The 576,716-nt window shown below is 41.1% G+C and overlaps 2 protein-coding genes across 3 annotated transcripts; one reads left to right on the top strand and one right to left on the bottom strand.

The window, feature by feature from the left end:
- Positions 1-172,907: 172,907 nt before the first annotated feature.
- Positions 172,908-453,987, top strand: SPON1 (spondin 1). The gene is made up of 16 exons (XM_079104241.1): positions 172,908-173,362; positions 193,717-193,823; positions 246,603-246,736; positions 284,283-284,356; positions 289,041-289,163; positions 332,102-332,250; positions 419,207-419,271; positions 433,188-433,389; positions 434,445-434,585; positions 435,025-435,100; positions 436,370-436,552; positions 439,757-439,927; positions 440,016-440,183; positions 447,586-447,750; positions 449,621-449,884; positions 452,310-453,987. The coding sequence occupies exons 1-16, from the start codon at positions 173,125-173,127 to the stop codon at positions 452,471-452,473; spliced, it is 2,424 nt and encodes an 807-aa protein (XP_078960367.1). The 5' UTR covers positions 172,908-173,124; the 3' UTR covers positions 452,474-453,987.
- A 7,966-nt stretch (positions 453,988-461,953) lies between these two features.
- RRAS2 (RAS related 2) lies at positions 461,954-537,334 on the bottom strand. Of its 2 annotated transcripts, none has more exons than XM_079104249.1 (6): positions 536,850-537,334; positions 476,802-476,889; positions 475,674-475,776; positions 475,385-475,493; positions 465,554-465,672; positions 461,954-463,540 (listed from the first exon to the last, which is right to left on the bottom strand). In XM_079104249.1, the coding sequence occupies exons 1-6, from the start codon at positions 536,955-536,957 to the stop codon at positions 463,453-463,455; spliced, it is 615 nt and encodes a 204-aa protein (XP_078960375.1). In that variant the 5' UTR covers positions 536,958-537,334; the 3' UTR covers positions 461,954-463,452. The 2 variants fall into 2 exon arrangements, with proteins under 2 accessions (XP_078960375.1, XP_078960376.1); XM_079104250.1 differs by lacking the exon at positions 536,850-537,334 and adding an exon at positions 536,309-536,480.
- Positions 537,335-576,716: the final 39,382 nt, after the last annotated feature.

Genomic DNA, 576,716 nt, shown 5'->3' with positions numbered 1-576,716 from the left:
TCGGGTTCTGCAGCTTTGGATTCAACCAATTGGGACCCGAAAGTATTTAGAAACAAAAAACTGCATCTGTAGTGAAGAGTTACTACTGTATTTTCTTGTCATTGTTCCCCAAACAATACAATATAGCAAATATTTACATGGCATTTCACTGTGTTAGGTATCATAAGTAATCTAGAGGTGATTTGTACACAGGAGGATGTGTGTAGGTTGAATGAAAATACTCTGCCATTTTGAATAAGTGACTTATACATCTGCAGATTTTGGTATCCGTGGAGGATCCTGGAAAAGTTTCTCTTGTGGCTACTGAAGGACAACTGTATCTCTCATTCTTTCCTCAAGGTTTTGACATTCCCGTAGAGAAAACACCTCAGACTTCCGTTGGCTCAGGAGAGTGAGACACAGGAGTAGAATCCAGTTTTAATCAGCTAAAAACTAAATAACTTCCAAATTTATGACAAAAAATAAAAGTTATTTTAACTCACTAAGACTTTTGGGATGGTTTGTTATACAAGAGCTAACTGATACAGCCTCTCTCCATCATAGGAGGTTGAGTGAATGCCCCAGGTTAGCTAGCTGGTCTGTCACCACTCCAGTAGACTTCTCTGTTCTATTGTTCTGAAGCAATACCTGGGCTACGCCCCTCCCTTCCAGCTGCTGCTATTATTTTTCTTTGCTTGGAACAATGACAACTGATATCAATTAGGGTGTCAGCTTGATGAGTGTGCTCATGGAATTTCCCTGCATTGCCTATTAGTCATATGGTAAGTAAGCCTTCATCTTTTTAAAACATTTTTGATTAATATGTATTGATTGTATATGTTAGTGGGATTCAGTGTGATATTTCCAAACATGCATGCAATGTGCACTGATCAAACCCCACCTTCTTTATTGGCCCCTAGCCCCAGCCCCTTACCAAGCTCTTGTAATTACAATTCTACTTCCAGGTTGACTGTTTTTAGTTTCCACCTTTGAGAGAGAATATGCTGTGCTTGTCTGTGTCTGGCTTATTTCACCTCCAGTTCCATCCATTTTGCTGCAAGTGACAGGATTTTATTCTTTATGGCTGAAAAATTTCATTATGTGTATATATACACCACAGAGCTGATTCCATATCTTTGCTATTTTGAATAGTGCTGCAATAAACATGAGCATGCAGTTATCTCTTTGGTATGCTGATTTCATTTCCTTTGGTTATATACCCAGGAGTGGGTAGCTGGATCATGTGGTAGGTCTTTAAATTAATGGTGATTACATGTAGGGGGATAGAATACAATGTCCAGAACTTTTGCAGAGAACTGAAAGCTATTTTTAAAAAGAACTACATGGATATCCTATATATCAAAACCAAAATTAAGGATTTAATGAGTAGGTTTAACAGCTAATGAGTTTAACAGCTCATTAGTTGTTAATAATGAGAATTATTAATAATATTAGAAGATTGAAGGAAGATGTTCAACTGAAACCAAGAAAAACAGAAGTAGGAAAAACACAAGAGTAGAAGAGAACATGAGGATATGACATTTGTGTTAGAGTTCTCCCAAGACACATGATGAGCAGCAAGGTTTACCTAGATACACAGAAAGAGACTAATTGTGAGGAATTGGCTCACAGGATTTTGGAGATTGAGAAGTCCCATGGTTAGCCATCTGCAAGTTGGAGGTCCAGGAAGCCAGTGGCGCATTTTCAGCCCCAAACTGAAGGCCTGAGAACCAAAAGTGGCAGTGTCCATGGGCAGGGAAAGACAGATGCCCTAATTCAAGAAGAGAGCAAATTTGCCCTTCCTCTGCCATTCTGTTCTATCAGGGTCCTTGGCAAATTGCATTATGCCCACACTACATTGGTGAGGGGGATCTTTACTCAGTGTACAGGTTCAAATATTAAGCATTTCTGAAATTACCCTCATCAACACATCCAGAAATGTTTACCAGATAAGTAGGCATCCCTTGGGCCCAGCCAAACTGACCAATGAAATTAACCATCACATTCTAGTAGACAGAGGAGAAACAGGGAGAAAATAGGAGAGAAGCTGTATTTCAAGGGACAGTGGTTGATATAATGTATTATGGATATTTGACACATAGTAGATGCTCATCCATAAGTATTCATTCCAGCTGATTGAGGTGGCTCACGTTTGTAATCCCAGCAACTGGAGAGACTGAGACAGGAGGATTGCAAGTTTGAGGAGAGCCTTAGCAACTCAGAACTTAGAGAGATACTGTCTCAAAATAAAAAGGAGTGAGGACATAGCTCAATAGCTCAAAGGTAAAACACCTCAGGGTTCAATCCCCAGTACCAAAACAAACAAACAAACAAACAACAAAAAAAACCAAAACAATGCAAAAAAGCAGAATATTTTCAAAATTTATGAAAGAAATAAATCCAGTGTTTTAAGATTCCCTACAAAATTCTTGTGGGATAAATAAAAACAATTCCACATCTAGGCACATTGTGGTAAAGATGTAGAGAATCACAAATAAGGAAATAATCTAAAAGCAGTCACAGAACAAAGATGTATTACTTTCAAAGACTAAACAGTAAGACCAACAACTGACACATTAAAAGAAAAATGGAAACCAAATGTAGTGGAAGAACTTCAAAGAATAAAAGGAAATAACTGTGAATCTTAGAATTTTATACCTTTCAAAAATATCCTTCAAGACAAATATAAAATACAAACATTTTTAGACTAATATAAATGGAAAAAATTTATAACCAGATCTGAACTAAATGAAATAGTAAAAGGCAGGAAGAAATGATACCAGCTGATAATGTAGGAAGGGATAAAAAATAATACTGAGTGATTATTATATGTATTATACATATAATATTTACTATTTAAGACAGATAAATTTGGAAATAAATTATATAATGACAAAGAGCATATAAATCAGAAGGAGGTAGAGTTGAAAGGTCTTTACATTGTACAAAACAAGATTAAAAGAATATTAAATACCACTTAATACTGGATTTTATAAGTTGATAAACCATGATACAATTTTTTGGAGTAAAAAAGAATTAAGCAGCATTTGGTATCTAGCTTGCAGAAAAGAAAAATTGAACAATTAAAGATTTTCAAGAGAAAGAAGAAAAAAAGAAAGAAGGAAGATAGATTATGTGGGGCAAAAAGAAATCAAGTAGTAAAATAATAAATTAAATCCAAATATATGGGTAACCATAATAAAAACAAATTAATGCTCTAATTAAAACCTAAAGTTTACTAGGCACTATTAGAAAACCCAATTTATGCATTACATGAGCTGTACATAAAACATTAAAATACAGAAAAAAATTGAACAAAGATATATCATGCAAATATTTATTTTATAAAACTGGCATAGCTGTATTATCACTTAAAGGAGACTTTTAGACATTATAAAAGAGAAAGGACATTATAATGATTTAAGATTTAATTCATTGAAATATCCTAAACATTTATAGATTTAAATTTGCAATGTTAGAAAAGAAAAAAGACTGAAAAACCAATGTTCTAGGAATCCAACCTAATAAGTAGGTAAAAGAACATATTAAAGCCAAAGAAAAATAGGAGGAAGGAGGAAAAAAAGAAATAGAGATTAATGAAATAAAATACCAACTAAAATAGAGAAGATCAACACAGCCAAAAGTTGTGGGTTTTTTGGAAAAGTTTAATATAATTTTATAAAACTTTGGTGAGACTGATATAAAAAACAAAACAAAGAAAGAAAGCACAAGTAGTATAAATGAAAAAGAGATAAACATTAGATATTATACAGCTATTAAAAAGACCATAGAGGATATTAGAAGAAATTAATGTCATTAAAAATAATACTATTAATCTCAAAGCAAATAAAGTATTTAAATTATTAGAAATTATATAAATATATAGGAGAAAATAGAACATCAAAATACTTCTATAACTATTAAATAAACAACAAATAATTTAAAAATATTACATGAACAAAACTATAGCTCCAGTTTTCACAGACAGATTCTACCAAATGTTAAAGAAGAAAATAACATCAATCTCAAACTCTTCTAGAGAATACAAGAAAATGCCCCACTCCAAACTTGTCTTATGAAGCAATTGCAATTTTGATATTTGAATCTAGAAAGGATGTCACAAGAAAGGAAATTAAGGTCAATTTCATTCATGAACATATATGCAAAATTCTTAAAGAAATTGTTAGCAGATTGAATCCAGTGATAAATTAAAAGGCGATAAAATTTCACAACCAAAGAGGGTTTAACATAATGTTCGAATAGTGTTAGTTTAACATTTAAAAATCAATGAATGTAATTTACCACATGCTATGGTCTGAATGTTGGTGTTCTCCCAAAATTCATGTTGAAACCTAATTGTCTCCTGAATGTAATTAGTACCCATATAAAAGAGGCCTCAGAGAGCTCCTGCCCTTCCTCGCCAGGTGAGGTTGAGTGAGAAGATGCTGTTCTACAGGGAAGTGGGCACTCGCCAGACACTGAATTTGCCCACACCTTAATCTTGGACTTCCCAGCCTCCAGCACTGTAAAAAACATATTTCTGTTGTTTATAAGCCACATAGGCTATGATATTTTGTTGTGATAGCTTGAATGAGCAAGACATATTAACAGATTAAAGGAGAAACAAACCCCATGAGATCATGGTTTTTGTAGCAGAACTGATTCATAAAATTCAACTTCCATTTATGATAAAAACTCTAAACAAAAAGGGATTAGGAGAGAAATTCTTAATCAAATAAATCCCTAGAAAATGCAACAAACATTATTGACATGTAATATTGAAAATTTGCCCTGTGAAATCAAGAATATGGAAATCAACTATCATCACTTCTGTCTGATATTGAATTGAAGAATCTAGTCAATGAATTAGGGCAAGATAAAAATTAAAATTAAAAACATAAGAATTGCAAAGGTAAAATTAAAACTGCCACTCTTCAGATAATAAAAATTATATATCTAGAAAACTGAAAGAAATTGTTGAAATGAATACTTGAATTTAATAAGTTATCATTAGGTCAACATAAATTATCGATTGTAATACCCACACAGATAAATATATGTAACCATTTTAATGAAATTCAAAATTAAGTATCTGTGATAAAAAAGAATATCTATGACCTCCACAAAGAATATTAAAAATTGTTAGATGGATTAAAGACAAATACGTGTAGGGACATATTTATGAATTTTAAGACTTAATGTTGAAAATTATCTGCTAACTTAACTATGGTTCCAATACAATCCTAATCAAAATCTCAATATATTTTTATGGGCCTTAACAAACTGATTCTAAAACTTTTATGGAAATACAAAAGGCCAAGGATAGCTACAATAGTCTGGAGCAGAAAAAGGTGGGAGGATTTGCTTTACTGGATATTAAAATTTACAAAGCTACAGCAATTAAGACAGTACAGTATTTGACATAAGGATAATCAAATAGGTTACTCGAACACAATACCCCAAACAGATCTATGTACATAGAAGCAGTTTATTACGAGAGTGGCTTTGCATAACTGGGGAAAGACAATCTTTTCAATAAGTGATGTTGTGTCAACTGGTTGTCCCTATGGAAAAAATAAATCTCGACTCCTACCTCTGCACAAAAATGAATTCCTAGTGAATTGTAAATATAGATGAGAAAGGCAAAACACAATAGTTTCTACAAGAAAATGCAGAAAATTTTCATAACTTTGAAGTAGGAAAGATCTTTTCAACAGCATATATAAAGCAAAACTATAAAGGGAAAGATTGATGGGTTGATAAGTTGCATACATTAAAATTAAGAGTTTCTGTTTATCAAAGGACACTACAAAAGACTAGGAGAATATCTTTTGAATGCATATAGTGAGTGAAGTGTTCATAGTTTATGTATGTACATATGAATTATAATAAACAAATTACAGCTACGTGCAGCTTTTATCTCAAAATCCTATTAAACTAGAAAAAACTAGACACAAAATATGCACTGCATGAATTCATTCATTAAAAGTTCATTAAACGTAAAGGTTTAGTTATACTTTGCTATTCAGGAAAATGATGACCATAAAAGTTAGGATCACGGTTCCTTGCGGGGAAGGAACGGGCTGCCCTTGGGGACAAGGGTGAGAAGCGGGCGGGTGGGTGTTGTCGTGTTCTCTGTCTTGACCCAGATGCTGGCTTCAGTGTTGACTTTGTGGTAACTCATGGAATTGTATCCCCTTATCTGTTTACTTTTCTGTATGTGCATTTTACTTTTCACCTGTGTATACCAAGAAGGGAAGGAGGGAGGCAGGAGGGAAGGAAGAAAGGCAGGCAGGGAAGAGGGAAGAAGAACAGAGGGAGGGAGGAGTAACTCCAGGCGGTTTGTGGAGTTGGGCCATCTGGGTTATATTTACAATCAAAGGAGCTGAACCAAAGAAAATATGATTCAATTTGTTAGAAACAGCATATTGTTCTCAATTCTATTTACTAACCTGGATGGGTGTGGCCCTGCCTGTACAATTTCCTAAATACAGTTTTGAAAATGCTAATTTACTCAATGCCATGGTTTGAATGTGGTTTGTCCCTTCTGAAATTGATGTTGGCATTTAATCCCCATTCTGAGATACTAAAAGGGTAGAAACTTAAATCTATGGTGTTCAGATTTGGCCTTCAGGAGGTGGTTAGAACTAGACAAGGTCAACATGGTGGCGCTTCCAAGACTGAATACTGGTGGCTTTATAAGAATAGGCAAGAGAGACAAGAAGGCATGCATATGTGTGACTGACTCTTAGGAAGTGATGCTCTATGTCACCTTGGATTCTGCCAGCAAGAAGGTCACCACCAGACACAGCCTCTTGACCCTGTGAGATTCAGTAGTGTTGGTTCTTTGTCTTGTGGATCAGAAGAATGAGACCTATGGACAACAGAGGGTGAGAGCAAAGTAACAAAATTTATTTTTGAAACAAAGGAAGCAGAGCTCACACAGGGAGGGATCCTGAGAGAGGGTTGCCACAGAGTTGTTGCTATTTAGCAGTTTATATGGTGGTGCTGGAGGTGACCTTTAAAGTTATTGGCTAAACACTAACAGAGCAGAGTTTCTAAATCCAGAGTGAGACACTGGATGCTCATGTGCCTCCTGACCAATCAGAATGTCGATCATGTGCTGATCATGTGCTTGATCACATGCTATCTGGCTCATCTGATACCTTGTACGTGAAGTTGGGTTTGCCAGGATAAGAAACAGAATTGTTGTGGTCAAGGTCCCTGCCCTATCTGCCTGTCAGTTTTCTGGCTCCTGCTCTCACCTGCATCCCCAGAACCGTGAGTCAAAATAAACCTCTTTTCTTTAGAGTGACCGAGTCTGTGGTGGTGTGGTACTAGCAACAGCAGTTAGACTATCACACTCAGTGACAAGTTTTTGAGAACCCACCATGTGCTGGACACTGTGATGTGTTTTCCCTCTGAGTTGTGTATGAGGGAATGCAGAGGAAATGTAGACAATTTTGGTTTGAACAGCTCTCAAACTTCTGCATGGTGAGAATCTCCTCCCTCACACCACCCCCACCTTTGCCCACACTCCAGTAGGAATGATTAAAACTTGTGAAATACTATGTATTAAAACAGCCGGGATGCATACACTCAAAAAATATCACGGCCATCTGAGAGCAGGTTGAGAAAGGCTGTTGGAAAATCTGTGGCAGCCTGAGCTAGGGAATTGAGGTGCATGTTCTCTGAATATTTAAGTCTAGATAAAAAGCCTAAATCTTATGACTTGAAAGCTACTGCAGAGCCCAGCATGTCAGTTCCTTTGGCTCCTCCTTTCTTTAGGAATACAGATGTCACCAAATCTCAATAGTTACAGCTCTTAACCCAGAACATGAGACTGAGAAGAAACTTAAGGAGACACCTACTATTTCTTAAACTTTTCTCTTTCATGCTGAGTTTGAAATTCATTGCATATGATGCCGTGGTCTTCTTTAATTGTGTGTTTGCGACTAATGCATCTGTAGAACATGTTAAAAGTAAATTTTCAGGAGTCAGGCTTGCCCGGTCTTAAGTAAATCCATGTTCAGGAAGCAATGTGCCAAGCAAGCTGTCTCCAATTAACTTATCTTCATAGCATGGGCTTCAGGAGGGCTGGGACCATGTTTCTTCCCTTCATGTGCACGTGCCCAGTATGCATCATGTAGTGTTAAGCATGCATTAACACCAAAATTTGTTGATTTGTTAAATGAGAACTGGAATGAGCAAATACTTGATAAAACACACACTTCCCTACAATGAGCAATGACACTTCAGAATGATTCCATCTGAAGTTGTATTTAAATAAACAAAAAATCTCTGCTTTTGGACTTTCAATCAACTAATTTTTATTGAGTGCTTATAAGCACTTAAGGATATATAGTAGATACAGTAGTTTTGATGACAGGAACTAGGGGGAATAGAAGAACAGACTAGGATGTATTGGGAGAAAGGTCTTCAATAGAGTGATCAAGGAAGTCCTCACTGAGAAATGATGCTTCAGCAGAAGCAAAGGAGGTGAGGGAGTGAGTCATGAGTACATCTGATAAAAGCCTTTGAAGCAAAGAGAATAACATGTGCAATGGTCCTGAGGCTGGGAGTCCCAGAAAGAGTAAGGAGCCTATGTAGTCAGAGAAAAGTAAAGAGGGCAGATCAGTAGGGTCCTAGGTGAGGTCAGTCACGTTATGTAGGGCCTTACATAAGTTTTCTTTACTTTTTAAGATTAGCAATATTATAAATAACATGTTTGTTTTCTAATGGAAAAGACACAGAAGAGAGAAAAAGCACTAGTGTGTGTATGAGAGAAAAAGTCAGAAAAGGAGACAAAGAGACAGAATGAGGGGGGGGGGGGGGAGGCTTGAGATGGATTTCCAGAGGGATGTCCTTGAGTAGGGGAGAGGAGAGCGGGAACTTAGGGCATAGGTGGAAGTGTTGGCCTTCACTACAGCACAGACAGCTCATTAGTAGTGATGGGGAAAGGCAAAATATACAGGCACAGTTGCAGGTGGGTTATGGGAGCTTGTGGAAGTTCTTTTTTATTGCTTCTATTTTCTCTCTGAAATAGCCATTTAGGAAACTGGTAGTAGAGATACAGTATAATTGATGGGCAGCATTAAAAGTCCACTTGAGGTGAGAAACCAGTCAGCAAGGGCAAACATATCACATAGCTAATGAAACTTAAGCTCAGGGGCCCGCACTTGCTTGCCTGGATCCTTTCAAAGGTCTGACTGGGAAGGTCCTTGCAATTTTACACTTACAATTTTGCTTTATTATTTCTTAAAGATGGTCCCCCAAATCATAAGCTTATGCCTACAAATTTGAACCTCTCCTTGCCAATCAATAGGGTTGTCTGTGTTTTCTAGCTATAGATGGTTGTGAGGGTGCTGGTGTGGTGTTGGTGATGTTGGTGAGGTGTTGGGTTTAACCTAAGTTATGGTTTTGTCAAGGGAAAAATATGAATTGAGTGAAGGGCCAGGAGTTGAGGGAATACATGAAGGAGTGATTATAACTACTGATGATAGACTTCCAACTGGGTAAAAAGGGGGATGAGAGGACATATGGATGGGGGAGTGGTGGTAGTTTTCTTTTTTATTTGATTCATTGTACACAAATGGGGTATGACTTTAATTTCTCTGGTTGAACATGAAGTAGAGTCACACTGTTTGTGTAATCATACAAGTACATAGGGTAACGATGTTTGTCTCATCCTATTATCTTTCCTTCCCTCTGCCTCCTCCCCAGCCCTCATTTCCCGCTACACAATTCATCCTTCCTCCACTCTTCCCTTACCTCCCCCTACTCCCCATTATGTATCATCATCCACTTATCAGAGAAATCATTTGGCCTCTGGTTTTTTTGGGATTGACTTATTTTACTAACATGATATTCTCCAACTCCATTCATTTACCTGCAAATGCCATAATTTTATTCTTTATGACTGAATAATATTCCATTGTGTATATGTACCACAGTTTCTTTATCCATTCATCTATTGAAGGGCATCTAGGTTGGTTTCACAGTCTGGCTATTGTGAATTGAGCTGCTACAAACATTGATGTAGCTGTGTCACTGTAGTATGCTGATTTTAAGTCCTTTGGGTATAGGCCAAGGAGTGGAATAGCTGGGTCAAATGGTTTTTAATTGTAAAAGGTGATAGAATAAATGGATTGTTAGGTATGAACTATTAGAGTGCCAGAAAGAACAAATTAGAAAAAACAGGAGGATAGGAAAAGGAATGCCTGAATCTGAATTATAGTTATTGGTAATCATACGGTCCAGGATCATGACCATGGAAATGAGTGACTGAGAAAGGATGAAGGCTGAGACTGCATATGTAAATGAACCATAAATGACAATAGAATTCTGACTCCCAGTTTCTGTAGCAATCAGCCAGTAAAGTCAACCACAACTCCTGCAACCACATACCCACATTGATCAGAACTTGGTCAATGATTGCCTGCTTCCCTATTTCTTGTCCCACTTCCAACTCAGGATGAACTAGAGGAAGACAACTATGCTTCCAAACCAATCACAGAAAATGCCCCACATCTAGTTAGCCTGTCTCTAGCTTTTCAGGCAATAACCTCCAAGCAGAACATACCAGAAGCCTCCCACCCCCCTTTTTTTTTCTATAAAGGTACCTGCCTTTGCATCTTGGCAGGGACTCAATCATTGACTCAGTTGCTTACTCCTTTGCTACTGTAGACCAAGAATAAAATCAGTGTAGTCAAGAACAAAAAAGCTACATTTCTTTGGAGCTAATTAGGATTTCAGTCTGGGAAAACCCAGTCTGGAATATGTACTGCAAGGTTTAACAAAATGGTGGCTGCATTTATAACTTTAAATTGCAAGGGAGTTAGTCAGGGATTATGACTGATGTTGGTAAAGGTTTAATCTGTCTTATAAGAAAGGGATTGGGTCAGTCTCTAGATAGTTTGGGGAAGGTGGCCCTTATACAGAAGGTCAATAGAGGTTGACAATGTTTCAGGAAAATGTATTTTGGTCCACCCCAAAGGTCAGCTCACATGAATGCAGGCAGCCTAATTCAAAGATTCAGCTTCAGATACGTCTGAGATCTGATTAACAATGGCCTCCCAATTCCATTTTAAGTATCCAAACCAATGCCATTGCATTTCGATTGTTTTTCCCTTGACCCTACATAGCAAGCTCTTTATGTATTTCCACAAAGTAAGGATAATTAGAGGATAGGAAGGCAGGAAACCAGAGATCAGGGTTTTAGAAGGATTGAATATGCAGATCTTAAGGTAACCTAAGACTGAAGGAAAGTTGGAGGGAGGGACATGGAGAGGGCTCCAGATGTTGAAGAAACAAAGTGGGAGTTTCCCAGGGTTCAGTGTACAGACCACAGTGATGGATAGTAACTGACAAAGTAAAAATATGAGAGTCAAAGTCATAACTTTTAGGGGAGGTGAGAGGAGAATGCCTGGGAAGCTATAGGGAGGAGCCACCCCACATCAGCTCACTGATGTGGAGAATGAAATGGCCATCCCTTGAGAGGGCTGCAGAGGAACAGCATCTTCAGGGAAGATCCAGGTTCAGTTAGAGCCAGAAGTTGAAGATAGACCTTAGAGAAGGGTCCACGGTTTAGAAGATATTGCTTATTATGACCTGTATTCTAGATGGTAGGTGGTTTTACAAATTGAAGAGGGTTATGAGATAGGATAAGAATGTACAGAGCATCCTGAGGATTAGATCTGGAGGATTAAGGTAAACTGAGGGACCTGAGTTTCTATCAATGCCTGACAAAAGGGAGATGAAGGGCATGTTCCACTTAGTTCTGGTGTCCCAAGACAGATGACTGGGGTGAAATTGTAGGTATTTAAGGGGAAAGGAGGGTGGGGATCTTGTCAAGGAGAATTCTGATCTCTGCTACCCCTTTAAGACAACTCATAGAGGTATGGAGGATCAGTTGTCCAAGAGCATGTGGGGCTGTTTTTGTTACCAGAGTCCTAGACCAGACATCTGATGCTGGGGGCTCCAACAAATTTGGTTCACCCCTTGCCCCAAAAGTCAAATGGAAAAAGTAAATGATGAAAAGTAGGAAAAGAACTTTAATCAATATGCCCATATGGGAAAAACAAAGGGGCCCAGTGTTCCAATCCAGGCTACTGCTATAAGGTATATAGACAAGGGGGACTAATAACATACACAGTAAAGCAGTTTTAGTCAAATTGTGGTCTATTTGACCATCCTCTCTAGATTCTTCAGATGGGGCCTTGTCAGAGATAAGAAAGTTACTGTGGCCTCAGGGGTAGTTTTGACTCTAGTCACAAGATATTTATCAATAATACTTGTTCCTGGAATCCAAGGTAACTCAGAGTAAAGGAGAAAGATGCAAAATGGTGGCAAAAATGCTCAAGTTTTAATTCTGAGAGGGCAATCTTACTCCAAATGTCAAGGTTTCCAATGTTGGGATTAAAACATGCCCTGTTACAGGTGTCTCAGCTGCCTCGGAAGTACTACCAAGCCTTGAACATGGAGTCTGACACATAGTCACATAAATATTTGTTGAATTAATTAATTAATTAATTTTTCTTTACTATATTGAATATTTAACTAAGAGTCTGAGAAAAATCTGTGTTAAAATTACTTTTTGGGTTTTATCCACCCAAAAAATAAACTTATACTTGATTAAAAAAATACAAAAGCAGAGACTGCTATAAGGGCAAATTCCAGTCTCATTCCAAGAACAAAGGGAGTTCTTAAAAATCCTAAAATCATAGATTTCCAGGTCTAAAATTTAAAGATCCAAACTGCATAAAGCACAGGGAAGGTGATATTACAGAAGGGAGAAGGAAGAAAAGACAGATGTAAAGCAAGAACAACAATAAATCAACAAAATAAAAAATAAAAAAACCTTCATGGAGGAGGTGAAGAAAGGAAGATGGTGAGTTATCAACATCAGTTTGAAATAATAGCTAGCATGGATGAGGTGACAGGTATTTCCTCTTAAACATTTTAGACAAATTAAATTTAACAGCTTTTATTTATTTAAGGAAAGAATCATTCAAGAGTTGGGCAGTGCTTAGCACCCAAAGATGTTCCGTGAGCTCTGCCCCAGCAGCATGAGCAGTGAGCTTGTACAGGCTAATTGCGGAAGTGAAGAAATTTCTTGATTGACTATAGCTAGACATTTGCTTTATGTGGGTATAATCTTTCTAACTAGGAACTCCCTAGTTGGAGCTGGTAGTTTATATTGGTGAAGGTTAAATTTACTGTTAACATTGAATTGGGGTTTTGATTTATTTACATAGGAATCTGTGTTAGTCAGGGTTTTCTAGAGGAACAGAATGAACGGGAAGTATGATTATAAAAAGGGGGTTGGGGCTGGGGAGATAGCTCAGCTGGTAGAGTGCTTGTCTCGCAAGCACAAGGCCCTGAGTTTGATCCCCAGTACCGCCAAAAAAAAAAAAAAAAAAAATTCAAAAGGGGGTTTATTAAATTGGCTTATGTGACCAGAAGCTGGATAGTCCACAATGACCTTATGCAGCTGGAGAGCTGGAAGAACCAGCAACTGCATAGTCCAAGACCACAGCTTCTGAAAACTACCTGGAGAATCACTGGTAGAGTCCACTTTGGAAAAGTGAAGAAGTGAGAGTCCTATATCCTCAGATAATCGAAGTAGCAATCAAGAACCCATTCAAGAAGAGTTGAGTTTGCATCTGCATCTGCTTCCTTGTTCTTCCAACTTTCATTTCATCCTGCTACCATCCTATTGGGTGGTGCTGCCCATGCTTAGGGAGGGTCTCCACTTCAGTTCACTATCCCACATTCCAAGCAGTCCTAGACACACCCTCATTGACACACTCAGAAGTCTCTTAATCATTGGCATCTCTTAATTCAATCAAGTTGATGATTCAAATTAACCATTACAGAACTCAAGACCCTAGAACCATCTCACCTAATATCTTCCCAATTATTTTAACACCTTTAATCCATACCAATCTGGGCCAAGTGGGGGTACCAGCAATCAAACATTTCTAATAATGCTATGTTATTTCATCTCTCTTCATTCACTACCCTGTGGAATCACTCATCATTACCTAAGTCTTTCCTTGCAATGGCAGTCAGGAGCACCTCCTTATGAGATGGGAGCATCCCTGGGAGTGTTCTTTTCTAGGCTTCTGTTTGTTCTAGACTTGCTCCAGATGCACGGCCCTGCAACAACTTCTGAAGAATCCATATTCTGATTCCTAAAGTGTTTGCCCCTCAAGGCCACATTTGTAAAGTGACACATTAAAGGAACTGTAAGGCATTTTTAGTGTAATTCCCTACCTGATGCATGAGGCCCTTCAGAGAATGGCATTCCACTTCAGAGTGACACAGCATTTACCACCCAGAGGTAGCCCATTCCATTTTGGTTCTTTTCAATGAATAGAATGTTCAGGGTCATTGGACAGCAATCCCTAAAGCTTCTTTAGCAGCATTCCTGCCAAGATTTGTAATCAGTTTAATAAGTTCAGTGGCTGCCAGTTATATACCATAGGCTATCTCCCTGGTGACCAGAACTCAAGTCTGTCTTTTGGAAGCAACGGATTCAACCTTCATTCAGTCTTACTAATCAATTTTTTTTCTATATGCATTATTTACAAATGCCCCTCTATTACATTATTAATTAATTAACTCAATAATTCTTTCATCCTATCCAGCAAACATTACCATGTGTCCATCACAGTGGTTACATTAGAAAATGAGTTTAGAGAAGGTCTCACTTTCTAAGACTTTATTGGTTGGAGAGACAAAGACCCTAAGAACAAGATAAAATTCTCAAAGTGAGTCAACTGTTGTGCTATGGGACTTATTAGAGTACATTGGAAGTTCAAGATTGAGCCACCTAATCTAATTTGAATTATAATATTAGAATCAGAAGGGAGATTTTTTTTTTTTAGGTATAACCAAGATTTGAATGTAAACCTTATTCACTTTGGATAAATTTGGTTTGGGTCCCCCATTTACATCAGCCTTCATTTTTAGACCTTGTCCTATGGCGAAGTAGGGTAGGGTAGGTTCTTCCTGGTGGGCAAAACCAGTGTTGGGCAGTCATAGAGGGGATAAGTGGCTGATGGGGATGAAGGGAGGAGGTGTGCCCTGGGTATTTTTTACTGTTATTAAATGCCAGATTCACCAGTCTCTCCCCAGATAGAGAAAGTCACTCTATTACTTCTCAGAGTAACACAAATTTCTGGACTTATGCTGATAAAACAGAAACATTTTTTGTTCATTAACTACTCAATGAAGGAGCAAGGTCAGAAACATTAAGCACAAATATTTCAAAAATATATAAAGGGATTCATCAATTTCTTTTTATTTTTCTGAGAGGGCACACAGATCTAATAGGCTTGGGTAAAGATGGAAATAGTTAAGAGGAAGATATTTTCTGAGGAAACTATTACAAAAGTGATTACTAAATATATTTCCCAGATGTCAAATCACATAAGTTAAAAGCCTCATTTCCCTGATAGCATTCCTAGCCCCAAGTCATATTCATAATTTTTACATTTTCTTTAACTTAATGAAATCTCTGATTTAAAAAAAAATTTCCATAATTATATTCTAAGTTACAGCTGAAGGAAAGGTGGCATGCAGAGAGTGGGCAGGTGAATTTGCTGGCCAGAGTTTTGTAGCTGCCCTTAAGGAAGCCTGAGGTGGTGGGCTGAAGGGAATCCAGATAATCCCTGAACACTCCTCTCCCTCAGCTCTGAATTGATCTCTAAAGCTATTGCCCCAAATAGAACTTGAGCATTCAGTGAAGAGTGGGGATGGCCACAGTTATGCCTGAGCCCTCAGTCCCCAGTGGAGGAGATCTTGGGCACATTTGGTCACACTGGTCCATTGGGGTATAGTGTGACTGTAAGAGTCATGATTACCCCACTCAGTCCCTGTCATGTGAATTTTAGGGAAAGGGGTTCACATCTCATAATTAATATCTAATTCTAGAGATTCTATAAGATCGGATGCAGGAAGGGTGTGCAGGGAATAAAAGGGGTTTGGCTTTAATCCCACCTCTTCATCCTCTTGTTTTGTAATATCTAGCAAATTGCTGAACCTCAGCAAATGGGGGCGAAAGGAGATACCCCCATCATAGGATTGGGGAGGTAAATAGCAGGCCATTCACTCAACAAATATGTAAGTACTGAGTACCTACTCTGAGGTCCAGATCATCAGACATTGTTCTGTGTACTTGGGATACAGCAGTAAAAAAGATGTGCAAAGATTCATGCTGCCATGGAACTTAATATGGTACAGGGGATGGTGGTGGATAATAAACAATTAATAGACATATTATAAAGAATATGATAAGTGCTATGGAAAAAAATGAAAATAGGATCAGTTTAGAGGAAATTGGGAGGGTAAGGTGGTGGGCAGGATGGAGCTATGCAGGTCCCAGTGTTAAACAGGGCAAGGTAGGCAGGGTTTGTTTAGACTGAGATTTGAGCCAAGCTTTGAAGAAAATAAAGGAATTATGCAAGTTGTGCTAGAAGATGACCCTGATGGGCTGAGGAAATGGGTGCAAGGCCCAAGGCGGCAAGGTTGATGGCAAGTTTAGGAGATAAAAGAGTAAGAAAGGTACTGGAGGTAGTGAGAGTTGGGGTGTCAGGGGATCATCTCTCCCCATCAGGAAGCAAGGAAAGCTAGCTCAGAGGCAGTCATAGAGGTGAGAGATGATGGTGACCCAAGGCAGCAGGAAGACATGGTAGATTGGAAGTAGAGATGGCATGATATCCTATTAGATTGGATTCTGAGCATGAGCATGTGTGTGGAGAAATATCAGGATCTCAAATTGGATATGGCTACTGGGAGATGACTATTAGATATTAAAGTAGAAATATCAACATTCAATAGTACATTTGATCTAGAGTTTGAGAAGGGCTTTCAGGATAGAGATAAGATTTGGAAGTCTTCAGAGAACCACTAACATCTGTAATGATTTGTATTTTGTTGTGATTATATTTTTTCTCAAAATCACTGTTCCCTCAAGACAAAAAGGGAAGCCTGGCGTTTTATTCCTATTGTCTCAGGGGGAATTTGTTTGGCATTGGAAAGCATCCATTGCTTGAAGGCAACAATCATTCATCGCTTCTGTCTTCAAAAGCCCAGGGTTTCTGGAAAGCATCTCTCTCTCTCTCTCTCTCTCTCTCTCTCCCTCCCTCCCCCTCTCCCCCCCACTTCTTCCCTCCTTTCTTCTTTTCTTCCTTCCTTCCTGGCTGGAACATAGCAATTGATCTAGACCTCTGGGGACTAGTTCATGTAATTTTTTAGAAAAACATATTAATTTTCTGCAAGTTAAACCTCAGCAATTTACACACTTTGCATTAGTTAATACACAAAACTAACAAAGAGGGGCATTATACATTCTGACGTTATATAAAGGCCAGTAGATATTCTAGGTTCTATAAGTCTAAAGAAAGATTATTTAGTAGTTAACATCTTCATCATGTAGGTACAATTTTCCTTTAGAATTTAGAATGCCAGTCAAAGGAAGAGGAAGTAACTACAAAGAACAACTCCTAAAGGAGGAGCCCCTGTTACATTTAGGAGATTTGTCTGGGGCTGGAGGACCTTGCTTTAAGGTGACAAATCACGAAGATGGCAGGTCTGCGATGGCTGTTGACGTACAACCTCAGGTCTTCTCTTTGAGGCTGTCTGAGTGTCCTCATGCCATGATAGCTGGTTTTTCTGAGTAAATCACAAAGAGAAAGGAAGAAGGACATCTCAATGTCTATCAGTCTTAAAAGTCATACATTCTGTTCATTAGAGGCATTAAATGGAGTCCCTATTCAAAGAGAGGGAAATCAGTCTTCACTTTTTGAAAAGAAAAATAGCAAAGAATTCATAAAGAAATGTTTCAAAACCACACACAAGGGGCTAGAACTCTTTTTTTTAAAAATTTTATTGTAAACAAATGGGATACATGTTGTTTCTCTGTTTGTACATGGCATAAAGGCATACCATTTGTGTAATCATAAATTTACGTAGAGTAATGTTGTTTGATTCATTCTGTTATTTTTTCCCTTCCCACCACCTCTCCCACCCCTCTTTTCCCTCTATACAGTGCTTCCTTCCTCCATACTTCCCCACTCCCTAACACTAACTCTAACCCTAACACTAACCCTACCCTCCCCCCATTATGTGTCATCATCCACTTATTAGCGATATCACTCGTACTTTGGCTTTTTGAGATTGGATTATCTCACTTGGCATGATATTCTCCAATTTCATCCATTTGCCTGCAAATGCCATAATTTTATCATTCTTTATGGCTGAGTAATATTCCATTGTATATATATATATACCACAGTTTCTTTATCCATTCATCAATTGAAGGACATCTAGGTTGGTTCCACAGTCTGGCTATGCTGAATTGAGCAGCTATGAACATTGATGTGGCTGTATCTCTGTAGTATGCTGATTTGAAGTCCTTTGGGTATAGGCCAAGGAGTGGGATACATGGGTCAAATGGTGGTTCCATTCCAAGTTTTCTAAGGAATCTCCACACTGCTTTCCAGAGTGGCTGCACTAATTTGCAGTCCCACCAGCAATGTATGAGTGTACCTTTCTCCCCACATCCTCGCCAACACCTGTTTTTGCTTGTATTCTTGATAATCACCATTCTAATTGGGGTGAGATGGAATCTTAGGGTGGTTTTGATTTGCATTTCTCTTATTACTAGAGATGTTGAGCATTTTTCCATATGTTTGTTGATTGCTTGTAGATCTTCTTCTGTGAAGTGTCTATTCATTTCCTTAGCCCATTTGTCGACTGGATTATTTGTATTCTTGGAGTAGAGTTTTTTGAGTTCTTTATAGATTCTGGAGATTAGTGCTCTATCTGAAGTATGATTGGAAAAGATTTTCTCCCACTCTGTAGACTCTTTCTTCACATTGCTGATAGTTTCCTTTGCTGAGAGAAAGCTTTTTAGTTTGAATCTATCCCAGTTATTGATTCTTGCTTTTATTTCTTGTGCTATGGGAGTCCTGTTAAGGAAGTCTGGTCCTAAGCCAACGTGTTGAAGATCTGGACCTACTTTTTCTTCTATAATCTGCAGGGTCTCTGGTCTGATTCCGAGGTCCTTAATCCATTTTGAGTTTAGTTTTGTGCATGGTGAGAGATATGGGTTTAGTTTCATTCTGTTGCATATGGATTTCCAATTCTCCCAGCACCATTTGTTGAAGAGGCTATCTTTTCTCCATTGCATATTTTTGGCACCTTTGTCTAGTATGAGAAAATTGTATTTATTTGGGTTTGTGTCCATGTCCTCTATTCTGTACCATTGATCTACCTGTCTATTTTGGTACCAATACCATGCCGTTTTTGTTACTATTGCTTTGTAATAGAGTTGAAGATCTGGTATTGCAATACCCCCTGTTTCACTCTTCCTCCTAAGGATTGCTTTAGCTATTCTGGGTTTCTTATTCTTCCAGATGAATTTCATAATTGCTTGTTCTATTTCTGTAAGGTACATCATTGGGATTTTAATTGGAATTGCATTGAATTTGTATAGCACTTTAGGTAGTATGGCCATTTTGACAATATTAATTCTGCCTATCCAAGAACATGGAAGATCTTTCCATCTTCTAAGGTGTTCTTTAATTTCTTTCTTTAGTGTTGTATAGTTCTCATTGTAGAGGTCTTTCACCTCTTTTGTGAGATTGATTCCCAAGTATTTTATTTTTTTCGAGGCTATTGTGAATGGGGTAGTTTTCCTAATTTCTCTTTCTGAAGATTCATCACTTATGTATAAAAATGCATTGGATTTATGAGCATTGATCTTGTAACCTGCTACTTTACTGAATTCACTTATGAGTTCTAAGAGTTTTCTGGTGGAATTTCCAGGTTCCTCTAAATATATAATCATGTCATCAGCGAACAGGGATAGTTTGAGTTCCTCTTTTCCAATTCGTATCCCTTTAATTTCTTTGGTTTGTCTAATTGCTCTGGCTAGAGTCTCAAGAACGATGTTGAATAGAAGTGGTGAAAGAGGGCATCCCTGCCTTGTTCCAGTTTTTAGGGGGAATGCTTTCAGTTTTTCACCATTTAGAATGATATTAGCCATGGGCTTAGCGTAGATGGCCTTTACAATGTTAAGGAAAGTTCCCACTATCCCTATTTTTTCTAGTGTTTTGAGCATGAAGGAGTGCTGTATTTTATCAAATGCTTTTTCTGCATCTATTGAAATAATCATGTGATTCTTGACTTTAAGTCTATTGATATGGTGAATTACATTTATTGATTTCCTGATGTTGAACCAACCTTGCATCCCTGGGATGAAACCCACTTGATCATGGTGCACTATCTTTTTAATATGTTTTTGTGTGCGATTTGCTAAAATTTTGTTGAGCATTTTTGCGTCGATGTTCATTAAGGATATTGGTCTGAAATTTTCTTTCCTTGATGAGTCTCTGTCTGGTTTAGGTATCAGTGTGATATTGGCTTCATAGAATGAGTTTGGGAGGGTTCCCTCCTCTTCTATTTTATGGAATACTTTGAGAAGTATTGGAATGAGCTCTTCCTTAAAGGTTTTGTAGAACTCGGCTGAGAACCCATCTGGTCCCGGACTTTTCTTTGTTGGTAGGCTTTTGATGACTTCTTCTATTTCAGTACTTGAAATTGGTCTATTTAAATTGTTTATGTCCTCCTCATTCAGTTTAGGCAATTCATATGTCTCTAGAAACCTGTTGATGTCTTCGAAATTTTCTATTTTGTTGGAGTATAGATTTTCAAAATAGCTTCTAATTATGTTTTGTATTTCCATCCTGTCTGTTGTGATATTTCCTTGTTCATTCCGAATTTTAGTGATTTGGGTTTTCTCTCGTCTTCTCTTTGTTAGTGTGGCTAAAGGTTTATCAATTTTGTTTATTTTTTCGAAGAACCAACTATTTATTTTGTCAATTTTTTGTATTGTTTCTTTTGTTTCAATTTCATTGATTTCAGCTCTGAGTTTAACTATTTCCTGTCTTCTACTACTTTTGGTGCTGTTCTGTTCTTCTTTTTCTAAGGCTTTGAGCTGTAGTGTTAGGTTGTTTATTTGTTGAGTTTTACTTCTTTTATTAAATGCGCTCCAGGAAATAAATTTCCCTCTAAGTACTGCTTTCATAGCGTCCCAGAGATTTTGATATGATGTTTCTTTGTTCTCATTTACCTCTAAGAATTTTTTAATTTCCTTCCTAATATCTTCTGTTATCCATTCATCATATAATAGCATATTGTTTAATCTCCAGATGTTGGAATAGTTTCTGTGTTTTACTCTTTCATTTATTTCTAACTTCAATCCATTATGATCTGATAGAATACATGCTAGTGTCTCTATCTTCTTGTATTTGCTAACATTAGCTTTGTGGCATAATATATGGTCTATTTTAGAGAAGGATCCATGTGCTGCTGAGAAGAAAGTGTATTCACTCTTGGTTGGATGGAATATTCTATAAATGTCCGTTAAGTCTAAATTATTGATTGTGTTGTTGAGATCTATGGTTTCTTTGCTCAATTTTTGTCTGGAAGATCTGTCCAGTGGTGAGAGCGGCGTGTTAAAATCACCTAGTATTATTGTGTTGTGGTCTATTTGGTTTCTGAAATTGAGAAGGATTTGTTTGACATACATAGATGAGCCACTGTTTGGGGCATAGATGTTTATGATTGTTATATCTTGCTGATTTATGCTTCCCTTAAGCAGTATGAAATGACCTTCTTTATCCCTTCTGACTAACTTTGGCTTGAAGTCCACATTATCGGAAATGAGGATGGATACTCCAGCTTTTTTGCTGAGTCCATGTGCATGGTATGTTTTTCCCCATCCTTTCACCTTTAATCTATGGGTATCTTTTTCTATGAGGTGAGTCTCTTGCAGGCAACATATTGTTGGATCTTTCTTTTTAATCCAGTCTGCCAGTCTATGTCTTTTGATTGATGAATTCAGGCCATTAACATTCAGGGTTATTATAGAGAAATGATTTGGTTTCCCGGTCATTTGGTTCATTTTTAAAATTTTGTTTATTTATTTGTTTGACACAACTTGTTTCCTCCTTTATTTGACAATTCCTTTAGGATAATTCCTCCCTTTGCTGATTTGCTTCTTTGTTTTTCATCTCTTCCTCATGGAATATTTTGTTGAGAATGTTCTGTAATGCTGGCTTTCTTTTTGTAAATTCTTTTAGCTTTTGTTTATCATGGAAGGATTTTATTTCATTGTCAAATTTGAAGGTAAGTTTTGCTGGGTATAAGATTCTTGGTTGGCATCCATTTTCTTTCAGGGCTTGAAAAATGTTGTTCCAGGACCTTCTAGCTTTTAGGGTCTGGATTGAAAAATCTGCTGATATGCGTATTGATTTCCCCCTGAATGTAATTTGGTTCTTTTCTCTCACAGCCTTTAAAATTCTGTCTTTATTTTGTATGTTAGGTATTTTCATTATAATGTGCCTTGGTGTGAGTCTGTTGTAATTTTGTGTATTTGGAGTCCTATAAGCCTCTTGAACTTGATTTTCCATTTCATTCTTCAGATTTGGGAAATTTTCTGATATTATTTCATTGAATAGATTGTTCATTCCTTTGGTTTGTTTCTCTAAGCCTTCCTCAATCCCATTAATTCTTAAATTTGGCCTTTTCATGATATCCCATAGTTCTTGTAGATTCTGTTCATGATTTCTTACCATCTTCTCTGTTTGTTCAACTTTGTTTTCAAGGTTAAATATTTTGTCTTCAATGTCTGAGGTTCTGTCTTCCAGGTGTTCTATCCTACTGGATATGCTTTCTATGGAGTTCTTAATTTGGTTTATTGTTTCCTTCATGTCAAGGATTTCTGTTTGTTTTTTTTTTCAATATTCTAACTCTTTTTTGAAATGATATTTTGCTTCCTGTATTTGCTCTTTTAATTGTCGATTGGTGCGATCATTCAATGCCTGCATTTGCTCTTTCATCTCCTCATGCAGTGCGTGCATTTGCTCTTTCATCTCATCGTTTGCTTCTCTGATCATTTTAATTATGTACATTCTGAACTCCTTTTCTGTCATTTCTTCTGCCATGCTGTCATTGGGTTTTATTGATGTAACATCTAGATTTGTTTGCAGCATTTTCTTTCCTTGTTTTCTCATATTGTTCAGGTATCAGTGGACCACTGAGATATTGCAGATTTCCTCTATTGACTTACAATGTCTCTGAAGATTTCTATATATATCCCCTCTTAGCCTTCAGTAGGCTGAAGTCTTGGAGGAAGTTGATAATGCGGTCCTCCACAAGGAATCTGCCTCTCTAGGAGTGGTGGCCTTCAGGTGGGGTATATTCCCTGCTAGTGGGCAGAGGTGCCTCCACTTGTTGACCAATGGTCATCCAAAGGGGAACTAGGCTGCAGGCTGACGCAAGGCCTGTTTGGGCCTGTGTCTCTGGTTTTACCGTCCTTGTGGGGAAACCTCACCCGGCAGGGAAGACTCACGCAGTGGGGAGGTCTCGCTGGTCAGTTCCCCTCCTACAGGTTCCCCCCAATTTACAGCTACTTCCTGGGCTGGGCTGCCTTCCTCTGCAAAGTTCCCAGGGTCCTGGCCCTATCTCCTGGGCCTGGGAGCCTCACCCTTCGCAGATGAATCTCCTTAGGCTGCCCCTCCTCAGAGAATCTGCCCACAGTCCTGGAACCTTCGCTCGGCCCCTAAGCGTGTCTCTGTGCGGCTCTTTCACCAAGAAGCCTCCTAGATCCTGGGACCCTGCTCTGCACCTAATCGCCTGGCTATGTGGCCCCTCCTCTGAGCAGCCACCTGGGTCCCCGTATAATCGCTCTGAGTCCCAGAGACCTGCCGCACGCCTCTTCCTCCAGACAGCCGCCCAGTATTCCGGTGTGGTCACTAGGAGTCCAAGCAACTCACTGCGTGCCTCCTCCTCCCACCAACCGTCCGTAGCCCTGGGCAATCACTCCGAGTCGAAGTGATCCTCCCCGTTCCTCCTCCTCCTCCAGGCAGCCCCCCGGTGTTCAGGAGCGGTTGCTTTAAGTCCAAACCACTCACCAATCGCCTCCTCCTCTGAGCAGCCGCCTGGAGCTCTAATGCAGTCACTGGGAGTCCAAACGACCCGCCGTGCTCCTCCTCCTCCTCCTACTCCTCAGGGCAGGCCCCGGTGTTCAGAAGTGGTCTGAGTCCAAACAGCTCACCGCACAGCTCCTCCTCTGGCAACTGCCTGTAGCTCTGGTGTAGTCACTCCGAATCCAAGTGGCCATGCTCCTCCTCCTCCTCCTCAGGGCAGGCCTCGGTGTTCTGAGTCCACACAGCTCTCCTCGCCGCTCCTCCCCTGGGCAGCCACCGGAGCCCCAGTGGTTGCTCCGAGTCCCAGCACTGTGCTGAGTGGTCTCCTCTCCGACGATCCCAGTTGTCCGCGTTCACTGCTCCAGCAGGGGGACTGGCGTCTCGCCAGCAGGTCTACTTCACAAAGTTCCCTGCGTTCGGGGACTACCGTCCCATCCGGGATGCCTCCCCTACGGGAGAGACTCACCCGGCTGCTTTGAGTTGGTCCCAAGTGTCTCAATATCTCCTCTTTTGAATCCTGAGTCCTGGAGCAACATGAAATGCAGCCACCCTCTAGGCCGCCATCTTGAAAAACCTAGAACTCTTATATAATGATGCCTGACATGGATTCCATGAAGGAACAATTAACTCCTAAACCTAGAGGGCAGTTGTTGTAGCATTTAGTTCATCTGAAGAGTTTCAACAGTTAGCCACCCAATAAACATTCTGGTTTTTAAAAATGAAAAAATAAAACAAAACAATGTCTGAAATCTTTCCTACCAGTAAGTGAGCCAATAATATTTCTAAAGCCAATTTGAGTTGAATTAAAAAAAATACCGTGGGAAGGCATCCTAATGATGTGGAAGGGTTTAAGTTGAAGTAGCTGATATGGGGAAGGATAAATATTCTTAAAGCTGAGAAGGTGATAATTTCTTGGGAAGTGATAGGTTCTCAAAGATGAAAAGCCAACTTGTAGGGATCCCAGGCTCCACAAAGACTCCTGGATCCAACCTTAGCACTGTAGTAACTATGTCCTTTATTTTCTATATTCTGATGTTTTGACAACTGGGGACTTGCTGAAGTAAGTAGTGGACGTCAGGGTAGCTAATTTCTAGAGAGTAAATTTCTGGAGAGTAAATAACTACCCATGAGAAAGCTTTTCAAATGCAAACCAATCAATCCAGTGTCCCTGTCCTCCCCACCTTCTTTAAGGAACTCTCACACTCTGGGCCACTATCCATCACCTTCCCTGATCACCCCAGGGCCAACCACCAGACAACTAGGTACAGTTGCTATGCCCCAGAGCCCTCCAAAATGATTCGAACTCTCCAATCCTAAGCCCACTCACTTAGCTTGCCTTGCCTATTCTTTCCTGTGGTGATCACAGCGCAGGCTCTTACTCACAGTCCCCTTCACCTCCTGAGTGAACTTGATTCTTTCCCATATGGTATCCTGTGGTATGGTGTGCCCCTCTTCTTGGGAACTGTGAATAATAAACTACCTTTTGGTTCTTCTCCGGGGCACCAGGGATTTGAACCCGGGTCTGTGCACAAGCTGGACGAGCGCTCTACGGGATGAGCTATTCGCCCATTAATAAGCTACCTTTTGAATGGCAATTTGTTAGACTTATTATACCTTAAAATTTTTTTGACTAAAGTATATTTTCACTCAGGAATACAATCCATGGAATTCCCCACTTTCAAGGGAGCATGTGTATGTAGGCAAGGGGTATATCAGCTGTTACTAGTATTGTCCCTTCTAGAATGTTCTGGATTATGTAACACACCAGGGTAAAGGAGGCTGGCTAGTGAAGGAAGAGTCAGATTTAATATAATTTTAAGAAAAAAGGTAACATGGTGCTTAAGGGTGGTGATTATAAATTAATGACTGCCACATAAAAGTTTTATATTTTGAATAATCTATGACAATTCTAATAAACTGATATCAGTGTTAATTTGTTGTCTTCAGTTTTTCAAAGTAATTTGCAAAGATTTATTTTTTAAAAATTTCTATGCCCTACAATCTCTGCCTTTGACCTCTTGGTACATGAAAACAGTAGGATGTGTGAAAGCATTTGGTGATAATTTGTGTATATAGATGGTGCCTGTCTCACCTCATCTACATTAGCCAAGCACTTTGAATCTTACCACTTGAAAAAATCATATGACTATTTTTATATTTAATCATAAGTTCACTTCTTTGATTATTTCAATTTGACCTTTCTGGTAAACTATTGATTTCTCTTAAGTCTGAATCTATACCATGTCTATTTAGTAGATGAAAAACTTCAATTTATTCCTTTGAATCTCTTTTACTCTCTGGATAAGATGATGATTTTCCCTCTCAGTCACTTCTTTCAACAACCTTTGCCTATGACTGATATGCCCAGAAACGTTTTCTCCTTTGTAGTCATTCTTATGCCTTTTTGCAGTGCTTTCCTTGGGTGCATTAACTATTTTGGTTACTATCTTCAAACTCGTCTTTGATAAATAACTATACATGGCTGAGATGGAGTTCTCTCTCTCACACTCAGGTTCCAAATTCTCTGTATTTTTGTGTTAAATTATTTTATTTCCTTTCTAATATCAAAGGAAGAGGTTGTGAGAAGAAACCCTTCCCTTAAGCCAAGTCATTCCTTTTGACCTTTTGTCAGAAAAGGACTTTTATATTCATCACCTTATACTCATCCATCCATCTAGTTAGTTATCTCTCCAACAACTAATGAGTGTACACCTGCTATCTGGGGGAATCAGAGAAGTTTAAGACACTGCCTTTGCTTTTAAGGACTTGGAAAGAATACTAACTAATAAGTGAACCAACAATTGTAAATGCGTGTATAAAAATACCTAAAATATCTCAAATGAGGGAATGAATTACTATGGAATAGGGTGGGTGGTGCTTCAGTTATCTATCGCTATGTAATAAGCCACACTGAAACTTAGTGACTTAAAACAACAATAATTTATGATTTCTTATGATTCTGTAGACTGAACTTGGCTTACCTAGAAGATTCTCCTGCTTTATGTGTTGTCTGCTAGGACTGAAAGTCCACTATGGTTTCTTTGCTTGCCTGCCTGTTGATTCATCTGGGATGATTGGAAGATCTGGGTGCTAGCAGGCAGCTCTCAGCTCTATGTGACATCTGCACCTGGATTGCTTGGGCTTCCTCCCAGTGTGTCCTTCTCAGGGGACTCAGACTTTGTTTGGCAGATAGCTGCTATCAGGGCAGACATAGAGGCTGCTAGTTCTCTTAAGGCCTGGGTTTGGGAGTCCTAGGATGTAATTTTTACCACATTCTATTATTAAATTAGAACATAAGTCCAGATCAGATATAATGAGAGGAAAGATTTCACTTCTTGATGAGAAAAATGCCATGGGTATATGTGGAGGGAAGTAATTTATGGCAGCTATCTTTGGAGACTACCATAGGAAGAAAGGTTAGGGAAAGAATCATGATGACCAATGAAAAACTATCCAAGCATAAATTTATTACAATGTGCTGAATGTTTGTGTTTCCCTAAAATTCATTTGTTGGAATCCTAATCTCCACCCCATGATGTTATTGGGAGGTGGGGCTTTTGGGAATCAATTAGGTCATGAGGGTAGAAAGAGACACCAGAGAACTTTCTCATTCCTTTCCCCACCATTATGGTTTGGATGTGGAATGCCTCCCACAAGCTCATGAGTTAAAGGCTTGGTCCCCAAGGTAGCAAAGTTCAGTGCTGGGGCTTTGGGGAAGTGATTGGATTATAAGAACTCATTAGTCCATTGATGGTTTCATAATTGAATGGACAATTGGAAGGTGTTAGAAACTATAGGAAGTAGGGTATAATTGGAGGAAGTAGGTCACTGGAGGTGTTCCCTGGAAGGTGTCTTGCCTCTGACCCTTTCCTTGCTTTCTTTTTTTTGCTTCATGGCCACCATGAGATGAGCAGATCTACTCTACCACATGCTCCTTGCCATGATGTTCTGCCACAGCAAAGCCCTAAAGCTGAGACCAAATGACCATGGATAAAAACCTCTGAAACCATAGCAAAAATAAATCTTTACTTCTTTAAGTTCACTTTGTCATGTACTTTGTTATAGTGACTGAAAACTGACTAAAACATCCACCATGTAAAGATACAAGGAGATGTCAACAGTGTACAATTGTAACCAGGTCTCACAGAACCTGACTTTGCTGCTTGGGACCCTATTCCATTATCCAGAACCATGATAAATAACTTTCTATAATTGATAAGTCAACCAGTTTGAGATTTTTAGAAATCCCAAATAAGACACTCATTCACCTAATTTTTTGAATTTTATGAATAAGAACTTCCCTTCCCCACTAACTTTTATCATACCCGACCCCATTGCCAAGAGAACCAACTATGTTTACTCTGGCATAAAGATAAGATGTGGAAAACAACCATTGAAGATGTAATAATGAGTCTGTGTCCATATGAAGTCCTTATTTTCATGATCCTGTCCCATAATTGGTCTCTCCACATTTCTGGAATTTCTTTTTTCTCTCCTTGTGATATACTCCAGTCAATAACAAATCTGTCAATAACTTGGAGAATAGGTATGTGTCTCAGAAATGAAAGTAGGGTTGAAGGAAGGGTTCACATGGACTCAGGAAGAGAAACAATTTCTTTTGGTCCGACCTGGAGAGGAAATTGACAGGAACATAAATGTGCCATGATTATTTATATATAATTGATAATAATTTATATAAGAGAAAACAAAATGGTGCTTGCTGAAGGAGCCAGGCTGGGAGCTGGGCAGGAAAGCAATATGGCCATTTCAGGGAAGGCCTGCCAGCTCTCTGGGGCCTAGAATTTCCCACTGCCATTTTGCAAAGATGGGTTCAAAATACCTCACTGTCTCTATTCCTATGGAACTAGCAGCTCATTTTGGTAGTATCAGAAACTCTGAAAACCATGCTATTTCTTATGTTACTTGTACCTTGGAGAATTAGGTCTTGCTATTCTCTCTCTGTCTCTCTCTCTCTCTCTGGATTGAGTGATTTTCTTTGCAATGTCATCCTTCAGAGCTGTGCTAAATGGAGCTAAGGGTTTAGCCCAGGCTTGTGCCAGAATCATAAAGTAGGAACTATTCCTGTCCCCCTGCTTTTTAGGGTTGATATAGTGGCAGGAGAGAGTGTCCTAGATGGAAGATAGGAAACTTTGGCCAGGGACTCTTTAGCCAGTGACCTCTACTTACCTTGATTTTCTTCTCTTCACAAACCTGGAAGTTTCTGTGTTTTACTTTCGTTTCTTTACAGGAGATTGTTGCCACAGTCCTGGTGGGAGATGGAAAATATAAACTAAGCCAATGTGTTAGAAAGGAAGACATCTCTGCCTTCTCTCTCTCTCTCTCCCTCTCCTATCTCTCTCTCTCTCTCTCTCTCTCTCTCTCACACACACACCCTGTCCTGGGCCAAGGCAGCTTGAAATTGCCGCTTTGTTTGTACAGGAGCTGTATTCTCAACCTGCCAGATCCCTGCACTTTTTCAGGGCACTGACAGCTCTGCCTGTGAGTAACCCTCTCTCTGGGAGCTTCCTGCCTTCATTATCACCATCTAAAACAGTCCCTTCTAAGTCAGATGGAGAAGTGTCTGGGAACACATTGTAACTTCAGAATCCAGATGCCACCTTATCCAGTCTAATGACAAATGGAGTCATACAGTTCTTAATGAAACAGTGGTTGACTTGGAAACCAACAGCATAAACTCTGAGTCCTGAAGGATGACCGCCACCCCCCACCCCGGCCCGTGAGGAGTCCAAGCTGGCCAGGACATCGCTGTTTATCTTGGAATAACTTACTCTGGGAGGATGAGGACCAAGCCAACTCTCCATATCTAGGGAGTCTAGGTATGGCTTATTTTTTCTTCTTCTTCTCCAAATGATTTTTGAGATATCAATATTTCCAAGAAATTTAGATATCAAGGCTGGGGGGAAAATGAAGAAAAGGAATCACTACAACATTAGGAAGCTAGAATTATCATCATATCCATTTTACAAAGGTACAGGGGAGGAAGATGCTGGCCCACACTGCACAGTCAGAGATGGCAGAGATTGAATCCAGGATTCTTTGGCCGCAGATGGCTTCACCTCCCTGATGAGACCCCGCCAGTTGGCTAATGATGTCAGGAACTCTAGGCAGGGCATTTCTGCTGCTCTGCCCCACGGTGTTTTTTCAGGCTTAGCCAGCTCCCTACTCTCTCCTTTCCCTTTTCCTGACCCAAATCCTAGTGGGCCTACCCACTTTTCCTTCCTGCAGAACTTTCACTTGCTCTCCCCCTGGTCTCCTTCCCCTAGGCTTGGGTGCACTGTGACCTGCAGTTTTCCCAGCACCCTGCTTCCTCCCTGCTCCCAGAAAAGCATCCAGATCTTTTGTGTTTTAAGGATTCTAACTGTAGGTCTCTATAGAGACACATGGAAAGGGTGACAGAAATAAGACCCCCACAGAGTCTGTACAGTACTGGTCTTGGGTATAGAGTCCCTAACCCCCTCATGAAATGGCTTCAAAAGCCCAGGTAGCCATCAGCATTTTTTATTTCAGAAAGTGGAGTTCTCTATAGCTGTCCTCCCTCCCATTCTTCCCAGTTTAGGATGAACACAGGGATGCTCTTCTCTTACAGAAAGCTTCCCCTCAGCCCAAAGGCTCCAGGCTGACTGAGCACTGGAGAGACCTCACCTGGGCATTGTGCCTCTGGAACTTGGATCAATTTCCTAGATTCTGCCATGCCCATTTTGTCCTCTGGGGGCGCTGTCTTATCATGACTTGATCTCAGTCCTTTCAGGCTGCCAGGACCTGAGTGGGTCCCTGAATGAGTGGGTGTCCCTGGCTGATTAGGACACTGAAGATTGAAGAAGTCCCATCAGTCAGTTCACTATCAACAGACCACATACTTTCTCAAAATTAAAGCATTCGATTTCTCACTGCTGAAGAATAGTTTTGCAAGAGAATTCGAGCCATGAACAAAGAGGTGGACTACTGTGGACTTGTTTTCCTTTTCTTCTCCCTTTCTCTTTCCTCCCTCCCTCCATCCCTCCCTCTTCCAGTGAGAGATGATAGAATTGGTTTGAAATAGAATAGGTGACTGTGTCACTGATTCTTAGGGGAAAGCAGAGATGGTGTACTTTGAAAATAGGCTGGCATGGGCCACAGCTGTGGAGCAGGAGGAGAGTCAGCGATTCTCAGCAGGTGATGAAAGCCGGTTATTCATTACCCCCAAGACTTGACAGTACACTGAACGCCCGACATTATATTTATGCTACATAAAATAACGTGATACAGTTTTTATGACCCAATTTAATCCAGTAGAGGATATCGGTTTAATAAAGACAAGGTCAATAGAATTAAAATTATCCATAGATCTATATAACAAAGGGCTAATAAAAAGAGAATTGAACTAATTTGACAGGAAATAGATAGCATTGTCATAAAAATTGTAAAACAGAGAGAAAGTACCTCAATCAGAATTTGTGTGAGTTAGGTTGACAGGTGCCAAAATCTGTAAAAGGAAAAAAGCAAACACCACAGTGTAGTCTTCTCAGAATTTCTAGGCCAAGTACAAGTTCCCTTCATTTATTTATCCCACTGACAACAGAACAGACTATTTTTTGTGTGTGAAAAACGTTAATGTTTGAACAACTATCCAACAAATAAGCAAACTTTTCTATGGTGCTATAAGATTTTTCAAAGTTGAATTTCACTCCACATTGGTACCTTGCATTCCTTGTAGGTATCCATGGCAATTGACTGGAAATGGCTAATATAAGTACAGAAATGTCAGTAATGGCTGCTCCCTAGACCTGTGGAGAGCTGTGGGCTCAGCGCTGAGTGTGACTTTACAGAGGAAGGAAGACGCACATGCCGTGTGGGTGGATTTCAACCCTGTGCCACCCACCACATGTTTATGCAGCTTCCCTGAACCACTGAACCAGCATCCAGTTCAGGGCTGGGTTCAGCGGCAACACAGAAGAGTCTATGACTTGATCTTTATCCACAAAGGACTCACAGCCTTTAGGGGATGCAAGTAACTCTGATTCCTTGTCCTTTCTTTTAAGGATTTGGAGTTGAAGGTAAATTCTAATGAACTGCCTATAGGATGTTCTTATCTGTGTTCCTGGTACCTAGTTCCTGGTGTCAGCCCCTCAAATGTCTTTTTCTTCCATTTATCAGTCAACTTCCTTGAACCACCCACTGTTCCTTCCAGCCAAAGCCCAATGTACAATGAACCACTGGCTTCATTACCCTCCTCAGGGTTACAGGGTGGGCTTGGGGGCATCAAGTGTCTTTTCAGACTGCTGTCAAATCCTGAGTTCTTTGGTCTCTAGAGTGGTGTTAGTTAATTTGAGGTGTCAGTTTGCAAAGACCATGATACACAGCTATTTTATTCTAAATGCTTCTGCAAAGGTATTTTTTAGATTTATATTTACATTTAAATCAATAGACTTTGAATAAAAGATATTCTTCTACAGGATGTGGGTAGACCTCGTTCAATCAACTGAAGGCCTTGATAGAAAAAGACTGACATCCTTCAGGAGCAGAGTGATTTTGCCAAAAAACTACCTTTGAACTCAAACTGCAACTTTTCCTTAGGTGTTCAACCTGCTGGCCTAACCTGCAGATTTTGGACTTGCCACGCCTCCACAGTATTTTTCTCTTTCTCCATATAGATGCAGATATGCATGCACATACACACATATGTATATGGACACAGACACACACACACACACACACACACACACACACACACATATATATATATATATATATATTTTTTTTTTTTTCTTTTCATTGCATTTCTTTGGAAAACCTGGGCTATTACAAGTGGTATTCAATTCCTGCTCCTCAGAGCTCCAGGGCTTCCCTGAATTTCAGAGAGTCCTGCAGGGAGGGAGAAGAACAAAGAAGGCTGAGTTAACTGGGTCAGGCCCTTACCCTGCTGAAATCAGAGTAGCTCCATTTTTGTCAGTTTTATATATTAATACCATGTAAATGCTATCAAGTCAATGTAAGTCATAGGAAGGATGGAGGCTGAGCATGACCACTGGGTTTGATTATTCAAGAATCTCTGACAGGTTTAGCTCAGTTTCAGGGAAATGTTTGTGCCAGAAGTCAGACTTAAACCTGTTGCTAGGAAGTGAGGAAGTGAAAGTGGGAAATATAAACTTTTTTTCTAGATTGAGGTATGAGGAAGTAGCATGATACAAGGCAGGGCACTTCTTTGAGAATTTACGAGTTCGAGGGCAGAGGTAAAGTCATGCCCAAGTTGGGAAGGATCTATTGGCAGTGTGTGAGGGAAGGACCGTGGGTGGTCCATCATCCCTAGGAAGAGGGTGGGGAGAGAGTCAAGAGCCCTGCCTGGTTGCATGAACTCAGAATCTAAGATGCTTACCCTCTGGAACCTCTATGTCTTCATTTGTGAATTGGAGATCATGGTGTCCTCTTCACTAACTTATAAGGATTAAACAATGCATTGTGTAAAAGCAGATGGCAGATGACCTGGTACATGGAAGCAGTCACTTCTTCCTTCCCTCCCAGCTTCCTGATACCACTGTTCACTGTCTCTTGGTTTCCAATCTCAGTCTGCACCAGGGATTGGAGTCAGCTAGATCCAGGCTTAACCATATTGGCTGTTTAAACTTTAGGTAGGTTATCCAATTTACCTAGGCCTCAATATTGATATCTGTAAAATGAGAATAATATTCTATTTTAGGATTATTTGTGAAGGTTAAGTGAGGCAAAGTGTAAAGTCCCTAGTGAAATGCCCAATTTAGGGAAGATACAAAGAAAAGCTAGTTTAAAGTGACTTATTAGTGGTCAAAGTCTTCGTCCAACTGATGTGCATCAGGGAGCTTCTGTCATTTTATGGGGCAAAGAGAAGAAATGAACATGTGTCCTTGTGGTTGGTTCTCATGTTCTTTTCTTTCCCAGATGCCATGAAACCTGAGCTTGGTACTGTGCATCTCATTCAGGATCATAGATACAACCCTAGAGTAGTTCTTTCTTTTTTTTTTTTTTTATTAAAAATCATAAATTTACATAGGGCAATGTTGTTTGATTCATTCTGTTATTTTTCCTCCCCCCACACCCCCACCCCTCTTTCCCTCTATACAGTCCTTCCTTCCTCCATTCTTGCCACCCTCCTTATCCCTAACCCTAACCCTAACCCTAACCCTAACGCTAACCCCTCCTACCCCCCATTATATGTCCTCATCCGCTTATCAGCGAGATCATTCGTCCTTTAGTTTTTTGAGATTGGCTTATCTCACTTAGTATGATATCCTCCAATTTCATCCATTTGCCTGCAAATGCCATAATTTTATCATTCCTCATGGCGGAGTAATATTCCATTGTATATATATGCCACAGTTTCTTTATCCATTCATCAGCTGAAGGGCATCTAGGTTGGTTCCACAATCTGGCTATTGTGAATTGAGCAGCTATGAACATTGATGTGGCTGTATCTCTGTAGTATGCTGATTTTAAGTCCTTTGGGTATAGGCCAAGGAGTGGGATAGCTGGGTCAAATGGTGGTTCCATTCCAAGCTTTCTGAGGAATCTCCATACTGCTTTCCAGAGTGGCTGCACTAATTTGCAACCCCACCAGCAATGTATGAGTGTACCTTTTTCCCCACATCCTCGCCCACACCTATTGTTGCTTGTGTTCTTGATAATCGCCATTCTAATTGGGGTGAGATGAAATCTTAGGGTAGTTTTGATTTGCATTTCTCTTATTACTAGAGATGTTGAACATTTTTTCATATATCTGTTGATTGCTTGTAGATCTTCTTCTGTGAAGTGTCTGTTCATTTCCTTAGCCCATTTGTCAATAGGATTATTTGTATTCCTATTTGGTGTAGAGTTTTTTGAGTTCTCTATAGATTCTGGAAATTAGCGCTCTATCTGAAGTATGAGTGGTAAAGATATTCTCCCACTCTGTAGGCTCTCTCTTCACATAACTGATAGTTTCCTTTGCTGAGAGAAAGCTTTTTAGTTTGAATCTATCCCAGTTGTTGATTCTTGCTTTTATTTCTTGGGCTATAGTAGTTCTTTCAAGAGCTATTTTTTGCAGTTTCTCTGACAATCAAGGTTCAGGGGAGGAGGAGGTGGCAAAAAAGGAAGAAAAAATAAAAGGACATGGAGAAGAAGAAGAAAGTAGAAGAGACAAGGTTTGAAGCAAAGAAACCCTGGGGGATCTCTGTCATGTCTGCTTTATCATGTAAATATCATGCAATATATGTCTAGCAATATCATGTAAATGTGCTGGATGAATGAATTAATGCACGTCTTCTCTGTAATACATTTAAGTGAGATATAGAGCTATTCAAATACAAATTCCTCTAGCCCGTTCTTGTTTTTAAAATGAGACTTTAAAAATATGCATAACTCAAGCTCTCCACCTTTCAGTTACCATTTTTAAAATACCCAACCAAGATGGTGATGGCAGAAATTCTGGTCTTTCATGGCTTTTTCTCCATAAGTGTTTTTGAGATTTCCCCAAGGATGTTTATATGAGCCAGAAATGAGTTCTGGCCATTGCTTGTCACTTCAGCTGGTCGTCTTGCTCTGCCCCCTGACCTTTTGGTCACATCTGTCCTGTGTGTGGGCAGAGGTCTTTTCCTAAGATCATGTCATAAATTTCAGCAGGACTTAGTAGTAGATTTAGTGCCAATAGCTTCAACATATGGAGAATTAACCAATGTGAGGTCGGACATCTTAAGCCCTAGCCACCATTACAGGCTCCTGTAAAAGGCCAGAACTTTCCTTGGTTCCATGCTGTCACCTGCTGTGGGCCCAGCTGTTATCTTTCCATACAAGCAAAAATGCCTACAGTCATCCCTTCTGACCAAAAATTTCAGGCCTCCAGTATCCTTGGGGGCCCTCCAGTATCCTTGGGGGCCCACCAGGAGGATGTGTAAGAAAGTCTATGCCTGCCTCAGCTCTGTTATCCTCTGTTTTCTACACCCCTTTTCCCCACTGAAATAGTTATTACCTAAATAAACAGTGGCTTGACTCCCCCTTGTGTCAACATTCAAAAACAGAAGAAACTTTATCTTTGTTAACCAAACTGCTGCCTCAAAGTGTTTTCCTTTTCCAAACAAAAAATTAGTCTTGCCTCAGAGATGATGTATTAGTTTCCTATTGCTGCTATAACAAATGACCACAAATGTGGTAGTTTCAGATAACATGAATCTATTGCCTCATAGTTCTAGAGATCAGAGGTCTTAAATGTGTCTCATTGTACTAAAGTTAAGGTGATGGCAGGTCTGTGTTCCTTTTGGAGTCTTTAAGAGAGACTCTGTCTCCTTACATTTTCCAGTTTCTAGAAGTCTCCTGTATTCCTTGTCCTGTGGAATGACCTCCTTCCATCTTTAAAATCAGCAGTGATCCATTGAGTCTTTCCTGAACTGACTGTCCTGCCCTTTTCCCTTACAAGAACTCATAATTATACTGAGTCCCTTCAGAAAATCCAAAATGATCTCCCTATCTCAAGATCTTAAACACATCTACAAAGTTGCTTTTGCCATAAACCGTATTGTATTCATAGGTGATGGGTCTTAGGACTTGACTTTTTGGGATATGTGTGTGTGTGTGTGTGTGTGTGTGTGTGTGTGTGTGTGTGTGTGTAAGTGATATTATTCTGCCTGTTACAGATGAGTTCTCCTTCATAACTTAAGAGGAAAAACTTAGTGTTAACTTTAAAATAGTGGTTGTTCTGAGCACATGCAAAAATAACTTATAATAAGATGGAGATGTTTTTGTTGCTGGAATTCTTTATGAAAAGAGTCCTATATATGAAATAAACAAGGCAACAAGGGATGTGGAGGCATGAGAGGATAGAATGGAGGTGGGTAGGGAAGTGAATCTTTAGGACATTTTAAAGAAGCAAAAGATGATCACTATGGTGTGTTCTAAGGCTAGTGGAACCTGCTAACTACAGGACTCTGTTTCTACAAAAGGGAAATAGAGTTAGTATGTAAACTAACATACTAATGAGGATTGAGTTGCTTAACAGGAGAAACAGAAAGCTGAGATTCTTAAAGGGAATTTCAAGATGAAAGAATCCACGAACTGAGTACTGTTGGAAAAGGGAGAGAGAAAGAAATAAAACATCCCAGCTAAACCCAACAAAAGATAAACTGAAGTCAGAATGGACAATGGACATGTAGGATGTTGGGACTACCTTATTATATGGGGTGGGGGATCTTCATGCAAAGTCACGTGACTCAGTAATACCTTGGAGGAGGTTGAGGTGGGAGGAGATGTAAAAAGGCTCTGAGCTCTACACCAAGGATAGCACGTGGTAAAGGAAGAGGTGCCTGCAGGATTAGGGAAGAGACTGCTACTACCTGGGTTGCAAGGGACAAGAAGGTAACTGTAGTTCCTCCCATTATTCTTCACCAACTGCTTGTCTGGTCTAAGTGAGTAACCCTGCATTGTCTAGTTGCTGTCACCTCTCCACCCTTTTAAGTACTCTCTCCCCTCCCTACATCTGGGGAGGCTACCATCTTCCCTAAATTCCTTAAAGATCCCAAGAATTTTAATTAAAAAAAATTATCTTTACATCTATGTTTTTAACTAGTCTGTAAACACAACAATGGCATGCATTTTTTTCCCCATTACTATGTAGCCAGGACCTGATGCTGAACTTGGTACATAGAGAGGTGCATGGTATTACTTAAGTTAATGAATGAATGAGTCATCTCTGGTCCATTCTCCTTCATTTCAGTTCTCAGTTTAATTCTAAGTCTCAGTTAGTACTTCTTTCATTCATTTCTGACATTACCTCTTCTTGTCTATTCCTGTTACTTTTGACCTATAAAGGACATAAAGGATAAATAAGATGAATCTGACCATGGCAAACAGACGTGCATACAGGGTAGAGCAGGTCCTGGCAATAAGCCCTACATCAGATAAGAGGAAACACAAGGTAGCAGGCAGAAAGATGGAGTCCAGTGCCCCAATCTCATGGTCCAGGCAGGTAATGTGGCCATATGCTGCTGTAAAGATGGAACAGATGGGTGTTTTGGCAGGTGTTTGAATCAATTAGATATTAGAAGGGAGGTAGTTGTCTGGGAAACTTGAGGTTTGGGACTGAAAATAGAGCATGTGTCTCCCCTTGTCTCTCTGTGTGAATATATGCATACTCACATTCACCTCTGTAGGAAGAAAAAATAGGGTCCATTGGAGAGAGAGTGTGGTCACACAAAAAGGATAGTAGGATTGGTACTAAAAGTGGCTCTGCAAATGGCTAACTCTTCTAAGTATAAGATGGGCCTCTAAGTTTGCAGATAGACATAAAGTGGTTTTAACTATGGAAGAGGTGTGTTTGCTGTGAAGGTGTTACAGTTTGGATGTGAGGTGTCCCCCAAAAGAGCATGTGTGAGACAATACAAGAAGGTTCGGAGGAGAAGTGATTGGGTTATGAGAGTCTTAACCCAATCAGTAATTTAATCCCCTGATAAGGATTAACTGAGTGGTAATTGAGGTGGTAGTGTGTGGCTGGAGGAGGTGGGAATTGGGGGTGTGACTTTGGGGGATATATTTGTATCTGGCAAGTGGAGACACCTCTCTCTCTCTCTCTCTCTCTCTCTCTCTCTCTCTCTCTCTCTCTCTCTCTCTCTCTCTCTCTCTCTCTCCTTCCTGATCATCATGTGAGCTGCTTCCCTCTGCCACATTCTTCTGCCTTGATGTTCTGCCTCACCTTGAGCTCCAAGGAATGGAGCCAGCCTTCTATGGACTAAGACCTCTGCAACTGTGAGCCCCTAAATAAACCTTTTCTCCTCTACAGTTGTTCTGGTCAGGTCTTTAAGTCACAGCAGTGAAACAGCTGACTAAAATAGAAGTCAGGCAGATTCATCCTACACCAGAGTTTGATACGCCTCACCTCCAGGCTATGAAACATACTTTGTTTTTTTTCCATTCTCATTCCATCTACACAATGTATCTACAAGTGTTCACTAAGCACAGATCCAACTCTGTTGTTTTTGCTAGACTTTCCAGGATTCCCTACTGCCGGCAAAACTGCCGGCAAAAGTAGAAACATCTCACCTAGGCATTGAAGGTCATATAAATGTCCATTCTTTCTTGCCATTTTAATTAGATTGCTGTATCTGTAATATGTGTTATCCTTTCCTTCTTTGTGTCTTTCATTTTCCTGTTTCTTTGAATACCTTTCCTATTTTTACCTCTGGAAAATCAGCGTGGTGCTATGGGGAAATAGCTTTGGTTCAACTTTGGTTCTATGAGTTATGGTTTTTGGAGGCATGTGACCTAACTAACCTCCTAGAGCCTCTATTTTCCCATCAATTAAATGGGAACAGAAATGCCTGTTTGGTATGATTGTTGGGAGGATTAAATGTGATGGTACATGCTAGCATCCGGCACATAGTTGATGTTCAAAACTGTTGGCCACCCATTCTTCAAATCCATCTCAATTGACATCTCCTGCAGGCATCCCTCAATGACATGCAGTCTCCTCCTTTCACCTCAACCCCACAGACACTTGTTGGGACCTTTCTCTTGGCATTTGCCATCTTTGCCTTTTACTAAGAAAGTTGGTGTACTTGTTCCAACTCCCTCTTTAGGTTTGAAGCTCTTGAGGGCAAAGCCTGAATTGTCTTTATCTTTGCAGCCTCTGCAGAAGGTGCTATAGAACTGGCACAGGGACTTGGCAGCTGTGCTCAAAGTATTTAATAAACATTTGATGAATTTAATGGAAATGTCTAAAGCAACCTTATCCTATTGTCATTCTGAGAAATTCCAGTCTTAAGGGCCACAACTATGCTTGGTTATCATGTATTATTTATGAAAATGTCATTCTCGGCTCTTTCGTTTCCTGGTCTACCATCGAGGTGGCAGGTCAGTGGGGTGGGCTGGACACACTCATGTTTCAAAAGCTCTGACTTTTCTCCCCATCAGCATGTTGCAGCCCAGGTGAGGTGAGCTCAGCATTGCCAACCATGGAGCCAACGTCATTGTAATTCTCTCTCACAGAAGCTCTGGCAGTAATATTGGTCTTTCAATTCAATGCCAGTTCAAAATATATTATCTGTTCTTTTCACATTTCTAGTATTTCAAAAAAGTAAAACTCCAGCACTAAGTGAAGGCCCAGAGGGGATAAACTGTTTAGTGAAAGAAGACATGTATTTGGCATTTAGAAAACGGGAAAGGAGACACAGAAAATCTGGATATGGCAGGTGGATCCTCCATGAGAAGATGCACACAGTCTCTCTTTTTTTTCCTAACTTGATAAAAAGCTGGAGCTTTCTGCTGCACAGACCAGGGAGGCCTGTGATGTTTGTGAGCTGATTTCATGCACTTTGACAGCTGCATAACAATTCTGACAGTTAAAAATCCATCCCGTCTCCCATTACACTGGGGTGTTGACGTCACGCTGGTGTGTTCTGGAAGCATCCTGAAACGACATGCAGAGAACCCAGGATTTTCAGTCTGTTCTAGAACTTAAGGTACAATTATTTTGAATTGATCTACTTACAAAATGATGTGTTTATGGAAGGACTAACAGTTAATGCGAGATCACTTCAAGCTGAGTCTCTTTTCCTCAGATACAGTATTCTTGCCAAATTTCTAGCAGGCCTCTGCAGTTGAGGCCCCTGGTCTTTGCAGATGCTGATCCCTCTGTCTGGGATGCTTTCTGGGGGATACAAGGTCATCTTCAGAGATGATCAAATATGGTCTTTCCAGTGTCAGGAGGAGTGAATTGCTCCCTTTTTTTGTTCCCATATAATATTATACATCTTTTCTAGGGCTGTTTTCTTTTTTTTTTTTTTTTTTAATCTTGCTGCAATTATTTGTTTATATGCCTCTCTTTATCTGGATTGCAAATCCTTTAGTGACGGGGATGATGTTCTTTTCTGAGACCATTTTCCTGCTTCTCTCTGTACCCCATGACTTGCATGAAAATTAAAACAAAACAAAATCCATGAGCCAATTTCAAGTTATTGGCAGTTATAAATACCAACAGAACAGCTTAAAAGTCTGCTCTACAATGATTAGAATCATAGGAGACTGTAAAAAAGAAAAATGGTTACTATAGAAGATGATACTGTGAAACAGACAGATTTGATCAAAATACACATGATACCTGAAGACAAGGTGTATAAAGAGATTCAGAGTGTTTCCTCCCCTACCATCCTTCTGGCTGGACTTTGTGTAAACAAGGAATAAACATCCAGTGTTAAGTCACTCCCCTTCCTTCCACTCCTCCAGTATTTACTTTCTGTCCTCTTAGTAACCACCCTTTTCCATTTAGGTTATTTTTACTTATATTCAAAATAGGTACTTGAAATAAAAGTTATATTTTATACAGAATTGTTCATTTCACTGCTCATTATTTATGCATTTCTGCAGCTAAATTTTCTCCTTTTAATTTTCTTTGTTATTCTAGATGACGCCTTCCAAAGATTGTCACAGAAATATCTATTTGAGTTGTATAGTTTCCAAAGAAAACTGGTCTCATTACCTTTACGAAAAAATAGCTTCAATGAACACAGTCATCTCATATCACTCATTTTTTCCTTCAAAAATCCTGAAAACAGAATTCTTTGTCTTCTGACACTGTGTGGTAGTAAAATAATGTGGCCCTATACTGATTTGGGCCTGTTGGAATTGTTTCTAGCAAATACACCTTGAAGAGATAAATGCATAGCTGGAGAGATGATAGGCAGACATTGCAAGATAGCTATGTACCCACCAGGTCTCTTCCCCCTCTAATTGGTTCCACCCCGCTTACCACAGATAGTACTATATCTTGTGAACAGATATAGCCACTGGGAGAAGCTTCTTATGTATGAACAAGTAAACATAAATCTGTATTCTTACAAATAGGCAGGAGGGGAAAAAAATGGAAGTAATTATTCTTATTTGCTTTTAATCAAAGCTGAGTACAGATGATACAAAAAAGGTAGATTATCTCTAATGAGGAAGCATGGGGGAAGTAAGAAAATCCAAAAAGGTCCCAACTCCTTGTCAGTCATAAAAGAAACTCCAAAGTGATGCTGGAATGGATACATATAAATTGATGGTTATAGCACACATCCTTTTCATGGAAGGTCTGAAGTTAATGATGAGTAATGTTAAAACAGAATATTTACCTTCTAAATCATAAAAGAACAAAAAAGAAAATAATGCTGTCCATATATCAAAAAGCCATAATAGAAAAGGCACCTCAAGGAAAAATAATGTTTAAAAGCATAAACTAGGATGACAGTTCTAGTATTTTGATGATCATCATGCTACCCATGAAATAGTGGTTTGATAAATTATAGTTTATTGGTCCTCTGGAAGATGGTGAAGATACAGGAAATAATCTTTGTAAGGACTGGGTGATGATAAACAGCATTTCAGATGTGAAGTTAAGTAAAAGTGAATGTGTTCACTAGGATTGCAGCTATAAAATAAATCTGCGGACAGGCAGAGAACCCAGTGTGGAGCAGGCTGGAGGTGTTAAGATTTCAGGATTTATTTTTGTCACTATTTTTCTTAAATTAAAATTTCCTCCAGTTTAGTTTTTGTATTGATTTTTCTTTTATTAAATTAAGGTGCTAATATCAATAGTTTTAACAAATTAAATTGTCCTAAGGAATATTTTTAGAAATTTAAAAATCTCTTCTTATTCCCCTTCATTCTAATCCCCCAGAAGTTATCAATGTGGACAATTCATTGCATATCTTTTCACAATTTCCTTTATCCTCAAACTGAAAGCACATATTTAGGACTTTTTTTTGGTGATATTGGCATTCATTTTCATGGAAATGGAATTATGCTATAGTGTGACTCTACAGATTGTTTTCAATATAGATTTTGATATTTTAAACAGATTTAGTTCATACTGTGGATAATCACTATTGAGTTAATAACACCCCCTTTTGCTTGACAGTGAGGTTCTTTGTAGGTTTTTGATTTTCTAAACAATGATACAATAAATTTCCTGGTTTACATATCCTTATATATTAGATTCTTTAAAGTGGAATTTCTGGGTGGTTGGTCAGATTGCCTATCAGAAGAAAAAAAAAAAGGTCTTGGAGAAAAACATGAGTTTGTTTATAAATCCACTATTCTTGCGCTAATTTTCTGAGATGATCATTCTTTGTAAGGTCAAGGATAAAAGTTTGAAATTTGTTTTTTCTAGGCCCCATTGTGGTACATTTTAGATAATATTTTACTTCAGAATATGGGGGGGGGCACACAGATGTTGAGAGAGAAAAGAATGATAATAGAGTCAGAGAAGATGTGATCAGTTTTAAAGAGGAGAAACTAAAGAGAAAGAGGTGATCAGCAGAAATGCTTGCAGGGAAGATACATCTTTTTTATGGATGGGAAAAATGGCCCTTCACAGAATCTCTGTACCTCTCTCCTGAGCAAAGGGGAAGACAGCACTTCTTCCATTCCTTTGATGCTAGACATGACCACATGGTTGTCTTTAGTGTATGGAGCATGCACAGAAGAAGCACATATTCTGTGAGGTCAAAGACTTTAAGAGCTAGTGCTCACTTTTCTGTACCTCTTTCTCCCTATGTCACAATGACTTGTGATATTCCAGATATGGAGGCTCTATAAACCAGAGTCCCTGAGTGAGATATAGGACAGAGCTCCCTATCTCCCAGCCAATGTGGGAGCACAAGTGAGATATTAGCCTTTGATGTCACTAGGATTTTAGGATCATTTGTTATGGTAGCATAACTTAGCCCATTCTTACTGATAGAATCACCTAGAAAATAGATTTCACTGAGAGATACTGGAGTTGGATCTCAGGGCGGGAAGTCAGAAAGTAGCTCAGGAGTTGAAGAGTGTGTATATGAGGAAGTGGAAGTAGCGAGTGCTGCATTTCTTTCAAGGTTGCTTAGGGACTATCTGAACCCAGTTCTGCCAATTAGTTAAATAAATGTTCTTTGGGGGAATCTAGGGATAATTCTGGAACACTTTAAAAATAAACTTAGAAAAATTAACTGCATAAATAATGACAAAACCAAGACATACATTATAGAATTCTTTACATATAAAGATTCAGCAGCTTTTATGCATCTCAATGTGTGCTAGAGTTGTAGTATCACACAATAAATTCCTCTGTACTTCCAGAAAAAATTGTGTTTCTCCTGATGAAATGTATTTCTTCTTATTATTTTATGAGAATTATGCCAACATTCCTACAAGCCCTTGTTTTCTGATCTCTTTTTGTTGACTGCCAGGGAGTTCAGAATTGTGTTCAAGTGAAAAATTTACCCTATACTGAAATGGTTTGTGCACCTCTCTGGTCGTAAGGTCTAGCAAAGGAGCAAAAGGCTTTTGGTCTCTGATGGAATATCTAGAGAACCTGGACATCCCAGGGTAGCTGAAGATAGGAAAGACTGTGACTGATTGCAGCCAAGACAAGTTGGGATATTTTATAACTGGAAAAGATGCATTGGAAATACCATGGGAGCAAAGGAGTAGAGGAAGAGAGATTTTACCTATAGTCACATAACTAGCAAAACCCAGCAGCACTTTGAGAACTGTTCAGTTATAGTCAGACATCAAAAGATAGAAAACAAGTTAGGTGGGCTGGGGGTGTTGATCGGTGGCAGAGTTCTTGTCTAGCATGGATAAGGCCCTGGATTTCATCCCCAGCACTACAAAGACAAACAAACAGTAACAGCAACAACAAAATTAAGGCCTGGTTTCCAGTAAGATAAGATCAAAACTATGTACCACATAACATCAGAGTTTATGAAACTGGGTCACAAGCTTTCAGTGGATTGTGAAATTGACTTAGAGCATCTTAATCAAAGTTTAAAAAATACAGAAGAAAATGGGATAGAAAATATCAATATGGATTCCATGTAGTAAGGGTTGGTTTGTTTTTGTAATGAAACCTTCCTTTCTGTGTGTATGGGTATGTGTGTGTGCACACGCTCATGGGTGCATGCTTTGTTGTGATCGGGAATATATTTCTTACTGTGGGTTCTGGGTACAGGGAAAAAAAAAAAAAAAGAAAAAGAAAAAGAAAGAAAGAAAGAAAAGAAAGCTACAAGTCTAGAGCCTGTAGGGAGATTGTTTATTTTGTGCAGAGTGGGGCAAATCAGCAACATCAAGTGACCAAAATCGGAAGATAGCGCAGGAAAGGCAAAACCTGGCTGTTGCTGAGGAAAGGATGTCTTCTGAGGTTAACGTCGGTGGTCGTGCTGCTGATTTCACGTGAGACAGAACCGCCCAAGCGTGCAGACAATAGGGAGCGGTTTAAATGAGCATGCAGCGTTGGCGTAGCTGAACATCATTGGTTAGAGTCAATAAATGTTTGAATTGGTATACGACGTCAGTAGCAATTTGTATTAAATCTCTTTCCTTGATTTCGGATCAATTTCCTCCTGCATAATAAGCCAGAGAGAGAAACTGAAGGTCAACACCCAAAGAACGGTGCTGAGCAGAAGGGCCTGAGGTGAGATGAGCAGGACTTGAGCTTGAGTTTGGAAACCTGGAGAATCAGAAGCAGGTCAGGTTGCTGGGGCTTCCGGCAAAGACCTGAGACAGCATGAAGGTGTTGAAGACCCATTTTAGGTTGTTTGGCTGTTCACTGGGAGGGCAAACCTGAGACACTCAAGTTCCCAGGAAGGACCAAAATGCTTTTCCTTTGTTACATGCTTTTTTGGCTCTGTGGCTTTAATTTAGGATGATAATGTCTTTAACTCTTTCATTAAAAGCCATTTCAAATCCTTTTCCTAAACCCGGACTATACACATGGTAAATAAGTAAGTGGAGATTGGTAAGACTGTAGGTCATTTTATTTGATGGCGTATCCTCTTATTTATGTTACTCTTTGGCAAATTTCTAGGATGTAGTTGTTTTTCCTATCAATGGAAGTTTTACAGAGCATCCAACATGCCAAAAGTGATTACTACATTTGGGATGCACAGATATTTCAAACTGCCACAGTGGTTTCTCTGATATCATTACTTTCTATATCCTTTTAAATTTTCCTTGCAGGCATAATTATCTGACTTCTGAAGACAGTTCTAGCCATACAAACAGAATTATAACAGTATAGAGGTTCCCCCCTCTCTTTCCAATACTGACTGTGCCTGGTGTGCTACAAATACCATATCGTCATTCAGACTAAAATTGTAATTCTGGGCGTGCACAATGTCACTGCGGTTAAGCTGCTGATAGAGAAGAATTCTGTTCAGGTTATTGTCAGCGATAGAGAGCAGAGCTTGTGGTTGTTTTAACATTTATCTTTCTCTCTTTGTTTTCAGGAAGATTATAAGGAGGAAAAGATCTTCATTAGGATAGTGGCATATTTTATTTAACCTAACACTGTTTAATAAACGGAAACACATTTAAAGCAAGATACAACATAGGACAAGATTTGTGCTTTTTCACTAGGTTTGATTTTTTTTTTTTATTTTAGAGCAGTTTTTTTTTTTTTTTCACAGAAAAATTGAAGGGAAGAATTTTTTTTAAAAACACCAATCTTCCCTAAAAATTAACCTTTGTCAGTACTTAACCACATTCTTGTTGTTTATTTCATTATTTACTTATCTATTTATTTATGTATTACTGGCAGAGCAAGCCAGCAAGAGAAAGATGTATGTAATCTTTGCCCTTAGCCCTCCCCCAGTCTCTGACAATCTGGCTCCTACTTTGAGATCCAGTTTGTATCCTGATCACTGGTCTTACATTTTCTTGGCTCTGATTAATTCTAAAACCCTGTTTTTTTCCTCTACTATACCACGTTGCTAACTTCATAAAAGATGTAGGTTTTCAATAGCCTCATAAACATTTAAAACCTATAGGAATAATCAAAACAAGATAAAATTTACAACCCCAAACCAATTTCCCTCCCTCATCTCAAGAACTACTTCTCCCTTTTTTAGAAAAATTTAAATATCTATTTTCATTAAAAAGATACAAAATATCTAGGAAAATAAGTACCAGTGTGTGGTTCCTGCCTATCCATGTCCCTGCTCTCTCCCCCTAAACAGTGGCCTACTTTATGCTTTGAATATAGCCTTACTGCTCTGCCTCTGAGACTTATTTTTAAAATGGACGTGTTTCTTTCTCCTCCTTCCCCCTCCCCCTTCTCAAACCTCCCCATCCCCAACTTCAGGGGAAACAGGATTACCTTTCTTCCCCATCCTAGGCAATTATCTGTCTCTGAGCACACACCCACCATAGGAACAGGACTGAAGTAATTCAGACTGGGGGATGTCACTAGATGATTTCAGAAATGACTATCTCCCAAATTAACAAGTGAATTACAAATCCAGACAGAGAACACTTGTAATGTAGCCTTGGAATCACCTCTTTAAAAATCCTCTGTTCCCCCTGATAGGCAGAGTCAGCCTCTGGGACAGGAGTGCCCTGTGTTTCTCCTTTGCTAGAAAAGCAATAAAAGTTATTTTTCCTTTTTCTCAGAACTGTGTCCTGTTATTAGATTGGCATCAGGGACAAGGACCTTTCGGTAACACCCCTACAAACAAACTTTTATTTTTATTCTTAAAAGAAGATTAAATTTGGAGGTAGCAAGAGTGAACTTTAAGAATTGTAAGGTTCCAGGCTTGCTGAGATTTCCCCCTTCTTTGACTGAATTAAAAAATTAAACATGCTGAGTGTCCTGTATACAACCAGATGTACATGACTCCTCATTGCTTTGAACAGTTCCAGATCCTAAGTAATTTGAGTTTATCTCAAAAATTACTGAACTGCATGGCAAGAAATTAAACTAAAAATTACGTTCATCCATCACCTTTTATGAGCCATGAAAAACTACACAGGGAATAAATCTTTGCAAGCAAGACAGTTTCTGTTCTAAGTGGTTCTTCTCACTTCATATGCATTAATATTCAAAACTATAACCTGTCGCGTGCTCAGCTTTGCGTGAGAAGGAGAACAAATCAATCCCCTCCTTCTGTTTATGTGTTGATTAACACTGTTCTTGTCTGTGCCTGGGGTATGGAGAGGTATGCTGCTTCTCCCTTAAAGGAATAGGTGCCCCAGAGACAAAAACCCAGAAACTGGGTGCTTTACATGAGCCTGCTGTGTGTCATACCCAGTCGTCCAACAGTTCCAAGAAGGTTCTTGTCCCCACTTTCCAAGGGAGGAAAATAAAGCCCAGAGAGCCTGCGGAACGCTGGTCAGCTGACACAGCTTGGGAGCGTGAGCTAGGTCTAAACCCAACCCCATCTACTCCAAACACTTCTTGAACTCCTCCATGACCCCCCTCATAAAGCAATCAAAGGAAGCAAGGAAAAGGAAGCTTCCCAGTAACCAGAACCCTTCCCATGTCCACAGAGCCAAGAGTGGAGCATTCTGCCTATTCTCCAGTTGAGGACAGCTCCTTCCCTCTGCTCACAATTTGCCCAGAAGTCACAGCAGGCAGCTCACCCTCTGTGTGTGATCGGTGGAGTGTGAGTGGGAAGCTGCCATGAGTGACTCATGCCATGTGCCCCCACACAGCCCTCACGAGGGTACAGAATTCTCCCCCCTGGATTGCCTCTGAAAGAATTCATTCCTGCCTGCATGGCATAGTTGTTTCTTGGGTATTTGGCGGTTGATCCCCTCCTCAACCTGCAAATAACTCTCAAAGTCAGAATCTGTGTCTTTCAAGCAGAAACCTACTCTTCCCCCTTTGCAGAAAGTCAAGTCGTAACCTCCTTGGTGGGGACTGGTGACAGGGTACTGTGGTCTTACTACTTCTTCCTGCTCTCTGCTTGGGCCCTTGCACTGGTTGGTGCTCATAGAAACAGATCATGGAGCAGCTCCTACCTCAGTGTCCTGATAGGGCTGCTTCTGCAGCAGCTTCAGTGGGCACAGGTACTTTCATGGCAGGAAACCAAAAGGTCTCTTCATAATCCAGATGCCCTCTTTGTGAACAACCCAAATTTAACTATCTTCCTGGCCCATCACTGAGAAGCCAGGAAGCCCACACACCCACGCCTTAGAGGTCCAGCAGACCTGACCCGTGATACCTGGTGAAGCTTATGTGGACCGCAGAATACCGTGAAGGGCATTTCATCTCTCGCCACAGCCAGCACCTCCTGCTGGAGTCACATCTTCACTCTGATCTCTCCAGTCTGTGTGTGTCCACTGCATTCATCTTGCCAGTCAGCTTCCTGGCATTGCCCATCAGCAGCCAATGCTTCCTGGAGAAAAATGGAAACAAGCAGGCCAAATGGTGCCCCCAAGCCACAGCACACTTGTGCTTTAGCAGGGCTCTCTACACTGCTTGATCTTGTTGAGAGTCTTCTCTAGGACACTCCCCATCACATTGGCACCTTCCTTCGGAGCCTGACCTGCCCCTTTCACTTTCTCTAGGGGTACACCTCCCTCCCAGTCTCCACCTATGATTTCTGTAGGCTTCCTAGCTGAGGATGCTGAGCCCCATGAGGGTAAGTGCCATGCTTCATTTGCATTTGTGGCAATAATGTGTTGAATACATGATTGAAATGAGGAAACAGTATAAAGCTGTTTAACCTGAATCTCCCCAAATTCAGTCCTTTCTCCCATGAATCTTAATTAGGGGGAAGGGAGGGATGCTAATTTAAATTGAGCACTTAACTATTTTTAAGCCTGGTGCTCAGCACTTTCTCATATATTATCTCATGTAATCCTCCCCCCAGTCTGTGAGGTAGGTTATGCTATTTCCATTTTAGATGCACAAAAAAGTAAATGATCCAGATCCATCTAAGTCCACAGTCACGCACTTTCCCATGCATTTGTCATCTGCCTCTCCACCTGCTTCCCCATATTTATCTCTTCTAATTCTTTAATAACCAAGAGAATTTACTAACAGTTGGCATTAAAGGAAGCAGCATTTGAGGTGACTCTACAAACAGAAAGAGACAGAGGTCTCCCAAACTTTAAAACTCACTGGTAATACTTGACAAAGGGGTCAGGAAGGAGCTGAGCCCATGCATAGGTTTGAATGTTTGATTTTGATGGCAAGTGACAAATGCCCAACTTAAAATGGAGAGGAAAGGAAAGTACCTAGGAAATCCTGGGCACATTTGTCAAATGTTTGGGAAGAGAGCTTCTGCAATGCCTGTTGGCATGCCGCCATTCTCCTCGCTAGCTAGGTTTTGCTTCCCACCTTGTTGGCTTTATCATGAGGCAGGGTGTTCCACGTGGTGCCAAGTCACCTCATCATCGCTGGGCTGGGAAGCCCACATCCACTGGGGCAGGATCTTATTGTCAAGATGAGGGGTGTAGCTGGTCACACTCCTATAATCCCAGGGGCCCAGGAAGCAGAGGCAGGAGAATTCAAGTTCAAAGCCAGCCTCCACAACCTAGCAAGGCCCTGAGTAACTTAGCAGGACAATCTCAAAATACATAAATAAAAAAGACTGGGGATGTGGTTCAGTGGATAAGCACCACTGGGTTCAATCCTCAGTACCTGCCCACAAAGATGAGGGAGGTAACAGTAGCATATGCCATGTAAGGTGGTTGTGAGAATTAAAGGAAACAACATGCAAAATGCTTACTGCATTGTCATCAACTTGTCAGCAGTTATGTCTTATAATTGTTGTTATTGTTTTTCATTTCATTATTTAGAAACCTTGTATAAGAGTAGCCCAGCAGCAGAAATTGGTAAAAACTAATGTTACACTAGCTAAAATTACTAAGATCAATAACTTGCCTACTCTCTCTCTCTATAGCAATAATAAAATGAATATTTTTATGTGAATTAAAGATTACATATATGATTTTTGGAAAAAGTGCCTGTCTCAGACTTAAGACATTTTCTAGAATGTTGGGATTAAGATATTCCCAGGAAAGGTGGATGATGGCAACCAGGACTATCACAGGAAATAAGCTACCTGAGGACACTTATGAAGGATGCCACAGACACTTTCCTTTGCAAACCTCTACTGAGCACCAACTGCTTCCAACTGAGAGTGGACCCTGGAGACCCCCACTTGTGGCAGTCTCTGGCTATTTCCTGTGTACTGTGAAGTTTGAGAACCCTCAATCTAGACCTTGGCTCCTGGTGGCTGAGAATTGTACCTCATTTCCTATAGAGCCCCAGCCCCTAGTGTGGGACCTATGCCCAGAGGGAACCCCTGAATGTGTGCTTATCAATCTATTCTGTTTCTGATGCTAAAGATTTGGTGTACCAGAGAGTATTTCTCTGGAATGAGACACTAACACATGTTCTAGTCACTAAGACCTTTATTTGCACTAGTTTTTCACCCTGGTGGTAATGATTAGGGATGAAATTGCCCTGGAAATTAACAAATTTCACAAAGAAAGGAGCAAATTAAGTCAGTGCAGGCAAGAGGCTTCGATTAGATGGGAACAGCACTATGAAAACATTCGCCTGGTCTGCTGAGGAAGGTACACTCGCTGCTCTCAAATTAATGCCATCTGGTCACCCCCTGAGAGACAAAGGCCCCTCCCCAGGAATGCCAAGTGCCTGCATGAGGACATGTAATCTAATTCTCCACGACACTTCCATCTCCATTTTAATATGGAAAATCTCGATGAAATGGATTCTGCAAGAACAGATTTTCATTATTGAAAAGCCATGTCAGAATAAATTAGCATGAAGAAGAAGCAGGAAAACACTGGATTGGATTATTCAGAACAATTTGATTATTCACCTATTGGCAAAGTTGTTTCGTATGCATTTAGTAGGCGTTAGAGACACTAAGTATTGTTCTGCTGGCAAAAAAAAAAAAAAGGTTGAACAATCCGTCCTCTCTGAATTTCTGCATTGTTAATTTGAAGACTTTTTCCTGCTATTTCCTTGCCATTTGGTTCTCTTATGTCTTGGGTCAATAATGATAGTAGCAGAACAGGTTGGAAGAGGAGACCTACCATTCATTTGTAGGTTTGGCTCAGGTAGCATATCAGATTAGGTATCGTAACCTTGCACAAGTCTAGCAGGAATCTGCCTGGATACCATTGTAAAAAAGGGAGAAGAGCAAAATGGAGATAGACTGGCAAATTTGGGGGCTTTGGAGTAAGACTTGAGTTGTTCTTTCCAAACTCACCATCTGTGGGTAGAGGTAAACTTCCTCTCCATTCTGGATCATGCTACATGATTACTGATCAGTGGCAGTAACTTTTCCCTCCCAGAGGCTAGACAGAGAACTAAAAGTGGTTTTTTTAAATTAACTTTTTTATAGTTGTAGATGAACAGAATGCATTTATCTTATTCATTTATTTTTATGTGGTGTTAAAGATAGAACCCAGGGCCTCACACATGCTAGGCAAGCACTCTGCCACTGAGCTATAGCCCCAGCCCCTGAAAGTGTCCTTAATGCTGTCTTCTAGGCAGCCACTGTGAAGGGGCAGGATTGGCTCCTGAGAGCAAATCTATTTTCTGTTCTGATTATAAGCATGCCCTCCATTTCCTAGAGTGGGGAAAGGGAGAGCCTGTCATCAAAGTAACCCTAGTTGACTTTTCCTTTCTCTCCCTCTCCTGATACAGGGATCTACATACAGATAACCCTCCAGGAGCTAGTCATGAGTTCTTCCCCCAGTTCTTCTCTCTTACCCAAAGAGCAAACCTCCCTGCTTCCCTCCCAAGAACAATAGCATCTGTGGGTTTCTCAGCTGCTGTAGTGGTGAACCTTTGGGTCAGAGACAAGCCTTCCTGCTAAGCTCTCTCAGACTTTCACTAGTCAAGGGTCTGATCTTGCTTTCTCCACCAATCTCGACCACTAGGATCCGGTTTCTAAAGTTGTATCCAGGTAGCAGGAAGACAGTGGGGATTCTGCAGCCATTAATCAGAACAGCTTGTCATTAACAAAAGCTTCTAATTCTGTCCAAAGTTCCATCTGGGCTTCCTGTGGTTCTGGTTTCCTTGGTTTGGAGAGGACTGTCATCACAGAGCTTCTCCCAGGGCTGTGCAGAGCTCCAAAGGCCATGTGGGGTCTGGCGGCTTCCTTCTTTCTGGGGCACTGGCCTGCATGACTAGGATTCTGTTACAAATCAGAGCAAATGCAGACTGTTGTCACCCATGAGTAAAGGCTGATGTGTGAGGAATTTTAAAGTGCAGTTTATTCAGCCCCAATTAAATCCCATTTTACAAATTCCATCCAACTCCTCAACGGGCGAAAGCTCATTAATTTTCTCCCCCCTGCCCTAAGCCAGACTAGGTGGCAGTGCTGGGTCGTGCTGGTGGAGCCTGGACTCTTAGGAAAGGATGTCAGCAGGGTCCTGTGACTGCTTAGAAATGGCAAAAGGATTTATGTGGTATAACTAAGTACCAGAAAAACAAGGTTATTTCTAAGCAGGTATCAGAAAATAAAGCGATGGGCATGAAATGGGGAGACTAATCTTTGAAGAGAAGCATTCGAGCAACTCAGGGTTCACAAATCAAGAGAAAAGGTTTCTTTTTCTTTGTCTTTACTCCTTTAAAGAAGGCCAATTCTCTCCAGTCAGAGATATCCAGTGAGCATTTATGGGCTTTATAACGGCTGGTGATTAAAGCAATTTTTAGAAGAGCCTCACAGATAAAGCCCCCTGGGTTGTCTTTTGGCAACTGAATGGGTCACCAGAGGATCAGCCCCTTAGTCAATCAACACACGTCCAGGGACTGGGATCCTTAAGATATCTTATTGTCAGGATTGCCTGCCTTCCAGCCTCCTTTTCACCCTTTTAGGTGCCCAGCAAATCCAAACCAGGGAACACAGAACCAAATCCTTGCTCTTTATTCCTAACTTGGAATCAGCCTCAAAACCACTCCCCACTGTGTCCTGCTCTTCCCGTCCGTCCGTCGTGTGGCAAGCTTCCCTCCACACCCCTGCTATGGCCTAGGGCTGCTTTCAATCAAAGCAGCCAGCTCCGGCTCCTCTTCCTTGAGTCTTGCCTGACCTCACCAGCTCTTCAGAGTCAAAGGGACCTCACATGCCAGACCCAAGGCCTGCCGCCCGCACCGCACCAGGTGAGGCAGAGGCTAGAGGGTGAGCAAAGGCGGGAGGAGTTCTCGTTCTTGCACCTGAGATTTGTCCATGGCCGAACTCTCGGGGAGGGTCACAGGGGAAGAGTTCTGGCAGCCAGGGCGAGGGTTGACCATCTGCTCTCCTAATCCCTCCCTTTTTTCCTTCCTTCCGGCTTCCTTTTTAAAAGTCTAATGAGGTGAGAGTAAAATAAATGAAAGAGCCAGGGCCTCCACCCCACTTCAGAAACAACCTTGCTTTGATTAGTCATTCAGTTTCCATAGGTTTACTATTGGTGAAAGGAGACTTTAATTATGAAGAAAGGAAATGGAAAACTGTCCTTTCTGTGACGTTTCCTTTGGAACCAAGGCGGCCCTGTGCAGAATCAAGCACAGCCGCCTTTCATCCTACACAGACCTAAAAGACAAGAGATCTAAATGTGCGTCTACCAGGGAAAGGCTAAGCATGTCTTCTCCACTCTCCCGTTTTGGGCCAAGCAGGAGGAGATCTGTGCTCCATTGGCTGGCAGACTTCTTAGTGACCTTCCAGGCCAGGTACTTGAATATGAGAAGATTAAGCAGAACTGAGGAGGATGGTTGGAATTCAGGAGCTGGTTCAGATGGAAGCAGGCAGGAATGAGCCCTTCCAGGGCCAATGGCCAAAACAAACTGTTCAAGAGAAGAATGGAAGTCAGGGAGTGCCACTGGTAGACCTTTAGAGTAAGGTCACACAGTCAAATGCCTGTGAAGGTCCAGCTGGTGACTGAAATAAGCACAGCGGGCAGGCTGTCAAACAATAGGGAATGGTGGAGACTGTGTCCAACTAGAAGATTAAGGTTCTCAACACAATCTTTCCACAGTGCCATGGGGCTTTTTGCTGCCAGCCCTTTCTCTGCTTTACTCTTTGAAGACTGCAATTTGAGCAACTGCAGAGAGAAAAGTAGATGATTCTGGTACAGAGGTATAGCTGGTGTCATGGGAAGAGGTGTAGATTAGTATGAGGTTCATGAACATGACAAGGCAGGAATGACACAGGAGGAGAATCCAGACCCAAACCAGAAATTATCAGAATTCCTAGTTTCTAAGACATCTTCCATTATAAAATATCATTAGTGTAGAAATAGGTTATAGGAAAAATAAACATGATGTTAAAGAACACTTTTTTAGATTATTTTATACAATTTTATTTATATACTTTTTTTTTTTTTAGTAATACAATCAAATCTTTAGTCTAAGCTTTTTCCAAACAATGAATTTAACTTTTTTTTCTGAGTTATTTTTGGCCAGTAGCTGCTATGCTTACCATTGCATGATATATTGATTTTTCATAAACACTGCTTTTGACTGCTATTGTTGTTAACATTTGGATTGATAATACAACTTTTGAGTCATATAAAAAAATGAAAAGACCTGTCTGAATTTCCTATTTGGCTACTATTGTATAAATTACTAGAAATTTAGACTTAAACTAGGTGCACCAAAAGGTATTTTCCTGGTACCCACAGTGCACAGCTTAAATAAAATACTCTTGTAGCTGAGTAGTGAATGAAAAACCCTTCCTTTTCTGTGTGTGTACGTGAAATACCACTGAGGTGCCTAGCATGTGCATTTTCCTGTATTCAAGACAAAGCAGGATCTTAAAATCTAATTTTGGAAAAATCTTAAATCTTAAAATCTAATTTCTATAAGCCACTTTACTGTGGCTTGTACTTCACACTTTATAGGAGTAGGGAATTTTGGTGTGCCTGCCATGTGCCAGGTGTTGGGCTGATACCTTCTGCCATGGTGTGAATGTGTCTCCTCCAAAATTCAGGCCAGTGTGATGGTATTAAGAGGTGGTCTTTAAGAGGTGCCCAGGCCATGAGGGCTTAACCTTACTAACAGAATTAAGGTCCTTTTAAAAGAGGTTTCATGAAGCATTGGGCTCCCTTGCCCTTTTGCCTTCTGCTATGTGAGGATGCAAAAGAGTTATCACCAGACCAAATGCCTGTGCCTCTCTTGGACTTCCCAGGTTCCCGAGTTGTGAGAGATAAATCCCTATTCTTTAGAAATTACCTAGTCTCAGGTATTCTGTTATAGCAGCACAAAATAGACTGAGACACCTTCTAACCACCAATTTTATATACTCTTTACAATGATTCTGAAAGGTTTTATTATACTTATTCTGTAGTTGGAGCAATGGAGGGTCAAGAAGGTATATAATTTGTTTTAAGTCACATAATAAGAGTTCAAACACAGATTTGATTCTGAAATCCATAAGGTTGAAGAAGGCTTCAGTTGTGGTTGCCAGCCTCTGCAAATGAATGAAGAATGGGGACCTGGGGACTTTTCTGAGTAGAACCATGCTATTAACAACCGTACTCTGCTGACCATCTGCCATTACCTGTCTTGGTCATTTAACCCCAGCTGGGGCACCAATGCAGGAACTGTCTAACCCAGTGCCTCTTCCCTACACATTTCTTTGACCTCAGGGTTCTATAGTTCCGCTTTGAAGGCCCTTGAATTCTTTCCTGATTACACCTCTCCCCCAATCATCTATCATTACTTTCTTCTATATATATTTTGTTTGTTTGTTTTGTTGGTACTGGGGATTGAACTTAGGGTTGCTTAACCACTGAGTCACATTTCCAGCTCTTTTTATTTTTTATTTTGAGACAGGATCTCACTGAGTTGCTTAGGGCCTCACTAAGTTGCTGAGGCTGGTATTTTTTTTTTAATCGGTTCTTTTTAGTTATGTATGACAGCAGAATCCATTTTGATATAATTATATGAGCATGGAATATATCTTATTCTAGTTAGAGTTCCATTCTTATGGATGTACATGGTGGTGGGATTCACTGTGTTGTTTTCATATATGTACCTGGGAAAACTATGTCAGATTCATTCCACGGTCTTGTCTTTGCTTATCCCCACTCCATTATTCCCAATTTTCTAATCTACTGCACTTCTATTCTTCTCCTCCCCAAACCCCTTATTGTGGGTTAGCTTCCACCTATCAGAGAAAACATTCGACTTTTGGTTTTTTGGGATTGACCTACTTCACTTAGCATGATAGTCTCCAGATTCATCAATTTGCTGTCAAATGTCATAGTCATTCTTCTTTATGGCTGAGTAATACTCCATTGTATATATTTACCACATTTTAAAAATCCATCTGCTGAAGGGCACCTAGGTTAGTTCCATAGCTTAACTATTGTGAATTGAACTGCTATAAACATTGATGTGGCTGCGTCAGTGTAGTATGCTGATCTTAACTTCTCTAGATGTATACTAAGGATTGGGATAACTGAGTCAAATGGTTCCATTCCAAGTTTTCTGAGGAATCTCCATACTGCTTTCCAGAGTGGTTACACCATTTTGCAGTTTTATCAGCAATGTGTGAGTGTACCTTTTGCTCCACTTCTGAGGCTGACTTTGAACTTGCTATCCTCCTACCCCAGACTCCCAAGCCACTGGGATTACAGGCATATGCTACTCATGCCTGGCAACCATCTATATTTTTGATCCTCTCTTATAAAAATTATATTCTACCTTGCATTATACAATTGTCCATTTTAAGCCCATAGTTTATTGTAGGCAGTGAGATCTGTATTCCACGAGACCAGCTTCCATGGTTTTGTAGACCCTTCAAAGAGGGCCTGTCAGATGGACCAGCAGCATGGTAGTCTCTCCCCAGACAGCAAGAGGGACTTGTTGCCTAATTCACCCACAACACCTCCCTCCAGAGCTGCTGCAGCTTTTTCACTGCTGAACTTCCAGCCCCTGGCTATTCCAGTTGATCTCAGAAGAACATGGGCCATTCAAAAGAATAATTTAAAAAATCTTTCAATGTAACTAAAAACAATACAAGATATATTTCACATATTTGTTGTAACTTACATTTTATAAAACCAAGCTGGTGCTTATCCCCGCCTCTTGGAAAATCTTTGCTCTAGAATTGCATGAAAGGAAAGAGAAAGGATCTTTTCTGCCTAAATTTATGCTAATCAAAAGAGAAACGATAATAGGCTTCAAATCAAATAGAAAAAAAAAAAAAAAAAAAAGACTCCAGACTTTAGATAAGGAAATGCTTCTGTCAGAGCTGGCTTTTAGCCAAATGAATTAAATGGAGCAGAGGAAGGCTTTGCAGCCTTTGTTGAGTGACTTGGCACAGCGAACGTGAATTCTGTTTAAAATCCCAACACTTTCCACCTTTCCACCTCAAGTACTGCAGCCTGTGCCCTCCAGGGTAGCAGATCCTCAAAGCTATGTCTTTGCTATTTACCTTCTCTCCTCTATGTATGTCGACTCATCCTTTATCACTTCTTCAACCCACTGCTCAGCCTTGATGCTCCAGCATATCGAAGCCAAATTTATCATCAAAGAATCATACAACTACCACTGGCACGTGACCTGCGTAGGTGTTTCTTAGGGAAGTATTGACATCAAAAGAGTGGATATGATGGCTTACCTCTTGCTCAGAAAAATCTTCAGATGCATGGGAAGCCTGCAGTCAGGAAGCCTGTTTAAGTTAATTTAATATCTACACGGCCAGATTTATTTTTACAGAATGCCACCCTCTCCCACACCCACCCAGCTTTTGTTGCTGTTGTTCTAGCTAAGGGACTCTATCTAGCCTTCTCTGGAACACAATTTGGAAAATGTTAATATCCTCTTCTTGCTCAGGGCTCTAACCCGTCCCACAATTCTCCATGCTGTTGGAAGACTTTTCCAGGAGCTCTCGCCTCACTCAACTGCCCTAAAGAAGTTCTATTTTGGGAAATACAGTTTTACAACCATGATCGTCAGGGTATGGACTCTCATGGTCTTTGCCAAATGCTGAGTCATCTGATTATTTCTCAATAGCGCCTGACGATTTGGCACCCTTAAATTTCCATTTAAAATTAAAACTCCAAAAAATATTTGAGGTAAGAGCAGGTGGCTTTTTGTTTTGTGCAGTCTGTAGCAGCTTCTATGGAAACCTATTTATAAGTGGACCATTGTTTGCTTTATTTTATTTAAGTAGATTTGTGGTTTGGGAAACTACCTTTTTAATATGCTTTCTTTCATAAATGAGGTTTTGTCTCTTGGAAATGCTATATAATATTCAGAATAATTTATATTAGAGGGAAATATCTTGTTTGAAGAACCATGGGTGACTTACCTTGTCAAAATATGTCAACCTGTCTCCTGCTAAAGGTTCAAAGGAACCTGACCATATCTCTATCCAGAGCCTACAGAGGCTGTTGCAACTTTAAATATTCATTTATTCAGTTCTTAGTCAGTAAATATTTATGGAGCACCTATTTGTGCCAGACCCAGTTCTGGATGCTGGAGATAACATGGTGAGCAAAGACAGAAAAAGGGGCATGACCTCTTGGAGCCCACGCTCTGGTAGAAAGAAATAAGTAAATGAGAGTGTCTCAGAGAGAATCAGCATGGTGAAGGAAATAGGCAAGGTAAAGGGAAAGGAGGAGGGAGAGAAGGCCTCTCCAGGGAGCAATGAATGGACTGAAACCTGAATGAACTGAAGGATCAGCCATGGCAGGGTAGACGATTGCAGACAGAGGGAATGGTAGGTGCCAAAGTCCTGAGATGGGGTAAGCTGGAGGTTTTCCAGGTGCAGAAAGGATGCTTGTGTGTTCAGACGTGGATTGAGGGCCAGAGAGACTGGTGTGTACTTCCAGGTGGGCTCTGGAAAGCCACAGTAAGGAACTGTATTTTATTCCAAGAACGAATGAGAAGTCATTGGTGAGTTGCCTTGCAGGGTGGTGAGATCACCAACCTACACCATGCCCCGGCATGGCAGTGGTTTATTTAGAAACTTGGGCTGCCTATCCCCACTGTATCCACATTCCAATCAACCTTGTCCCTCATTCAAGTCCCTACAGTCACCAGTCCTCTTCTTCAGGTTCATCTTCCTCTACTCTCCTTTTTCCCTCGAAATTTCTCTACTCCGCCTTCTGGAACTCCATACTCAAGAATAAGCTAAACTTGCTTTCTTCTCAGCATCTCTCTATTTATTCCCTTCACCGTCTTGCCTTAGCTGGAAGCTAGTTCTCCCTCGAAGGTGCTGCTGGCTTCACTCCCCTGAGCGTCACCACCTCGTTCTCCTAAGAAGGTGAGGTGGAAGGTGGGCATCCTCTTTCCTCCACACAGCTGCTTCTCCTGCTGCTGCCTCGTTCTTGCCTTCCGCAGAGATGCTCCAATCTGCTTTACAACTTATCTCTCTGGTACTTTCTTCCAAATCATCTTTGCTAGTTCATTTTCTTCACCTGCCCCTTAAACTTTGGCGTGCTTGGAACTCTTTCCTGGACTACCTCTTTTTTGTCCTTTACACACATTTCCTGGATTATCAAACTCCCCACCCAGATTCGATTTCCATCTATGACTTGAAGACACCTGAGTCCATATTTCTAGTTCAGACTGCTTTGTTGAGCCCAACTCTTCAATTTGACTGCCTGTGGGAAAATTCCACTTGTGTGTGTTCCAGGCATTTTAAACTCATGAGGCTCAGATTAAATTTATTAATCTCAATCACCACCCAAATTGCCTTTCTTCCAATAATCTCTGTCTCTGTTGAATGATTTCACCCAGTTGTCAAAGCTCAAACCTGAGAGTCATCTTTGACTTCTTCCCCTTGATGCCAACCCATCTTCCAAATTCTATTGCCTTTACCCCCAGATCACTCACATTTCCATTGTTCAGGTCCTCGTCATCTTTTAAATGACTGGGACTAACAAACAAGTATCCCACCTTCTGGGTTTCCCTATCAAATTGGTTTTCAACAGAGTTATACCAACAATGAGCTTTCTTAAAACTGGAGGACACATTGGTTCTTACCTAATCAATATCCATTCATCCTTTTCTGGTGACAGTGCCCTTGTGTGGAGGGACCAGCTTCTCTTTTCTCCTTCTGAGGAGTTTGAATGCAGCACCATTCCCATTTATGGGGTGGAACATGGGATTAGGCTGACTCACTGGCACACTGAGCTCCTTGCCACGGTGATTGGTTCCGACAGGTCATGTGATCAAGTTCGGTCTGCTCAGAAAGACTCCTAGGACTTGAGTGAGAACTGGCAAGAAGATAAACTCTTTCTGCTGGATTCATGTCTAGGCAGATGTAGAGACCAGCTGTACCACCTCAAGGAGCAAGAGCAAGAAACATTCAGGAGAGCAGAACCAAGAGATGGAGAAGCCTGGTCCTGACAATAATTCAAACTCTCTATCAATATTTGATAGAAATCAGCTTTACCCTTCGGACTTTTTAGTGATATGACCAATAAATTCACGTTTTTGCTTAAGCCAGTTGGAGTTGACTTTCTTGTTTCTCTGTTTTCGTCCTTGGCTACTAATAATCCAGGCTCATGTCATTCCTCTACTGGTCTCTTATATTCTACAGGATCCAGTCCAAAAGCGCTTGTTTGTCATGAAAACATTCATGACCTAGTGCCTCCTTACCTTCAGCTTCATCCTCTGATGCCACTCCCTGCATCTCCCCTAGGCTGCCAACACACAGAGCTCCTTGTAGGTCTCAGAATCTGTCAATCTTCCACTTGCCATCGTGTGCTGCACTCACCAGGAACAACCGCACTCTGCCAAGTGTGACTGGTGTTGTACTTTGTCTAGAACAATCTCTAGTCTGTCTCTTGCCCATTGCTTCTCTCTATTCTTCCTTCAAAATGAAATCAGGCATATTCTTTTCCACCAAATCTTTCCTAATCTCCCTTCTTTAGTCTCAATTAGGATATCTCATGCCCCCTAGACATTTGTGTATAGCTGGGACTGTTCAATCTCCATCCACCCTGTAATAGTCCCACTTATCTAGTTGAGTTGTAATTTTTTTTTGTGTTGTTGTTGATCTCTCACTTCATATTATAAACTCCTTGAAGGCAGCATCCATGAGTCTTGTATTCTTAAGGGTCTAGCATTATGCTTGGCACATACAAAGATCATCAATAACGCTTGAATCTATAAAAGACTTTTTTTAAAAGAACTTATAAGTTTCTTTAAAAAAATTTTTTTTAGTTGTCAATGGATCTTTTATTCTATTTATTTACATGTGGTGCTGAGTATCGAACACAGGGCCTCATGCCAGGCCAGCGCTCTACCACTGAGCCACAACACCAGTCCCTACAAATGACTTTTGATGTTACTTACATTTATAGGCAGCAAATTATAAGCCATTTATAAAGGGACAATATTTTATTCTGATTTATATGATTCATAGTGTGCATGGGCTTCATATATGGCAGGCACTTGTCAATATTTGTTGAAGAAAATGAATGGGGGAACAAACACATGCCATCAAACTGTTACTGTCTACTCCTCTGGTTTTTGCCACCTCCTGATCTTCCTGTCCCATGATTCCCTGATGCCGCCCTCCATTCTCCACCTGGGTCCTGACATCAACAACCATTTTGTTAATATCAACATCTATGGAGAAGACACAGCCAACAACTGGCCTCAGACATTCAGCTTCTCACCTTCCCTGGTGAATTTCTCAACCCCATTTCAGCTTACAACTCACATGCTATACCTCTGTTCAGATCTTGTTAACCAAGAGCTCCACCTCCTCTTAAAATCTCAATTCCATCGTGCTCATCACCTCTGTCAACATTCTAGAATGCATCTTGTAATCATTCTTCATCCTTATTTGGACTTCAATCCATGGATCCTATTTTTTTTAATCCCCTCATGTCCAGATCTTCCTCTGTCCCACCACACAGTCCATCATTCTCATCAATCGCTTTGAGTTTAGATTATGTCCCAGGAAAGTGCCAGATTCTGGGGATAGAGCAGAAGAAAAGGTCAACCAATTCTGTACTCCCAAAATTTATAGTCTAGTGGAGATATTAAACACATCAGGAAACCTGCAGCTGTTATGATTAAACATTATGAGGAGTTCTTTGAAGGGAAAGTACAGGTCATGAGTTTGCATAACAGGCTCATCTAAGCCAATCGCAGGGGACAGGGGAGTCTTCCCTGAAGTATATTAAAATAATTTTCTTGGGTCAAAAAAAGGAGAAGTATTTTAGTGGTTTAAATATTAATTATAATTATTTCAAAAATCCGCAAAACTTTCACCTAGAAAAAGCACTAACAGTTTCCTTCTAATGGATCTCAGTATTTCTGATCTTTTCCTACACTCCTCTGTGCATATTCTTCTTAGATATTTCCTGTTGTTTGTATTTCCTGGTTGCCTTTCCTCCTGCCTCAGGATGCTTCTGGAGCAAAATGATCAAAATGGAGAGTTAAGTCCATTGAAGACTCTGGTTACTTTTCCTGCTACGTGCAGCACAGAGACATTATGTGCTGTTTGCAAACCACAATAAAGGTGAACATCTTGGATTTTGCAATCACAAATGTTGTATTATCTCCCTGGTTTTCTCCCTACATATCTATCTCTGGAAGCTGTCTTACTCATTTTTTCACCAGGAGGCAGTTTACGTCTTCCCCACAATCTGGGGACCTGGCTTGTCAACAAGGTTTCTCTTCCTCCAACCTGTCTCCAGTCATAATGTGACAATCTAATGCTGGGGTCACTGAGCTTTCCTTCCTCCAGGGCAAGGGCATCTACAGGGTTTATTACAACATGCTCTTGTTCCTGTTTCATGTCTATGAAGCCCATCCTACTGCTCCAGGGAATAAACCATCCTCCAACCATGTGCCTGGTTGGATCAAAGTATAACTGCTATCTGCTGGCCAGGACAGATGCCTCGCTGATGACTATCTCCAAGTAAAGAAGTGCCTGGGCCCTATGAGCTGCTAGCTTCTCTGTCACTGGTCAGTCATCACTGAAATTCTATCTTGAGCTTTTTTGAGGTACCTGACTCCTTTGGAGACAGGAACAAAATGACCAGAAAAGAAAGAAAAAGAGATTGGAGAACAAAGAGAAAATGAACTTTCCTAGATTTTAGAGCTTGAAGAATAAAGGTCTTTGAACTGGTTACTCCACATGCTTGAATAGGGAGGCTATTGAGGGTATTTAGAAGATGAGTCACCAAGTTAAGTGTGTGGTGGGAGTGAGCAGAAGATGGAGTGGGGAGGACAGTGTAGGAAGCAGGGAGATCTACAGCCCCATCTTGAATATGAACCACTGAGAGACTAAGAAGTCATCTCAGTCAGCTCTTTCACCATTTGAAGAGTTCCTTCTCTTGGTGTTGAGGCTCTTGGAGCCTGTAGTTCTTGACATACGCCTTCCTGGGAATTGCTCTCATGATGAGTGTGATTGGGTGGATGTCCAGCTGGGTGGGAAACTCCAAGTCAGATAAACCAGTTAGAAGGATCTGGGCACAAGGTGAGAGACGAACAAAGACAAAGGCCGTGTGAATAGGGGAGAGAGGAGGATGGTTAAAAGACTGTGAGAAGGTAAAACTGGAAGGATTTGTGAACTATCTACATCTTCAGGGAAATTAAGAAAGAGAAGTCCATGATAAGATCTAGGCTTCTGGCTTGAGTGGAGGAATACATTTTCACTGGTGGGAAGAGGGATAGAGGCAGGTAAGCAGTCGGCCCTGGGAGGAGTCCAGGGAAGAGCAAGGCCCTGGCAGCCACTGGGATTATGGAAGTGGGGTGGGGGTAGGGATGGCACAGAGGGGCCCACGTGCAGACAATCAACAGCCCTCCTCAGTCAGACCTCATGGCAGATCTCACTAATCAATCGTATCAGTTTCTCCCACTCTCTGAACTTGAACCCAGTGTCAGAACACCATAATACAACAGCGTCTGGTAGCTATTATCAATTAATTAAATTAGTTCTAAAGATGAAAGTTGTTCACTTCCTCTTATAGTCCTAAAGGTTTAGAAGTCCCTTGGGGATGAAAAGGCTGTGAGTGAGCTCAGTGCCTGCTTGGCAAACTCCCCACACTCAGATGCCTTTCCCACTCTGACCACAAGACTTGGCATCTGCTCCGCACCTCTGACGACTCTACTGGTCTCAGCAGCCACTATCTAAAGGTGAGCCTGCTGTGCCACCCAACCTGCAATCTCCACCCGTCTGCAGTCTTACACGGGCTGAGCGGCACCAAGACTCCCCTAGTGAATGTGTGCCCCTTTGCCTTTCTTCCCCTGATACAACTGTGTGGATTCCGGTCTGTCTCATCCTGAAATCTAGAGGCTGCATCTTGGGAGGGTGAGTGACAGGCATTCCCCATCAAGGGAGACAATGGCTGCATTGACCCGAGACGGGAAGCAGGCCTGACCACATGCTCTGAGGACAGCTTGCAGACAGGCCTTTCCTCCCACACAATTGCTGGCTGTTTCCCATGTTCCCCAAGAGAAGGGGTGCACATTCCAGACAAGGCGACTATTTATTTTCCCACCGAAGGTGACACGTGGCATCCGGAGGTCAAACCCAGGCCGGGGCCATGTTTGCTGGGCTAAGCCTTGCCTTTTCCCAGAGGCCTGGATTGGTCTGACAGCCTCCCCAGCTGTGTCCCCTGGGCTGGGAATGTTTCCTCAACTGCTCTGTACAAACACCCATACTGGCTACCCAGTCTTTCAGGTTTGTTTATAGACCAATGTCAAGGAATGAACACTGGTGCCCCAGACAGGGCTCTGCCACAAATAGATGGGTGAGGGGCAGAGGTGGGACCCTCAGGCAGCTCTTTCTCCACAGTCTGAGCAAGATCAGCAGAGTTTCAACTATCAAGAGGTCTTCACAGACCATTTGACCCTATTCAAAAGAAACTCTGTGACTGTGCCTTTCTCTAGCAGGAAGGAAGTAAAATGGCTTTCCTTCTTATTTTCCTTTTCCAGGGGCATAAAAATTTTTCAGTAACCCCCTCAAGTAGTTGGAAATTTTTTGAGTTAGCAATATAATAATAATGATGAATTTTATTTGAAAAGCATCTAACATTTGAAGACACTTTTATAAATATTATTTAAATTCCTGGAGAGATCAGTATGAATAACCCTATGTGTTTCAGGCATGTTTTGAGGTGGACATGTGCTAGGTAAGACAGTGAAGAGGAGACAAAGATGAAAGAAAGCCCCTGAACTGGGGGCACTCACTGTCATGTGAATGTGCAAGGAAGAGGGAGCAGCAGGACTTTTTGAGCCTATTTCTCCAGCTCAAGGGGCTCTCAAATTTTTCCTCTATGGGAAAATTTGTTGAGAGGATTAGGATGATACTTTAGTACAATTGTTGAACCTGACCCAAATCACTAATCCCAGGTAGCAACCAGATCTTAACAGGTTGCCCAAAATCTGCCTATATTTCACTTGAAGGATAAGGTCATCCTAATGCAGAAACAGCAACCAGGCTTCATCCCAAGTGACGGTTCTGATGGGATTTTACTACCTTATGAGTTGTACAATCCTGGGAAAGTTGCTCAAGCATGTGAGTCAGTGCATGTTGACTTCTTCATCTTTAAAGTGAGGTTGCCTTTATTATTTACTTCATATGTTGGTAGTGGAAATTAAATGAATTAATATTAGTGAAGCATTTTGAATTGCATCTGTCACATAATACATGGTTAATGCATGCTAGTTTTTATTATTATTCCAGTGGATTATACCACATGAATGATGAACTGGCTAAAAATGGTATTAGAAGTGTCCAGGCACTGGTGAAAAAGTCCAGGGAAGAACTGGGGGGTGGGTAACTTACTTCCTTTCCTCTTCTTTGCTTCTCTCTCTTCTTCCTCTATCCCTGCCATAGTACATCCCCACCCCCCTTATTCCTTCCTTCTTCCCCTTTCTTGGTGAAAGCAGTGTGAAGAGGAAACAGGAAGAGTTCAGGCAAACTAGGTGATCTCAGTTGGAACTAGGGCAGGCTCAGACCCCAAGCTTTGGGAAGAACCAAAAGGACTCATCCAAGGCCACAATCAGGATGGAGCATCCACAAGTCAAACACTAAGAAATCAAACATAAAAATCTATATGCAAAGGACAGAGGCAAGATTGGAATCAGAAGGCTGGATGCACAGTCCTGAGATCCCAACTGGGGGAAAGAGGACAGGGTGAGAGCAGATGGGAAGTATTTAAAAAAATGTCCAAAGGAATTGCCACATATAGACTTGGGGGTTTGGGTAGCTGTGTTTGATGGTCTTAAAAAATCAGAGATAGGAAAAGTAGAGTCACTACCACCACCAGTAACAACAGCAGTAATGGTCAACATCTATCTAGCCCTTCTTCCATTATAGCAGTATGCTAATCCCTTTATGTGCATTTCTCTGGTCATTCTTATACCATATTTAGTGGGTGCTATTATTTTCCTCATTTTGGAGACTAAGGATCAGAAAGGCGATTTTCTTGTTCAAGGTTATAGAGCTGGATGTGATGGAGAATAATCAGAACTGGGACTGTTTGACTGCAGGGCTCATGGCCTACACTCTGCTCTTGCCCTTTACTCAAACACATCAATTGGAAGTCTCTGGTGCCCTGGTCTCCGGACAAAGCAACCTGTAGGCAGCAGAGGGAGACCAGACATGGTCCCTATTCTCCCAGCTGACAGTACAGCAGTGGAAGCAGATAGAGAATCAAAACGTGACTTGTTGACAATAAATATATCTTCTGGCAGAAAGCAATCAAGGTTTTCAACCTGCAAAGCCAGGCATACAAAAGGATTTTGAGCTAATAGATTACGAATTAAGGGAGGGGACCAAAAGAGGTAGCCAACTAGTAGGGCTCTACAGAGACTGGAGAGAATAAGGAGAAGGGACTGGCCAGATGATCCTAGCTGTATGAGAAGCAGCTCAGGGCAGCTGAAAGAGTGTCCGCTTTGGGATAAAAATGAACTACTTCTCCCCAGCCCTGGAGGCTGCCAAAGCAAGTCTCTCAACTCATGTAGAGTGGAGATACCAATACTTCTCTCAGAGAGTGGTGGTAAGGATTAGTTGAAGTAAGTTATATACAGAGCCTATTACTGTGCCTGGCATTGTAGAAAATAGTAATAAATGATGAATTGGTTGAAGAGGAGAGGCAGGAAGAAAGGAAAAAAATGGAAAAGGGAGGGGGACTGCTTCTAAGTAACCCCTGAAGGGTCAGCTGTGTCATTCACCATAGTGGAACAGAGTGACTCCCTGGTCCCCACATCCCTGCAAAGCTATGGAGCAAGGTGGTAGTTCTCATGAGATCTCAGCAACACACTGAGGATGTCCCTGTTCTCCCACATTGGAAAATTTTATTTGTATATTTAAATATTAGTGTGTGAAGCTGCAGTGGGCATACTTTTTAAAAGAAAGGAAACTACCTAGCCAGGAAATGTGAATGGAGGCAGGGAGTACAAGTGTTTGCCTCTTACCCCAAGCTTTTATGAAGCACCTGTTGGCATGGACCCAATCCTTGAAGGCAACTCAGAGACCCAATCCAAGGAGAGGACAGAGTGCCAGGCTCCAGGAGCAGCGGCCCGTGAAGAGGGCAGACAGGAGTATCGGGGAGACAAGGATGAAAGGAGCTATCTGGGAAGTAGAACTTGCAGGACTCTGCAGCTAACTGGGGGTGAGGATGAGGGACATGGTTACCTGTGTTTCCATCAGCAGTAGTTCTGCCAGGAGCTGGGCTTTTCCTAAGGGTCTAGGGGCCCCCGCAAGGCAGAACACAGTCAGGTAGAGCTCACTGGGTATTTGTTCCCTCAGTCCTACAGGATCAAAGTTCTCTCCATGCTGGCTCCTCCCCGAGGTCAAGTGCAGAGCAGCGGGCTGCGCGTCCCCACCACGGCTCTCTCCCACCCTCACGCCTTGGCACGGTAGGCACCGTCATCCCAGTGGCCTCCCGGTCCCACTTTCTTAACCCAGACCCAGCTCCAATCTCCTGCCCAAATCTTCCATCTGTGTCTGTAGTCTTGCAGCACTGGCTTAGTTCTTGGTCTGGATTTCGGGGAACTTTCTACTCTATTTTGCCTAAGGCCTGTTCAGGCCAATGCCAGCAACAACTCCCTCTGCAGCCCCTCTATGGCCACAGATTCCTAATTTTAAAAACTCCCCTCCAGGCTTAACTTTGCTCCGTTGCTCCTTGCTCCCAACCTTCTTGTTCTGGTCAATAATCTAATGCAGTTGTCAACTACCGGGAGTCCTAAGCCCTCCAACCAATGGGGACATTTCCCTCCTTTTAGTAGATACAGAAAAGTAACTCAAAGGCCATCTGGTGTAGGAGGGGGTTTCCCATACAGTAGATTTTCTGGAAGGTTCTCAGGTACTAGATAGATTTTAGCACACCATATTCACAGTCATAGCCTACAATCATGTCTTACTGGTCAGCATCTAGACATCGAATGGACTTTCCCTGCCCTGGGAAACATCTCACTGACCTGGTTTCTCATTAGGTCCTGGTGTTGTCTGCTCCCAGCCTTGTGAATTTCCTCCTCTCCTCCCAGGCTGCCAGCTTCCCACCCTAACCACCAAATGCCTATTAACTTCATACTGAGAATACCTCAACAACCCAGAAACTCTGGACTACTTTGCTTATCCGAAGCTCATTAAGGGGATCTATTGAAATAGGTTAGCTTTTCAGAAACTTCCTCCGAAGGCATTCAGAGGGTCTCTGAAATAAGTTTTCCCTTTTACATGCCAGACTTCCTAGAAGGAGCTGCCTCCTCTGTCAGAGGACCTCCCTTCCGGGCTGCTGCTTCTTTCTCAAGGCCTTAGCAAGATTCCTCCCCTCCACGTAACCCCTGGGTTGACCATGAGGCCATCAGGATTTGATTTCATCTTCTTGCCTCACTGCCCTTGACCATACATGTGGACACCTGGGCCAGGCACCTCACTCCAGCTGCCCCCTGTGTCACACACTGGTCCTCCAGGGGAGGGGCCGTGCCAGGTCTTCTCGAGGCCTCTTTCGTCTTCTCATTCCCTTCTAGGCTGCGAGGCTCATGTCATCCTGTGCAGAGTCTGGAAGCAGGGGCTTGGGGCCACCCTCTAACGTTGGCACCTCCACATTACGGGGACACATGGAGGACCAGGAAATGCATAACAGAGAGAGTGAGATGGAGGGGACTTCTGGTCTGCGGACTGGCTGCTTGAAGGTGACTCACTGGGAGCATAGGCAAAGCAGGTTTGAGGAGGGAAGTTCCCTTTGGTGCGTGTGAGGGCTGGGGAGCTGTGGAGAGCATGGGAGGGCTAGGGAAGTAAAGGGTAAGGGCTGTGGCTTTAGAGCCAGGAGCTCTGCCTGCTGGATGGCTTTGCTCTGTTGGAGCTCCTGGGGGACCAGGGAAGGCTCCAGATCCTAGATCTCCCCACACAGAGGCCAGCTGCACCCCTGCACCTCAGCCACAGCAGCCCTTGCACTTCCCCGGTGCAGGCGGGCAGATAATGCACTCTGGTGTTCAAGGACAATCAGACTCAGCAAAGCGTGAAATCAGTTTTTTCCAACGAACTCACTCTGGGCTGAAGGAACAGTTTCTATCTTCAGAGAGAGAATAGCGACCTGTCATTCCCTGAAGCAATTTTACCTGTTTCAGTGGAAACAGACGTTCTTTTAAAGAACAGGGGCATCTGTGCCTAACCAGGGCCTGCCTGGATGTCCAGGTGCACCCGGTGGAACCGAGCGCTGGAACCAGGCTCGCTCTCTTCTCAGTCGTGCGTCCAAGGGCTTGTGAGGATAGCAGCCTGGCCAAGAAAGCAGATGCTGCACATCAGCAGCCCAAGGCCACTGGAGCCAAGAAATAGGTCTCCTTTGTTAGTTTGCTCAGCTTGCGTTTACCAAGCACTTTGCATCAGGCTCCAGGCCCCCTTGTTTCATAAAAGAGAAAAATACAGTATAGTGTTAGTCGTGGAGAATCTGGAGTCACCTTCTTGGGTTTAAGTCCTGGATCCACCACTTACCCGTTGTTGACCTGGAACAGCTTGCCTCCCTTTTTGGTGCCCCGATTTTCTTGTTTTAAAAAAGGGGAATATAAACATTTTATCCCCTCCATGACAGTATTCCAAAGATTGTTAAAATAAAGATTGTAAAAGCTCTTAGCAGCATGCTTTGCACACTGTGAATGCTCCGTAAATGCTACTTTAAAAAAAAAAAACTTGCAGTGTTGAAGGACTGAAGCACCAAGGGAGAAGCATTTGTGCAGACAGTGGTGGCTGCGGTGAGTACTGAAAAATGATCAGGAGAGTGTACAGCATGTTCATCGGAACCGGAAATGGTTCCTCATGGCTGGCACTAGCACTCCCTCCCAGAAGAGGCAGGTAGAGAGGGCGGAGAAAGGTAGGGTCATACCCGGGGAGGCCTTGAATGCCATGCCAAGGCACCTGGTGTTAGGTAAAGTGTTGTAAAGATCATTCTAGAATCATTTCTGGGAACTCAAATGTCATGCTTTTATTCACTTGTCTTGGAAATGTTCTTGAGTCAGGAAGGTGGAATTATAGTTTGTTTATTTTTAACAAAATTGATTTTTTTTGAACCTCCCATCCTTTGCCAATAAACCATTGTGCCGCTGCTGCTGCTTCATCAGCTGGTGACTGTGCTAGCTGGAGTGTAATAATTGTTTTTCCTCATGGACTGACTGAAGCATTGGTCTGTGAGGCAAAGTTCAAGTTCAAATTAGATGGCATTTGTTCCGTATTTAGACCCACCTGTTCTGAATATTTACCACGCTCAGAGAAAACGAGTGAACCAGTGCATGGGCTGTGAGGGTCTTCAGGCAGAGGTGAGCATGCGTCCACAGGCACTACCCCACAGGAGGAACTCTCTGGGTCCTGAGCGCAACTTGAAGGAGCTTTTCCCTTTATACCTGCCAGTAGCATTTCCCCCTTCCTTGGGGTGGGGTGAGGGTTCCAGAAGTAATGTAATTGGAAAGTCTCATACAGTGCATTAGGAAACACATGGACTTTGGTGACAAAGGACCTGGTCTTGATCCCCACTCTGAGCCCTATTCCCTCATTTATAAAACGGGTCTCACAACACTACCTCAAGAGGCAGCTGAGAGGATCAGGTGAGACTTGACATGACAGCTCTGAGTGCTGCAGTCACAGCTCAGGATGGACAGTTGTTACTGTTGTTCACTCCAAGTCCTCCCTCCTGGGACTGCCACCCTCTCCTCTCAGGGTCACACTCATGGCATTTATTTGTACAAAAATAATTGCCCAGCACCCAAGGCAGATGCAACATGGGACCCCTGCCTCTTGCTGTGGCTAAGAGGTTGAGTCTGAACCTGACTCTGAGCAGTCGGGGGAGGAAGGAGATGGTGCTCCCTCCAAGGTCTGTAGAGAAAATGCTTTTCTTGGTTCTTAACAGTGAACAACCAATCAATGGCAGCAGATGCTTCAGAGCGGGCAAGGTGCTGATGGGGTGCTAATGAAGACATCGAAGGGCTGGGCTTGGGATACAGAGTAAAGAGGATGGAGGAGAGCCCAAGAGGGAGAAAGAGGAGGACACATAGGGCAGAAATGCAGAGAAAATGGAAGACAGTGGGGAGTGAAGGCAAAGAGCACCAGTGGGAGGGTGGAGCACTAGACAGGGGGCTGCCACGGTGAGCAAGGGGCAGTTGCCTGACCCTGTTTCCCTCTCAGTGAAAATAGCCAGGCCACGCGGAATGGAGCGCTCCCAGTGTAATGTCTTAGGAAGCAGCAGTATCTATCCCCTGGTTACAAATAGCATGGGCCGAGGTCCTGGCCCCACACCTGCCCCACAAGAGGCCATATCATTTATCTTCCAAACTGGGTCACTTTTGAAAGTGAAAGGAGCAGCCATTCATAATTACAGTGACACAGCATGCCAAACTGAGGCCAATCGGGACTCTCCAGGGCAGACTGCTTCTTGTGGTCCCCTCACCTAGTAAGCTCTCAGATAATACAGTTGCTATTCCTAGACTTCATTATTGAGGATCGCAACTTAGAGAAGGTACCCACCTAACCCCCCCTTTTTTTTTTTTTTGAAAAGGTGCATTTCATAGAAACCAGGGGCCTGCTACCTATAAATGGCCTGTCAGTTGATAGAAGTTAGTGGTCGGGATGTAGAATTGCCACATAAAATGCAAGAAGTTAAGTTTGAATTTCAGTTCAACAAGGAGTAATTTTTAGTGTAAGCGTGCAGTGCGCATACTCATTGTAGAAATCATCAGCTGTTTGAAATGAAAACTGGATTTTCTGTATTTTTATTTGTTAAACCTGGCAGTTCTACTGGGATGGAACACAGGATTCTATGGATTTAATTATTGAATTAAATAAATAACTATTTGGTGAATTCCTTCTATCTGCCAGGCAAAGTGCTTGTATGCCATGGTATCCCAAATGAACAAACATGGCATCTGTCACAATTTATAGGTCTATGAAGGAGGAAGTGGAAAGGAATCAAGTTGAGGTTTACTGAGCACTTCCTAAGGTCTGGGCACAGTATGTGATGCTTCATATGTTGTCTCAGTAAATCCTCACTATCAGGATGATACAGAGGAGAATTAAGGCCCAAAGAGAAGGCCACGGTCCTATGGTCTGAGAATTACTGAGGGATAAAGGTAAGATTAAAATTCAGGTCTGTTTGACTCCACAGCCATGCTTTTTTCAACATGAGGTCATTTTCTGTAGAATAAATGTGCAAATGCACATTTAGGTCATGAGGAAGGGAGAAATGGACTCTGCTCTGGGTAATCAGGGAATTGTTATCAACTTCTTTTAGGCACAAGTCAAATGATTTCATCATAAAAGGAGGGGAGTGTGTTAACATGAGAAGACCCAGGGACCAGGATTGTGATCCCCAAACTGCAGAGAGATGTAGCCCCTCTGAGGACCAGCTGCTCTCTCCATCTCCCGTGTCACAGCCTCACGGCCTCTCTCTCAGCATCTCCCTTTTCCTCTCCTTGTCTGATTCTTTCTCTTCTCACTCCTAGTTGCCTTCCTCTGTTTAGTCATAGATTCTGCATTGTGACTTTGGCCTCTGTGTGGCTGGCCTGGTTTTCCAGGATCTACCTTCAGGCTTTCAATTGCAAATACCCTCTTCCAAAAGGCTCAGTGTTTCAAAATTCCTCATTTAATTTGTTAACAAATTATTGAAGTATGAAATTTATATGACATAAAATTCACCTACTTTCTAGTTTAATGTTTGCAAATAGGTTAGCTTATGAAAAAATCATCCTCGTCAGGGGCTCATCTCCATGTCACGTACCCACCCCTGCTACAATAGCTGTGACCAGAGGACAGGTCATATGACTGCCCTTGAGCTGGATCTGAAGGTTGAGCAGCTTCACTTAGATAGGATCATGAATCTTCTGATGGTGTGATTAACCTCTCTAATATAGAATGTTCTAAAAGGAGACAACTTTTGATATGGGTCTTAAAGGATGAGTTAGTTTTCACCATGAAGGCAAAAAGGAAGGAAGAAGTATATTCTAACTGAGGAACATCAGGTTCCAATATAAAGGTGCACTTAACAGGAATGAGCAGGAAATGGGGGGCGGTTTGCAAAGTGCTAGGATGCAGAGGCCTAGATGGGAAGGTAGGGTGGATGCAGACTTCCAGATTTCTAGCTGGGTCATCTGAACGGACAGTGGGACCTTTCAATGGCTTCTTCTAGAAGCACAAGTTTGGGAGGTAAGACAGATTAGGCTGAGTTTGAGGAGCCTATAGAACATCCAGATGGGGAAAGTCTAGTAGGTAGTTGGATAAACAGGAATTTACATGATTATTTCACCACAAAGTTAATATGACGTTCACCAGATCTAGTCCTTGTTGGACCTTGATGCTGGGCCATAAGATAGTTCCGCAGGAGAGTGAGGTCATTCCTCCAGAGAGACCTGCAAGAGTCACCTGAAGATGGGCCACACCAAGTTCTGTATTGTTGATTCAGCCCCAACTCAACTGTCTGTGTACCTTATGAGGAAGTAGAGAGCTGCTGAAACCTGGAATGTTCTGTGTGAAGTCTCTGCTTAGCCAGCAAGTTTAGATATTAAATGTTGTAAAGAAATATATGACCTCCCATAAATTTTCATTGCATACATTATTTCACTAGTAGTATAAATACAGATAGGCCCCTGAAGGATTTTCTGATTTGCAGTCAGTATTTAGTTTTAGCTTTTGATTTAGTAATTTGTTCCTTTTTTTTACAGTAGCTTATGGTAAACATTTGGGAAAATATGGATAATGTTTTAAAAAGGAAGAAAAGAAAAATCACCACTAGATTCCACCACTTCAAGATAATCACTGTTATCAGTTTTAAGTGTATAATTCAAATTTTCTTTGTTTTTTTTTTTTTACACAATTGTTAATATCTGCATGACGCATACAGAGCATTGCACATCAAATAGTACAGAAGAGTTTATGATAGAAGCAAATTGGCTCTGTCTCAACCTTTTCATACAACTCCACTATCCAGGGAGGATATAGCTGAGTGGATTCCATTTCCCATGGTGTTTTCCTCCATCCCTCATGATTCGTGCTGTCCAATATGCTGTCCTCTAGCCAGAATGTGGCTCTCTGATTAAAATTAAAGAAATTAAAAATTCAGTTTCTTAGCCTCACTAGCTATATTCAAGTGCTCCATCCTCAGGCAGCAGGAAGCCACCATGTTGGACAAGAGCAGAAATGGAACCCTTCCATCATCACCAAGGGTTCTGTTGCACAGTACTAATCTAGATAAAAATAAGCTTCTATTGTTATTTCTTGATTAGTCAACTTTAGATAGCATCGATTGTCTTAATTCCACTTCTATTTAAATATCCAAATATAGTATACACAGAAAAGCATATCTTTCATAAATGTACACTTTAACAACAACAGCACAGAATGAATAATCCAGGTGACTGTACTCAGAACAATAAGCAGAATGTTACTGGGAGCCTGAATGTACTCTGAAGCCTGCCCAATGATGCTCACACAATACCCTGACTTCTGTCACCCCAGGCTGGTTTTCCAGTTTTGGTATTTCTGGATTCTTTCATGCAAATTATGTATGTGGGATTTATCCATATTTGGGAGTAAAGGAGAGTTCATTCTTTGGAATAGTATTACTAGTTTGCATCATGTGAGCATACCAATTTTTAAAAACTCCATTCTACTGTTCAGAGATATTTGAGTTCCAGTTTGCTGTTGTCTGAAGACAGTTTGTCCCTGCCCAAAGTCATGTTGAGGTTTGGCCCCCAGCAAAAGTGTGGAGAGCTGTTTGGGCCTTTACAAGGTGATTATGTTGTTAGAGGGATTGATGCTTTTCTCAAGGGAGTGAGTTCTTGTGCTCATGGGGCAGGATTGGTCATTGCAAGAAGTTATTATAAAACAAGCCTGGCATTGTCTCTTTCCTTTTCTGTCTCTATCTCACACACACACACACACACCACTTTCTGCCATGAGGTCTTCGCATGAAACCAAGAAGATGATGGTACTGTGCTTTCATACTTTCAGAACCATAAGCCAGAATAAACCTTTTTCTTTAACAAGTATTATGGAAAGCAGTACGGAGATTCCTCAGAAAACTTGGAATGGAACCATCATTGACCCAGTTATCGCTCTTCTCAGTTTATACTCAAAGGACTTGAAATCAGCATACTACAGTGACGCAGCCATATCAATGTTTATAGCAGTTCAATTCATAATAGTTAAACTATGGAACCAACCTAGATGTTCTTCAACAGATGAATGGATAAGGAAATGAGATGGACTATTACTCAACTTTAAAGAAGATTGGAATTCTGGCATTTGCTGGTAAATGGATGGAGCTGGAGAATATCATGCTAAGTGAAATAAGCCAAACCCAAAAAACTAAAGACCAAAATGTTTTCTATGATATGCTAGTTCACAATAAGGGGTGGATAGGGAAGAATAGAGTTACTTTAGATTAGGTAGAGGGGAGAGAAGGGAGGGAAAGGGCATGGGGGAAGGAATGATAGTTGAGTGAAATAGACATTATTCCCTCATGTACATATATGACTGCATGACCAATGTGATCCTACAATATGTATAATCAGAGAAATGAGAGTTACACTCCACTTATGTATGAGCTATCAAAATGTATAAATGCATTCTATTGTTAGGCATAGAACAAATTAGAAAACATTTAAAAAAAATTTTTAAGAAGTACCCAGTCTCAGGTATTCTGTTACAGCAACAGAAAACAGACAAAAATAAAGCTATTATGAATAATGTAGCTGTGAACATTCTTGTGCATGTATTATGATAAACATGAATACATACACATTTTTGTTGGGCATAAGCCTGGGAAGGGAATTGCTGGGACATCATATAAGTATGCTCAGCTTTAATGGCTCTTCCATCATACCATTTTATATCCAGCAGTGTTTGATACTATTATTGGTTGCTCCACATCCTCACTAACTCAATATTCTAACAGATATGTTTCAACTGTTAAACGAATGAAGTTTAATATCCTGTTACATATCTATTGATTATTTGGATATTCCCTTTTCGTCAAGTGTCTGAGTCTTTTAGCTAGTACATTAGTAGAGTTTTCTGTCTTTTTAAAACGTGGATTTTTAGGCATTTTTAAAATATTTTCTGGGTATGAAAATATGTTCTACCTCAGTTTTTTGTGTTTCTAAAATTGTCTCCAAGACCGAACCTTACCAACACTTTTTGATGAAGAAAAAGTTCATAATTTCATTACAACCTAAAATATTAGCCTTTTCTTTTATGGTTAGTGCTTTTTGGGTCTTATTTAAGAAAGAAATTTTTATACCCCAAAGTCATAAGTATATTCTGCTATGTAATTTTCTAGAAGCTTTGTCATTTAGATTTTTCACATTTATATCTATAATTGAAGGGGAATTTATTTTATGTATCTCGTGAGGTAGGAATTCAATTTTATTTTTTCCAATATGTCTAGCCAATTATTTTTCAAACCATCCATTCCCCCTGACTCTTCAGTGCCTCTTTATCACGAGTCATATCTATATGTCTATGTATGTATTTTGATATTGAGATCTATGTCTGCTATGTCTGTTTCTGAATTCTCTATCACAGGGATAGGCAAATGAAATCGAGCTGCCTGCTTATGCAAGTGAAGTTGGGTTAGAGCCCAGCTGTGCCCATTCATCTGCGTATTACCTGTGGTGGTTTTTATGCTACAACAGCAGAGTGGTTATGACAGAGTCAGTGTTATGTGCAAATCCTACAGTACTTACTATCCTGGCTCTTTTCAGAAAAAGTTTATGACCCCCTACATTCTCTCTCTCTTTAAAAAATCATTCTTGCACTGATGCTATGCTTTCTTAATTGCTGCAGATTTGCAATCAATCTTGATTCTTAGTAGAGTAAGCTTTCCAATTTTGTTCTTCAAGATTGCCTTGGCTACTCTTTGATCTTTTTGCTTACATAAAAATGCTATTCATATATATTTGTTTATAAAAAATGCTTTAATACAAATTGCATAAATTTTTAAATAACGTTTTATAAATTACTTAATATGCTGTGTAAATATTTCCATGAAATTAAATATTCTCCTTTAACACCATTTTGAATGGCTTCATAGTATGTAATTATACAAATAAACTATCATTTATTTAAGCAAATAAGTTGCTTAGTTACATGTCTTTCTTATTTTCCTATCACCCTGTTAAATTGCAGATAGCTTCTTTAGATTGTTCACATCTTTCACTAAGTAATTCAACTTATGGGAATTGAACCAAAGTAAATGATCTGAAATTTAAAAAATGGATGAGGATGTTTATCATACCATTATTTATAATCATGAAAAATTGGAAATGACCAATACATTGACATTTTGTAAATCACTAGTTAATGTACTTCCACTTATTGAAACATTATGCAAATGTTTAAAACAATGGTCAAGGAAGACTGGAAAGTTACTATAGAATGTTGTATGCAAAAATTGTGTGTAGTCTTTAATTATCAATGTTAAGACATAGCCCTATACACTCATAATTGAAAGGTCTAGAAGGATACACATTAAATGAGAATAGAGAGATTCTAGATTGTTTCTAGAGGGTAGCATTTGTGAGGGGAGGGGAAGGAAAGACACAGTATTATCTTTTGTCTTGCTTGAATATTTTATAGAACTTATGTTTTCTTATAATAAAAACATTTGAAAATCATTTTAAAAATAGACCGCATGATGCATGAAATGATAAAATAGCAATGCCCTAGGGAAAAGATAAGCCTTCTGTAAAAAGCAATGCCAGGAGATTTAGTTTTCAGTAAGTCTATAAACAGAGACTAAGATTTAAAGTGAGATTTAAAGTGTAACATCCCAGCTTGGCAGATGAATTTAGCATAAGAGCATAGAACTCACAGAGGCCGACCCCAGTTTGATCATCATTATTCCCTTGGTCATATTGGATACCTAATTAACAGCCCCTCAGTGAAGATGAACCAGAGACCATTGGTCCTTAGAGACTGCTGGATATAATCAGAGTAAACTGCTTGTGGTTCTCATTTGAGTGTGAGCTCAAAGTAATCCTGGAAAAGATTAAATATGATGCTCAAAGATGCATAGCATGGGACTCTCCTGTGGGTCTTGTGGAGACCATAGAAATAGATCACAACCTGGTAGTGGGGAGGGAATTTTCTCTGAAGAGGACAAATCTCCCAATAGCCAATCATCTTGGGAAATGTTCATGAGGTGGATCTTTGGACTGTGGGAGAGAGGAACTTCCCCTTTCTCCATCCCTCCATCCCCTAATGTACCAACCTGGTATTGCTGACTCCAAACACTGGCAGACCTAGAAGAATTTTGGTGGTGGATGTAAGCTACCTCTAGCTGTACAGAGGCAGGTAATGTTATGGTTTAAATATGAGGTGTCCCCCAAAAGCTCATGTGTAAGACAATGCAAGAAATTTTAGAGGTGAAATGACTGGGTTATGAGAACTTTGACCTAATTAGTGCATTAATCCACTGATCTGAACTAACTGGGTGGTAACTGTGGGCAGGTGGGCAGTGATTGAGGAAGTGCGTCACTGGGAGCGTGCCCCCAGGATTTGTATTTTGTCCCTGGTGAGCAGAGCACTCTGCTTCCTTGTTGCCAAGTCCTACACTACTTCCCTCTGCCGCCCCCATCAGCTCCGATGTTCTGCCTCACCTTGGGTCCAGAACAAGGAAGACAGCTATCTACGAATGGAGACTTCTGAAACTGAACACTGAATAAACTGTTCCTCCTCTAAAATGGTTCTTGGTGGGTCTTTTGGTCAAAGTGACCCCCCCCCCCCAATAAAAAAGGAAAAAAAGCCAACTGAAGTGGCAGGATGGTGCCCAAGGTGAGCACCAGCAACAGAGCAGAAGAAGGCTCTTTCAATAGCTGACATCCATGTCAGGAGGTAGTGTTGGCAGAGCCAAGGGCTTACCTCCCATTGCCAACACGGGTATAAAAACACACATGCCCAGACATCACTCCAAACCCATTCGCTCAGAATGGTTAGGGGTGTAGGCCACCAACTATTCACATCAGAGCTTCCCAGACGAGTCTAATACACAGTCTGAGAACCACTGCTTTAGAAACAATGCCCCTGCCCACAGGCGTTGAACTCTCATAACTGTCTCATTTGGACAGTGCTGCCCAGCAGATTAATGTTGGGTAAGAGCTTCATTCATCAACAAGCCACAGAGTCCTACAAAATGACTCCATTAGCCCTGGCAAGCTGCCAGCCCCTTTCTTCTCTCTTTGCCAGAAAATTAATGAAACCATTTATTGGAAGGTGGAAAACTAACCACCCCGTTTTGTAGTGTTGTAGGTCAAACTGGATTCATTCTGCTATACTTAGGCTTCCATCAGGAATGAGTAGAGGGGAAGGATTCTGGTTATGTGCCCAGAATCTTTCCATATGTTCCTTCTCCTAATGTTCAAAAAGCACCCTGGAGATTAAGTAATACTACTAGTTTCTTTTCATAAATAACAAAAGTGAGACATATAATGGCTAAGAAATTTGATCAAAATGGCCTAGGTAGTATAAATGGCAGGCAGACTAGAGATATGAACAAGGTATATCTAACTCCAAAACTCTTTGATTGTCTTTCTCTGCATTATAACCCTCTCCTTCCTTCATTTCGTGGTTACACATAAAGCATTTAAATTAATGTCTGGCAAATAGCAAGAGTTCAATAAATATTAGCAATTTCTCCTAGGATCTTACTAGGAGGAGGAGGGTAGGCATGAAATCCTGAGCCTGAATTACAGCAAACTTTGCTGGAGAAAAATATGGGATCAGAAGTTGTGATTGGGTGAAGATAATTTCCCAGCCTATTGATGAAATCCTTAATCCATGATGCAGAGTCCTATCAAATGCATGTATACAAAACAAAAAATTAAAATTTCACCTTGCTAAAACTTGCTTTAAAAAATGCAAAGCAAGTTCTAGAACTTATCAAACTCTTCTCTTAATTAAGCAAATCCTTTATCCAGCAGAGAACAGGAAGGTTCATGAATCCCTGATATCGCGGTGATTTCCCCTCTTGATAGCATCTTCTTGAAAGGCATGTGGGTTTCTCTGTAATGCTGGAAAGAGCAGAAAGAGCAGAAAGAGCAGGTGAGAGCAGGTGTGAACCAGGAAGGATGAGTCTACGTGAGAAGCGTCTCAGGATGGCTCCATGTTCAGACAGCAGCGACCCTCCCGGGTGGAGCAGAGGTCTGTAGAGGAATCTCCATCAGTCCCCAGATCTCTTAGTGGTCTCCCACTAGGCTCCAGCTGTCACCACCATTTAATATCAGGGGATGCCACACACTGTCATTGAACACTGGTCTTACAGAAATGGAAATATCTTTTGAGATACTCCGACTTCCCAAAGAAACTACAAAATAATGAAACCTAAAAAGATAAACCTCTCCAAAGCACAAGCAGCATAGACTTTCAAAATGATGTTTTATTTTTTTTCTTTTTTTTTTCACCATGAGGGGGCTTCTGTCCCCAAAGTGTTTCACGTCAGGGGTCCTGCTTCATGTTCTACCTCCTTCACACTAGCCAGGTTTTCTCTACCAAACCAAAACTTGTCTCCCAGTCATGCTTAGCCCTCCAGGAAAAATGACCAGCTCCTCACTGTCCACTGCCCCACCAGTACTCCATTTAGTCTACTCTCGACTCTGAGGGGCATGGCCTCGCTCTCTCCCCAGCCTAGAAGCAGCCTCTGGTGGTTGACATACACACACACATACTGAAGAATGTGCTGCCCGGATGAGAATTCTGTTTCCTATTCACAAAGGTAGGCTTTGTCCATTTAGAGTTCAGTGGAGTAATATCTCAAACACTAAACAATACATTCTCTATTAGATGTACAATAACAGAAGTGTCAGTTTTTAAAATAGAGGAATCATGAACATAGCAAAGACTTTTTTTCCTCCCGATTCAATTTCAGGTGGTGTATAATCACGTTCTCATTCCCTGTAAAGTACCTTCTAACCCAAAAAATTCCATTGCCAGTAGGCCTTGTTACAACATAATGGAATATCCACTAATATAACGGTAGATCTTTTACTTATGATTTAAAAACTACTCAGAAGATACAAGATTTCTGGGATTTTGATCCAGAATTCCAAATTCTCAATAATACAATCTCTAAAAGCAAATATAAGTAGCTGTGGAGACAGAATGTGGAGACAGTTCATATAGTGAGTGCATGTTTTCATGTGTTCTATAAACTCAGATGGTAAAGGATCAGTCACTATTGGAGAAAGCACCTGCTTATATCTTGCAAAGTGACACTAGATGGATGTGTACTCAAAGGTAAATACCCATGACCTCTGTGCACTGGTAACATGAAGTGATAGGAGAAGATAATCTGTGATTAAACACAGCTGGGGGCTGGGCTTGTGGCTTGGTCGTAGAGTGCTTAACTCACATGTGTGAAGCACTGGTTCAATCCTCAGCACTACATATAAATAAATAAATAAAAATAAAGTCCATTGACAACTAAAAAAAGTAAAATAAAATAAAAACACAGCTGGAAGCCAGGCATGGTGGTGTACATCTGTAATCCCAGGGAGCTGAGGCAGGAGGATTACAAGCTCAAGACCAACCTCAGCAACTTAGCAAGACCCTGTCTTAAATTTTAAGATAAAAAAGACTTGGGATGTGGTTGAATGCTGCTGGATTCAATCACTGGTACCAAACAAACAAACAAACAAACAAACAAAACCCAGCTGGAACAGACGCAAATGAAGACGACTGAATAGAAATGAGTTACAAAGAAACAAAAAATGCAGCAGCAAAATTAATAAATGTCTAAATATCTACCTTGGAGGATTTATAGGCAGAAGAAACATTGTAGAAAATCAGAGTAATAACATGGAGAACATTATGGAAGGTCTCCAAGCATTCAGAGAAAAAAGAACAAAGAGATAAAAACAATAAGAGATAGTATGATAGCTATTAAAAGTAGGAGATCCAATCTAAGAATCATAAGTGGTTTTTATTTTATTTTTTTTTATTTCTTAGATATACATGACAGTAGAATGTATTTTGGCATTATGCATACATGGAACATAACTTCCCATTCTTGTGGCTGTACATGATGTGGAGATACCCTGGTTGTATATTCATATATGAACATAGGAAGAGGAATGGATAAAGAAAATATGGTACATATACACAATGGAATATCACTCAGTCACAAAGAAGAATGAAATGATGGCATTTGCCAGTAAATGGGTGGAACTGGAAAATATCATGCTAAGTGAAATAAACCAATACCAAAACCCAAAGGCTGAAATTTCTCTCTGATATGTGGATGCTAACACATAATAAGGATGGGAAAGGGATTAGACAAAGGGGAATGAGGAGAAGGGGCGGGGAGGAAATAGAATGAACTGGGCATAACTTTCATATGAACATTGTTCATAACTGTTTTTTTTAATAAAAATATACAAAACCTTTAGAGTAGAAGCCATCATCAAAGATGTGTCCTTTAGCAGTTTTCCTCTAGCATTCATGCATTACATAGTCAAAACTGAGAAATTAGCTTTGGTACTTTACAACGAACTACACTACAGGCTTGATTTGGCTTTACCAGGTTTTTCACTAATGTCCTTTTACTGCCCCAGGACCCAGTCCAGGATACCATTTTGCACTTAGCCTTGTATGATGTTGCAAAATTCAAATTGCAGCAGGAAAACTTGACACCACGCTATTCATTTGAGCTGCACACAGAAATCATTCCTACACCTCAACCGGTCCACTTCCGACTTTCCTGGCCTCTCACTTTTCAGTTCCGCGCTGCCTCAGATTTGATGCACGCTTCTACTCTGTTCTCCTTCAAGAGCGGAGTGTAATAATGTCCCTCTCAGTTCCCTCCTCTGTTCCCATGGCATGCTCACTTTCTGCTGCCTCCTCAGGTGGCACCATCAGCCCAGCTCCCCTGACTTGGGTCAAAAGCCACTCATCTCTATGCTCTCAGTCACTGTGTGTTCTGGCTGAGAAGATAATTCAGGTCTAGAGAAGCCAAGAGGAAAATGAAAACCCAAACCATTCCTATTTACACACAACTCAATATGCTTCCTCTTCCTCTTGGTAAATGTTAGGCCTTTTGAGAGTGCCATTGTTTTTTTCAAAAAAAGGTTTTTTTTCAAAACCTTTCGTGTTCGGGTTGAGAGGGATGCTCTCTGCTGGATATTGTTCTATGAGTTCTTCACATCTGATCATCAGCTTTGTAGGGTAAGGAGTCTAAACCTGTGAGTTTTCGAGAGGTGATGGGCCGCTTGTGCTAAGTCTCCAAGAGGTGGGAATAAAGTTGGAACATCAACTGATTAAAGTATAATGAGGAAAACACTTGGCAGGCAAATGTGTCATTGTGTGGGCCTGACCATTCAGTTCCTTTGGGGCCAAACTATCCTACAGGTGATGGTGAGTAAGAAGTAACCAGAAAGGAGTTGTGAAAATTTAAGGGCACCAGGCCCTGAACAATGGATGCTCCCATTTCTGCAGCAAGGGCAGGCCTGTCCTCTGGATTGAGCCCCTGAGCAGCCTGATGGGGCGCTCTCTCCTTGAGGCACTATTTGAACAACCTTTCTTTTCACTGTGCCTCCAAAGCTAACTACCAGACTTTTGGTTCTTGCACACATTTTTTAGAGGTGACCATACTTCTTCCCTCAGTTCTCATCCAGGTCTGGGAGCCATACTGGATCCCTAAGATGATGATAGTTCTCATCAATTATGTGGGAATCTCTATTTTCAACCCCCAAAGAACTCACTTCTAAGTCCAGTGTGTGTGTGTGTGTGTGTGTGTGTGTGTGTGTTACTTATGGACATGTACACTGTTGACACTTCTTTAAGTGCAACTCTCCCTGACCCCAGCAAAGCAGAGGAGGGGACTTCAAAGAGAAGAGCAAAAACAGCAAGGACCCACCACTTGCCAGGCCTTTGGAGTTCAAGTTCTTCCCTGGTTGCTCTACTACCCCACCCTCAGCCTGGGCCTGACCCTCTATATTGTGGGCATCTCTCTTCCGCAGGGTGGCCCACATCTGCAGTGTCCTTAGTTCTAGTTCTGAGAGATTGGTCAAAGGGTACGTATTGTATGTGTGGTGCATTCTGAGGGCAGCATGGGCATGAGGGGTGGATGTCCAACTGTATGCATGTGGCCTCTGGAGGTTGGAAGCAGAGGTAGTGGTGATAAGAGAAGGGAGCGGACTGGGAGCCATAACCGGGGCCCAAATATTTCCCTTCTACCATGTTCTTGTGTTGAACTCTAAGCAGTCTGAGACTTCCAACTTCCAATGTAGTCTTCCAGGTTGTTATAAAGTTGTACTTGCCAAGGTCAACAGTTAGCACATATTTCATTTAGTGGTTTGTTAGTTTATGTGATAACTTTTAAATATTTAGACATGAGGTTTGGAGAGTCTCCAACTGTTCTCTCATCCTGGGCCCCATGAAGGTGTGGAATGTGCTTTCCTACCAGGGTTCACTCCCTCCCGCCTCCCTGTGTTGCCTAGGGGTGGGAGACCCAGGGCTACTGCACAGTCCTCTACACCCACACCTTTGTAATGGTCCTTTGTAAATAGACTTTCCTCAAATGGTTCTATTTTGAGAGGGTCAACTGCTTCCTGGGGACCTGATTTGACTCAGCAAGTGTTTTAGGCAGAAGGAAGAACATGTGAACCTCCTCACAACACACACACACAACTCTTTATTTACCTTTCAGTTATTCTGCAAGCCATTAGTTATAGGGAGTAAGGTGGAGAGACAAGCTAAGAAAGGCCAGAGTGCCCAGAGTTATTGTGGCTGTTAAGTCAGTGTGTGTGTGTGTGCGTGTTTTCTCCTGGGGAAGGAGGTACAGTGTCTCAGCTCCTTGGTCCCCTTTCTCCTACTAAAAGGGAGTGCATGCTAAGCACCCTCTGCAGAGCGTGGCTGGCAAGGTGTCTTCTGATGCTCCATGACCCAGGCTGTCTCCCATTGCAGAGTAGGGAGGGGTCAGCACTTTCCCTCAATCTTTTTTGCCCCTCCCTCCAGGAAAACTGGCTTCTGGTCCCCTCCTCTCCTTATCAGGGATGCTACTTCTGTTTTGCTTGCCTGGACACCCTCTCTTCCCAAGATCTCTAGAAAATATGCCAGGAAGGTGTGTGAAAGTGGTTGAGATGAGGGTCATGTGTACAAACATTACTGGGACGTCGAGTAAGCACCACTTGAGGTATAATCAAAACACAATTTTATTTTTGTCACTCATCCACACTGCTTTAGCAATTTATTCAGCAGGGATAAATCTCCTCCTGCTCTAGCTAGTTCACAATTACTCTGCTCACTCTCAGGTAATGGGTATTCTTAGCTTTAAATTGCAAACATACTCTAATTTAGTCATTAAAATATCCAGCCCCAACCTCTATTCTTGATTTAGGCTTCTCCCTCTTCCCCAGTATAGGCTGACTATAGGATAGGAAATGGGGTGTGATGTGGCTGCATCCCCAGCTTTGCCCCTTGGCTCTTCCATTGTCCAATTCCCTCCAGTTGGGAGAGGATGGAGGTAAGGAGGGTAGGAGTGACCTTAGCTGGAATGTTGGGTCTCACCTGGCAGCAGGTGCCCTGGGTCTGGTAGATGTTTGAGCTGACTTTTTCTTTCTGGGGTGCCTTCTCATATTCCTATTTCTTGGGGTTCCCATTGAATCCATCTTCACCCATAAACTTGCATCTGTTTTTATGGGTTGTAATCTTACCCTCCAGCCAGGTGTTAGAATCCTAGAATGTCCTTCACTGTGACCCACAGGTGTTCCATGGGAAAATCCATATTCTTGCCTGGACAATCTCTAGAAATGCAAGAGATCGGAGGGCAGAAGCGCCTCACCCCACCCCGCTCCATGGCAGCCCCAGGGGAGCAGGTGGTCAGCCTCCTAGGTTTCCTCTCCTCCCCATTTCCCAGGGACACCATGCGTGAGTGTGCACGCATTCGTGCGTGTGTAGAGGAGACACACTAGGCTCTCTGGGTAGCCTGAAGGAAGCCTGCCTGCCACATTTGTGATGAGCGGGCGGGCAGCCTGGGACTCCCTTCCTGCTCAGAAGCAGAGTGGAGACAGAAAGCATTGCCCAACTTTCCCCAACGAGGCTTTCCTTACAAGATCATCACCCCAAAAGAGTGGGTGGCCAACTACTCCTATTGGTAATCTGCATGGGATGATTCAGCCCCTCACTTTGGAATTTCACATTGATTGCTGTGGTTTTCACATGGTTTGTCCCCTAAAGGATCGTATGCTAAAACTTAGTTCCCAGTGTAGTGGTGTCGAAGGGGTAGAAACTTTAAGATTTGGGATCTAGTGGAAGGTGATTAGGTCACAGGGGCACCCTGCCTCCTCGGAAGGGATTAATGCTGGTCTCGTGGAAAGCATTGGATCTTGTAGGAGTGGATTAGTTTCTATGAGAACAGGTTGTTATAAAAGTGTGAGCCCAGCCCCTTCTGGTCTTTTCTTCCTATCTTGCAATATAACCTCTCTCTTGCACACCTCTCTGCTACGTGAAGCCATCTGCTGTAAGTCCCTCACGAGAGGAGAGCAGAGACAAACACCATGCTTCTAAAGCTTCTGAACTATGTGCTAATTGAACCTTTTTTTTCTCTATGCATTACCCAGTGTCAGGTATTGTGTTATAGCAACACAAAAGTGACTGGTATCTGGGCTGGGGTTGTAGCTCAGTGGTAAAGTGCTTTCCTAGCATTTGTGAGGCACTGGGTTCAATTCTCAGCACCACATACAAAGAAATGAATAAAGGTCTATCAACATCTAAAAATTATTTTAAAAAACAAAAAACAGATTGATACCTATTCCATTTTGGTATCTACTAATGATTTAAACTTTCTAATAAGTGACCAAAGTCCTTTATTCACCCTTAATTAAAGAGTTGGAGTTCTGGCAAGTCCCCTTTGTTCAATCACATAAGGGAAGTCCAGCTTTTTCCATTTCTACTTAGATAGCAGAGAAAAGTAAATGTATAAAGGGAAGAAATAGAGTAGCCAAAATAGAGGGAGTGACTAGGAGGACTGGGAAGAAAGAGAAAATCAGGAGAGAGGGAGAGAAAATGAGAGAAGATCCCCTCAGGACTGGAGAATACTCTTCTAGCTGTGTGTCTGGGTAGACCTGTGTTCCCTGATAACAGTGCAAGGTCCTCCTTCCAGCTTGAGGAAGGGGCTCACTCTTCCCCAACACACTCCAAAAAAAAAAAAAAAAAAATGCAAAAGAAGAGATAACTCATGCCGTTTAGTTCATGGACAGCAGAGAATCCCAGTAATATGGAGTGAGCAAAATTAAAAAGAGGAAGAGAGTAACCCTGCCTGGGGCTGCAGCAATGCTCTGTGATTTTACCTGGGTCTAACAGTTCTGTTCCTTTTGTGGAGTTTACAAAAGGAAAAAAACCTCCGTGTGGCCTCAGACTTCTCATCTGCAACACTGGAGCGAGCAGGAGGTGAAGTACAATTATAGATCATGACGACGAAGAGCAATCTGGGAATCCTGTACCCATCCTGCATACAGCCTTGCTAATATGCAAGGGTCCAGTGGATATCCTAAGTGCTCCATCTGAGGAAAATACTCAAGAATCAGAGCAAGGGTCTCAAGATGGAGAACACGGGCATTGAGCCTTCTAATGCATGGCTAAATCTAAGTGGATTAGTAGCTTATTTCACAAGTATCTTGAAGCCAGGCCCTATTCCATGCCCGGGTTGGTAAAACAGACGATTCCCTGCTAGGTACAACCTAGTGGAGGGGAGGGGGGAAAAAAAAAGACAGATTCATGGTTTTTGGTAAAGTTCAAGAAAACTAGCCAGGATAAGGGGAAAGGAAGGCATGATAGACAGGGAGGGCTGCTGTTTCAGAGAGCGGGTTGGGTGTGTGTGGAGGGCGCGTGTGAGCAGAGACCTCGGGAAGTGAGGGAATAGGTCACGTGTTCAGGGGAGGAGCGTCCCGAGCACAGAGCACAGGTGCAGAGACCCAGAAGGGGTACAAACTTGGAGAAAGAACCTGAAAAATAACAAGAATACAGTGACTGAGGAGCATGGGAGGAGATGAGGTCAGAGGCCAGTAGGGCATGACTTTGAGCATCCTATTTTCTAGGAGAGAAAAGGTTTCACCACCATTCCAAAATGGTTTTGATCAGAGAAACAACACGATGTGTTGAATTTTTTAGAAAGAACACTCTGGCTCCTGTACAGAGAATAGAATGTAAGAATACCATTCAGTGGGGGAAGGAAAAATAACAGATCGAGACAAACACCATTACCCTATGTACATGTATGATTACACAAATGGTATGACTCTACTTCATGTACAACCAGAGAAATAAGTTTTATCCCATTTGTTTACAATGAATCAAAATAAATAAATTATTATAAAATATTAGGTTGTAATAATAAACAGAGGGAGTGAAATATTGGCACATCACATCACGGTTAAAAAAAAAAAAAGACGGCCCTACAATCAAATTGACAGCATTAAACTGTGACTGTTTTTAAAGTTTACCTAACTATTGCAAGTCTCATTTTCCCAACATGTGAAAGAATGGATAAAATTAGTTCCTATTCAAAATATTGAAGAAAGAAATAAATGAGATAGATGTTAAATGTCTTGGGATATAATAAGTACTCAGTAAAGATTAACTATCATAATTGGGGTTTAACTTTTTACTGAAGGTCATATCTGGAAAGCATACTGGTGTTCTGTCTGGATTTGATATAAACTTTATATTTGAGAAGTGTTTGAAGTCTGAAGTTTTTTAACCATGAACTGCATTCATGCTAAATTTCTTCTAAAGCCTCTGTGAAACTTACACTGGAGATGAACAGCCAACCAACTTTTTGTATGTTTGGGTTCTGCATCTGTTGATTTTACCAACCATGGATCAACAATATTTGGAATAAAATGTGTGTCTACTGAAAAAAAAAAAAAAAAAAGAATATCATTCAGGAGACTATTGCAGATGTCCAGGCAAAAAAGTGTTTGGTGATGGACCTGGTGAGAGATGATTGGATTCAAGATATACACTAAAGGAAGAGTCATTTTTCTTTAGCTATTTACTTGGGCATACATTAAAAAGATGCATAAAAGGATAGACAACGACAAAATTTTACGGATGGTTAAAATGCAATAATATTTGAGGCAATTTTAAATGTTCTATCTGGTACATTTACATGTTGTTTGAAATTTCCAATGAGTAGGTGTCATCTACAGAAGAAGAAGGAAAAAAGGTGGGGCGGGGGGAAGGAAGGAGTACAAGAAGGAAGCAAGGAAGGAAGCAAGGAAGGAAGGAAGGAAGGAATTTTGAGATAAAAAGAGGGACTCCAAGATTGTCCTTGAATCCCTGGCTTTGTTCACCTCATGTCTCCTTTTCTTAGAAAGTCAGGAAGCTCAGAGTTACATTGAAAAGTTCCTTTCGCTGATTACGCAGTAGTCATGGGTCCTGTGCATCGGTGTTTTAGGTTTGTTGCTGGATCCTGTCTGAGGAAGTATTAGCCGCCAGCTCCTCTGGGTTAGCAGGCTCTGAGAGGCAGATCCATGTGCAGGAGTTGCACAGGGGCCTACTCTTGGCGGTAAACCTGTGCGGGAGGGAAAGAGGCAGGACCAGGCAAATCTAGACTGTGAACTGCAACACAGTCGCAGCCAAAGCCCTCAGCTGATTCTTGGAGAACTCTGGATCATGGATGATCTTTCAGGGTTGTCTCCAATTGGACTTTATTCTCCTACACTAACTGTGCATTTGATCGATGGGTGGTTTAACTTTGAAGAAGCATGATTTCAACATTGCCCTTAACTAAGGAAATGAGTCTCAGTCCTGGACAACAGGGACACCTACAGACTAAGATTGAGTTTTAATTCTGGCTCAACCACCCATTGGCTGAATGACTTGTGGGTACATCTTAAAATTTCCTCATCTACAAAATAGTGATGATGATAACACATATCTCAATTTTTTTTTCCAAAAATTCATTTGAGTTAATCCCCATGAAGCTTTTCACTCAGGTCACTAGCAGGCCCCTAGTGAACAATAAATGGAAGCATTAACATTATGCTAGTTCATATATTTTCTGGTCCAAACTTTAAATTCATTACTTATATGCCTTTTCTATGGATAATGTTTTAAGTTTCTTAAAAATCTCTGAAAAATGAGGAGGTTGATTCTAGGTCTTGGATCTGATTCATTGAGAAAATAATATGAAGATCAACCTGGGTACTGAGCAGCTCTCAGCTGCATCCTTTGCAGCTGGTCAGGTTGATACCAACTACTCCTGTCCCCCAGGTGGAGGTTGGGCCGGGAACCCCCAGCAGGGCAGGTCTGAAGGTAAGGCAGAAACAAGACTAGGTTGACAAGTACTGCCTGACAAATAATAAGATACTTACAAACCTTGCCTCCAAAATGTGACTTTTGAGTTAAGCCAAGAATATTATATTTTCTAAAATAAGGAGATTTTGTTTTCCATGTAGAACCCTGCCAGGCAGCTAAATGACATAGAAAAGATGGTGACAGCTTGCTGTGTTCCTGACCCCATTATGCAGCCAGTGCATGAAATGTGTCTCCTTTGAAATAAACAGCTATTCATCAAGTTGTCTCTCTCTAGCATGGTATAATTATCTTCCCAAAGTTATGAATGAAATTATAGGTTCCCGACGAAAAGAGCGTGATGTAAAGATGGGTTTTGGTGCTGTCAGTTGGCTCCTAGCAAAGGTTGGACCTGCCTCCCCCTGGGTTGCCTTTGCCACGGTCACACTTGTCTCACATCTACCAATCCTGTGATGTACACAAGAGAAGGGAGGAACTCCTCAGGGAGAAGAACTTTCAGGTGAAATTCTGGTTTGTGGCAACACAAGCACAGTTGTGTGCTGCTCCACGGAGTGGAACCCACCCTGGGAGGATCCAACCTTAAGGCCTGACTTTCAGGAGGCTGGGATGGGCCAAAGGGACATGGGGCCAGAAGAGAGGCCAGGATGGCTGGAGGATGCAGGCGTTGCCTGTGCAGGAGACTGAGCAGCTCAGTGAGGAGCCGGATGCTGGCCCTCATGTAGGGGCAGTACCTGCCTGACCCTGCAATACATTATTGAAAATCAGAGACCCTTCTTGTAGTCTGCATGATTAGTCCTTGTTCACACCTAAAGTCCTTAGGCGAAAACCACATCAGCTCTCTTCAGTAATTTCTATCATAGAATATGTAGTCTATAAAGAATATAATGTCTTAGAATTTTCTCTAACATGGGAACCCCCTCATTCATACCAATGAGGCAATATACTGTCTCCCTCTCCCATGAAAATGAAGTCACTAACCTCAATCTTTGTTTCCCCATCTCTATCAATCCTCTATGGTATTTCTGTCCCCTTCCTTTTTTTTTCCCTCACCCTCTGTCCCTGTAAATGGCCCTACTCTGTCCAGAACTAATCCCCTTACCTAGTTCTTTTCTTTCAGTCTGTTTCCAACTCCCTCCTATCTCTGTGGCACTCTTGCTTCGTTCAATATTGTCCCATCATGAAGCACATATGATACATAATGGGGGTAGGGGGGGTGGGGGTGAGAGAAGAATGGAGGGACTTTAGATTATGTAGAAGGAAATGAGAGGGAGGGGGGTATGAAAAATGGTGGAATGAGACAGACATCATTACCCTATGTACATGTATAATTACTTGAATGGTATGAATCTACATTGTGCACAATCATAGAAATGAAATGATGTACCCCATTTGTGTACAATGAATCAAAATGCAGTCTGTAAAAAGAGAAAATGCTTGACACCGCTGGACAGAAAGAATTCAACTCACCCTGACCACTACTATCATGATGACCAGGAAATTGCCAGGAAGCTGTTTTCACATGTGGGTTAGCCCATGTCTTCGAGTAGGTACAGCAATGCAGCCACAGAATAAATGCTATGTAAGTTTGCTACCTTTATCATTAGTATTGCTGCTATTATAATCCACACAGGCAAAAATTTCTACCAAGCAATGCTTACCTGACTGCTAGTGTGGCATAAGCCCCATGAGCCAGTCAGGTTTAAACACAAACAAAATCCTTTCACCAAACACTGAGCTCCGATGATAAACGGTTTATGACACTGCACAGCTTCAAGGCTCTAAGTCTGTGGTTTAACTATTGATTATTTTTTCTGGTAGTGGGTATGGCAAGGCTTTGATGAGAAATAACCCAGCCTCACAGGACAATAGTTAAAAAAAAAAAAAAACATTCTGTCATGCCTTCAACCATTTCCCACTGTCTCCTTCAATGAGGCTCACCTGGCCCCTTGTCCTCCAAAGGAAGCCCTTCCCCAGGCTCATCTTTGCCTCTCCATCAGGAAAACCTGCACTCATGGTTTCTCTTTCCCCTTACTGGCTCCTGCTCCCCCATCTGACCCCGACTGTCCTCCCCAAGGTCACCATGGCTCCTGGGGCAACGGTACCTTCAGGATTCTTCTCCTACTCCTGACTCCCCCTTTTAGTTTCTTTATTGGCACCTCCTTCTCTGTTCACACTTGAACTCCCAAGGTGCTGTGCACAGCGGGATTTCCAGACTTGGCAAATACATATTTTCTCTGGCAACTCTAGCCTGCTCTCTTCTTATCCCTCTACATTCTCTGTGGGAAACCTTATCCATGGCGTCACTACTCCCTCACCAGACGTGACTCACAACTTCATTTTTCCGACTCTATGTGCTGAAACTTGTACTGAAAACGTCCAAGCATCTCCTGGATGTCCCCAAAGCACCTTTAGTTAAAGTTTCAGTCTCCCTCCTCCTCTGTTCCAGTTCCAGCAGATAGTTGCCTTTAAAAGAAGGAGTCCCTCTTTTTTCTTTCTAAGCACTTCCTTGATATTCCCAGAGAGGGAAAATTGAGATCATATTTTTAAAGATCTAGTCAAGCCATGTTACTTTGACTTCACTATACGTTAAAACAGAAATTGGCAATTTTTTTTTTTTCTAAAAACTACCAGGTAATGAGATTATTTCAGGCTTTGTGGACTACCACTATGCCTTCTCTGTCAAAAATAAAGTAGTTATAGACAATATGTAATCTAATGGACACGACTGCATGCCTATAAAATTTTATGTTTGGACATTAAAATTTGAATTTTGCATTCTTTTCATTTGTATTGTTCTTTAATTTTTTTCCAACCATAAACCATATAACAGTGTGACAGTTGATGGTGGACCACAGTGTAATAATGATGATCCCAAATAGCTACACCATCAAAGTTAGTGGAAGTTCTCTCTGTCATGTTTGCATGATAATAAAATTGTCTAAGTGCACTTCTCAGAGCTTGTCCCTGTAATTAACTACAGCATAAATGTATTTAAAAATGTTAAAATTCTTCTTAGCTTATGGGCCAAATAAGAACAAAAGGTGGGATGTATTTGCCCTGTACCCTGTACTTTGCCAACCTTGACTTCTAAAGGTCACGGCACTGGTGAGAGTTTCTGGATTGTTCTCCTTCCTCCACTTGGCAAGGGCGGCTCCCTTATCCAGGGTCTTCTTCACCTGGGCAAGTTTGACCATCTGTCTCATGTTTCTTTCTCCTGTGTGTCTGAAGCAGTAAAGTGTCGGTGAGCTTCCTAGCTGTCATGTATCCTCTGGTTTCTTCCAACCGTGTGGTCAGTGTGGCAAGAGAGGAAACCTGAGTTTAGGCAATGAGGGAGGAAGGAGCAGTAAAATTAGGCAGACTTCTTTACCTGCTTTGGCCAATTCTTTTCTCTGTCCCGTGCGTGCGTGCGTGCGTGCGTGCGTGCGTGCGTGCGTGTCAAGGTGGCTGGTTATGGTTTGAAAAGGGACTCTGGTAGGCCCTGATTTTCTGGATAAATATTAAATAAGGCCCTCAAACCCCAGTACTATTCCTAATACTACTGCCATCTTTCTAGTTACCCATGCTAGAAAACATAAATCATCTCTGACTTTTTCCTGGTCTGTTACATCCATACTCTAATTGCTGCAGGCATGATTGCTGCTTTGTCAATTCCCTTCCACCCTCCACTCCTGACACTTTGTAACACACAAATGCATGAAATAATTTTGTTTAATTGCAGTAGGAACAGGAGGAGATTGCATGATGATGGTATAATACCAGAATTTAACCAGAAATTTAAATTGGCAGAGAGCAATTGTAAGTTCAAAGTAATTGTTAAGAAGACAAGCCAATCTCCTTTATAATTATAAAGGGGAACAAGATGGTGGCTATGAGCAGCTACATGAAAGAGACTGTGCACTTCAGGAGGAGAAGCTGGCACCACAAAGTAACAGAAATGCCTTATTATTAGCAATTCTGCACGTTCTCAAAATATATGAGAGATTGTCAAAGAATGAATAACAGAAACACCTGCCAGAAAAAAGCTCTGCAGAAAGCAATGAAGAGGCTGCCAGGATGTGAGAAGTGCCTTTTCCTCCCCTTTCTTTTCTCAGAATTTGGGTTTATGAATATACTTACCCCGTTAGAGTAGACTTATTAGCCTTGATAAGATCGACCAATCCCAAAAAACCAAAGGATGAATGATCTCGCTGATAAGCAGATGATGATACATAATGGGAGGTGGGAGGGAGGCAAGAATGGAGGAAGGAGGGACTTTATTGAGGAAAAAGTGGGGTGTGAGGGGTGGAGGGAAGGAAAAATAACAGAATGAATTAACATCATTACCCTATATAAATGTCTGATTACACAAATGGTACTCCTCTATTTCATGTACAACCAGAGAAAAAAGTTGTACCCCATTTGTTTACAATTAAAAAAAAGATCGATGGTAGTTTTTCTACTTTAGTTAACTTCCTCTCTGTGACCTCATATTAAAAGTGATTACAAAGAACAGGGAAACACACAACTCTACTCCATAAGACAAATATTCCCAAATCCTTAGGAGCAGCAGCATCAGCACTGAAGACAACCTTTCCCAGAGGAGGTGGTCTTGAACTGTATGGAAGGGTGGTGCTTACTTGTGTGCTCTGCCATCCTGTCTCCTGTCTGGCTGTCCTTGTCTCCTGCTCCTCCTCAGCAGAGTCATCTTTGAAGGGACCCCCCCTGAGCAATCCAGTTTCTCCTCAGAAATTCTTGGTGGTGGATTTCCATGCTGTCCACAAATACTGTCAAACTCCTGACAAGGTATTCAAATCTGTCTTTGGACCCCCTTCCACAAACTTCCTGGCCTCATCCCTCTGTCCTCTCTTGTCTCCCTGAAGGTTCTGGCACTTACAGACTGTCAATAGCCTAGGAAATTCAGGGGCAGAACCTCATATCTCAGACTTTCAAATGACATCTCTACTCCCCAAACCCATGAAGTACCCTAAGGTCTCTGTCTGATTATACAATTCCTTTCACTTGAAGTGTTCTTATCCCTCTCTCTGCCTGTTAAAATCCTACTCTTTCAGGTCAAATCCTGTCTTCTCCCTGAAAATTCTTCAGATCATCTCAGTCAGCCTCCCCAGCGCATTGCCACTGCCTTTGTAAAACATCTAATTCTTTCTGACCTTATTATGTTAGTTTGATCATACATTCGCTCAGTCCATAAATATTTATGAATGACTAGGAACTGGGCACTATATTCGGCCTAGGAGATAAGACAGAGCTCAAGACTGAAATCTAGATACTCTTCCTGATTTTATGGGATGATGGGGTCCACTGCTCTTAGGACCCCAAACATAGGCATGAAGGGATGAACAGGGACATCCCAGGGTAGCATGAAGTAGAGGAGAGCAGGCATTCTAGCTATCTTGCCTTGCTTTTGCTGGATAGGTTTGCAGTTTGATGGGAAACATTATTTCTTGTAACAACCAGAGAGAATTTTTTAAAATGTCTTGACAAAAAGAGACAGAGAAAGAGGACTCCTTGAAAAGTAGTTCTTTCTCTGAAGGGAAGAGGCTACAGAAGAAAATGGAAATATTCAAGAGAAATTTGCTTTATATGCTACAGAACTGTCTGAACGAAATTAGATTATCTGTGGGAAGTATTCAGCACTGTGCCTAAAACACACTGAGGATCAGTCAACTGTAGTTGTTATTATCATTATCATTTTGCCCTTCCTCTGAATCCCTGTGAAATCTTCATTAACATAGGCATCCTAGCAGTCTTCATTATCTGTGTGGAATACATTCTAAGACTCCCATTAGATTCCTGAAACTATAGATGGTACTGACTCTCTGTATATTTTTTTCCTATACATGTATACCTCTTATAAAGTTTAATGTATAAATTAGGCCCAGTAATATATTAACAGCAGCAATAATAACAATAGAACAATTATAACAATATACTGTAATAAAGTTATATGATTGTGGTTTTTCTATCTCGAATGCCATGGGGTGGGTAGCATATACAATGTGGATACTCTGAACAACGGGATAACTCATGTCCTAGGCATAATGAGTATGATGGGTGCAAGATTTCATTATGCTATTTAGAATAACAATTTCAAATTTACAAATTATTTATTTCTGGAATTTTTCATAAATGTATTTATACTATGGTTGACCTTAGGTAAATGAAACCATGGAAAGTAAAACCCCAGATAAGGGGCCCTTACAGTATTTGACAGTCTTTTTTGAAGTTGAATTTTTTGGGGGGGATGCAGAAGTGAATGTATTAGGAGGATGGGGTAAACTATTGAGTCTGGCCTTATATTGGGTAAAGCTGCTCAAAGAGGACCAGTCTCATACTACTTATTCAGTGTTTACTTATGTCAAGAACTTGGCTAAGGAAGATCTTGTTATGCATTATTTTACTTAATCTCTAAAACAACCCTGTGACATAGGTACTATTATTATCCCCATTTTAACATATGAGAAACTAGGTAGCTAGAACATAAATGATTTGCTCAGAGTTACATAGTTAATAAGGGAGCAGAGCCGATGCTCAAATCTCCACTTGACTGCCTCCAAAGTTCATACTGCACCCCTTCACCCTGCTGTCCCCCCCCCCCCCCCCCAGCTTCCACAAACTCCCTGAGGCAGGAGAAGAACAATGCTGAAGGAGGCATGGCCTAGGGTGTTATCCCCTGTTATACTAGGAGAATGGAGTCTCTGGAAGGTTAAGTGGCACACACGATCAGGGACTGTGACCTCTGTCTTCCTCTTCTCCTTCCATCATCCATGGTTGGCTTTTCAGGAGAACAATTCCCCATCCTACAGGGTTGCCATTTCCACTCCTGGGCTGATAGCACGCCCAAGCTCCAGCGGGATTAGAGGCTCTTCGATTTATGGCCTTATTCTTTTCTGGTCTGGGTTATTCAAAGGTCAGTTAGACTAATGGAGGAGGGCCGTTTTGCACTCTATGTTCAATTTAAAATGCACGATGCCTGTCGACTTATGATTTCTAAAAGAGAGCTCTGATTGGAGCAGGGATGCTATTTAGAGATGATTCTGTGATTGGTTTTAGAGAGTAGATCAGATATGTTTCGAAAGATAGTGTTGAAATTCATGACATGTGATAAAAAGGAGCCTAAATTCTCAAATGAACTCCTGATACGTACAAAAGGCATTCTCTGAAATATTTCACCAAAGTCTTTTGAAGCCATTAAGAAAAGTGCCCAACCAGAACTAAAAAGAGCATTAATGGTTATTTCTACACAGCAATTGAATTATAGCGTCAATCTCCACCTAACTTGATCACTTGAAGCAGGTTATTTTAAAAATTAGATACAAGTGTTCTGGTTTAAAAGGGGGTGGATGGTTACTCCACACACAGCCTCCTCTGAGTTCCCAGTAAAAGTCTCTAAGACAGAGAAAATGTTACAATTACATTTTTAAAAACTGCAAACTAGGACTACAAACTACTGCTATGAATCTGGGGACAAATTAACAACTTAAATGCCAGTGGCAGATTTTGTCCTACCTTGCTCTGACTTGTAGAAACAGGAAGTCTTCCAAGCTGAAAATAAAAATAGCATAATGTATAGGCACAGCTATGAAGCATTTTACATTAATTCATTTATCTTTTCCAAAAACCTTATGAATCAGGCACTATATGTTTGTCCTATTTTATAGATGAGGAAACTGAGGTCCCAAGGAGAGGCAAAGTAGCTTGCTGAGAGGCCACAAAGTTATGAGGTAATAGTACCAATGATTAAAATCCCAACATACGTTGTTTCTAGTCCTCCTTCACATGCATTTTCTTCCTGGTTCAGAATGCAAGGTCTTCCTATCAGAAATACAAAGGATGTGTATCATGAAATTCTAAGTACCAAATTGCCAAGTATCAAATCAGATTTTTTAATTTTTCAGTGGGTTATCAGGGATTGATCTCAGGGGCACTCGGTCTCTGAGCCACATCCCCAGCTCTATTTTGTTATTTTATTTAGAGACAGGTCTCTCACTGAGTTGCTTAGCATCTCAACATTGTTGAGGCTGGCTTTAAAACTCGAGATCCTCCGCCTCAGTCTCCTGAGCCGCTAGGATTATAGGCTCTTGCCACCTTGCCTGATTCAAATCAGATTATTTTAAAAATGGTTACAAAACATAATCCTTGGTTATGAAATTGATTGCACTAGTCAAATTCTCCAGGGGCCAGAAGCCTTGTAGGATATGTGTAAGATGAATCAGAAGAAACTTGTTAGGGAGCTGACTCATACGATGATGTTGGTCTGCAGGATGAAGACACTGACTTTCGATTAGCATGGCTCAGTCCCAGTCTGAAGATCTCACAACCAGGGAAGCTGATGGCCATAACTGTCATCCAAGGCCCCAAACCTGAGAACCCAGGGAGGGGGCTGCTGAGGGAAAACAATCTGCCTTCCACTATCCTCTACTGGCACTGCAGATTGGATGGTGACAGCTGACACTGAGGGTGGTTCCCCAACTCAGGCTCACATACCAACCCTCTTGGAAATTATCCTCCCGGAGACAGCCCAAATAATGCTTTTCTAGGTTTCTATGAGTTCTTTCTTTAATCCAGTCAAGTTGACATCTAAAGTTAACCATCACACTGGTAGTTGTCCAATTATTTGAGAGACTTCTGCAGGTAAATTAGGACCAAAATCAACCCAGACCAAAACAAAAACCTGGGGTTATAGAGAATTCACACACATACGAATATAGTTCTCAAGCTTGCAAGCCCCTTGTATATAGAGAGAGCACAGAAGGAACAGGAAGAGAAAGATGGTATTAAGCACAGGCTGAAGTCCTGGTAAGTTTATTTATTTTACTTTTTGAGGTTTTTATTGACTTGTTATTTTATGTTTATTTAGCTAATATTTTATTTTATTAAAGTCTAATGATAGAAATAAAAAATCTATGCTATGGTATAGACACACATATACGTACGCATATAGAGATATACATAAGCAGCCCCATGACATTCCCATGCTGCCCTTTTATAGAACTCTCAAGCACTTCTAAGGAGAAGCCCACAGGGTAGGGCCTCAAGGCCTCCTGCCAGCAACCTTGGGAATGCTCTTGGAATCAGATCCTCTAGCCCCCAGTCAAACCTTCAGATGACAGCAGATTCAGGAGACATCTTTTTTTTTAAGACTTTAAAAAAAATTTTTTTAGATGTTGATGGACCTTCACTTTATTCATTTGTTTATATGTGGTGCTGAGAATCAAACCCAGTGCCTCACACATGCCAGGCAGGCGCTCCACCACTGAGTCACGATCCCAGCCCTTCAACAGACATCTTTGACTGGAACTTCATGACAGACCCTGAACCAGAACCACATTCCCAATCCTCAGAAACTGTGTAAGATAGGAAATATGTTGATAAAGTTGGTAGTAATCTGTTACATTGCAATAGATAATTATGCATAGGGAAAATATATTACTAGAGATGATGAATATTTGAGTGATAGAGAAGAGGCTTCCAGGCAAGAATTATAGACATTGGCAAGACAGTCATTACTAGAACCATGTCACCTGTGCTAGATGGGGAGACAGAAAAAGTCCTACACATTTCCTGCTGCCCTCAACCTTCTGCCAGTGTGCACAAGGATCAAGCCCAACAAAATGCCAAAGGGCAAGCGAGTCCCAGTCTGTATCCATTAGCCCCTGGGACACAGCAGAGGTGAGCAGGTCAGAGAATGAATCTTAAGAAGCTAACAAAGAACAATCAGAACATATCTGGACTAACTTCAATTACAAAACTGTTTTGATTAGGGTTTGATCAGAGTGGGAGAACTACGAGGGGATATATGAAATAAAAGATCTATGATTTGGAACTTATGCAATTGTGGGAGCTGGTCACTTTGTACAAGGCTGTTACTTCTGTGTTGTGCAAATCCTACAGTACTACATCCTGCTCTTTTCAGAAAAAGTTTATGACCCCCTACATTCTCTCTCTCTTTAAAAATCATTCTTGCACTGATGCTATGCTTTCTTAATTGCTGCAGATTTGCAATCAATCTTGATTCTTAGTAGAGTAAGCTTTCCAATTTTGTTCTTCAAGATTGCCTTGGCTACTCTTTGATCTTTTGCTTACATAAAAATGCTATTCATATATATTTGTTAAAAATATAAAAGCTTTAATACAAATTGCATAAATTTTTAAATAACGTTTTATAAATTACTTAATATGCTGTGTAAATATTCCATGAAATTAAATATTCTCCTTTAACACCATTTTGAATGGCTTCATAGTATGTAATTATACAAATAAACTATCATTTATTTAAGCAAATAAGTTGCTTAGTTACATGTCTTTCTTATTTTCCTATCACCCTGTTAAATTGCAGATAGCTTCTTTAGATTGTTCACATCTTTCACTAAGTAATTCACTTATGGGAATTGAACCAAAGTAAATGATCTGAAATTTAAAAAATGGATGAGGATGTTTATCATACCATTATTTATAATCATGAAAAATTGGAAATGACCAATACATTGACATTTTGTAAATCACTAGTTAATGTACTTCCACTTATTGAAACATTATGCAATGTTTTAAAACAATGGTCAAGGAAGACTGGAAAGTTACTATAGAATGTTGTATGCAAAAATTGTGTGTAGTCTTTAATTATCAATGTTAAGACATAGCCCTATACACTCATAATTGAAAGGTCTAGAAGGATACACATTAAATGAGAATAGAGAGATTCTAGATTGTTTCTAGAGGGTAGCATTTGTGAGGGGAGGGGAAGGAAAGACACAGTATTATCTTTTGTCTTGCTTGAATATTTTATAGAACTTATGTTTTCTTATAATAAAAACATTTGAAAATCATTTTAAAAATAGACCGCATGATGCATGAAATGATAAAATAGCAATGCCCTAGGGAAAAGATAAGCCTTCTGTAAAAAGCAATGCCAGGAGATTTAGTTTTCAGTAAGTCTATAAACAGAGACTAAGATTTAAAGTGAGATTTAAAGTGTAACATCCCAGCTTGGCAGATGAATTTAGCATAAGCATAGACTCACAGAGGCCCGACCCCAGTTTGATCATCATTATTCCCTTGGTCATATTGGATACCTAATTAACAGCCCCTCAGTGAAGATGAACCAGAGACCATGGTCCTTAGAGACTGCTGGATATATCAGAGTAAACTGCTTGTGGTCTCATTTGAGTGTGAGCTCAAAGTAATCCTGAAAAGATTAATATGATGCTCAAGATGCATAGCATGGGACTCTCCTGTGGGTCTTGTGGAACCAATAGAAATAGATCACAACCTGGTAGTGGGGAAGGAGAATTGTCTCTGAAGAGGACAAATCTCCCAATAGGCCCAACATCCTTGGGAAATGTTCATGAGGTGGATCTTTGGACTGTGGGAGAGAGGAACTTCCCCTTTCTCCATCCCTCCATCCCCTAATGTACCAACCTGGTATTGCTGACTCCAAACACTGGCAGACCTAGAAGATTTTGTGGTGGATGTAAGCTACCCTCTAGCTGTACAGAGGCAGGTAATGTTATGGTTTTAAATATGAGGTGTCCCCCAAAAGCTCATGTGTAAGACAATGCAAGAAATTTTAGAGGTGAAATGACTGGGTTATGAGAACTTTGACCTAATAGTGCATTAATCCACTGATCTGAACTAACTGGGTGGTAACTGTGGGCAGGTGGGCAGTGATTGAGGAAGTGGCGTCAACTGGGAGCGTGCCCCCAGGATTGTATTTTGTCCCTGGTGAGCAGAGCACTCTGCTTCCTTGTTGCCAAGTCCTACACTACTTCCCTCTGCCTGCCCCCATCAGCTCCGATGTTCTGCCTCACCTTGGGTCCAGAACAAGGAAGCAAGCTATCTACGAATGGAGACTTCTGAAACTGAACACTGAATAAACTGTTCCTCCTCTAAAATGGTTCTTGGTGGGTCTTTTGGTCAAAGTGACCCCCCCCCCAATAAAAAAGGAAAAAAAGCCAACTGAAGTGGCAGGATGGTGCCCAAGGTGAGCACCAGCAACAGAGCAGAAGAAGGCTCTTTCAATAGCTGACATCCATGTCAGGAGGTAGTGTTGGCAGAGCCAAGGGCTTACCTCCCATTGCCAACACGGGTATAAAACAACACACATGCCCAGACATCACTCCAAACCCATTCGCTCAGAATGGTTAGGGGTGTAGGCCACCAACTATTCACATCAGAGCTTCCCAGACGAGTCTAATACAACAGTCTGAGAACCACTGCTTTAGAAACAATGCCCCTGCCCACAGGCGTTGAACTCTCATAACTGTCTCATTTGGACAGTGCTTGCCCAGCAGATTAATGTTGGGTAAGAGCTTCATTCATCAACAAGCCACAGAGTCCTACAAAATGACTCCATTAGCCCTGCAAGCTGCCAGCCCCTTTCTTCTCTCTTTGCCAGAAAATTAATGAACCATTTATTGGAAGGTGGAAAACTAACCACCCCCGTTTTGTAGTGTTGTAGGTCAAACTGGATTCATTCTGCTATACTTAGGCTTCCATCAGGAATGAGTAGAGGGGAAGGATTCTGGTATGTGCCCCCATAATCTTTCCATATGTTCCTTCTCCTAATGTTCAAAAAGCACCCTGGAGATTAAGTAATACTACTAGTTTCTTTTCATAAATAACAAAAGTGAGACATATAATGGCTAAGAAATTTGATCAAAATGGCCTAGGTAGTATAAATGGCAGGCAGACTAGAGATATGAACAAGGTATATCTAACTCCAAAACTCTTTGATTGTCTTTCTCTGCATTATAACCCTCTCCTTCCTTCATTCGTGGTTACACATAAAGCATTTAAATTAATGTCTGGCAAATAGCAAGAGTTCAATAAATATTAGCAATTTCTCCTAGGATCTTACTAGGAGGAGGAGGGTAGGCATGAAATCCTGAGCCTGAATTACAGCAAACTTTGCTGGAGAAAAATATGGGATCAGAAGTTGTGATTGGGTGAAGATAATTTCCCAGCCTATTGATGAAATCCTTAATCCATGATGCAGAGTCCTATCAAATGCATGTATACAAAACAAAAAATTAAAATTTCACCTTGCTAAAACTTGCTTTAAAAAATGCAAAGCAAGTTCTAGAACTTATCAAACTCTTCTCTTAATTAAGCAAATCATTTATCCAGCAGAGAACAGGAAGGTCATGAATCCCTGATATCGCGGTGATTTCCCCTCTTGATAGCATCTTCTTGAAAGGCATGTGGGTTTCTCTGTAATGCTGGAAAGAGCAAGAAAGAGCAGAAAGAGCAGGTGAGAGCAGGTGTGAACCAGGAAGGATGAGTCTACGTGAGAAGCGTCTCAGGATGGGCTCCATGTTCAGACAGCAGCGACCCTCCCGGGTGGAGCAGAGGTCTGTAGAGGAATCTCCATCAGTCCCCAGATCTCTTAGTGGTCTCCCACTAGGCTCCAGCTGTCACCACCATTTAATATCAGGGGATGCCACACACTGTCATTGAACACTGGTCTTACAGAAATGGAAATATCTTTTGAGATACTCCGACTTCCCAAAGAAACTACAAAATAATGAAACCTAAAAAGATAAACCTCTCCAAAGCACAGCAGCATAGACTTTCAAATGATGTTTTAGTTTTTTTCTTTTTTTTTTCACCATGAGGGGCTTCTGTCCCCAAAGTGTTTCACGTCAGGGGTCCTGCTTCATGTTCTACCTCCTTCACACTAGCCAGGTTTTCTCTACCAAACCAAAACTTGTCTCCCAGTCATGCTTAGCCCTCCAGGAAAAATGACCAGCTCCTCACTGTCCACTGCCCCACCAGTACTACTCCATTTAGTCTACTCTCGACTCTGAGGGGCATGGCCTCGCTCTCCTCCCCAGCCTAGAAGCAGCCTCTGGTGGTTGACATACACACACACATACTGAAGAATGTGCTGCCCGGATGAGAATTCTGTTTCCTATTCACAAAGGTAGGCTTTGTCCATTTAGAGTTCAGTGGAGTAATATCTCAAACACTAAACAATACATTCTCTATTAGATGTACAATAACAGAAGTGTCAGTTTTTAAAATAGAGGAATCATGAACATAGCAAAGACTTTTTTTCCTCCCGATTCAATTTCAGGTGGTGTATAATCACGTTCTCATTCCCTGTAAGTACCTTCTAACCCAAAAATTCCATTGCCAGTAGGCCTTGTTACAACATAATGGAAATATCCACTAATATAACGGTAGATCTTTTACTTATGATTTAAAAACTACTCAGAAGATACAAGATTTCTGGGATTTTGATCCAGAATTCCAAATTCTCAATAATACAATCTCTAAAAGCAAATATAAGTAGCTGTGGAGACAGAATGTGGAGACAGTTCATATAGTGAGTGCATGTTTTCATGTGTTCTATAAACTCAGATGGTAAAGGATCAGTCACTATTGGAGAAAGCACCTGCTTATATCTTGCAAAGTGACACTAGATGGATGTGTACTCAAAGGTAATACCCATGACCTCTGTGCACTGGTAACATGAAGTGATAGGAGAAGATAATCTGTGATTAAACCAGCTGGGGGCTGGGCTTGTGGCTTGGTCGTAGAGTGCTTAACTCACATGTGTGAAGCACTGGTTCAATCCTCAGCACTACATATAAATAAATAAATAAAAATAAAGTCCATTGACAACTAAAAAAAAGTAAAATAAAATAAAAACACAGCTGGAAGCCAGGCATGGTGGGTACATCTGTAATCCCAGGGAGCTGAGGCAGAGGATTACAAGCTCAAGACCAACCTCAGCAACTTAGCAAGACCCTGTCTTAAATTTTAAGATAAAAAAGACTTGGGATGTGGTTGAATGCTGCTGGATTCAATCACTGGTACCAAACAAACAAACAAACAAACAAACAAAACCCAGCTGGAACAGACGCAAATGAAGACGACTGAATAGAAATGAGTTACAAAGAAACAAAAAATGCAGCAGCAAAATTAATAAATGTCTAAATATCTACCTTGGAGGATTTATAGGCAGAAGAAACATTGTAGAAAATCAGAGTAATAACATGGAGAACATTATGGAAGGTCTCCAAGCATTCAGAGAAAAAAGAACAAAGAGATAAAAACAATAAGAGATAGTATGATAGCTATTAAAAGTAGGAGATCCAATCTAAGAATCATAAGTGGTTTTTATTTTTATTTTTTTTTTATTTCTTAGATATACATGACAGTAGAATGTAATTTTGCATTATGCATACATGGAACATAACTTCCCATTCTTGTGGCTGTACATGATGTGGAGATACCCTGGTTGTATATTCATATATGAACATAGGAAGAGGAATGGATAAAGAAAATATGGTACATATACACAATGGAATATCACTCAGTCACAAAGAAGAATGAAATGATGGCATTTGCCAGTAAATGGGTGGAACTGGAAAATATCATGCTAAGTGAAATAAACCAATACCAAAACCCAAAGGCTGAAATTTCTCTCTGATATGTGGATGCTAACACATAATAAGGATGGGAAAGGGATTAGACAAAGGGGAATGAGGAGAAGGGGCGGGGAGGAAATAGAATGAACTGGGCATAACTTTCATATGAACATTGTTCATAACTGTTTTTTTTAATAAAAATATACAAAACCTTTAGAGTAGAAGCCATCATCAAAGATGTGTCCTTTAGCAGTTTTCCTCTAGCATTCATGCATTACATAGTCAAAACTGAGAAATTAGCTTTGGTACTTTACAACGAACTACACTACAGGCTTGATTTGGCTTTACCAGGTTTTTCACTAATGTCCTTTTACTGCCCCAGGACCCAGTCCAGGATACCATTTTGCACTTAGCCTTGTATGATGTTGCAAAATTCAAATTGCAGCAGGAAAACTTGACACCACGCTATTCATTTGAGCTGCACACAGAAATCATTCCTACACCTCAACCGGTCCACTTCCGACTTTCCTGGCCTCTCACTTTTCAGTTCCCGCGCTGCCTCAGATTTGATGCACGCTTCTACTCTGTTCTCCTTCAAGAGCGGAGTGTAATAATGTCCCTCTCAGTTCCCTCCTCTGTTCCCATGACATGCTCACTTTCTGCTGCCTCCTCAGGTGGCACCATCAGCCCAGCTCCCCTGACTTGGGTCAAAAGCCACTCATCTCTATGCTCTCAGTCACTGTGTGTTCTGGCTGAGAAGATAATTCAGGTCTAGAGAAGCCAAGAGGAAAATGAAAACCCAAACCATTCCTATTTACACACAACTCAATATGCTTCCTCTTCCTCTTGGTAAATGTTAGGCCTTTTGAGAGTGCCATTGTTTTTTTCAAAAAAAAGGTTTTTTTTCAAAACCTTTCGTGTTCGGGTTGAGAGGGATGCTCTCTGCTGGATATTGTTCTATGAGTTCTTCACATCTGATCATCAGCTTTGTAGGGTAAGGAGTCTAAACCTGTGAGTTTTCGAGAGGTGATGGGCCGCTTGTGCTAAGTCTCCAAGAGGTGGGAATAAAGTTGGAACATCAACTGATTAAAGTATAATGAGGAAAACACTTGGCAGGCAAATGTGTCATTGTGTGGGCCTGACCATTCAGTTCCTTTGGGGCCAAACTATCCTACAGGTGATGGTGAGTAAGAAGTAACCAGAAAGGAGTTGTGAAAATTTAAGGGCACCAGGCCCTGAACAATGGATGCTCCCATTTCTGCAGCAAGGGCAGGCCTGTCCTCTGGATTGAGCCCCTGAGCAGCCTGATGGGGCGCTCTCTCCTTGAGGCACTATTTGAACAACCTTTCTTTTCACTGTGCCTCCAAAGCTAACTACCAGACTTTTGGTTCTTGCACACATTTTTTAGAGGTGACCATACTTCTTCCCTCAGTTCTCATCCAGGTCTGGGAGCCATACTGGATCCCTAAGATGATGATAGTTCTCATCAATTATGTGGGAATCTCTATTTTCAACCCCCAAAGAACTCACTTCTAAGTCCAGTGTGTGTGTGTGTGTGTGTGTGTGTGTGTGTGTTACTTATGGACATGTACACTGTTGACACTTCTTTAAGTGCAACTCTCCCTGACCCCAGCAAAGCAGAGGAGGGGACTTCAAAGAGAAGAGCAAAAACAGCAAGGACCCACCACTTGCCAGGCCTTTGGAGTTCAAGTTCTTCCCTGGTTGCTCTACTACCCCACCCTCAGCCTGGGCCTGACCCTCTATATTGTGGGCATCTCTCTTCCGCAGGGTGGCCCACATCTGCAGTGTCCTTAGTTTCTAGTTCTGAGAGATTGGTCAAAGGGTACGTATTGTATGTGTGGTGCATTCTGAGGGCAGCATGGGCATGAGGGGTGGATGTCCAACTGTATGCATGTGGCCTCTGGAGGTTGGAAGCAGAGGTAGTGGTGATAAGAGAAGGGAGCGGACTGGGAGCCATAACCGGGGCCCAAATATTTCCCTTCTACCATGTTCTTGTGTTGAACTCTAAGCAGTCTGAGACTTCCAACTTCCAATGTAGTCTTCCAGGTTGTTATAAGTTGTACTTGCCAAGGTCAACAGTTAGCACATATTTCATTTAGTGGTTTGTTAGTTTATGTGATAACTTTTAAATATTTAGACATGAGGTTTGGAGAGTCTCCAACTGTTCTCTCATCCTGGGCCCCATGAAGGTGTGGAATGTGCTTTCCTACCAGGGTTCACTCCCTCCCGCCTCCCTGTGTTGCCTAGGGGTGGGAGACCCAGGGCTACTGCACAGTCCTCTACACCCACAACCTTTGTAATGGTCCTTTGTAAATAGACTTTCCTCAAATGGTTCTATTTTGAGAGGGTCAACTGCTTCCTGGGGACCTGATTTGACTCAGCAAGTGTTTTAGGCAGAAGGAAGAACATGTGAACCTCCTCACAACACACACACACAACTCTTTATTTACCTTTCAGTTATTCTGCAAGCCATTAGTTATAGGGAGTAAGGTGGAGAGACAAGCTAAGAAAGGCCAGAGTGCCCAGAGTTATTGTGGCTGTTAAGTCAGTGTGTGTGTGTGTGCGTGTTTTCTCCTGGGGAAGGAGGTACAGTGTCTCAGCTCCTTGGTCCCCTTTCTCCTACTAAAAGGGAGTGCATGCTAAGCACCCTCTGCAGAGCGTGGCTGGCAAGGTGTCTTCTGATGCTCCATGACCCAGGCTGTCTCCCATTGCAGAGTAGGGAGGGGTCAGCACTTTCCCTCAATCTTTTTTGCCCCTCCCTCCAGGAAAACTGGCTTCTGGTCCCCTCCTCTCCTTATCAGGGATGCTACTTCTGTTTTGCTTGCCTGGACACCCTCTCTTCCCAAGATCTCTAGAAAATATGCCAGGAAGGTGTGTGAAAGTGGTTGAGATGAGGGTCATGTGTACAAACATTACTGGGACGTCGAGTAAGCACCACTTGAGGTATAATCAAAACACAATTTTATTTTGTCACTCATCCACACTGCTTTAGCAATTTATTCAGCAGGGATAAATCTCCTCCTGCTCTAGCTAGTTCACAATTACTCTGCTCACTCTCAGGTAATGGGTATTCTTAGCTTTAAATTGCAAACATACTCTAATTTAGTCATTAAAATATCCAGCCCCAACCTCTATTCTTGATTTAGGCTTCTCCCTCTTCCCCAGTATAGGCTGACTATAGGATAGGAAATGGGGTGTGATGTGGCTGCATCCCCAGCTTTGCCCCTTGGCTCTTCCATTGTCCAATTCCCTCCAGTTGGGAGAGGATGGAGGTAAGGAGGGTAGGAGTGACCTTAGCTGGAATGTTGGGTCTCACCTGGCAGCAGGTGCCCTGGGTCTGGTAGATGTTTGAGCTGACTTTTTCTTTCTGGGGTGCCTTCTCATATTCCTATTTCTTGGGGTTCCCATTGAATCCATCTTCACCCATAAACTTGCATCTGTTTTTATGGGTTGTAATCTTACCCTCCAGCCAGGTGTTAGAATCCTAGAATGTCCTTCACTGTGACCCACAGGTGTTTCCATGGGAAAATCCATATTCTTGCCTGGACAATCTCTAGAAATGCAAGAGATCGGAGGGCAGAAGCGCCTCACCCCACCCCGCTCCATGGCAGCCCCAGGGGAGCAGGTGGTCAGCCTCCTAGGTTTCCTCTCCTCCCCATTTCCCAGGGACACCATGCGTGAGTGTGCACGCATTCGTGCGTGTGTAGAGGAGACACACTAGGCTCTCTGGGTAGCCTGAAGGAAGCCTGCCTGCCACATTTGTGATGAGCGGGCGGGCAGCCTGGGACTCCCTTCCTGCTCAGAAGCAGAGTGGAGACAGAAAGCATTGCCCAACTTTCCCCAACGAGGCTTTCCTTACAAGATCATCACCCCAAAAGAGTGGGTGGCCAACTACTCCTATTGGTAATCTGCATGGGATGATTCAGCCCCTCACTTTGGAATTTCACATTGATTGCTGTGGTTTTCACATGGTTTGTCCCCTAAAGGATCGTATGCTAAAACTTAGTTCCCAGTGTAGTGGTGTCGAAGGGGTAGAAACTTTAAGATTTGGGATCTAGTGGAAGGTGATTAGGTCACAGGGGCACCCTGCCTCCTCGGAAGGGATTAATGCTGGTCTCGTGGAAAGCATTGGATCTTGTAGGAGTGGATTAGTTTCTATGAGAACAGGTTGTTATAAAAGTGTGAGCCCAGCCCCTTCTGGTCTTTTCTTCCTATCTTGCAATATAACCTCTCTCTTGCACACCTCTCTGCTACGTGAAGCCATCTGCTGTAAGTCCCTCACGAGAGGAGAGCAGAGACAAACACCATGCTTCTAAAGCTTCTGAACTATGTGCTAATTGAACCTTTTTTTCTCTATGCATTACCCAGTGTCAGGTATTGTGTTATAGCAACACAAAAGTGACTGGTATCTGGGCTGGGGTTGTAGCTCAGTGGTAAAGTGCTTTCCTAGCATTTGTGAGGCACTGGGTTCAATTCTCAGCACCACATACAAAGAAATGAATAAAGGTCTATCAACATCTAAAAATTATTTTAAAAAACAAAAAACAGATTGATACCTATTCCATTTTGGTATCTACTAATGATTTAAACTTTCTAATAAGTGACCAAAGTCCTTTATTCACCCTTAATTAAAGAGTTGGAGTTCTGGCAAGTCCCCTTTGTTCAATCACATAAGGGAAGTCCAGCTTTTTCCATTTCTACTTAGATAGCAGAGAAAAGTAAATGTATAAAGGGAAGAAATAGAGTAGCCAAAATAGAGGGAGTGACTAGGAGGACTGGGAAGAAAGAGAAAATCAGGAGAGAGGGAGAGAAAATGAGAGAAGATCCCCTCAGGACTGGAGAATACTCTTCTAGCTGTGTGTCTGGGTAGACCTGTGTTCCCTGATAACAGTGCAAGGTCCTCCTTCCAGCTTGAGGAAGGGGCTCACTCTTCCCCAACACACTCCAAAAAAAAAAAAAAAAAAATGCAAAAGAAGAGATAACTCATGCCGTTTAGTTCATGGACAGCAGAGAATCCCAGTAATATGGAGTGAGCAAAATTAAAAAGAGGAAGAGAGTAACCCTGCCTGGGGCTGCAGCAATGCTCTGTGATTTTACCTGGGTCTAACAGTTCTGTTCCTTTTGTGGAGTTTACAAAAGGAAAAAAACCTCCGTGTGGCCTCAGACTTCTCATCTGCAACACTGGAGCGAGCAGGAGGTGAAGTACAATTATAGATCATGACGACGAAGAGCAATCTGGGAATCCTGTACCCATCCTGCATACAGCCTTGCTAATATGCAAGGGTCCAGTGGATATCCTAAGTGCTCCATCTGAGGAAAATACTCAAGAATCAGAGCAAGGGTCTCAAGATGGAGAACACGGGCATTGAGCCTTCTAATGCATGGCTAAATCTAAGTGGATTAGTAGCTTATTTCACAAGTATCTTGAAGCCAGGCCCTATTCCATGCCCGGGTTGGTAAAACAGACGATTCCCTGCTAGGTACAACCTAGTGGAGGGGAGGGGGGAAAAAAAAAGACAGATTCATGGTTTTTGGTAAAGTTCAAGAAAACTAGCCAGGATAAGGGGAAAGGAAGGCATGATAGACAGGGAGGGCTGCTGTTTCAGAGAGCGGGTTGGGTGTGTGTGGAGGGCGCGTGTGAGCAGAGACCTCGGGAAGTGAGGGAATAGGTCACGTGTTCAGGGGAGGAGCGTCCCGAGCACAGAGCACAGGTGCAGAGACCCAGAAGGGGTACAAACTTGGAGAAAGAACCTGAAAAATAACAAGAATACAGTGACTGAGGAGCATGGGAGGAGATGAGGTCAGAGGCCAGTAGGGCATGACTTTGAGCATCCTATTTTCTAGGAGAGAAAAGGTTTCACCACCATTCCAAAATGGTTTTGATCAGAGAAACAACACGATGTGTTGAATTTTTTAGAAAGAACACTCTGGCTCCTGTACAGAGAATAGAATGTAAGAATACCATTCAGTGGGGGAAGGAAAAATAACAGATCGAGACAAACACCATTACCCTATGTACATGTATGATTACACAAATGGTATGACTCTACTTCATGTACAACCAGAGAAATAAGTTTTATCCCATTTGTTTACAATGAATCAAAATAAATAAATTATTATAAAATATTAGGTTGTAATAATAAACAGAGGGAGTGAAATATTGGCACATCACATCACGGTTAAAAAAAAAAAAAGACGGCCCTACAATCAAATTGACAGCATTAAACTGTGACTGTTTTTAAAGTTTACCTAACTATTGCAAGTCTCATTTTCCCAACATGTGAAAGAATGGATAAAATTAGTTCCTATTCAAAATATTGAAGAAAGAAATAAATGAGATAGATGTTAAATGTCTTGGGATATAATAAGTACTCAGTAAAGATTAACTATCATAATTGGGGTTTAACTTTTTACTGAAGGTCATATCTGGAAAGCATACTGGTGTTCTGTCTGGATTTGATATAAACTTTATATTTGAGAAGTGTTTGAAGTCTGAAGTTTTTTAACCATGAACTGCATTCATGCTAAATTTCTTCTAAAGCCTCTGTGAAACTTACACTGGAGATGAACAGCCAACCAACTTTTTGTATGTTTGGGTTCTGCATCTGTTGATTTTACCAACCATGGATCAACAATATTTGGAATAAAATGTGTGTCTACTGAAAAAAAAAAAAAAAAAAAGAATATCATTCAGGAGACTATTGCAGATGTCCAGGCAAAAAAGTGTTTGGTGATGGACCTGGTGAGAGATGATTGGATTCAAGATATACACTAAAGGAAGAGTCATTTTTCTTTAGCTATTTACTTGGGCATACATTAAAAAGATGCATAAAAGGATAGACAACGACAAAATTTTACGGATGGTTAAAATGCAATAATATTTGAGGCAATTTTAAATGTTCTATCTGGTACATTTACATGTTGTTTGAAATTTTCCAATGAGTAGGTGTCATCTACAGAAGAAGAAGGAAAAAAGGTGGGGCGGGGGGAAGGAAGGAGTACAAGAAGGAAGCAAGGAAGGAAGCAAGGAAGGAAGGAAGGAAGGAATTTTGAGATAAAAAGAGGGACTCCAAGATTGTCCTTGAATCCCTGGCTTTGTTCACCTCATGTCTCCTTTTCTTAGAAAGTCAGGAAGCTCAGAGTTACATTGAAAAGTTCCTTTCGCTGATTACGCAGTAGTCATGGGTCCTGTGCATCGGTGTTTTAGGTTTGTTGCTGGATCCTGTCTGAGGAAGTATTAGCCGCCAGCTCCTCTGGGTTAGCAGGCTCTGAGAGGCAGATCCATGTGCAGGAGTTGCACAGGGGCCTACTCTTGGCGGTAAACCTGTGCGGGAGGGAAAGAGGCAGGACCAGGCAAATCTAGACTGTGAACTGCAACACAGTCGCAGCCAAAGCCCTCAGCTGATTCTTGGAGAACTCTGGATCATGGATGATCTTTCAGGGTTGTCTCCAATTGGACTTTATTCTCCTACACTAACTGTGCATTTGATCGATGGGTGGTTTAACTTTGAAGAAGCATGATTTCAACATTGCCCTTAACTAAGGAAATGAGTCTCAGTCCTGGACAACAGGGACACCTACAGACTAAGATTGAGTTTTAATTCTGGCTCAACCACCCATTGGCTGAATGACTTGTGGGTACATCTTAAAATTTCCTCATCTACAAAATAGTGATGATGATAACACATATCTCAATTTTTTTTTCCAAAAATTCATTTGAGTTAATCCCCATGAAGCTTTTCACTCAGGTCACTAGCAGGCCCCTAGTGAACAATAAATGGAAGCATTAACATTATGCTAGTTCATATATTTCTGGTCCAAACTTTAAATTCATTACTTATATGCCTTTTCTATGGATAATGTTTTAAGTTTCTTAAAAATCTCTGAAAAATGAGGAGGTTGATTCTAGGTCTTGGATCTGATTCATTGAGAAAATAATATGAAGATCAACCTGGGTACTGAGCAGCTCTCAGCTGCATCCTTTGCAGCTGGTCAGGTTGATACCAACTACTCCTGTCCCCCAGGTGGAGGTTGGGCCGGGAACCCCCAGCAGGGCAGGTCTGAAGGTAAGGCAGAAACAAGACTAGGTTGACAAGTACTGCCTGACAAATAATAAGATACTTACAAACCTTGCCTCCAAAATGTGACTTTTGAGTTAAGCCAAGAATATTATATTTTCTAAAATAAGGAGATTTTGTTTTCCATGTAGAACCCTGCCAGGCAGCTAAATGACATAGAAAAGATGGTGACAGCTTGCTGTGTTCCTGACCCCATTATGCAGCCAGTGCATGAAATGTGTCTCCTTTGAAAATAAACAGCTATTCATCAAGTTGTCTCTCTCTAGCATGGTATAATTATCTTCCCAAAGTTATGAATGAAATTATAGGTTCCCGACGAAAAGAGCGTGATGTAAAGATGGGTTTTGGTGCTGTCAGTTGGCTCCTAGCAAAGGTTGGACCTGCCTCCCCCTGGGTTGCCTTTGCCACGGTCACACTTGTCTCACATCTACCAATCCTGTGATGTACACAAGAGAAGGGAGGAACTCCTCAGGGAGAAGAACTTTCAGGTGAAATTCTGGTTTGTGGCAACACAAGCACAGTTGTGTGCTGCTCCACGGAGTGGAACCCACCCTGGGAGGATCCAACCTTAAGGCCTGACTTTCAGGAGGCTGGGATGGGCCAAAGGGACATGGGGCCAGAAGAGAGGCCAGGATGGCTGGAGGATGCAGGCGTTGCCTGTGCAGGAGACTGAGCAGCTCAGTGAGGAGCCGGATGCTGGCCCTCATGTAGGGGCAGTACCTGCCTGACCCTGCAATACATTATTGAAAATCAGAGACCCTTCTTGTAGTCTGCATGATTAGTCCTTGTTCACACCTAAAGTCCTTAGGCGAAAACCACATCAGCTCTCTTCAGTAATTTCTATCATAGAATATGTAGTCTATAAAGAATATAATGTCTTAGAATTTTCTCTAACATGGGAACCCCCTCATTCATACCAATGAGGCAATATACTGTCTCCCTCTTCCCATGAAAATGAAGTCACTAACCTCAATCTTTGTTTCCCCATCTCTATCAATCCTCTATGGTATTTCTGTCCCCTTCCTTTTTTTTCCCTCACCCTCTGTCCCTGTAAATGGCCCTACTCTGTCCAGAACTAATCCCCTTACCTAGTTCTTTTCTTTCAGTCTGTTTCCAACTCCCTCCTATCTCTGTGGCACTCTTGCTTCGTTCAATATTGTCCCATCATGAAGCACATATGATACATAATGGGGGTAGGGGGGGGGGGGGTGAGAGAAGAATGGAGGGACTTTAGATTATGTAGAAGGAAATGAGAGGGAGGGGGGTATGAAAAATGGTGGAATGAGACAGACATCATTACCCTATGTACATGTATAATTACTTGAATGGTATGAATCTACATTGTGCACAATCATAGAAATGAAATGATGTACCCCATTTGTGTACAATGAATCAAAATGCAGTCTGTAAAAAGAGAAAATGCTTGACACCGCTGGACAGAAAAGAATTCAACTCACCCTGACCACTACTATCATGATGACCAGGAAATTGCCAGGAAGCTGTTTTCACATGTGGGTTAGCCCATGTCTTCGAGTAGGTACAGCAATGCAGCCACAGAATAAATGCTATGTAAGTTTGCTACCTTTATCATTAGTATTGCTGCTATTATAATCCACACAGGCAAAAATTTCTACCAAGCAATGCTTACCTGACTGCTAGTGTGGCATAAGCCCCATGAGCCAGTCAGGTTTAAACACAAACAAAATCCTTTCACCAAACACTGAGCTCCGATGATAAACGGTTTATGACACTGCACAGCTTCAAGGCTCTAAGTCTGTGGTTTAACTATTGATTATTTTTTCTGGTAGTGGGTATGGCAAGGCTTTGATGAGAAATAACCCAGCCTCACAGGACAATAGTTAAAAAAAAAAAAAAACATTCTGTCATGCCTTCAACCATTTCCCACTGTCTCCTTCAATGAGGCTCACCTGGCCCCTTGTCCTCCAAAGGAAGCCCTTCCCCAGGCTCATCTTTGCCTCTCCATCAGGAAAACCTGCACTCATGGTTTCTCTTTCCCCTTACTGGCTCCTGCTCCCCCATCTGACCCCGACTGTCCTCCCCAAGGTCACCATGGCTCCTGGGGCAACGGTACCTTCAGGATTCTTCTCCTACTCCTGACTCCCCCTTTTAGTTTCTTTATTGGCACCTCCTTCTCTGTTCACACTTGAACTCCCAAGGTGCTGTGCACAGCGGGATTTCCAGACTTGGCAAATACATATTTTCTCTGGCAACTCTAGCCTGCTCTCTTCTTATCCCTCTACATTCTCTGTGGGAAACCTTATCCATGGCGTCACTACTCCCTCACCAGACGTGACTCACAACTTCATTTTTCCGACTCTATGTGCTGAAACTTGTACTGAAAACGTCCAAGCATCTCCTGGATGTCCCCAAAGCACCTTTAGTTAAAGTTTCAGTCTCCCTCCTCCTCTGTTCCAGTTCCAGCAGATAGTTGCCTTTAAAAGAAGGAGTCCCTCTTTTTTCTTTCTAAGCACTTCCTTGATATTCCCAGAGAGGGAAAATTGAGATCATATTTTTAAAGATCTAGTCAAGCCATGTTACTTTGACTTCACTATACGTTAAAACAGAAATTGGCAATTTTTTTTTTTTCTAAAAACTACCAGGTAATGAGATTATTTCAGGCTTTGTGGACTACCACTATGCCTTCTCTGTCAAAAATAAAGTAGTTATAGACAATATGTAATCTAATGGACACGACTGCATGCCTATAAAATTTTATGTTTGGACATTAAAATTTGAATTTTGCATTCTTTTCATTTGTATTGTTCTTTAATTTTTTTCCAACCATAAACCATATAACAGTGTGACAGTTGATGGTGGACCACAGTGTAATAATGATGATCCCAAATAGCTACACCATCAAAGTTAGTGGAAGTTCTCTCTGTCATGTTTGCATGATAATAAAATTGTCTAAGTGCACTTCTCAGAGCTTGTCCCTGTAATTAACTACAGCATAAATGTATTTAAAAATGTTAAAATTCTTCTTAGCTTATGGGCCAAATAAGAACAAAAGGTGGGATGTATTTGCCCTGTACCCTGTACTTTGCCAACCTTGACTTCTAAAGGTCACGGCACTGGTGAGAGTTTCTGGATTGTTCTCCTTCCTCCACTTGGCAAGGGCGGCTCCCTTATCCAGGGTCTTCTTCACCTGGGCAAGTTTGACCATCTGTCTCATGTTTCTTTCTCCTGTGTGTCTGAAGCAGTAAAGTGTCGGTGAGCTTCCTAGCTGTCATGTATCCTCTGGTTTCTTCCAACCGTGTGGTCAGTGTGGCAAGAGAGGAAACCTGAGTTTAGGCAATGAGGGAGGAAGGAGCAGTAAAATTAGGCAGACTTCTTTACCTGCTTTGGCCAATTCTTTTCTCTGTCCCGTGCGTGCGTGCGTGCGTGCGTGCGTGCGTGCGTGCGTGTCAAGGTGGCTGGTTATGGTTTGAAAAGGGACTCTGGTAGGCCCTGATTTTCTGGATAAATATTAAATAAGGCCCTCAAACCCCAGTACTATTCCTAATACTACTGCCATCTTTCTAGTTACCCATGCTAGAAAACATAAATCATCTCTGACTTTTTCCTGGTCTGTTACATCCATACTCTAATTGCTGCAGGCATGATTGCTGCTTTGTCAATTCCCTTCCACCCTCCACTCCTGACACTTTGTAACACACAAATGCATGAAATAATTTTGTTTAATTGCAGTAGGAACAGGAGGAGATTGCATGATGATGGTATAATACCAGAATTTAACCAGAAATTTAAATTGGCAGAGAGCAATTGTAAGTTCAAAGTAATTGTTAAGAAGACAAGCCAATCTCCTTTATAATTATAAAGGGGAACAAGATGGTGGCTATGAGCAGCTACATGAAAGAGACTGTGCACTTCAGGAGGAGAAGCTGGCACCACAAAGTAACAGAAATGCCTTATTATTAGCAATTCTGCACGTTCTCAAAATATATGAGAGATTGTCAAAGAATGAATAACAGAAACACCTGCCAGAAAAAGCTCTGCAGAAAGCAATGAAGAGGCTGCCAGGATGTGAGAAGTGCCTTTTTCCTCCCCTTTCTTTTCTCAGAATTTGGGTTTATGAATATACTTACCCCGTTAGAGTAGACTTATTAGCCTTGATAAGATCGACCAATCCCAAAAAACCAAAGGATGAATGATCTCGCTGATAAGCAGATGATGATACATAATGGGGGGTGGGAGGGAGGCAAGAATGGAGGAAGGAGGGACTGTATAGAGGGAAAAGAGGGGTGGGAGGGAAGGAAAAATAACAGAATGAATCAAACACCATTACCCTATGTAAATGTATGATTACACAAATGGTATGCCTCTACTTCATGCACAAACAGAGAAACAAGTTGTAACCCATTTGTTTATAATATTTAAAAAAAAGATCGATGGTAGTTTTTCTACTTTAGTTAACTTCCTCTCTGTGACCTCATATTAAAAGTGATTACAAAGAACAGGGAAACACACAACTCTACTCCATAAGACAAATATTCCCAAATCCTTTAGGAGCAGCAGCATCAGCACTGAAGACAACCTTTCCCAGAGGAGGTGGTCTTGAACTGTATGGAAGGGTGGTGCTTACTTGTGTGCTCTGCCATCCTGTCTCCTGTCTGGCTGTCCTTGTCTCCTGCTCCTCCTCAGCAGAGTCATCTTTGAAGGGACCCCCCCTGAGCAATCCAGTTTCTCCTCAGAAATTCTTGGTGGTGGATTTCCATGCTGTCCACAAATACTGTCAAACTCCTGACAAGGTATTCAAATCTGTCTTTGGACCCCCTTCCACAAACTTCCTGGCCTCATCCCTCTGTCCTCTCTTGTCTCCCTGAAGGTTCTGGCACTTACAGACTGTCAATAGCCTAGGAAATTCAGGGGCAGAACCTCATATCTCAGACTTTCAAATGACATCTCTACTCCCCAAAACCCATGAAGTACCCTAAGGTCTCTGTCTGATTATACAATTCCTTTCACTTGAAGTGTTCTTATCCCTCTCTCTGCCTGTTAAAATCCTACTCTTTCAGGTCAAATCCTGTCTTCTCCCTGAAAATTCTTCAGATCATCTCAGTCAGCCTCCCCAGCGCATTGCCACTGCCTTTGTAAAACATCTAATTCTTTCTGACCTTTATTATGTTAGTTTGATCATACATTCGCTCAGTCCATAAATATTTATGAATGACTAGGAACTGGGCACTATATTCGGCCTAGGAGATAAGACAGAGCTCAAGACTGAAATCTAGATACTCTTCCTGATTTTATGGGATGATGGGGTCCACTGCTCTTAGGACCCCAAACAGTAGGCATGAAGGGATGAACAGGGACATCCCAGGGTAGCATGAAGTAGAGGAGAGCAGGCATTCTAGCTATCTTGCCTTGCTTTTGCTGGATAGGTTTGCAGTTTGATGGGAAACATTATTTTCTTGTAACAACCAGAGAGAATTTTTTAAAATGTCTTGACAAAAAGAGACAGAGAAAGAGACTCCTTGAAAAGTAGTTCTTTCTCTGAAGGGAAGAGGCTACAGAAGAAAAATGGAAATATTCAAGAGAAATTTGCTTTATATGCTACAGAACTGTCTGAACGAAATTAGATTATCTGTGGGAAGTATTCAGCACTGTGCCTAAAACACACTGAGGATCAGTCAACTGTAGTTGTTATTATCATTATCATTTTGCCCCTTCCTCTGAATCCCTGTGAAATCTTCATTAACATAGGCATCCTAGCAGTCTTCATTATCTGTGTGGAATACATTCTAAGACTCCCATTAGATTCCTGAAACTATAGATGGTACTGACTCTCTGTATATTTTTTTCCTATACATGTATACCTCTTATAAAGTTTAATGTATAAATTAGGCCCAGTAATATATTAACAGCAGCAATAATAACAATAGAACAATTATAACAATATACTGTAATAAAAGTTATATGATTGTGGTTTTTCTATCTCGAATGCCATGGGGTGGGTAGCATATACAATGTGGATACTCTGAACAACGGGATAACTCATGTCCTAGGCATAATGAGTATGATGGTGCAAGATTTCATTATGCTATTTAGAATAACAATTTCAAATTTACAAATTATTTATTTCTGGAATTTTTCATAAATGTATTTATACTATGGTTGACCTTAGGTAAATGAAACCATGGAAAGTAAAACCCCAGATAAGGGGCCCTTACAGTATTTGACAGTCTTTTTTGAAGTTGAATTTTTTGGGGGGATGCAGAAGTGAATGTATTAGGAGGATGGGGTAAACTATTGAGTCTGGCCTTATATTGGGTAAAGCTGCTCAAAGAGGACCAGTCTCATACTACTTATTCAGTGTTTACTTATGTCAAGAACTTGGCTAAGGAAGATCTTGTTATGCATTATTTTACTTAATCTCTAAAACAACCCTGTGACATAGGTACTATTATTATCCCCATTTTACATATGAGAAAACTAGGTAGCTAGAACATAAATGATTTGCTCAGAGTTACATAGTTAATAAGGGAGCAGAGCCGATGCTCAAATCTCCACTTGACTGCCTCCAAAGTTCATACTGCACCCCTTCACCCTGCTGTCCCCCCCCCCCCCAGCTTCCACAAACTCCCTGAGGGCAGGAGAAGACAATGCTGAAGGAGGCATGGCCTAGGGTGTTATCCCCTGTTATACTAGGAGAATGGAGTCTCTGGAAGGTTAAGTGGCACACACGATCAGGACTGTGACCTCTGTCTTCTCTTCTCCTTCCATCATCCATGGTTGGCTTTTACAGGAGAACAATTCCCCATCCTACAGGGTTGCCATTTCCACTCCTGGGCTGATAGCACTCCCAAGCTCCAGCCGGGATTAGAGGCTTCTTCGATTTATGGCCTTATTCTTTTCTGGTCTGGGTTATTCAAAGGTCAGTTAGACTAATGGAGGAGGGCCGTTTTGCACTCTATGTTCAATTTAAAATGCACGATGCCTGTCAGACTTATGATTTCTAAAAGAGAGCTCTGATTGGAGCAGGGATGCTATTTTAGAGATGATTCTGTGATTGGTTTTAGAGAGTAGATCAGATATGTTTCAGAAAGATAGTGTTGAAATTCATGACATGTGATAAAAAGGAGCCTAAATTCTCAAATGAACTCCTGATAAGTACAAAAGGATTCTCTGAAATATTTCACCAAAGTCTTTTGAAGCCATTAAGAAAGTGCCCAACCAGAACTAAAAAGAGCATTAATGGTTATTTCTACACAGCAATTGAATTATAGCGTCAATCTCCACCTAACTTGAATCACTTGAAGCAGGTTATTTTAAAAATTAGATACAAGTGTTCTGGTTTAAAAGTGGGTTGGATGGTTACTCCAACACAGCCTCCTCTGAGTTCCCAGTAAAAGTCTATGAAGACAGAGAAAATGTTACAATTACATTTTTAAAAACTGCAAACTAGGACTACAAACTACTGCTAGAATCTGGGACAAATTAACAACTTAAATGCCAGTGGCAGATTTTGTCCTACCTTTGCTCTGACTTTAGAAACAGGAAGTCTTCCAAGCTGAAAATAAAATAGCAATAATGTATAGGCACAGCTTGAAGCATTTTACATTAATTCATTTAATCTTTTCAAAAACCTTATGAAGCAGGCACTATTATTTTTTCCTATTTTATAGATGAGGAAACTGAGGCCCAAGAGAGGCAAAGTAGCTTGCTGAAGGCCACAAAGTTATGAAGTAATAGTACCAAGATTAAAATCCACATACTTTTTCTAGTTCCTCCTTCACTGCATGCTTCCTGTTCAGAAATGCAAGGTCTTCCTATCAGAAATACAAAGTATGTGTATCATGAAATTCTAGTACCAAATTGCAAAGTATCAAATCAGATTTTTTAATTTTTCAGTGGGTATCAGGGATTGATCTCAGGGGCACTCGGTCTCTGAGCCACATCCCCAGCTCTATTTTGTATTTTATTTAGAGACAGGGTCTCACTGAGTTGCTTAGCATCTCAACATTGTTGAGGCTGGCTTTAAACTCGAGATCCTCCTGCCTCAGTCTCCTGAGCCGCTAGGATTATAGGCTCTTGCCACCTTGCCTGATTCAAATCAGATTATTTTAAAAATGGTTACAAACATAATCCTTGGTTATGAAATTGATTGCACTAGTCAAATTCTCCAGGGGCAGAGCCTTGTAGGATATGTGTAAGATGAATCAGAAGAAACTTGTTAGGGAGCTGACTCATACGATGATGTTGGTCTGCAGGATGAAGACACTGACTTTCGATTAGCATGGCTCAGTCCCAGTCTGAAGATCTCACAACCAGGGAAGCTGATGGCATAACTGTCATCCAAGGCCCCAAACCTGAGAACCCAGGGAGGGGGCTGCTGAGGGAAAACAATCTGCCTTCCATATCCTCTACTGGCACTGCAGATTGGATGGTGACAGCTGACACTGAGGGTGGTTCCCCAACTCAGGCTCACATACCAACCCTCTTTGGAAATATCCTCCCGGAGACAGCCCAAATAATGCTTTTCTAGGTTTCTATGAGTTCTTTCTTTAATCCAGTCAAGTTGACATCTAAAGTTAACCATCACACTGGTAGTTGTCCAATTATTTGAGAGACTTCTGCAGGTAAATTAGGACCAAAAATCAACCCAGACCAAAACAAAAACCTGGGGTTATAGAGAATTCACACACATACGATATAGTTCTCAAGCTTGCAAGCCCCCTTGTAATATAGAGAGAGCACAGAAGGAACAGGAAGAGAAAGATGGTATTAAGCACAGCTGAAGTCCTGGTAAGTTTATTTATTTTACTTTTTGAGTGTTTTATTGACTTTTATTTTATGTTTATTTAGCTGAATATTTTATTTTATTAAAGTCTATGATAGAAATAAAAAATCTATGCTATGTATAGACACACATATACGTACGCATATAGAGATATACATAAGCAGCCCATGACATTCCCATGCTGCCCTTTTATAGAACTCTCAAGCACTTCTAAGGAGAAGCCCACAGGGTAGGGCCTCAAGGCCTCCTGCCAGCAACCTTGGGAATGCTCTTGGAATCAGATCCTCTAGCCCCAGTCAAACCTTCAGATGACAGCAGATTCAGGAGACATCTTTTTTTTTTAAGACTTTAAAAAAAATTTTTTTAGATGTTGATGGACCTTCACTTTATTCATTTGTTTATATGTGGTGCTGAGAATCAAACCCAGTGCCTCACACATGCCAGGCAGGCGCTCCACCACTGAGTCACGATCCCAGCCCTTCAACAGACATCTTTGACTGGAACTTCATGACAGACCCTGAACCAGAACCACATTCCCAATCCTCAGAAACTGTGTAAGATAGGAAATATGTTGATAAAGTTGGTAGTAATCTGTTACATTGCAATAGATAATTATGCATAGGGAAAATAATATTACTAGAGATGATGAATATTTGAGTGATAGAGAAGAGGCTTCCAGGCAAGAATTATAGACATTGGCAAGACAGTCATTACTAGAACCATGTCACCTGTGCTAGATGGGGAGACAGAAGAAAGTCCTACACATTTCCTGCTGCCCTCAACCTTCTGCCAGTGTGCACAAGGATCAAGCCCAACAAAATGCCAAAGGGCAAGCGAGTCCCAGTCTGTATCCATTAGCCCCTGGGACACAGCAGAGGTGAGCAGGTCAGAGAATGAATCTTAAGAAGCTAACAAAGAACAATCAGAACATATCTGGACTAACTTCAATTACAAAACTGTTTTGATTAGGGTTTGATCAGAGTGGGAGAACTACGAGGGGATATATGAAATAAAAGATCTATGATTTGGAACTTATGCAATTGTGGGAGCTGGTCACTTTGTACAAGGCTGTTACTTCTGTGTTTGGGGCTAGAGCCTCAAGTCAGCAAGATACTCAGTGAGGAAAGAAAGTTGAACGTGAACTGGGAACAACAAGAATTGGAACCTGCAAATATAGACTGGAACCTACATCAGTCACTGTCCCTAAGCTTCCACATGATGGGATCTTCTGCAGAAATGGGTATCCTTCCTGAACCATGTCCAGCTCAGGAGACAGTGAAGTTGAAGTCTCTGGCCCAGTAGGATCTGGAGGAGCTATAGACCCAGCAGCAAGCCGGCAGAGCAATGACAGTTCAGGAGCAGCCTCGGTGCCTCGGGCACTGCAACAACACTGAAAGTGTAAGGCACATGGGTCCAGCTTCATCTACCTTCCAGTCTCACACAATCATTTCCTACAGCCCAGCTAACTCACAAATATACAAAGAGAATTCTGGAAACATAGACATAGCTAAATTAAGTTAATGCAGTACCAATCCACCACAGAGAGAGAGTTGCAAAAAGACAATATATAATAACAGCAAAATGAAGTATTAAGAAAACCACCAATCAGAGTTAAATTAGGTTTGTTCCAGAGAAACAAGGATAGTTTTATGTGAGAAAGATCTATTAATATAATGATATCAGTTTAATAACTCCAATTGAAAAAGAAAATCCTCATAGAAAACTAGAAGCAGGAAGTTACTTCCTTTACCACACAGCATTTCATCTGGCCAGGCTGACTCATCTTCCATGTTGAACCATCCCCGTCAGAATCAGGAAGAGGCAGAGATGCTGGCTGACTCCATTACCATGTCACACTGTTCTGGAAACTCTACCTGCTGCAGGAAGATGTGGCAGAAATAAGAGGAAAAAATATGGTAAAGGAAGAGACAAATTTACTGTTATTTGCAGACAAAATGATTATACATCTTTTAAAAACAGCAAGAGAATCAGCTGAAAGCTCCTAACATTAATTCATAGTATGTAAAATAGTGGCATACAAGAAAAATGCACAAAATTCAGTAACTTTCCTCAATGCCAGAAATACCACACAATAAAGTAATGGGGAAAGAAATTGGATCACAGTAGAAACTGGAAAACATTAATGCCTTATGATGTTGACATTTTTGAAGAACACGGACCATTTATTTTGTTGAATGTCTTGAAATTTGTGTTTGTCTGATGCTTCCTTCTGATTAGGTGCAGATTTTTCATTTTTGGTGGTAATATCTCAGAACTGTTGCTGCATCCCTGTCAGTGTATTGTAACAAGAATATAATGCCAATTTCACCCATTATTATATTGATGATCTCTTGGTTTCCATGGTGTCATGGTGTCTGCCAGGTTTCTCTACACAAATGATTACTTTTTCCCTTTGTAATTATTATATATCTTATGGGAATTTATTTCAAAACCAAGTAAATACCCTGTTTCTCCTTAAGCTTTCACCCATTGTCAACCCTTTTAAATGACAAGGCTGGGAAGGGTATATTGAGATCCACACTCTCAGGCAGTGCTAGCAGGAGCATAAGCAGTCGCAGTCTCTTAAAAGCAATGAACAATCTTTACAAGGAACATCAAAAATTGTCAAGTCTTTGATCTAAGAATCCAACTTCTAGGAATCTACTCTAAAATGGATAAAAATCACAAGTGTGGCCGAAGATTTTATTTCAGAAATCTGATAGTGAAAATTTGGAAACAAGGTAACTATCCAACAGTAGATGGGTAGATAAACAAGTTGTAATAGTTCTGTATGATGAAATAATATACAATTAGTGATCAAATGCTAAGATGAATGGAAAAATGGTTACTAAATAATGTTTGGAGATATAGTATTTGAAACTGATATGTACTTATAGGACTTAGTCTTTAAAAAATACACAAAAGTGCATTAAATTTTAATAGCATTTGTTTCCAGGGGCAGTATTTTTCTTTTCTTTCTTTTCATTTTTTTCAGTGCTGAGATGGAATCCAGGACCTCCTCTATGCCAAGTAAGCCCTCTACCACTGAGCTACACCCCCACCCCTCCAGGGGTAGTTTGGCTGTTAATTTTTATTTTTTCTTTTGTATTTTGTTATGTTTTTCCAATGTTCTATAATAATGTTTTTGTATTTTTTTTTATAATTTAAAAAACTATAAAGAAATGCAACATAAAAACAAATTTTCCCATACATTTTCCTTGTACAAATTTGTGATCAATGTGTCACCTCTTCCTGGAGTCAGGAACAAAGGATCAGTGGAACTGCTGACGAAGCAGGTGAGATCACTTTGTTGTGCCAGAGAGCTGTTAAAATGTGACATCGGAGGAAGGAAGGAGGAAGGAGGAAGGAAGGACTATATAGAAGGAAAAGAGGGGTGGGAGGGGTACGGGGGAAGGGAAAAATAACAGAATGAATCAAACAACATTACCCTATGTAAATTTATGATTACACAAATGGTATGCCTTTACTTCATGTACAGAGAAACAATATGTATCCCATTTGTTTACAATAAAAAAAATGTGACATCGGATACTGTACAATGTGCAATCACCTGGTCAGACTATTTTATTTAACCTCACTGATTTGATCAGCAATTGACCCAGTTTTTAGGTGCTTTTTTATGATTTACAGCACACTTTCCAGGTACATTATCTCATTGATTAAGTGATGACCTGTTTTAGGTCATTTTAATCTCACCATGGAGCAAAAATCTTTAAAGTTTCATTGAAGGCTGAAGTCCCTTAGCCTCTGTAGACCTGTCTTCCCTTGCTTTGAGCAGACGGTGGCAGAAAGAGCTTGGGTCTGAGACTCTGAACTTCAGGATTGGAGCTGGCTTTCTGTTCCTTATTAGCATGTGGCCCTCAGCCTGTTGTTTCATCTCTCTGCTCTTCATTTTCCTTATCTTTAAAATGAAGGGTTGGTAAGTTTTCATTTAATGCTACGAGTCTATAACTCTTATATGATGTATGAATTTCTTCCAGGTTCAACACACCCAGTTCCTTTGAGTCACTGAAATACCAACAGACATCTGTGCCCTTGTGGTGTATCTGCAAACATCACAAGGTACCTTAACTCTCACATCAGCAGAGGGCTGTATTTTATTTTGCCCTGACAATCATAAGCATTGATAAATCTGTATTTTCATCAGCAACTCTAGGCATCTATCATGGCCCAGTTCTTTGGCGTCTGCTCCCTTCCCATCCAAACCCCCTTGAAAGACAGTCACATTGCAGCAAAGGAAACCTCACAAGTAAGCGCGCAGCTATGAGGCATTATGCAAGAGGCAGGCACAGTTCTCCCAACTCAATAAAGAATGTCTCCAATAAACACTTCCCAATGAGCTGGGAAAATAGGTGGCCAGGAGAGTTCGTGCCCCCAATTCCTCTCAAGGAGACCATGCCTTGAGCAACTATTTATGAGAATCTGCTTTCCAATTGACCCTCACACTAAACCCTGGTCCTCTTGGTAAGAACTATAGCACTTTTAAAAATGAACTCCTTACAGAACATTGTCTGATTCATTCTTGAATTGTTTTATCTAGGATCTGCTTTGGATAAGGTTTGATAACAATGCTACACTTTCAAGGATTCTAGTTGTCTTTGTCAAACCAACAAAAGAGAATAAAGTTATTGACCATCAACCACAGCAGGGTTAAAGCCAATTAGGTCAATTAACCCACACCGTTTTATAAGCTATCTTATTTTCATTTTTACCAAATGAGAAAAAGTCTCAAAGAATTAAGTAAGTTACCCCCTCACACACACATTACTAGACCCTTCTGTCTGATTTAATGCGTGGTCTTTCTATTGCACCTTGGCTCTCCAGACCTGGAAATTCTGGGTAGGTATCAGCATCCCTTCATTCCATTGATATAGGAACATTTATTCATTTGACGAACACTTAACAAATGTTCCTTGTAAGTACTAGGATCTGGGAATTTATCATTAAACAAAAAAGAAAAAAGTGACTCCACCTTTTGAAGATTTCCTTCCAGTGGGGAAGACAGATAACAAAAAATAAATAAATAAGTAAAATACTTAGTGTGTGAGTTGTGGTAAGTGTTAAGGAGAATGTTGGGATTTGATGTCAGAGGAGGTCAGTTTTGGATGTGGTTAATTTTGAGATGTCTGTTACATATCCAAATGAAGACATCTGGAGAACAGTTGGAAAGATGAGCCTGGAGTCAAGGGAGAAGTGAATGAAAACATCTCACTATAAAAAAGAGTCAGGGGAGCAATCCTAGGATTGTCTCTGTGTGACTGAGGAGCTCTGGTCTTGCCCCTGTTGGCTCCAACGAAAAGACCTGGAGGTATGAGAAGCAAGATGCTCAGCATGGCAGGAAGGTGGAACGTGAGGGGGAAATGGACAAAGACTGGCAGCAACCAGAGAGATGATTAAGGGAACCTAAGGAGCTTGGGCCTTGTCCAGGTGAGAATGGGAGGCCATGAAGAAGATTAAAGGAGAGAAGCCGTGTGCTACAGAGAGAGAACCCTGGCTGCAAGGAAGATGGCCTTAAAGGGCAAGCCTGGGACAGGCAGCCCGATAGAAGCTGCTGCAGCCCCCCAGGTGAGCAGGACTGCGGCCTGATCCAAGGCAGAGGGAAAAGGGAGAAAAGCAAGTGGGTTCCAGTTGCATTTGAACATGAAATCAGCAGGGCCTGACGACTGATGGGAAATGAGGGCAAGCAAGAGTGAGAAGGGAACTGAGGGTGGCCAGGTTTCTGGCCTGGACACCTGGGTGGATGGCAGTGCCACTTATCAAAATGGGGATGCAGGAAGAGAAGTTGATTTGGAAAGGCCAAAGATGACTTTATTTTTGAATATTCCAAATGGCTGTGGAAAGTTCAGGGAGGCAACTGAGTGTGGGGTCTGAAACCCACAGGTGACATCTGAATTGCACATGTTTGGGAAACACAGACAGACTCGCAACAAGTGGTCAGAGTCACCCAGAGCTAGCTAAGAGCGCACAAAGTGATGAAGACGGACTCTGAGGGACTCTACATTACCCATATGCACTATCAGGTTGATCCTTTTAACAACCCTGTGAGTCAAAGTTCATCTTTTCTGATTTTCTTTTTCCGGAGTTAAACGATTAAACAACTATACGCATTTCCCTGTCCCAGCCACAGGAGGCCCACTTGTGTAACATCTAGGACCCTTGTCACATTGATTATGTGTGGGCTACACATTTATTACATGAGGAGCACTGGCTGCATGCAAGCACATGGAGAAAGTTTGAGTGTGGTCCCAAAGTCTTTTGAATGCTATTATGATGTATCTCACACAAGCTGAAAGAGAATGCTCACATTCCATTTAAAAATTTTTGGGGCACAGATATTTGGTCTGATACCTCAGTTTAGGTTAAGAACCAGGAATATTACTAACATGGTAAAAGTCACATTATTATAGGACCCCAAAAGTCAGACAGGACAAGGAGATTTTAACACATGAAAATATATGCATTTCATGTCCATGAAGGGGAGAAAAGTAATAAAATTCTCACATAGTCTTTCCAATAAAATAAGTGGTCAGGAGAAAACTGGTTAGACAAAGAGTCCCTCCAGAAGGGGAAATATTACAAGATGCAAAGTGTTTTGCTATTACTTTTAGAAACCTTCTTGACCGAGTTCATGGGAGGAAAGGGAAAATATCTCTATTGAATCTTAAGAGAAGCTTTCCATGTGGCCTGATCCAAAATACATAACACAGAATAGAGACTTTTGAAAGGACCTTTAAAAAATAATAGGAGTTTTGTTTTTTTCTTTAGAAAGTTGTTATGCAGTGTGATTTTAAGCCTTCAAACATAAATCCACTAAAATGCCATAATTTTATTGTAGGATACACTGAAAACAATATTTAACCCAGTGACTGTGCATAATAGTGAGAAAAAAAAAATACATGCTTGAATGGCATGTGACGCACGATCTGCGGTCTGACTGCCACAGAGCGCCTCAGGAGCAAGCTCCGTGCCATTGTGTACATATTCATATGCAACTTAGCCACCAGATAGGGTTCCCACATTTCTACAAAGGAGAAAAGAAAGTCATTTTTTCAAGTTTGTTCCCACAGCAACAATATTCCATATTTTCTTCTTCTGTGTCTAAACACGAACAAACTTCGACTGCAGGAAGTAGAATAGAATCCTTGCAAAATAGTGGTTAGGACTCATTGTGAGTGTGAAAGTTTCAGGGATCACATTCATTGGCCAGGCATCCAGTGTAAGCCTACCTGGAGCTGAATCTGTGCTAGGCTCTGGAGATGCAGGGGAGAAGACCCAAGGCCTGCCCAGGAGATCTGCATGTGTTCCGAGAAACAGCCAGGTAGGATGAAGGAGCTGCAGTAGGCTCAGCGCCCTAAGAGAGGCGCATCTGAGTATTAGGAGGAAGCAACAGCCCCAGGAAGCTGTGGATACTTGACCTTAGTCTTGATTGACAGATAAACTTTAGTGCACAAGGTGGGGTACAACCAACCCAAATGAGAATGGAGGTACAAAACCATACAAAAGGCGGCATGAAAGAGCAGTATCCTGGAGAAAAGACAGGGTGGAGGGAATGGGAACATATACGACACTCTAAAGGGAGACTGGGCTGAGTGGAAAGGACCATATATGTCTCAGCGAAGTGGAAGAATTTGATCTTGTAGGTGACAAGGAGCCACCAAACATAGTAATGTAGAGGCATGCTCAGTTCTATGCTGGCAGAATATTCACACAGCTCCGGAACAGACAGTGCAAGGATGGGAGTCAGAGGATAGGAGGTGGAGAGACCCAGCTAAGATCTCATAGTTTATCTGAAGGTTGGAGAATTTACTGAGATGTTTGAACATAATGCATATGGCACGACCCCTAATAGATAACTCAGCAAATGTTAGTTTGCTTTCTTTCCATTTCTCTCCCTTCCTTCCTGATCTTGTTTAAGTCCAGAGTTGAACTGGAGCTCATCCTTTGATGGGGTTTTGTAAGGAGGAATTTGGGCATGAAGAGAAAAATAACTAGTCCAAAGTTTTACAGTTAGTAAGTGGTAGGACTGGAACTGGAACCTAGGCATTCAGACTCCAGAGTGACCTCTTGGGAGGTACGTGGTGGGATTAAGTGAGAGGATGGATGTCTCTGTTTGATTCCTTACTCCTCTCCCTTGAAATGTCCTGGTCTGTGGCCTGACGCTGGTCATTTCCTACTTTTTAGAGTTTCACATTGGCCCTCGTAGTTCTGTACATATCTTTGTGCCAAGGCTAAAACTGCTCCCTACAGTCTTCAGTGTGCTTGCTTTCCTAACGCAAGTCTCCCATGTATTCTCATGAAATACCCCTCCCAAAGACTCTATGTGAAATGGTGGAACCTCTTCATATAGCCCTGGTTCTCTTCCCCCATTAAGTAAGTCCCAGCGTGAGATGCCCAGAGCCCCTCTTGACCAGAGACCTTGCTTGTTACTGAAACATCAATCAATGTTGCTGAGATGTCACTCTACCTAAACGACCCTATCCGAAGTTCTGAGCCTCCTGGTACAGGGAGATTCAGCCCACTGACTGGTCAATGAGAAATTCCACTCTCTTCCTCTTCTCTTGAACCTAAACTAAGAGACTCAGAGACTGAATTAGTCTATCTGAGGTTCTGGAATTACAAGCCAGGTGGAGCTGGAGTTTGTGCTCTGCTCATGGACCCTAATGGAGCTGGACACCCCAATCATTAGGAGCCCCTTAACCTTGGTTCCTGACTTTAATTGGTACTCACCCCCTGTCTACACTTCTCCCCTTTTGGAATCTGAGACATCTCCCCTATCTGCATCCAGTAATTTCTCCTTTGGGGTTGTGTCATTTTGAGTGGGTTTCTGTTCTTACAAGCAGATATTCCCTGCCTCTGAAATATAACCATGGGTGGTATTCTCGTGTATGAATTTTTTGTGTTGTCAATTGTAAACTCTGTTAGATCCAGATTAAAAATGTGAGGGGGAATGATCAAATCCACACAGAGACTTGGCAGTCAAGTTGGATTTCTTTGCTCATAGTTTGTAACAATAGGATAAAACTGGTCATTTCTGTTGCCTCTTTTTTCTTTTTAGCATCTATGTAGTCCATAATGAAGGGTTCTAAATTCTAGTTTTTTGTTTATAATTGGATTAAAATATTTTGCCCACTTTAGTCTCACAGTTTTGGCTTAAAAAGAATGAATTGCAACAGCTATTTAAAGTCCTAAGAATTGTGGTATTGGTGAGTTTATGTGTGGAGAGGGGCCATTCAGATGGTACGTCTTAATTGTCCTAAATCCGTCTCTCCCCCACACCCCACACACACCAGGATAGTACCTGTCTTTTAAAAACCTGTCCTTCTTGATCTTGACAGTGAGCTATACCAGGTGGTTCATTTGAATGACCATTAATCAGTGCAATGAGAGTCAAAGAAGGCAGGAATCATTAGGAAGGTATTGTCTTTGGAAGGTTTTGCAGTTTTCCAAATTTATTTTTATATGAAGAGACTCCATGGTGGTAACATATGTGTCCCGTTTACTCCCTCAGAAGCAGGGTGGCTGGGCACAGATGCACCAGATGAGAGATACTCTAAATCAGCCTGGAGGGGTCTGCAATTTGAGGGGTCAGGGCCAACCGCCAGAAAGGGTCATCACAAGGACATGTCTCAGCCACCGGGTGAGTGAGCCAGAGTGCTGAGTGAAATGGATTCCACCAGATCTCTGGAGATGTGTCACCAGGGGACAGTCCCAGCCTGGGAAGGCCGGCCAGGACTTGGCAATAGCCTGGGTCGGCATCCTCAACAAAGAGGCTTCTTAGCAAAGAAAAAATACCCACTTGTAAAGGGGCATAGCTTAGCTCATCACCCTCACATCTCTGAACATTGCGATTAAACTGTAAAACTGTCATAAAAGGAAGCATGAAGATTAATAGATAATATTCTTTAGCACTTTAATTTCGTGGAATTCAAAGTGTAAGAAAATGAATTTCTTGGTCTCTTGCCAAAGCAGATATAAATAAATAGCGATCGAGGTTCTAATTTCCTGAGAATTTTAATAAAGAGAAATATTTATGGTTTAAAATTACCTCTGAAATTATGCAGCAAAGAATAGATAGTTTATGACTTTGGAGAACAAAAAGAAACTTGCAAATACTTGATGTTGGCAGATCAATTAAGTGGTGATACATGCTACATTATAATTTTAATCACCATGAAATTAAAATATGGTAATGAGTGTTAACATGACTTTATCCTTTCAAACTATGATTTAATTTATGGAACTTTGCTTGACTACTTCCTTCTTTCCTGGGTTATTTTTTCTTCCTCTGCGTTCTACTGTAGATTATACACTTTCCAATGCATATTATTCAAGACAGTCACCAACTAAATGAGTTCTTCGTTCCTTATCAATTAAGGATCTTGTAAGCTATTCTTACTCATTTTAATTTAGTTCTTTTAGCCTCCCTACTTAAAATATGCAAAGAATTAGAATATCTTATTTTTTTTTAAGCAGAAAGTTTTCTTTCTGGTTTTCAAATTGTGCTTCTTTCCCAGTGACACAAAAGGCAGCACAAGTGTCAGCTTGCTCTGTCCAAGGGTCACCTTCCTCTAACATTCAGGGAAGGGGAGCATTGGCTCCCGACACCCAGGCCAGCCCTTTCCCATCTCTGTGGATGCCCCCGTGATGTCACCACACTCCTCCCTGTGCTTGCCCACCATGTTCACCTGTGCAGATGCATGAAATGCAAAGACCACATTTCTCTTTGCTGCTCAAACCTTGAATTCCTGGCACCCCACTTTCAAAGATCCATGCTGGAGGTCTAAAAGTGATCTCCATAGAAGATGAAGATTGTGTAATAATACACCAAAAAGTGACTCCACGGGTTCTGCAGCACCAACCAGGTGTCCCACAATTCAAGTCAGTTCTGACACTGCCTATCCAGGGTTTGTACAGTTAGGGGTTAAGGGCTCAGTCCCATGAGACTGCCCCCATCCCAGACACCAGGCAAGAGTCCTAGGTTATCACCTGTATTGCTCACCACCTAATTTAGAGTTCCTTCTTCAGTTTGCTAATTCACTAGAATGAGTCACGGAACTCAGGAAAGCACTTTACTTACTATTACTGGTTTATAATTGATACAGAAATCTCAGTCCTTGACCCCGATGCCAATCCAATAATAAGGACAAGGCTTTGAGAAAAAGGAAAAGAAATAATTTATTACTTTGCTAGTTAAAGAGACACATAGGGAACTTTTGTCCCAGAGGTTTGATTCCATCAGGGAAACAGACGGCTTTTAAGGAGGTGATTCAAAGGCTGCACTCCAGCTGTGTGCCCTGTCAGGGGTCATAATTCATTTGCAGCCTTGACAAATGGCCATTTCTTAGAACCACAGGTGTCAGCTCTGAAGTCCAGACTCCTTCATTCCTGTGGTCTATAAGCTGAAGGACAGATAACTCAGCCTAGGATGGAAAGAAGGCTAGTCTTGCTTCCCTCATGATTAGGGAGGGGGAGAGGGAGAAGAGGAAGGGGAAAAAAAAATGTCAGTTTTAAAATAAACTGCAGTGGCTGAGCAGCAGGGGTTATGTTCAAAGCATGAAGTGGATTCCTGTTACATTTCCGAGTGCTCAGGGCCAGGTAGAGGGACCACACAGTGCTTCATGGCTCCCCACTCTCCCAGCACCTCTGTCCAGCCACTTAAAAGCTCTCTGAATCTCATTGTTCAAGAGTTTTTATATCCTAATCTGCACCTCCCTCCTGTCCCCAGAGGTCAGGGGTAGGGGATGGGTGGGGGGGTCACTGAGAGTTCTCATCCTCGATCATGTGTTTGGTTGTTTGGGCTTTCTGGTGACCAGCCCTCTTTCTGAAATGACCTATGACCTGATATCTGAATCACCGCGTTAGCCTAGCTGAAGTGTGTTCCAAAGGGAGCCTGCTGACTGGAACGAATTCCTCTTATCACGCAGGGAATTCAAGGGGTACAGGAGTCCTGTGTCAGGGTCCAGGGACAAAGACCAAATATGTGTTTTCTTATGCCATACCTTCCCAGAGAACCCCATAATTTTACCCATGGTGTACTTCTTTCAGCTTGAGGCAGGCACTCCTCCCTGCACCCCTTTCCCACAGCGAGGGAGACCCCGGCCTCTACTCACAGCTGACGGATGTTCTAACTCCTGACCAACTTCTCTCCCATCAGGTAATCTCAGGATGGAAACAATCCCGTTTTCCAAATGCATTTATGAAAGTCTGACTTATCCAGCCAAAGGGGGTGGGTGATATGGTTTGAGAGCAGGTGCGATGCAAGACGTGACCAGGTTTCTGTACCAAAACCAACATAAGGTAATTTCTTGTCCTTGAGTTAAACAGTGCTGGGACCAGACACACTTTCCTGTGCCCATGATGGACCACACAGAGATGAGCAAACACAGCTTTGTTGCTTGTTCCAGGAAATAGCAACTCATTCAAGGTGAGTCTGTGAACCAACTGAACAGTTATATTGTCAAAACTAAGCATGCTCATTAAAACTCACTTCAAAATCCTAAGCTCCCTGCACTCACCAATCTAAAATTACCATGCCACAGACTCTACCCAATCCTAACTATTTCCATGCCTTTCAAGATTTATTTAAAACCCCCCAATCCAGACCCTTGTGAGAGCCTTTGATGGCTACCTGTCAGGGATAAAATAAAAACTTTTATAAGTTAATCCCTGTATATCTGAGCAGCCTCATCTCCACCACTTCCAATTCTGCATGTTATTCAAGAACTCTGAACAATTGGTAACCACCCCTGACCTACACGTACATACCAAGATGCTTCACATCTCTGTGCCTCTGTTCATTGTTCTTGTTGTTTTAAATGCCCTCTTCCTCTCCCCCTTGCTGCCTTGAATAATTCCAACTCAGCTTTGATTAGTTCAAGACCTCTTTTCAGGGAATCTCCCTGAACCCCACACTAACTTAAGGGTCCTTTCTTCCTCTTTTTTCTTGAGCATCTTGTGCATTTATCATGATCCCCGGGGCTTATAGTTGCTTTGAATATGTGGTTCCCCAAAAACTCATGGGTAAGACAATGCAAGAACCTTCAGAGCTGAACTGATGGAGTTATGAGATTCCCTAACGTAATCAGTGCATTAATTCCACAATGGATTAACTGGGTGGTAACTATAAGCAGTTGGGGTGTGACTGGAGGAGGTAGGTCACTAGGGGCATACTTTGGGGATTTATATTTTGTCCCTGGTGAGCAGAGCTCTTTCTGCCTCCTGATTGTTATGTTTGAGCTGTTTTCCTTCTGCCATGATGTTCTGCTTTACCTTGGGCTCAGCTATCTACAGACTGAGACCTCTGAAACTGTGAGCCCCAAATAAACTTTTCCTCCTCTACATTGTTCTTGTCAGGTCTTTTGGTCACAGTGACAGAAAGGTGATTAAAACAGGCAGTTGCATGTCCTGCCCTCTCTGCAGAGCTCTGAGAACAGAAACAGTCTGAGCTCTGCAGCTCCTGTACCTGAGTTCTCATTACCTGGGGATGCACGGTTGGTATGTGTTGAGCTAAACTGAATTGAATTTTGCCCTCATGGCCGTGGTGAATATTTTTCTCAGTTTATTGTTTGCCTTTAATTTGGGTTGTGTGAGGTTTTGACATAGAGTAGTTTTTAATTTTTATGAAGTCGAAACTATTGATCTTTGTGTGATTTCTTCTATTGATTTTGAGCTTAAAAAGTGAAGGACTGGTTTTTGAGAGACTCTTCATGACTAAGCTAAGAAACTCTGCAACTTTGCCCTTCTCGTGGGGAATGGAGGACAGCGTGAGGTAGAGGGACAAAGGAGACACCATTCCACTCGTTCTGCAAAATTCCCAGCTCTTTTCCCGTTCTTCTCAGTGAGAAATGGTATATGGGTCAAAAACATGAGTTACATTTTGTATCTCCGCTTTTATAATTTTCATCAATACGTGAAGACATAAAGCTAAGCAATTCCATTTGTCTTTAGGCCTCAAGACAGTCTGTAAATGCTTTCAATGAAAGAAAAACAATATTGGCCATTTTACTGTTTTCTTATTTCATTTTCTAAATAAGTGTAATACACCACAGCAATTGACTCTGCAGGCCCTGCTTGCTTGGCTCAGTGTTTTGCCCTTGGGGTCTCCCACATCTGAAATGTTGGCCCACCCTCTGGAGGCCAGCTCAAATGTCCTGGCCTTGATGAGTCCCTCTCCTTTCCTGTCCCCCTGCAGATACATAGTTGCATGTAACATTCCTTAAATGCAAGCAACACAAGGGCACAAATAATATGTCCTTCATTTGTCCTTTTGCTGCTCATTATAGGAGAAACGGTAGTGAACAAGACAGGCACTGGCTCTGCCCTCCTGGAACTTGCATCCCAGCAAAGGAGACAGTCCCTCAATAACTAATTAATTGCACATTTGATTATAAGCTTGGAAGGAGCAAAAAAGAAGTATAGGGGGATAAGGGAAGAAGTCAAAGCAGGTGAAGAAAAGGGAGGTCAGAAAAACTTCTCTAGGAAGTGACATTTTAAGTTGATATTTGAAGGTTGAGTAGGTGTTAGCTGAGTATTGTGGAGGAAGGGAAGACAGGGTGTGCCAGGCAGGAGAAAGCCTGTGCAAAGTCCCTGAGGCACATCACTGTGCAACTGGCTGCGGACATGGCCTTGCATAGAGAAGGTACCAGTGCATGCATGAAGAAGCAAAGAAGATGGTAATACTTACTAACCAAATAAAGTGATACTGCGTGCCATATTCCTTTTCCATGTCTTAACATGTTCAACCCTTAAAGTAGATGCATCAAGAGTGAAGAACTGTCCATTTATTGGAGAGGCAAAAGAGGATCATGTTGAAAAATAGGGCTCTCAGTCTGACAGGAGTCATCATTTATGCTGGGGAAGTTACTCGATTTCATTTGCAAAATGGATTGATGATGGTGATGATGATGATAATTGTACCTACCTCATAGGGTAGCTGCAGGCATGAGTGAGATAAAACATGAGAGGATCTGAGAGCACTCAGTAGAGATCTACTCCTGTCATTTAGCCAAACCAACTTATCATCTGTAGATCTTCTCAGTATCATTAAATAAATATGTATTTGTGTTTGAAATAATAGTACTAACAGTTATCAGGAGAGAGAAAGTGCAGTTCTGTTTTTTTTTCCTTCTACCCAAGGAATTTCCCTTGTGAGTATGCCTATATACAGCATTGCTGGTGAAAAAGTACAGGAAAAAGGAGATTTCCAAATGATGAAATTATATTTCCGTTTCAGTCATAATTACATACCTCTAAAGCTCCTCTCATGAATTTCAAGCATAAGTCTGCTCTCTTTTTCACTTTCAAATACCTATCAGTTTTGGAAAGCTTTTGGTAATCTTTTATAACTTTCCCGACTGGGACAGTTAATTAGAATCCTGACTCCTCTTTTCTTTCTTTTTTTTTTTTTTTAAGTCAGCAATTACTCAAGTTTTTAAAATACATCATTATTGAGCTTTTATTTGTTTCTGTGACAAAATCATGGAGAAGGAAGTGACTTGCAAATGATTAATAGACTTGATACTTAGGCACTTCTACCTTGGATTTCCAGCTTTTGAACCTGAACTTAATTTTGAGAAAGATCAGGCTTCGTCTGTACTCAGCATTTCTACGCGGGGTGGACCACCTACCAGCCTCTCGCCCCACCTGATGGAGTTGGACTCAAGGGGCAAAATGGAAAAGCCATTAACAGGTGGCTGAGTTGAAGGAGAAGGGCCTGCCTCCGAGAGGCTGTGTCTGGGGCAGGTGGCCAAGGTTGTCCAGTGAGGTTGCCGAACTCACCAGTGTTGAGCTTCTCATTTGCAGTCTTCTCACTTTCTTGACTTTTTTTTTTTTTTTAATAACAGCTTTATTGAGATAAAAACTCTCATGCCCTAGAGTTCACCGAAAGTATAAATTCAATGATTTTTATATATTCCCAGAATTGTACGACCAGTGCTACAATCTGCTTTGGAGCAGTAATCTCTGTACCCTTTAGTTATCACCCTTTCCACTGCCCCACCATCTAGCCCGAGATAACAACCAAACCAGTTTGCTCTATAGCTTTGCCTATTCTGGACACTTCTTATAAGTAGAATCCTATAGTACCTGGTCCTTTATGACCAGTTTTTCACTTAGCTTAATGTTTTCAAGGTTCATCTATGTTGTAACATGTGTCAGTATTTCATTTTTTCTTCAGTACTGGGGATGGAACCCAGGGCATCATGTATGCTAGGCAAGCACTCTACCACTGAGCAACACCTCACCCCCAGCCAGGAGTTCATTATCTTTTATGGCCAAGTAATATTCCACTGCATGGCTGTACCACATTTTGTTTATCCACTTATCAGTAGATAGACACAGGGGCTGTTTCTACCTTTGGCTATTATGAATAATGCATTTCAGAGTCATGCACAAGTTTTTGTGCAGAAGTATGTTTTCATTTTTCCTGCTGGGTCAATTTTCTTCATGCTTTAACTCAGAAACAAATCTTTCAGCAAATTAAGCTAAATGATAGCATTTTATAAATAAGAAAGTACTTACAAAACTGTTATAACTGTAACTGCCTTTTAGAACTTAACTTATCCCAATAGTGCTGAATCAGTGTCTACACCAGTAGTCCCCTGGTAATCCACAGTTCTAGTTTCTGCGTTTCCAGTTACCCATGGTCAACCATGGTCTGAATATATTACATGGAAAATTCTAGAACCAAACAATTCATAAATTTTAAATTGTGTGCCATTCTAAGTAGTGTGATGAAATCTCCAGCTGCCCCTCTGCTTCCTGCCCAGGACGGGAATCACCCCTCTGTCCAGCGTCCCTGTACTCTGAAGGCTGCCCACTGTTGGCCACTCAGGAGCATCTTGGCTACCAGATCAGCACTCAGGGTGCTACAGGAGGGCTCAGAGGGATGTTCAAGTGGCCATTATGTAGGAGCTACCACCACCTCACAACGCCTGCGTCTCTCGCCTCACCTACCTTATCACCTAGGCAGTGTATCACCTCACAGTATCACAAAAAGAGGGGGAGTCCACTGCCATGAGAATATTTCTCAAAATATTGAGAAAGAAACCACATTCACATAGCTTTTATTACCATACATTGTTATAATTTTTCTATTTTTATCATTACTGTTGTTAATTTCTTACTGTGCCTAATTTATAGATCAAACTTGTCATAGGAAGATTTTTAGTATAAATCGGTACTTTTTGCTGTTTTAAGCACCCACTGGGGGATCTTGGGATGCATCTTTTTTTTTTTTTTTTTTTTTTTTTTTTTTTTTTTTTGAGTATTCTTTTTTTTTTTTTTTTTTTTTTTTTTTTTTTTTATTGTAAACAAATGGGATACATGTTGTTTCTCTGTTTGTACATGGCGTAAAGGCATACCATTTGTGTAATCATAAATTTACATAGAGCAATGTTGTTTGATTCATTCTGTTATTTTTTTCCCTTCCCCCCACCCCTCCCACCCCTCTTTACCCTCTATACAGTAGTTCCTTCCTCTATACTTGCCCCCCTCCCTAACCCTAACTCTAACCCTTCCCTCCCCCCCATTATGTGTCAACCTCCACTTATTAGCGATATCATTCGTCCTTTGGCTTTTTGAGATTGGCTTATCTCACTTAGCATGATATTCTCCAATTTCATCCATTTGCCTGCAAATGTCATAATTTTATCATTCTTTATGGCTGAGTAATATTCCATAGTATATATATACCACAGTTTCTTTATCCACTCATCAATTGAAGGGCATCTAGGTTGGTTCCACAGTCTGGCTATTGTGAATTGAGCAGCTATGAACATTGATGTGGCTGTATTTCTGTAGTATGCAGATTTTAAGTCCTTTGGGTATAGGCCAAGGAGTGGGATAGCTGGGTCAAATGGTGGTTCCATTCCAAGTTTTCTAAGGAATCTCCACACTGCTTTCCATAGCGGCTGCACTAATTTGCAGCCCCACCAGCAGTGTATGAGTGTACCTTTCTCCCCACATCCTCGCCAACACCTGTTGTTGCTCGTATTCTTGATAATCGCCATTCTAATTGGGGTGAGATGGAACCTTAGGGTGGTTTTGATTTGCATTTCTCTTATTACTAGAGATGTTGAACATTTTTCCATATGTTTGTTGATTGCTTGTAGATCTTCTTCTGTGAAGTGTCTATTCATTTCCTTAGCCCATTTGTTGACTGGACTGTTTGAATTCTTGGAGTAGAGTTTTTTGAGTTCTTTATAGATTCTGGAGATTAGTGCTCTATCTGAAGTATGATTGGCAAAGATATTCTCCCACTCTGTAGGCTCTTTCTTCGCATTGCTGATGGTTTCCTTTGCTGAGAGAAAGCTTTTTAGTTTGAATCTATCCCAGTGGTTGATTCTAGCTTTTATTTCTTGTGCTATGGGAGTCCTGTTAAGGAAGTCTGGTCCTAGACCAACAAGATGAAGATTTGGACCTACTTTTTCTTCTATAAGATGCAGGGTCTCTGGTCTGATTCCGAGGTCCTTAATCCATTTTGAGTTTAGTTTCGTGCATGGTGAGAGATATGGGTTTAGTTTCATTCTGTTGCATATGGATTTCCAATTCTCCCAGCACCATTTGTTGAAGAGGCTATCTTTTCTCCATTGCATATTTTTGGCCCCTTTGTCTAGTATGAGAAAATTGTATTTATTTGGGTTTGTGTCCGTGTCCTCTATTCTGTACCATTGATCTACCTTTCTATTTTGGTACCAATACCATGCCGTTTTTGTTACTATTGCTTTGTAGTAGAGTTGAAGATCTGGTATTGCAATACCCCCTGTTTCACTCTTCCTGCTAAGGATTGCTTTAGCTATTCTGGGTTTCTTATTCTTCCAGATGAATTTCATAATTGCCTGCTCTATTTCTGTAAGGTACGTCATTGGGATTTTAATTGGAATTGCATTGAATTTGTATAGCACTTTAGGTAGTATGGCCATTTTGACAATATTAATTCTTCCTATCCAAGAACATGGAAGATCTTTCCATCTTCTAAGGTGTTCTTTAATTTCTTTCTTTAGTGTTGTATAGTTCTCATTGTAGAGGTCTTTCACCTCTTTTGTGAGATTGATTCCCAAGTATTTTATTTTTTTCGAGGCTATTGTGAATGGGGTAGTTTTCCTAATTTCTCTTTCTGAAGATTCATCACTTATGTATAAAAATGCGTTGGATTTATGGGCATTGATCTTGTAACCTGCTACTTTACTGAAATCACTTATGAGTTCTAAGAGTTTTCTGGTGGAATTTCCAGGTTCCTCTAAATATATAATCATGTCATCAGCGAACAGGGATAGTTTGAGTTCTTCTTTTCCAATTCGTATCCCTTTAATTTCTTTGGTTTGTCTAATTGCTCTGGCCAGAGTCTCAAGAACGATGTTGAATAGAAGTGGTGAAAGAGGGCATCCCTGCCTTGTTCCAGTTTTTAGGGGGAATGCTTTCAGCTTTTCACCATTTAGAATGATATTAGCCATGGGCTTAGCATAAATGGCCTTTACAATATTAAGGAATGTTCCCACTATCCCTATTTGTTCTAGTGTTTTGAGCATGAAGGGGTGCTGAATTTTATCAAATGCTTTTTCTGCGTCTATTGAAATAATCATGTGATTCTTGACTTTAAGTCTATTAATATGGTGAATTACGTTTATTGATTTCCTGATGTTGAACCAACCTTGCATCCCTGGGATGAAACCCACTTGATCATGGTGCACTATCTTTTTAATATGTTTTTGTATGCGATTTGCTAAAATTTTGTTGAGAATTTTTGCGTCGATGTTCATTAAGGATATTGGTCTGAAATTTTCTTTCCTTGATGAGTCTCTGTCTGGTTTAGGTATCAGTGTGATATTGGCTTCATAGAATGAGTTTGGGAGGGTTCCCTCCTCTTCTATTTTATGGAATACTTTGAGAAGTATTGGAATGAGCTCTTCCTTAAAGGTTTTGTAGAACTCGGCTGAGAACCCATCTGGTCCCGGACTTTTCTTTGTTGGTAGGCTTTTGATGACTTCTTCTATTTCAGTACTTGAAATTGGTCTATTTAAATTGTTTATGTCCTCCTCATTCAGTTTAGGCAATTCATATGTCTCTAGAAACCTGTTGATGTCTTCGAAATTTTCTATTTTGTTGGAGTATAGATTTTCAAAATAGCTTCTAATTATGTTTTGTATTTCCATCCTGTCTGTAGTGATATTTCCTTGTTCATTCCGAATTTTAGTGATTTGGGTTTTCTCTCGTCTTCTCTTTGTTAGTGTGGCTAAAGGTTTATCAATTTTGTTTATTTTTTCGAAGAACCAACTATTTATTTTGTCAATTTTTTGTATTGTTTCTTTTGTTTCAATTTCATTGATTTCAGCTCTGAGTTTAACAATTTCCTGTCTTCTACTACTTTTGGTGCTGTTCTGTTCTTCTTTTTCTAAGGCTTTGAGCTGTAGTGTTAGGTTGTTTATTTGTTGAGTTTTACTTCTTTTATTAAATGCGCTCCATGAAATAAATTTCCCTCTAAGTACTGCTTTCATAGTGTCCCAGAGGTTTTGATATGATGTTTCTTTGTTCTCATTTACCTCTAAGAATTTTTTAATTTCCTTCTTAATATCTTCTGTTATCCATTCATCATATAATAGCATATTGTTTAACCTCCAGATGTTGGAATAGTTTCTGTGTTTTACTCTTTCATTTATTTCTAACTTCAATCCATTATGATCTGATAGAATACATGCTAGTGTCTCTATCTTCTTGTATTTGCTAACATTAGCTTTGTGGCATAATATATGGTCTATTTTAGAGAAGGATCCATGTGCTGCTGAGAAGAAAGTGTATTCACTCTTGGTTGGATGGAATATTCTATAAATGTCCGTTAAGTCTAAATTATTGATTGTGTTGTTGAGATCTATGGTTTCTTTGCTCAATTTTTGTCTGGAAGATCTGTCCAGTGGTGAGAGCGGCGTGTTAAAATCACCTAGTATTATTGTGTTGTGGTCTATTTGGTTTCTGAAATTGAGAAGGATTTGTTTGACATACATAGATGAGCCACTGTTTGGGGCATAGATGTTTATGATTGTTATATCTTGCTGATTTATGCTTCCCTTAAGCAGTATGAAATAACCTTCTTTATCCCTTCTGACTAACTTTGGCTTGAAGTCCACATTATCGGAAATGAGGATGGATACTCCAGCTTTTTTGCTGAGTCCATGTGCATGGTATGTTTTTCCCCATCCTTTCACCTTTAATCTATGGGTATCTTTTTCTATGAGGTGAGTCTCTTGCAGGCAACATATTGTTGGATCTTTCTTTTTAATCCAGTCTGCCAGTCTATGTCTTTTGATTGATGAATTCAGGCCATTAACGTTCAGGGTTATTATAGAGAAATGATTTGGTTTCCCGGTCATTTGGTTCATTTTTAAAATTTTGTTTATTTATTTGTTTGACACAACTTGTTTCCTCCTTTATTTGACAATTCCTTTAGGATAATTCCTCCCTTTGCTGATTTGCTTCTTTGTTTTTCATCTCTTCCTCATGGAATATTTTGTTGAGAATGTTCTGTAATGCTGGCTTTCTTTTTGTAAATTCTTTTAGCTTTTGTTTATCATGGAAGGATTTTATTTCATCGTCAAATTTGAAGGTAAGTTTTGCTGGGTATAAGATTCTTGGTTGGCATCCATTTTCTTTCAGGGCTTGAAAAATGTTGTTCCAGGACCTTCTAGCTTTTAGGGTCTGGATTGAAAAATCTGCTGATATGCGTATTGGTTTCCCCCTGAATGTAATTTGGTTCTTTTCTCTCACAGCCTTTAAAATTCTGTCTTTATTTTGTATGTTAGGTATTTTCATTATAATGTGCCTTGGTGTGGGTCTGTTGTAATTTTGTGTATTTGGAGTCCTGTAAGCCTCTTGAACTTGATTTTCCATTTCATTCTTCAGATTTGGGAAATTTTCTGATATTATTTCATTGAATAGGTTGTTCATTCCTTTGGCTTGTTTCTCTAGGCCTTCCTCAATCCCAATAATTCTTAAATTTGGCCTTTTCATGATATCCCATAGTTCTTGTAGATTCTGTTCATGATTTCTTACCATCTTCTCTGTTTGTTCAGCTTTGTTTTCAAGGTTAAATATTTTGTCTTCAATGTCTGAGGTTCTGTCTTCCAGGTGTTCTATCCTATTGGATATGCTTTCTATGGAGTTCTTAATTTGGTTTATTGTTTCCTTCATGTCAAGGATTTCTGTTTGGTTTTTTTTCAATATCTCTAACTCTTTATTGAAATGATCTTTTGCTTCCTGTATTTGCTCTTTTAACTGTCGATTGGTGCGATCAATCAATGCTTGCATTTGCTCTTTCATCTCATCATTCAATGCTTGCATTTGCTCTTTCATCTCCTCGTTTGCTTCTCTGATCATTTTAATTATGTACATTCTGAACTCCTTTTCTGTCATTTCTTCTGCCATGCTGTCATTGGGTTTTATTGATGTAACATCTAGATTTGTTTGCAGCATTTTCTTTCCTTGTTTTCTCATGTTGTTCAGATATCAGTGGACCGCTGAGATATTGCAGATTTCCTCTGTTGATTTACAATGACCCTGAAGATTTCTATATATATCCCCTCTTAGCCTTCAGTAGGCTGAAGTCTTGGAGGAGGTTGATAATGCGGTGCTCCACAAGGAAGCTGCCTCTCTAGGAGTAGTGGCCTTCAGGTGGGGTATATTCCCTGCTAGTGGGCAGAGGTGCCTCCACTTGTTGACCAATGGTCATCCAAAGGGGACCTAGGCTGTGGGCTGAGGCAAGGCCTGTTTGGGCCTGAGCCTCTGGTTTTACTGTCCTTGTGGGAAACCTCACCCAGCAGGGAAGACTCACCCGGTGGGGAGGTCTCGCTGGTCAGTTTCCTCCTAGAGGTTCCCCTCAATTTACATCTACTGCCTGGGCTGGGCTGCCTTCCTCTGCAAAGTTTCCAGGGGCCCGGCCCTACCTCCTGGGCCTGGGAGCCTCACCCTTCGCAGATGAATCTCCTTAGGCTGCCCCTCCTCAGAGAATTTGCCCATAGGCCTGGAACCTTCGCTCCGCCCTAAGCCTGTCTCTGTGCGGCTCTTCCACCCAGAAGCCTCCTAGATCCTGGGACCCTGTTCTGCACCTAATCGCCTGGCTGCGTGGCCCCTCCTCTGAGCAGCCACCTGTGGCCCCGAACAATCGCTCTGAGTCCCAGAGACCCGCCACAGGCCTCTTCCTCCAGACAGCTGCCCAGTATGCCGGTGCGGTCACTAGGAGTCCAAGAAACTCACTTCGTGCCTCCTCCTCCCACCAACCACCCGTAGCCCGGGGCAATCAATCACTCCGAGTCGAAGTGACCCTGCCCGTTCCTCCTCCTTCTCCAGATAACCCCCCGGGTGTTCAGGAGCAGTCCCTCTGAGTGGCTCTGAAACCACGTGACCCGCTGCACGGGTCCTCTGGGCCACCGCCCGGAGCTCTGGTGTGGTCCTCCAAGACCAAGCGTCCCACCACGCTTCTCCTCCAGGCAGCCCCCCTGTGTTCAGGAGCTGTCACTTTAAGACCAAATAACTCACCACTCGCCTTCTCCTCTGAGCAGCCGCCTGGAGCGCTAATGCAGTCACTGCGAGTCCAAAGGACCCGCCGCGCTCCTTCTCCTCCTTCTCCTACTCCTCCGGGCAGGCCCCGGGGTTCAGAAGTGGTCAGGGTCCAAACAGCTCGCCACGCAGCCCCTTCTCTGGCAACCGCCTGTAGTTCCCGTATAGTCGCCCGAATCCAAGCGGCTGCTCCTCTTCCTCCTCGTCCTCAGGGCAGGCCCCGGGGTTCAGAAGCGTTGTTCTGATTCCAAACAGCTCGCCGCGCGGCTTCTCCTCTGGCAACCGCCTGCAGCTCTGGCGCAGTCTCTCTGAATCCAAGTGGCCACGCTCCTCTCCTCCTCCTCAGGGCAGGCCCTGGTGTCCTGAGTCCACACAGTTCTCCCCGCCTCTCCTCCCCCGGGCAGCCGCCGGAGCCCCAGTGGCTGTTCCGAGTCCCAGCGCTGTGCCGACCGGCCTCCTCTATGGCGCTCCAGCGGGGGGAGGGGCGTCTCGCCGGCAGTTCTACTTCACAAAGTTTCCTGCGTTCCGGGACCCCCGTCCCATCCCGGATGCCCCCCCAGGGGGTGAGAGTCACCCGGCTACTTTGAGTTGGTCCCAAGCGTCTCAATATCTCCTCTCTTGAATCCTGAGTTCTGGAGCAACACGTAATGCAGCCACCCTCTAGGCCGCCATCTTGAAAACCGGGATGCATCTTTCATGGCTAAGGGAGGACAACTGAGAGTAAACTTTCAAGGAGGACTAAGACATGGTCCTAACCTGAGGGACTTACTGTTCATAAAAATAACAACACATATTGGTTCCTCTGTGCCAAGCAGGATACTCAACGCCTTAAAAATAGTAAGTGCTTGACGTTACTGCCACTCTATGATGTAGGTACTATTATTATGCTCATTTTACTGACAGCTTAGGCAATCTACCCAAGGTCATGCAGCTAGCTGGCAAGTGTCAGAGAACTGCCATACTTATTCACTCTCTCAGGCTGCTGCTCTAGCAACAGGGTAACACACAAGTGTTAGGAGTGTGTCATCTGCAGTCAGCTATCCTGGGTTGCCTCTCCCCATGTACCATGTGACCTTGGGCAAATGAATCACACCTCCTACGCCTCGAAGGCCTGATTTGTAAAGAGGGGTTAATTCAAGTACCTACTTCGGAGGGTTGCTACAAGGATGAAGTGAAATAAACATATATCTGGTACATGGCACGTAGTTAGCTATGTCAATAAATATTAGCTGTTGTTATCATCCTAAGTAAACTCTAGAAGCAAAACATTATGAGGGCATGTGATACATTTTAAGGGATGCCAAATGTGACAGTTTTGTCTCTGCTGGGAAAGAAAAACTTCAGGCTAAGCTGCAGAAATGCTAAACCTGTTTGCCTTCTTTTACCCAAATCCCATCCATTGACATTAACAACTGAAGGCTTTAAAGCTAGCTTGTGCTTATCTCTTCTCCTTCCATCTTCAGCACTGCCAAAGAGCCTAGTGCAGGGTGGCAATTTGTATTCTGTAAGTATCTCTGGTCTCATTAAGAAAGAGGCCCATCTGGGCCTGTCATTGGGTGGGTTTGGAAGCTGACACCCGGAAGATGGGGGTGACAGAAAAGAATCAATCCAGGCATCCTCAGAGGTGTCAGCCAGGCAAGATCCATCCCTCTGTGAGCTCCTGCAAGGAGGGGAAGAAGCAATACGATTATTCAAGGGAAGGGCTCAGAGAGATGTGTGATGCATTTCAACATAAATGCATTCTGTCCTTGGTAACTTGGGGGAGTTGGCATAGCATCAAGGTCAGTCTGACATGGGATTGAAGAGGCCCAGGGTGCAGTGTGACTTGTCACACTAAGTACACTTGTCTCCCACGGCAACGGGTTACTGGGCAGCAGGAGACGGCAGGGCTGGGAAAAGCATTCAGGGGAAGGGTCAATAAGAGCCCTTCTTTGCATATTTATCCAGCCCCAGATTTGGCCAATGGCTTCAGAATGTGTTAAGTGGTCATCAGCATTCTCAGCTGTTTTTGGGGACATGATTGCTTTGGAGGGAAAGTCAGGACTGGCTTCCTGATACTTCCTACAGAAAAGTCAGACATCTAGGGAGCCAGGCCATGAAGAAGGCCAAGTTCAAACTATGTTGGTGGAGACTCACACACGAATACACACCACAGTGACTCTCCTAAAGGATCCCTTTAACTTACACTGTTGAGTTTAATAAATATTTATTCCTTCTCTCCCTACTGTCCCTGAAGATCTCCTCTTAGAGATCTAAGTGCAGCATAAGTAGTTGCTTGCATCTGTTTCTGCTCACCTGTTTGTAGATTTGAGGGAAACAGGGACCATGTGTTATTCTTAGTATTTCTAAAGCATAGCACAGAATCCAGACCACAATACATCTGAAAAAATGTGACTAAGTAGAATATGAGGAAAGTATACAAGCCTATGTGGTGGTTTCATTATTCCTACTTTAACAGGTGAGGAAACCGAGGTTCAGAGAAGTAAAGCAACTTGCCCAAGGCCATATGGTTGGTGGAGCTGAAATTAAGTTTCAGGTTGAACATCTGATGGGTGATTAAGACTCATAAAAATCAATCAACCTGTTATTACAGTAAGACACTAACCAGCATGACTGAAAGAAAATGCCTGAAGCTTTCAGGAAGTTCAATATCATCAAAGAGTTTAAATTAATTGCCTTTGGGCCCATGGCACTGTGCTAAGTGCTGAAAGAGGTAATCCACACAGATGGCATGGTTCTCCAGTGGAATTTTAAAAATAAAAACCTATACATAAAGTATAATTATGTATAAGAGGAGGATTAGCACCACAGTGAACTTGAACCAATCTTACTATGGACCAGATGGATAAAAGCTCTCTGAGAACAAAAACTCTGAGTCTTTGTAATCACTATTGTCCCAGGGCCCTGCACAAAGCTAGTGACCAGTAAGTGCTGCTGAGATGGATTCAATTCTAAGGTGAAAAGTCTAGGCAACCATGGAGTCTGAACACAACACATCAATCAACAGGGCTTTGGTCAAAATAAACGTGTCCTTCCAGCTGGCTTCCCAAACCTGTGCAGCAGGTCTCCTCTGAGGTCTGTGATCTTGCCTTCCTTGGGTTTGAGAAAAAAGCTTGGAAAAGTCATCCTCACTGGCATATCCTCAGGGTAGCACTGTACCTCTGACCACAGGCACAGGATAGGTGGTCCATATTGTGTTTTGTGATCCTGGGAGGAGAAGGGTGGAGTAATATTACCACCGCATTAAGGCTATCTCTTCCCCTCTACACTACTGGAGGTGCAGAGAAGGCACAGGATGGGTGAGCAGAAAACAGGGATGGAGACAAAAGCTCCTTTGGCAGAAGTCTGGAACAGCCATCAGATTCCAAGGAACAGCAAGGGGAAGGTGATGCTGAGCCAGGAACATGGAGCTGCAGGGGCTGTGGCTGGTCCAACAGCTGCAGAAGACATTGGTTGTGGATACAGGATGGGTGCAGAGCATCCTGGAGGGAGCCTGGGGCCTGGGCTGTGTAGAGGAAGACTAGTACAGAGGAGGGAGGAGGGCTAGGAAGACACACACACTCAACAAAGAGTTGCCATGTGATTAGGGGTGAGGGGAGTGCCAAGGAAAACAGGGATGTACCCAGCAATATGGACAGGAGTTAGCTCCAGGATGTCACAGCCTGGAGAGGAAGACAGACGCAAACATGGCAATGGTAATTCCATGTGACAGTGGCAAAAGTAAAGAAGGAATCAAGTGTTAAAATAATTTTAAAAGGTGCAGATGAATAAACAAGGTATGAAAGGCAGCTACTATGTACCCATAGTCAGAGAGGACCAGGTTTAGATCTCACAAGGTGTGTGACCTGGCCCAAGTCATGTTGTCATATCCAGGCTTCTAGCTCTCATTCATGCAGTGGGTCTAAGACACCTCATAAGGGTGTGTAGGGATGAAAAGGAGATATAGATAAAGGGTTTAGCACAAAAACACTGGCTGAATAGGAGTCGCTGTTACAACTACTACCTCAGCTTCTGCTTGCCAAGCACAGCGGGGAGGGAAGGTTTGTGCTGTTTGGTCTTTACCTCCCCTTCCCTAAAGCCAGTTTTTTGTATCCTGACCTAATCATCGAGAGCTTGGAACCTCTGAGTGTATAACGTGGGTAGTGTACAGCAGACCCATCACGTTTCAGAAAATCCGCTCTGTTCACCATCTTGCTGCTTTACTATTACAAAGGTAAGTACCCACCGACATTGCCTTGGTTAAGAGCAACTATGAAGATGTCAAATGTATAATAATCATGTTTTACTATTGCATATATATATATATACATATATATATATAAAATAAGTTCTGTGATTGTCTTAGATTATTTTTAGAGTCATTGTTAGACCCTGAACTTGGTACTTTTCATACAGTAATTCATTTAATCCTTATAATAACCCTTTGAATCAGGAACTATTATTATCTCCATTTGATAGAAAAGATTAAGCGACTTACCCAAGTTATGTATCTATCAAGGATACCAAGCTTTTCTGAAGGGGGTGGAGGGACTTGACTCCAGTCTGTGTTTTGGACCACTCTGACCTGCTTAACTTTAGGGGCGTGCTTTTTCCCCACCTGGGCCTCGGGACCTCCCTGAGTTCTGTAGAGTCGTGACTTCACTGGGTTTGGGAAGAAAGCTATGGAAAAGTCATTTTAACTGGCATATCCTCAGGGGAACACAAAGGGGAGAGCTCTTTCCCTCTCTCTAGTTTTTCCTTTTCCTCTACTTCTCCTTTTTCTTTTTCTTTCTTCTCACTGGTGTCCCAAGGGTACTTTTTGCGTCAAAAACCAGTTGTAGATCCACCCAAGAGGGAATGCAAAGGGAAAAGGGTACACAAGTTTGGAAAACTAGCACTTAACCCCAACTAATGTGCAAAGAAATGCAAATTAAAATAAAAATGGTATCACTTTCAGCAAAATGTTTTATATGAGAAAACCCTGACCCACAGGAAAGTAGGTCTCCTTCCCTGTGCCAGTGCAAGATGGGAGAGCCCTTTTGGCAGGAATGTGCATTAGGTAGTCGGAGCCACAAAAGGGCAATTCCACTTAGGCATTTACTCATTGAATACACAGCGCCAGTGCTGCTCGGGAATTTATCACAGTGCCATGTTGGAAATTAGTTTCTTCTCATGGGAGTTCCACTTAAAAAGGGATTGCAGGTTACTAGCTGTGCTTCTCCGGGCTGTCTGTCAATGTGTCTTTCTCCGCCAGGGCTAAGGGGAGAGACCAGCTGGGCAGCAGGGTGGCACCCATTGTTGTTGCCCTCAGGACTGTGTCAACAGAGGGGACCCAGGTGGAGCCAGAGTCAAGAAGAAGTAAGGGAAAGGTAGTCTTTTCTTAATGTGAACAGGAAATGCCAGTTTCTTAATTAGCAGGCACCTATTAGCTCTCCAACCTGCCTTGCGGGTCAGGATTCACATTCCCCTTCTTTTCTCTTGACCTGGCTGTCCCATGGCTCAGCCACAGGGGATCCTGGTTTCCCCTTAACATCCTTCATTCTGAGTGCTACTTCTGGAAGAAGGGGTGCCCAGTGCTCCTCCAGTGATTTAGTTCTGAAGACTATTCATCACCACAACCCAGATCCCATCCCCTTCCCAGCAGCCTTGAGGCTCTGAGCAAATGAATCCTTGGTCGTGACCTTTCCTTACAGTCCCCCCAGACCTGGTCAACTCCATTCTTGATGCCCTCCAGGTCTTGAAGAGCACAGTTTTAAATCTAAGTACTGTTAGCTCTGACTGGGGCCAGGATGGGGGCAGGGAGGGAGGCCATGGAGCGAGGGTGTTCGACATTCTCTTGCACCCGCCATTGGCTGCTATTGATTTTCTCCTGTCCCTCACTCTTCCACTGCCCCGTAAAGAAGCCAAAGTAGTAAAGCTGTCAGGATGCTTTCTAAAAGAAAGATGTGCTGAATGGAAGTGTTGTTAGTGGCTCTTAAACAAAGGGGGACAGGATGGCTCTGGGAGTTTGTGGCATTGCTGTGAGTGAGTGGAGGATGGGTTTTGGGGACAGAACTGCACTGTCCAGGGTGGGATGCTGTTGTTCCCACAGATGATGAACACCATAGCTAGTTCCTCTCGCAGGTAAGAACAGCCCACGATGAAGCAGCTGTGCAGGTTCAGTTTCCCAAGGTAAGGCTGAACACTTAAACATCAGAGAGTCCCACATAACCATGTAGGTGTAGGAGTTCCTACACCTGCCAGGATTGCAAATCCAGTCCAGAGAGGAGAGGAGAAAGGGAGGTCTGAAGGTATTTACAAGTGCAGACTGTGTGCACCATGAAAAACATTACTGTCTGCCTGCACACGTTGCAGAATAGTGCAAAGGTATTTTGTTTAATCTCAGATCAGGATCTATCTCTGCCACTTACCAGCTCTGCGGCAACAGGCAAAGTACATAAGCTTTCTGAGGCTCCATTTCCTCATCTCTCAAAACGGGAGACTTAATACCTACTTGCAGGGATACTGTAAATATAATAAAAGTGGAATCCTATGAAAAATATCTGTCTCAGACATATGTGTTCAATAAATGCTTCCTTTGCCTCTCCTTCAATCTTCGTCCAGAGCCCTTGACCTTTCATGTTTTAACAAGGGCTTATGGATCTGTTTAGGCCATGGTGTCTTCCCGGTTTTACAGAACTCCTCTAATTGCTTTAAAAAAAAAAAAAAAAAATACCGTTGTACCAGGGCACAAGGCAGAATATCACGGTGACAAAATCTGCAGACTGGTGGTCATTAGTAATGATGATTTCAAACAGTGATGGGATTCAGGTGCTCACCTTCACAGCATCCCCATGGACATAAAAGTACAGAGCACAGCCCCTGGCCCAGAGCAGGCATGCAATAAGCATGTGCAGGCATGTTCTAGGAGAGTCCCCTAAGAGTCTTTCTCCTTGCTAAGGAGGTCCTGCATAACCCTTACCTAGTTATTGCCTCTGAATATGGTCAGGGCTTGTGAATATGATGGATTTTTCACTTTAGTAGGTTAGAAGGCAAAAGGGAAGGGATTCTGCAGATTTCATTAAGGTTCCAAATTAGTTGATTTTGAGTTAATCATAAGGGATGTTATCCTGGGTAGGGCTGACTCAACTCAGTGAAAGGTTCTCAAAGACTGGTCCCTCCCGAAGGGAGAGATTGTCTTACTAGCTTTAAAGAAGCAAACCACCACACATTCTTCAGCTTCAGGGAAGTGAATTCTGCCAACAACCATGTGAACTTGGACTAGAACCCAAGGCCAAAGTCCAGCCTGACACCTTGATTGGACCCTGAGCAGAGGACCCAGCTCAGCTGTGCAACCTGAGTGAAGTGAACTGAGACCACAAGTGCATCTTGTTTTAAGCAGCAATATTTGTGGGACTTTGTATTGCTTCAACAGAAAACAAAGACAAGTTGCAGATTTTCAGAAAAATCACCATTACTAGTAAAATAATAAGACAAAATCATTTTAGATAAGACTCTTGCTACTGTGTCCTAGGATAAGGATCATACAAATAAGATATTGGAAAGACAATAGAATGAATCAGACATAGCTTTCCTAAGTTCATACATGAATACACAACCAGTGTAACTCCACATCAGGTATAACCACAAGAATGGGAAGTTATACTTCATGTTTGTATGATACGTCAAAATACATTCTACTGTCATGTATAACTATAAAGAACAAATTTAAAAAATTAAAAAATAGGATATTGGACCTTTTAGGAAATGATTAACTGCCACCCAAGAAAATAAAACTCCATTCCCCTCATCCAAATTTTTGTGTGGGGCTGGGGTTGTGGTTCAGTGGTAGAGCACTTGCCTACAGTGTGTGATGCACTGGGTTCAATCCCCAGCACCACACACACACAAAAACTAAACAAAATAAAGGTATTGTTTCCATCTACAACTAAAAAAAAAAAAAAAAAAAAAAAGTATTATTCTGAGTAAATACCTACCCACAACCTGACAAACCACATCTGGTAGCAAGCATTTCAAGGGGCCCTGCTTGGTGAAGGAAGGGCAGGCTTATTCCGGATCCTCTGGTGGAAAGTAGGGAGGAAGTATATGGGGATATGTTTTGAAGCATGATCATAACCCTGCCTCCATCCCCAAGGACAGATCTTCTGCTCAAATGAAACCATTCTGAGTTTCTTGTCTCAGGGAGGGAATGAACCCAAGAAAGAGAGAAAAGCTTTTCTGCTTTGGTTTTCAGAAAGTCAGGCCTCAGGGGCAATATGGTTCTGGGTTTAAACAAAAGATTGGGAGGAAAACAGATGGTAAGATACAGGCTATGCTTACTTTTGTGGGGTGGAAGGAGGGAGGGTCAGAAAGGAAGGAATGAACACACAGACTCTCTGGATCTCTAAAGAAGGAGCATAGTTTCCACTTTGATGAGGCCAAACTCAGGGCAAGCCAGATTCTTCAGAAAAGTGTGGGGAAGCATTGGAAGACATGGGTCTTGTTGTCTGTGTAGAACCAAAAAGCTGTGAGATCTCATAAGAGAAATGGCTGCAGAGTATACAGAGAGGGCCTTGAACACCCTCCTAGAGATTCCCACAGTCTGGTAGGGCACCAGAGCACAGGATAATTGACTGCACCACAGAGGGTCAGAAAAAAGAGCTGAGAGGGGGCTGCATGACTCTCAGTGAAGAGCTAGAATACCCCCACAGCGGCCGTCCTGCAAAGATGACAACCCAGAGCAGACCATGCTTTCCTAGCTAGCCCTAGAACATAGATGAAACTTCCAGGACAGGTGCAATTCAAAAATGAAGCTTCCATTCCTACCATCCAGCAAGAAGGGGTGGGCACTTTCAGTGAAAATGAGTTCTACCAAACCAAGTTTTTAAACTAAGATGCATAATCATTGAATCATTTGTCTACTTCTGGGAAACTAAATAAGAAGCAAGGAGTAGGTTTTCAGGAGGAGGGGACCATGGGCAATCATGGCAGGAATGACCCCATGCCCTCATTTTATATCCTCCCCCACTGCCTGCATGGGACTTGCTTTGGTCAATGGAACATTATTAGCAAAGGGGAGGCAGGTGGAATTTCGAGTTGTACTTTGTTCTTTACCCTCTCTCTGCTTCTGGAACCTATCTACCATGTGCAGAAGACCAGGCTAGGTTTCTAGAAATACCTGGCCCAGCTATCAGCCAGGTCCAACATATGAGTGAAGTTGTTTCAGGGCATCCAGTTACAGAAAGCTGCCAGCTAGCTTTAGCTGCACAAGAGACCTGAGGCAAAAGCAGCATGCAAGCCATCTGCTCAAGTCCAGCCTAATATGCTGATCCACAGAATCGAGTAAAAACCATCTTTACTGTAGACCACCATGTCATGAGGTGATTGGTTCTATACAGCAAAAGATAATCGATACAGGGCCCCACAAAAGAAATCTCTCAGTGAAGTATGTGAAACACAGCTACAATCGGTAGCTCAATACAAAGAAATGAAGCCAATGAACCAATATCTCTTCACATCTATTTTGAACCAGGAGCCTGTATTTCATTTTCCACACTGACCCCTGTGAAGTGAGATTTACTATGATTAAGGTAACTCAGACCAAAATAGTTGTGTCCAAAGCCCCTGGTTTTCCACTGAGTACAGATTTTGTATTTGTACTATGTCCTGAATAGTAGCACTTACTAGAAGGTGGAGGCAAATATTTTGATGGAACCCAGTACAGAATCATGGAGTCTCCTCTCCTCTCTGGTTCTTTTCAGGACCCTCTTCCAACCTGCAGACTATCTCCCATGGGCCTCTTCTTCTCCCAAGCAAGAGTTGGAAGAAAGAAAGAGGAAAGAGCCTTTGTAACACCCCTGGGTGAGAACGGAGAATCACCATGGAGCTCAGTGATCTATGAGACAAAGGCATTTAACTCCCCTCTGTTTGGACAGCTGAGACCCGCGGCCTGCTCCCTAGTGTACATGCCAGCAGACTCGGGCTGAATCCTAATTCTAAATAGTAAGAGAGCTTCTCAAGAATGATTTTCAACAGCAATAGGTGAACTCTCTCCAATGACCCAATACTGTCTTCCAGGAATACTTCAGAACATTTTTGGCTCTACTTTCTATCACTCTCAATTCTTTTTTTTTTTTTTTCTCCCATCAGTCTCAGAAAGTAGAGTGACATAAAAGCTGAGTGTGTGTTGAGGAGGAGGGGGAGGAAAAGCCTCCAAAGAAATCATTTAATTCACAGAGTTTTAGATTGGGAGATTCTCCTGGACTTGTAAATCATAAAAAAAAAAAAAAAAAAAGGCAAAGTCGGTCTCTGCCAAGAGGCCTTTTCTCCTGAGTGGTCCTGACCCAGCCTGTTGCCCTCGGAAAATGCTGCAGCCCCTGCATCATCCAGAGACCATCAGCTAGCACATGGCATCCTGTCTAGAAATGCTGGCTCTTTGCCCTACTTACATTTAGAAAACGGATTTCATGTGTAGAATATGGTGGGAGATCCTAGCTCTTCTACTCAGGCCTTGGGCCTAAGCTTCCTCATCTGTAAAACAGTGATAGCACTGCAGGCCTTGCTGTGTGGTTGTGAGGACTGCATGGAGTCATATATGTGCACACCAGGAGTGGTTTCTCCCATCCTAGGCGCTCCTGGTACCAGCATTCACAGCAGCAATCAGCGGGCATCAGTTCTTCCTGATCTTCCCACACGAGTAGTTTCTGGAGTGGTAAATGGCCAGCAAATTCTAATTTTTATTTTGCCCTAAAAATCAGGAACTCTATTTTGTTTACAGAGAGCAGGAACTCTTTGTTCAGCCTATCTTAAAAAAAAAAAAAAAAAAAAAAAAAAAAAAAAATCTTTACAAAGGTTCTTTGAGTCCCCTGCTAAACTGGAAAATCCAATCGATCCCTCTGGGGAGGACTCAGTTGATTGCTTTCCCAGCATCCATTTCTCTCCCCTCCTTACCTCTTTTATTTCCTCTTGCCTTATAGCACCCTTATTTCACATGAATATTTGTGCTCCTCTTTGGCCGTATACTTCACGGAAGTAGTCCCCACCTCAGCTCCTGAAGGTTTCTGTTTGTTCTAAGGCCAGGTTTCTCAACCTCAGCACTATCAATATTTTAAATCTGATATTCCTTTTTTGTGGGGAAGGCTACCTTATGCATTGTAGGATGGTTCTGCAGCATCCCCAGTCTCGACCTGCTAGATGCCATTAGCACAGCCTTTCTCCAAATGTGACAATCAAATATGAATCAAGACATTATGATTGTCTCCTTGGGAGAAATTGGGAAACAAAATAGCCCCCAGTTGAGAACCCAGATCTAAGCTAATCATAGTAGTGATCTTCCCCTTACTAGAAATTTATCAAAGATTGTACGTGATACATTTCTGGTCAATAGGACTGTGGAGAAATATCCTGAGGCTCCAAAAAGGTTCTCTCTCTCTTTAAAAGTGTCTCAAGAAGTGGACACCTCCCTTGCCTTCCGTGGAACATTTTCTGGTTGTCGTGACCAGAAGTATAATGATCATTCTGTTGTAGTTGCAACCACAGAGAGTGAGCCTGAAGACAAAGCCAACTCATCAAAAGATAGACTAAACCTGAATCCCTGATGTCAACAAGCCATTGTGTTAACAAAGCCTGGAGATCATTTGCTGCTATGAAAGATCATTCACTTATTCTTCAAACTTGTATTTACTGATGCACCAGCTGATGTCCTAGAAACTGCAGTCAGCCCAGTAGACGACATGGACAGTTGTGTACTTATAACACTCACAGTCTAGTAAACTTAGTGCTTAAAGCACTTTGAGAAGATTTTCTATTACTTGTTGTAACCCAACTAATACACCCATCAAGTGCTAAAGGTCACCAGCATCACTTGGGCCTTCAATGATACCTAGGGGAGTTTTTTTTTTTTTTTTTTCCCTCTCCTTCCGATTTCTAACCTTCTACACTTTGCTAAAACTCTGACCACCAACTCTTCTCTCCAACCTGGTCCTCATTTTTCTGTGGTCTCTAATAACTCCCTGTGTACACATACCAACTTCATTGCATTTGTCCCTTCAGATTGGATTGTCAGTTGATTAATCTGTGGTGACTCTGGACATAGAAGAGTAGATGGCTGGACCTAGGGAAGGAGTCGAAGCTGAATGATGCAATGAGGAAGAACACCTCTGGCATATCATGGTCCTAATAACTTCCTGTTTCCTCTGCAGGTTCCCATAAGTTCCTGCTGTAGCTTCACAGAAAGAAAGTTTTCTTGAGACAGTTCCCCGGTGGTTTTGAATAGCAAACGTTGCTATTCTCTATTTCAGGGTTCAGCAAACTGTGTCCTGAAGGTCAAATTCAGCCTTCCACCTCAGAAACTAAGAATGGGTTTTGTGCTTTCAAGTGGTTGAAAAACAGGTATAAGGAAAAGATTTCATCACTCATGAAAACTATATGAAATTCAAATGCATGTCCATCAATAAAGTTTCCTTGGAACACAGCCTCGTTCACTTGTTCATGGATGCTCATGGATGCTTTTGCAGTACAAGAAGGGGTGAGTAGTTGTTTCAGAGACCCGAGGACCTGCAGAGCTTAAAACATTTATCATCTGAAAAAGTTTGTCGAGTCCTGCTTTGTTTCACACAACACAAAGAACCCTGCCTAGAACAAGTACTTTCTGCACTGGGAGATCGTGAGGAGCTTTAAAATAGAGAATGCTTAATAGATTATTCAGTGTATTTTTGATTGGGTTGAGTCTGGGCTTGATGGGATCATTCTCTGCTCCCAGAAAAATAGTTGGAAGACAAAAGTAGAGAAAGAATTTGGATTTAGCCTGGCAGAGAGGATGGCTGACCCAAGAGATAATATATTCAGGCTCTCGCTTCTCTAGTAGATTGTTTCCCAAGTGTGTTCTGCTAAGGTTCCCCGGTGGTTTTGAATAGCAAACGTTGCTACACAAATACAGTCAAGAAGTGTGGTCAGCCTACTCTGTACATGTAGCAGAAACGAAACACAAAGCCGTGCCTTCACTCTCGAAGCCACTGAGCATTCCCAATTGAATTTCCGTGGGTGAATGAATTCATTAGTTTGTTCATAGTTTAGATATACATCTGTTCAATCTGCAAATAAATATATATTAGGAATCATGTAAGGAAGGGTGGAGACCAAACTGAGCAGAGACGTGTGAGAAATGTCAAGATCAGCTGAAGAGATTTTTTTCTTCTGTCTGGAAGGATAACCAGGGCAGAGTCCAGGGTTTGTGCTGAAGGAGAGGCTGCAGAGTTAGTGGATACAGAAAATAGAACCACTCCTCAACGGGGCTTTTGTCTTTATCAAGAAGAATGGTTATTGGATTGGGGAAAGTGAAACCTACATTTGCACAGGAGACATGAAGTCTAACAGATTTGAGCTGCTCCAAGTGAGACTGTAAAGGAAGTGACTGTGCTGGTTACCAGCAGGTTTGAGTCCAGTAAGACAGAACACTCACAGATGCAGCAAGTTCCATGAAGTGATTTTATTACTTACAAGTAGGCAGTGGGGGACAACAGAAGGCTTGCTGCTCTGGTCAGTCCCTCCCCATCCCCAGCACATTCTACAGTTCTTCTCAAGAACTACAAACAAGAAATGGGGGAGAACTGGCTAAGTCCAAGGCCATGCAGAGAACTGCCATGACTTTTGGAATAAACAAATTACCTACTCAGGCATGAATGTAGGTTTTCAATGAGATCACTGGCATGTCCACAGTGGAACTGTGAGGAATTTGGAGGTACAGGAAATCAGAAAATTGTCAAATGGCATCTTTTGATTTCTTTATTATAGAAGAAGATAAAGTCTTCAAACAACAGAGAACTGGGGTGGATCGAGGTCAGAATTCAAGGACAGATGAATCGCATTTAGGTATTAGTAACTAAAGCTTCAGAATAGTAATTTAATCAATTTAGAGGACTATTTTTTCATATTATGCACAGTACTTGGACAGGCATTGGTTTAGTTGCTCAAGGATATCAGGACTGAGTTCTGAGATTCTCTTGGCCTTACCCTCGTTGTCACTTCTGGGCTCCAAGGTGACTCCTCCATCACCAGCATAAGAGCCTGTCCATGCTCCAGGCAAAGGGAACGGAAAGGACAAGAGCAACTTGAATGCACCTGCTAACTCTGGCCCCACTTCCCCTTTTGAAGAGATTTCTCTGAAGCTCAACCCAAGAACTTCCTCCTCTGTACCATTGATCCGAACTGTGTCAGATGGTCAGCTAGCATCTGAAATGGAAGGAATTTGTCAGTAAAGAAGTAGAGAATGGATATTGAGTACTTTCAACAGACTCTCCAAGAAACAGGTTATAAGTATGTTATAAAAGAAATTAAAGAGTCAATTGCTAGAAACTGCTATAAGTTTGCAAAGAAACTGCAAGCAGATTAACCTACTTTTTTGGAACAAAAATGCTAACTAGGCTGTGGAAGAAGGAAAAACGGTAGATATAATAGACACATTTGTCAATCTGGAAAGCATTTAACAAGGTCATTTGTGATGTTCTTATGGATAAGAGAGAAATGTGGATAAGGTAAAGTAGAGTAAGGCAGATTTATAATTGGTCGAAAGATATAAAAAGGTGGCTGATGACTGTCAGCTCTACAGGCAGTAGCCATTATTACTACATTGTATTATTTTAATTCGTATCCACCTTAAGAATAATATTTGTAACTGACAGAAGATTCAATCCTTGTCCCCGTCACACTGCAATCAATTTCTGACATGAAGATCTAGCAGGCTATATAGACTCGAAGATGATGTAAATTGGATGACAGATGTAGAATCCAAAATTAGATGGGCAGGAATGGTGGACCAAATAGTATTAGTCATCATTCAGTGAGTAGCCACCACATGCCAGATACAATGCTAAATGCTTTCCATACACCATTTCTTGTCCTCTAGATACCCATGCAATGAAGTTCTTCGTATCATCCTCATTTTGTAGATTAAAAAACCCTGGCTCCAAGGGGTTAAGTCACTTGCCTAATATTGCATGGATGGGGAGTGAAAGAATTAGGAGTCCTACCTAGGTCTACCTACCTTCAAGATCTCGTCTATTCTCCTATACTTTTCTGTTTTTCGGTGTTGGTAAACGTAAACACGTCCTATATTTCAGGAGCAAGCAGAGGATGGAAAGGAATAGACTGGAGGAGATAGCAAGTAAGGATGGGACTTGGTGATCTGGGTTGACTGAAAGGCCAACAAGGATGTTTTCAACTTACTTTGACATACATCAAACAAGTAAAGATTAAGAGCATGGTAAAAAGATGGATTTGGGATAAAGCAAGTAGAGTAAAACGTTCATTGTAGAATATAGGCAGTGGATCTATGAATATTGATTGTAAAATTCTTTGAACTTTTCTGTGTGATTGAAATTTTTTACAATAAAATGTGGGTAATCAACGTCATGTGACAACAGAATGTGGGCATGGTTAGGTAGGAAGGTTATAGCTTCTGCCTTCTGGGATAGAAGCTATATTCCATATTTCAATTCTGTTTTCAGTTCTGAGTGCAGAACTTTTCTAGGGCTGGTGATGAGCTTCCATAGCCTTTGTGAGAGAAAAACAGAAGGATGAGAGATCCAAAAACCATGCCTAACCTGCAAAAAAGGAGAAGATAGTGCAACATGGTGATTCTCTATTGCTGAGTCCATAAGGGACGGCGTGTCCATCTTCTATTGCTGTATAACAGAGTGTAGCAAAAATCAATGGCTGAGAACTACAAATATTTACTATTTTATAGTTTCTGTAGGTCAGGAATCCAGAAGTTTCTTGGCTGGGAGGCTGTAGCTCTCTTTTACCTGTATCTGCAGGTAAAATGTAGGGACAGGGTTCATCTGAAGGCTAGACCGAGGCTGGAGAATTCACTTCATGGCTCATCCACACGGTAGGAGACTTCAGTTTCTGTTACATGGGTCTCTATACAGAGTTGCCTGAGTGTCCCTGTGACATGACAGCTACCATTTCCAAAGCGAGCAGTCCAGGAGAACAAGAAAGAAGCCCCAGAGACTTTCAAAACTTGGTCCCCATAGTCCCACACACTGACTTCTGTCTTCTTGTAGTCATTAGAAGCAAGTCACTGAGTCCAGCTCACATTCAAGGGGAGGGAAGAGGAGTTAGGATCTACCCTTAGGAGGGAGGAGTTTTAAAGAATTTGTGGACATATTTTATAATCACAATAAGCTACTTCTTGGAACAGAGTTAGTTCTGTTCTGTAAGGACCATAAGGAGGTAGTTATTACTAATAAGTAGAGTCATCTAAAAGAATAGGAAGGAATTAGTGAGTTTCCCATCACTTGAGGGATCAAAAGACTGAAGAAACTAACTAGAGATGTGATCCTCATTCTTTTATTCAACACATACTGGTAGCATATTCTTGAGCAATTAGTCCATGCCATGGATTGGGTGAAGAGCTGAAAGCACAACAGTGGACAAGACAGGTGTGTGCCTGCACCCATGGGGTTCACACTGTCCTAAAAAGGAAGGCCGTGAATGAGTCGACAGGCAAGTAAAATCATTGCAGGTTGTGATGAGTGTTATGAAGACAATCAGCAAGTAGCTGATTATAACAGCAACTCAGCATGGGGAGCTACTTTGGTTTCATAGAAGGAGTCAGATAAGGGATAAAGATTTGAAACAGATAATCCTTTCTATGACATCGTGGTGGCCACTCAATCATTCTTTCATCTCTTCATTAATTTATTAGCTATTTACTGAGCAACTACTATCCATCAGGCATTGTGCAAGGCACTAGGAATGCAAAGTTAACAGTTTCACCTTTTAAGGTTTCTGGCATCCTGCGAGAGGTAACAGGATGTACGTATAGAGAGATAATGATCCTCCGTGGTAAGTGCTACAAGGGTTAGTTAGGCATAAGGAGCCTGATGCATACAGGAGTGACAACCCTGCCTGGGGCAGTCAGCCGCCTTCACAGAGCTGCCATTGGAGTTGCGTTTTCAAGGATTAGGAAGGGGACTGACAATCTGCATAAGAATCTTTCTAAAAGGTCAGCATCTGAGATGCCAGGCCTTATTAAGGAGAATGCAGGAACAGAGACAAAAGTGAAATGTAAGTTTAATGAGTTAATGGAGCCTGATGAATGAATTCACTCTAATTCTGGCTCCTGCGCCACTGCATTAAGATGCACTGAGCTGAGAACTAAAGAGCAGTTCACATTTAAAACTTCCCAAGAGGAACCCCAACATCGGAGGTGCCTCACAAATCTGCCCCTATTGCGGCAGCTTCCTGCGAGCCCCTGCCACAGATCTTCTGCTCCAGGCGGGGGGTCCCCTCACTACCCCACCCCTGGTCCATACTCCCTCCATTCAGCCACACTAATTAAAATGTATTTTTCCCTCCTCTCTCCAAGTCCTACCCATCCACAGAAAACCTGTGGGGGGTCACTTCAAACTTTGAGGATACTATGACAAGCACGGAGGCCATTTGTCTTCGTCCTTAATTGGCACTGAAGTATCTCTTATTGATCTGCGCTCGGGTTCTCAAATAGATTGTCAATGGGCAAACAAGTGACCTGACCTCTGTGCCTCAGTTTACTCATTGGCAGAAAGAGGGTAAGAAAAGCACCCAGCTGTTAGGTTCTCACGAGAAGGTGATGAGCCCGGATGTGGGAAGCCTTTAGATCCCTGCTGGCCCACGATGGCATATCACGACGGTCCTCCGCCATTACAGCAAGCTCCTTATAGAGAGAAGGCACACACCTTTCCAGGCTTCAGGGATCCAAGAAAGGAACTAGGACTGTCAATCTCACCACTATCCGGAGAATGAATAAATGTGTTTTATTCTCACTCTATTAAAGCTGAAACCTACAGACTCAGCTCCGTCTGTCTAAGAGAAATAAGTTTGGGGGTTGAATTATATTCTGCCCTCCCCCACCTAGCTCTTTGGACTGTACATTTGAAGTAACAGTTGGACGAGAGCTTATTTAAAGTCACATCCAATTGGTAAACCTGACACTCTGGCAATTATATATTCAGAATTATAATTGGGGAAGGTGCAAAACTTGGGCCACAGTTAATTGGAAGGGAAAAAGGCCTTTTTGATTGTAGCACATGGACACTTCGTTATGGTAATAGTGGGATGGGAGCCTGGTTTGCTCTGCCTTTCTCAGTTACTCTTATGTGTTCCTTTGTACATGAAAACCCCTTTTTGGCCCTCACTGTCTTCTTCCTCATTTCCAGTTCTTTGTATACCCCCTTCCCACCCTCTGCCCTTTATATCATCCGTCTGAAAGGACATGAGTGCTTTTTCTCCTCCACTGTCCTCTTCAGTGCTTCCTCCAGTTCCAGTTTTGTGCATGAGGTGACGAGCTGTCAGTCAGCAAGCCTGGCAGCTCCCCAAGACCACAGTTACTTTCTAGGTTGGCTCCCCCTGGAACACCACTGTGATCACTGACGTACCTGCTGAGCCAGATAGTTAACACAGGATTAGACTGTTTTTTTCTTTTTCTTTTTTTTTTTTTTTTTTTTAACTAGCATGCTGGCCTATTGGTTTGCAAACCAATTGGTTGAGAAGAAGCGACACAGGAAAGTGAAGCTTTGCAAGTACCTTGAAGGGAGCGTGGGGCACGGTCCCACGCCAGCTCTGTCTCCTGCCCCCACCTCTCTCTTGAGCTGGAATCCTGTTGTCTTGGACAGTCCACTGTACATCCCCCTCCGACAGGCTCCTTGAATGAGACACGCTCACAATTGAATATGTCATCTCACGCAGCTCCCATTCCCACAGGCCTCGTGGTTTCTCTTCCTGAATCTTTCTCTAAGGTAATTAGACCACCGTTGCCTCCCCACCCTCGTGGCCTCTGTGAGAACTCAGAGCCATCCCTGCCATCATCATATACTCCATCCCCTGCCTGCCACCACAACCCGCCTCCTAAGGAACTCTTCCATCCATCCCTTCCTTCCCAGCTTGGCCCTGGCTTTCCTCCAGACTGTCACAAAGGCTCCTAATAATGTACCCTGCTTCAGACTCTCATGGGACAACCCGTTCTCTTACAAGGCTACTAAAATGGTCATTTTATTACCCTAGGACATGTCCTGCCTTTCATACCTGCATCCCTTTGTGCCAGTTGTTCTAGTACATTCTCTGCCCACACTACCCATTTCCCCTTGTCCAGTTGTCAAATCCTTCAAGACAGTGCTGATTCCCTCTTCAATTGTTACCATTACCTGGGCAGAAATGGCCACTCCCTTGTCTGAGCATCCACTGATACACATTTAGTACATATGAGTTTCTTCATTTTACAAACATATGTCTTACCTATCTCTGCAGCTCTTTATATTACCTCTTCCTACTTGAGTCATGCATTTGTTGGGTGACTGAAAGGCTTAGGTTGCACAAAATTCATTGAGAACCTGCTTTGTGCAGACACTTTTTCTAAACACAGCAGGAAACTCAATAACTCTAGTCTCAAAGGGCAAACAATCTAGTCTAAAAGAGACCCACAGAGGTGATCTTAGGAGCGCCTGGATGCTTGGGAGTCCTTACTTAATTCTACTGCACATTCAGATCACTGTCACCAGGTGGCAATAGTGTGCCATGGTCATGTGGCCAAACCATGAAGTTCCCAAACTTCAAAAAAGTGACTGCTTGTATCCAGTTGCTAGGTTAACAGTAAGAGAAACACAGGGAATATGGGCTCTGTCCAGGTTCTGTGCACAACCAGCTTTGCCAGGGCTTGCTCCTGGACCCACAACTGTACCTGGCGTTCTATGTTGCACTTGGACACAAGGCTTTTTTCTAATCCATAAATCCTGAAGATTGAGAGGTCTGGATCCTGGTTGGGACCAGATCTACACCTTGGAAGGCCTCTCTTGTGCTCTTCCTTTTAACTTCCTGCAGGGGTGAGCTCCCACCCTGCTCTATAGTGATATGGCCTTTAATCATAACATTTATCTATTAATTCAGACAACCACTATGACATTTCGGAGGTTTTAGGTGACTTCTGTCAGAGAAGTTCCAATCAAGTGATATGAGTTGTTTCCAAATGAGGCTGCATGGAAAAATGAGTGGAAATTGAAGGAGCAGGAATAGCAAGAAAGGATATGGAGGGGAGACAATGTTGGTGACAGGTACAGTCTCCTGACTAGTGTCATCTCAAACCCCTAATCCAGGGCCTCTTTCAATATGGGGGAGACATACCTATGCCTAAAGTCCAAGGATATGGATAGGAAGGAAATACAAATGAGGGAGGGAAGAAGGGGGGAGAGAGAGAGTGAAAGAGAGAGAGAGAGAGAGAGAGAGGAAGAAGGAGGAAGAAGAAGAGGAAGAAGAGTAGCAGCAGTAGTAGCTAGATCCATGTTCCGCAAGGTCAGAGGGAATGAGGACAAGATGCAAACTCTAGAAGGTAAGAAAAACAGAGTTTTTGAGGGAGTTAATACCTAATGTCCTCTATTTGGAGGATGAAATAAAATGGCCGGTTACCTCCCAAAGAGTGAGAATAACAGGTATGATACGGCCAGCTTGAAAAATGGGAAGAACTAGAAGAGATAAGGGAATGGAAATGATTAGGAAAAACTTGAAGAGCTGTAGTCAAAGATGTTATCCATGAGTTCGTAGCAGAGCAATTGGAGACTTATCAGGTTTCATGCAGCACAACTCAAAAGTCTGGGATAGTGCCATTGTTTTGCTTGGTTGATCTCGGATTGGGGATTAGTTAGAGAGGAGGCACAGAAATAAAAGGGAGAGATAAAGAAGAGTGTTGCTGAAGATATGGTTAAAATAGTTAAGCATGGTATCCAGATGGGGTGGGGGAGGAACTGACAAGATAGGCTGGGAAAATCAGAAGTGATTAAGCTAAGCGACTGCAGGCCTTAATAACCAAAGAGTGAATTCAAAGGGGAAAGGAAATGGGAAAACAGAGAGTAGAATGAGAAAGGGCTGCTCAGCACGCAAGATTTCCAAAGCCAAGGGCATTCTTCAGGAGAGGGTTGCTGATATGGAGGAGGCCAAGCAATTAAATAGAAGAGGTTAGAGCAATGGCTGAATCATCACCTCAGACTTCCTAGTCTCCCAGTCCTGTTACATGTCAAGATGGGCACAAGCTAGAGAGCCAGTTGCAGGGTCCTCTCTGGCTGCAAGATAGTGACCTAGAGACTGTAGATGGTGGAAATAGAACAAGGAACTGTGGGTTGGGTACAGTGAGTTTTAAAGTAGTAGGGGCTCTTGAAGAATATTCTAGAATACTGATCAGGATCTGACAATAGAACAGAGGTAGAGGAAAGCTCGGGAAAGCAGAGGGAATGGCAAAACTGAATGGAGACCAAAGGACTGCAAAAACCAGGTGACAAGGATCTCACACCTTGAGTTGAGTGGCAGGATGGACCCAATCAACTTTAGAATTATATCTGACTTGGTCAGTGCCTAGAACACAGCAGGTGCTAAAGAAATAACTTTTAAATCAATTCATATCTTTTGTTTTTAAAACTCAAAAAAATTCTTTATATTCATATTCCATAGCTTAGTCTCAAAACTTCCTAGCCCTCTTGCAGACAGCTTCTGAATGTCTCCTCATGACAGATTGCCAATAGATTGTTCAGGGCAATTCAACTTCCTTCATTGTCTATCTGCTTTGTTTTTTTAGGAGTCCTTTCTAGATATGATATTTCTGGATACTTGTTCTAAATAAATAAAATAAGAGTAACAATAATAACCACAGGTTTTTTGTGAATTACTTTGAGGTTTACAAATTCATTTCTTAAATGAATTTGAGCAGTTATTCATTTCTCAAAAACCCTGGAGGTAGGGAAGATGGGTATTTTTTCCCAATTTTACACATAAGCAGTTCAGACAGATTCTGTGGATCCCGGAACCTCCCAGCTCCACACAGCCATATAGGGGCCCCTGCACTTCAACCTGTGGATCACAGGTTCTAGGACAGTGGTTCCTTAAACTTTATGAGAGTTTGTTCAAAGTGCACACTCAGGGGTCTGAGATGGGGTTTTGGAATCCATATTTGAAGGAAATATCTGATGACCATCCTCAGAAAAAACTCATCTAGAAAATGCTTTTTTCCTTGTTTCTTAAAGGGAAGAAAACAAAATAAGAAATGGCTTATCTTACCTCCTACCAATCCAAGGAATTTTTCTTTTTTCTTGAAGAAGTGGAGCCCCCAGCTCTTCTTTTCAGTGACCGGACCCACACACACTGATAAAGTTAATTATCTGCCCTGGCTAAATGACTTTCCCTAGCAACACCCTAGCAACTAACATCAGCTCTGCCTTAGGCTACAAAACTGGAAAGAGATCTCTTGAAGTCCAGTGTATTTTACAACAGAACAAAACATCTGAACAGGAAATTAAACAGAAAATAAACTGGATTCATTGCTATGAGATGAGACATAGACACATGAAACAGTTCGTGACAACCCAGTGGAACATGATAGTCAAAATGAGAAACTTTTCTCCTCCCAAGTTCTGTTCAATTCTAGAGGAAGAGAGACTGCAGGATTTTATTCCACAAAGGAGAATTTAAACAGGCAGGAGGGTAGAAGGAATTCTAGGCACTAGGAAAGCTCTAAGCCAAGGTATTGAGGTGATATTAATAGCATAGGACCCAGATGACCTAGCTGGGCTCTACTGGAAGTTCAGAGTGGGATCTATGACCAGACGGATATAGTGAGACCAGATTGTGAGGGACTTTGAAGGTCAACATGGGCTGAGACAGAGGGCACAGTAGGCAGCATTGTTAAAGACTGTATCCAGAAAACAAGTACTTGTAGATCTGCACCCTAAGCCAGGTACTATTATGAGCATGGAGGATAGAGTGGCATCAGGGTGTTCCTTTCCCTGATGCAGCATAGATTTATCAATGGAGACAGACACTAAACAAACATGAAATTTAAAAATTAAACAGACAAATGAATATGCAAATGTAAATCTTGAGACTATTAAAGGAAAAAGTACTGAGTTCCAGGAGAGCATTAATGGTAGGGTCTACTCCACAAAATCAGGAATGAGAAAGCGGCTTTGCACTGAGATCTGAAGGATGCATTCCAGTCAGCCAGAGGAGGGTGGCAGGCTGGAGAGACTACCCAGCATTGCAGGACCCCAGGCAGAGAGAAGCTCACAGGCAAGTTTCCAAAGTTGAAAATCAGCAGTGGCTGGACCCATGCGAAAAGGGGCACCTGAAAGGCAGATCAAGCAGGGCTGTGGAATTCACATGAAAGACTCTATCTTTATTCTGGGATCCCCGAAAGTCACTATGAAAGGTTTTAACCTCAGGATTGACACTCCAATCTGCATTGTAAAAAAGATCCCTTGGGCTTCTGTTAGAGGACAGATTAGAAGAATAGACTGGGGCAGATCAATTAGGAGGCTGAGAGAAGATGACAACTTGGCCTGGGTGATTGGCAGAAAAGGGGGAAAGAAACAGAGAGATAGATTCAAGAGGTAGTTGAAAGGTGAGACTGATGACGCAGTGACGGATCAGATGTGCGGAGGAGAGAGCAGAAGTTGGAAGTGACAGCCAGGTTGGGATAGGGAAATCTAGTTCATGTGGAGAGGTTAGCATATAGTGGGCTGACTGGAGCTGCTGTCATAACCCAGATGAGGGGGCCAACACTGGGTAACAGAAAGTATCCCAACTTGGTACTAGCAAGGCCTGTTTTAAGTCCTGGCTCTTTCCCTTACTAACATGGGACATTATCTAGACAGGTAATTTTATAGGTCCATAGTCTGGAAAATGGGGAGAAGGAATAGTGATGGTGGTAGAATGAATATACCCACTTCACATGGTTTTCTTGTCAGTGTCCAATAAAAAATTAAATATTATGTCCCTGCCTGTTCCATGCCTGCTCACCTCCAAATTATATTTGGATGCATTGATGTAAATGAAAAGATGTTCAAGATCACACATATTTAGGCTATTGGATATGCAATAAGCTCTGAGATGATAAAGGTTAGATTGTATTTTCTAATTTCTTATACTGTGATATAAGATCAGATACACTCTTGCAATGCTTAGTTGGTAGCATATATCACAATTACAACTTGAAAAAAATCCATATAATTATGCATTTAATATTCACTTTTGCCATAGGATTGTAAGATCCATAAAGATAAATAACATGTCTAGCACTGAGCACATGGAGAGCCTTCAACATATATGAGTGAATGAATGAATGAATTTTTGTTCTCTTTTGAGTCCACCACTCAGTACACAACCTGGCTCCAAAAGTAAATGCTATAAAAGCTTGCTGGATGATTAGGAGTGGAGATGCAATGTGGGGTCAGGCATGAGCTCTGAGTCCGTGGAGTGGAGATGAAGATATCTCACTCAGGACACAGTTGTAGATCTGAGCATCACCTCCATGAAGGAGGATTGGTCAACTGGATCCGAAGCTGCTGAAGCCAGTTCTCAGGCTTTGCCCTCAGGGCTGAGAAGGGAGTAGAATAGGCTTTGGCAAGGGGTTACTCTCAGATGATTCTTGGAAGATAGTGCCCAGTTAACAGTGACAGTGGGAGTCACAGCATGAAGACTAAGGAGCACCTTCAAGGCAGGAGGACCTTCAAGGCAGATGACTTCCATAGACTTTTTGAAGTGTGAAAGACAAAAACCTGATCTGGAAAGCAAAAACCTAATCTGGAGATTGAGGCACTAGAGGTATTTTGAAGGTCCCAAGGAAGCAAGGAGGACAGGGAACAGAAAGCTTCTGAGAGCACCTGGGGATGCTCATATGCACTGATGAGAGGTAGGGAGGCTAAAGGAGGGGAGTGCTGAAGGTCTAGTGCACTAGACCTTCCAGGAACTAACTAACTCCAGGAAGGGTATGATAGCATCCATCCCCACCTGCACTCCACCTCCCTGCTCCAGATTGGCAGGACCTGGGCCTGATTCAGATTTCTCCCCAGGGAAACACTGGGTTCTTCTCCCTTCAGACCCTCTGGTTGGTGTCTAAGACTGTGTCCAGTGGATTCTCAGGCTCAGCACATCTCCAAACACCTGTCCCTGGGTATTGAGAACTTGGAACTAAAATCTGAATCAGGAACACACAAGGTCTTCTTTGACTCTTTCAAAACTCCTTTCCAGACCTGCATGTGGTCCTTCATGTCCTTAGGCACCTTTGTCTTCGAAGGATCCATTCTTTACAAAACAATATGAAGCGTATTTTGGCTGTGTGTATAAAAATGAATATATTAACATATATAGTAAAACATTTTCTTCAACCTAAATGTTTTTCTCTGCTGCTTTTAAAGAAACATTGTCATAGATCTCCAAACGAATTGTGGCCCTAGGTACAGTGCCTGCTTAGCTCAGAGGGTAAGGTCTCTGGTTCCTTTCTCCAGAACGACCTGTTCCAATATGGCTATGGGAAGCGCGATGGAGCCAGAGACTCACGGCTTCTAACCCGGTCTACCTCCATCTGCTTGTCTATAAAATGAGTGAAAGTAACGTAATGTTCTTTGTGTGAGGTGAGAGTGGAGACAGTGAGTTGACACCGCAAGTAAACCGCGCAGCATAGCTAGGCACAGAGTAGGTGTGCAGGGAAAGTTAGTTCTCAGGCTTTCCCTCCTCGGAGCGCGGTGGTCCACAGGGCTCAGAGTGCAGTCGGGGTTGGGGCCTCAGCCTCTGTGGTGGTGGGACAGAGCCCGCAGTGTCCCAGTAACCCATGATTTCCTCACCAGACCCTGGGAATCCTCTGTCGCAAAATAAACACCCCCGCTCCGCTAATCGCCAGCTCGGAAACAAAACAGCGCTGCGTTGGGGATCTGGGCAAAATCAGCCCTCCCTCCTCCCGCTCCTTCGCCGCCGCCCTCTCCTCCTCGCGCTGCTGGCTCGCTCGGCTCAGCTCAGCGCAGCGCAGCTCGGCAGCCGCCAAACCGAGGCGGGCACAGTCTCCGAGTAGCCAGAGCTGCTCAGAGCTCCTTTTCTCCGCCTGGGCTCTTCCAGGTATCGCCTCAGTCGGGACCACTTCAGGCAGCAGTCGCTTGGCGAGGGCCGGCGACAGCAGCACAAAGTTGGGGACCCGCGAGGATGAGGCTGCCTCCTGAGCCCCTGAGGCTAAGCCGGAGTCCAGCGCTGCTGGCTCTGGCTCTGCCCCTGGCCGTAGCACTGGCCTTCTCCGACGAGACCTTGGACAAAGTGGCCAAGTCGGAGGGCTACTGTAGCCGCATCTTGCGTGCCCAGGGCACGCGGCGCGAGGGCTACACCGAGTTCAGCCTCCGCGTGGAGGGTGACCCCGACTTCTACAAGCCAGGAAGCAGCTACCGCGGTAAGTGGCCTGGCGTGGCGTTGAGGGCACGGGACCTGGCCCCTGGAGGGCACTGATCGCGCGGTGCCAGAGGAGGGCGCGCAGTCCCCGGGCGCACAGTGCCGGCGCAGCCCCGCAAGGGCCCTTCTGCCTTGGCTATTCTCAGCCCATTTAGCCGAGCGCTCTGCGCGAATTGCTAGCCAACGTCCAGGGCCGTCGCGGGGGCCGCAGCCAAGCAAAGCATCCCGGATCCCAGGGGCGCGTTTCCCAGGCGGGGGCTGTAGCTGAGCCGCGCGTCACACCGGCCTGACTGTGAAGGAGCCCGGCTCCAGCCCAGGCGGTCGTCAGGAGGGAAGTAGACCCGACTTTCTCCAGATCGGTCTCTGGAGAGGAGGGGACCCTGGCTTCTCTCAGTCGAGTCACAAGCAAGGCAACGTTCTCCACTTGCAGCCCTTACAGAGAGGCTACCAGTTTCTAGCAGACCCGCCCGGAGCAGGAGGGTCACTCAGGCTTCCCTGGATAGATCTCTTCGGGAGAAGAGAGAGACTTCGGCTTCTCACTAACCCATCCCTGAGCGCCGGGAGAAGGGAAGGAAGCCTGAAGCTCTTGGGAAGGGTCCCTAGGAAGATGCCCAAATTATTCTCTCACGGTCCCAGGCGACGGAAAGGACCTTGGAATTCCAGGATGGGTTCGCAGTGAGAACGGGTCCCCAGAGAACCCAGTATAGCTCCCAACGGGAGGGGAAATTCATAACGACAGAAAGGTGAGACCCCACAGCCGATAGCCGGCCGGGGCCTGCTCCCTGGAGGCTGTGGGACTTGGGCTCCCGCAGCCAGGAGACTCGGCGCCACAGGGATGTCGCACCTACGCCGATCAGCTAGGAACAGGGTTTCCGGAGCACAGGGAGGAGAGTGTCCAAACAGATGAACATCTCCTGGGTAGGATAGGCAGCTCGGCTGGCACCGACCTGAAGACCCCTAACTCCCTTCCGACCGCCCACTGCCTCCCTCCTCCGCTGAGTTTCTCCCCAGACACCTTTTCCGCCGTGCTGCAGCCGCTGCTTTCCGGGTAGTACACAGGACACCAGTTAGGGAAGGAAGCCTGACTAACCTTACCCGGTGTCCCGCAAGGGCGCGTGTCCCCTCAACTCCGCCCCCTCATAAGTCAACTCCGGTACCAAGCAGAGAAGAATGGGTCGTTGGGGCACCCGATGAGCAAATGGGTTCCCAGTCGTATCCCTTCAATTCCCGCCTTCTGGGTGCCCTAGAGAGCCTCAGGAGGAAGAGATGGGATCAACAAGAAAGTTGGTGACAGTGTCAACGGACTCCCTATCATCCACGCTCAGGACAGAACCAGGGGCACCCTTCTCAGAACGCATTTTCCTTTTTCCCGGAGCTACCGGGCCCTCTCCAGGTGCCCTCAGTCCTTGGCCAACAAGGGCCTTCTTCCTGAGCGCGAGTCCGCTGGATCCGTGGTACCCCAAGAAGAAAGATGTGCGGAGAGCACCGCGCCCAGCCGGGGAGGCAGCGTGCGGATTACCGCGGCGTCTAGGGGGCACTGAGTCGTCTTGTGGGGACTATCACTAGGCAGAGCCGGGAGGTAGCCAGTTCTCCCAGTCCACTGGAGAGAAGCAGCAGCAATCTCAAAGGCCTCTTCAGTCTTCCCCCAAACCGAGGGCCAGAGTTCACTAGGGACACTGACCCAGCTCCAACAGGCAAGCAAAGAGGTGATGTGACTCTGGATGGAAAAAATGGTTTTAGTACCTGTGTGACCTGTGCAAGTAATTTAATTTCTCTGATCTCATTTCCCAGCTGTAAAAATCACTGTTTACCCTGCTTCTCTGGGTGGTCCTAGAGGGTAAGGGAGCTTACAGACAGATAACAGGTTCCCAATACACTTCAATTCAAGTTGGATGTGAGGACTTTACTGGTTTAATAATGAAGATATGTGCTTGGTCAGAGGTGTGTGTGTGTGTGTGTGTGTGTGTGTGTGTGTGTGTGTGTGTGTGTGTGAGAGAGAGAGAGAGAGAGAGAGAGAGAGAGAGAGAGAGAGAGGGAGAGGGAGAGGCTTCCTTAGCACTCCTCCAGTTCAATCTACCAATGAATGGCCATTATCTGGGTCCCCATGAATTAATTAATTTCTCCCTACTAGGAGTCTTGTCAAAGACTGTTCCTAATTTAAGTCCAGGAAGATTTTGTGTGGTATAATTTAGGCCAGTCTGGGGCTTTGACCAAGAGTCCTCCTGCCTTCTCTTCCCACGCTAATCCTCCATGTTTGCCTGAGTGTTGAATTCAGTGGCCCCAACACATCCCATATTGACAAGGCCAGAGAAATTTCCCAAGGCCCAACTGGGAGAAAATGGAACTGGAGGGGAATGGCCCTGGACTTCCCAGCCTAAACCATTAGGCTTTTGGAAATGGACCCAGCTCCAACAGGCAAACAAAGAGGCTTTAGGTAGGGTGATAATCTTTTCCCCTTTCTTATGGCTAAGAGATCTTGAAGGAAAAATCTTTCAGGAACTATGCTAAGGTCTCCCATGTAAATATTCTACAACTAAAAATCATGTTCTGTCACTCAAAAAAAGAGCATTGACCTATTTATGACTTTTTTGTGGGCTTATTCTCTCTTAGAATAATTATATTGAAAGTCAACCTAATGCATTCTGTTCATTGCATTGACTGAGAGTTGTGGGTGTTCACATTCCCCTGCTTCCCTATTTGTTATTTATTCCTGAATTAGGATCTCGAACAATCCTTGGAATCAATGACTTTTCCCTGTATTCCAGTTCATCCCCAAATAGGACCCTGATGTGAGTATAGCTGTTAGGTATTCTGAGCCAGAATAAAGTGGTCATTTTTTAAAAATTGAATCGTGGGGTTTCTTCCCCACAGCCTGGGTCCAGTTGAGATTGTTATTCGGCCTTTTCCAAGTCCTTAGTATTATATTGACTTCCTTTTCTCCCCCACCACTTCTCTGTCCCTCCCTCCCTGCCTCTCTCCCTCTTCCCCCTGCCACCACCTCCCCCAGCAATAATTGTGCTTTAGAAAGCTCTGAAAGGCCTGCTCTGTTTCTGACCAGGGCCTCCTTTGAAAGGAGATTACAGTGATTAAAAATAACAAGTTGAGGATCCTCAAGGGGCTTCCCTTATAGGAGGACAATTTGCAGGACCAGCCTTTCCCAGATCACTATTTCAAGCCAAATAGAAGAAAATCAGCTGAAATGTTCAAGAATTGATTGAAAATAAAAGAGGCCCTTTTGTCTGACCAAAGGTCTGTTTATTAGGAAAATAAAGTCAGACCCTGGCTAATGAGAATGGCTTTTCCTAGATGCTCTTTAAAGGGAAATTTCAAAGAATTTGATGAGAAAAGAATGTGCAGTTGAGTTTTCAAAAGCTAGTCTAACTTCAAGCATAATTGGGGGATTTATTCAAATCAGGGAGGTTTGGAGACCTCCGAGGTCACCTTGTTTTCTCTTCTTTGTCCCACTCTGGGACACACTGCCTGTAGGAGTAGAGCTCTCAGCCTGATGGAAAGAGCACAGGATTTAACGTTGGATGAGTCAGTTGCAGTTTCTGCTCAATCACATATTCGCTGTGTTTTTTCAGGCAAGCCACTTTATCTCTTTGAGCCACAATCGCTCCATCTGTAAAATGAGCATATTCGTCCCCAAAGCTCCCCACCACCAGCACTGCTGTAAGAACTGGAAGTAATCCACGTTAAAATAATTTGTAACATAGTAGTCACATAGTAAGTGTAAATAAATAAATATGATATATCCAATCATATATATATATATATTATTTTTCTATTTCCAAAATAACTATCTTATCCTATGATCCTATGATGACAAGTTTATTTTGGATGATAATAATTTTGGAAATGGAAACATACTTAGCTGCAAAGCTCTGGATAAGATATTGTGTTAAGTTCTTCCTACTTAACTCTCTTGTTACTTATGGTACTTTGGGGCAACTTATTACTATTATTATTTTACAGATGAGAAGACTAAGTCTCAAAGAGGTCTAGTTCCTTCCCAGCGGTCAGTCACACAACTAACAATCAGTGGAGTCAGGATTTACTGTCAGGTCTATGTGACTCTTAAATCTGGGCTCTTAATCAGTGTCTGTGCTGATCCAATAAAATGAGTTGGGAATAGAATGTATTTGCTCAGTCTTCTGGATGGTGAGTCTTCCTTGAAGGAGAACAGGATCAACAAATCAAGATAATAACTGACATATCACAGGACATGAAGTAATAAAGAGATGGATCCTTATTTACATTTGCTTTTTTCTTTTTATAGGCTTCAGTATTGCCTTTCCCCATAAACCAGAGAATTAATTTAGAAACATGAAGAACCTTGTCAGTCTTTCGCCAACTCCTCCTGTTTGTAGGGAAACAGAAACAAATTGGATAGGGAACAGAGTCTGATTTGATTATTGTTTTCTTTTTACATGCAGATGTTATATCACTATGCCTCTAAAACTGTACGTTTGAACAGAACATATATAGGATCTGACAAATTGAACCTGGGTGAGGTCTTTTAAATAAACTATTTCTTGCATGGTGTTTTTCTTTCAAGTACTGCTGACAATATCATAATGAACTTGTCACTCCTCCCTCTCTTCTTTTCTTACACCATTCTCTTCTTTTTTATTGTGTCATTTTAGTTTTTAATCCTTACCCCTTTTAGTAAATATTTAATTCAAATTTATAATAAAGAAAAAATACACATACATATGCTTAGTGGTTGTAGAAATTGTTTACTGCTCTGAGAGTCAGGAAATGAAAAAAATCAAAATACAAAAAGAAAATGAAGGCTCATTAATCGAAGTTTTTCAAGGTTTAAAGCCTGAGTACTTTACTGTACACAGGTAAGTTGTTGGGTTACAGGTGACTCAACCAGAACAGCAGGCTGTAGTTGCTGATTTGTTAACAAACGTGAGCTAACATCAAGAGCTTTTCCCTGCCACACTCTCCATTTGCCCTCTATACAGAATGTCAGATGTGGGTCAAGATCAACTCCTGTGGGACAAAAATCCCCTCACCATGTTCTATTAGTGGTATAGGTGAAGCTCATGCTACAAAGAGATCCCCAGATACAGTGTCTTAAACAAGAGGAAGTTGGAGTTGGAGATCAATGTGATGGGAAGTTATGCTCCCCAAGGTCATTCAGAACCCCAGGTTCCTTCCATCCTGTTGCTCTGTCATCTTCTACTAGCACTCTGCTGTCCAGTAGGTAGCCACTAGGCAAAGGTCAAGTATGACCATGACATACTTGGAATGAGTCAGGTCTCACTTGAGATGTCCTGTGTTACTGAAGAATTAGTATTAAAAAAAAGACAAACTTCTCAATAATTTTTGTATTGATTCCATGTTGAAATGATCATTGTATATATTAGGTTAAATTAAACATATTGCTAAAATTAATTTTTCCTGTTTTACATTTATGTTTATTGGATACCTGTAAAAATTCATTTCACCTGGCTTGAGCTTATTTCTGTCTATCTTGGGATGGTTACAATCAGTGATGTCACCATATCTGAATTCTAGTCAGTATGTGGAGAAGGTTAGAAGTAGAGGGCAGATGCTTTCTTTTAATTATATGCTCCAGAAGGTATACCCAGCCCTTTTAAATGCACTCCTCATTAGTCAGGTGGTCACAACTAGCTGCAAGGGATGCTGGGAAATACAGTTTTAAGTCAGACAGCCACATGCACAGCTAAAACTTGAGGGAGGGATTTATTTTTTCAAAAAGATAAGGAAAAAACAGATTTGGGGAGGCAGTTAACCACTTCTGCCACATGTTTTAATGCCAGTCTTGTGCAAACACAATATTTCATTTTCTCTCATCCAGCAACATGTCTTCTGAATGGGTCTGCTCCATGGCACAGGAGCTGGTATCCCTACTAAATGAATTGGTAGAGGAAGGGGTCTTAGGGTGTGTATGTGAAAGCATGTGTGTGTGCACAAGCATATGTGTTTACACAAGTGTGTATAGGTGGCTTGTTCGGTCTTACCTCCCTCCTCAATAAAGGAGGGAGCAGCAAAGAAAGAAGGGAGTGGGGGAAGGAGAACTTTGAGCAAAGAGGCAAGGGGGTGGTGTGGGAAGAGAAAAGGGAAAGAAGAAAGCCGCTCGGATAGCCATGCAGAATGAAAAGAAATAATTTGAGTTCTGTGAAGTTCCATCCTACTTGAGCATTAGATTCAAGAGGCAGCATGAAAAGTGAAAATCCTGTTAGTCTAAATTATTCCTTAAAGATCTTTTGAAATTGTACATCAAATATAACACAGATACCAGTTTTAATGTGGACTGATTTATGAGCCGCCCCTCCCAATATTTCTGTTATCAAGAAAGAGAAACAAATTGACATTTCTCAGTAAGTCCAACACTTCTATTTTCCTTGCAGCATTGGAAGAGATCCATTTTTCTTCAGGTGAACAGCAAATGAAACCATTGGTTGGCTCCCCCTTAAACGCTGACATAACATGTAGAAATTCTCACTGTATGATGGACGAGGGGACTGAGGGCCTGCCACACGCTCTCTGAGGTACATACCTGCATTGAGTGGAGGGGCAAGGTCATTGACTTAAATGACCCTCGGGTCATTGAAAGATTTAAAGTGTTTCTTCCAGTCAATCTCTCCGCCCACCTCTGTGTCCTCTAGTGGTGTGCATTTGTGTTTGATCATGCCAAATGCACTTCTCTTGAAGCACCGTGGTGTTGGGGAGCTCATAACATCACATAAAAGCTCTTTGTGATTACCAGCCAGCTCTTAAGATATAAAATGTCCCATTTTTACAGAATGTTTCGCCTGGGCTAGAGCCAAGTCCTATATGGACAGGGCGAAGAGTGAGAGGCAACAGGGGAGGGCTTTTGCATGCCCTACATAGACAAGGCTTCTAACTTTCACAGAATAGTCAAAACTGCCATGAGAAGTTCAGGAAGACCGACACAGGGCCTAATCCACATCTACCAATTTGCTTGAAGCCTAGGAGACCTGTGGGAAAAGGGTCTATAGAGAGTGGTGGTTTAGATGTCTACAAATGTTTCCTGGACTTAGTGAGGGAGGGAAGAGCAGGGAAGGAGTCAGCGTGTGTGAGATGATAGGAGTGTGGGTAGGTGGGTGGACCCAGAGGCAGGACCCAGAACTGAATACCATTCCAGCTGTGGCTCCTCCTCCTCATCCTCTTCCTCCTCCTCCAGGAAGGAAGCGCATCGCTACCCTTTGAATTTTGCAGGCACACCCAGCTCATTCCCACCCCAGGGCTTTCGTACTTGCCCTCCTCCAAGCCTACAACTCTTGTCCCCAGACCCTTGTGTGGCTGACTCCTTATCTTTTAAGTCCTGTCTGTTAAGTGACCTGGGATTACCACTTTACGTCTTTCCTCACTGTCATCTGTTTGGTTTTGTTTTTTTTCGTAGCACTTAAGCACTCTCTGGAAGTATCTTTTTATCATCTGCCTCCTTTAGCTAGGATACAAGCTTTAGGAGAGCAGGACTTTGTCTTTCTTATTCATCATTTTATCTCCAACACACAAAATAATGCTTGGACACAGCAGGTACTAAATCATTATTTGTTGAAAGAATTAATATATCATTGAACTCTTCAAGAGCCTTGGTGTGAGATCCCCCACCCTGTAAGAGAGCTGGACAGAAGACAGTGTGTGTGGCTTTCTCCGTCGGAAAGAAAGGTGAGCGCCAAGGGATAGCAGACGAAGAGGCAAGAAGCTGCAGGTGGGGACTGCAGACAGAAAGGAGGCCCAGTGTCCTGAGGGCAGTGACTGGAGGTTGGGCAGGCACAGGGACCGGGCCCCAGGTGAAGCCCACTGGGAGGGAAGAGAGAGCACATGTCAATATGCATGGTGGGAAGTGCTGATGCCGACATGGAGGTGAACAGCAGGAGAACAGAAGGAAAGGGGCCGAGGGAAGGGGCTGCCAAGCTCAGACCTATAGAAAAGCAGTATATAGGGACTGCTGATTCTGTCAGGCCCAGACACAGATTATCAAAGTGAATTTCCCTGGAACCATTTGCTGTGAGTACCCAACCTAGCTATGGGTTAAAATCTCTTGGAGATCTTTAAACCAACACACCAAAGTTTCCCAGGGCCCCAACAAAGAACTGGACTCCAGAAATCTATATTCTTTCAAGGCAAGATTGTGAGATTCAAAGAGAAGGTGGCCAAAAGCTGTTTCTTCTGGGGGGCAGGAGTTTGAATCCATAGGTGCTTTGGCATTAGATACATCCTCAACCTTTCATTTATTTATTTGATTTTGAGACAGAGCCTCACTAAATTGATTAGGGCCTAAGTTGCTGAGGCTGGCTTTGAACTTGTGATCCTCCTGCCTCAGCCTCCCAAATCTCTAGGATTACAGGTGTGCACCACTACACCCGGCAGATGTTTCCTTTTCTAACAGCCTGCTTCTCATCACCCCCTGTCCCAGCCCAGTCCCAGACTCCCAAGCAACATACCCCTTTGCACCTGATCATATCACTGCCCTTTTCCATTACTGAGGGACACCTGTACGGTGACCAGTGGAATGCCCCAAAGTCAGCATGATTTCCTCATTCCCCTGCTTTGGCAGGTGGGGTGTGGGGAGAGGAGGACTGTGAGCTTCCTTTAGGTGGGGACACTCACAGACTAGCAAAGATGGGGCCAGAGCTGACCTCATTGTACTTCTCTGCTGCTAAAGTCTGCCTCCCATGGAACTTCCACACCTCTGTCCAGGTTCTGGCCTTGGGCGTCAGACAAAATAAGGTCTTCCCTGACCACAGGTCTGCCCTTAAGGTATTTGTGGATAAATGAATATTGTGGCTTCTCTTCTGACTAAAACACCCATTTCTTCAACTATTCCCTTACAGGATACTGTTTCTTGTTCCCTGGACTTTACACTCCGGATATGCACTGGTGGGGCAGAACATGGTAGAATGGTTATCTTCCTATCCCGGACTTTGTGATGTGTTAAGCTTGCCAGGTTTTGTGTTTGCTATTTTGGCAGATGTGTTGTTCTTTGGAGTCACACTGAGCCTGCAGCCACCTCAAATTCTTGCTATTTGCTGTAAAGGCCTGATGTCCTCCTTAACTGCTATGGGGGAATATGGATAGTATCCTCCAAAGAGCCATGTGTTAAAGACATGGTCCCTATGGTGGTATTGTTGGAATGTGCTATGGACCTTTAGGAGGGTGGGCCTTATGGTAGGTCCCTAGTTTATTGGGGGTGGTGTTCTCAGAAAGAACTGTGAGATTCCATTCTCTTAGTCTCTCTGCTTCCTGACACAAAACGTAAGTGGTTTGCTTCTGCCATAATTTGTTGCATTCACAAGAGTCCCAAGACTACCAATGGTGGTGCTACCCAATATTGGATTGAACTTCAAGAAACATGAGCCAAAATAACCTCTTTCTCTTTGTAAAATATTTGACTCAGGTGTTTTGCTATAGTGACACAAAACTGACTAACACATTAACCTACTGGTGTAACTGATTCTTGAATATAAGATTTAACATGACTCCCCCATTAAACTTAATCTGGTATAATTTGGTCCATTCCTGTAGCTGTCAACTCTCCACAGAATTCTGCCATTGAGTGATTTACCCATATAATCTAATTTTGGATTATCCACAATTTTTATAAGCAGGACTGATAAATCTTTATCTAACAAGTTGATCAGAATGTTGAGCAGGTCAGAGCTTAGGACAGAGCCTCAGTCAAACCTCAGAGTCATTTCCAAAACCAACATTCAGTTACACAGTTTTGAAATCAACAACCTATCATTCCAATGACATTGCATACCAACTGCCACTCCAGCTCAGTCACTTGAGTTTAGTCGTGAATACTGTTTCCTTAGTCTGGTGATGATTCTCATAGTTCAGGCAGAATCATTTGCTTCTTTGCTGCAAAATTATTCCACTCTTTTCACTCCAAGTGACAGGAACAAAGCCTAACTAACTAAAGCAAAGAATGGAATGCATTAATTCCTGTATTTAGAAAGTTCAGGAGTGGGTCTGGCTTCAGGCATGAATGGATCTAGGAACACAAACAAGAGTCATCAGTTCTCTGTCCTTCCCCAGGCCCCTCCATCTTCTTCCCTTTCTAACCCTTTCATTCCCCCTTTCCACCTTCTCTGCCTCGATCCTTCCATTTTTTATTTCTTGGCTGTGTTTCTGTGTGTTGTCCTCATTTTTTCTCACTACAGATAAACTTTCTCCAAATGGCAGGGAGGATAGCTGCCAACAGCCTTCAATGAAGAGCCTCTTAGCTAGCACTGTCACTAAAAGAAAAGCCCTTTTCCCTCTAGCTCCAAACTGAAATTTCTCAGGGAAATACTCTCACTAATCACATACCCAGGGGGAATGGGTATGGAGATTGAGCGGATTTGGGCATAGTCACTTTTATGGCTTCATATTTTAGGAGGGAGAAGGGGGACTGTGATTGGCAGTGCTGATGATCATATTAGTCAAAATAAGGGGCGCTATCAGGGTCCTCTCAAGTTTTTTGTCCTTATCTATATTGGCTGACATATTGCCATTTCCCCAGAGTATCTTCACTATTTGTATTAGTCAACTTTCCATTACTATAACAAAATACCTGAGATAATCAACTTAAAAGGAAGAGAAGTTTATTTTATTTTACAGTTTCAGTCCATGGTCGTTTGGCTCTATTGCAACATGGTAAACATCATGGTGGGAGCATATAGCAAAGGAAACCCGTTCACATCATGGCCACAGGGAAGGAAAAGAGAGAGAGGAGGGACTTTGAGTCCTGGTATCCCCTTCAAGGTCATTCCCCAAATGACCTAACTTTCTCCCACTAGGCCCTACCTTCCAAAGTTTCCACTACCTACTAAATAGATCCATGGGTTGGGGACAGGGCCTTCAACATGTGGCCCTTTGGAGAACATTTAATATCCAAACTACAGCACCATTTTTCCTTTTTCCATCCACATACTGTTTAGCCCAGGACTCTTTCTTTTGGCTCTAAGCTATCCTGAGATGAAGAAACACATGGGGAAAAGAATTAACTTTTATTGAGCTGCTGCAATGTGCTTCATATTCATTATCTTCCCTAATCCTCCTGACAGGTCCATGAGATGATAATTATGATCTTCATTTCATAGAGGAGGCCAAATTATTTTTTAATATATCTTATTGATTTAACAAACATTTTTGTATGAATTATAAATTCATTAGTGATCATAATAACAACATGAGGTAAATAATATTACTGCTGATTTACAGGTAAAGAAACTGAAACAAAGAGAGATTAGGTACCTTGCCCAAAGTTATATAATAAACAGAGGGAAGTTTGAATCCAGGCCTTTTAGATAGTTACACTGTAGTATAATGATTCTTGCAATTTTAATGTGTGTGACCTTTCATTTGGAATGGGAGACATTTCTTCTCAGGAATGTTGAGAACACTGGCTGAAGAAGGTCAAGGGGAGAACAGCACAACCCCACCCTACTTCCCTGCCACAGGCACCTGCTCACTCTGGGACTATTGGCCCTGCCTTCCTATCTGCCAACCCATAACCAATGGCTCTTCTCCTGCCTGATCCTGGCTGGACGGATTGATTTGCACCCATTTCTTAATATAGCATGGGATTTGCATCCCCTGAACTCTGCAAGTTATGTAGAATGAGGCTTACTTAATGCTCCAGCGGCCTTTATAACCCTGTGTTGTAAGTCGTGGCAGAAGCTGAGGTTCACTGTGGTTGTGCCTTGTGGCATGAAGTCAGTGACACATAGCAGGTGGAAGGCGGGGCCTGCTCAGATGATGAAACTGATACTTGATTCAGGACCTTCTTATTGAGGTGAGAGTTCTGATTCTGAAACCCAAAAGGCAGAGTGGAGAGGGTGATGGAACTGGATTAATAAGGGCAACAGTCATAGAAGATGCAGAAGTCACAAAAGACAGTTCATCTGTTTTTTTTTGTTGGATTGTTGACACACTAACATTTGAACCCAGAAAGCTGTTTGGGAATGGTGGGAAGGGAGGCTGGAGTTTTCGTATGGCAAGAGTATCCAAGGACGGGGAGAATTCTGCCCCGGGTGGGGATATAAGGCAGGCTCCTGGGTGTAATATCAGTCTTCATACCAACAAAATAGGCCAGAGAGTCCCTTGCCACCGAGGGGGCATTTAGGGCAAGGGTGTAATGCAGTCATCACATAACCTCCAGCCTGTTCTCCTTAAGCCATAAGTCTGAACAGGACATTCCCCGGCTCAGACTCTTCAGTGACTCCTCAGCACCATCAGGGTAGTATCCACACTTCTTAGCAAGGCATCGAAGGTCTTTGACTACCTACTCCCTGCCTGTCTTCCTTATCTAGCTTCTTAGGACACCTTCCTTCCCAGCAGGCAACTTACAAAATGCAGAATGAGTTCTGGTTTCCAGGACCACGGCTACCCACCAAGTCCTTCCATCCACCTGGAATGCTCTTACTCCTCTGTCCCCTGGCAAACCTCCACTCAGCATTCAACCTGCAGGTCACATGTCACCTCCTCCTTCAAGCCGCCTCTACCTCACATGGACTCAGATGTCCCCGCTTCTGGGATCCCAGAGCACATTGCTCAGGTGTCCGTAAGACCCATCACATGTTATAATGAATCTCTTGAAATAAATTTTTCTTCCAGTGATTAGATTATGTTCTCCTAGAGGGCAGAGACCCTGTCTCTTCTCTCCAGGAACATAGCACTGGGATGGCACACAGCAGGCACTCAGTAAATCAAAAGATGGGACTGGGGATGTAACCCAGTGGTAGAGTGCTTGCTTAGCATAAGCAAGGTCCTGGGTTCCATCCCCAGCACTAGAAACAAAACAAAAGGATTGAAGGAGGTTGGCATATTATACAAGGTAACCCATGGGAACTTTGGGGGAGGGACCAGAGCAGAAATGAGCAAACCGTGCATTGAAGACAAAAAGAACCCCTTTTCATCCATGTATCCAACAGGTATTTATTTTTTTAAAGTTTGTTCTAATTAGTCATATATGACAGTAAAATGCATTTTGATACATCATATATATATATGGAGTATAACTTCTCATTCTTCTGGTTATACATGATGTAGAATCACACAAGTCGTGTAATCATATATGCACATAGGGTAATAATGTCTGTTTCACTCTACTATCCTTCCTGTCCCCATTGCCCCTCCCCTCCCTTCACTCCCCTCTACCTAATCCAAAGTACTTCTATTCTTCCCTATTCACCACCCTTATTGTAAATTAGCATCCAGATATCAGAGAAGACATTCAGCTTTTGGTTTTGTGAGGTTGGCTTATTTTGCTTAGCAAGATATTCTCCAGCTCCATCCATTCACTGGCAAATGCTATAATTTCATTATTCTTTAAGATTGAGTAATATTCCCTTGTGTATATATACCACATTTTCCTTATCCATTCATCTGTTGAAGGGCATCTAAGTTGGTTCCACAATCTAGCTATTGTGAATTGAGCTGCTATAGACATTGATGTGGCTGTGTCACTGTAGTATGCTGATTTTAAGTCCTTGGGTATAAATTGAGGAGTGGGATAACTGGGTCAAATGGTGACTCCAAGTTTTCACTCCAAGTTTTCTGAGGAATCTTCATACTGCTTTCCATAGTGGTTGCACCAATTTGCAGTCCCACCAGCAATGTATGAGTGTACCCTTTCCCTCACATCCTCACCAACACTTACTGTTGCTTGTATTCTTAATGATTGCCATTCTCCAACCGGTATTTCTTGAGAATTTACCATGTGTTAAGAACTATACTAGATGCTAAGATGCAGTGGAGCATAAGACAGCCTTGGTCTCTGCTCTCATGAAGCTTCCAGGTTATTAGGGAAAACAGACATTTATCAAATAATTTCACAGATATACTAAGATTGAGGGAGAGGTATTCAAGAAAAGTAAAGGCGTATTGAGAGGGTATCTTGTGTTGGGGTGGAAGGGCAGGAAGATCCTCACTGGGGGCTCTCTCTCGAGTATCCTGAGCTGCAGGAAGATTCAGTTATCATGAGTCTTTACCCCCCTCTCCCCATAACCTGGCCCCGTGAGGATCGTCCTCAGACAATTATCTCCTTTGCCGTCCTCCCCAGGGTCCTTCACTGATGTGTACTAGAGTTTTTCTTTGGAGTTTCAATCACTTTCCCAGAGGAAACTCGTGTGTCAGTGAATCCGCCAGCTGCGTATTGTAGTCGTCACGATCGTCTTCATCGCCCCCATCTTCATCATCGTCTTCACCCGCAGCATTACCGTCAGCTCTGCCACCACCGCCACCATCAACGCCCTTGTCATTCCCCGCAATTCTTGTCTTCTTCACAAGTGCCAGGCATTGTGCAAAGTACTGGTTTGATCCGTCCTATATTCCTATAAGAAAGGCAATATCATTAACCTCTTTCCCAAAATGAGGAAAACAGGAAGATTAAGTAACTTGCCAGAGGTTGCATAATTAATAAGTGGTAGCTCTGGGATTCTAATATTAAATTTTTGCTCTTAACCCGTTCCCTGTATGTGCTCACAGGATGACTCCAAATAGTCGTTCTTTCTTTTTTTAAGTCCTTTGTAAGCACTTTTCTTGAGTTTTTTTGGATCTCTTAATGGCCTCTCTTGGGAGGCACTTGGGAGGAGTCATTAGAGAGAAGATTCTATTATTTATTGCCAGGCCGTCATCTTCGGTTGTTACTGGGACTGAGAACACGCTGTACATTGTGTCTTTCAGGAGGAAGTCATATAATGATGGAGTTCTCCAGAGGGAAAGGGTCTCCTGTCTTCCTTCAAATTATACTGTATAATAACATCATCACCAGAGATAATTATAAATTGAAACCCCACAGAGTTCAGCCTCCAGAGCCTCCATCTTGTGTGCTGTATTTAATAAGGTACAGCACAACTTCGGTTTTCTATAGCCTGCAGAAATGCAGCATTCTGGGAAATTGAGTTTATGGTTAGCCCTTTAAGTGCAGTGCCCAAACATACAAGGAAATGGATATTGATCATTCAGAAACATAGTTCAACAATCTTTTTATCAAAATGTAACTTACATATTTAATAATCTAATCAAAAGTTCACAGTCACACTGCTGATTGATCACATGTTGACTGTACCCATGAAACCAGGACCCAGAGTAAGAAATGGAACATGACTCCTACTCCAGAAGCGTTCTCAGGTCCCCCTGTCGCCCGACCCCTATTCCTCACACATCTGACTACTGCCCTAACCTCCAGCACCATAGGTTACTTTGCCTGCTTTTCAACTTTATATAAACACAAATGTAACCACGCCATTTGTATTCTTTGGTGTCTGTCTTCTTTCATTCGAGATTATGTTTGTGAGATTTTTCCATGTTGGGAGTAGCAATAATTTGTTCATTTTCATTACTGTAAGGCTCAGTTATATGAGTATGTCACAGTTTATATGTCCATTCTATAGCCGAGATGTGAGTTTCCAGCTAGGAGCTACTACAAATAATGTCACTATGAACATTCTTATAAATGTCTTTTGGTGCACATAGGTGTGCATTTCTGCTGATTTAGGAATGGCATTACTGGGTCATAGAATATATGTATGCTCAGTTACAGAAAATCCTGCCAAAGAATTTTTCAGCAAAATTTGCTAATTTTCATTTCATCAACAGCATGTGAAAAGTCCCATTAGCTACATTTGATATTGTTAATTATTTTTCAAACTTCATTAATCTGGTGGCTATGCAGTAGTATTTTATTGTGTATTTAATTTTTATTTCCCTGTTGGCTAATGAGGTTGAAAGCCTTTTTATGTTTATAGGTCATTTAGGTATCTTCTGTGAAGAAGTTCATGCATTGTGCCTATTTTTTTCTAGGTTTTTAAATCTTTTTCTTTTTCATCTGAAAGGGTTCTTTATATATTTTGGGTAGAAATCAATTGCTGCCTATATGGTTGCAAATATCTTCTTTCACACTGTGGCTTATTTTTTCACTCTTAATGGTGTTTTTGATGAGCAGAAGTTTGATATCGCCCCATTTATATATCTTGTACTTTATGGTCAGTGCTTTTTTATGTTCTATTAAAAATATCTTTCCTGCTCCAAGGTCATTCACATTTTATCTTATGGTACTTTTAAAACTTTATTGTTTTACTTTCACAAGTAGTTCTATGATCTATGTGCAATTTATTCTGTGTATAATGTGAGGTATGGGGACAATATTCACCTTTATCTCTATGGCTGCCAGTTGTCTTGGCGTCATTTATTGAAAACATCACTTTCCTCCAATTGCTCTGCAGGACATTCTTTATCTTACATCAAGTTTCCATATATTTGTGGAACTTCTTTGAACCCTAAACTGCTCAACTGGCCCATTTTTCTTTCCTTGCTTTAGGGCACTGGCTTAATTTCTGTGATATCTGGTAAGATATGCCCTACAATTTTGTTTCTCCAGATTGTCTTGTATATTCTTGTCCCTTTGCATTTCCACGTACATTTTAAAATCTGCTTGTGAATATCACAAATACATGCTGGAACTTCCACTTAATTTGCACTAAATCTACATAATCAATTTGGGGAGGATTGGCACTTTTAACAATACTGAGTCTTCCTACCAGCCCATGAACACTCAGTTAAATTAACTCACTGCTCAGTGAGTTAAGGTGTGTGTGAACTCTGTGCTAATCACTGTGCTGAGCTCAGATGAGGTTCTTGCCCTGAGGGATTTACAGATAAATGTGTAAACAAACACATAAACACAAAATATAATGTAATGTAGTAACCTTATCATTGTTAATAAGAATTAATATTTACCTAAGTGCCTATTATAAGGACTTTACATGAATTAATTTATTTTTATTTTGAGGTAAATGTGGTTATTAAGCTAATTGTGTAGATGCTTTTATGTAAAGGTATATTGTATTTTTGAGAATCATATATATATATATATATATATATATATGATTTCTGACAGGCTTTTACAAATATGGAAAATAGTTTCCAGGTCTCTTTATTTTAAAATTTTTATTCATTTTATTTTATTATTATTATTATTTTTTGATACTGGGAATCGAACACAGTGGTACTTTACCACTGAGCTGTACCCCGAGTCCTTTTTACTTTTTATTGTGAGGCAGGGTCTCACCAAGTTGCTTAGACTGACCTCTAGCTTGTGATCCTCCTGCCTCTCAGCCTCTGGAGTTGCTGGGATTACAGGCATTTATAGGTCCTTCTTATTCTTTCAAGGATCTTTAGAGACTTAAGAACTACTGAATTTGATGATCACGGGTTTCCAATGAAGAGAAAGAAAATTCAATGACTTCTCAAAAATAGTTCAGCTACACGCCTTGATTATTCTTATTTACTTTTCACAAAATGCTCAACATACTTTTTAAGAGAGCTGAAAAATACATTTAGATAAGCATCTTAAAATATAAGGTAAAACTACAAAGCAGTGTGACAGGTTTTCCTCTGTCAGTTGTAAACTGGATTAGAAGGCAAGCCCCAGAATTCCAAATATGTTGTGTAGATATTATTGGCTTAGTTTATAAATCAGTATAAATGCCTTGAACTATAAGCAAGGCATCTGGATTCCACTTGCGGTCTTGAGTGTTGTGATCATGAAGAAGTCTCTCCACTTCTGGATATCAGAAGCCCCGTCCCAGAAGGCAGGGGGTTAAATCAGGTCATCTTCAATATCCTCTCCAGCTGTTCTGTTGTAATGCCAGGAAATCAGAGTAACAAGTTCCAGGCTGCTTGGGGTCAGGGATTTTAGAACCTGTGTTCGATGTATGGTAATTTAATTTTTTTTTTCTTTTTTGAGTCTTTTAAACTTTTTATTGTAAATTTCACAAATCAATCTCATTTCCAAGTTCTTCCCTTTCCCTCTCCCTGATAGCTTTCATATATATCCCCTCATGGTTTTCTGTATATTTAAGTATATTTTCCTATTTAACTTCATTATTATCAATAAAAGGTTTCCTTAATAATGCATTTTTCATTTCTTGCATTTGTTTGTTTATTTTTTGGCTTCCATTTTAAATTTCTTCAAGATCTCTTTTGGAATTGTAGAGGGCAAAAGCTTCACCACCTCGTCACAAGATTTACCAACCTGATCTAAACCGCATTCTCTTGCTGAGTTCTAAGCCCTTGAAAAGATGGGGGCAGAACCCAGCTCTAGTCTCCCCTTCCCATGCAGGTGCTGCTGTCCCTGCAGTAGAGCTTCAGGTGTCAAATCTGTGCCAGCCTTTTGTTTGGAGCTGGGTTTGGCATGGATGGCAATGATGACACATTCTTTAGGATCAACTGCCACAGGACTCAGGTCTCTGGTTCTTTGCTCTGTCTTTTACCCTTCTTCATCGCACCAGCTTTCTCAGGCATCTTGGTGCCAGAAAAGAGCTGAGCGGAGGCCTGGGTGCCCACTCCTGCCCCAAGCTGCTTCAGTCAACAACTGAGTGGCAGCATCCCTCCTTGGGGCCTGGGGGGTCAGGAGATATTTTTAATATTAAAAGCATCCTAGAAAAAGAGCAGAGAAGTCAGAGGAATCATCACACACAAGAGGAAAATTTAGTTGGGTTCTGAAGTTATCCAGGAATTGGGGAAGTTGGACATACCAAGCCAGTGAGCAGCATATGAAAATATCCTTTAAGGTGACCCAATAGGGCTTTTCAGGAGACTGTTAGTGAGTGAATCTCAGGACCTTTGTGTTGGCCGGGAGTGGGATGGGTGGAGCTGGGACCTGGGCCTTTTTGGCCTGTGGAATTTGAGCTTCATATTGAAGGCAGAGGCTGGGGATCAAGATCTGCTTGTTCACCTTAGGTTGGGTTTCCAGAAACTGCCTGCATTCATTCCGGAGGGCTGTTGGATGCATTGCCACAAACCAGTGATTTAAAATAACAGAAATTTATTTTCTCCTAGTTCTAGAGATTGGAAACTGGAAATCAAGGTGTGAGCAGAGTTTGTTCCAGTCTGAGGAATTTGGAGGACTAAATGCTTCTCTCCATTTATGTATCATAATTACATAAATGATACAGGAAATACTTTTAAAGTTTAAAAATTAATAATCAACCAATACTTGCAGAAGATCTGTATCACAATGAATATATTCAGTATGTGAACCATGGGGAGAATATTAAACTGGGGGAAGGGACTTTCAATTCTGGCACTAAATTGGCCTCTGGATGGTTTGACGACCTTGAGTATGTCTGTTGACCTCCTGTGTCTTGGTTTCCTATCTGTCAAATTGGAATTGGAAGGCTGGATTAGAGGATATTTGGGATCCCTTGAAGTTATAATAGTCTATAAATCCAGAACTAAAGTCCAGCATCTTAGCACTTTAATTCAGGCAACAAGGCAACATAAATCCAAATTTACATCATTTTGTAGAAACTTGAATTGAACATCTATTAGATGGTTGGTGCTGGGTGGCGAAATACAAAGGGAGTAAAAACCCAGCCCCTTTCCTACCTTCACTCTCTGTCTGGTGGAAAAGACAGGTCAACAGAAATTGTACTTCAGCATAAAAAATTACAGTAAATGATTTCCATCTCAGGAGTTTGGATACCTAATGGGGGGGATGGCCATCATTGCCTTGCCAAGAAGCCCCTTAAGCTAGATATCAATGGGATATAGTATTTTTTAGTAGATGTGGGAAGGAAAAGTATAATATAGTCATAATGCCAGTTGCTGTAACAAATGACACCTCACAATGTAAGTGTATATTCCATTCGCGAAAATATAATATGGGATATTTTGGGTCAGGGGGTGATTCTTTGAATGCTAATTCAGAAACCCATTTTTGGTCCATCTGTGACCCCTTTTCCTGGGCCCTCAGAGTCCTCTGCAGGATCTCCTGAATTCAGCAGGCAGAGGTGGGAGAGTGAGAGTGGAAGATCATGGGAAAGTCTGTCAGGGCCAGACTTGGAAGCAGCCTCTATCATGTCTGTCCTTGGCAGACTCGGGCACATGCAGACCTAACTGCAAGGGAGGCTGGGAAATGGGGTTCGCTCTTTCCACAAGAAAAAGGAAATGTGTTCTGTAGAACATGGAGTAGTTGCCACAAAAGGTGTCCTACTAAAGGAGTTTGTGACAGTCTCTTAAGCCAATCTAATGGAAGCATAGAGATAATTGTCAAGATTGAAGTTTCTGATGAAGGATTTTCTGTAACCATCTGGGGCTACTGAGAGAGAGCTCAACCCAACCATGGTTGGTTCAAAAATTTTCTAGGACAGCAGATCAGGCATTTAGCAGGTTGTGAAATGTCTGAGGGTGCTGGGTGAAGAGGGCAGTAGGTTTCCACTCCACAGGTAAGTCCCACTGTCCTCCGCCCCTCTGCCCCTCAGGGGCGCACTCTGATGGAGAGCTCTGTCCATCCCATTTGACAAATGGAGCACAGTTGACCCCTCCGCTTACAAGGTGCTCTCTTCTCTCTCACAGTGACACTTTCAGCTGCTCCCCCCTCCTACTTCAGAGGCTTCACATTGATCGCCCTCAGAGAGAACAGAGAGGGTGAAAAGGAAGAGGACCATGCGGGCTCCTTCCAGGTAGGACCCCCTGGGGTTTTCCAGCCGTCCTCCTGCCGAGACAGGTGGGAGCCAAGTGAAAAGTGGACACACTGAGGAGCGAAAGCAGAGGGGCAGTGTCTCCGGTGACTTCTCACACAGCTCCTTGACTGCTGGCCAGGTGGGCCAGCTCCATGTGAAAGACCCTCATGGAGGAGGTGGCACATGCCTTTCTGAGTGGGGTTGACCACCCACAGGGCTCGCTGGGTCCTGGCAGATGGCGCTGCTCTTCTCTGGGCTCACGGTGCCCTTGGCATGGGCAGCCAGTGCAGTGAGCGCTCTTGGAACCCTGGCTAGGCCCTGCCGTTTCCCCTGCGCAGGCATTTCATGATTGACTGGTAATTCTCAAGTGTAAACGGAACAAGAGCCCAGGACAGCCAGACTGGAGGGAGTTCAAAGCACAGGAGAAGGACTATTAAGGGAACATAGGGATTGATTTATGAGGGAAGATTAAAAGAATTACACATGCTTTGCTTGGCTAAATGAACAGGGCTGAGTTTAAGAGGTGGTAATGGTCTTTGAATGTCAGTCCTCCCAGGGCAGGCTCCTCAAGGCAAGGCTTCGTTTGACTTTGTACAAAAGGGCACAGTGAGAAGAAAGTGGGTCAAGAGAAGAAAGGGAATCTCAAAGGCAAGGGCCTGACAGTGAATCATATTTCACTGTGGAATATTCTTCCAAGGGAAGTGGCAGGAACATCAGCCCTCTCAGAGGCTTAGGAAGGGGCCAGCAAGTTGTCAGAACACATCCCAGAAGGACTGGGGCCATCCTAGGGGGAGGCCTGGCCAAATTTCTTGCAACCATTTCTAGATTCCATTGTTCTGGAATTCATTTTTATCTGGCATTTGCAAACTCAGAAGGAAAAAAAGAAAAACCTTGGGAAGATTGCTTATACTCAGTTGGCTGCTGGGGACACTGGTACAGTTTGTGGGTGTCTGAGAGGACACTGCCCCCAAATATCTTCCCTGTCTAAAGGCATCCTTTTTGCAGGGTGAGTACTGGGGATTGAACTCAGGAGCACTGAACCACTGAGCCACATCCCTAGCCTATTTTGTATTTTATTTAGATACAGGTCTCACTGAGTTGCTTAGGGCCTTGCTAATTTGCTGAGGCTTGTTTTGAACCCTCGATCCTCCTGTCTCAGCCTCTTGAGCTACTGGGATTATAGGCATGTACCACCATGCCCAGCTAAAGGCATCCTTTTAATCCTTGGGGCCAGGTTATAATCTTGAATTCTGTTATTTAAAAACCTTATTTTTCTATTGTCTGGGAGTCTAGGTTTCTGAACTAGTGAGACTGTTAATTTCATGTTCATTGTCACATCCTCCTATGGCAAGGAACTTCTTTTTGTGTATCCAAAAGAGCAGCCTGTGCTTATTGAATACTTACCGTGTACCGGCACCATGCTAAAGCCTTTAACTTGTTTTAGTTTATCTTACCTTAACTTAGTTTAATTGACTTACCTTATCTTTGTTTAATTCTCAAAACAGCCCTAGTATTATAGGAATTGTTATCCCCATTTTCAGACCAAGAAATTGAAACGAGAGAGATTAAATCACTTGCCTAAGCCTTTAGCAAGCAGTATGGCCAGCTCCATCATGCTGTCTTATTCCAGAGATGATCAACTCCTTACAATACAGAACCCACTCCTGGCACAGGTGTGTTTGTATAGTGCATCACTGAGGTTGCCATTACCGGCAAAGGGAGATGCAGGCCTGCTTCCGGCCTAGAATACTTTAAAATATAATCCCTGTGAGCTTGTGTAATTTGTCTGGAGGTGTGCATAATTTATCACATTCTGGCAGCTGAAAGACATAGGTACCTGAGTGGCAGGAGAGGTGAAGGTCTAAGAAGAGAAAAGAATGCATGTGTGTTGGGGTGGGGTATGAACTTAATCTTCACCAAAGCAAAATTGATTGGCTTTATGATAATATTTACCATATATACCCAAAAGAATAGCAAGCAGGTTCTATTGTTGAAGTAAGAAGTTGTTTGATTTTAGAGTCTACAAGGTAGTTTGTCAAATAAATGTTCATTATAAAATTTTTTAAAAAAGAATTGAAAGCAGAGATAGGAACAGATGTTTGTACACTGTTCGTGGCAGCATTATGCACTGAAGATGGAAGCAGCCCAATTGCCCGTTGATAGACAAAAACGTTGTTCACTTGTACAGTGGAATATTGGCCTCAAAAAGGAAGGAAATCTGATACATGCTACAATATGGATGAACCTTGTAAACATTATGCTTAAGTAAAATTAACCAGTCATGAAAAAACAAATACTATATGATTCCACTTCTGTGAGATACCTAGGATAGTCTAATTCATAGAGACAGAGAACAGAATGGTGGTTGACAGGGGCCAGGGGAAGGAGGAAATGAGGAATTATTGTTTAATGGATATGGAAATAAAGTTCGGGAAAATGAGAAAAGTTCTGGAGATAGATGTTGCATAGTAATGTGAATGTATTTGCTATCTCTGAGTTATATACTTAAAAATGGTAAATTTTATGTTATGTATATTCTAACACACACACACACACACACACACCAAAGATGCTTAGAGTAAGGCCTAATGGAGTCCTGGCTTCTTTCTTTAACACTGTTCTGGTTTAATAAGTTGTCAGTCCTTTAACTCTGTGTTGTTCAGCTCAGATTCACCCTGTCCTTGCAGCTGATAGGTGAATACCGGGCATTGCTTGTGGTGCGCAGCGGGTGAATATTTGCTGAATGAATGAATGAACAAGTGCCTCTTTTGTTGGTGTCCATAGCTCGGTTCTGAGCAGGACTATTTCAAAGCTCCTATCTCCTTATGGTTCTTCCTTCCTCCTCCTCTTGGAGCTTCTGTCACCTGTTCTTGTTACCTGGCAGGGTGCTTGAGCATGGTCTCACCAGCAGCAGCATCGCCACCTGGGCACTTCTAGAAATGCAAAATCTCAGCCCACCCAGACTTAGGGGATCAGCCACTCTGAAGGTGGAGCTCCACAGCCTGAGTTTCAACAAGCCCTCAGGGTGAATCTGGTGTCTTCTGGGGTTAGGAACTGCGGTTGTAATGAGCCCCAGACACCACGCAACACATCTGTCTGTCTCTATCTATCCTCCCTTCACTTCTGCCAGCCTGAGGGGGATCAGAGCAGGAGAAGAACACGAAATGCTTTGCACGCAGTCATCACGCCAGCTAACGCTTCCTCAGCGCTCGGGTGCCAGGCCCTCTTCTGCGTGCTTTCCACTCATTAGCTGATCTAATCCTCAGAGCAGCACACCGAGGTGAGCACATTATTATCCTGTTTTTCACAGCTGAGGAACTGGTGGCACAGAACAATTAAGTAACTTTCCTAAAGCCACCAGCTGTAAGTGGTGACGCTGGGATTCAAACCCAGGCAGGATGGCTCCAGGTCCCTGGCTGTCGCCACCCAATGTGTTCACACTAAGTGAAACGAGGGCCTACTAGGGCCTTTTATGATAGCAGCCTCTGCACCAGGGTCTTTATACCATTTTCCCTATTTATTTCTTATGGCAAGTTTGTGAGGTTAGTTTTGTTATCCCCATTTTTTCAGAGGATGAACTGAATCTCCAAGGGGTTAAGTAAATTCAGCAAAGCAACTCAACATTGCAATGGACCAAACTCTGTGGTTTTTTGTTTTTTCTTTTTTCCTCATAATCCATCTTCCCACCTGAGCTGTGCCCTTGTGGAATTAAAATGCACACTCCACTTGGTTCCCATTGCCTCAGACTGTGGGGTAGGTATCACAGCCCAGGCCCATTGTACCTCTTCTGCCTCTAAAAGACATGGCCACTCTATCAGGCCTTCCTGCTCCAGCAGACAAGTGTCTTCTCTCTGTACCACAGCTGTTGTCTCTGGGCCATTCACGTATTCAGCCACACTCACTGAGCAGCACCCACGTACCTGGCACTTAGTGAGGCAGGGTACCGTGGCGAGAACACTAGAGACTGTCCTGTGGTCATGGAGCTGACCTGTCCTCCTTTTGAGTGTCCCTTCTGTTACCTCTATTCCTGACAAGTGAGGCAGCTCACAGGCTACCCACTAAACCAGGAGCAGGCAATGGAACTACAAACCCATTGTAATTTAAAAGAAAACAGAAATCAATGTGTACTTAGATATACTCTCTAACACTCTAACTCTAAATATGACAACTTTGAGGACTTAGCCACAATAAAATTCAAACTCTCTTTGAATCTGGGTAAAGATTACACTCTCAACTCTTGAAGAGCCTCTGAGAATGGGTTATTTGCTTCTACATGAGTGAATCCTTTCCCAGAGAACCAAGTACTAGCTCAGCAAAAGTGAACTTCAGTGCTGCCTTCGACTTAGGGGAAGGGAATGGGTTTTCTGGCACAGGGGAGAGTAAGGATTAGGACTCCCCACCTCCCACCGCACCTGCAGACCAGGGGGAAGGGGGTGGAGCCACCTCTGGCTTCAGCAGTGGGTCCCAGGGTGGTGGCATTGGCACGCTAGAGTGTCTGTCCCTGGTTGCCAGAGAAGGGAGAGACGTGGAGCCTCCCTTTTAGAGCTTACTGGGTGTACCCACAGTTAGTTGAAAGGGAAAAGGAATTCAGAGACTGTACCGTTTGTACAAAAGTAACTCACCATCCTTACCTTCTATGTTATTAAAAACTAAGTGCTCTGCTGAGTGCTCTGGACCAGCCAGCTGCCCAACTCACTGTCCTTCCTCCTCCAGGTCTCTGTTCTTTCCTCCTTTCCAAGGAAAGCCTGTCCTGAACACCCTGTGTAAACCTTTGCCCCGCCCCTTCGGCCTGTGGGTGGGTCTCACTCCTCCCCGCCTCCCCCCCATTCAGTTTTTTTCCATTGCATTTACAGCCACCTGACATGCTATTAATTCCACTTATTGACTCGTGTACTATCAGCCCCCTTCCACTGAACCATGAATTCCATGAGTCAGTGATTTTTATCTGTCTCATTTGCTGCTATGTCCCCCACCCCAGCAGTGAATATGTCCAGCATAGAGTAGGCACGCAAATATTTATTGAACTGAGCAGGTGGCACACGCCTGTAAACCCAGCAACTCTGGAGACTGGGGCAGGAGGATTATGAGTTCAAGACCAGTCTCAGCAACTTAGTGAGGCCCTGAGCAATTTAGTAGGACCCTGTCCTGTCTCAAAAAATAAAAAAGGCTGGGGATGTGGCTCAGTGGTTAAGCATCCCTGGGTTCGATCCCCAGTATTCCCCCCAAAATTTTTGACATAATTTTAAGTGCATTTTTACACTAAAATTCAAGTTGCTAATTTATAATTTATAATACTATTGCTTTTTAAATTTTTTTTAATTAAAGGCCTTTGTTTTATTTATTTATTTTTTTAATTTTAGGTGTTTAATTCAAGACCTAATTGTAGTAAATTAACTAGTAACCTAAACTTTTACTAGTTTAGGTAACAGTCTGGCAATTACAAGAACAGAGTCTCACAATAAAACAATGTTTTTTTTTTTTTTTTCTGAAAAGATCCCTATAACACCATATGGACAAGAATCTTTCTATAACTAATGCTTCTGTGTGCTTTACTACCAATTTTTAAACTTTTCTTGCAATCTCCTCATTAAGGAATGATAGCTATTTATTAGTATCTAATGGATTCTGAGCCATGTTAGAACTTGAAAAGTGTTTTTGACACATTCTTCTAGTAATAGAACACTCCTGCAAGCTTGTTGTCAGGAATTCTCTAAGTTTGTAAGAAAACATGTTCTCATTAAGCTAGTTTATCATGTTCCTTATGTGGGATTTTAAAATTTACCATTCACTATTATAAGTAATGAAATAATATTTTTTTGCATAAACTTTTATTTGATATTCACTCGAAAAATAGATTACTGGAAGTGTAATTAAAAATCAAAAGATATGGACATTTTTATGGTTTTGACTGCCACCCCATATCACCCCACATTTCTCCCAACACTTTTTCAGCACCCAGTATGGGCATTCTATCCTGTAGCTGTAGCTGCGGATGCAAGAGGAACACGCATCTAAAGTCAGTACTGAGCATCATAGGATTTGGGCACCTAGCAAAATGGGACCTAATGAAGGGACAGAGAAAGTCACACACTTAGCTCCAAATGACCAATTGTACAAGTACCAGATGGGAGATTTGGATTTATAGCAGCACTTTAAACAAACGAACAACAAAATTACCCTAGGACTTTTAGTGGCCTGTAAGTTCAGAATGATTTATTCATGAGCTCGGATCACAGAAAACTAATGAGGTCTCAGGGTGCATCCTAAGATCAGGCATCCAGAGCACAGAAGTTAGATTTTCTTATGGGATACTTAATCTGCCTTGAGAGAGCCCACAATCCTCCCTTTCATTCTCTGTTGAATACACCTTTCCAGAGAATGAATATCGAAACATAAGATACACAAAGTATGTTCTTTCATTCGTTTCTTCAGCTAGGTATTTTTCCTTTGGAGTAGTTATTACATTTAATAATTATTTGGTTGTAGTATTATTTGTTTAATATTGGCTGTGCCCCATCAAGCCGTAGGGCAAAGTCATATCTATTTTGTTCATTTCTGCATTTCTAACAACTAGCATGGAGGTACGTGTGGGTTCTCAGTAGATACTTTTTGAAATTAATGAATGAATGCATTGGTTGCCAACTATGTGAAGGACACCATACTAGCTTCTGAGCATAAGGAGATAACTAAATAAGACATGGTCCCCACTGACAGGAGATCAAGGTCTGCAGCAGAACCTGTATGCCATTGACAGTGTAGGATCACAATAGGTTGTAGATGAACCTAGATATTAGATAGAGAGGTGGCCTCATCTGTAGGAAAATACTATTTTTTCCTACATGCGACATAGACAAAAAAGACCCATACAGAAAGAACCGCAAAGAACTGTATTATAGTACCTAACATGCTGGGTACCATAGTTGCTGCCCGTGTGCAAATAAGAAAACAATCATTTGCAGAAAATGGGGAGTGAGCGATGATTTGGGAGCACAGAAAGAATGCTTAGGATGACTTTTTAGCTATTTCCTAGGGTGACTGAAGTTTGCAAATGGACAAGGGGTGAAGAGGAACCGTATATGTGAAGACTACTCTACTTCTTTCCTCACTATTTTAAAACGTGTCACGTTTTAATGTTTCACCATATCTTCTTTGACAAGTCCATAGAGGTTTGCAAGGACACAGTACAATTTTTTATTAAAAAATAAATGAGCCAGGGGAGAAATGACATGCTGGGCCTGCCCCTTCCCTTCAGGAACTCACGCGGTGTCAAGTGCCCCTGGGGAGCCACAAAGCTCAAAGAACCATCACAAGGACACATTTTCAAAGCCAAGTCAATACCTCTTGTTTGAGGCTGAGTTTTCTTAAAATTTCCATGCGGAATCATATGTAAGAATGGGAAATGGCTAGGGGTGGAGCTCAGTGGTAGAGCACTTGCCTGGCAGTAGGAGTGTCTGGGAGGGATGCTCCGTCCTCAGTCTTCCGCAGCCTGGTCTGTGGTGCCTGCTACCAGAAAAGATGAAGAGTAGTTTTCCTCGCAGCAGGCAAACCCTGAGTCTGGAAACCACCTGCCTTTCCAGCCTGAAGTTCCACGTCACACAACAGAGCACAGCTGTGTTTCATGTTGGGAAATACAGAAAAGGATAAATAGGGAGAAAAGTAAAGAGGGACTAAAAATATATTACTTTATAATCTAAATGCTATTAACATTGGGGTCCTTCCAGATAATATTTATGTCTATAAATGTCACTTTCATATAATTTTATATTATTTATGACTTTTTAAGCAAATATTGGAACCATTCTATATATAGGATCTTATATCCTACTTGATAATGAATATTATAAGTGTATTAATACAATTAAATATTATCTCACAACATGGTTTTAATGGCTTTATAAAACTCCGTTCTCTTGACTGTGATAGGATTGGGAAGGATATAAAGTAAAATGCAGCATTTAAGCATTACTGGATACATGATACCCTAACGGTTCAATGTGGGTGTGAGGTGGTTGGCTGGGCTCCATTACTAGTTCTATAAGAATTACTCTTATGCAGAAGCTTCCCAGAAAATGACGTTCAAATCATGCTTTGGCAAAGCCTCCACACCAGGGGTGTGGGCAGGTAGAGATGCTGCCCCCGTGACCTCAGGTCCTTCCTACTTGCTTCCTATGGTTCTTTGATTCTTCCCTCTCTGCTGGAAGCTCCATGAGAACAGGAATGGTTTCTTTCACAGCAGCACAACCCAGTGCTGGGTGCTGTGCCTAATACACAGCCAGAGTTCAGTAAATAATTGTCACATAAATAAATGTGTCAATCTCCCATCAGACCCCCTCACATCAGGTAGGCACTCAACCCATTTACAGGCCAGGTAGCACTGAGGGTATTAAAAATTTGAGGGCACAGAGTCAGTAAATGGCAGTGAGCAAAGATGAAAGCATCTGAAGTCTACGAGATTATTCTCTAGTCTGTATCTTGTAGCTCCGGGGGAAAAAACTAAGACAGAAATCAACCTCCTGGTCCCCTAAAATCCTTTCTGTGTTGTTCAAAGGACCACACCAGATTTTTCACTGCACAAATCTGTCATCTTCCAGGTCTCAACCCTTCAAATGCCATCTCCTGTCTTTTCCGACATCCATGTCTTCTTTTCATTCCACTTAAAACCTATCCCTCTGCCCCATCTCTGAGCTCCGAAATGCTTGGCAAATCCTCTGTTCCAGGTCTTTGCACACAGTGTTGCCCTGATGTGTTAAATCCCCATCCTCCTACAAGACTGCTCAGAGGCAGGATCCTGGGCTGGGGCCATCTCTCTATTCCCAGGGCCTCATCAAGGCCTGCCTGGCACACGGGCCATTGATAAATGTTTTCCAAATTGATGGATGACTGCTGCTGGAATTTCTGACCTTTCCCACTTGTTGGCTGGCATTAGTTGGTCTCATACTTTCCTGTATGGGAACTAGCATTATTTCCACATCTGTTTTCTAGAGGTCTGGAAATCATTTTCAAATTCATGATAGAACTGTTCAGCAGTAATACATAACTTTTATTGCCAAAGTGAACTTTTATCTTGTATATATTAAGTAGATTTTTTAACTGCCAGTAAGTCGCTGTGTGACACTTGGACATCTATAAAACGAGGGTGATGTGCCTTCACTGCACATCTAACAACATGGTGGCTTAAGTGTTAATTCCAGTTTTGCAAAACTTAAAGTCGTCATGTTTGTTTTTAAAAATAGAGTAAGTTTAAAGAGTGACTGAATCATTATTTACGGAAACAGTGACCTACTGTCAGATACTTAGGTGATTTAAAAATTATTTAGGTATTTAGCAATGTATATGTTTTTTTAAATAAAGCCTTTAATTTCATTTATTTGTGAGTAAATGAGAGCCTACTCATGTTCTAGGCTCTGAGGATACGGCTGTGACTACAACAGATAAAAAGCCCTGCCCTTGTGGACGTTGGGTCTCTGTGTTTTAGATCATTTCAATGGGATAGAGTCGTGTTTCAAGATTAAAGAGCTGTCAGGTCCCCACTACACACTACCATGTCATTTTCTTCAGTCTCTCACTATATACCACCATGTAATTTTCCATTGCACCTGAACGAATAGGAATCTGAGTAGGAGCCTGATGCAGAGCTTACATTTAGAGGGTACATGACCTTGACTTAAAGTTCCTCTGTCTTGATTCCCCCCTGAATTCAAAGCTGTCCCTCCAGATGCCCTGGAGTAGGTGCCTGAGCTCCCATGGTCCCTGCTCTGTGGCAGGCCAGGGTGTTGGCTGCAGGGAGTTCCCATCCATATGCCACGTGCTACCAAACCAGATCCAGCAAGTGCTTTCCTTATAAAGTCGGAATAAAGTTCGGGACCTTACATTTGTGCCCTGATAGATTAATTGTTCAACATGGTGCATGCCTCCAGCACTTCAAGATTCTTCTAGATTGAGCATCTTTCATCCAACATAGTTGATCACTGTCTTCACAGTCTTAAGTCATCTATAGAGCAGATGAGCTCATGCCCTTGGCCATTGACATATGTATGCCTCCAAGACTATATTTCCTCTACCTCTATTTGGGATACTCACTCTGCTCCCAGGTTTCTTCAAGGCTGGCTCCCTTGCTGCTTTCAGGATTCTTTGGAAATGTCACTTCTATCAAAAAGTTAATTTCTGATTATAACTTATAAAACAATACCCCCAACATTCTTAATACCATTTTCCTGGCTTTAATTTTCTTTTTACTTAACATTACTTGACATTACGGGCTTGCTTGCTCACTAGCTGTTTCCCCTGGCACATACTAGGCATTTAATAAGTAGTTGTCAATTTATTAGGTATACCCTTTTTAAAAAATTGACCCAAGAAAGAAGTGGTTTTTTGACAATGAAATAACTCTGACTTCATGGTAGAATGGTAGAAACAAGGATTCTGACCCCCATCCTCAGCCTATTCCCTTCCCAAAATCAACTGACACACCAGGTCTTCTTCACCTGAACCAATATGAAGGCACACATGTGCACATACACATGCACACCTGCTAGTCTCTTGTGTGCCATGTATATGCCCCAGTATAGGAACTTACCTGAATCCCAATTTAATTTTATCATTTTAATGGCAGTAGCTACCCCACCCCTCATGACTGCACAAGCATAGACCTCTTAGTTTAACCCAGCTGAGCTTCAGCTTCTCTGTGCATTTGGAATAATACTAACTCAAGGCATTTTAAAGATTGGACGAGGACTATTGGTTCCCACCATGGCACGTGAAGAGCTTAGAAGTCATCACTTCTGTCCTTACAAGAGAACAGTTGAAAAACTGAAGATTGGTAACTAGATGCTTTAGAGAACTGAGGTCATATGGGGTTATTAGCCTTTTTCATGTTATCATAAAGAAGTACTTGAGACTGGGTAATTTTTTTTTGGAAAAAGAGGTTATTTAGATCACAGTTTAAGGACATGGCACCAGCCTCAACTCAGCTCTGATGAAGGCCTCAAGATAGATGGCATCACAAGAGCAAGCTCATGCATAAGCGGTGGATATCACATGGTAAGATAGGAAACCAGGCCGCAGAGAGTGGCTCTTTAATAATAACCAGCTCTCAGGGAAACTAACTCAGGGTACCCTGAGAACTACCTTAACCCTGTCCACAAGGACCCTGCCAACTCCTCTAGGGTCCACCTCTGAAAGTTTCCTCCACACTGGGGACCAAGCTTCCAACACATGACCTCTTGGGGGACACACTCAAGTCATAGAATGGGGCAAACCATTATGTCCCTCCTCCTCTCCTTTGCCCAAGAAAATGCTGAAAATGCAGTGAATACTGAGAATCACAGCTTATCAGAAGTAGAAGCATCTGGAAACAGGAATTGATAGGAACACATATATGGTAACTGGTGAACAGCTAGAGGCTGTGTGGACCAGTTTGACAGTTCAACTCTTGAAAGCCCATTCCTAGACAGCCCCATACACTTTTGTGAACTTTATTCCAGAAACCCCCTACTAGGTTCTCCCGGTGAAAATCAGAGAAAAATACCCTTCTGCTTCAGTCATGAGTAGTGGAAAATTCATTTTTAATCTGCCCAGATTGTGCTTGATAACAAAAATCTGCTCTCAAGGGAAAATACTTCACCAAAGCCTTGTCCAACCCAGAGGAAGAATGATTAGTCAAGGAGTCTTCCTGTCTCATATAAGAGGTGTGGGGGGAAAGGCTGAGAAACTCTTCTGAAGGTCAGAGACTCTGCCCCAATAGAATACTGAGATGTAATCATAAGACTGTGTCCTTATGGGTTTGGAACCCTTCCCAACACTTTACCACCACATAACCAGGGCTCCAGCAAAAGGACAGTGGATTACAACTAAGAGCTGCAAGGCACAAACTGAAGAAATTTCTAAGGAAAACCAAGGACACTAGATGAGACAAAAATAAGGAAACCAGAAGCCTCTGATATCCACAACTACAACAAACTTTACACACAGCCTGACTTCTAGCCATGTAGTTGTAAAATCTCACACTCAAGACCCATCTATTTCAGTTCCTGTTATCCCAGATGTCATGTCTGGCTTTCATCAAAAAAGCACGAGACATAATGAAATGCAAAATAACAAACAACAAAGAGACAATGAACTCAATTCATATACAGCAGAGATTTTGGAATTATCAGACTGGGAATTTAAATAACTACAATATGCTAAGGATCTAATGGAAAAGATGGACAGCATGCAAGAACAGATGGTAATGTAATCAAAGAGTCTGGAACCTTAAGAATAATCAAAGAGGAATAATAAAAGTCAAAAGCATGGTAATAGACATGAAAAAAGCCTTCAATGGGCTCCAGCAGCTACACACAGCCAAGGAGAGAGCGTGAAGATGTCAAGAGAAACTTTCCAAACTGAAATGCTAAGAGAAGCACAGTAAGTAAGTAAACAAAAACTAAACCAAATACCAAGAACTGTGGGGAAGCTAATAAGATGTAGCATACATATAATGGTAGTATGAGACAGAGAAGGGAATAGAAGAAATATTTGGAGATTAGATGAAATAATAAACTTAAAAGACTATCATAGGGGCTGTGTTGCAGTTCAGTGCTAGAGCATTTTTCCAGCATGTGTGAGGCCCTGGCTTTGATCTTTGATCCACAGCAACACACACACACACACACACACACACACACACACACGTTAGAAGAATATTATTGTAAGTAGTTGGCTTATACTACGTGATCAATAAATTATACTGCAATCATTGTTATCAGTGTTATTAACAGGTCAAAATACTAGAGGAGGAAAGTAGGCTGTACCCAAAGACAAACCTTTAAAGAGGACTCAGTCTTGATCAGGGCCAGAGGGGTCCCTTTTTATTGAGATGGGAAAAGCAAGGAAAACTGGTAAAAATACATATTCTGATGATGAATGAGAAGGAGGGTGAGGGGAGAGTTCACATAAATACCCTATATAATTCTGACCTTTTTTCCATTTTATTTTTTTTTCATTGCTGGGGTCTGGCACATGCTAAGCAAGTTCTTTACTACTGAACTACATCCTTAGCTCTAATTCTGTTTTTCATAGTAATATTTCCCTCCCAGTATTATTGAGAAGATTAGCCATGGTTTTAAAATTGAAGTGAACATAGGAATATCCAGAGTGCTTGTTTACAATGTACCTCTCTGGAAAAGAAAAGAAAGGTCACATGTTGGGGGTGGGGAAGATCTCATGAAGGGAGACTAGTAGAATAGAGGAAAGGGACCAGGGAGAGGGAGGAGGGATGGGAAGTGGAAAGTACTATGGAATGATATTGATCAAATTATATTGTTATATTGGGTACGTGTACAAATATATGTACACTATTTATTTATTCACCTCTCTGGGCCCAAAATCAAAGAATTTGTTTCTATGCACCTAAGGGGCTGAGGTCCCTGCCCTTCTTAAGAGCAATCCAAGTGGATTTGACAGAAGTGGCTCACAGGCAATCCTTTAGGGAACACATAAGTATGTTGATCAGAGCCTGACCTGAAACATGCCTAATAAATTTTTTTCAAGTAAGAGGCAAGCTGATATGTTGATGGCTGGGGACTGGGAGATGGAGGAGGCTCAGAGCAAGAGTAAGAGACATTGAGAGGGATTTCATGAGATGGGAAAATTGCCTGGCAACCGAGAGACTCAGTTTAGGAAGCACATGTTCCTAGGGAGGACCTTCAGACTGGGCTTGTGACTTTTACCATGGACTCTCAAAAGCCTGTTTTCAGGAGCCAAGTGAACAGGTGGTGTGGTTTTCCTAGAGTTGGTGCTATGGTTTGAATATGGTTTGAATATGGTTTGTCCCACCCCCAACTCCCAGGTTCATGTGTGAGAAACTTGGTCTTAGAGTTGAAAAGGTGGATCCTTTAAGAGTGGGGCTTAGTGCAAGGTGATTAGGTCATGGGGAGGAGTGCATAACCCTTGGAAGGGATTTGTGTTTATTTTACATAGTATGTTACCTCTTTTTTTTTTTTTATTGTAAACAAATGGGATACATGTTGTTTCTGTTTGTACATGGAGTAACAGCATACCATTTGTGTAATCATACATTTACATAGGGTAATGATGTTTGATTCATTCCATTATTTTTCCTTCCCCCCTACCCCTCCCACCTCTCTTTTCCCTATATACAGTCCCTCCTTCCTCCATTCTTGCCCCCCTCCCACCCCCCATTATGTGACATCATCCGCTTATCAGTGAGATCATTCATCTTTTGAATTTTTGAGATTGGCTTATCTCACTTAGCATGATATTCTCCAATTTCATCCATTTGCCTGCAAATGCCATAATTCTATTATTCTTTATAGCTGAGTAATATTCCATTGTATATATATATACCACAGTTTCTTTATCCATTCATCAATTGAAGGACATCTAGGTTGGTTCCACAGTCTGGCTATTGTGAATTGAGCAGCTATGAACATTGATGTGGCTGTATCTCTGTAGTATGCTGATTTTAAGTCTCTTGGGTATAGGTCAAGGAGTGGGATAGCTGGGTCAAATGGTGGTTCCATTCCAAGTTTTCTAAGGAATCTCCACACTGCTTTCCAGAGTGGCTGCACTAATTTGCAGCCCCACCAGCAGTGTATGAGTGTACCTTTTTCCCCACATCCTCTCCAACACCTATTGTTGCTTGTATTCTTGATAATCGCCATTCTAATTGGGGTGAGATGGAATCTTAGTGTAGTTTTGATTTGCATTTCTCTTATTACTAAAGATGGTGAGCATTTTTTCATATGTTTGTTGATTGCTTGTACATCTTCTTCTGTGAAGCATCTGTTCATGTCCTTAGCACATTTGTTGATTGGGTTATTTGTATTCTTAGTGTAGAGTTTTTTGAGTTCTTTATAGATTCTGGAAATTAGTGCTCTATCTGAAGTATGAGTGGCAAAGATATTCTCCCACTCTGTAGGCTCTCTCTTCACATTGCTGATAGTTTCCTTTGCTGAGAGAAAGCTTTTTAGTTTGAATCTATCCCAGTTATTGATTCTTGCTTTTATTTCTTATACTATGGGAGTCCTGTTAAGGAAGTCTGATCCTAAGCCAACAAGTTGAAGATTTGGACCTACTTTTTGTTCTATAATCTGCAGGGTCCCTGGTCTGATTTCAAGGTCCTTGATCCATTGCGAGTTGATTTTTGTGCAGGGTGAGAGATAGGGGTTTAGTTTCATTCTGTTGCATATGGATTTCCTTTCCCAGCACCATTTGTTGAAGAGGCTATCTTTTCTCCATTGCATATTTTTGGCCCCTTTGTCTAGTATGAGAAAATTGTATTTATTTGGGTTTGTGTCCATGTCCTCTATCCTGTACCATTGATCTACCTGTCTATTTTGGTGCCAGTACCACGCTGTTTTTGTTTCTATTGCTTTGTAGTATAGTTGAAGTTCTGGTATTGCGATACCCCCTGTTTCATTCTTCCTGCTAAGGATTGCTTTAACTATTCTGGGTTTCTTATTCTTCCAGATGAATTTCATGATTGCTTGCTCTATTTCTGTAAGGTACATCATTGGAATTTTAATTGGAATTGCATTGAATCTGTATAGCACTTTTGGTAGTATGGCCATTTTGACAATATTAATTCTGCCTATCCAAAAACATGGGAGATCTTTCCATCTTCTAAGGTCTTCCTCAATTTCTTTCTTCAATGTTTTGTAGTTTTCATTGTAGAGATCTTTTACCTCTTTGGTTAGATTGATTCCCAAGTATTTTATTTTTTTTTAGGCTATTGCAAATGGAATTGTTTTCCTCATTTCCCTTTCAGCTGTTTCGTCGCTTGTATATAAAAATGCTTTAGCTTTATGCATGTTGATTTTATAGCCTGCTATTTTGCTGAATTCATTGATGAGGTCTAGAAGTTTTCTGGAGGAGGTTTTTGGATCCTCTAAATATAGAATCATGTCATCCGCAAATAGTGACAGCTTTAGTTCCTCTTTTCCTATTCGTATCCCTTTAATTTCTTTGGTCTGTCTAATTGCTCTGGCTAGAGTTTCGAGGATAATGTTGAATAGAAGTGGTGAAAGAGGACATCCCTGTCTTGTTCCTGTTTTTAAAGGGAATAGTTTCAGTTTTTCTTCTTTAAGAATGATGTTGGCCATGGGCTTAGCATAAATAGCCTTTACAATGTTCAGTTATGTTCCTACTATCCCTATTTTTTCTAATGTTTTGAGCATGAAGGGGTGTTGTATTTTGTCGAACACTTTTTCTGCATCAATTGAAATAACCATATGATTCTTATCCTTAAGTCTGTTGACATGATGGATTACGTTTATTGATTTACAAATGTTAAACCATCCTTGCATTCCAGGGATGAACCCCACTTGATCGTGGTGCACAATTTTCTTATTATGTTTTTGGATATGGTTTGCCAATATTTTGTTAAGGATCTTTGCATCTATATTCATCAAGGATATTGGTCTAAAATTTTCTTTCCTTGATGTGTCTTTTCCTGGTTTGGGTATGAGGGTGATATTAGCTTCATAGAATGAATTCGGTAGGGCACCCTCCTTTTCTATTTCCTGGAATACTTTGAGAAGTACTGGAATGAGTTCTTTGAAGGTCTTGTAGAATTCGGCTGAGAATCTGTCTGGTCCTGGGCTTTTCTTGGATGGTAGATTTTTAATGGCTTCTTCTATTTCATTGCTTGATATTGATCTGTTTAAATTGTGTATGTCCTCCTGGTTCAGTTTGGGAGGAGCATATGTCTCTAGTATGTTACCTCTTATGAGAGCAGGTTGTAAGGCCATTCCTCACCCTTGGTCCTTTGTGCACAAGGTCTTTTCTCCAAGGGAACCCTCAACAAAGGTCAAAGCAATGGAGATGCCTGGTCTTGGACTTTCAGCTTCCAAAACTGAACTACATAGACTTTTTCTTTATACAGTATTCAGCCTCAGGTATTTTGTCATGGTAATACAAAACAGATTAATGTAACTGGCAGTCCAGGAGTACAGCAGCAGATTGGAAAGCACAGGCATCCAACCAAAGAGAAAGAAAATCAGGTCACTTCTGAGAAAGGCAGAGATTTAGGCTAGCAAAGAAGGCAGTACCTCCACAATCTACCTGATTTTTTTTTAAGTCCTGGGACCCCCATATCTCCTCCAATCACTGACTCATTCCTCTGCCCCCTGTCAAAATCACACACCTCAAGAGAGTTGAGCCTACATGTGTCTTTCCCACTTCTTTACTGTCCATCATCTTCTCAATCCCACCAGTCTGGATTTAGCCCCATTACTCTACCAACCCACCTTGAGAGTTTCTGCAAAGTCCTCCATGTTGTCTGCAGACACTTCATCATCTCCTGACTCTCTTCATCGTCTCCTGACTCTCTACACAGGGCTTATCACTCTGTTTCCTTACATACTCCTCTCATGTCTTCCTGGTTTTATTTTTTCCTTCTCCCTAACCTCCTGATCTTGGTTTCTCAAACTCAATGCTTGGTGTTGACATTTGCGGCCAGGTACTTTGCAGGTGGTAGCTGTCCTGTGCATCATAGAGTGTTTGGAGGCATCCCTGGCTGCTAGAAGCACTCCCTCCTCCACCAAATGTGACAAACAAAAGTGATCCCAGACACTGTTCAGTATCCCTTGGGAGGCAAAATTACCCTCACTGAGACCTACTACTCTAAATGTTGCACTCTACCAACTCAGTCCTGTGACCTTGTCTGTCCTTTCTTCACACTCTAGGTTAGGCTTCTCCATGCCAAAGTCTTTGAGTGTCATCTGCATGAAAATGACTCCCATTCAAGCTTCACTTAAACATTTGTTGCCTACTCTGTCTTCTAGGCCCTGGGATGAGATGAAGGATAAATGATCTGTGGCTTTTCAAATTAGTGTGGATATAAATTCCAATACTCCTCCTCCTAACTCTATGACTTTAACCCTTCCAGCTTTCATTTGCTTTTCTGAAAAATGGAAATAATAAAGAATTCGAAGTTACAAAGGCAACCATGATAGTTCTTGGCACAGAGAAAGCTAGTTCTTCAGCATTTGGTATTATAATTTTCAGAGTCCTTATCACAGGGCCTTAAAGATATGATGACAGGTTTCTCCAACACATGGGAAGAAGCTGGGCTCAAGGAACAAAGTGCTGTGAGCTCAGTTCTAGATCCTGAGAATCCTGGATTCAAATCCTGGTTCTACAGCTCTTCTCTAGGGACACTCTAGACCTCAGTTCCCTCCTCCTTGTATATGAGGAATAAAATAGGATCTACTTTCTTAGGTGAGCCAACTGAGGTATTCCTAGGAAAAACATTTAACATGATACCTAACGTTAGCAATCATTAGTAGAGGAACATGGGAGAAGCTCATCTGTAACTGAATCTCAAAGTCTAAGGAAAGGGCAGCCTGGGCAGAGTGGGGAGCATGAATAATGGGCTGGAAGCATGGAGAAGTATGTTGTGATTGGGGGATGGGAAGAAACTGGGGGTTCTAGGGCAAAAGTTAGGGCAAGAGATGAGACTGAGGAACCTGTGATCTACATGCCCTTCCATGCCACTTCAGGACTATGGGACTCATCCTTTCAACAACTGCAAACAAAAATATGTATGATCTTTTGTTAGCAAGAGGAAGGGAGCAGTTTTAGACTAGGGACAGCATGCTAACTAACTTTTCATTTTAAGAAGAAAACTCTCATCAATCCAGACAAGTTTGGAAAAGGAAGAAGACTGGTTAGGAGATTGTGGCAAAAACCACAGTTGAATGCAGAGGGAAAAATGAAAGACTGAGTAGGACTCTTGAGTTTTTTGCTTGGCCATAGGTAGTGGACCACCAGACCATTAAGCCCCCTGGTACCTCCCCATCTGCCAACCACTCTCTCCTCTCTTCTCTTCTCCATATTTAGGCTCATAATCTCAGCGACACATCTGTCATAGTCCATAACTTCTTTTTTTCCTTGTCTTCACACCTATCTAACAAAACTCTATCCCTTAACCGACATGTCTCTGTGTGTACACACACCTGCTCCTGAGCCCTACAGTTGGAGAAGGTCACAGAAGACCTTGGAGAAGGGCAGATTGGTGAACTAATATCACATTAGTTTCCTAGGACTGCTTTAACAAATTACTAGAACTTTTGTGTCTTAAAATAACAGATATTTGTTCTCTCACAGTTCTGGAGTCCAGAAGTTCAAAATTAATTTCAATAAGCTAAAATTGAAATGTCAATGAGACCACATTGCTTCCAGGAGCTCTAGGGTAGGATCTGTTCCTTGCCTCTTCCAGCATCTGGTGGCTGCCAGCAGTCTTGGGCTTGTGGCCACATCTCTCCAGTCTCTGCCCCCATCTTCATGTGGTCCTCTATGTCTATCTCAACACTCCCTCTCTACTCTCTCATAAGGATACAAATGATTGCATTTACAGCGTATCCAGATGCTCCAGGATAAATGCCTCCTTTTCAAGAATCTGAAATGAATCATACCTTCACCATGTAAGTTAATATGAGGTTCTGGGGACAAGAATGGAGCCTGCCTTTAGGGAACATTTTTCTGCCTACCATACACATCCATACAGGATCACTGACCTCGGAGGAACTGCCATCTGCTTGGCAATTATTTTGGAAGGTTTTCTCTCCCATTTCCCCTAATGTTGATTTTCTTTCATTTCTGACACACATAGATACTCAATAAAAGTATATTGCAGGAAAAAATGAAGAGATAATAGAATAATGACAGGGCTGAGATCCAGGAAGAGAAGAGGGCTCAGAAGAAGAGTCATAACTCAGTTTTACACATTTGTGAGCCCAGCAGCTGATTCAGCTGGGGAGGTTCACCCTTGGTTGGAAATTTGAATTGGAAATTCTACAGAGTTCAGATTGGTGGTACCATGGTAGGCAGGAAAGATTGGAGATAGGAGATGATTCATGTTTGGAGATGAGAGGGGGACAGGATTAAGAGCAGACTTGGAACTCACTTTAGTAAAGGAGGAGACATAGACATGAAAGATGGAAGTGAACAAAGAGAATATGGAGATGGAAGAGAGGGACAGGGATATCAGGGAGATGAAGCAGAAGGTGAGGCCAGATGAGGGGCAAGGAGACACTAGTATGGGTGGAATGAGGACTTGGGGAGCAGGGGAAGGTTTAGATTTTCTGAGAAGAGGAAGCTCCTGATGTCATAGCTAAGTGTGCAACGTCAGTAGTGTGTATAGGTGTGTGCACACACATGTGCTCAACTGTGCCTGAGGAAGCACTGCACAATGTGAATCCATTTCTCAATAGATTGCCTACATTTCTTCCAAGCAACTCACACTCTCTGAGGCAGGAAAAGCAAATATAATGATCTTTCTTTCCTGGATGCAATATGAAGTTGGAGTCACACCCTGTGCCTTTGCTCTTTCCATTAGACCACACTCTCACTCAGCTCTACCTTAACTATTACATCCGCTATTAGGTTTCAACATATGAATCTGGGTCAACACCTGAATCATGGTCATTCAGACCATGTCCATCTTTCCCATCAAATGAGGACATATATTCCCAGTGCTTGGCATACCATGTGACACACTCAATAAACACATATTGCAAGAACAAATGAAGGGATAATGGGATAATCCCTTTAACTGTCAGGAGCTGGAAGACATGTTGCTGTCATCATTCAATGTTTCTATCTACTGCAGATGAAGCTGGCCTCCAGCCAGGGGAAGTAAAATGCTCTTGGTAAATGGCATTTTAATAGGATCTGAGCTTTTAGAAAACCTAGTGTTTCTTATAACACCTCACCCTGACTTTTTCCCTTTATTGGGAAACCTTAAGAATCAATTACATTTTCTTAATTAGCAGAGGTGATCAGGACAGACCAGGACAAAACTACTGTGCATAAAATGTGACTCTTGCCCAGGGCAACTGAGTGTGAGCAACTCCAAGACAGAAAGGTGAGGGTATATCATAATTTTAGTTTCTATGGTCTGCCGTGGGGGAGAGAAATAATAGTTTTTATGGTCTACCTTGTTGGGGGAAAGAAGCAGGAAAAAGGAGGGAAGAGGAGATGAAAGAGAGAGATTTTGCTTTCTGAGGCTGCTTCTGAGACCTCAGGTGTCCCAATATTATTCCAGTTACTCAGGAAATAACAAGGGCTGTGAGAATGATCAGCAGGAACTGTGGATGAAAACCAAAATCAAAATATATACATCTGAATATCACAGACACCTACCTCACATTCCCCCTCCATGCAGTTGTGAAGTTAGAAAATTTCCTTTTACAATATTTCAAAATTCCCCTTCCCTGTAGTTTCCACTCTTTAGTGCAGGTTTTAAAGACAAGCATGGCTCTCTTCCACGCGACAACCCCTTTGCACATCCAACAACAGGCCCACAGACTGCTCTTCCGGCTCCTCTGAGGGTCCTCACACAGCAGGGCAGGGGTCAGGCCCCCACTGCCCTCTAGCACTGTGGTCTAGTCCACCTCTGCAGAGAGAACCCTAAAGTAGCATCCTTTTCCCTGGTATTGGAAACAAGAAATGGTTTCCCTAGAGACCAAGGCACTCACTCTCTTAGAGACAAAAATACAAGCATGTATGTGAAGAGCTGAGCAGTAACTCCCTGTCTTGGTCCCACCCTGGTCTTAGGAGATGAACTCCGTGCACCTCTCAGGTGCCTAGACATGTCCTGGAAGTCTCCTCCCCACTCCTGGGACATAAATGGTCAAATATCAATACTGATCTGTATTTGGGTAATCTGCCCTCCTTGCCGGATGAGCCCCAAAGTTTTGTAGAACTTTGTCGTAAATCAAACCCAAATCTATGACTGCCTTACACCAGAAATCCAGGACTGATTCCCACAGCTGGAGCAGCTCTCCCAGTCTGATCCGCCAGGCAGAGGCCTTTGTGGTGTTCAAGGCACTAGGGTGGGCAATATGGTGGTAATGACGTGTGTTCCCTCCCGTCCTAAAGATTGAGGTCCCCTGGGTCAACTGAAAATTAAACAACCAGCTAGAACGTAGAAGGATCATGCAGGATGTCAAGGGTGTGGCAGGCACATGGGGCGGGAGCCAAGGCAGGCTTCAGGAGAACCTAACTAAGGATCTGCTGGATCCTTTATTTAAAGAATAGGGAGTGAGGACGAGAAGAAAGAGTATTGCTTGTGGAGACCTGGAGGTGAGAGGGAACCACAGAGAACAAGGCAGCACAGGCTTCAGAATGCAATCTCTCAGGATTTGATTCCTGGCTCGACCTCTTATTAACAGGTGACCTCAGGCAATTCTTCAAACCTCAGTGTCCCTGTGTGTAAATGGCAATAATAATGTCCTTCCCAAAGGGCAGGTGTGAGGTTGCAGTGTATACTATGTGGAAGGTGCTTAGCAGAGTCTGGCGAGTGAGCAGTAGAGAATGGTGGGGTTACCAACTGCCTCATGGCCATGATGCCCTTGTAGGCCATGGAGGGGGAGTGGTCGTGGGTGCTGCTTCCTTTCCTCACCAGACCGGCCTTGCTGGGAAGCCTTCCAGAGTCCCACACTGGGTGTTCCCAGCCCTGGGTGTTCCCACCTGGTCAGTGATCATTGCAAGACCTCCTCAGGTCATTAGTGATTACAGTTCAAGATGACCAGGCCCTGCTCACTGGTATCTCTGCCCTAACACCCACCCTGGATTTTGACCCAGAGCCACAGGATTAGGTTGGGGAGGCTGACACTATGCCTGGGGTCGGCTCTTGACCCTGATGGAATGTATCTGAAAAGAAGACTAGCATCTGATCCCTTATAAAACAACTAAGCTGTGCTAAGCATTTTCTCACAGTGGAGACATGCAAACCATATTTATCCTGTGTGCTAGCACACAAGGCCTTGCTTCATAAGTGCATAGTTCACATGGTGCGGGCTTGCACCATAGGAACTGCCAGTTCATCTGTTGGTATGGCACACACCAACTCCTCTTCTAAGATTCCCTTAAAGCCACTTCATCAGCTAAGCCACCCCTGTCCCTCCTGGTTTCCTCTGGCTTCCCAGGAGAATCCTCCCATACACACACACACACTTTTACCCACCTCCTGCCTCCCTCTCTAGACCACAAGCCTCTTGAAGGCAGAATGTGTTTTCATCATTGTGAAACCCCCAGGGCCCCACCTAAAAATTGGTTCTTAGTAGTTAATAAGTGTTTGCTGAGCAAAAGGATGGCCACATTGCACACCCCTGTCCTTCAGAAATAGGAAATGTATCTGTTGACATCAGTCTCTCTGAAGAGGCATTGCACAGAACGGTCTCTTGCGGCCGTTTACGTCTTCTCCCTGTGGGTCTATTTCCCACTGCCACCAACCCCACAGGTGCTATTAACTCAGTTCCCTCCGCCTGAACCTGGGTTCTTGCTCCTCCTTCAGAATAAGATACAGGCAGTGCCAGAAGCACCACGCTAACCAGTTCTGCTATTCTTGGCAGACTATACAAGTTACCGGATACATGGTCTTTTTTCTATCAACCAGGGATGATGGTTTAAACTCTGTTTAGCCCTGTGTGTGTCATCAGCAAGGATGGGCAGCGAGGCAGAGACTGGGAGAACGAAGTCCACAACACAGTTTCTATTTGGCCAGGTTTTATCTTACTTTTGTGTTTTGGAAGAGAAAATCTAATTCTATTAGTAAACGAGTGATAATTAGTCATTTTAGAGCCACTCTCTGAGCAAAATGGCAAATTAATCCAATTTGGCTATTTTGGAAAAGAAAGAAGGAAATTAAGGGGCTTTTTGACATTATTTCCCCAAATTCTCTGACTCACTGATGGGTTTGTGGCTGCAGTTGCCAGAAGCTCCATTTACTGTGTGCTGCCTGCATATTGAGTAGGACCTTCCTGGGGCACATTCAGCTGGAATGTCATTTTGGAAGCTGCTCGAACTGTGCTCAAGCCACGTGGCTACTGTTGAATATGCTGCCTCTTGAGCAACCAGCCTACTCAACAGGGAAATCTCCTTCGCTGTTTTACATTATTAAGAGCATGTTGGCACACTAGTTCTTAAGAAAGAGACTGTAAGGAATCATTCTGAAATGCCTGGACATGCCAGCAGTTTTTTATTTTAAAAAAATTTAATGACTTTTTTTTTTTTTCGGCAGCACTGGGGATTGAACCCAGAGCACTCTACCACTGAACTGTGTCCCCAGCCTCCTAGTCTACTTTTTAGTTTGAGACAGTCTTGCTAAGTGTCTGAGGCTGTCCTCAAACTCAAGATCTTCCTGCCTCAGCCTCCTAAGTCACTGGGATTACAAGGGTGCTGCAGGTTTTTAAATTATGTATAATTGTAGAGTTAGGCTCCATTTAAGCCAAGCATACTCTTTGAGAGTGTCACAGTTTCCTACTGTGTTCATCACCATACTACTCTTAATAATGACTAGCATTTACTGAATCCCCACTGTGTGCCTGGCTGTACAGAGGGTAACCTGTCTACTTCAATCTTAATATTTATGAGCAATCTATCAGAAAGTTGTTATATATAACATTTTAAAGGTGAGAGAATAGACTCACAGAGGTCATTTATTTGCCCAAGCTCACACAGCAATGATTCCCAAACTTGTGGAGTGTTTCTTCCTTTGGCTGCTTTGTAGAGAAGAGAAAGTCAAAACCTGCTTCCAGCTGTTGTGGGTTTAAGAGAAAAGAGAGCATTAAGCATAGTAACCTGCAAAAGATCTTTTGAAGCTTCTGCCTATAATCAAATTAGAAGCTCATGCTAGGGAGAAGCTCTAGGTGAGAGATGCACATCCTCCTGTGCTTCTCCCAGCTGAAGCTGCCTCTGATCTACCCTGTCTGCCAGTGACATCTGGACCCTGGCTCTTCTTCCCTTTGGAGGCAGATGCATTGAGCAGGCCCCGCCCAGTGACTTCCGTCTGTGCTACAGCTCCTTAGCAGTGAGTGGGAGGCAGCAGGCATGAGAAGCCGTCAGTGGGAAAAGGAGGAGGGGTTGCCGCAAGCCAGCGAGGCCAGCAGCATACCAAAGATTTCTAAATGCCCCCTTCTATGATGGAAGCATTGCAGAAGTCAGGATGCACCTCACAGGCGATATGCGTGTGAAGCATAGCTGGCGGCCCCCCCCCAAACTGTTTTGGCATCATCCCTGCCTCTTATGTTCAGTGGCATCTTAGATTCAAGGAACTAGGGCAGGTTTTAATTTAGGTGACAGTTCTGATCAACGTGTGGGGACTGTCTGAGTTTGGGAAAAGAAGGGTCCGAGCTGTGTCTGTGACACTGGGGGAATGCTAGACTGAGTGGGCGTCAGTGCGCACTGGGCCTGTCGGGAAATCTGGGTGTCAGGCATTCCCACCCTTATGCTGTGTCTTGGAACACTTGTCACATCTTCAAGCATAAGATGAAGGACACGAAGCAGAGGAACAGGTCAGAGGCCTGCCTCTTCTGATACACATTTGTGACCTTTGTTTTTTTAAAGAGTATTTAGAAGTATTTGTTTAACTATTAAAATAGTACATACTTGTTATAAAGCAAAGCTAAAGAAGTTTATGAAGTATAAAAATCTCAGTGCATGGATGTTAGTATTAATGGACATGTAGACAGTTTTTACCTCTTTTCCTATCGCAAACAATCATGTACATTTGTACATGTTGCAGATGTATGTTTGCACAGACACACATGCATACATGCATTTACATATCTATAGAGTGAGTTTGAGAAGCAGAATTCTGAGTGGACATTTTTTAATGAGCACGAAATAGTCCACTTACCCTCTCCCCACTGAGGTATGACTCAAAGGTTATTTCCTCAATAAAACATCTTTGAGTGTGTCTTAGTCGTCTTAGTCCATTTTGATGGTAAAACAAGATATAGTTGTGTCTCTTGACAATGGGATCCCATTCTGAGAAAGGCAATTTCATCACCATGTGAACATAAAATACACTTACATCAACTAAGATGTCTACAGTGTCCCTATGTGATAAAATCTTAGGGGACTACCCTGGCATACATTGACTAAAAATTTGTGATGATATGAAAAATAAATTTTTTTTGTTTATAAATTACTCAATGTGTAACATCTTCAGGAGGCTGAATAATTTATAAACAGTAGAAATTTATTTCTCAAGTTTCTGGAGTCTAGAAAGTTCAAAGTCTTGGTGCTGGTGGGCTCCGTGTCTGTTGAGTGCTGCTTTTGCTTCCAAGATGGCGCCTTGTTGCTGCATCCTCCAAAGAAGATGAAAGGGCAAGATCACTTCCTTGAGCAGTTTTATAAGGTCATTCATTAATCCCTTTCAAGAGGACTCCAACTTCATGACCCAATCACTTCCTACAATTCCCCAATGCTTAATAATATCACATTGACATTTAACATATGAATTTTGAAATACCTTTAAACACAGCACCCAGAAAAACTTATGTTTCAGATTGGTTCATCAAGATGTTATCCACAAGTGGAATTACTATTTTAAAAGAAGGGCATGTTTAAAATTTTTGGTAATTTGTTAGTTGATATTCCCAAGATTGGGTTGATTGACATTTGTAGCTATGGATAAATTTAAACTCTGTAATAAAGACTTTTTGTTTCCACTGCCAAAGAACAAGAGGTATGGAAAACATGTCAGCGTCCATCTATGTTGGCTGTTCTACCACCTCCTCATTAGGATCAAGTCATGCTGCCTATGTGCAGCGTGTCACAAGGGTTCAAGGTTTGAAGGATGTTTCTCCCACATTAGGCTCTAGGCCCCCTTTAGCTTTGCCTGCCTTAACTGACATGGTATAGCATGCTGGGAGAGGTCCATGCTGCCAAGGCTCCAGAAGGGATCTCGGAAGTGTTTGACTTTCCTTCTCATAGTTGAGGTGCACAAGCCAAAGACGGCTGGGTAATTGACGACTTATTCCCCAAGGTCATACAATCTTAGGAATGATTCTTTTTGTATTCCTTTAGAGGTGAGGGAAAGGAGGAGAAGGGCAGGGGCAAGGGCTCTGATAGGATCTTCCTCTTCCTGGACACCCTTCTGGTGATGCCTCAGGGATTCCATTTTCTTGGGGTTATAATACTGGGATCTAGTATTCTGAGAGGTCTTGCTAAGTTCTAAGCACTTTTCACACTCTCATTTAATGCAATCCATTTCACTGAACCACTGAGAAACCTAAGTGGTTTACAAAACTAGTAAGGAGATTCTGTAGTCTGTGCACTTTCACTGATGTGAACCTAAGAGAGATTTTAACTAGTGAAACCGATGTGTCAGATGGAGACCATTGTGTCAGATGTGACCATGTCAGCAAGAAGGCATAAATATGTGCATCAAGGTGGACATTGATATCAAAATAATACTCAGCTTACTCATTTACTTGGAAAGGGCCGTGTCATGCACTAGCTATGTTTTCTCTAAATTTGATGAGCACTCCATTGAACATACTGTTCATTTATAGTTAATGGGTGCTTTAAAGCAAATCTTAGAGTCGGTTTCTTTTTTTCCTGATATATTTTATACTCACATTAAGGGAAAACTATATACCCATCCCTGTTCAAAAAGAATATAAGATAGCTAATACCTGGTTTAATCTAAAATTAATATTTTTTAAATAGAGTTTTTGAATGATCATTTTAGTAGTGCTTTGAGGACTTAAATTGGGAAAGTCCGGAAGCTTGGTGTTGACTCCCATAATTTCTTTTACATCTGCACAATAGACATGCCATTTTTTTCATTTCAATTCAGGCTGCCCTTCTTGATCACTTCTGAAGTGTCTGGAGCTACATTGCCTAGGAACACCTGTATGGTTGTACAGCAGCTGATAGCAGATTAGCAGACGTTTGCTTCCAAGAGAGACATGGGGTGTTGCAACTTTGCAAAGCAGGCTTTAGACCATCTTTGCAGGTGCCCAGGGATTGCTGGTGTCAAAATTGTTTTTCTTGGCAATGGCCCTTCTGGCACTTGCTGTATTTTCCTATATTCAGATGAGAAATTTAATTTTACTCTCCAGAAGTGTTAGTTATTATTGAGAAAAATATTACAAATAGCTTTTCAAGATGAGACTGAACAAATGACCAGGTATAACTGTTGGAGACCCCAAAATAATGTCATTATTTTTTTAAACATCTCCATTGAATTGAAAGTCATTGAGGTCACAAATAAAAACAATCAAAACCCATTTTTTAAAAAATTCTCAACCCCTTAGTTAATAGGGACAGCCAAGTAATGGCTATACGTGAACTACGTTGATTTTATAAATCAGTGTTATTTCATTTTTTAAATTGTCATTGTTTCCATATTAAGCTTTAACTAAAAGATTTTTAAATTAGTTGAGCTATCGTTATTTTTGTTTCGTAACCTGTGAATAAAGCTCAACTTCCCTTTTCCCTGCCTTAAAGATCGACTGACCTTGTGCAAAATGCTCCTTATGTTTTTAGACAACTTAAAGGTGTTGAAATCATGTTCATTTTCATCCTGTTGTTTGAGCTCCTTCACAACCTGTGAAGGAGACAGAATTTGCAGATGAAGCATCAGAAGTTGAACAACATGTCTAAGGTCACCTAGCAAGGACCTGATAGGTCACTTAACCTCTGGTTAGGCATATTTCTTGAGGGCATGCTGCCTTTCCAGATATTTGCAAAATTAGATCTCTGCATGGAAGTCCTTCATCAAAACACTACTTACTGTTTAGCTATTGTACACATTTATAACTGATTCACCAGGACTAGCTAAATAAACTTAAAAATATGGGCATTCTGATACTGGATGCAATACGTCAGCTAAGTATTTTTAGGCTCCTTGTGATTTTAGATTCATTATATCTTTGTAATGTAGCGATCAAACTTATGAGTCATCGACTATTTGTAATAAACAGCTCATTTTTATCGAATGCTGTGTTTGTTATATTTTATTGATCACTTGCCTAATTGATTAACTTTTTCTCTGCTTGGTTTTAAGAAGGTTTTTCAACAGCTACTGAACAATTCTTTAATTTGTTTTTTCCTACTAAATCACCTTGGGGCAGAATGCTATTTAGAGTAGTTGGATCATTTTTTAAAAAATATTTTTTAGTTGTCAATGGATCTTTTATTTTATCTATTTATTTATATGCTGTGCTGAGGATGGAACCCAGGGCCTCACATATGCCAGGCAAGTGCTCTACCACTGAGCCACAACTCCAGCCCCAGTAGTTGGATCTTATTGCTAGTTTGTGGGTAAAAAGTTAAGATGTGTTATGATACATGGATATATTCAACCTATCAATAGCCAGAGAACCTCTGATCAAATTGGAACCACCTTTCAAACAATCAGCTCCATCTCTCAGCTCTGCTGAAAGTCTTTGGTGGATCCCAAATGGAAATGTGATCTACTTTTTCATAACCATCAAATCTAACATCTTAAAGCATCCAGATGGTCACTTAGGAATGGAAAGAAGACAGATTCAAATGATATTTCAGAGGTGGAAGTTGTGGGGTTTAAACCAGTCATGGAAGTTTCTAGTTTAGTGATACCAGTAATTGAAATAGAGAACAAAGGAAGGGCAGGGGCTAGGGAAAGGGGAGCAACCGAGTTTAAGATATTGTCTCCTACTCCTGAGGAGCTTATAAACTGTTTGGGAATACAGGGCTGACAAGGGAAAAAAGCAGATAAGTAAAGAAATTATTAACCACAGTATGATAAGGGCTGCTGTGGTGATCTTCAGAACATGCTGGGAGAACAATTGGTGGAGGCAGAAGAATTGGAGAAGTCCTTGCGTGGGCATGACACTGGAGCTGTTGTAAAAGCTAGTAAGCAGGGAAGGGTCTCCAATGACAAGGGGACAGTATACACAAAGGCCCCCACAAAGGGAAGGGGAGAGCCAGTAGACCAGTGAAGTTCAGTGGGCTGGAAGGTTTAGGAGGGCGAGAGACAAGACAAGCGAAACAGGCCCATCCTGAAGAGCCTGGTAAAGCATTTAATGTAAGCCGGGCCCAGCAGAATAGTTCAGAATATGGTCAGAAGGCAGAACTGTCAACATAGCAATGGAGGAGGAGAGAGATGCACGAGTCCAGGGAGACACCAGACCACTTGGTTTTGGTCTTCTTTCAGCAGTTCATGCGATGTCAGATCTGGGGGAACCTGTGATTCTCTTGACCTTTCTCTCCTGTCCCACAGAATAGCTGCGCTAGCTACTTCTGCTCATACAATGACTGTACTAGCTCAAAGCAACTCATCGCCAAGTGTTCCAAATAGGAGGGAGTGAGGCTAGGCAGGGGTGGAGGAAGGGCTGCTCTCCTCACAGGCCTCTATCCTTTCACCAGAGAAGACAATCCAGAAGCCCCCAACCAACTTCTTTTCCATCTCATTGACCAGAACCAGGTCACATGGCCACCTGCAGCTCCAGGAAGAGGGACAGAATAACTGTAATTGGTTTAGACCATGCATAATTCAATTTCTGGCACTGGGCTCATGCCATAAACAAAACTAGGGTCATTCTAGCAAGGCAGAAGAAGGAAGGAATGCCTATCAGACCAGCAATTAAGAAAGTCTGCCACCCTAGGGAGAGAAGGAGGGCCTTTAGAGCAAGAGGACAATTGGAGAACCCAGGACTCCATGGCATTCATAGATCACACAGGAAGAGGGGCAAGGGAAGAGATTTCAAATACCAAGGAAACAGGAAGAAAGGAGACAAAAGGGCCCCAAGGGAACCCCAGGAAGGAGTCCCAGGGAGGCATGTCCACTGGGGTACACATGCCAAAGCTTTGAGCAGAGCGAGGCTGTAAAGAGCTGTCAAATTTGGCAGAGAGGAGCCATAGTGACCATTGCCAGAGCAGATTCAGTGGTGCCAAGGGTTGCGAAGAGACTGGTGATCTCCATCACATGCAGTTGGTAGGAGGGCAAATTGATCCATAATTTCTGTCGGTTTGGCACCATGTAGCAGAATTTAAAATGCTCATACCCTTTAATTCTGAAATTCCACTTCTAGGAATTAATCCAATCTCCAGATTTAGACAAGTGGAGGCTGATGTAGGTACAGGATGTTGATTACACCCTTGTTTGTTACAGAAAGAGAGAGGAAATTCACCTAAAAGTGCATCATCCAGGATTAATTAAAACAAATGATAGTAATCTTGGCAATGGAACACTGGGCACGGTAGATGAGAGCTGAAGTTCTGGGGTTCTAACTGTTTGAATTCTGGCTCTGCCACTTACCACCTATTACCTCTGCTCTCTCTGGGAAACTTTCTGGGCCTCAGTTTCCTTAGCTATAAAATAGGGTACTTGTGGAACTAATTCTCAGGGCTATGATGAGGATTAAGGAAGTTGATATAAGTGAACTACACTGACTATGTCTGGCATGTGTTATTAGGAAGTCATTTAAAAAGATTCAGGAGCTCTATATGTATGGAAATAGCTGTTTATGAGATATTAAGAAGAATAAATGGAATTACAGAATAGCAAGATAATATAGTTACCAGCAGTCATGCCAGAGACCCTGCCTGGATCCTGCCTGGTTGGATTCAATCTCCTCTCTGCATAAGAAATAAGCAAATGATATAAAAAGGAAAAATGAATTTACTTGCAGTTTTGGCCAAAACTGGGAAGAAACAGCTGAATTGTCCCCAGCAGATGCTAGAATCTTCCCTGAAATTCCAAGGGTAGTTTCAGCTATCCGTGAATGCTGGAGTCCCTTCTTCCCCAGCTCTCACCACCTCTCCTCAGCAGAGACCACTCAAGGACTGGACGCTCTCCTGGATAGCTTCACCAAAAACTGTTACTAGGAGTGCAGTTTCCATCTCTGGCTCCATTAAACTTTGGGAGACAAAGGTTGGTGAAGGACAACAGGTTTATTCAAAGCCAGCCTTGAGGAAGATCAAGGAGACCTTTCTCTCTCTCTCTCTCTCTCTTTTTTTTTTTTTTTGTCTCAAATCTCCACATTGTAGGGGCTGGTGGCATAAACAGCTTTTATAAGAGGAGAGGGGGACACAATGGGACAAAAGACAGAAAATATACATATGCAGATTTAGCTAGACTGTGCTGGTCCGATATATGCTACAATTCCTTGGTGCCCATCTGAGCCAGCGGGTGGTTTCTCAGTTTCCATTCTCAACAGGAGGAAACTCCAGATGCCGAAAAGCAGTTGTCAGGAAGTTGCTTTTAATTTTATAATTGCTCAATTTCTGTTTGACCTAAAATTTGCACAGTTGGTTTTATCTGGGAGGTAGAATCATGGACATGATTCACTTTCTACTTTATACATTTACATATTCCTTGCCTTTCAAACAATGGTATTGGAAGCTGGTGATATAGCTCAGTGGGAGAGCATTTGGCTCACATGTGCAAGGACCTAGGTTTGATTCCCAGTGCTGCAAAAAATAAAATAAAACAATGGTATTGAATAGCTGACTCACCTAGCCAACAGTAAGCCACAGGAGGGCAGGTACCATTTTTGTTTGGCTCACCTTTCTATATCACAATACCTGGCATATTGCAAGCAGGCAACAAATATTTGTTCAGTGAATGAATGAAAAAATAGGAAGTTTGGTTTAAAAGGAAATTTCATAGACTAAGAGTTCAAAAACGTACCAGTTCTGTGCTGACAAGGCTCAGAGTAGACCTTAAGAATAAGGTGGGGAAAAAAAAGTCCCAGAGGTCAGAGCCAAGGGCCATATGTGGGTCATTATTGCAGAGGCGGCAGTTTTCTGAGATGTGGACGGCATGAGGGGAAGAAAGGAAAACAGGCCCCAATGCACCAGGGCCAACTCTGACTCTCCTCAGTGCTTCTCAAACAAGCTGAATCTGAAAACAGAATCATAATGTTTTAGAACTGCAGGGGATTTGCTGTTATTGGGTCATTTTTCATCAGAAAATCAAGGCCCTAAAAGAAGATCAAATGAGTTCCCCGAGCTGTAACAGGGCTTAGGATACACCACTCAGACCTGCGTCTCCCAATTCCTACTCTAGCGCTGGTTCCATTCTTGGAGAAAGGAACAGTGTGGATATTTCTGATATAAATGAAGTTGTTTTGAGAGGATGGTCATTGGATCCCTAAGAAACCCAGTTTTCTTAAGCACAATTAAGTGACTTGCATCTGTAAAGTTTACTGACCACCCATAAGCCCCCCCCCCCTTTTTTTAATGGAGAACAAAGGAACTGGATACATAATTAACAAACCCACACCTCCCATTGTCCTTAAATCTTTTGTGCAGGCATTGATTGTTGTTTCCATTGTTGAAAGCAGGATCGTTCTCTTGGTAACACACATCCAGAGAAAGAGCCCACTGAGGGACTCAGCAGGTGACACTATTGAAGTTTGACCTTAAGGTTTGCAAGAATAAAAGGAAAAGGCAGGACAGCACTAATTGAGCAGAGGGTTATTCTGAATTGATCAATCTATACCATAGATGCTTTGGGAAATTTGGTTATTTTCAAGTACATTTAGGAATTCAGAATATCAGTCAACCAGGTCCCCAGATAGAGACCTTTAGGGGATTCAATTTAATGAATGTTTAAGAACAACTCGTTGCTAAAAGATTACAATTAGCACAGATAAATGGAGGAGTCTAATGTGCTTTTGAAAAACAGCCTTTTCTTGTGTTTATGGCTTAATCACTACTTACCTTTACCTTATTGTGCATTCTAAGGTCATTTCTTTCTCACTGGGAAGGAAGGATGGGCATAGTAAAGAAAGACCCTGTGGCAGAAGAGAGAGCCTAAGACTAGGGATCAGATACCACCGGGTAGAATATTGGATCTATCCACTAGTAAAGCTGTGTGCTCCTCAGGACATTGCTGGACTCCAGTGAACGTCAGTTTCCTCCTACATAAAGTGGGGATTGTAATACTTATTAGAGAAAAATGTTCTTTTGATTCAACAAAATTGTGTTTAAAAGGTCTGAGACATAGCTCTGTAAACTTCAGCTTTCTTGCCTCATCTGTTCCCTGACGATCTAAAAATTCAAATTATGAAGCACTAAAATCTTTCAATAGGGAAGAGAAGGCAGTGTGTTTGGGTGTTTGGGTCTTTACCCATATTTTGCACAAAAAATATACCTTTATCCAAAAAGTGCCTTGAGTTGCTCCATCCACCTGCACCCTAAGGAAACAAAGGTGAGGAACAAAGCTAGAAGCAGGTGCATGCTGGTTGCCCTGGAAACAAGCTGCCCTGGAAGCTTCAACTTATCCAAATGTGTTCCTCACTCTTTTCCTTCCTAATTCTTTAAAGTTTGTGTGGGACCAAGTAGGAAGGGGACAACTGAAGGGGATCATTAAGGCCCTGTGTACAGCAAGTTCCATGTGTCTAAGGGACTGGAGCTTGGGAAATGAGACAGAGTGACAGGAGTTGATGTCTGGGAAGTTGGCAGGGACCAGATCAGGCAGTGAATGCAGAGCTGACTTTGTAAATTTTGTAAGTTTGGATTAATCTATTATTTTTAATACACATTCTAGCTTCTGCAGGAGGGTTGGACCATACAGGTTGAATATGGAAGCAGAGAGAGAAGTTAGAAGGTTGCCTCATGGTATATCGAGTTTGGGTGCTCTAGGGTGCCAGAGAAAGATACTGTGAAGGTAAGACCCACAGGTAGTCAGAGGTGGGGCTTAAACCAGGTAAGACAAGTGAAGCACCAGGTATGTAGACATTTAACAAACCCAAGTTCCCTCTGTGTGTGTGTGTGTGTGTGTGTGTGTGTGTGTGTGTGCGCGCGCGCACGCGTACCACAATATCACCAAAGCGATGCTTTCCCCTGGAGTTAGATTTGGGGGATGACAATTTCTCAGCTCTGGACTTGCTCTTTGGAGGAGGGCTGATGGAGATGGGGACCAGCTTACAGACCATGACCTGGTAACCTGTGACAAAGGAGGGAGAAAACAGAGAGGGTCAGGAAGCAGGGAAGAAAGGGTAAGCAAGATGGGAAAAGACTGGAAGAAACTTAGAACTGGAAGGAGTTTTCTGGAAACTATCTCATCTAATGTCTTTGTTTTAGGAAACTGAGATCTAGTGAAGAGAGACTTGCAGATAATGGTGGAGGAAGTGTGGTAAGAAGATAGTGGGAAAAGATTGATTTGTTAAGTAAGAGATACTAGGAGCAGTCACTATCATTAAATATGGGCTGAGCGCCCACCAGCGTTAGATCCAGTCCCCCAGTCTGGTCCAGGCACAAAAACACAAACTGACTTCACACAGACAGGCCTCCTGCTCCCTGGAACTGGCCCTCTGGTTTCTTGTCTTACAGCAATCCCACACCATGGGCCCATTTGGCCTCCATGAGTTGATTTCTTCTCTCTAAAGGGAGGAATCATACTTCTTTCATTTTAATGAATTCATTTATCCACTGTACAAATATTGCCCAGATATAGACATGCTAGGCATATAGTTCTAGGTGCTGGTGACCCAAAGGGAAGCTAGGTCAACCCAACTCTGCTTTCAGATATGATGGACTAGATGAGATGATCACCATCTTAGCTGTCCATCAAAATCACCTGAGGCCCTGGAGGAGTTTGTGCTCCCTGATTCTGCCCAGAACTTCTGATTCAGCTGGTCTACGGAGGGGCTAGGCAGTAGTATTTTCTCAACACCCCTGGTTATTCTCACAGTGGGCGTTAAAATGTTCTGTAGAAGGGAAGGTCAAGGGCCAGGAGTGGCTGGGCTGGCAGAGAGTGCAGCACATCCAGCCTCGGCACTGGCCCTTGGGGAAGTGATGTGTCAAGTGAGGCCCTGAGAAGGACTAAGGCAGCCAGGACAAGGGAGACAATATCTGGGAACCAGAGGCCCTCCGAGGGGTCCCCTGGGGGTTAAAGGAGTAGCAAATCTGAAGCCGACCCCTATCCATTTCAAGATAAGCACTCAGGCTGCTGTCCCTCTGCCTGTTGTGGCTATCTCTTTGTTCTTCTGGCCCCACTCCCTTCCCTCAACATACTGTGTCCTGCAACACACTGTGCTGACAGGACCCAGCTGATCTTCCAGCTTCTAATGATTATCTGAAAGCTTCCCTTGTCACCCATCTCACATCTCCTGCTCCCCAGCAAGCTAGGAGCAGGCTCTCTGCCCACAGCTTTTGCTCATTGGCCTCACTACAGCTGAGGGGAATGCAGTTTTCTCCCTGATTTGATCAGCGTATTCCCACACCCCAGCCCACCACCTTCAGGAGCACAGAGACCAAATGCCTTCTCCTCAGATATCTGATTTGTCTGGCAAGTGCTCAGCACCTGCTGGCTGATAAGTACATTGAGTGTTTGATAAACTGCCATTGAGAGCTCCCATAACCCATTTCTTTAAGAGTGTTTTTTAGTGTGGAAATACAATTAGGCAATGCCACAGGGTGTGGGGAAGTTCACAGATACAGACCAATGTCCATGTGCCATGTCTGCCATTTTCCCTCTAAACAAGAGGGAAATCCCATATGCTTTTCTGTCCTGGAGAATGAAGGCATCCACCGACCTACTTCAGCCTCCTCTGAGCTGACCCCCAGCAGAAACTTGGCTCAGTGTCAAGGCCAGGGTGGGAGCGAACTGGGAACAGGAACAGTGTTGACTCGTGCTAGTGTCTGCTGACTTACGCAGAGTAAAACCAAGCCTCCGGGTTAAGGAGGAGACCAGGCACTGGGAGAGAAAGCTCAGTCAGCCTGCTCAAAGTGTCACTGTCTTATGCCAGTGTGGGGGAAGGAGCAGAGTCCTCCTCATGTTTAAACTCTTCTAAATACATTGTCTTAAAAAAAAGGATTATATTATTCTTCCTGTCTGCAAGGGTCTCACTCTCCCCCAGCTTCGTTTTTGGCTGTTTTGACATGTGAGTGAGACCAGAAACAAAGGTTGTCGTCTCATCCAGGCAACCATCTGTCCACACTTGCCAGTGAACGGAATTTGCCAAGAACTCCCACTCAGTGGCTCTCAAGAGAGGCAAGATGATAAGCTCGTGCCTCTGATAAAGCCTGAAGCCTTGGCTGGTCTGGCTCATCCAGGCTGAGTCGAGAGGCTGGATCCATGGGAAACTGCATCCCTTGAGGAGACAGATCTGGATCCCTTCTCTGCAGAGAGGTGCTGACATTGTAAGAAATGGAGGGATGGGATGGGGTGGAGGGAGCTTCAATAACCCAGAGGCTAAGGAACCAGAGTTGCAAATAAAATCTGGCTGGGACCACTTTTCTTTTGCATCTGACCTCATGAGATGTCTCTTTCCAAAACTGGAAGTCCTCTGTGCACACAGGGTCTTTCTAGAGACTTGTCAAGTAGCAGCAAAGCTGCCGGTTTGAAGTCAAATTGCCTGATATAAAATCATTATGAACTTCAAAAATCAGATAAAGTTCCAGTGTTTTCTCTGAGTCTCAGTTTCTTCTGTGAGATGGAAACATAGTCTCCTCTCAGGACTGTTATGGACTGTACGCCAACCAACTTGGTTAATGGATAGAAACACTAGGGACACAGAGGGGCCTCAGCAAACTCACTTTTCACTCCTAACTTTTTCCTTTGCTAAAGGAAGTCCAACCCTTGTAAGTCTCCTTCATGTATAAGAGCATTCATAGTCCATCCCTGAAAGTGTTAGCTCGATATTCAAAGGCCTCCTGAGCTACTCAGGCAGGGCAGGATAGAGAGATGTACATTCTGCTGAGCTGATCATAAATCTGAATGAAATAATTATGTAAAGTGTTCAAGAGCAATTCAGTGAGAAGATGCCTCATCTGCCTTGATGGGCTTTTCAATTACTCATTTTTAGTACTGTATTATACTGTTCTCTGGCAATAATTATTAAACATTTCAACTGTACCGTGATATAAAACTTAAAAGGCTGATTTATTTCCTAGGCATTAGACTACCTAGTATAAAATCCCCCAATTATATGGTTCTATTTGTTTAAACCTATTTATCAGAGTGATTTGCTAGCACCAAGGGAAAGGCAAGGGGTCAGTGAGTTAGGACCTGCAATTATAAGCCTTGAAGTCTTGCAGGAGGTGAACCCAGGCCCTCACTTGCTAGTCTCAGCTTCTGAATCTATAAAATGGGGGTCATTCCTACTTCACAGGATTTTGAGATGATTATGCAAAATAAATATGAACTGTGGAATATGTGCTTAGTAAATTGGAGACATTATTACTACAATTGTGTGTTCTGGGACTCCCTGACTCTCCCCAGCACATACACATCAAGTCCTACTGGAGTCTAGGCACTGAGGGTGCTGCCAGGCCTCATTCTCTGACTGTCACTTTAAGGACGCAAAAGAAGTCACAGTTGTGGAGTAACTAATAGCTCCAGGCACAGTTGCGAGGCACTGGACAGAGGACATCTTTTATAAGCATGTTGGAGCCATTTTCCAGATAAGGACAGAGAGGTGAGTGACTTTACTTAAGGTCATTCAGAGACTAAGACAAAATCAGATCCAGGTCCTCTTGGCTACAAACTCAAATATTCTCTCTCACTACCAAACAGCCTCTCGGGAAAGCAGGGGGCATACTTCACTTGATGGGGAGAATTCTTCCTTCTCTTTTGGTTTTCCTAGAGGAGCTCTTTCTTTTCTTGGTGAAGATTACCCACCCTTGGTAACTTACCAGTTCGCCCAGGTCCATCTCTACTTTTCTTAGTATCTTCCAATCCTCACACGGAAGATGAAACTTTCTCTTTTTTCCAGGGCTACTGTGGGTAGAGTGACTGGGTGTTGATTAGGCACCTGAGATTAGCCACACACACATGCACGCATGCGCAAACTCCTAGGTACACGCACACTTGACGTGTGTGTGTGTGTGTGTGTGTGTGTGTGTGTCTGTCTGTCTGTCTGTCTGTCTGTCTGTCCCAGTTCCACTGGAGCCTGTCCATTGTACTTGAGATTCCTGAGCCGAGCTGGATTTAGGTGCAGGCCAGCTGGGCTGGTGCCCTGAATACCAGTCTAGGAGTACTCAAATATTGCTGGAAATGTAATGAGATAGAGAAAATGGTCTTTACTAGAATTGTTGAGAGGAAGCATGACAGGAGAATGATAATAATAGTATTTAGTATTATCAATAATACGGTGATTATAATATATCCAGTGATAGCTTTGTGCCAGGAACTTCTCTAATGTCTTTAAAAATCAATTCATTTCAGCCTTCCAGCCCATTGAAGCAGATATTGTTATTACCATTCCCTATTTAACAGAGAAGACTTGGTCCATAAAAGTTGAGGAACTTGCCAGAGTCACGTCAATAGCAAAGTGGCTGTTGGGCCTGTCCAGACCCTTCACCGCTGCCTCTTGTCAGAGATAAAATGCCCAGGAGCACTTCAATGACAAGAGATGATGTCTAAACTGCCTTCCGCCTTCATAACTGCTGGGTGAGATGTGCAGGTTTAGGGCCAGGAGTGAGCCGCCCAGGGCAATCAAGAGTGCTGAGCCGGCAGTCTCCACGGCTCCTTTCCACACAGCACTAGGCCTGTCCTCCAAACGAATGTTGGGAAAATATTTAAAGAACATCATTCTGAATGGAGGCCAGGTCATTAGCCTGCCCAGGGTGCCCACACATCCTTGCCCAGTCCTCCTCCCAAGCCTGGCCTGCTCTTGACGTGTGAAATAGTCCCCCAGCATGGAGGGTTGATCTGCCTTTGAGGGGAATGTAATCCAGTGGCTCTGGGGACCTCCTTGGACTGGAGGCCACATATCGTAGTCGAGGTGCCAAACAGATCACTGACAGAGGTCATGGCCATCTCACCTCCTTCTCAGGTGCCTACCTGCTTCTCAGGTCTGGAGAGCAGAGGGAAGGAAAAAATAAAGCAGGGAAAGTAAAAAAGGAAAAGAAAATGAATCTGAAGGGATGTGAAAACCAAAAGGAATGCTAGTGACTTTGTGGAGGAGACATGGGGGCTTGGAAAGAGGACAGGATTGAGGCCTGAATCTTTACCTCTTGGAAGAAGGACCACTGACCAAAGCTACACCGAATGATATAGCCCAAGTAGAGTTCGAGGATGTTTCTGGGAAATTTAGAACAATCTGGAGAGATGCCGAGGCTCCTGGCACACACAGGAACGAATGCAACTACTTACAAACTTTAAAGTATAAATGAAGAAAAGGCTAGAAGAAAACAAGCTGAAAGTATGAAACGGTGGGGGCTTTTTTTCCCTTTTTTTTTTTTCTGTCTTTGTAGACTTTTCTATAATAAACTTGCTTTTTAAAGCAATAAAGTCAAAATATTTAATTTTTAAAAATCTGTATTTAAAGCTCTTTCATAAAAGACAAATGCAGCTGTCTTTCTTTCCCTGCCTTTCAGACTGAAAAAATACACATAGGAAACTAGGAAGAGGTGATTTAGCAGTTTGGATTATTTTCTTTGGATTCTCTCTGATTTTACTGAAGTATTTAGAAATCCCTTCATGGGCAAACTCAGCAATAATAACCTGCATTAATTTCACTTCCAGAAAAATTAAAGGTGTCAAATTTAGCCATAAGGGATGATCATAATAGCTCCAGATTGTAAACAACAAAATGTTCAATACTCTTAATATTTGTTAGGTAAAATGTGTGTTATCCATAAAATGGGCTATTAATGCAGTCATAAAAAATTTACTGACATGTTGTAGAATGAAAAGACAGTTTACAAGTTAGGAAGTATAGCATGATCCTGTTTTCTAGAGTTGTATATGTATATGTTTGTAGATATAATCTGAAAAACTATACACAGAAATGTTAATAACTACCTTGTTCTGGTAGAATTATGAATGATGTTCATTTCATATTTTTTACTGTTTGCTTTGATTTTCTTAAAATGGACAACTATCTCTTGTATAGTAGTAATAAGGAACTTTTCCTGCTTTCCCTCTTCAGGTATCTTCCTCCTGGGTTAATTAGCTTCAGGTGTTGAGAGAATGCTTCCCCTGAGGATGTGAATCATGATTGGTTAGAAAAGGGAGCCGCAATGTATGGTTACAGACCCAGATACTTTTTAAACACTATCTCATCTACTCCTTCTGTCAACGGAGAAAGATGGGTATTCTTATCCTCATTTTGCAGATGGTAAAACAGGCTCAGAGTGGACCAGTTGTTTAGCCAAAGTCATCAGAGTACAAAATGAGAGGCATGATTTACTCCAAATCCACTTGACTCAAGAATTCCTGTGTTTTTTACTCCATGACACTATTCACAATACCTCTAGAGAAGGGACGCTTTTGAGATGATGCTGTAACAAATCTTTCTTTGTTTCCCACCCCTGTCCCTAACTGTCAGACTCCCTGACTCAGCAATTCATTGGTATTGCCCTGTCCTTAAGACCCAGCCTACACATTATGCAGACTTAAGGACAGTCTGCTTAAGTAGCCACCTCTCCACTGGGATATTGTCACATCACCATTCCCAACAGGCATCCTTGGTTGTGGTGCCCCAGCACTGACTATGGGTCACCCCAGTTATTCTCTCAAAACAACTCACATTCCCACAGCAGAAGCCCCTTTTGATTTCAAGGCCCAAGGTTCCAGACGTAACCTTTCCTGCCAACTCTGCCGCAAGCCCATGTTCAGGGGACCAGTTCCTGCTACCGATACTGTTCCAAGTTCATGGGGAATCATTTGACTTCCCCTCGGTTCTAATGTGGGAATTGGAGTCCTGACCTGACCACTATACCTGATCTTTAAGTCTGGGGCTCTTCTTCCTGAAGACAAATGTCCCAGATGCCACTTACTTGGACTTCTGATAATATTCATCCAGATGTGCCACTCCCATTGGTAATAATTTGTCAGAATGCTTGTAATTTCATCTCTTGAGGCTGTGTCAGGTGGACCAGAAAAGATGAGATAATAGCAGGAGAAAGAATCCAGATCAGAATTGATGAGGGCAGCTAAGATTAGATTAGGAAAGAAGTATTGTGTATTTGAGTCCAAAAAGAAAATTGAGGCCAAAAACAGGTGAGTGGAGAATGAACACCCTAAGGGTAAAGATAGGTCATGATGTAGATTTCAGAATGGGCACAGCTTGTGATCAAGGACTCAGATTGTGATCATGAAAAATTTGAGAAACCTTGAAAATCATGCTGGCAAAGTAGCTTCGAATGTCCCTTATATCTGAAAAGGCCTATTCATGACCAGATATACAAGCCATTGCTTTAACTATGAATTGTCAAGTATTCTGGAAATCAAACCTTGTCCACCTTTGCAAACATTGGTGGGTACCTGGATGTGCCTTACCTGGCCATCTTGCCTGACTGGATGGGACTAGTCATGGATTACAATCTCTCCCTCTCTTGCAGGGAGTCAAGCAGCTGCCTTACCAACAAACTCTCCCAAAATGACTTTAAACTTAATCTGAGAAGGTTTATTTTAACCTATATATAAAATTAAAAAGTATACCTTGGAATGTTGTCATGAAGTCCTTCACAAAATTCTTCATCTAAATTAATCCATCATCACTGTAGATAATTTAGGAAATACAAAATAAAAATAAAAATCACTCATAATACCATTACCAGACCCAACTGCTCCTTACAGTGGTTTTAACTTTTTCATCTTGGGTACTGAGAGAAGAGTCCAGACTGACATGATTGACTCTCATTTAGTTGGTGGCCAACCTGGCAGGATTCTCTGGAGACAGCTGCGTGGGACTGGGGAAAGGTGCAAGAGCCAGTTCTGATAGGTCCAGAGCCTTTTTCAAAGAAGCTGATATTTTCTAAGAAGCAAAAAATGTTGGGAGCATTCTCTGAATCCAAGGAAACAACCCCTTCTGTTCAATGCTTAATTACCATCTGGCAACTGAGGTTGTGGGTAAACAGCCATATTTACCTGAGGTGGATTCTGTGGCTTGGAAAACATTCCTCTTTGTTTGAGCTCTGGCCAAGGGTCTGAGTCTTCTCCCCGACTGGGATCTTTATCAGAGTTCAACTGAAAAGAGCACAGGCTTTGGCTTTAGACAGCTGGGGGTCAGAATGCAGACCAGATCCCCAGAGCTTCATTTCCTAATCTGTCCCACCAAGAATTCAGTGATGGGACCATGTTAAATCCCTGGCACACAATAAGTGTTAATTAAATATTTACTGCCTTTGGCTTTCCCAGTGTAGTCACCCAGAACATCCTAAGGAATTTTAAGATTTAGAGTGAAAGATACCTGCAGAAGTTCTCAGTGACCACCAGTGAAGGAGATTCTCACTAGAGATCAACTATGAAAGCTCAAGAAAATCACATATTTGGAAATCCAACCTCACACCAATAAAACTGCAGAAGGGACTCTAAGTGCCCTTTCAGAAAATAGGAAGCAAGAGTGCTGCTTACCTTCACCAAGTTCTTGTGTGCGTGTTGGAGCAGGGTGTTCAGTTGCTGTGGGCTGGGCCAGTATTTGTAGTTCCATGGGACTGAGCTTGAGTAGAGAGAAACATCTCACCTAAGGTGAGGGAGAGGGTGTGATGAGGAGGAACTGTAGGTGGGGAAAGAGCAAGGAGGGTAGAGCTAAAACCCTGGGTCTTTGGACAGGGACTTTGGACAGATGGTTAAATAAACCTTCAGCATCGCAGTAGCTTCCTGAAGGATAGGCTTACTAATGCATATTTTTCAGTGTTTGGGGAAAATAGAAATAATATAAGTAAATTTCTTCATCAACAGGAAGTGCTCCAAAATGCTAGCTATTCTTACAAAACCATTAATAACCATCTAGGTCCAAAGTCAGAAGGAAGTCTAGGGAGTTGCAATTAAAGGAGCTAAGGCAGATAATGCCAGGCCACAGAGCCGCCTACCTCACAACCAAACAGAAGAGGCAAGGATAGTTGGCCCTCACATCCACAGGTTCTGCATCTGTGGATTCAACTGAAGACCAAAATCATTTGAAAAGAAAAAAAAAAAAAAAAAAAAAAGCTGCGTCTGTAAGGAACATGTGTAGACACATTTCTTTCTAACTGATGTAGTATAATAACTCTTTACAGAGCTTTTACATTGTATTAGCTGTTGTAAGTAATCTAGAGATGATTTAAAGTGGATGGAAGGACATGCATAGGTTATGTGTAGTTATGTCATTTAGTATTTTCCTGGAACCTATTCCACAAGGATACTGAGGGGCCACTCTTCAACTCGTTCTTCAGTGCACACCTATCATATACCAGGCCATGATAAGTACTGAGGAAACAGTGACTTTTTCTAAAGGCAGAGGAAATAGGAATTAACCAGGCTTTGGCAAGAAAACACACACAAGTGTCACCAAGTACAGAAAGCAAGGCACTATGTGAGGCTGGAGAGGTAGGAAGGCAGGAGCTAAACTCCGTTAGGAATTTCTTAATTCCAGAAGTAATGAAAAGCTCTCGAACTTTTATAAAGCAGAACATATTTTAATTTGTGTTTTTAAAAAATTAGTTTAGGCTAGCAGCATAACCCAGAGGTAGAATACTTGCCTCGCATGTACAAAGCCCTGGATCTGATCCCCAGCTCTGTAAAAAATATATATAAATAAAAGGTTGCTCTAGTCTGAAGTATAAGTAACAAATTGGAGAGAAGCAAAAGAAGGTACATAAAGACTAGTTAAATGGTTTATATTAATTCAGAGAAAAAAAATGATGTAACTTATTCCAGGTAGTAGCAGGAGAGGCCCTAGAAGTTTAAGAGCTATTTGGAAGGTAAAATGAATCCCATTTGGATATGGAGAATGAAGGTAAGGGAAGAGCCATGGATGGTGTCCAGTGTTTCTGACTCACACAACTGGACTAGGACCAGATGAGAGGAAGATGGTTGTTAGTTACTAGCAAGGTGGATTTGAGGTGGTTTTGAGGTACTCAAAAGGAAACACAACTGAAAGACAGAAGACTGGTGTAGATGCATGGCACTCAGGGAAGCCACCAATACAGGAGGATGAGTTTCCAAGAAAGTGGAAAGAGAGGTTGGGGAAGGTTACTGAGGGCATGGGGAAGGAACACCAAGAATTTGCTATAACACAGAAGCCAAGGGAGATGTTAAGAAGAAGGCCAACATGGATCTACTGAACAACGCAGTTCAGAGCCCTAGCTGGAGGTGTTTTGGTACTGTGGCGTGGCCTGAAGTCAGTGGGGGTTTTAGGGTTGAAGAGTGCATGGAAGGTGAGTTGAAGATGGTAACTTCAGGCAACTGGTACAAGGAATTTGTGATGGAGAGAAGAGATGTAAGACTGTGGCTAAAGGGGACGAGTGTTAAGTGGGAACAAGTCAGTTGGGGCAAAAGTTGAATCTGAAAGAGAGAAAGGGGATAATTGTTAGGAGAAGGGATGAGATCATAGTAGAAATTAAAGAGAAAGAAGGCTCCTCTGTAGTGACAGAAACAAAGGAGGACAGGGTGGATGAAGGTGAGAAAATGAAGGAATTCATTTTACAGTTGATAACTTTTTTTTTTCTATAAAGTGAATGGGAGGACAACATACAAGAGTGAAAGAGAAGAGATGAAGGTTGCAGGTTTGAGGAGGCGAGAGATTTGAAATCATCAGTGTTGAGAGGAGGGAAGCCACTTGGTGTACAGATACACAGAGCAGCAATAGCAGGGCAGATTTGAGGCCAGGAGTCAATGGACACAGGAGTCCACTGGCCTCAGTGTGGAGTGTCCTCAGCAGCATGAAGCTGCACGGGTGTGAGCAGTTCATCTAAGGGTGGGATTTTATCACATTAGGATGATAAAATGACCAAAAAGTCAGGGATTTAGTAAGATAATTTATACCCCTTATAAAATAAGTAAAGGTCCACAAATAGCTGACATATGTTGATAAAGAAGAGCAAGAAAAGCAAATGTCTGCCTTGCAAGCACAAGGCCCTGGGTTCGATCCCCAGCACCCAAAAAAAAAAAAAAAAAAAAGCAAATGTATCCTTGCTCTTCCAGGTATTGAAATATATTGTAATACAATGTTGAGGTGGGAAGGGAGAAGAGACTAGAAAGTCCAGAAAGAGCATGAGTTTGGGAGAACCTATTGCAAGTTAGGTACCCCAGTTGCCTGGAACAGTCTCAGTTTTGTCTGTTATCCCAGAAAAGTTATAAATAACATCCCTTTCTATCCTCATTGGTTAATAAATTACATAGTCAGTCTTTATATGTAAGAGGTGGCATCATAAAAATGTGGGAGAAGGATGGATTAAGCAGTATTAAAAGGAGTTCATAGTGTAAACTTCCAGTTTCTGGTCTGGCAGGTAAGGAGCTGAAAAGTTGCCCCTTCATCCAACAACAAGTAAAAAGCTAAACAAACTGGAAAGTCCACAACTAGTTTTAAATCTTCGTATAAATGAGGTCCCAGGATGCTGTCATCTCTGAATGTTTGTGTCCCCTGAAAATTCCTATGTCGAGATCTCAATCAGCAAACGGATGGTATTAAAATGTGGACATGGGGTGATTCTATCATAAGGGTGGAGCCATCGTGCATGGGATTAATGCCTTTATAAAATAGCCTGAATGAACTTCTTTGTCCCTTCACCATGTGAGTATGAAGCAAGAAGGTGCCATCTTTGAGGAACAGACATTGAACTTGCTGATACCTTGATCCTGGACTTCCCCCACCTCCCAAAGTATGAGAAATAAATTTCTATTGTTTATAAATTACCCATCTATGGAGTTTTGTTATAGCAGCATGAAGGACTCAGACACAGGGCAGCTGGGAGAGACAGATGGGCAGATACAAAGAATCACAACTTCTCTGAGCAGAGACCTCCGTGGGAGCCTGCACTGTGATTGACGAATTGCTGGAGGCTCACTGAGGACAACTTTAAGAGTTAAAAACCCCAGATAAACCCAGTCATAGGGAATTCCTAACACTGTTGTGAGTTTTACCTCAGGGAAGTTGACTAAACCTTCACAATGAATGTTGGAGAAAAGTCCTCTCATGTTTCCAGCAAGAGGAGAAGAAAAGGAAATATTTTGAAATAGCCAAGTGTTCTTTTCCTTCCTTTCTTCTTTTCTTTCTCCTTCTTCCTTTCAGTACTAGGGATTGAACCCAGGGGTACTTTACTACTGAGCTACAGCTACACCCCCAGCCCTTTTTTCTTTTTATTTTGAAACAGGATCTCACTAAGTAGCCAAGGCTAGCCTCAAACTTATGAGCCTCCTGCCTCAGCCTCTTCTGTAGATTGGATTGCGGGTGTTTGTTCTGTTCTTCTTAACAAGTCCTGACCCCAGAAGAAACTATACAGCCAGAGCCTAGCCTACTGGGGCTTTATCAGAGCCTAACTTATCTGAGTTGGGGAGGGACACCCAACTCTAGGCTCTCCAGCCATCCTCTCCTATCTAAAGGAGGAAACAAATAACCAACCAAGAAGCACTGGCAAAGTTCATAGTCCAGGGACGTGGTCTCATCAAAAGACCCAATCATAGGATCATAAACCTCTTCCTCTCCTCCAGCACCTCATCACTACATGACTAAAGGTATACTTATAGTAGTTCCTTTTACTCAGCATGTCATGTCTGCCTTTCAACAGAAATTACAAGGTGTATTAAAGGGTGCAAAACACAGTTTGAAGGGACTGAACAAGTATTTGAACAAAATCAGATATGGCAGGAATGTAGGAATTATCAGACTAGGAAATTTAAAGCACTCTGATTAAAATGCTAGGAACACAACATGCAAGAACAGACGGATAATGTAAGCAGAGAGATGGAAAATCAATGGAAATTTGATTCTAAGAAAGAATAAAAAAGAAATGCTGGCAATCAAAAACACTGTAACAGAAATGAAGAATGCTCTTGATGGGCTTGTTAGTAGACTGATATGGCTGAGGAAAGACCCTCTGAGCTTAAGGGTATGTCATAAGGAACTTCTAAAACTGAAAAACAGAGAGGGGGGCGGGAGAAAGACTGAGAAACAACCAGAACAGAATATCTGAGACCTATGGGGGATAAGTACAAAAGATATAAATATGCATGTGTTAGTCAGCTTTTTGTCACTGGAACAATATACCTGAAAGCAGAAACATAAAGAAGAAAAGATTTATTTTGGCTCATAGTTTCAGAGGTTTCAATCCATGGTCTGCCAGCTCCATTGCTCTGAACCTGAGGCAAGGTAGAAAGAAACATCATGCCAGCAGCATGTGGCGGAAGAAAGCTGCTCACTCCATTGCAGCCAGGAACCAGAGAGAGAAAAAGGAAGGAGAGAGGGACAAGATATAGTCACCAAGGGCAAGACACATGGGACTACTCCTTTAACCAGGTCCCACTTCCTACAGTTTCAAATCATCACTTCCCAAGAAGGCTAAAAATTTTGAATCCACTGCTGAGGACAGAGTCCTTATGATCCAATCATTTTTCAAAAGGTCCACCACTGAACTTTGCTGCATTGGGAAACAAGCATTTAACATATGGCTTTTGGGGGACATTCCAAACAATGAATAATAGTAATACCAGAAGGAAAAGAAAGAGACATAGGAACAAAGGCTATACTTGAAGCAATAAGGACTTATAATTTTCTCAAATTAGTCAGGCATGAAGTCACAGGCCCAGGAAGCCTAGAAACCCCTCCCTCCAAAAAAAAAAAAAAAAAAAAACAAACAAACAAAAAAAAACCTATACCTAAGTACATAATATTTAAACTTCATTAAATCAAAGATAAATAAAAAGCCTTGAAAGAAGCTACAGGAATATTACACCTTACCTAAGAAGAAAGAAATATAAGAATCACACCCAACTTCTCAGAAACCATGCAAGAAAGAAGAGAGTGAAGTGAAATATTTAAAGTGTTGAGAGAAAAATCCCCATCAACCTGGAATTCTATACCCTGCAAAACTATCCTCCAAAAGTGAAGAGAAAGACTTTCTCATATAAATAAAAAAATGAAGGAATTTGTTGCTAGTAGATCTGCCTTGCAAAATACAGTAAAAGAAGTTATCCAAAAAGGAGGAAAATTGTATAGATCAGAATGTCAAATATACATGAAGGAAAGAAGAGCATCAAAGAATGAATAAGTGAAGATAAAATGAAAACTATTATAAGGTTAAGATACTAAAGTCAATCACTCTACTATCTTCCAGCAAACAAATAGCACCCCCAAATGAAATACTTAGGTAGAAATCTCAAAAATATATTTAAAGATCTATATAAGGAAAACCACAAAGCTAATAAGTGATATAAAAAAAAAAATAACATAGAGAAGTATTTCATGTTCATGGATAAAAAGGCTCAATATTGTCAAGATGACAGGTTTTTTTCCACCTTGATCTTAATTGGATGTAATTCCTATCAAAATATGAGCAAATTACTTTGTGGATAGCTACAGGCTTATTCTAAAGTTTATATGGAGAGGCAAAAGGCCCAAAATAGCCAATTTAATATTGAAGAACAAAGTAGAAAGGATGATGCTACGTGACTTCAAGACTTATAAAGCACAGTCATTAAGGCAGTACAGTACTGGGGAAAGAATAATCAAATAAATCAAGGGAATAGAATACCTCAAAATAGACCCACATGAACATATTCAATTGATCTTTGACAAATGTGGAACAAAGGCGATATAATGAAGTAAACATAATCTTTTAAAATAAATGCTACTGGAAAAAATGGACATCCACATGCAAAAAAAAAAAAGCCACAGACCTTACACCCTTCACAAAAAAATGAATTCAGAATGGATCACAGACCTAAATGTAAAATGCAAAACATAAAACACCTAGAAGATGGCATAGAAGAAAACCTAGATGACATTGGGTGTGGTGATGGAACACCATTTAGATAGAACACCAAAGGCACAATCCTGAAATGAATAATTGATAAGCTGAATTTGATCACAATTAAAAAAAATTTGTACAACTTCTACTCCGTGAAAGGCACTGTCAAGACAGCCAGACACCATGGCACATTCCTGTAATCCCAGCGACTCAGGAGGCTAAGGCAGAAGGATCTCAAATTCAAAGCCAGCCTCAGCAAAGCAAGGTGCTAAGGAACTCAGTGAGACCCTGTCTCTACATAAAATGCAAAACAGGACTGGGAATGTGGCTGAGTTGTTGAGTGCCCCTGAGTTCAATCCCCCATATGAGAGAGAGAGAGAGAGAGAGAGAGAGAGAGAGAGAGAGAGAGAGAGAGAGGAAGAAAATATTTGCAGAAGACAGATCTGATAAAGAACTGTTATATAAAACATACAAAGAACTCTTGAAACTCAATAAGAAAATCAACAACCCAGTTAAAAATGGGCAAAAGACCTGAACACCTTGCCAAAGAAGATATACAGATGTCACGTAAGTATATGAATAGGCATTCATCTTCATTTATCACTAGGGAATTGCAAATTTTAAAAATGGTAAGATACTACTATACACCTATTATAATAATGGCAAAAGCCAAAACACTGACAACACAAAATGCTGTTGAGGATGTGAACAATAGGAATCCCTATTCACTGCTGGTGGAAATACAAAATACTACATCCACTTTGGGAGACAGTTTGGCAGTTTCTTACAAATCTAAACATTCTTACCATATTATCCAGCACTTGTGCTCTTTGGTATTTACCCAAATGAATTAAAATTTATGACCATATAAAAGCCCGTAAACTGATATATGTAGCAGCTTTCTTCATATTCGCCAAAACTTGGAAGCAACCATGTTGTCTTTTAATAGGAAGGTTGATAAACTGTGGTATATTCAAATAATTTTTAGTGCTAAAAAGAAATGAGCTATTAATTCATGGAAATATGTGGAGGAAATGTAAATGCATATAACAAGGTAAAAGAAGCCAATCTTCTGGCAAACACTTTGTACTGTATGATTCCCATTATATGACATTCTGGAAAAGGCAAAACTATGAAGATAATAAAAAGACGAATGGTTGCCAGGGGTTGGTGGAAGAAAGGGATGAATAGGTGGCACACAGAAGATTTTAGAGCAATGAAACTATTCTACGTGCTACATCAGTGGGGATATGTTGTCATTATCCATTTGTCAAAACCCCTAGAATATGCAACTTCAAGAGCAAAGTCTAATGTAGACTATGGACCTCGGGTGATGCTGATGTGCCAATGTAAGATATGTACCACTGTTGTGAGTTGTTGATAGTTGTAAGGATTTTGCATATGCACAGATATGGGTCTTGCTGTACTCAGCTCAATTTTTCATGAACCTAAAACTTCTTTTTTTAAAGTCATAATATGAACAAGTGGAGTTGGATTTCCATTCTATCATGTTTAAAAAAAAAAAAAAAAAAAAAACTCCAAATGTATTGGAGACCTAAATGTAAAGGTAAAATTATAAACCTAATGGAAGAAAATATTGGAGAATGTGATCTCAGGGGTTTTTTTTTAAAGCAAGATCACAAAAGGGCAAGCCATGGGATTAATGAATTCGACTGGGTGAAAGTTGTTTCTGCTGAATGACATATTCCAAAGGCAAACCTCTGGATGACAGAAAGGAAAAGATATTTATAAATGATGAGATACTTCTAGAAAATACTAGAAAAGGATAAGAAAATGTATTGACAAATATTCTGGGTAGGTGATTCACAGAAGGGAAAACTTGATACATTTATGAAAAGATACTCAAATTTTTTAGTATTGAATTAAAACAAGAAGATGTTACTTTATAGCTGTCAGACAAGAAACCATTAGAAAGTCTAGTAATAACAAATACTGAGGAGGATATGGGGAAACTGGGAATACTTGTGCATATTTGATGAAATAAAAATTAGGAATAGCCATTCTGCTGAACAATCTGTTTGTACCTTTTGAAATTAATATGACTATGCCCTTAACTCAACAACCCAGCAATCCCATCTTATGGTTTATACTGTTGGGAAATTAGGATCACAGATACAATGGCATGAGATTTTCCATTGCAATGATGTTTGTGGAGGCAAAGAGCTAGAAGTCAGAGAACTGCCCCTCACTGGGAGAATGAATCAGCAAAGTATGTGGTATGCATAGTATGGGACACGAGGCAGCAGTCAGAAGCAATAAATTATATTCACATATAGTAACTCTGACATGGCTCAAACACACAAAGTTGAGTAAAAGAAACACTAAGATGAAGAACTCTATAATTTCAAATGTGTAGAAATGCACACAGACACACTCAGAAAGACATATATTCAATACCTAGAAGAGGTACTAAAGAGAGGAGGGAAATGAAATTAGCATGAAGACTATAATGAGAGATTGCCTTTCTTTATCCAGTGATGAAATTAAATGATGAGTTAAGGAGTTCAAGTGACAATTCTATTTCTGATTGTCTTAAAAATAATTTTTTTAAAGTAGAATAAATACAATATGGGCATAATAATCTTTTAAGATCATATTTTAAAATGAAATGAGTAATTCAGATGAAGCACTTAGTGCCTAACACATGCTAAACACACAATAAATGATGTCTATTAATGCTATCAGCAATATTCATGACATAGTTACAACCAACCAATTGAAGTTGGCACTCAAAACCAATTGGATGTAGGCAGCTTCCCCACAAAGGTCAGTATATACTATACCATTATATATTAGAGGGTTAGACAAGTACGAGGGAGACCCAGCACAAGCAGGCAGAAAGCTAAAGCAGCTTGAAGGAAGGCTATGGTATTATTTGTAGTATCCTAGGAAATCATGATGACAAATTTGGGAGAATGATGATCAGCAAATGTAACACATAAATTAAGTAGAAACTACACAAGTAAAAAGCACTTTTAAGCTGGGAGACTCTTTCGTTGTACTTCCTCCAAAAAGGTATTTTTCTTTTAATATTTTAAGGTATAAAATTATAGCTTAATAACAAAGAACAACTATACAGTGTTCTCTTTGGATTAATCCTCCCCCTTCCTTCCCTGAGTGGGACATAGTTTCTCTAGAGAAATGAGCAAGATCATCACCTAGTGGTCGATTCCTCAAAGTGCTGACACAAGATCTGGTCCCTGAGAGTTCAGATGTGCTCTGTCCTTGGCCTGGTGTTAATTCTGTAAGTGTTGACTAGGACTCTCTGCTGGGCATTATTCTGGTGGTGGGGTAACACAAAATGATAGGTTTAAAAATAAATTATGGAAGTGTCAATATGGAAACTTAGGAGCCCAGCCTAAGTGATACTGCTTTTTAATGCGTTTATTTTCCACTGGTTTTCTGTAGATCATAGATGAAGAAGAAACCCAATTTATGAGTAACTGTCCGGTTGCAGTCACTGAAAGCACCCCACGGAGGAGGACACGAATCCAGGTGTTTTGGATAGCACCACCAGCAGGAACAGGCTGTGTGATTCTAAAGTAAGTAAACATAGACTCCTTATGGTACTCCTCACTCCTTCCCTTCATTCTCTCCCAGGCTTACTGGTGTGTTTGCAGAAAGAGAAGTAGCTTTACTGGGGCATCAGACAAGCTACATCATCTCTCTGCCTTCTCTTATCTCCATTCCAAAATGGCACCCTAGACCATCACTGGTGAAGTGATACATAAAGATTCATTTGCCTGAGTCTAGTTTCATCCTATTTCATCCAATAGAACGATTCTCCTGGCCATTCTGAGTCTTGCTAGAGGTAATGCTACTAGGATTGGTTAGGAAAAATTACCAACCTGATCAAGATAATCTTTGACTTCTCCATCTGGAATATAGCACTTTTTCTTTTCTAAGAAATCCTAACAACTAGAATAACCTCCATTATTCCTCAGCTCCACTTTAAGTCTTTTCTTCTTCCTTGTCCATCAAAATTGCCCTCTACTACCACTTCCCTCTGGCCTCCTGATCTTCCTCTTGGTGCGTTACATTAGGTGATAAGAGGTATTGACCTGCCAAAATCACTTTACTCTGAAAGGTAGCATTGTCTCAAACCTGTGTGTGCCACTAAAGGATACTCTAGAGAAATAAATAGATGTGAGGAAAACAATTTCTGTGGTCTAATAAATTTATCAAATGTTGCATGCTGGATCCCCTACTTGTACATTCGTAACATGTATTAGCATATTAAAAGTTTTGCAGAGTCTTGCCCCACCAAAAAATCTGCTTAACATGGTTTCACCCGCCATGTACCAAACTTATTTGACCATAAAGTTCTTTTGTGTATGTGTGTGGTGTGTGTATGTATGTTTGTGTGTGTGTGTTGACATTAGTAAGCATTTGCTGGATTGGGAAACAACCATAATCTATTTTAGATTTAAAGGCCTATATGGAATGATGCTGTAAATTTAGGATTTCAAACATGCAAATATCCATGATAGATGGCAGGGTTCCAATCCTATTATCCAAGAAGTCATTTTTTCATGGAGGTGAGAGCTGGGAGCTGCCCAACCATCTTCCTCTTCTTTAAATCCCCTAGGATCTTATTTATGTATTTGGTCCATTTGTCTAATGTGGGCATTTTAACAGACTTCCCATTCTGGTTAATCCAGAGATGCTGATAAGAAAGTCTCCTTCCCAGGCAGTCTAGTCCCTGTGGTTCCTAGATTTCAACTGTGCCTGGTTTGTAGAAAAACCCTCACAGAGGTCTCTGGAAGCATCACACCATACCCCAAACTCAGCCTTCTCCTGTCTGACCTCCCTTTACTGACATGCATCTGGATACTACTTGTTTCTTTCTTAGTTTAATGCAAGATGAGCATCCTTCCTCAGATTCCTTGAGACACTTGGTTCTTGGCATTAACCTACGTCAATTTTTTTAAACTAGCAATAAAATTTCTTAAATAAATCTTATCTATAAACCACATTGACATGTATCTAGTTGAAATGTGGGATAAGGTACTGAGGAGATAAACAAAAACTACTGAAATGAGTATAGAGGCTGATTCAGAACTTGCTATTCTGTATAGCAAGGAAGTTGGCCACCATATCTGAAATGTGGCAGATACTCAAAGGCGGGCAGAGAAGTGGGGAAGTTGTGCAGTGGTAAAAAAAGGGAAGGCTTCATTCTGCTCTGATGGGAAGTTGATGGCATGGGGAAGCTGGAGCAGGCTAAGGAGATGTGGAACATCTTAAGTGATTAGTGAGGAGGGCATATTTGGCTTTCTCTGGTTGGTCCTGCGTTGAAACTGGGGTAAGTGATGAGAGCAAAAATAGAGAAGTTTGCAGTCATTGATCAATTCTTGATGTTCTAGACTAAATGATGCAGATGCTGGGGCTAGACTTCTATTGTCCTTGTTATATATGGCCTGGACATTGTTAGTGTATTCTGTCTCTCAGGCTGGAACTGGATTTCCAGCTTGGCTTTCCAGTACCCAAACCCCTATCCCATGGTAGACTGGTCACTCCACAAAGCCTGGGGCTCTGAAGAAGAGTTTGAAAATGTCAGGTCTGTGCAATGAATCACCCAACACTAAAAACCTAAAAACCCATATCCTTCTGTCCATGTGCTGGTTTCCTTTGATTTATTGTTATCACAAACCACAAGTATTTGATCTTCCTGGTGGAATCCAGAAAGATTGTTTACCCACTAACAACCAACATATGTGAACATATGTTGATCCATTAACAATTAACATATGTGTCTTGTTCATTCACTCATTTGACACATGTGACTGAGCTTCTATCTGCCCAGGCATCCAGGATATCCAGGCCACCAAGATGGGTTCTTGGCCCTTTAGTTCTCACAGGTCAAATAGGAGAGAGAGAAGAAAACAACCAACACTTTCTGTGTGCCAGGATCTCGGCCGCACACCTAGCCATCTTTGACTAGTCTTGTCTTCACTGCAGAATATCCCCATTTTACAAAGGAGGAGATGGGCCCCAGGGAATTAGGCAGCTTCTTGAAATCACACATCCATTTAATTTCTAAGTTTCTTGTTCTTCCTGTATTTTTTCTAAAGGAATTATATATAAGCTATAACTTTTAATTAAAGAAATAATAATTTTATACATAGGACATAAATTCATTTATGTTGTAAAATTTCAAACAATACAAAAAGGAGTGAAAAATACAGAAAAATATAGAAGAGAGGAAAAGTGAAGAGTCCCTGACATCTCCCCCAATAAATTACAGTTTCCCAAACAAAGACAGCAATAAATGCCAATTTGATGTGTATGTTTTAAACCTTTTGTGCATTTTTATTCATAAAGGTCAACACAGAAGTACAGTTTCATTTATTGTGGGAATCTAAATTTTCACACATGGTATTGTGCTGTACATAAATGTCCTGAACTTGAATGTTTTTTCACTAAAAAAAACACATTGAGAGATGCCCAGATCAGTCCATATTGATCTACCTGGTTTTTAAAAATAATTAAATGTAACCTATGGTATGAATGTGTTAATTATTACATAGTTCGTGACTAGATTGTTTCCAGTTTTTTATTATTACAAATAAAGTTATGATGAACATCCTGATGCTGCTTTGTTGGACAAATATGCAAGCTTTTGTCCACAGTAGATGTCAAAATATGGATCATAAAGGATGAACATTTATCATTTCAGTAGACACTACCAGATTTTCCTCCAAAAGGCTTGCCAAACTAAATTCTCTCCCTGTGAAACAAGAGACCTTGTTCCTTACTGATTCAATAGCCCTCAACATTATCAATCTTTAAGATGCTGCCAAAGTGATTATCTTGTGTTAATTTATATTTTCCCTTTTATATATTAGAATTTTTTTCGTATGGTATTGTAGTACTCCTGTGAATGGTCCATTCATATTCTTGTTCATTTTTCTAATGATGTGTCTTTTTAAAATTGATTTTATATATTTTATATTATAAAGATATAAAAATAAACATTGATGTGGTTGCATCACTGTAGTATGCTAATTTTAATTCCTTTAGGTATAAACGGAGGAGTGGGATAGCTGGGTCAAATGGTGGGTCAATTCCAAGTTTTCTGAGGAATCTCCATACTGCTTTCCAGAGTGGCTGCACCAATAACATGGTACAACATACAAGTGTGCCTTTTTCCCCACATCCATGCCAACACCTGTTATTGTGTTGTGTTCTTAATAATAGCCATTCTAATTGGAGTAAGATGAAATCTTAGAGTTGTTTTAATTTGCATTTCTCTAATTACTAGAGATGTTGAACACTTTTTCATTTATTTATTAATCAACTGTGTGTCTTCTGTAAAGTGTCTGTCCAGTTCCTTGGCCCATTTATTGATTGGGTTCTTTGTATTTTTGGTGTAAAGTTTTGTTAAGTTCTTTATAAATTTTGGAGAACAATGCTCTATCTGAAGTTCATGTGGCAAAGATTCTTTTTCCCACTCTGTGGGCTCTTTTTTTTTTATATTATTAATTGTATCTTTTGCTGAGAAAAAGCTTTTTAGTTTGAATCCATCCTATTTTTCTGGGTCTCTGGTCTAATTCCTAGGTCCTTGATCCAGTTTGAGTTGAGTTTTGTGCAGGGTGAGAGATAGAGGTTAAATTTCATTTAACTGCATATAGATTTCCAGTTTTCCCAGCACCATTTGCTCAAGAGGCTATCTTTTCTCCATTGTATGTTTTTGGTTCCTTTGTCTAGTGTGAGGTAACTATATTTATGTGGGTTTGTCTCTCTTCTGTACTGTTAGTCTGCCTGTCTCTTTTGGAGCCAATACCATGCTGGTTTTGTTACTATTGTTCTGTAACATAGTTTAAGGTCTGATATTGTGATACCTCCTGCTTCACTCTTCATGCTCAGGATTGCTTTGGCTATTCTGGGTCTCTTATTCTTCCAGATGAATTTCATGATTGCTTTCTCTATTTCTAGGAGGAATGTCATTGCATTCTGTAAAAATAAAAATATAAAATTATTAAATTTAAAAAACATTTAGAAAACATTTTGTATATAAATGTAAGTTTATAATATATAATTTTATTCAAAACATTTATATTTAAAATTGATCTCTATGTAGTTCTGAAAATAACACTTTATTATACATTTCAAACATTTCTCTCCACCTTCCTTTTAACTTTGCTCATGGGTGTCTAATCATTTAAAAACTTAAATTTTGATTTGACTAATGGTATTCATGTTTTCCCCTAGGGATTTTGATTTTTTATCTTGGTCAAAAATTCTTCTACACTCAAGATTATATTTTTCCAAATTTAAAATATTTGTATAGATTTTAAAAATTAGGTATTCCTGGAATTTAATTTGTGAATAATTAATATTTGCCACCATGGGAAATGGAAATGTTCTAAGTGAGGCACCAAAGGAAAACCGAATAAAGGGCTATTTACAATGGTGGGGGTAAAATAATCGTGATGGAAGCCCATACCACCCAGGTCTAAAGGGGCATGGGGAGATGATGGAGAGGATAGGGTGAAGACCACTCCCTTATGTGAGCTGTGAGCTGAGACCTTTGGTTTAGGGAAGCAGCTAGCCTGAGGCAAACACCCGAGGTCCCGTCCCACTCCCTTTCTCGGTTTCCCTATGGGTTTCCCCTGAGCCCCCACGAACCATGGGGGTCATGGAACACACTGACACGGTCCATAGAGCATCCACTCAGACAAAGACCAAGGTGTAGAGGGTGATATCTGGAGCAGCAAACCAAAAATAACAGCACAAATGGGAAATCTAAACCCACCTTGGTTACAAAATGGATAGTTGTGCCATTCATTTATCAAATAATATATCCTTTCTCCAATGCTTTGAAATGCTACATCGTCAAATACAAAAGTTTTATAAAACTCTGTTCTGTTCCATTGGTCTTTTTTTTTTAATCTCTTCTTCTGTGAAACCTACACCATTTTATAGCAAAATGTTATGTTTTGATAACAGGTCAGCACTCATTCATCTTCTAGTTCAAAATGTTCATGGTCATTCAAGCAGATTCATAATTCCAGGGTGATCATAGAATATGTCTTGTGTTCAATAAAATCTTATATTGGGATTTTGAATGATGTTGCACTGAATTAATAGTTTGATGTGGGAAAAGTTGGCATTCCTAGCATATGGTTTTCCAGTCAAAAGCATGGTATATTCCTATTTGTTTGAGTCTTTTATGTGCTTCATAAAATTTTATGATTTTTTTTTTTTCGTTTAGGCCACTCATTCTCATGCGACGTCCCCCCACCACCCCATGGTTGATTTATAGTCTTATTGCTTTTGTGAATGGGAACTTTTCCCTCTTATGCTTTCTAACCACTGATGGTTTGTGCTTAGGAAAGCCACTGACTTTTGTATATGATGTTTCCATCCCGACAATGCTGAACACCCCCTGGTAGTTCCCATAGCTTGTGCTTTCATGCTTTGGGGATTGTAAATGTAAACAATCATATCTAAAAATGAATACATATACTTTGTGTTTCTTTTTCATCTTTTATTTTATTGTCTTGCACCTCTAATATGTTAGAGGTATTATGTAATTAGATAATGGTAGTCAAGCTTATTCTTAATGGGAATACATTATATTTCACTTTTAAGTAAAATATGTAGTCGTGTAGGTTTAAAATTGATGCCTTTAATAAAGTTGAAGGAGACCCTTTATCTAGCAAGGAAAGTTTCCTTCTTTTTCATGTCAAAGGCAGTATTTGAGAAACCTACCAACCAGTATTTCATGTGCACCTGCCATGTGCCCAAAATATATACCAGGCACTAAGAAAGACTCAGAGTAGAGTATAAATGATGATTCCAACTTTTAAGACACTTTCATTCTGGTCATGGTATAAATAAAAATATGTATGCAAAAATGAGCAAACCCAAGGCAGACATGAACAAGGGACAAATTAAACTTGGTTAGAATTTAGAGAGGAGATGAGTGAGGAATGGAATAATCAGAGCTGCTTGGAAGCATTAGCATTTCTATCTTAAAGGCAGTGGTAGGGTTTGGTTCAATGGATGGTAGGGAAGAGGTAATTCCAGGTGAAGGGAATGGACAGAGTGAAAACTGAAGCAAGAACTTGAAGGTGAGCGTGAACATGGCAGCTCTGGGAGACCATGAGCAGAGAGGAGAGGTTTTCTGGGCACTGAAAACCTCTAGGCTAGAGCCTAGAGGTCCGATGTCAACACAAAGAAACTGAACTTGATTCAAAGACAGCAAGGGAACCATCAGTGGTGGTAGAACAGTGGATGATGTGCTCTGAGAAAGTTTCATTAACAAGTTAATCAGGATGTTTAAGTCTGGCAAGGAAGTCCAGAACAGATGAAAGAGGAGACACCAGCTTTGTCACTGAGCCCTCGTTTGCAAGAAGCACATTTGTGTTGCAATGCTGAGCTAATATTCCTGGGAGAAGGCAACCTGGTAGAATAAGCTACAACCTGCCTACTGTCTGTAAATGACAGCTCTGCAACCCCCTTGGTGGGTTGTGTCCCTCTGTCCAAGAGGGCTGGAAGGCTAGCGCACAGCGATTACAATTTTCCTTTTGGCAAACCTGACATCATTTCCATTTTCCATTTGGATGCAAAGGACTTGAACATTTCTAAATTACAAGCTTTCCAGGCAGCCCTCTTTAAAGCCTTCTCCCTACAAATGAATGGCCTGGCATGTAAAGTTCCCATAGCGTTCCATAATGCTGTAAGACTATTGCAACCTATTACAGCAAAATAGCAACTGATCAAAAGAAAAAGACCCTCTAAGTAGAATAGATGTTTACAGACCCCACCAGAAGTCTTGTTCCATTAGGTCTGACGCGTTTTGTCTTCTGAAGTAATCCTCCTGTTCCATGAATTTATTATCTCTGGGTATATTTCCAACACCTACTTATCCCTTCCTAGAAGGATCATTCTTCTCCTGAGGACACAGTCATTTGGTGAGCCATCTGGGAAATTCAATTTTATGAAACAGTGATTGTTTACCACACTAATCATAGCCAAGAGTCAGGCACTGTATTTGTGTGTTACAAATATTTATTTCATCCTTTTAGCAACCTTTTGATGTAGATGCTAAAGAGGAAGCTGAGGCACAGAGAGGTTAAGTAATTTGCCCAAGGTCAGTGTAGGTGACAGATATGGGTTTCAAACAGAATCCTCTGGACTCCAGAGCCTGTGATCTTAATATTGCACTTCACTATCTCGGACTGGTACCAGCATCAGGTTGCACTCTGATGCCTGGTCTCCCTGTTTCATTAGCAAGCAGGAATTGACTGTGGGGTTTGTAAAGGTCTCTGCTATCACTTGCTTTGCATTGGTTGCCCATTCATAGACACTTCTCACCATTCCCTTGCAAGAACCTCCTAACCCATTGCACTAGCTCCTGACCACTGATCCCTTTCACTCTACTGTAAGACTTGCTGTCTTCCTTGGAAGCTGAGTCATACCACCTACCTAACAAACTCCAGCAGACCTCCCCATCACTGTAAGATGCAGTTCAAGTCCTGGCGAGAACATGGAAGCCCTCCATGTCCTTCAGCAGAGTCCCCAACTGGCCCTCCACAGCACCCCTCGCTGAACTCTGTTCTCCAGTCTTTCTTCGCTCCTTATTTCTTTGGTAACATATGTTGAGTCCCTCCTGTATACAGGCACTGAGGACTGAGAGGCTGTCTGAGGTTCTCACTGTCTAGGGCTAACAAACAAATAAAACCAATTGGTGCACTGACCTTCATCTGCAGTTCTGAAATCCAAAATATTTTTCATTACTCATTTAGGGACAAAATGTGCCTGGAAGTGACTTGACTTACTATAGTCTTTTAGTGTAAATATTAATGTGTTTGAGTGTGAAATGCTGTCCCAGGCCCTGCCCAGGTACGAAAAATATACCTGGAATATGCATTATATTTTCTTTTTGAAATCCAAAAGTATTCTGAATTCCAAAACACCTCTGACCTCAAGGATACCAGGTAAGGGACTTGGGCTTCGTTGACACAGTCCAGGATAGAAAACAGTAATGGGAGCATCTCTCAGATGCTGCAGGAGTGAGAGGAAGCAGCCCTCTGGCAGAGCTGGGTTTCACAAAACGTTAAGGAATAACGTATTTCTTGCCAGTGAAATAACCTACTCCTAGTTACAGCCGCTGTGAGATCTGAGAACTCATTCAGTGTTTCCCATGGCCAAAGAAACAAGTCAGAAAACCTCAGCATGGTGCTCAAGGTTCTTCATGACTTTCTCCAAATGCTTTTTTTTTTTTTCCTTTTTTCTTTTTTGCAGTGCTGGGGAGGGAACCCAGGCCTTGCACAGGCTAGGCTAGCACGCCACCATTGAGCACCAACCCCAGTTCAGCTCATCTCCTTTTTAGGCTCATTTCTAGGAATTTTTGCCCACATGGGACTCTGAGCTTCATGAAAGCAGGGATCAATTTCACTCCTTATTGTGGCCCAAATGCAGGGATTGGCAAAGCACAGCCCATGGACCAAATTCAGCCTACTGCATTTTGTTTTTTGTAAAGCTCTATTGGAACATGACCATATTCCTTTATTTACTTATTGCTTAGGTCTATTTTCACAATTAAGCAACGGAGTTGAAACATAGCAGCAGAGACCACACGTGGCCTACAAAACCTAAAATATTTCTCAGCTGGCTTTTGGTAGAAAAAATTCAGTGGTTCCTGCTCAAATGCATACTCTAGTGCTAGAGACTCAATAATTATTGATTTTTCACCTCATTGTTCCTAAAATCCAGTTGAGATAAAAGCTTATAGAAGGGAATTAATTTGGGAAGCCATTTTTGTGAACCCATGTGAGGGATGGGGTAGCAATCTGGTTAAGTGTTATGGACTTGGCCATCACTGCAGGCAACTGGTGCTTGATCCCATGGGGGCCTTTCGGGAAGTTTTTTGTGATGTGTGTATCAGAACAATGTGCCCAAGGGCAAAGGGCAGAAGCCACTATCCATTGCCCTCCTTCCTCCATGAAACAAGGTGGGTGGCTCTGTAAGCCTGAACTCCTCTGAGTTGCATATGTGTGTTAGGCAGATTCTGAACACTTGCTACAGCACCAGAGATCTGGGGCAGGAAGCAGGTGGGCAAGGTGTGCATGATACAATTACAGTGGGGCAGAGCTGTTCACTGCAATAGGAGTAGAAGTCAGAGTTGAGCTGAGAGGATGTGAAATGATGCACAGAGTTCCTCCTACCTCAATTCATAGGTTGAATCTTATCTCTAATGCAGGTGTTAGGAGATGAGCCTTTGGGGGTAATTAGATCATGAGGGTGGAGCCTCATGAATAGGGTTGGTGCCTTTAGAAGAGGAGATGAAAGCTTGCTCACTGTGCTCTCTATCACATGAGGTTATGAGAAGACAACCATCTATAAACCAGAAAGAGAGCCCCTACTAGACACTGACTCTGCTTGCGCCCTGATCCTGGACTTCCTGGCCTTCAGAACAATGAGAACTAAATTTCTGTTGTTTCTGAGACATCTAGTTTATGGTATTTTGTTACAACAGTTCTAACAGAATTTTTTTTGGAGTGCTAGGCACTGAACCCAGGGCCTTGTGAGTGCTAAGCAAGTGCCCTACTGCTGAGCCATACCCCTAGCCCCTGCCCTAACATATTAAGACAATGCCCAATATGTTGATTAATTAAATAATAGTATAAGTAGCCTATAAGTATATCTAAGCACTATGCTAGGCACATTGCATGGCTTGTCTTAATCCTCATAGAAGCCCTATGAGATCTTCACTGCATTATTCTCATTTCATTGATGAGAAAACTGAGGTTTAGAGAGTATTCAGGTCAGTAAGGCAGTTAAGTAATGGAGCTGAGACTTAAGGCCACTTCCACCTGAGCCCTTGTTGAACGAATCATCAACAAATGACCACTGACAGAGACCAACTCCCTGCCCCTCCCCCCTCACTTTCTTCCTCAGTTGGTATGTAGTAGCAGGCCGAGTGCCTCTTGTAAATCAGGGGTCCCTTGATTGCCTCTTGGGGAAGATGTTGTTCCCTAAGTGAAGAAATTAAATGGCATTTAGGAAATGGAAAATGAGCCCAGGGACCTGGCAAAAGAAAGGCTTATTAGTAGGAAGAGAGTGTGAGTATCAAAGAGGGTTAGCTAGTGTTCATATCTTCACAAGGCTCACCAACTCTTTTTATCTAGAAGAAAACCAACACAGAGAACCAACATGGGATGACTATGTGACTTAGAGAAAAATGGCAGGGTTAGGAGGATCTATGATTGGAGTGACACTACACCACAATTTTTCTGGCATTGAGTAGCAAGAAGAACCAGAGACTCCTTTGTAGTAAGTCAAGGGCCTTCACTTGAGGCAGGCTAGAACCTCAGCCACCTTAACCAACAAAAAAGCCAGAAATCTGCAGACAAGGGATGGGAAACCCTGACCCACCTAACTGGAGCATTTGGAAAGACCAATGCCATGGCCAAAAGGCAACATGTTGGCTTCAAGGAGACTCAGATACCCCAGAACCTATCATCAAAAAGGTGGAATCCAGATGCTAAGTGTTCCTGGAAGGCCAGCTGTGGCACATGTCCAGGGGAATGATCCAATGACAGCAGTTTTAGCAGCTGAGATCCCAGGTGCAGGATCCAGCCCCTGGGAGGAAACTGGCAAGGATTAAACAGGAAGTACTGGCTGCAGAGGAGCAGGCACTAGACAGAGCTCTAGGCACAGCAGTAAACGGAAGCTCAGGTGAATAAACTAAAGCCCTGATCTGTGGATGGTACCAACATGATGCAGACCCAGGGCTGACTGCAATTTGAGGGGCATGCAAGAGCACGTGGCCCACCCTAGTTGTGCACAAGGACCCCAGTCTGTGGTAGCAGGATCAGGTCCAATCCTATTCCATTGATGAAGCAGAGTTGGGATCAAATAGGATGTTTTGACCCTGTGAACATTTTTTTAAATTGAGATTACATTTATATGATATAAAATAAACCATTTTAAAGTGATCAATTAGGTAGCATTTAGTATTTCACATTTTACCTAACTCCAAAAAATGTCCTTCACACCAAAGTAAAACCCATTACTCACAGAGCAGTTTCTTCCCATTTTCCTCTTCCACCAGTCTACAGCAACCATCAAATTGCATTCTCTAACTGTGGATTTGCCTATTCCCAGTATTTCATATAAATAGAATCACATAATATGAGACCTTTTCTTTCTGGTTTTTTAAATTTAGCATAATGATTTTGAGGTTCATCCATGTTGTAACATATATCAGTACAATTATCCATCAAGCATCCATGGGGATTATTTCCAGAACCCCTCACAGATGCCAAAATGTGAGGATGCTCAATCTTCTTATATAAAATAGTGTGTTGCAGTATCTGCATCTAACCCTTGTGCATTCTCCCATATACTTTGAGTCATCTTGTAATGCCCAACACAATGTAAATTCTATGTAAATAGTTGTTTTACTACATTTTTTAGGGAATAATGATGAGGAACAAAAGTCTGTATGGGCTTGATACAGACACAATTTTTTTTCAAATATTTTTGATATGCAGTTGATTAAATTTGTGGAAGTAGCACTCTCAAAGGGCCAAACATGTCCATTGTATGGACATACCACAATTTGTTTACCCCTGTGAATATTTTGACATGAGATAATCAAAGGATAAAAATGGGAACTTTAGGCACCAATGAAAAAGTACTAATATCATAACTGTAGCCTGTATTTTTTAACCAGGTCATAAACATTGCCCCACTCCTGAGTTTCAACCCATCCTTAGGAAGGACAGTTATGATTCTGAGAGTAGAAAAAGACACAAAAATAGTTGTACATCTACAGTCATTCATGACTTTTCAATGGGGATGTGTTCAGAGAGCTGCATCTTCAGGAGATTCTGTCCTGTGTGAACATAATACAGTGTACTTACACACACTGATACAGCTATGACATCATTTAGTGATATATTCTTAGGGAACCACCATCGTATACGGACTTGTCATTAACCAAACAATCATTATGCAGAGTATGACTGTACTTGGTCTTTCATGGTCGTGAAGTAAGTATGAAGCAGCATGGCATATTTTGTCCTGTCACCCAGATGTCTTGATTAGATCTTTTACACCCATATGTGACCACCGTGTAACAGTCGTGTAACAGAGCATTGGTTACTTCCCCTGGAAGAAGTGAGGGCTGAGGCTCACTGAAGATGCAGATGATGCTGACAGATGAGCAGAAGTCCCTAGTGCTATAGGAAATGCCTTTCCTCCATCAGCGTTCACCAGCTCCATCACTGTTCATTCTCAACTACTAATCAAAGAATTTTCTGCAAATTATTTGCATCTCTACAAGCCTGATTGCCACAGAGAATACCCAAACTCAAGCCAGTGAAGAAATGAGATTATATAAGAAGAATGCTCCCAACTCCCTCCATGATTAATTATTGTGAGTTGATTTCAACTCGTTTGTTTTTTCTTGGGCATTTCCCTAACAGTTCACATTTAACAGTCCCTGGAAGCTGGGAAAACTGAGGAGAAAAAGCTCCTTTATGTCTTAGTTCTATGCTATTCATAAATGAAAATCATTGTTAATTTAGAGTTTGACAGCTGTGGTGCATTTGTAAGTCGGGGGCAGCTGTCATCAGCGCTCCAGCTTATTTTTCAAACAGATGTTTAATTTGACTTTAGTGTTATTGCCAGTTTTTGAGGAGAAAGAGAAGGGGAAGCAGAAACAGAAATAATCATTATATTCATCATTTGGATTTTATTCAAAACATAAATCGGCATGATTAACGTTGACATCAGAATTGCTCTAATTGCAATTTGGGGGCAGGATCGGTTAGCTATCATCTCCTACATGGTCCAAAGTCCAGTTTTCATTTTATTTTTTTCTTAAGTCAGAGGCTGTTTTGTGGTAATTGCACCCAGACTCTGATCAACTTCCCCAGCTATCCAGAGAAGCCTCCCAGAGGGCAGGGGAAATCGGGGAGTGATAAAGGACCAGCAACCAGGCCACCACCCCAAATGCATGCTGCAGAGCTGATGTGCAGTTCTGGAATCAGGAGAACAGTGAAAGCAAACAGAGCCCCTGATACAGCAACTGAGCTCTCCCACTTACATATCTACCACGCTTATGTGGCCAGGCAGCTGGCTTTGTGCATGCTCACAGTGTGCAAATTGGTCTCAGTGTATAAAATTAAACACATCTGTGGCTCTGGGTGGAAATCTGATGAGTCAGTATGTACTTGATCGGCCCTGCGGTTCCAGTCCACAGTGCTTAGAAGAATCTTCCTTTGCACCAGCTGTGTTGCTAGGTAAACCCACTACCCGACTCTGCTTTCTTTCCTCTTCCTGTTATGTGTATGGCTTCCAGTGGTCTCATGTGGCTTTGGATTTGACTTTTTACCATCTATCGTGTGTCCCATCAATTGACAGTGCCTCTGTAGTGGAAACATTCTATGCAATAATATGTGTATTGCATTTCTTTCTATTTGTTTCTTTGTACATTGTGATGGAAAACCCAACTTTTCTTCTTCATCAGTTAACAATTTGTTATGTGCTGTTCTGGAAAAAAAAAAAGATTCCACCCAAAGGGAAAAAAAAAAAAACCTGCATAACCCTGAATCTCAGCTCTGAAATCAAAATTTGATAGTCTTGATCCTCAACGTCACCCAACCAGTGCTAGAAGCCACAGTGGCTGCTCTAAACAGAACCAGGCATATTGACCAGGTATATTGACTAACTCTTAAAAGGGTGGCCCCTGGGTCTTTTAAATGAAATGGAGTTTTTGAAAATTTTTAGTAGTAGGAACTACTTCTTCCTTAACTATAGAAAAACCAGACTTCTGCTAAAACTGACTTCCCAAGAATTTAGGAGGGATTCTTGGGGACTTAAGACATAAACCAAAAACTATGAGCTGTTGCCACCTCAGCCCCATTGCTGGGTCTACACTCTGAATCTCTCCCCTGGATGATTGCTATCTCCACCTTTCCTCCAAGCTTAAGCATGACTTAAGATCATCCCTTAATATGCACATCACAACTGAAGCCAGGTAACACTAGTCATCCAGATGTTGGTGCAAACTAAGGGAGCGCCACAAAACTTCTCAGAGGAGCTCCATATATAGCTGATAGGATTTGCTGCTCACAGGGTCCACAAACTCAAGCCCATCTTAGGGGTTCCCTGCTCTCAGCTCCTCACCTGTCTCACCCTTGGAGGGCATCGGTCTCCCTGCCTAACTTCAGTGGCTCATTTTCTTCCCCCAAAAGAATGCCCCTGTTCAAATTCCAGTTGCCCAAAATTACAGACCCAGCTGCCTTCTGGACTAGGCTATTTAGCATCCTAGATAAGAAGGTGGACTCCCAGGTCTGAGATGGAGTTCTGCACATCAATTAGTAATCACGTCAGGCGAGTCATTTAAATTTGTTTTTGGGGGCTGAGGATGTAGCTCCGTGGTAATGTGCTTACCTAGCATTCACGAGGCTCTGAGTTTGATCCCCAGCACTATACACACACACACACACAAGTTAAGAAAATTTGTTTAAACCTATTAACTGTACTTACTAATGGGGCTTAATGTGATATTTCTATGTATACATATAAGCACACACTGATCAAATCCAGCCTCTCTTTTAATATGACATACACTACTTCCACAACTTCTAGTGATCACTACTCAACTTTAACTTCCATATGTAAGAAAGAACATGAAGTACTAGTCATTCTGTGTTTGACTTATTTCAGGTCACATAATGTCCTCCAGTTCCATCCATTTTTCTGCAAATGATAGAATTTCATTCGTTATGGTAGAATAATATCCCAATGTGTACAAATACCATATTTCCTTCTGATTCCATATCTGTTGTGAATAGTGCCACAGTACACATAAGCATACAGGTATCTCTTTGGTATGCTGATTTGATTTCCTTGACATGTACACCTAGAAGCAAGATAGCTGTATCATCTTTTTCTTGTTTTTGAGGAATATCCATACTGTTCTCCCTACTGGCTGTACTAATTTACATCCCCACCTACGGTGTAAGCATTCCTTTTTCTTCACATCCTCACCAGCTTTTTTTTTTTCTATTTCGTAATAGCGATTTTAATTGGGGCAAGATGGTATCTCACTGTAGTTTCGATTTGCATTTCCCCAGTAGCTAATGATATTGAGCATTTTGCATATATTTGTTGGTCATTTGCAGTTGTTCTTTTGAGAAGTCTCTACTCAGATCACTTACCCTTTTTTAATTGGAATACTAGGTTTTGGGTGCTCAATTTTTTGAGTTCCTTATGTTTTCCAGATATTAACCCTCTGTCAGATGAATGGTTGTACCATTCTGTAGATTTCCTCTTTATCCTGTTGGTGGTTTCTTTTACTGTACAGAAGCTTTTCAGTTTGATGTAATTCCATTTATCATTTTTTGCTTCAGTTTTCTGTACTTTGCAAGTTCTATCTAGAAAATCATTCCCTGTCCCAATGTCTTAAAGCACTTCCATGCCTCAAAGTGCTTCCCCTATGTTTTCTCCTAGTAGATTTGGGTCTTACCTTTAAGTTTTAATTTTTAAAAATGTTTTTTAGTTGTAGATGGACACAATACCTTTATTTTATTTATTTATTTTTATGTGGTGCTGAGGATTGTGGAGGTGGCAGAGGATCAAACCCAGTGCCTCGTACTTGCCAGGCAAGCGCTCTACCACTGAGCTACAACCCTGGCCCTTTAAGTTTTTGATCCATTTTAAGTTGACTTTCATGCAAGGGTGAGAGAATGGGGGTCAAGTTTCAATATTCTCCCTGTAGATTCTCAGTTCTTTCAGCACCATTTATTAAAGAGGCTGTCCCTGGTTTTTGGTGTCTTTGTTAAGGATTAGTTGGCTGTAGCCGCATGGTTTCTTTGGGAATCTCTATTCTGTTCACTGGTCTATTTTTATGCCAATACCATGCTGTTTTGGTTACTACAGCTTGTGAGTCATGAGATCAGGTATTGTGATGCGCCCAACTTTTACTTTTTGCTTAAGATTGTTTTGGCCAATCTGGAGTTTTGTTCTTCCATGTGAATTTTAGTATTGTTTTTTTCTAGTTCTGCGAAGAATGTCACTAGTATTTTGACAGGGAATACACCGAGTCTATAGTTCACTTTGAATAGTATGGATATTTTAACAATATTAATTCTTCCAATCCATGAATATGGGAGGTCTTTCCTTTTTGTGTGTGTTCTTCAATTTCTTTCATCACTGTTTTTGTAATTTTCATTGTAGGGGTCTTTCAGTTCCTTGATTTTGTTTATATCTAGGTTTTGTTTTGTTTTTGCAGTGTTGGGTATTGAACCCAGTGTCTCATGTATGGTAGGCACTTGCTCTACCATTAAGCTTTACCCCCAACCCAGGTATTTCTTTCTTTTGTTTTGGGTTGCTGTTTGGTTTTGTTTTATTTTGTTTTTCTTTTTCTTTTTCTTTTTTTTTTTTTTTTTTTTTGTAGTTTTCATGAATGAGATTGCTTTCATGATTTCTTCGTTACTTCTCTAAGTGGGCTTCGAGCCCGTGAGGATTGTAGCTAGGATTGCCAGATCCGCACTGATAGAGTTTGCAGGGATGTTTTTTTTCACTCTTGCCCCTGTACAGGGGGGACTCTCCCTCCTGCAGCCACGGAGCCACACTCTGGAGTGTTTTATTTCTCCTGTTAAACTGATGTTCCAGGTCTCTGAATCCTTCCAGTTTTCATTTTCTCTATGATTTCTGGTGTCTTCACATGGTCACTCACCTCAAAATGAGGCCCTGCCTTTGTTAATTTGGTTCTTCTTGGAGACAGAGTAGGTGAATGCTGGGTGCCTCTACTGGGCTGTATCTTGGATAACCAAGCAAGCTCTCAGCACATCAGATGCCTCCCGTGTCAAGTGGGGGTAATAACTGCAGCTGCCTCAGAGTCATCTGTGAGTGAGATGCGTTCATACACATGAAGTGCGTGTAAAGTGCTTAGAACATTGTCTGGCACTGAATGAGCCCTATACACAGCCATGTTATTATCGTTGCGATTATGATTGCTTTACATTTGCAATAAAACAAATATCATCACATAGATAGATGTTTCCTAGTCTAAGAAGCATTTTATCCCCAAAAGTGAATTTTAGTTCTTGGCACTTAGGACTAAAGCTGTACATTTTAAAGGTGTTCTGGAGCTTTGAAAACTGTCTCCATTCCTTTTGCTTGCCTGCTTCTTATCAGTTCCCATGAAGAATATGAAATGATGTTAAGAAAAGGAGAAACAAAATAGTCATTGCTAAATTTTTAAAAAATCAAGACCAGGGAAAACAAACATTAAAATGTAACATCAAGATAGGAGGAAAACCAAGAGAAAATATACATGGGTTCTGAGTTCTCATGCAGTTATAAGAGTAATGCATTGCAACCTAACAAATAAAATGAAAAACTAGAGGTGGTCCAATACAAATAAGTAAATATGACAGTTAAGTTTAGAAACAAATGAATAACTGGAAAGCTTGATATGGAACAGAATGCTTGCATAGCTTTAAAAAACTTATCCACAAAATATTTACAAACTACAAAAAGGAAAATGGGAGCATTAGTGTGGAAAAGTTTGGCAGATAGCTATAATGGAATAATGTAAACTTACTTAAAAGTAAACTTAAATCATATGCCACCTGATCAGATGCAATATAAAGAACACAGCATCCTAATCCTGCTAAAAATGCATAAGCTGATTCTAATTATGAGGAAATCTCAGAAAAACCTAAGCATTTAACAGAATGAACAAAACATAATCTTCAAAAATTTCAGTCATAAAAGTCAAGGAAAGCGGTGGTGCACACCTATAATACCAGTAGCTCAGAAGGCTGAGGTAGGAGGATCACAAGTTCAAAGTCAGCCTCAGCAATAGTGAGGCGCTAAGCAACTCAGTGAGACACTGTCTCTAAATAAAATGCAAAATAGGGCTGGTGATGTGGCTCAGTGGTCACAGTGCCCCTGAGTTCAATTCCCAGTACAAAAAAAAAAAAAAAAAAAAAAAAAAATCAAGGAAAAATGGAGGAACTGTTATCGAAAGAGACCAAAGTACATAAAATCTTAATACAACACTGTATCCTCAACTAGATCTTTCAGCTGTAAAGGAACATTTGTGGACACCTGAATAGGGTTTGAGGAGTAGAAGCATCAGTGTTAGCTTCCTGAATCTGATGGTGGTATTGTGTTTATGCAGAAGATTGTCCTTGTTGGTAGGAAATACACAAGAAAGTACTTAAGGTAATTGGACATCTTGTCAATCACTTCATTTCCAAATGATTCCAGGGAAATGGTTCTTACTATTCTTGTAAGTTTTCTCTAAGGTTGAAATGGTCTCGAAACTAAAGTCTCAGTTCAAAGTAGGGAAAGTAGGGGGTGGTGGGGTGGAAGGAAAAAGAGAAGAACTGCATTTACATCTTCCTTCTTTCTTTTTCTGTTTTCTTCTTGACTTCTCCCAGAAGCTCGGGCTAAGATCAGAGTGAGAAGGCATTGGGTTCAATGGAGAAGACAGGCAGGCTGAGTTCATTTGCTCATTAATTCCTTCCCGTGTGTAGACTCTGCACACTACCATCCTGAATTCTGAGAATTCATCTGGATGTTGGTCTAATTTTTTAATAACAGTAATAATAATGGCTAAACTATGTGTCAATCATCCTATAAAGGAGATAGTATGATTCGAGGAGGAAACTGAAGCCCGTCTTGCCCAACCTCAAACAACTCATTAGTGAGCTGGGATTTGAACCCCAGGAATCTACCTCTACCCCCACAAGCTTCTGATCTGCCATCGTGCCTTCGTACACTTCAATGAGGCTGACATCTTGAGAATATTGTCTTTTATAAAGGATCTTGTGGACCTTAGCAGCTCTCTCCCTAGAGACCCAAAGCAGGAGGTGCTTGTAAACTGAAGCCTGTTGCCACAACATGCACTCAAGTGCCCTCGCCTGCTATCCCACTCACTGCCTGTGCACGCCAGCGCTGTCATCAGTTGTATGAGACCTACCCCGAGTCCAGGGAAACATGAAGGTGGGCTAGTCCAGGTGGGGTTTTTACCCAGGGTGACTGCAAAGAGAGGAGGACAGCCATTGGTTAAGTCAAAGAAGGATCAGGTCCCAAGTCCCTTATTGAAAGGCAGTTGCAAGGCAAGAAACTGGACACAAATTGTGTCAAACTGAGCAGTTCAGGATGGAAAGAGAGCAAGTCCAAGTGTGACTGCTCTAAAGGGCTCTTTTGTATGCGTTGCCTCTGCAGGAGGCATAGGACTCATGCAAGAAAGAATGGCAACAAAGTTGTGGCCACCTGGTATGCCCCTCACTACCCCTTAGGACTCAATTAGTCACTTGACAAACATTCAGTGAGCACCTACTATGTGCCAGGCTTGTGCTAAGTACAGGGGAGAACAAAGCAGAGGGCCTGGGACTGGGTATTCATCTGACCTGAAATCCCACACTCTGTGGAACCAGGCTGTTTCCATTTTCATTTTAGCCTCTGAAACAATGCTCAGAAGTGACAGAGAGTCACTGGCAGGGGAGAGAGGGGGCTGTGGGTGTGGGGAAGCAAACTCCCCCTAGCACCTGCTGTCACTGTCATCTCCAGAACAGCTCTTTACGGAAAAACCCAATTCTTCCATTATTCCTCTTCATCTAGGAAAAGTGTCCCTTTCCCGCTGCTCTGGCAGTCACTACCATTGCTTCTGCTAATCCCATTTTCCAGACAACTCCTGGAAACATTCAATTGGACAAAGTTTGTACCTTGCAGGAGGGCTCTGGGGTCAGAGGGGTCAAGCTTGGCATGCTGGCTCTACACAGCCTGAGCTTACTTTCAGGAACTAAGACATAAGAAATGCCCCTTTACATGATTTAAGTAGTTTAGGATTTACAGGGAGCCGTCTACCCTCTCTCTCAATTAATCCCTCAAGGTTGACGTCATAATCATTGTGAGAAATTAATGCTCAGAGAGGTCATGGGATTTGAACTGGATCAAAAAGATCCAGAATGTAAAAATCAAGATAAAAACATGGTCTCCACTTTTGAAATGGAAAGGATTTTCTATACTTTTTCTTTTACAATGGTTATATCTACCAGGGACAACTATGTATTGTCTTTGCCCTATAACTTTAGCTTGCTACTTCCTTGTCACACAGGAGGTAGGAAAGTCCAGTGGAGAAGGGTAAGGGTTTGGGAGCCAGGCTATATGGATTCCAAGTCCTGGATGGGCCTCTTCATAGCTGTATAACCTGGAGCAAAGTACTAGATCTCTTTCTACCTCAATTTTTTTTCATGTGCAAAAGGAGATAATCATAGGTGGGAAAACTACACGAGAGGATCTCTGTTATTGTTTCTCCTCCCTGGCTGTACAGTAGATTCACTTGAACAGCTTTTAAAACCCACCATTTCTCTAGCCACACCTCTAAAAGCCCTAATCTCATTGGTCAGGGATGGAATCAATAAACACTCCCCCAAAGGATTCTAATGACCATCAGAGTTGAGAATACTTACTAACAGCATGCCTGTAGGCAAACAGTAAGCACTCAGTGATGGTTGTGTAGCAAGACACAGGGACTACCCCTGATGAACGGGTCTAGACTTCCAATCAGCCACCATGCACTCCAGGTAGGCCCAGGAGAAGCAAGAGAGACTTCCTACCTCGATGGGGTTTAATTAACTCTCTGAGTAGACAAGACATAAACACGTGAAAAATTAAATAGCAACACAAGATTTTAAAGCAGAAAGAAAAGGGGAAGATAACATTTTCCAAGCCCCTACTTCATGGTAGGCCTTTTCCATACCAGGTTAGCTCATGAATGCTCACAGAAGCCCCATAAAGTTGATATTAACCCCAATTTATAGGGCAAAAATCTGAAGTTCGGGCAAGCATTTCACCTCTTATACTTCGAAGAGATAGATCCAGGGTCAAATTTGATTATCCTGACTACAATGATCTTTCTATTACATCACATCTTTACCAGCTGATTCATGATGCTTATGAAGACAAGTAATAAAATAGTCAGATTAGAATTGAGAAGGTTGAAATCCTATCCCACATGTATGGACATATCTACCATCTCTCTGTCATTCTATCCATCCATCCATCCATCCATCCATCCATCCATCCATCCATCCATCCATGTATCTAATTCTGTTACCCTGCAAAGTAATAAAATAAGATTTTCAGTTTAATTAAATATTTCAGTGAACAATCCAACTTTGGGGGTAAATTTTAATTAATTCTTCATTTTCATGCCTGAAGTTAAAAAATAGCAGTAAGCAAAACAACATATTGCTTCTGATAAATCAGAGGAATGGATAACTGAGGTTATTCTTTAAAGCATGTGAATGGTATCCGATTTTTTAATGCAAATTAACTACCCATCCTAAACAGCAGCCCAAATAGAGGAAAACAAACATTAATGTGATTAAATATACTCCAAGACTCTTTATTCTGTCAATAGTTGAAATTTAGTCAACAGTCAGATTGCAGACTTGCAGCTGCAGCTCCGAAATAGCCCAGCCTCCCCTCAGCTGTTGCTAATTAATGTGATTTTCCTAATAACAGTTTTCTGATAGCAGACAGACAGTAGCAAATCAAAACAACTTCATTTTTATGCTGATGAGGCCTAAAGAAAACAACAACAGAAAGAGCCCAACTGGATTCAAATGGCAATGCTGCTCACTGCAGGCCTGCATGTGGTCCTTCTCATCCCCAGTTGACCTTCAGTACTGTACGTTTGTGGCACAAGTCCATGGGCTGTGGGATAGCATGGCAAGTTGCATCTTCTCATCAGCCATGGTTGAAGTGGGTGACAGTGGGATATTCCGCAGGCTCCAGGAAAAAAAAAAATGCTCTGAACAATCGTCTCTTGCACAGAAACTAGGCCTCTATAAAAGATCCACCTTCTCTTTGTTTGACATTTCCCCCCACAAAGACAGAACTCAAGCAGAGCATTTTGTGTTATTCAATATGCAGAACCCCCACTGGGCAGAGTTAGCAAGAGTGTGATCCAAAGGTGGCTAGCATCACTCACATCCTACCTATCTGTGGATGTCTTTGGCTCATGAATGGGTCACTTGTCTAATCAATGGCAGCTCATGGGTTTCACCAAAATATGTTGCACAAGTCATAATCATTTTTGAATCAAAGAATTGGTTTACACTTCCCATGGAGGGTACTGGACATATGGAAAGCCAAGGCTTATTAGCTTTTTCTACTGACATCCAGTACAGTAGAATTGCAAACTGGGTCTAGTCAGTGACATTAGACCTCTAATTTGGAGGGACTTGTGCACATCTCTAGAGCAGCTTGAACAGAGAATAATCCAAGTTAGCAGCAGATTGAATTATAAATTTTTAAAACTAGCTATGTCAGCCCAAAGAAACATCATGCATAGCAATGCTTTTGGACTGAGGTCACATTAAACAGAGTGCAAAGTCTCATTACTGGAAAATCATTACCAAATTTCCTCCTGGGTTGAGAATTTTGCTAGTGCACTTTCTTGAAATGTATCTTACTTTGTATCATAAACATCCTTGACATGGGACCTTCCAAAAAACTAGGAAAAAGTACATCTTAACCTGATGGCACACACTTTCATCTGCAAACACAAAACAACCCTGGATCAAGCACTGACCCTGAATCAAGTTTGATCTTTGGGTCCACCACACTGTGAGGATCCACCTCCCAGGGAGGCTGCCATACTGCCCTATGGAGGTGGTGACTGTTTGTTTTCACTGGTTTCCTTATAGAGATGAGGAAATCGAGGCCTCCCCAACCCCCACATCTCTTTCTTCTCTGTCTCCACAGTGGCTTCTCATATCCCTATTTTGTGAAAGCTTTAAGCATTTCTCAATGACACATGCTTTGAAGTTCAACTGCTTCATCTCTCTGTGGCATGCGTCATGTAAATGTATGTGTTGCTACCTTGTAACTTTAGGATAGATATTTTTAAGATGTGCTAGGTTTTGATTTATTCCTTATCACCTCAAAGAAAAAAAAAATGATTTGTGGTACTGTACCTTATTTAATATGAACAAAAGACTCCAGAATCTTCATCAAGTCCCCATCATAAGCATTAGTGGTTAATCATTTTTTAAAAAGTGGTCATTTGCCTGCCATTCTGCATTAAAATGAGGTCTCATTGATTTCTTCTACATTTTTCTCTAAGTAGAGTTCTTGATATTCTTTTTTTCCTTCCCTCCTTCCTTCCTTTTTCCCTCCCTTCCTTCTTTTCTTAACTTTCGTCTGCAAGTATTTTCTGTGAGAAACACTAGAAAACAGGACTCGTTGTGCCCAGGCTTTGTGGCTTACATGTGGACTTGTGTTGTTGCTCCAGAACTCTGAGGGGGTCCAAGATGACAGTGGCTTGTCTTTGATCAGCTCATGGCACATAAGAAAGAGGTCAGATGCTACGGCAGGGTACAGATATTGAAAAGAAGAAACAGGAGGCAACTTGAGGGATGAGCAAAGTAGGAAGCTCGAAGCAACCAGCAAGGGTCCTTTCCATTCTGAAAGCTCTGCCCTTGGTTGACCCTCCCGCTGGGTAAACCAGCCCCATCCTGCTGAGTCCCAGCATCATGAAGGGATTTCAAATTTAGCCCCAGCGGTCCCTTTTGAGAACAATGATTGCCATCAGCTACACTGCTGAGCTTGGACAAAACCAAGCACAGATGCGAGTGGCCTTTATGCAGTGGGAAATGTTTCTTGGCTCAGACCAGTCACGGTTTACATTGTCCAGCACTCTGGGTGGCACTGCTAATACAGAGTGCATGCTTCTTGCCAGACCGTTGACATATGGTAGACACTCAGAACTGTGCAATGGATCTAGAAGAGTTGAATTATGGGTAAAGTCAATATATTGAAAACATGTCAGATCAACACACCCTCAGTGCTTCCTGTATGAAAGGCATCATGCCAAGTGCTGGAGGGGCCACAAGGGCATGTCAGCCCTACCCTGAGAAATCTTAGAATTTAGTCAGAAGTACAACATGTAAACATGTAATAAGCCAAAGCGTAAATTGTTATTGAAGTTGAACTCAACAGCAAGAGTACGCAATGCCTAATGAACAGCAAAGGTGAACCACGATCTGCAAGTTCAGTGGAAGAACAGGTCACTTCTGACGCTGCTGGTCAGTGAGGTCTGAGGAGGAGGTGAGACTGTGACAGATAAGTGGGGTGTGATTAGGCAGAGAAGAGAGAGAAGAGAATTTCTAGTTGATTGAGAAGCATGTATAAAAGCCAGGAGGGGACTAGGCACGCGTTCTATGCATGGTGAAAGGCAGAGCTGAGTTCGGTAGTTGGGAAAGGGGTGTATTTGTCCATTTTCTATTACTATAATGAAGTGCCTGAGGGTGTGAAACTTAGAAAAAGAGGTATATTTGCTAACAGTTTTGGAGGTTTTCTGAGAAACCTCTTGAGTACAGCACATGGCAGATGGAATCATAATGGAATCACTTGTGAAGGAAGAGATCAGACGACAACACAGCAAACCAAAGCAAGACCAGGGTCCCCAGGACCTACCTTAATCCTTTCTAAGAGCAGTGCCTCATGACCTCTTACTAGGCTCTCCCCCTTAAAGGTTCCACAGCCCCTAACATTGGCACACCCTGGGGACCAAGCTTCTGATGCTTGAGCCCTCAGAGACACACCACTTCCAAACCATAGCAGGCGGCTGTCAGATCCAAAGGGTGACTGTCGCCCAGTGTTCAGGATGGTGGGTGTTTCTCCAAGAGTTGGGACTGTTCGTGAGTGAGGAAGGAGCCTTCATTAGAAGACCTTCTCTATGTCAGGTCCTGTGCTGAGATAGGACAAGAGTGGAGGGTGGAATAATTTGGGCATGGCACCTTTGCTGCCTACTAATCTCTGAAAGGAACTGATAACAAGCCAGAGGAGACAATTTCATCCCAGGTCAGAGTGGCAAGGAGAGGAGATGGTTAGGAGGCGACGGCAGTAATGACACAGGATTCCTTCATTTAGTCTTCCCGTGGGGATGTCCTTCCTTAGGGTGCCGGTGGAGAGGCCTGGGTGGGTACTAACAAGCAGGAGACTGAGTGCCTCTCATTCAGAGCAATGCAATGCACAAGCTTACAGTTTTGCATTCAGTTTCCATGCAGTTTTTTGGGGATTTAAGGATACTCTGAAACCCATCCATGAACCAGAAATCCCTAGCTGAAAACAGTAACCACCCTCCCACCCCCAGCCCTGCCAGTTCTGCTACTGTACAGGATGCTCATTACCACAGTAGAAACTCCGGAATAACAGGAAGGCCCTCGGAGAAACGGAAAGGATGGCAGGTGGCCCTGCCCTGTCACCTGATTGTTTCCTTACATCCGAGGGGACAGTGCTCTGGCTGTCAGCCCCAACTCACAGGAAGCAGGTAGGCCACCAACCAGCAGGCTAACCATATGAGGCATCAGTAATCATGGCTCACCAACATCAAAGGAACGGAGAGCCTGTCGGTGGTACCCAGCGAAGGGGGAAGGAGCTGAGGCCAGGGCACAGTGGGACCAGCTGCAGAGTGAAGGTGTGCTGAAGCCAGCCAGAGGGACCTTGTGTCGGGGAAGCATTGCTTTTTCCTTAGAGGCAGGGGTGATTATGTGATTACACCCACGCCCTGCTGTGGCACAGCGAGGACTCTACACCGTACCGGGAGGAACACCCGAGAAACCCAGGAGCGTTGCTTCACTTTCTATTTCTTGTTTTCCAGCTGAGACAGCTTCTATTTTGGATCAGAGCTTAGTCTGGAGAGAAAGCAGTTGAAGTCTTGGGATAAAAATTTAACCTTAATCTTTGGGAGTGGTGGGGGGAAGCATGGGTCTCAGTTAGAGACTTTATTAACTAGAATGACCGTGACATCATTTCTTACATCATGCATTCAGACCTCATCATGATGCCTAAGCTTTTGGGGGCCAGGAACCCCTCTGGGGAGCAGATGAAAGCTATGAATTCTTACCTTGAAAAATGAGCTTGAGCACATCACACAAAATATCATCCTAAAATCTGTCTGCAGACTCCAAATTAAGAACTCCAAGTTCTATAAGTCTTGGCCAGACCCCTGGTTAAGTTTCCAGGGATGCAGGAATGAATAAGATGCAGTTTCTGGGCTCACGGGGGCTCATGGTCTAGGCAGGGTTTGTAGATGTGAAGGAGGCACAGGGGAAAGTCAGGCAGGCTGCCACTGAATGACCAGATTAATGGTGTGAACATTACTAATCCTGGTCTCAACCATGTCAAAGAAACAGTGAAATTGCCAGTTTTCACTCAACTGGTAATACCCCAGGTACCAATATCATATTGCCAAAGGCCAAATAGCATACTAAGGTTGATTGAAAAAGCAAAGTCATTTTTCAGAAGCATCAAAACCTGATTCATGTATTCTTTTTTTAATTTTTATTTTTTTTAATTTAAATTTCTATTTTTACAGACTGCATTTTGATTCATTGTACACAAATGGGATACAACTTTTCATTTCTATGGCTGTACACAATGTAGATTCACACCATTCATGAAATCATACATATACATAGGGTAATACTGTCTGTCTCAGTCTCCTATCTTTCCTTCCCCCACCCCCTCCCACCCCATTTTCCTCTACTTCACCCGAAGTTCATCTCTTCCCCACCCTCACCACCCCCCTCATTATGTATCATCATCCACTTATCAGAGAAAACACTCAGCCTTTTGTTTTTTGGGCTTGGCCTATTTCACTTAGCATAATATTCTCCAACTTCATCCATTTTCCAGCAAATGCCATAATTTTATTCTTCTTTATGGCTAAGTAATATTCCATTGTGTATATATACCACAGTTTCTTTATCCATTCATCAACTGAAGGGCATCTCAGTTGGTTCCACAATCTAGCTATTGTGAATTGAGCAGCTACGAACATTAATGTGACTGCATCTCTGTAGTATGTGTTCTTAAGAGAACAAATGTTTTGGCCTAATGATGTATGTGAGATAGTACCTTCACCCCAGGTTCAAGAATTAGACATTTATCTCCTTGGCATGTTTAAGAAACTCTGTGGTTAATTTAAGCTAGAGAGAAGAGATCATTAAGAGTCAAAAGATGCTGAAAAATATTCTTAGTTGGTTTTAAAACAATTATAGAAAATGAGAAATGGTCCTGTTTACTACCCAGAATTGCCAACCTGTTAGAGCTTTCAGAACTGGGACTTTGTCCAACAAGCTATTCATTTTGTTCATTTCAGTTTGTTTAAGAGTTTTTCCAACAACTGACAAATTTACAGCCACTGATCTAGCAGCTACCTCTAAGGACTTTTGCCGTTTCCTTGGTCTTAGCTATGGGCACGTGAGAGCTGCCCAGGAGGAAAATGAGGAATACTTCCCTGGCCTGTATTTTCCTGTCAGACTTCCACTCGGCCCCTCCTTCCCTTTACAACCCTGTCTGTTTTCAGTCTGGAGTGTATACTTGAAGACCTGCCCTAGGAAAGAGCAGCTGGGACCTCCTGGTTCCCAAATCCCAGGCCTTCTTCTGAGGCCCATGTGAGTTGTTCTTCCAGTTGTTCTTCAGCTCAAGGCCTCCCTGTGCTCCCTCTCTGAGGCAGCCTCCTGTCCTGCTGTGTGGGGTCAGGCAGCACCTGGCTCCTCCGTCCCTTTTGAACTTCCCACCTCTGTACTCCCACCTGACTCTGTCAGGCATACTTTCAGGAGCAGCGTTCATTAGAAAACAACTAATGCCTTCAACAAACAGAGGTTCGTTTTTCTCATGTAATAAGAAGGCCAGAGGTAAGTGACTGCTGGTATTGTTTCAGCAGCTAAACGACATCAGGAGTAGTATCTCTGATTTTTCTCGGCCTTTTCTGCATGGTGGCAAAATGACTACCTTGCTTCACTCATTGTATTTGTAATAGAGGTTGGAAAAAGAGGGATGTAGCCTGGGGTTGTGGCTCAGTGGTACAGTACTGGTCTAGCATGTGCCTAGCATGAGTGAGGCACTGGGTTCAATTCTCAACACTGCATATAAATAACTAAAATAAAGATCCACTGACAACTAAAAAAATACATTAAAAAAAAAAAAAGAAAGAAGAGGGACAGGTCAGGGTGATCATAAATTTCTTCTATCTGGAAAGCAAAACTTCCTCAGAAGGTTTTCCCTCCATTTTAAAGCCTCCCTTTGTTTTCCTGAGGTGACGTATGAGTCACTTCCCCTGGAAGGCTGGAACACAGGGGTGGAGCATCATGACTGGCTTGCCTGGTACAATGCCAGACAAAATGATAGTCCTGTTAGAATGGAAGTAAGAGATGTTGCTAGACCCCAGCACTTGCCATGCAGTATTCTGATTCTTCAGACTGCATATCTTTTCCTACGGGCTGCCAACCATTTGGAATCACACACACTGTGTCTTATTCATCTTAGTATCTCCAGGTCCTCACACAGTTTTGTAGCATCTACCTTGTTAAATGAATTCATGAGTAAATGAAAGTCTGCTTTTAATACCTCTCACATTTAAATTAATTCTTTTAAAACACATACGGTTTTATTTTCTTTTTACACCTCTTTAATGATACAAAAATCAATGCCTTGTTAGTTTCCCACTGAATTTGGTTTGGGGATAAATTTTAAAGTGCTAGAGGAATAGTATTGACAAGTTATATGATAAAGATGAGGATCTGAAATTGAACAATAATGAGGGAAAATGGAAGCTTGTCATCCCTAGGGTCATTTAAGAGTCTAAGAACAAATAAACTGAGTATTAAAACTGGCTTTCCACTAATTTTTATTTAAATTGGAACCAGGGCTTTGTAGATGTAACTTTGCTCAGTGATGTGAGTCAAGAGCTCCAGAAACCAATGATCATACGAGGTTAGGAGTGGGTTGTAGTCTTGCTAAGAACCTAACCAACCTTTTATACAGACTCTGGTAATAACACAAGCTGCATGTGGTAGACAGCACTGCGTGAAGCTGGTGCCCCTGAGGCAGGTTGAAATGTCTTCTCAGAGCAGATGACACTGCTTCCAAGGTCTGTCTTGGGTAGAGAACATGGGTCTTTTTTTTTTTTTTTTTTTTCCTTTTGTTGTATAGCTCTAACTGCTGCAAAGTCTCTATCCTTAGTTACAGACCTGGCCTCTCAGATTCCAAGTCCAGCTCCAGTGCCAATTTTCTGAGAAGTTATTCCTGATTGACCTCATTTCTGTCAGCACTTCCCCCAGCTCCACCTCTGCCTCCACCCTCTCTCAGCCTTTCCACATCTGAGTCACCACTGTGCTTGTAGACGATTCTCTGATTGAAGGGCTCTAACAGGCTATATGTTCTGAGAGTCATCTGGGTCAGTTTTGTCCTAGAGAGTGGTAGGTTAGGCACATTTTCTTCAGAATGGCATGATCTGGCTCTCGGCTAGCCCATTGTAGAATTTTATTACCACACTCAAGCCCAGGGGATTCTATCAATGTCAGCATCGCAGTTGGACTTATGACACTTATGTTTTAGTTAGTTTTTATGTCACTGTGACCAAAACACCTGACAAGAACAACTTTAAAGAGGAAAGCTTTATTGGGGGCCCATGGTTTCAGAGGTCTCAGTCCATAGACAACTGAGGCATTGCTCTGGACCTAAGGCGAGGCAGCCCATCCTGGGGGAAGGGCCATCCAAGGAAAGCTGCTTAGCTCATGTTGGGGCCAGGAAGCAGAGAGAAGAAGAGACCTTGAAGAAGACACATTCCTCCAGGGCATACCTCCAACCTCCTCCAGTTATGCTCCACTTGCCTACAGTTACCACCCAGTATTCAAACTAGGATGGACTGATTAGGCTATAGCTCTCACTCCAATCACTTTACCTCTGAACATTCCTGTATTAACACAGGAGATTTTTGGGGGAGGGGGGGCACATCTCACATCCAAACCATAACTTTATGTCCCTAAAAGTTCGTGTCCTTCTCACAATGCTAAATGCATTTAGTTCATCTCTAAAAGTCCCGTAGTCTTAACAGTTTTAGCATTGCCCAAAAGTTCAAGATCACAAAATCTTCTCTTAGATTCAAGGCAAACTCTTGACTGTGAGCCCCTACAAAAATAAAAAATGAGCTACATATATACAATATTCAGTGGCACAGAGTAAACACTCCCATTCCAAATGGAAGGAATAGGGGTATAAAAAGAAGAGATGGGACCAAAGAAAGATGATAACCCCCCAGTTAGCAAACAGTTTCCAGAACTCCACCTGTAACTCTTCATACAGCATCTAGGACAAAAAGATGTCAGATGTGCTCTTCAAAGGACTTGCATAGCCCCACCTCTTTGGCCTTACTGGTCACAGCACACATTGGTTTTCATTTAGCCTGGCTCTCCCCATAGCCAGCATCTTTTCTCTGCAGACAGTTCGTGTTACTGGTGTTTCTTAATTCCTAGGGTCTCCATTCCAGCTTTGGTTTCATCTTCACAGCTTTATACATTGTCCTCTCAGGGGAAGCCTGCAGGGACTCCAACCCTGCTATACTTTACCTAGCCTCCTAGGCCTTCCTTTGAAATCTTGGTGGCGACTCCATGACTATTTAACTTTAGCATCCTGCATTCTTGCAGAATAGAACCAGCACAACGTGGATGATGCCAAGGTCTGCTGCCAGTTTGCACAATGCCTGGGCCCCCGGATTCATAGTTACAGTGACCTCTGAGTACCTGCATAGCTCAGCATAATGAAACAACTTCCTAAACTTCCCACCCCTGTATAAGCAGGGTGCCCCATGATTTCTTCTCAAAGGAAAATTTCCTTCTACATCCATGAGCAGTGGGTGTAGTTTTGCAAATTCCAGAGATGCCCTTGAGGCATTTTTCCTAATATTTCTGTGCAGAGTACTTAGCATCTCTTTAGGGGCTATAATCTTTTTAGCAAGTATACCTTCCTTGGCTCCAGTCTTACATGTATTTTACTGGTTCAAATGTGTTTTAAGTCCTTTGATTCTATTTTCTGCTGCTCCCAATTCTCACAGTAAACATAGCTAAAAGCTGCCAACAATACCCATGCCACTGCTATGCAGTCTTGAAACATCCTCCACCAGATTAACTATTCCATCACTTTTAAATTAAGCCTCACACAAAGTCTCAGAGCATGGGCAAAATGTAGCCAAGTTCTCTGCTAGAATACCACACGAACGACCTCTAATCTAATTCCCAGCAGAGTCCTCATTTCCCTCTGAAACTTCATGAACACAGTAGTCTGCAAAAGAGCAAAGACTTCTGAACCACATGGTCCAGTCAGTTACAGCAACAATCTGACTTCTTGGTCTCAGCTTTTGTATCACCATAACAAAAATGCCTGACAAGATCAACTTAGAGAAGAAAATTTTATTTAGGGCTTATGGTTTCAAAGGTCTCACTTCACAGACAGCTAAGTCAATTACTTTGGTTCCCAAGGTGAGACAGTATATCATAGGGGAAGAGCCAAGACAAGGAAAGTTGCTTGGCTTATGGTGGGGTCAGGAAGCAGAGAGAGGAAGTGCCCACAGGGAAGATACGCCCTCTCGGGCATAACCTCCATGACCCACTTCCTCCAGCCACACCCCTCCTGCCTACAGTTAACAGGCAGTCATTCGAACTAGGCTGGACTGATTAGGTTAGAGCTCTCGCAATCTAATCACTTTACTTCTGAACATTCTTGCATTAACACAGGACCTTTTGGGGAGACACCTCACATACAAACCATAACGACTTAAGTTTTGCAAAACATTGCCATTGGATGAAACTGAGCAGAGTACAATCTCTTTTGCAATTGTGTATGAATCTATAATTATCTAAAAAATATTCTGAAAAATTGAAAAACAAATTATTTTTACCTCTCTGTCTTTTTGTTTCAGTTACTGACACCACTATGGGTACATTGTCATGGGCTTTCTAGAATACCTGTTAGCTCCAAAAGTTGTAAGTCTGCATCATGACAGGCACACAGCCTCTTGGTGAATGTGAGACCATAGTCAGGTTAGCACTTGGCATCCTCATGAAGTAAAATAACACAGATAACCTCAATACCCAAAGATAACATCACTTTGCCTTCAATAGTTTACTCCATGTCACTCTTTCTTTGGTAGAAGGGAGTAAGTATTGCTCATTATTAACTGAACCACCTCTATGGAAAACATTCCTGAAATCATAGAGAAATTTTATAAAGTATTCCAAGAAGTGTTCGGTAATAGGGAATTTACTGGAATTGGGAAGAAGGTTGGCAAAAATAATCTGGAGACCACAAACCCAAGGTTCATTTTGGTCATTCATTATCTCTGTCTGAAGCAGCTGGCCAAGGTAGCACCCTCACTCCTCAGTCCACAAGTGAAGGAGAGACCTGACATCAGTCATGATAGCCACCTTTTATTAAGCACTTATTATGTGCCAGGAACTTCATTAAGGGCTGGTGATTTCACAACAGCAATGATAACAGCTACCACATACCAAATTGCTACTAAGTCAACATGCTATAGTAGGAACTTGAAAATCATTTTTGCATGATGATAAACTAGCCACTGAGGAGCCAGGCATATTTTTTAAGTTATTTCATGGTCTGATCTCTCCCAAGTGCTTCAGTTTCTGAGATCTCCCTTCCCTGCCCTTTTTAACACTAGACAGGAAACCCACAACTTAGTGAATTCTAACAACAGGCAAATTCCCTAAGGGAAAAAAACAGCAAATGAATAAGCCCATTAGACAGAAAAGGGTCCAGCAAGCACTTTAAAGATTTAGAATGATGTTTTCAGAAATGTCCGTTTTATGTTTAAAAGAAAACTTTAAAGATGATACTGAGTTACTTAGAACCTCAATATTCCAAAGTCTGAGGGGCTAACATACTGAGAAATTTAATTTAGATTTCCTTCCATGTTCTCTCATGATAAGAGAGCATTCAACACATAAATGCTCTGCAAAAGGACTGCCCAGTTGTGACACAGAATGGGAGATTTGTCATTTTGAAATGCTAAGGGAATTCTTACTAACAGCTTTCCTGTCTTATAAAACTATTATTTCCCTGAACTATAGTATGATTTATAAACCTCAGCTGAGTTTTATACTTTTAATGGGAATAGACTCAAAGGAAAATGCATTTTCTCAGAATGCAAAATTCTCTCAGGAGGTGACCAAACAAGGAATAAAGAGAAACTTCTTCTACAATGAAGTGTTCCAAAGTCTTGTTCTCTGCTAGCACATCCATAGGTGAGTGTCAGTCCTCCTCAGCATTCTAGGCTCAACTTGACCCTCTTTCCCCTCTACACACTTTCCCTGGGTAACATCGGCCACTCCAAATTCTTCAACTCTGACCTCGGCCAGTGACCCTTGCATCCATACCCACACCCCCTCAGGCCTTCCCTGAGTTACAGGTCCCTATGTCTAACTACCCACTAGATTGACCACCATCATGTCCTACAGCCACAAATTCTCTCCGTCACACAATCCCTTTTCCTTCTGCTTGAATACCCATATCAGAATGACACCTTCACCCACAGAAATAAGGAAGATTAGCTTCCTGCTCTCAAGAGCCTAAAATGTAGCACAGGAGACAGAATACTAACGAGGCAGGTACTCAAAAGTGTTGTGCTCAGAGAAGTCTGGCCCTCATAGGAAGGACACCTGGTCACAGAGTCAACCTCTAGGAAGAAAAATCTTCCTTGGGTAGGAATTAGGTAACTGAAGTGTGTGTGTATGATGAGAGGTGTTGGGAACCCCTGAGGCGCAGCAGCAGAGATCTGGTGGGTAAAGGCCCTGGGTGGAGAATATGGAAGCATGGAGCTAGGTATGGACAGTGCCCAGAATGAGGATTCTGAAGGCATTGCACAGAGATGAGGCCAGATCATAGGCAAGACCAGAAGACTGATATCTCCATTTGACTTCCACAGGGTTTGAAACCCAAAAGGCATGAAGTAGATGGCTGGCCAAGCTCAGCCTTTGGATGGAATGTTCAGGTTCTGGGGAGACCCTCCACAGTCTTGACCTTCCACACTTGGCTCCATGAGAGGATTGAATGATCCAAGGAAAATCAGTGCGAGGTAGCATTTACCAGTAAAGCCTCAGAGTAACTTTCCCTTATATATAAGCTACCATCTTGAATTCTTTCAACCTGTGTGAGCATAAGACAAGACCACAGACTTTGCAGGCAGACAAGGGAAACTTCCAAACCCTGTACCTCCATCACACTTACCTGGAAGATAAGAGTGAAATAGTCACAAACCTTTATCTAAAACCCACTGAAAACCAGAGCATTTGGTAATATTGCCAAAACTCACCTAACTGATATGAAGCCATTTATGGATTTTATTTACCCTCAGTATGAATCATCTAACATTTTGCTGCTAAATATTCATATATTTGCTTATGGAGGGGGGCTTAATGCCATATGTGACATCTTAATTTTCTAATATCTAAAGAATTTTGAATTCAAAAGCATATGCAGCCCAAACATTTTGAATGAAAAATATTTGAGGAGATATATATATATATATATATATATATATATATATATATAATATGTGTGTGTGTGTGTGTGTGTGTGTGTAGTACAAACTGCACATAAAAAGGGTTCAGAAATAACAGTGAATATTAAAGAAGGAGTTGACTGCCTTAGATTTTGTAAAACCCTGAGGGGTGAGGAAGTTGAGACATCTTACAGGAAATACATGTTTTCCATCTCTGGCCCCCCAGATCTTTACAATCGTATTTTTCAAAAGATGGCAGTAATTGCTCTTCATGATCATGCCTTTAATTTATAGGTAAAGCCATTGTTCTGCCATTCACAAAAGGAGGAAGAAAGTTCAGAGTATTCATTACAGATGCTAGCAGAGGCTGGCGAGGGTGATTCGGGGAGAGAAAGCAGCCAGGCAGGGGCCCAGTAGAGCAGAAGACGGGGTCAGACAAGGAGGTGAGCATCAAAAGTCTGGGACCCAGAGAGCTTGGCAGGAGGTGGTGACAAACGGAGACAGAGATTGTTTGCAGATCATAAAGAGCCTTGAATGCCGGATGTTTGCATGTTATCCTGTAGATCAGTGGTTTCCAAAACTTTCAAGCAAGACAATTTAATTGAAACAAAATTCAATTTGCATGGACCTTCGAACACTGGCAGCCACACTCCAACTCATTTTTACTTTGTGGCCCAAGTGCCCTTTCAAAAGAGCAAATCTGATCATCTTAGTCCTCAGGGCATGCCCTAGAAAGTTATCTCATTAAACATGGAGTGAAATGCCACCTCCCTGCAGGCACTGGGTGGCACAGCCCTGCCCATCTCCACAGCTCGTTCCACATCACCTCCTTGACTTACCACTCCTGTGCTCTCCTGTGAGCCCTTGTCCCTCCCACCTCAAGGATTTCATAAGAATGCCTTCTCCCTTTCTTCTCCCTCCCGCTTGTCTAAGTGACTCCTACTCTACCAAATCTGAGCCTGGCTGTCCTTTCTGCAGGGAGCCTTTCCCAGCTTGGCCAGGGCCCTGTGCTGCACTCTCCTGCACTTGTGAATGTCTCCACCTTGGCACTTCTTCACGGTTGGGTTAAATCATTAGCTGCGGGTTTGGTTCTTTGATGCTTTCCCCTTCTGTGCTGTAATCTTTAAGAATGGGAAGTGCAATCCCATCTGTCTTGTTCAAGGCAGTGTCCCTGGTACCTCCCCCAGTGCCAGCCACTAAGCAGGCCCCCAGCAACCACATGTTGAAAAAGAAAAAGAGAAAGGAAAAAGAAAATAAATGCAGCAGGAAGACAAATGGAGAGGAAGCTGCTGTGGTTGAAATAAGGATGGAGCTTTTGATTGCAGTAAGTGGGGAGCCTGGGATACTTCCCACCAGGCCTGCTCCTTGTCCTCCAGGGCTGCCCCAGGCACAGGGTAGGGATATCCTGAAAGGCTGGTAGATGGCCTGACTGGGGCTCTGATTAACAAAAGGCTTCTTTATTTGGCTTGGGGGGGAGATGAATATTACTTTCTTGGCCTGAGGAAACTCTCCCACTTAATGATCCATAGAATGGATAAATGATCAAAGTAGCTTTGTGTAGACAGGAAGCATATTTCATTCATTTATTTCAACATCTCATCTCTCTTGGGTAGAGAAAGACTATAAAAGACATCTGTAAGCTGGACTGGATTGTGTTCTTTTGTGTAAGCCTGGATGTCGAGTAGATGTTTCTTGGGAAAGTCATCTTGGCCTTGGCCCAGACCATCGGGAAATCGCCTCTGTCCTCCACAGATCCCTGCGCACTCTGACCATCCCTGGGTGTGGGATCACGTGATGCAGGGCAGATCCTGTGACTCCAGCACTTACTCAGTGTGGTCAGCTGTAATGGAGTCGAGGGATGCCTTTATCTGTTAAATAGGGTGAATCGAAGTGAAAATTACCTTTTGATTGAGGAGCATTGCTGAAGAGAATCGATAGAAATGACCTGAGATTTATTGGCACCATCTCAACTTTAAGTGTTGTAGACTTTCAAATTACTGGAATACTGGGTTTCAGGATTCAACCTCTTCAAGGCCAGCTGAAAATAAACAACAGAGTGAGTTAAAGAACTAGTGTGTCTGCAATTCCAGATTAAAGAGAAAATATGTGCTGACCAAAAGTAAGTCATTTTTCAACCTCAAAATATGCTTTCCAGATTCTAAAAGCCTGTGTTTGACATGTTTAAGAGGGAGAGAAATCACAGCTGAAGTTGTCTTTGTTCAGAATGTAGGAGACAGTTTTGTCTAGACTTTCAGGAAAGATATAGAATGACATTTTCAGAACATATCAAAATATATTTTTAAATTCCTTTTTTTCCCTTCAGGAAGAGATTTGACATGCTTCTATAATTTGAATTTGGTTGATCTATAAATGGCCTCAGTGGTTTAATAGGAAGAGTAGAGTAAAATGAACCATTGAGAAAGGCTTTGAAAATGCTGTTAGTTCCCTTCCTTGCCTTATAATAATAATATTACTGACAACAACTTGATAACTAATATTGAGTGGCTTCTAGGCATGTGCTAAGCTCTTGACATACCTTCTCTGACAGTTCACAGTAACACCCATGAGATAGTTATTATTATTGTGCCAATTTCTGTATAAAGAAACTGAAGCACAGTGAGCTGGGATGACTAGCCCAGAGCCACACAGCCCAGGTGGCCCAACAAGGACCATGTCCGACTGATCCCTTGCACCCATCCTCGCCATTGTGTGATGTGTTCTCTTTCCCACAGGGCCAGCATCGTGCAGAAACGCATCATTTATTTTCAAGACGAGGGCTCTCTGACCAAGAAACTTTGTGAACAAGGTAAGCCTTTGCAGGTGGGGAGGGCTAGATAAATGGAAGGGGCTCTTTCAGTTCAAGCATCCTGCTGCAGGAATTAAGGCGATTGGGCTTTCTGAGTCCCTCTGGGTTCTGCTTTCTCACGTAGCTCCAATTTTTAATCTGGCTGTGTGCTGTGGATAATTGGATCCGCCTTAAGCTCTAATTACTCAGCTTGATTCCCTGGGTAGGAGATAATGTACCTTATATTGGTGTCGTCTTCTTATTTTTGTGAAACAGTGATTATTCTGGAGAGGTTCCTTGGAATAACTCACAGGACTTAATTAAGGAATGCACAATTGTGAACCTTTAAAAAGTCTATAATGATTCTCTGGAAAAATCACTCCAAGGAACTCGTGTGACATCCGGGCAATATGGGGGATTTTCTCCAGAGAAGGCCAGCAGGGTGTGGGGATGCCATGGGGGCACTAACCTTGTGATTGCATCAAATTCAAGACTCTGGCCCTTAGATTTGCAAGCTCATCAATGCCCTCTCCTTGGAAGGCATGCTGAGAAAGCTCATGGAGCCTATGTAGACTGGGAAGGTTAGAGCAGGGACCTGGATTCAAGTCAGGCCTGGGTTTGAATCCGCCTCTGTCCTTCCTAGCCATAAGACAAAGTAAGTAAAGTAGTGCCGGGCCTCCTTGGCAATAGCAAATGTTCCTATGTAAGTGTGAGCCATGGTAAGCTAATTCCAAGTTTGTTCATTAATCTACTCTAAAATAAAAAGACCTTAAACATCTGAGTGTGTTTAGAAGTCATTAGATAACTACATAAAAATAGAAGATGTTCTATAATTATACAGCTTAACTATCTCATTTCTATTCATTTTTGCAGAATTTTTTATTTGCATTTAGAGCAATTAGTCTTTTGAGAATAAATAATCTTCTCCAACTCTAACAAATCATAAGCTACTAAGAAAGGTTGATAAAGGTCTTCTGGGAAAATAGTAATGATAGCTAATATGTTTTGAGTGCTTGTTACATGCCAGGCACTATTCTAAGGACTTCATAGGCATTAATCACATAATCTGCACGACAACTCTGTGTGGTAAAGATGATGATATCATCATCCCGATTGTACAGATAAAGAGCCTGAGAAACAGTGTAAATGGCTCTCTCTACATCATACAGCCAGTGGTACAACGAGAAGCTGAACCACCACCCTTCCATCAAAGAAAATACGTCCTATTTCAGTAGCTTGCAGTCACTTTTGGCAGGTCAATGCATTGTCTCCCGACAGATGAGCTGGAGCACAACTACATTCTATATGGAGGGTTGTGGAGCCAGAGGATGCCCTGCCATACCTCCCATCAGGGGCACCCTCCCATCAGGGCCAGGGGGCTGTGGGCCACAGCCCCCGTTAGTTTCCAGGGAACACCACCACACATGGCTTTGAGGGCTTTCTTTTCCTGTACTTAACTAATCAAAAGCTAATCCAAGCAGAAAGCTTTCTCAACTCTTCAAATTCATGGTGCCTGAATGAATCCCATTCCTGATTCCCCTGCCTTGAGGTGACATCCGGGTCCTGAGGGTTGGAATTGTAGATGTTTGGATCACACAACCATAGGCCACCTCTTGGTCTTCCCCCATAAGTAGCTGATGGCTCCATTGCATGTGGTTCTGTTAGTCTGCCAGAGGACAGCCTTATTCCCAGGATTTGAGGGTTCTGAGGAGACCCTTTACTGACATCCCCATTAACTAAAGGGTACTTTCCAAATGCTCTATTCGGATGTTGTATAAGACCTTGTCTAAGCTGTGAATGGGCTAAAATTCTATAGATACAATGCCAATAAAATGGCATAGCGAATCTTTAGTTGGTTCTCTTACAGAGCTTATCAAAATTATCATGCAACTCTGTACAAAGACTACTAGCCAGGGGCAACTTAGTAGGCAAAAAAAAAAAAAAAAAAAAAAAAAGTGGGGGTTGGGGTGCAACAGGTCCTGGACTGTAGATCATTAGATATAGTTGTGAATGATTCCCAGAGACTGCGGATCCACAAAGAAATCAGTCAACAAAGTAATCAATCAACATACCTTAAGAAAGTCTGTACAATGTAAGTACAGAGCAAAGGGATTTTTAAAATATATATTATCACTTAATTATCACCAGCTTTTTTATTAAAATCTCTATAGTCTTTGCTTCCTTGTTGAGTCAAATCAAATCTATCAAGAACGAGGACAGTGAAGCTTGGAGCAATTAACTTTTTTTTCCAATGGAAGCCATTAATCCATAGGGGAAGAATTAAATGCCATACAGATAAAAAGTAATAGCGATCATTACTTTTTAAAGGCAACATAAGCATTAAGTTACTTACAATTAAGAACAGAGAAACATAAAATATTCAAAAAGGTGACCTGTAATAAACATGCACACGAACACACTTTAATACCACGTAATAAACCAAGGAGAGAGACCAAGGGGAGGAAGGATAAAGAGAAACTCAGAGGGAGCGGCACATGAGCAGAGACGGAATAATAGGATAAAGAAAAAAAGGAAAGAAGAATGAAGAATGCATAGAAGGCAACAAATTAAGAAGTAGAGAAGGGGAGAAAGGAAAACTCAGGCCTCGCTCCTTGCTAAAGTTGCCTGCACCTGGCAGCCCTGCTGTGGTCCTGCGGGGTGCAAGCTAAGGCTCCTCCTCACCATCCTTTGAAAGCCTGGTTCATTATCAGTAGGAAAGAGTTGTTTTCAAACCTCAAAATTTAATTTTTAGATGAAAGTTTAATTTCCTTTGGAATTCCAAAAGATTCATTATAAATGCATTTCTTTAAATCCTTGGAAATCTCTTTAACTTTACCACCTAAATCTGGAAGCCTTTTGGATAAGGGACAGCTACCAACTGGCCTCTGGGTCTTCCAGAGATGACGGCTGCCTTGTTTAACTGCAGTTGGTAGTTACAATCGAAACCCCAGCATGTATCTCTTACTTCTGAATTCTGTTCTCAAAGCTAGTTTTGGTTTTTTACAATATAGTTGATCATAATGAAAAAGGACAAAATCTTCAGTAGTTATTGGTTTATGCTGCCTTTCCTGAACCATATTCAATAGGGCTTGTCCCTGAACAATCGAAGTAGCTCACCCAGAAATCAGATTCAGGCTCCATGCACAGGTGGCAGTGGGGAGCTTGCTCCAAGGCGCTGACAATGTGCTGACCTATCCTAGGTATATGAAAAGCCGCTAATTATTTCTACTTTGAGTCAATGCAGCCCTCATTTGGGGGGTTGTTTAGAAATTCTGAAGTTATAGAGGGAGGTGATTTTTTAAATGCACCATTTCTCATTTGGAAAAAGCTAAACAGAAACAACCAAAAAAATTTTTTTCTCTCATTGTTTATGTAGACAAAACCAGATGACTTTCCGGGAGTGAAAGAGTGCAGAGACCAAGGGCATGGGGTCTGGACCCCCAAAGACCTGGGCCTGCGCTACTCACTAGCCCTGGGTGAACTTGAGCACATTCCTAATCTGTCTCGGTTTACCAATTGGTAAAATGGGGATAACCGAATACCTCCTAAGATTGTTAGGATAAATGAGACAATGTACGGAAAGGGATCAGCATATATAAGGACTCAATCAATGCACTGCAGTTGCAATTCCACGTCCCATACTTTTTTCTGCATCCTAGAACCTAGAATTCACATCTACCCAGCACCAATTTTGCATGTTCAAACCCAATGAACCCAGTGAATTCCCAAACGAAGATCTACAAAATGCTCTTTCTGACATTCGAAATGATTTTTATGCTCTTTGTTGCTGTTCTTTGTATACTATTAAAGAATAAATGTCCAACTTGCAAAAAAAAAAAAAGATTTATGTTAATACTGCTAGGAGAACTGAAGAAAAAGCAATTGCAGCAAGTTGCATCTGTAGTCATTGTTTTCATCTTGTAGGAAGCAGAACAGACAAAAAGCAACAAGGCACAGTTAGGAATGTGGGTTTGACAATCGGAAATACTGAATTTATTCATGTAATCTCTCTTTCCTTACTTATCAGCTATTCACAGCTAAAAATGGGGGTGGAGAGAGAATCTGAAGTTTTTCCTGACTGCTTCTATACTCAGAATGAAACCTGAACCTATGAACATATTTCCAACCCCCACCCCTCCTAGTAAAGTCTCTGAAAGCATAAGAAGTGATGCGACTATACAAGCAATTAAAATTTTAAAATAATAGAAAAGCTTTTTTTCAGCTGTTCTTTATATCTCTCTACTTGTTCTCACTGCTGTCCTTCAAAAAGTTTCCCCTCAGGTTTAGACATTCTGGCCCTTGAGAATATTTCTTGGACAAAACACACATGTGTATTCCGCTTAAAATTTGGTTGGAAAATCCCGTTAGCAGAGGAATGGGAGGAGATTGGTCTCCAGAAACGATATCTGAGTACATTTTGTCCCTAGTTTTTCAAGATCTCCTTTGTCTCAAAGATTCTGCCCTATTGGTCTCAGAGATCTCCTCAAAATTATTAGAACAAAAGCTCTGATTTTTTTTTCAAAATGCAGTTTTCATTCTTAGAGGTCCACAAATGCCCAAGTACTGACCTAGTTCTGAGTCTTACAAACTGATAAAAACTATACTTCGTCTTCTTTTTTTAGGAATCAAAGATAAGACAAATCAAGATGGTGCTGCCTTATAGATGACTCCTTTTTCTTCTCACTTGGGGATTTTTCTGTTTCAGATTCCACATTTGATGGGGTGACTGACAAGCCAATCTTAGACTGCTGTGCCTGCGGAACTGCCAAGTACAGACTCACATTCTATGGAAACTGGTCGGAGAAGACACATCCAAAGGATTACCCTCGTAAGTAGAGTAGCTACTCTGTGTGTTGAGGAAGTGCACATTGTTAAAGTTCTGACTGTGGGATAGACACGCTGAAACCTGTCAGTTCTGCTCACTGTTATCAACTGATTCATGAAACATGCACTTCGAGTAAGTAAATTCATTGAGACAGGCAGATGGAATGGTGATATGCTTTTAGTTTCCTTGTATAGCATTGTTCTGTTTCTCATCTGTGATTTTAAAACTCTTCCCTGAAGTCATATTACTTATCTTCAAGTCAGGCATTTGGTAATCTTAGTCCTCAATTGCAATCCATAATTACAAACAGGTCTTTATGCTGAAAATAGCTGCTAAAGGGACTTGCTCTTGACTCCACAGATCAAGGTCAACATCCTCAACTACAGCAGGTGGTGGCCATCAATCAGCCCTTTCCCTACTGGTTCCAGACGCCACCTTCCAATTCCTTCATGACATGCTCTAGAAAGCCAAAATCAATCAATGAGAGCTGTTAGGTAAACCCCAAACTTGCTAGTTGGGAGTAGATCCTTAATCAGGACCTTCCCTATTTCTGTTTCTTAGACAGTTGTCTCAAAAACTGCTCAACGTGATCCCCAATACTGCAAGATAAATCAATACATAAATTTTAAAAGTGTAATGTGTGCCAGGCACTGTGCTCAGCTCTGGAGATACAAGAGTGAACCAAAAAAGATTCAGTTTAGGTTCTCATTCCACTCAAAGAATAGTGGGGAAACAGATGCTAAACAAACCATCACACAAAAGGATGTGAACCTTCCATGTACCAAGCATTTTCACATATGTATTGTTATTTAATCCTCAAAATAACTTGGTTTTGTGGTTAAGCTTACTGGGGATCAGAGAGATGTCATGATTTGCCCAGAATCAAATGTAGTGGGTCCAAGATTCAAAAAAGGGTTTGCCAGACTCTTTGTCTTGCCTTTACTTTGGGTTGTCTTTAAGGCCAGAGCTTGCCCATTCTCTCTGGCTGTGGGTGGCAGACTGTCCATGTGTGGCACTGAGCATGTTTTTCTGCTCTTTTTCTGTTTTGTTCCTGTGCATTTCACTTTGGAGTTACCACAGCTGGGAAGGCACAGTGGGAATGGCATAAAGAGATTAAAAAGAGGAATTTGGGCCAGGTCCCAGAGGAAAAGGGAGGAAAAGGGCACATGGTTGGGACTTAGAAGACCCAGGCCAGACCAGAACCTTCTTGGTCTCCAAACAGCCCACCCAGGGGGGGACTCCAACATTTCTTGGCAGATCGAGAGCCCTATTGTTTAATTTTACTCATGTACATTCAAGGCTTGGGATCTTAGAAACCTCTTACTAGTTCAATCCTCTGACTGGGATTCAGCCTGATCTGCCTCAGCTGGTGTGGGAGACCTGTGTGAACAAACTTGGACACTCAGTCTGCAGAGGAAAACCACTTGGAACAAGTATGCTGGAAAAAATTTCCTACAAACCTCTATCCACTAACCCAGAGGAAATAAAATGTTAGGGGGCCATTACTCATCCTTTGTGATTCTAAGGACTGCTTGCCCTTTTCTATTCTGCCACCATCATTTCCCAGAATTAGTGGGGCTGGGGTACAAAACCATTGTTTCTGGGTCTTTGGGACAAATCAAGTATAAATCTGCAGAGAATTTCAGTGGAATTGCTGGGAGTTTCTTAATAGTGCAAACACATGTTCCAATTTCCCCCAGATTGTTCCATTGTCAGATATTACATTATACTGTCAGATCATATCCTAATTTTTGGTTGGACAGTTTCATCACTATGTACAGAATGGTATTTATCATATCATGCTGCAGTTATTTCTTCAGGAGTCTTTCTTCCCCACCAGACTAAGAAGTCCTTCAGGACTAAAGTCAGACAGGCTGAGCTTTGATTCTTAGTGCCTGGAAGTGGCTGGTGCCTTTGCAAGACCAGACACCAACTACTGAGATCACAGTGGCTTCGCTATAACTTGGGAGGCAGATGTCTAAACTACACCTAGTCACAATGGCTGGTACTGAACAGGGACTGTGGGCTGGACTGTCCCTTCCTTGGAAGAAAAGGTATGAAAACGCTCAGGGGACTGGAGCCACTTGGAAGGGAACAGGCAAGTCACCTCAGGACCTTGAAATCTCCAAAGTGATTTCTACCAGTCTTAGTTAGGTAATAGGTAAGTTTCCTTTTGTTGCTGCAGGGGTGATTCTATCTTGATAACCAACCCTGTTGTCAAACCCAGAGAAGCTTCCCCACAACAGTGCAAACTGAAAGACACCAAATTCCCCTCTCTTTTGTTAATCGGTCATCCAAAACACCACATTTTCTGCAGGGATCTTAGAACATTGGTTCTCAAGCATTTTATTATCAGATTTGCTTTTATATGCTTAAAAATTACTGAGAACTTCAACATATTTTTGTTTATGTGGGTTCCATCTACCAATGTTCACTATATCAAAAGTTGAAATGAATTTTTAAATATTGTTTATTAATTGATTTTTTAAAGTAACATATAGCAAATTAATAATAAGCTCATTACATGTTGGCATAAATAACACATTTTATGAAAATAACTATACTGTCCCAAACAAAAGAAAGTTAGTAAAATGAGCATTGTTTCACATGTCTGCCAATTTTTTTAATGGCTGGCTTAACAGAAGACACACAAGGTTCATTCACCTTTTTTTCTGCATTCAGTCTATTGTGGTATATTTTTGGTTGAAGTATAAGAAGAAAATTCCACCTCACACAAATACATAACTGGAAATGGGAAGAGTATTTTAATAACCTTTCCAGATAAATATAAATCATCTTTGATACCATACCACAGGCTACTACCAACTCTAGAAATGATAATTTTTAAAGGTCAATTATAAGGGGGAATATGAAACTCTGTCAATGGATTTGTACTTGCTTAAGCTAAAATGCATTGCTTACCTTCCACCTTGAATGGAATTTTATAACATCATACACTGGTCATTTGGAAAACATTGGTTTACTGAATTATACAGATAATCCAAATGCTGAGACTGTTCATTAAACAATATTCAAACTCTCATCAGAAGTGTGTTTAGGTGTTGCAAAGGTATCAAATTCATAGTAATGCATACAGGTTTTCAGATTTTTTATTGAAATCTTAAATTTTATTATTGGCAAAAATTACCCATCAGCTGTTTTCTTTGAAGTGACAGGCACACTTCATTTTTGAGAAAATGTCTGCCAGATTCCAAGTCTGAATAACCATAATTTGTCTGTCATTTGTTCTTTCATGTAAAAATTATGTTTTATGAATGTAAAAGGCAACTAGTCGAGCTTGCATCTCAAAGCATCACAGAAGTGCTTTCATTTGGGACAATCAGAGTACTCCATATACAGCAGAAGTGCTTTTGCATATTTCCCAGTTAGTCACACAATAATAAAAGGATGTGCACTCGAAGGTAGAGATTTAATAAAATTAATCTTTTTTATTGTTTCATCAAGGACATTCTTATGTAAAACTAACTTTTCCGTTGTCTATTGTGAGTCAGTGGCAGTGAAGAAGACATTGACTGCTGACAGTTCAGGGCTGCTGCCTTGACCGGTGCTCAGTGCCAGCATTAATGTCAGCACACTGCAAAAAGCAAATTACTCCTTAATAGTACTATGAAAATAGTTTTCATCTCTCAGACACTCTAAAAGGGTTTCAGGTCCCAGGGTTCTGTGAATCAACTCTAAGAACCTGTGTGATAGGGTAAGATAGCAACCTAAGTTGCTCTTACTCTCTGAGAAACTTGCCCCTGAGATTCATGATGGAGGCTACATGGAGGGTTGAGCAACACCCTGTACTTTCAGCCATCTCTATGGGCCACATGTGCAGGTGATTCTTCTCAATCATGATACAAAACATTTGTTCCAAGTGTTGTTTCTGAGGTTTCTTCCATTGTAGTACAGAGTACTCTGCAGTTCCCATCTGGGGGCGAGAGTGGGAGGACTAGATATGGCGAGATGGAAATGCAGGCAGGAGAATAGCCTAAATGGCCTTTGGCATTCCTTTTCTGTTATAAAGACATAAATCTCTGCTGACCATCCAGAAATAGTGAGATCCTCTGAATATATTCCTAATCAAGAAGCTCTAGAAATCCTTTTTAAGGTTGAATCACATAAGTTTTACCTCCTAATTTTGTGGTGAAAAAAACTTGAAGCACAAAGAAATCAGGCTCAGATCATATAGCCAGCAAGGGTCCCAACCAAAATCAGAACTGAGATCCTGATTTCCTTTTATCTTCCTCTGGGGGCTCTCATGAGACAATCTGTCCTCTACAGTAAATTAAACATCTTAAAAACAAAGCATCTTTGGTGGCTGTACTAACATGAAACTCAACTGGTACCACATTCTGTGCCACACTGAACTGCTGTGCCCACTGTAGAAAGACCTACTCTGCAGAAATCCTAACTAGAAGTCAGAAAAAGGAGATTTGCTGAGCCTGATGGAATTCCTGATTCCTGAAGTATCAGAAACTGCAAGCTCCTACAGCATCTGCGCCTGGGAGCTAACAGTCTAGTTCCCAGGCACAGGAACTATGGGAGCAATTGCCTCCCAGGAACAAGGTGACCAGCACATAAGGATGTCCAAGGGCTGGAGACATGCCCAGTCTTTGCCACAAGATTTGGAACTTCCTACCAGGTGCTGAGTCTCATTAGTCTCCAGCTTGCATACAACTCCTGGGTTTTTGACAAATTCTTCCATCCCATAGAGATATGTCATCTTCCTGGACAACGTAAGGTGCATAACGCTCCCCATTCTTGAAACAGCATCGGTTTTGAAACTGTTTAATAAGTACATATTGATGAAAAGAATATTTTTCCAGGATCCCATTATTAGTATGTTACCTAAAATATTGATATGGCCACTGGGAAATATACTCTTCAAAATCGAAGTTAATTTTACAAAGCAATTCAACCATCTTCTCTGTTGGGTCACTTACTTTTAAAAAATTATTACATCCAATCACATGAGAAACCACCACTTTAACACTTGGCAACTATTTTTATTTCTTTACATATCCATCCATCGACAGAGATCCTACTCACATTCAAACACACTGAGTCCTACTTTTCGCACTTGGTTTTCTCTCATAATGATAATTTATTATGGCAGTTTATTCCAAACTATTTATCCAACTATTCTTTATTGACCGTTTGATGATGTCAGGTCTTTTGCTAGCTTAGAAAGCACTGCAATAAAAACTTTGTATGTACAGTCTCGTCTGCCCTTCCCCTTTTCTTGAAATTATTTCCTTGAAATAATTTCCCAAGAGTAAGACTGCTGGCTCAAAGGATGTGGGGTTTTCTTTTAAAATATTTTTTGACTTGAGATTGCTTGCCTGATTCTTCTCTGAAACATTTGTATTGATTCACCATATTAACCATAATGAATAAAATATCTATTTCACAGCATTCAATTGAAGCTTTTCTTATTTGGATTTGGCCAATTTAATGGTTATAAAAAATAATCTTATTATTTTAAATTGTTATTTGTTTAATTACTAAGACACTTGAATTTTTTTTTTTTTTATGTTTATTGTCCTTTGTCTTTAAATCACTAGGGAGTTGGCATGAATCAAAAGTCTGATTTTGTTCATTATCTCCCCAGGGCCTTGCTCATTGTCTGGCACATTGAAGTTCTGAATAAATTGTGTCAAATGAATGCAAGAAGCAGTTTGAAAATGAGTAAAGGAAAGAGTGGCAGGAAAGAGCAATGTAAAGCTACTGAAGAGGTTAGGCCAGGAGAGAGAGGGGACCATACGTGGCCAGGGAGTGGAGAGCAGATTGGATGGGGCCAATGGTGTGTGAGAAGATAGGTTAGGAGGACATTGCCATGAGTCAGCAGGTGATGGCTTGGACCATGGTGGGGGGCTGGTGATGGGGAGGTGGTAGATGGGCCTATCTGTAAGCAGCAGATTATGTCATGGATGAGATGTGGCGGAGTGAGGGAGAGAGAGAAGCATCAAAGCTGATGAGCCAGGTGTCTGGCTTAGAAATGGTGGAGGTGCCGCTTCTTTTTAAAATATTCCTCAGTATTATTGTCTTTCTATTTTTACAAATGATTTTGAAATCATGTCATCAAGCTCTGTAAAGGATCCTGTCAGAATGTTAAGTGGAGTTGCATTAAATCCAAAAATTGCCTTGGGAATAATTGTTAGCTTAATAATATTTAGCTTGCTTAGTTTCTTCTCATTTATGAATAAAACCAACCATTTGTGGGTTTCCTTAGTACAGAGGCTAGAACTGTGATAACATGTGACTATAGGCTTCCTTTCCCAATCTAACTTCAGAAACAAAGTTAAATAATGTATTAGTCAGGGTTCTCCAGAAAACCAATAAGAGATAGACAGACAGGTAGAGAGATATGGAGATTCATTATGAAAGCTGGCCCACACAATGCTGCGGACTGAGAAGTCCCACAGTCTGCCATCTCAAACTGGAGACACAGGAAAGCCAGTGATGGACCAAAGGCCTGCTATCAAGATGAGCCAATGGTGTACATGCCAGTCTAAGGGCAGCAGAAGACCGATGTCCCAGCTCAGGCAGACAGGCAAAAAGCAAGAGATGAATCCTCTGCCATTTTATTCTTTACAGGACCTCAATTGATTGGACGATACCTGTCAACCTTGGGGAGGACAATTGACTTGATCAAATTCAATCATGCAGGTTGTTAATCTCACCCAGAAAAAGCCTCGCAGACACACCCAGAAATAATGATTAATCAGGGCACCTCAGGACACAGTCAAATTGATGCATAAAGTCAACCATCACACACTCTCAACAAACAAAAATCCCACTGCTTCCCTCCATAACTGGAAAATTCCTCCCAAAGATGAGTAATTCTGCCCATCAGTGTCTCCCAGGTATGCAACAGTTCACTTTTGTTTGGGTTGGAAATAGAGAAGGAAAGTCAATGATCCGATCTTCCAGTTAAATATGGAAGATTGAACACACAGTAATTTGCTTTCCCCAAATCTACAAGGAAAACACTAGATGAATAGAGAACCCCACAAGAACAAGAGAAGAGGAAAGACGTTCACACCAAATAAGATACATCACCAAATTTGGGAAGATGGAGAGCAAATGACAAGTGGCAATTGTCTTAGCAGAGCCAGGAAAGCACCTGCATATGGGACAGTGCGTGAATGTCAACCCAATTCCTGGAACAGAACACAGGAAAACCTCAGGGATTAAAAGGCCAAGTGTTCAGCATAGTGAATGAAAAAGACACATTACAATGAAATCTTGGAATAATTGGGAAAGGTACAGTCCTTAAAGTACTCAGAAAAATGATATCAAGGTATCAACGACAGATGGCATAAGACAGAGTAATGGACCGATGTCACACTCCACGCCCTTGGTTGTGAATTTCAAGGGACCTGTCCAGCCCAGACTCCATGCTGACTCAGAGAAGTTCTCTCCTATCTCCATGTGCTAGTGGGTTTCTTTTGGCTCATCTTTTCACTGAAAGTCTGTCCCTCACCTGGGCCCTGCCTTTACAGGGAATGGTGTGTTGCCATTGAAACTGAATCCCCAGGGCAGCCCCAGTTGCAGTCCAAGCTTACAGTGCAGGAGTTGCTTCTTTCTTCAGTTAGGCTCCGAGAGAGTTCTTTCATTTTTTTTCTAGCCTTCTAGATATGTTTGCATTGAAGCTTCATGGGTTTTTTTGTTTTTTTTTTTTTTGGGGGGGGGCACATTACAACCAGCTAACCTTGGGAGGCTGGTCTTCAGAGACCTCATCACTTTGCTCTCTCACCCTCTGCCCTCCAACTGAGTAGGAAGCAAAGGACAGCAGAGAGTGAGGTTGTTGTGGTCTTTATCCCCCCGTCTCCCTCTGTCCCTCCCTGTGGAGGCTGCAGATGGGCCATCCTCTTCCAAAGGCCAGGACTTCTGTCAGCTCCCCTCCCCTCCAGCTGCAGCTCTCCCTCCTGATTCCCATAGGGAAATATTTCAGGTGTAGGGTGCTGTTTTAGTCAGCTTTTCTGCTGCTGTGACTAAAGGACCCTACCAGTGCAACTGTAGGAGAGGAAAAGTTTATTTGGGGGCTCACGGTTCCAGTGGTCACAGTTCATAGACAGCAGGCTCCATTCCTGGGGCTGGAGGTGAGGCAGAACATGTCAGAAGAGTGTGGCCGGGGGAAGCAGCTCACCTGATGATCAGACAGCAGAGAGAGACTCCACTGGCCAGATACAAATAAACACCCCAAAGCCACGCCCCCAATGACCTCATCCAGCCAAACCCCACCTGCCTTCAGTTTGGCTCAATCCCATCAGGTGATTAATTCACTGACCCTCCTTGCATTGTCTCACTTTTGAGCTTTTTGGGGACACCTCACATCCAAACCATAACAGGTGCTCACCACTCCCTGAGAGCTTCACCTTCCTTTACTGCTTTCCTTTAACCCTGTCATGCTCTTATAAATTGTCCCTTTACCAGACTCTTCTCTCTTGCCCCATTTGATGACTCCAACTGTTTTCTATGGTACAGGAATGTCCCACATTTTCCAAAATCGATTCTTAGATTCTGAACGTGCAAAATGAACACACAGTCCAGGCCCTGGCTGCTCCAGGGTTTCGTCTAGGGTCATGCTTGCTGCTGTACTGTGCCTTCTTTGACCCCTCACCTCACTCCACCCCACCTCTCCAATGCTGCTTCCCCCCATTGCTTTCCCAGGACCTGGAGACTTTCACATGGGCTTTCTTATCTCTGGATCTGTGGCTAAACTCAGATACCAACCCAGTTGCCATTCCCAAGTCTTCTAATTCCCTTCTCCCTTTACCAACCTGGGTTCTCATCCCACCCAGAACATTCACAGGAGCCATGCTCTGGGCAGGACATCTCATTGCTTGCTTATTAGGTAAGTGGTTTCTAGACTTTTACCTAAAAGGAAACTCTTTAAGAATGGGGGGAGTGTTCACATGGATCATGCTTCCCTGCTTTAAAAACACATGCAATTTCTAGTGCCCAGGGTGTAGTTCAGTGGTATAGCATTTGCCTAGCATATGCAACGCCCTGAGTTCCAGCCCCAGCACTATACACACACACACACAAAAAAAAAAAAAAAAAAAAAATTAAAAATATGCAATTTCTGTAAAAACTGAGACTTGAATAAATTTTAATTTTTCCTAAACGATTTTCTTTCTCCCATGAGAGCTTTACAGTTTCTCTCTTATACACCCTTTATGAAGTTAAGGCCTTGGACTGCTTTTATGTTTATTATGAATGAGGTTTCCAGTTTTCATTATGTTTTCTGACAGGTTATAATTAGTATAGAAGAATATTATTGATCATTATTTACTTTTATTGTACTTTTATGTTTTTTCCTCAATGCCTCTACCCAAGATTCCTCAGATTACATGAGTAATCAATCATAATTTGCCTGTAATGTGTTTGTCTTTTTTTTTCCTGATTACTATTCTGTTATTTCCATGGTCTCCCTCTTATTCATTGACAAAAATGTCCTGAACAATTTTAAATCATAATGGTAAAAATGGACAGACTTCCTTTGCTTCTGTTTGTATTTACAATGCCTTTAAAATCTCTTAATTATAGTGTTGACTCTTGGTTTCAAGTATGTTAAATATAGATGCCTTCTTTGCATTTTTAAATGGATGTCAGAGTTTTCAAATGCCATTTTGGCACTTATTGATATGAACATATAATTGTTACTATTTAGTCTCTTGTGGAGTATTATAATTACTAGTTTTCCATTTGCTAACTACTCTTCCACTCTGTGATGAACCTGACTTAATTATGGGTTTTATTCCCTTTAGTATACATGCATAATCAGCTTCTTCCAATATTATGTGCTATTGGCAAGACATTATATTAAGTTTTACATACATTTTCTCCATAATTTTTCTTTAGCCCCATGTGATGAATACTATGTTCCCTGTTTACAGAAGAAGAAATTGAGTCCTAGGAAGGTTAGCAATGAGCAAATCTGTAATAAAGGCAAACTTTGAATTCGGTCCATCTGACCCAGAGTCCTTACTACCGTGCCTCTCCTTAGTGTTTATGGACCCAGCTTGTCTTTAAATTTTTCACATCTACACGAAAGAGTGAAATAGGCATATATTTTCTAATCTTTTTTCTGGTGCTGGGGATTGAGCCCAGGGGTGTACTATTGCTGATTCTATACTCCCAGCCTTTTTAATTTTTTATCTCAAGACAGGGTCTTATTAAGTTGCCCAGACTGGCCTCAAACTTGAAATCCTCCTGCCTCAACCTCCTAAATAGGTTGTATTACAGGCATGCACCACCATAGCCAATTTAATTTATGATTTTTTCTTTCTACCCTTTATCTGGCTTTAGTCTCAAGACCGTGGGGTAAATTGGTTAGTCGACCCCTACCTACTTGTATTCATTATAGATTCTTTGAAGGAATTATCCACACTCAGCCCTCCCCATCCTCACCTGCAGATCTTCTCCAGTTTTTCATCAGCTATTGGTACCTATAGGGTTTTATATTTTGTGTTGGTTTTAGAATTTCTTTCCTCAAAATAAAAAAAAAATCTTTTTTATTCAGATTTTCATAGTCTTTAGTATATAATTTTAGAGCATGGTTAAATCATTCTCCGTTATTTCCTGACTAAATTTACAAGGGTTAACTCTATCAACTAAGTTTTTATTGTGGATAAATAGTGTTCTTGGTATCCCTTTCCTCATACATAACTGTCTGCTTTTCTATATTCCTATCTCTTCTATTCCTTTTGGACTGTCCTTTTGATCCTTTGATAAAGTTCTATATTGTTTACTTTCATATTGATTTTCCTGCTTTTGTTTTATCATCATTTTTATTAATAACACTTGCACCTTAAGATTGTGAAGCTACTTCTTTGAGCTCTGAGCTTTTTCCAGAGATTTTCATATGTATTCTCTTTTCCACTGTTCTCTTAATAGAGTGCCTTTGTGCAATTTATCTTTGTGCAAATTATCTCTATTGGTAAAGTATTATAAAAATTCCAAGTAATCAGAGTTTTTTTTGTTTGTTTGTTTGTTTGTTTGTTTGGGTCAACTGTTGTTGTTCTTAATTTTGTTTTATCATTTTGTCTGGGTGAGGGGGTACATTGTATGTCATTTCTGCTTTACTCTGTTTACTGAGGGTTTTTTTTAAATAACCTAGTAGGGGTTTACTTTAGGAGCCCTTTTCCTTATTACACCTCAAGTGCCAGGAGATATTTTATTCACTTCATGACACATGATCATCACTGGTCCATGCAAAGCCCTCCGGTTTTATTTGTTTTTTGTTTCATTCCATTTAACCCACAGTTATGGTGATTATTGTCATGCTATAATTGTTTTCTGCCATCTTATTTTATATTTTCTGATGATACTTTTTTTTAACCCTTGTCTTTCCAGTTCCTAAAATTAAGTTTGCTTCTGCAGGTTTAAAAATAATTCAATTCATTTTTTTTGTGTTCTTATAGGAGTCACCGTTAGCATAAGACATGCACCACGTCTGTTCATCTCTGTTGACTTCATCAACGTGCTAATAGCGACATCTTCCCCTGAACAAAATGAGTACTTTGCATACTCTGTAATTCCCCTGGCCTTACCATCCCTCTACCCAAATGCATACTTTATATTGATTGTCTTCTAGAGTTTTATTTCTTGATTGTTATGGATAATTTCTTTTCTTTTCTTTCATCTTTGTCTACACAACCACGAATTTTGCTACAGTTTTGATCACTCCTTGCTCTTTAGCATTCCTCTTATTTGAGTACTTCCTGTAAAAGTGTGCATATCATAATTCTTCCCAAGGCAAACCCCCTACAGCTTTATATACCTGAGAATATTTGTATTATGTTTTTATATTTAAATGACATATAGCTGAACATGAGACCTAGGTTCAAAACCATTTCCTTTTATGTTACAAAACATCGTATTCTGATATCCAGCTGTTTAAAGTCCAATATCAAGTCTGATTTTGATTTCTTTCAAGCAGTCTCTTCTCTCTGTGCTTTTCCATTTTTCTACCTGTTTGTTTTAACCTTTAACAGTCTTACTTTTCATTATTAATGTGACTGGGTGTGAATTCTTTTTCCTTTTTAAAAAAAAATAGCTTCCTGTTTTACAGTCCTTTCAGTATGAGGCCTTTCCTCTTCCTTTAATTCTGGGAGTTGTTTTTTGTTTGTTTGTTTGTTTGTTATCAAACATTCTCCTTCCTTTTTTTTCTCTTTTTCTGGGCCTCCAGCTACTCAGATGTCAAGTCCACACACCCCTTCAGACCACTAGGTCCTACTTCATGTGTTCTTGCCGTTGGGAGGGGTCCTCAATTTGATCCCCCAGATCACTCATTCTTTCTTTAGTATTAACCATCCTGCTTTTATCCCAATGACTGTTCTGTGTATTTCAACCACTGAGAGGGATTTACCATAACCTTGTATTTTTAAATAACTTCAAATCCTACAGGATTTGATTATCCTACTCTGATTATCCTTCACCCAGATTTTGTGATTGTTAACATTTTACACATTTGCTTTATCTTTCTCTCTCTACATAGTTCCCTGTGTTTTATGCATGTGTGAACGCTTGCAAATAAGTAGCAGGCATGTTGCTGCCTGGCTACATCAGTACTTCAGTGTGTATTTCCTAAAAATGTTGTTCTTTTATAAAATTATGTTACACTTAAAAATAACATGATAACATACGATAATCTATGTACTTTTCAAAATACCTGAATTGTACCTCTAATGTTCTCTACAGCAATACTATACAATATAAATTAATGTAATCCACACATGCAATTATAAATGTTCTAGTAACTACATTTGAAAAGTAAAAAGAAGCAAGTGTAAGTTGGCATGTGCCTATGATCCCAGCTACTCAGGAGACTGAGGCAGGAGGATGGCTAGACTCAGTCTCAGAATAAAATTATAAAGGATTGAGAGAAATAACTCAGTGGTAAGTACTTCTCTAGCGTGCAAGAGGCCATTGGATCCATTCCACAGTATCTCCCATAGACACACACACAAATTTTAATATTCTATTTTATTTAATCCAATTTAATCCAAAATAGCATCATTTCAACATGTAATTAATATTATAAAATATATTGTTTGGCTAGTGTGCATTCTTTTTTAATGCCAAGATCCAGTGTATAGTTTACATTTACAGGGTGTCACTGTTCGGACTCACCACACAGTAGCCACACATAACGATTGACTATCACATTACACAGCACAACTCTGTAGCAAAGAAAAAGAAAAGATTGGATCTGGTCCAAGATCCAACCCAGTATCATACCCCACATTTACTTGTCAGGTCTCTTTAGCCTCCTTTAGTCTGGAACGGTTCCTTAATCTTTCTTAACTTTCCCGTTATTGACATTTCTGAAGAGGGCCAGACAGTTATTTTATAGACCTTTATTCAATTTGGGGTTGTCTGATGTTTTCCTATGATTAGGTTCAGGTTGTGTATCTTTGGCAGGGATTCCATAGTCATTATGAATATTTGTTTAACTCCTAAATTACATTTGTTTTTTTTTTCTTTACTTCTTGCTTTTGCTTCAGATTACTAATCTCTTCTTTGAGGATATACATTGTGCTTATGTTAAATTTTTGGTCCATCTGCTGCAGCAAGCTGGCCCGTGTTCATGTTCAGTTGTAGTCCTGAGGATCTACTTACATGACAGGTGGTCTTGTGTTTCTCTGGTGATGCAACTGTGCCTGGTAGCGTGTAATGGGGAAGGGGCAAATCTAGGGCAGCATCTCTTCTGGTGTCTTTAAAGAAAGGGAAAGAGACGAGGCCATGGAAGAGAGACTGAGGCATCACATCACTGTCGTGGATGCTTCTATTCTACTGCTCAACTTCTCCAGTTAGGGATTTATCCCAACACCCAGAGCAAAGCAGGACGAAGGAGAAGTGATCTCCCTGGGTTCTAATCCCCAGCCCTGCATGTTTGGAGGGGAAGGGATGGGGATGTGTATGCCCAATAAAAAGTGGCATCCTTCTCTTGTGAGGAGGGATTTTGGCTGCCCTGATGTTACTTTGCCTGTGGATAAAAATAGAGTTGGCCAGGTCCTGCAGACATTTGAGTGGTAGGACAGGCAATGACCCTCCCTTGGCAATGGCAGAGAAACAGAAGAACTATCATAGTCCTCGCAAACTCATCCTCTGGTTGCTGGACCAGGGAAAGGAGACCCACCACTCCTCCCTCTATCTTCCTCCTAGGTCAGGCCACCTCCGCCCTATCCCCACCATGCGGTTCAGGATCGCGTTTGATCTCACCTTTATTTCAGTATCTCTGTTAGTTCCTTAGATCTGTGCACGTCCCTCCATGTCTGAAATTTCCCTGCGCTAAATTAAGAATGTGAGGAGCACATGCTAATTCACCATCTCATGAAGAACCAGCAGTAAAATGTCAGGGTTTTGTTGTTGTTGTACAATCCACCTGATTTTGACAATTTCTGCACTTTTTGCTGTATTATAGTATGTTCAGTTTTGTTTTTAATTCTGTTGCTTCATTCTCCTCTCTGTTTATCACATCCTGATGATAGAATATTAATACCCTGTTCCTAAAGGTGTATACTTATTAATTTCTCTTTGATTTTAACAGTGATTGCTTTCTATTGTTGCTGTTCTTCAGGCCCGATAGACATAATAGTCTCATGTTCTCATTAACTCCAGCTTTTATCATCACGTAGTTAACAAATCAGCTTCCTTTAATAACTTGTGCCTTAAATTCCACCTTGTCTGAAATCTCACTTGTTTTTTCTTTAATATATCTTCTAAGTCTTTTTCAAATTTAATTTTTAGTCATTTTAGACTTCTTAAACATTTTTAAAGGTTTCCTAGTAAATGACTGCATTAATTCAATTGGAAGCATTCTTTTTTGCTTTTGTGTTTTGTTCTGTTTTGCTTTTCAGAGAGTTTAGATTTATGCTCAGAGTAACCCTGTTCCCTTTCAGTTTATGTCATCCTACTTTTTAACCTCTCAATTGTTACAGTTCATTTGTTTTGGTCCTAGATTTTCTTTGGTATAATGGAGACAATACCTTGGTTTTATTTGGTTGTTTTTAATTTCCTTTTGCACTGGTCTTTTTAATTCACTTAGCTGTCAGCTTAAAATAACCAGGGACTGGGGGAGTAAGCTGGTGGTAAAGAGCTTGCCCCAGCATTACGTAAATGAATAACAAAATAAAATAAGCACAGATTTTAGTTCTGGTGTATCTATACCTCTGCGCTTTATTCGAACCGCACCTTTGATTCACGTTATGGGACGCTTTCGTGTTCTTTGTTTCTCCCAGCTCTTCTCACTGCCTTGTCCACTGAGTTAATTTGTGGGTCAGCTTACTTGTTTTAATCTATTTTTATTTTAGCAATTCTCCCAACCCCCAACTCCTTTCTCAAACACTTTTTCCCTGTTATTATTCTTATTCGTTTATCTCTTTCAAAGGCACTTATTAATTCAGGATTTCTTACTGTTTTTAACAGTATCATCTTTTCTCAGATCTGTCTTTCATGATCACAACTTTTTTTGTGAAAGTCAGTGCTTACCCATGAGTGGGTGATTATATTTCTTCTGACTGAAATTTTGTGGAAGTAGTTGCTTTGGGGTAATAACTGAGCTGAATTTAAAACCCAAGTTACACAGCCTTTTACGCCATTATTCGTGCATGGTTTTCCATTACAATGAAAGAAAAGGTCCCCACCTGAAATCTGCTCCTTGCAGAATGCTTTCTTTGGTAGTTAAAATATCTGGTGATGTATGTTGATCTCAGTTATTCTGAATGGATCTAAAACAGAACTCTGTTTATACCTCTATTTTATTATTAGTGGCATTTTTCTTCTAGTGGGTCTTTTCCCCCCTAATCTTTCACTTTGTGTTCCTTGCAGTTTGCTCGTTCATTCCACAGATCCGTTCACAGCATCTATTGTGTGCTGCAGCTACGTTCAGTCCACCCTTTCTCTTTCTTCAGGAACCCCCATCTCTCCCAGAGTGCTCCATGCTCCATTATCCGTCTTCTGCTTCTTTTCGCTTCTCTTTCCACGCTCTGCATATTTTTGCCTTGTTCATTTTCTCTTCGTCTGTTCAGTTTCTGATAGCATCCAGTAGCATAATTTACCTACATCATCATTGATTACTCTTTCCTGCCCCTTCCTCCCATAAGGAGCTCTTCTGAAGTAGGCATCATGCCCTTCTTACACAATTATGAATCCCTCCTGATTTTTGTTTCATTTCATGGTTTACTGATTCCACGCCCCTGTGTGCCTCCCACCCTACACCCAGGCTCCCAGGGCATTTCCATCTCTCATTCTGCCCAACATTTTTAATAGTTCAAAATCAATTTTTCCCTTTTATTCACTCTGCCTTCAGTTTCTCATGATGATATGACTGCTGCTTCTGAAACCTTTGCTTCAGACTATTTTATTGGCATTTTAATGGACCTTGAAATTGGAAGGGTCAGAGCTTCTCGCTCTGCCTTTGGCCTGGAAGTCCCCAAACTATTTCTTGAGTATATCCTTTCTTAAATGAGATGCATCTGTATTGGATTGACCATTCAGAATTATGTAAAGTATTGCTTTTCTTCTGTCAAGGTAAAATCCGCATTACCACTGAGAGGGTAAGTTAATTTACTGATAACTTGCTAGCCATTTACTCCTGCTGGCTGGAAGTTTAAAAAGCTCATGCTTTCCACATCTCATTTATGTAGCTTAAATAGTCACCTGTTTTGAACTGATTTCAGGAGGAAGAAAGGTTGGATTCATTGGCAAGTCATAGATCAGTTATTATGTAGGCTCTAATTTCCCTGGAAAAATGGATGTGATTAACATTTACGTGTGACACCAACCCAGGCATTTTTCATCTACTATTTCCTTCAAACCTGTTTGCCAGTACCTATATTGTGATTCCAAGAAATGTAGACTTTAATAATAATGATTGAACTTTCCCTTTGCATAAAAACATTCTAAATACCAAAAAGCCATATAAAATCACAGGAGGGGGAAAATACAAAGTGCATCGAATAACAGCATTCTCTACGGTCACCCAGGAATTTGCACACTGAACTCTGCTGAAACTAATGGCATTTATGTACTTAAGTTTTCCAAACACCAAATTGAAAAATGTACCCTCAAGAATTGTTTATGCCAAGAAGGGCCAACTATTTATAATCACAAGTAGAGTTTCTGCAAAGGTCTGTGCCAGGCACTACAGCCCTGGCAAACATCCCTCCAAATTTGCAAGAACTCTACTGTTTGGGGCTGGAAGTGAAGCATGAGTCCAAAGAAATACTTGCCGCTTTTTCCTAGCCTCTGTTGAATTCAGAGTGCAAGAACAAACATAGAAGAAGACAAAGGGCATAGGATAGAAGAAGACAAAGGGCATAGGAAATCTCAGCACCGGCACCCCTGCCTTATTCTCAGTGAAAAGGATTAATACAGACAGCACTGCTGAAAAGCTGGTGGCCTGTGATCAGGGAGTGAGATAGTTGTAATCCCTTTACTATACCACTGAGTTGATTGATTAAATTGAAAGTTAGGAGCCAAATGCCCTGAGAGCATAGCAGAACCTTCCCAGTCTGTGCATATTCACGTGGTCCTAATGACCTTCCAAAGGGAGGGCAAAGTATATACTACCTGCAGGGAACACGTGAAACAAGACTTGGGAGGAAGCAAAACTTTTTCACAATTGCCAGCAAGAATTTAATTAAACTCTAACATTACAAGCTTGCCTTAATTTAAGAGCAAATGTACCTTATTTTCCCTGTACATGGTGTTTCTCAGGGTCTTGTGGCTCAAGTGGAAAGAACAATGGAAAGCAGAAGGCTTTCTCTTCACATCTGGCTCCTTGAAACCGGGCTAAGAGGTTTTCTGGAGGGCTTTGCTGGCTGGGTCAGTTAGTGTTTACAGATGTGAGTGGCTTTCAGTCATTGAATGCAAATTGCATTTGCTTTGTTGCACACACTCTGGGAAAAGCAAAGGGAAAGAATAATGGTCCTTTATCCGCCCACCCACATTGAGATTCAGGACACAGTCTTTTCAGGTTTTTTGGGTCCCTAAGCAACCTTTGAGGAGAGTTGTACATCTGTCGGACTGTCCCTTCTTCAGGGATGCCTTTGGCTTTGCTTTTCAAGTTTCAGGTTCCATCTTTCGCCCATTGAATTTCTTTTTTGGTGAACATTTCTTGCATTCAGACCTGAGTGGCTACCCAGCTCCTGGGCTAATTCTGTCTCCCTCTTAAACTTTGATCTGTATTCTGCAGGCAAACTCATCAGTAAAAATGAAAGAGGACAAGCTTTTAATGTGGAGGCTAAAAGCCAGAAAAAGTAAGCTAAGGCAAGAAGGTGGCAGCAAGCAGGTTCTTGCTGGAATGCTGATTTTCAACACCCAATATCAGAGCATTGCAACAGCTGAAAGGGAGTGTAACTAAAGTGAGGTTCTGGAATCTACGTTTCTCTTGCCTCAACAACAATGAAGAGTGGCCAGTGGTCAGTACTCTGCTGAGAGACAATACATGCTACATATAATCTAGATGATCACGAACTGGTGTGGGAGTCAGGTCTATCTTGGAGTCTTGAATCTGAGATGCACTAACAGGCCTTGTGAAAATTGCTTTGCCTCTCTGTACCTCAGTTTCCTCTTGGCAAAGCAGTGATATTCAAAACACTGACCTCACGAAGCTGTGTTAGGAGCAAGCCAGGTTCAAGGTTAACCACCGCTTCCCAGACATAGCACTGACTGACCTCTCTGAGCTCCAGGCTCCTGTCAGAAAAGCCAAACTTGCATCATTGTGTTATTACAGGATTAGATGAGTTAATATTCTCAGTTCTTAGAACAGGCTTGGATCTACTGTGAGCTCACAAAGTGTTAGTCATTACTATTTTAAAATGAGATAATGCATAAATGGTTTTTAGCTCAATACCAGACACACAGCAAGTGACGTGTCGGCTACGGATATAATGTGCTTATTTCTAAACTTGTCATTGTATCAACACTAATTCTCAACCTTTAAATAAGGATTTAGCTCTGATCTCGTGTTGATATCTTGGACAAGTCTCCTCCTCTGCTGGACTTCTGTCATCAGGTGAGAATTTGCTCAAGTTCCAATCTGGCTTCTAGATTTCCTCCACATTCCAAATGGAGAGAGGGCTGAGTTCCAGGTATAGTTTATCATCCTTAACTTTACAAATTTAAATTGAAAGACATTTTGTAAAAGATCTTGCAATAGAAGACCTAGCCAGTAATGAGGAAAGATAGTTTGCATTTGTAACTTATTGCTCATCAGAAAGGAATTTAATAGCAAATATAATATATGTTGCACAACCACCCAGGCAAACACATGGAACTAGTTAGTCATCTAACTCAATTATAAGAAAGTAGTTACTGACTTGACTATTTGTAAATAAGGGAAGTAAACGGAGTTTGGAATTCATGTGTTCTGTGATTTCCGTTGGCCAAGGTCAGTTTTACTTGGTTTTTCTCCCCTTCCTCCCTGACCCTCTAGAACACATGAGCCATTCTTAGGTGGGAACTACTTCTCGCTGTGCTAGGAGCTAAAAGACAACCAATTACATAAAAGGCAAAGCTGGGTGAGGTTAGGGAAACCGACCTGTGGAATGGAGTCCTGCTGCAGCTGCTTCTCTTTGGCCTGCCAAGTCTTACTGGGCCTTTTTTTTTTTTTTTTTTTTTTTTTTTTGGTACTGGGGACTGAACCCAGGGACACATTCATTACCGAGACACATCCCCAGACCTTTTTTATATTTTATTTGGAGTCAGGGTCTCACTGAGTTGCTTAGGGCCTCGCTAAGTTGCTGAGGCTGGCTTTGAACTCGAGATCCTCCTGCCCCAGCTTCCCGAGCTGCTGGGGTTATAGCTGGCCACCACCATGCCCAACTTACTCAGCCTTCTTATTTCACCCTGAGTCATCACTTCTTCTTCCTGGTGTCCCACGCTGGGCTGGGCTCAGGCTTTTTTATACTTCTAACTATTTATTGTTAAGTACTGCCACTGCAGGTTTCCTGAGGGTTATGTTTCTGAGGATATCTATAAAATTTAAAGCTTACAAAATTCAAGATTAATCCTGAGAAAGGATTAAGACTGCTCTTTAGAACCAACTATGAAGTGGTACAGCTGTGCACCAAAACCATAAGCACAGCTTAAAATATACTCAGTTACCAGCTTTAAAGGGAATGATTCTTTGAAGAAAGAAAAATTTGTGTTGTGATGCAGGGAGGGGCTTTATTAATATTTTCGATTTTTTTATGTCTTTATTAATACTTTATATATTTTATATATAAATATATATTATATATAAGTATATAATACATATAATATTTTTAGATATTTCTATGCCCTATGTTTCACATCTACATAAAATGAGGTTGCTCTGTAATTTCTTGCTTAACGAAATTAGCCAGCTTCCCCGCTAAAGGATAATTTCCAGAAATTGTCACTACTCTTTGTTCACGGCAACATGCCCAGTACCTCAAGAAATGTCCGGTCCAGGTTTCTCAAGAAACCTGGGCGTGGGTGAAGATGATACAAACTTACACCTTCTGAGAATCTAAAAAGAGGAGCAATAGTCTCTTCTCCATGAGTAGGAAGAACAGCAAACTTTCCATCTCAAAAATAGAGAAGAGAGTTGCCTCCTGCTCTGGGTTTAGATATGAGTTACGGCCCCAAAACTCCAGTGTTAATACAGAGGGTGAAATGACCAGATTAGGAGATCTGTACAGTATTCAGTGAATTAATCCATTTGGTGGATTAATAATTCAAATGGACTACTGGGAGGTTACTGTAGGCAGACAGGGCATGGCTGGAGGAAGTAGGTCACTGGTGGGGGGCATGCCCTTGGGGATTACATATTTTGTCTCTGACTCTCTTTGCTTCCTGGCTGCCACAAGCTGAGCTCCTCTGCCAATGCCCTTCCACCATGATATTCTGCCTTGCTTCAGGCCCAGAGCAATGGAGTTGGCCAACCATGGATGGAACCTCTAAAACCCACACACAGAAATAAACTTTTCCTCCTCTACCTTGTTCTGATCACGTATTTTGGTCACAGTGGCAGAATCCTAACTAATACAATTAGCATCCTGTCCACTCCTACATCTCAGCACAAATCCTAATTGGCAGTTATTTATCATGTTTCCTGCAGTAGTTATTTCCCTGAAGACAGCAACCATGTCTTGCTCATGACTAGGCTCACTACCTCCAAGCCTGTACAAAAGAGAATAGACACCTACGACTAACAGATGGATGAGAGATGAAGGGATGGAAAAATGAACTGGGTTTCTTGGGTCCACTCGATGCCTGGTAATGGTATTGAGGAAATGTTATGAAGGACAGAATCTAAACCCTCTTTAAAACCTACCTAAGTGAAGTGTATCCTGCTTCCTTTAATTTATAAATGTGGAAATCCCTCTCATATTATTCTCAACCCTGGATCCTGCAATTATAATTAGCATCTTCAAGATAATACATATATTAGAAATAGTATTGAACAAGCCCCTTGTATGATACACATATCATTTTCCTTACCCTCCATTTCCTGTGTCCTCTTTGCTTTATTTCCTGTCTTCTGGAATGGTTTTAGGGTTGACTCCAGAGAACAACATGAGAGCCAGTCGGGGCCATTAGAATACCACTAGCCCTAGCACCAGACCTGATGCAGAACTAATGCTGAATACATGTTACTGGGAAAAAAAAAAAAAAAAAAAAAAAAAAAAACCTTCATTTTTAAGGAAACATTCTAAGTACTTAAAACAATTATAGAAAGGGGGAATGTGTATTTTTAAAAAATCTTAATAAGGTTACTCACATCATATACAAAAAACTCTGCTGAAGCTAACAGCATTTATGCGCTTAAGTTTTCCAAACAATGAGTTCAAAATATACCCTGAAGAATTGTTTATGCCAAATAAGGCTGACTATTCACGATCATGACTGGAATTGCTGCATGTTTTGTGCCAGCCTCTTAATTCCTGCCAAACATCCTCCCAATTTGCAAGGATCCTTGGGTTTTGGCTTGGAAATAAAGTAGTAAAAGACTCCTTTGACCCTACTTATGTGGGTCTTATTCCTCATTAGTATTTAGGCTATACTGATTAGAGCAACATCTTAACTCTGTTTTGAAATGCTTATTTGGATTGACAAAATGACGGTGAGTTTTCAAACAACAAGCGTGGAAACAAGTTAATAGAGTTGCAAGGCCAGTTTGGATTCTGAATACACATGGCTCACACTATCTTTTGTGCCAGAGGCACCAAGAGCCCAGCGAGGTTGTCACTCAGATATTCCCATCAGCCAAAACAAGAAAACAGTTTCCCATCCTGGTGGCTGCTGGGCCAAAACCTGTAGAATAAAAGGAAGTATCAAAAAGTTGGAAGACCAAGGTCTTAGATTGATCAAGGTCTTAATCACGCAACTAGAAATTAGATGCTTGCAACTCTCAAAAATGGTGCTCCCGGGTAAAAGTGAGCCTGCTTCTTTTCTAAGAAAACACCAAAGTCGTTTTTCCAGGAAGAGGGCCCAGAGGCTCTAGACACCCTGGGGCCCTAGAGAATTTGGAATGCAAGAGCGTGGTAGTTTCTGTGAAGGCTTCAGCAGTAGTATCTGGAGCCAGGATCACAGAGTTCATAGACCCTAGGGCTGAGGACCAGGACAAAGAGCAGATCCCTGTCACCGACTGAGCCACCTGCTCAAGGACATGAAAATCAAATACCTGGAGGAGATCTGTCTCTTCTCCCTGCCCATCAAAGAGTCTGAGACTATTGATTTTTTTTCCCAGAGGTGACCCTCAAGGATGGGGTTTTAAGGATTGCAGCAGTGCAAAAGCAGATCTGCTCTGGCCAGCAGACCAGGTTAAAGGTATCTGTTGCCATCAAGGACTACAGTGGCCATGGTGGCCTGGATATTAAGTTTTCCAAGCAGACAGCTACCACCATCCAAGGACCATCATCCTGGCCAAGCTTCCCATTGTCCCTGGGCAGAGGGGTTCCTGGGGGAATAAGATTGGCAAGCCCCACCCCATTCCTTACAAAGGGACAGGTCACTATGGCTCTGTGCTGGTATGCCTTATCTCCCCCTCCCCCCAGAAGCACTGCTGATGGTGGGTGCTGCACCAGTGCTGCGGCTCAGCCAGGGGCTGTGCTCCCCCCAGGCAACTTCGCCAAGGTCACCTTTCAGGCCACCTCTGAGACCAACAGCCTCTGACCCCCATCTCTGGAAACAGACCATGTTCGCTAGATCTCCCTGTCAGGAATTCACTGACCATCCGGTACAAGCTCATATTAGAGTCTCTATTTGAAGGACCCTATCTCCAATTGTGGCTATGAGGTAGGGTTCTTCTACAAAAACAAATAAATAAATAAATAAATGAAACATAGCGTGAATTAATTAAAACTGTTTTTAAAAAAATGTGAGTCAGCTAAAGACACTGCATACTCAGTCCAGCCCCCAGGTTCTAGAAGCAGCAATTTTCCTTGTTTGGAAGAATTTCACAAAAGGTTAGCAACTCAGTACTGTCCCAATTCTGACACAGCCACGGCATCCAAAGGTTAATTAAGCAGAGCTTAGCAGACAGACTGAATCCTGCTTCCACTATTTACTTCTTGTGAAATGTTAGACCAGAGGGTTAGCTTCTCTGTACCTCAGTTTTCTCAGTTATAAGTGGGGATAATAGAATATGGCTTCGTAGACCAATGTGAGGATAAAATGAATTCATATTGGTACAGAGCTCAGAAGGGTACCTAGTATATATTAAGGGTTGTATAATGGTTATTACAGTTTTGACTCATCTTTTATGACCTCTATTTCTTGCTTTGAACTCCAGTGCTCATAACTGGGTCTCAGTCTTCACACATTCCTTGGTGCCATGATATTTAGGGGCTGCCTACTATCCAGCGGGCCTTGTCCTTTGTGTCACTTTTTTCCCATGTGGGAGCCCTGTCCTTTCCCACCCTCCCTTGCTTCTTCCAATCCTTCCAAGTCCTAGAATTGAGCCTCTTAGAATTGCCAGACCTGCCTGATGCCCAGTGTCTCCCGATGCCATCTGCTCCTACTGCTTGGTCTCTCCTAGCACCAGGGCTCCTTGGCATGCCTCCTCACCTCCACTCCCATCTTTCCATCCTGTCTTTCAGTTTAGCTTCCTGGTTCAAACTTGATGTTGAGAGCACCCTTGAAATTTGTTCAAGCAATCAATAAATTATTCAAATCTTTTATTTCCCTCTGAGGGAGAACTAGGAAGCCAAACCTTATCAAGCCAGAGGAACTCCTGCTGCCTCCCTATGGCAATAATTTAATCTCTAACATACTTTCAAAAAGAAAAAAAACACTAAGGAAATATTCCTATAATCATAAACTATCCCTCTTCATCAAGAGAAAGCAGATCTCTCCTGCCTAGAATCGCATTAACATTACTCTTCCATTCCTCCAGGACTCCGGGGACTAGCAGGCCACCAGCTGCCACCTTGAGCTGCAGGTCTCAGGCACTTGGAAAAGGGAATTTTCCATCCTGATTGTTGCCTTCACAGAATTCTCAGCTGCCAGCACAGGGTGGTGGGTGTAGGTCTGAGCTAACTTTTGTGTTCTTAAATAATAACGCTAGGATTCTGTCCTCCTTAGCTACAGAGCCCTGGACAATTAGCTAGCTTTCCTGGGAGCACCTGCTGGGGACAGGCCTTTTAGAAGACAAGTTACATCCGTATGTACTTTTTAAAAGTCTTGGAGGGAAGCTAATATTCAAGGCTAAAGTAATAAAGTTCTGATGCTCTCCAAGCAAAAGGGTCTTGCCCAGGGCCACAGAGCTCAGAAGGGGCCGATTCAGGATTGAGTTACATGACTCTGAGTTACAATAGAAATTCTCTGACCAGTCTCTCTAGGTTCACTGGTATTTAGCCTGCTCCAGCCTGGCCTCTCACCCTCCACAACTCTGCTCCAGTCCCCCTAGGTTCCCAGACAGCCCCTGCTCTTTCTGTTCTGCTGGCCTGATCACAGGCTGTATTGGCTGCACTCCCTGGCCCTGGCTGATTGCTGACCAGCCTTTGGTCCCCAGCATAAACCCAACTGCCTTGGAAAGCCTCTTGGAGCCCCCCATCTGCATTGGCTGTGATCCTCTTTTCTGCTCTATGGCTACCCCGTCACAACACTTTCCAGGCTGCATCATGAACACCCGTCCTCATGTTTGATTTCCCTAATAAGCTGAGAGATCCTCCCAGGCCAAGCTCTTGTCTGGTTTGCCTCAGAATCCCCACAGCCGGGTACATACAGCACTCAGAGCATGGCCTGTGACTGGTGAGTGTTTGTGGGATGAAATGGGCCAAACTTTCTCTCTCTACCATGCTGCCTCTCGGGTGGGTCACATCCCAGGACAAAAAACTACTAGCAGTTCCAGGATAATGGCTCCAGGCAGGTACTCCTGGCCCAGCATACCAGATCTCTGACCTTTAACCTTTGGCCTCTTTCCATCCAGTGCAGCTCAGGCTTCAGGTAGCCAGGAGTAAGACCTGAGAGACAAGGAAAGAAAAGCAACTCAGCTTCTACCTTCACTTCTCCTTTTTTAAAAGAGAACTTTTTATTGAAGCACAACGAACATAGAGAGAAGTGAAGAAATCACTAGCCTGCAGGTCAAACATTCACATGAACACACTCAAGCTACCAAGACAAAACTCCGAAAGTGACTAGGACCCAAAAGCCTCCTTTATATCTTGGTCTAGTCTAATTTCTAACAAAAGATAACTAAACCGTCTTGATTTCCATCATAGATTAATTTTTCCTGTTTTAAACCATGAAAAGTGGAATTTTACAATGTGTACCCTTTTATGTCTGACTTCTTACATTCAGCATTATTATTGCATGTTGCATGGTTGCATATGATTTTGGTTTTTTCCTTCTCATAGCTTTAGAATATTCCACTGAATGAATATGTATACAACATCTAATTTGTTCATTTTATGAATAAATTCACTTTATGAATAAGTCCATAATAGATATGGGTCCCTTATGGATGCACATTTGAGTAGTTTTCCAATTTGAACCTATTTTGAACAGTGCTGCTATACACATTCATGTATGTGTCTTTTGGTGAATTATGTGTGCATTTCTGTTGGTTGTTTACAGGATATGCAATTTCTGAGTCATAAGTTTCCCAGCTTTAGTAGATACTGCTAAACAATTTTTCATAGGAAGAGATAGATTAATCTACATAATTACCAATACTTGATATTGTTAGGTTTGGGTTTTTTTTTTTTTTAACAACCTGCTGCATGTAGCAATATTGCATTGTGATTTTAATTTTAACTTTTTTGATTTTTGCTTAGTATGCTGTCATGGGCTACTTAGACAATGTGAATTGCTTATTCAGGCCCCTGGATTATTTTTTTTCCTATTTCATTGTCTGCCTTTTTCTTACTGAGTTATAGGAGTTCTTTATATAGTCTAGATGTAAGTCCTTTGTCAAGTATATGTATTTCAAATATTTTCCATTCTGTGGCTTTACCTTTTGACTTTTGTAATCTTTTGATGAACAGAATTCTAATGTAGGTCATGTTGGGTTTCTTTTTCTTTCATGATTAATACTTTTTTGTATCCCATTTAAGAAATCTTTGTCTACTTCAAAATCATGAAGGTGTTCTCTTATATTTTCTTCTTAAAGTTTTATAGTTTTTTCCTTTCATATTTAGATATTGCATTGATCCATAACTGAACTTGTGTATGATGTGAGGTAGGGATCAACTGTTTGTTTTATACACACAGCCATTTACTGGAATACTCATCTTTTATCCACTTCACTACACTGTCACCTTTGTTATACAGCAAGTTAATGTGGATCTGTTTCTAGACTCTACTCTGTTATTCTGTTTCTTTGGTTAATCTGTTCTTCTTTAAGAACAACTCTTAAATAATCTTTAAGATTATTTTGACTATCATTGGTCCTTAGCATGTCTGCATAAATTTTAGAATCATGATCTTAATTTTCACTTTTTAAAATACCTGCTGTTATTTAGATAGGGACTGTGTTAAACTTAGGGACAAATTTGGGACGATTTGAGATCTTTACATTATTGAGTCATATAGACTATTTTATAATTTTAACATTCACAATTTTGCACACAACTGGTCTCCATCTCATCCTTGTGCCTTCTCTTTCTCTCTCTTGCCTTATTCTACTGGGTAGAACTCCAGTACCATGTTGAATAGAAGTGGTGATAGTGAGCATTCTGGCCTGTTCCCAAACTTATGGAGAAAGCTTTTAATATTCATCTTTAAGTGTAATTTTTTGCTGTGGCTTTTTTGTGGATATTTTTAAACCAGATAAAATTCCCTTCTGTTCTCAGTTTGATGATTTGTTTTTGTTTGTCTGTTTTGGTTCCAGGGATTGAATCCACTGAACCACATCCCTGGCCCTTTTTATTTTTTATTTTGAGACAGGGTCTTGTTAAGTTGCTCAGGGCCTCACTACATTGCTGAGACTGCCGAGTTGCTGAGTCCTTAAATCATGAATGCATATTGAATGTAATCAAACACTTCTTCTATACCTATGAAGATATTTATATAAATTTTTCTGATTATGTGTTGAATTATATGGATTATACTTTTAATGTTAAATCACCCTTTCATTCCTGGAAAAAACCCAATATGGTTGCAATACAGAATAATTTTTCTAAGTAGTTGGATATAGGGTTTGCTACTATTTTATTTGGGATTTCCATATTTGTAGTAATGAAAGGGTTTGGGTTTCTTCTACCTTTACTTTCACCTCCAATTTTGAGATGGATTTTTTAGCCCCAGCCTGACCCCTTTTTTGTCCTATACATATATGGACTTGGTTAAAAAGACTTTGCTTCTATTATTAGCTTAGGAAACTTTGCCCAAACCCTCTAACTTCCAGCAGTCATGAGTCAAATCCTGGTTCAACCCTTCACTGGCAGTGTGGTCCACTGGCACATTACAGACCCTCTCTGAACCGACTTCCTCTTCAATGAAATGAGACTGAAAAGGAAATTCATCAGTGCATAAGAAAGGACCTAGTACAAGTAGGTGCTCAGTAATTCCTATTTCTCTTCTTTCTATTGCTTAAAATCTTTGAACACAGAACATTGGCTTTCTTATTTGCAGACACAGTTAGCAGAGTTCAGATTCAAACCTGAAATATGCACTTGCAGAGTGGGAGAAGTCTTTTTTATTTTTATTTTTTTGTTACACTCTGAAAAACAAAGCCAAGTTATTTACTGCCCCTGCTAAGCTTTTAAATACAAGCTCCTAGAGTTTTAAAATTAGATAAACATTGCTAGAATTTATCATCCAAAGTGCTGCAGTTTCTTCCCTGGGGCCTTAAACTCAGGTGCTAATGGTATATTAAACGGAAGCTGTCCAGGAATATAGGCTCTTTCCCATATAGAACAATGTTTATGTGGAAAAGTCATCTTGGAGGGACACCTTTAAATGAAGCTCCCAGTGTTACTGGTTAATTCATAATAAACCTCCATCCAGACTCTATAGGAGCAATGGGAATGTGAGTTTGGGAGTGCCCTGAGATTATGCTCATTGTTTCAGAGATGGGATTAGGTGATTGGCTATGCTTTAGAAAGAGTCCAATAAATCAAGAGTAAGAAGTTCAGAAAAATTTGGCTTAGAAGGCCAAATCCAAAAAATCTGAAGTTTATGAACACCAAGAGCTAGTAGACACCATCCTACTATACCCCTTGTTATCCCCACCCCATGGGTGACATCGGAATGACCCCCTGACCAAATCTAGACTTGGCTCAACTGTGGATCCTCTGTGGAAGATGAAGGGCATGACCTTAAGATTGTCAGATCAATGGCAAATCTCAGCCCTGCCACCTACTAGCAATTCAGTTCCCTCATCCATAACATGGTATGGTAACTGACCGACCTGGCAGAACCACTGGGAGAATGGAAGAACGTCAGCTGGCACCTGTGAAGTGTATGAAGAAGGAACAGGATCAATGAATGGTAGCAGGCATGAAGACCCTGACGCTGATGGATGATGTTGATGGCAATGATGTGGTGATGATGGCCATGACCGTGAGGACAGCATCCCCAGCTTTGAATGGAGGGGCCATGAAGGATCAATTTACAGAAACTGAAGGGACAGCCCCCGCTGGCTCTTGTCCAATCCTCTCAGTTATTTTCAGGATCCCTGGGTCCAGACACATAATCTTAGCTGGGTGAGCCATGTCTCAATTTGAGTTCCCCCAAAAGCAGAATCTGAGGCAAAGACTACAGATAATTCGTGAAGAAGGTGGTAGAAGAAGTGGGGGTGAAGGAGTAGGGAGAGAGTACAGGGAGGAGGAAGAGTCAGCCTGTGAGTAGTGTTGGGGTCACTGGCACCACTGTGCCTCTGAAAACTGTTCAGAATGCTATCCAGAATTGTCCACCTTCCAGAATTATCTACTAGTACTTACCCCCCATGGACCAAGGGATGTCTTCAGGAGCATTGTCTGGCCAAGCAGCCTTAAAGCTTCAGAGGAGGCCATGAGACAATAAGTGGAAAGAGACACGGTACACTTGAGTTCAATGCTTACTGCCCACACGACTGTGGCTGAGGTCAGAGATGGTAGAGAATATGTGGTTCAGGCCCCCAATGTAGCTGCTACAGACCAAGTCTCAGTCTGCCAGCAAACTCCTCCTGTAAGCTGTCCTCCACCATGAGTGTTTCACAACTGTAAGTGACCCCAGTCCCCTGCAGAGTCTAGCCTATTCTGTTCCCCCTTTCCAGACGGACTACTTATACAACTGGTCTTTGGCAGTACTCAAGACATCCCAAAATCTAGGGCTGTACTGCCCAATATGATAGCCAATAGACATGCATGGCTATCTAAACTTAAATTGATTAAAGTTAAGTAAGATGAAAACTTCAGCTCACCAATGACACTGGCCATGTTTTACGTGTTCAGTAATCAACTATGGCTAGCGACTGCTGCAAGAGACAGTGGAGATAGGGTGTTTCCATCTTCACAAAAAGTCCAGAAAACATTGCTGTCGAGGAGATAAACTGAGTCTAGATCATGGCTTTACCAGTTAGTAGCTTGAGGGCCTGGGCAAGTCATTTCATCTCTCTGTGCCTTAACTTTCTAATCTGTAATATAGGCTTGTTTCAATGATTAAACAAAACAAAATAGTAAAGTCCAAGTATTAATTATTTTCATTTTCAGTTCCCGGGATAATTCCAGTGTAAGGCAGGTAGTTTTTTGTTTTTGTTTTTTTTTTTCTTTTTTTCTTGTGTACCAGGGATTGAACCCAAGGACCCCCTACCACTGATCTATACACCCCAAGCCCTTTTTTTTGAGACAGGGTTTCACTCACTTGCCCAGGCTGTCCTCAGAATTGAAATCCTCCTGCCTCAGCCTCCCAAGTAGCTGAGATTACAGGCGCATACCACCATGCCTGGAGTCTCTAGCCTTTATCTGCCCTGAATCCTTTAAGGCTCATCTTTGGACTCCTAAATTATCTCCATGATCAAGATGTCTGCCCATGTGCCCCAGGTATCTAAACCCCTTTCAAATTCTGGTCAGTTCCACACCCTAACTCCAGAAGCTGGAGGCTAAACTGTGAACCTCAGCTTATGTCAGGGGCCCCTCTGTCTGACCATGTGCCTGATTTATTCCGCTACCATTTTCCCACCCACCCAGTGGGTGTCTCTACCCCCCAAATGCTGACTGCTGTCTGAACACCCACTAAGCAGGCCACACTATGTAGAAAATCAGTACCTTGCCCTACCCAAAGAGAACGGTCCTGTGTGTCCCAGTTTTCTCCCAATGCCTACTGTTTTAGTCAGCTTTTTTGCCACTATGGCCGAAAGACCAGACCAGACAATTTTAGATGAGAAAAAGTTTACTTGACACTTGTGGTTTCGGAGGTCTCAGTCCATAGACAGCCAGCTCCATTTGTCAGGCCTGAGGTGAGGCAGAACATCATGGCGGAAGAACATGGTAGAGAAAAGTGGTTCAGAAGTTCACACCAAGAAGCAGAGAGAGAGAGAGAGAGAGAGAGAGAGAGAGAGAGGAAAGAAGAAGGAGAGAGAGAGAGAGAGAGAGAGAGAGAGAGAGAGAGAAAGTCATACTCAACAAGGACAGAATATAAACCCCAAAGCCATGCCCCCAATGACCCACTTTCTCTAGGCACACCCTACCTACCTGCAGTTACCACCCAGTTAGTTAATCCCTATCAGGGGATTAATGCACTGATTAGGTTAATACTCTCATAACCCAGTCATTTCACCTATAAACTTTCTTGCTTTATCTCACACGTGAGCTTTTGGGGGACACCTAGTATCTAAACTATCACACCTACCTTTCCTGGAGAAATAAAATATTAATAGTAAAACAACAATTTGCTGATTCTTTCATGTACCAGGAGCTATGCCAAGTGTTTTTACCTGTATTTCCTCCATAACTCCATAACCACCCCAGCAGATAGGTACTATAATTACTCCTATTTCACAGATAAGAAAACCGAGTCTTAGAGAACTTAGCAGCTGGTTCAAGGCTACACAATTAGGAGATGATGGAAGCAGCAATGCAGTGGTGGCCTTAACCCATGGGAGTTCTCCTTTGTCTTTCAAGATATTTGGGGAGTAAGAAAAGGACAAGCTCATGTGTACAACCACATGGATGGATCTCAGATTCATTATGCCAAGGTAAAGGCATCAGACTTTTAAATGCTACATACTGTTTGAGTCCATTTATATTATATTCCTGAAAAGGCAAAAATATAGAGACAAAAATTAAGACCAGAGGTTGCCAAGGGCTATGGGTGGTGGAACAGGATTGATTACAAAAATTCACAGGGAGGGCTGGGGTTGTGGTTCAGTGGCAGAGCACTTGCCTAGCACGTATGAGGCACTGGGTTCAATTCTTAGCTCTGCATATCAATCAATAACATAAAGGCCCTTTAACAACAAAAAAAAAATTTTTTTTAAAGTTATGGGGATTTAGAGGAATCATAGAGCTATTCTATACCTTGCTTTTGGCAGTGGCTACATTATTGCATGCATTTGTGAAAATTTGCCAAAAAGAGTGAATTTTTTTTGTAGTCATAGGTGAACAGAATACCTTTATTTTATCTGTTTATTTTTAATGTGTCACTGAGCTACAACCCCAACCCCAAAAGGCAAAATATTAAAGACTTGGTAGAGGAGATGAGCTCAGGTGGGGCTCAGGTTAGACTGCAAGGAGAATTCAGGGGAAGGAAGGCAAAAGGTGAGTGCTGAAATGCCTGGAAGAGCAGGTAAGATCTGCTTCTGTGGGAAGTGGGTTTCACCCCAAATGAGAAAACTAGAACCTCTTTACTTAAAAGAGAAACTCTTCAGGGGAAAAGAAATTGGAGGTCCGCCTTACCCTCATATTTACCATTTCCAGCACTCCCTGTTTCTTCAGGTGGATATGAGTTGCCATCTGTTCCCATTTCCCTGAAGAACTTCCTTTAATATTTCATATACTGCAGATGTGCTAGTAATAAATTCACTCAGTTTTCATTTATCAAAAAATGTTTTATTTTACCCTCATAGTTGAAGAATATTTTTGCAAGATAATAGAATTCTAGGGTGACGGGTTTATTTCTTTCAAGTAGAGGTGTCACTTCATCGTCTTCTGGTTTACCTTGTGTTTGAAGCAAGCAGTCTTGTCTTTGTTTCCCTTGTTTTCATGTGTCTTTTATTGCTGCTGGTTACTGTACGATTTTTGTCTTTGTCTCTAATTATCAGATTATGATATGCTTAGGTGTCTTTTTCATTTTATTTTGTTTTTTAAGTGTCATTTTATTTACTTTTAACCAGTTTGGATCTATAGGTTGATATTTTTCATCTAAGTTAGGGAAATTTCAAGCATCGTTTATTCACATATTTCTCCAATCCAATCTCTCTCTTCTTGCCTGTTAGGACTCCATTCAAACCACTTTTATTCCACAGGTCACTAGGAATACAGTTCAACTTTTTTCAGACTTTTCTTTTCTATACTTCATTTTGAATTGTTTATATCACCCAATCTTTCAGCTTACTGATGTTTTCCTTTGCTGTGTCCAAATACAGATATTATATTTTTCAGTTCTAGAATTTCCATTTGGGCTTTAAAAAAAAAAAGTTTCTATTTCTCTGCCAGCATTCCCCATCTGTTCATTCATTATGTCCATATTTTCTTTAAATTTTTAACATATTGGTAATACCTGTTTTACAGTTTTTATATATCAATCCCAACATATCAGTCATCTCAACAACTGTGTTAGCTGTTTTTCCTCCTGTTTTGGGTCATATTTTCTTCTAGATATATCTATATGTTTTTAATTGCTTGATGAACATTGTTAGGGCTGCACTGTTGAGTATATGGGCTTTTTTTGATCTTCTTTTAAAGAATATGGAGTTTTGATCTGGCAGATGGTTAATTTACTGGTAGATCTGCTTGATTCCCTTTCAAGGTCTGTTTTCTAAGTTGTGTTAGGCTAAGTCTAGAGTAGCCTTTACTCTAGTGAGTTTACTGTAGGTTGTGTCTTTTCTAGGCTTTCAGTTGAATGCCCACGTGGTCAAGAAAGTTTCTCTAATACAGATGCTTAGAAGTCCTATATCTCTAGCATTATGTCACCTCTGTAATCTCGACTCAACTCTTAGCTCCCCAGTAGCTATTCTCTGCCAGGCCTTGTGGGTCTCACCTGCATTGTGTTTGGTCAAAATTTTAAGGCAATGCCTATGCATATTTCCGAAGCTTCTTCACTAGGTAGCTCCTGCCTTTTGGGTACTCTAACCCATAAATCCTACCTACTTCAGCATCACCAAATTCCTACCCTTACCTCCTCAGGTCAACCAGTTTGCCATCCTCTGCTTTCTCTGCTCTGCTCTACCTTCCTGCACTATAAACCAGAAAGCGTCCTGGCAGAAATCCAGGGAAAATGTGGATTCAACTCTTATGTTTTCTTTTCTCTCAGATATCATAATCCTTTGCTGTCTGTTTTCCAACATCTGAAAACAGATGCTTCAAATATTTTTCACAGTTTTATAGTTACTTACGTCTACAGGAGTTATCTGGTGCCATTTACTTCATCAGAGTTAGAAGCAGAAGTGAAATGAACACCCATAGATTTGGGAATTGTCTCTATTTCACATTGCCTTCAAGATAAAATAAGAAGTGTTTATTATGACATTCATACACTTTCATGTACCACCTGGTTTACATTTTATATATCTTATTACTCAACATTCATCCTTTATAAACACACACACACCCATTACCTACTACTCATAGCTCACTATGTATCTCTTTTTCTTATGCCCCTGATATTACACCTACCTTTCCTCCTGAGAAACAAAATTGGCTTTGCTCAATTCCCTATCTGCCTTACTAACTTTTACTTATCCTATGGAATTTAACTCAGCTGTCATCTCCTCTGGAGATGGTAACTCCTCTGGTACCATGATAGTTAAATGTTCCCATATTTGTTCTTTAATATTGTTTGCCTTTATCATCATCACCCCCACCTCCCTCTCTCTCTCTCTCTCTCTCTCTCTCCCTCTCTCATACACACAAACACACACACACAACTGTATTAAGTGTATTGTAATTGCCTGTTATGACCAGTCCTTCATGTCCTTCAAATCACCATCTAGATAACACCTCAAGGACAGGGATCTTAGAGTTGCCACAGCCTGGCAGAGAGTTTGGCAAACGTTTTATTTAACGGATTTTAAGGCTTTCAGAGCAGACATCCTGTGTTGTAATTACTCAACTTAGTCACTATACCATGAAAGCAGCCATGAACAACACATAGATAATCTGTAAAATACAAAGCTTTATTGGAGCAAAAACAGGCGGCTGCAGCCTGATGATCTGTTTTTAGCCTACTATTATCCCAGTCAATGTTGGGATATATGAATAAAGGAATCAGTGGGGTAGAATAGAATCTTATCACTGAAGTCTTGAGGAAATGGAAAAGAACGTAATCAGTTTCATAAGTGCAAGGTTTTCCCAGAAATGGAAAAGTGACACTTGAGGCTGGAGAGAAGGAAAAACTGGTAGCTGAATGAAGAAAGAAAATTGAGGAATTTCTGGCCTAATTGACAGAGGTCTTCATGCAGAGTTTTTGCCATACTGAAAAAGGATCCTGAAAAACCACATGGCTTGGTCAGAGTGAGTTCCTGAAGCAGCCAAGAGCAGGAAGAGCCAGAGGGCAAGTACAAACTGTGTCCTGGGCAGCACCCAGGGGTAGACACACAGAAGCCAAGTTCTGCAGCCAAATCTAAAGCATTAGAAATTAGGCAGATCCTGGGTCTGGGCCTAAGCTGAGGGTAACAAGGCCTCAAGGGACATGAGATCCAGGACAATTTAGGAATAGATCTGGAAGGTCCACAATATTTTTTTTCTGACCACATGGTGCATGGATGAGTTGTAGATGGGCTGACCTTGGCCTTTTCAGAAGGTTTAAGTAACAAGGTCATCTACTAAGAGATAAAGGTGGAAGGTGAGGATAGAACTTGAAGATTGGAGGAGCTCTGATTGGTGTAGCTACCATAGCAAACTCCGGAAGGGCCCAAACCGAGGCTAAACTGAGAGTGCTGTGGTGAGGCTGGGTGAGGCTGAGGTTGGGTGATAGAAGGCTGCAGCTGATCCAGTCAGTAAGGCTGAAGGACATTTGCCCATGAAGCACTATGAATGGATATCAAGGAAATGAATGGGAAGCTATTTCAGGACTAGGGTTGGCAGGGGATTGCTGTCACTGGCCATGAAATCTGGGCAGTCACTGAACACCTGCTGTATCAGTCAGGGTTCTTTAAAGAAGCAGAACAAATAGGATGTGTTTGCATATATACAAAGAGATTTATTATAAGGAATTGGCTCAACCAATTACAAAGACTGACAAGTTTGCAATAGACAGTTAGCAAGCTGGCAACTAAGGAGAGCCAATGGTGCAGTTTCAGTCTAAATCTAAAGACCTGAGAACGAGAACAGATCATGTATTTCTATTCTGAAGGCCAGAAGGCTCAAGACCCAGCAAGAGCCAGTATTTCAGCTTGAGTTGAAAGGCAAGGGGGGAAATGATGTCCCAGCCTGAAGGCAGTTAGGTACTTTACAAAGTCACTCTTAGTGTTCTATTCAAGTCTTCAACTGACCAGGTGGGGCCCACCTACCTTAGAGAGAGAAATCTGTTTTACTCCACCTACAGATTCAAATGTGAGTTTTATACGAAACAGCCTCACAGAACTTCCTGAATAATGTGTGACCACCTGAATTCCTCATGCCCATCACATTGACACATCAAATTAACTGTCACACCTACCATGTGAATGGCACACCACAGAGAATCCACCAACTGTGTAACGTCCCTCTTCCAACACCAGGCATAGTTCTCCTTTGATGAGTGTTGGCATTTTAGGCAACTTTGTGAGCACTGATCATTTAGCACCAGTGATGACAATAGAAAAAAATGTCAGGAAAGACATGACTATACATATATTTACAGTATTTCCACAGAGTCACTTTTGAGACAAATGTACCCGGTTGTCCATCCGCATCTCAAACTTGCATGTCTAATCATTTCCTCCTCCCAGTCTCCCATTGTCTCTGTCCCATGTAAGACTTATCCATGCTATATTAATATCTAGACCCAGATATGTAGAGGCCACTTGAACACTGCTAGAAACAGTGAGGGGAAATGCTGAACCAAAGAGCTGTGTTTCCCAAAGAGATGAAGAGGTTGGTGCCAGTCTGCTTCTCTTCCCATTCTGGTTTAGATCTAGAATGTTCTCCAAAGACTCATGAGCTCAAATGTAGCAGTGTTCACAGGAGAGGTTTTTACAAAATGATTGAATGCCGAGGGCTCTGACTTCATTAATCCATTGAAGGGTTCTAATTTGAGTAGACTATGGGGAGGAGGGGGAAACCATATTGGGTGGGATGTAATTGAAGGGAGTGGGTCCCTGGGGACTGTTTCTTACCTCCAGTAACCTTTCCCCTCTCTCTGCTTCCTGGCCACCATGAGGTGAGCAGCCTTGCTCTGTCACACCCTCCTACCGTGACGTTCCTCCTCACCACAGTCCCAGAAACAGTGGAGCCAGTCAGCCATGGACTGAATTCCTGAAACCATGAACCAGAATAATTCTTTCCTCCAAAGTGATGTAGTCATGTTATTTTGTTACAGCGATAAGAAGGCCACAAGTATTCATCTCATTCCCTTCTCCCCAGGCTTCCTAATACCTACGTCTTCTTTCCCTCTTCTCCCTTATTTCCTCGAGGATGGCGGGGCTCAGGGATAAACTCCCTTCCAGCTAACAGGGGTCTGTCTACCCACCTCAGTGTGCAGGCCCCAGGTCACTGAGTCCCATTTAGATGATTCCAGATTCACATCCTTGCCTCTGACATTCCTGTCATTTCCACCCCACTAGTTCGAAGTCAAACTGCCACCCATTCACTCAGTCAGATTCCCCTTGATAATCATGCCTTCCAGAAACTGGTCTGGATTTGTCTTGTACTATTTAGAGTTAATTTTACTAGCTAATGTTTATTAGTCCGTTTTATGTACCAGCCATTATTTCATGAACTTCAACCTCAGAGCAGCACTAGGTGTTTGGTCATATCACTATCCCCACTTTACAGATGAAGAAACTGAGGTTGAGAGTGATTAACTAATATTCAAGCTAGAATTTCAGAACTGAGACTAGAATGCATGAGAATTTTGACTACTTCACCAAGTTGCCTCCTAATTTCCGTCCAATCCTCCATCTATTGGTTCCTACTCCTCATCTCTTGTCCCCTTTTCTCTGCCACTCCCTAAATCGGACCCAATACAATTCGTGCAGAGAATATTGAAGGGCCTCCTGTTTGCTCTCCTCATCCTTGGACCCTCTCCCTTCCCACCACTAGGCATATCCTGGCAGAGAAATGGTACAATGTGGTGCAGAGAGCCATTCCCTGCACCACACAGAATCCCAGCACCTTCACTTACCAACTTTTATGATTTTAACTCACTTCACCTCTCCAAAGTCAAGTTTGCTCATGCAAAAATAAGAATAATGATAGCACCTATATCAAAAGAGATTTCTTTCTGTGTCTAATGAGATGATATAGGGCATCCTTGGCACATAGTAAAGATCCAATACATGTTAACCATTGTTATATCCTTCTTCCCAGAAGGAATCTTCCATCATGTTTGCCCCTTTCCTAATGCCATGGGCCACGATGGGTACCCAGCTCTCTCCACAACTGGTCCTGACTTTCTGTTTCATCTAATCTCTTTGTCTTCTAACTCTCTGGTCCACCAAATATCTCTTTCATTTCCTGCCTTCCCAGAGAGATGCAGGTGTTCTGGAATCAGAGAGGCCTAGATATGAAGCCCAGCTGTGCTCCTCCCCAGCTCTGTGAGTTTGGACGTGTTCCTTTAACTCTCTGGGCCTCAGTTTCTTCATCCTGAACTTGAAGATAAGGTTGTCATGAGGATCACACAGGAAAGCACAGTCCTAGGCAGTTTTTGATCCTCTTACCTAAGCTGTTAATAGAATTCCTGCTCCTCCTGTCCCGCCCGTCTTTCTCCTGGGTCTGTGTCCTCCCTTCCTTCTATTTCTCTGAATCTCTGGGAGCTCTCCTTCCAATGGGAAAGTGTCCTTGCTCACCTACCTTCTTTTGAATTCTTGTGGATTCCCATAGTGCTCTGTATCTGAAATAATACTGAGAACTTTGTTTTGTAGTTTTTTTTACAGTTTTCATAGTTCTTTCCAAAACCAGCCCAATTAATTTGCACAACTCTGGGACATAGTCCAGACTTTCAACTATTATCCCTATTTTTAAAAGGGGTGGACAGGCTGGGGGTGTAATTCCGGAGTAGAGTCCTTGCCTAGCACGTGTTAGGTCCTGGATTCAATCCCCAGTACATACATATATTTATATAAATAAGAAACTGAGGCTCTAAGAGGTTGAATGACTGATTCATGGTCACAAATGGAGGCCTAGAGACAAGTCCTCTAGCATTGGGTCTCCATGGCTCTCTTCCCTGTACAATTGCGCACCCGTATGACCTGTACAAATGGCATCCTGCCCATTCTAATGTTGAAAATTGTTTTTCCATTGGTGCCTGCCTTGTTCTCTCCAGAGAGGATGTATTCTTGTCTCTCCCTGTCATTGAGTACATTGCACATACTTGTTATTTGGACGATATCACTAAATGTGCTGAAATTTGAATTAATGTGTTATGTTGCAAAGTCGTAGGAAATTAACAATTGTATTGGCTAGAGGTTGAATTGATTCAATGAAATTTTATTCAAGAGTAAGAATCACGCTGGGTGTGATGGTACAGGTCTAAAATCCCAGCAACTTGGGAGACTGTCAGAAGGATCACAAGTTCAAAGCCAGCTTCAGCAACTTAGTGAGGCCTAAGCCACTTAGCAAGACCCTGTCTCAAAATAAAAAATGAGAAAGGACCAAGGATGTGACTCAGTTAAGTGTCCCTGGGTTCCATCTTGGCCTGTCCCAAAAAAAAGAGTCAGAACCATAAAGACAGACCCTGGTCTTCAGATACCTGCTTCTCTGTACTCGTGCCTTGGACTTGGATTCCTTGGATTTGGGGCATTTGGCATTAGCTGCTTCCTCCCTGTACTCTGCATTCTTGTTCTGTAATAACCCTGACAAGCTAGATTGTAATTAATCTGCTTATCCATCTGTTCCCCCCCCCCCCCCCCCCGTCTGAGAGTCCCTTCAGGGCAAGTGCCATATCCTATTTCTGTCACTGTCCATGGCCTGCCACTGTGCTTGGCACGTAGTTAATGGAGGTTGAATGAATAAATCAGAAAGACCCATCTGGGCCCTTCCTCTGATCCCAGGATGTGCTTACTCCCATTCTCCTACTTTTCACATTCCATATCATGCATATTTCTTATCTCTTATTCTGAATTAAGGGCAGGTTTCAGGTTTTATTTATTTTTGAAGTTTCCCTAACAACCACGAAAGAAGGAAAGCATTACTGAGTCTCTACTCTGTGCCAATAGTGATTCCACCTATAAAATCTCGCTTTTAAATAACTTAATTAATAACATATTTATCATAATAGGTCAATAAGGTAGACATTATCACCCCTGAATTATAAAAGAGGGAGCTGAGACTCAGGGAAATGAAATAATTGAATCTGACCAAATTTACACACCAGTAAGTGGCAATGCCAGGACTTGACTCCTGTCTGTAGGCACTCAGACCAATGTCTTTCTTTTTCTTGTTGCTCATTTTTTTTTAACAGCATACAGGAGAGCTGAGTCCCATAACTTAGCAGGTGTCTGTTACTCTGCTGAACTGAGACTTGAACTTTATCACATTGAATGGAATCTGTGCAAGTCTGCTCCCTCATTCTTGGAGCACACATATAGTCACCTTCCCAATGGATGGGAAGCAGATTATGGAAACATACTGAGCACTCACAATGCATCAGGCACGGTACCAAAAGCAGACTCCTTTGTTGGCGCTTAAGTCCAGTAGTACAATAGAATGTACCAGTAATAGAAAATATGATCTGTGGATGGGGAGACAGGGCAGAAGAGCTCAGGTCAGCCTAGAGTGGTCTTAGGAGGCTTCCAAATAAATCATGAAGGCAGAATATTAGTTGACCAAGCCAAGTGAGAGGCAAATACAGAGGAAACAGCACGGGCCAAATCACTGGGGTGCAGAATGACTGGTAGGACAGGCCTGGAACAAGGGATATCTTGCACCACAAGGGGTGCAAGAGATGATGAATCTGGTCTCCTTGTGTTCAAATCGAGAACCAAAGGTCTTAACAGGCTACCAGCCCTTGTCCCTACATAAGCATGCTCTTAACTTAGATGACAGCTTAGGACATCCTTCCCACCCAGGAATGAATTAGAAAAGTAGCTGGCAGCATCTCCATCTATGTTCTCTAGGGACATGTGGGATAAACATGGAGTGTGCATTTCTCTGATGCGAATTGATGAGCAAAGCAATTGGGCAGACCCACATGGTGATGTCATCTGCCTGAGGTGGGGCACAGTTGTCCTCAGTGGGCCCATGTTCTTTTCTATTGCTGTTGTCGTTGTTCTTTTTAGATATACATGACAATAGAGTGTATTACACATACATGGAGTTTAACCTTTTCTAATCAGGATCTCATTCTTGAGGTTGTACATGATGTGGAGTTACACTAGTCATGTATTCATATATGAACACAGGAAATTTATTTCCAATTCATTCTGTCTTTCCTATTTCCTTCCCCCGCCCTTCCCTTTAGTCCCCTTTGTCTAATCCAATGAACTACTATTCTTCCCTCCTCCCCTCCTATTTTGTGTTAGCATCTGCATGTCAGAGAGAACATTCAGGCTTTGGGTGGTTTTTTATTTTCTTTTACTCTTTTCACTTAGCATGATAGTCTCCGGCTCCATGCAATCACCAGCGAAAGTCATAAAGTCATTTTTTATGGCTGAGTAATATTCCATTGTGTATATATACCACATTTTCTTTATCCACCCATCTGTTGAAGGTTGGTTCCATAATTTTCTACAAATACTGATGTGGCTGTGTCACTGTGGTATGCTGATTTCCAGACCTTTGGGTATATATTTACCAAGGAGTGGGATAACTGGGTCTAATTGTGGTTCCATTCCAAGTTTTCTGAGGAATCTCCATACTGCTGTCCAGCATGACCAATTAGGCTCCCACTATGCCCCTGGAGCAGAAGGCCCTGGGGATAGCAATGGCAGTTGTATAAACAAGACCTGATAAGAATCCTTTTTGTAGATTGAGTGGGTGGGATGGAATGAAAAGATCTGCCCATTCTGGGTGATGATGTGATAAAACAAGAACATCAGTTGTTTCACCTAATTCAATTTTTCCCTCCACTGTGCCTGAAAATTTCTTTAGCTTGAGACTTTGTAAAACCAACCAAAGAATGCTTGAGAATTGAGCCGATCCTAGGATGAACTATATGTGACCTAGTCAATCATAAATACAGATGTATCCATATGTATTACATGCAAAAAAACAAGTCCAAAAGGGTGCTGATGTTGACGATCAGCTCTTTCTTCCTTGGAAACTGATAAAATCCTCAAGTCAAGTTCTGTCTCAGTCCTGCCCAGGTCTTACCGTCTCCCCATGCTCTCGTGTTGAGCATTAATTCCCTCCTGCATCCTGCTGCAGTGACCATCACATGCGGTTATCACCAAGCCACCGTGGTCCACAGGGACCAAACCACTTGCACGTGCCCTGTCTGTCCTATCCTTTGAATGTGGCTAGGCTGTTTGCCCCTCGTGCTGCAATGTACATGAGAGCCAGGTGAAGACAGCCATGCTTAGTCCTGTGAATTGCCACAGGCTCTTCCCACACGCCCCTTAGCTTGTGCTCTTTGCTCGCCTCCCCAGCTCTGCACTCCAGTTTTGCTCCCTCTCATGCATTCTTCATGCTGCTGCCTGGGTGATTTATCTAAAATTCAAATGCAATCATGTCCCTCCCCTGCTCAGAAACCTTCAGTGGTTTTCAGATCCTTTCAAATGACACCCGAATTCCTGAAGCATTTAGAGCAAGGCCACTCTTGAGCAGGCTCCTTCCTACCTCCCTGGCATCTTCTCCTAACTCTCCCCTTGACAGCGTGTGACACAGCAATGCTGAATTACTGATGACTCTCCAAACACACAATGTTATTTAACATTTCTGAGTCTGCCAGAAATAGTCTTTCCTCTGCATTCTGCCTTACAAATCTGATCAGCCTTTAAAATTCTCTTAACAGTCCCTGTCTCCGGGGCCCTCCCAGACAGAAGGCATCCCTGGGTTGCCTGTCTGTCTTGTTTGGACATCTGCTGTTGACCTGTGTGCACAATCCCTAGACTTGCTTTTGATAGGGACTCTGCATATCACTGAATAGCAGCGGGCCTGAAACAGAAGAGGTATCTACTCAGTGCTGCTTGAATCACTGGCCAGTTATCTCTTCTTCCCACAGTTTAAGGGTGGCATGTTTCAGACGCAGCCACACTGATATCTCTGCCTCCCCACTGGCTTTCCCAGGTCGGGCCAATCACTGGTCTGCCATCATTGGTGGATCCCACTCCAAGAACTACGTGCTGTGGGAGTATGGAGGATACGCCAGCGAAGGTGTCAAGCAAGTTGCCGAACTGGGCTCCCCCGTGAAAATGGAGGAAGAAATTCGACAACAGGTAAGAACAGAATCATCGACTAACCAAAATCCAGGAATGCAGGAAAGCATCCCTTAGGTTTCTTTTCCAGGTTCTTAAGATTCACCATAGTACCATGGGCTAGAAGAAAATCTATTTACTGAATTTGGCTTTTGTTTTAAGTGGAGGGTAGAAGATGCATGCCCGTGTTATTGTCTCAGACTTTTCCTAACTCCATTCTGTGTTCTTCAGCCTGTGCTAATTGCTGCTGCTGTTGCCCCATTGTTGGGATGCCATGTCTCTGATCCCCTGAGAGTCAAAGCAGTGATTTATGATTTTCTTGCTCTGATCCTTAGGGCCCGGGAATGATACTCAAGCTGTCTAAGCCAAACTGTCACTTCTGAAAATAAACAGTTGTGTATTGGCATGTGCTTTTTGCAACTGTGACTTGAGGCATTTGATAAATTAGCTGGTCATCAGTCATAAACACAGTGTGCTGAAGCCGTCTCTGTGTACCATGTCACATGGGAAAAAGGGTTTCTGTGGGAACTGGTCCCCTTTTATCCCACCGAGAGATAAGGGAGGAAAGGCCCATCTTACCAACTTGTTTGGTGGAAAATGTCATTGTCCCCTATCAAAAGCCTGATGTGGTTGCCACAAAAGAGCAGGTGATGTGAGACTCTTAGAAGAAAAGAGGTGGTTTGTCCACGTTGTGTGCTGTGGAGAGGTGACGGCCCAGCTTCCACCATCACTGCCCACAGGCAGAGCTCTGTGGGCCCAGCAGGTGTTCCCGAGGGAAGCAGGAAGGAGCTTCAGGAGTGCTCACCTCACAGGATGGTTCCTGAGAAGCCACTGCCCTCCCTGTGCTCCGGTCTGGCATCTCCTGAGAGGTGCAGGAAGCCCCGGACGCGTGACACCAGGTGACAAGCCATGAGCGAGCTCAGAGACCTAAGCGGTGCCAGGGCGTGGGCTCGGCTGAGACCTTACCCTGGAAACCCCCCCTCAGGACTCCAAGCTGTCGGCAAACCTTACCAAATCCAATGTAACAAAGGTCACTCTGACTCCTAACATAATCCCCAAAGAAATCTTCCTGGATTAGAGTTGGAAAATGCCCAAGAATGTGTTCCTTATTAATTTGGTTGAAAGTCTTTTCTCCTTTCTTGGAAAAAAAAGTTTGACCAGATGTTTCAAGACTGCACGCTACTCTTCAGAAGTCTGGCCGTGCACCTGCTTGGAGGTCTTCTGACTCAGGCTGCCGGGCCTCATAGGAGAGGCCACCCCAGGCAAAGTCAGGAGGGCTCCACGCTGGTGCTAGTCCTCCCAGCCGTCATGGGCGTGTCTCCTTTTCTGGGATATTGAGAGTCCACATTCCTGGTTCTCCAACTTGGAATTGTGACCCACAGACTTGTCCAGCTCTGTGGGACATTGACAGTCATTTGTTACAAATAATAGTTGAAATACTAAAGTTAGCAAATAAATTAGATCAGGGTCAAGGGCCTCATAATAATAATAATGATAATAATATTAGTCTCGCTTCATAATAACGTTGGTCTTGCTTGCTGGCTTTCTTGGGAGGGTTGTGGAGAGGAGAGAAGCATATAGGCATCATACAAAACTGGGACTCCGTTACACCAATGAATATTGTCCTGTGTCACAACTATATAAAGATTGAAAAGTCTGGGATGGGACCCCAGTCTTAGAATGCCCCTCTTAGAAAAGCGTTCTTTACTTGGTGTGATCTCACCAGCATGCCTGGGATTGGCTAGTGTACCATCCAGGCAGAGTCTGCCTATCCCGGCTGGCTACCATTCCTGACATAAAGTCATAATAGTAAGTTTAATTGTGGAGAGCAATGGGAAGGAGCATACGTCAGTGTCTGTCACTACCGTTGAGGGTGCTGGACATCTGTTGTTAGTTCGCTTCACATCAAATCTAAGAGGACAATATTATTATCCCAGTTCTACAGATCAGGAAACCAAGGCTTGGTTAATTGCAGAAAATACCAGAACCCATGCCCAAATCTGTCCATCTCCAAAGCTTATTATGCACAGTAGAAGTACAATATTTTTAAATTGTTTTTAAATTTGTTTTAGTTAGTTATACATGACAGTAGAATGCACTTTGACACATCATATATAATGGAGTATCATTTCTCATTCTTCAGGTCATGCATGCTGAACAATCCCACCCATCGTATCGTTATATATGTACACAGATAATTTGTGGGGCCCAGTGCCGCCCTGGGGCTCCTTGTTCAAACTTAAGAATTTCATGATGTTGATGCTGCGAATTTCAAAGCATGGGGCCCGGTGAGCCTGCACAGTCACAATACCCACAGAGCCAGTCCTACCTGTGCACCTTCCCTGTCCCCACTGCTGCCCTCCAGAGGAACTCCTCCCACCAGCCTCTGAATGGGGCCTCTGCTAGCAGCACGTCAAGTTCCCAGCTCCTTAAAATGCCAGCTGGGCAGAGTAATTTCAGGGTCCTTCACTTCCATACAATTCATGGCCCTGAATATTGTTCCCTACGAACACACAACTTGCATTTTTGTCTAAGTCAGGTAAGAAACAACATGAAAGGAAGCAAGAACATGAATCCTCCTAGAATGTACAAGTGTCCCCTAAATACCGGGGGACTTGTTTGAAAACATCTACAAACTAACAGTGTTCTCAGCCCTTAATACTTTATATCCTACCAATGTTTCTATCAAAGAACTCCAGTCCAACTCTGATGAAAATAAAAAGCCCTCTTTTCCCACCGAAGACATTTATATGTTTACCCGCATTTCGTTATTACAGACTTATCACTCACAGCAAGTTTCAAGGGCATTGACAATCACAATAGGGATTGTTGGAGGTAAATTTTATGCTAATGGCTTTCAAAAGCAAATGCATAAACATACTAATCCTATTAGTAGTGGAAAATTATACTACCACTCTTGTATAAATCTTATTATTACTATAACTGCAAAACACCAAGAAACTCAATGAAAAACTACAGCAATTATTAGCAGAAATGGTGCCAGTGGCTGGAGAGGGTTGGGGAGGGGGCAGAATATGCACCCTTCTTGGGGAAACAGAAGTAAATTCCCACCAGGGCCTGGGAATTGGAAATACTGAGTTGCGTTCATTGGCCATTTGTTTCTTCTTTTTTTATTATCATTTTATACATATGTATTCTTAGTTATTAATGGATCTTAATTTTATTCATTTATTTATATGCAGTGCTGAGAATTGAACCCAGTGCCTCACACAAGCTAGGCAAGTGCTCTACCACTGAGCCACAACCCCAGGCCTGTGTTTCTTCTTTTGAGAACTGTCTGTTCTGACCATTTGCCTCCTTTTTAATTGGATGATCTGGTTTTTTGAGTTTCTTACATATTCTGTATGCTAGTCCTTTGTGAGATGAATGGCTGGTGTTTCCTCCCACTTTTCCATAGGTTGTCTCCTCACACCGTTGATTGTTTCTTTAGCAGTGCAGAAGCTTTTTCGTTTGATGTAATCCCATTTGTCTATACTTTTTTTACTTTATTCCTGTACTTTTGTGGTCACATCAAAAAAAAAAAAAAAGAAAGAAAGAAAGAAAGAAATATTGCCTATCCCAATGCCTCAAAGTGTTTCTTTCCCCTATGTTATCTTCCAGTAGTTTTATAGTTTCAGGTCTTACATTGGGTTTTTGGTCCATTTTTTTATTAGTTCTTTTTAGTGAAACATGACAGTAAAATCCATTTTGACATAATTATAAAAGCATGGAATATATCTTGTTCTAATTCAGTCCCCAGTACCTCTCCTTTTCCTTTTCTCCCCCACCCCCTTCTCCCTTCCCTCTCTTGATCTTTCAGCCATTTACCCATAGTTATTTTTTTAATTAATTTCTTATGGATGTATGATGGGATTCACTGTGTTGTATTCATATATGTACATAGGAAAAGTATGTCAGAATCATTCCACTGTCTTTCCTTTTCACATCTCCCTCCCTTCCCTTCATTCTCCTTTGCCTACTCCACTGAACTTCTAGTCTCCCCTCTGCTTGCTGTGGGTTAGCTTACACATATCAGAGAAAATATTCAACCTTTGGTTTTTGGGGGGATCAGCTTATTTCACTTAGCATGATGATCTCCAGATCCTTCCATTTACCAGCAAATGTCACAAAGTCATTCTTCTTTTATGACTGAGTAATACTCTGTTGTGTATACATACCACATTTTCTTTATCCATTCATCTGTTGATGAGGGGCAGCTAGGATGGTTCCATTTTGAGTTGATTTTTGTACAGAGTCAGAGACACGAGTCTGAATGGAACTGAAGGACATCACATTAAGTGAAGTCCACCAGAAACAGGAGGCAAATACTGTGTGTTCTACCATAAATGGAAGCTGAAGACCAGATGTAGATTAGTGATTACTAGAGGTTGGGAAGGGGACGAGAGCTAAGGCAGGCTGAATTTGATTAGCACACCCTGTACGTATGTATCAAAATATTACACAGAACCCCACCAGTATATCCAATTCATAAATGTTAATAAAAAATGAAGCATTTTTAAAAAAGAAATACTGAGCTGTGGGTAGCCAGGCAGGACACAGATGGGTGGATAATCCAAAGCAGGCCAGACCACAGGAAGTGAGGGAAGTGAGCAGATGTGTACTCACGCTATGAAAATCCTTCCTCCTGCTAAGGCCTTCTGCACTTCGACAGGAGCGTATTTATGGCATATTTACCAGGTATTTGTTCTCAGCTGGATACTGGCCCAAAGATGGAGCCCTATCCACCCAGTTAGGCTAGCCAGAAACCCAGGCGCCACCCTAGATCCTTCCATGCCCCAACTGCTTCTCTCTCGAGTCCACCAGGTTGACTCACGCTCATCACCCCTGTCCCCCGCCCCACCTAAGCACTCCTGTATCTTGCCTAAATTGCTGCACAAGCCTTCTGATGTCCCTGCATCCAGTCCTCTTCCCATTATCCTTGTGGTCCCAGACCCATCTTTATAAAACACAAATCAGGTCATGCCATGCCCCAAACTAAGACGTAAAGGCTCTGGGTGTGCTGGCGCTGGCCTGCGATCCCAGCTACTGCATTACTGGAGCTGAAGCAGAAAGATCACAAATTAGAAGCCAGCCTGGGCAGCTCAGTGAGACCTTGGTGCAAAATAAAATTTTAAAATAGGGCTGGGGTGTAGCTGGGGTGTAGCTGAGTGGTAGAGTGCATGCCTAGCATGTGTAAGGCCCTCCGTTCAATCCCTAGTACAGCATTTTAGAAAGAAGAAGAGAGAAAAAGAAAAAGAGAGATTATGGCTCCTCTTTGACAGTAAGATAAATAAAATTCAACTCGTATCATAGCCGGAAACCCCTCCATGACATGGCCTCGTCTTTCTCTCCAATCATATTTCTTGCTATAGCTCCTAGCTCTGTACAGGCAAAACCTCTTTCTTTCTCCCTCAAAGCCTTACCCTCTTGCGTCTGGGCTCCTCTCAGCTGGGAACATCTTCCAGCCTCCCTTCAACTGTGAACTCCTATCATCCCTCAGGACTTGGTGGCAATGTTGCTTTTTCGCAGAGGCCTTCCTGATTCTGCATAATCTGGCCCCTTGCCAGGTGCTCCTGCAGCACGCTGTACTTCCTCTGTCACTGCCATCCGCACATTTACTGCACTGGCTTGAAGTCTCTCCTTCCCCCAACGGCGAGGTTTAGAGCTGCCCGTCGCTGCACCCCCCTGAGCTAGGCTTGTTTCTTGAGTGTGTTATTTTTTCTTTCAGTAACTTATAAATAGTAGCTGAGTGCACTAACTCCCCCATGTGATAACCTCACTGAACACCAGTGGGAACTGGAGATGCAGTAGAGATGGAGGAAACTCCTCGCCAGGAGCGGTGGTGCATGCCGAGTCTCAGCTACTGAAGAGGCAGAAGCAGGAGCCCAGGAGGTCTGGGCCACCCTGAGTAACTTAGCAAGATTCTGGTTTAGGTACTGGGAGTTTGGGGCATGTAACCACTGAGCCATATCCTCAGCCTTTTTATAACTTTTTATGAAAAAATTAAAAAGACAGGGTCTCACTAATTTGCTTAGGGCTTTATTTAGAAGACTGTTTCCTGAAAGGAAGACAAGAAGAGGGACAGAAAAGAAAGAAAGAACAAAGGAGGAGAGGAAGGCAGAAAGGGAGAGAGGGAGGAAAAGAAAAAGAAACGTGCCCCCTTCATGAAACAACATTCTGACAGAGACAAGAAAAACAACTTTAAAAAAATAAAAAAGAAAGACACATAAATAATATTAGTTAATTATAAATTGTGGTCAGTGAAAAGAGACAAACAGGAGTGAGGTAATGTGTAGAGGGTTAGGCATAGCAGGGGCCTGTTGCAGGTCAGGTGGTCAGAGAAGGTCTCCCTGAGGAGTGCCTATTCAGCTGGAACCCACAGAACATTGTAGGGGGTGTGGGAATCACGTTAGATGGTGACAGCAGCATGTGCAAAGGCCCTGAACCAGGAATCAGTTTATTGTTCTTGAAGAACAAAGACCGGTATGTCAAGAGGAGCGTGACTAAGCGGAAAAGTAGCAAAAATACTGGGCAGCTGGATGAAGAGACCACTTCACTCTGATGGAATTCACAGCGTGGATGGGAGAGGCAGATGCATACCTGATTATTTCCAGGTGGGGAACTTGGTTCTTTCATGGAATCATCTCATCAGTTGAGGAAACAGGGACCCACACTGGACGATGGCAGCCCTGGACTGTGCCACTCTGAGTCACCCAGACTCTAACACCACACCGGCTGTCCCTGTGGCAGGAAGACCCATCCTCCTAGTCCTTTTGGCTCATAGCTGCCTATGTGATGGCGTCTTGGTTTAGATGTCATCTGGGAAGGCTGAGCCGGTGCTTCTGTGGACTCCGCAGCTCCGGGTACCGTCCCTCTCCTAGACAGGCCCATCGCCACTTGTTCTCCTGTCTCCAGTGGACCCTGTGCCCCTCAGAAGCAGGCATCTTGTTAGTTGTCCCCACCACCGGAGTCTTGTTTTCAAATTCGGCTGCTTTTCAGGCTGTTCCAGTCCCTCAGCACGGCCACGCTCTCTCTTCCATAACCGTAACATCGTGCTGTGGTCTCTTTCTCTCTGTTGTCTCCAACGGAGGGACTTCTTTTCCCGACATTGAACCGGCTCTCTCCCGAGCTCCTTCCTCTTGGCTTTGGGATTGGTTGATCATTTTCAACAGGTTTTCCTCTTTTCCCTGTGGCTCACACAATGACTTGTTATTTCTTCTCCTGGTTCCTCCCAAGTTTGTGTGGGCTCTGTTTGGAGCCATCCACTGCCCACCTGGCACACACCTGGACTCTGCACCCACACATGGGAGAGACAGTGGTCCATTGGGTGAAAGTGCCCTGGACAGAGGGCAAGCTTCCTTACCATGTCCCCAGAAGGTAGAGGGGGGACTTTCTTGTTCCCTGTTTGTTAACAGGGCAGTCCTTCAAAACATCCAGTTCTGTGTTGAGTACCTTCCCATATCCCTCTTCCTGCAGGTTCAAGCCTCCCCTTATCTCCATATATGTGCTTTAAAACCTCCACTTCTGGTTCTTGGGGCCCAGGTGGTGCTCCATGGACCAGGGCCTTCCTGATCTTCTGCATTAGTCCCTTTTCTGGCATTTGGGAAATTTTTCTATACCCAGTTGTATGTTTTTAGAAATTTGTTTTATTATATTTTGGCCAGGCTTGCTATGGGTTTGCAGCAGGGGGGAGAATCCTTTGCATTAGTTCAACCTGCTGTGTCTCCAAATATCCACCTGATATCTCCAGCACCTAGCAAATATCTGAATAAAGTTGTTGACAGGTGAGCCATGAATATCTCTTGCATAAAAACATGACTGTAGAATATATACCCATTCATGAAAAATGCACGAGAGAAACATTTCAGCTTCCACATTTTTCTGAATTCAAGGCTCCCCTGACTGTAAGGAGTCAGATAATGGTGGGCCCTAACCCAGGCATCGATCGATTCATCTTGAGGAGGCTCTGCTTGAGTGGATTACCTCAGCCAGCAGCAGGATTATCATACCACTTGTAGCAGGAGAATCAATAATCAAGCAGGTGTTCTTTCTCTTTAAAGTTGAAACAGCTTATTTGGTTCTGGGACCTGCAAGAAAGGGTTTGAGAATTTTCTTTTCTCATTTCCTTTAAAGCATTGAAGATAACATATGTCTACTAAACTTTTGGGTTTTTCTAGGTTTTGATTTTCTAAACTTTTAATCACTTTTCCCTTATTAAAACCATCACCTGATTTCTGATGTTTTCTATGAATTCTGATATGCTGCCTCATCGCCGCTTTTATAATAATAAAGCTCAAATGATCTTCCATGCTTATGAGAAATGGTGTTGTACAATGGCTAAGAGCGTTGGCTCTGAATCAGGGTTTCCTGAGTTCAAATCCTGAATTCATCACTCATTTACAGTGTGACTTTGGGCAAGTCATTAACCCCTCTGTGCCTTGGTTTCCTCTTCTATGAGATGGAGATGGTAGTAGTGCCAACCTTGTAATAATTATTGCGAGCATTAAGTGAGCTGATCAGTATCAAGGGCTTAGAGCAGAGCCTGACCAGTAGCGAGTGTTCTCTAGATGTCACCTATCAATACTATGTTTTCATTCCTTTGACTCTGGGAACTGAAGCCTTTGTCCAAAAACTTGAGTCCCTACAGGATCCAGGAAATATAATGATTCTAATTGTTCAAGTTTGTCACGTCATTCCTCAGTTCGAGAAGGCCCAGAGGATGAGGCCGTAAGTCCCTCACCTGACCTTCTGCATGCCCAGACTCTGCCTATCCCTCCTACCCTAGTCAATGATGTCATCCCCCAGTGTGCCCCAACATCCTGTTCTAAAGTTGATCAGAAGCGATTTAAGAAGAAGAACATGACTCAAGACTGTAGTAGAACTCCAGCCCATTCCCAGCTCATCCTGGGTGGGAGCGCTCCCCCTTCCTTGGAAGAGCCTGATGAAGTGCTCCTAGGAAGTAGGTCAGCACCACCTCCAGAACCAGCCTGCAGGCAGGCCACAGGGAGTGATCTTTCCATATGTGAGAGAACACCAGCCAGTGGGTGGAAATCTGGGAAAGCTTCCATCCTAAGGAAGGACGGGGCTTGATTGTGGCTCACAAGAACCTACTCCAACCAACTCAGATCCAAGGGAACTTTCATGGCAGGGAGAAGTCAGAACTCATGAGAACTGTCAGAACAGAGTGCAGAAAATTCTCACAAGAGCTGGAGCTAGAAGCCATTAAGCTTAGACAGCCACCGTCAATCTCCTTCTCCACGCCACCCTGGCCACATGGTCTTTGTGGTCTTCTGTGTGACTCTCTTCCCCCACCCTTGTCAACAGACCTGCTGCCTCAAATAAGTTACGTTGCACACAACCCCACATGGTGGCCATGTGATCTCCTTGGCTGCCCGCAGCCCACTGAGCACTTTGGTGGCTTTTAGTTGAAATACAGGAAAGACAGGATGCAACCTGTGCATTGTGCTCCTGAAGGAGACATCTACCCCCGGTCCAGTCAGTGGCCACCCCTGGGTAAAGAACCAACAATGATTACTGCACACAGGGCCTCTGGGCAGGGCAGTTTATACTGAAAGGGGAATTGAAAGTAGAAAATAAGCTACATTTCAGGGCAGCAATGAATCCTCAAGAGTCATACTGCATTGCAGAGTCCTAACATAAGGACAGGAACTCAGGGTGGGACGTCAGGCCTATAGAAAGGAGGGACGCTAATAAGAGAGGAGAGATCTACAGAAACCCAGGATGGAGAGTCATGCCAATTGGGTGACAGAATGCTCGGTCTAGATAGTGGTTCAGCAGTTGAGGTGGGACCAGGGGACAGTACTAGACCTAAGCACAAGGATTTGGAGCAGAGATTCTAGAAGGGGTATGAGGGCCAGGAACACTGTCAAGACCACTGGCTACCATGCATTATTTTTAAAAACATGAAAAAGTTTTTCAGAGCAAGAAGATAAGCTTTCACATGACTTTTTCAGTCTTTTACCTTGACTAGGTCACCAACCCTCAGCAAGCCTCGGCTTCTTCATTTGCAAAATGGTGATATTGAGACTGTGAGCTACATATGTTGGTTATGAAATAATTCACATGCAGTGTTTGGCTTGGAGTATGAGCCCATTATTACTCTTCCGATTAGAACAAAAAAATAAATAAATTGGAAGTGTTGGTAATCCCCTTTTCCTCTCGCCTTCTAAGAAGATGCTTTCATTTGGGTGAAAGCAATCCAACGAAGAGGCGAAGTGTGCTCCATAAAAGCTACTAGAGAGTAAAACCAGAAACAAGAAAGGGAAAAGGAGAAGCAGGATGGGGAAGCTAGGGCAGTATTCGAATTGTAAGGAGTGAGAGGAGACATATTTGAACAGCTGCTATTTGGAGTGGAAATCAGGGAGAAGAAGAAAGATCCAAAGAAAACTTTGAGTGAATTTGCTTTCTAAAAGAGGAGATGTCAAAAGATAGTTTTTAGCAGGACATCTGAGGAACATCGTGTGATGTAGATTTCCCTTTGGTGCCTTGTCAGAAACTCAGTAAAGACCTGGAGTACTTTTTGGCTTGAGGTGCTTTGTGCTGCTACAAAAAAGAATACGCACAGACTGGATAAGTTCTAAATAATAGAAGTCCTTTCAGTTCTGGAAGCTGGGAAGTCCACGATCGAGGAGTTGCATCTGTGTCCTGGCATGGTGGAAGGGCTAGTGAACACCCCTGAGCCTGAAAGGCAGTGAAAGGGGACCCATCCTTTCACCAGAACTCACTCCCATGAGAATGGCACGAACCCATTAATCTCTCTTAAAGCGCTACCTCTCAACAGCGTCTCAGCAGCGATTAAATTTCAACATGACTTTGGAGAAGACATTCAAGCCACAGCATTTTTCAAGACTTAGATCAGACTGTACACTCTCACACACACACACACACGCACACATACACATATTATATATATATATGTAGTAACATCTGACTACAAGCAGCCCCTTGGGGTGCTCACTTTTACTGGGGTTACATTTCCATCGCACACCCCTCCCTTGTCCCCTGCATCTATTCAAGGCTTGCTCCGTGTGCTGTGTTTAACTAAGCACCTGTGGTTGATAGAAATAAAGCAATGCTCAGGGTGGGGCTAGAGAAGGAGTTGAAGATTCTCAGTTGCAGCCTCTTGATCCAGAAATTAAAACATTGTTTGAAAGGTATAATTTGGGTCATGTGAAACCTCTTGTTGCTTTTAGTTGAGTCTTCAGACAAATCCAGATCACAGTAGGACCAGCAGCCTCCGTGATTTAGCAACGCCTCTTTCTGTAATAAAACCAGCACAGGCTGCCCTAGTGGGAGGCGGGCAGAGCTTCTCTCTCTCTCCAAGCAGCAAGTCACAACCCCACAGTTTACACACAGAAACGCCCATCCCTGGGAATTTTTCTGAGAATCTCTGAATGAGAAAACTGTGAGACAATTTATTCAAGACTTACAGGTTATTTAACTCACTAAAAGAAATCTGTTTTTAGAGTAACTAAGCCAAAATGTCACAAATATGAGGCAAATGTAAGTCAGAGACAATAAATTGCCTTAAAATTTAGTGGGAAATTCATCAATATCTATCAAAAGTATACATTTACATTTCTATTGTGGGTTAAAAAAACACATAAAAGCAATTGTAGCCATCAAAACCATTTTAAGTGTAGTTCAGAATGTTCACATTGTTGTGTGTATGTTTTCTTTATATCTTTTCATAGTAATTTTATACCTAGGGATTTATGTTTCAGAAATACAAAGATACGTGAGGAAGGATGCTCGTTACAAGATTGTTTTAAAGAGAGAGAGAGAAGCAAGCTAATTATTTTTTTTTTATTAATAGGGGACATATTAAAAATTCTGGTTATATTCACAATCAAATAAAAGGAACAAGGCAGATCTGTTCATACTGCTAGAGAATACTCCCCAGCGCGTGTTGCTAGGTGGGGAAAAGCATAGCAGCGTGTATAACTTGTAACCAGTGTAGGGGAAAGGCAGGTGGGCCAGAGTGGAATTAGTCCATGCATGTAGAATTTTATTTGCATAGACTATCTCTACAGACACATCAGAGACTTGATGCCTCTAGAGCAAACTGCAAAGTAAGGGTCAGAGCGAAACAGCTTGTTCAGGTTTTTCCATAGTACTGTTTAAACTTACAGTATCCACACATTGCCTTCTTAAAAGAGCAATATTTAAATGAACAAAGAAAAGTTGGATAATAAACTAAATATGCCCCCCAAAAAACCTCTGTAACTTGATTAAGTCTGTGCCCTCATCAAAAATATCAAATTTTTTTTAAATTTTACCAAATGATTCTATAAAAATAGAAAACTAAGCAGCCAAGAATAGCCAGAAAAAATACCTGGAAAAGAATAGTAAGGGGTGGGGGAGACAAGGTAAACCAGACATTGAAAATGTATTATAAAATTGCATTAAATAAAACTGAAACTGGAGCACGAATAAGTAAATCAATAGAATCTAACAGACAGTCCAGAAATAGGATTGACTTCCTTTTATAGGTTTATACATAAATATAATAAAGAATGTTTTCCCATCAGCTGAGGAAACAATGGATTGTATAATAAATGGCCAAGGCACCACTAGAAGCCATTCAGAAGACAGCGTTTTGCTCTGTCTCTCCATCCTTGAACCAAAATAAGTTCCAAATATATCAAATGTTTAAATATTTAAACATGAAGACATAAAAACACTAGAAGAAAACATGGAAGAGTCATTTTTTGTACTCTAGAGTAATGTCCTTTCAAAGGGACTTTGGTGCCTTTTGAACATTGCACCGTGTTTCTGTGTTATTTATTCAAAAAGTTTATTTATTTATTTATTTATTTATTTATTTATTTATTTATTTATTTATTTATTTATTTGTGGTTCCAGGGATTGAACCCAGGGGTGCTTAACCACTGAGCCACATCCCTACCCTTTTCATTTTTTTATTTTGAGACAGTCTTGCTAAGTTGCTTTGGGCCTTGCTAAGTTGATAAGGTTGGCTTCAAACTTGCAATCCTCCTGCCTCAGCCTCTCAAACCTGGGATTACAGGCATGTGCCACCACACCCGAAAAAAGTTATTATTTTATAGTTGATATAAAAAAAAATCCAACCCACCAGCCAATATCCAAGTTTAGGAATCTTTAAGACACCACATAAGAAAACAAATTGCCGCTGGGCGCCTGGTGCACACCTGGAATCCCAGCAATTCAGGATTCTGAAGCAGGAAGATGGCAAGTTCAAGTCCAGCCTCAGCAACTTTGTGAAACCCTCAGAAACTTAGGGAGACCCTGTCTCAAAATTTTAAAATATAATGTGGCTGGGGTTGTGGCTCAGTGATAAAGCAACCCTGGGTTCAATCCCCAGTACCAAAAGAAAAAGAAAGGAGGAGACTGAGGAGCAGGGGACTGGGGAGAAGGAGAGGAGGGAGGAAGAGGAGGGATAGGAGAAGGAGGGATGTGCACTCAACTGATCCAAATGCTTACAGTGCACTTATGTGCAACAATGATTCACTTGACTACCATTCTGGAACTTTCTTCCCTCACTGCTAAAAGAAAGGAGGCAAAAGTATCCCTGAAAATGTCACCCTGGTATGTGTACTCATTCAGTGTACTGAAAAACTTACTTAATTGTCACCATTTTGGGTGTTTCTAAGGCAGTCTAGAGTTAGACATTCCAATGAATACTTGCAATCTACTGGTTAAAAAAAAAAAAAAATGTATTCACTTGTTGTAGACTATTCACTAGAATATTCACCATATTCAGAATACAGTGTCAAATACCGTATTCTGGAAATCACTTGTTCTTAAGGGGTTCATGGTCTCTTGGGAAAAACTGACATAGAAATAGGTGATAGACTACCACACAACTAGAGCTAGAAAAGTCAAGTTCAGGACACACTAGAAGCACAGAAGAATAGCTACCCCCTTCTTGGAAAGTTAAAGGCGTCATAAGCAAGATCAAGCTCAATTTTTTTTAACTCTCAGTAGATAATGAAAAAATGAGCTGCTTTCTCATCTTGCTCATGATGGACATTATCAGAAATAGGATAAGGGATTTTGTGGTCACCTTATCTATGTCTGGGGATGAATTCATTAACTGATCTTGTTAGGAAAGAGGTCAGTGCATGCACATTGGCTGAATAATGTATCTCTCCCAAGAGCCAAAACCAGGCCACTGCTGTGTCTGGTATTCATATCTGTCATGAGAATGCAATGTTCACTTCCTACCACTGGTAAGAGCCTGTGTGAAATGTCCCCCTGGTCCATGCAGTTCCTCAACTCTGTTAACTTGAAGCTTTCCTAAGGGTCAGCCTGGCATTGCATATTTAGCCTGCGCAAACTATTTGTACAGTCCATAGGAGATGCCAGCTTGTCTGGAGTGACAGACATATAAACATAAAAGTAAAAAGGCATGAAGTAATAAAGGATAGGCCCCTAAACACAGGTTAGAGTCATCTCATGAGTGAACTCTGGGCAGTGGGGACTACAAATAGACCACTAGGGATTGGGAAGCCACTGAGAGTTTCTAGGCAGGGAAGTAACCAGAGATCCAAGTGTTCATTCATTCAACAAATATTGCATATGAAGTTCTGAGTGAGACCTTGTGCTAGAAAACTAGCGTGGGGATACTGTCCTTCCCCTGAGTATGATCTTTCTCCATACAACCTGCTACAACTTAAAATCCTTTTCTCGGAGAAGCAAAGAAATTGGATTATCTCTGAAACTTTATAGTATATGAAATTAACTGCAGAAATTAACCATAAGTCACTGTTCCAATTGTTCTTTAACTGTGCAAACATAGCAACTTTTAGAATGGAAATATAAAAATAAAAGATAAGACAAGAACCCCATCTCATAGAGAGATTGTTAATTCATCTTTCTGTCACTATAATAAAATACCCCAGATAAGCAACTTAGAAGAAATAAAAGTTTTGGGATCACAGTTTCAGAAGTTTCAGTCCATGGTCAGTTGGACCATTGACTTAGGACCTGTCTCGAGGCACAACTTCATGGCAGGGAGTGCCTGGTGGAACAAAGGTGACTCATGGTGGCCTGGAAGCAAAAAGAAAGGAAGAAGCCAAGTCCCAATAGTCCTCTCAAGGGTATTTCCCCAGTGTCTAACCCAGACCCCATAGCCAGTAGTGCCACGGGATGGTGACTTGCTTTTAACATGTGTGCCTTCAGGGAACATTCCAGATCCAAACTACAGCAGAGATATTCTGTCTCCTCAGATTCTGCCCCCACCCCCAATAACAAGTCCCCTTGATACCATGTGGTACACAAGGCTTCTAAGGACTGGTTTCAAGGGTTAAGAAAGACAAGGAAAAGCAAAATCCTTACAAACTGAGATTCACTCTAGAGTTCTATAAAGGGTTGGGCTACATGGAACAGCGAGGACACATCAGTTCTGTCCAATTCTGCCTTGAAATGAATGGCCTCAGACAAGCATAAGCTATGTTGTGAAAGATGAAGAATTTGTCAGGTGATACAAAGAGAAAAGGCCTGCCAGGCCAGTGGGTGTGCAACTGGCTGTGTCTTCACTGAAAGGTTTGTGATTTGGTGGGAGTGTTGGAAGAGTAGGAGGAGAGGGAGAAGGGCTGGATTTATCCACTCACCCGTCCTTCATAGGGACATTTCCTGTGTACCTACAGTGGCCATGTCTGGAGGTAAGCCATGGGTATACAGAAGTATATAACACACAGACTTTTCCATGAAAGAGCCCAAGAACTCAGGGTCCAGGTACATAGACCCCAAAAGGCAGCACGCTGTTTTAAGAAGGAGGGAAAATTTCCTTCAGGATCACTTTCTTCTTCCTTCCTGTGTATATAAGTTCCTGAAAGAAAGGACACAGGAGGTGACCTGAGCAAGAGCATACCCAGGACTCTTCCCTTCCCTTCCCAGGACAGGTACATGGAGAAGTGCCTGTTGAACTGAGTTGGATGCTTCAGCCCTCAGTCCCCTGGCAGAAGAATTACTTTAGCAAAGTCAGCCATTCTACCTACTTTGTATCCATAGCTACTACCAGTTCTCCAAATGACAGTCTATTTCCCAATAGGCTCCAGTTACAGTACTTCTTAATGTGTCTTCCAATTCAAAACCAGAATTACTGCTTCATTAATCAATGCATAAAGAAAATCAAAAGTCTATTAACTGGCAAGCAATGCTATTCCAAAAAGCATTGATCCATGTACGTTAGGGGCAGTCTGTTCTTGGGAACTACAACAACTGAAAGCAGCTCCCTGAGGTAGTACTGAAGGAACTGCAGTTCATTTTGAAGTAGGCTTTAAATACATGGAAACACATCTGATTTTTAATGGGAAATTTTTAGTGGAGAACAGGGAAGCAGAGACTTTGTTGGTCAGTAATATGGTATAGAGACTATTTAACAAGATTTCATAGGTACATATATTGAATGAAGAAGCACTGACAGATATGAACATGTTATTGGAAACAAAAGAAATTTATTCTTTAAAATGTAATGACCTCCCTGTGGAATGTTTATAAGAATCAATGCAAATACAAAAGTTGTGTTCATCTAGATGATGATTTGTGCTCATGAATCCAAGTGTAGGGTCTCTTGAGATGAAGTTTTCCTCTATGCCAATTTTGAAAGGGCTTTCTTCCCCAAATGGATTTCCTGATAATTCAAAATGTAACCTATATATATTAATGACCTCCAAAGATGAAATATATAAATCAAGTACATGTAATATACAAAGAAGTGATTCTGAGGTTAAGCCCCAACCTCTCCAAATTAAGGCCCTAAGACAATAGCAGTTATTTGTTTTAGAGCAGGCTTATGATCTGTTTAGAGCTTTATTATTCCAACCTTCATTAACATCTTAGTTTTTCATTCTACTATATGAGGACTTTTACAATACACATTCTTGACTTATTGGACAATATGAAGACCTTAAAACATTTTAATTTCCTTCACTGCTACCATCTTAAGTATTATCGTTGCTAAATAATTAAATGTGACATGCACTTTAGCCCTAGAAGACATCATTAGTATTATTTTGCACAGTCAATATTCATTTAGCCTTGCTGAGTATTTACCCCTTTCGTTGCTCTTCTTCCTTTTTGCATGTCCATTTCCCTTCAGGATTATTTCCTTCTAACCAGCCCCTTTAGCATGTCCTTTAGTAAGAATTTTCAGGCAAAGAATTCTCCATTTTTGTTCATCTGAAAATGTCTTTATTTTTGCTTTCATTTTTCAGAAGATATTTTTAAGAAGTTGACAATATTTTTCAGTATTTTAAAGATATCATTCCTCTGCCTTAAGTTTCCATCATTCCTGTTGAGAAGTCATCTGTCAATCTTACTGCTGCTTATTTGAAGTTAACATATCTTTTGGTATAGCTGTTTTTTAAGACTTTGTCTATGTCCCTGGATTTTAGCAGTTTTACTATATTCTTATGTGTGGTTTTATTCGTATTTATTCTTTTACAGATTTAAAGCATTTCTTACATTCATGATTTGATATCTTTTGTCAGTTTGGGAAAATTCTAGCTATTATTTCTTCAACATTGGTTCTGCTCCAAAATACTGTCTTCTCCCCTTCTGGAACTCCAATTACACATAGATTACATTTTTTCATCATTTCCCATATTTCTTCTGCTTTTTCTATATTCTCCATTATGTTTTCCCTCAATAGTTTAGTCTGGATATTTCTTAACACTCTCTTCTGCTAGTCTGAACTGATATGAAACCTATCTGTTCATTCTTAATCCTAGCTATCAAATTTATCAATTCTAGGATTTTCACTTTCTTTTTTATAAATTCTAGTTTCTTGTTAAAGTTCTTCATCTTGATTCTTATTTCCATGAACATATTAACTAAATTTTTTGTTTAAATCTCGGTCTAATAACTATAATGTCTGGATTATCCGTGAGTCTCTTTCCCTTGTTTGTTTTTTCCATGATTCAGTTTTCTGATATGGTGCATCTTTTTCTAATTATATACCATAAATGCATGTGAAGAACTATAGAGGCCCTAGGTGACAGTCTTTCACAGAAGATTTATTGCTACTTCTAGAAGGTACTATATCACTTTGGCTAAGCCTTGAGTTAGTATTTTGAAGTTGGAATTCAGTTTTTGTGAAGGCTGTCTTATCTCTGGCTTACTCTTATTCCAAGGTTGTAGCTCCTCAGGGTTTCTCACTGGGAATATGAAGCACTTACCAGTGCCTCTCTTCCCAATTCCAGGCTTCTCAATTCCAGCTTCTACCTTCCCAGAATCTGAGCTGAAGCTGAAAGTAGTGGTCAATGTCTTTTCTAGTTCGTACTCAGAGTCGTAAAATTTTCTTCTCCACAAATCTTACAAGTTAGAAACTGCCTCAGAAGGAAAAGAGTCCCAACTGTTGGGCTCACCTCTTGGTTCTTCCCTTCTCTTCAGGATCTTGGATCAAGCCATTTTATGTCCCCAGTCCTGAGAGACTGCCAAAAATTATGCTGAGCCTCTCAGCCTCTTAGCCTTGTATGGCTTATTTTTTTTAAAAAGCCAATGCTTAAAGAGGAAAAGCAGTTTGGAATATCTGACTCACCTTTATGCATTTCCCTTCTCTCCAGGATCTTGGCCTTCAAGTCCTGGCTGCATCAAATGCTCTCCAATGCTTAACCCAAGCTGTTTTATTTTGTTTTATTCATTGTTTTTCTATTCTTTCTTGGCAGCTTATTGGTCTGATACATACTAGTTCATCATTGTTCAAGGTAAAACTAGAATCTCTCCTTTAAGCATTTGGGTTGTCTCTCTGACATACAGCTGTGTCTCTAACATCATTCTCACCTGTGTCTCCAACCCGACCCCACTCTCCGGTATCAGTTCTAATGTGCTAAGTGTGGAGAATGCAGTCTTTCTGCCTAAAATTGTTCAACGTTCTCCCCTGATGTTATAGCTCTTGCTATTTGTTTTCATTGTTAATTTGTTTTGGAAAATGCAGTATTCCACCAGCTGTGACTTCCATTAATGCAAATACCTTGGCAAAATTCCGTGATAGGGAAGGGGCTTATAATGCTCTGATACTTTGATTGGCAGGTTTTCCTCTGGGTTAAATATTTCTGGGAAGTCTCTTTACCACTCAAAGCACTCTTCTTCTGTGTCCAACTTCTCACCACATAATCCTAAAAGTAAGAAACCACCTGCCCCTGAGTTTCAACCCAGCTGTCTTGAAACTTTGCTTTCTGATTCATTGTTGCCCACTGCACATGAATGATAAACTTGCTAAATATGTCAAGCTAACACTAAGGAATCTGGGTTTTGTTTCCCAAATATTCAAACTTTTAAGATTCAAAAACACTCTGTGGAGTTAAAATAATTACAGTAATAAACTAGTAGAACTCTGATTCTTACCTGATATCATAAAACTGATATTGCTTTTTAAAAAAATTTCTTAGGCTATTCATGTGAATCAGGCATTATTAGAGGTTTTTGTGATGCCTGTGAAAAGGAACTCTGTCAAAATAATAAAGATTTTGCTGAAAATATGAAATTAAGTAGAGTAGTTACATATTGAGCACTGAACAGTGTGTGTGTGTGTGTGTGTGTGTGTGTGTGTGTGTACATGTATACACACCTACCCATGCATGTATATGAATATCTAGCTTGGTAGGTGCCCTCTACTCCAACTTAATTGGGAGCAGTAATTAATTAATCTCATAAGGATGTGTTAAAGCTGGAAATTATAAAAATTAATATATGTTAAATATTTTATTTTAAATTAAATCAAATAAGTGTACTTTTGATCACAAATGTAAATCACACCAATAATTCATCATTCCTTATTTCCAGTTTAGGCTTCTTGAGAGCAGTTCTGGTTCTTAAAAGGTAAGTTCAGAGAAATGTGAATACTGAACTCCCAATTTTTACAACTTTTCCCCGTCTTTTACAGCTGTTATCTTGTTCTCACCTAGTTATACAACATATTTTCAGGCATTTGACTTTACTGAGTCCTTTCAAAGCAGTCACAAGTAAGAACTTCCTTTTCTCACTCAAATCACATCAACTTCAACAATTTTAACTCCATTGGGTAAATAGAGTGTTAGAGTAACTGGCAGCTTTCCTGGGAGGGCATCCGTGTGCTGCCCTCGTGGAGAACTCCTGAAGCATCGGGCAAGCCACGGTGGGTGGCCGACCCTGCGAGGGGGCTGAGCCGGGGTGGGTCAGAGAGCTGACACAGCACTACCTGTGGATACAGCTGTTTTGCTCAGTCTTGGGCTGAATCTCTGTCTGTTTGCAGTCACCTTCCTTAATTACCTCTGCTCTCATTCATCAGCATGATTGCAGAATGACTGAAAATAACTCTTTCACCAATTCGTGATTGCTGAAATTTAATAACACTAACAGTGAACTTTTGTGTATTACCAAGTGTCAGACTGCTAAACACTACATGAGTCATCCCACTGAATCTTCATAACCCTATAAAGTAGAATTATGATCCTTGTTTTATACTTGAGGAAATTAAGACTCAGAGGAATGAAATTATTTGCCCAAAGGCTCATAGATAGTAATGATAGATGCAAAATTCAAATTCACCACCACATTTTACCACACCCTACCTGCTTCCTTGTCATGGACCTTGGGAGCTGGTGATGGGTCCTGCTGTAGCCCATGGCCTGCTTGCTCCAGTCAGCCCTAGAACTTGGTCCACTGTACTTTCTTTCAGGAGTTTATGCTTCCTTTCTGGTCCTCTGACTTCTCCTCCCAAGCCTGTTATTGTATTCAGGCATCCTAAACTCCCTCTTTCATTGTTTCCAAGGATATCCTTGTGAGCTCCTAGGGATATAAAGACTTTATTCTGATCATTATGGAGACCCATGAAAAGAGAAGAACACATGCAGAATGATGGCAAAGGCTCCAGAAACTTTCAACATTCTAGAATCCTGTTCCTGAACCCAATTCTTCACGTCCATGCTGTGATGGAAACCAAATTCCCTCTTGGACTGCTGCCCTCTGTGTTTATTCCTAAGAAGAGGGCTCCCCAGTTCCCTCTCCCCCTATGGCAACAGCCTTGGTTACCTCCACATCCAGAAGGGCTCCTTTTCTCAGCAGGATGTCCCCTTGTTCATAGTGGGGTTCTGTGCTCTGAAGCCCTCCAGAATGGAGAGCAGCTGTTTTCCAGGAACTAACCCTCCCCTCCCACCCACCCCACTCCCACACACCCACACACTAACAGTAGTTCTGACTCCTCTGGGCATTTCCTGAAGGTCACCATTTTGGGCTAAGTATTATAGCTTCTGGAAGAGCTGTCAAAATGTCTAGTATTTTACCTGACATGAAGGAGGTTGAGTGGATAGGGCAGTTCCAACCACTGTTAACCACTAACTCTGAAAGCAACCTGTTCATCTGAATAACACCCAGGACGGACTTTCTTGGCTGTGCTGAAATGGCAGAAACACAGAGAAAGTCCATGGATATGTTTAAGCTTTTCACACTTAATATATACCCCAGGGTCAATTCTTTCACTCTTTACAATTTCAGGATGCTAATTGTGTGATGGCTACATGGCCACCCAAAATAAAATGAGATTTCCCAGCTTCACTTGAGTCAGCCATAACCATGAGATTAAAGTTCAAACCAATGAAATGTGAGAACACTAAAGTGTGAAATTTCCTGAAAAAGTTCTAAAACAGAGAGAACATGCCCCTCTTTGTTTCCTAGACCATCCACCTATAATTTTTTTACATAAAAAATAATAAAATTTTACTCTTGTTTAAAGTTATGATATTCGAAGTTTCCAAGTTTTATGCAATCAGATCTAATCCTAATTGACACAGGTAGGAATACCAAAAGTGTTTCAGAGATCGAAAGAGTCATTTCCTATTCCCTTTCAGAGTTCTTGTCACCTGAAGTACAGCTGACCCTCCACATCCCACAGTTTGGTACCCTGCAGGTATCAAAATCTGCCTATGCTCAAACCCTTTATATAAACGGCAGAGTGTTTACATAAAAGCTACACATATCCTCCCATATACCTCAAATCACCCCTACGTTCCTTATAATACCTAACACAATGTAAACATATGCAAGTAGTTGCTATACTATATTGTTTAATGAATAATGACAAGGGGGACAGTCTGTACATGTTCAGAACAGGTGCGATTTTTTTGTTTTCAATTACATTCCATCTGTGGTTGATTGAATCCAGAAACGTGGAACCTATTGACATAGAAGACCAACTGTATATTTATTTTTTCATACTTTTTAATTGGTGCATTATAGTTGTTTATAATGATGGGATTCATTGTTACTCAACTATATATTTAAACTCAAGATTCTCTGACTTTCTTTTTCTCTTCTGCACTATCTTAAAGCACACACACATACTTTGGTTTCAGACACCTGAGAAAGAGTCAATTGCTCTCACACATTACTGTATTCTACAAATAATTCTTCAATTAATCAAGGGTGAGAAGTCAGAAGTTACACACAGTCCTACACAAACTTGATTTCAGTTTACAACCAACCCCCATCCCCACTCCACAGATGGGAAAACAAATGAAATCAGCCCACTTTTTGATTCCTTGAATTAAATTTTTACATACCCGGGAAAGAAATGAGAATAGGTATTTCCAAGGCTGAACCATTATGCACAAGAAGTTAGAAATAAATACAATAAATGCCTTAATAAATCAAAGCTATGGTTGGTAAAGTCATTTTTCACCATCAGATGGTTCCTGTAAAAAGCACTCAAGTGTCAATCTACATGAAGCCCCCAGTCCCATTTCAAGTTATCTGTTAATTACACTGTCCTCATTTATCCAGTGCCTCCACTATTGTGGCAAGTATCTGATTCATTTTATCCCATCGCTCAATAGATTTTAATTGCAGCTGCTGCAGCAGACACCTTGAGATACATTTCCTAGAGAGACCATGGCAGCCTGCTAGACTGGCCCAATGATGATTAATTTCAATGACTTGAATCACTGAGGAAGAGGAAAGCAAACTTCCGTTTTAATTACATCTATAGGAGTACAAGCACTTTTGCTCCAGTTCACTGTCCTAAAACAAAAGAATCCCTGAAAAGAAAACAAAATGCAGGGTGCAGTGGTCTCCACTAACACAGATCTTTTTTCAGTTCATTGCACCACGACTCAGTCCGCCCTGTGTTGGGAAATATTGGCAGGCCGTGGGGATTTGCGAGCAGATTGGAAACCACGAAGAAAGCATTGTTCAGTTTGTTTTTGTTTATCTTACTTGGGCAATTAAAATCCATTGAGCAGACTTAAGACATGAGACTGCATTTCATCCTCATTGCAGATGTTCTGCATAAAAGGGTCAAGAATAATTAACTCTGACTTGCATATGTATTTATTTATTGTCCCAGGGAGACAGAGCCAAAGACATTTTTGGGTTTTTCCAGAACACTCTATGCTCATTCATGCCCTTGGATGTGGGCACATCCTGTTCCCTTCTCTTCCCCTTCCCATTGAGACAAATGACATCCTTCAACAAAGTCAGGCTCAATCGCTGCTTCTGTCCTGCCCTGGAAGGTACGGAGGAAGTTAAGTTATCTAACTGGGAATGCCAGTGTCCTGTGACCTTGGGCAGGTTACTCAGGCTTTCTGACATACAGAGAACAGCTGTTTGCTTTAGCTATCTTCCCCCTCTTGATTATTATATTTGCTAAAATGACTGCCAAACCCCTTGAGGTCTGATTTATTGCTGGCTGTCTGCTCACTCCCCCTGTCTCCTCATCTGTACAACGGAGGAGAATGAACATTCTCCCCTATCATTAGCTGTTGTGCAGATTAAATGATGAGCTTTATGTAAAATACCGGGACTGATGCCTGGTCACCGAAGGGGTATCAAGGTACTTTCCTCCTGCGCACCTCCCACCGCAGCACTTTTTTAAAAAAAATCTCTTTTATGATGCTAATTGATAAGCAAGCCAGAAAACAGCATTTAAATTAGACTCTGTCCTTTCCTCCTTCTCCTCCTCAAGTAAAAGAGTGATTAAATTTAATTGTCTCTACTTCACATTTCACATCCATTCCCTCTTCTTGGTCCTCACTGCTAACTGCCTGGATTCACACCTGGTTCTTCAGTCCTTGCCTGAATTAATGCCACAGTCTCTTTTCAGAGCTGCATGCCTCCTATCTTGCCCCATCTGCTGCATCTTCCATAAGACTTCTGCAATCATCTTTCCTGCCCCTCCCCTGTCAGTGACATGTCTCCATGGTTCCTCAAAGATTCCAAGATACATTAGTCAGTCTGCTGCACGAAACCCTTCATGATGGAGCCTTGTCTTTCTCTCCACCTTCATCTTCGCCATGCCCTCCCTACTCGCTGCACAAACACACACACGCCGTAGCTGTAGCTGCACTGGGCTCCTAGAGCTTCCTCCACAGAGGGCCCTTTCTCAGCCCTTTGCCCTTGCAGTTCCTTCTACTGGCAATGCTCATTCCTCTCCTCATTTCATCTGGCTAACTCCTTCAGATCTTAACCGTCACCTCCACTAAGAAGCTCCTGAGCATCTGCCTGAGAGAGCCGCACCTCCCTAGCACCCTGCGTTGACCTCTCAGCTGACGTCTGCTACATTTCACTGTGATTGTGCTCTGTCCACCCTAGTAGACTAAGAGATCCCTGAAGACAGAAAGGATGTCCTCTTTATCCCTGTAATCCAGGAGCTGACAGTAAGCGCTCATTATCGAATGAATGAACAAATGAGTTGTGTATATTTGCCGTCTCGCTTCCATTGCTGTGAACTCTTCAAAGGAAGAAAGTACACGTTCTTGATTTTCTCCCCAGCACCTGGGACATATCAAGGTCTAATGAAATAGGATGAATGAATGAATGAATCTCTTTAGACAACTGATATGCTTTCATGGTAAAATAAATTTTCCCTCAGTTCTCCCACGCCCCCAGTTGTATGCTCTGGACAAGATACCAGTTGTCAGAACTAAACATGGCCCCTTGCTGTCCCCCAGGTGGAAGTCACTGGAGTCATGACCTCTCCTATAGACATAAACTTCAGAAGGAAAAAGACTCCTATCCAAAGAAAATGTTCAACTAGACTCCTTACACAGTTGAATATAAAGGCCACTAGCACATGAGAAAGAGAGCTACACCAGATGGCGTTCCCACTACAAAGAGATGAAATATGTGTCATTTCCACTTCTGTAGTGGGTTAGTCTTTTTTGGAACTCAGCATTAAACAGCTGGGAGTCCTTTCTGACAATGCAGATTCCACTGCCTGATGGCAGGAAGTCAGGCAACAAGCAGGGTCCATCCATTTTCTCCAACCACCTTTCCAGCCAATAACCTATAACTTTCTCCCCTATAAAAGTTTTATGGTCAGTTGGGTAGAAAGCCTAGCAATGAATAAGACCTCAAGGGGTTTGGCAGATGGAGAAAATGAGAAAAGTTTGGAACATGAGTGTTCCTAGGAAGAAGTGTGGAGTGGAAAATGTCCAAGGGCATTGTGGTCACACAGACCGGGAGCAAAGCTCAGTCTTCCATGTCCATGCTGCCTGACCCCAGTGCACTGGGCCTGGACCTCAGTTTTCTAAGTTCAACAGTGAGAAGAATAACAAAACCCAGTCAGCACAGAGTACATTCAGTACATTTTAGCTCTCTTCTCCTCTCTTGACTCCTCTTATATTTGTTAACACTTCTGGCCTGACAAAGGAGTTTTCCTTCTTTTGTAGATTTCTTTATAATGATAACTCTCATAAAGATTGTTTTAAATGAGATCAAATTTAGAAATGCATTTTTAAAAATATCTTACTTTTGAAAAGAAGGACAAAGCTAGGTTGAGCAGAATAAAATTAGAAGTGTCAAGGGGTGTCTCGGAAATGTGATGGCTCTCTCTATGAGCCAACCATGACAACTAAAAAAATGGCAGATTTTAAGTTGCTGTGAGTGTCCAGAAAGTTCTAGAAACACATATATTCTCCTGCAACTTACACTTGCTCTCCTATATCTCCCAGATGTAGAAGGATCATTAATACTCTTAAACTCTTGCATCTACCCCTAGGTATCTGTGAGACACCTTACGTCCATGCACTACTGTTTCTGATACTTATTAATTCACCTTCCGAATCCATTTCTCTTTTAAAATCATATTCAAATAGGCACATGAGGTTAACACACTTTCAAGTCAAAATCGCCCCATGGAATCCCTAGCAAGGCAAAATGAATGAGGGTTTCAGAACCAGAGGCCTAAATTCTAAACCTGGCTACTTCATCTTTGTACAGCATTGATGCTTACATCTTTAAGTCACTGGGTAAAATCTCCAAACACCTACCACTCGTCCAGTGAGAAACCCCTTCCATCACTTTCCCAACAGTCACTCCACCTCTGCTTGAATGCCTCCAGTGACAGTGACCCTGTTTCTCTGAACTACCATATAAGTTTATGCAATTTATATACTGAACAACAGCACCAAGCTAAGAAGGCATAGGTGAGCTGAAATCCTGTCCCCATTCTGCTGCTGGTCAAGCTGGTTGTCCCCAAAGGGTCACCTTTGTCTAATTTGGCTGTGCACAGCAGGCTCCTTTCATTAATGTTCACAGAGGCATCATATAGACTAGCAGTGACTCAGTGAGGTCAACACACCCCAGCGCACATTGAAAAGTAAAAGAGAACTCAGCTCCACCAGGGACAGCGAGACTGTGACCTCATACAAGCCCAGGTGTTCAGAGACCTGCAATTAGTTGGCATCCAAGATAATGTTTCTGCAAGAGAAGAATATAACCAAATAAATAAAGACCTGTGGCAGCTAACTATACTCGATCATTTATTAAATTGCAAAATCTTGTCCATGACTGTGAAATGCCTTTATGGTTAGGAAAATGTACTAATAATTTTATTAGGCAGCAATTAAACTTAAATTCCTTTTAACTATATTTGATGTCATCCTTTTTCTGGGCCCATTAGAGTAACATTAAGGTGTTTGTGCAGATAGCTCAGTCATTTCAAATTACTTTCCTGTCTAATGTGGGAGCCTTTAATAGCATACTCTTAGGTTGAATTCAATTTTGGAGACACCAGGCATGCTAATTAGATCGTCTCAGTGTTCCTTGCAGAAGGAGTCAAAGAAGAGCTATTTTCCCCCCTCTTCTGCCTAGCAGTGTTCATGGGACACAGCTTTCTGTGCAATTAGAGGTATAGACCCTTTACTGCACAAAATCTCGCTTGAACAGTAAGTATTGCTAGCAGACACAATGTCTGGTTAATATGCCACCATTGTTGACATGTTTTTAAGATCTAATTAGAGTCAGTAAGTTTTCTCCTCCATTATTCTGGGTATTGTAGTTAGTGTTTGTTCTGTCTCAGCCCTCTAACATTAGAGTTGAAAGAGAAAGGGAGAATGAGCATTTATTAAGCACCTACCAGCTGCCAACTTCTGTGTGAGACACTGAATGCCTATAACACCTCTATGAGCTGTAGATTATTATTTCCATTTAGAGATGGCTCAGAGATGGTAACTTAAGTGTCCAAGCTCACACAACTGGCAAGCTATGAGGTTGGGTTTAAAATTGAGATATGACTCCAAAGCACATGCTATTCCCACTTTGGCAGCTCTGCCACTTACTGGTTTAAGAACTAGGAGAGTCACCCTTGTAGAAGCTGGAGCACTATCCACAGATGATAGGTAATGTGCCCTCATTTTGCCACATGATGCAGGCTGATGTGTGGATTGTATGGGATAATATTATGTAAAGCGCCCATTCCACCGTCCAAAATACAAACACCAACAAAAAAATAATTTTATTCCACAATCATTTCAACCAATCTTAGCCACTGGCACCCTTGTACCTATGTAATCTCTGCTCACTTAAATACTTCCTTTCCTAAGTCTCCTTCCCCATCAATTTATTAACATAAATTCTTTCTCCAGTCATCGCACAGGCCATCGATCCACTAACGTACAGCTATTACCATCCTGATTGCAATTACCGTTTGGCTCTGTGCAAAGCTATCATCGTTTTCTTTGGGTTGCCATGATAAATGTCACTAATAACTCTGGCCTCAGATCTTTTGTGGAATGAGGCAAGAGATTAATTTATTAATTGATGGATTAATGACTCATAACTGTTCTGATCATCATTAATTGCTTTTATCTTCAAAGCATCAAATGGTTGAGGGGGGATGAGAGTGAGGCAAAGATCGCTCCCCTTGGAAGGTCAGCCAGGTAGAGAATGGGAAAGCTGTCACCAGCCAGGTAGAGCGGGTGAATGTTCCCTGAGAATATGAGAATCAGCTATCATGGCACCCACCACAGCTGTCTCAACCCATTCTTCCCTGGCTCTGACTTGACTTTCCCTGTTACTATTGTGATTCTTGCAACATTACACACCAGCCCTGGGCTGCCAACACGTTCCTTCCCTCAAAACCACTCTCTACCCAGGAATTCCAGAGAGCAAATCAGGCAGGATAAAAAAACAATGGGACTGTTTATCATGCCAGCCTTTAGGGTCTCTGCAAGCCCTGGTCAAAACAGCATGTAGCTACAGTCTCGTCACCCTGCTCTGTAAGAACACAGTCCTCAAGCTCTCAGAATTCATTGGACTCATGAGAGACAAGAGTTCCAGATGCTTACAATCAACAGAAGGGTAGCCAGGGAGATCCCAAACCTGTCACCTTCCTTCGTAGTCCCTTGAAGAGCTACACAAACCTCCTGCAGCTCTCTTAGCCAGGAGACCTTTCTGCTGAGAGATAAGAGTAATGGCAATGCAAAGCACAGGCTTTTGCTGAATTACTCCCATCAAGCAAAGAGCGTCACACAATCTTATCACAGGGTCCACCCCATCAGCAAAACCAGTCATTTTTCTCTTTAATATTATAATCATTGTTCATTGCTAATGGCTACAGAGTTTAGTTTGCAGTTTTGCACGTGGCATATACCCCATCCTTTACCAACAAGCTCTTTCTATATGAAATATAGATAAACTATATGCTTTCTCTCCATTTAGTATCTTTGTAGCCCCCACACCTTTCTCCCAAAGAGTCTTTCTCACATAGACTGGCTGCCAACATAACTCATGGATGAAATCCTGAAAGAACAATGAGAACAGGCCCGGGGCTTGGTTAGGTGAGAGTGTTAGTTAAACCTCAATGTGCATGTTAGAATGAATTATATACAGTTTCCCAAACAGATAAAAGGTATCCACAGCTACCCCAGGCATCATACAGGCATCACTGCAGAGTAAAGATGAGATAAACTATCATTCTCTCCTACACAGGGCATCAGGCAAGCCTGTAGTCTAGACCAGGCACATGGATCTTTCTGGAACCTCCATGATCTACCTCTGTCTTTATGATGGTTCTGTGGTTTCTACTGATCCACCTCTGGGGCCAGAATGAGCCATACCTTTTCTCATCGCACTAGCCACCTCCTTACATCAGAACTAATACTCAGTGTAAAAAAGATTCTCCGTGTTAATGTCAGTTTAACTGATCTGACATGATAGAAGAAGACTGGAGGACCTTTCAATACCAGATTATGCATTTGTTCTTATAGTCAATAAAATTGTTTAGCTGGGAGTAAATTCTAATAATAATAATTATGATCTATACCTTCCCAAGTTGCATAAGGATCAAATATAACATATGCAAAATGAATTTGAAAACCACATAAGTCTGGTTATGATTATTATTATTTCCTTCTGAAAGAAGTTCTCCACTGTTAGTGATTTCTGGCCTGTCCTTTGGACTCCTCTTTAAGAAAAGCAAGCCAGACACATGTGACAAGTTAACAGGCATAGAAGATATTTTTATCTGTTCAAGCCAACAACAGTAAATGCATCACAAGACAGTATGTGATTAATTGCCAAGTGAATTGTGAAAAGAATAATTGCCAGAAAAATATGAACAAGGGAGGGCTTCACCCTAATTGGTGGAGGAAGGGAAGAATGAGGTTCACAGGGACTGCACAGAATGGAGATTTGTTCTGGATCTCATAGAGTAGATAGGATTTGGGTTGGAGAGGAGGTAGCATTTCAGGGAAAATACATCAGGCAGAGTGGAAATGATAGGAACTGGGGGATTGGGGGACATTTGATAGCAAAAAGAGGGGTATTCATTGTTGTAGCAGGAAATCGTGCATGGTGTTTTTTTTCTCACTGTATCCATTCAAACAAGTCCAACATGCCTGTGCCACATGCTGCAAGCAACCTCTCTAAGACTGACCACACCACCTGTCTAACCCTGGCACTTGCTTGCTCTATACGCATCCTGGAGCATCTCAACTCTGATCCAGACTGCATGCCCCATGTGCAGCCCTACTCGGCCTCTGAGAACTTGACTCTAATTTTGTGATGTGTGAGGTTTCTTTCTCAATTCCCATTCAAGTCTACAGAAGTTAACCCTAACCCAGATCTTTGTGTGAGATCATGAAATATCCTATCTCCCTTACTCCTCAAACTAACCCTGTGAAATGGTATGGCTCTTACTTGCATTTTGCAGATGAGGACATAGACACATAGAAAGATGTTCAGATCCAAGGTCAGGCCACCAGTAAGTGCTAGTGTTTGGCGTCTATCCCCAAGTTAGCTGACCTCACAGCCTAATTCCCAGCTTCTAGCCCAGTGATACAGTTTCATCACCTAAACCCATCCCCTTGGTTCTTTCCTCCTTAGGCACCTTTAGATGGGATATTTTACTCTAGTCAACCTTTGGAACCTAGACCCTTCCTCGAACAGCCATCCTGCTGCAAAGCCCTAGGTACCAAACACAGCCATGGAATAGAGATCCTCAGTAGAATCCTTGGTTTGGGGTCCTAGAAGACGTTCAACACCAATATTTATGTCCAATTTATTGAAAATGCAAGCCAGTGAAGGCTTTAAGATACTTATAAGCATGAGATAACATGGTGAAACGCCACATTTCCACAAGAAGATCCAACACTCAGTTCAGGACTATCCATTCTGCCCGTTCCATCCTGGTGAGATGATAGGAAGACAATAATTTGTGACTTGTTTTGTGGTTCAAAGTGAGATGACAAGCATCTAAGTAATGAAGTGATAGTGGCTGCAAACAGAACAAGATAATGAAGAATCAACTCATTCCATTCTGAAATATAATGAATTTCTTCTGAAAATAAACTTGCTCACCCACTGAGTCATCTGTAAAGAATCAGCTTACAGCTTCATAACCCAGAATGCATCTCGGGTGTGTCCTTGTTCCTTGGTTTGTGCTGTTGAAACGAAGGGAGACAGCATGACATGGAGAGAGCTTCAGGGTTTCGGAATCAGGTCTGAGTTCACATAGTGGTCTTGCCGCTCACGAACCCACGTGACCTTGGGAAAGCACTTAATCTCTCTAAGCCTGTCTCCTCATCTGTAAAACAAGGATAATAATGACTGCCACACAGAGTTGTTGTGAGGATTAAATAAGACAGTGGATAGAAAAGCTATGATTAGCACAGAATAAATGTCAGTTTTTGTACTATCATTTCTGAGCCAAACACCTCATTAAAAGCCCTGCATAATCACCCATAAAATCTTGTTTGAAATAAAGTGATTGGGTTCAACCAACCTTTTGGAAAGCAATTTGGCTTTCCAAATGCTTTCCACTGTATATTAAGACACATAAAAATGTTCCTATCCTTTGACCCAGTTGTTCCACTTCTCAGAATCTATTCTTAGGAAATCGTCCTCAATACAGGAAGAGCCTAATGCACCAAGAGGTCCACCGCAGATGGATACAATAGAGAGAAATTAGAGGCAACCTGATCACCCAGGAGCAGATGTTTGCAGAGTCCCGCTGCAGCCTGCTTATGCTTCCAAAAGGCCTTGCTTCAGTATTAAGCACAGAGCTCAAAACAGAGTTTGAAAGTGGGTGAAGTAAATCAAGGATCAAACGTACTCTTTTCTTCAATTTGTTCACTCCCACCTCTGATATCTAGCTTCTCTTTTCTGAAGGCTTCCCTGCATGGCCCACACACCAGCAATCTCCCAATCTCTTTTTCTCCCACTCATAGTTCTGCCATCTGGGCACTGCCCATGGTGCTTCATGCCCAACCCCACCTGCACAGCCTGGGCTTCCCACCCGCTGCCTCCAGCTCTGCGGACATAGAAGTCCTCTCCAAGTTTGGGCGTCCTTTGGCTCAGCGCTCTGTCTCCTGAGGCTGCCTGGCAAGCACTCCCTCCGCTCCGTCTTCACCTCCCACCCTTGTGGTCTTCCCACTTTCTACTTCTTTCCTGATTATTTCCACATAGTTTGTCATGTCCTTCTAAGTTACAGAAAGCCCTGTCTCAAGTGTCCAGAATTTGTCCATTCAAATCATCTTAATGGGAGTGTGGGGAGAGGGGATCAACTTTTATATTTTTTATTTATAATTTAGAAGCCCATTTTTTAATTCTCTTTAGAGAGGACTGAAATTTTATGAAACCACATCCTTTCAAAACTGGCATCCATGAGGTCAAAAACGGGGGCATTAGCTGGGGGAACAAATCCAGGAATGTCACTTGGAGTTACCTTAATTTGTAATATGGAACTTCCCTTTCTAGATAACACCTAGAAGGAAGAGCATTTGATTTCTCTTGAGTTTGTATAACTATGTGCATTTTGCAATGTCTTGGTTTTGACAGGCACTGGGTAGCTTTTGGCTTCAGCCCTTTCAACTCGAAGGACAATTTCACAACTGCGCCTTTCCTGTCAGCTCTGACATCTGGACCCGGGGAGGCCCAGGTCACTATGTGGTGAAACCCTGTGTAAACTCCTTAGCAGAGCACAGAACAAGCTGTCCAGGGCCTAGATCCTTTCCTCCCTCCTAGGAGCCTGAGGGCTGGCCTCCCTCAATGGTCCCAGAGACAATGGCCATTTTTAAAAAGCAAAGTAGGTAATAGTCTTTTTTAATGATGCTTCACTGGTTGAACAATAGTCACTATTTTGACGCACTACTTACTAAGCACTTGCCATGTACCCCAGGTCCCACACTCTGTGCTGGGAAACAGAGGCTCTATCTTGGCCCATCTGCCTGTCTTCCTCCTTCCTTGCTTTCTGTCACCATGATAAATCAACGTAAAGGGAGAAAAGATTTGTTTTGGCTCTAGCTTTCAGAGACTTTGGTTCATGGACACTTAGCCCCATCACTTTGGGCCTGTGGTGAGGCAGAGCATCATGGTGGGAGAGCATGGTGGAGTAAAGCTCCTCACATCATGGCAACTTGGAATCAGAGAGCAGGAGGACATGCCCCTAGTGACACACCTCTTCCAGCTAGGCCCCACATTCATGACCTCCCAATAGCACCACCAGCTGTGGACCAAGCCTTCAACACATGAGACTTTGGGGGGGCATTCAAAATCCAAACTATAATCTTCCCTCTTCCTTCTTCCTTCCCCACTTCCATCCTTCTTTCCTTGTTTCCTTTCTTCATTCCTTCCTCTATCCTCTTTCTTAGTTCTCCTCCTTTCCTTCCTTCTTTCTTTGCTTTCTAAGATGATGATTCTTAGATCATAGAAATACAAACAAAAATAACAAGTACAATCCTGCCACTTACTACACATATAAAAAAATGAAAATCACCCTCTTCTCATCCCACCTAAAGGTGGTAACTACTCTTAACAGTTTGGTGTGTGGCATTTCCAACTTTTTATTACATTTATATAGATGAGACTATCCATCTGTATATGCAGACATTTTTTACAATAATAGAATGATGCTATACTTATTAGTCCCCATACTTTCTTATTTTATTTAATATATTATTGACACCTTTCTACATATACCCCATTTTCACTGACTGACATTAGTATTCCATTAAATGGAAGTTCTTCATTATTCAACATTCTCCAATTAATGCACACTTAGGCTGTTTTCAATTTTTGTACTGTTGCAGTTAAGAAGAGTTATGCAGTGAATATCCATAAATATGTATATGTGTATATATATTTATTTGTTATTATTTATTTATAATTAATTCCCAGAAGTGAGATGATTAAGTTAAAGAGCATGCATCTTTTTCAACGATAGTAGATATTACCAAATTGCTTCCCAAATAGGTTACAACAATTCATTCTCCTATCCATAGCATGTGAAAATGCCCATTTTCCTTCCTACTACTGAAGATTCCCTTCTTTATTTCTGCTGGTCTCATAGACGAAGCATTTATTGTTTTAATTCACACTCCCCTGACTTGTCACAAGGTAGACTATCTCATGCTTACTGTCCATTAGCACTTATATTTTTAATCCAACCCCCATGGACTTTGCTGCCATTGTTATTAACTCTGCCTTATTAAGTGCCTACTAGACATGCATCACTATGTTTGACACTTGACAGGCACTGTTTTGTTTAATCCTCTAACCCCACATGACGTTGATGCTATTACAGCCCCATTTGACAGGTGAGGGAAACATCTGAGATCAGGGCACATAAGCAGCCTCCTTGTCCATAATCAGAGTCCAAGTGGCACAGCTGGAATTTGAGCCCAGACCCACTGGCCCCAGGACTTTTGCTCTTTGTGCTGGTCCAAGCTGCCTCCCACACACATCTCTGCTCTTCCTGCTCTCTCAGGCTTCTGGGTCCTAGCTGTCTTCTCTAGATGATTTGTTCATCTCCCCTCCCGGGGTCCTCTGCTGCCTCTGGTGGCCTGTGTAGCCTTGGGCTGGGAATCCAGCTCCCACTGGCCCTGAAGGGACAGAACATGAATGAATAAGAACCACTCTCTGCCTGGGAAGAGTTCATAGATTACGTTTGTATACAAAGAACCGTGCATTGACAGTTTAAATTTTTTCTTTAATTTATAACCTGGTGCCTGAGTTTTCTGCCTCTCCCACAAGCCCTCCCACACCCTCCTCCCCTCAAGGAGAACTCCTTAAATATAATTTCCTCTCCCTTCCCAACACACTTAAAACTGCCAGGCACATTTTGTTCTTCATGAACTTTCAGGACTGGGCACACACTGTAAAATCACAGGTGGAAGGGAAGAGACAGCAAGAACTGACTGACTTTCTGGCTCCAGAAATTTTCTTCCAGACTAAGTTAGCATCCAGTTCACTCTTATAAACAGTACTATATCAGAGGATTCCAAATCAGAGCAAAAATCTATCAAGAGAATTCTGATTTAAAACTCAAGAAAATAGTCTGTACATATATTTTAGAACAACCCATAAAATAATACATCTGTGACTTGAAACAGCTGGAAATCCTTTTGCCAAAATGATGCCAATTACAAAAGTATTAATGCTCAGACAAGAGGCATTCAGGAGCCATCCAAGTCTGTATTGTCACATATTCAACTTTCAAATCATCTTTACTTTCATACATTAAACACTGACCCCTGTAAACTGCTTTTCAAGCACCAAATGCCGGCCAGCTGTGAAGTTTGTCCAGCAGTGTTTGTGTAATTATTTGAGGATTTTATTTGATTTTTGCCTTTGTTGGCTTAGTAAAAAGAGTGGTAAACCAAGAGAACAAAAGTAATCAGAAGCCTCGGTCTTATAAACTCATAATATACTTGAGAAAATAAAGGAAATTATGAGGCATGCAGAAGACAGAATAACATTAGCCTTGGATAGTCGTTGGATATAAGCCAGTCAACTGGGTCTTTGATTCTGAAGGAAAACAACAAAATTAAAGAATATATGTGAAATGTTGAAAATGTTGGTAGCAAACGGTGGATGAAAGACAAGTTATTCTTAGGAAGTTGCATTTTTTAAAGATTACTGAAAATGTGTCCTCTTCTACTTGGGATCCTGCTAGGACAGGTCTTTCTTTTTCACTGTAATGTCCTCGGTGCCTTGAACACAATACATGGTCCATAAATATTTTTTGAATAAATCAATAATAATAATTTGGTTGCAGAATTAACATTTTAACAACTCTATTGTGCATTAAAATAGAGGTATGGTTACCCTTCCCTAAATATTAAAAATGAAAGAGAAAAGAAAGGACTCCTGAGACTACTCTGATTTAGTGTCTCATAGGAGCACAGACGATAGATTTGAGCAAAAAGAATGACAACAGGCCCTTTCTCAGACTCTTGTCCAAGTACCCTTCTTCATGGCATTTCTTCTTCCAAGCCACACACACACACACACACACCACACACACACACACACACACACACACACACACACACACACCTCTCACTGAAGTCAGGCAGAAAACCAGTCCCCCAGTCCCAGCCAGGCCATGAGTCCCAAGAACAAAGACAGGGCTTGCAAGTAAGGTGTCTTTCACCAGAGGCTGCTGTGTCTAGAAAGCAGGTAGGACCAGAAGTTGTGCCCAAAAGGAGAATCAACATCAAGCTCAAGGCCAAGGAATAAAATGAAAATTCATAGTGAGGTAAAGAATCTCACCAGGGATGCTAGTGGGTGAACAGCTTTCAAATGAATGCATCTACAGGAATTCACGAGTTGGAGTGTAGGCATCCAGATTAGTGTTTCTCAACAATTTTCTGCATGCATTTGAAGAAACCAGAGTAAGGTGCATACAGTTACTGTGCTGACATTGAATAAACAACAACATGAGAAAAGAAAGTCTAAATTTTTGCCCCAGCAGAGCAATTCTCTGGAGTGTTAGCCACAAAAAATAAGTGATAAAGACAAAAACTGAACACAGTTGAGGTTGGACACTGGAGAAGTATTTCAGTGGTGCTAAGACCACAAGCATGGAGGAAAAGCAGGTGAGGTCAGGATCAGGGTAAGAGCAGGGTGTCCTGAGATTCCAAGGTCAGAGCCAGGAAGCATTGGCAAGAAGGTCTGGAGCTGATCAGGATGGTTCTGCCTCTTTGGAAGACCCTAGTAAACGACCCCAATCTAAAAGATAACCCACTCTGAACTTCCAGTGATAGTTTGAGAATGTGTGTGAGGCCCAGGAAGAGTTGTGAAGAAAATACATTCACACAAACATATGTAAATATCACCCTGCATCAGGGTTTTGGGAATGGTGAACCCTGCTCGTCCTAAAGGTAAAGGGAATGGTAAGGAGTTTCATTTTGTGTAACTGTAAAGTTCATTTTATTCTTTTTGTTATTTAGTGTACTCTTTTGTATTAACACATATTAATTGTACTTATCAATGGGACCCAGTGTGATATTTCCATGTACTGACCAAATACAACTTTTCTTTTTATAGCCCCCTCCCCATCAGCAGAGGCTATGGATGACAAACCCACGGCCAACATCATACTGAATGTGGAAAAGCTGAAAACACACACACACACACACACACACACACACACACACCCCTCTCCATCCATTCATCTGTTGATGAGCACTTACGCTGATTCCACCTTGGCCATCATGATTAGTGCCATAATAAACATGGGTGTGCAGGTATCTCTTTGATATGCTGATTTCATTTCCTTTAGTTATATACCCAGAAGTGGGATAGCTAGATCATAAAGCATATCTATTTTTACTTTTATGAGAAAGCTCTATACTTTTCTCCATCATAGTTATACTAATTTACATTCCCACCTATAGCATATAAGAGTTCCTTTTTCTTCACATCCTTACCAGCATTTTTTGTTTTGTTTTGTTTTGTTTTTGTTTTGATAATAGCCATTCTAACTGGGGTAAAGTAGTATCTCATAGTTTTAATTTGCATTTCTCTAATGGCTAATGATATTGAACATTTTTTCATGTTTGTTGGCCATTTGTACTTTTGAGCAGTGTTTATTCAGATTATTTGCCCATTTTTAAGTGAGTTACTGGGCTTTTGTTGTTAAGTTGTTTGAGTTCCTTATGTTTTCTGGGTATCAACCCTCTTTAGGATAGTTGGCAAATATTTTTCCCGTTCTATCCATTCTCTTGATTCTGTTGATTATTTCCTTCTCTGTGGAGAAGTTTTTAGATTGATTGAGTCCCATTTCTCAATTTTTGCTTTTGCTTCCTGTGTTTGAGGGGAATCCTATCCAGAAAATTATTGCCTATACCAATGTCTTGAAGTGTTTCCCCTATGTTTTCTTCTAGTAGCTTCAGAAATCATTTAGGTCTTTGATCCACCTGAAATCGATTTTATCACAGGTTTGGAGATAGTGATCGAGCTTTATCTTCTACATATGAATATTCAGTTTTTCCAGTGCCATTTATAGAAAAAGCTACCCCTTCTCCAATGTATGTTTTGGGCACTTTGGTTGAGACTCAATTGGCCATAGATGCATGAATTTATTTCTGGGATTATTTTTTAACAATTTAGCATTTTTTAAATATTTTTTAATTGTCAATGGACTTTATTTATATGCAGTGCTGAGGATCAAACCCAGTGCCTCACACATGCTAAGAAAGAGCTCTACCACTGAGCCACAACCCCAAACCCATATTTCTGGGATCTTTATTCTCTTCCATTGGTCTACATGTCTGTTGCCAATACCGTGCTGTTTTGGTTAATATGACTGTGCGATATGTCCTGAAATCGGGATGATGCTTCCAGCTTTGTTCTTTTTGCTCAAGATTGCTTCGATTATTTGGGGCCTTTTGTACTTCCATATGAATTTTTATAGTTCTGTGAAGGATGTCATTGGTATTTTGATGGAGATTGTATCAAATACATGGACCACTTTGGGTACATTTACACTATATTAAGTTTTCCCATCAAGTAACATGGGAGGTCTTTCTATCTTTTTATGTGTTCTTCAATTTCTTTCATCAGTGTTTTGTAATTTTCCTTGTAGGGATCTTTTACTTCCTTGGTTAAGTTTATTTTTAGATTTGTTCATTCATTTGAGGCTATTGTAAATGGGATTGCTCTCATGATTTCTTTCTTAGCAAATTCATTTTTAGTATACAGAAAAGCTACTGATTTTGTATGCTGATTTTGTATACTGCTACTTTATTGAATTCATGTAATAGTCTTTGGGTGGAGTGGTTAGATTTTTCTACGTATAGAATCAGATCATCTTCAAACGGGGATAGTTTGACTTCCTCCCCTTCCTATTTGTATGCCTTTTAGTGTTTTCTCTTGTCCAACTGCTCTAGCAAAAAATTCTGTTACTATAGTGAATTAGAGCATGAAAGTGGTCACCCTTGTCTTGTTCCTGATCTTAAAGGAGATTCTTTCAGTTTTTCCACATTCAATATGTTGTTGTCTATGGGTTTGTCTTAGATAGCCTTACTTATATTGAGGTACAATCCTTCTATGCCTAATTTGTTCATGGCTTAGATCATGATGGGATGTTGAGTTTTATCAAGTGATTTTTCTGAATCTATGGAGATGATGATTTTTATCCTTCATTCTGTCAATATGGTGTATTGCGTTTCTTGATTTGTGTGATTTGTATATGTTGAAGCATCATTGCATTTCTGAGATGAAACCAACTTGATCATGGTGAATGATCCTTTTGATGTCCAGTAGAAATCAATTTACTAGTATTTTTTCGAGAATTTTTATATTCATGTTCATCAAGGATATTGGTCTATAGTTTTCTTTTTCTGTGTGTCCTTGTCTGGTTTTGGTAAAGGATAATACTGGCCTCATAGAATAAGTTTGGAGGGATTCCCTCCCTTTCAATTCTATGGAATGGTTTGAGTAGAACTATCATTTAGTTGTTTAAAAGCATGCTAAAATTCAGCAATGAAGCCATCTGGTCCTAGGCTTTGCTTTATGGAAAACTTTTTTTATTACTGATTCAATATCATTAGTTGTTATTGGTCTATTAAGGTTTTTTATGTCCTCATGGTTCAATTTCAATAGATCTTATGTGTCCAGAAATTTGTTCAGTTCTTCTCAGTTTTCCAATTTGTTAGCATAGTTTTTCATAATAATTCCTACAGATCCTTTGTATTTTTGTGGCATCACTTATAATGTTTCCTTTTTCAACTCTAATTTTATTTATCTAGGACTTTTCTTTTTTTCTTGATGAGCTAAAGTTTTGTTGTTGTCATTGTTTATCTTTTCAAAGAGCAAACTCTATTTACTGCTCTTTTGTACTTTTTTGTCTTTATTTAGTTTATTTCTGCTCTTTGTTTGTTTCTGATTTTTGTTGTTTCTTTCCTTTTGCTAATTTTGAGTTTGGTTTGTTCTTGCTTTTATAAGTTCCAAAGATGCATAATTAGGTTGTTTATTTGAAATATTTCTTTTTTTTTTTTTAACATAGGCACTGACTGCTATAAACTTGCATCTTAGTACTGGTTTTGCTGCATCCCACAAGTTTAGGTAACTTGTTTCCATTTTCTTTTGTTTTGGGAAATTCTTTAAGAATGTTGTTCTGTCTCCAAGCTTTCATGTAATTTCTAAAATTTATTTTCCTGTTGAAGTCTAGTTTTCTTCCATTATGATCAGAAAAGATAGAGGATATGATTTAAATATTTTTCAATTTGTTGCAATTTGTTTTGTGGCCTAATACATAGTGTATTCCAGAGAAATTGCCATGTACTGATAATAGAACTTGTATTCTGCAGTGGTTGGATTGGAATGTCCTGTAAATGCCTATTAAATCCATTTGATTGATAGTGTAGTTTAATTCTGATGTTTATTGATTTTTTTCCATTGATGAAAGGGGGGTGTTGAAGTCCCTCACTATTATTATGTTGGAGCCTATCTTTTCCTTTAGGTCTTAAAATGTTTTATAAAATTGGATGCACTGTTATTAGTTGCAATATAGATTTACAATCATTACATCTTTGTGAATTGACCTTCTTTGCCTCTTCTGAAAGTTTTTGTCTTAAAGTTGATTTTACTTTAGGTTTCCTTTTACATGGAGTATCATTTTACATTCCTTCCCTTTCAGTTTGTGTGTATCTTTACTGGTGAGGTGAGTTTCTTGTAGGCAGAATATGGTTGAGTTTTGTACTTTAATTCATTCAGGCAGTCTGTATCTTTTAATTGGAGAGTTTATGTTGTTTACATTTATGATTAAGAAGGTCCTCCTATCATTTTGTTACTTTTCTTCTATTAATTTGGAATATTCTTTAATCTTTTCTTCCTTTCTTGTTCATCATTCTGATTTTATGGTTTACTTTATTAATAATGTTTGCTTTTCTTGCATTTTGCTATTGTGGATCTACTCTTCTAGTGGGATTTATACTTTCACATGCTTTCATTATGGTAGTTACCTTTCTTTCACTTCTGGATGTAGAACTTTCGTAAAGCATCTTTTGTAAGGCTGGTCTGGTATTCATGAATTCCTTTTTGCTTGTCTTGGAAAGACTTTCTTTATTTCTGAAGGACACTTTAATAGGTGTGGTGTTCTTAGGTGAGCAACTATCTTCTTCAAGGTTTGGAATGCATCATTGCATTCTCTCTTGGTTTGTAGGATTTCTGCTGATAAATCTAATGGGGATACATTTAAATGCAACTTGGCACTTTGCTCTTGTAGATTTTTTAATATTCTCTTAAAAGCGTTTTGACTATTATATGCCATGCTGTAGATATTTTCTATTCATGTCTATTTGGGGGTCCTACAAGCCTCTTGCATGTTGAAATCCATATTTTCCCCAAGATTAGGAAAGTTTTCTGCTATTATTTTAGTGAAGGGGTTTTCTATGCCCTTAACTCTTTTTTCTCCTCACTTTCAGATATAATAAAAATGTGTATGTTTGTTCATTTAAATGTTTTCCAAAGGTCTTGAATACTCTTCTTTCCTTCATTTTTTTTAATTTTTAAAAAATGGAATATTCCAAAAGATCTTTCTTCAAGTTCAGATATCTTTTCTTCTCTTTGATCTAGTTTGTTGTTGAGATCTTCAACTCAATTTTTATTTGATTTATTGATAAAGTTCAGTTTAAATGAACTCACATTCAGTGTCACCTTGCCTTCAAAAAGTTTCAATACTGGATGCTTGGGGAGGAGGGGCTCCATTGTCCAGTCTTCCAAGGCTCTGCCTTCCCCCAACTTGATATCTTCAAAAGAGCAGAGCTGAGGAACTGTCTCTATAGCACAGGTGTTGACTGGAAGCCTGGAGGGGGTGCTGAATAGGAAATCTAGTCACCTAATATCACAACTTTGCTCTCAGAGTACAATTTTTTTTTTCTTAAGTTTGGTGACATGTTACATGGAAACCCAGAGAAGGAACGTACTAAGACACAAGGAATTGGCCAGTGCCTGTGTGGGAAGGAGGGAACACATGTCCAGAAGCTCACTGCTTCTCAGACAAAGTCCTCAAGTGGGGATCTGCAAGCTGGGTTATTATTAAAGGTATCTCTCCTAGCTCAAGCCCCATCTGGGTTTCCAACTACATTGATGTCCAGGTAGAAAATTATTATTCTCTCTTCCTAGTGAGAAGGTACAAAATACACCATCACGGTGTATTCTACCCTCTGACATCCAGGAAGGCCCATGGCAGAACTGCCCAAACCGTAAGGCCTCATCCATCCCAGGATCCTTGCAAAGGATTCCTACGGTCTTTTGACAGCAGTGGCCATTAGTGACTTTTGAGGTTTCTTGTTTACCTGAGTAGCTCTTGGATGGCTGCAATGCTCTCAACAGTGCCTCTAAAGAGCATCAGCTACAAAAAGACCCTTGTTGAACTTTTATGAAGCTGAGTTGCTGCACAGTTTGCCCAAGGAACATCTTTCTTTAGAAACCCAGTGGACCTGCATATGGAAAACAGCCAGTATTTGTAGCTATGTCTGAGGAACCTCATCCTGTGCCCAGCTTGGGACACTGGTTCTAGCCCTTCTGCTTAAGGATAAAACTTTGCCTTCCCCAACTTTTTATCTTCCCCCTCACCTGTCACTGTTGAGAAGAATATGCCTATTAAACGCTCCCATTTGTATATGAGATTCAATATCCAGAGTATTTGGCAGAAGCTCTAGATTTCTCTTCATATAATTCCTAATGAAAAATAAATCTATGGGCATATAATTAAGTAATCTGACAGTCCTCAGTATCCTTCAGCAACCTAAGTCATAAATGCAAACTAAACCTCATTCATTAATGCCAACTTGAATGGCATATGCTGGTCTCTGAGTCAATTCAAAGCTCAAGGTAAATGTTGACAATGAGACACCAAGAGACAACCCCCTCGTGATGGAATGCTAAAAAGCAATGGCATTTAGAATTTAGGACTATTTCACAAAAGCAGGGCCTGCCTTGGCTGCTACAATAAATGTGGTGTTTACTCACTCATCTGTCATTACAAGGGACTAATCACAACGATATTTATTTAGTCTTCTTTCCTGCTCTGGTAAGCTAATTACAAAGTAATTCAATTAGCTATAGAATAAATTAGTTGCTATCAAACCAGAAGTAAAGGAATTCTTCTAAAAAGTTTTTAGGGTAAAACACTGGCTGCGATAATCACTCCAGATTGAGAATATTTTCAAATTATTTTACTAATATCTGTGCATTATTTCAGAGGGAAATCCTAAATCTAAAGGTAAATAAAAATTCCGTCTTTAATGAATAAAAAGGAAAGGAGAAAGCATATTCCAGTTCTTGGAAACACTAGAGGGGGCAGGTTATATGAAATGTGTGCATGATCAACTTTGTCAGCCAAAGATGCTGAAATATGGATGTAACTTCAGAGGTGACGCGGGGTGGGAATTAGTGGTACTTTCTATCATCTTGTCACCAGTTGAAATAAGGCCCTTTACAAAAGGATGTACTCTGTCCTCTCTAAATTTACAAAAATATAATCATTCATTTATAAGTTCTCAAATATGCTTCTGTAAGATGCCGAGCAAAGTTCAAAAAAGTGGCTGCCTCTAATCAACTGGATTTGCAGAGCCCTCGGTGAAGTCCTTTCTATTTGATTGCAAATAGCTCTAAAGATTCCTGGCAGTCAAGTATCAGGCTTCCTGCTCTCTCACAAGATGAGAATTACTTAGGAGTTGAAAGTGGGATATTAATGGCAAAGAAAAAAATATGTGGGAAAAAGTCTGGAGCCAAAGGACAAAACCTGGAATTATTAAACATAATATAGCACAATCCCACTATCAAAAACACTGCAATATCATGGATTTCCTTGTAGCGTGAGTCAAATCAAATCCCATGATCATAATACTATATAGTTGAGGTTAAAGTCCTACACGTGGGCCTAAAAACAACAGCACAATGAGAAGATCAGAGAATACTGGGAATGACCTGCAGGCTTTAGTGGACAGGGAACTCTGAGAGTGAGTGCAGGACAGTGTGAGCGTGGACAGTGTTAGAAGATGACACCTGGGGACAAAAGTGCTTACCTGGAGCTCTTTGTGGGGAACTTAGAGGTTCACGCCCCTGTTATCAGGGATTTATTTCACAATTTTCAATATTAGCAACACTGTCACATGTACCTCTATCTCTGCAACCATCCTAGATGAATGTGCAAGGCTAACCCTAAAGATGGAATTTCTGGATCTGAAGGTGTGCCCATTACCAAATGAGCCTTTAGGAAAATTGTCCAGTCTCTTTTCCTAACAAGAGCATTTGAAAGTTCTCATTTCCCCAGCTAAAAAAGCCTTTGCCTCATGCTTTTCTCTAAAACTGAATTTTGAAGTGGAATCTTTAAAGTAGAAGGATACCTGAATTCCATCCCTTTCATTTTTTAGGAGAAAACAATTGAAGCCCCAATTGAATTGAACAATTGAGGCTATATGATATGTTCTCTAAGCTAATAGCAGGCCTTCTCAGGAGGGAAGAAGATACAGCTGGCTGTAACCCCTGTTCCTGGTCTTGGGCCTGATTCAGAACAGGTGTTCGGAAAGGTCTGGCGTGGGTGAACCTGGGGAAACACAGAGTGGATTAGCAGTTGCCTGGGCTTGGGAAAGGGAGGAGAGATGAAGTGACTACTAATAGGCACGGGGTGTTTTTGAGGGGGAGGGAGACAATGCAAACAATTGAAGGTAGTGACTATCGCACAGCCCTGTGACCACAGCGACAGCCATTCAGTTGTCCATTTTAAGCAGGTAAACTTTTGTGTAAAATATATTTCAGTAAAGCTGCTATTTACAAAGAAGTGCTTAGGAAACTCTGGAAGGACAGAGGGAGAGGGAGAAGGGGGCAGCCCTCTACCTTGCTTCCGGTTGGGTAATTGGCCCCCTTCCTCTCTTCTGAAGTGGAGCAGATCCGTAATGGATCCCAGCTCCAGCTTGGTGTTTTCTCTAGGAGTCTCCCTATTGTTTGGTAAACTGTGTCCAATACACACTGATCTTGCCTCTTCCAGAACTTTCCAATAAAGAATTTAAAAGGAACCAAGGCTCAGCCTTTGATGTTCCCCCAAGAATCTAGCTTAGGACTGATCACAGAGCAGGCACTTGATAAATGCTTGTTTACTGAATTATTGGTGAACTGTAGGTAAATTAAATATTAACTAAAAAGGCAGTGACATAGCTTTATTTCCTAACATGATGCCTAATTTTCTCCAGCTGTCAGCTCAGGCTCTGTAAGTGAGGCTGGTATTTAACACTGTTTGGTGTTTGAGACATTCTGCTTTACCTCCTGATTTCACTGCACACAGGGGGTTGGCAGGGTGCAGGTTGCCCTTGGTGCCTGGAAGTACAGGACTACATTTAGGGCTCAGGAGTGTTGACTGCTATGGGCAAGGCCAATGCAGAACTCATGCGGCTTAAGGTTTATTTTGGAAAGGGGCAGGTGGGGGGTATCTTTTTAAGAAAAAAGAATACAAAACCATGAATGCACATTAAATGCCTAGCCTCATAAGGGTCATGTGCAAAGAGGGTCCCGAAAACACGGCGTCCAGTAAATGCCTCCGACTACGTTCATGTCTCTGCCCAGTTTAATTGGATTTTATTTTCTTTTTATGCTTAGAAGTCCATTGGTAGCAGCAATTGAGCATTATAGGCCCCCTGGCCTTTCAATCCTTCTTTAAAACAGAAGGAGTTTAAGTAATTGTTTAATTAATTCCATGTGCCATCTTGACAACTTGAGAGATGGCACAACAGCCCATCTTGCAGGGAGACCAAGCTCTAATGTGGTTGCATAATGTGGAAATCACAGTCTCATTGCCCTTAAAGGCCCTTAAACTGCCTGTTGGTACAGAACATGTGGTTTTATGTGTGTGACCCTGTCAATCACTCTTATACTCAAATTTGAAAACCATTAAAGCACCAAAGGAAGGAAAGTCCACATGCAAATGTCTTTGCCTTCTGACTGTTCTGGAATCTTTGTCTTCAAAAGATACTGGGGTTTACCTGGGTTGTTGACTCTATCCTGTTTTAGTGATGAGACTGTATGAGCTTAGTAAATGTTAACAGATTGGTTTGTTGTTATTGAATTCTAGAAGATGCTACACATACGAACTGGTAGACTGGAACCGGGCACAGTGGGTGCTACCTGAGTGTCTATTGGATTTTTTTTTTTTTTTTTTTTTTCTGAGACAGCACATCCCTGTGTCACCCAGGTTAGCCTCAAACTCCCGGGCTCAAGTGATCCTCCTACCTCAGCCTCTTAAGTAGCTGGGACTCTAGGCACATGCCAACACATCTAGCTACCTATTGGATTTTAATTGAGGCCATATTTGATCAGATCCCCTGGGGTAAAGTCAGTGTCCTCCAAGCTGGTGTTTCTGGTTGTGTCCCTACTACATGGCCAGCACACTCAGGTCCTTGGCTCTGGGCTCTGCATCTCTTTCAGGGTGGACTTGCTGCAACTAAAGGTTTCTTTTTATCTGAGGGAGACCTGGGCAAGTCGCCCTGGAAGACCATTTCTTCATTACAGTTTCTTGATAAACTTTGTATAAACAAAGTTTCTTTGGAAATAAAATATTTTTTGGTAATTTACTATATTTTCTCTTACTTACTTTTAAAATTTAACCTTAGGGGAGAAAGATGTGTCTGTTTTGTGTTTTTAAAACCAGCTCAAGTAAAGCATTAATGAGGATTCCAAAAGACAATCAGGATCCAGCTAAAGTTGGTCTCAGGATTTGAGTAAATTTTGTTCCTGTTCTCATTCTTAATTGAGTATCTAACTGATGTCAGTAATAGCTTAAAATTTAATAATATTTTGTAATAGCTAAAAATTCAATAATAAATTCAGTAATAGTATAAAAATTTCATGACACAATCTACTACTTTGGGGTGGGGGTGAGGTCTTCTGGTACAGATTCACCAAGAACCTAAGAATCTGCATGTGCTGGGCATGCAGGATTCAGAAATGGGTCACTGGTGCACAGACCTGACCTGAAGGTCACAGGTACATGAAGATATTTGGTCCCTTGGATACTTTCATAGGGAGATGAACAAGTACTAGCTTTCAATGTATCTTTAAGGGAAGAGAGTAAGTTTATTTTTCCAGTGTCTTTATAGTTACATTATTTTTACACAATATTATTTCATATTAGCTGTACCTTCCATTCAGTTTCTCAATGCAGACCCCAGGAGTCTGCCCAGACCACTCTTCTTCACTCCCCCAGCACTTGACCATCAAAGAGTAGTAGCTCTAAGTCCCACTACACCTCTTGACTCCATCTCTTATCCCTGCTCTGCCATTGCCCTGGTTTGGACCTCACTGCCTCTTGCAACAGTCTCCTAAACTTCTCTCCCTGCCTCCAACTCCATTCCTACCTCTTCCCAACCTCCCCTTGCCAAGCCCAGTTTATGCGCCATGATACTACTAGTAAGAATTGTTTAAATACAAATCTGACCATGTCATGCTCCTGCTTAAATTCCTCAGGGCTGCCCCAGTACTCTCAGTGACCCCTTCACCTTTTTCTCTTGCTGATTGCGTGTTTACATGCATGCTGGATTTGGAAGTCCATTTGCTCAGCTAGGTCATGCAGGAGCCCAAGCTTGCCAGCAATAAGCTGGCCTCCATCACTCTGGAGCATGCAAGTCCTCAGAGGGAACCCCAGGTTTAGAGCATCAAACACAATCTCCTTGGCCTTGCTAAAAAGTTAAGACCTCAGTGCCTTACGTACTGCTTTGCACCCTAAAAATTTGCTAATATTTGACATTTTTAGAAGGGAAGAAGAAAGAGAAGATGGAAAATTAGAGCTATGATCATTTCCTTTCCATCAAAGCTATAAAAAAACCCAGTATTTTAAATATTCATTTAACTAGTTCCTATAAGTTTTTATTGTTGATTTAATGCATCTCAAAAGTCTTTATTTAAAGATCTTTTGGCTGTGTTCTTCTTTCTCATCTTTAGCAATTTGTCTTAAAGTTATATAAAGGATTCATAGGAACCTGCAGTGGCCCAAATTTCAAAAGAGAGTTCTCTAACGGATGGTGGCCAAGAACTTGGGCTCTGGAATAAAATAGACCTGTGTTTGAATCCCTCTCGGATACTAACCATTTGTGCAGCTTTGGTAATTTACCCACCCCCTCTGAACCTCAGTTTCATAATCTATAAAATGGGTAAAACTATTAGCTCCATAGTACTAGTTTGAAAATTAAATAAGAAAATTAATACAATTCTTGGTGTAGAGTTTTTGAGTTCTTTATAGACGCTGGAAATTAGCGCTCTATCTGAAGTATGAGTGGCAAAGATATTCTCCCACTCTGTAGGCTCTCTCTTCACATTACTGATAGTGTCCTTTGCTGAGAGAAAGCTTTTTAGTTTGAATCTATCCCAGTTGTTGATTCTTGCTTCTATTTCTTGTGCTATGGGAGTCCTCTTAAGGAAATCTGATCCTAAGCCAACAAGTTGAAGGTTTGAACCTACTTTTTCTTCTATAAGATGCAGGGTCTCTGGTCTGATTCTGAGGTCCTTGATCCATTTTGAGTTGAGTTTTGTGCAGGGTGAGAGATAGGGGTTTAATTTCATTCTGTTGCATATGGTTCTCCAGTTTTCCCAGCACCATTTGTTGAAGAGGCTATCTTTTCTCCATTGCATATTTTTGGAACCTTTGCCTAGTATGAAAAAATTGTATTTATTTGGGTTTTTGGGTTTGTGTCCATGTCCTATATTCTGTACCATTGATCTACCTGTCTATTTTGGTACCAATACCATGCCTTTTTTGTTACTATTCCTCTGTAATAGAGTTGAAGATCTGGTATTGTGATACCCCCTGCTTCGCTCTTTCTACTGAGGATTGCTTTAGCTATTCTGGGTTTCTTATTCTTCCAGATGAATTTCATGATTGCTTGCTCTATTTCTGTAAGGTACATCATTGGGATTTTAATTGGAATTGCATTGAATCTGTATAGCACTTTTGGTAGTATGGCCATATTGACAATATTAATTCTGTCTATCCAAGAACATGGGAGATCTTTCCATCTTCTAAGGTTTTCTTGAATTTCTTTCTTTAGTGTTCTGTAGTTCTCATTGTAGAGGTCTTTCACCTCTTTTGTGAGATTGATTCCCAAGTATTTTATTTTTTTCAATGCTATTGTGAATGGGGTAGTTTTCCTAATTTCTCTTTCTGAAGATTCATCACTTATGTATAAAAATGCATTGCATTTATGAGCATTGATCTTGTAACCTGCTACTTTACTGAATTCACTTATGAGTTCTAAAAGTTTTCTGGTGGAATTTCCAGGTTCCTCTAAATATACAATCATGTCATCAGCGAACAGGGATCGTTTGAGTTCCTCTTTTCCAATTCGTATCCATTTAATTTCTTTGGTTTGTCTAATTGCTCTGGCTAGAGTCTCAAGAACAATGTTGAATAGAAGTGATGAAAGAGGGCATCCCTACCTTGTTCCAGTTTTTAGGCAAATGCTTTCAGTTTTTCACAATTTAGAATGATATTGGCCATGGGCTTAGCGTAGATGGCCTTTACAATGTTAAGGAATGTTCCCACTACCCCAATTTTTTCTAGTGTTTTGAGCATGAAGGGATGCTATATTTTATCGAATGCTTTTTCTGCATCTATTGAAATAATCATGTGATTCTTAACTTTAGTCTGTTGATATGGTGAATGACATTTATTGATTTCCGGATGTTGAACCAACCTTGCATCCCTGGGATACAACCCACTTGATTGTGGTGCACTATCTTTTTAATATATTTTTGTATGCGATTTGCTAAAATTTTGTTGAGAATTTTTGCGTCGATGTTCATTAAGGATATTGGTCTGAAATTTTCTTTCTTGATGAGTCTCTGTCTGGTTTAGGTATCAGGGTGATATTGGCTTCATAGAATGAGTTTGGGAGGGTTCCCTCCTCTTCTATTTCATGGAATACTTTGAGGAGTATTGGAATGAGCTCTTCTTTAAAGGTGTTGTAGAACTCGGCTGAGAACCCATCTGGTCCAGGACTTTTCTTTGTTGGTAGGCTTTTGATGACCTCTTCTATTTCATTGTTTGAAATTGATTTATTTAAGTTGTGTATGTCCTCCTCGTTCAGTGTAGGTAATTCATATGTCTCTAGAAACTTGTTGATGTCTTCAAGGTTTTCTGTTTTGTTGGAGTATAGATTTTCAAAATAGCTTCTAATTATGTTTTGTATTTCACTCTTGTCTGTTGTGATATTTCCTTGTTCATTCCGAATTTTAGTAATTTGAGTTTTCTCCCTCTTTCTCTTTGTTAGTGTGGCTAAGGGTTTATCAATTTTGTTTATTTTTTCAAAGAACCAACTATTTATTTTGTTAATTTTTCCGATTGTTTCTTTTGTTTCAATTTTGTTGATTTCAGCTCTGATTTTAACTCTTTCCTGTCTTCTACTACTTTTGGTGTTGGTCTGCTCTTCTTTTTCTAGGGCTTTGAGCTGTAATGTTAAGTCGTTTATTTGTTGATTTCTACTTCTTTTGTTGAATGCGCCCCATGAAATAAATCTTCCTCTAAGTACTGCTTTCATAGTGTCCTAGAGATTTTTATATGATGTGTCTTTGTTCTCGTTTACTTCTAAGAATTTTTTTATTTCCCTCCTGATGTCTTCTGTTATCCATTCATCATATAATAGTGTATTATTTAATCTCCAGGTATTGGAGAAGTTTCTGTTTTTTATTCTGTCATTTATTTCTAATTTCAATCCATTATGATCTGATAGAGTACAAGGTAGTATCTCTATCTTCTTGTATTTGCTAACAGTAGCTTTGTGGCATAAAATATGGTCTATTTTAGAGAAGGATCCATGTGCTGCTGAGAAAAAAGTGTATTCATTCTTTGTTGGATGGTATATTCTATAGAAGTTGGTTAAGTCTAAATTGTTGATTGTGTTATTGAGATCTATGGTTTCTTTATTCAATTTTTGTTTGGACAATCTATCCAGCGGTGAGAGAGGTATGTTAAAATCACTAGTATTATTGTGTTGTGGTCTATTTGATTTCTGGAATTGAGAAGGATTTGTTTGACATACATGTATGAGCCAATGTGCGGGGCATAGATATTTATGATTGTTATGTCTTGCTGATTTATGCTTCCCTTAAGCAGTATGTAATGTCTTTCTTTATCCCTTCTGACTAGTTTTGGCTTGAAGTCCACATTATCTGAAATGAGGGTGGATACACAGCCTTTTTGCTGTGTCCGTGTGCATGGTATGTTTTTTCCCATCCTTTTACCTTTAGTCTATGGGTATCTCTTTCTGTGAGATGAGTCTCTTGCAGGCAGCATATTGTTGGATTTTTCTTTTTAATCCAATCTGCCAGTCTCTGTCTTTTGATTGATGAGTTAAGGCCATTAACATTCAGGGTTATTATTGTGATATGATTCGTATTCCCAGTCATTTGACTCATTTTTGTTTTTTGACATGATTTGGTTTCTCCTTTATTTGGCTATTCCTTTAGGCTAGTTCCTCCCATTGCTGATTTACATCGTTGTTTTTCATCTCTTCCTTATGGAATATTTTGCTGAGACTGTTCTGTAATGCCAGCTTTCTTTTTGTAAATTCCTTTATCTTTTGTTTATCATGGAAGGATCTTATTTCATCATCAAATCTGAAAGTAAGTTTTGCTGGGTATAAGATTCTTGATTTGCATCCGTTTTCTTTCAGGGCTTGATAAATGTTGTTCCAGGCCCTTCTAGCTTTTAGGGTCTGGATTGAAAAATCTGCTGATATTCTTACTGGTTTCCCCCTGAATGTAATTTGATTCTTTTCTCTCGCAGCCTTTAAAATTCTGTCTTTATTTTGTATGTTAGGTATTTTCATAATAATGTGCCTTGGTGTGGGTCTGTTGTAATTTTGTATATTTGGAGTCCTATAAGCCTCTTGTACTTGGTTTTCCATTTCATTCTTCAGATTTGGGAAATTTTCTGATATTATTTCATTGAATAGATTGTTCTTTCCTTTGGTTTGTTTCTCTAAGCCTTTCTCAATCCCAATAATTCTTAAATTTGGCCTTTTCATGATATCCCATAATTCTTGTAGATTCTGTTCATGATTTCTTACCATCTTTTCTGTTTGGTCGACTTTGTTTTCAAGATTAAATATTTTGTCTTCAGTATCTGAGGTTTTGTCTTCCAGGTGTTCTATCCTATTGGTTATGCTTTCTATGGAGTTTTTAACTTGATTTATTGTTTCCTTCATTTCAAGGATTTCTGTTTGGTTTCTTTTTCAGTATCTCTAACTCTTTATTGAAATGATCTCTTGCTTCCCTTATTTGCTCTTTTAACTGTTGATTGGTGCGATCATTTAATGCTTGCATTTGCTCTTTCATCTCCTCCTTCAATGCCTGCATTTGCTCTTTCATCTCCTCGTTTGCTTCCCTGATTGTTTTAATTATGTACATTCTGAACTCCCTTTCTGACATTTCTTCTGCTGTGCTGTCATTGGGTTTTATTGATATAGTATCTAGGTTTGTTTGGGACATTTTCTTCCCTTGTTTTCTCATATTGGTCAGATGTCAGTGGGACTCTGTGATATTGCAGATTTCCTCTATTGGCTTATAGTGTCCCTGTAGATTTCCAGTGTATCACCTCCCAGCCTTCAGTAGCCTGAAGTCTTGGAGTAACTTGATAATGCAGTGCTTCTAAGGAAAGCTGCCCCTAGCCCGCTACTGGTTCCAGGGCTTGGAGCTGGCTCTGTGTGGAAAGGCTCTCACTGGGCGGTCTGCTCCGAGAAGCTAGCCTAGAAAGGCACTTCCCGTCGGAGGGAGCCGGGCTGCTTGGGGAAGTCCCTGGCTGCCCTGTCCTGGTCTCTGAAGCCACCTGTGGGCCCTGGAGCTCGCCGCGTGCTGGCTCAGGGACTTGGAGCTGGTTCTGTGCAGAAAGGCTCTCACTGGGGGGCCTGCTCCGAGAAGCTGGAGAATCTGGCCCTGTGGGAGGAGCCCACCGCCGGAGTGCTCAGGGCTGCCTGGGGAAGACTCTAGCTGCCCTGCCCTACTCTAATAAGCCACCCGAATCCGGGCCTGCCACCCAGGCCAAGCTTCACTGGGTGGGGGAGACTTACCCCGTGGCTCTATTTTAGTCCGAGTCTCTGAATGCCTCCCCTTCTTGAATCCTGGGTTCTGGAGCGACTGGAGATGCAGTCACCTTCTAGTCCGCCATCTTGGATCGCCCCGTGGGAAAAGCCTCAAGAAAATTAATACAATTGAGTAAATATACATAGGCGTTCAATAGATGATTATTATTAGGACAAAATCTTATGTATCTGATCTTAAGCTAGGATTTCATTATCAAGTGGTGGGTCCTCATAGAAACAAACATTCACTGGAAACTTAGATAATGAAATAATACAGAAACCATTTTTTCTAATATGTTTAGTTCGCTCACTTAAAATTAAGCTACAAAAGTATTCCTTCACCTACAAAGTGGATATAGTCTTCTTTAATATTGACTTGTTTGGGAAGATATTATAGTTTATAATGGATTAAATTTCCCTTTGATATGATTTTCTGGGAAGATGAGACTCTAATATTGGTTAATAGCCTAAATTGAGAACTCTAATTGAACATTGGGACCCAAGCTTAAGTTTATAAGTCACCAAGGAGCTATCCATCAGTATGTCAGGAGGACCCCGAATATCAACAACAAGAATAACAAACACTGAATGAATGTTTGTGACCCATCCAGTATCCACGTCAGGGCTCCCAGCCTCACAGAAGGCTGGTGTCTACACCTGTTGCTGCCTTGCCATTTACAATGAGGGATGCTTCTGGGACTGAGCCAACCCTCCCAGCTGCTCTCTGGAGCATCTCTTTCCTGGGTCTGGGGATCCACACAGCAGCTTCTCAGCATGGATCCCAGCGGGGGAGGGAGGAATTCTGCAGAGCTGTGTTGTCCAGATCAGCATGAGACCTGGAAAGTACTGCCCCCATCCTTTCTTCAGAAAGTCCCTCTCTTCCGTCACCCAGGCACCTTTGATACTGTCTTCATAATACTTCCCACTTTCGAAACTACTCTGTGCCTCTGTGGACTCTTCAAGGTCACGCAGCAACTGTGAACACAAGCACCTCCACGTGCATTGGCAGCAACCCCATGCCTAGGATGGTGCATGGTGGGACTGGTGGTTAATGAATATATTAAGTGAAATTACAAAAAGAGGGTGCAGAAGGAAGGAGGATGACATCCTTGAATGGCCGGGATTCTCGTATCCCAGAGCTGTGTCTGCCTGACCTAACCCAGTCATGCTTCTCTTCAGAAAGTCTGTCTCTGGACTCCATTTTCCAAGTTTCTTCAGCCCATCCCCTTCACCTATTCCTCCCTTTGAGCCAGACTCACTGATTAACCTTCAATTTCTTTCACTCTCAATCATACTCGACCCCATTCTTGGTGCTGAACCCCAAGGGAGATGTCCTGCCTTTTCCCGAGTTTTCTGCAGGTGGCTAATATCATCGATTATTTTACTCATTCAACTCTCAGAGGGTAATCTCTTCTTTAATCTAAGTTTCAAGGCCATCTCACCATGCTCTCCTATATGTCACTGATTAAGCTGAGCAGAGTCAAGCAGAGGTGTTGGCTGTGCTCTTTACAGATTCATCTGGAAGCTATGCAACTGTTAATCTCCACTGCATTCATGCTAATAGTGTCTGCATATAATCAGCCTCAATCTACCCTTCACCATATGAAAAAGAGAAACGCCAGGCTACAGGAAAAAAACAGAAGGCAACCCTCAAGCCCCAGAAAATCTCATCTACCCCTCCGGGGCTCAAGAATTCCTGATTTAGGAGTTTGAGCTCTCCTCTAATTCCTCCTTAAAATATATTCCAAAATCAAAAGCCAATAGTTACATTGCTCTCCAAAGGAACAGACAAAAAAATGTTTTCGTTTGACACAGCAGTAATAGAAACAAGACCACGTTTCTATTTTATGAAACCTCGGAGGGTAATTCATTGAGATCTTGACATTTAATATCACCTAATCACCTCTCTAGCAAGATATTTTCTTTGGCTCTATTAGCCCCACACACAGACATAGCTGCTGGCACTTACTGGGTCTTGTTGTTAGGTGGGCTGCTTTTAACACCCAAGGCAGGATTTGGCAAGAAGAAGTGGCACCTGCTTTATTGAAAGACATCTTCATATTTTATCCCCTGAAAGAGAAATGTGCAATATAAATGTCCTTAAGAGATGATAATCGTACATCAAGATGTCCATTCCAAAAGGCATTGTACCAGATGCCCATCACACACAGTCACCCAGAATGAAGGTGGCAGATGGGGACGTTGAGCTATGAAAGAAAACAAATTAGTGAGCTCCTAAGTGCCTGGCTACTCCTGGCCAACACACACCCAGGTAATTTAAGTACTACCCACTGGCTCAAAGGCAAGATTCATGCCTCAGAGAGGGTTGGGGAAGAAGATGGCCCACGGGTCCCTTGTTCCTGAGTCTGAGCCAATGCACACAGGATACACTTGCCTTAGCCCAGAGGTTTTTATGCACTGAGTTAAAGAAAGGATTGAACAATATAATGTCGCCCAACACATTAATATCAGTTCCCTGGCATCAGGAGAGACATTAATGCAGAGGACTTTTCCTCTCCACTTTTCAAAAATTGGAACAATCATTTCAGCAGTGAGAGCAGGAAAGTCCAAAACCCATAATACTTAGCAGCTCACATACAAAGAAAATGAAATCAGAAATCCAGGGTGTTTCGCTATTATTGTCATGGGCCTGTCTTTGGAATAACAGCAATCTTCTAAATTTCCACATAGTTTGACTCCTGCAAGTCTGAGTGAGTCATTGCCTGCCTAAAATCCTTATGTGGCTCCTATTTCCTACAGCTGTGGATTTCAAATTGCTCTCTGAGTCCCTGGACTAAGGCTTTCCTGGGAACTAAAGGAGACAGATACAGCTCTGGGACATTTCTCCTCAGTTCCAATCAGACTTGTCTTTTCCTCTTTTCTCCAATTTGGGTTTCCAAGTAAGATTTTCAACAAAGAGTTTTTAGACTTAGAAACAAAGTTGAAAAAGCACGGATGTCCTTAGTATATTTCATGTTGCTATAACAGAATGCCACAGACCAGGTAATTTATAAAGAAAAGAAACTTATTTCTCACAGTTCCAGAGGCTAGGAAATCTAATATCAAGGTGACAGTATCTTCCTACTGCCTCATTCCACATCAGGAAGCAAGAGGACAAAGCAAGAGAGAGTGGGAAAGAGTAACAAGTGAGATCCAAACTCCCCTTAACAACAAACTCTCTCTCATGATAAGGACATTAATCCACTCCCTAGGGAACCTTTGTGACCTTGTCACCTTTTAAAGGTCCCACTGCTCAACACTGCAGCATTGGGGATTCGGTCTTTGATACATGAACATTGAGGGACACATTGAAACGGTAGCGACTGGCATGTGGGATGAAGTCCAGACAAGGTCCTCCGTGTTCTACAACCTCTCTTGCCCTCTGTCATTCTCCACCACGCCCACATCAGCCAGTCATGTCAAGGACTTCCCTCTCTCTTGTTCTTTCAAGTCTTCCTTCTTCGTTTGGTATATACTCGTTCCCTCTTCTCTGCCAGGTATATCCCATATTCCTGTTTTAAGATTCAGTTCACATTCTGCCTCTGGAGTGCTGCTCTTCCTGATTCTGCAGTGATGGGGCACATTTCCATAGCATTTGTGTATGTGTTGACGTTAAAGCCCACGGTGTCATTACGTGCGTCTGTATCTCAGACCAGTTTGCCGGCTCACGGGAGATTGAGTCCCTGTCTTATTTCTTTCCTTCTCCATCTTCCTTCAGGGCCTGGCATGCATTGGGTACTCAATAAATATTTGATGGATGGATGCGTATCTGTTGAATTCACCACCAGATAGCAACTTGGCATTTTTCCAGATAGCTTTATTTGGAAGAAATTCAAAGACACAGAGCCACAGTCTCATAACCAATTTAAGCAGCTCTATGTGAACAAAACATGACTTCTTTCAACTACCTCTGTCTGGATCTGAATTTCATTTTTGTAAAACTGAAGATTATAAAACATTGAAAGAAATATTATACAGAGGTCATATGTTCAAAGTCTATCCGCAGTAGTGGTCTTTTAAATTCGCACTGCTCATCTGACCAGCTCACTTCTCCTCCCCTGCTGCCCAGGGCTTTCCAGCTGCTCCATGGGCTTCCCAGGGTATCCTGGGAAGTGGCTCTGACTGAAGGGAAGTGGCCAGGGCTCCATGCCGATTGCTCCATTCAGTGAGATCCTGCACAACCTGAGGGTTTTGTTTGTGTTTAGTTCTTTGCCTGACTGCCTTTGGCTCAGCCCGACACTACAGTTTGTCACCGTCCCCACTTCTTGCTCTTTTCCCCATTCATCCTCACCCGCCTGATTCCTGATGTCACTCAGGTTTAGAACCAGCCCGAAGTGGGTTCTCCTGTTTATGAACTCCTTTCCAGGTCTGGAGCACAGGTACCTGGTTTCCTCTTTGAAGAGCAGATTTTTGACCCTGGTGGGTGATCTTCCATTATCATTTTAACAACATTGTATCTATGCTCTTAGAAATAATTGAATAGCCTCACTTTGTGACTTTTTTTTAAGCAATGAATGTGTTCTTGATTTTAACAAATTCTTTATATGTTATTGATTTTACTATTTGTATACAAATATTTGTTTCTTTTCATTTCTTATATTTTTATGATTAAAATATGTGGAATATTACCCAGTTGAATCTTCTGATTTCTACCCTGTTATTCCTTCTCTTGCTTCAAGCCATTAAAAGTTCTTCACAGTTCATTATGCTTAGTTCCTAAGAGCTGATACAATCTCGAGCCTCTTTTCTTTTGTTTTTTTTTTATGGATTTAAAAGTATGAATTTAACTCTTTAATTCAACTGAGCACAGTTGGCACATGTTTAGCTAATAAATGGTTTCAAAATTGATAGCATCATCATTTATTAAATAACTTCTCCTTTACCCATGGTTTATATCATATTATAATGTATAAATAGGTTACTTCAATGCTTCTAATTCCCTTCTATTAGTCTATATGTCTAGTTTTACCCCAGTAACAGACTGTTTTAATTATTCATGTTTTGCAACATATAGAATTTATAGTGCTAGTCTTCCCCAGTCAGGTCTTTTTTCCAAAATATAGTTTTATACTCTTGACATTTTGTTTGCTTAATAAATGTTAGAATCATTTTTGTCAGTTTCTTTAAAAGGTAATGATTTTAATTTAAAATGTGTCATCTTTATACTTCTTCAGTCATTGCATGCATTCTAAGCACATTATATTCTTACATTATCACATGCGTATGCTACCAGTTTACTGTTTGTATATAGTAATGCATATAGTAATAGAGTGTATATAGTGACTATAGCATATAAAGTTATGTATGTATAGTAGTGCATTTTTAATTTGAATGCCAAATCGTTCCTCTTTCTAAACTAATAATTTAATTCAAAGTGTACAACAAAATTTTCATAAATATTTTTTCTTCTTTTCCAGTATTTATTGTTCTTTATATCTTTTGCAATTTGCCTAAAGCAATATTAAGTTACAATGGTAACAATATTCTTGCTTTGGCCTATTTTTGAAAGAAAGGCTTTTAGTGTTATTTCATTGTTGGTTCAGGATTTAAAATAGGTATCTTTATCAAACTGAGGTAGCAAATTATTTTACTTAAAGTTATTAAAGGCTTTATCACTTCCTCTTTTGATATGTACTAAAATAGATTGTATCGCCCAATGTTGATGTTAATATAGTGTTAATCTTTATTTTCTCTCGTATTCCTGTTAAGATCAATTTGTCACATAGAAGGAAGTAGATGGAGTGCAGCCTTGGTTCTTTGGGAGTGGACCTTGAAAATGATCTGTTACTTGGGAGTGAGAAGGACATTAGGTCCATGTGCCTTTCTATTTTGGCATTCTGAAAATTTTAAGTTTTTCATCTATTATTGGTTTAATGGATTTTCTACTTCATTGTTCCATTTGAGGCATTTAACATTTTTATTGTAAAGTATCCATTTACTGAGACCTACTTGACTCCTGACATCATTTTCTCTATAGAGGTCAGGTTATTTACATCAGATTTGCTGTGAAGATTACAGATAATGTATTTAAAGTCCTTAGCACAGTGTCTATCTTCAATAAAGAGAAGATATTACAGTGTTTGCTCTCTTTTCTAGTGCTGTGCATTTGTCTCCTTTCTGTTATTCTTTAATTATGTTTGCAGAATTATATTTTTTCATAGTCTTTTTCAGAAGCAGTATGTAAGTGGTAGGGAGACAGCAAAGGCTTTTGAAAGAAGAGCTTCAGCTCTGGTCATCCAGTGTCTGAGCCTGATTTGTGGGCGGATCATCAGAAGATGAGTCTATGCTGTGTGAAATGACAGAATTGACAAGGGGCCAGCTCGACTCTTCTTGCCAAGTGGGACGTGGAGGTGTAGATCTTACATTCACAGTTAATGAACACAGGCTCCAGAGCTCGGACGAGCCCCTTTCAGGGGCTCCTGGGAGTGGGAAATGGACCAACTGGCCCCCAATTATCCTGCTCCACCATCCAAGCCTTCGGGGCCTGGAAATAGAGATGCTGACAAACACTGTGACCCAGACTGAACCCAGCTTTTGAATGGGACAACAAAACCAGCTTTGTTCATCCTTTTGAAATGGGGCCCAATTATGTTTCATTAATAAATGAAACTCTGTGTCCAAATAGGAGAGACACTGTAGAAAAATGGCCAGAAAACACTTTGTGTAGGAAAAGGCTGGTGAAGTTTTCGGAGGGCATTCATTTGCCTGGAGCTCATCTAAGACCCACAGAAACTTTCAGCCTCCAAATCCTTCTCTTGTTTCCCTATCTGCCCCCACCTTTTGTGGTTCGGGGGTGTTTTTTTGTTTGGTTTTGTTTTGTTGTAAATATGATTAATCCTTCTACTTAAGGTTTATTTTGGGCTACCTGATGATGTATTTCTGTGTCGATTATCATTTAGAGAAAAATGCACTATCAAAAGTAGCCCTAATGCATTTACAAATGTTTACAGGGGGAAAAAAGCCAAAAGGTTGACATAGTAATTAAACAAAAGATTCATATTGAGCACTTTCTATGTACTAAGCACTGTGGTATAGGCCATAAAGGAAGAATAAGAATCAGTCCCTGGGGCTCTGTGGTAGAGCACTTGCCTAACATGTGTAAAGCACTGGGTTTGATCCTCAGCAGCACCACATAAAAATAAATAAATAAAATAAAAATATTCTGTCCATATACAACAAAAATAATTTTTTTTTAATTTGAATCAAAAAAAAAAAAGAATCAGTTCCTACCCTCAAAATTCCTTTGATCCAGTTGGGGGAATAGCCAAATAACTGACTAGCTGTAGTATAAGAGAATTTAAAGCAAATACTGTTCCATAGACAGGTCATCGTCCACACTCAGTGTGAATTCAGATTCACTGGATGAATTGACAAAATTTTCACAAGCAAGTTGCATTTGGGGATATAAATAAGCTTTTGATAAGCCAGTCGGTACACCCATGTTCTTTGCCCCCGGATGTCGGCCGACCCAAGCAGCTCTTCTAGGCTATTCCACCACAGCCGCTGTGTGCACATGAGCCCACAAACACATCACTCCCAGCTCACCTGTGTTTGCTTTCCTGTCCCTCATTGCATTTGTCCTGCCCAGGATCCTTCCTCCCCCTCAGGCCCCTGACTCCCTTCCATTTGATGACTCCTTAGATCTCATTTTTTCCACATGGTCTTTAGTTTCACTCCCTTTTTTGACTTTTAGCCTTCCTTCCATCTTCTCCTGGGGAATGTACTCTCGGTTTCAGTCCTCTGTCCAGAAGGTCCACATTCCCACCCAGATCCAAGCTTCAGTGAGGAAGCTTTTTGAAGAATCACTTTCATTATCCCAGGAGTCATGGAGGTAGCCAGGTTCTCCTCCACTCCCTAGCCTCCCGTGAGGTGACACTGCAGAATAGAAGCATGGCCTTGCTTAGCTGGCAAGTCCCTTCCCAGCCAGCTTATCATCAGAATGGAGAACAGTGCTTCTAGCACGGAGCTCGGAGGCTTCCTTCCTGTATGTGCTTCTTTTTACAAAGATCTTAACAGAGGAAAAAAGACCCAGTGAATTTCCAGAGTTTTTCCTACATCTGAACCTGACATTTGATATTCTTAGCCAATCTGAGGAACATGTTTGCCTGTCTCTCCCACATGCTAGGCAGTAAAGGGAAGGCGGGTGAGATGATATGTTATGGATTTCTATCTGCTATGTCAACCACTAGGCTGGAATCACTGGAGGAATCAACAAGATAAATCCAGAGAACCTCAGAGGGATGCCTCAGGATAAATCAGCCAGGGTGGTTGAAGCTTTGCACCATTCTTAATAGGTAAATTTATTAAAGAAGTCAGAAGCTGGGCATGGGTTATGCATACCTGTAATCCCAGTTACTCAGGAGGCTGAGGCAAGAGGATCACAAGATTGAGACTAACCTGGGCAACTTGGCAAGGTCCTATCTCAAAATAAAATTTTTTTGTAGTGCTGTTTTGTGTTTTGTTTTTTGGTACCAGGGATTAAACTCAGGGGCACTTAACCACTGAGTCACATTCCCCAGCCCTCTTTTACATTTTATTTAGAGACAGGATCTCACTGAGTTGCTTAGGGCCTCACTAAGTTGTTGAGGTTAGACTTGAATTCACAATCCTCCTGCCTCAGCCTCCCGAGCCACTGGGATTACCAGCATATGTCACGGTTCCCAACTCAAAATAAAAATTTTTAAAAGAGATGAGGATATAGTTCAGTGGTAGAGAACTTGCCTAGCATTCATTAGGCTCTGTGTTCAATCCCCAGTACCACAAAAAATAAATTTTAAAATGATCCAGAGTATGGCCTCAGGACTAGAGATGTATCACAGTGGTAAAGTGCTTGCCTTGCCTGTGTGAGACCCTTGGTTTAATCCCCAGTACCAAGAAAAAAAAAAAAAAAAAAAGGAAAGAGTATGACCTCAAGTCCAGCTAAGCCTTCTTGTCCCTGTAACAAAGTCCTCCTGAGAGACAGAGTATAGGGGAATGTGTTTGTCGGAATGCATAAAGGACACAAGTAACAGAAAACTAAGAGTGACTTACACAATATGGACTTTTCTTCTCTCACTGAATTAGAAGTTTGGAGATTCCAATATTAGCACAGTGGCTCATTGATATTATCAGAAAATAAGACACCTGCTTCTTTCTACTCTGCCATTTTTAAATACCACCAATGGTTCCCCTTATGGCTGCGAGATCAGAGTAATGGATCCACACACTGCCTCCTCACGTGACCTGGATGACTTCTTCCCAGAGTGCTGCTGGCCAAGTTACCTGTGGTGTCCGGTCGCCACATCAGCTGGCCTAATGGATCCACGAGGGCATCATTCGTGTCTGGAAACTTGAGGGGTATCTCGAAAGCTGGGAATGTCAACCGAAGCGCCTTCACGTGGCCCCTTCCACACAGTGGCCTCAAGGGAGTTAGACTTCCCGTGGGATGGCTCAGGAGTCCCAGAGACAGAGTTACAAGAGACAGAAAGTGGACTCTGTGGGTGTCATTAGGCCAGAGCCCAGAAACCAGCCAAAGCAGTCGCAGTGCTGCCCACATTCAAGGAGAGGGGACAGAGACCCCCACCTCCTCATGGGAGGAATACCCAACAATTTAATCATCTTTGAGTCACACATAAGCTCAACGATTATAATAAAGAGACCAAAATTATGGTGATTTAGACAAGGAAGAAATTTGTGTCCCACACACTCAACAGTCCAGAAGAGAGCCACATGAGGCTGGCCGTCCACTCTGCCAGACTCAGCTCCCATACCTGGATCCAGGACAGGTGCTCTGGTTCCTCCTCCTTCTCAGGCAGTGGGAAAGGGGAACAGAGAATGGAGGACAATTAGCTCCCTCGCCTTTCCCTGACTACATGTTACATGACCATACCTGGCTATAAGTTACTACCAAATAGAAGATAAGGAGAATGGGTTCTGGGGACAACCACTTCTTGGACTCTCTTGATAGCCCCAAAATAAATAGGTGGTGGTGGGTGGGACTCAATCCTAGGGTGAGGCATCTGGGATGTTCTATGACTCAGTTCTGAACATGCCAAGAACCTTCACATCTGGGGCTGGGTAGTGAACCTTAAGGAACTCTGAACACACCTCTAAATACTGGGTCATTTGTTCCAACAGAAGCAAATGACATGTAGATGCCCCCTATGAGGAGTGGCTGCTTGTTCAAATCTCTTTCCACAGTTGGATAGTAATAAAAATCATCCATTAAGTTCATTTGGTAGAGTCCTTCTCCTTGGTAATGTCTGATGAGGTCCCTTACTGTGAACTGTACACAGACCACAAAAGAATTAGTTGATTCAAGGAATGAACCCGACAGTTCACTGAGTGGCTCATCAACTGCAACAATAAGGCAGATCTAACCACAGCTGGAAGCTGTTCCCCTGAGGCTGGGCTCATACCAGCACCGGCCTGCCCCAAGCCACCAACCCCACCTTCCCATGGGTGAATCCCAGCATGTGCCAGAATTCCTTCTGGATTCTTTCTGTTTCTCAGAAAAAAACTGGTGCATTTCTGCAGCCCAGTCTACAGCAGGTCAGAGGGTTGCCCTGCTTGTATGGGAGCTGAGGCTTACGGGGGTGGGGGGCCAGGGGGAGGGCTCCTTGTCGCCTGCTAGCTCTCACAGTGTGTCGTTGCAGCCAGCACCAAGCTCAGTTCAATGGGTGGTAAAGCAGCCCTCTTCCTGTCTGCTTTAAATATGGGAGTTCTGAGCAGACTTTTATTTAACAAACTGTGCTCCGTTCCTTTAAAAAAGGATTGATAGCTATTGGCTTAGGCAGCTCCTCAGGCTCCGTGCATAGCCAGCCCTTGCTCTCTCATATATTTTTACAACTATTTTCAAGAAATAAATAGTCTTCACTGGTTCTTGTGGGATAATTTTAATAATATATTTGGGGGACTATTTGAAATGGAGTAAGAGCATTACAGCTCTAGACTTCACTTATTTATTGTTGAATCACTTTAGCTTCTGTGTAAAAACAAAAAAGAAAGAAAAAGAAACACTCCTCCTTTACTGGAGGAGCAGAATGGAGTGGCAGAAAATGCAGGGGATTTCTGCTCAAAAAGACTTAGGTTTAAATATCATCTCTGCCACATACTAGCTCTGTGATCCTGGATGAAATATTGAGATCTCTGAATCTCCATCTTCTCATGTGGAGAGTAAAGATGATATTTATCACAATGTAGCAGCACTAAGATTAGGTTAACTACTTTGTATAAACTACTAAGTACAGTGCCTTATACTACTAATAACTATTACTTATGGATCCCTTACTGTTCCCTGGGGGACTAGTTAGAACTGCAAATTCTCCATCATGTGCCATCCCGATCCACAGAATCATACACTCCAGGGGCGGGGTCTGGAAATCTGCTCTAACAAGCAGATTCTCCTTATGACTCTAAAGTTTGCACTCCACCATACACTCCAGTTAATAATTTGTGCAAAAACGAATGCAGCTGTACCACCTTCTATTTTGTTTAATGACAGCCCAGAGTCTTCACTGACTTAGTTACATCTGTGACATCAGGGGCTCTCAGAACCCTTATAAGAAGATGGAGGCAAGGAAACTTGGGAGAGCCTCCTCCCTCCCAGGTCCTCCCTTGCTTGCCCAGAGTCTCTGCATCCTGTGGAATACAGGGGGAGAACTCAGCCACTCCTGAAAGAATGAGCAGCTCCTCTGTACTGCAGCCCCAGCATCTGGGGCCCATGTCTCTCAGACTTGTCATTGTGTGTTCCCATCTGTCCCCCTAATAAAATATGAGGTCCTCAAGGACAGAAATCATGTCTAAATCATCTCTGTGTCCCCAGAACCCAATGCACATAGTAGACACCTAATAAATGGGTGGTGAATGAATGAAGTGTCAGTCCCAAATCAGAGGGGCACTTGTTCCTGGAGCCCTCAGGTGTTAGGCAAGCCTCACCAGCCAATATATCCTGGTCTTGGTGACAAGTAGGCAAAGGCATTGACTAGAGACCCCTGAAATGCTACCTGAGCTATGCCCCCTCCATCCATCGGCTCAGTCCAGTGCTGAAAGGAAAGCTGTGTGACAGTCTCAGCAGATACGAACCACATTAGGAACAGCCTAGAAAAGCAAACTGCAAGTATCCATTTCTTTTTTCTGTCATAATTCGTTTTCCCAGTTGCCGGTGAAGTTGAAATGAGCTCTGTCTGTTGACAATTTGGATAGAATAACGTCTCTGTTTCATGAATTCTGAACAGTGCAGGACCGAATGCTGCTCTGGGCTGTGGAAAATGAACAAGGCTCTCACTTGGTGGGAGAGGAGGAAGAAGTTGGCCCTGTCCTGGGTTGTCTGAATTTACTCCTGCCTTCCAGGTCTGCCCAGGCAGGCTGGATGGCAAAAGCTATTCTGCCCATGACCTTGTCCCCCGCCACTGCCACCAGTGCTGGAGCCATTCATCTATCCACTTAGAAGAGCCAGGATGAATAGAGATTTCTTCCTCCACACATCAATTTATGGAACCTTCCCATTTCTCCTCATTGCAGCGTTCCTATCTGCTATAGTCACGCTCGACTTTATTGAAAAGCAGCAGGAAATTCATCCTTCACTAGCAAACTTGAACAGTTCAATCAGACTATGAGGAAAAAGTTATCCTAGTTACAGTCTCCCTCTAAATCAAAGTGTAGACAGGATTGGGATATGGGCTATGGACATCCATGCTACAGAGAAAAGAGCATGCTCTCACTGAGACCTGCAGGGGGAAGTACTGACGCAGAAGATATGTATTCAACCATGTGTGGACGTGACCCTGAGGTTGGGCTTCTAAATTGGTGATGGCCAAATTCCAATTATCACAATTAGGATACCCTCTAAAATCAAATATGTATAATAAAACTGCCACCTATTTGTTTTTGTAGGTCAGCTGAAGGAAGAAGATGTAGATAGAAGGGAGCGGTCTGCATGGCCTCTAGAAAAAAAAGCAGTCAGAAAGGAGTTTATCCGGATCTGCTGTGCCATCCAAGAGAGGAAAGGCATGGGCACATGACGTGACACTTTGATCCGCAAGGCACGTCTAGCCCCACAATGGAGGCACACACATGTGACTTAGATGTCTCCATACTGTCCATTAATGAAGCTTAGCTAAAGCCCATTGCTTCAAACTTTGTGCTTTCTGGGCATTATCTGTTAAATTGTGACTTCTCAAAAAGATGCCCCTACACATGGAGGCTGTGCTGCCCAGCGCCCATGACTACCCAGAGCCCACTTAACTTTCCTGTCCCTCACCCTCACTGGTTGGCATGTTTTCTATGTCTGAGAGTTTGGGTAGGGTGAGCCAGTTCTCTGGTTAATTCCCTCTGTGCATACCATCAAAATCAAGATTCTGGACCAGGAAAGGAGAGGAGCCTACTCTGAGCATGGTTTGCCCAACATCTCGGGTGAAAAAGTTCTTGAATTCAACTGTAGAAAGGTGATTTGTCTTCTCCATCTTGTCTTCAGATGGGCCCGGGGTTAAAAGCAAGTAACAATCTTAGTCTTTTTTTTGTTTTGTTTTGTTTTGTTTTGTTTTGTTTCTTTAATTCTTACTAAGGCGACATTGTTAGGCTGTTTTAAGTAAGCTTTTGAAGAGGTTTTCTTTCCAAAATTTCTAATTTTTGTTCATTATATTTTAAAATAATTCATCTTGTCTAGTGTTAAAAAGTGAAAACACAACAAGCTATAAACTCTGACCTTAGGAACATCTATAATATAGCATCATAAAATATAATTAGAAATCCATTTCAACATCACATTACAGATCTATGACTTAAAGGTAATTTCTGTCATTTGCATATGATGGCAAGCTGATGACTGAATTGGATTCTTAAGAGAAAAACAATTTCTCCTGCATTAAGAGTTATTACTTTAATTGAATAATATCTAGATCATGCTGGTGTAATGTTAATGTTATTACTCATTATCTTGGTGATGTTCACCCCACAGTTTCCAGGGGAAAATATAGCCCATTAAATGGACAGAAGGATTAAAATAGAAAAAAGCTGCAAGTTTTTCATGGCTCATTATACCAAGGTCAGGCTAAAGAAATGGCCCTGACCTTGAAAATGGGATAGAGGACCCAGCCTGGATTAAATGCTAAATTAGTAGAATTCCAAGAGAAATCCTTTTAACCATGACAGAGTGCATTGGATTTCCTTAACAACATGTGGTTCTGAAAATTAGTGTTCATTAATTCATTCATTTATTCATTCACTTAATTACCCATGCATCCAACCAACACATTTTGTGTACCTTCACAAAACCGTGACACATCATGGAAAACCAAAGATGATTTAGTCAAGGAGGGAGGATCAAAGCTTAATTAAGAACCTATCGTATCTCATACTTTATGGTGGGAGTTTGCAGACAATATCTAATTTATTCTTCACCAGAACCAATAAGGTAGAGTTCTTATTACACCCACAGCATATTTCAAAACCAAAACTGTCTTATTTCAAGGCCTAGGCTGTTTCTACCGCACCTGGAATTTGAATTTAGGACATAAACACATTTTTTTAAAAATTGTAATACAGGGGGCTGAGGTTGTAGCTCGGTGGTAGAGTGCTTGCCTAGCATGTGTGAGGCACTGGATTCAAGCCTCAGCACCGCATAAAATAAACAAATAAAAGTATGTGTCCATTTACAGCTAAAAATTTTAAAAATTATAACACAGCGTGTTAAAGGGGACAACCCATACGCAATACCATGGAGCCAGCTAGCTGCGGGGGCAAACGCCATACCCCACTCTGGGTGCACTCACTGCCATTTCGGATAGTGCAAAGTGTCTGGTGGTCCTCATGTGTCCTCCAGCACTCGCCTCCTACCCGAACCCCATTATACAGGCCTCCCCACGTCTCTTCTCACACCTCTTCTCCACTCTGCTGCCCACTCCAGGTCCTCCCCAGGTGAGGGGCACACCCCACATAGCTCAGGGCAAGAGGAAGGCTCAGGGGCCACCTTGTCCCCATCGTCCTCTCATGTCTCATCTTGTGGAAGAGGACATACAATGCTCCCTGCTCCTTTGAGGACCCCAGCATCAAGCTATACGAGCCTGTGTCCCCTGGCATCAGCCATCACCAACCATCTAGTCATTCCCAGCCCTCTTTGAAGATTTTGGCCCTGGAGTCACTGTCCTGTCCCCACATCAGCAGCATTTACTGAGAGTAGAACCTCTTTCAACTGGTAGGACCACTAGAGTCATGTTGGCACCATAAGGTGTCTTATTGTCCTGTCAGTCAGGAACTCAGTGACAGGTGATACAATGGCCTAAGCCCATTTCAAAGGAGCATGTCTGACAAAGCTTTGTGTATGTGCAAAAAAAAAATAAATTTTCCAACTACACCTTTTCCTGTAACATTTCATAATCTCTTTCTCATTTTGTCCATGCACCACTACCTCCATCAGCATCTTAAGCCAGATTTCATCAGGCTGTGACAGGTGGCAGAGGCAATACATTGGCAGGGACCTGTTTCGGAAATCAATGTCCTCATAGGTCACACTTTATTATCTTCTTCCTGAAGTGTCTTAATATCTTGAGACAGACATCAAAGATTCCCATATGCTGTTCTGTTGACCAGAACCAACTTGAGGACATTTTAGAACTATAGAATTCTGTGCCCACCCCAGAGAGTCTAATTCGGTCTCTCTAAGGTAGGGCCTGAACATAAATACTTAAAATGTCTTCAGCTGATTCCGAAGCACAACTAATTTGGAGAGCAGTAATATACAGCTGCTAGATGCTCCCTGTACCTCAGCACAAAGTAGGTGACTTGAGTCCTCCCTTATCTGTATATTCATCAGAAAAATATCTTCAGCCTCAGCTAAGGGCTTTCTTTTCCACACAAGGAATGTGCTACTAAATGTTCAGCAGTTGATTTTTGGATTAAAAAAAAGTATTTAAAAAAAAAAAAAAAACTGTTTTATAGTATCTCCCAATTTCCCTGGTGTAAATACACCCACCATGACTAATTTCAAGCTACCAACATGATTTCGCTGAACATGGAGTTGGGCAGTCCCCCAGTCCCCACCCTCACCCCATTCCTAACCCATTATAGGGCCTGGACACAATTTTTTTCCTTCTGTCTTCTGTTCTTTGCCACTTGAGAATTTTCAAAGCCAGGTGCCCTGCCACTGGTCCTTATCTGGGTCACAAAATAACCAAGTGACAAAATTAAACATAACAAAAAACCACTGGGGAGTCCAACTCCCTTCTGCACCACTGAGGATCAGCAGTTAGTCACAAATGACAAGCTCTTTCATCTGGCTCCAGTCTGGCAAGAGATCCGGTGGAGAATTCTTTCTGAGTTTCATTTTCCTTATTTCTCTGAGCCACTTCTGGCAGGAACATTATAAGCAAATCAAGTTCTGATCTGTTGAAGCCTATTTGAAAGTTCTAGGCGGTGCTGCCGATTTGCTCATTTGTTAAACATTTATTTAATACTTCTCTTGTGCCAAAGCCTGTGTTAGACAGTGGGGAAGAGGTAGACAGAGAGGAGACAACCAAGTGTGTCCCCAGAAAGCCCTGGTCGTGGGAGAAGGGGGTGAATGGTATGAAAGGGGATGGGGACAGAGGCCAACCCAGGGCACTGGGAAGCACAGAGGAGGGGCAGCTGCTCTAACTGAGAGGTCAGGAAGCCGAGCTGCACAGGGACAATAGGCATGATCTAGGTGAAGGAGAGAGTGAAGCCACCTCGGAGAGGGAGTGGCTTACGCAAAGGCACAAAAGCTAAAACTGTGATTCCTCAGACTTTGGGATGTGAATTTTTCTAAGGTCAGCTCACTCACAGCAGGGCCAACTGCAGGAAGGAATACAGAGTCCGGGCTCCAGTGATCATTGGAATTAAGCTGCTTTGGTGATTTTAGAAATACCACACTCAGATACACCGAAGTGTCTTGTTTTTCACTTAAAATGTATAAACTAACAGTGGTTATCTGTGGGTGGTGGGATTATAAATTGCTTTCATAGGATTCCTCTTGCCTTAACTCTGTTTTCTAAATGTTCTACAGTGAACACATTTTGTAATAAAGAAAAATCCATTATAAAAATGTTTAAAAAAAAAAAGCACGTGATTTTCATCAATACAGCAAAAGTTTCCTTACTACCTGAGAAAGGAAACACTCAACTGAATAATAAATGGGAGAAATTTTTGTTGATAGGATCCAACTTTAAATTTCTAAGCGATTATTTTGTTCTTGTTGCTTAAGGAGATGGTGCTATGCCAGGGAAGACAGACTGAAGGCGTGTGAACAATCTTGAAAAATAATAGTCACTTTTATTGTTATAGTTTCAAGCATGGATTATTTCCATGATTTATATTTCAGGAAACTTTCAAGTACAGGAAAATTGTCCCATAGTGAGAGATGGTCGGATTATCAATATTCTCTAAAAAGAGAATAAAATAAAAGAATAAGAGAATAAAATTCTAAAAAAAAAGAGAAGAAAATAAACATCTCTTCAGAGAGAGTTCCAAGTGACAAATATCACCATACTCAGCCTGAGTTGTGAAAGTAGGGGAGGGGACATTCAAGATAACGAATGAATGTAAGGAATTGAAGGTGGGCTCTGGCTTAAGTAAGTGATGTTTCGCAAGAACCACAGGCAGGGGTCTGTGATTCCAAGACACTGAATCGCCATGCCTAAAGGAAACTTTTAGTCAGTTTTTTCGCTGCTATGACTAAAAGATCTGACCAGAACAACCGTAAAGGAGGAAAGATTTATTTGAGGGCTCACGATTTCAGAGGTCTTAGTCCATAGAAGGCCAGCTCCACTCCTCGGGGTTTGAGGTGAGACCAAACATCATGGTGGGAGAGGGTGGCAGAAGGAAGCAGCCCACATCATGGCGATCAGGAAGCAGAGAGAGACTCCACTCTCCAGATTCAAAACATACCCCATAGCCACGCCCCAGTTCCCACCTCCTCCAACCACACCCTACCATTTCAATTAATTCAATCAGGGATTAATTCACTGATTGGGTTAAGATTCTTAAAACCCAATCATTTCTCCTCCGAATTTTCCTGCACTGTCTCCCATGTGAGCTTTTGGGGGACACCTCACATCCAAACCATAACAGAAACATTCATGAGATGTACATTTTATGTACCCTTCTTAGCCCATCTTCTTGGGAGGTAGCATCTTGATCACAATCTCCCATTTGGATTTGTTTTAGAAAGTAATAATAATGACAGTAGTTCACATCGTTTCATGGTTCATAAAGTGTTCTAACATTTGATGCTCGCAACTTTAAATGTTTGAGTCGACTTTAGTTCCATTTTAAAGATGAAGAAAGTGGGGCTCAGAGAAGCTTACTGACTGGCCCAAGGTCACACAGTTAGAGAGAAAGGATCAAGTCAGCTCTTCAGACTCAATTGGGAATGCCCCTCCACTCCTCCCTTCTCATGACTAGTTTCATTTCATTTTCACTAGTCTCATTAACTATAAGGGCAAGTAGGGCTTATAGGAATTTTATTAGTTCCTGTCGCTGTCACAACAAATTATCACAAATTGGGGCTTAAGACAATACAAATTTATTCTCCTACAGCTCTGGAGGTCAGAAGCCAACAGTCCTCCAGAGCTAAAATCAAGGTGTTGGCAGAGCTGGTTCCCTCAGGAGGCTCCAGGAGGCCCCTTCGGCTCTGGTCAGTGGCTGCTGGCTTGTGGCCACACCATTCTGACCTCCACTTCCATGTCACATCACCTCCACCTCTTCTTTGGACAAATCTCCCTTGTCTCCCTCTTATAAGGACATATATTTAGGGTCCACATGGATAATCTAGTTGTCCACATCTCAATATAATTGATTGAATCAAATTTGCAAAGTCCTTTTAGAGATATAAAATATAATTCACGGGATCCAGAGGGTAGAATGTGGATATCATTGGGAACTGTTATGGGGTGCAACTTAAGAACAGACCGATCACCACTGAGAAGTCCAAATTTGAGAGTCTTTATGAAGCTGGCCAGCTGACTGTCTCACACAATGCCCCCAAAAATGGCTATTGGGAGAACAGCCCCAACCACAGGGTTGTAGGGATTCTTATACCAAAAATTACATTAATCATAAGTGTCTGTTGCTATGATTTGAAATTACACATTAACATCATGAGATCATCGACAGAGGGGGAAGTGGATCAGAATGACCCTTACCTAGGTACAAACTAAAGAATGGTTACTGACATCCACACAATCACTGTTCACATGGTACATTGTTTAGGAGCAATAGGGATCAAAAGAGAGCAATTCTTTACTCCATAGGAGTTGCCATTGTATATTATTAAACATGTCACACCAAGTAACTGATGATGGGCACAGAGGCGGGGTGTTCCCATGGGAGAAGCTTATTTCCTACATAACATGGAGTCTCAGAGCAAAATGGAATCTGTTCAGTCATTTCCCTTAGAGTCTGGCCTAGAACATTCTCATGGAGCCAGATCTGTCAGCCCATCACAGGAACCAATATTCAGCCTATTTACTTTATTTGATGAATGGTCTCCAAATGTAGAGTTCCCTGAATTTAAATTTAGGTCTTAAGTCTTCATGGCTTTTTATTTGTAATCTTTCATGTTTGTGTGCCTTGGGGTTTCAGCATTTGCTTATAAGCAAATTAATTCTGACCCCCCACCCCCCCGTTGGAAGTAACTTCCCTGAAACCCCATACACCTGCTGTCTGTTGCATGGTTGTGAAGAGCTGGGTTTTTCCAGGCCAGGCTGGGAAGGGCCTGAAGAGAGGCCTATTCTTTACTGTTAGGCTGTCCCGCCTGCTGCTGTTTATTCAGCAATTATTAACATCAGGAATTGTGTGAGCATTCCACTATTATTCCCGCTCATTTGTATCCTGCACTAAACCTATAAGGTAGATATCATTATCCCCATGTTACAGCTGAGAAAACCAAGGCTCAAAGACATCAGTAACAGGACCAACGTTACACAGTTAAGCCACAGATTCCTAATACCAGACTTTGTAAAATGGGATCATTCCCAAGTCTGAGTCATGGATGGGTCTATTTTAAAGGGCAAATACAAGCTCACAAAATCCCAAGGTTGCATTATAATTACTTTCATCATCATATTATTATTTAAATATGTGCACAGATAATTAGATATTAACGCCTTATACTTATGGCTCTCATGAGACTATAAAAGCAAAATAATGATATTAATAATTACATAAATAAAACTACAGACCCTTTAAAATGCTAATGCAGAGCATTACTTTAATGTAGAGGGTGATGCTGTTTGGTGGAAATTAAATGACCGCTCACAACCTGGATGCAGTGCTGACCACCTGGCCTAGGGCCTTCAGCATTTGGTGCCTGGACACCGGGGTCCTCTGTGCAAATTCATTTCTCCCAACCACTGCCACGTTTGTCACACAGCAGCACACATATCCTTTGGGCTTCACCTGGCGAGATTGTCATTGATTTTTTTTTTTGACTCTGCCTCTTTTTCTCCCCTAACTATAACTGCTGGGTGCTCTGGGAGACAGACTCCAAGTCCAGATTCACTGCAGGGAGCTATCACGGCATGTTAGGAGTCACAGCTGAGGGAGGTCAGGAAGGAAGCAGGAAGGCGCAGAGGGAGCAGCTGACTGTGCCTCAGTCCTGGGAAGGCCTCTGCCAACCTGCTGTGCTGGAGTGGCTCCTCAGAGTGGCCCTGGCAGGGGGTGACCTGGGTCCCCTGGATGATCACTGGGTGTGGGCCACCCCTGAAAGAGAGGGGAGGTGACCTTACATGAGGCAGTTTTATCCAGCCAATGCAGGAGTCTGACAGCTAAGAGCCATTTTTCCACTTGCTCCTGCAGCTGGGAAGTAAGTCCTTGCCTCTGAAGAGGGACGTGGGCATCAGCAGTGTCCAGCATACTGGCCCACAATAAAAGTGGGCAGGGAACCCATGGGATGTAAACAAATCCAGGTGGCCACTGAAATTGCCAGGGGGACTTTGATTAGAAAATCTTTGAAATAATCCATAATATCATCACACTGGTATTTTTAATTCTCACAAAAATATATAATTGTATAAATTCCCATGGAGATCAACAGAGACCTCAACCATGTACTCACAGACCTCTAGGGTTCCTCAGACTGGATTCTGAGAAAGAAGAACATTAGGAGGCAGCTCCTCTCATTCCCTCTGCCGTGGATCTCTGTATAAACCTGACAAGTGTCCACTGCATGACAGTCACAAAGCTTTATGAGGACCTCCTTGGGTCGTGGTAATACCAATTTCCAGATCCTCTCACGATGTGTGTTGAACATCGGGGATAGAAACTTTCCTTTTCGGAGCATCCGTGCTCCAGATTTGATCAGGTGAATATTAAGAGATGGACACTTTGCTAGATGTGTTCTGGTGGGGGTGACATCCAAGTGGACACATATCCATGCAAATAATAGCACAGCTTGAATAAGGTCGTGGAAAAGTTTGAGAGTCAGGGGCATCCAGAAGGTTTAGCCAAAAAGGAGTACTGAGGAGACAAGAGAAAAAGGCAAAGGGATCCAGCACAAAAGCACCTTGGGCATGATGGGTAATGTGGGAGATTTGCCAAAGGGTAGGTGGGGCAGTAGTGAGAAGGACACCCTCTTGAGAGGGAGGGGAAGAGTCTGCAGGCTGACTAAGCAATCAGAGCTGCGCTTCTCGCTGCCATTCTCCTGGTCCTTTCCTTCCCTTGTCTCATCTTATCCTCATGCACGATCGTGAAACCACTAGAAGACAACTCTGCAAGACAGGGATGGTGTCCTTGTCCACCGCCCAATGCCCAGTGCCCAGCACCTGACCCATCAGGTGGTTCAGTAAACGTGTTTCACAGATAGGGAATCAGGCTCAGAGTACAGCAACTTCCTCTAACTTGCACAGAGCACAGGTGACAAGCCTCCTCTGCCAGATGGCACCACTGTTCCCTCACTCCTTCTCCATGAGGCTACAGTAATAACTAAAGTGGGGGTTTCACACTCAGGGACGCTTCTGTGGCCACAGGGAGGCTGGAAGAGGCCAGCCTGTGTGTGTGTGAGATCTCAAATTCCTAGCAGGGACATCCTTTCAGTGTCAGCTGGTAACACAAAACTTCTCTTACTGTCTCTCAAGTCTCTTCTCAAGAGTGTGGGGTCTCAGGAATGGAAAAGGTTGACTTTCTTCTGCTTATAAGAGCTGTTACTTTGCATTTAAATGACACCATTTAAGAAGCAGCATTCCCAGGAACCTTATTTGTTACTAATGTGCTGAGCACCTTAAGACACGCTTCCCTGTACAGGTCATTTGGAGCTTCATTACTTAATAATTTGAAAGCTTTTTATGGAAATCAGTGGATAAAGGGAGATGATGAAGCAAAATGTTATTATATTTAAGGACCCAGAAAAACAGGCTGCCGGTACAATACCTGGGTCAGAAGCTCCTGAGTGGAGAAAGGGAAAAGGAAATCTTGAAGTACTGATGAATTCTCATTTCTTTTGAAACTGCATTTATTTTAAAGATATTCCTTGTCTAACAAAGCCTAACAGGCTTTGAAATTGTCAAGTAAAGAACTCGTGGGCTGTCTTCTGAACCCAGGCCCTGCAAGTGGCTTTCCTGTCCCCTCTGCCCACACTCCTGGTCACTACCTGGGCTCCTACCTACCAGCTCTGCTCCTTCCCTTGCCTCGAACAGTGCCTAGCTCAAACCTGCATCGCCGTCCAGCTGAGAAAACCAGGGAAGCAACCTAGAATATGGCCTTTTCTTTTCTCTTTCCATATTTCTTAAATGGCAATGTGGTTCGAAATACAGGATACATAAGAGTACACAGGGGAAAGTCTTGGCCTTTTCTTTGCTCCCTGGTTAACTGGCTCCCTTCCCTTGAGGCAACCTATTTTTGTCAATTTCTTAAAATTCCTTCCAGAGATATTTTATGCACTAGAAACATACACACATTGTCTTTATCTCCATCCTTTCTTTGCACAATGGTTGATGAATTCTTATACGAGTAGATGACTATACAAACTGTTCTGTACTTGCTTTGTAAATTGACTATATCTTAGGATCTCATTTGTGATATGACTCTTAATGATGAAGCCAAAGACCATCAATGTGAAACAGAAAAGATACAAAATACAGGTGGTGTGTGTGTGTGTGTGTGTGTGCGCGCGCAAAAGCTATGATCTCAATGATGTGATGAAGACATACAAATGAATATACCAACTGACAACAGCTGCTGGGTAACTATGGTAGGATTATGGGAAATTCTTTTTGCTTTCTCTCTCTCTCTCTCTCTCTCTCTCTCTCTCTCTCTCTCTCTGCCCCCGCTTCCCCACTCCCTAAAATGTTTTATTTTAATTATAAAGACCTCCTTTTAGGATGTAAGGTGCATCCTCACTTTGGCAGAGTGTGTCCCTGGCCTTTTTCGTTTGCATTAGCAATTCCATCTGTAAATACTTGAATCCCTTCATCAATGAAGACTTCCTCCACCACTCCGCCTAAAATTGCCATATTTCTTCTTCTCCCGGATCCTGTCCTTCCCTCTCATTTCCCCCTGCTTTATGTTCCCCAGAGAAGCAGACAACTCTGACATACTGTGTGCTGTAGTTTGGACCTGGAATGTCCCCCAGAGGTTCATGAATTGGAGTCTTGGTCCCCGGCCTATGGCGCTATTGGGAGGTGAGGAAACCCTTAGGAGGTGGGGCCTGGTGGACGGAAGTTACGTCATTGGGGAGAGTGTCCTCGAAGGGGATATTGGAACCCTGGTCCCGTCCTCTCTCTCTTTTGCTTCTCGGCCACAGTGGAGTGAACCGGCCTCCTGTGCCACACACTCCCGCCGTGATGTAGTGAGCGTCAGGGCCTAGAGACCAGCAAGCCTTGCCTCCTCGCACTCCTCAGATATTTTGTCACAGTGATGGGAAGCTCACTCGCTCTGTCACTGTTCCTTTGTTTATGTTGCCTCCCGCACTGGAATCAAAGTTTTGCAAGGACAGAGCTGAGTGTCGTTTTTGTTCAGGGCTCTGCGCCCAGCACCTACAGGGGAGCCTGGCACAGGTTGGGGCCTCGGTCGGGAGCTGCAGGAGGAATGCGTCTTTGCTGCTTGTCCCCAACAACGCCGGTACCCACGGGCAGCCGTGCTCTCTCTCCCCTTCCATATTCTTGGAAGGCTGGAAGGCCACTTGCCCGCCCCGCAGAGTGTAGGTCTGACACCCCTCTTCTCCCCTCTCATGGACTCCACTTCTGCAAGGGCACACCCTCTCCCCAGCCCTCTTCGTTTCCCGTCTGTGTTGGATAGCACTCTTGGACGTACAAACTTGCCCGTACAAACTTGCCCGCATTTCTCTCATCTTAAAAAAAAAAAAAAAAAAATGCATGTTCTTCCCACTACAGCCCTTTTTCTTGACTTTGTTTCACAGGAAACCCCACAAAGGGAGCTGTCAGGGCTCGCCGACTCCACTGCTCTACCTTCTTGCTGCTCCTGCACCTGCTTGGGTTGCTTTTTCAGTGGGCAGAGGTGGCCACTGTCAGCGGGCAGCAGAGGTGGTAGGGGCAGCTCAAGGTGTCCTACTATTTCCCTGGCCTTTTCTTCAGAGGCTGCTTGGCTCTTCCCCATCCTCCTCTCTGCCTCCCCTCACTCCCAGATAAGCTACCCTGTGATTCCACTATCTACCTGCTGATAACTAAACTTCCTATCTCCGGCCTAGACTTCTCTCTTGGTGTCCAGCCCAGCATATCTAGTGGCTTCCTGGACACCTCCCCCTGGGATCATACTTGGGCCCCACATCTAATCCATCCCCAGAACCTGTCGAGTCTTCCTTGAACACACATACATCTGGCATCCCATGCTTCTCAGCCCTCCATTGCTCTTCCCTGTCCAGTGTCACCTACCTGGTCACTGTGATGGCCTCCTACCAGTGTCCCTGCTTCCCCTCTTGCCTTACTACAGTTCACTCTCCCACAGCAGCCAGCAGAATTCCCCTGCAAATGTCTATCACATCACATCATCTTCTGCTCACCAGCCCCTTGCTGGGTCCCCATCCCATTGCCCTCAGAACAAGGGACCCCCTAGAACCTCCCCCCAGGAGGGTGGTGAAGACCAGGGGCTTCACTTGCTTGTCATCAATTAATTGTTTAATTAACTAATTCATTTTTCATTCTTTAAACATTCCCCACAGACCTCCCACAGGTCAGCCTGGTGCTGGGGATACAGGGAGGACACAGTCCACCACTGGCTTTAGAGACAGGACCCATCCTCAGGAGGGAGGATGGAGATGGAAAAACAGCAAGGAGACCTTTAAGACCACAGATGTGCTCCCAGGAGAGGGAGGCACAGCAGCCAGTCCTGGCCTGCCTCATGCTCCCTGGCTCCTGTCTGGAAGCAGATGGCTCCTGCTTAGCACCTTCTCGCCTGTTTGGATTTGGTGTCACCTGCAGGATGCTGGACTATCCCCTGGAACAGCCCGCTTTTTACTTCTCAGCTCCGGCCTGGGCACTAAGCTTTTCCTAATCACTGGAGATAAGATAAAAGGTAGAGAGGAGCAGCTGCAGAAGGGAAGTGTGAGGCTGGGCAGATGGGAGACACCCTCACCCCATCCCACTGACCTCTTCAGATTGAGAGCAGAAGCAGGTTTTGGTGAACATTACAAAGAATACAACAAAAATCCAGAAAATAAAGTTAGACCCAAGACTGGTTCTTCAGTAACCAAGGGACAAGCTAGTAGTCAGTACCAGCACAGAAGGTATGGGGTGGTGCAGGACTTCAGAGCTAACTGGCCACCATGGTCGGCTGTGGCTGGAGAGATAGTGGGAAGGCCAGGGCAGCTCTGAGGGTCCTTCCGCTCCAGCTTCAGAAATGCCAAGCTGCTTCCACAAAGCCGTCTCAGGAGAAAATCGTTATCTACAAGCATTATGCAATTTTCCCATCGGAATTACAGGCTGTGTTTGAAAAGAAATAAAAAGAAATTGAATTTGAAATGCTTCTGTGCAAACGCATCCTATTCTTGTGGATCTGTTAATGGGCTTCAGATACCTTCTGTGGCTTTGAAATAGCTGATCAGACAGCAGCTTGCAATGGCTTCCCGGGGGACAAGGCTTTGAACGGGCACTTACACATGGCAGCAGGGCCACTTGGATGCCCTCCTGAGGAAGACCCAGAATCCATGAGCTTGGAGCTTGGTTTCTAATGTTATCTCTGTGTGGCTTCCCTTCTCTCTCCTTCTACAGCCTGGCAGTTCTGGGGCTGATGCTCTCACCTGCTCCTCAGGTGCTCTCCAGCTAATGCCCAGATCAGTATCATGTCACATAGTTCTGGATTCATCCTAAGCCATGTAGGGCAGGCAGATTGGTGCTCAGAAGGACACCAGCCCCTTCCTGGTCCTACCCTCTCATTCATTCAATAAATATTGATGGAGGACATTCTCAGCAAGGATCTCAACATAGTACAGCAGTGAACAAAATGGACAAACATCCTTGTCCTCCTCAAGCTTCTAGTCCAGCAGGGAGAGAGAGGGGTAATAAAAAGTAATGAACAACTTTGAATTAGGCGGAGGGGAGCTAAGGGAGTGGAGGGGGCAAGGGGGCAAGGGGGTAGGAATGATAGCACAATGAATCAGACATTATTACCTTATGTACTTATATGACTACATGACCAGTGTGATTCTGCATTATGTACAACCAGAAGAATCAGAAGTTATACTCCATTTATGTATGATGTACCAAAATGCATCCTACTGTCATGTATAACTAATTAGAACAAATCTTTAAAAGTAATTTAAAAAAAAACAGTAAATTGTTATGGAGAAGAGGTATTCAGATACAGGAATGGGGGTGCTGGGTTAAGGAAGGGGCAGGTAACAGCTGTGGTCATCAGTGAAAAGGTGACATTCGAGCACAGACTTAGATGAGGCAAAGGATCAGGTGCTCTGATATCTGGGATAACAACCTTCCAGATGCAGAGAACAGCAAGCACAGTGTACCTGGCATGCCTGGAGAAAAGTAAAAAACCTGAGATGCTGAGACAAAGTGGGTGAAGGGACAAAGAGTAAGAGATGAGGTTAGTGAAGTCATGGGGAGGAGAAGCAGGTTGAGAAGGGCCTTGGGGCCATCACAAGGTCCCCGTTTATTGTGAGATGCAAGGCCAGTGTACAGGTTTGACCAGAGGAATGTCATGATATGGCTGTTGCATGAAGAGAAGATGGAGGAAAGTGTATTAGTCTGCTTTCATTGCTGTAATGTAAAACGTGAGGTAACTAGCTTTATAATGAAAAGAGATTTATTTACCTCACAGTGTTGGAGATTGACAGTTCAGTCTTGAATTTAGTTTCATTTTCTGGGTCTTTATCATGTTCATAAGGTACGTGCATCAGCTCAGTTCTGGCAAGGGCCCTTTCAGTAGCGTGACGTCATGGTAGACAGCAATGGAGAAAGCTTGTGCAGGAGCTGGTGATCACATCTTGACACAGGAAGCCAGACACAATCTGGGCAAGCCCCAATCTTTTATAACCGTCTACTCTCAAGAACTAACCAGGGTCCCACAAGAAACACCTTAGTCCTTTTAAAGGGCATGCTGTCCATTGACCTCCCACTAGGCTCCACCTCCCAAGGTCCCACCCTCTCCCAACACTTCCCTGGGAAGCAAGCCTCCAACACACAAACCTTCAGAGGACACTAGACCACCGCAGAGGATGAGGGGGGAAACAGAGGGACCTCTAGAAAATAATGACAGAAACCCAGGTTACAATGGTGGCTTGGGCCAGGATGGTGACAGGCAAATGATGACAGTGAAGATATTCTGGAATTGGAGTTGACAGACGTGCTGCTGGGTTGGATGTGGGGCGTGAGAGAGAGGCGCCAAGGACCAACACCTGGAACAACAGCATTGCCCTTCAATGGGATGGGAAAAATGAGAGATTCTGGATTTGAGGAGGGGAAGATTGGGAGTTTGGTTTAAGTCACACTGTCAAGTTCAAGACATTAATTAGGTATCCAAATGAAAATGATGGGCAGGGACAGAAGATTAAAATCTAGCTGTATCAAACACTGCTGACAGTCATGGAAGCTGAGGGCTAGGAGCTGACATTGGCTTTGGCTCAGGTCACAGGTGAACACAACAAGATCAGTTCCAGAGGAGAGGAAAGTCCCAGTTACTTCATCTGAGAGAAGGGGACCATATGCCTGTCAACCTCAAAGGGACACAGTGTAGACCACATGAGATCATGAGCAAACTGTGAAATGCCACCAAAGATGAGCTATCTGGCTTTATTTACAATTTGAGAGAGCCAGAGCCTGATGGGAGGCTACCGTTGAGCACTACTGACTTTAAAGATGCTTATAGCCCTGATATCACCTCATAAAATGGCTCATTTCCTGCTGCTCATCACCGGGACGCTCATCAAGGGAGGAGAAAGTTACCTTCAGAGGTGGATGCTATCAGGACTGGTTTTTCTGTGGGTGGTAAGTGGGAATTCTGGGAAAGGGCAGAAGCAATAATGGACCTAAATGGTGCTCACTGGGATCTGTGTGCCCTCCCAGAGGAAACTGGGTGAGCCTGTGCCTCTAAGGGGCTTTTGGGAGAAAACTGCCACCAGGATCAGCCACATTCTTACTGAAACATGAGGAATAGGAAGAATGTCAGGGAAGGTGGAAAAAGCATGAGTTTGGGGATCAGAAACACCATACTGGAGTCGTGGTTCCTGGGCGGTCTTGAACAAGTCACTTGACATCTCTGAGCTCCAGTTTCCTCGTCTGCAATAAAAAGGATAATAGCTGTTCACAAAGGTTTCCGAACACAGCGGCACACGCCTGTAATCCTAGCAACTCAGGAGGCTGAGGAAGGAGGAGCTCAAGTTTGACACCAGCCTTAGCAACTGAGCAAGACCCTATCTCAAAATATTTTTTTTTATAAAATGGCTGGTGATGTAACTCAGTGGGAGAGAACTTGCTTAGCATGTTTGAGGCCCTGGGTTTAACCCAGAGTACTGCAAACGAAAAAGAAATAAGCTGATAAATGAGAAAGTGTGCAGTGCACGGATGGGTGTCTAGTCTGCTGGGCACTTGGACCACTGCATGGTCATCAGGTTCCCCCCATAGTAGTAAACAGTGTCTCTCCAACTCGACAAGCCTGGTCCTCCCCTCTGTCATCAAAGCTGGTTCTCAGGACAGCATGAACTTCAGCAGTATGGCGAACACTGTCTGATGGGAACACCTGCCAGCGTGACTGTAATATGCAGAACTGAGGGTCAGTCGGGACATGCCTTGTGGACAGCAAAGCATGCGAGGTGGGGCTGGTTCTTTACCCTTCCCCTCTGCCTGGGTTCTCTGGAGTCAGACTGAGGTTTAAACCCTAGCTCAGCCTAAATTCACCGTTCAGTAAAATTAACCTGGACAAATGAGTGTTTCTAAGTTTAAAAATCTGTACCTGCCTTGCCAATGTGCTGTGAGGACTGAGGTGCTATATATAGATAATTAGCAAGGTGCCTAGAGCGTAAATCAGTACCAGTTCTTATTTCAACCTGTTTCAATTCCTTTTCCTCCCTGATCAAGGAATCACATCCCACTTCCGCTCCTAGGGGAAGCAGGCATGGAGGGGCTTCAGGGAAATTGGCTGAGCTCACTCCAAGACCGCGGGTCAGGGCAGCTTTGCCTGCCTGACAGCAGGAGAAGGGCCTTCAGATGAGGAAACAGTGTTGCGGTTCACGACTGGGAGTTGAAGTCAAAAAGCCGGGAGCCAGGAAGGTGCAGGAAGAGAGCAGTCGAGGAACCAGGCAGGGAGGAAGTGACAGACTAGCAGTCTCTGGCTCGGGGCATGGCTGAGGTGCTCAGAACTCCCTCTCACAGGGTGCCCACTCTGGAGTCCATAGGAGGACCAGTGCAGGGTAAGGGTCCCTGTCCTGACTCCAGTCCACTTTCTTACTCCCTACTCTGCGCAGCCTTGCATCACCTGACTCTGATGTCATTTTTGCCTCCAGCCTTCCCAGTCTCATTGTCACGCTGCACGAACCCTCCTCACTCTGCATCTGACCTCAGCCCTGGCCTGTTGGGGACTGTGCTGTTCCCATTTGGCACCAGGGGGTGTGTGGTACGAGTCCGGTTATCACATCTTGCAATATGTTTTCCAAAAGTATAATGAAAGGTGGACATGAGTGACCTGCAGTTTCTTTGGGGTTTTTTATTTTAATTGGCATATCTTTGGGAAAGCATTAATGCCATCCAAACAAGACATGAACTGTGAATGCCTTGAAATACTTTGTTTGAAAAGGGTCCTATGGGAGACGTAAAAGGGCTCTGAGGATCCCTGGAAGATCCTATCCTAAGTGCCTTAGAGACTTGTTAAAACAAGCTTTTCATTTAAGTCTAAAATATGGATTGCTTACTCTGAGTTTAAGTCCTTCATTCTTCAGAATGGGAAACGCCTGACGCCCAGCAGCCCCATCCAAGGCTTGCCTGGCTACAGAAGCCTCCTGTCAGGTGCCCCTGCAGACTGATAGCTTGTCTGCAAATGAGAAAAAGGCCTGAGGTTTTATGGGTTTGTAGAAGCAACTGGAAACTTCTCTGTACCCGAACAGGGCAACTCGATTCTAACAACAGCTCCGTCTGAATGTTCCTAAAAATAAGAATGATGGCTATATTAATGAAACATTTCCTATGTGCCAGGCGCTGCCTCCACATGAACTGTGTCATTCAGTCCCCTGACAACCACACATGGATCCCATTTCAAAGATGAGAAAATTAAGAGAGGTCCAGAGACTTGCCAGAAAACACAGAACTAGTAAATGGTGCAACCAGGATTTGAACTCAGTTCTGACTCTAGATCTTGTGCCCTCAACCACTCTACTTTCCTGCTACTGGATTAGTGAATACTAAAAGGATACATAGGATCCGGTGTGCCCAAAGTTGTAAGGACCTGAGCACACATACATTCTTACTGGGAGTATAAATTGGTACAGGCATTTGGAGGGCAATTTGGTAGGTGCTACCACAATTTTAAGTTTCTTCATCCTTTGATCATCCCTAGCAATCCATGACACAGGAACCCTTGGGTGTGTGAACAAAAAAATATGCATACAAGTCTTCATAGAAACATCATTTGTGGAAAAAAATTAAATAGCCACTAACAATGTTAGTTAAGTGGAAAACACCCATGCTAAGGAATTCTATATGCTCATCACTAACAGTGGTGTGATTTGCCTTTTCAACAATTCACAGAGCATCCGTGGCCATGAAGAAGTCAGTCTTTCTCCAATCTTGTATGATTTAGGCTGTATCAGAGAACTTTAACGTTTCAACAAAAACAAATGAGTTTTTTGAGCGAGTGTTCCAATATGCTCTTTTCCTATTCTACTGAATAATACAAAGGATCACAAAAAGGAACAATAAGCATTGATAAGACAGATGTTGTATAATCCGAATGAAATGACTTATAGCAGAAGCTGTAATGGCCACGCATATGGACCTCCCATCCTTGGAGACTCCACAGATCTCAAAAATGCAGATAGAATTTCATCACCATAAATAAACGCTAATGGAGGGTCTAAACTATTGTTGTTGAGTTATATACTGCAAAAGCAAAATCAATATGTCATTAGCTAGGACATGAAAATCAAGATTTAATTGTAAAGCAAGGTGAATCTGCAGGGCTAGCTCAGTGGTCACCTCAGCTCCACTCACATTGATTTTATTTTTTAGTGAAGTATTTCTTCAAGGGCAAAAGGATTGTCAGCAGACAGTACCTCATTATTTGAATCTCATATCTCACATTTCATTTTTATATCTTGACCTATCTTGCCATAATTTGAAGATTTCCAACACTTCAAATAATTTTAACAGAGAACTATGATATTTAGTATATATTGTAAATAGCCTACGGTATGTACTGACGGGAATATTCTTGTGATATGGTACTAAGGAAAAATGCTAAAGTCATGGTGCAGAACAAGATTTTCGGTATGATGCAATTTTGTGGGAAAAGCTGCATATAGTACATATGCACACACACAGAGTTGTGTAAGCACAGTAAAAGGTCTGGAAAGGCCCATGCCAAACTGTAACATTCTGCAGAAGGAGAAGGAAACAGAAGGAAGGGTAGATGTTGAAGTAGAATGTACTGAACATTTACATCGTGTGCTTCTGCAATACTAAAATTTTCTACAATGAGTGTATATTATTCTAGAAAATCAAAGAAAAAAATGTAGACCAGAGTTAGATGATGAGGACCACATGGGAAGCAAGAAGCGATGATGGACGTTGTGGGGAGCCTTTGGTGGCTTTGGGTTGGGAATGGGTATGATCAGATTTATGGACTTGAACACAGTATCTGGCGTGATGGGGTAGGAGCCGGAGGAAGGTGGTGTCACCCCATGTCAGGTTCAGGCAGTGGCAGGTATGCACGAAACCCAGACAGGATGTGCTGGGAAAGGAACAGGGTTCTGGGGTCAGATGAAGGGGTTCATGTGAGACTGGAGGTTATGGGAGATACAGAGCTAGCACTCAGGAGACAGCTCCTGTTCCACCTGACTTCATGGTAAACAGCCTCTATCAGTTGTTTACCAGGTACAGATGAGGAAGCATACATGATAAGCAAATAAATCTTCCATGAGAAATGCAACCACCCAGGTTGGGCTAGGAGATGCTTTTCCTGTAGACCTATGAACATGGGGACATGTATCCATCTGAAGATTCCTCCAACCAAAGTGTGTACACCAGGGAGCCCGCACTCAGCAAGGGACTGGGAACTGTGACAACGTGTTCTATGGGCCTGGCTTCCGCCCTTCACCTCACCCAGCACTATCTGTACAAGCCCCAGCCAAGCTGGATCTGATGGGCCCCCTTTCTCTCAGGGGCCCACCACCCAAAGACTCCTTCCCTGGTGGTGGAATAAACACTCTGGACCCAAAGGTTACTTTATCATTTTAGGGCCTGAGCCTGGAAGACACCTCAGATCTCTTTCCTTCCAGTTTAGGGCTGTGGGTTTTCTGAGCAAGTTATCCAACCAAGGGGAAGTGCACCAATTCAACCCAAATGTTCTACTTCCAGGCACAGCTGGATTAGGGCACAGCTGTGAACTAGCCACATGAGTCTCTGTTCCCTGGAACTCAGGGATCTCTTCATTTGGCAACAAAATTCTTCTTTCCCCAGTTGGCAACATTCTGGAATTTTCTATACAATGGTGTCTGGGCACTACTGGGACCAGGGGAATCCATAAACAGATGATTACTCTGGGGAAACCCCTGCCAAAGCAGAATTTGGGGTTCTGCAGGCCTTAATCCTTGCAAACCATGATGCCCTCCATCCCCAGTGGGTAACTGAAAGCAAAAACCCAACCAAACTTCAAAATCAAGCAACATCAACAGGGTTCAAATTTTTGCCTTATGATGACCACTTAATGCTTTCTTCAAAGTGTTAATTATCAAGTTCTTTCTTTTAGGTTTTAGGTTCCCCATACTTTAATAGTGCTCTGTACACTGTCCAAAGCAAAGCAGAGCAGTATGTCATGAGTGTAACAAAGTATGGAGAGCTCGGGTTCTGTTCTGGCCTCCATGTCCAAGGAATGGAGGAGGGACTCTGAGGGTGACAGTGCTTGGGTTCAAGTGTAGGCTGCACCGTGGCTCCTGCTGACTCTGCTGGCCTGAAGCAGGCCCCCACTCATGGCTGTATACAGAGCACTTGACTTGGCCCTTCAGGCTGGACATGATATGGAAATCTGGCTCATTAAGGCAAAGTCCAAGTCAGAGCTCTGATTCCAATGGGGAAGGAATGGGCTGAGCTGAGACCAAAGGTGTGGCTCAGTGGGCTCATCAGTGCCCAGGCTGCACCAGGCACAACTGGACATTAAGTCCTACCTCCTGGTGTTGCTGAGGCTGTGGGACAAGATGGCTCCATGATGGTACTGGTAGAGTCTCTAGCAGGTGAGGGAATGGGGATGGATGGTGTCACCATGTCAAATCCCTTATGTGTCCATGAACCCAGCTTTGTTCACTAAATATCTTTGGTTCTGTTTTGCAGAGTGATGAGGTCCTCACTGTCATCAAAGCCAAAGCCCAGTGGCCAGCCTGGCAACCTCTCAATGTGTAAGTAGCATGGACTCTGGCCCCACCCTGCCCCCTCCTGCCTGATGGCCACAGTGTTGGTCAGTTTTTCATCATTGTGACAAATATTTGAAAGGGACAACTTAAAGGAGGCAAGATATATTTTGACTTATGGTTTTAGAGTTTTCAGTCCATGGTTAGCTGACTCCAAGGTAGAAACATCATGGTGGAAAGGTGTGGTGGAAGAAATCTGCTCAGTTCATGGCAACCAGGATACAGAAAGAGAGAAATGAAGGGGCAGGGAGAAAATATAGTCTCTTCTTCAAACCATGCCTCGCGGGCCTAGGTTTCCATCAACTCCCAGTAGTCCATTCAAATTATTAATCCATCAAATGAATTGGTCCACTGATGAGGTTAGAGCACTCATAATTCAGTAATTTCCAAAAAGACACACTTCTGAACATTATTACATTGGGAACTAAGCCCTTGACACACAAGACTTAGGAACGTTCCAGATCCAAGTCATAACATCTCCACATACCACTTGTGTCACTGGAGTCAGTAATAGCTATCAGGTGAGCAAGCAGGTGAGATGCTGCCAATGTGCAGAATACGTGCCTCTGTCTTCTCAGCTTGGTCTCTGCTTACCCCAGTGGCCCTTGGAATGCACAGGTATACTCCTCTAAGCAAGTGTGAGTCATGGAAAGCCAGACTCACGCAAGGTCCCGTTCTCTATCCCTTGGAGATTTCATCTGCTCCAGAGTCTTTGGTGACAATTCCCAAAACTAGCTTCCCAGTTAGATGATTCGGATGGATGGATGCATGGGTGGGTGGATGGATGGATGGATGGAGAGAAGGATGATAATGATGGATGATTAATGGATGGATGGATGATAGATGGATAGATAGGTCAGTAGGTAGATATAGTGATACACCCATCAGTTTCTTGGACACTTCTCCTTGAACTCATGTTCAAAATGGAACCCATCACCTTCACACAAACCTGCTCTTCTCCATGTGGAGAAACATCAATAGTACAATGAGTCATGAAGTTCTACTGATTCTACCTTCCTATCTCAAAAATCAGTCCTTACCTGGCCATTCTCCTGCCATTAGCTCAAACTACCATTTTTCTCCCCTAGACTATTTCACAATTCTTTCCTCTTTATTATGTCCCCCAATCCAATTCCTCATCATCACTGTTACTATAGTGATGTTTCAAGAATCCAAACCTGATGTGTTCTTCCTTTCTTAAAATCTTCCTGTGACCCTTATCCTCCAGGATCAAGTCCACACTCCTTAGTTCAGCTTCACAGGCTAAACATAGCACATTTCAGCCCTGGCCTCCTTTTCCTATGGGCTTCCCAGTCTGCACCTCTCTTTGGCCACCCTGAATTCTATGCAGTTCCTTCAACAAGTTTTGTTTGTTGTTGTTGTTGTTTGTTTGTTTGTTTATTTTTTGGTACTAGAGATTGAACTTGGGGCACTTGACTGCTGAGCCACATCCCAGCCCTATTTTGTATTTTTTTTTTCTTTTTTGATCCATTGTATACAAATGGAGTACAACTTTCATTTCTCTGGTTGTACATGAAGTAGAGTCACACTGTTTGTGTAATCATACATGTACATAGGGTAATGATGTTTGTCTCATTCTATTATCTTTCCTGCCCCCCACCCCCCCACCCCTCATTTTCCTCTACACAATCCATCCTTTCCCCATTCTAGCCTTCCCCCCACCCCATTACATATCATCATCCACTTATCAGAAAAATCATTCAGCCTTTGGTTTTTTGGGATTGACTTATTTCACTTAGCATGATATTCTCCAACTCCAACTATTTACCTGCAAATGCCATAATTTTATTCTTCTTTATGGCTAAGTAATATTCCATTGTGTGTGTGTGTGTGTGTGTGTGTGTGTGTGTATATCACAGTTTCTTTATCCAGGGATCAATTGAAGGGCATCTAGGTTGGTTCCACAATGTAGCTATTGTAAATTGAGCAGCTATGAACATTGATGTGGCTGTATCTCTGTAGTATGCTTATTTTAAGTCCTTTGGGTATAGGCCAAGGAGTGGGATAGCTGGGTCAAATGGAGGGTCCATTCCAAGTTTTCTAAGGAATCTCCACACTGCTTTCCAGAGTGGCTGCACTAATTTGCAGCCCCACCAGCAGTGTATGAGTGTACCTTTTCCCCCACATCCTTGCCAACACCTATTGTTGCTTGAATTCTTGATAATAGACATTCTAATTTGGGTGAAATGAAATCTTCAGGTAGTTTTGATTTGCATTTCCCTTATTACTAGAAATGTTGAACAATTTTTCATTTATCTGCTTATTGCTTGTAGATCTTCTTCTGTGAAGTGTCTGCTCATTTCCTTAACCCATTTATTGATTGGGTTATTTGTACTCTTGGTGTAAAGTTTTTTGAGTTCTTTATAAATTCTGGAGATTAGTGCTCTATCCAAAGTGCATGTGGCAAAGATTTTCTCCCACTGTGTAGACTCTCTCTTCACATTGTTGGCTGTTTTCTTTGCTGAGAAAAATCTTTTTAGTTTGAATCTATCCCAGTTACTGATTCCTACTTTCATTTCTTGTGCTTTGGGAGTCATGATAAGGAAGTTTGGTCCTAAGCTCACCTTGCAGGGTCTCAGGCCTAATTCCTAGGTTCCTGATTTATTTTGAGTTGAGTTTTGTGCAGGGTGAGAGATAGGGGTTTAATTTCATTGCTGCATATGGATTTCCAGTTTTCCCAGCACCATTTGTTGAATAGCCTTTCTTTTCTCCATTGTATGTTTCTGACACCTTTGTCTAGTAGGAGATAACTGTATTTATGTGGTTTTGTCTCTGTGTCCTCTATTCTGTACCACTGGTCTACCTGTTTATTTTGATGCCAATACCATGCCGTTTTTGTTACTATTGCCCTGTAGTATAGTCTAAGGTCTGGTCTTGCGATACCCCCTGCTTCACTCTTCCTGCCAAGGATTGCTTTGGCTATTCTGGGTCTCTTATTCTTCAAAATGAATTTCATGATTGCTTTCTCTATTTCTATGAGGTATGTCATTGGAATGTTAATTAGAATTGCATTGAATCTGTATAGCACTTTTGGTAGTATGGCCATTTTGACAATATTAATTCTGCCTATTCAAGAACATGGGAGATCTTTCCATCGTCTAAGGTTTTCTTTAATTTCTTTTTTTTTTTTTTTTTATTGTGATGCTGTGATGCTGGGAATTGAACCCAGGGCTTTGTGTTTGTGAGGCAAGCACTCTACCAACTGAGCTACATCTCCAGCCCTAATTTCTTTCTTTAGCGTTCCATAGTTTTCATTGTAGAGGTCTTTCACCCTTTTGTTAGCTTGATCCCCAAGTATTTTTTTTTTTATGCTATTGTGAATGGGTAGTTTTCCTAATTTCTTTTTCAGAGAATTCATCACTAATGAATAGAAATGCATTAGATGTATGAGTGTTGATTTTATATCCTGCTACTTTGCTGAATTCATTTATGAGTTCTAGAAGTTTTCTGGTGGAATTTTTGGCTCCTCTAAATATTTTATTTAGAGACAGGGTCTCACTGAGTTGCTTAGCGCCTCGCTTTTACTGAGGCTGGCTTTGAACTCACAATCCTCCTGTCTCAGCCTGTCAAGTCACTGGAATTACAGACATGCACCACCGTGCCTGGCTCTTGAACAAGTTTTGATTGATTCCACTCATCCTTTAAAGATGCAAGGTCTGGAAGTTCCTGGTCAACTATCAGAAAATGGTTTGTAAATGACTTGACTAGCCCCTGTATGGAGTAGTCTGCATCCATTAACCATGGTATTGATGCAGACAGCAACAACATGGGCAATGTGTGAGATCCTACTCGGTGGCAGAAAAAGCAAATGCAAAATGATGGAACGGAAGTATAGGACATTACAAGGAAGGCTCCCCAGGGTGGGGCAGCAGGAGCAGAGGGAGGAGGGGCCCTTGTACATGACCAGCTGGGAGAAGGGAAGCTGTTGCCAGGCAACTGGCACCTACCCACTTAACCAGTCAGTGAATCCCCTACTATGTGCCAGCCCTCTATACACAGCTCCCACTCTTTGGACCACCCAGCCAAGATGGAAGACAATTAACAGAATTCTACCACTTCAGGTCTACACTTTGCATAAATCCAGATGGCACCATGTTCACAGAATGTATATAATATGATGTCATCATGGTGCCTGGTACACTCCAGGGTTTTCAGTTTTAGGATGAGGATATAAGTAGCTCTGGAAGCTCAGGGAACGGGTGGAGAGAGTTCTGCCAAGGCTTTGTGCAGAAGGTACATGGCTGAGTCTGGAAGGATGCTCCTCGCCCCATTCAGGACTGGCCCAGGTCTGTGAGGAGCTGAGGCAGCTGACCATGAGCAGCCCAGCTGGCTGCATGGAGGCCACTTAGCCTGCTGTGATCTCCAAGACTGTCTCTGAATCCTCTCTAAGGAAGTTCACACCAGGGAAGAGGAAAATCTTCCCAGCCCAGGAAGTGCCTTTCCCTCTGAAGAGAAGCAGTTGGAGGCAGGCTCTGCTGCCTTGAGCTCTCCCTGGTGGGTGGCCATGTACCTGTCCCATCACTGACCCCCCAGAAAACGCCATGTGAACCCACAATGGCCCTGGCTCCCTTTGCATAACTGATACTTCTCTTCAGCTTCTCCTGGTTCCCAGGCCCCACAGCCACTTGTGAAGAACCCCTCACTCTTGGTGTTCCAAGAGGAACAAGGGCGCAGGGCAGGTATGGATGAGAGGTGTGTGGGCCACAGTTTGTGGATGCAGCTTTATACCACTTAGGAGTTTGAGGAACCTGGAGTTAGAAAAATGTCAACTACAAAGCACAGGGCATTCAGAAAGGAGAGAGGAAGAGAGAGAGAGAGAGAAGAAAGAAAGAAAGCCAGGTGTGGTGGTACACACCTGTAATCCCAGCGATTTGGGCTGCTGAGGCAGGATGATTCCAAGTTCAAGGCCAGCCACAGCAACTTAGTTAGGCTGCAAACAACTTTGCGAGACTCTGTCTCAAAATAAAAAATAAAAAGGACTGGGGATGTGGCCCAGGGGTTAAGCACCCCTGGGTTCAAACCCTAGTACCAAAAGAAAGGAAAGGGAAATCTATGCATTCACGTACCCCAGAAGGCACTTACATTTATTATCCCACTTAATCCTCACAGTAGCTCTGTGGGACAGGCCCATTTGACTAAGAGTTTCTATGACACATCCAAAGGCATCATCTAGTCCATCAAGAGTGGAACTGCCCCTTACAGTTCCAGGGTAGCTCCATCCCCAGCCAGGCGGAAACCCATCCTTTTCTGCAGATCTCAGAATGGGAAGAAGGCTAGTCAGGGCCAAGCCAGGGCCCAAGTGGGTGCTGAGTCTGCTTATGTTTCCAACTTCAGAGAACTGATCATTTAAATACAGGCCCAAGGGGATGATCAGGAAATGGAAACGCGCATGACCAGAGAACCCACCCAAGGAACGACAGCAATGGTCAGAGATGGGAGGAGACCAAGGAGACGTGACAACTGGATGTGAAGCAGGGTTCTGCTGGGACCTGGGAACACAGCAGTGACATGCATGGCAAAGCCAAGACAGCCCACGTAGAGTCGGCAGTTCAGTAAACAGTCTCGGACCGTGTTAATTGCAAGTTTGGATTATCATACTACGGTTATGTAAGACATTAACACCAGCGCAAGCTGGGTGAAGGGCGTGTGGGAACCTTCTGTACTATTTCTCTGTAAGTTTAAAAATATTTCATAATAAAACTTTTTTTTGAAAGAAAGAAAAAATAAAGAGTGGAACTGGAATTCCAGCCATATCCAGCTGAGTAACTCTGATACCTTCACTGAAACAAGATCCCTCTGATTAAATAACAACTCGTCCCTTTTCTCCATTTTTAATTGATCAGGAAGTGTCTCTCTCTCAGCCTGGCTTCTCTGATCAGCACAAAATGAACCATGTGACCACAATAAATTGGCTCCAGCCTCAAAACAAAATGGAACAAAATCTCGACTTCGACTTACCCGGCATCGAATCAAGGGTGACTGAGATGTCTCATTCACTCAATACTCATTGACAGTCTCCAAAGAAAAGCACTACACACAGTGCTTGGGGGACCGCGGTGAGCAGAGGTCCTCACGGAGCTCACAGTTCAGTGGGGAGAGACATCTACTCAATGACCACACAAATACCAAGGTACCATGAGAGTGTGTGAAAGGGACCCTGCCCCAGCAGGACACGGAGGCAGTCAGAGCCCACCAAGATCCAAGGAATCAATAGGAGTTAGGCAGTAAAGAAGCAAAATGAGGAGAGAATACTCTCTAGACAGACTGTCACGTGCAAAGGCCATGTATGAGAGGAAGCAAAGCCTACTTCAGATACTAACAGGCTTTGTATAACTGGATCCAGAAATCAAAGAAGAGCTTGGTGTGAGGCCAAGTCATGCAACATTAAAATTTTTGATTTTTATATTAAAACTAATGGAAAATCATTGAAGAGTTTTAAGCAGAAGGATGATACCATCAGATTTGCATTTAAAAAAAAGTAATAACAGCACTCTGGCTCCAATGTGAAAAGGTAGATGAGGTGAGACCAGTGGAGAGGCAGTTGCAGAGAGCCAGGAGAGAATTAATCATGACTTCCACTGCCTGGTGGTAGTGGTGTGGTGGAAATGGAAAGAAATACAGAAATGTGCAAGATGCTGGTAGTAGGTGACACTGGCCAGTCTGCAGCAATAGGTTGAACAGAGAAGGTGGGAGAGACCAGCGGTCCAGACGTGGCTGGCCTAAGGAATTTGTGGGGACACCCATGTGCCTAGAAACATTAGGTGCAGTTTGATGGGAGCACCAAGTGATTAGTTCTGACTGTGCTACATTAAGAGGTCTTGATATCCAGGTGAAATCATTGAGTAGTTGACTACAGAGCTCTGAATCTCAGGGCAAGAATTCCATGCTGAGAAATAGAATTGGGAGCCATTGAGGAATGGGAGACAATCTGTATGAAGGGCACAGATAAGACAGAACTTGAGAATAAGAGTCAAGGGCTTAGGACTGAGTCCCGAAGACCTCCAGCATTTCATGCTATGGCGGACTTGCCAGCAAAGGAAACAGAAAAGAAGCAGCGATGAGATCCAGAAGGAAATTTGGAACCTGGAAGCCAAGGGAAGAGTGTTCCAGAAGAGTATTCAGCTTGGGTCAGTGCAGTGAAGAGATCAAGGAAGACTGGGCTGCAAGATGCTCCTTGGATTTATCAACATGAAGGTCACCCATGACCTTATGGAGAAAGCTTTCTGCTGAAGGACACAGGGAGGAAAACAGCACAAAGCAGTTGAAATGTGAATAGAAAGTGAGATCATGGAGTCACCAAGCATTTTCATGAAGTTTGCAACTCCGAGCAGGTGAAAATCAATGGAACTCTGCCCACCACCAAGATAGGAGAGACTTTATAAAAATTGGAAGAAATCTTCTGGGACACAATCCCACACTTCACCCATTCCTCAGATTGCCCGAGACCCCAGTGGGAGAGAATCCATGGATGGCAAACCTGCAGACTTCCTAACACCCACAACCTCCACACTCAGTGCTACCAACTGGTTGAGAGAAAGGAATTTTCCTTTGCTTTTCCCATACCCTAGGCTCCCCTTTCCTCTTCCAAATCTCATTAGGAAGTCAAATTAGGAAGGTCCATGCAGCCAAGTTTTGTTTTGCCCAAACAGCCCTGCCCCTCCTCCCAGAGCCTGCTCCATCGAGGTTAATGGGATTCCAGCCTCCCTCAGCCCAATGGAAAGCCAGGGTGACCTACTTTAGGAAGTCCTGCCCATTGCAACTGACTTGTTTTTCAACAATCTTCATCTTTATCCCCAGCACCACTTCTTCAAAGGACAGTCATGAGTGAACAAATTAGTTGCTGACTTGTTTAGCTCAATAAATCAAGCTGTAGCTCCGACAGCCCATCGCCAGGTAGAGACAGGAAAGACAGATTCTGAACAAACTGCACATCCTTCACTAGTTCCTCTGGCACCTCAGTGGAAAATACCCAGGTTTCCTGCAAATCAATTCTGAGATTCCATCACCCAGTTCCTCCAGTGTAGTCTGAATGCGAAGAATTATTGGAACTTAAAAATACTTCTTTCCTTTCTTATACTATAAGGACTATAGTCCCTTAAATCATTCCCAGTTACTCTACTTCATGAACATTTTATTAGTCAATGCCCGTGTTTGTGAGGTCAGAGGAACAAAGACATGTTCACATTTTCCAGAAATCCAAAGCCACCATTGCCCAAGAGGCCAGAGGCATCTTTCTCCTAAATCCAAACTGGGAGTTCTAGGGCCGTCCCTGCCTCCTGCAGCACTTGCTCAGGTCCATCGATGTCTCCAGAATAGAAAAGGAAGACAAGTTTTGGACTAGAGGAGCAGTTGGTAGATCTGAGTCTGCAGGTGGAGTTCTTGATACCTCCTGGTGACAGTTTTTCCAGCGCTGCAGGAACCTCCCTCAAACCTCTCTCCACCCACCCAGGTCTTAAACAGCCTAGTGAATGACTTGAGCGCCCTCTTGTGTTTTATTGGGTTTCTGCAAGTGTGAAAATGAGGATTATTTGGAATATTTGAGAGACGGAACACTGCGTATGAATGGTTTAGTAAACACTCTGGAGTCTCACTAGTATGTGTAAGTCAAAAGGGGAGAATAAATCTCTAGAAGAAGCAAAACTAATTTCTTCTGTGTTGTTTTTGGAAGTTTTGTTTGGAAAAGCTGTACGAAAAGAAAATCAACCTTTACCAAGCCCTATTATGTGTCAGTCACAATGAGAAGTGATTTCCTCACAATAAAACTCTGGGGTGGATATGATGATGTTCCCATTTTGAATATGTAGTAACTTCAGAGAAAGGTGAGGTAAAGTCCCCTGTCTCATAGCTAATAATTCAGTGACTGAACCAAAATTCAGATCCAGCTATCCATGCCAATGTCCTGGGGTTCTTCCCTGCACACCACACTGCCTTCTAAATGTAAAAGGAGGAAATATTTCTCCATGTTCTCTTGTATTTTTCATTTTTCTGATGTGAATTGTCTGTTTATAAGTTTCCGTCACTAGGATTGTGGTCTTCATCTTAGCGATTTGGGTTATATCTCTATAATATTAACACTTTGTTAGTTACACTTAACAGAGATATTTTTGCTAATGCACCATTTTTTTTCCTACAATTCAGGTACAGGCTGAGTATCCCTTGTCCAAAACGTTTGGGACCAGAAGTGTTTAGAATACTTACATATACATAATCAGATATCTTGGGAATGGGATCCAAGACAAAACACAAAATTCTTTTCTGTTTTAGATACATACACTTTATATACAAAATCTGAAGGTAATTTTATGCAGTAGTTTTAGTGCACCAGCATTTTAACTGTGACCCAAATCAGGTGTGAAATTTGTCCACTTGTGGTGTCATGTCAGTGTTCAAGAGCTGCAGACTTTGGAGCATTTCAGATTTCAAACTTTTGAATTAGAGATATTAAACATGTACCATTGTTTTCATTGTAAAGATGTTTTTAGCTAATGTGTAATTCAAAATAGTTAGCTTTTTTCTTTTGATTGCCTTTTAGTCCAAAAATTGAGAAATGTAACATTTCTCTGTTGTTGGTGAGTTGTTTTTTTTTTTGTTTTTGTTTTGTTTTGTTTTGTTTTGTTTTGTTTTCTTGAACAGTGGATTAACTTTTGTGACCTGGTTGCTTTATTATTATTGCTTGGTATATGATATTAGATGTGAGTCCAATATTTTTATAATTTAGCCCAACCCCACTTGTATAACCTTCCTTCCACTCCAACTCGAGTAGTCTATTTGTATAAGTCCTTACCTATAGTTTCTGGAATCTCCACTCTGACTTCTATTTCCATTTTACCTTGAATCTCACACCATTCTGATTATCATGCTTTATCATAAACTCTGGTGTTTGGTATAGCTAGATCAACTCTCTTTTCTAGAAGTGATTCAACTTTAATTTCCAAATTGAAAAATGAAACCAAATTACCAAAATGTCATATCTTAGAAGACATGGCTTATAAAAAGGCATAAATAAGAACCTTTGTTAGGGCTTGAACAAAGAACCCCAGTCCTATCTGGCATTTCCTAAAGAAAATTCACATATGTTCTTATCCATTTCATTATTTTAAATAGAATTTTATAATAGAAGTAGTAAATACTGTGAAGTGATTTTTAATTAAATTTGAAGGTCAAAGGAAGTACAAGAGCTCTACATTCATCTCGGAGATTAATTCATTTATTTCAACAAACATTTGAAGAGAAGCCACTGCATGCCAAGTCCTAAGCTAAGCAGTGGGATATAGCTATAACCAAGGGAAAAAATGGTCCCTACTGTATTGGGACTTGATGGGGAAAACAGGTGTTAAACAAGAAATTCCAAGGAAAGTGTGAGTTGAGTATGCTACGGGAAGTACAATAGGGAGGATCATAAGGAATTTGTAGGATCAGGAGATGCTCCCTCCAGGAAGTATTGCAGAAGTTTGAATCATGGAGAAATGTTCCCATCTAGCCTAAGAGAAAGGAGTGAGCTACCTGAAGATGCTAAAATATTGCTCCCAGGCCCTTAGAGTTTCAAATTTAACATTTGTCACATTACTCAACATAATACTATGCTTTGTGTAGGGATTGGTGGCTCTAAATTTTCTGCTCTTTGAAATACTTACCAAGCTCTGGAAGTACCTCACTCAGGAGACAGATTTAGCTATAACAGCTTTGACCCAAATGCATTTGCTACAGAGGATTTCTACAAAGCTTTGTTCTCAGATGATTATATCTATCAGCTGGGCAAGTATCAAGATGATGTGTTAGGATGGATTGGGGGATGGTTTCTACAGCTCTGGCTTCCTCAGTAGAGCTATTTTTGTTCCCTTAGATTGCATTGTGAATAGTGTCACCCATGGGCTACAGGATATGACTGACTAATATGACCAAAAATCACATAATTAGAGAGATGGGAAGATAATGGGTGAATCTTTCATCTCTATAGCAATGAAAGAGGAAACCTGCTTCCCCAGGCACTGCCATACCCCAATGGTCCAAGAGGCGGACTGGGGTATAAAGTAGCTCCAGTCAGGTGCCAAGGCTCTTGCCTGGCAGTTCCTGCCGGAAGGCCAGAATCATATCTTGTAAGTCCCTCTGTGAACAACATCACAACTCCACAGACTACAAATCTTTAGAGAAGCCTGGCCTCTAAGGCAGCTGCTGAAACCACTGATCCCTAGGCCAAAAAAATGCACAATACAGGGAAAGGACATTTTTGTCTAACTATGCAGCAGACTGTGTCAGTGTAGTACTTCAGCGGTTTCTCCCAGCAAAGCATCTCATTTGGTCCTCAGGTAGGTATCGTTAGATGACAACATTAAGACTCAAAGACAGTGCGGGACTTACCCACGATCTAGAGCTAGCAAGGAGTGTAGCTGGAATCATCACATAGCCATTCATTCAGTGGCCCACTGAGCGGGTACTGGGGTGCAGTTGTGAAACCTGGGATTCCTGGTTTCAAGAAGCCCCCAGGCTAGTGGAGGAGACCAGACAGCGAAGAAGTGATTAGAATCCTAGGGTCTGATTACAGACACTTCACAGTTGTGGAGATACAGACCAAGGGTGCTTACCTCAGCCAGGTGATCAGAAAGGATCCTGAAGAGGTGACACATGAGCTGAGACTTGCGGGTCACCAGAAGAGATTACTGAAAACAGATTGTGGGGAATAATAATAAGTGCTGGTAAGGATGTGGGGGGAAGGAACAGTCTTAGTAGGATTGCACATTAGTACAGTCACTAAGGAAATTAGTATGGAGGTTTCTCAAAAGACTAGAAATGGAACCATCATATGACCCAGCTATACTACTCCTCAGTACTTATCCAAAAGAATTAGAGTCAGGGATACTATGGTGATACGTGTGTGTGTGTGTGTGTGTGTGTGTGTGTGTGTGTGTGTGTGTATTTGTTTATAGCAGCACAATTTACAATAGCCAAGTTGTGGAACCAGCCCAGGGGTCCATGAACGGATGAATGGATAAAGAAAATGTGTTGTATATGTACACAATGGAGTTTTATTCAGCCACAAAAGAAGGAAATAATGTCATTTGCAGGAAAATGAATGGAACTTGAGAGCATTGTGTTAATTATGTAAATTTTCCACTTGTCAGAGCTCAAAAAGTTAGATTTTGAAGCAGTTCAGAGTTTAGATTTTCAGATTAATGGTGTAACGTTTCAACCTGTAACGATGGCTCAGGTGCCGGGAGCTGGGCTAAGTACTTTATGCAAGTTGGCTCATTTAACATGACCCTTTGGAGCTGACATATGTTATCCCCGTTTCAAAGATTTGGACACTGAGACACAGAAAGGTTTGGGAATTTGCCTAAGGAGGTGCAGCTAGGTGAGGTGGAGCTAAGATGCACACCCCGGCTCCCCTCACCCTGAGCTTTTTGTCTGGTCCCATCTGGCTGCCAGAACCCAGTGATGGGGTTCCACAGGGCCCACCAGGTCTGGAGTCATTGCTTTCTGGGGCCAGGTGAGGGCAGCCAGAAGCAGCTGGTACCAACAGAAGGTTTCCGCGCTCCCGAACAGCTGAGGTGGACCAGCTGCCAGCTGGACAACATATCAGTTGGTCCCCAGCCAAGGATTCCCCACAGTTAGCAGCCTGGGGGTGTAAAAAGTCAGGCCTTCAAGCCTCAGTCTCTGCTACCTGTGTTTCCAAGTTCACTCATCTCTGCTCACTTGCATTGCCTCTCCACAGAATGAGATAATACTTCTAACCCCACCAGAGTGTCATGAGGGGAAAATGAAATATCAAGGATCACCCTCAAGTGAATATGACTCTTTTTCCTCCCCAGCCCTTTCAGTGGGCGGGATGGGGGTCCACCATTTATCTCATGCAGCCCAGTTCCTCCTGGAACCTCCTCTTAGTGATCCGGGGATGCTTACCTCAGCCAGGTGATCAGAAAGGATCCTGAAGAGGTGACACATGAGCTGAGACTTGTGGGTCACCAGAAGGGATTACTGAAAAGCTTCTTTGAAGAGCTGCCCCCTGTGACTGTAGACTTGAGTGATCGTTTTCAGCAGCTGGAAGACAGCAGTCAAAGGCAAACGGTTGTGTAGCTGAACCCCTGCCTCCAACAGGAGGAAACAGCCAGGGGATCAGGTGTGAGTCCGTGGGTGTGTCCTGGTGCCAGGGCTTTGCCATGGGAGACCTCTTAAAGACAATGGAGGCAGCAGGCACAGGGGACTCCCTGCAATGGCACAGTGGAGATCTCAGAATGAAAAGGGGGCAGGAGAATTTAGAAGTTGATGATGGAAAGAACATTGACCTTGAACTAATGGTCTCCTGATACTTAACCTTGTGACTTTGGACTTGTTACACAGCCCCCCTGAGCCTCAGTTTCCTCCTACATAAATTGGAGTCAAGAATCCTTGCCTCTGGTCTGTCCTAAAAATTAAAGATGTGTAAGTAAAAGTGCAGGACAACATTAAGCACTTTTCATGTGTGAAGTTCATCTTGCATCCAACACAGCTGGGTGCACACACACCACGTAGGATTTGTTCATTCACTTTTTCAAAAACATTTACCAAGTGTCTACTCTGTGTATGGAAATAAAGTCAAGCATGAAGCAAACATAAACCCTCTGTTTCAGAGTTTACACCCCAGTGAGAGATGACAATCAATAAACATGAAAATAAATCAGCAAGGAAATATAAATAAAAGTAAGTGCTGCAGACACTTTAAATCCACACAGGATTCACTTCATGTTTCTCCAACAGGTGGGCTCAGAAGAGAGAAGAGCATAAACCAGTAATGGCCAGAGAATCTGCCTCCTCTCTTCCTTGTGTCCTCAAACCATGTCCGACCAGATGTCCCTCAGAGTGTGCACCCCTCATCCCCTAACATACTGGCCTCTGTATTTGATTTCCAGGAGAGCAGCACCATCAGCTGAATTTTCAGTAGACAGGACACGCCACTTAATGTCCTTCCTTACCATGATGGGCCCCAGTCCTGATTGGAACGTGGGCTTATCTGCAGAGGATCTATGCACCAAGGAATGTGGCTGGGTCCAGAAGGTGGTGCAAGACCTGATTCCCTGGGACGCTGGCACTGACAGTGGGGTGACCTATGAGGTAAGTGTGCCTGCAGTGGTGAATGGCAAGCTTCCTGTGCACTTCCTCTTGCCCAGCTCTGTTTTGGGTGTCCTAGATCCAGGGGTGAGCCTGACCCTGCTGTTCTAGAAGAACTTAATCTGGAAGAAAGGCCAACATGGTCTCATCACATACACACTGGTTCAGGCTCTGAAAAGTATCTTTTGCAGTGACCAGAGCACAGAAAGGGAATCTGCTGAAGAGCAGATCACAGGTAAGCAAAGGGCAGCATGCCAAGAACAGAGGCAGAGACAGACAGACAGAAGGAAGTTGTGTTTATATAAGACTGGGCCAGATTTTAAAGGGAGAGGAGTTTATTCTGTCCTGGATGTCATATTTCTTAGACATGGTCAACATGCCACCTGCACTGAAATCTGGAGCCATCACAAAACCATTGGGAAAACAATCTAGAACAGGCATCAGCACACTATGGTTTTTGAGACAATCTATCCTGTACCCTAATTTGTAAATAGTTTTCAAAGTTAGCTACACATCCAATTATATATTGTCTTTTTCACTCCAAGGACTGAGCAGAATAATTGTGACAGACACCGTGTGATTCACAAAACCTAAAATATTTACCATCTGACCTCCTAGAGAAAAAAATTTGCTGCCTGGTCCAATATAAGAGTTTGAGATTCAAGCCAAGCTAGTGTAGCCATTTCTGAGCTAGGATGACCTCTCTGTAACTTGGTTTCTACATCTGGCATAATACTGTCATGTATGTGGATCTGTGTGTGTGTGTGTGTGTGTGTGTGTGTGTGTGTGTGTGTGTGTTGTGGTACTGGGGTTTGAATCCAGGGCCTCACACATACTACGCAAGTGCTCCACCCCTGAACACCCCCAGCCCTGTGGAAGAATTTTGAAGTACAGGTCTACAAATTTCCAAGCCCAATAGATGGTATGAATGGAATATCATAGCTACTGTTACACTTATTAAACTCCTATCAGAGTTTTTGTTTTGTTCCATATAAACAAATTATTTTGTGGTTTTCATGTTTTATTTCCCACTCTCTGTATCTGTGTTTTTTCTACAGTCACCAAACAAACCCACAATTCCACAGGAGAAAATCCGGCCCCTGACCAGTCTGGACCATCCTCAGAGTCCTTTCTACGATCCAGAGGGCGGGTCCATCACTCAAGTAGCCCGAGTTGTTATTGAGAGAATCGCTCGAAAGGTACTGGGTTTGAGCCCACCAGCATGGCCAAGGAAACCAAACACCTTTCTGCTCTAGAATTGTGGGAGTGCCTGGAAGATAGCACCCCAGGATATGGAACTCCTGAGCATTCAAGTGTTTCTAGTATGCAAATTATTTCATAAAAAGTAAATGAGCAAGATAAACTCAGTAGTTAGGCCCAGTGCCCAAACGAATGATTTGACCCAGGCCAATAGGTTTCATCATGAGTCCCACAGTCGATTACTCATGTCTGCCATAGTCAGAATTCTTCCTTTGCCAACTCTACTCTCATGCATTTCCTTTTCAGTCAAGTTACAAAATTTGACCTAGAACTCTACCAGGGGTAGAACTTGTATAGCGTGGGCATTCAATTTTATGCTCTGTCATCTGTCCCCTCCTTTCTCTAATGTGAGCCCTCCACATAAAATTCCTTTTGCAGGGGGAACAATGCAATATTGTGCCTGATAATGTTGATGATATTGTAGCAGACCTGGCTCCAGAAGAGAAGGATGAAGGTAGGTTATTTTCCTATGTTGTAGGTAGCAACACAAATGGCACATGCCTTTGGGAAAGCACCTTGCTAACATGGTTTAAGAACCCATAAACATCAAGGGGCATGGTGATGTGTGCCTGTAATCCCACCAACTCGGGAAGCTGAGGCAGGAAAAGCGTAAATCCCAGACAAGCCTGGGTAATTTAGTAAGACCCTGTCTCAAAAACACAAAATAAAAAGATCTGAGATTATGGCTCAGTGGTAAAGTACTCCTGGGCTCAATCTCCAGTACCATAAAAAATAACTTAGCCACATCCTTTGACCTGATTATCCCATCTCTGAGGATTTCTTCTTAAGAAGTAATCAGGGGCTGGAGTGTGGCTCAGTGACAGAGTGCATGCTTTAGCCCACACGAGGACCAGGGCTCTGTCCTCAGCACCCCTCCCTCCCACACACACAAAAAAGCAAAAAACGAGGCCAAAATTAGCCACCAATTATAAGGTAATTTGTGAAGGTATGACATTGGAATATGTATTCAACAGTATCACTCCTTTAATATGACCACAAAAATGGAATTTGAATCGGCATTCAGTATTCAGACCACTTTCTGCTTTGGTTCTTGCAGTGGTCTGTGAGGTAGGCATAGTACATCTACTCCTCAGCAAGGGAAAAGGCCCAGGTCCCACAGTCAGCTTTGAACCTGTTTCCTCATGGAATCTGGAGCCAAACCATCCAGATTGTTCATTAGCCCTGTGACCTTGGGCAAAAGGCTCACCTCTCTACGTCAGTTTCTTCATTGTCAAATAGGCAAAATAATAGACCCTGCCTCATAGAGAGTAACTTAGTAAGACGCTGTCTTACCAAGGGATAAAACCCATAGGCCGGCACATAATAAGTGCTCTGCAAACATCAGTTTCCCTTACTCCTAACCGTAACACCTGTGTTTGGAGGACATTGGGAAGATGAAGCCTAAACACAAATAAAATCTGTGCCTTCCCTGTGAAATGCCTACGTGTGTTAGAAATCAATGTCTGCCAAGGTGAGGGACTGGTAGGGAAAAGATGCGCATGTGTTGAGTGGAGGGAATAAAAAGAGAACTGTTCTACTCAGTTGGGTATTTATTAGCTGGATGTTGAAATACCATTTTTAAAGGAAAGGGCATGGCTGCTTCCACCCCTGGAGCACCCAGGCTCATGAAGGCTTCTCCTGACTCCAAATAAGATTATCTGGGGAGAGGGCCAGCTGCAGCTTCCACAGCTTCCCAGGAAAACATCTCAACCACTCTTTCCAGATGATACTCCTGAAACCTGCATCTACTCCAACTGGTCCCCATGGTCCGCCTGTAGCTCCTCCACCTGCGACAAAGGCAAGAGGATGCGGCAGCGCATGCTGAAGGCACAGCTGGACCTCAGCGTCCCCTGCCCTGACACCCAGGACTTCCAGCCCTGCATGGGCCCAGGCTGCAGTGATGAAGGTAAGGCGACAACCCAGACCAGCTGGCAGAAGCTCAAGAAGAGAGGTCTGCCTGGCAATGTGGGCCCCTTACACCCAGGCACACAGTGGCCCTGAAGTGGACAGCAGGACCCTGACTATACTGTTACCCACTTCTGCAACAATGCCTTAAAGGTTCTGAAGGTAGAATATGTCTTATGACATCAGAAGAATTCTGGAGATTGCATGACTGCCCTCTTCCCTCCTCAGCCATGGAATAATACATGCACATGAGAGCAAAGCAAACAAACAGACATGTCTTGTGACAAACCACAAATAACCAGTAGCCTGATTCTGGTTCTTAATTCCACTTGTTTTTTAATGGAGACCATGAACAGGTTGATCAAGATGGAATCCAGGTGCACTGCCCTAATTCTGTCATCCATGGCCCCTCATCAGTATTCCACCTCAGCCAGAGCACTCATGTGGTGTCAGGACCTTCTCAGTCTCTCTATCTGCAACTGCTTAAAGGTCAGGCTTGAACTACAATCTTGCAATACCTATGTCATGACAGCTCAGACTTCAAGACTGCAGAGTTGATTGCTGTGCAAAGGTTGGCTGCCTGCTTCCCAGGGCATGACTCCTCTCTGCCTGGATAGACCTATACTCTTGCTCTGATCTTACTCTCTCAGAGATGCAACGAGGCTGTAGGAAGACACATACAGACTGTGGTACACAGCAAGGAGAAAGCCACTTCCAAGCAGAGGAAAATAAACCTTACCCCTGAAGTCATTCACTCACCTAACTACAGGTTTAAATGCCTCTCCTTAGATACGTCTCTGGACTGCACTCCCACATGGTTTATTGCTAACTGCTTTTTGCCCAAAATAAGGCACTTTTGAGGGGAACAAACCTTGCCAGAAGACAGGCCATTCCTGCAGTTAGGAAAAGCATGACTGAATGATTAATGTTGAAGGTGCTTTCTTAGGGCTGTGGAGCAGATGCCTGCAGTGGAAATTGAGGCCTTTAACCTCTCGCTCCACAAAGAGAGTCTATCTTCATACCAATTCAGGTGATTTCCAGGAGGTCATGATATTTCTGAGCTGGGCCTATTCTTTGTACCTGGGGTATATGCACCCTAGAAGCAACCCTTTATACCCACATCCCTTCTGCACTGAATTACTTGAGGGGAATGGTTGAAATGGGAAGAAGAGACTCCTTTGAATATTCTTTAAAAAATAATTTTTCCAAGACAAGGTGAATGTACATCATTGTATTATAGCAACTGCATCTTTTTCAAGTTTCTTCCTAATGATCTGGACCAAGCTGTTTAGCCCAGTCTTTGACACTTCTATCCCTACTTCTATCCCTCTTCCAAGGAACCTTTGAGGGATCTTTTGCAAATTAGATCTAAGCACAAGAGTCCCCTGCTGAAAAATCTGTGGTTGCCTACTGCTCATGTTCAAACTCCTTGGCTTAATTTGTTGGTGAAATGGCCCTACCGAGAACCAGGGGAGAAGCCTGGTAAAAACAAGCACTCACACACATCTGAATCAGTCAACATTACACCCAGAACTGAAAGGACTCTGTGGGGGGTGGGCACTTGAAGCTGGGAAACTCCTGAGCTCTAGCATTTCCTCTCAGAACACACTATTCGTCCCAGGTGATGTCCTGCCAGGCCATGGGAAGGCTGAATTATGGTTGGTCAGGTCCTCTAACCCCAACCCTATCACACCAGAACATAATCACCTAACTGGTTGTACCTGCTGCCTTTAGTTAGTCCAGTACATATGGTTTCCAGCTGTCTTTTCTGTGCACCATCAACACTGTCTGGCCATGCTGTCCGCCAACCACAGGCACCACATATGTGCAGGATGACGGTCTGTGGACATGCGCAGGCTGGCTGCACACGTGGACTTCAGTTCTCCTTTCTGGTTTCATCTCAATAGCACACAGACACTCCATGCAGGGGTGTTTGCACAAGCCAGCCCCTTCACCTCAAATACAAGTATCCTTTACTCAACAAAAATGCTCTCAGATGTGCTTTCTGATGTGAAATTTAACACAGAACTTAAAGAGCAAATATTCCCTCCTCTGTGCTGCCCCATTCCCTGTTCCATTTTCGACACCTGGAATTATTGCCAGATTATGTGCCACCCCCACCCCCATTCTCTCATAGGACAAAAGCATACCACTAAGCATTCATTAAATCTTCTTGAATAAATGTGAGTGGACAGATGGACAAATGACTTCATTTTCCTCTTATTTTAGAAATACGCAGCTTATTTTACTTTCCTCAGCCTTCCTCTGTCCCTCTCTTGGCACTCACAGACATTCCCTCTTGGTGCCCCACCTGGTCAGCAACTGGGGTATTGTCTTCTTTATTACCATCTTCAACAGGGGGATCGAGGTGTCTGGCCAGATGCTGTAATCTGCTCTGGGCACAGATCAGCCCTGTGTCTCAAAGGCTACCATACTATCCTCAGAAAAAAGTTCCCTCATCTCTTTTTCTAGAACTCATAGCTTTAGACAATAACTAAAGTTTCCATTTCCTCTGATCTCTTCAAAGTGCTTATACCATATCTCAGAATGTATCATTTCTTCTAGTGCTGTCCCAAAGAACTTTCTGTGATGGTAGAAATGTTCTACAGCCACACTGTCCAATACAGTAGCCACTAGGCACACATGGCAACTGAGCATTTAGATGTGATTAGTGGCTAAAGATGTGGACTTTTATTTACTGGTCTTAGATGTATGGATACATTTTAAACTATATAAATGAACTATGACTTATGTACACTAAATTATATGTACATTTTTATTATATATACATTTGTGTGTATATAATCTATGCATTTAAGCATGTTTCACAGTATCCATACATATAAATGGTGCCCATACAAATGGATTGTTATATATACACTAAGTTCTATATATATGTGTGTGTGATGCGTGCGTGTGTGTCATTATCACCATTCTATCCATTCAAGCATCACTGAAGTGTTTGCATGGGATTAAGAGTAATTGTGAGAGCCCCCACATACCTGGAAAATAGCCTCTTAGACAACAATTCTTGGTTTAGATTTAGACCTTTTCTATTCCATCCTCACTACCTAACAACCCTTGAAAGCCATGGGTTCCTTTCTGGATTCCTGCTGGTGGGAAGTTCCAGAGACACAGTCCCAGCCAACTCCTGCCCCTGCCCACCACACATGCTGAACTTCCTGCCCAATTTGGCATATTGCAGATGGCTCCACTTGTACCATGTCTGAGTGGATCACCTGGTCACCCTGCAGCATCTCCTGTGGCATGGGCATGCGGTCCCGAGAGAGGTACGTGAAGCAGTTCCCAGAGGATGGCTCTGTGTGCACACTGCCCACCGAGGAGACAGAGAAGTGCACGGTCAACGAGGAGTGCTGTGAGTTGGGGAACCAGGGTGGGAGGACGGGCAGAGCAAGCAGACCCAGAAGCCACTGGCACGACTCCAACTCTGCTGTACTTCCCAGCTCCCAGCAGTTGCCTGATGACCGAGTGGGGTGAATGGGATGAGTGCAGTGCCACCTGTGGGATGGGCATGAAGAAGCGGCACCGCATGGTCAAGATGAGCCCAGCCGACGGCTCCATGTGCAAGGCTGAGACGTCCCAAGTGGAGAAATGCATGATGCCCGAGTGCCGTGAGTGGGTGTGGGGAGGACACTGGGCAGAGAACCCAGAATGGGCATGGAAATCCACAGCACCTGCTACAACCACAATTAAGGTCGGAGGCTAAGCAGGTACAGGGGGAAAGCATGGCCCACAATCTTTGTAGGGTGCCGCCAGGAGTAAGATGAGAGCCAGACCCAGAGACTGGCCTCTCTTGGTGGATATTCTAAGCCATGCTACAGTGGCAAACTGGTGGCCTCTGGATAGAATTCTGCTGCAACTCTTTCTCAGAAGCATCTTTCTTGGGACAGGGGAAAGGATAATAATTTAGGCAAGATATGCACTGCCCAGGCCCAGTCTGCTGAACTTGACAGGCCTTATAAAGCATGACCACTCTTGCTGTATGCACAAAAGCATTAGGCCCACACATCAACACAAAAAAATAAACACACAAGTTCATATACATCCTAGAGATTTCAGTATCAAAGTGTCCAAAAATGCAATGTTCAGCCTATCCTTTCGTGCATAATTCTTTTTTTTAAGATAAGGTTTTATTTATTTTTTATGGTGCTGAGGATCGAACCCAGGGCCTCACACATGCCAGGCAAGCACTCTACCACTGAACCACAACCCCAGCCCTAGTGCATAATTCTTGGAGGACATGGATGGAGGACATGGAAAGTTTTTGTCTCTAGTAAGATCCTACTCCAACCTTCAGTGCTGTTTCAAGTGGGAACTTGTATGCTCACATTATGATAAGATTGCAATAAATCACCAAGTCAATCTTAAAGCAGGTGATGGAACCATTTTATTCACCAGCTGGTGGGACGAGGGCAGGCTGCAAGTCTACACTCCTTGACCCCCACTAAGGGCTAGAGCACAACTTTATAGTCCCAAAACCACATTAATCATAAGTGGCAACTGCTATGATTCAAAACTACAAACAAACATCATGTGATCTAAAATCATAAGCAGAAAGGGAAGTGGGTCAAAACGACCCTAGTTGAGTACAAGTTAAAGAATGGTCACTAACGTCTAGACAATCATTCTCTGACAGGGTATATTGTCCAAGAAAAATGGGAACCAAAAAGAGAACAATTTCACATCGTATAAGAAGAACAGAAACACTTGCGTTTCTAAGAATGGTGTGCTACACAGGATCAGGATAGCAGAGGCAGTTTTCTCAAGGGAGAAGCATTTCTTACATATCAAGGAGTCTCAGGGTAAAATGGAGTCTGTTAGGTCATTGCCCATGTAGCCTGGCCCATAACATTCCCCACTTTTCTAGAAACAATCAAACCCTTGATTTATCTTTTAAATTAGATAAGGGGTTGTAATGGCCATGTATATACATTAACTTGGCTGACCAAATATGTTATTTTAGCAGCTTGGGCCTTATAACATAGTCCAAGCAAGAGAAAAAAATCATGATTAACATATTTTTACTCTTTTCTTTAGAGTGTGGTTGGGGTCCGTGAGGGCTGTCCATTCTTTTGTAGGAGACATTTCTGTTGTCTTGATTCTGATATGATGAATCCATGCTGCCAACCCAGCTGGGTGTTAGTGCTTCTTTCTCGAACAGTTTAATGTAGATATAGTCTCTTGGCTGGAATGGGTGTTGGAAATCAGTAGTCATTTGGGGCTGATTCTCTTGAAGGAATTCATGAGCTTCGAGTTGAACCTGTTGGAAAGACTTAGCAACAGTTTGGAGAAGGAGCAGGTTTTAATTTCCCAGAGGCAATCTCCAACTTTTTGGACCCAAACCAGCTTCCATTCTGTGCTTTGACCCAATTACCTATCTACACTGACTGTCATTTTTGTTTTATTTTCACCTCTAATTTTAGGGACTTCTTACTGCTATAGGGAAAAGTGCAATGACCACTCGCTGCTTTGAGCTGAGAGGAGGCGATGTGGGGGTGGGGCAAGCAGTTTGGAGACCCCTTTTAGAAATCAGGTTGGTTGAGGAGTCAACAGTAAAAGTCTGGTTCTGGAAGAACAGGTTGTAAAGTCGGGGTGGGTGCTTCTGTGAGAGAAACAAAAAGACATGAGTACCAAAATGAGATTAATACAAAATAAATGTAGCACCTGGAACATGTCAATGAACATCATGAAGATAATAATCAATAATCTCTTACCAGGAGGTGGAAGAGCCGAGAAGTTGCCCCCATAACAAAAGCCTAGTGAGGCTTTTGTTGGGAATGAGCATCTTTAACATTGCTAGAATTACCAGGAATGTAAACACAACATTTAAGTTACCTAATGTCATCTGATTTTTATAAAATATCGTATTGGCATGACCTCGGTGTTTAGGAGAGATCCCTTTATGTTTGTTACTGAGGGCTAATCATGCCAGCAAACATTGATTAAGCCTACCCGTGTAGGAGGTTAGGAAGATCTGTAGGCCTTAAACTGACTAAAATCTTTTTTGACTCTGGCAGTTTCTTTTCATAGTTATCAGGCAATTCTGCCTAAGAATCTTCCTTTTGTTGCCTCCAGTCTTACTTATTCTTGGGGGGCTAACACAGTGTACATAATAAATTACATTAAAATAGCTGTTTTTTTGTTGCTGTATTTTATTTTATTTTATTTATTTACTTTTTAATGTCCAGGAATGGCTGTGTTTTGGGGTCTAACAGTTTTTGCTAGGTGTTTAAGACTAAGCTGGTCAAATTGACCTTGTTCCTATCTACTGTTGAGAGTCAGTGACCCCCTGGGGGGGGTCACTCTTGGGGAACCTGTGAGCAGCCTCTTAGCTCTGCTAGTGCCATCTGCAGTAGGATGGGTCGAGGTCTTGTTGACCACGTGGCATCCCTTGGAAGCATCAGGGATGTCTCCATTTTTAATGACCATCCTCTTTTGCAGTATGGCACTGATGGGCTTTCTTTTTAGGGTCCCAGTAATCTCCCTGATCAGGAGGTCATGTGACCCAGAGTTGCAAAGGTCTTCCCCTTATTCACTGGGTTCAAGTTGACTCAGAGGGCAAGAGCCAAATATTGGTTCTCTTGGCCCTTTTATCTTAACCTTGATCTTTAAGCCTTGGTCCTAAACATCCAGCAAGCCAGCCTTATCAGTATTAAAGTAAGAGTACTGGGCTTTAAGTTTATAACTTCATAGTTATTTTTATCCCTTTTACTTTCTGTCTACAGATGATGGATTAATATATTTTTGTAAGGTATTAACAGACAGTAGTAATGTTTAGTAGGGAAAACTCAAAATGAAATTAACATAAGTAAAAACATATTTAGTTTGTACATAATTTTGAACTTGGCTGAGTTATACATTATATTTCCTATTTGAGATCACAGTAATCCTTACAATAAAAATCAATCTTTTGAATATAACTTAAACAAGCTGAAGTTTGGCCTATTTTAGAGCCATTCCAAAATGTAGTATGGTGGGAGGCAAAGCCTTATTTCAGGTAAGGTGGGGCTCTTCACAAATCTTAGGTAAAGCGTTTTAGTTTTGAAGTTGATCTTTGTCTCTTTTTAAAATATCATTTTATAAAGTTTACACATATTGTTTCCTGAGTCTATATGAATGTTAGCTAAAACTATATGACATTATATGTAAAACATTAATCACAGAAAGGCTGAGAGAGCTTTTAATTTTCCTTCTGTGTGAAAAAAAGTGAAAAAATGTTTTTTATGTTTCATATTATTAACCTTTAAATAGATAAGGCTCTTATCTTTTTAAAATAGCTTTAAATTTTTATATCCCAGTGTAAAATAGACCATTACAGACAAGTTTAGTATGGAAAACACCACCTTGATAAAATGCTCCTTTAAACCTTTCACTTTAAAAACTTGTATACCTCAAAGATATGAACACATTTAATATACAAGAAGAGTGATAGCATCATAATTACATTGATGTTTTTATATTAACCAAGTTTAGCTTTTAAAGAATGTAGACTCTGTAATGTAATATGATACTCTAAAATAACAGTTGCTATTTCACCAGAGTTGTATAAACTCTAACTTTTTTAAGACTAGCTGCTCTAGAGAATAAAACTTAACAGACACAATGTTAAAAGTAAATTAATGCTTTAAGAAATCTTTGTCATTTTAACATATAGACTAAACTATGGTTTATACCAGTACATTAATATTTGACCTTAGGGAAAAACCTTGAATAGCTTTAACTATTGTGTTACTTACAGATACACGTAAACTTTTTAAAATTTACCCTTTTTTTTTACACTTTTTTATTACTTTTATTACTTAATTAGACCCTCTTGTTGTTTACTTAGATGCATTACTTTATCACATAAAGACATTTTTACTTAGAAAAGTTTTCTTTTTCCCCTTGTACTAAATATATTTTTATACCTAGAACCTTCTAATTTTCTTTCCTATTGACCCCCTTTTTAAATTTACACTCTGAAACAACCCTTATAGATTTCAGCATTTAGGCAAATTACTCCATTTTAATAAGATGAAATACTTTGTTATTTATAGTACTGTATTTGAAATGCAGTTGAAACTTTTGAACCCTTTGTATATAAAACTATATACCTGTTGAGTCTTTTAGTAACCTTGTTTTTAGTGACAATATAAAGTAATTTTAAATTCTTTTTTTATTTACCAATTTATTAAACACCAATTATTAAACACAAATTATTAAACACCAATACTGTTTAATATGTTATTACCCTATGGAGTTAAGAGGACTTGATGTTTTATTTAACAGTTAGCATTTCAAGTCTGTAAACCAATCAGATATCTCTAACAAACACATTTGTGATCAAATCCATACATGTCAAATCTAATTTACTTATTCTTTACAAACCAAGATATCAGACAAGTGTATTGAACAGCATCAGCCATCTCTCTTCTGTTGAAGAAAAATTCTAGAAACAATGGATATTAGACATTTTATAGACATCAACATTTTATTAGTTCTTTAAATTAAAATTAAATTAAATCTAATTTAAATTGACCCCTTTAAATCATGTGAACCAAAGATATTTGAATCCATATTTTTAAAATTTTAATTTATCAGCTCATATGCCATTTTTGATACCAAACACATATAGACATGACAGTATATACAGACATGACAATACATGACAATATACCAGCGTACATGTACACACAAAACAAAGCCTTGTAGCTTATTTAAAAAAAAAAAAAACAAACTATTAGATTGAGAGCTAACCTGTGTAAATTGGCCTTGAATGAAGCAAAGTGTATAAAGAACCTTTACAGTTGGATAAAATTGGTCTGATCAGAAAAAAAAAAAATGAACCTAGGAGCACCAGGTCAAAATCATAAACTCAAAAAAATAGAATTTTAAAAGCCTTCCTGGCCTCCGTCCTGATGAGGTGCCACTCATAAAAAGATGTTAAGAGATGAAGAGAGTTGAGAGAATATAGACAAAGGCCATGGCCCCGTTCATCCCTGAAGGAATTTCCCGAAGAAGCATCCCAGAAGCCTGCTTCCTTTGGTCTCCTCCAGAGAGCCCCTTCTGGTTGGGGTCCTGTTCTAAACTGGTTTTGTTGGTCTCTTGACGAGCAGCCACCAAAATTTTAGCCTGATGTTTTGAAAAACCTGTATCAGCTGGACTGTCACAGTTAAAAACCTTTTGGGCCATTTCCAATAGCTGGAACGTATTTGCATCTGCTAATCCTTTAAGTTTTTGGAGTTTTCTGTCTGAGAGACAGAGGCCAAATTTTCCGAGAGAAAATGATATGGCTGTTAATTATTTTAGTAAAGCAGTATGAGATTGAGAAAGAGAGAGCGGGAGAGAGAATAAGAGAGAGAGCCCTGAAATCATTTTTCTCCTTGTGTTGTATGCAGCCTGGGAGAAGTTAAACTGACATTTTTTCTTTAGTCCTGCTGGCAGCTGTTTACATTTTAATGCCAGCTTTAGTGAACACAGTTAAAAAACCTTTTAAACCATTTTTTTCCAGGTTGGTAATCAGACCAGGTTTGGATTAGGTTTCCCATGGCAAGGCTAACAATTAAAACAATAGGCAGAAATAAAAGGAAGGTGAGAGACAAGAATTTCAGCAAGTCTCACTAGGGACAACAGTTGAGAAAGTTCAAAAACAAACAGGTAGATATTAACACAAACAAACAAAAGGGGTCAGGTCAAACAATAACAAACTGTTAACAAAGATAAGACAAAAACACAAAACAGACACTCTCTCCTCCACATAATCCCAGCCTCCAGACCATCATCACAGGCTATTTACCGGAGCTTTCTGGGCCTTTACTGAGGCCTCACGATACTTCTTTGGGCATTACAATCAAGCGCTTGATACACCCCCAGAGGAGAGCCCCTGATACACTTCAAAAGATTTACAATCAGGCACTCAGAACCTCTAAGGAATTATAATCAAATCAAAGGCAGAGAACAAATGAGGTACCTCCCAACATATGCAGTTCTATCCTCCTTCAATGCCTCTGGATTTACAGATGTGAGCCACACCAGCCTGAGATTACAGGCATGAGCTACACCAGACTCTGGAGTTACAGGCATGAGTCATGTCAGATGTCCATGTCTTTCATGGGCGGGTTCAAATTAGTCACCACAGTGGTCCAGACCCTCGCAGAGCAGAGAGATCCCACAACTAGAGAGGGAGGGTGCCTCTCTCTGCTTCAGAGGATCCAGGACTCCCATGCACCCAAGAGCCAGAGCCTTGACTCCAGGGATCATCTTGCTGGGGCCTCTAAAATATTATGGTAAGATTGCAATAAGTCACCAAGTCAATCTTAAAACAGGAGATAGAACCATTTTTATTCACCAGCTGGTGGGCCCCCAGCTGGTGGGATGAGGGCAAACTGCAAGTCTACACCCCTTGACCCCTTCCAAGGGACACCTTTATTGTCCCAAAATCACATTAATCATAAGTGGCTGTTGCTGTGATTCAAAACTACAAACAAACATCATGAGATCTAAAATCATAAGCAGAAAGGAAAGTGGGTCAAAATGACCCTAGTTGAGTACAAGTTAAAGAATGGTCACTAACGTCTAGACAATCATTCTCTGGCAGGGTACACTGTCCAAGAAAAATGGGAGCCAAAAAGAGAACAATTTTACATTGTATAAGAACAGAAACACTTGCATTTCTAAGAATGGTGTGCTACACAGGATCAGGATAGCAGAGGCGGAGTTTTCTCAAGGAAGAAGCATTTCTTACATGACAAGGAGTCTCAGGGCAAAATGAAGTCTGTTAGGTCACTGCCCATATAGCCGGGCCCACAACACTCACATTACTGAACTCATCTGATGTCTAGTTATGACCACCAGCTGGGCCATGGAAGAAACAGGAAAAGTGTCAAGAAGGACATTAGACTGCAGGGTCATTTCTTGCTCCGGGATTCACCATTCCATTTTACTCCAGGGGCCACAGCAAGGACCAGGGTGGGGCATTGTGAGTCCAAGATCAAAGAAAACTGTTCTGAATGTAAAACCTGACTCTTGACCTAGACACCATCCCATGCTTGTTGTCTCCATGGTCTGAGTGGAGCGACTGCAGTGTGACCTGTGGGAAGGGCATGCGGACCCGCCAGCGGATGCTCAAGTCTCTTGCGGAACTCGGAGACTGCAATGAAGAACTGGAGCAGGTGGAGAAGTGCATGTTGCCGGAGTGCCGTAAGTCCTGGGTCCTGGAAACCACCCCCGGGCCCCTCCTAAGTCCAGAATCCAGGGAATCCTGAACAAGGTCAGTGCTGTGATCATGCCATTAGAGCCTTTAGTAAAATGGTTTGATGGGGAGAAAGAGTAGGGTTTGGGTCTGTTTTAGCACAGTTACCTTTAAACACTTCAGTCTTGTTACACACAAACTGCAAGTGGTTATGATGTCTAAATGGGAGACCAGTATATAAAACACACTTAGTTCTTTCCCTCTTCCCATCTCCACTTACGGACTTGTCTGATCCATGGATTTTCTGAGCTTTTTAATCCTGTTCCTCCTCCCTATGACCATTTTATTTATCCTTAACCAGAGAATGGACACTAAATCAATGACTCCAGCAGCCTGGCAAGACAGCAAGAAAGCAAGCCAATTCTCAAAAATGTGCTTATCTACCCTCATCTCCTCAAAAATCTGTGGTCAGCAATATTTATGACATAAGGACTAATCTCCAAGAAGAGAGTCAATTTTTCTGGTCAGCTTTCCAAGACAGCTGCTCTTTTAGGTGATAAAAGGGCAGGCACACTCATTTGCTTGCTCTGATGTTTTCCGGCTCCCTCTAGAATGCACTGGCAGTCTGTCAAGGCTCTTCTCCTTTCTAGTACTCAGGTTCAAATCTCAGCTCTGTCCTTTTTGGCTGCCTAACCTTCAGCCGATTGCTTATCATCCTGTTCCTCAGTATCCTCATCTGTATGATATCAGGAAATACTTTCTAGGTTTCTCTGAGGAGTAAACCCAGTAATCAGCACAAAGTGTGAACACTGACTGGGCCTAGCAGGTGCGGACCTCAATTGACAACCTATACTAATTCTTGAGTTGTTTTAACTAGACCGGATCACATGTATGTATAACCTGCACCATCAACTAAAGTATGATGTTTAAAGTAACTATAATTGGCCCAAGAAGTCAACCCAGTTCATCAGATTAGGGTCCCACTGCCTTTTGACAGGGACAGTTACCAACTGAAACAAATCTTCATATCCTTAGGGCCTGATGGAGAAAAAGGGAGAAAATGAACACTTACGTAGAACTTTGTTAACTGGGAGCATTTTTTCATTTAATCCTCACAACCTATCAGGGAAAATATCATCATCCCTACTTTACAGCTAAGAAAGCTTCCAGAGCTCCCAAGGCGAAAAGGCCTGAAGCTACTTAACAAAATGAATACTTCCTAGATCCAGACTAGCTTTGACTCTGCAAAGCCAATGGAGTGTGGAATCATTTGTCTCCTACTACACGTCCTACAAATCAGATCAGTGTTATTTCCCCTTTACAATCATAAGGTGCTGGCTTACTAAGAATCTGCTGGATCATAGGACAGAATGATGCTGACAACAAGCAAAGCTGCCTGGGTCTTAAGAAAGCCACTATGCCTTTGTATCGGTCCCCATTATCGTGTTGACTTGTTCTTTCCAAAGGGGCAGCCTTGCTCTGAGAAACACCACCATTGTACTGTCTTCCCTGAAAAAATCTGGGTCCTTGGGGGCTGTGCGAGGTTGGTCTGTGCCACTTTTACTCTGACTGGACAATATCCTAGGAGCCTACGCAGCAGGGCAAGAGGCTTTGAACATATCTTCAAAGTCCCTCAACTCCTTGAGTCAAAAACAAGAAACACAATGTGGGTCACGAATTGGCACCAATCCTGCCTCTGCTATTTAATGACCATGTGGGCTGGATGATGTCACTTTGTTTCATGGAGCCTGTTCCTTTGGTATACACATTTTGTAGGCTTGTTACATCTTTAGGCTTGGCAAGACGTTCAAACGAGTATAAGTGACCATATCTTGTTTCAGATGTGAGATACACTCATGCCCATCTGTGTCTTGCCAGCCATTGACTGTGAACTCACTGAGTGGTCCCAGTGGTCAGAATGTAACAAGTCATGTGGAAAAGGCCACATGATCCGTACCCGGATGATCCAAATGGAACCTCAGTTTGGAGGCGCACCCTGCCCAGAAACTGTGCAGAGAAAGAAGTGCCGCATCCGGAAATGCCTTCGAAATCCGTCCATCCAGAAGCTGCGCTGGAGGGAGGCCAGAGAGAGCCGAAGGAGCGAGCAGCTGAGGGAGGAGTCTGATGGGGAGCAGTTTCCAGGTACACCTCCCAGGGTGCAGCTGCACTGGGCTCCAGGGCAAGACTGGGTCTGCACTAGGTTCAAAAAAAGGAATGGGGGAAAGACTGCATTTTGACTCTTTAGATACATATTAAATATTTACATGAATATTTGAGAAAAAAACTTTATAATTTAGGGGGGGGGTCTTTACCAAGGAAAGTTTAGAAAAGTAATGACCTGCCAAAAGTAAATTTCAAAGAGCAAGCCTTCTGAAACTGCATAATTCCTTCCTCCGCATGTAGAAGACTAGAGTTCTTGTAGAAGAACCTTGCTCAAAATCATGCTTATGACTTGCAAACCCCATTTGTTCCTTCCAAAGGGGTAAGATAATGGCATAGGTATGTGAGAAGTCTCGACCCTCATTTAGGAAATGTTTTCCAGGACCTCTCGGCATACGTTACCAATTTTAAGGGTGTGGTTCAGCGGGGACAACCCCAGCCTGTGGCTCCTTGGTTTATTTCTTTAAGGTTAACCACTAACTTTAGCGGTAGTATGTCAGCTTTGAGTTTTATTCATCAAAAACATGGATCAAAGCTGCCAAGTATGTGATAAACGCGCCAAAGGAACAATGAACTAAGGGTTAAGGGGGCCAAGGAACAAGCATCTTACACTGACTTGAATTTAGGGAGATGCCAAAGCTGGGAAAGTTAAGACTGGACCTTGAAGAACTTTCAGTTTGCCAGTTAAGAGAAATGTGTTCCAGCCAGTAGGGACTGCAACTGCCAAGGCCCATCATTCCAAAGAGCTTATATTCAAACAGATGGGATGTAGTCAGGAGAAAAGAATACATGACCCCCTCCTCCAGCATAACTTGAGGGAGTTCTAGGACTTTAAAATAATAATAATCCCTGCCTGGGGCTGCACTGCTGAATAAACTGATCCAAGCCAAGAGAACACCATCACTCAAAAAACCAATGAAACAGAGTTGGGAAGATCCATGATTAATCCTTGGGCATAGACTGATAGAGGTTCTCTGGATTCCCTGGAAGGATGAGGAAGGTACCTACATAAAAGTGAAGATCAATTTAAGCCATTTCTAATTATTTTTAAAGGTACAGCTCAAATGACCCCTTCATGCTTTCTTGAGATACTGCACCTCATGCCAGGCAAGGTGGAATGTAATCCCAAGTGACTCAGGAGGCTGAGGCAGAAGGAGTCTAAGTTCAAGGCCAACCTGGGCAACTTAGCAAGACCCTGTATAATTTAGAATAAATTAAAGGGTAGGAGGGGCTAGAGCAGTGGTAGAGTACCCCTGGGGGTTCAATCCCCAACACTGAGGAGGGGTGGGGGAAGCAGCTTCACCTCTATCTGGGATGATGATGAAAAGGGGGCAGATGTGAGAAGCTACCAGTTCACCATCTTTTCCTTAGGAAGCTATTCACACATATTAAGATATCTGTTGCTCACAGCCGACCAGTCAACATTAAGGCCGTCTATAAGCTTGGCACTTACTTTCACCATGAAACTTCATCATAGTGTGATAAACAGATATCTAAAGCATAATCATAAATGTGAAGGGTTCAAAGGCAGAACAGACAGAATGCTGTGGAAGCATGAAAACAAAAGGTCTCATCACTAGGGGCTGAGGAAATTTCTTTGAGAAAGGCCAAGTAGAAAAAGCAAATAACTCTTCTTCAGTTTGCTTAGTATCAGGGAGGTTAAATACTTGGGGAACAAGACATAAGAGGAATTGTTCTGTGCTCCTTGAGTGGCTGCTGCCTCACAAGCAACTCCAAATAGCAGCTTTTTAAACAGTCATTTATTAATATGATCCTACAGGTCAGTGACGAGCTCATTCAGCTGGATGATTCTTCTGAGGTCTAGTTTGTGTTCATTCTTCATGTGGCCACAATCCAAGAGTTAGATGGGCCATACAGGCCTCAATTGCATTTCTGGGGCATCAAAGGTTGGCTGGGCCTCTCTCCATGTGGTTTCTCCTATAGGCTTATCCAGACTCACTTCACTGTGGTGGAAAGGTTCTTAGCAGCTTTTCTCAAGCTGTTTCAAATGATGGTTGCTTTACTTAAATGTACAGTAAACAGTGCTTACACCAGAAATAAAAGGTACTGAGTGTAGAAAGCAGTTTTCCTTGGTTTGATTTGGTATTCTGGTGTCATAATCCTCCTAGGAAGATAGCCACTGGCCAAAACAAGTCGTGTTGCCAAGCTCAGATTCAAATGGTAAAGAACTGAACTCTGCCCCTTGACAGAAGAGCCACAAAGCATGAATAGATTTTTGTTTGTTTTGCAATCTATCACATATGAGCTAACAGTCCCTAATGAGGACTCTAACAATTAGTTAATTCAACAAATTATATACAGAAGCAGAGAAGGAGCCCAGACAATGAATTCTTGAGGTCAGCACTCCAATTCTCCTGGCCTAACCAGGCATTTCTCATGTTCCCAGGCTGTAGGATGCGCCCGTGGACGGCCTGGTCAGAATGCACCAAACTGTGTGGAGGCGGGATTCAAGAACGCTACATGACTGTGAAGAAGAGGTTCAAAAGTTCCCAGTTTACCAGTTGCAAAGACAAGAAGGAGATCAGAGCATGCAACGTTCACCCTTGTTAGCAGGGATACAGGTTTCCCAGGGCCACACTCCAGATTCCAGAGTCACCAATGGTTGGACTATTTGCTCGTTTAGTTTTCATTTTTGCAATGTTGTTTGCCCAATAGTCTTGTGGATGCCAGGGATGTCCTTTCTGGGTACTTCTTGGTGGGTACAGGCCATGTGGGGCTCCCTCACCTTCATTTGGTCCTCTTCCTACACAGAAATGAGTAGTGTCAGTCGCCTTGTACTAAACTGAAGCATGTTCCTCTGGAGCATCCACCTGGCCAGGCAGGACAGAGACCCTGTCCTTCTCCACATGGAGGGGCAGCTGTGTCTGGAAATGACTGTGTACCTGGGTGCCAGGGTACAGCAAGTAGGAATCCCACCTGTCAGAAGAAAAGAACAGATTCCCCTTTCTTATCTTTGACCCATTCTTTCTTGCAGAAAACTTCCATTTGCCCATCTCTCTTCATTTAGTGGAATGTCAGGTCTCTTGGTTAAGTCTCCTTAGTCACTGTAAGTTCCGGGGGGAAATGGTCCACATAAAAAGGAGAACTGATGTTGGGTAGCTTTTATTCATACACTAAGAAACTCTAAATACATTTACCTTGTCTCCTAATATTGGTTCCTTACCCCAAAGGATGAAAATGATGACTTTTATTTAAACGAAAGGTAACCAGTTCTTACATCAGTGTTGAAGGGTATGAAATGTAGAAAGTAGGTCTCCCCTGGTCTTGCTTTGGGTTTTGGTGTCATAATTCTCCTAAGGAAGCTAGCCTTATGAATGCTTTGATAATAGATCCTTATTGGAACCAAGGCCAAGGCACCCAAATGTCCTGCCAGTTTCAAACCTGAGTTTTCAAATCTTCCTATACACATCCAGACTTTTTAAGTTTTCAAATCAGTTTCTAGTGAGAAAATATTTCAGTTATACAAACATTTTGCTAAGTCTGCTCAACAGCCCCTACATCATTTCTTCAACAAAACAACCATCTCTGAATGTAATGGTTATTTTTTAGTCATAAAATTTTATATGCAGAGAGAAAAAGTGTTTCAGAGACTAAGACAAAATCTAGGAGAATATTATGGAATCAAGCAGATCAAGAAATTTTGGTACAAAGACAAGCCTGTGTCAGCTTTCTACACCAGGGCTCTGGTTCTCATGGATATCCAAATGGAAGACCATGGGTCTCCACTCCCTTCTAAGCCATTATAAGCACACCAAATTCAGGGAGACTGACTACCAATGATTAGTGTAAAAGCACTATTTGCTCAGTTGAGCCCATTGACAGTTTTTGCTCATGCATTTATTGTTAAAACTATAGTTTCATTTCTTTTACAGGCCTTTTTTATTGCTGCTTAATCCAAATATATTTCATGGGCAAGATGCATACAATGCTTTGAATATGCTACTTTTAAGAATTTGCATTTAACACATCAGGATATTTCCAAACAACGTATATACTATAGCCCTGAATATGTATTTTCTTTAACACAAGAGAGACTGTTCAATAAAAAATTCACTGGGTCTGTCTTTTGTGTTTTTAAGCTAACTCAATGTGCAAATGGTTGGGTACTTTAACAATTGTTATCCAACTCAAATCATTTTCAGCAAGATATGGGTTTTGCTCTTTCTGGAGGGACCCGTATTACATCCCTGAGTTACCCTGGAGTTTTGAGTTGTTTCCAAGTGTTTTTATTTTAATTTTCTATGGAATGCCTCTTCCCCCAAATGAGCACAATAGGAAGAAATGAGGTTTGATTTTCCACCTGAGGCAACAACAATCAAGTCCTGCTGTGAAATCTGTCCACTTTTGCAGCATCAAGTTATCTTGATGTTCAAAGTTCCTGAAGATGGTGATGCCGAAGTAATTCTAAGACAAGCCACCCTAGGGTCTCATGTTCTTATTTGGTCTCTGTGGGGTACATTTTTAGTCTTGATTTGGGAGATTTAAAATCAGGCAACTGGCTAAGAGCAGGTAACATGCTTCTCATTACAAGTTTTTTTTTTTGTTTGCAATGGGGAATTTATAAAAAGTGTCAAATCTCTTTCTTACCAAAGTCTTCTGTTAGTTGGTTTATAGTTTTTCTGGCTAATCATTTTGGAAATAAAGACTTTTTACTACAAAAATGCAATCTGTTTGAACTTCCACTTGAGATGGTAAAGATTATAAGAAAAACTGCCAAATAAAGAACAGCTATAATTGTACATATTTTTTAAATCAATGCAAACCAGTTATCTAATTTACATCCACAAAGAGATAACAATAAGAAGTTCAGAGATACATTTCCCAATCAGACATTGGGTCACTTACCTGCTGCCTTGCCAATGTATTTTATTTGAAGGAAATTTGTTGTAGCAAATAATAAAACCTAGGTTTCTTTAAACCCAGAACTGGGGGGGGGGGGGGGGGGGGGGGGGTGATATCGAAAAGAATTTGTACTGTTTTTCACTTGAAGTTTGTGTATTAAATATGTGTTAGGCATACCCCAAGCCTTTGTACTCCTTTCAAGAAGTAAGGGTACATTACACATTCTCACATCACTGCAACTCTCCAGAAACTTAATCCACATTAAGATCATGGCTAAAAAGTCAATATACAAAAATTGCCCACAAATTATCTGTGACCTATTTATTTAGCCTACATGTTTCAGGCAATAAAGAATAAAAATTAATTTTAAAAAAATCTGAAAACACAACTGCAGAAAGGCCTTTCCAGATAATTTTTAAATGGAATGTGACCTGGAGTTGTTTTTATTTTGTTTTGTTTTTAAAGCTTTGGAAATTTTGTTACATGGAGTTAGTTCAGTTAGAATTAAATATTTATACCCTAAAGAAATGGGTACTATTATTCAAACTAGATTAAACCATAAATGTTTAATCTCTAATTACAGCACAGAATCAAAGAAGACTATCATTTTTCCACTATTTTGCTATTTGGTGCTATTGGTTTTAATAGAATGATTCATATTGTTCTTCCATATTGCCCAAAGTAGGGAGAATGAATGGAAATAAATCAGTCCCTTTTGAAAATGATTGAGATGCAGTAACAAATTATAAATAGCAGCTGAATGTTAATTAGCCTGAAACCAATTCTTCAATTTAAATCCTTTGAAACTGAAAGGAAAAGATCTATTCTAAAATGTCACATTTAAATAATGACTTAGCTACTTCAGAAATCCTGTGGGTTCAAAGGCATTATATATTCCATAGGGTGGAGAAGCAGAAGCTGTGTAACAGTTAAGCCTGGAGAATCCTAGGCTCAAAGTACTGCTGCACCTGAGTAGCTCTGAGAGCTGGGAACAGTTTACCTTTTCTGGCCTCGGGATCAACACAAGTTTTCTCATACTAAAGGACTTCTTCAACTGACCTTCACAATGTAGCAATTCTCACCTAGAGTGCAGGTCCTTGTGGACTCAAAGAAAGCCAGCTCCACTCTGCCCATCCTCACTTCTTCACAGACCAGTAAACGCTCACTTGTGTTGAAGCTAGTTTGAGTTGCATTTCAGTCACTTATAACCAAAAAAGTCATAACAAAATAAGCATGCATAATCTTTACAGTTATCATCAAAGCAAAATGTAATCTAAACTTTCCACCTAACATTCATGATGTCTTACCATAAGACAGCATAAACATTTTCTCATATTGCTCTTTCCATCTTTAGCCTACTGATAATAGTTCTCACATTTTTAGTAGTTACATACTTAAATATTTTTCTTTTCTCTCAAACAATTTTTAAGTATTAACAGGAGAAAAAGAGCAAACATCTTATTCAAGGCTATTTATTCTTTACAACACTTGAGAGTTTGTAAAAGTAGACTCCCTGTTTTCTAAAGTGTTGGACTACAACTCCTGTATTCCAATAGGTGACCTTAGGTGATCCTAAACTAAAATTACTAGCCTATGTGGGAAATCAGAGGGCTACCTGTGAAACAGCTGAATCTCTTTCTCCCTTCCCCACTATACCAGTACTACTCAGAGCAAGACCTACAACCTGAAAAACATTCACAAAGGAGATAAAGAAATGGAAAGCAAGTGTTTAGTTAACACTTATACTCGTCTGACATTGCCACAATACCTAAGAAAATGATCATGTCCTAGTTAATTTATTTTTTATTACACTTAGCGAGAGTTTCAGTTCACAAAACTAGAGATTAATTTTTTTTTAAAACTGGGGCTTCAACACAGATGTCTGAGAAACTCTGCACTATGCCATTCTCCTCAGTCAGAAAGGGATAAGCCTGCAATCCCCAAGCTTTCAAATCTTTCAGATGCTTCAGTATCCGGATGGTAACACCTAGTTCCAGATTTGTGTACTGACATAGCATAGCTATGATTAAATACCTTGCACAGGCTCCCTTTCTTGCTCCTCTAACAGCCTACCGTCTAAAGCATGGGAACTGCCCCAGCACCCTGATTGCCGCTGAATTTCTCAAAAGAGCCCATGCTTAATTTTTCCAATCACACCACCATTCATTCTTATCTAGTTTCCACAACTAGACAGATTTAAAAGGAAGTCACAAGCAACCTGAAAACTGCTGCCTCTCACCCCCAAGTCCTCTGCACAGCACCCGACACATTTTACCATCCCCATGTGTCCTCCAGGCCTCCTTGACAGTGCAGGCTCCTGGTTCTCTCCAGTTTCTGGCTGCTGCTCTTAGCTTTTTATTGCCTTTTAATCTTCTTCTCCCCAAATGTTTGTTTTAACAGAAAGTTTTATCCTGGAACCTTCTCTCAAACACTCTCTAGTAGGTATTATCCACTTCTCTCTCTTTTTCCACTAGTTTAAAACTGATAAGTATTAAGTCTGAACGTCTACTCGCAGCCTCTCCTTTTGAACAATCCTCATTTCCAAACGCCTCCTGACTAGCCCTCCTGTCATAAATGTCATATATTTCCATCATGAGAGAGTTTCCTGAGCTCCTTATCTAAATTAATAGCACCTATCTTTCTGCTCACCAAGATTCAATATTTTGGATTCTTACCTCCAAGATGTACTTCTAATGCTCAGTCTCCCCCCATGCTACTCAGGTTTTCATCATCTTTTTCTGAAATCATTCGATCATCAAATGATTTTTCTACACATGCCATGGCTCTGTCCTCACAAAGCGTTTATGATAACAAGGGGACAGATTCCATGATTCAAACAATCTCTTACCTGACGTCCCCTCCTTAAATCTGCAATTTTCCACATTCACACCACCACTAAGACTAGATCCTGGAACCTCCTATTCAGAATCCTTGGAAGTTTCCTATCATATACAGAGAGGTCACCCTGTTTAAATTCCCCCACGACCTGATCCCAGTCTACTTGGTGATATTTTTTCCTTTGCACTAGATTCTTTTTAGACCAGGGTTCCAATCCCAGCACATGCCCTGCATTCTTCCTTTGCCCAGGCTTTTCCCAGTCTTTCCATCACCTCACTTTTCTCTCCTTGCCATCTCAAATCCTACAAATCTGTTGAACTCCAGCAAAAACACCACTTCTAACTTGGAGTTTTCCTTGAAAAACATATACCCTCTCATCAGCTGGACCAGACAACACTTTTAGCATGCTTTCCATGATTTTTATTAAAATATGGGGACCCAGCATTTGTTTGTGTTATTCTTTATATATATATGCAAGTGCTCTGCCACTGAGCTACATACGGCCCCAGCTCCATTGTGTCATTCTTAATCTTCCTCTACTAGACTCCAAGTAATCTGAATGAATAATTCCATATTTATCTATTTCTCAGAACATCTAAATACAGTTTTGCACCTCCTAAAAATCTGCTCAGTTAGGTATTTTAATTAAAATACCTTTTTTCCTTAAAAAAATACTTGAAAACTTTAGAGGCAGTCACAGGTTAAACAGCCGTAGGTAGAAAAGTGATAAGAATTTGAAAATGATCACTTGACTGTCATCTCCTCCTGTTCATCTCCCAGTTACCTGTTCAACAGAATCAAATGTTTAGCAATGACAAAAGGAAGAAAATCAATTAAAACCAGTCAAGTGGTGATGAAAAGTTAGGAAGAGCAAAGCTAGACCTTGAGTATGTACCACCCTGTGACATCAAATTTTAAAAATCAAAGGATAATGTAAGGGACCAATTTATACTCTAAAATTCCAATCCTACAAATCTGTAGAAATAAGCAAATCACCAAAGTAACATGTATAATGTCCAATTTGAAAATGCTATAAATAACTCAACAAGTAATATAGGAAAAAAACTCCTAAGACAGAAATTCTTCACCATCCATTCAGGAAATTCTACTCAATTTCCACAAAAATAAAGAGGCATAAGAAATTCTGAAGTTAGGCAAGAACCCTCAAATGTTAAATGTGCCATAGACTAGGGCTGGCAAACCATGGCCCATGGGTCAAATTTACACCACCATCTCTTTTCAGATAAAATGGTCTTTATAATTTTAAATGAATGGGAAATGAATGTGAAAGATGAGTATTTCATGACATTTGACCATGACATGAAACACAAATTTCAGTATACACAGTTTTATTGGACCATAGCCACATTTGTTCACTTTTTTACATGTTTACAGCTGTTTCAGTGCTAGAATGGTAGAACTGTGTAGCTGGGAAAGAGACCACATGGCCTGCAAAGCCCAATACAATATTTAGTATCTAGCTCTTTACACAAAAAGTTGCCAACTCCCAGTTAAGAGAGAAATTAATGGCCACATAGACCAGAACTACTTATGACATACAGGTCACTCTCTGTGAGAAAAAAAGTTCTCAAGTCAGAGATTCAGAGGGCTAAACCTCTGACTGTACAAACAGAAATCAAATAGAAGCCAGAGGTGGTGGTGCATACCCATAATCCCAGCAACTCAGGAGGCTGAGGCAGAAGGATAGCAAGTCTGAGGCCAGCCTCAGCAACTCAGCAAGACCCTATCTCAAAATAAAATGAATGGGGGATATAGTTCAGTGGTAGAGCACCCTGGGTTCAATCCTTAGTACCAAAAAAAAAAAAAAAAAAGAGTAGGAGAAGGGGTAGGAAAAGGAAGAGGAGAAGGAAGAGGAGGGGGGAGGATAGGGGAAGGAGAAAAGGGATAGGGTAAGAGGCCAGGAGAAGAAGAGGAGGAAGAGGAGAAAGAAATAAAATGAGGACACACTTTGTTATGGTGATGGAGTAATGAACCAGATTTATCCTCCTAACTTTGACAGTTAAAACACTGGACTAAACTGGGTGGGATGGTACATACCTGTAGTACTGACTCAGGAAGTTGAGTCAGGAGAATTATTTAAACTCAGGGTCTGTTTGAGGCTGGACTGGGCAACAGAGCAAAAAACCTCTCTCTCAAAAACAAAACAAAGCAAAAATAAACAAAAAAGAACAGAGCAGCAGGGTGTGGTGGCCTATAATTCCAGTAACCTGGCAGGCAGAGGCAGGAGGATCACGAATTCAAGGCTAGTCTCAGCAACTTAGCAAGACCCTGTTTCAAACTTTAAAAAAAAAAAAGAGAGAGAGAGCTGAAGAAATAGCTCCTTTTGGGGAGCGCTCGCCTAGCATGCCCAAGGACTGTGGTTCAAATCCCCGGCACCTCAAATGAGAAAAAAAAAAAAAAAAAAAAAAGAAAGAAAAGAAAGTGGGAGGGGAGGGTCGTGGGTGGATCTAGCTCAATGGTAACAGGCTCATGGGTTAAATCCCCAGAACTTTCCCACCAAAAAAAAAAAAGAGTACATACACAAAACAACTGTCTTTAGACACTGTATACTAGGGAGTGCTGCACTACAATCCCAAATGGAAGAGAAACAAATGATGTAAGCCTTAAGACTGCTCGGCCTTTCTGCTTAGAGGTACATTCCAGACTGCAAAAGGGACAGGTGATTCCAAGCAGGGCTCAGTAGTTTCCCTGAGCTGAGAAGACTGACAATGGGGCTTAGGAAGTCTAAAGCACCTAAAAGTATCTGGACAAAGTTCTTAAGGGAAAAGGGATACCCAGAAAAGGGTATTCCATGAATATGTATAGTCAATAAGTCTTTGCAAACTATTAAAGTACTTGTGGGTAGGGTGAAACTCTGGAGACTGATCAAAGAATGACCCAAGAGCTATGACTAGAATAGCTTCCCATATCTCATATGCAGCTGGGAATTGAGTTCAAGACAAATTGTAGAGTGCTTAGTGATCATTCAGAGCTTTTAGTAGAGTCCCCCAAAGGGCCACATTTAAGTAGTGAAGCTAAACTATTTTGAGAAAAAAGGTTACTTGAGACTACATTGAGATCGAGAACAAGACCTGAAAAGACCAGAAGAACAGCAAGTAAATTAGTTGACTACCAGAATAAAGCCTCAAACCCTTTAGATGAAGATAATACAATCTAGACACCCAACATAAAGTAGTATTCAATGTCTATCATCCAACCAAAATTTACGAGATGTGTGGAAAAAGCAGAAAAATGTGATATAGAGAAAAATCTGGCAACAGAAACAATTCCAAATGATGAAAGAGATGAACAAAAACATTAAAATAACTATTAGGATCATGTTCTTTCAGTCAACTCAGCCTTTCTCAACCTGAGTTCTGTGCAAGAAGACAGACCTGCAGAGTTTGTTGAGTGATTAATTCCTCAATTCGCCAAAGATGGTACATAGCTAAGTACCATTTTAGATGCAGACATGAGACATTAATTCATAACACACAACAAATAGGGCATTAAGGATTCAATTCTCTTGTGAACCCCATTAGGAAGAGGAATACATGAATATGAGGACTGAAATAGGACATAGAACTTGTAGAAGAAAAAAGTCTAAAATGAAAATTTAGTGAACAGGATTAATAGCAGATTAAACAACTGCAGAAGTAAAGGTTAAGGAACTTGAAGATAACAGCAAAAAAAATAATCCAAAGTGAAGCACAAAGAGAAAAAAATTGAGATAACATCTGAAGGGTATACCATTAAGTCTGGATATTATGCAAGCAGACTCTTGTTATGTGAAGTTACCTATGACAGAAATAAAACTTTAGCAACCAAAACAAAAAAAGAAACAATAACAAAACAAAGCAAAATTCCCAACTAAGAGCACTACCCAAGATATACAATAGTGCTAATAAAGAAGTAAATGACACGGGATAAATGTGGTATCTTCCAGGAGAGTTATAAGACTTGAAACATAATTCCATATTAATGTATAATTATAAAGTACAATGTAAAACTAAGTTTTATTAATAGTCAAATAAATATATTGTTTGCCTTGCTTCAACTGCTTTAGGCTTCATTCAGGAGGGATGAAGATAGATATATATATTTACATTTATATTCCGCCCCCCACCCTTTACCCTCCTCTCCTCTACAGGTGGACAGTGGTCTATTAGGACCACTTCATTTAAAAAGAGAAATACTGACCTAGAAAACCATTTAAGAAATCACTAAGAACACTAAGAAATCACTAAGAACACCAAAATGTTTCATATCAAGTTCCCCAGCTGAATGACCAATGTGACTTTTAGATTCAAACCCTAAGACAATGTTGAGAAAGGCACAGAGCTACGAAAATAAGTTTCTTCTAATACTTATTCTCTCACAAAACCACTAAAATAACAAAATGAGTGATAGAATATTGTCTTGTGATAACAGATCAACTTTAATTTCAGCACCTGAAGCTATCCAAGGGTATGCTCTATAAAGGTCATGGGACTGTTGTACACATTCAATAAAGTGACAACTGTGCAATACCACTTAGTATCTCAAAATCAGGAACATACTTTTGAATTGTTTAAACACAATCCACAGAATTAAAAACAAAATCAGAAGCCATCCACAGTTATACTAATTGTCAATTACAAGTTTTACAATTAATACTTGATATAACAGTCAATATATAGCAGGGGACACTGAAGGTAATTTCAGAGTCTCATCCAGTTGTATTCAATTGGGAAGGTTTCTTGAATGGGGATAAAACTGGCCAAAGATAGATACAACCAGGATCAGACCAGCAAGTAAAAGTTCTACCACAGTTTCTGTAGTTTCCACTTTTTTTTTTCTTTGTCGGTTAAAAGTGAACAGTGAGAATTAAATACTTATCTTTACATATACACAAGGTATGCTGTGAAAGCATATTTGCTTACAAACATATAAAAATACTTGTTAACTAGTTCGATAAGAAAATAATGTATAAAAGTATATAGCAAAAACATTAATCATCTCTGACTCTGGAAAGATCAATTCCATATTTTATATTACAGCAAACAAAAACAACTTTAGTTTTTTTTGAATCCCTTAACCAGAAATACTTGAAAAGGAAGACAGACAAAAATTATTCATTCTTACCCTTAACATGGCTGTGAAAAGAGTTAAATTAAGAAACCAAGTACACATTGAGATGCCAAAGTCCAGAATGAGTCCAACCATTTGGCCACATAGAACACTATCATCTTCAAGAGGAGGAGTAATAACAGGCTTGATAAGTAGTTTTTAAACCATAAATACAATAGGCATTTTGGTATTTTGGCCACTGGAAAACAAAAGCTGTAGTATCAAGAAAGGTCTGAGATGTCTCACTTTTGTGGATTTCATTCAGTGTATTTAAGATTAACTAAAGTTGACATCAAAATTTTTAAAGATAGGCAAAAAAATTCACATTTTTTAAAAGAAAAACCTCTCTATGCTTCTATTTAGAGTAACAGTAGGTAACATGATTCCAGAAGTTAAAAATTATTTCACAACCTATAACTTCAGCTTAGCAAACAGCTTCAGTTCCAAAACTAATTCATCCCTAAAATGTAAGCCCTTAAAAAAAGAATGTGTCTGTATATGTATACGTGTATTTAAAAAGAATCAGATAATCTTTGAAGCAGCCTTAGTGTTTCCTTTAAATTGATCTGGAAAGAACCATTATAATAGCTTCATGGAAAGGAGTAGCCAGCTTCTTGGTCTAAGGCTAACACGGTGATCATTTGTCTAAGGCTAGAAAGGTACCAACATGATGTAAACCATAAGGACAGAAGGAGATGAGGGCTTTTCCTGGCAGTTGGTAGCTAAAACTCAAGGGATTCTTAGAAAATGACACAATGGCAGCCTTTCTTGTCTTTTTCTTTCCGAGTTGGTTCCGGTGAAGGAGGACATTCTTGCTCTTGAAATTTCCTGTAATACAGAAAAATCTAAATATAATTTCCTACTAAGTAATAAAGATACAGATTCTTTTTGGGCAACTGTCATTTAAGTGCATATGCTCTTCAGTGTTCAACTAGGGATTCAAGCATATTTTTGAAAGAAAAACAAAACAAGGGGGCACAAATCCATCAGCACAAACTAAGCAGAGCTGTCCAAGTTGCCTTCAAGGGAGAGCCCTGAATTGGATAAGATGCTGGACTCAGTAACCTCCATGTTCCCTTCTCAATTTGAAATTCCTTGACCCTGTAATATACTTAAGGATAAACACACCCCTTGAAGCCTACCATACAAAATTACCCTTAAAAAGTATACATGCAATTCTTATTCCTATCTGTCTTTTATTAGAGTATTAGAAACAATTTAGTTCACCTCTCTAAGCCTCTGTCTTTTCGAAGAGAATAACAAAAACTCAGCTTTCACAGCTATTATGAGGATTTAACATATTTAATGTTTAAATTTGACTGAAGGTGTCTGGCACTTAAAACAACAAAAAGAAACCTTCTGTACCTCCCTAGCTCACTCCAGGTTGATTAATAAATAAGGATAGCTCTTGAGGGTCAAAAGGAAGGACAAGATATTTCAAAAAAGGCAGTTGTAATCATTTTAAGAATCAGTTCACCAGTTTTTTAACACTAAGATAGAACTAAGATGGGGGATGGTTAAATACAACATATCAAATTTTCCAGCTTCACCAGTTTTGAAATTGTTAAGTCAGTGGCATTCATTGTATTCACTTTGTTATGAAACCATCACTACCATCCGTCTCCAGAACTCTTCCAACTTGCAATACTGAAACTCTGGACAACAGGACTTATATTTTTAACAAACTACTAAAAAACTAAAACCTTCACTTTTTCTACTCCATAGAGAGAATACCCAAGAAGCCCACAGCTCAGGTATCAATTCACCTGAGATACCCAATGAACAAGAGCCTATTCCATGTTCCTGTCAAACTGTCTACCTAGCAGAGACACCCAGTACAGAGCAGAGGGTAAAGTAGAGACAAGTCACCAAGACTCAAAATCAACTCCCACTCACTAGCCAGGCTCAGTGGCACATGCCTATAAACCCAGCTACATGAGAGCCTGAAGCAGGAGGATCACAAGTTCAAGGTCAGTCTGGGTTACTTATTGAGACCCTGTCTCAAAAAAAAATTTTTAAAGGACTGGGGATGTAGCTCACTGGCAGAACACTTGCCTAGCAAGTATAAGGCTCAGGACTTCCCAGGACCACCAAAAAAGAAAAATAACACCTCACTGAAGTAACTTTATCTTTCTCACATGCAGTCATATAGCATATATATATTAACTCCAGCGGGCATTAACACTTTCTTAAACACTAGGGGCCTCTTAGACCATCTCCCAGAAAAACTCTTTATAAACTGGGGCATCATGCTTCACACCTCATGGGACTGCTGAATCTCTCTACCTCTCTTACTTTTAGTCTGGGAGAAGGTTGTAAGAAACAAAACCAAGAATACCAGCTCTGGAACCAGAGATTTGGATTCCGCCCCCCTCTGCCATTTAATATGTCCATAGCTTAAATAAGTTATTTAACTTATCTGTACCTCTGTTTTCTCATCTGAAAGTAAGTATAAAAGAAAGTAGTTTCCTGAGTTATAGGGAGAACTAAACACAGCAATACGCTTAAAGCATTTAGCATAATATCAGGCAGATACTTGATCTTAACACTTCAATGTTAGCTGCTGTCAACACTATGTCCACACCATCACCTTGGGAAGCTGCATTTATTCTTTTAAAAAATCTCAAAATGTACTTTCTACTTCAATATAATAAATTACATTAGAAATGCCCAGAATATATTGTGTACCTAATTAAAATTTAACACCCCATGTGCATTAACCCCTTGTCCTTCCTTTTGACCCTCAAGAGCTATCCTTATCTATTAATCCTACATACGATTTTCTCTTTCTTACTAAATATAACAATTTAATAAAACACTTCCAGCGTGTGTTTTGCTTACCTTATAACCCGGACAAGTTCATGAAAAGCTTGATCTACATTCATCCTAATCTTGGCCGATGCCTCCATGTATGTTACTTTAAGTTGCCGTGCTAACTGCTGTCCTTCCTCCTGTGTTACCTGAAATTCCAAGAGCTGTGTTTAAGGTACAGTATTAATTTGCTCCATCTAATTCTGACTACAGATTGTACTGTTATTCCTGAGGCCAAGCTCTTTTACAAGATGAACCAATAGACTTTACAGCTCAACACCAACTGAAGTCCACCTTTGTAGAGCAAATCAGAAGAACATACTTGTGATAGAAATACAGTCGGCACTCAAAATCTGTGGGCTCCACACAGATTATGCCAACTGCAGATCAAAAATATTTGAACTGAACTGTACTAAACATATACAGATCTTTTTTCTTGTCATTATTTCCTAAAAAATACAACCCAACTACTATTTACACAACACATTGTATTAGGCATTATAAGTAATGTAGAGAGATGATTTAGAGTACACAGGAGAATATGTGTAGGTTAGATGCAAACTCTACATCATTTTATACAAGGAATTGGAGTATTCCAAGATTTTAGTGTGTAACAGGAGATAGAAGGGTCCTAAAGCAGTCCTCTGTGAATACCAGGGATCATTATGCTACCATACAAGATTTTAATCTAGGGCTGGGGATATAGCTCAGTTGGCAGAGTACTTGCCTTGCAAGCACAAGGCCCTGGGTTCAATCCCCAGCACCACAAAAAAAAAAAAAAAAAAAAAAAAGATTTTGATCTAGAGATTACACCAAAAATATTAACTACAACAATAATACTTTCTATGTAAGAAAAGCACAAAGTGCTGTTAGAGTGTCTAACCCTGAGGAAATTATATTTAAGCAAAAAATAGAGTTTGGAGTTAGGTGGAAGTGGGATGAGGAAGTATCCCTCTCAAAGGAAATGGTATATGTGATGTTGTGAAAACAAATGGGATTTCTAAGTCCTAGGAACTGAAAGAAGCCTCTTCAGGTTGGAATATAGCGCACAAAGAGAGAAAATAGCAAGAGGTTTAGATGAAGAAGACCACATGCTTCTGAAGCCTCCTCATCGAGTTCACAGTACCTGACACACAGCACACACTCATAAATACATGGAGAAAATCAGTGATAAGCAGGACCATAAAAATGGCAGGCCAAAATAAAACATGAATAAATAAATACCATAGATAGATAGGTTTTTGTTTTATTGGTTTTTTTTTTTTTTTCTTTGTTTTTGCTTTTAGGTTTTTGTTTTATTGGGTTTTTTTTCTTTGTTTTTGCTTTTGGGTTTTTTGGTACCAGTGATTGAACCCAGAGGCACTTTACCACTGAGCCACATTCCCAGCCCTTTTAATTCCCCACCCCCTAATCCAGAGAGAAGGTCTTGATAAGTTACTTAAGACCTCACTAAATTGCTGAGGCTGGTCTGGAACTGGTCTCAATCATGCCTCAGCCTCCAGAGTCACCAGGATTACAGGTGTGTGCCACAGCACCTGACTACCCCATATATGTTAAATTGTGAAGAATCTGAATAGTGATTCTTACCTAAAATTATTAAACTATGTTACATTTACATAGTGGGGCTTAAAATTATGTTTCTAAGACAAAATTCCTTTTATTGCTGTCATCACCACTGAAGTAACACTTGCAGAAGAGTTAGAAAAGTCAGATGGGGGCTGGGGATGAGGCTTTGTGGTACAGTGCCTATTTATCGTAAGTAAGGACCGGAGTTCTGGGTTCAGTCCCCACCAGCACGCACAGGCACACACATACACACACACAAAGATGAGTTTAGAAAAGTCAAATGGGTAGAAAGAAAAGAAAATCTAGAAACCCATCACCCATACAGAACCACATTTTTCTGGTCACTTTTCAATGATAAATTTGTTTTTCACTATACAAACAGAATCATGACTGTATTTTTATTTTTTTAATACTCTGGAAACATTCTAAACTCACTGATCTAAGAGCTCTTTTGCAAAGTTCCAAAGGCATGGTATGATCATGTCACTTGTTAATAAACAGTTTTATTTCTTCTTTTCTGACATGGATGCTTTTCTGTTTCTTGTCTTGCTGCACTGCCCAGAACCTCCTATAAGTGACAGAAGTGGTGAGATGAGTGTTCTTGATGTGTCTCTGATCTTAGGGACAAAGCATTTCATCTTTTACCATTAAATATGTAGTCAGTCATAGAATTTCATTGTAGATGCCTTATTCGGTTACCAAAATTTCCTACGGTTCTATCTGTAAACAGTGTTTATCAGAAATGGATGTTGAGTTTTATCAATATTTTCTTCTCCATCTACTTTTGCTTTTCATTTTGTTAATATGATGACTTATAGGGAATCATTTTCAGATATTAAACTAACACTGCATTCCTAGAATAAACCCATACTTGAGTAATGTCTTGTTCTTTTCATATATTGATAAATTCTATTTACCAACATTTTATTAAGAACTTTGACAGGTATGTTCATGAGAGATGCTGGACTGTAGTTTTCATGTCTTTGGTTCAGTTTCAGAGTAATTCTGATTTCATATAATGAGCTGGAAAGAATTCTCTCCCTTCAGTATTCTGGAACAGTCTGGACAAAACAGGGAGTATTCTTTCCTTAAATGGTGTAATTCACCAGTGAATCCATCTGGGCTTGCAGTTTTCTTTGAAGGAAAGTTTCTGAGACAAATCAAATTTATTTGATAGTATTAATCAGCTTATATATTTGTTTTTGGAATGAGCTTTGATACTCTGTATCTTTCAAGGAACACATCCATTTCACCAAACTTACACTAAGTTTATTGGCATAGTTTTCTGTAGCATCTCTTTATTATTTATAAACATTTGTAAGATCTCTCATTCCAAATGTTGATCTCTCTTTTGTAACTGATCATTCTAACTAGAGATTTCTTGGTTTGACTGATCTTATAAACAACACTTTTGGGGTTGTATTTATATTGGGTTGTATTATGATTTTCCTTTTTCATTTCATGTGCTGGCTATTGCACATGCTAACCACACACTCTACCACTGAGACCCACAGTTTTTCTATTTTTTATTTCATTGTATTCCATTCTTTATTATTTCCCTTCTATTTACTATGCTTTTAATTTGCTCTGTTTTTCTTCTAGTTTGGTTTCATTTTATTTTGGGGTTTGTTTATTTTGACAGTACTGAGGAATTGATCAAAGAGGTGCTCTAATGCTCAGCTACATTCCCAACTTTTTTTTGTTTTTTTTGGAGAAAGGATCTCACTAAGTTATATGGGGCCTCGCTAAGTTGCTGAGGCTGGCTCTGAACTTGCAGTCCTTTTGCCTCAGCCTCCTGAGTCACTGGGATTACAGGTGTGCACCAACATGCCCAGCTTAATATTTTTTAATTTTGAGACAGGATCTTTCCAGGTTGCCCAAGCTAGTAAACTTGCAACCCTCCTGCCTCAGCATCCTGAGTCACTAGGGGTTCAGGCACACCCTGTGCCTGGATGCTTCTAATTTCTTTAGAATCTAAAGTTAATGAAGGAAGATCTGTTTTCTTTTCTAATACAAGTATTTAGTGTTACTAACTTCTCCATACATACACATTTTTAGCAGCATCACACAAATTCTGATATGTTTAGTTTTCATTTAGTTCATAACAATTTGTAATCTTCTTTTTGATTTTTTTTTTTTCCTTTGACCCAAGTGTTAATTGGAAATGTTAGTTTCCCAGCGTGTGGAGATCTCCTAGATATTGGTTATCAAGTTCCAATTTAATTCCATTGTCATCAAAGAATGTGTCATCTAACTACAATCTTTTTAAAGATTCTACTCATTTCAAAAAAATGTGTATTTTATGTTGTTCAATGACAATTAGGATAAGTTGATAGTGTTGTTCAAGTCATTTGTATCTCACCGATTCTCTATCAATTATTGAGAATTTGACTATTTGTCTTTGCAGTTCTTATAACTCTTTAGGAATTTTAAAGCTGTTATTAGGTTGGATGGGCCAACCTAATATTATACTGAATGCTTAAGACTATAATATCCTTTTGATAAATTAAGTTCTTTATCATCATGAAATTACATCTTTATCCTTGATACTACTCAGCTATAAAAATGACTGTTACTTATATAGCCACTTGAAATTTATATTCATTATATTGGCAGGGTATATCTTGCCCCATCGTTTTACTCTTTTGCTGTTTGTTTTCTGATATTGGGGATTAAACACAAAGGTGCTTAGCTCCAGAGTCACATGCCCAGCCCATATTTATTTTATTTTATTTTTTGGAGATAGGGTCTTACTAGGTTGCTTAGGATAAACTGGTGAGGCTTGCTATCCTCCTGCCTCAGTCTCTGGAGTCACTGGGATTACAGGCATGTGACACACCCCCAGCCCATCCTTTTACTATTATCCTGGCTGTGTCTTTAAAAAAGTAGATTTGTGTCAACACAATGGCACACACCTTTAAGTAATACCACTACTGAGGCAGAAAGCTAAAGCAGGAGGATTGCAAGTTCCAAAACAGCCTGGGCAACTTAGTGAGATCCTGTCTCAAAATAAAAGGGGGTTGGGATGTAGCTCTTCAACCCCCAGCACAGGATGGGAAGTGGGAAGTAGATTCTTTCATCCAATCTGACAGCATGTGCCTTTCAATTGAGGTATTCACACAATTCATATTTAATCAACATAGTTGGGCCTCTAGCTGTTTGCTTCCTAGGCCATCCTATCTGTTCTTTGTCCTACTTATCCTCTTTTTCTGCCTTTTGGGTTAACTGAAATTTTTGCAATTCCATTATATCTCCTTTGTTGGCTAATTAGCTAGGTATCTGTCATACTACCTTGGTTGCTTTAGAGTTTACAGCATACATTTTCAAATCATCACAGTCTTATTCAAATGGTATTATACCAATTAATGTACAGTTTAAGAATTTTGAGACTCTGTCTCTACCTTTCTCTTTTTTTGCTCTTTTACCTTTTACTTCACAATACATTATTTTTGCTTAGAATGTTAAGTTTTAATTTAATTAATAAAAAGCTATTTTGTTTTTCAATATAATTACCATTTCCAGTGCTCTTCATTCTTTCAAGTTGATTCAAATTTCCATTTGGTATCTTTTCCCCTTAGACTTCTTTCCTCATTTCTGATTAGTAATGGACTCATATTTTATATGCTTGAGGGAAGTCTTTATCTCACCTTCATTTTTTTAAAACAAAATTTTGGTGGTATCAAATTCTACATAAGTTTTTTGCTTTCAGTATTTGAAAGATGCAGCATTGTTTTCCATAAGAAACAACAATGAATACATTTATCTTTGTTCCTCTGTATGCAATATTTTATCAGGTTACTTCAAGATTTTCTCTTTATCACTTGTGTTAAAAAATTTCATTATTTTGTGTCCTAAAATTTTCTTCATGTTCCTTATGCTCATAGTATGATAATGCATGCATTACAGTTTTCATCGAATTTCAAAATTTTTCAGTCATTACTTCTGTTAATTCCACCCAATACATTTTTCATCTCACTGTAGTTTTAATTTCAGGAAGTTTTATTTGGATCTTTTAACATATTCTTCCATGTCAATTCCACTTAACATACTCAGTGTTTTATAGAGCTTTTTGAATGTGCAGAATATAGTTAAAATAACTTTTAATGTCTCTATCCACTAACTCTGTTATCTACATCATTTCTGGATCTGTTCCTATTAACTGGATTTTTCTGTTACCACTGGACATATTTTCCTCCTTTACATGCATGGTAATGTTTGAGTGGATGTATAGGATTTTTACCAATTGGGTACCAGAGATTTTGTAGTCTGTGTTATACATATTCTTCAGCTGTCTTCCACAATGCAATTATTTGGAAACAGTCTGATTGTTAGGGGTCAAGTTTTAGGTTTTGTTATGGAATACTAAGAAAATAAATTATCTAGGGTTAATTTTGCCCCACTAGTTAAGTGTACAACCCAATACCACAAGAAACATAAGGTTTTTCATTCTTGACTAGAATATGAATTATTCCTGGACTCATTTGAGCTCAAGTAATATTCCCCCTAATCTTCTCCAGGTAATTTGTTCTACAAATTTAATACATTGTTCCCAAAATTCAGCAACCTAAATACAATAACATTTGCTTATTACATTAATGTACATATATCCAACAATCACTTCTTAATAGTCTGTGACCTTGTTGCATTTCGACAAGGTAGCAGGCAGGTTCCACTAAGCACTGGTAAACCCAAATTTATGTCATTTTTAAATTTACCTTCTCTTTCTTCAGAATAAAATATTTACTAATAAGGTCTATGAGTCTAAAATATAAATCAAATTGTGCAAGCAATTAGGTAAGGAAGCCAAACAACAGGAGGAAAACTTTAAAGATAGCCACCAATTCAGGAAGGATAATATCTATTTTAAGAAAATTTGACACGGTAAATTCTTATAAAAATAACCCAATGCAGTCAAAATTCTGTTCTTCTTCCTAGGATGTCATCCCTTCTCTCTCAACCTTAATATTCTTATTTCTCACTAACCTTTCAAGACTCAAGCAACAAGAAACTCCCTCCTAGTGACAATGATGTTTCAGAAGTACGATCTCAGAGCACGTCACACTTGAAGGTTACCACTGACAAAATTCACAAGGTGTGACACTACTAATTTTGGTCTTTTTCTCCCACCACTTCAAGATGTCCTCTGAGACTAAGTATTAACACACATTTGTCTTTGTACCTCTAGGACTTAGAAGAATGCCTACCAGTTAACTAAGTAAACAAAAGTAAATGGAGTGTGACCAACAGAATAAATAGATCCTGAAGTGAAAGAGGATATAAGAATAAAAATAAAAATAAATATTTAAGATTTTAGTCAGCCAAGCACAGAGACACACACCTGTAATCCCAGAGACTCAGAGAGGCTGAGGCAGGAAGATTACAAGTTCAAGGACAGACTGGGTAATTTAGTGAGACCTTGTCTCAAAAAAAATTTTTTTAATTAAAAAAAAAAAAAAAAAAAAAAGGCTGGAAATATAGGTCAGTGCTAGAGCACCCCTGAGTTCAATTTCCCATAACACAAAAATAAATAAAGATTGTAAGACAATCTCAAATTGTTTATTATTATAAATTTAACATTGGAAGGAAAAACGTGTCCTTAAAAATACTTCTGTCGGGCTGGGGATGTGACTCAGTGGTAAAGCACTTGCCTGTCATGCATGAGGCTCTTGGTTCAAATGCCCCAGCACTAAAAAAATACTACTGATTTTCTGCTCAATTATTCCTGAAAAAGTTACCTGGTACCAGGTGTGGTGGTACACACCTGTAATTCCAGCAATTTGGGAGACTAAAGCAGAAGAATTACAAGTTCAGGGCCAGCCTCCACAATTTGGCAAGACCCTGTCTCAAAATACAAAATAAAAAGAGGCTGAGGAAGTGGCTAAGTGGTAAAGGGCTTCTGGGTTCAGTCCCCAATACAAAAAAAAAAAAAAAAAAAGTTATCTTGCCCTACCTATTATGCAGAATGCAATACAGATAAAGAGGGATGGCAAATGACCTATATTTGTACACAGTTAAGAAAATTTATGAATCCATAGTCTAGGTGATTTAAAAAAAAAAAAAAAAACCCCATTGCTAAGACTGTTTACATACTTTTTTTATTTTTCTGTCTTGGAGATTGAACCTAAGGGCACTTTACCACTAAGCTATATCCCTATCTCTTTTTATTTGGAGACAGGATCTTGCTAAGTTGCTGAGGGTGGCCTCAAACTTGTACTCTCTGCCTCAGTTTCCAAAGTCACTGGAATTACAGGCATATGCCACTGCATCCCAACTCACTTATTTAAAGTCTGGTTTTATATCATGTCTTCCAGGAATCAAGGACAACAGAGTCTATACATACATTTCTGGTCAAGAGATCTCTTACCACACATATGCTCACTAGTGTAGAACACTTTTAACCAAGAAGCAGAGATCGCACTGCCACCACCAAAGCAAACAAAAAGGACAACACAATGAGAAGCCCAAAATAAAAGCAGATTGATGTCTACATAAACAAATATTTTCTAGAGTTCCTCAACCCAGAGAATTTTATAAAGATACAAATACTAAGCCTTATCTCCTAGATATTCTATTTGGTAGATCTAAGCTCTACCCAGAATTGTTTTGAACATCCAAAGTAAATCTGACACAATAAATTTGCAGACCTGCTTTTGGGAACTTTGGAACTTTTTGGGAACTCAGTTCAAATGCATAAATTATTCAAAGTCCAAAGTAATATGAACTTGAGTACCATATTCCCAAAGAAAGAAAAGCAAAATGGGAATGATAAGAGTAATTTTATCTGAACAAATATGGCTTAAAAGGAATAAACTACATTTCCAACACTCAGGGATATGTCACATTAACCCATTAGGTCCCAAGTTCTCAATTCTACAAATATTTCAATAAAATTGACATATATACATTAGAACACTTTGTATATATTAAAATTAATAAATTAATATTATAGTATAACAATACTATTATATACTATAAAATTACATGTTATATTTTAGTTTTTATAGGTGTCCGAGCTAAGGTGATAAACAAAATGGGTTAATGAAGTTTACAGAAATGAAACTTGTTTCCAAAAATACATGTTTTGTAGAAAGTATCATCATGTTAATACCACATCTTGAATCAGTGGATGCCCAGTCACTCATTCAACAAATAGTAAGAGTATATCTTTGTCCAACGTGCTGAAGATAAAGCATGAACAAAACTGACCAGTGGAATTGGAAATCCTCATAGCACCTACAGCCAACTCTTTTAGATGCACACAAGGCATAAACAGGCAGGACTAGAAAACCCTCCATTATCTGAAGAGAAAGGATTCTTTATGCTAGAAGGCTGTAGGGGGCACACTGCATCAATGCACTGACAGATGAAGGAGACTGAACTGGTTAACACAGATATTTTTAGTAAAAGTGTAAAGAGTGCCTTTCTCAAACTAATGGTGACCATTAGCAATTAAGTAACTAAACAAGGGGGAAAGGAGAGAGGACAGCTAAGGTGAAGGAGGGAGGGAGTAAACAAGGCAAGTACCACCATGCCCAACCCAACAAAAATCTTAATCTGTTAACACAAAGTTATATAAAAGCCAGAGTACTTAAATGCCAGCAAAAGAAATAATTTAAACAATAATTATTCTGGATGTGAGTTAGAGACTAAAGATTTTAAAAAGATACCCCAAATAATGTAGGACCTGCTTTAATTTACAGCTGACTTTCTTCCTCTCCCCACAAAAACATGAGGGAATGACACATACCAAAAATATTTAAATAATAAGATTTTCAATAAGTGAGTAAAGAAACAAGTGAGAATAAGTCTGCAACTAAATGTATTCTTATTTTGAGAGCTATTAGTATTAGAGCAGGCTAATATGAAGAATTAATAGAAAATTCAGCCACTAGAGTTAGGAAAAATTAAAATGCTGCAGTTTACATTAAAGTCAGTCTCTAAACAAAGATAATTTCATATAAACAGTAAATAAAGTAGGCATTTGAGATTGTCATATAAATTAGAGTTCTTAGCTATTACCCAAGAAATTACATGGAACTTGAACTAGTACAAATACTTGCAGGCTTATAGAACCTTCTGAAATTTTGTGTAAAATCGTAAAATTTTAACTTTTCTAAATCTTCTTTTTATTGTTTATCTAATGCAACGTCTCTAAGATCCAGTGTGCTAACCTCAACAATAGCTACTGAAGTGGCAGGCAGCACAGTTGTTTGTTTTGGATCATGGGACTTTCTATTATTTCATTCATTGATCACTTCACTTACATGGTTTCCCAGCAATGAAGTTCTTTCTTACCTGTCTTTGATGATCCAGGTCTGCTTTATTACCAATTAAAATCATTGGAAATTCATCACGATCCTTCACTCTGAGAATCTGTCTTTGAAACTTATAGATTTCTTCAAAACTTAAAAAAATAAAATAAAATAAATTAATTGATTTGACCACGAATCATAATTCAACAAGCTCCATGCTCCAGTTAGTATTTGATTGTTTTTCCTTTTTTTATAAAAACAAGAAAATCTAAATTCAATTAAATCATGACCTGGATTGGACCAATGGACTACATTTTAATACTGGTACCAACCTGCCTCTGTCTGTGACTGAGAAGACCAACAGGAAGCCCTCACCAGTCCTCATATACTGTTCTCTCATGGCACCAAACTCTTCTTGTCCAGCTGTATCTAAAACTAAAGGGAAAAAACACAAAGAAAACTGTATTTTTGTTTTATAAACTGCTTCTCTACAAGGATAGGCCCCTTTCATGTGGGTCCTCTACAGCTCACCTTATTCTTCGTATAAAAAGGAAATGACATTCCTCTCTTAGCACTTTATTCTCAATACTAAAGACAAACACATTCTAACGGCAGACAGTTTCAGAGTTTATTTTCATCAGCACAGATTGATTTTATAGTTAGAATATATTAGCATACCAATTAGAAGGTTAAAAATATCACACACATCTAGGCAGATGGAATCAGATAACCTCTGAAATCACTTGAATGTTTATCTCCTCCCAGGAAAGATCTGAAAAATATACTATAAATTTAAGAAAGAAAATGTGGTTGTTACCTGTCCTCACACCACACAAAATGCCATACTTTGGACAGGTGCTAATACATTTCTTAATCTCTTTGAATAAAAGAAGCACAAATTAAAAGAACAGGGCTTTCTTCTGTGAGGAAGTAGTATATTTAACCAGGCACAGTTTTGTTAGTCTCTGGGCAAACTCTATAGTCACTTCCCCATTGTAACCTCTGCCAAACAACAGCAAGAAAAGAGACCTGATTTATTATTTCCAACTGTACCAATAAATATATTTTAACAAATAACAATGACAAGACCAGTCTTAGCAGAACAAGATCAGTTCAATTACTGCTTTACTTTTCATTTATGGAGAAATATTTAAAATTGACCAATATGCAGACTCATCAACCAAAACTAGTGAAAAGGGCAGGTTTATATTCAAAATCATCTAATATTTCCATTATACTATTTAACCTAGCAAAATGCCAGAGGTAACTTTTTAAAAATAGAACAGATTAACTATTAAAACAAATAAGTTGGGCTGGGACTGTGGTAGAGTACTCGCCTAGCATGTGTGAGGCCCTGGGTTCAATACTCAGCACCACATAAAAATAAATAAATAAAATAAAAGTATTGTGTCCATCTACAACTAAAAAAAAAAAACAAAAAAATAAGTAAGTTTACTTACTATCTAGCCGGGCTGCTCTGTCATCTATCACACACTGCTTTGTGTAGGAATCTTCAATAGTTGGATCATAATCTGTTACAAAATAGGACTGTAAAAAAAAAAAAGAAAAAGAAAAAGAAAAAACTTATATCTCTGTTTATTAACTTTATAGAATTCCACTTAGTCCAGAACTGATTGAGATATTTTCATTGCATTAGGACTTATCCTACTATGTCAATTCCCTAATAAATGAGTCTCCTCAGAGCACCTTCCAAGTGAAGAAAAGGTACTAAATATCTTTAGACTGTCATATCAGAAAAACACAAAACTGCAAAGCGTCTACTGTATTTTTTCATAATTAAAGCTAAGAACTAGAACTCAAGTTTTAGAAAAATTAGGAAAACCCAATAAATTCTAATTCAGACCTATTCATATTTCATAAAAACAACAATCCTAAGGATAAAAATAGATGCAAAGAAATTATAACGAAGAGGCCTGGAACATTCCATCCCGCACCTTCTTTTTTCATTTTTATTCCCGTCAGCAGCTTTCAGTATTACACTATAGAAATATCATTTCAGGATTATTTCATCTGTAAGAATCTCAAACTTCATCTAATATTGTCATTTTTTAACTTAAATTATATTTGTTTATAAAGTCTCTGCAATTATTATCTTCTAAATCATCATCAAAAGAATGGGCACTAAGGATATCATAATTTTCTTTAAAAATGTTCTAAAAATAAAGCAATAATCTTAAGAAACTACTTCTCATTTCTTATTAGAAAGGCAGTACCTAGGATACTGACATACTCCTCTATCTCCTTAGCTCTCCTAGGGATCAACTTCCTCAGAGAAAGACAGCTGGGGTCCAGAGCCAAGTGTGTTCAGTCATTCTTTAGAAAAGGGTTCCTGCAGAAAGTCCTTGCTCTAGGAGCACAGAGTTCTTAGGTGATATGCCTCAACAAGGTGGCCTATGCTCAGAAAGCTATTCAAAAGTAAGTGCTCAGAAAGGAGTCAAGAAAACCCTGGTTTGGGGAGGATACTAGTCTGTCTGCTACAATGGTTTTACATATTAATTTTATTTTGGAAAGGTCTTTCTCACAATTTATTTTTGAGGAATAACCTTAACCACAGAATTCATTATCCATATTTCCTTCTTGATTTAAAATGTATGACTTACTAAAAAAAAAAAAAAAAAGTCTATAAAACAATCATTTACCACCAGCAGTAGCCATCTCCACTACCACCCCATGTGCATTTAAACTGAACAGGTATTAAAACAATCCTGAACTGAACTGTTGGAACTCATACCTCTTCAGAAGGTAAATACAACTGGCAATAATATTCTCTGTACTTACTACTCTAAACAATATCAAACTGTAATCATACACCAAAAAGTTGAATAAACACACTGTTTACACTTTCAAGATTAGTTTCCTGAGATATGTTTCTTTGCAACTAGCTGATACTTCTGGACACCCGTTCATCTTGTAAAACCTGAAATTCATGAGTTTCATGCCTGAAAGTACTATACCGCCCTTACCACTTTGGTTGAAAATATAATGAATAAACAAATATTAAATAAATTTTTACAAATGTGCAAGTCATGCATGATAGCTGGAATTCTTCAAATATGATGGCGTTTTATACTGTGATATTAAATTAAGGTATTAACATTCTGGGCACAGTGGCATATGCCAGCTACTCAGGAGGCTAAGGCAGGAGGGATTACAAGTTCAAGGTCAGTCTGAGCAACTTAGCAAGACCCCGCCTCAAAATAAAAATAAATTTTAAAAAGGGATGGTGATGTAGCTCAGTGGCAAAGTGCCCAAGTTCAATCCCAAGTATTTTGGGATGGCAGGGGGCGGGGCAGGGGGGGACTTAACATGTATCACTGGTTGACATGACTTTGAAGTCTATTAAAATAAATTGTTTTTCTTTATAGTGACTGTGGAAGTTTCACATTTCCTTTGAATGTCAGTTCTTTAATCACAATATATTACAAGACTTCTGAAACTCTGCTAACAGACATGTTGTTCCACAAACATTAATTTTTTTTCACATTAAGTTTTAAGATGAACTAAGTTGAGATTTCTAGATATTAGGTCCACATTTCATATTTACTTTATCTTATTTTCAAAATTTGCTTAAAGATCATCATCATCTTACTGTATGCAAATTTTAAAGAGCCATCCTCATTGAAAGATTCTTCTTAGGGAACTCACTCCGGAGTCTGTCAAAAAATCAAAAAACCCTTTTCAGGGTTGGACACATAGCTCAGTGGTAGAGCTCTTGTCGAGCATATGTGAGGCTCTGGGTTCAATCCCCAGTATGGGGCAGAGCACTTTTCTGACTAGGGGTGCATTTCAATGGTAGAGCACTTGCCTAGTGTACACAATGCCATGGGTTCAATTCCCAGAACCGCAAAAAAAAAAAAAAAAAAAAAAGAAAAAAACAATTACTTTCCCTCTCATAATTCATTAAGCAAGAGGTCAGAATATGCCTAAAATAAGCATTCATTGTACACATATAACAAATACAACCATCACTTCCCACCACAAAATGTAACATTTTTGTCACTTTAACTCAGGTACCAGATATTTGAGGCAGCAGACTACCAAAAAAAAGTAATTAGTCTCTGGTGATGATCAATCCTGAGTTTAATTCTATCTCTGCTACTTTCTAGCTGTGGATCTGAGGTTAACTGCTTTACCTCTCTACCTTTAGCATCTATAAAACAAGAATTACAAAAGCTTGTGGAGCAGATAAAATGAAATAATGCATATAAAGTACCAAGACATGCTGATGATTAATCAACATCAACAATCTAATAACTGCATTATTTTTCTCATGCAATTAGATATTTGAACTAGTGTTCTTAAATCTTATTCAAGTATAAAGACTTGCTCATTGCAGGAGCAGCTCCAACAATTCCAGTCCTACTTATACCACAGACCAACCATGTAACCTCTGGTACTTGGTATCTGAATGTTGTAAATTAAGATAAAATGTGCTCATCTGGGGTTCTTAAAATATTTTCTAGATCTGAGTAGTAATCACACAGGTATATACAAAAATAAAAGTCTATAAAGATTTATAGACTTATGTATATGAATTATAACTCTATATTATATAAATTACGTACCTTCTCATTTCTTACAGAATTCACTAGTTTCTTTACACAGTACACAAAGCCCTTCAGTGTGATCTGTGATATTCATCATTCAAAGCCTTATCTCCCACTTCTTGAAACCCTTCAACCCAGTTTTCTTGCTCTCTTGATTTCAGACATTTGTTGAAAATTACAATTCTAGCATGGTTGGAGCACCTACTATGTACTCTGTAAGAACAAGGTCCCTACTTTCATGGAGCCCACTGTTTTTTACACATTAACTGAGCTACTCTTAGGGACTGGGGAATTGGGGAGTATTAAAGATATAGGAAGGCCAAAGGACAAAATCAATATAAAGCACCTTGTTCAGAAGGCAGCAAACTTTAACAGGTTAATACTGCAGTGATGAATGGGAACTACGTGTACATTCACTTTAAACACAGAACCTCAGTAATATGCCAGAAAAGAAAACAGCCTCTTTCCTGAAGTTGAAAGTTACCAACCATAGTTGGGAAAGGCTATTATGTGGCAGAAGCAGTGGGTGGGGTAGGTACAGTATTGCACTGAGCTAGACAGTGGAGGTTCCGGCAGGGCAGGCAGGAAGAGAAGACCAAAGGGTTCAGAAGAACACACTGAAGGAGAAAGGAATGGGAATTGGAGGAAATCACCATGCTTCCCTGATAGCACATGGAAGTATGCAAGGAGAAGGATCCTAGTCAGAAGAAAGAATGCACTATCAAAGGGCAGGATGTCTCCCAGATCATAAGAACAGCAAATGAACTTCAGTTTCTTTAATTTAGGGTGGGAGAAATTATCCCATTCAGGCAGAGAAATGTATTTCCCCTGTTAAAATCCAATCATGAAAGGTCATAGAAAGCCCTTAATAGTACAATCGTATTATGATGCAATAAGAAGGAATATCATTACATAGCTCTAGATTGCACAAGCAGCCCTCTGGTTGGCCTCCTAAAAGAAATGCCAACTCCCTATATTCCTATTCGAACATGCTATATTAAGAAGAAAACGAAGGGGAAAGAGGAGGAAAGCAAATGAGTTTGCCCTTCCGCATTCAGTGGGCAGGAGTGAAACTCACTTTCTCCTGACACTAGCAGTGGAAAGTGTAGTTCCCAAGTACTGCCACAGGGCGGTGTCTGGTCTAGAACTGTGAATGGGAATTAACCAGAGTTTCTGGGAAACTGAATTCAGACCATAGGTTAAGTCTACTACCCTTGCATAGAATACAGGAGGCTAAATCTGAGTGACCACAAGAGTTGTAGACAAATGGGCATTTTTGAGCAAATAGGCATTCTCAGGATTCTTAGGTAACCTCAAAAAGAATAGAGTGTAGAAAGGGGAAGGAAAGGAAACATAAACGAGTGTGGGAAACCCTTGACAATTAATGAGTCTACATATGTACATGGGTGTATGTACACTGTTCTCTGAAATTTTCCATATGATAAATTTATTACTAAAATTAATTCTGAAACATTTATAGACCATAAGAGCTACAGAGAGTCAAATCAATAAAAGGATATAAGGGCAAGGCATGGTAGTGCACACCCTTAACATATACTAGGGTGGCTGAGGCAGGAAGATCACAAATTCAAGGCCAGCCTGGGCAATTTAGCAAAACCCTAAAAACCCTATTTTGTTTCAAAATAAAAATGAATTTTAGAAAGGGGGCTGGGATTGTGGCTCTGTGGTAGAATGGGTTCAATCCTCAGTACCACATATAAATAAATAAACAAGTAAAATAAAGGTTCATTGATAACTAAAAAAATTTTTTTTTAAATTTTTAAAAATTTAGAAAGGCCTGGGGATGTAGTTCAGTGGTACAGCGCCACTGGGTTCAATTCCAAGTACTGCAAAAACAGAAGAAAGGAGAGAAGGAATGCAAAAAAAAAAAAAAGAAAAAGAAGAAAAAAAGAAAAGAAAAAGGATAAGAGATATATGACCTAGAAGGCTGGGGATCTGGGGTTGGGGAGTAGGGGGGTTGTTTATTTTCCTTGTTCAGAGTATTCTCTGGGCTCTTTCTTCCCCTCTCCCTCTCCTTGTTATTATCTCCTCTCTTTCAATAACACATGTATCTTACTGTATTATTTTAGATTTTTATTGCCCCTTCTTCCCTCCATCCAACTAGAATATAAACTCCTTAAGAGCAAGAACTTTGTCAAAGAGGTAAAGTAACCTGCCTAGAGTTTCAACAACAAATCTCTGGCAGATCCAGTGATGATCTGAGCCCCTGCAGCTTTCCTACTAGGGCTCACTAGAGGAAGGGCCACTCACCTTCTTTCCTGCCTCCACTGCTCCCATAACAAGAGACAGTCACAGCAACGACAGTCACCAGGAATTGAGTACTTACCACACAGCAGGCAGTTTATAACACTTTATTACTGGACAAATGTACTTTCTCACTTAATTCCCACAATGACCCCTTCAACAGATATTCTTCTTTCTAAATAAGGCACTTTTTTATGTTACTTCTTCAAGGTTACCCAACTAATAAGAATTACAATTTAAATTCAGATCTGATCTTAAGCTCATATTCTAAGAATATATTCTTGTTATTTAATAAAATTTATAAAATTTCCAAATCTACTATTCCCTTGCTTGCCTATGAAAGGAATAAAAACACCATGAGGGGCTGGGGAGATAGCTCAGTCGGTAGAGCGCCTGCCTTGTAAGCACAAGGCCCTGGGTTCGATCCCCAGCACCCAAAAAAAAAAAAAAAAAAAAAACCCATGAAAAATAAGGAAAAAGAAAAGCAAGACTAACAAATTCACATTCTCGCCTTCTCCTTGCGCTCCTGCTCAGCTCATCAATTACAAACACACACACACACACTGTGAAACAATCTGAATGCAAAATCTTGTGATTCTCTATTCCCCCCATTATCACTTCTATTCATATAACATGTATGTTTTAGGTCTTGATAAAATAAACCAAAACATGAGTTTTCATAAGGACTTGCTTTCTCTGAACAGACACATTTATAAAGGTCTTTGTTTCAGGCAGCATGATGAGAAGAAAATACAAGGGGTTCTAGAGTCAGACCTGAAATTCAAATCCAGATGCCATCCTACTTGCTAGCTATTTGAATTCCTGTGCAAATTAAAACATCTCTAACCCCCCATTTCCTCAACAGGAAAACAAACAAAAACAAAAACGTGAGAACTGGGCTAGTTTAAGGGTAGACTATTCCAATGACCACTATAAATGTGGCAAAAGAAAGACAACAGAAAACAAAAACCTTCCTGAGAGCAAATAGAAAGAACCATTTCCCTTGGGGGTAGGGAGGGCAGCACACAGTTGCCCCTGGGGATTTTAAGGTTGCACATCGCCAGTTCCTACTCTCTATCTCCTTTTCCAGCTAGAAGGACTAGATGAGGTTACCCCATCCCTGTCCTACCTGTAACTCCAGTGTGTGGAACCACCTAGGGAGGCAGCAGAAAAGAATAGGAAGAGACTGAGCTGTGCAAGTCAGACAGACCAGGACAGAATTCTGCCACTTGTACTAGCTATGGGTAACTGGAGTAGCTCACTTAACCTGTCTAAACTGCCATTTTCCTGCCTATGAGATGAAGTAATACCAACTCTAGAGGATTACTGTGAAAAGTAAAAATACATACAAAGCATAGTATAGGACACATAGATGACATTAACAAATTTTGGTAAATAAAGCCCAAGTCACATCTTGCTTTCTTTGCAATGCCTTCAATACTCCAACCAGAAAACTATCTCAATATATTCTCACCTTAATATTCTGTTACCTTAGGTTGGGGAGTATAGGTCATTACATTATATGTGTATATATAATGTGTACATATGAATATATAAATAAGTGATAAATGCATAAATATCAAACTGAGCTCAAAAGAGATCAAAATAGGGCATAAAATTTTCATTCCAAGTCCCTCTATGGGCAAGTTTTTCCTTGATCCTGAATAAAACCAAAGACAGTCTCAATTTTTTTTTCCAGTCATTCTCTGATTATAAAATCTCTTTCAAATCACTTTCAGTCTTAAGAACATTATAATTTCAATAATCAAGATGTCTAGCACAGTGTCTTAATTACATTACTCAATACTCATCTAAATTTAAGTTAATTTAAAACTTCTCCCCCTTTCTAGGTTGTCTGAGAAGTTTCCAACTAGGCTGGAGGTGGAGAAGGGTCATCTTCCCTCCGTCTCCCCTCTTATTCTGCGTGCCCTCTGTCCCCACAAAGGCTGTCCCTGGTTCTTTCAGGGTGGGAGCTGAAGGAGTGGTGAGGGATGAAGTGGGGAGGTAGGGGCCAGTCAGAAGGCCACACCAATTAAGTGTGATAGTCAGGTTTTCTTGTGAGAGCCCATAGGTTTCCTGAGACAGTGCCCAAAGTGAGGCCTTTGACAAAATTCTTAGGCCTTGAATGAAACCTGGCCATTTACAACTCCAACCCTGAATCTCTGGGGTTTTCATGGATCCTTCCCTCCTGACTTATGTCACCTTTTAAGTGGTCACGTACAGTGTCCCTTTCGAAAGTCTTTTAGCTGATTTCACTCAGGAAAACACTACCATCTTCCCAAGTGCAGGCAGCTAACTTAACTATACAGAGCCTCTTCCTTTCCCTAAACTTATTGCCTCAGGGCTACTAAGCCATAGATTTACATACTAATCTTTATGCCTCCGTTCCCAAACTCCAGAGGATACTTCTCAAGTTCTTGGACTGATTCTGTTAAGAGTCTTGCCCACCATTTGGCCTAAATGAAAGGAGTTTAAGAGAAATACCCCTCAGCTCTCTACTACATGTACAGGCAAAAAAAGAACAAAGAATATATCAAATACTAACAGTTCTCCAAAAACATCCTTGTCAAACCCTTTAGCTTTGAATACTTAAACTCCCTAAAAGTGTGAGCTAAGTGTACAAAACCAATTCAGGGCTACTCTCTATGCAAATCCTTGGAATACAAGGGTAACTGGCCTTCTGTTTTGGGGACTTCAATAAAACTAAAACAGATCATGGTTTCAATAAAAATCCTGTCACATATGTCCCAGGACACACTGAACTAGATTTGATGTGCCCCAGGCATGGCTCATGCTTTTTAAAACTTTCTTGGAGTCAAGTACTGTGCTACCCTGCCATATTTAGAATCTCAAAGTACTGACCGATGGGAAATGAATAACTATGAAGATTATAATGCAGAGTTAACAATTAGCTTCCTGGAGTTGGGGTTGTGGCTCAGTGGTAGAGCACTTCCCTAACATGTGTGCGGCACTGGGTTTGATCCTCAGCAACACAGAAAAATTTTTAATAGAGGTATCATGTCCATCTATAATTAATTAGTTTCCCTGAGCACAATAAGGATCTGGTTAGCTATCAGCAGTCTCTATTTTCTAAAACAGGAGCAGTGCAAATTCCTCTGGTAACACTAGAGAAGACCACAGTAACTTCAGGCAGCTGTGAGCCAGAGTGGAGTTCTTCCTTGTGTCACTTTTTAACAGCAGCTGTCAAGTCACAGAGAACCTTTGTTTCCAACAACACCCTCCCTAATTTTTATGTCAAATGTTTCCAATATGCTTAACTCAAATGTATATTTTTTTCCTAGATGAAATTAGTGTTTCATTTAATCTAACATGTATAATCACAGATATCTCCATAATTTATACCCTGGAACTCTACTGCAGGATTATAGAAGCTACACTAAATCCAGTATCCATCTAGCTTGTTTTTAACAAAATTTAGTCAGTCAACATATCTAATTGTCTCAGACTGCCTAAAGCAACCATGTGCCCTTCCCTGGACTTCTGTGCAACTTCAGCTATCATGTACACACCTCATGGTACAGTCTATGAATGCAAATGAATGGACCTGGTATGCCACCAGCAAAAACGCAATACAAAGTCAATTTACAAACTATTCTATTATAAACGCTTATTTCTAAGTCAGTTATTTGGTTCTCTTTTCTCCAGGGAAATTTTTTTCTAAATTATAGGTATGTGTCCATAGCCTGGACCATAAAAGCTACCATTGAAATATGGTCCTGAACCAGTAATAGGCCCACTTTCTAACCTCTGAAGCAGATACATCTGGTCCAAGAAGAAAATGGGAAAAGAATTTTTTTTTTTCCAGAGTGAGCCCAAAGCAAGACTTCTAAAGAGGAAAACCTTGCTCTGCGCACCCCTTATATATCCAGCCTCCTCAATCTTCTTAAGTTCTTACTACCACTGTCCCCTGGATTTAGACTCCTTGTAAAAACTTTGATACAAAACACCTCACACACACCTACCTCTCTTCCCACTATTCCTTCCACTCCCAGTTTAAAACTAAATTTCCAGGAACTAGATGAAATATCAGTCTAAATGGAGTACAATGTACTAGTAGTAAAGGAGAGAGAGAAGTCAAGGAGAAAGAAAAGCAGGGAGGGGAGAAGTGGAGGGAGAAGAGAAGGTGGCACAGTAGCAGCAGCAAAATTCTAAACCAAAATGAATCTTCAATAACATTTATGAACAGGCCAGAAAGAAAAAGCTTCAGAAAGGAAAATTACTTGGGGGTAAATAACCATGCCATGGTGTCAACTCCCTAAAGGAATTTTTACTTAGTCTTAACTGCTTTATTCTTCCAAACTCATGAGCTTTCAAGGGAAGAAGAAAAGGGGAAGAAGAAAAGATAAAGAAGGCTTTCCTCCTTTTTTTCCTCCCCCTCCCTCTACACACAACTACAACTTATAAAACGATCCTCCTGAGTGAATAAGACTACACAAAAATTTATAGTTCTTAATGCCAGTGGATTTTGACCACTGTCAACGAGAGGAAAAGGGGCCAGGAGGAATACATACAGTCACTATTCTTAGACATAAATTATTTATAGGTAAGACAAGTTTAACTTACTGCCTTCCATCCTTTTTCCATCCTATGTATTCATCCTTTAGAGTTGACATAATATTTAGAAGCCACTGAGCAATCACAAGCCAGTGGCCCGTTTCAAACAGCCTGATAAATTTATTTCCTTTTAACCATTAAACATGGGTTGCTTGCATGTCTACGTTCACTCCAATTATTGTATTCTTTTTTCAGGAGACAATATATAAAACCTAAATGAAGTTTTAAGGATAAGAATTAACATTTTTTTAAAAGAACAGGGATGATCACACTGGAAGAAGTAATTTTAAAACAACGGAAAGGGATCTAAACTAGATGGTATTACATAGACATTAACAAATACTTCTCACCATTCCCATAGGAGGTTGGAGCAAATTGCATTACTGTCTTTCACACCAAGGCCTGTCTTTGCCTTTCTGTTCTTGCCTTGGCAGAACTTCGCCTTTCTAGGGAATCCATCCCATCCTTTCGATTCCTATAGCTACTGCCTTAATTAAGTTAGCCTTCCTTAACTTCACCTCATGTGGACCAAGAATGACTAAACAGAATAATGCTGACCTCTGTGGCACACTTTAATGGACAAGACAGTGCCTGATCTCTAGGAGTACACAAAACTATCCAGGTTTAGCCTGGCCCTCAGAACCCACCTTTCCCTACCAATATCCTTCCACAATGGGGCCCCTAGGTCCTGGTCCTCTCTGCAGGTTCAACCACACTATAGGCCTCAAGGCCAGCAGAGATTTGAAGGAAGAAACATTGTTAGCTTTGATATTCATCTGACACTGACAGAATACTGTAATGGGGAAATTGCTTTTATTTTACTTCCAAACCTCAATATCACCAAGTTTCCTCCCTCTTCTGACTTTCCCAATCTACATGCTTCTAGCCCCAGAGCATGATCTCTTATCGCTGGGCTCTCTTTTGCTCTGAAATCTTTTCTTATATTGAAATCTCCTAAGTAATCCATGCCCTTCCTAGAATCAGGGTCTTATTTTTTTCTTTATTTTGTTTTTTTCTCATTTTTAAGAGCATTACTGGGATATAATTCACATACTTTATAAATTCATTGAATGCATACTAATGGTTTTTAGTCATCCACAGGTTGTACAATCACCACTAACTCCAGAACATTTTTACCACCCCAAAAAGTAATCCCATGCCCATTAGCAAGTCATTCCCAATTTCCCCCAACCCTTGCCAGCCACACAGCCACTAAACCACTAATCTACCTTCTGACTCTACAGGTTTGCCTATTCTAGACGTTTCATCTAAATGGAATGATACTATACATGGTCTTCTGTGTCTGGCATCTTTGACCTCACATTTTCATGTCATGTTCACAGCATGGTATCAGGACTTCATTCCTCATTCCTTTTTATGGTATGCCACTGTATGGATAAACCATGCTCTATCCGTTGGGTTGTTTCCACATATTGGCTATTTTGAACAATGCTACTATGAATAATCATGTATAAGTTTTTGTGTGGACACATATTTTCATTTTTTGGGGTATATGTAACTAGTAGCAGGATTGCTAAGTCATATGGGAACTTTATATTTAACCTTCTCAGGACCTATCATTGTTTTCCAACATAGCTGTACCATTTTACATTTACACTGGCAATATGCGAGGAGGCCAATTTCCCAATATCCTCACCCACACCTGTTATTAAACATTGTCTTTGTGATTACAGTCATCCTAGTAAGTATGCAAATGGTATCGCTTTGTAATTTTGATTTGCAATAGACACTGAGCACCTTTTGGTGTGCTTATTGGCCATTTGGACATCTTTGCAGAAATGTCAATTCAAATTTTTGCCCATTTTTAAACTGGGTTGTCTTCTTATTGTTGAATGTAAGAGTATTTTATATGCCCTAATACAAACCCTTTATCAGGTGTATGATTTATACTCATTTTATCCCAGAGTCACATTCTTATAGTCTTCCTGCCATAAATAAGTACACAGTTCTTAAATTTCAACCTCAGGCTGAAGTCCTGTTACCAAACAACAATTTTTCATAATTACAACTTCCATATACCCAGACTCTAGGGAACTACTTGCTCCTGTGCTCCACAAACTAGTTCCACTATCCTCCCACAGATTCTAGTAGGATAGCTGCTATAGCTGCTGATCTAGAATGAAGCTTCCATTGCTACAGCCACCCTCCTGACATCTCATTCACACACACCCCAGCAGTCTTCATCACACTACACTTCCTCTCCCTACATCATGCCCCAGCACAACTCACTTATCCCAGTATCTGAATTCACCATATTTCATCAAATCTGAAATGCCAATCATAAGATTTCATTTTATGTGCCAAGAAAAAAAAGAATGCTACCAATGACATAAGTCTTAGAATCAATGAAAAACGGTAGTTCTAGACAACAGCTCTGGAAGTTTGATTATAATTAACCCCATTTTACATATAAGACCATTGAGACTCAGCAGTTAGGGAACCTGACAAAAGTCAGCAAGTTGGTAAAAGAGGGATCCAAATCAGGACTCACTCTGAAGAAATACTCCTTTCATTATACCTTCTTTTAACTTGTCATATGAACATCAAAGTTTATAGCCTGCACAGGTTTAAAAAATCCTAACCAGGCACCACTGTCTGCAGATATAGTCCCAAATACTCAAGAGGCAAAGGCAGGAGGGCTGCTTGAGTACAAGGATTCACGTCCAGCCTGGGCAGTCTCCAAAACTTAAAAAACAAAAAAACAAAACAAAACCAGTTTCATCCAAAGTGAAAACAGGCCAGTCCTATGTTAAAAATAAAGTGTGTTAACTTAAAAAAAAAAAAAAAAAAAAACTCTTTGATCCAGTAATTTCACTTCTAGAAATTTATCCTACCATTAGATCTGCACATTAAAAAAAAAAAAAAAAAAAAAAAAAAAAAGCAAGGCCAATTGTTATTGAATCATCTTTAATTTAAAAGACTGGAAACACCATAAAATGTCCCTCAGCAGACAACTGGTTAAATTATTTTAAAAAAAAAAGTTCATTCAATATGAATATGCTCATAAAAGGAATGACTTCACGTACTAACACTGAGTAATCTACAAGATATACTATTAAATACACACAATTTATGTATTTGCTTTATATGCATAAAATATCTTTGTAAAGGTATGAGAAACTTCCATTACATGTTGAAAGAAGTGAGTTGCTGTGAGACATGGGTGGGAGGGAAAAAAATTTTTATAGCTTTTGAAATCTGAAACGTGAATAAAAAATGGAATATAATTAAAAAAAAAAAAAAAAAAAAGAAAGAAACACAATGGTTTTGAAAGACCCAAAGAGATTGAATATAAACTCTTTGGTAACAAAATCTAGGCTCGAGTCTAGGCTCTGGAAGAGAAAACCTGTTTCTTGGCATTAATAAGAATTCTTATAGCTAAATTCTTAGCTATAAATAAGGAATTTGCTATTTATGATCTCTTAAGACTCTTTGTAGCTCTATAATTTTATTAAGACATATATAGCTCATTCAAAATATCAAAATATATGCAGGTACTAGAGAATTTCTTTGATTTTGTGAAACACAGAAAAAATATGGGGATTTAAGTAAAAAAGGCTTGCTCACAGACATAGCCCTGTTACTTTCTAACTGTAGAGTTTGCAACAAATCATTCATCACTGCCATCAATGTTAACTGCTTGCAAAGTTGACATATCTGTTTTCAAAAATTTGTTGTAAGAAGTGATATAAGATGTGAAAATTTGCTGTAAACTTTACAGCACCATATAAAATGTAAATTATTACATATAGACTACATCTTTGGGTTGCATGAAATAAGTCTAGGAAAGGGCATGAACTTGAGTCAATCAGCCTCGATATCCCACTTAATGGCAAATCTCTTTAAATTTCAATTTCCTCCCAAATAAGATGGACATGATTATTATTCGAAATGGCTAATATGAAGATGAAATGATATTGCAAAGTACTCAGTACCTGCTTAGCCTAAAATGGGCATTTAAAAATTGATTTTCTTCCTTTCCAAACTTAGAAATAATAGGCTGCCTCAAAAGCAGGTAGGTGAACAATTCACTTCTAGTTGTCACTTTTGCTCCCCCAGAGTCTAAGCTGTTACTTTTTCATCCCCACCCCCCTGACTCCCAATCCACTACCACCTACCAATATACTGGAACTCCAATTTCATTTCTTTTTTTCTTTTTTTTTTTTTTTTCCCTGTACCAGGGATTGAACCCAGGGACGCTTAACCACTGAACCACATCCCCAGCCCTTTTTTCATTTTTGAGACAGTGTCTCACTAAGTTGCTGAGGCTGGCTTTGAATTTGTAATTCTCCTGCCACAGCCTTCCTAGTCACTGGGATTACAGGTGTGTGCCACTGTGCCTGGCCCCAATTTCATTGCATATCTCTTCCAAAACAAAATAGTTTGTAAAAGTAAAACTAGAAGTAAAGGGGAATGATCTTCACAGCCCACATTCTACTAAACCATAAAACTTTCACCTGAATCTTCTTTAGGTTCACTTACCGGCCCACTCAATCTAGTGTCAAGTACTGTCAGCAGCTGAGAATCAAATCCCAGGCACTCACAAAGTTTAGTTTCTTAGAAGACTGATCATCACCAAGTAAACCAACACTAACATATCAGAGGTGATGTGAACTCTGAAGAAAAATGAGGGGGACTGGCAATAATAAGAACTAGAGGGGAGGTTGTAATATTGCATAGTACTGTCAGAGAATTCTTCTGACAATGTGACATTTGAGGAGGAAATCCTAGACCAAGTGAGGAAGTAAGCCAGGCTGCTCTTGAGGGGAAAACAATTCCAGGCAGAGGGATTATTACATTAAAGGTGAGAGTACGTGTAACATGTAAAGGAACAGCAGGGCAGTGGGTTACAACAGAACAAACAGTATGGAGAGCAGTAACTAAGTTCATAAAGTTAACAGGGAGGCAGGCATAGATTTGTAGGGCACAGTGAGGACACTATATTTTTTTTCTATGCAAAATGAATGAAAACAACTAGAGAGTTTGAGGCAGGACTAAAACATATGTTGCCATTCATATTAAAAGTAACATTGAACTGGGTAGACATAGCTCACTTCATAGAGTGCTTGCCTCACAAGCTCAAGGCCCTGGGTTCAAACAAAAAAAAAAAGTAACATTGGCTGCTGTTCGCTAGATTATGGGGGGTGGTCAAGGATGAACACAAGTACTGGAGAGGTTATTAAAATAAAACGAGGAGAAAAAGACTGCCTAAAGAAGTAGAGGCGAAAACTGGCCAGATCTGTGTGTATTTCCAAAAAAGTCAATAGGATTTTGTTGATGAACTGGATGTGGATACAGGGTCTGTCAGAAAGGACTCAAAGATGAGGCAAAACTTGAAATGTTTTGCCTAATTAACTGCAAAAATGGTGGTAACATTTGTTGGCATTGGTAGGAAGGAGCTGCAAAGAATGGAGAAAAGAACAAAGAGGGTTTTGTACATATTCTGTTAACATATGTCATTAGCTACCTAGCGAAGAAATGAGTCTGGGATTCATTGAAAAGGTAGGGCTGAAGACAAATTTGGGAATCAGCAGCAGGTAAATGGTCAAGATCAAAGAGAGCTGAGGACTAAGACTTGTTGCATTCCAGTATTGAGGTGTCAGGACAACAAGGAGCATCCAGGCAAGGAAACTAAGAAGGGACAGTGAAAATAGTAGGAAGAGAACAAAAAACATGGTAGCCACGAGGCCAAAAAGAAAGAATTTCAAGCAGGGAAAGAGAGAGATCAACAATAACAGCAAACACTTTTATGACGTTAGCTATATACCAGGCACTATTCTATTTCTACTGTACAGACAAGGAAACTAAAAAACAAAGAGATTAAATAGTGTGACCATACAACTTATTTCTAAACTGGGACTGAAAGTGGATACTAATAACATCAGGACAACAAACATTAAACAGGACTGTTCCAGGCAAAAATGATTCCTTTAAGGTTAAGTACCTGCTTAAACATGGAAGGAATTCTTCCTAACTTCTTATTCAGTGTTCTAATCTTACCCTACACTAACTGCTGCTTTCCTTCCCACACTTTTTATTTAATGGCAAGAAGGGTTCAGATACTTCCTTTCCAAAAAGGGATTAGCCAAGAACCATCACATAGATGCAATCAGAAGTCTGGATATTTACATTGCTTTTGGTATTTTTTTCAAGATTTTTATGGCAAGAGTTTCACTGATTTAAAGACATTTTAAATGTATTTAGGAAAATGTAAATCAGTTATACTTGAAAATTATTTCAGTAATACATTTTAAAATATGCTTAACTACTTCACAGAAGCATAGCTAGGAATAAAGGCAATTAACATTATAAACTACCAAAGATAAACACAAGTAAGATCTGTCCTGGCAGCTCTGTAATCATGAAAAACTGTTAATAACTCACATGTCCCTAACAGGACACTGGCTATGGCATATTCATCACAGGCTAGTAAACAGCCATTAAAAGGAATGAGGTAAGTTTCCATGCATGGATTTTAAGAGTGCCCATGACATACAAAGTTCATTCATTGAACAGATTATTTGTGGAGTGCTTGCTACTTAGTAGGTAGGATATAGTTTCCTAAGTAAGAATAAAACTGACCTAGTTCTACCACTTGTGGCAGTAACATTTTAATAGAGACTATTTATGTAAGCAAGCGGAATAAAGACCATTTTTAAAAAATATATGCCACAAAACACCAAAACTAATGTACACAGAGAACAGATAAGGGAAAGGGGCTTGTACACTGTCAAACGGTATAACTATGGGTTCAAAGCACAACTAAACTTTAAAAACAACCTTGCTATTATTTCATTTTCCTAAAAAGAATTAAATTTCTCATGCCTTCATTTCAAAATGGAAGAGCAGAGAGCATGCTCTCACCAGTTTTCCTCTAAACCACCTGCCTGGAGGCCAGGCCAAGGATTCTAAGAAAGTGGCTGTCTATTGACACCAAGGACAACCCCTTCTTCTTTCTGTTTAACCTCATACATCCACCCAGCAATTCGTAGTAGTTTTTACAAACTCTCTTTTTATGGCACACATATTTAAATCAGTCTAGATCACTAGATAGATTTAAAATCTTTAAAGTGAAGAAAACCATGACTTATATTAGAAGGAACCATATACACATTCATCTTAAAAAACAGGTTTAAAAAAGTTAAAAGCTAAATGGCACATGTTCATAGAATTTAAGACTCTGCTCACACCATTTAAAATAACAAATTATAATTTGTCTATATGTATTCCACCTAATCTCATAGTAAAAGAATGCCACATCAATTGGAAACCACATGAAGAAAAAGTAAGTATGCACCTAAACATTTTTATGCATATAATATAGGTTGGTTTACAATTATTACATTTAGTAAAAGTACTTTCAAATGCTTATTAGCAAATCCAGGAAGAGGCTTATTCATGGTAGTGAGATTAACTAGTGCTACCCAAAAAAATAATACAATTCCTAATCTCTGGAATGTGTGAATAAGACCTTATTTGGAAATAGGGACTCTGCAAATGAAATAAGTTAAGGAACTCAAAGCGAGATCATTCTGGACCTAAATCAAATGACTGTCCTAAGAGAAAGGAGAAGGAGATCTGAGGTACACAAAGAAAAAGACCAACAGGGGAAGGCCAAGTGAAGACAAAGACAGAAATTAGAATAAACTCCTACAACCAAAAATACCAAGGACTGTGGACAACTTTGAGAAGTTAGGAGAGAGGAATAGAAATGACTCTCCAAATCTTCAGAATGAACCAATCCTGTTAACAAATGGATTTTGGAGTTTTGGCCTCCAGAACTATAGTTGTTATAACAGAACAAATTTCCTTTGTTTAACCCATCAAGGTTGTGACAATTTGTTACAGCAGTCCTAGGAAACTAATACAGTCATCTACAAAACTTGGCTGCTTTTTTTTTTTTTTTTTTTTTTTGGGGGGGGGGGGGTACCAGAATTGAACCCAGGGCGCTTTACCGCTGAGCCACATCTCCAACCCTTTTTTATATTTGATTTAGAGATAGGGTCTCACTGAGTTGCTTAGGGCCTCCCTAAATAGCTGAGGCCGGCTTTGAACTTGCAATCCCATGGCTCAGCCTCCCAAACTACTGGGATTACAGGCAAGTGCCACCACGCCCAACATGGCTGCCAAATTTTTAAAGCCATTTCTAAACCCAAGATTAATACGTAATGAAAATATTTTTTTCCTTTCACAAGCTATCAGAACTCAAATACAGAGCTGTTTTCACGGTATGTGCATTCCAATTTATTGCACTAATATATACATAGACCAATGAAATAACTTTTCTTTCCCTGAACTAGAGACTTAGTCAACAAAAACACAAGAGGCAACAATATAAATGGAACTGAATGATCATAAGGTCCTAGTACTTTTAGGAAGTAGTCAAAATAATCATGTTTCAAAATAAAATACATCTGAAGACTAATCACTAAAAAAATAATCCTAGCTATTAGGGAGGCTAAGGCAGAAGAAGCAGTTTAGCGCGCATTCATTCTCTCTCCCCCCGCCCCCCCCCCCCATCAGGAATTGAACCCAGGGGCACTATACCACTGAGCAAAATCCCCAGTCCTTTTTACTTTTTATTTTGAGACAGGGTCTCTCCAAGTTGCAAAGGATCTAGCCAAGCTGCTGATGCTGGCTTTGAACTTGTTATCCTCCTGCCTCAGTCTCCAGAGTCTCTGGAACTACAGGCATGTATAACCATACCCAGCTATTATTTTTAAAGTACTATATTCTCGCTATAGAAAAACTAAAAAATTCTAAGAAAAAATTGTAAAGTTCACCTTTAGAACCGAAGTCCATTTGGGCATTTTCTCAACTTAAAATGTGAAACTAGACATCTGTTTTCTACTTTGGGAGCTGAATAACCCTTTCTTAAATTTTTCAAAAAATGTTCATCATTGAAGATCTTTGTTTACAATCAAGTTCATATGGCAGTTATACAACTATGAAATTCAGAGTTTACAATGGAAATTCTGACCTAATTTTAACATAAGCTTTATAATTGAAACACACAAATGGGTACTATAAGGAGAGATTTATTGTCATGGGGGTTTCCAACAAGGTGCTTTCCCTTGATCATTTTGGGTCCTGAACTGTTCTGGTCTCTAATCATAATTTACATATCAACTAAGTCCTCAATTTAGAAATAATATACGCAAAAACAAGTGCAGAAAAGCAAAAGTTCACAATATTAACATTTTTTTCAAGAATGTTTGGCTAATGATCATTCACATTTCCCTTTCATTACATTTTTTTCAAAAACAATTGTCAATTAAAAGTAGATAAAGAGAACCATCTAAGAGCTGCCACGCAATATAAAGGCTAAAACACTGAGGAAGAGGGAAGTTTGATAATTTCAACCAAATCACTGAATTCATTTTAAAAGTATTTTTCTAAAAGCAAAAGTTTTGCCTGGTATGGTAGTGCATGCCTGTAATCCCAGCTATGCAGGAGGCTGAGGCATGAGGATTGTGAGTTCAAAGGCACTCTTAACAATATAGCAAGACCCTGTCTCAAAGTTAAAAAATTGAAACAGCTGAGGGTGTGGCTCAGTGGTTATGCGCCCCTGGGTTCAATCACACACAAAAAAAGTTTCACTAATTGCAGGTAAATTTTTAAAGTAAAGTTCTATCATTTAAGTATGCATATTTAAAAATACACAGTAACCCCACTCCTTAAGTACGGACAGCAAATAATGATGTCCTCCTAAAGAATGTGGAAAAGAGGAGGCAGGGGTTGGAGAGTGACTTTAGAGACACATTACTTCATTCAAGGATTAGAGTCAATCTCAATAGTCATAAATCATATTGATGGTATACCCTAGACATGAAGTGATGAAAATGGTACTTTAACTTTGGGTTCTTACTCTCAAAACACCTTCAGATTAGCCAGGCATGGCGGCACATACCCATTATCCCAGGTACTCAGCAGACTGAGGCAGGAGGACTGCAAATTCAAGACCAGCCTGTACAACATAGCAAGACCTTCTCCAGAAATTTAAAAACAGACAGACATGTACTTCAGTGGGTGAGCACTTGCCTTGTATGCACGATTCAATCCCCAGTATTCATGTACACACACCAAAAAATAAAATAAAATAAAAAAAACCTAACCCTAGCCCAGTCATGAGAAAAAACATAAGAAACATTCCAACAGAGGGGCATTTCACAAAATACTTAATGAGGACTCCTCAAAACAGAGTCATCAAAAACAAGGTCAGTCAGTCAAAAGAAGCCTAAAAAGACATAACAAATACAATGTAGTATCCTAGTGGAATCCTGGAACAGAAAAAGGGCATCAGATTATAAACTATGGAAATTTGAATAGTTAATTATAATGTATCAGTATTGGTTCATTCTTTCTAGAAAATGTACTATACAATATAAAATACTAATAAACTGAGTGTCAGATATGCAAACTATTATCTTCTCAATTTTTCTGAAATCTAAAACTCTTCTTTTGAAAATTCAGTTTATTTTTTTAAAAATAACACAGTAAATTCAAGCTACTTAGGGAGGCTGAAGCAGGAGGATCACAAGTTCAAAGCCACCTCAGCAATTTAGCAAGACCTAGTCTCAAAATACAAAGTGAAAACAAAAGGCAAGGCTGGGAAATGGCTCAATGGTAGAATGCCCTGGGTTCACTCCCCAGTACCATTTTAAAAAAAACAAAAAAGCACTCAATAGTTATTTCTAAAAAATACTTAAGACCTTTTTAGTCACTTACATGTTAGAAATTAATTGAAGGAAAACAACTAGATCCACTAAGCAGTTTCTTTCAGTACTAAGATTAAATCTAGGTTTGGGGATACCCAGAGGCAAGATAAAGGGAGACCAGACTGACTCCACCTTTTCAAGCAAACATTTAATTTACTGTAATAAGAGAACCCAAAGTCTTATGAAGCACAGAGCTATTTATATTGGTAATTTAAAACTAACAAAAATTCTGAAAAAAAAAATTATTCTAAATGATATTCTTCTAAAACAGAAAGAACAATCCAAAGCACTAGATAAAAACCCAAGCAGGAAGTCTGGCCCTTCTTCCAATAACACCAATTAAAATGTATGTCTCTGAACACAGTCACTCTATTCCCTCATTTACATACTGCAAAGGTGACAGCTAAACAGTGCAGTAAAGGATACTCAAAAATAATAGCATATGATAAATGACAAAATACTAAATTCTTACTCTTTCACTTCACTGGCATCTGCTAAAACCAATACCTTGTTGATGAGATATGCATCAGTACAAATCAGTCAAAAGAGAAAGGGGCACAACAGAAATGGCATTTAACTACTATCACAGCATTTATCAGGTTCTCCTTTTCAACATCTCCACCTACAAGTGTTCCAATGAAACTCACACTTCAACTAACACTTATCCAGATGAACCTAAAATTGCTACACTATAATTCATCAAAAAGCAAGTCTCTAAAGTATACACTGTAATCCCAGCTATTCAAGAGGCAGGAGAATCACAAGTTTCAGGCCAGCATCAGAAAATCAGTGAAATCATTTCCAAATAAATCAAAAGGGCTGGGGATATAGCTTGATGGTAGACTGTCCCTGGGTTCAATCCTCAGTACTGTAAGTAAATAAACCAGACTCTAAATTCAAATCAAACACTGGAGATTACAAAAATTAGTATCAATACCTGCCCTCAAGAAGTCTATACAAAGGCCTGCAGTAAGTAAGACAGAAAAACTGTATCATTTTTTGACTTTTAAAATGCCATCAATAAGGGCCAGGTGCAGTAGTGCACACCTGTAATCCCAGAAGTTCAGGAGGCTGAAGCAGGAGGATCCCAAGTTTGAAGCCAGCCTCATCAATTCATTGAGACCCTGTCTGGAGATGTGACTAAGTGACCCTGAGTTCAATCCCTGGAACATTAAAAAAAAAAAAAAAAAAAAAAAAGGAAAGGAAAGGAAAGGAAGAAAGAAAGAAAGGAAGAAAGAAAACCATCAATAAATACATACCTTAGGATGGAAGAGGTATGGTTTTTTTAATTTAGTTGGGGTGGGGGAGGGGTATTTGATGTTTTACTGTACTTTGTTTTGTTTTGTTGCAGTACTGGGGTTTGAAGCCAGGGTGTTTGTGTTTTTGTTTTTTTTTTACCATGGTGTTGCACTCCCAGCCCTTTTTATTTTTTATTTTGAGACAAGGTCTCACTAAGTTTCTGGGACTGGTCTTGAACATGACATTCTCCTGCCTTAGCCTCCCAAGTAGCTGGGATTATAGGCATACACCAGGCCAGGCTTAATTTCTGTGTTAAGTATTACAATAGGTTTAAGGTAATATCCTATGCAAGCATAGATATGAATGTGCTACCATGTGACATCACTACCATTACAGATGTTGGGGGCAGGAGGAGATACCATCAATTCTTCACCATCTAAATTAATGGGAAAACAAATCAAAATTTATGTTACCAGAAACAGATGCAAAATGCAAAAAAGACTTCTAAAGATACAGAATATCTTTACTAAGAAAACAAACAAATTACATTTCACTAAATCATTTAGGAAACAAAATTCACAGTTACTGATACTGATTTATAAGAAACGTAGGTTTTTAGCCAACTTAGCAAGACCCATTCCCCAAATAAAATAAAAAGGGCTCAGGATGCAGTTCAGTAGCAGAGTTCTTGCCTAGCATGTGCAATACCCAGGGTTCATCCCCAATACAGAGAAGAGAAAAAAAAAAAGAGAGAAAAGGTCAGGTCTTCCTCTACAAAGCAAATCACAATGAAGGAGACAATCATAAACTACATTTATAAAGGAAGGAGAAGAACAAAGCAATCATTTTCACTGTGTTTTCCCCTCAGAACTACAACTCTACCTCAGACCAGAAAAAAAACTCCACAAATGTCATGTAAACCCTGGAGAAATATTTGTTGAATGAATGAATCACTATTCCTAATAAATCCTATATGGACATTTACTTCCTTTAATAATACTCCAGTGTCTGAGGATGAGCCAGCACCTGTTTCATCAAGTACCCTTGTAAGAAAAGCAAAACCCTTCTCTCACAGCAGGAACTCTGAACCCAGTCAGGTGGGTCTCCACCCAGTCTCCCACTGCTAGGGTCACGCCAGCTCAGCTGGGGAGTGGAGCAGCTGAGACAGCAGAAACTCTTCCAGAGGAAAGCAGGCTGTGTAACAGTAAAGATAATCCAAACATGAACATTCTGTTGATTCTTTCAGGCCACATTTTGGGGGCCCTTCAAAATTAACTATAAATCAGACGTTTATGCCAGGCCCTGGTGGCAAACCCCAGCAACCTGGGAGGCTAAGGAAGGAAAATTACAGTTCAAGGTTCAAGGCCAGCCTGGGCAACTTAGGGAGACTCTGCCTCAAATAAAATAAAAACTGAGAACGTAGCTCAATGGTAGTGTATCCTTGGATTCAAACCTCAGTACCAAGGGGCAGGCAGAGGATTTTACAAATTAAACAAAAATCAAGTCTTACCCTTCACACTCCTTCAGAGAAACATATCTGTACACCCTGAGCCAAGCATATCGACTTGGCAACAATGTATCTACAGCTTACTACATTCCAGGTATTAAGTGTGCTATAGATAAATAATGTATATTATAAATATTTATAAATTAACAGAAACATCATAATAAGTCCATGAAGTAGGCACTCAATGTCATTTCCATCTTACAGATGAGAAAAAGGAGAAATGAAAGGTAAAGTAACTTGCCACAAGTTTCACAGTTAATAACTGATAGGGCAGAGATTGATTCAGGACAGTCTGGCACAATTCTGTGCCCCAAACCACATTATACTGACAGCTACCTTTGGAAAACAAAATAAATGTATTGCCCCTATTTTGTATTGCCCAGATATACAGAGTAAAATGTCAACGATTTCTCAAATCCATCTCCCCACACACACCTCAGTCAATCCTAACACTTTCAATAATGCCAAATTGATAGCAGGTGAAGTTTTTCCAAGGTATGAGTATGACTTGCACTGAAAAAAAAAAAAAAAGGTATAATCTTTCTAGACTCTGTTTTCTAAGAGCATAGATAACTAATTGCAAGCTAACCACACATAATTAAGGATTTCTCTTTCTCTTCCAAGATATTTTCAAAATACCTGATATTCAATATGCAACTGATGAAACACCATGAGCCTACCCAAAAGACTTAGAGAGGGCAGAAACAAAGTTAGTTTTATTTTCAGAATAAAAATGGCTGTGTGATCAAAACAGCAAAAACTTACAGGATAAACTAGCAAAAAGAAACCAACAAGATATGATAAAGGGGATTAGTTCCAGTCAACAACAAAAGAGTAAGATTTCAGACCTACAAAAATAAATGGTTGACAAAAAATTATAAAGTTAATTAAAAATTCAAAGGTAGTTTTGTTACATGTTTACAATGAACTGATCACTGTAAAAAATGCTTAAGCAGCCAGGGAGGCTGAGGCAGGAAGATTCTAAGTTTGAGGTCAGCTTGAACAACTTTAACAAGACCCTATCTCAAAATAAAAAATGTAAAGGTCTGGGGGTGTAGCTCAGTGGAGAGCATTCCTGGGTTCAATATCCAGTATCTAAAACAAAAGTTTAAACTAACAAAGATACCTGAAAAAAATCTTGAGAGAATATAAAGATGAGTTAACTGAAGGTCTTCTTCCTGAATAATTCAATTTGTTTATGTAGTTGTAGTACTGCCCACCCACCACACCACACAAAAAAGTCACATTCATTTGAGGTCATTTTACCTACTGCTATTTCCTTTGCAGTGAGTCTGCAAAGTTGTGATGCATGATGGTGATCTTATTCATTAAACAGAAGGTTACTGAGTGAAACACATAAGCAACCAAACCTCTGGCACCCTGTAAAACCACAAGAGAGCAAGATCTTTTTTTTTTTTTTTCCCATGTTCTAACATATCTTTTTAAAGATTTTTTTTAAGTGGCAATATGCCTAGAATGACTACATGCTTGTATAGAGTCATGTGCTCAGTACCAAAAGGCAGAAGATAACTGACACTAAGACTGCAAATTAATCAAGACAAAATTTGTAGATGGACTTTTTCTAAGCAGTTCTCATTTACTTAAGCTTTCATTTAACTAATTTCAATCTATAAACAATAAAAGCAATAGTTTTCCCTACAGAAACTCATTTAGCCTTCAAAGCTAAACTTTAGATTGACCCAGAGATTATCTTAATCAATTTTCTGTTGCTTCAAGAAAAGGTCATGCAAAAATATTAACTAAAAATGGTTTAAAATAAAAGCACAAGGAAGTGACTTTCTGGAAGGTATTAAGCATATTGTCAGTTTATGTTAACTTGCATGACTGGTAAAAATGAAAATTTATTTCAAAATTTATTTTCAAGAATCTGACAATCATAAAGTCATGAAAAGAAGTATGATGTAAAAATATGATAGCCAGACGTGGTGGCACATGCCTATAAACCCAGTGATTCAGGAGGCTAAGGAAGGAGGATAGGAAGTTACAGGCCAGCCTCAGCAACTTAGTGAGACCCTGTCTCAAAAAATTAAAAAACTCTGCCGGGCAAAGTGGTGCACACCTATAATCCCGGCAGCTCAGGAGGCCAAGACAGGAGGATCACAAGTTCAAAGCTAGCCTCTGCAACAGCGAGGTGCTAAGTAACTCAGTGAGATCCTGTCTCTAAATAAAAAATACAAAATGGGGCTGGGGGTATGGGGCTGGGGGTGTGGCTCAGTGGTTGAGTGCCCCGGTTCAATTCCCAATAACCAGGGGGGAAAAAAAAAAAAAAAAAAAAAAAACTAAAAAAACGGGGATGGGGGATGTGGCTCAGTTGTTACGCGCTACTGGGTTCAATTCCCATTCAGTATCATAAGGAGGGGGATGAAAAGGTGAATTAACTTTTCCTTAAGTAACATTAAGATAAACTGACTGCTAACAAGTAAATGTATACACTTCTAAACTTTTGGGAAATGTTCATACTCCAAACATGGTTCCTTTAACACTAACAAGACTGAAAACAAATTTTTGGTGCCCTCAATAAATTTCCACTATGCAAAGGGTAGAAGCACAGGGCAGGGCATTCAAAGGGTGGCACTGAAGTACCTCCATCTTTATACTGTCACTTTAAAACATAATTTTTAAAATTTCAAGATATTTAAATTCCTTGTACTGGACAGGGGGGCAATACTTGGGATTGAACTCAAAACTTCATACAAGCCAGCACTCACCACTGAGCTACATTCTCAGGCCACAGTGCACATTTCTTGGATCACCTGGGAGTGAATAGAATTTTTTTATTTAAGAAAACCTTAACCATCCATCTAAGCAGTTCCCTAATAACATACAGTGTATGTTATTGGCTAACTACCAACAATTTAGATCTGTGTATCTATGTGTTAAAGTATTCACAATGTAATTTATCTTGAACTTTTTTTTATTATGGAAGTCAATGATATCTGTGTTAATAATTCTGATAATCACACCCATCAAGACCCAAGAATTAATGTTAAAAAGAGATCAAAGGCTCAGGAGTGGTGACGCTTGCTCTCCTGTAATCCCTGAGACTCAGGAGGTTAAGGCAGTAAGATTCAAAGTTCTAGACCAGCCTGGGCAACTTAGCAAGATTCTGCTTTAAAATACACACACACACACACACTTAAAGCAGGGGGGGTGGGGGATGGGAGAAGTGGGGGAAGGAGGAGGGGAGAAGAAGAATAGATGGAGGGGGGCAGATTAGAAAGCCTGAATAGACGTAGATTCAATAAAGGAAGAAAACTAAAAAACAAAAGATATTGTCAGAGATGGTACTGAGTCTGTAGTCTCAACACTCAGGAGGCTGAGCTGGGCGGATAGCTTAAGTCCAGGAATTCAAGACCTGCCTCCGCAATATAGCAAAACCTGACCCAAAAAGAAAAACAAGCCAGGCTAGGTGACACATGCCTGTTATCCCAGTGGCTCAGAAGCCTGAGGCAGGAGGATTGCAAGTTCAAAGTCAGCCTTAACAAAAACAAGGCGCTAAGCAACTCAGTGAGACCCTGTCCCTAAATAAATACAAAATAGGGCTGGGGATATGGCTCAGTGATCAAGTGCCCCTGAGTTCAATCCCAAGAAAGAAAGAAAGAAAGAAAGAAAGAAAAAGAAAGAAAGAAAGAAAGAAAGAAAGAAAGAAAGAAAGAAAGAAAGAAAGAAAGAAAGAAAGAAAGAAAGAAAGAAAGAAAGAAAGAAAGAAAGAAAGAAAGAGAAAGAAAGAAAGAAAGAAAGAAAGAAAGAAAGAAAGAAAGAAAGAAAGAAAGAAAGAAAGAAAGAAAGAAAGAAAGAAAGAAAGAAAGAAAGAAAAAAGGAAAACAAAAAATTTTGCCACAGGCACAAACAAAAAAACTAAGTTCAGAAGTTACAAAAGCAAGCTTTTTGAAACTGGAAACAGGTAACACCAGCATCACACCAATTCTCCTAGAGAATAGAAAAGGAAAAGATATTCCCCCACAATTCATTTTATGAGGCCAGTATAAGCTGCTACCTAAACCAGACAAGGACATTATGAAAAATGAAAATGCCTGGTGAATTTCACTATCCGTATAGTTGTGGGGGATTTTTGCTTGTTGGTGTTGGTTTTCTGTGGTATGAAAATTGAACCCAGGGCCTCTGGAATGCTAGACAGGCACTCTAACACTGAGATGTGTCCCAGATTTTTTTTTTTTTTTTAATACAGGATCAGTAAATTGCCCCAGCATGGTTTTAACCTGAGACCCTTCTGCCTCTCAAGTAGCTGGGAGTACAGGTGTGTGCACTACTGTGCCCAGTTTAATATAGATGTTTTTAAAGCCCCGACACAAAATATTAGAAAACAGAATCCAACAGTAGAGAGGCAAGAATATATATAATGACCATGTATCCCAGAAATCCAGGAACAGGATGCACAGGCTTTACCTTATAAATATAATTCATCTTATGCACAGATTAAAGAAAATCTGATGAGACAGGAAAGGCATGAGAAAATGTCAGATTTACCTTAAAATTTTATAACAAATGGGACTAGAAGAGAATCAAAAACCTATAGCAAACATTTTTTTTTACAATGAAACTCTTAAAAATCAAGAATAAGTAAGGATGCCCACTGTTACTACATTATTCAACATTGTAGTGAAGGGTCCTAATTAATTTAATAAAAGAAAAATTTTTTTAAAAAATGGAAGAAAAACCACTTGTTAATATAGCTATCCATATAGAAAACCCAATAGATTATACAGAATAATTATCTAAATTAAAGTTCAGCAAGGTGTCTGGATATAAAAATCTACATACCACCCACACCCAAATCAATAGCACTTCTGTATTCAATACCACCTCTGTGTATATAAGCCATTAGAAAAGTCAAATCAAAGTTAACATCTACAATAGCAACAGCAAAAACTCAGTAAATAGAGTAAATCTAATAAAATATATTCTAGTCCTCTATGGAAAAAAAGTATAGATTTTTTTAATGCCAAATAAGTAAAATATGTAAAACTATAAAAGAGGTCACAGCAGTTTTCATGCTAAAACAATAAGCAACAGAAAAATCTCAACAGCCCTAAATCTTTTAAAGAAATTGAATGGAGGTTCTGGGATGCAGTCAGTGGTAAAGTGCTTGCTTAGCAAGTATGAGGCCCTGAGTTTGATTCCTAGCACCACAAAAAAAAAAAAAAAAAAAAAAAAAAAAATGAAAAGAAAGGAAAAGGAAATGAACTGAAATTCCAAATCTCCTCTAGGCCCAATGGTTTCACTAGTGGCTACCATTCACTAGTGCATATTTAAAATTCATCCAAAACAAATAAACAATCTTACACATGGCTTTTTCAGAAAATAAAAAAAACATTAACTCCCAAATCACTTTTAAGACGCTAGATCACCTAGTACTAAAAACCAAACTAAGACATTACAAAAATAGGAAGCTACATGTCAAAATTCCTCAAAAACCAAGACACAAAAACTTCAACAGAACATAATGAGTGGGGCTGGAGGTGTAGTTCAGTGATAGAGCGTTTGCCAGGCAAGTGTGAGGCATTGGGTTCAATTCTCAACACTACCAATAAATAAAAAGATAAAATAAAGGTCCATCAACAACTAAAAATATATTTTTAAAAAATAACGAGGAGTTAGGAATTAATTAATTAATGTCAAACCAAACTGTAATTAATTACTTAACATTAAAAAATGATTCACTGTAACAGAATAAAAGGAAAAAATATAATTACATGGCTACAGAGAAGTCATTAATAAATCTTAATACTTATTTTTTTTTTAACTTTCAGGAAACTAGGAATAGAAATTTTAAAATAAAGTGTTTTATTTTCATGGATTGTCAAAAATGTCAATTTTCCCTTTATTGACCCAATTTTAAAAATTTTAAAATACTATCAGATTTTTTTCACAGAACTTGACAAAGGTGATTCAAGAAATTTTGTAGCTGAGTGTGGTGGCATGCACATAATTGCATAATTCAGGAGGCTGAGGCAGGTAGATTACAAATTTAAAGCCAGTCTGGGAAATTTAATGGACCCCATCTCAAAATTTTAAAAAAGGACTGGGGGGGCAGGGTACGGTTCTGAAATAGAATGATTGTCTAGCATGCACTAGGCCCTGGGTTCCACCCCCAGTAACTTAAAAGAAAGGTTTTTTTAAAGAAGTAAATTCTAAACAAGTGTAAGCTCCATGAGAATTGCTTTGTTCCATACTATTTTTCCCAGCACGTAAAAAGTTCCTGGTATACTGCAAGTAACTAATACACATATATCAAATAAATTTTTTATTCAAGGAACACAGCAGGGAGGACTTATCCTACCATTTATGAAATTAAGAAAGGAACTGACACAGGAATAGGCAAAGATGACTGATAGAACAAAAGGCCTAGAAACAAATCCGCATGTAAGATATTTGATCCCCGGGACTCAGAAGCAAGAGGCTGAGTCACAAGGGTTGCAAATTTGAAGCCACCCTCAGCAACTTAGCAAGACCCTATCTCAAAATAAAAAATAAATAAATAAAAAGGACCAGGGAGACAGGTCAGTGGTAAAGCTGGGTACCTCAGTTCAATCCCCAGTAGCTAAATAAATAAGTAAACAAATAAGCAGAAAAGCAGATCATAAGGGAAGTATAAACTATTCAACAAATGATGCTGGGCAAGCTGCTTACAGATACGGAAAAAGAAGAATCAAGGGAAGAGAATTACAAAGGGCTATCCGTCTACAAATTCAGTGTGTACTCTCTAGAATCTCCCTTAACAAGTCATACGAGTCTTGAGTTACTAAACCTAAGAGATGCTGTTCTAATTGAGAAATTATATAGCACTTTACCTAGGACAATGATGCTTAATAATGTAAATGTTTACTAAATATTAACGATTACTAAATGAGTTCTCGAACTCACCTTTCTGTGATGCCTCACTTTACCCCTTTCTAGCTTTTTAAGCAAAGTTAGTTAAATTTTGAGTTTTGTTTCACCTCTCTACAAAATGAGCTTGCACTAATACTTAGCCCAACCAGAACAACTGTCTAGTGGTTTTTGTTTTGTTTTGATCCTGTCAGTATTTTTATTTTAAGATGGTACTGTTTGTTGACTGACTTTTAGAAATGGAGTGGGGATAGGGGAAGAACCAACAATAGATTCCATTTTGAAATCTCACTTGACTTCTCTCACCTCCTTCTCAAATTTAAAGCTATAAATTCTGGTCTAGGAATATTATAGAAAATTATTCTGCAGATAACTGACACATTAGAATCCTTTCAAGAGAATTTGATTCTTTTCCTCGAACAGCAATAAAAATTCTCTCATTATCCTATGGTATAGAACCCAACAGTAGTAAAGAATGTTTTAATACAATATGAACAAATATGAAAACCAAGGCGTAGTGCTATTATTTATTTTTCATAAAACAGGAAAGTGAAGGCTTAAATTAACAATATCTAAACTGTTACTTAGCTTCTAAACTGCTTGCTGTGGTATAGTTTTTAGCACTTTATATATTAAGGTTTTCTGTCAGGAAGTATGCACTGTTAGTTTTTTACATAATGTTTAATATTCTTTTAAATAAACAGCTACGCAAATTACTGTAATAAAACGTTTCAGAAGAATGCTTTCAATGCTAACAAAGTTTTGGAAGACAGTAAATGTGCAACAAAATTTTATCAAGTTTTACTAACTCTAAAATTTGTTCAGTAAGTGAAGGAACAGTTTTACGAAAATAAAAGAATTTTAAAGGGTAAAAGTTCTACACCTTTATTGCAGCTGACAGGACAAAATTAGCAATTACAATTCAATTTAGGACACAATTCCACTAAGAGCACAATGTCTTTCTTCTTCAGGGGAGAGAAAGGTCTGAGGGACAATAAGCAACAAAACAACCAAAATTCATACATCATAACTCCAATCATTTATAATGTTAAACAAAATAAACATTGTAAACCTGTTAAGAAAAAGATTTGCTATTCTGTTAGTTGTGAAAAACTAGTCACTTGGTAAGAAAAACTTCAGATCACACAAAGAGCATAACACAAGTAAGCCAAATTAAGACATAATATGTACATACACATGAACTTTACTGCAGAAGATACAACAGTTAAAATTCCACTGATGTACTCACCTCAAGTGGTACGTAAAAATAAAATCAGCTGACCAGAGCGGGTGGTCAGATCTTTAAACAAGCAGTAACCACCACCCAAAAGTGCAAAATAAAGGAAGTTGTCTTTAGAGTTGAGGGGAAAAAACCAAAGTCTTACTGCTGTTTATACTACACAGGGGAGGGGGAGAAAAACAATTCCACTGTCCTTTCCTAAGTGTTTAACAAATACAATTTGCCAGCACTAACACCAAGAAAGGAAAGCATTGTTATGTTCATGTTTCATCAGTTCCCATAAAATTGCCTTCTAATTTTCACCACTCAACCAAGTAAACTAAGCTACCTTACGTGCACGTGCATGCGCACGCGCGCACACACAGCCTAAAGGGCCCAGAAAGATGTGGAGATTAAAATTTTACTCCAAGAGAATAACTGGTTACCATGTTAACTTTCACATAATGTCTTCCAAAAGTCAAAATTATCAGTAAAATTGCTTCTAGAATTGTGACAAAAACTCACACAAAGTAAGTAATGTAAAGAACATAGATTTTTCCCTACTTCGCCAATTTCTGAATGTTTTAAAGGAAAAGAAAAATTTGTAGTACATACTTTAAATCAGTTTCAGCCAACACTTCAGCATCATAGATACTTCTTACCCACAACAATTCAGGAGAGGAAAAATATGGATGAAAAAGTTTTATTTATCTGAACAGTGGTATAGCAGAATAGAAGAGTAATAGACTTTGGGTCACTAAAATCCTCACTGCTGAAGAGAGTGAAGCAGGAAAATCAAAAAAGTTCAAGGCCAACTTAAAGAAAAAAAAAAAAAAAAGTTCATGGGCAACTTAAAGAAACACTCTCACAAAATAAAAATAAAAACTGGGTGTGGTGGTGTTTACCTCTAGAACCAGTAACTCAGGAATCTGAAGTAGAAGATCCAAAATTCAAGTCTCAGTAACTCAGCAAGATCCTCTCTCAAAAGTAAAAAACTAAAAGGGCTGGGGATGAAGCTCAGTGGTACAACATCCTTGGGTTCAATTACTACTACTACTATGAAATTTTTTTTTTTTTTGCGGTGCTAGGGATTGAACCCAGGGCCTTGTGCTTGCAAGGCAAGCACTCTACCAACTGAGCTATATCCCAACCCAAAAATTTTTTAAAAATTAAAAAAAAAAAAAAGAAAAAGAAAAAGGAAAAAAAAGGGACTCAGCTGAATTTTTCAAATGTAAAATCTAATCCTGCAGTGCTTGCAAAACACACAAGGCTAAAAACAAAAAATGAATCAAATAAAAATGGGTCAGATTTAGTTAACATGGGAAAGCAAGTAAAAAAAAAAATCAGTATCTAATACGGTAAAATTTGGCAAAAACTATACTGAGGTTTGCCACTATATAGGTGCCAGTCACTATAACCAGCTTTTCATCCACCCACCTGCCCCTTGTACTGAGTACTAAACTCGGAGGTGCTCTATGAGATAAGTGCCCATCCCCTTTATCTATCTATCTATCTATCTATCTATTTATTTATTTATTGGGAGACAGGATCTCACAAATTTGCCAAGGCTGGCCTAGAACATGTGATCTGCCTCATTCTCCTGTAGAGCTAGGATTACACTCAGGTGCTACCAGGTCCAGTTCTCTTCCTACTTTTAATAAGCCTTTCCTCCTTGCCAAATAGACTCTTAAAATCAATTTTAAAGGCACAGGCCATTATTTAATTCATCTTTATTATTGACCATACAAGCTAGTTCCAAAATTTTATTGAAAGTAACACTGTCACAAGATTTTGTATATAAATCTTTGTACATATAGCAAATTACTTCATCAGGTAAAATTACTTGAAAATTACTAGGTCAAAGTTTATAAAATTTAAGACATAATTCAGGGTGTTGATTTATAATTTCAACAACAGAGTACGAGTACCCATGTCTCATACCTTCACCTATGACAAGGAACTTTTCATCAATCTTTGTCAATGTGATATTTTTTAAATGGTTTCTATTAGCCAGGTGCAGTGGCATACAGCCGTAGTCCTAGTTACCTGGAAGGCTGAGGAAGGATGATTGCATAAACCCAAAGTTTGAGGTTAGCCTGGACTACATTGCAAGAAGCCAGGCCAAAATATAACAAGAGGGGTCAGGCAAGTGGCACACCACTATAATTCCAACAACTTCAGAGGCTAGAGCAGAAGAATCCCAAGTTTGAGGCCAGCCCAGGCAACTTGGTGAGACCCTGTCTCAAAATTTAAAAAATTAAAAAAAAAAAACCAGCCAGAGATATAGCTCAGTGGTAAAGTGCCTCCAGAGTTCAATCCCCCGCACACACACACAAAATCCTTGTGCCATCAAATTCCTCTTTCTAGTACCTTTCTCATCATCTTAGCTCTTTTTTCCTTGGCATATAAATAACACTTTTTCTTCTAAAAACACTCACATGCACCTCCTTGCCCCTTCCCTATCCCTTTTACCTTTCTTCCTCCTCCATCATTTTCTTTAACCTCACATTCAGTATCCCATGACTCGAGCTGGGGATATAGCTCAGTGGTAGAGTGCTTGCCTTGCCCAGCGCCACAAAAAAAAAAAAAAAAAATCAGTATCCCATGACACTACTACCATTGCTCTCTGGGACCTATTCACTGCTGAATTCAATCTCATAATTTTCACCATCAGATTACAGACTCTACTGAACATACAACCATTTTTTAAACTCTTCTCTTAGTTTCTTTATTTCCTGATTTTTGTATCTAGTTCTAAGTGGGTCCTCTTCAGCCATCTCAATCATCTTTGTTTCCTACCTTTTTTTGGTACTGGAGATTGAATTCAGGGGCACTGAGCTACATTCCCAGCCCATTTTTATGCTGAGACAGGGTCTCACTAAATTGCTGAGACTGGCCTTGAACTTAAGATCCTCCTTGTGTCAGCCTCCTGACTGCACAGTGAATCCCGACATCAAGTATATCCACAAGACACTAATTTAAAATATATAAGTAAATGTAAAAATTACAGAAAGATCAGAGTAGAGGGAGGAGAGCAGGGAGAGAGAGGAGAGAGAGAAAAAGTGTGGGAACTGAATTAGAGCAAATTATATTCCATGCTTCTGTGATTACGTCAAAATGTATCCTAATGTTAAATATAACTAAAAAGAATTTTTAAAATTTGCAGATAATTAAAAAAAAAATTGGGTGAAGGGCACTTTCCTGCAGTTGAACTATGAACTGGGATTTACGGTATGAAAGTGTTGAAGTCAATAAGAAGTGAAAGTGTGTCTAACAATGAATCCCACTGTTACATAAGTATAATGCACCAACAAAATTTTTTTTAAAAAAGGAAAAAAGGCAGGCAGACAGACTGAAAACGTCCTGATTCGATACAACTTATAAACTTATACATTCAAGAAGCTAAGCAAAACCAAAAAGGAAAACTCCAATGAAATCCACACCAAGCCAGGTGTGATAGAATACACGTATAATCCCAGCAACTCAGGAGGTTGACACAGGAGGATCATAAGGCAATTTAGACCCTGTCTCAAACTGAAAGAGGACTGAATATATTATTCAGTGGTTAAAGCATCCCTGGTCAATTTCTGGGAGGCAGGAGGGAAGGGATTGGGGAGAAAGAAAGAAGAAAAGAGAGAAAGAAATCCACATCAATATGCAATGTAATTAAATTTCTGAAAACTAAAAAGAAAAAAATCTTCAGAGCAACCAGATAATAACACTTTACCTTTACAAAAGAAAAGAAAAGGGGACAGATTTCTAATCAGAAACCATGTACAACAGAAGTGGCACAATATTGTTCAGATGCTGGACAAAAGGAACTATGAGCTCAGAATCCTATATCCAGTACAAAAGTTTCTTTTCCTTCAAGAATAAAGCAGAAATTGCCAGGTGCGGTGGCTCATACCTGCAATATCCACTACTTGGGAGGCTTGGGCAGAAGATTTGCAAATGTAAGACCCTGTTTCACAATTTTAAAAAATTAAAAGGGTTATTACAGTGGTAGAGACCCCCCGATTTCAGTCCTCAGAAGTGGGGGAGTGAAGAAATCAAAGGGAGATAAATATACTTCACTAGAACTGATAAAATAACAATACTAGTAGAGTGCAGGTTATACACATGTGATACCTACAGCACTCACAAAAAAGTGAACATGCCACCAGATATTACCATCCTCCTTACATTGACAAGAAGAATAAGGCTCAGAATTGTATAAAGATGTGGATACTATTAAGTAGTAAACATAAGACTTAATACCAAAGTCAAATGGCTCTATATCTTGATGGGTTTTTGCACCCATTAAAAAGGGGTTTTATGATTTAAGGATATAATTGTCTGATTCCCAGCACTGGAAGGGGGGGGGGGGGGGAAGATGCCCTTAAATACATGCTTTTGTTGGTTTCTTTTTGTTGTCGCTTCTGGTTTTGTTTTGTTTTTTGGTGCCAGGAAATAAGCATGCAGTCTACCACTGAGCTACAACCCCAGCCCTCACCAATATCTTTAAAGAGGAAATCAGCAACAGAGGTAGAGCACTTGCCTAATACGTGTAGCCCTGGATTCAATCCTCAGCACCACAAGCAATAACTGGAAATGTACAAACCAACCACTGCTAATATGAAAATCCAAAATGTTCTCAAATCCATTTTGGATTTTGAAGCATTTCAGATTTCAGATATTCAGATTAAAGATACTCAACCAATAAAGTCTATGCAAATATTTCAAAATCTGAAAAACTGAAATCTCAAACACTTCTGGTCCCAAGCATTTGGGATAAGATGTATTAAATCTCCACATACTTTCACATCCTTGTTGGAAAAATACAGAATTCCTTTTCTCCCTCTCATCCCACCTGTCCAAAAGGTAGATGTTCCCAAAAAAAGACTTTCTTATAAAGGTTTTATTTTTTAATGTTTTTGTTTTCTTCTCTTTTATTATTATTATGTTTAATATAAAAGCAAAGCCTTTAAATAAACCACCACCAACCACATTTTTTCCTAATATCATGATACCCAAACCTGGAAAAACGTCTCCTTTCATTCACAAAGCCACCAAAAGGGGAATAGCATATTTTTTAAATAAATAATCCTACTCCCCTCCAAATAAAATTTTAACTCTTGATGACAATGTTTTCCATCCTAGTTATCTGTTTTATAAATGAGTCAATTTCATGAGTCAAAAAGTCAACACCATAGCACAGAGCAGAGAGTTTAGTATATAATACTTAAGATTTTCTTTTAGTCTTTATTCACACCTACCAAAAACCACATTATGTGATCATTCATTTTGTACACCAACAGTGTTAACAATTTTGTTCTGGGAAAAATCAAAGGCATCATTTCTTCTTATAGGAAATTTAGGGCAAAATTAACTACCAGTTCCTATAACCATCAAGATGAAATCAGATACAGTGCTTTGTAGAAATCTTTAGAAACCACGCATAGTAATTTTAAAAGCAAATCACAGCACACACCCTTATGTACACATATACATAAAACTGTTTTACCCACAGGGACTGGAGCTGCAACTTAGTGGCACAGCATGTGCAAGTGTTCAATCCCCAGCAACACACACACACACACAAAAACTCAAATATGAACTTTTTACTGTAATAAGAGTTGTACCCAAGTTTTATTTGTTGAGTAGACAAGGAGAAAAAAATTTCCCACCCAGAAGGAAACCCCTAAAAGACACTCGTCAACCCAGTCATGATACCTTTAACACCAAATGAACCGCTAAGTTTCCATCTGACTACATAATGTAGTTAGGTCAATTCAGAATACATTCTCTAGTCGGACTCAATAGAGCATGCCTGTAATACCAGCCACTCACAAGGCAAAGGAGGAGGATCTCAAATTCAAGAACAGCTTCAACAACTTAGTTAGACCCTCAGCAATTTGGTGAGTCCTTGTCTCAAAATAGAAAATAAAAATGACTAGGGGTACAGTTCTGTCCTGAAGCACCCCTGGGTTCAAAAAATATTTTTGGTACCCCAGTACCAAAAATAAAAAAGAATAAAGAGTACATTCTCTGTTCTTAGCTAACTCTACAAGACCTCAGAAGATATTATCAAGATAAAATATGAAGAACATGCATACCCATCTCCCTACTCATGATGAAAGATTCGTGTATACCCCTCTACAATCATTTTTCCCTCCAAGGGGAGGAAGTAAGGATGGGAGGAGGGAGGGAGGGAAGACAGGCAGGCACTATATTTAGAAGTTAAGAAAACCAGCTTAAATGCCAGCTTCATGTTTATTTGCTATAGGTCTTAGGACAGAGTACATCACCACTCTAGGCCTCAATGCTTTTACAACAAAACTTTAAAATACAGGTTAAGTACCTCTTACCTAAAACATTTGGGACCAGAGCATTTCAGATTTCAATTCTTTCTAGATCCTGGAATTATTTGCATAGACTTCACTGGCTAAATAATCCTAATCTGAAAATCCAAAAAATAAAACACAATCCAAAACTTTTTGAGCACTAACATTAACACTCACACAGTTGCAATTTCAGAGAATTTCAGATTTTGGGTTTTTAAATTAGGAAAGCTCAACCTTTTTTAATAATCTTAAAATAGCGCTTGAGGGCTGGGGTTGTGGCTCAGTGGTAGAGTGCATGCCGAGCACATGAGAGACAATGGATTCGATCCTCAGCACCACATATAAATAAGTTAAAGGTATTGTGTCCATCTACAACTAAAAAAAATTTTTTTAATAAAAAAAAGCACTTGATACAGTCAACTTATAATGATATAAGTAATTTCAACTAAATAAATGATTATAAATTAAAAAATGAATTAAGATTCTCACAAAAATTTTTTTCAGTGTTAGAGATCTTGTACATGCTAGGGAAGCACTATACTCTATAGATAGGTATATCTATCTGGGGATATACCTGAGCTATATCCCCAGGCCCAGATTCTCATTACTCAAGAAAATTATGATATGACAGAGCCAGGTGCGGTGGTGCATGCCTGTAATCCCGGCGACTGGGCAGGCTGAGGCAGGGTTGCAAGTTCAAAGCCAGCCTCAGCAATTTAGTGGGGCCCTAAACAACTCCGTAAGACCCCATCTTTAAATTAAATACAAAAAAGGGCTGGAGATGTGGCTCAGTGGTTAAGTGCCCCAGAGTTCAATCCCCAGTACCAATAGAACAAAAATTATATGACAGAAATTTCATAAAGCTCACAAAGAAATTATACATAAATCATGTTAAAAAAAAATAATGAACAGTCAGGTACAATGGCACACTTCTGTAATCCCAGCAGCTCGGAAGGCTGAGGCAGGAAGATTGAAAGTACAAAGCCAGCCTAAGAAATTTACTGAGGGTCTTAGCAAGACCCTGTCTCGAAAAAATACATAAAAAGGGCTGGGGATGTGGCTCAGTAGTTAAGCACCCTGGGTTCAGTTCCTGGTTTCAAAACACTAAAACTGAATTGAAAAAATAAGATAATTAAACAGGAGTTGGGTGCAGTACCCCAGCAAGGTAATCCCAGCAACTCAGGAGGCTGAGACAGGATGATTTCAAATTTAAGGCCAACCTCAGCAATTTAGCAAGACCCTCAACAACTTAGCAAGAACCTGTCAAAATAAAAAACAAAAAGAATTGGGGATATAGCTGAGTTTAGGTAAGTACCCTGGGTTTGACCCCCAGTACCAAAAAATAATAATAGTAAATTCAATGCAGTGGTACGCACCTGTAATCCCAGCTACTCTGGAGGCTGAGACAGAAGATAACAAGTTAAAGCAGCCTGGGCAACTCAGTGAATCCCTGTCTAAAAATAAAAACTACTCTGGGAGGCTGAGGCAGGAGGATCCCAAGTACAAAGCCAACTTCAACATCTTAGCAAGGACCTAGGCAACTCGGTGAGACACTGCCTTGAAATTAAAAAAATAAAAATAAAAAAATAAAAAGGGCTGGAAACGTAGCTCAGTGGTAAAGCACCCCCTGGCTCAATCCCCACTACAGGATGTGGGGAGATAATGCCAGTTTCATTTTCCAGACACCAGCTACTTGTTTTGGAGATCTCTCTGAAGTCTGGTGCCTTTTTCAATATCAATCACTTGTCTTATGTCAATTTTCACAACCACATTAATGCACAATAAAAAATATATATTTATCATGAATGACCAGGCTTATTAAATCCATTATATATTTTGGCATCATTCTAAGTAACTACTGATAGGTTGAAAAGTGAAGAAAAGTTATTAATTACTAAGATTTGTTTAAGTAATAAAGTATAGAATATTACAAGAAGTTCTTAAAAAAAAAAAAAAAAAAGAGGAATGCAGGGTATTTTCTGACAGGCAAGAAGGACAGCTGGAACAAAGCTGTTAGAGCAACAGCTGTTCACCATGTACTGTTCAGCTGAAACCACAAACTAAAGTAACCCATGTCAGACAACTTCATTTGATTAATCAGCTCAGTCAATGGCTTCTTCCTGAAACTACTACAAAGAAATTAAATTAAATGTGTAATTTGCAATGATTTTATTTATTTATTTATTTATTTATTTATTTAGTATTGGGGATTGACCCTGCGGGTGCTTTCCCATTGGGCTACACCCCCAGTCCTTTTCTTTTTTATTTTAACACAGGGTCTTGCTAAGTTGTTGAGGGTTCTGCTATCTGGCTGAGGCTGACTTCGAACTTACAATCCTCCTGCCTCAGCCTCCCAAATCACTGGGATTACAGGATTGCACCACACTCAGCTAATCTGCAATTATTACAAGAAAGTGAAAAAAAAAATCTATATCTCTAAATGTAAAATTAAAAACTGAGAATCACAATCTAACATTTTAACAGAAGAAGATTTCCATAACATTTTCAGACCTACTAAAATAATCATAAACCATGCACATACCTATAGTCCCAGCTACTTGGGAGGCTGAGACAGGAGGATCACTTGAGCCTGGGTGATTGATGTCGTTTTATTTTGTGGTACTGGGGATCAAACCCAGGGCCATCTGCATGGTAGGCAAGCACTCTATCACTGAGTTACATCCTCAGCACCAAGCCCGGGTGTTTGAGACTAGCTTGGGCAACACAGTTAGACCCTGTCTCACAAAAAGACCGCAAATAAAATAAGATTTCATAATGGCAAGGAACTTACAAAAACACACAATTTAATGAAGTTTAAATTACACAAAACATCACCATTCCAACTGGCATTCTTAACATTAAACTAAATGAAAAGAGCTTTACCATAAAACAGTGCAGTGGTTATAAGAAATGTTTTAACATTAGTCAAGCATGGTGGTGCACACCTGTAATGCCAGCTACTTGAGAGGTTGAGGCACAAGGATCAAAAGTCCAAGGTCATCCTAGACAACTTAGCAAGACCCGTTCCAAAATAAGAAACAAAAAGGGCTGTGGATGTAGCTCAGTGGTAGAGCTCCCTGGGTTGGAAATTCCATGCCAGTATCTGAAAATTAGAATTAACATAGTGCTTGAGTAAGCTATTACCATTATATCTACATAAACATCTACTACTTGTTATTAAATTATCACAAGCTTAGCGTTTGTTTTACATTTTTAATCTCCATATTTTTATTTCAAAAACCCACAAATCACACTCTAACTTTAAATGCATTTTTTTCTTGGTTTGAAATACATGCCTATACCCCCTATATTCAATCCCCAGTAAGAAGGAGGGTATAAGTAAGTGGTCTTGTGCATGTACATACACATACACAACTAAGTCAAATTTCCTACATTATTTAGTAGATGCATCTTAAATTCAAAGACAAGAAGGGTAAAAGTACAAATTAAATAGCCATATGTCTTTTCCACATTATATCTGGAACTTATTATTATTATCGCAAATCTTCCTTTACAGTTTGACTTGACTACTTGCTTAGTATCCTTTCTCTTTTAGCTAACAAATTCCTGACTGTTATAATCTCAACCACATGTCATTATTTAACCAAAAAACAAGGCATCAGGAGAAAACCCACCAGGAAATAAGACAAAAGTAGTAACTCCTGAAGACATTACCCTCAAGTCTGTTTCACATTTCCTGATTCAGAATTTCCAGAGAGAAATTAAAATAAGACTACCATATCCAAAGACTTTTGGATAAAATTAAATGTTTATGGATCAATTGCTAAAACTTCTAAAATTCAAGATTCAAATGTTCATCTGCCATATGTGATCTTCTCAATTCAGAGATATTCTGAAATTTAAAATGAAAGTCAGTTCTTTCCTCTCTTCATTAACAGGCTACTCTGAAGCTATCTTATAATACATATCACTCATCTTTCCTAATATCTTTTCCCCAATTATTTCCTATTTCCTGCTTAAGATCTAATATTAGCAACCAACAGATAGCAACAAATATTTTGCTATGCATTTAAATTCTATGTAACAAATGTATTCCTCGTCTATGATTCTCAATATCTAAATATGAAGAACAAAGTGTACAAATGCAACTAAGAGGCATACTTTCATGCCAAGTAATCTAAAGATACAAAGTCTCAGGCTGGGCACAGAAGCCCACACACCTATAAGCCCCTCTACTCAATAGGCTGAGACAGGCTGAAATACTAGGTCAGAGTGGGCAATTTATTGAGATCCTGTCTCAAAATAAAATGTAAAAGGATTGGGCATGAACTTCAGTGGCAGAGCACTTGCCTACCATATGTGAGCCCCTACACACACACACACACAAAAGACAGAAAGTCCTCTACTAAAATATTTGTTTACATTCTAGTGTTTTACAGTTTTAAATATTGTCAGTGTCAGACACAGAATCTTTCCCTACTTCAAACCTTCCATTTGAAAAATGAAGAAACTGAATCCAGAAAAGTGAATTGACTTGTCCACGGCCACAGTCATACAGCACTTGAACCAAGACCGAAATTTGACTCACAAGCTGCTGCTTCTTAGACAAACAATATAAATTTGTTCATGTCTAGTATTCTTTAAAAACAAAAACACGGAAGCTGTATTGTTTAATTTCATGAAGCTACTTATGACTATAACAAAAGCAATAACAAGAAATAAGTTTCTCAGAAGTAACCTCTACTTTTGAAATAACCTCCACTTTTACACTCTCAATACAAGGGAAATAAATGATATAAACAAACTTGCTCAAGCCTGTATAAATAAAGGGGAAAGGTTAAAAACAAAAAATATAAAGTATAAAAAAAGAATAAAAACAAATTTGTCCAGATTTCACAAATTGCTGGATTCCACCACTAAAAGGGAATCTCAGATTTGAATTTTAAACATTACATACTATTCACAAAAGTTGAAAAAAAGCAACTAAGTGAGGCCCTAAGCAACTCAGTGAAACCCTGTCTCTAAAATATAAAAAGGGTTGGGGATGTGGCTCTGTGATTAAGCCCCTCTGGGTTCAATCCTTAGTACAAAAAAAAAAAAAAAAAGTTGAAAAAAAAATGTTAAATACAAGTGAAGTTAAGCAAATGCATACAAAAACAAAAAGCAAGAATGGCAATCAATATAAATATTAAAGGATGAAATCCAGGGTAAAATACACAAGAATGATACTATTCAATGATAAAAGATACAAAGATTTAATTATTCTAAATTTTATATAATAAATGCCATCAAAGAAAAGCAAAATCAGAAGTGCACAGAAAAAGTTTTTTACAAAAGATTTAATAAAAATATTTCGGAGCCTCACAGATTAAATAGGCATGAAAAAAGAATATAAAAATTTTAATAATACCATCAAGTTCCATTTTAACATATTTGTGTAAAACTTTGCACCTTATATGCTACAAATATTCTCCACTCATGTTCTTGGAATGGCTATAAAAAACAATGGTAAATTTGGCCATTAATTTTTTTTTTTTCCTTTTTTTTGGTGGTGATGGGGGAAGAGTACCAAGGACTGAACACAGGGGTGGTTTAACCACTTAGCCAATCCACATCCCCAGGCCTTTTTTTTTTTTTTTTTTTTTTTTTTTGAGGCAGGGTCTCACTAAATTGCTTAGTGCTTTGAACTTGTGATCCTCTGCCTCAGTCTCCCAAGCTGCTGGGATTACAGGCATGCACCACTGCATCCAGCATCATTTTTTTCTGTCCCCCATCCCTCCCTCCTCCCCCTCCACCCTCACCCCAGCAGTACTAAGAACTGAACCCAGAATGAGTAGATCACCTCTGACTGAAAAACATTCTTAATGTTCTAAAACAGAGATTTTACATTTTCTTTTACTTTAACCCAGCAAAGCAAGAAATCTATAATCAAAAGGACACAGTCAAACTGGTGCCGTAGCACAGGCATCTACAATTCCAGCTACTTGACAGACTGAAAGCAGAAGAATCACAAATTCTTGGCCAGCCTCCACAATTTGGGAGACTCTATCTCTAAATAAAATTTTATAAAGAGCTGAGGCCATAGCTCAAAGGTAGAACACTTGTCTAGAATTCCCAAGAAGGCCTTGAGAAGGAGCCACTCAACCTTTTTCCAAATTTAAATTACTCAATATAGCACACTGAATCCAACTACTATGTATAATTATAATGCACCAATAAAAATTTTAATTACTTAAAAACTAAGGTGATATCCAAACTGAAATTACAAATTATTCTAGGAATAAGCAAAAAGTGCAAGATTTCATTTCAAAGTAAACAATACAAAATCGGCCTTGTGACACTTTTCCAAAGGTCATTAATCATGACGCAGATTTAGAGTCAAGCACAGTGACACACGCCTATAATCCTAGTGACTCAGGAAGCTGAGGCAGGAGGGCTCCAAGTTCAAGGCCAGCCTCAGCAACTTAGGCCCTAAGCAACTTAGCAAGGGCCTGTCTCAAAATGAAAAATTAAAAAAAGGGCTGGGGATGTAGCTCAGCAATAAACTATCCCTGGGTTCAGTCCCTAGCACTCAAAAAAAAAAAAAAAAAATCGTATCATTGATTACAAGGTAATAATAACACACTTGGGAAAATATTCTCACTAGAATTCCTTTAAAATATCTTTAAAGTTATAAATTAGAGCATATAGTTCCCTAGAAGTACTACAGTGAGAAACATATGGCAATTAATTCCATTTTGGGGGGGGGGGGGAGGAAAGCAACAGCAAAGCTTATATATAAAATCATGAAGATAACTATTATAATATTCAATACAATATAAGCATACTTCAGGTTACATACACAAACACATACACAAACTCTCTAAAGGATTTCTTTTGTTTCTATCCATTCCATTTTTTATACCTACAGCAAGAAAACCTGTGCTCTGATATGAATTTTAAAAATATGTGCACATGCACCCACACAAACCTCTCCTCCCAGTCTCTTCCACTTGCCTCAGATATAAAGCTAAGACGTAAAGGATTTTAAAAACTGGGCAGAAAATGAACCTCACTGGTAAAGCAATTGCCTAGCAAGTGCCAGACCCTGAGTTTGATCTCCAACATTAAAAAAAAAAAAAATTATCCCTTTCAACCATTCTCTAAAATAATACCTCTCAGACAATAGCTCAGAATAGGCTGAATGTTTTAGAGGATTTAAAAGAATTTCTCATTTGCTGAAATCCTATTGATACTCTTCAAAAATTTGAAACTTTCCAATATCAACCTGCCCTTCTGCAACAGAGCAGAATGGAAATCTCAGTAGCCTAAAGCAATTCTGAAGGATGACCAGTTCTTTACTTCCAACACCAAAATCAACTTCATGAACAAAAAGAAATATATACATATTCTTCTGCACAAAGAAAAAACCCTACCCTTTATTTAACAGCATCAAGATTCAGAAAAATACAAGTTTTGTGGCTTTAAGATAAGAAAACATTATCATTGTTTAATACAACTTAATATCTTGACTTTTCAGTCAAAGGCATTAAATCTGAGATTCAAACAGATTTAAATTTTACAAATTTTCCTAGAAGAGTAGCTTATTCTTTTCATTGATTAACTTAGAACAACATAATATACACCTCAACACAGAAAAAAGAATAAAAATCAGAGAAATAATGCACAAATACTAGGTATTTCAGAAGATAATTGAGAAAATGATGAAAAAAATGAAAATTTTCTCAGACCTTAAGTGTTTCATCATTTCCCTGGGGAAACAAGTGAACAAAGAAAAACATCTAGCCTTATCCTGATAAATGTTCCCATTTCCAATGATAAGTGAATGCTACAAGCATACAAACAGAAACGTTATTTCTGCAGAACAGAAATTGGATGAACTCTGGGCCTCAAACATGCAAGCAAACACTCCCACTGAGTTACATCCTTGATTATTTTATTTTATTTTAAGACAGGGTATCATCAAGTTGCAGAGGCTGGCCCAGAACTTGTGATCCTCCTGCCTCAGCTTTCAGAGCTGTGTGTTCCACCACACCCAGCTGACATTTGGTTGTTTTAAATAAGGACATTAGCCAGGCGCAGTGGCACATGCCTATAATCTCAGCAGCTAGGGAAGCTGAGGCAGGAGTATCTCAACTTCAAAGCCAACCTCAGCAACTCAGGAAGGCCCTAAGCAACTCAGTGAGACCCTGTCTCTAAAGCACCCTAGGTTCAATCCCCGGCACCAAAAAGAAAAAAAGAAAGAAAGAAAGAGAAAATGAATAATTTTAAGATTAAACCCCAGTAGAAAAAAGGAACACGAAAAAATAAAATAAAATTTATCTACATAGCAAAAGAAACTCAGTACCAAAGGGGGGAGTTGTTATGTATGGTACCATTAGGAGTTCATGGCCAAAATGTATACTGGCCTAACCTAAATTTATCAATAGTTCCCTTCCAAGATATCTGGCTACAAAATTAGAAGGTTTTCTCTTTAAACAGAGAGGAAGTAAGCTCCCTTGATGCCTCAACTTGATTTCTTGAAGCATAAATCCATTCAATACACAGCTAAGGTAATTAAAAAGACTACATCTCATTAGCATAATCAAGTAGTTAAGGTCAGTCAACAATAGATTGTATATACAGCCGTGATCCCATAAGATTAGAATGCCCAGTGGGGCTGGGAATATGGCTCAGTGATTAAGCACCCCTGGTTCAAACTCCAGTACCAAAAAAAAAAAAAAGATTGTCAGAGGGTTCCACTGTATTCTTAATGTTTATTAGTCTGAATTCTAAACCAAGAACTTTTCAATCATTTATCATCATGGAGTCAATTATCAATTATTTCAATTATTAGAAGATCCCCTAGTAAGTCAGTGGGGGTCCCCATCATCTCCATTTTTTTTTAAGTTAATTCCTTATTTTCTGAAAATATAAGACACTACAGTTTTATCTTGTATTTCTTCCTACTACAGCCCTGGAATCAGACATTTCTCTAAGATTCCTTCTAGTAGAGAATGGTACTTAGAAACCAAGACCTGGTGCTAGCAAGATCTCATGCTAACAACGTGTCACTATTTCTGGGTGTGAATGGAACTGGAAGAAAAATGTATAGATGTGTGCATGTGTATCCACATACATATACTGTATTTCTGTATCTATGTACTTTTAAGTTTAAACTAATATCTCTATTTCAGTAAAACGTCAGAGTTCAGTCTCACCTTCACCCTTTCAACATTTATAACTCCTTTCCTCCAACAGTAAGAAACTGCTCCCATTTTCCAAAATGTTTACTTATTTGCTAATCTCAGAAAAGAAAACTACCATTTGCAAACCCATGCTTCTATAACCAAAAAAAAAAAAAGAAAAAGAAAAAACTGTCAACTAGAGTTCAACCTTTGCTTCAATTTTTTTGTCTTTTTCCTGAGAACATAGTACAAACACCAAGTTCAAAATAAGGTTCAGATCACTTGTTTGTATTTGACATAACATTTTGTTCATCACTTGACTATTGCTATGTCTGCTATTTATATACAGTATGTGAAACACTAACATGGTTCCAAAAGTCAGAAGGATCAGTGTCCCCATTCCCTTTTCCACCTCATTTCAACTCACCCTCTACTCACAATCTCTCACATATTCTCACATATCAACATCAATCTCTCACGTATTCTTCTTCTTTTAGTTTTGCCCCCATGAACAAATACATATGTATTTTCTTATTTCCCCTTCTTTTTTACAGTATATATAAAAGCCTCCTGTTTATACTTTCCCACTTTACTTTTTTCACTGAACCATATATCTTAGAAAGCACCCCATAATTCAAGACCTTTCTCATTCTTTATTACAGCTGAATAATGCTCCTGTGGGTAAATATATCCCGTTATTCAATTCCTCCTACCAAGTTGGCTGCTTCTAATTTTTGCAATTACAAACAATGCCACAACCTTGTGCACCTTATTTTCATGCTGCTGGAAATGTATCTTCAGGGTAAAATACTAGATTTGGGGTTGTTGAGCCAAAAGATTAACATAAATATTATCTCATGTCTCCTAATGTAACGCTCTGAGAAGAACACATCATTTGTCATTCCTGCCCCTCAAAACACACAACCTGAACTTAATCAAGAAAAGACATTAGTCAAATCCAAATTGAGGAGACTATAAGTAATCTGTACCCTTTAAGAAACCAAAAAATTTCCCAAATTAAAGAAGACATGGATACAGAATGCATCATATAATCTTCTTTTGCTATAAAGGGCATTATTGGGACAACTGGCAAAATTCAAAAAGTAAAATCCACAGATTAGGTAATAGTAACACATAAATGTTAATTTCTGGTTTACGTTATTATACAGTGTTTATGTAAGCAAATGCCCTTGCTCTTAGAAAACAACAACAAAGGTCTTTAAGGATAGGGATGGGGAACATATGTCAATTTACAAGTCAACGAATTTTTTTTAATGTGTGGAGGAATAAAGCAAATATAGTAAAATGTTGACATTTGAGAAACATAGGTAACTCTTTTTTAAAAGCATCATCAGATACATTTTAACACTTCTATTCATAATTCTAGTACTCCCCTGATTGAACCCAGGGATGCACTACCACAAGCTATATTCCCAGATCTTTCTGTTTTGTATTTTGAGACAGGATCTCACTAAATTGCAGAAGGCTGGCACAGAACTTGTGATCCTCCTGCCTCAGTCTCCCAAATTGCTATAATTGCACACACACACAGTTTAAAATCAAGACACCCAAAATTTCCTTCTGCTTTCTCTGACAAAAGCAGTCAATCTCTCTAAGAAAATATTCTTCCGAGTGCCCACAATTTATATCCCTGCAGGACTATTTTGACTATTATCAAAACAAGTAAATCTTTAGTATTACCACCACTGCAAGAAGTGTTTTTTCAATGCTAACAATTAGTCTGTAAATTACTCTCAAAAAATGTTAAAAAAAAAAAAAAAAAAAACTTGCAGAAAGTAAGTCATGAGTTTCAAATTCACAGATAAAAATTAACAGCGTTAAGTATCTTCTAATTGAAGAAGTGTCTTCAATATGTAGAAATGGGGGGCAGGGTGCAGAGTGCTTGCCTAGCATGTGTAAGGCACTGAGTTCAATCCTTAGCACTGCATAAAAATGAATTAAAAAATATTTTTAAAGAAAGATAAATTTTTAAAAAAGAAGTAAAAATGAAATAACAACTCAGGAATTTAAACTCACAACCTTGACACATGGATCAAGTAACAATAACAAAAATAAGGGAGTCCTGAAATCTCTCCAGGATCTCTTCTCCCAGGAAAAAAGCAATGAAAGAAACACTCAGCGAAAGATAAACTCTAGGTAAACAGTAATGTCTGAATCAAGTCAAGACTTAACAGGTTTTAAGACTGAGTAAAACTCAAGATGGGAGAAATCAGCTAACCCCTACAGAACTCAAATTCTGATAAACTGCTTAATAAAAAGTTTCGATGCTAAAAAAGAAAAATAGAAACTGGAGCTGGGCACAGTGGCATGTATACCTGTAATCCCAGCTCCTCAGAAGGCTGAGACAGGAGGAGCCCAAATTCAAGCCCAACCTGAGCAATTTAGAAAAACCCTACTTCAAAATAAAATTTAAAGAGGTGGGGAGATAGCTCAGTGGTAGAGCACCCCGTAATTCAATCCCCAGCATAGGGGAGAAAAAGAGAGAAACTGAGAAACATCTCTCTTTAAATATGTAACACATGTATATTCTCTTCTCAGAGTTTTCAAATGAAGCACTAATTCAAAATCCAATGATTAGTCCATCATTTTTTCTTCTCTTTTTTTGTCCTGGTGATTTAACCCAGGACCTGGCACAGGCTAATAATAAGCACATGCTCTATCATTGAGCTACACCCCAGTCCCATTATTTCTTAAAATTAACTTCCCGCAAAAAGTTTTCCCAACTCAAAATGAAATCAATATTCATCATGTAACAGGTTACTTGATGCTTTGACTGTATCCCTTGTCGCTTTGAAACTTACATGGTTTTTTCTTTTTCCCAACCTTTTCCCTGGTCTTCTCCCTGATTATCTCCTTCCTGATCTCTCCTCCCTAATCTCATTTTCTCTGAATCACCTCTTAAAAACCTCTTGTTCCCCATGATGGGCAGAATCACTGCCTTTGGGACAGGAGTTCCCTGTGTTTCTCCTTTGCTAGCAAAGCAATAAACCTTCCTTTTCCTTTTTCTCAAAACCATGTACTCCTTATTGGATTGGCATCCGGACAAGGACCGAGGTTTCAGTTACAAATTTGGCAACCACAGCAGGACCCGAGAGTAGCCCCTGCTCCAACTTTCTTGGGCAGATCTGGCATTCCAAGTGACCCCCACTTCCATGCTGAGGATACAAGGTGGCTGGTGAGTTTGTTGAGAGCCAACCACTGGAGAAATTGTCAGTTTGCCTTAGACCAAACCAGAGGAGCTGTTCCTATGAGTAAAGGAAGGTACTAAGGGACCCTCCCGGCAGCTGCCTATGCTCTTTTTGCTTCAGGGAACTCCTGCCTTCTCTCCCAGAACTACATAGGTTGCTCCATCAGTTGCTCTAGTTGCTCTACTCTGAGAAAAAGTAAATTGAACTCAGGAAAGTCGAGACACCCTTGGTCATTTGCTAAGTCCCCCAGTGTGCCTGCCAAGATCCTTGTTTTCATACACCTAGATCCTTTCTGTGGGAACATCTGGTCCTTCTTTCTGGGGACACCTGTGGCACCCATGGTGCAGGAGTCACGGTTATAAGTAGGACTCAGACCTAGGGATATGTACTCCCTTCTGATCTGTTCTAGGTTCTCATCTGTTTGTTGGCCTCGGGCTTGGGAATTCCCTCGGTTGTCTGTTTTGTTTATATCTGCTACTGCCCTTTTTAAGACATGGCCAGTACTGCATTGATTCTATAGGTAGTCTCGGGAAAGATCTTGACTGGTCAATTTAAAGGTGCCCATCTGTCAGTCATGGTTTTGGGCTTCCTCTCTAGTTGTACAATCTTACAACTGGAGTTGATCTGTCAGAGGTAGAGTTGAAGAAAGGGTCACCTATAAGTCTGAGACAACATTTTTCACTGTAATGATCTGGCTTTAAATAGCTTTCTAGATTATTGTACAATCTTGTAGTTGGAGTAGGTCTGACAAAGAGTAAGTGGAAGATATTTGTACGTGCAGGTCTGTCAACCCTGATTTCGGTGATCCTGTCTTGTCTGTTACTGGTCCTTTAAGAAATGGACCATGCTGCACAGATCTTACCAGTAGTCTCCTGAGCAGAGGGATCTTGGCTGCATGGGCCACCTATAGGGATGAGCCTGTCTAACAGGAAGAGGATTTACTGTAACATACTCTGGCCTTTGAATGGTTCTTCTGGATTATTATACATTCTTGACTTTGAAGTTGGTCTGTCAGAGGTAAAATATATGAAAGAGATTCTGTATGTACAGGCATTTATGCAGTTGCATGATAAGGGGTCTGAATTGTCAGGAAATAAGTTCAAGGTGCCAAAAGGCACTGCCTCTGGTGTGCAAGGACAGCAGGACACCAGAAGAAAGGGTTAAAAAAAGATTTCAATCTTTTAAACCCAGTTCTGACACTCCAGCCCTGCTTCTCAATCTGGCTCCAGGCAGCCACAGACCATCTCACTGTGGGCAAAGGACACCAGAGCTAAACTGGGAAGAAAAAAGAAAAGAAAAAAAAAAATCTCATAAAAGCTGTCTGGGCTGTAGAAAAATGGCCAAAGAGAACCTGGCCTCTGCCCTGTCTTTCAGCCCCTTTTGCCCATAAAGGGTGGGAGGCTACTGGTCACAAAGGATGTGGCAGTAGATTCTAACACTGTCAGTTTATGACCTGGGGACAGGAGTAGTGTCCCCTTTTAAGATCTGATGGGAGACCCCATTTGGCCAGAGGATATTCATCACTGGGGCAAAGCAATTCTGGCTATAATAGAACCCCATCAAACTAAATGCCTGGGGAGAGTGGCGGAATAAAATAACGGCACCCAGAAAGAAAAAGACAGAAAGTAAGGCCAACCTGTGTTTGGGTAGGCAGCCTCTGCAAAGGATCTCAGGAAACCTAAAGAAAAGGATGGAAAGGCCCTCCTTCATTGCATGTCAATGTGCCTAGTACAAGAAAAAGGTCAAAAGGAGCCTCTGGGTACAACTGACAGTGGGGAATTCACTTCAAGTTGATGGCATTGTGATAATGATAAAGGAGACAGGTCAGGCTCAAAAATATCCTGTGCTCCAATCCTTGAATTCAACCTCAGAGAAAAAAAGATTAAGGTATAGCTTTTGTATATGCTGGATTGTCCAACCCTCTCCTGGGATGAAATTTGTTGTGTAAAATTAAATGTACAGATAACATTCATAAAGACTGTTACAGAATATTAATTTAAGAAAGGAGTCCAAATCTAGAAAAGATGAAAGAAAGAGGTATGGAAATATATCTTAGTATCAAAAATTGGAAGGTAAAAGAAATGTCTGGATGAGAAAGTATGTCTGGTAAAGTAATATTCTTATGCTAAAGTCCAAGATAAAGAGGACAAAACTAAGGATGCAAAGTTGTGAATGTCTAAGTTAAGTTGCAGGTTTGTGGAAGGTAAAGCTAAAAAAGTTTGTGTCTGTGATTAAGTTGGCTATAATTAGCACAAAGTACTGATATGAAACAAAGTCTGAAACATTGACCTGCTCTTATCTATTGAGATAATTTTCTTGTATTTGTTAGGTTTTATTACTGGGGGAAATTAAGTGGTAAAAGAATTAGGCTTTGTACCTGTTTTAAAGTCTTAAATGATTACTATGTAACTGGTTAAACAAACAACTGTTATTTAGGTTATAACAATATTGTTCACACCCAAAATATGTGACTAGGTGTATGTATGCACCTGAGAACTGTCTAAGTCTTTTCTGTTATGTAAAAGTTTATAAAGTGAAAATTTACGTAAGTTTACTAGCCAAATAAAACTTGTGCTCTTTTATACAATGCATCTGACACAGAAGGGCCACAGTAATTTGAAGACCTGTCTTATATCTGTTTGCTTTGACTAAGTCAATTTCTGAACACTATTTCCAAAATGTATGAGATTTAAGGCTATCCTTTGATTTTTGTTAACCCATGCAGGCCTGTGATTATTGTTACCGTACACTGTGGATTCTAAATTATACTTTAAAAGTTAATCTTAGTTAAACTAAATCTTCGGAGAGCACTTTGCCAAGTTGGTATTCTCCAAACTAAATTTAGGCACAGCAAAAGTCTCAGATTTGTATGGAAATAACAAATTTAGTTGGTATTTATTCATGTATTTGATGTTACATGAAGTAATCTGTTGTCGACTGGTTATACATACAATTTTGTGTTACTCTTCACACTGAAATTGAAATTTAAATGTATTTTTGGATGGTATTAAGGAGAGTCTGCTCTGTTTAAAGGTGACATTGTAAAACATGAACACATTCTGCCACTATTTCCACAAAAAGAAAGTTAAAAGCTCTCTTAGTTTTTCTTTGATTCATGTTTTAGATGTAATGTCATACTGTGTTATTGTGAAGAGCCCCATCTTACCCGAAATAAGTCTCTGCCTCCCACCTTACTTCATGTTAGAATGGCTCCAAAACAGGACAGACTTCTGCTCATTTAAAGTTGTGTTCATAAGATTGATTTTTGTTGTAAAAATTACTGTGATCTCGAACAGGGACTGTAATATATAACTAAATGAAGGTTCACAATTATGAAAGTCATTTTTCTTGACCCATAGCTATTATGCAAACTGAGTATGTTTTTGCTTTGTTAATTTCATTTTGTATTTTCCTTCTAAACTTTATAACTGTTGCCTGTGTTTTGCAGAGGTATTGCTTAAAAAAAAAAAAAAAAAAAAACTGGATTAATTTGAGAAAATAAGAATAAGCCATCACCTACAGGACAGACAGTATATAATGCTGACTTCCAGTACTAATACTAACCCCAATTAAATGAAAGAGGTATCTGTAAAATTATACATATAGAAGTTATAACCTGTTTCTCCCTCTTTTTTTAAGATTTGGTGAAACTGGCTTGCTGGGTGTTTAAAACCAAAAACTTGGAGACCAAAGTCAAGGAAGTACAAGGGCCAAGGAAAAACCAGCAAACATTTTGGCCCTTGCCCTCTAAAGTCAACCAAGATGCAGAGAATGACAGGACTCCTCTCTGTACCCTGCAACTCTGGTAAGATCTCCCTCTCTGCTGATGAGGGAGATCGAGAGGACCATAGAGAACAGGAAGCCATTCAGTGCATGTTCTGCAAAAAGGAAGGTCACTGGAGGCAGAAATGTCCCTGATGCTTCCAAGAGAAGCCACGTAAGCCAGACCCCCAACTCATGCTGGCAAGTGGTACCACTGGTAAGAGGAAAGTTAAAAGAGCCAGGAAGCTTCACACATGTCCAAGAATGGTCTCTGAGGAATCTCAGCTGACGCTCAGGACAGGAACAAGGTCAGTTTTGACCAACTAGGTCTTAAACTTACCTGGCAGGAGAGTATAGCCTACATGTCCTACATGGACATTTAAAAGGAAAAACAATGATTTTTAATGTAAGTTAAGATGTACACTTGTGTCAACCTTACAAAAAGTAAGTAAAGCTGGAGGCTATAAAGGAAGGGTTCCTGGGTGAGGATGCCTAAAAATGATGATCAAGAATTGTTAATTTGTCCTGAGTTAATGTTTTTAATTTTTTATTTATAGATGGACACAATACCTTTATTTTATTTATTTTTATGTGGTGCTGAGGATTGAATTCAGTGCCTCACACATGCTAGGCAAGCATTCTACCACTGAGCCACAACTGCAACCCTTGTCCTGCACACACCTACAAATCTTCCTAACCTCCTACACTGATGAACTTAATCTGGTTTTCACTGATAAGATTATGAGTTACTGTCCTTGTGGTTTTTGGACACTGGCTGAAAATACTAATTGTTTTTGTGCTGATTATTTACAAAAAAGTAACGCTTTGCTATCTTTATTGTTGTCTTAGTACAACAACAATAAAGGCCTTATGTGTGCCTTGTCCAGTCACCTGCCATCTGCCACTGTGGGCCTTTAGACTGCTCTGATGCTGAATGCCCATAACTGTCCACGCCCAACCTGATAGAGAACAAGGACTTTGGGTTACTTCCCCCAACTTCATCCCCTTTCAGCAGGAAATAGTTGGAGATGTCCTTGTCCACCTTCCATAGAAATGGAAGCTAAAATTGATAGTGGGGAAATGTAACAGGGGTTCACTTGATGCTCTGACTATACCCCCTGTCACTTTGAAACTTACATGTTTTTTTTCTTTTTCCCAACCTTTTCCTTGGTCTTCTCCCTGATCTTCTTTTCCCTAAACTTCTCCTTCTTATTCTCATTTTCTCTGAATCACCTCTTAAAAACCCCTTGTTCCCCGTGATGGGCAGAATCACTGCATTTGGGACAGGAGTCCCTGGTGTTTCTCCTTTGCCAGCAAAGCAATAAACCTTCCTTTTCATTTTTCTCATGACCATGTACTCTTTCTTGGACTGGCATCAGGGACAAAGACCAAGCTTTCAGTTACAATCAACTAAATATAAAACAGAAATGAGGAGGAGGAGGTATATGGGTTTGGGGTGAGAAGGGTAGTCAAGACTTAACAGACTAGATTGTGTTAAGGAAAAAATGAGAAATTGCAAATATTGTTTTAGAAGAACATCAAGATACAGAAGTAAAAATAGCAAAGAAAACTAGATAACAATCATTAGTTACTTGCTCAGTAGCTGGAACAGTGCTGCGTGACTTGCGGGCATTATTTTACTTACTCCAAGAATCCTAAGTGTATAGTTATTCTCCCTTTTCAAACGGGGAACTGAGGTTAGGAGAAACTAAGAATCCTGACCACAGTAAGAATTTCAAAGATGCAGAGATCTATTCAACCAAACCCAATATTTTATGGAGAATTGAAATCAAGAAGAATTTAAGAGAGACTGAGAGACTACCAAATGACCTGGTTAGGGAGACTAAGAACCCAAATATGTGGTTTTTGCATATCTGTAATCCCAGTGACTTGGGAAGCTGAGTCAGGAGGATGGCAAGTTCAAGGTCAGTGTCAGCAATTTAGCAAGACCCAGTCTCAAAATAACAAATAAAAAGGACCTGGGAGTAGCTTAATAGTAGAGCACCCTGGGTTTAATTTCCATTTCTGGGGGGAAAAAAAAGACCCCAAAATCAAACTCTCTCACTTCCACTCTGTACAATGTCAGAATCATGTCCTAACTAGAATGTACTCATCACTTAGGTATTGTATTTACCAAGAGAACTTAAAATATTTTTCAAAATAAACTATAAACAACAGAAACAGGAGAGTCACATACACACACATAAACTATGGTTTTGGGAAAATTTTTGTGTTTTGTTTTGGTGTTTTTTGTTTTGTTTGTTTTTTCTGCTGGTAGGGTTTGAACCCAGGGGCACTTAATCACTGAGCTACATCCTTAGCCCTTTTTATTCTGAGACAGGGTCTCCCTAAATTACTTAGGGTCTGAGTCTCACTAAGTTGCTGAGGCTGGCCTTGAACTTGCAATTCTGCTGCCTCAGCATCCAAAGTCACTAGGATTACAAGCATGTGCCACCTCGCCAAGCTGTTGTATTCATTTTAAAAACTGTATAGGCAGCCAGGCACAATGGTGCATACCTATAATCCCAGCAACTTGGGAGGCTAAGGCAGAAGGATTCTAAGTCCAAGGCCAGTCATAGCAATTCAGCAAGACCCTGCTTCATAATAAACTAAAAAGGGCTGGGGATGTAGCTCAGTGGTAGAGGACCCCTAGGTTCAATCCCTCCCCCCCACCCCAGGGGAGAAGGGTGGAAAAGGCATTTCAATTTATTACTTTGATTTTCTATTTTTCAGCTCTTCATATACACTGAGATAACAACTAAATCTAAGGTTAAAGAAAGAGCTACAGGCAAAGTTGTTTTTAAATATGCCATTCCCAAATTTGTTTATTATACTTTTTCTGTTCAAAATAACAAAGTAGAGGGATGGAGATGTAGCTCAGTGGTAAAGTGCTTGCCTAGCATACATAAGATTCTGGGTTTGATCCCCAGCACCACACAAAAAACATAAAAATAAATAACAAAATATATATTGTAACCTATAAAAACTGTGTAATATTTCTAAAGTCTTTAAATATATATATATATATATATATACATATATATATATATAAGCCAGCATCATGGCCCATGCCTATAATTCCAGCTAATCAGGAGGATCACAAATTTGAGGTCAGCCTGGGAAACTTGGTAAGGACCTGTCTCTAAACTTAAAAAAAAAACACGACCAATTTGTGCCACCCTAATCTATAACTAATTTACAAAGAGAACTTCCTTATTTAAAAGATTATTCTCCTGCTCGCTCCTTTCCCTCCAGTTTCTACTACTAGATAATTACAATAGGATGAATTTTAACTCCCCAGAGTCAGACGATAAATAGCAGCTCTGTTAATATAGATGGTAAACACTTCAGTTCTTTAATCTAAGAATAATATAATGTCAGGCTCAGTGGCACACCCCTATAATCCCAGCCAGCAACTCAGGAGGTTAAGTGAAAGTATGGCAAGTGATTGCAAATTTGAGGTCAGCTTGGCAATTTAGTGTGACCCAGTCTCAAAACACAAAATAAAAAGGGCTGGAGATGTAGTTCAATGGTAGGGTGTCCCTGAGTTCAATCCCCAATAACCAAAATAATAATAAGAAGAAAAAGAGCAAGAACAACAACAACAACATATGTAGCCTTACTATGTTCTATGTTCTAATGTTGTACATTGTTATTTCCCCAGTTGACAGAAGAGAAAAGCTTAGGTACGAGAAGTTAAGTAACTTGTCCAAGATTACCCATGGAGCAAACGGCATAGCTGGGTCTCTGTTCCCTTCTCCAAAAAGCCTCAACTTCAGAGCCTATGTTCCTGTTTCACAGGCCCCAAGTCATCATCTCACTCCCACCATCACCACCTGCCTCCTCTCTCCAAGCTAACATATCATCATCCCCATACTCACATAAGACATTTCCATTCTTCCCACCACCAAACTGCATAGTGCTCCCCCCACCCTTTGAGGTGCTGGGGATAGAACCAGGATCTTTAGCATGCTAGATTAGCACTACCACTAAGATGCACTCGTAGCCACACAGTGTCTTATTGACCCTTCCCAAACTTACTTTTCCAAACCTGAATTCCCTTTGCATTTAAACATATTACAGAACTGAACATATACTTATAAAAATAGCTACCATTAACAGAGCACATACTATATGCTAGGTATAAAGTTAAGACCTTTCTCATAATTTAGAAGTTATATAGAATACATAATGAAACCCGTTTCACTGATGAGAAAACTGAGGCTGAGAAGCTAAATATCCAGCAGTATTCTCACAGGTAGTAAAATGACAAAGCAAAAGATACACACTCAAATCTGTATGACAAAAAGTCCATACTCGTTATGTACATGTTGAGTGTGTGTGTGTGTGTGTGTAGATGTCTTTCTCACACATACCTTTACTTATCTGATATCATCTAGTTCATTGAGATACTACACCATTCATAAAGGAAGTATTTCTTTAACGAATGAATTCTACAAAATCATTAGGAAGACAGCGATTACCACTATCTTAAGGGTCTCTAATACTACTTCCAAAACCAAAAGTTCCAATACCTTATTTAAATAATTTACTTACAGATTTAATTATTTTCTGATGATCCCTCCCTCCCTCAAAAAAAAAAAAAAATGTTTCTGGTTTAAATCTTAACTAACATTAGTCATTGATATTGGAACCCAAATTGTCCTCCCATTCCTTGACTTCTTCCAACACCAACCATTGAACTAGTTATCAAAGACAAGGGTTAGCTATAAATTGTTTTGCTTTGCTATCAGTTACTTAAAAGTCTCTCTTGGCCCTGGGGAAACAGCAATGTGACAGCATTCCTGATTCTGTGTGCTAAACATAAACCAATCTCATCTCTTACTCAGAGTGATTTTTTTTTTTAACCCACTAATGAGCATGCTGTAAAGACTCATTACATATCTTCCTGGACACAAAGGTTTTAGCAGCAATATTTAATTCCATGGGATATTAGAGCAGTAATTACTGTTCATTTATTCAATGACAAAAATGATAATCACATTTATGTCACCGTAGTTGCTATATAGGTTTTAATGAAATAGCTATTTAACCCAATTAGCGACAAATGGGTGAACCAGGAAACAGAAAAAATATTTTGTCATCAGCACTCTTGGCACAGTAAAAATATCTTTGTTACCTGGGAGAGCAGGGTACCTTCATGCTCTCGCAGCACATGCCACACCTTTTAGGTTGACAAAAGCAGGGTGAATATATCCGTTTTCTTTTTTAAAATCCCTAAAAAGATCACTCAAATCTCTCACCAAAAGCAAATTCTAAGAATGAAAAATGCCACCTACTCTCCCTTTTTTTTAACACAACACGACTTTCCCCCACCAGCAACCAAACGCGGTGGGGGTGGGGGAGAGGGTAGAATACAGAGCACACGACTCCCCCACCTCCTATCCTGGCTCACCCAAACTTCACCTTGGCACAGCGAGAAGCAGGAGGGCACCAGGAATTCCTAGGAAACGGTCTCACCCCTACCAAAGCACATTTTCAACTTCCTCGAAGCCACCATTTCCCTGGGGCATTATCAAACACTCCCACCCGGACATATTACCTAAGAGACTACTTGTAAGGAAAGCGCAAACACACACAAAGAAAAACACCGTTTGGAGCGGGCAGCTCCGGCTCGAACCGCGCAGAGCCGCGGCCAAGTGGCCACCGCGATCGCACCGACGGCGCCCGAGGCGGCGGCGAGCGGCTGAGAAGCCGCGCGCCGGGCTCCGGCTCCCGAACGCGCCCGACGCCCGGGCCCTCAGGGCAGGAAGCCCGGCTCGGCGGCGCGGCCGCTCCCGTAGGTCTCCGGCCTCGGTCGAAGCGATAAGGTGGAACGGCGCTTCCCACCCTGCCAGCTCCGCCCTCCCGGCCACATTCCTGAGAAGCCCGACTCCCGGGACGCCGCGCCGGGCGCCGGGCAGGCAGGGGCGCGGCGCCGCGGCCGCAGGGTGGGAGCGCAGAGCCGGCCCCGCGCCCGCAGCCCGCCCGCCCCTGGCCCGCGCGGCGCCTCCGGGGCGGGGTCGCGGCGGCCGCCCCGCCACAGGTAGCGCGAGCCCCCGCCCGCCGCCGCCCGGGTGCCCCCGCAGGCCCGCTCCAGGCACCTGGATGAACTGGATGGTGAGCGCCGACTTGCCCACGCCGCCCCCGCCGACCACCACGAGCCGGTACTTCTCCTGGCCGGAGCCGTCTCGCCAGCCGGCCGCGGCCATGGGGACGCCGCGGAGCCCAGCCCGGCTGCGCCCCGCCGAGCCGCCGCCGCCGCCCGCCCGCCCTAGGCCCGGCTTCGGGAACGTGTGCGGACGGCGGGCTGCGGGTGAGCGGTCGGGCGGGGGTCCCGAGCGCCGGGAGCTGCCGGGAAGGACTCTCGGCGCGGCAGCGCGGGTCCCGGGGCTGGCCGGGTGACGCCCGAGGCGCGGAGGAGCGGAGTGAGTGCAGGGGTCAGGGGCTGCAGCGGCCAGGGGCGCGCTCCTCTACGCTTCTCCGCAGCGCCTGCCGAACGCAGCCTCCAGCGCCTCTACAAATGGCCGTCTGGGGGCCGGGCTGCCAGGCCGAGGTGCTGCATATGCATGAGGGGGCGGGGCGCGGCCGCGCCCGCCTGGGCTGAGATCCCCAGTCGACCCGTGCAGCAGACCCCACAGACTTGCGGCTTCAGCCCTGGCCGGTGAATGCATGCGTTGTGGCAGAAGGTGTTAAGGGGGAGTGGGAAAAAGACAGTAAGACGGTGTGTGACCATAATTATATGTCAGGGATTGTGTGGATGAAAAACACAACATGTGACAGCGAATGTGAAAAATAGAACTGTTGTCATATTAACTCAACTTGAAAGAGAGTAAATATCCTGCTTTAAGGGTGCAGATGGTGACTATACTTGTGTAAAAAACAGTATGTGGCAGTGATTGTGGATTAGAACTGTCACGGTAATTGAGTGTGTGATGGACTAGCGGTGGTGACAGCGTGTGAGGAATGTGACAATGCCTGAGCATGGGGAATAAATCACAGTGATTGAGTTTGCATGGACAAGAGGGAAAATGACAGGTTTTGTGTGTGTCAGTACAGTGTCTTAATTTGTGTGAGTAATTGCCTATGATGAGTGTGAGTGCTAAAGTGTGAGTAGTTTGTACTTAGGGACATGGTACTACCTACCAGGCACCAGGCTCAATGCTAGAAATCCTTTCATGCACACATCTGTGTCTCTCAAGGAACTTAGAGTCCAATGGAGGACACAGTCAAGACAATAGGGTTATAATGCATAAGACAAGAGCTGCAACTACATAAGCACCATTTGCCATGTGTGCCCAATGGAGAAGCACTCAGGCAGGGGTTGAGTAGTCAGAGAAACCTTCTGAGAAGACCTGGAAAATGAATAATGTAGACAGATGAATAATTGGAAGAAAGGCATTCCAGGGAAAGGAAACCACACATGCAACCACAGAGCTGAGAAGGAAAGAATTGTGTCACATGATTTTAAATGTGTTCTGTGAGTTTACATGCCAGTGACTGTGAATGAAGAGCGACTATGTGTGTATGTCATTTTAACCAAATGTAACAGTAATCACAGCTCTGTGTAGAGGCAGTGCAGCTCTGTGGCCAGACTGAATCAGATTCTGTTTGTTTCACTAATGGTGTGTTGGAGGGAACTTAACCTTTGTACCTTAGTTTCCTCTTTAAAATCAGGACAGTAAGACTACTTCCTTGGGGGGATTTTAATAAGAAACAAATGAATTCATACATATAAATCACCTAAGAATGCTGGCATGTAGTAAGCATTTATGGTGTTTTGGAACATGATAGTAAGTTCTGGGACACTCTTAGTGACTAGCTTGGAAGCAGTAGAATGTGGCAGAAGAGCTGCTGCCTAATTTCTAAGACTAGAACAGAAAAGAACATAGAGCTTTCACATGTTCCCTTGTAATTCTTGCTCTGGGAGAAACAGGTAAGTAATTTGATTACCATATGACCCCAGTGCTAGACAGGCCACATGGAGACATGCCAGTCAAAAATCCCCCTGAGCTCCCACCAGACCACCAGCATCAACTGCTGGCCATCAGAGTGAGACCTCTGGGACTTCCCAAACCCCAGCCCAATAGAGCCTACAGATGACTGCAGCCCCTGCTGGCGCCTGATTGTAACTACACTAGAGGCTGCAAAAGAACTGCCCAACCCAGCCCTTCCTGAATTCCTGACCCACAAAACCATGAACAAAATAATATAAGCCAGTTGTGCTTTTTGTGAGTGTGTGTGTGTATGTGCTGGGAACTAAACTCAGGGTCTCATACATGCTCAGAACACAGTTTTTCTGAATGTGTTTTTAAAAACTTTTTATTTGGGAATCCTTTCAACATATAAAGTATAAAGAATATTCGCATACACTTTACCCAAATTCACTTATTACCAACATTTTCACTCCACTTGTTTTATTATCTTTATCATTCTCCTCTCTCTCTCTCTCTCTGTATGTGTGTGTGTGGGGGGGGGGGGGGGAAGCGGTGTGCCAGCCTCTGTAAATCTAACATTGATAGGAATACTTTTGTCTAATCCACCATTCATATTTCAATTTTGTCAGTTAACTCAATAATGTCCTTTAGAACACTTTTCCCCTCCAATATAGGATCCAAGCTAGGATCAGGTACTGCATTTAGTTATCAGATTCCTTAGCTTGTTTTAGTGTGGTACAAAATCGTTGTTTTAAGCAGATTTTTTTCTTTCTTTCTTTCTTTTTGGTATTGCTGGATCCTTGAACATGCCAGGCAAATATTCTATCTCAAAGTTACACCCCAGCCCAAGCAGCATTTTTTAATGTTTGTTACACAGCAGTAGTAGCTAATAAAGCCTAATAAGAGATATTATTACCAACGCAGGAAAAAAAAAAAAAAAAAAAAGGAAGAAGAGAAAGAAAAGAAAAAGAACCCAGGTCAAAACTGTGCTGAAAAAGGGCCAACCATGTTTCCCATAGATGCCTCTTACTGTGTGCCTAGCCCTACAATTTCCCATAATCTTTCAGGACCAAGAAGATGGCCAAAGAGTCCTCCTTTCTAGAAGTCATGGAGCCAGGCCAAGCATGGCAGTGCATGCCAGTGATGTCAGCAACTCAGGAGGCTGAGGCAGGAGAATCACAAGTTCAAAGCCAGCATCAGCAATTTCAAGACCTTGTCTCAAAAGATAAAAAAAAAAAAAAAAGGAGGGGGGCGGTTGGGAATGCTGCTCAGTGGTAAAGCAACCCCAGGGTTCAATCCCCAGTTCCAAAAAAAAAAAAAATCATGGAGCTGGGTGTGGTGGTGCACACTTAAAATCTCAGATGTTCAGGAGGCTGAGGTAAGAGGATCCCAAGTTCAAAAGCAGCCTGGGCAACTTAATGAAACCCTGTCTCAAAATAAAGGGGGCTGGGTATGTAGCTCACTGATAGAATGCCTCCTTATCAAGTACAAGTCCGTGGGTTTGATCCTGGACATGTCCCTCCCACCAAAACAAAATTAAACATTTTTTTTTTTTTAAGGACCAGGACTGTAGCTCAGTAGTAGAGCACTCATCTAGCAGGTGTGAGACCTTGGTTCCAATCCCAGTACTGAAGGAAGGAAGGAAGGAAGGAAGGAAGGAAGGAAGGAAGGAAGGAAGGAAGGAAGGAAGGAAGGAAGGGAGGGAGGGAGGGAGGGAGGGAGGGAGGGGAAGGGAAGGGAAAAGGAAGGGTAGGTTATCAAATGTCAAGAGTATCCAAATAGGGGTTGGGATCATGGCTCAGTGGTAGAGCGCTTGGGTTCGATCCTCAGCACCACATAAAATGAATAAATAAAATAAAGGTATTGTGTCCATCTACGACAAAATTTTTTAAATTAAAAAAAGTATCCAAATAAAACAAATTATTCACTGAGTAAAAAACACAGTTATAATAGCCACAACTATTTGGACTGAGGAAAACCAGGTATTGATTCTAAAGCAATTGTAATGAGTTTCTTAGTATTCTGTGACTGCATTCTTGGTGATAGTTTGACCAGTAAAAGAAAAGAGGAGGAGACAAGTACAAATAAAAACTGATGAACACACATGTACCTGATAACTAGAGTTTTCAAAGAGAAAACTCACTTTTAGTAGAACCTATTTCAAGACCCTGTATGCTAAGCTGATTCTGGACTTGAGTCTTAGCCAAGATTTTTTTTTTCTTCCTCCTCTGTACTACTCCCTTTGTACATGACAGATTCAATGCTCAACCACGTAAGCAAACCCATCCTGCAGCAAATATGTGTTGATTGCCTCCCAGGCATTCATTTCTTCTTCCCCTTTCAAATAGTATAGTAGTCTCTTTATCCTTGGCAAATACATTTCAGTACCCCCCAATGGATGCCTAAAACCTTGCATAGTACCTTGTTCAGTGGTAAAGCAACCCCAGGGTTATATATGCTTTGGTTTTTCCTATACGTACATACCTAAGAGAAAGGTTAATTTGTAATGGATAGAAAGAACTCTTTGAAATCAGAAAAAAAAAAAAAAAGGTTAATTTACAGATTAGGCACAGTTAACAGGCTAATGTAAGTAAAATGTAGCAATTAAATTATATACTTTAATAAAATTGGCAAAATTGCTACTGTTGCATTTTGGAGACATTATTAAGTAAAATAAGAGTTATTTGAATACAAGCCCTGCCATACCAGGACATTCAAATTAATAACTGAAATGGCTACTAAGTGACTAATAGAGGGGTAGCATATACAGTATGGATACATCAGACAAAGGGATGAGTCATGTCCTGAATAGGACTGAGTAGGACAGCATGAGATTTTGTCATGCTTCTCAGATTGGCAAGCAATTTAAAATTTATGAATTGTTTATTTCTGGAATTTCCCATTTAATATTTTCCAAATGAAATTCACCACAGGCAACTGAAACCTTACAACATGTAACCATGGATAAAGCAGAACTACTGTATCTTCACATCCCCTCTTTATACTTTGAGTATCTTGATAGTGATACACCCCAACCTCCAGCTCTAGGTGTTGACCTGAATACACTGTCAATATCCACTAGTCACAGTAATTAGTTGATGGATGGTTTATGATTAAAAAAAAAGTCAGACCAAGAGCTAGGCATGGTGGTACATGTCTATAATCCCAGCAGCTCAGGAAGATGAGACAGGGGAATCACAAGTTCAAGGCCAGCCTGGGCAATTTAGCGAGAACTTGTCTCAAAATAAAATAAAAGCCTGGGAGGTAGCTCAGTGGTAAAGAACTCCTGAGTTTAATCCTCAGTACCAAAAGAAAAAAAAAAATCAGGGAAAATTCAATTGCAGAATCAAAACCCCAAGAATACCACTTGTAGTTTTCACTGAGATGCCCCTTCACATCTACTAGGATGACTTTAATGAAAAAGATAGAGCTGGAGATGTAGCTCATTGGAAGAGTACCTGCCTAGAATATGTGAGGACCTGGGTTTGTTCCCCAAGACCACAAAAAATAAATAAATAAATAAATAAATAAATAAATGGAGGAAGGAAGGAAGGAAGGAAGGAAGGAAGGAAAGAAAACAAGTGTTATTAAGGATATAAAAGAACTAAAACCTGGTATATATGCACAATGAAATACTATTCACCAATAAAGAAGAATAATATTATGGCATTTGCAAATAAATGGATGGAATTGGAGAATATCATGCTAAGTGAAATAAGCCAAGCCCAAAAAACCAAAGGCCGAATGTTTTCCCTGATAAGTAGAGGATGATATATAATGGAGGTGGGGGTGGGGAATGAGAGAATAATGGGGGAACTTTAGAATACGTAAAAGAAAATGAGAGGGAAGGAGGTATGAAAAATGGTGGAATGAGACAGACATCATTACCCTATGTACATGTATGATTACAGGAATGGTGTGCATCTGCATTGTGCACAACCACAGAAACAAAATTATGTACCCCATTTGTGTACAATGAATCAAAATGCAGTCTGTAAAAAATTAAAAGCTAAACAAAAATAATAAAAAAAAAACTAAAACCTGCATACTCTGCTCCTTTAAAAAGGTAAAATGGTGTCACTGCTTTGGAAAATAGTGGTAACTATGTTTAACACAGTAATTTCATCTCTAGTTATATATCCCCAAGATAAATGAAAACACATCCACAAAGAAACTTATACATGAATGTTTATAGCAGCTTTATTTAAAATAGTCAAAATATGGAAGAAGCTTAGTTATGCATTAGTTGATGAATAAACAAATGTGATACGTTTATACAATGGAATATTATTTGTCAATAAAAAGGCATGAAATCATCATATAAGTTACAGCACGGATGAACTTTGAAAGAAGGCAGACACAAAAGACCACAAGATTGTATGATTCCATTTATATGGTCCAGAAAATAGATTGTGGTTGCCAGGACAGCAGCAAGCAATAATGGGTATGGGGCTTCTATATGGGGTGATAAAAATGTTCTGAAATTGGATAGTGGTATATGGCATCATTTTATAAGTATACTAAAAACCACTGACTATTTAAAAATATATTAGGACATGAGGGTATAGCTCAGTGGTAGAGTATGTGCTTAACATGTGCAAGGCCCAGGCTTCAATCTCCAGAACCAAAAATTAAAAACAGAAGCACTTTAAATTAGATGGATTTTATTGTATATAAACTATGTCTCAATAAAGCAATTGAGGGAAAAAATGTAATTGCAAAGTTTTGTGTGAGCTATCAAGAAGTGGCTTTACACTTCAGAATGTCCCCCATATCAACCGTTTTTCTTTTTCTATTCCTTTCTTTTTTTTTTTTTTTTTTTTTTTCGAACCAGGTGTTTGGCAAGCAAGAAGCCCATACAGTATTCCATCTCACCCAGAAATTCCATTCCCAAATGCTTTATTTCCCTTAGAAAACACCCTAAAAACCTGTAGCACAAAGAAACTTCCCGGCAAACATAAATCAGAAGACACAGAAGAATATGGGAGAGAAAAAACTAGTTGTCACTCAAGTCAGTTAAAAAAAATTTGCAGTAACCCAAAAACTTTCCTTCTCAAGTAGTTGGGAAATGATAGGTAAGTACATAAATCTTCATGAGAAGAATGACCTAGAAACTGGAACGAATACAAATCGCTACTTCATACTTCATAGAAAGAAATCCTATGACTAGGGACAGAATTAAGAAATTCAGTGTCACCTAGCAAGTTGTTAGCAGGGATCAGGACAGGTCTCCTGACTCCTCTGCTCAGAGCACATTGCCCCATGCCACTCTGGGTGTTATCCAGAAACCCAAAGAGCTTTCCAGTACAGAGACAGTGTGATCCCCAGTTAAGAGAGTTGTTGACTACATCATTTTTCACTTAAACGGAACAATTATCCGGCTAAAGTATTAAGAGAGTTCAGTGGGCAGTTTCAGGGGGTAGATTAGCCCAGTCAACATTCCTTAGACTATAATTCCATTTTTTTGTTTGTTTGTTTTGTTTTGTTTTTGCAGTACTGGAAATGAACCCAGAGCTCAGGCTTGCTAGGGAAGTTCTCTACCACTGAGCTACAACTCATAACCCCGTTTAAATTTTGCAGTGGTTGCTAGTATTCCAAAATAGAATGATTGGGGTCATGCTCAGTGGCACATACTATAATCTCAGGCACTCAGGAGGCTAAGGCAGGAGGATCTCGAATTCAAGGCCAGCCTCAGCAATATAGCAAGACACAGTCTAAAAACAAACAAAAGATGTCTCTGTATAATGGTGCACTCACACCTGCAATTCCAGCTACCTGGGAGGCTGAGCCAGGAGGATAACAACTTCAGCAATTTAGCAAGACCCTGTCTCAAAAATAAAAAATAAAAAAGACTATGAATGTAGCTCAGTAATGAGCATCCCTGTGTTCAGTCCCCACTACTACACACACAAAAGGTATTTAGGTCTGGGAATGTAGTTTGGTGGTAGAGCGCATGCTTATTAGCATGCATGAGGTCCTGGTTTCAATTTCCAACACCAAAAACAAACAAACAAAAAAAATATTTCACAAGTCCGTATTTCTAACTCGTCTTCAAAAAATTAAGTGGAATATCTATCTGGCAACACCGGGCTTCCACTATTTAGCAAGTAAGTAGTACTGATTATCCTTGAGGAAAGGTATTGATGCTTGTATTCTCTTTTCCAGCATTTTTCTATCACACACGACCCATTTGATGTTAACTGCCTTGCCTTAGTAGGCTTTAAGAGTTTGCAAATTCAGGGTTGGGGGTGTAGATTAATGGAAGAGTGTATGCTTTGCATGAATGAAACCCTGGATTCGATCTTGAACACACACACACACACACACACACACATACACACACACACACAAACCACCGAAAACAAGATCCTGCTACTGTATGTCAATGTTCTCCACCAAGGATGTACAACTGAATCCCCTTAAGCTAGCTTCCTTCCTTTCTTCCTTCCTTCCTTCCTTCCTTCCTTCCTTCCTTCCTTCCTTCCTTCCTTCCTTCCTTCCTTCCTTCCTTTCTCTTTCTTTTTTCATTCATTCATTCATTCATTCATTTGCAGCACTAGGGATTGAACTCCAGGGTGCTCAACCACTAAGCTACATCTATGGCCCTCTGCATTTTTTATTTTGAGTCAGGGTCTTACTACATTGAGTTTGAGGTTGGCCTCAAACTTGTGATTCTCCTGCCTCAGCCTCCAGAGTAACTGGGATTACAGGCATATGCCAATACACCTGCCTGTTGTATTTGTAAATTTAAATACCCAAAGTGACTCTGAGATACCGCCAGGGTTGACAACTTTTGGCGGAGAACTTGTCCATGTCCACTCTTTATTTCAGGACAAACAATGACCTTTTCATTTGGAATACTGATTACTCATTACCATCAAAACCCACTATTGACCAAATAGCATCCTTGACCCATCCCTGAGAAAGGATCTAAGGGAGGAGCGGGGAGGAATATGCTAAAAAACCAAGATTCCCCTGACCTCATCTATAGCTGAGTCAGACAGAACCAAGGTCTGGTGACCAAAGAGGACCAGGCCCCCAGATGAGGGAGCCTGCAGTCTTTATCATGGTTGATGGAGGAGAATATCTACTTATTTCCTTAATAGGCTATTGCTTTTAATGTGAATGAATGGCTGGTGGAGAATGAAACAGCCCAGCAGGAGCTGCATGCATCTGAGATGAGGCAGGAGCACAAATCTATTCCTTGTTTAAAGATCAAGCTGCTAAGAATAGAAACTGAAACACATGCTCAAGCGTGTGCTCGTGCACACACACAGCCCTGAGGAAGGCCATGATTAAGCTGGAGAAATGCATGGTTTACGGGAGGACGATCTGAGACTCACAGAACCTTATAGCAGAAAAGGCACCTTGAGATCATTCTCTCTAAAACTCTCCTTTTACAGATGGAGAAGCGGGGTCCCAGAGAAGGGCAGTCCCCAACATCACCTGGAGGTAGAGCACAAGCAGGACACTCAGACTTTTTTGTCTCATAACTTTTCATACATCTCAGTGTAGCACACTGTCAAGAACTCAGAAGGCTAACCAGATCCAATGTCATACCATCCTTCCAGGGTGTGGCTGGGAGGAAGAATCCAGCTTTATTTGATTTTACAAAAAAGCACAGGGATATCCAACAGTTAATAAATGACACATTTGAACCCAGGAAGTTTGAACTTCAGAGTTCTTGTACTTAACATTGATTTAGAGAGAGAGAGAGAGAGAGAGAGAGAGAGAGAGAGAGAGACAGAGAGACAGAGAGACAGAGAGACAGAGAGACAGACTGAGAGAAAGAAGAGACTGGCAGGGGCCTCATTTATCCTAGGTTAGGGAGATCACGGGTAAGTTTGATTTTTAGCTTTTTACTTTTATCTTATTTCTCTTTGCCTGCCTTCCTTTCTTTCTTTCTTTTGCCAGTCTTTTTGCCTTCAGCCCTTGATAACTTCTAACATACTTTCTGTGTCTATGAATTTTTCTATTCTAGGCATTTCATATAAGTAGAATCATATAACATTTGTCTTTTGATGTCTGGCTTATTTTGTTGAGCATAATGTTTCAAGGTTTGCCCACGTCACAGCACATATTCATACTTTATTTTTTATGACTAAATAGTATTTAGTTGTGTGGATATACAACCACTTGTGATCCATTCATCTGTTGATGGACATTTGGTTGTTTTTACCTTTTGGCTACTATAAATAGTGTTGCTGTGAATGTTCACATACAAGTACCTAAGTTCCTGTTTTCTAATCTTTTGAGTACATGCCTACTTGTGAAATTGGTGGGTCATATGGTAATTTAATGTTTAAATGAGGAACTGCTATACAGTTTTTCACAGCTGCTACACCAATTTACATTCCCACAACTATGTACGAGGGTTCCCCATTTCTTCAAATTCTTTTTTAAAATTTTTTAGTTGTAGATGGACACGATACCTTTATTTATTTATTTTATGTGGTGCTGAGAATCGAACCCAGTACCTCACAAGCACTAGGTGAGCACTGTACCACTGAGCTACAGCCCCACCCCCATTTCTTCAAATTCTTGTCAACACGTTATTCCCCCACCTTTTGTTTGTTTGTATGTATGTGTATTGTTGGGGATTGAACCCAGAAGCCCTTTTTATTTTGAGAAACTTTCAAGTTCCTGTCTCAACCTCCTGTGTCACTGGAATTACAGGCATGTGCCACAACATCCAGCATAAAAATTATATTCATGAATGAATTTTACTGATATAGGGAAAGCAGAAGCCAAAGTTGCACATACCTGGACTAACCATGTAAAAACAAGTGGGTAGGGAGATAATCTGGAAAGAAGAATTAACTATTCCAGGAAGATTGAGATTGAGGGTCAGTATAACAAGAATTTGAACTCTTCACTTTTGCCTGCAAATGTCTAATGGATGGTTAAAATCAGGATTAAAGACTTGGCATCTCTGCCTCCATTTTGTATCCACCTTCTTTGCTCCTGAGTCAGCTTGGATTCCAGGAACAATCTTGTGATGGGTCTAAACTACTCTGCAGGCAACAGCAACTTTCTTAGCTGAGACAAGGTCCTGCTTGACCAATCCTGAGATAAATGATGGACAGACCACACCTGGTCAACATTACCTACTTTGGCAGCTGTAAAAAGCTTCCAGCTATGCAAACCCCCAACCCTTGCCTCATTTCCCTTTCTATAAAACCTCAAAGTCATTGTCAACCCCTTGAAGTCAGGGTTAAGGACATGGGTCCTTTTGTCTGCCCAGTGTAGCTAGACAGATTAAAGCTCCTTTCGTGCTTTTCGACATTGCCTTTTCTGTTTGGTTTTTGGGTCAAGTGGTAAGACCTGATTTGTTGGATCCCCAGAGTCAGGCCTGCAGTCCAGGATTCTAGTAACAAGTATAGAGAAAATACTTCTGTCACTCAGGCTGAGCTGTGCTGACTGCTTTGTCTTTTCCCTGTAGCAGCTCCCCAAAAAGAGGTGTGTCTGCCACTCTGGGGGATTGCACCCTGAAAATCGAGCTCCCTGTAATTCCCAGGCCTGGTTTTAAGAGCTCCAAACAGATAGTTGTTTTATCTCCTTTCCAGGATTGTGCCTATGGCTGCTGTCAGGATGAGTGAAGAACGTAGAAAAAAGTAGAGAGGAGGGGAGGAAAGTTCTTTCTTCCTTCAAGAAAGACTGGTTAAGACATCTATAGCCTCCCAGGACAGAAGGGCACAGCTTTAGGAGCAGCCATATGGATTTAGGTTAGAAAGTTGGCAGAACCTGGTAAAAAGGCAAGGTAGATAGCTCCTAGGAAGCTCTTTAAAATGCAAAGGTTTCTAAGTCCCATTCCAGGCCCCACAAGATGACACTGTTTCCAGAGAGAACTGAAAGGAAATGCTCTGTGATTGCAATCATCCTGCCTGTGCTCACAGGTGCGACATCAGCGATCTGGTGAGAACAAACAAGGTTTTCTTCGCCAGAGCATTCAAGATCCCCAGAGAATGAGTGAGAGACACAGTGTCCTCATATGTGCTGGGGCTCAGGACACACCATCCCCAAATTTACCAGAATATGCCAATCTCCAAACCATTGTATTTTGTTGGCATATTTTGAGCTGTGTAATTGTGAGAAGCTGGAGGTACAGGAGTAGCTCTGAGAAGCTGTTCTTTTATTAAAAACATTTACAGGAGCTACAGTTGTAGCTCAGTGGTAGGGTGCTTACCTAGCAAGTGTAAGGCACTGGGTTCAAGTCTCAGCACCACATAAAAATAGATAAATAAAATAAAGAAGGTATTGTGTCTACAACTAAAAAAATACTTTTAAAATTTTTACATCTAGAAAGGAAATCTACATTTGTAAATATCCATGTGAGAAAGAGGCCTCCTCTTCCTAAGGTATTTTTACCTGGAGACCTTATCTGCATAACAAGACAGTCTTTATTCACAACAGGTTTCCTCTCCTCATGCTCTTCACTCCTATATCTTGCCACACCACCAACCCACAAGACCCAAGCCCCTATTCTTTTCTGAAGCTAAGATCCAATCATCTGACCCTTATTCTGAGTCTCTTCATTTATGGGACTCCAATATACATGTACATTAAGTATGTATTTTCTCCTCTTAATCTGTCTTGTATCAACATAATTCAGAGCCCAGCTAAAGAACCTAGCAGATTCAGCCATAAAGAAGGATCAAATTATGGCATTTGGGGCTGGGGATATAGCTCAGTTGGTAGAGTGCTTACTTTGCATGCACAAGACCCTGGATTCAATCCCCAGTACCACAAAAAAATAAATAAATAAATAAAATTATGGTGTTTGCAGGTAAATGGAGGAGTTGGAGAATATCATGCTAAGTGAAATAAGCCAGTCCCAAAAAACAAAAGGCTGAATGTTTTCTCTGATAAGTGAATGATGATACATTACAGAGGGAGGGGGTAAGGGAAGAATGGAGGAATGTTGGGTTGTGTAGAGTGGAGCGAAGCCTTTTTTTCCTTTCCCTACAATGTTCAAAGGGGAAGGGGCCTGAGAGATCTTCTACTCCATTCCTCCTGTATTAGTCAGGGTAGGGGCATTAAGGGACTCTCCAAATAATATCTCTCTTCTCAGCCAAATTCTGAAGTAATTGAGAAATAGGATATAGAAGGCCAACAGATGGGGATCAAAATGTCAGCTTTATTACTGAGAGCTACACTGAAGGATATGGTTTAGATGTGAAGCCAAGTGAGCTTGCTTACACTGTTCTGAGAATAAATGCTATTTAGTTACAGACAGAGCTGGAAAGGCTACAGGCCTCATCTTACTTGGATCTGCCTCTGTAAAGCCCTGGCCACACAAAGAAATGGAGTTAACTCCCCTTTATTCGGGTTGGCTCCCACAGAAAGCAAAGGGAGCAGTTGAACTGAACATGCCTAACGCATTCTTCCAAACAAGAGTCCCACTCTTGTGATATTCAAATTTTAGTGGGCATCATAATTACCTGGTAGGTGGTGATGTGTGTGGCTCAGTGGTAAAGACTTGCCAATCACAGGCAAGGCTCTGGGATCAATCCCTAGCACTGAGGGTCGGGTAAGGGGTCACCTGGTAGCCTTATTATAATAGACTGTGGCTGTGGCAAGGGCTCCACCACTGAGCCACACCTGCAACCCACTACCAGGACCCCTTTCCCTGGACTTGTTAGGTTGCCTGTGATATACCTCACTCAAACTGGAAAAATAAATAAATAAATAAATAAAAAGAATTTCCTGTAGACTCAGCTCCCTAGGGAGGCTGAGGTAGGAACATTTCTTAAGCCCAGGAGTTATAGGCCAACCTGGGCAGCACAGTGAGACTTCCATTTTTTACTTTTTTTTTCTTGCGGTGCCGGGGGTAGAACCCAGGGTCTTGTTCTTGCTAGGCAAGTCTATATACCCAGCCCAACCTTGCCTCTTAGGTTTGTTTTTGTTGCTGTTGCTGTTGTTGTTTCTCTTTTTGTATTGGGGATTGAACCCAGGGGTGCTTTAGCTCAAAGCTACACCACCAGCACTTTTTATTTTTTCATTTTGAAACAGTGTCTCGCTAGGTTGCTGAGAATCTCACCAAAAATTCTTTTCCTTGACATTTGCCCAAAGTCCATTGGTCCTGAGTGAAGCTCCCCTACCAGCCCCTGCCTCTCTTTTTTTTTTTTTTTTTTTTTTTTTTTTTTTTTGGTGCTGGGGATTGAACCCAGGGCCTTGTGCATGCAGGGCACATACTCTACCAACTGAGCTATATCCCCAGCCCCAAACCTCCACCTTACTCTGAGAGAACTCCCGGATTCTTCTTCAGAGACACTTCTGTGACATTCCTGCTTCAGTCACCAAGTTGCTGGAATCAGAGGCGTGCATCACCATATCTGGCCAACTTTGTCTCTTAAACATTTTTTAAAAAGTGGGAGTGGGAGAGAGAATTTATTGTTTGATGTAACTAAATGCTACAACAGGTAATGTAAGTTCAAGTATGACTGGACTCAGACTTCAATGATGTCTTCAGGCCTCTTTCCCTCTCTGAATCTCCCAGCTCTCTTTGTTCTATATAATTCTAGTCTTAAGCAATGTGGCTCCACTTATGTTCTTTCCCCTAAGCTAGTTTTTCTCAGACTTCAGTGGAAATCACCAGGAGTGCTTGTTAAAACACTTGCTGGGCCCCAACCCTGTAGTTTCTGATTTAGTAGGTCTGGAGTAACATCTGAAAACCGGCATTTCTACCAAATGCACAAGAGGTCTGGGGCAACATTTTCAGGACAATGCTGTAGCAATTTCTGAAGAAAAGGAAGGGAGATTCCCTCTCCCCAAAGTTCTCTTCTACATCACTCAAGAAACAAAACAAAAACACACATACATGAAAAAGACCTAGAATTGAGTTTCATTGGCTCCAGTGGTCAGATTTGAGCTGCATGCCCATCCCTGAACCAATAACTGATGATGTTCTTGTGGGCCATGCTTGAATCATATATTTCTGTAAATTCTCCAGAAGTACCTGGAGATACAGGTGGGACTAACTCCACATGAGCTATCTGGACTGAAAATGGGTAAGAGATAGAGCCACGTGAAGGTTCTAAGAGAAGAATGGTAAACGGATACTGGAGAGGCACAGACATGTTCTCTCTCTCTCTCTCTCTCTCTCTCTCTCTCTCTCTCTCTCTCTCTCTCTCTCTCCTCTCTCTCGCTCTCTCTCTCTCTCTCTCTCTCTCTCTCTCTCTCTCTTTCTCTCTCTCTCTCTCTCTCTTTCTTTCTCTTTTTTATGCTACTGGGGATTGAACCCAGGAGCACTCTACCACTGAATTACATTCCCAGACTTTTTTTATTTTTTATTTTGAGACAGGGTCTTGCTAAGTTGCTTATGGTCTCACTAAACAGCTGAGTCTGGCATCAAACTTGCAATCCCCCTGTCTTAGCATCCCCAGTAGCTGGGATTACAGGTGTCCACTGTACCTGGCTTCTGTCCTTTTTTTACATTTCTGGGGATCGAGTCCAGGGCCTTGAGTACAGTAGGCATGCACTCTACCACTAAGTTATATCCTCAGTCCTTTTTTCTGAATCTCAATATCTGAGTCCCAATATGTTGCCTAAGCTAGCTTTGAACTCCTGGGAACAAGTGATCCTCCTGCCTCAGCAGGAGTATCCCAAGTATCTGGGATTACAGTGGTGTGCCACCACATCTGGCTTTACATTTTTTGAAAAGGTAGTTTAGCACATACAGCATGAGTCTTTCTTTCTTTCTTTTCTTTCTTTCTTTCTTTCTTTCTTTCTTTTCTTTCTTTCTTTTTCTTCTTTTATTTTAATGGTGCTGAGGACTGAATAGAGGCCCTTAAGCATGCTAGGTAGGCACCCTAACATTGTGCTAAACTCCCAGCTCCAAGTCCAATATTTTGATGTGGGGGAAATATGGAGTTAGACAGGGCAAGGGTTCAAATCCCAGACTGACCCTTTGTTGATGGCTATATCTCAAAATGCCATTGTGAGAATTAAGAAAGTTAATTACACTAAGGACCTAGTCCAGTGCTTCACTTTCACTAGGTGTTCAATAAATTTTTCTTCACTTCTCATACACTGAGCCCAAAACTCTTGTTCTAATAATGGCAACAGGTAATAGTGAAGAAAGAACTCTGGGCGGAGCATTGGGAGGGGTTAGTAGGGCTAAGCTCAGAAGCAGCTTGGAACTAGAGGCAATGCACCTGAAGTGGGGCTTCTGAGTCGGGCTGAGATATCCGGGCTACCCAGCCTCCACTGGGGCCATTAAGAGGATTAGTCCATAGGATTTTGTCCTTCCTAAAATGCCTGCTTGAGGCTAGACTGGAGAGAAGGAAGACAACGATAGGCAAAAGGAAAGACATTTTCCTCTATGTCCCTGAGATTTCCCAGACTGGCTAACGATAGGGAATTTGGGATCCCCAAATGGTATGTGGGCCTCCCTGGATCCACATAACCAGTTAAAATTGGATGGGCAGAGGGAGCCCCTTCCTCACTGAGCACCCCTGGGTTTCTCCCTCGGCTTTTTGCTCTTTAATTGTTCACTTCTCTTTGTTTCTGTTTCAGTCTGTGTTTCACTTTGTATCTGTTTCAGTCTCTCTCTCTCTCTCTCTCTCTCTCTCTCTCTCTCTCTCTCTCTCTCTCTCTCTCTGTTTCTATCTCATTTCTAAGGTTCTTTCTCCATTTTACTCACATTTCTCTCAACAAACAACCCAGGGCTTCCTGGAAAATTTTCTTTGCCTTTCTAAAATCTAAAGCAAAGCAAACAACAGAACAAAACAACAGCAAAATACCCCAGTCTCGGCCTTATTCATACGTGTGTATGAATCTAAAAGCTAGTGTTGCAATGTAGATTAATTCACTTATACCATACAAAAAAATAGATCTCAGACAGATTAAAGGGTTAAATATATACAAGCCAAAATCACAGAAAAGCTAGCAGGAAATTGAATTCACCATTTATCAAATCTCTGGAAAGATGGTAAGTTTTAAAGCATTGAAGCAAAAGAAATCACAAAAGAAAAAATAAACAGATTTTATTATATAAAAATATGAAGCTTCTATACAAAGAAAAGTAACAAGATAAAAATAAAAATAGACTAGGAAAAATGTTTGCAGTAAGCAGTCAAAGAATGAATATCTAAATTATGTAAAGTTCATACCATAAAAAGAGAGATTAAAGTTTGAATAAACAGCAATCTTCCATAAATTAAAATAAAACTATAAGCCAACATAAGAAAAAGTGTTCAGCTTCTTACTTCTGAACATATGCAAATTACAATGTTAATAATAGGAACTATTTCCCTGTCATTATGCTAGCAAAAACTAAAACAACAATAATACCTAATGGTTGTGGTTATGTAAATTTACAAAACACTTTTGGAATGCTATTTGGCAATAATTATCAAGAAACTTTAAACTATTTGTACCTTCGTCCCTTAATTCCATTCCAAGGGATTTATCCTAAGGCAGCAGATTTTAAAATATGCTCTTTGCAATCCCAGAAATGCAGCAGAGTTGTCTGTGGAATTGCTGGGGAGGGCGCATAATAACAAGGATTTGGAGCTATAAGCAAGATAAACTAACACTGATGCCTTAAGCAACAGGGCAATGCACTGGGAAAACTCAGAAGCCTTGAAGGCTCAGTGTGAAGCTACAGAACCAGGTTTTGAAAACAGGCACAAACAAGAGGATTCCAGAGGGCTAGGCATCTGGAACCACATCACAGGTCACAGAGCGAAAAGAGTCAGGTGCATGTAACACTGCTGCTGCTGAGAGGAAAGTGACCTCCAATCACCTCCACACTGTCACGTGCTGGTGATTCAAAGACATAGGAAAGAATGCCTGGTTGATGTAACCTAAATCACATGCTCAGGTTTTGCAAGGAAGCAGGAGGTGAGGCTGAAGAATCTGGGTCTTTGCTTCCTAATGGGAATTGGGAACTACTTCCCAATTGCAAGATGATATGGATGCTGGACAGCTGAAACGCAGGAAGTATCTTCTATGGGGTGATAATTAGAAATGCCAAACACATAAAGCTCTAACTAAGCCCCCATCCTGAATTTAGCCAAAGAAATCCCACTTTCAAGGGCTTTTCCAGGCAAGATATTGTTCAAAGAAAGATTTCTGCAGTTTCCACACATTTGAGAAGCCTTTGTGACAACACTGGGGAGACAGTTTGGTTTTGTTTTTTGTGTTTTGCTTTGGTGCTGGGGATTATACCCAGGGCCTTGCTCATGCTAAGCATGTTCTCTACCACTGAACTACTACCCCAGCCAGGAAGCCTGGTTTAATACACATTACCAGTTCTTTTCTTCCTTGCTTACCTCGAAATAAAGAGGTTGGAACGATACTTGTTTTTCTAGTCTCCCTTACAGATAGGGTGACCTGGTTTTTAAAAAAAAAAAAAATCTAGTTAAAAGAGATATAAGTCTATGTCTACTGGGATGGTTCAGGGACCATAAAAACAAAAGGCATGCCTAATATGTGCAAAGCTCTGGATTCACTCTCCAGAACTGCAAAAGCAAACACAAACAAATAAAGCAGACTTGACTGACATTCTCTCTTCTTTTCTACCTTGAAATTTGCTGTCATTCACGACTGGAACTTTTCCAGCCATTCTGAGAACATAAATATGAGAAAAAGAGCAAGAGAACCAAAACCAGCAACTACCCACTTTTGAAAATCTTGTTAGATGAGAAAAATACACCCTATCCATTTTTTCCAGTACAGAGGATTGAAACCAGGGGTGCTCTACCACTGAAGTACAACCTCAGCCCCTCACTTTTTGAGACAGCATCTCCCTAAGTTGCTGGGACTGGCCTCAAATTTTTGATTCTCCTGTCTCAGTCTCCCAAGTTACTAGGATTACAGTCATGTGCCACTGTGCCCAGTGCCCCTTATTTTTAAAGCCATTGCAAAGAGAAAAATACAAAAGAAGAAATAAAAAATACATATTGATAAATTATATTTTCCAATATAACTGAATTTTCCAAACTGGTTAAAAAATGAAAAAAGCTACATCTAAATGTTAATCTACCACTGAACTACATTTCCAGCCCTCTTTCTTTTGAGACAGGGTCTCACTAACTTGCCAAGGCTGATCTTGAACTTGCGATCCTCCTGCCTCAGTATTCCCCAAACTCATTTCACTAGGATTACAGGTGTGTTCCACCACACACAGCTCTTCCTTCTCTTCTCTTCTTTTCCCTTCCCCTTCCTTCCTTTTTCTTCCTTTCTTTCTTTCTCTTCCTTTCTTTCCCTCTTCCTTTCTTTCTTGAGATAGGATCCCACTATTGTCGCCCAGGCTGGCCCCAAATTCCTGGCCTCAAGCAATCCTCGTGCTTCAGCCTTATAAGTAGCCAGGACTACAGGTTCTTGCCTCTGAAGTCTTTACATGCAAATGACACAACAGTAATTAAAACAAATATACATAATTGTATCTAGGTTATTCAATCTACATAAAAACACAGTCACCTGTAAAAGCCGCTATCACTTTTTAAGGAACTGACTCATCCACGTCATCTGCTGAGCCCTAGACAACCATGTTCTATACCATGTGGCTCTATACCACCCCCACTTCCACCACCCAAGAAGCTGATTGGCTCAGGATTTGGCAACAGGTCTAAATTAGCCAAGATCCTTTGAAATGCATTGCTGCAAAACTCTATTCAAACAGGTGTAAATTGGATAAACAGGTCTATTATCCTTTCAAATCAGAATTAGGGAATACCTAGAGAATGAGAAAAATTACAAGAGGAGTTTATTTGAAACAATACATAGATCACATGATCAAGCAAAGGTTATAAGCAGCTGTGACAAACATTATAAGGAAGTAGAAAATATTAGGTCAAGAGTAGACTTGAGGAAGTCATCCAGGTGATTGGACAGAAAGAGGTAGACACAAAAAGAAGTGAAAGCACAAACAGTAGTCGACATATGTAAATCTCAGAGTGTTAGAATGAAGTGCATGAGTTCTGCTAATAAGGTCTGGAAAGCAGCCTTACACCCAGAATAACTTTCTAGGTCTAGTCCTATAGGCCCACCTGGACTCCACGATTTGTACTGAATTTCAGTACAAATGATCTCAAAGTAGACCCTGTAGTCAAATATGTATGCATTCCAAGGAACTATAATAGCCTAATAGAGCAGTGAACATAGCTCTGTGAAGATTCTCTTTGCAGCTAGGCATGGTGGTACATGCCTGTGATTCCAGCAACTCAGGAGGCCAAGGTGGGAGAATTGCTTGTTTGAGGCTAGCCTGGGAAATTAATGAGACCTTGTTTCAAAATATAAATAAATAAATAAATAAATAAATAAAGTGTTGGAGATATAGTTCAGTAGTAGAGCACCTCTGGATTCAATCCCCAGTACCAAAAAAAAAAAAAAAAAATCAATTTGCATACAGACAAGAATGTAAACAAACAAAAACAATTAATTCATTAGAGCAGGGAGTTTGTGGATGATAATTCTTTCAAAGAATTCATTATTGTTGTTCTGATGTCTTCATTTTGCTTTGTAGGACTGGGGATTGAACCCAGGATCTCTTGTATGCCATACAAATGCTCTACCACTGAGCATTTGTATTATATTTAATAACTATGATGTTTTAAAGCCACAGTGAAACTGCTGGGGTAAAGCCTTACATATGCATATACTGTTTGACGCTGTAATACTTTTTCCAATAATTAATTAATTTATTTATTTTTATTTTTGGTGCTGGATTGAATCCAGGGCATCATGCATGCTAAGTACACATTCTACCATGGAGCTTCAGCCCCCATCTCCTGAGAATTTATTTTAAGAAAACAATAAGAGAGAATGTATGAGAATATATGTTCCTGAATACTCCACACAACATCGCAGCACAAAAAAATGAAAACCACTTAAATGCCAAACAACAAAGTATTGGCTAAATAAATTATGAAATCTCCACATAATGGGATGCTGTACAACCATTAAAGGTCGTATTGTGGAAGAATATTGGTTGGCACAGAAAATGTTCATGATTTACTGCTAAGCAAAAACAAAGCAATCATCCCCCCACACAACCCGTACAAAATAGTAACTGCAATGCGATGCCTATATTTAGGTGCAGAGAACAATGTAAGCTATCAAAGGCAGAAAGGAGACTTGGAAGGACCACGTGTGATGGCACCACCCCATAATCTCAGCTACTCTGGAGGCTGAGGCAGGAGGATGCAGCTCAGTAGTACAGTGCTTGTCTAGCATGTATGACACCCTGGGTTCAATCCCCCAGAACCAGGAACAAACAAAAACTAGAATAAACACTAGGTAATAACGGTTGTTCTTGGGTGGGGAGAGTGATGCTTAGCGGTTTTTGCATTTTTCCTTTATACTTTTCTGCTGTGTTAGTTTTGTTATACCTTGAATATCTTGTTTATGTCATTTGGTGTTGGGGAGAGAAAGCATTTTCCCTCTAATTTTATTTTTTTAAGGAAAAACACACTATACGAGTCCACTGAATGACAAAGTGATACCCAAAACATTCCCTGAGCTTTGGGATGCCGGGAGAACTAAGTCAAAAACTTGTGCTCTGAGCCAAGCGCGGAGGTAATTGTAAGGAGAGAGGACCCAAGGACAGAAGAGGAGTTGAATGGAGCTGAAGAAGGATAGGCTGGCTGCCCTACTGGCCCTTTCCCTGCGCAGGCTCTCGCCCAATCCCTGCCCCCGGCCCAACCCTGGGCTACACACTTGGATGTGACCCTGAAATGGCCCTGAATCCGAACGTGCTGGGGATGAGAGCGGGTGCCTCCTGGTGCCTCCAAGCGCAGCTGACCCGGTACTAACAGGCTGCACTCACGGAGGTAGGAAGCTCTAAGCTGGTGAATCAAGCCAACCGGGCGGAAGCGACTCTGCAAGACCCCAGCGGCCCGGACCTGCTGAGTGCCGCTGCAGAGGAGCATGAACCTAGTGGATCGCAGGCAAGGCCGCCCGGGCAGCGGGCCCACGAGGCCTGCTGGCCAGCGTAATCAGGGCAGGCGGAGATCATGTGCTTCTTGCTTAGGAGCCCTGAGCATTCCTCGCAACCTTCAGTTCTCCCCTTCGCATCCACCCAGGGGCTGCTGGTTTTATTTTTAAAAGACAAAAACCACAGAGTGACACTAACGAATATGGATATGGGAGTTAAAGGACCCAGATTTGATTTTCAATCCACTCGACCATAAGCAGATCATCTTGCTTCTATAAGCCTCAATTTCTCCGTCTCTGATAAGAATAATGATACTAAGTATCCCAATAGGTAGCTATGAGTCTTATTAATGAAAACAAAAAAATGAGGTAAGAAAGGATGTGAAAATTACTTTATAAATTACGAAGAACTGTGGTGGGGTCAGACCTCGTTCCTCATATCTATACTTTATGAACCCAGGGCCTTGTGCACACAGGGCAATCACTCGATCACTGAGCTCTATTCTCAGCCCTTTTAATTTTTTATTTCCATACAGAGCTGGCCTGGAACTTGCCATCCTCCTGCTTCATCCTCCTGAGTTGCTAGGATTATAGGTGTGCACCACTACCACCTGCCAGATGCATACTTCTTTAGAAAAAAAAAAAAGTTGTAGATGGACACAATATCTTTATTTTATTTTATTTATTTTTATGTGGTGCTGAGGATTGAATCTAGTGCTTCACATGTACCAGTCAAGTGCTTTACTACTGAGTTACAATCCCAGTCCCAAATGCATACTTTAAGGACTTAATATTTCTTTAATTTTTGAATGTTATTTGCATATACTGGTATCCCACCAAATTTCTACTTTCTACAGCTCTCAATGGAAATCTGTAGTGAAATGATAATTCAGGAGTTGGAAGGAAATCGGACCCAATAAGGAAAGCACAAATCTGCCAACATTGAAAGATCAATATAATTTTTGAGATCAAGGTCTTTTGTTTTTGTTTTTTGGTATTGAGATTTGAACTTGGGCCTTGTGTATGCTAGACAAGTGCTCTACCACTGAGCAACATTCCCAGCCTTTTAAAATTTTTATTTTAAGACAGGGTCTCACTAAATTGCCCCCAGGCTGTCCTTGAACTTGGAATTCTCCTGCCTCAGCCTCCCGAGTAGCTGGCATTCCATGCATATGTCACCATGTCAGGTTCTGAGATTGAACTTTTTAAAAAATGATTTATTTGAATTTTTAAATTTTTATTAGTGTATTATAGTTATACATAATAGTTAGATTTGATTTGACAAAATTATACATGCATAGAATTTCATTTACTCCATTTCAGTCCCCAGTTCTTTCCCACCCCGCTACTTCCCTCCCTCTTACCTCCCCCTATTTTCCTTCCTCTACTGGTTTTTCTTTACTTATTCATTCATTCATTCATTCATTCATTTATTTGTTGTGCTGGGGATTGAACCAAGGGCCTTGTGCATGTGAAGCAAGCACTCTACCAACTGAGCCATATCTCCAGTCCCATTTATTTATTTTTGATTGATGCTTTATCCATATACATAAATGTGGAATTCACCATGGTTTATTTATACATATATATAATGTGATTTCATTAAATTCCTTCTGCATTTTATTCCTTTTCCCATTCCTCCTCTCCACTTTTTGATCTCCTTCTTCTACTCCACTGATTTTTCTTATATCTTTGTGACATCTGATCCTCTGCACCTTCCTCCTTACTTTGCTCTGGGTTCTGCATGTGAGAGAAAATATTCGACCCTTGACTCTCTAAGTCTGACTCATTTCACTTAGCATGATATTCTCCAGCTCCATTCATTTACCAGCAAAAGCCATAATTTCATTCTTCTTTATGGCTGAGTAAAACTACATTGTCTATATAGACCACATTTTCTTAATCCATTCATTTATCAATGGGCATCTGGGCTGGTTCTATAATTGGGTTATCTTGAATTATGCTGCTATAAACATGGTGTGGCTATGTCACTATAGTATGTTGATGTTAGTTCTTTTGGATAAATACCAAGGAGTGGGGTAGCTGGGTAATATGATGGTTTCATTTCTAATTTTTTGAGGGATATCTGAGATTGAGTTTTGAATTTAGTTCTGAGTTTCAAACCAGACAAGGTGTGAAGGAGCCACAGTCAGGTATGTTGTACTCATTATTGGAAAAGAAGATTAGTACAGAGGAGAAATTTAAGCAGGTTAAAAGCCCACAGAGGAAATGGAATATTTTCTAAATCTTTATTGTTGACATATTTCAGTCATTTACATACTATTCATGTGTTTTGCTGTATTTATATGCCACATATACTTTAATGATGATTTTTTAAACAGTCTAACAAAAATTATTTCCAAAGAAAAAATATATATCACTCCTTAAAGTATTTGTTATACATTCTTCTAAGATACTCTAATTAAAAAATGACCGCTAAGTTAGAAAATATTCACCCCCTAGGTACCAGAGATCATTTTATATGCCATAGGAGGTGTATGTGTGCATAATATATTTAAACTATGCATTCCATGCTTTGGGAAAATGTGTTCTCTGTGTTTGATGAACCCCTTACAGAGCCCATCATGGAATGTCCACACTGACAGAAATCCCAGCACCAACTCCTTTCACAGTTAACACTTGCCCAGAGGGAGGCTGAAAAAAGGGATCTGACCTGCCCAAGATCACACATCATGAGTGGGACTGAGTCCTGTGACTTCCACAGTCCTTGGTTACATTTTTACCTACTCCCTTTCTGGGTACCCACCCTCATCCTTGTTGACCCCTCAGACAGGGTAAATGCCCACAGAATCCCATAACATGCTGAATCCAATTGTTGGGAGGGGGGGGTAAATTGATATAATTGGGTGCCTCCCCCAAGTCACTTTGGATGTTTTCTTAGTCTTGTTCCCTAGATTACGAACTCCAGGAGGGGAACAGATACGATTAAAGAGATTGGTGCAGAACAATGAATTTGGAGGTAGACCATATTTATGGACCTCATCTTAACCACTAGTGGTGAACAAGCCTTGGGCAAATTACACAGGATAAAGAGAGACAAGAGGAGGGGAAGAATTTTCAAGGCTTAGAACTGTTGGCAGGCAGAAGCTTCCAGTGAGCAATTTGTGCCCTGAAGAAAAATAACCTGCAGGGGAGGTGGCTTAGGATCTCCCCACACCTTAGATTGAGTCAATTAATCAGAGGAAGGGCAGACATTTTAACTGGGATCCCAAAGGCTTTCCCTCCCATAATTTGTCCACTGGAGGAAATGCCTGCATGTAATATGACTTAAGGTTCTATATGAATGGTAGCTCCACATGGGCCCCAAGGAAAGTTATGTCATGCCTGTAATCCCAGCACCTTGAGAGGCTGAGGCAGGAGGATCACAAGTTCAAATCCAGCTTCAGCAATTTAATGAGGTCCTAAGCAACTCAGCAAGACCCTGTCTCTAAATAAAATATTAAAAAGGGTTGGAGATGTGGCTCAGTGATTAAGCGCCCTGGTTTTAATCCCTGGTACCAAAAAGAAAGAAGAAATTTATGGCAGTCAAGACTGCAGGGTTACGTAACCTGAAACCCAGACGTATCCTCTGGGTCAGACAGGAATGTGTCTCCCTCACCCAGAGGACCCTCATCAAACATCAGGTTGGGATGGGGAGTGCAGCAACTCTACAAAGTCTAGTTGTTGTGTTGACAATTGAATGAAGCTAGAATTTTTGTTCTGGTGCTGTATGATGTTAAGCAAGTCAATTTGCCACTCCAGGCTTCTTTTTCCTCATCTACACAATTATTTTCCTGATTCTTGTCCTGCTACAAGAATGAGGAAATTTAGATTCTGAGGTTAGACAGATTTGGTTTCTAGCCCTGTTCTTCCCAAAGGAACTCAGAGTGCAGTGGAGGACACAGACACATAAACAGATTTACAGTAGAGGCTGGCACAGAAGTAATGATCTTTCTTCTTACTCCAGTCAGCACGGACAGTGAGTGGCAGAGTGGGGACTAGAAATGCAAAGCCCAGACTCTAATTTACAGACATAGCAAACAGATAATCTTATGAATAATTAATTCAAGGGCTAAGCATAAATGTGATAGGTCCTGCAAAAGAAAAGTAATAGATGCTATGCAAACATGAAACAGATCATAACATGACATGTTCTCCAAAGAGTAATAGGAAACATCTAAGCAAAAGAGGGATAGTAAGAGTCTGCTGCAATGAAGACAAGATTGAAAGGACGCAAGAGTAGACACATGGAGGCTTGTTAGGTGGTTCTTGCAATAATCCAGACAAGGGACGGGAATGATGTTGATTAGAGTGGTTGGGAGACTTGACCAATGGAGTAGATCCATCAGCACTCAATGATGGATTAGGTGTGAAAAAAGGAAGGTAGAAAGTCATGTTAAAGACAACTCCCATGTGACTGGAATGAGAGACAGGGTAACTGACGGGGGCACTTCATAAGAGCAGGGTACTGGAAGAGGAGCAGTTTTTGTGAGGAAGATCTTTAGTTCAACTTGAAATACTGGATTTTGCAGTTGTAGTGGTTGTGTTTTAGTTTGGTTTAGTTTCAAAGACTGGGTTCGCCTTTGAAATTGAGAAATCAGTTGAGGGTTCTTTGGTCAAAGAGAGGTTTGGGCTTTGGAAGCAATGGCATTTGGCAACTGAAGTCACAGGGAAGACAAAGGCAGCCTCTCTGACCCTAAAGCACAGTAGGAGTAAGTAGAGGCCAGGCTTTGCAATGGCACCCACTGGCTTCTGTGCCCCCTTAACCACCAGCCATATGACCTTGGCAAGGTGCTCACTCCAAGCATAAGACTCTTCATCTGTAAAATGGAAATGACAATTCCTACCTCTCCAAATTGCTTTGACAAGTATACCATATTACAATTAATAGCTCAAAAGACTTATCTACTGTATATAAGGATATTTCAGAGAAGCACTTTGCGGTATATTTTATGATCTTGGTATGAAATTACGATGGTCTGAATGTTTGTGTGTCCTAAAATTCTTACCTCTAAGGTAGTGGTACTGGGATACAGGGCCTTTGGGAGGTGATTATGTAATGAGGGCAGAGTCCTTATGAATGGAATTGATGTCCTGATAAAAGAAAGACCCCAAAGAGATCTCACCCCTTCTGCCTTGTGAGGCTACAGTGAGAAGATGGATGTTTGAGGAAGGAAGCTGACCCTTATTAGAATATGTTATGGTTTAGATATGAGGTCTCATGTAATAGACAATGCAAGAACATTTAGAGGTGAATTGATTTGGTTATGAGCATCTTAACCTGATCAGTGCATTAATCCCCTGAAAGGGATTAACTGGGTGATAACTGCAGGCAGGTAGGGTGTAAATAGAGGAGGTGGGTGCTTGGGGGCATGCTTTTGGGGTATATGATTTGTCTGTGGTGAGGGGAGTGTGTGTGTCTCTCTCTTTCTCTCTCTCTCTCTCCTTCCTCGTGCCATGTTCTGAGCTGCTTTCTTCTGCTGTACCCTTCCGCCATTGCTCCAGCATGGAGCAATAGAGTTGGCCCTCTGTGAACTAAAACCTCTGAAACAGTAAGCCCCCAAATAAACTTTTCCTCCACTAATTGTTCTTGCCAGGTCTTTTGGTCACAGCAGTGAAAAAGCTAAGTTACACAGAACCCAGCCATGCTGGCATCTCGTTCTTGGACGTGCCAGCCTTCGGAACTGTGATCAATATATTTCTGTTGTTTATGAGCAGCTAGGCTATGCTGTTTTGTTGTAACAACTTGAATGACTGAGATAGAAGTCTAATATCAATACAATTTATTTGAACAAAATAAATTCAAAGAGCTCATTGGAGTAGATAGTATAGCATAGATGCATACAGATGTTTTAGGGATAGAGATCCCTCCCTGGTTACCATTTCCTGGTTGCATGACTTTTGGCAATTATTTATTGTTTTTTCTGAAAAACCGAGAGAATAATGGAATCCACCTCATGGGACTAATGCGGAGAATAAATGAAGTAATTATGTAAAATATCCTGCACTTACTAGGTTCACAAGATGCTAATTTTTGTACACGTAGTTGTTACACATGATAAGAGAATCTGGCACACATTAAGTGTTGGTTCCCCTCCCTCCTCCATACCTTCTCCAGCCTCCCCAGGTCCATTTGCACACATTTTAGGTACATAGGCCTTACTCAGGGACTGTACACAGAGGAACCAGAGCTCTCTTAAATTCTCATTTCTCACAGTACTTTCAATCCAGCTCTCTCCACAGTGATCTATTCTCCCCTTTCACTCAACAAGCACAACAGATAATATAGGACATTGTCCTGTTGTTCTCAAGTACCAGCTCCTCTCCCTCACTGGGAATGTAAGAGACAGAGAGAGACTCTAGGCCATATGCTCAGAGCATAGCTGTGTTTCCATGACAACCAGCCCAGCACAACTAGATGTTTCAGCAGAGAGGAGCTGTGACACCCAGCTCTCCAAAGAACATAGCTGACTAGCTATTATTATCTTTCTTGCACGGGCCTCAGGACTAAAACAGGCTGGATGTGGCCCAGAGGGGTGGGGAAGTTTGTGTCTGCATAAGATGGAGACCAGATTTGAGAATCCACTTGGTTATTCATTGCAGCAGAAACTGTTTTGTCTGTTATTTACGTATTTAGATTCTGGGGATTAAATCCAGGGTGCTTTACTACTGAGCTACACCCCCAGCCCTTTTATTTCTTATTTTGAGACAGGGTCTTGCTAAGTTGCTGAGGCTGGTCTTGAACTTGCATTCCTCCTGCCTCAGCCCCCTGAGTTCCTGGGATTATAGGAGTGTGCCACTCTGTCCAATTTTTGACTTTTGACTGTAATTTGAAAGAAGTCTAAAAACAAATAAAATTTTAGTTCTTAAATCACAGCCTCTGGGTCAGGAGTTCCCTGAGCTTCTCTTTTGCTAGCAAAGCAATAAACCTTCATTTTCCTTTTTCTCAAACAAAACAAAACAAAACTTCAGTTCTAAATGCCATTACAGAGGAAGGTACTTTCTGTTATGTGAACATGAGAATTCCGACCTGATTCTTCCTAAGAGGATCATAGAAGACTTCGTTTTTACAAAATCTTTGATATTTTTTCTATTTATAAAAAGGGAAACATACTATGAATGTGTTAGGTTCTTTCAGTTGCAAGTAACAGGATACCTGACTAAAGTAGCTTAAAGGTAGACTATCCCCAACTTATAATGGTTTGATTTACTATTTTTCATTTTTACAATGGTGCAAAAAGTAATTCACAGATAGTAAAAATCAAACTTTGAATTTTGATCTTTTCCTTGCCTGTAATATGTGTGATGTTCCTTTGTGATGCTGGGCAGTTGGCAGTGGGTCACTGTTCTTAGACCTGATCACCAGGTAGACCACCAGGTAGACTACAGTATACTGTATTGCTAAGTGTGATCTTCAGTAGGTTAGGTGTATAAAATATTTACTTGGAATATTTCAGTTTATGATGGCAATGCTGGAATACAACACCATTGTAAGCCAAGGAATATCTGTAATTAGTACAATTATTATCTCATGCTCCAGAAAATCTGGAGGTAAGCCATCTCAGGGCTGGTTAATTCAGTGGTATCGGCAGTACTCAAAAAAAACTCCACCTTTCTGCTCTTCTGTCTTTGTTATATCTGCAGAGTTTTCCCTCATGGTTAAGAGTCATAAATTTCTGGTTTTGGTAGATTGTCTAGAGAGCAAATAGGGGATGGGATAGAGGGAGAGAGAGATGAGAATCAGGGAAACCTGTTAGCACACTGCTGCAAAATCCACATGACACACAAGGAGATCTGAACCATGGTATTGACAATGGGCATTGAGGGTAGGAGTTAGGAAAGATAAAGTGAATTGGAGTGTTAAATTGTCATTGGCATTAAACACAGAGATTGATGGACTAGAAGTCTACTTGATTTTATGTCTGAGTAAAAGAGTTTGGGCACTAATGAAATTGAAGACCATCATAGGAGAAAATTTGAAGGAGCTGATGATTGGCTCAATTGGGTCAATATTGATTTTGGGGACCAAGGCATATCCAAATAGGACAGTATGAAGGATGGGAGCTCAGGAGAAAGATAGGGAGCTGGGAGTTGTCAGCATGTGAGAGATTGGTTAAAGTCAAAGGAATGGATGAGATCATCCACAGCAAGAAGGGAGGGGTGCCAAGGATAGATCCCTGAGTGAGCATCATTTAAGAAATGAGATATTCATGAGAATTCTGTCAAAAAAAAAAATTGAATACAGAGAAATCACAGAAATGTAGAAAATCAGGAGAGGATTTCCACAGAGAATGGACCAGAATGCCAAGGAAGATAAGGGATGGGCTTCAACTTTAATGACTGAGTGACACAATAAATGCAGCACATGCAATACCTCTTTCTAGAAGTCTAAGGATGAAGAGGGTAGAGAGATGATGTCATGACTGAGTCAGAGAGGGAGAATTTTATAAATGTAGAATGGTGCTCAAGCATGTTTGTAGGCAGAAGGATGGAGCCCAAAGATAGGAAGGTGTTGTGGTTACACTGCCCCAGATATAGGTCAATTTTGGAGCAAAACTCCAAGAGTTGGAGTTCTTTCTTTCTCCTGGGCCACTCCAGAGTGTCCCTAGGGCTGATCCCTTAACAGGAGCCACCAGATGTCCCTTGGCTTCTGCTCTTACCATAATGATACATTCATCCAAATGCCTTTATTGTTCTTAGACTATGTGAGGGAATCCATCCTGGTCTGTACTTGGTTCTTGAGAATTACGCATTACGCAAAATACTGGCTGTCTCTAGGATCACCTTATGAGTGCCTCAGTATGGTAATTTCATGGAAATGATTCTGAGGCACAATTGAGCTGGCTAGCAGAGAGCCACTTACACTGGAGGCATCTGTCTCCCATCTCTTCCCTGCCTGTTGTGGGGCCAGCCCAATTGTCCCCAAGCCAGGCTTTCAGGGGGCTGCATCTTCATCATCCCTGTTTCCTTCAGACTCAAAATACCTTTTGTCCTGGCTCTTCACTTACTGTCCATCTCTTGGTGGCACAATTACAATCAGGAGCAAAGAGTACAGTCACAACTTAAGCAGTGTATAACCTGATAACCTGAAGGAGACCTAGGGAAAGCTGTCAACACTACACAGATTCCAACAGATCTTGGGACATGCAGCCCTTACCTTCACCGTCCCAGCGGGATGCCTATGGAGGTATGATAAGGTTTCTTTTTAGGAACCATGTGCCTCACCCCCAGAGTTACTTCCAGAAGCCAGGTTTCTGCTGCAATTTTCCTCATCCCCACCATTGGTAACTGGTCCAGGGTGGACATCTGACCCAAGAGATTTCCCCAAGAGATTTTCATTGCAGAATACCAGAATTCACCACTGTGTCCTGCACATAGTATGTATTTGCTAAATCAATCAAGCTTCCTTTTTTTTTTTTTTTTTTTCCAGCAGGGTTAGTACTAGGGATGGAGCCCAAGGCCTTCCACATGCTAGCACTCTACCACTGAGTTAAATCCCCAGCCCATGGTAAATATTTCTTAGATATAAGGTTTTATATTTGCATTCACCTCATGCTGTTTGCTTTATGAGGAATGCTTTTTTTTTTTTTTTTTTTTTTTTTTTGGCCATCCTTACCATTTAACTAATTCTTACTTATCCATCAAAACTGACCTAAAACATCACTGACTCTATGAAGTTGTCACTGATTGTGGAGATCAATTTCCTGATTTTGATGGTTGTATTGTGGTGGTCATGCAGGAGAATGCCTTTGTGCTTTGGAAATACACACTAGTCTGTGGAAATGGGTTGTGTTTTTATTTTTTCTGTAGTGCATACATTAACTTTAAAAAAAATAAATGCTATTTTTTAAAAAAGAGGGGGAAAGGTCTTCATACAGTTTTTGTGGCTTTTTCAAAAATAGGTTGAGGTTTTTTTTAAATTGGCAATCTTTTAGAAGAATAAAAAAGTAAATCACTAAAATGCTGATTGTAAGACATGCATAGGCCAGATTTACTGACTTGAGAGCTTCATTGTCACTTGCTTAGGGGGAGGGCTGACTTTTTTTTTTTTTTGGATGCTGAAGACCTAAACCATATCCTCAGAAGGATCATAAGCTTGAGGCCAGCCTGGGAAACTTAATGAGACCCTGTCTCAAAATAAAAAATAAAAAAAGCTGGGATGTAGCTCAGTGGTAGAACATTTAACCTAGTATGTGCAAGGGCCTGGGTTCAATCTCTAGTACTGCCCGCCCCAAAAAAGCCCATGGCCTCAGGCATGCAAGGCAAGTGTTCTGCCATCAAGATAGATCTTTATGAGGAATGCTTTTTTGTTAGAGTCAGTGATGTTTTAGGTCAGTTTTGATGGATAAGTAAGAATTAGTTAAATGGTAAGGATGGCCAAAAAAAAAAAAAAAAAAAGCATTCCTCATAAAGCGAGATAGATCTTTAGATTCCTAGCCTGAGGACCTGTTCACTGGAGGATCTTGCAGCATCCTTCCGAGGAATCAATCTGGTCTTTCCAATTCCTAGCTTGTGTTTGTACAATTCTAGTGTTCTACCAGGAAAGTTAACCTGCTTCTTGTCAGTGTCTCCTTCTGCCAGTGTGTCCAGCCTAGTTTGTTTTCACCTAAAAGTAAAATCTGAGAGAACTTAGGTGAAACTGTTATTTGGGAGAAGATCTCAGGAAGTAGGGATAAAGAAGTGAAGAAAAGCAAGTCAACGGAAGAAAGAAAAGGCAACAGAAGGGTGGATTATTAAGGCTGTCACCGTGGCAGTGGAGGCTAAAAAGTGTGAAGCATGCTTCAGTATTGTCTTCTAGAGCCAGGTATGTGGTATGCACTGCACACCCAGCTGTTTGGGAGGCTAAGGCGAGAGGATGGCTCCAGTCCAGGAGTTTGAGGCCAGACTTAACAACATATTAGAGATCTCATCCCAAAAATAATCGGGGGAGGCCAGGTGTGGTGGCACATGCCTGTGATTCCAGCAACATGGGAGTCTGAGGTAAGAGGATTGAAAGTTTGAAACCAGACTCAATAACTTAGTGAGACCCTGTCTCAAAATAAATAAATAAAATAAAAATTAAAATAATAAAAATCAAAGGACTGGGGATGTAGCTTAGAGGTAAAGCATCTCTGGATTCAATCCCCAGTGTCAAAACAAAAAATAATAATTGGGAGAGTGCTAGGAGATTGTAGTTCAGTTGAAGAGTGCATGCTTAGCATGTGTGAGGTCATGGGTTAAATTCCAACATCAAATTTTTTTTTTTCTTGCTAAAGCACTGTACACTGGAGACTTCATCTACTCTTCCTATGATCCCCTTTGGTTGAGACTCATCTCAGTGGCATTAAATGCATTTTCTCTTGCACATGAGCCAGAGTTTTCATAATATTGAAGAAGATCCAGGGCAAAAAGAGAAAAGGTATGGGCTACATGCTTGAAGAAAGATGCTGTCAGTACAAGTATATTTGAGTTGTGGCCAAAGTCTGAGGTGGGCTAAGGAGATACGAATTGGGCACTAGACATATCTGTCACTACAGCCATTTTCTTAAGACAATTTCCTCACCTGCTTCCTCTATTCTGGATTTCTTCCTGTGCCATCAAAGATGGAGTTTGTGTTTTTATTGGTCTCCTTGTTAGTGTAGGCTGATTTCTGAGTAAAGAAGGAGAGGAAAGCCAGGTGTGGTATCACATGCCTGTTGTTATGGTTTAGATGGAAGGTGTCCCCAAAAGCTCAAGTGAGCCAATGAAAGAAGGTTTGGAGGAGAAATGATTGGGTTATAGCCTTGACCTAATCAGTGAATTAATCCCTGATGGGATTAACTGAGTGGTAACTGGAGGCAGGTGGGGTGTGACTGGAGCAAGTGGTTCATTGGGGGCATGGCTATGGGGTATATATTTGGTATCTAGACAGTGGAGTCTCTCTGCTTCCTGATCATGTAAGCTGCTTCCTTCTACAACTCTCTTCAACCATGATATCCTACTTCACCTCAAACCCGAGGAATGGAGCCTGCTATCTATGGACTGAGACCTCTGAAACTGTGCGCCCTGAATAAACTTTTTCTCTTCTACAATTGTGATGGTCAGGTCCTTTAGTCACAGTAGTGAAAAAGCTGACTAAAACACCTGGAATTCCAGCTACTTTGAGTCTGAGGCAGAAGGATTGCAAATTCAAGTCCTGCCTCAGTAACTTCGTGAGGCCTTAAGCAACTTAGACCCTGTCTCAAAATAAAGAAGAAAAAGGACTGAAGATTGACTCAGTGGTTAAGTATCCCTTGTTTTAATTCCTGGTACAGAAAAGGTGGTAGGGGGAAGACCTTGATTTTACCGTCTTGTCATTTGAAGACCACTAACTGATGACTAATATAGTACTTGTTTGTAATGTATTCAATACTTGGCTGCACTGCTGTGAACAGTCCCCAAACTCAGTCCCCAGCTCTTCATTTCCCAGGTTGTCTCATTTCCCAGGATTTCTTTGGCTTTGCCAATTAGTGAAGTGGGATTTGCTCATCCTCGGCAAATCACAGGTTGGACTCCTTCCATACAAGAAGGACTGTGATTCAGGCTCTCTGATTCTCAAAGAAGCTTGACAGCTTTGGTGCCTATGGGTCTTACATTGAAAGCCTATCTTTAGTCATCAAATGGATGTCACAAGACCTTGCCAAGAAGAAAAATCTGGAACTGAATACAAATTGACTTCTTATAAGAAGCACAGTTGAAATCCTAAAAGCCCAGTTAAGAGAAAGACAGAGAAAGAATCTGCCACTCTTAGAGAAGATCAGATCCTCTCTTATACACTTTCTCCTTTGTAGCTCTTCATACTATTATGATTAAATAATTAATTGTGAAATCAGTTGTTTAAGGGCCAGCCCTCTTCCACTATAAGTAAGATAAACTCTATGGGAATAGGAATATGTGATCATTTAGAACTACTTCCCACAGCACCTAATTGTTATGGTTTGGATGCGAGGTGTCCCCCAAAAGCTCACAAGTAAGACATGCAAGATTCACAGAAGAAATGATTGGGTTGTAAGAGTCTTAACCCAACCAGTGATTCAATCCCCTGATAGGGATTAAATGAGTGGTAACTGAATTGGTAGGATGTGGCTGGAGAAGGTGGGCATTGGGGCGTGACTTTGAGTATATATTTATATCTGGCCAGTGACTCTGTTTCTGCTTTCTGATCATCATGTGAGTTTCTTCCCTCTCCAACCTTCTCCCACCATGATGTTCAGCCTCAACTCAAGACCTGAGGAATGGAGCCAGCCTTCTATGAACTAAGTCCTCTGAAACCATGAGCCCTCAAATAAACCTTTCCTCTTCTACAGTTGTGCTAGTTGGGTCTTTTAGTCACAAGGGCAAAAAAGCTGACTAAAACACTAATAAAGAGTCATATTCAAAAAAATTATATTTGTACAGTGTATGCTTTCAGCTACAAGTGATGGAATCCACAACTGAAAACTGGAATTTGCTTTAAAGAAAACGTGTTATACATAAGAGGAAGTTTAGGGGTAGGGTAGGTTTGTTGATTTAGCAACTCAACAATGTCATCAAGAATTCCAGTTCTGGGGTTGTAGTTCAGTGGTAGAGTGCTTGCTTAGCATGTGCAAGGCCCTGGATTCTGTTCCCCAGCACTGCCCCCATCCCCCCCCCCCCAAAAGAAATTCAGGTTCTCACAGGTACAGGGGTGCATGCCTGTAATCCCACTGTCTCAGACAGCTGAAGCAGGTGGATCGTATCACAAGTTCCAGGCTGGGCTGGGCAACTTAGAGATACTATCTCCAAATATTAAAATAAAGGGAAATAAAAGTAACTCAGTGGTAAACTGCTCCTGGGTTCACGCCCCAGTACAGAGAGAGGAGGATGCCGCAGGGGGAGAGGACGAAAGAAAAGGGAATCTAGGTTCTTCCAACTCTCTATATGCTATCTTTGGTGTTGACTTCATTCCCAAGCTGCAAGATGACTATAAGAGTTCCAGGTATCACACAAAATCCACAAAAAGAACAGAGGGAATCTCTCCTGATTCTGTCTTTGAAATGAAGAAACTTTCCAGAATTCTCCTGCAAACTTCTCAGCATCCATTGGTCAGAACTTGTTTATATACATACGCCTGGACTAATCATGGGCAAGGTGACAAGAAGTCCTAGACTTCCTCAGTCAGGCCTCCTGTTGGAGGTGGGAGTGAGGAACTGTGATCTGCCTCCCCCAGTGTTCATGGCTGCTTGAGGGAGGAGTGTAAAGCTTTACAAAATCCTGATTCTGTCAGAATGGAAGCTAGAGGCCACACAAAGTGTCCACTGCAGGTTCCCACATGGTGTAACTCTTCATGTGACATTCAAATCTGTTGGTCTGGGGCAGCCAATGATCTCTGTAAGAGACAATGGGTTGTTCTCACTCTCTTCACTTCTTTTTTAAAAAATCTTTTTAGATGTTGGTAGACCTTTATTTTATTCATTTATTTATATGTGGTGCAGAGATTGAACCCAGTGCCTCATGCATGCTAGGCAAGTGCTCTACCACTGAGCCACAACCCCAGCCCCTCTCCTCCCTTCTGATGACATCTTCCCAAAAACATTTCTTCTTTCTTACTCACCTTCCTGTTGAGTTCCAGAATTGGCCCCTCAGGCATGGCTGGGTTTTACCTTGAGTTTTTGCTATACCAGGAGTGAAGACAGCGTTTGTGCTTTTGCTCATATCCCTTATCTAAGAATCTATGATGAATTTCTTCTTGAATTACAAGTTTGTATCTTTGGACAAATATTCTCTCACTAAACAAGGACTATTGCACAATCCATAATCACTCTTTCTTGCAGCCGTGAAACTCAGAGCTATATATAGTGCTCAATAGCCATGATGATCTCATCCCAGGCTCTTGGTACCACTATGTTTCTCCTTTCTCTAAAAGTTTGTCTAATATCTGGTTGTTTCTTTATGTAATAAACTGCTGCTGGGAAAGTCCAGATCCCAGATTATTGAGATCTCTATGAGAGACCAAAAGAAACTGGACTGAGGTTGGCACATTTCCCCCTGGGTCAGCAATTGATATTCCAGTTTACATATCTTAATTTGATTTTGTTATCTAAATGTTTACGGATCAGACATGATGAAAGCATTTGTGTTGGATTATTTTTTGAGGACCATAGGCCAAAATACACCCTGTGGGCATGCAGAAGATGCTTCTCAAAGGCAATGGATATAGCTATTGCTAATCATCCTGGAAAGAGTTCAGTCCTGTGGCTATAAATAAGGTCCGAGGTGCCACCTCATGACTGGAGTAAGGGAACATTTCCTTCTCCCTCCAGGGCCGGGGGCCTATTTGGCTTGGACTCTAAAGTGGGAACGTTCCTGGAGAGCTCCTAGTGGTGATGAATATTGACTCCTGCTACTACGCCAGGCCTGGAACACAGCAGGAGATAGGTCAGTGGGGGTTCTTGGGAGAGGATCTGAGTTTGTACAGTCAGTGGAAGTTAGCATCTGTTATTATTCTTTCCTTTCTTTATTCTTGAGTCATCAGTCATTGCTCTTTACACATTATGGGCTGGTCTCTGCTGGGTAGGGGAAACCAAAGGGAAGGTTTTCATCTCACACTTGTTCCATCAGTCACACTCATAGAGTATCAGCAGTAGTTTCAGGCAGAGGACAAAGCTACCTCAGGGGTCATTGTAGCAGAGGCAGCAATGTGGCTGTATGGTGGGGAGGCCACCTTCCTCCCTTCCTCCCCCCTCCTTCCTTCTCTCTCTTCCTTCCTTTTTTTTATTTACTAAATTTTAAACTTGGTCCTGAGGATTGAATCCACGGCCTCACACATACTAAGTAAGCGGTCTGCCACTGAACTACCCCTCCAGCCCTCCTTCCTGCCTCTAAAACAGGTAACATAATCACATGGTCCTAAATAAAAATATGTATGCCAGATATCTAGGCACCCAATTTCCTCACCTCCCTACTCTTGTCACTGAGCCTCTTTGGAATTCTTTCAGGATTATCCTATGAATATACAAACAAATTTATTTCTATTCACCAAAATTGTTTTTATTTATCAAAAATGTTTTAATGTATTTATATAGTATTAACTCTATTCTATGAAAATAGAAGGATACTCTACATACTGCTCTATACCTTTTTTATTCATTTAACAATACAGTTTAGAGATCTTTGCATCATGGTCCATAGTTTTATTATTTTAAAAAATGGCTAGATATTATTTTGTTCTATGGTGAGATCATATTTTATTTAATCTTTTCCTTTTACCAACAGTGTGTATTTCATTTCCAATGTGGGCAAATGTATCTATTGGGGAAATTCCTGAACATGGACTTGAAAGGTCAAAGGATATGAGCATTTGTAATTTTGATACATATTACTGTCTTGTGGAGGGACCTATTCTTTTTTCGGGGGGTGGGATTTGGGATTTAACTCAGGGATGCTCTACTACTGAGCAATGTCTGTAGTTCTTTTTTATTTTTATTTTGAGACAGGGTCTTGCTAAGTGAGACCCTGAGGTTGAGGCTGACCTTATGATCCTCCTGCCTCAGCCTCCAGAGTTTCTGGGATTACAGGTGATTACAGGTGTGAGCCACCATGCCCAGTTGGGAGGGATCTATTCTTGAACACATTTGGAAAAGCAGTCTAATCCATGAAGAAAAATTATTAATTATTAATTAATAGATAGAACTTATTGGTTTGGGCTTATTAATTTGGGTTAAGTTTAAATTTCCAGAGTAATATTTATTATCCTAAAAGTCCTCATGACAGGACTGCCGGTTATCTCCCCAAATCCTTTCTTCCCTTCTTTCATAGTAATAGAAGTTGTCAATGAGCAACAGGCAAATGACTGCTAGTTGTGGTCTTGTGCCTCATTATCACCAAGTGGCTGTAAATGGAAGTAAAGGATGAAACTTTCCTTCAATTGCTTAAAAAAATAATTTTCCCTTGACTTCTACTGCATTCCTTTCATAAAGCTGAAACATGTAGAGTCTGTAGCCCATCCTTGACCAGACAAATGAAGTCAGTGGCCTTGGGGCAAAACGATACCCTACAGGGACTTGGGCCCCTTAATGACTGTGTGGATCAGATGGACTCTGCCATTCTGGCCTGCTTACCTTGGGGTGCTTTTGTGAAAAAGATATTCATTTTCTTTTTCTTTTCCAAGCACTGGGAATTGATCCCAGGGTCTCATACGTGCTACGCAAGCACTCTACCACTGAGCTGAGCTACCTCCTCAGTGCTGAATTCATGTTTTCTTTAAGTCATTGTATTTTGGGCCCCTTTATTATAGCATCTTAGCCTTTATCCTAACATCCATCATATATATATATATTTTTATTTTAAATAGGCTATCTCTTGGAGATACCTATCTCAGTGTCTAGGCCAAGTGATCTCTCTCCCTCTCTCTCTCTCTCTCTCTCTCTCTCTCTCTACATATATATTGACTATTCAAACAAGGACTTAAGGGGGCTAAGCAAGGGTCTGTGACCAGCCAGGAAATCCTTTCCTTCTTTTCTTTCACAAAGACGATGGAATAGAAAGTCAGCAACGTTGGCAGAGTTGGACAGGAAACTGTAGCTCCACACACTGGCTTCTGAACCAGCTGTGCTTGCTGAGGCCTTCAGGATCCCTTCATGAGTCTGGGTTTCACCAGCCTGAGTCTGAGGAAGAAATTTCCAGTTTGCTAGAGGCTCATAGGTTCTTCCTCTGCTTCCAGGGAGCCCTGACTCGACCTTACCTCTCCTCAAAGATCTCTAAAGAGGCTGGGGAAGATGCTGGATTTTCCATCAATATCACTATCCTGGGAATAAATAGCAAGATGTTGGAGTTCTAAGAAGGAGGACTGGATAAGAAATCAGGTCACAGCTCTGTGATGTAGACAACTCACTTTCCCTCAGGTTTCTTGTCTTAAGAAAGGATTCTAGGTTGGAGAGTGGACTAGATGACCTCTAAGTCCCTTTTCTCCTCTGACATTCTACAGTAGTGATTTTCAAGATGTGGTCTCCATTCAAGAAGCATCAGCTTCACCTGGGAAATTGTTAGAAATGCTTAACTTTAAGGTCCACCCAGACCTACTGACTCATAAAACGCTGAGATGAGGCCCAGCAGTTTGCAAATGGTATGGTCTTTGTGGTGCCTAGTGCCTCCTGAGCCTACTACAGCCTGCCATGTAGACACACAATGGCACAGCAG

Source organism: Sciurus vulgaris, assembly GCF_902686455.1.
Source record: "Sciurus vulgaris genome assembly, chromosome: 11".
NCBI classification, from domain to species: Eukaryota; Metazoa; Chordata; class Mammalia; order Rodentia; family Sciuridae; genus Sciurus; species Sciurus vulgaris.
Note: the sequence above shows the minus strand (reverse complement) of the source record. Positions and strands in the feature narration are given on the sequence as shown.

Bases quoted from the DNA above. Each gene is read 5' to 3' on its own strand.
- SPON1 (XM_079104241.1), top strand. From the start codon at position 173,125: ATGAGGCTGCCTCCTGAGCCCCTGAGGCTAAGCCGGAGTCCAGCGCTG. The intron at 433,390-434,444 runs GTAAGTGTGCCT...TTTTTTCTACAG, and splicing joins ACAGTGGGGTGACCTATGAG to TCACCAAACAAACCCACAAT. The intron at 449,885-452,309 runs GTACACCTCCCA...TCATGTTCCCAG, and splicing joins TGATGGGGAGCAGTTTCCAG to GCTGTAGGATGCGCCCGTGG.
- RRAS2 (XM_079104249.1), bottom strand. From the start codon at position 536,957: ATGGCCGCGGCCGGCTGGCGAGACGGCTCCGGCCAGGAGAAGTACCGG. The intron at 476,890-536,849 runs GTGCCTGGAGCG...TTTTTTTTACAG, and splicing joins TCACCATCCAGTTCATCCAG to TCCTATTTTGTAACAGATTA. The intron at 475,777-476,801 runs GTAAGTAAACTT...TTTTCCCTTTAG, and splicing joins CAGAGCAGCCCGGCTAGATA to TTTTAGATACAGCTGGACAA.